The sequence below is a fragment of the Podarcis liolepis genome (genome assembly GCF_965112155.1).
Source record: "Podarcis liolepis genome assembly, chromosome: 10".
NCBI lineage: Eukaryota > Metazoa > Chordata > Lepidosauria > Squamata > Lacertidae > Podarcis > Podarcis liolepis.
In genome coordinates, this window is record NC_139562.1 from 46,643,790 (window position 1) to 47,066,657 (window position 422,868).

A 422,868-nucleotide genomic window follows, 5' to 3' on the forward strand; every position below is an offset into this window, starting at 1 on the left:
GGCGGGAGGAGAGGAGGGGGTTCTCCTCCTCCTCCCGGTTTCTCGCCCCAGGAGCATATGGTGAGCGGGGCTTTGCTGGGGAAAGGGGTGCGAGGCAGAGAGAAGGTGTTGCAAGAGCCCTTGATCCTGGCGTGGAAAGTTCAATCCGCCGCTGTCTGGCTGGGAGGGGGAGGGGGAAGGGGGGAAGGCTGCTTAGTTTGGGGATCACGCTTTTGCAACCTTGCCGCGCGACCGCCGGAGCATTGTTTCTGTTCTACAGTATTGGCTTGGAAGCCCCAGTTCCTCAGGCTGGTTCCTACTTGCATCGCTTGCCACCAAGACGTTGCGTTGAAACTGCTAGAAGGCGATAACGGGGCTCAAGGGTTAATCTCACTCACCCAGCTTCGCTCCCTCTATATAACCTGAGATGCGGGCAGCTTCCCTTCTGATGTGACCACAGTCTCGATGCGAAGTGACCACACCCATCTTTGTGGAGGGGACACACAAACACACAGTCTCGGTAGACTGAAATCTGAATAGGAGGCGAGGCCCTTCTTGCCTGTGGATCTCAAAAGCAGCACGGACCAATATAAAGCAGCTGGGATTTTGCTATTGTTGCTCAATAAGAAGCAAAATCAACCAAGCCTTTCATAACATTTTTATTCAGGCTGGCTCTGGCAGTGACTGAACATCAGGTCAATAATTGTTCTTTTTTGCAGGGAGTATTTTTGAGTTTTTCTCTCACTATGTATTTTTGTACAGTATTTCATTTTTAGCCTGCATTTGCTCCAAGCAGCTTCCAAGGGCAAACATTTGCCTCCCCCTCTCTTTTATTCTGAGAATAAAACAGCCCTTGGTTACACTGAGAGATATAGCAACTCGTCCAAGGTCAGTGAGCTGAGTGGGGATGTGGACCCAGGTCTGCTAGTCTGACACTCTTAATTTATTAGACCTCAAGGGTTCTCTAATATAAACAAAGCATTAAAATTCCATAGAAAGTTTAGGAGTCAGATATGGGCCAGCCCAAGACGTACAGTGGTACCTCGGGTTACATACGCTTCAGGTTACATACGCTTCAGGTTACAGACTCAGCTAACCCAGAAATAGTACCTCAGGTTAAGAACTTTGCTTCAGGATGAGAACAGAAATCGTGCTCCGGCGGCGTGGCGGCAGCAGGAGGCCCCATTAGCTAAAGTGGTGCTTCAGGTTAAGAACAGTTTCAGGTTAAGAACGGACCTCCGGAACGAATTAAGTACTTAACCCGAGGTACCACCATGGCTGCCACCACCTCCCATCCCAGAGGGCTCAGTAGTGGGAAGAAATCTGAGTTGAGAGAAGTCAGGAGTGAGCTTTGCCTTGTGCTTCCACCAGGAAGCCCATCTCATGCTTTGAGTCACACCCCGCCCCGTTCCATATAATTTAAAGCAGTGGTTCCCAATCAGTGGTCTACGGACCCCAGGGGTCAACGTAACTCACCCAGTGGGTGTGTGACACCATTCACATAACAAAAACTACCATAGACATAACATTTTCTAAAAAATAAGCAGTCCACACACTGGCGGAGGAATAGGAGTGCGGAGGGAGCAGATCGCCCCCGGCACCACTATTCCGGTAGGGTGCTATCGCGGCAGCCGACACCCCCCCTCCCGACACTCACGCGCCGTGCACCATGCCCCAACAGGTGGCATGTCACGCCCCCAGAATGTGACCACACCCCTGCGGGCGGCACGCCCCCGGGATGTGCATCAGGTCCCCGCCTGCTCTACGCCCCCCCCCCCCGTAGCAGAGCATGCAGCTTCACCACTGAGTTCACAGCTTCACCCTAGAAAAGTAGTGGGTCTGCAATACTTGGCTAATTGAGAACCACTCACTTAAAGCAGAAGAAGATTCATTTATTTATTTCAAAGTTCCATCCCTACCAGAGAGGAGTGGCAAACCAAGCTAATGGACTATGTCGAGATTGCAAAACGGAATGGAAAACTCAGAAATCAAGAGGACAACAACTTTATAAAAGAATGGGGGAAATTTATAAGTTAGTTAGGAGACGGCTGTAAGCAGATGGAAATATTAGCAGGATTTTGATCTCACTTATAGTGTAACAATTACCATGGATAATACGGTTTGATATAAAAATCAGAGTATGGAAGAATATGCAGTAATAAATGTTTAAAATGGGACTCCATGGAGGAGGTGGGAGAAAGTCCTGAGATTTGGAGGAATCTCTTTATATGGATATGTTTTTCTTTTCTTTTTTGTATATAACTTTGTACTTGTAAAACCAAATAAAAATGATTTAAAAAAAACAAACATTTGAAAGTGCCAAATTGTCTATGACGACAGAAATTTGACAGCCATTCTGGGATCTCTTGCTTGCTTTCCTGCCTGATGGCTACTTAACTGTGCAGTACTTTCAGCAGAGTTCCTCGTGTGTTACAGCGGAAGCCACTTTCCATATATGGCCATTAGGGTGACGTATACATTCATGTTTCACAGTAGGCTTGGGAACATGCCAGAGGTCGAAGCTTTCTTTGAGCAACAGAGATAAATGTTAGTTTCTGGATTATATCTGGACTCTAGGGCAGCTTGGCTGAATTAACCACAGTAACCATTTCCCTCCCCTCTTAAGGATTGCAGAAGGATTGTACATTATTACATTGGTGTAATCTTCTTCCAAGATGTTTGAAGGAGTCAATAAGCTCAGGGCTTCAGACTAAAGTCGTCTCTGACTTACATGCCACGCAATCACATTGCGGTGGCTTGGATCACAGAGAGTAAGTCCCAGGAGCATTTAGGCTTTTAAATACCAGAGGCAAAGATGGGAAGAACTTCTAAGGACACATGCAAGATTATTGCAGAAAACCTATTTTTACATACGCTGGCTCAGGAAGGCACTTCATTAATGCTTTCATTTAAAATACACTGAGAGACAGAAAATTGTTGTGTTTTGGTTCCACCCACACCCAAGTTTGTCTTGAAGCCTCACTAGTCAAACTTTGTTTTTTGATAGCGTTTTTGGTCCAGCATCCGACAATGCAAATCTCTTCATTTGCCCCGGAATCCTGCTTACTTAACAAGTAACAAAAGGAAGTCCATCTGCCAGCAGGCAAAATCTAGAGCAGGATAGTCTGTGCCTAGTCATTGATGCAAATCACATAAACACACCATAATGGGAATGAATGAGGCTGCAAGAGATAATGAGGCAATAATTATCTAAAACTGGACAGCAGGACTTCTTAAGTTTCCTCCTAGAGTAAGTGTCACAGTCTGTCACATCTCATGGGCTAGTTTCCTTTTTACTAACTGCGGTCTTTCTTTATACATGCTGTATCCTGTTCAGAATATAGTACATAGTATATAGTGGTTCATATACTTATTAAACCTTTCTGCCGTATAAAAAGAATGGAAACCGAACAGAAGCTTATTTTCTAAGATGCAATACACAGTGCCCAGAGATAACTTATTTCTTCTACATTTCTGTGACATTACATGTAGCACAACTTACCCAATCTAATAAATTGATCTATAAATCTGTTGTGATTTGTACCAGTGTTCACCCTTTCGAAGTTAACACTCGTATTGGGATATGGTTGTCAGTATGTAAATATATTTAAATCTCCATACAAAGTTTACTTCCGCAGAGATGCTTTTTCTTAGTTACCAATAGCAAAGTGAAAAGTACATGTTCATCATGGCAAATATATGTATAAAATCAGAGCTGCTTTTTATGATATATTTTGTTGCCAGCTGAGTTGAAAGAACATGTGCATTCTCTAGTCAAAGTATTCAAAAGGAAGATCCTTTGGATTTGTCCATGCCAGCGTGGCTAATGCTGCACTTTCCAGATGTTGTGGACACCAGCTCTCACCAGCACTAGCCAGCATTGCCAATGGTGAGAGGTGATGGGAAGTGGAGTCCAAGGCATCTGAAGGGCACACCATGTTAGCTACCCCTGGTTCTTCCATAAGAAGCTCTGTAAAGTTCCATGTGTTCTGATAGTCCTGTAAAGACAATTGTAAGCTCACACACTAAACCCTGTCCCCGGTGCCCACCACACCCCCAAAAGATGAGACATGACAACAATGCATGGGTTTAAATTAGGCCACAACTTTATTTATTTTCAGGTATAGGAACCTTGGCTTAGGCCTTGGAAGGCGCATCTCTCATACCCAACGGGCTGAGGATGCGCAGGGCAATCAGGTGGTGTGGGAGGGGACTGGAAAGCTCACACTTACCCAACATGCCCTCCCACTTCACCTAGCTGGGAGTTTGACCTATATGCCGCCGCTGTAGGGCCAGTGACCCCCACAATCAACCCTTTACCAGGCCCTGCGAACACTGGTGCATCAATATGCTGCCCCTGACTCACAGATAAGACTATAGATAAGGCCTAAAACTGCCACCCGAGACTCTAGCTAGGGTCTCGCCGCCAAGATTCCTACAGCTGAACATCATCTCCTACGGAGAAGGACTAGACCCTGCCACCCACCAATCCCTGAGGCCCTGGTGAGTTTTGTGGCCCATCAAAGCACTTCTGAGGGAGGAGTTCAAACCATAGGATGGTTGTTGCCGGACTTAGGGCATACTCCTCCAGGTCTGCCTTCGCAGATCTGCACCGCTTGGGCATCCGCGCACCCCATTGCATGCCTCGTTGTAAGTAAGCCTGGGCTGAGGGGCATCGGTCCCTTATGCTGGCCCTTGACCCACCCCCAGCCAGCTGCCCATAGGCCTGCCAAGATGGGGGCAGGGCGATGGCCTCCCTGGAACAAAGGTGGGTGGCTCACCTGTCCCAGGAGCCTCTTGGTGTCGCAAACCCCGCCCACCCAAGGGAGGGGGTGAGCGGATATTACCGTATTAGCCTGAATATGCCAAATGGAATATGGAAAAATGGAATGATTATGTTTTTGAATACGTACAGAAATATTCACACAGATAGTGGTAGAGGATAGATGAGAAAATAAATGCCAAAGAATCACAAATAAATGGGCATTTTACAGGAACTGGATAGAAAGAGGGGAAGCTAACCCTAACATACAAACTCGAATGAACAGACTGTGTACATGGATAAAGATATGAAGAAGGAAGGCCTGACAGGGGGTGGGGAGGGCTGGAGTGGGGAGGGAGGGGAAAGAAAAAGAAAAAAGTAAACCGGATGGTATTTTGAATTGATTTTGTTATGTAAACCTTTTTTCAGAAACCATATATATTAATGCTATGTAGTTAGGCATTGTAGTATGAATGACTCTTGTTCTGTATTCTTTGTTTTATAGAATATTTATAATAATGTTATGTTACTAAGCAAATTTAAAAAAAACAGAGGGGGGGGGGAGAAGCCTGAATATACGTCTCACTTTCCCCCTAAATTCTGACCATGAAAAGTTAAAATGAGGAATGGAGTGGGTTATATTCAGGTATTTTCCCCCCTCCAATTTTAAAGGTGCGGCTTATATTCGGGTGTGGCTTATATTTGGGCCAATACGGTAATAAGGTAGCAGTTAGCAAAGGATTTGTTAGTGGTTTGAAATACTCAGTACATACACAAAGGGCACTTTGTACTGCTGTGTTGTGGATATATGTAGCAATTATTATCTGAGGGCACCTAGATTTGGGAGCATTTCAATGCAATGACTTGAGTTTAAACATATATATTTTATACATATATGCAAAAGAATAACATCCCGATGGTACTTAACACTAATATATGTTCTCATTAACTGTTGGAATAGTTGATCACCGATTCTACTTCTAAAAAGACACCCTCTAGCTGAGTGCTTTTCCTGGAATAACACTGAGAGACGAAGTATCCAGCATAATGAATCCTACCAGCCTCCTTGAATGAGAAAGCCAGACACTAATTTTTCAAGGAATGGGCAGATGACAGCAATAAATTAATTAAGCCTTGTGAAAATCTTTAATAAATTATCTGCTGGCTGTATGTAGCCTGCATAAAACACTCTTCCTCTTTTAAAAAGCAAGACCTTTCATTAGTATATCAAATAAGAGGAATCCTATAATTGTCAGCGTTGCATCCCATGTGCAATGCCAACAACATTGATAGACGTCTTGTATCTTTAGAGTGTGGCTATTTATTTAAAAGGTGTTACTTAATGTACAAGTGCATTCTTTGTTGCAGTTGCTGTTCCACTGTGCAGAAATCTCTCAGTTACCAAAAGAAAAGCTGAAAGAAACAACTGTGATTTGGGTGTAAGTAAATAATAATGCCACATACGTAGCTAAATTCTGACTTGATAGTTTTTTTCAGTGTGTACACAAATCTGATTCATGCACCTAGAAATCTTTAAAAATCTCGTTTTCTTTCATCTCCCCTCTATACTTGTGTGACTATAGAGGAACTACACGGAAAAGAACTGGTCACTTTTGGCAGGGGGAATCTTTCAGAAATCACTATCTAGAGCCTTGTTTTAATCTGAAGTGGGCTTTCAGAATAAAAATGGAAAGCCCATCTATCTTACTCATTGAGTGTTTTTAGAACTGTAGCTTGAATCCATATTCTTATTAACTATTAATAAGACAAAAGTCTATATGAAAAATGAATCACTTCATGCTACTGAGGGCTAAGTGCATTTTTAGTAAGCCAACCAGTGAACACATTACTGTTTGAATGGAAGATGCATGCTTGCAACCTATGGTTGTATTGTTATAATGGGCAAACACCACTGGCTGCATTTTCCAGCACAGGTTCCTAGATGACTCCATTCAAACGTGGGGTTTATTATGCTAGTTTTACTGGTTATAATGGTACCCCTTCTGTTCCAATTTCTGATGTTCCTTTTACATGACAGTGCATATTGAGTATCGGGAAGGTGGCTTTTTGAACAATATACTACCATATAGCGCTAACATTTAAATATCAGTACCCGGAAGCTGTTTGCGGACAAACGCCGGCTCCCTCGGCCTATGGAGTGAGATGAGTGCCGCAACCCCAGAGTCATCTGCGACTGGACCTAATGGTCAGGGGTCCCTTTACCTTTACTTTTAATATGCTGGGAGGAAAATGGAAATTATTGTGCTAGTAGTTTTTTCTCTTGTTTCCAGCATATTGGTCTTAACGCTTCTAGAACTTCAAAATTTCTGAACCTCCTATGATCTATTTAGGTAAAGGTAAAGGGACCCCTGACCGTTAGGTCCAGTCGCGGATGACTCTGGGGTTGTGGCGTTCATCTCACTTTATTGGCCGAGGGAGCCGGCGTACAGCTTCCGGGTCATGTGGCCAGCATGACTAAGCCGCTTCTGGCGAACCAGAGCAGCGCACGGAAACGCCGTTTCCCTTCCTGCCGGAGCAGTACCTATTTATCTACTTGCACTTTGACTATTTAATTTGTCTATTTAAAAGAGTGCAAATCAATTTACTGGCATAGATAACTAAATCCAAAGTTTTGCATCACAAAAAATTTAATGACCACCATAAAACCTTTAAATATTACTAATAGCAGATCCATTCTCCAGGTGTAGATACTTAGATAGCTAATTGTACCACCCACCTAAAGGAGGGGAGGTATTAACAGGCTTGGGGGAAGCATCCTAGTGAGGACTGAAAGTAGGGAAATGTCTCTGCAAGAAGGACTCAATCTGTAACTTATTTACTTACTTGTCCTTCCAAACCGGTAGCAGAGACAAGCTGTTGTAGTTCATGAATAGGGCAGATCCATGGTTTAAGTAAAAATTCACGGCCACTAGAGTTCAAATTATAAATTGAAAGGTTTATTTAAGATCAGTAACAGACCATGGATTAAACAGAGGTGGCAAACAATGCAAACGAACATTTCCATCTCTTATCTTTAGAGAGACTAGTAATTGCACAGCATCAGACTTGCTAGACCAAGGGACTCAATAATCTTTTAATGATTCTTGAGAGACATAATGGGAAAACTTCATTTTATGCTGAATGAGCAGTTGGGTGGGGAGAAGGCATCCAAACAGTTTGGGGTCCCAGAGTTTGCCAGGTCCTTATGCAGAGAGATAACACCGGTTAGCACCTTGCTCAGACCATGGACGCAGTTTTAGAAGGTGTAAATCAGAGGGGAGGTCCTTTCTTTCCCAGCAGACAAAGTTTGTGTATTTGAGAGGCCTCCTAGGGCACGACTTGATAAGGCTCATGGCATGGAGAAGCCATTCTTGTGGCCCAGATAAAGATATTCTAAAGTGACAGACAGGCGTCACCATGGCATGATCACAGCATATGGACAAGGACCAGGGTCTGTAAAAATATGCCACTTTTGATACAGTGTAAACAGATACACGTCTCCAGCGTTTTATAAGTTTTGTTGATTTCAAGCAAGTGTCTCTGCCATCTAAATCAAAGGAAATAAAAGCGCTTAATTCTCACTGGAAGAAGGCACCCCTTAATTCACTTATCTGCATTTTCAGATACCACAGCTCCCTCATGTGGCTCGCAGAAAGAGAGATGCCCTTTTTGATTATCAGAAAAGTGTAAAATAAATAAATAAATAAAGCTCCCTTCATCTTCCCACACACCCAACCGTTAAATGTATATTTTAAGAGGCAATAACAAGTGACAAGGGTTACCTGAGAAGCTGCCTTTGTCCATCCGCTGACATCATTATGAAGGAGGTCTTCATTATTGACATCATTAGAGGAGAAGGCCTTCACAGGGGTGTCACATGCCCTTGAAATTAATCTTGGGTCTTTCTGGAGTCATGCCTTTCCTTCCACCTGGAACATTCTTCCTCCTTAAAATAAGGCCTACACCGAATATATTTTGTTTGTTCTTCAGACTAGTTGTCAAGTCTGCTCCTCTCCCTCTGGGCTTTTATTTCATTTGGCGTATTTAGGAGAAATATCAGCTTATGTCCTTCGCTGTGTCCACGATCCCATCTCACATTGCTGGACACATAGGCTTATTTTTTCACACTATGTTGAGGCATCAGCATTTTGAATTCCAGGAGCTAACCAGCTTACCCCTTGAGATGAGAGGACTGGGACAAATTGACCCAGCCGAGATGAGACGACTAGGGCAACTAGGATGGGCTAGAATGAAACACAGGTTTCAGATCATCAACATCTGTAAATCGGCATGACTTCTAATTCTACACTGCCCTATGTTATTTTCTCGCTTTCCTATCTATGTTTCCTGCTGTGCCCTCATTTTATCTCACCGCATTCTTTACTTGTCTCACAGTTTATAAACACTCATCCATATTTCACACATGTACACTAATGCAGCAATATTACCTGACGTTGGTTTTGGTCTCAACTTCAGATACCTATTCAGACAAGGCTACAGATATGTAGAAAAGCTCTTCATTTAGGCCCTGGAGATGTGTGAGGCTAAACTATGCTAAACTGTATATGTATATAAATTACACATTTAAAGCAAGCTTTCCCCAGCCCTGCCAAAAATTCCTGGGAACTGTAATTTATTAAGGATTTTGGGTAATGTAGCTCTCTGAGGGCCAAACTACAGCTCCCAGGATTCTTGTGGGGTTTGTGCTTTAAATGTGTGGTATGAAAAAACCTTCCTATCAGGCATTTACGCTTATAGTGCCTTTTTCAGCAAACTGCACCCTTTACTTCACCCTGTGATGATCAAATCTTTAACAAGTGAATTTGAAGGAAAGTAATTTCATGAATAGGTGGAGCTGACTCTCAAGCAGAAGAGACAATTCCATGTGGCAACAGGCACTCTCAACCATTTCAAATACTATACTTTAAAACACTTTGTGGTATATGTAGCAAGAAAAGCTGCTATCTCACCATCAGTCAACCTTTTCAAGTTTCACTCGGTAAGTTAAGAGTGGTATGATATCAGGTTGAAGGGTGCAAGGGACCTTTTATTTTTAGTCCTTTTCAAAACCACAGTGAAAAGTGTGTCAAGCCCTCTTCTTTTGTGCCTAAAACAATGTTTCCAGCAGATACCTCAAGGCCCATGAAGAGGTCTGAAGCTGAGAGTGTCTTTCACAAACATACCTTCTCTGCTCACACAAAGAGGTCACAAAAGGGATTTGAGCTAAATTAGGCAAACCTGGCAAGAGTACAATTACATCACACCAAAATAAAAAAGCACATGTCAACTTTCTGTTAAGGTAGTAACTGATCTGTAGGCGAGTTAATATACAGAGCTGGCATCACCATTAGGCATGCTGAGGTGATTGCCTCAGGCGGTTGGATCCCACCAGCATCTAGAGGTGGAAAATCCCGCTAGTGTGCCTGCTTGCCGCTAAGGCCACCCATTCCTACCCTTGCGGGAGAAGTGAGGAGAAGCAGCAGCAGCCGGGTCCCGTGAGCTCTTGCTGCTGCTGCTGCTGCTGCTGCTGGTTCTCCTGCCTTTCCAGCAACGGCTCCCAAGTTCTGCAGTCGCCTCTTCTTCTGCCAGACAAGCAAGGAGAGGTGGCAGCAACAGGACCCCGACTTCTCTGGGGTAAGGGATGGGGAGGCAGCACCTTCCCATTTTGCCTCAGGTGGCAAAATGGGCCGGGCCACCCCTGCCTACTTAACATGAAAACATGACACCAAGTTCAATATTGAAAATCATGGGGAGAGTCTTCATACGCATTTCATAGTTAGCACTTGCAGATTCAACAGAATCTCCTGTACAGCACACCCAAAGTGGCCATAATATTACGTCTCTTATTCACTTCAGGTTCAATGCACTGTGAGCATCTATTGTCTGTGTGCCACTTAAATGAATGGATGCTGCACTGAAGAATAAATGTGATCTTTAATTCCCCCACCATGGGTTATTTCATGGGTTTTGGTGGGCAACATTTGTAGGTTAACATTTTGTGCAGGCTGCTGGGGCTGCTGGGAATTGGAGATCATCAATATCTAGAAGGACATAGATTTCTCATTTCTCCATATATTTATGGAGTTGTGAAATGTTTATATACTAAAGACTCAGAAAACAGCAGGAAATCAAGGCTTCTCCCAAGATATATTTTCTGATGATTGACTGAAAAGTGCTATATACTATATTGGCCTGAATATAAGCCTCACTTTCCCCCCAAATTCCGACCATGAAAAGTTAAAGTGTGGCTTATATTCTCAACCTTTTGGCTTATATTCAGGCCAATGCAGGAAATTATGACATGGTATTATGATGCTTAGAAATATGTGTAATGAGACTTAGAACATCTTTAATTGTTAAAATAATCAAATTTAATATGGCATGACTGTAATGAAACATGAGTTGAAAAAGGAATCCAGGATAGACTATTTTTCTAGAAAGGGAAAAGGTATGCTAATTTTTAAAAATTACAGGGTTACAGCTTTGCTTCCAGTACAGCTGACAAAGCAGTTATACAACATTGCGAGGCGTAGTTAGTGCTTTGCACTCTGTAATTTTCTCAAAATGAAGGGGTATTTCAAAACTTCCTGATGATAACTTGTTAAAGGGCAGGAGGGGATTCTAAAAACCACAGAAGCCCAGGATTGGCCGAGGCTGCATTATGCAGACGAACTCTGTTATAGTCGGTTAAAACAAACAAGGCCTCAAAGACGCTTTCACCTAAAACACACATCAAAAGAATTTGCTATCATGAATATTTGATATTTCACTTACTTCATCCTCTCATATGTTGTATGAAATATGAACACATACAGAGTTTCATTGAGAAGGCAGGTGATGGTAAAACGTTACATGGTTGATTTCAAGGCAATCTATAAATCCTGTACAGAACAATTGAAACACCCGATTCACCATGCTGGAGGGGGTCCGGATGGGGCAGAGATGCCCTGTTACCCAGCCCGGGCCAGATCTGTCGACCTTTGCTATTGGGGGAGTTCCACAGTCAGCAAGGAAATCCCATTCGTGAGGAGCACCCCAGTGCACCCAACCAACCAATTTGTGGGCAGGCAGAAGCTACAGCTGGCAGTGCCCCCACCAGTGGTAACCAGTGATGGGGCATTTTGAGGGAGTGAGCTATTCTGGCACAGGATTTGATAGACCCTGTGCCCACCTTGTTGCTGTCACGTAACAGCAATGAGCACACTCTGGGCCTCTTTGCTAAGCCAGCCTATGAGTCTTCACTTCCTTGTTACACCCCTGACCAGTGTGAGGGGCAGGACCATGAAAGCATTGATGGATACACCATTCCATCAAGCACTTGCCACTGCCAGCCAGGGCTTTGGACTGAATCCTAAGCCTACTAGAAGTTTAGATTACGCTGCTATGCCTAAACAAACTACCGTAGTTAGCATTGAAGAAGGAAGAAATATTGCAATAGATAGATGGTGCCATATATTCCAGTAGAAGATGAGCAGATGAACGAACCCTGTTGTTGTGGATGGCGTTATAAAGTCCTACAATAGTCTTGCCAGAGTAGACCTGGGGACAGAGTTCGCATCTGGGTCTGCCACAGGATCTAGTCTCTAAGTCTGTACAGTGGTACCTCAGGTTAAGTACTTAATTCATTCCGGAGGTCCATTCTCAACCTGAAACTGTTCTTAACCTGAAGCACCACTTCAGCTAATGGGGCCTCCCGCTGCTGCCGCGCCGCCGGAGCACAATTTCTGTTCTCATCCTGAAGCAAAGTTCTTAACCCGAGGTACTATTTCTGGGTTAGTGGAGTCTGTAACCTGAAGCGTATGTAACCTGAAGTGTATGTAACCTGAGGTATCACTGTATATTTATTCTGTGACCTGTTGACTCTGATGAATACCTGTCTTAGGTTGTGGGGTTGTCTGTAAGTTAAGTGCAGGCCTACCACAGACCCCCCCAAGTATCTCTATTTTCTAGGGACACCCCTAATTTAGATAGGTTTTCTGTTTTGACCCTGGAATGTGCCGCTTTTCCTTAGGACGTCCCTGTTTTCATTGGAGAAATGTTGGAGGGTATGGAGTTATCCACCCCCTTAGCCATCTGAAGGCAATCCTGTATAGGGAAGTTTTTTTAATGTTTAATATTTTATTATGTAGCTGCCCAGAGTGGTGGGGCAACCCAATAAGATGTGTGCAGTATACCGGTAAATAGTAAAATTATCATTACGGAACGGGACGTCCCTATTTTCATCAGAGAAATGTTAGAGGGTATACTACCACTCAAGACCTGGGAGAGGGAAGCATTATTGTCCAGATTACTAAAGTTACATTAACTGGGAGCTTAAGTGACAGCCACTGGTGGCCTGTCATTTTCTCTTCTGTATCTGTCCTACAGAAGATTTTTCCCATGTTGCAGTCTGGCCCTGATTATCTGCTTTCTCCACAGTGCAGATTTGGAAATAATTATCATCATTTAACGAGGAATATATCACAACATGGCAGGGAAGACTGTATGTGAGCCTTCTCAGTCTGCTGTCCAGGTACTAACTGTTTGTGTGCAACTCCAAGACCCCTGCTCTTCTCTCTTACGGTTGTTGCTGTTTAGTTGTTTAGTTGTGTCCGACTCTTCGTAACCCCATGGACCAGAGCATGCCAGGCACTCCTGTCTTCCACTGCCTCCTGCAGTTTGGTCAAACTCATGCTGGTAGCTTCGAGAACACTGTCCAACCATCTCGTCCTCTGGCGTCCCCTTCTCCTTGTGCCCTCCATCTTTCCCAACATCAGGGTCTTTTCCAGGGAGTCTTCTCTTCTCATGAGGTGGCCAAAGTACTGGAGCCTCAGCTTCAGGACCTGTCCTTCCAGTGAGCACTCAGGGCTGATTTCCTTAAGAATGGAGAGGTTTGATCTTCTTGCAGTCAATGGGACTCTCAAGAGTCTCTTACGGTACTTTCTCTTTAAAACAGGCTTGGACTGGACAGCCCTTCAGATGGAGGATTATTTCAATCAGTGGACTGTACTCTGTAAACTAGAATAAACAGCCATCCTGGTTGGGTCCGGTGACTATAAGGTAATAAAGGAGCAACTAAAGAAGCAGGAATGGCAGCTGGAGCTATATCTAGGCCTATTGGAAAGGCTGGGCCAGAAAAAATAATCATGGGCCATGCTAGGTTTGAAGACAAGTTCACCTTGGCCCACACACAACTTCAGCTGCAGAGTGATGGATGTGATTGACACCTTTGGAATGTTTAAATAGCTGATCCTTCCTTGTTTTTTAAGCATCATGGCAGATGGGGTCTTTCTTTAGCTAAACAAGGATACACTTCGGTTATAATAGTGCCTTAGAAGTTGATTGATTTCTCCTTCCTCTCTACCCTCAAGTCTCTCAAAAGCCCTGCTGAGCGAGAATTGACTTTGAAAATCTGTAAGCTGCTCAGTGAAAATCTCTCCACCTTTTCGTTTACAGAACATGTTAGTAACTAGCACTAACAAAGGAACAAACAAAACCCATTTGGGCTTGCTAAAACATACCCAGATACATGGAAGCATTATATGGAGTGGTGGCAAAATTAATTGGGCCATATTTAACTAAGGAGGGAGGAAATAACTTCTTCTAGATAAATACATTAATCCATGCTTCTCCGACCTGTCAAAAAGCAGCTATAAGGATATGCACATCCAAAACACCATCTGTGGATTTATGAAGCTGAAGTGGCCTGTTAAACACAAATGAAAATCATGTCCTCCCTCCAGCATGGAAAACCAAAGTCTTTCCTGTTCCTTTTGATGTACAGCTGTGCTAACATAATCCCATATGCCTCTTGTAGGATGTGATAATATGCATGCCATGGGAGCGATAACGTGACCTTGGAGCAATAATAATTTCCCCCTCAAAAAAGAGACACAGCAAATCATGATAATTATCCTTTAGTTTATTAAGGGGAAAGAACTGGGCATTTATTGCACCACCAAAGAGATTATCAGCAGACTTTTTAGTGTTGGCATTCCCTGATTAGATAGCTTCCTGTACATAGCTTTTTGTACCACTGTTTTGCTCTCTAAAAAAAATCAAACCTCCCTTCCCTTTGAATCCATTTTGATGATGTCTCCTGTAGGAGTCATCTTTCTTCTAGGAAGAAAATTATGCCTAAAACACCACCCGTACAATTTTAAGAACTACTTTTTAAACTCACCTTGTAAGTTATATTCCATTTCAGGCCTGCAATATTATTATTATTATTATTATTATTATTATTATTATTATTATTATTATACACACACACACACACACACACACACGACTATTTACAGCCGAAACCGCTATGAATTGTCTTAGGCTGGAGGAAAGATGATGGAAATTGCTTACAAGCCCAAGTACTCAAAACCCAAGAGACCTGATTAGAGACTTAGGATTTTACATTACTAAATGTAATTAGTAGAGAGAAATCACTGGAACAAACAAGCATGAATGGCTGCAGGCAGAAGAAGCTTCAAGGCATGTGCTGCACTCATCAACAGGGAAAGCATAACATCATTTGATATTTAAAGCTGCCTTGTGGGAATCATTATACAAAGGTAAAAAAATTACAAATACAATCATCAGCAACCACTATATTTTCATCCTTGATATGTGAAAGAGCAGGTACCTTCAAGAGACATGCAGACCACTTGGAAAGGATCTGCTATCTTATTGCTCTACGGAGACAACACAATGAACCAGCCGCTCGGCAGTATTTGAAGGACAGGCAGAGAACAAAGGTCCTATTTTTGTCCTTATGCCCCAACATTTGCGTTTGTTCATTTTCATGTAGCATTAATCCTGATACTTGCCTGTCTTGCATATACAGCTTTCCATTGTGTATGAAACAAGTGTCTCTGTCCAAGAAATTAAATAAAATAAAGCTTCCATATGGTTGCCTATTTAAATGTTTCTTTATTGACTGCTTTTAACATTTGAGACAGGCCAAAATTCAGAATGCAACATTTTCCCCTGCATGTACATGCAGTGATGGGCAACAGCTTAATCTGCTGTTTTCCTTGTGCAACTGGAAGACCTGTTGAGCCCAGATGGGGAAGAAATCTTGGGATCCCTAAGCCACTGCAGTCATGTAGTAAATGGAAATGTACGAAGGCATGAGTAGGATAAATATTTTGAAAGCAGCAGCTTTAAAACAGATCAGGAATTCAGTGAATGAACATTGTACACCAAAATGAACACACTATTTAAATGCATTTCATTAGCTGAAGCCGTTTCCTTGGTAACAAAAAACAGAAACCAAGGGAAAAGCTTGCATCCATCAGATAATGAAAATGTTGAAAATGAACCTGCTATTGTAAAAAATAAATTGACAAAGCCTTCTACTGTATTGTAGTAGTAAGAGGGGGCGGGGAACCAAGACCAGCACCCACCTCCTCCATTCTTGATCTAGTATTTCTTATGATTCCTTCAAGATTAATCTTCTCTTGACTGGCAAGAACATGACTTTCAAGCGGGGTTTAGCTGCATCTAATTTCACTTTACAGTGTTGGTGGGCCAACGTAGAGTACATTGGGAGTGGTTTTGAACCCAGTTGACTGAGTTGCATATTGTACTATATGCAGAACCTTTTGTTAAATTTCTGAACACTGTATTTTGTTTTCTGGGGAAATGTTATTTGGAGTTCAATGCTGGGCATTCCCATTTTGGACAGATAATAAATGCCGCCCAAATTCAGGGGACCTCCCTGAATACCGACTGTACTAGGCTGAGCTATGTTGCACAGCTGCCCTACACAAGGGCCGCCCACGTACCAGCTGCCTCCTTTTAAAATAAAACAGCTGTCTTGTGGCTAGCTTTCTGCAAAAGCCAATAAAGAGCACCACTGAAGAGGCCATATGCAATGTTTTATTTCGTCAGACTCCCACTTTTTCATTCATTAATGGTTTGGGGTTGTTTGGCTTTTTTTGCTTGTTCCATATTGCTATGGGTGGATGGAAAAATTTATTAGAAGATGAAAAATCCTTGTTATGAAAAACTTGGGATTGAAGATGGTATTTGGGGAATGTGTGGAAACAGCTATGCTCAGAAACCATGAAAAACAAAGAGAATTCTGGGGAAAGCAAGAGGTAAAGTATGATTTAGGGTTGTATCCAGCTAAGTTCTGCTCAGAGTAGACACACTGAAATTAATGGACCTATGATAGTCAAGTCCATTAATTTCATTGGACTGCTCTGAATATGAGTAGCATTGGATACAACCCTTTCAACTCAGAAATAAAACTAGACTCCATGGCACAATGTACAGACTGGATAGCATACTGCTCAAACAAGGCTTACCCCCCTTGTTTGAGTCAATGAACATAGGTAACATCAAAATCATAGACCACATCCCAGTAGAAGCTACCCTTAAAATACGAGACGAACCACGAACCCCCTCAACATGGTCTTTCAGTCCCATCCTAAGCACAAACAAATTAATTGGAGAGTCTCAAGAAAACTTTCCAGAACTACTTCAAAGAAAATGACGCAGACAATATTACAACTTCGCTCCTTTGGGACACAATGAAAGCAGTCACCAGAGGAGCCTGCATAAAAGAGAAAGCATACCTTAAAAAACAAACCTCCTCAAAAATTAGCAAAATAGAACAAGACATCACAGCCCTCTCATCACACTACAAGCAGGAGCTAAAAGACTCCTTAAACTTATAGGACAAAAAAGAAGGGAAATAAACTCACTAGAAATCAACAAAACAATGATCAACATCCTATATTCAAAAAAAAAAAAAACGCTTCTATGAGTAAGGAGGGAAAAACTCCAGACTATTAGCAAACAGGTGTAGGAAAAAAACCACTCAAGACAAGAATACATTGCATCACCAGAAATGATGGCAGCAAAACATTCTTCTCCAAAGAAATAACCTCAGAATTTGCACACACAAAAAATACGCCAATCTATCCACCTCCCACAAGTCATCTGAGAAGGAATCAGAAAATTTCTAGCAGGACTGACATGCTAACCTTAACCGCTGAAGAGCAAGAATTAATGAACAGTCCTATCACCCCGAAGGAAATAGATACGGTCCTCAAAAACCTGAAACCCCACAAAGCCTCAGACATACACTAAGTAAAAGAACATAAGCTCTACCACCCCACCCCCTCTCCCCCTTTCTTCCCAACCCTACACTACATATAACACCAATGTCTCACAACAAATGTAACTGATGTGTAGAAAACACAACCTGAAGAAAGAGACAATGCATGTGCTTTTGTAAACGAGGAAAATCTTTAATCAATTTTTTTAAAAAGAAATAAACTGGACTATATTCAACTTACTTGTAGGGGAAAGTGTGTATACAATTGCAACACAACTTTTCTTTTTAATACTTTTAAGTTCATCTTTTTAAAAATAGATGGATTTTAAACTGCATGTACTCCGTAGAACCCATAGTATTGTGGAGTGTGCAAACACCTGCCTACACATATATGAGTACCCTTCCACCCTGACCTGCAAGACATTAGCCCCATTCATATATATGCGATTGGTGACATGGCAGCCAAAGATGCAATCACATAGATGCTGCTCCTTGCAGCAAGCTGTTTGGCTGAAGTGATTCCGCCATGCATTGGCAATGATTTTTAACCATCCTATGAGTATGCACCTCATGAGAAGAGAAGACTCCCTGGAAAAAACCCTGATGTTGGGAAAGATTCAGGGCACAAGGAGAAGGGGACAACAGAGATGGTTGGACCGTGTTCTCGAAGATACCAGCATGAGTTTGACCAAACTGCGGGAGGCAGTGGAAGACAGGAGTGCCTGGCGTGCTCTGGTCCATGGGGTCACGAAGAGTCGGACACGACTAAACGACTAAAGAACAACAACAAATGAGTATGCATTCTCAACGTTAAAAAAGAAGAGACCCTCCCTGGAATACACTTCATACAAATGGCATCTGGACTCCACAGTCATTATGTAGTTGTGGTGGTTGTCCCCACCCCCCATAGCTATTACTGCAAAATTACCACTCAGAGTGAATGGCAACCCAGTCAGATGGGCGGGGTACAAATAATAAAATTATTATTATTATTAGTTTGAATGAAATGGGCTTTGCTATGACCTTGATTTTGATACTGTGTTTAAGTAATTTGTATATAACTTTATGAACACAGAAAGTCTTTTAACACACAACCGTGAAACAAGTTGTAAGGAAAACTGAAACACAAGAATAAAACAGCTAGTCAGCAGAACAAAGACCCTCAAATCAACAGCAAGAAAGAAGTCTTAACTTGCCTCCCGAAAGATAACAGGGAAGAAGTCAATATGGCTCGCTCACAGTAGATCAAATTCCAAACTACGAGGTTACAAACAGGGAAGGCCAGTTTAGTGTGCGGAGGCCAATATGACCTTCACAAAAAAGCAGAAGCAAGTCATTTTTTAATGCTGATGGGGGGCAGCGGGAGATTGCTGTATTTTTCATACTAGAAGAGAGGCAATCAGGACCCGAGCTCTCCAGGGAAACAGATTGGTAGCCAATGCAGGAGTCTCAAAAGAGCTATTACAGGATGGTGCCTACTTGTACATGTCAACAGCCAAGCGGAAACATTTCACACTAGCAGAAGCTCTTGAACCATATTCAAATGCAGCTCTACATAGATTGCAATACGGTACTCCCATCTGAAAGTCACCACACACCTGTCTCTATGTCAAAAGTGGTGAATTCCTGTTTCGAACCCCACCTTCAGATAGCAGTGGCAAAGTGTCTTGTTTGTGGGGGGACAAGAGCTCATCTGCTGTGGAAGAAATAGACTGAAACTTCCTGCCCACCAGCAGCTTACAGAGTTTTATTAATTCTCTTTGCTGGAAAAAGATTAGTTTGGATAATTTTATTCTGCTCACTGAACCTGTTTTATTCCACACTCAAACAAGCTAATTAAAACCCCACTGTGTTTTTAATCCTATTTTCAGAAAGTGAGGAAAACAATGAAATACCTCCATCGTTTTCCTAAGCTTGTCCATCCTGTTGCACTGATGATCTTTGTTGCCGGTGTTATTTTGCGGCTGGTTTTGTCGTTGCTTAGATTTAACATACATTTCATTATGTGTTCTATGGTTTTAATTTTTACTGATGAACCGCTCAAGGAACTTTAGTTATTGGGTGGTAACTAAATATTGAAAATAAACAAATAAACTTATTGACGTGATTTGAGGCAGATTCTTCAGTGACAAGACTTTCTTTTTCTTTCTTTTTTTGTAAACTGAGTTCTTAATTAATTTTCAGGCCGTTAGGCAACATCTAACACTATACAAGCAGACTTCCGCTCATGCAAAATGACGTCCTTTCCTCTTTTTCTCCCTGCAGTCTCCCACCAAATTTGCTCGGAGAGTTCTATAGTGGGTGGGACTGCAAGGTGGCCTGCGAATCCATTTCGTCAACACTGACAGCTGGTATTCATGCAGGATCCTTATATTGTGGACATGCATTAATGTTTACATTTTTATTTCGTTGGGGAAAAACCAATGTGGGAAGCAGCTCTGGCTTCCAACGATCCGCATTACACTATAGTCTATTCAGAGTAACAATTAACCTCCTCCGTCCTTAGCTAAAAAGGAATTTTCCAGTGCGCTAATAAATTTTTGTCTCATTTGTGCTTTGAATTGCCGATACCATTCCATAAGCTGTTTCCTCCTCTGAATCTTTTGTTGCAAAGTCATATTTTGCTCTTTTTCTAAAAGGGCAGGCAGTTCTTTCCAGTTTTTAATAAAGATAAAGGGAGCTCCCATGGTCTTTAGTAATTGCAGTGGGGCACTGTGGGACACAGATGAATTTCCGCAATTGCCTGGTGTCATTACATCTTCTACAACAGGAACGGAGCCAAATGAGCATGCCTCATAAACCCTGTAGCATTCTGTATTTATTCCCACTGGGCATAACGTGAGATCACTCTGTAGCAATGCGTCGTGGTAGTTTCGAAGGCTCTCGTTTGTTTCCTGAGGCCACCACCTAGAAAGAAAAGACAAAAGGATGCTGAAAGTGCATACTTCGTCAACAACAAATTTTGCGGAAAACAAAAGATTCACACCACATTTTCAGTGCAGCCGTTCGGTGTAGCAGCCACAGCTACAACTGTAATATCTAAGAACTGGGGAGTGGATAGTTTACATCACTGTTTCCCCAGTGCCTTCATCAATCATTACTGCCTTGTTTTAAAGAGCTTAATGGCTTGGATCCTAAGATAAGACATAAGGAAGTGCACAAAAGGAATGTTTCCTGTCCTCTCCCACATCTCAGCAGCCTCCTGACTCTCATCCCACATTGTTCAGGTGACTATTGGGGGGCAAAGGGGGCTTTTGGGGGACACACACAGATGGAACAGACCCAAGTCATTATGTTGATTTTCACTTATTTGAGTGAGGTTGATCAGAAAGAAAGAGCGCATATTTTAAACGATTTATAAAATAACAAACTGGAATAGTCAAGAGAATGAACAACAGTGCTTTGACCTTGAGTGCTGCACATCTCAAACTATTTCTAAAGAATTTCCATTCAAATTCTATGCATTCATACAGACAGCTCAAAAATAGAAAGTGGGCAGGGATGATGGGAGTTGTAGTCTAAAAACATCTGGAGGGCTGAGTTTGCCTGTGCCTGCCCTAAACGGCCTCAGCCCAGTATATCTGAAGCAGCGTTTCCACCCCCATTGTTCAGCCCGGACACTGAGCTCCAGCTCCGAGGGCCTTCTGGCAGTTCCCTCCCTGCGAGAAGTAAGGTTACAAGGAACCAGGCAGAGGGCCTTCTCGGTAGTGACGCCTGCCCTGTGGAACGGCCTCCCACCAGATGTCAAGGAAATAAACAACTATCTGACTTTTAGAAGACAGCTGAAGGCAGCCCTGTTTAGGGAAGTTTTTAATGTTTGAAGTTTTATTCTGTTTTTAGTGTTCTGTTGCCAGATGGGCGGATCATCATCATCTTGGAACTCTACCTGCACATCACGATGCATATAGCAGTTTTATAAAGTGCTGGTATGGTATTTGAACCCTTATCATAAAGCCATCATCCAACAATTTTGGCATTTCAAAACACACACCCCCCAATGCGGGAAATTATTGCAAATTGGTATCAAAATCCTGACGCAGTCAACATAAAACATTGGTATTTTTAACTGTTAATATTAACTGTTAATATTTTTGCTGTTATAGACTATAGTTCTTACTCTTCTCTGGCTGAAATCCAACAAAGCTTATCAAGTCCATTTTGCTTCAGGACGTCCACTAGGATCTCTCTTGTTGAATTCTTATAAACGGTTCCTAAGAAATTACACTGGTACGGTCTTGGCGTGTGGAGCATTGACCAACTCGGTTCAACTACAGGAAAGGATCTGTAGCTGTAATGAAAATAAAACATGTCTCTGTGTATGAAGCAGTTGTCAGGGGGGGGGAAAACCACGAATGCAAGGATTTGGAACTATTCGTTTATGAAGGTTGCAATCCACAGCGTACTTACGGGACTGTAAATCACATTTCATTATGCCTACTTCAGACTGTAATCCTACGCATGCTTTCCTTGGAGGAAGTCTCATTACATTCAGAGGGACTTATGTCTTAGTAGACATGCATAGGAAATCTGTTTAGCAGTCAAACTTATCTATCTGCCTCCAACTCTGCTCACAGCCTTTTCCACGCTAGTCTGCCCCTTCATTTTATTCAGAACTTTCTATTCCTGATCTACATCTACTTTCTTGCCAGCAGAAGTGACTGGCTTCTTTAAAATTGACACCCCTAATTGTTTATTTGGTTATGTGAGCCTGTTGAGAAGATGCAGAATGTAAAGTGCCGTTCTTTTCCCCCTAATAAATGGTGCATCAATTCAAAGGCTCTTTCATTTGGCTTCATTCTTTCATTTCTATGTCAGCCATTCACAAAAGTGAAAGGTATGTCCTTTCCCCTCTTTCCATCTTAGTACAGCATTCACGACTACATTTACAGCAGTGGAGTACAACTCCCCAAGTACAACCTTCGCACGCAAGAACTCTTCTTGCTTTTTTCGTCTCTGTGATACAGTGGTGCCCCGCAAGACGAATGCCTCGCAAGACGGAAAACTCGCTAGACGAAAGAGTTTTCCATTTTGGAGGTGCTTCGCAAAACGAATTTCCTATGGGCTTGCTTCGCAAGACGACAATGTCTTGCGAATTCCTGCTGGTTTTTTCCCCTCCCCCCTTTTTCTAAGCCGCTAAGCCGCTTATCAGCTGATCTGATCAGCAGATAAGCCGCTAAAAGCCGCTAATAGCGCTAAAAGCCCGTCAATGGGCTTGCTTCGCAAGACGAAAAAACCGCTAGACGAAGAGAATCACAGAACGGATTCTTTTCATCTTGCGAGGCACCACTGTATTTTTATCAATCTTTGATCCTGTGATCCCCCAGATGTTACTGGATGACTGTTTGTGGCCACTGACCATGCTGGTTGATCCCATCTGTAGGCCGTGGGATCACTATTCCTGCTTTAGCCAATTTTTAACACAGCACAATCTACTGAGCTCCTGAACAAATGGACCAGCAATGCATTCACAATCCAAAACTTCTTCTTATTATTATCCATTTGACAAGTTATTCCATTTCATTCTAAGATTTAGGCTGCAAGGGAAAACCCCATGGTGAAACTCTTTTATAAGCATCTCCCATAGGATATACTGGTGATGGGAGGAGCCCCTCTTCTTGCCCCAAATCTGCTAACATTAATGGAGCAACAGGACAGTGGCAGATGCTATAGTTATTTCCATCCCACCAAGAGTGCGGTCTGGGGGGCCCAAATACCTGCAAAACCATGTTTCATTCAATTCTGTTGTGTTCAGATCCACTATATCACCGATATAGTTATGCAACTACCCCTCAGTGAGAAAAAGTAGTATACAAATATAAAATCAGATCTCTTTAATTTAAATACAATCCTAACTTTTCTAAAAAAGAGTCTCAATGTAAATGCTGGTATATATTAGCTGAAAGAATGCAACCTGTGAAGCAATTGGCTCAGTATACCTGAAGGAGCGTCTCCACCCCCCATCGTTCAGCAGGTCCAGCTCCGAGGGCCTTCTGGTGGGTCCCTCCCAGCGAGAAGTAAGGTTACAGGGAACCAGGCAGGGGGCCTTCTCGGTAGTGGTGCCCGCCCTGTGGAACGCCCTCCCACCAGATGTCAAGGAAATAAACAACTCTCTGATTTTTAGAAGACATCTGAAGGCAGCCCTGTATAGGGAAGTTTTTAATGTTTGATATTTTATCGTGTTTTTAATATTCTGTTGGGAGCTGCCTAGAGTGGCTAGGGAGACCCAGCCAGATGGGCGGGGTAAAGTAATAAATTATTACAGTGTTGTTGTTGTTGTTGTTGTTGTTATTTACAAGTTGACTCAGAAGGAAGGGCCAATGTGCCCAGTAGAGTTTTCTTCCAAGGAACTGTGTTCACAATTGAATTCCCACCCACTTAAAACTGTAGTTTAATCAACAAATCATTTTTGATTCTTAAACACAATAATCCTAATCCAAAAGTGAAAACTAGCACTATCTGGAAAGACAAAGTTTGGCTGGAAATGGGGGGTTGAACTGACCCCCCTATGCAGGGATGTTTGCACTTTCAGAATCTGGCAATGGGCCGTCAGAGGTTTGGAGCTATTGGGACTTATCTTGGAGGGAATTTGAAACGTGTTTACTACTTGAAACATGTTTTAAAATACCACATGGAGTTTAGTCTGCACTATGAGAAAGGGGCTGATTTGTCGAAAAGGGTCAAAAACACTACCAAGCTGGAGTTCCCACGAGTGAAAGGAAAATATGAAGAAGAACTGCGGAAGGGACATGGAAGAGATTTGATGGCCTCGGATATAAGATCACCAGGTTAAATGGGCCAGACTAATGGGACAAAAAGGACTGATAATCCCGGGACCGGGGGGAGGGGACGCTGGAAGAAGATTGGATTGTTTTTATTCTCTTTTTTTATCGTCAGAAATGTTTTTATGAAAGTTGCAAAAATGTTGAAATGAAATTACTAGGCTCTTGTAAGAATGTTTAAAGAATTAGGTAAAAAGGTAATGGTTATGAGAAGCTGGTAAAAATAAGATTTAAATTTTAAGTTTTAAGGTTTTATATAAGATAAGATGAAAATAGAGCAAGGTAATGTAATGACAGAATATTATGAATTATGGAAAGGATTTGCTGTGACAATTATTAATCAAGATACAAGAGATGGGAGGAGGAGGAGGTCATGGAAAGAAGGTAAAGAAAGTGGAGAATTTGAAAATGATGGTTTTATTTTTTATTTTTTATTTCTGTTTTTGTCCTTTTTTCTGTAATTTTGTCTTTTTCTTTTCTTTGTGATTTTAAAAATTCTTTTTTCAATAAATATCATTTTTTAAAAAAGAAAAAGAAAACTAGCACTATCAACAATAGGAAAATGCTATTTTTTGCTTAATACAGCTATTCTACAAAGCATTATGTATTCAACGTATATCCCATCTTAATTAACTGTTATACACATAGGAATTTTTAGGCATATGCAAAATTAAAAATATTTTCCTGAATGTATTCAGGACTTACGTAGCAACTCCCAAAGGCCAGTGGAAAATATCTTCTTCGTTCACTAACGGGCTGTCGTATATTACGAAGAGCAGGTCCACAAACCCTCCATATCTTTTTAAGTAAGGGGAAATCCATTCATTTTTGCACTGTTCACTTCCAAGCAACACAACAGCAACATGCTGCAGCTTGTGAGTTTGTACTAATGTTTGTGCATAATGCAGCCACTGAGTGGCGTAGGAGATCTTTCCTTCCTCTCGGCCATTCAGCACTAGAACCACATTGTCAGCTTCTACTGAGAAGTAGCCGGGGACTACAGCTGGACCCGTAATGAAGCTGTGAATGACAAAGCACAGGCATTGCAAGGTTTATAGGTATTACAAATAATGCAATATAACACACCAGATGGACATTTTAAATAATAGTTACCACTGATGCTCAAAGGATTTTGCTCTATCGTTTTTGTAATGGAATGAAGAGGAACTGTGCAATTTCTCCCAAGAAATTAAGATCACCATAAGGCTTTGTCCTGCACTGTCTGTTGCTGCCAACTCTTCATGGCCTGACCCCAAGGCTTGTTGTACCAGCAATACACACACACACACACACACACACACACACACAAAGATCTACCAACCAATGTGCAGGCAAGTATCACATTATTCATTGTTGAATAAAAATTCTGTTTGAACAATTTCACTAACTAATGCACAAAATTACGTTAAATATGTTCACTGGGCTATGAAATACTGCCACCACTAAACTTAAAAGAGGTATCATACAATCGGTACCTGAAGAATGATTTCCCTGCTGTGACGCTTCCTTCTCTCCACTGGGCTGACACATCCGCAGGCTCAAGAAGACCTTCAAAGATATGCTGCCACAGGTAAAGGCCTATGAAAACATGATTTATAGTTTGAACAATATGGGACGCATCTGAACTCCTAGATACCTTAACGAGAAATGAAGACAAAAAGAAGCAAAGCAGGCCAACTCCAATAAAGCAACACAACTTGGCAAGGTAAATAAAGGTCTGCAATAAATAAGAGAAGAAAGAAGGGTGCTTTAGGGAGGGGATCTAAGCAGACGAGAAAGCAGGAAACCTACAGGAGTGCTGATGCATGCAAGGTGCACTTATATCTGCAAGGTGATATAAGGCTTTGGGATATTTGGCATGGAGAGAAGCCCTGGCCCACCGGGAGGAAAACCTGAGAGCAGAGCTGCCTTTGACAGATCCCACTCTCAGGGCTAACATTCCACCCCATTCAGTATTGAAGAAAGACACCCTCAGAAACCTTAGAAGCATCATAGAGAGTGTCCGTCCATTTACCACCGCAAAGGGCTTTACACCATCAAGGTGTGAAATCAATGAGAGGAATACAGAAAACTAGGAAAGGTGTCAGGGACTGGCAGGGCTCCAAGGAATGGGTGGAAGAAGAAATGGGGCCAAAGGCTAATCCAGCAGAAGGGGGGAGAGATTTATGGAGGTTTGTGCCTTCCACAAGGCAGGAGCCAGAGCTGAAGGAGGAGTCTCAGCAAGGTAGCAGGAATGGACTTTTCATTGGGGTTTACCCCTGAAGCCTTTCTCATGAATGAGTATAGCCGCAAGGCAGTGGAGTTTTAGGATCAGGGTTTTCCTTCTCCTATGGGCTACCTTCCTAGGTTGATGAGCCCCATCTGTCCCTGTACGTTCAGAAACTTTTAACATCTGTAGTCAAATTAATTTTTAAATCACTGGGCAGGAAATGTTATGCTCCATTTTACAAGATATGATCCTAATAATATCTACTAGGAAGCTAGTCCAATGGAAGTTAACAAGGCTTGCTATCAGCAAAGTGGGCTTGGAATCCTGCCTAACATTATAATCCTAAACTCAGTTATGAGGAAGTAAACCCACTGAATGCAATAGTTCAGTAATGAAATGTTAAGGATCGAACCAAAGGAGTGAAGCAATATTATTTAGAAACAGCAATCACATTGCTAATGACAAGCGCTTACCAATAGCAGCTTTCCCCCAAATTTGTACCCTCAGGTCTGTTTGTTCCTGTTGCACTTGCATCTTTTTTAACAGTTGAAGACTATTTGCAGACTTCTGCTGCAAATCGTTTTTCTCATCAACTTCCCAAGGATTCCATTCTTCAGTTCCCAAAACAGCATGTTCTAAGTATAAAAAATGTAGACCACGTGATCCATTACACCAGAACTTTGTTGAATGTGTTGTTACAGGCCCATGCTGTACATATACTAAAACTGTGACACCTGAAGTGCATAAGTACTTTTTTATATAATAAAAAAACACCACGGAAACATAGCTCAGCATATGCTTTCTATGCAAATAGTCTGTCATGACACCAAAGTCCAGCAATGATCAGGAGACCAAGCAGAAGGCTACAACATCACTGGTTAAGAAGCCAGATTATGTTCCTGACGGTGATCCTAATGCTGGTAATCAGGGGACCACTGAATCCAAGACTGGCAGGAAGGAGCCACTGAACCAAATGCCACAGCACCAGAGCCCATAGATTGGAGCCAGGATCCTTGGAGATACCTTCACTTGAATCAAGGGTCCCAATAGTACCTGTCCAGTTCAACAGGTCATGGAATACAGTAGAAATATCCATTCCCATGCCACAGGGTTGACCCTTTAAGACAGTGTTTCCCAAACTTTTTTGGGCAACGGCACACCTGTTTACTGAAAAAAATCTCGCGGCACACCACCATTAAAGCCCCGCCCCGTGACGTCAGCGCGCAGCGTCACGCCGGGAGGGATGCACGAAAGTGAAAGTTTTTTCCCTCCCCCTTGCCGGGGAACCTCCAAGCTTTGGGGGTGGGAGGAGGCAGCAGAGCGAGGGACTGAGGGACGGCGGCAACTGAGGCAGCGGCGGCTGTTGTGGTGGTGGCGGCGATAGCGGGCGGAGGAGGGGGCGCCGGCGGGGCTTGAGGAGCCGTCGCCGGGAGTTGCTGCTGCTGTTGTTGCTGCTGCTGCCCGGACATGCTGGCCTCCTCCTCCTCCGCTGTCTCGCGCTCCTCCCTTTTGCACGCGCTGCCCCGCCGCTCGGCACCACCACCGCGGAGTCGCCCCCGGCTCGACGCGGATCCTCGCCGCCGCCGCCTCTCACCGCCCGACTCGCCCGCCTCCCTCCCACGGCACACCAGCCAATGTCTCACGGCACAGTAGTGTGCTGCGGAACACCGGTTGGGAAACACTGCTTTAAGAGACTATTTCTCGCAAAGGGGGAAGAGCCTGGGAAATGTGGATTGGAGGCAGAGACTCAAAAGGTCTCAGTTCACTTCCAACCCTTGTTTAGAACAAGTGGCTTAGTAGGAGCTTTCCATGGTGCTGAAATTATTCTGGGGGCTCCTTTGTGAAACCAGAACAATACATGGTCCCAGCTTCTAACCCTGGCTGCAAAAGATTTCTGTCTGAAACACTGGAGATCCTTTGCTGGTCAATGCATATAATGTTGGGCTAGATAGACCAATGGTCTAACTTGGCATACGGCAGCTACCAAGGAGTCAGTTGTAACTCTTTGTGATGTGCTTCTTTCAGTGTTGCCTCTCATGACTCACAGACACACAACTGTCAGGACCATCTTCAGGACCCTCCCAACTGTGGGGCACGGTATTGCCACCTGCTTTTGAAGGAATGGGTTTCTGTGCAGGGACCCAAAATCCACTTTTTTTCCTTTTCCAAGGGAGCATTTCTAAAATGCTTTAACTTGAGCTCTTGAGCCAAAACCCAGCTATATAAACAAGTGTTCAAAGCTCTCTCCTTTATCAGTCCATGAAGGTTGGTAATGACGGATGGCATTGTCCATTCCAAAGTGGAACAGGGATGACACGTCTGGGCCTTATCTTACATCCTGACCACAAAGATCACATGACTTGTGCATGGTGCCCTTGTCTCCTCAGTTCCACAGGAGCAAAAAATGGCAGAATAAGGTAAGAGCCATTTAACAGGCTGGCGTGCAGGTACTTGTCAAGAAAACAGTTCACAAAGCTATCATGTTAGAACTCTGGGAGCTCTCCAGGGTCCTGCAGGTGCTCTGTGTGCCTTGAACTCTTGATGGGGCACAGGTGTGAACCTCAGGTGTGTACTGTCCCACTCCTCTCCAACCCCCCATCCCCACCAGGCTTACCCATTCATTTTCCCTTTCCTCCATCCTAATTGTGGTGAGCAGTTCTTTCAGGAGGGAGTTTCACTTGGCTCAGCTGGTAAGGCTGCCTCTTGTTGGCTTTTCTACCTTCTTTATTAAAATGTGTTTACATTTTTGCTCCAGTCATTTAACTTCATAGAATCATTACATAACAGCAGAATACACAAGAGCTCACTAAAGTCACAGCAGCTAACCTATTAGTCTTAACCCCTCTTGAATTTTGGAAGAAGTGAGAGATTCTCTCAGGTAGCTGCTTACGTTATTATGGAGAATGTAATAAATCACCCATTGCATGCCTGCCTGGCTACCTGACGGGGCATGCAAACTGCCTTCCTTAAAAGACTGAGCCATGGAAAAGGAATACCACCCAAGAAAATATGATGAGCACTTTTACTGGGGTTGTGGTAATGGCTACCCAACAGGCCAACACAATTTAAACCTGAAGCTCTTTCCTTCTTCCACTTTACACACACAAGATAAGGGAAGAATGTAAAATGTGGCAAACTGCCCCTTATTAGAGAAACTAAATCCCACAGTGCACTCTCACACTATGCATGTGAGAGTTTCCTTCACCATGCACACACTGATCTTACAAGGCAGGAGAGAACTATTGTAAGCTTCAACCATGTTAGAAACACAACGGTTGAGGTGTTTGCTCAATATTAGTAGGCCTTGTGGCTCCGGCTTGGCTGAAGCAGGAACTCAGAAATAGACATTCAAACTAGACAGCTGTTTCACTAAGCAGTGTTATTCGTACCTATGCACACCAGAGAGCAGATGAGCTTGTGTAGGAACTGTGAGCCTATATTGGATGAGTGAAGAAAGGATTGTTTCTTTGCACTTCTCCTTTCAATACAGCACGCATCCAAAGGAAAAACAAAAAATTGCTAATAAATGATATCTGTGCTCAGGTGCACATTTAGACTGATCCTACCTAAAGTGCTTTTAGGAGTTTGGAAGAATTTTCCTGCAAACCTTTGTTGTTTCACAAACTATAGGGACCCTCTCCACAGTCTTGTCCTGTCCTTCATTTTGTTGCCACACATAACAGGAGTGATTGTGATAGTAGCTTGGAGAAAACTGAAGTGACTGGCTAGGATTCAGAAAAAAGGCCCAACTTTTATTACAAAGCTTGTAATTTCCAAACTCTGCCCTGCTTCGACCACTTGGAAATTGCAAAGGGTTTGGCAGACCACTTAATGAATTTTCTGCACTAGGTGCTAAAGTATTTTGGACTTCAACTTTCAATGCGATAAAATACAATAAGTAATGAAAGACGTTATAAAAAATACAGTTAAAATCAATATGACTATTTCAGTGTGATGGATATGTCTGTTGTGCTAAACGAATTTATTTCTTACTGTTTCCATTTCCATATGTATTAACTCTCCATTCCTCTTCAGTGCCTTATCTGTCTCTTTTCCCCATTTGGGTTCTTCCTTTGTTTAGATGCCAGCCCTGAATTTATTCCTGTGAGGAAGTCAGAGCCTCTCTGCCCCTCATCATTTCTGGCCCATCCCATCCAGCTTCCAGGCAGACTTCTGTTCAAAGAAAGACAGAGCAGCCACTGTGCTTACGCACAAAGCACTCTTCACACGTAGCTCCACTGCTCTACAGAGCTGCCACTAGAGAGCTGAAGCTCACAGATCACTGGAGGTCCATGGACCACAGTTTGGGAACCCCTGGTTTACAATTCCCATCATCCCTAGCTAACAGGACCAGTGGTCAGGGATGATGGGAATTGTAGTCCCAAAAAATCTGGAGGGCCGAGTTTGACTATGCCTGGTCTACACCAGCCTTTGCTAACCTCCAGATGGCTACTAGCCAAGGCTACAGCTACTCGCCATGATGGCTCTGCTCTGCTCCACAAACAGAGGAGCTGATTGAAACTGCAGGAGGAGAGAGTGCTCTTGTGCTCAGGTCTTGCCTGTGGGTTTCCTGCAGGCATCTGGTCGGTCACTGTGAGAACAGGATGCTGAGCTACATGGACCACTGGCCTGATGCAGCATGCTCTATGTATGTTCTTAGATGTTGTTGGACTACAACTCACATCATCCCATCATTGGCCATGCTAGCCAGAGTCGATGGGAGTTGTGTTGCAAAACATCCATACGGCATCCAGTTGGTCTATTGTACTATGAAGTAATCACCTGATAAGGGACGCGGGTGGTGCTGTGGGTTAAACCACAGAGCCTAGGACTTGCCGATCAGAAGGTCGGTGGTTCGAAACCCCGCGACGGGGTGAGCTCCCATTGCTCGGTCCCTGCTCCTGCCAACCTAGCAGTTCGAAAGCACGCCGAAGTGCAAGTAGATAAATATGTACTGCTCTGGCGGGAAGGTAAACGGCTTTTCCGTGCACTGCTCTGGTTCGCCAGAAGCGGCTTAGTCATGCTGGCCACATGACCCGGAAGCTGTCTGCGGACAAACGCCGGCTCCCTCGGCCAATAAAGCGAGATGAGCGCCGCAACCCCAGAGTCAGCCACGACTGGACCTAATGGTCAGGGGTCCATTTACCTTTAATCACCTGATATTAACATCTGCTTCAACAGTTAAATACCAGTTTGTGACATCTGCTTGTGATAGATTTGCTTAATGAAAAACAATGGTGGCAACTTTAACCTGACACCGTTCCAACCTCTGCATGAATCTCGTTTCCTATACTTTGTTACCATTTTCTAACACAATCAAGCCCAAAAGAATCTACAACAATATATACCTATCCCTTTCTCTTCTTAAAAGCACTTCGGAGTTCTTGGGAAGCGCCTGATGGTACAAGACTGTGGACTCTCAGAATCTGGCCAGCAGGGGTGCCAACTTGAATAAAATAATGGGGGGTGGGAAACGGGTAAGCCCTGCCCCCACATAATGGATCACAAGACGGGCATGCACACCATTAGAATGGCAATGCCCCTTCAAATATTTTGGGGGGGCCTCTGGAAGTGACCTCGGCCCCTAGAAGTCTGCCCCCAATGCTGACTAGTCCCCTGGATACATCACTTGAAGCACCATATAGGAACAGAATAGGACTTGTATGTGCCTGTCCTGTCTTGTAAACATTGCATTTCCCTATAAACTCTGTAAATGCAAATCCTGCTGTAACGGAGAGTGCAGAGAGTCGGCCTCTCAAGGAGCCAAGACTGCAATCCTATACACACCTAAAACTAAATACTAATAATAATACAGTAATAAATGACTGTGGGGATGCTTGTCACACAGAGAGCAACAGGGCAGGTGGTGGGGCGGCAGAATTAGAGGAGGCGGCGGCGTTGTTGTTGGGAAGGAAGGAAGGAGTCCCCTTTACCTCGCCCCTGCTTCTCCCTCGGGGCGGCAGCTCGCGAGGCGGCCGGGCGGCGGGGCTTCAAGAAGACGCTGTAAGCCGCGTAGAGGGAGAAGAGCAAGTAGGCGGCCAGCAGCGCGGAGCACAGCCGCTTCCGAGTGAGCCGCATCTTTCACGGCCCCGCGGGCGCCGCCATCTTGCCCGGGAAGTGACGCGACGAGGGAGGCTTTGCTGCCCTCGCCTGCCCGCCAAGAGACGGGCGGAGAGAGAGGCGGGCGCGCCCGGAGGATTCGGGACACGCGCGTCCCGGACGGACCCAGGGGGGCTCCGTGGGTCACGCGCGCTTGGCTCGGGGCTGGTTTTCCCGGGGAGTCTCGACAGCAACGAGACCAGGGAGGGGAGCCTGCCTGTTTGCGCAACCCTCCCGGAGAAGGCGAGGGTCTCATCCTCCGTGCGTGGTTTCAGTCTGCAGCGTCCTCAGATAGGGCTGGGAAAATCTCTTCCCAAAAAACCCAGAAGAACCTTTATTGCCACAGGCTGCATGCATTGCGCAGCATACATCCAAAGCATGGGCGTAGCCGGGGGTTGGGGTTGGGCAGCCGCCGCCCCTAAATCAATCAAAATCAATACAAAATTGAGGTTCCCAACAAAAATCCTGCCTTACACCCATGATTCAAAGCACACCCACCCAGAATCCTGGGAGCCTGCAGTTTAGCCATCACAGAACTACAATTCCCATCACCCTTAAGAAACTATCGTTCCCAGGATTTTCTTTTTCCCCCTGAGGTGGATGTGCTTTAAATGTATGCGCATGCAGCACATACCCTCCAACATTTCCCCAATGAAAATAGGGAAATCTTATTCCAGGGTCAGCAATTTTTTTCAGCGGAGGGCCGTTCCACTGTCCCTCAGACCTGGGGGGGGGGGCGAACTATATTTTTTGGGGGGGGAATGAAATGTGCCCCACAAATAACCCAGAGATGCATTTTAAATAAAAGCACACATTCTACTCCCAGACCTACTCAGGTAAAAACACCAGGCAGGCCCCACAAATAACCCAGAGATGCATTTTAAATGAAAGCACACATTCTATTCATGTAAAAACACGCTGATTCCCGGACCGTCCGCGGGCCGGATTGAGAAGTTGATTGGGCCGCATTTGGCCCCTGGGACTTAGGTTGCCTACCCATGACTTCCATGGCAGCAGCAGCAGCAGCAGCACCCTTCGGGGGGTGCATAGCTCCATACCCTCCAACATTTCTCCAATGAAAATAGGACATTCCGGGATAAAATCAGAAACCAGGACGGCTTCTGTAAATCTGGGATTGTCCCTGGAAAATAGAGACACTTGGAGACCAGTGACTCTCAAAACTTCCCCCATGAACTACTAGAAGATTCTCTAGGGTCACAGCAGCACTCTTAATAAACTTAGGGCACATTCACACTTTCCTCTGCTTTTTCCAGGCACGGTCTGTGATTAAAAGCTTTATGTCCGAGTGCCCCTCCATCCCCCTTTTTTTGCTATGGAGCTTTCCCTGCAAAAACCTCTTTGCAGCTTAATCAGAGCAAATGTCAATTTGCAGAAAACCCAAATTGACGTTTGCTCTGAATCAGCTTTGTAGAGCAGGTTTTCAGGGGGAAAGCTTGAGGCAAAAAACCAACAACACTCAGACAGAGAATCATAGAATTGTAGAGTTAGAAGGTACCCCAAGGGTCATCTAGTCCAACCCCCTGCAATGCAGGAATCTCAGCTAAAGCATCCCTTACTCTGAGGAGGTTGTACAAGTCAAAGCACATATCTCTCAGTCCTATCTCCCCCCACTCCTTCAGTGCCTTCATCATAATCAAAGTGAGGGCCCAATTGAAATATCAGGACCTAAGCTAGCTTGCTGAGAAGAGTCCTTTTAATTTCAAAGATAAAAAATATTGGACTACATCAGCACTGTACTCTATTATTAAAATCACAGGCACCAGGTGAGATACTTGTTAGCTTAAAGATCTGGCCCTAATCAAAATATGACCGGCCTCCCAGAAGTTAATCAAATGCAGGCCTGAATATTGTACAGATATTCTTGATTGCTTCACAGCTTTCTGGCAGGTGACCTAAATAAAGCCTGTGAATCACATTCTGAAAACCTTCGCTGTAACACTGCACTGGACTCGATGGGGCAACTTGATATAAAACAACTCTTTTCATTTTGGACACCCTTGATTAATCATATCCATGCCATCAGTTTTCCTCTTGACCATCTGAAGCTGAGGTACAACTACTTTTGCATCCACATTTCTCTTCCTTGTTGTCACTCTGCCGGCATGACTAGATCCTGGCCTGTAGGTTAGACTCAAATTTGACAGACTTCTCTCTGCAGAACAACAGTTTAAGGAAGGCAGACTTTGGGAAGTGCTCAAAACAAGAGATGGGAATGGAACTCCCTTCTTGGACAGCACTATTCTATCTGCTTTATTTATTCCATTTATATCCCACCTTTCCTCCAATGGGTGGAGCACATGGTTCTTACCCCTTTCTTTTATCCTCATAACAACTCTGTGAGGTAGGTCTGACTGAGAGACTGTAATTTGCCAAGGTCACCAAGAGAGCTTCATGGTTGAATGTGGATTTTGAATCCTGGTCTCTCAGATCCTACTCCAATTCTCAAACCAAACTGACTGGGTCCTCGTTGCAATGTTTTGTTACAATTATTTCCCCCAAACTAGTCTAGTGTAGGTATGCCTAGGCATAGCCATTTAGGCTTGTCACCAACAATATAGGCCTGTTGAAGAGAAGGAAAGAGTGTGGTTTGCTCCCACCTTGATTTTTGGATTTGTGATTGTATGTGTTCCCCAGCATTGAGTGACAGGTGTGGTGTAGTGGTTCAGAGCGGTGGACTTGTAATGTGGTGAACCGGGTTCGCTTCCCCGCTCCTCCACATGCAGCTGCTGGGAGACCTTGGGCTAGTCACACTTCTCTGAAGTCTCTCAGCCCCACTCACCTCACAGAGTGTTTGTTGTGGGGGAGGAAGGGAAAGGAGATTGTGAGCCGCTTTGAGACTCCTTAGGGTAGTGATAAAGCGGGATATCAAATCCAAATTCTTCTTCTTCTAAATGCCACCTGCAATCCAAGATGAGCCTCTATTCAAATGTTATTCAGCCAGATGTTTGACTACAATTCCCATCATCCTTGAGTACTGTCCAGGCTACGCTGGCTAGGGATGATGGGAGTTTTGGTTCAAGATCATCTGGGGCAACAGGGTTGAAGCAAAGATGACTGACAGCAGTTGCTTTATAATTATGGGACTTAATTTCTTTGGAATAAACTTTTGGGAGTAGTATAAAGTCAGTATCTAGAACAGAGTAGATAAGGGATTATTCTTAGTCTAGAACTTTGCAGTTGGTTTATGGTTGTTGCCTTGAATTTATTAAGCCCTTTAGTTGAAAATCTACTTTTGCAGATTCTTTTCTTCTCTTTTCCACTTTGCAACAAAAACAATCATGGTAAGGCTTCCAAATTTATGCGTGCTGTCCTTTGCTGTTGGATAGCCTCTTTATCTGCTGTTTACTGTTTTAAGTTTCTTAGAGTCAAAGTAATTGGTCATTGTGCTGTGTTGATACATGGTTTCAATTATGCAGAGAAGAATTTATTCACTGATGGAATTTCAAGATATGATACCTTTGATAAAAGTTCTTTGGAAATCTTTTTAGACTAAAAGAACACCACATATTTAAAGTTTTCCAAAGTATCTGTGTATGTAATTCCACAAATCCCTTGCCGATTGTTGGAGGGTGAAAGATGTTTGTTTAAGATGGAACAAAATATTTTTCCTTTTAAAATGAGCAGGTGGGAGGAATGGTGAAATAAATATTGTCACTTGGGAGTGGTTTAAAAATAAGTTAGAGAACAACAAGTAAGCACTAAATTATAACTCTGTTGATGGCTGTATTTCTTGAAATAAGGGACAGAAAAAAACATTTAAATTGGTGTTGTCATTGATTTTTGTGATTGAGAATAGCGAGTAATGATACCCCATTTATGAAGTATGTGTGTTTTAAGTTTTTCAGAGGCAATGCTTTTGCAGCCATGCAGAAGAATCAATTATTCAGGTTTTATTAAAACTATACAGAAATGAAAGGCAAGGCTCCTTTATGCTACGTGAGCTTTAATACAGAGGAAATATATAATGGAATCACAGTAAATAAAACCCCAAGAAATAGCAGCTCAGCAGAATACTGTTATTAAAAAGGTAGCCTGACAGATATTTGTCTGCAGATGCCCAGCTGAACGAAAGAAGGTGCAGCAGTCCTATTATGCCTGTTGAACAGCCCTAGGAAGTGTGGCAGTAGCTGCTCCATTGGCATATTTGTGACCCGGCATTCCACCAAAAATATATTCAGAAAAAAAAGAACCCATATAGGAGTATGACTAGGTTCTCTCTCTCTGTATTACTCTCTCTCTCTCTCTCTAGCACACATAGCATTCGTGCACAATTTTTTTTTGCTTTTTCTGTTATAAACATTCGTTTATTTCACCATAATATTCTATTAGCTCTTTTGCTACAACAACTGATACAACATCTAATGGTGATAGTAATTATCTATTACAACCGTAAGACACATCTAGTTATTTCCTATCATGAGCAGAGGCGTAGCAAAGCCAGGTGGTACCCAGTGCGAAAAACTTTTTGTCACCCCCCCACATTGCAATTTGGGGGGGGGGTGCCAGTGCCGCCCACCGCCTGTGAAAATCCGACCGCCGATCGCATAAAATTGCCTGCCAGGGATGCAAGCGCCACCTCCCAGAGGGTGCAAATGCTGCCCGCCGGGGGGGCCAGGCTGATCGCAGGGCGTATTTGCGCGATCAGTGGGCAGATTTTCACAATGGATTTTCATGGCGGATTTTCACTATCCCCCCCTTTTTTCCTATATATCATTGTTTAATATTGAGATGGGCCTAAAGTTTTTGGGATTTAGTATATCTTTCTCAGATTTGGGGATTAGTGTTATAAACACCTTCTTCCGAGTTTCAGGTAGACTACCCCCTTTTTAGAGCTCCATTCATTACTTCTTTCTTGAAAAGTTTTATATTAAATAGATGTGAGTCCATCTTGTCCTGACGATTTCCCTATTTTTGCTTGTTGTATGGCAATAGTTATCTCTTCCGTTGATATTGGTTCATTGAGGTAATTTGTTAGTCGAGGTAGATCACTTTCTGTAATGTACCGTATAATGAATTGAAAAAAAATGTTTAAAATAACTTTTGTGAAAACAAACCAACCCAGAAGCCTTTTATTAGGAATTGTAGGTACCGACATTCCAAAGGAACAGAAAAGACTTTTCATGTATGTGACAACAGCAAGGCGGGTGCTACTAGCCCAGAGATGGAAAGAAGACAAAGTCCCTACCAGAGAGGAATGGCAAACCAAGCTGTTGGACTATGCTGAAATGACAAAACTGACCGGAAGGCTCAGGAACCAAGAAGACCAAAACTTCAACGAAGAATGGGAAAAAATTATACTTTATCTAGGAGATCACTGTAAGCAGATGAAAACCTTAGCAGGATTTTAATAACACTTGCAATGTAGTGAATATTATGGATAATATGGAAAGATATATAATATGGACTATGAAATAACATGCAGTTGAGAAGGTGGACAATAGGATCCATGAAGGGGAAGGTGGGAAGTCCAGAGATTTGGATAAATCTCTAAATAGGGATATGTAATTTGGATTGTTATAATTCTATATTTGTAAAATCAAATAAAAATTATTATATATGTAAAAAGGGAGGCTTGGGTGGTGGTGAGTTGTGCATTGGGTCACCCCGAATTCTCCATCAGATCACATAGCATGTCCATGGCTACAGCCTGCACCAAACACAACAACCAAAACCGCATCCATTGTTTTGTGGGGCTGCAATGGTGCAAAAACGTGGTTACAAAGCACGGATCCACATGGATCCTCAGGATTTTTGCACTGGGCTACCCCAAACTCATCGTCAAATCACATATCATGTCTGTGGCCACAGCATGTACCACAAAAAATCATACATCCACTGTTTCGTTCAGAATATCTTTTTTCTTGTTTTCTTCCTCTAAAAACTAGGTGCATCTTATGCAGCAAAAAATACGGTATGTGTCCATTTTCTCTTCATCTTCTTTTCCTTTTTCATAGAGTTTACTTGAGTACTTTTGGAATTCTTTACAAATGTCATTGGGATTAGAGATTATTCTATCTTCCACTGCAATTTTGTTTAAGGTATTTGGTTTTCTTCCTATTTTCAATTGCCCTGCCAATAATTTCCCAGGTTTGTTTGCCCATTCAAACTGTTTCTGTTTCAGTGATCTAAGTTTTTGCTGTAACTCATCCTGCATTATCACAAAGAACTGTTTTTGTAGGACTTTCAATTGTTTTTCAGTTGTTGAATCCACTGGTTTATCTATAAGTTTATTTTCATACATAAGCATTTCTTCCATTAATTTTCTTTCCCCTTCTTCTCTCCCCCCCCGCCCCCGTGGTATACATTCTGTTGTATGAAGAAGCCTCTTACTACCGTCTTGCTTGTGTCCCAGACTGTCTTTAAATCTGTCTCATTGTTTAGATTGTACTGGAATTATTCATTTAGTATTTGTGAACATTTCTTGATTACCTCTTCATTTCCTAAGATATTTTCATTTAATATCTATCTTAACCACGTCTTCCCTCTATTCCGCAAAGTCATTTTTATTGGATTATGATCCGATAGTGCACAATTTGTTACTGGCCACGGATTTCAGCAAATATGAAGTACTTCAAGACTGAATAAGAATGGGTCATTGGTAATGCATATTACATTGCAAAGTATTACATTGTTTAGAAGATAAAACCATGGTTGCCATTTCTTTTTAAAACAAAACTAGTAGACACATTTTTAAAAGATGAACAGAAATGATCAACACCTGCTTTTGTAAACTTTGTATAATCTCTGCGACAAGGGCCTCCTCCTAGGAAGATAGTACTGTGCTATCTTCTTAAATGCAGCCCCTTGAGATTTCATCTCCCTGTCAAGCACTTGGCATGAAAAACCAGAACATTCCTCGCTCCCCAAGACAGGGTCCTGCTGTAGAGACTGACAAGTTGCTGGTGTGCAGAATTTAATGTAATCTATGACAGACAAGCAGAGTAAATAAAGCATCCTCTTCGTCTAATAAATTTTCTCCCTTTGGTTCGTAACAGAGCAAGATTCTTTCTTTGAACTGCAGGCAAAAATCAGGAGAGACTACATTGGGTTTCTGCTTTTTCATATTACCCATAAGCAAACAATTTGATCACTGCAGAAACTTTTCTGTTACATAGATTTCTGCTATTACATTTCCAACACAAACTGACTATTGAAAGGAATTGGTAGCTAATGTGGTGAAACTTCAGGTGTTGTTGGACTACAATTCCATCATTCCTGACCATAAGCCATGCTGCCTGCGGTTGATGGGACCTAGATTCCGACGTATGAAGGCATCATGTTGGCTACTCCTGTCCTGGTTCTCGCTGGATGAATAACTGGAACTCGGATTACAGTTTCTGCCAAAAACTTTAATGCACAAATCCGTACAGTACATAAGCAAGGGTTAGAGGCAAAGCAGGAGGTATGCATGGCATGTCCCCTGGACTTCTGCTTTAAAGGAACAGGGTGGGCAGAGCTTTAGCATAGCAAGCAAGAAATACCTTTGGCCTGGGCAAGCAAGCAGGCACTCCTTCGAGGGGGTCGGGCTGTTAGCTGCCTCCCTGGATCATCAAAGTCCAACTCTTTGAGCACCTCCCACCCTTCTTCCTCATTTGACCATTCCTCAAGGATGTTTCCATGGGGCTCATGACATATTCACCCAAACCTTTTTTGGGTGGAGTAGGTTGTGGCGTTTACCCTCCTAGGTGGGTCATAAGGAAAGGGTTAAATGAGTGTGAAGTGATTGGCCAGTGGGAACGCAAGGGGAGGAGTTAGAGTTGGAGTTGTTGGGAAGTCAGTTGGGAGTTGGAGAAGGAAGAGGGAGGATAAGTCTGTGGGTTGGTCGAGTTGTGTTGTGAGAGAGTGAGAGAAACTGATAGGAGTCAGATAGACAGTTGGGATAATCAGTTAGCAGTTATTAGGAAAGGTATAGGCCGGTAAAGAAAATAAGATTAAGAAACTGACAAGAAAAATTATCTGAAACCATAAACTTGTTAAGGCTTATAAAATAAACTTGTTTATTTGGTTTAATGTTAATAACTGTCTGGGCTCCGTGTGTACCCGAGAGAAACGGGTTGGTGGCAGCGGGGAAACAATCACAGTGGTGGCACAGGGATCAATAGACCGTCAAACGTCCAGGGACCCTGTGTGATCGCCACATAGGTAACCACCCTTGCCTCCTCATGACAAAGGGGTGAGTGGGAAGTCAGAGGTTTAGCAGGCACCAAAGACAATCCTCAAGGGCGTCATTGCATCCATGGGTACAATATTGGTGACCTCAGGTCCAGGAGTCAGAATCTGAAACCTGCACTTGAAATGAGAAACCCTTAATTTCAGCAGTCAAAAGGATGATGAAGAAAAACTAATTTGATTCTGTTAGATCATGAAAAAGTATTGGCCAATATGGGCGAAAGGACTAAAAAATAGGATTTGAAATTTCAGATGTGTCCTGAGCCTTGAATTTGGAACCAAGGTGTTACCTTACTGTGTCATTGTCATTACAGGCATATTTCTTTCAAGCACGGGGAATGCAGTTTGGTGTATCGTCACAGTTTGCATGTAAACAGGTATGTCTCATCTTGTAACATGATCCCACCAACTGGTGGTGAGAACTTTACCACACATCCATGCTCACTGGGAAACCTGGAAATCCTGTTGTAACAGGATATTATAGGTGAGTTACCTACTTTGAAGTCAATGTGCTAAAGCTGGGATGGGAAGCCTGGAGTGCTTCAGATGTTGTCAGACTTCAGCTCCCATCATTCCCTATTGCTGGCCTTATCACCTAGGTCTGATGGGAGTTGGAGTCCAACAATCTACAGGTTGTGCTAAGGATTTAAGAGTATTGCTTAAAATCTTATTTTCTCAATTGTACTCTGCTTTTCCATCATGTGAGCTAACGAGGCTCTACTGAAACGTTCTTCCATCATACATTCACAGCTATATAGGTAATAAATGAAAATTCCTAAAGAATTTCTCAGTGGATTCAAGCAGCATATACTAGGACCCAACAGCAGATGAGTAGATTCTTTGACCTTAATGTGTGATATCTGTTGTTAATTATTTTGTTTGAACAGTGATGCCTTCGGCATTATCAGTCCAAACACTTGCAGGTGTTTGCCCCTGTTTTAATTACCTGTAATTTGTCTTGAATTGATGTGTGTGTGTTTTACAATATGGTAAGATTAATTATAATGAGTGATATTGTGATCCCACTATGCCAGTCAGTTGCTACACTGGGATTAATGCTGGCATAAAGAGCTATGAACCTAATGCTCCACTGGCAGCAGTTGCAGTACATGGCCTTGGCCCAGTGTACCTGAAGGAGCGTCTCCACCCCTATTGTTCTGCCTGGACACTCAGGTCTAGCTCCGAGGGGCTTCTGGCGGTTCCCTCACTGTGAGAAGTGAGGTTGCAGGGAATCAGGCAGAGGGCCTTCTCTCTCTTTTATTGTTAAATATATTTTTATTGTTTTTCACAATTCCACATTAACACCAATAAAAAAGAACATTTTTACTCCCCAATCCCCATGTGTAGCAATATATTTTCAAAACCTTTTCTTCAAGATTCCAAGAATCTCTGGACTTCCCTCCATCCCCCCTTCTGGTTCTTTATATTAACAAAATTCTCTTACATTTCCATATCCATTTACCCAATTTTCTAATTACACATAGTTAATTAAAGCTTACACACAGGTGGCGATGTGGTCTAAACCACTGAGCCTCTTGGGCTTGCCGATCAGAAGGTCGGCAGTTTGAATCCCCACGATGGGGTGAGCTCCTATCGCTCAGTCTGAGGTCCTGCCAACCTAGCAATTCGAAAGCATGCCAGTAAATAAGTACTGCTGTGGCGGGAAGGTAAATGTGCTTCTGTGCGCTTCTCTGGTTTTGGTGTTCTGTTGTGCCAGAAGCGGCTTAGTCATGCTGGCCACATGACCTGGAAAAACTGTCTGTGGACAAACGCCGGCTCCCTCAGCCTGTAAAGCGAAATGAGTGCCGCAACCCCAGAATCATCTGCAACTGGACTTAACTGTCAAGGGTCCTTTACCTTTACCTTTAATTAAAACTTACTAGACTTGTTGATCGGAAGGTCTCAGCGGTTCGAATCTCCGTGACGGGGTGAGCTCCCATTGCTTGGTCCCTGCTCCTGCCAACCTAGCAGTTCGAAAGCACACCAAAAAGTGCAAGTAGATAAATAGGTACTGCTCCGGCGGGAAGGTAAACGGCATTTCTGTGCGCTGCTCTGGTTCGCCAGAAGCGGATTAGTCATGCTGGCCACATGACCTGGAAGCTGTACGCCGGCTCCCTTGGCCAATGAAGCGAGATGAGCGCCGCAACCCCAGCGTTGGCCACGACTGGACCTAATGGTCAGGGGTCCCTTTACCTTTACCTTTAACACTTCAAATCATTTCCCATTATTTAACACATATGTCATTTAAGCATCTAGAATATAATTTAATACAATTTTCTGCATTCTACATCTGTGCTAAACTATTATTTCTTCTTCTAATTTTATCCCCATCTCTACTAGTTGCAAGTGCTAATGTACCAATATCTACCATATTTTACACTTAAAAAATAACCATTTCCAGGACTGTTTCCCATTCTTTCCCCTAACTTTAGCGTACTCAAATTTCATCAGAAGGCATCTGTCAGTTGAGGCAAGTTCTAGATCCAGCTTACAGAGGGCCTTCTTGGTAGTGGCACCCGCCCTGTGGAACGCCCTCCCATCAGAGGAAATAAACAACTATCTGACTTTTAGAAGACATCTGAAGGCAGTCCTGTTTAGGGAAGTTTTTAATGTTTGACCTTGTTTTTAATATTCTGTTGAGAGCCGCCCAGAGTGGCTGGGTGGGGTATAAATAATATTTTTAAAAAAATTATTATTATTATTATTATTATTATTATTATTATTATCAACAGCTGTAGAACCAAATGCAAGTTTTTGCAACACCAACAGGCATGCCCACAGCATCCCTTGTGAGCAAACATGAAGTCCCTCCTTAATTATGCATCCCCATCGGCCATTCAAAGAAGAAACCAATCATGATCCTATGCACCAGTTATGCCTCCCATTTTAAGGAAGCATCATTCAATGTAGAGCAATGGCTGGATGATCCCAGACACAAAGATGGCAGCATTGATCAAAGCTCCCTTGCTAGTGCAGACTATCATTGCACAGCACCCAGGAGTATTCAGTTGCTAACTCCAAGGGTCTCCACCTGAAAGATCATAACAGAGGCACCAGGTGAACTTCTCTGAAGGAAGCTGCAAGACTGGGTGCCACCACCGAGGAGGCCATTTCTCTAGTCATCATCCACCTTGGTTCACTAGATGAGGAATCTGGAGAAGGACTTCAGATGAATATCTTAAGGTCCAGGAAGTGATTTGCTGGGACTATTGGCCCAAAGATGTGATAAGAACGAGACTTTTTGCAAGAGAGAGTCACACACACACACACACACACACACACACACACATGTTAGGGTGTGAAACCTAAGACGCTGGCAAGTTAGCAATGTGATGTAACTTTAAGTAGTCAAGCTCGTTAAGTTGTTAAGTTGCTCAGTATATAAAGAGTGTTTGTTTTTCTCTGCCTGTGGGGCGTGAAGCAAAAATGTCCGAAAGCTCCGGAGGTGTTTCTGTTATCTTTCTGCAATAAACCTGTCTTTGGAAAGACAGGCTTCCCTGTGTCGTTATTTCTTTGCTGCTGAGACTTTGAAGCTTGTACTGCAACAAGAATCTCTGCACTGGACTTAATTAATACTCTGCAAAGAGAGCTGTTGCTGGTGGCGCAGCGGAAGCGTTTACTGGACCAGTACACAAACTCTCTTAGGTTATGGATCCTTCTACGTTTCTACAGCTGTATTGTGTGCAGAGAAAGTGAAAGCAGCTTTCAGATGAGAGAAGACCGGCTTGGTCGTAAATCCAGCTCTTAAAGGAACTGAGAGGCTGCAGAAAATTGAGAGAGCTGCGTAAGTGAAAGTTTAAAAGGCTTCAGAGGAGGCTGGAGGCGTCTGAAAAGTGAGTAAGACAAATCCCAAGGGGAAAGAGAAGAAAGGGCACACAGAGGGAGTAGCAGCAGACCCCAAGAATGGCAGTGGAAAATTTCCAGGTTCCCTTTACAAAGTTGAACTCTGCTAATTACGTGCAGTGGTCTAAGAGGGCTCAAGTCTGGTTGGAAGCCAAAGAAGTGTGGGCTGACTATGTCCAGAGGCGAAGGCCGTTTGTGGCTGTTGCAGTAGATGCCACAGCAGAGCAACAGGCTGCTGCACATGCTCAGAACAGGGAACATGATAAAATGGACACTAAAGCTAGATGCATGTTGATGGTATCGATAGACGATTCCCAATTACCTCATGTGGAAAATTTAAGGTCTGCATTTGAAATTTGGGAAGCTCTTAGGCAAATTCACCATAGAGCCACGCCCGGAGAGAAGGTGAACATTATACGTGCTTTGTATGAGTTGAAACTGAAGCCAGGGGATAGTGTGGTTGAACACACGTCACAGATGACTGAGTATTTCAACCGACTGTCATCTTTAGGTGTGAATTTTCCTGAAAATATTAAAGTTTATACTCTGCTTAGCAGCCTGCATGCAGGGTTTGAAAACTTAGTACTAACTTTACAAGTTTTGCCAGAGGACCAGCTGAATATGAATTATGTGACTGGTAGATTGTGTGAACAAGAATATCAACATCATCGAAAACGTATTGATAATTCAAATACCCCAAGGGTTGGATGTTCAGATAATTCCCAGCGTGGGGAAACTAGCAGGCAGAGCTGTAAGGAAGCCTCACAAGTGTCTGCTATGGCAAGCAAGTCATGTTTTCGATGTGGCAGCAGGTTTCATTTGATAGCAAAGTGTCCAGAAAAGCAACAGGAATTTCAACAGTCCAAGGCCAGTTTCCGGAGCTACAGGGAAAGACGACGTGAGAACTACAAGAATCAACGATCCAGAGGGGGAGCAGGTGCTGATAAGGGACTATCTGCAATGGCAGCACAACAGAGTCCTAAAAGGAGCCAACAAACCTTGAAGTGGATAATTGACAGTGGAGCAAGTCACAGTTTAGTTCCAGCGACATCTAGTGGCAGCTTGATGAACTGCAAGACATTGCCAGTTGCAAAAACTGTGACTATAGCAGACAATAGTAAACGAGAAATGAACCTTAAAGGCACAATTTATGTTAACTGTTTGCAAACTAACCTTCCTGTTTTTGTTCTTCCAGGAATGAAGAATGGACTTTTGAGTGTGTCATGCCTGGTAAAAAGTGGTTTTAAGGTTGAGTTTGAAAATGATGTGTGCACCATTTCGAAACAGGGGAAGGAGCTAGTTAAAATTCCCTGTGAGGATGGGCTTTTTGTTTTGGATGAAGAGCAGTTAGCAGCAGGTAGATGTTCAACAGGTGAAGCGCAAGCTAAGTGTGTAAATAAGGCTCCTCATACAGGTTGTGCACATCTACTACACAGAAGGTTAGCTCATATATGCTTTAAGTATGTAAGCAAGATGCCAGATTTAGCTGAGGGGTGTAACATTAAACCCTGTCCAAATTTTCTGGATTGTTGTGCTTGTAAACATGCTAAGGTTAAGACATGTAACTATCCTAGATCTGATAGAGTAAGCAAGAAACCCTTTGAACTTGTGCACACAGACGTGTGTGGCCCTATGCCAGTCAAATCGCTTGGAGGTGCGAGATTTATGCAAATTTTGGTGGATGATTTTTCAAGGGCTAGTTGGGTTTTCTTTCTGAAAGAAAAATCACAAGCAGCTTCCATCCTGATGGATTGGATTGAAGAAGTCGAATGTAAATTTGACACCAGGGTACGTAAAATACAATCAGATCGTGGTGGGGAATTTGTGAACCACACGCTGGAGACGTGGTTAAAAAGGAAAGGTATAGTTCATAGACTTACCAATCCCTATTCACCACAGGAGAATGCAGTTGCCGAAAGAAAATTTCGAACGTTACAGGAAGCCTTTGCTGCTTTGCTGTTTGATTCTGGACTTCCACAGCGGTTTTGGGCTGAGGCTGCACTGTATGCGAATTATACTTTTAACAGAGTGTACAATAGCACAGTAGGCAACACTCCTTACTTCATGCTATTTGGAAAAAAACCAAAAATTGATCATCTAAGAGTTTTTGGATGTCGTGCTTATGTGCTGGTGCCTAGGGCACAACGTAGGAAAGGCGATCCTAGGTCTAAAGAAATGTTTTTCTGTGGTTATCAAGCAAACACAAAAGGTTGGAGATTTGTGAATGTAGAAGGCAATCAAACGAAAATCACAATCAGCAGAAGTGCAGAATTTTGTGAACAGGATGGTTGGAATAAAATTCATGGAAATCCTGACATACTATTTGATGTGGTGAACAGTAACAATGAAACTCAGGCCCCAGGGCAGGTATTAGTTCCAGAACAGACTGAGAAATTTGAGTCTGAGGACAAGGGTGAGAAATCGCCTAGTTCACCCAAGTCTGTAAAGTCAGAATCTTCTAGCTCTAAAAGTTCACCTGTACAGCAAGAGAGACGTGTAAAGTCAGAATCAGAAAGTTCTTCAACTACTAGTGACAAACAGGTGACGACTAGTGATTCTGGGTCAGAGGGGGAAACTGAAGGAACATCGCAGGAACTGTTAAGGCGTTCTCAGCGTACCAACAAAGGTAAACCTCCTGAAAGGTACCAAGCTATTAGTGTTTGGGCTGGTTTGGCAAATTGTGAACCTGAAAGTTTTGAGGAGGTTGAGCAATTACCCCAGGAGGAGGCCAGTAGGTGGCGTGAGGCCATGCAAAAGGAGTTGAATTCTATGAAAGAACTGGGTGTGTTTTCCATCACCAAACTGCCAGAAGGTACCAAGGCAGTAAGTTGTAGGTGGGTGTACAGGATAAAGACAACAGCGATGGGAAAACCAGAGTACAAAGCAAGGCTTGTAGCTCGAGGTTTTACGCAAAGAAAGGGGTTACATTATTCCGAAGTCTATGCACCCACTTCAAGGAGTGAAACCCTACGGGCACTATTAGCAGTTGCTGCTCAGAAAGGGTTCAAAGTGAATCAATTTGATGTCTCTACAGCTTATCTTCATTCAGACTTGGCTGAAGAGCTCTATATGGAGCTACCGCCAGGATTGAAAGTTGGTAAATCAAATCAGGTATGGAAACTACATAAATCTATTTATGGACTCAAGCAATCTGCTCATAATTGGAATGAGTGTTTGAATGACGTTTTGGTAAGCATTGGTTTTAGCAGGAGCAAGGCTGACAATTGCTTATATTTCAGAAATTCAGGAGATGCTCAAGAATCTTTGCTTGTTTATGTAGATGACCTGATTTATACTTCAAAGACACAAGAACAAGTAAAAAAAACTAGCCAAAGAGTTAAATAAACACTTCAAAGTTAAGAATCTTGGTGATGTGAAGGTCTATCTTGGTGTTCAGATAGATAGGACCAAAAATGGCAGTTTTCTACTGAATCAAAAAGGCAAGATATTGCAAATGTTGAAAAAGTTTAACATGGCGGAGTGTGCAGGTGTTAGAACACCAATGGAAATGGGTTTTGTAAAAGACAATGAGTTCAAGGATAGTGCTGAATTCAAGCGTGCTGAAATCTTTCAGTCAGCACTGGGAAGCTTACTTCATCTTTCGCAATGGAGTAGACCAGATATTGCTTACGCTGTTAACTTACTCAGCAGAGAAGCTTCGAAACCTAGTGTAAATGCATGGAAAGGAATTCAAAGAGTGTTAAGATATTTACAATACACCAAAGATTTTTGCCTTGAATTATCTTCGGAAGGACAAGCACAGATTACTTGTTGGGCAGATAGTGATTGGGCAAATTTAAAGGATAGAAAATCAGTGTCTGGCTGTGTAATAAAATTTGGTAACTCTCTGATTGGGTGGAGATCCAAGAAACAGAACCTAATTGCTTTGTCGTCAACAGAAGCTGAGTTCTGTGCCTTATCTGAGTTATGTAGAGATCTAGAATTTTACAAATGCTTGGCACAAGAGATGTATGAAAAGGCCATCACTCCAATCACTGTATGGGGTGATAATCAACCGTGTCTTAAGTTAGCACAAAATGGGCAGTTTAAAGGTCGTACAAAACATTTGGATATCCGCTTTCAAAATGTTTGTCAAACGGTAAAAGCAGGAATTGTTAAATTAAATTACTGTCCCAGTCATGAAAATCAAGCTGATGGTTTTACAAAACCGCTTGGGTTTCAGCGGCATGAAAACTTTTGTGAAGAAATGGGTCTGAAGTAATTTTGTTTTTTGTATTGCCAGCGAGAGGGGGTGTTAGGGTGTGAAACCTAAGACGCTGGCAAGTTAGCAATGTGATGTAACTTTAAGTAGTCAAGCTCGTTAAGTTGTTAAGTTGCTCAGTATATAAAGAGTGTTTGTTTTTCTCTGCCTGTGGGGCGTGAAGCAAAAATGTCCGAAAGCTCCGGAGGTGTTTCTGTTATCTTTCTGCAATAAACCTGTCTTTGGAAAGACAGGCTTCCCTGTGTCGTTATTTCTTTGCTGCTGAGACTTTGAAGCTTGTACTGCAACAAGAATCTCTGCACTGGACTTAATTAATACTCTGCAAAGAGAGCTGTTGCTGGTGGCGCAGCGGAAGCGTTTACTGGACCAGTACACAAACTCTCTTACGGAAGGGCAGAATATCACAACAGGAAACCCCACAGGGAGCAACACAACAAACCACCTGCTAGCTCAGTGGGAGAAAGGACTGAAATAGAAAACCAGCGGGGTGGGTTTAAGTGTTGCCATGGAAACATGTTGACATGACCTCCACACAACATCCTTTCCCTTTTCTGCCAGCAACAACGATTTTAGGGCTAAAGAGCATCTGACATTAGTTATACTGCTTCATCACGGAGGGCTTTTTTTATTTGTCTGTTTCTGTCTTGGGGAAATAGCTGGCATGGTCATCCCCCCAAGTTAAATATCACACACAGGTCACCCGTTGTCATCCCCGTCCCCCAATTTGGACCCCAGTGATCAAAGAGTGGAGATTTAAACCTTCCCTCACCAGCCATGAATTCCTGTGCTGCAATTAGAAGGGGTAAAAGCTCCCCGTTGTAAAAGCTTCCCCCCACCCAAAGTTGTGGGTAAGTTTTGGATCATGATTGGCAAGGGAAGGGTAAAATCTCATTTCTTTGCATGGTGTGGTCCTGAGGATAATCAAGCCTTCCTCTACCTAGCATTAATTCATTTATTGTTGTTGTTATTTAAAAAGCCAGGTGTAGTTGTTAATCACACTGTTAATATCTGCTTTGGCCCTGGCTTTCCAGTGACTATTAACGTAACAAATGGGACACAGAGCCCTATGAATCATACTGCTTAGCATTTATATAGCACCACTGTTAACACAGCATTCAGAAACCTTCACACACACACACACACACACACACACACACACAGAGACAATAATCTTCACAACCACCAGGTAAGATAGGCCTATGAAGGATAGAAGGTGACTTGTCTAGGGCTGCCTATCAATTTGAGTTTTAGGTGCATGGGCGTAGCCAAGGGGGAGCAGCTGCCCCCCAAATCAATAAAAATTAATAAAAATCAATACAAAACTGAGGTTCTGCCCCTTAACAAAAGCCTGCCCACACCCCAGCAAAAATCCTGGCTATGCCCATGCTGAGGTGAGATTTAAGCTGATAATATCTCAGTTCTCACCCTCTCACCTCTCAGATGTATATTTGGAAAAATGTCATCTCACACTTCTAGATTGGATGATCAAGTGGTAACCTTTCTGTTCCATTTTGGAGTTGAAAGACATCTCAAGTGGCTAGACTACAATCAAAAATGTCAAATTGCAGGAACCAGTGATACAAAGTTCTTCAGGTAATATCTTTCAGTAGCTAAAAGTAATTTCAAGGGTACCTGTAATGAAATTGGATTGCAAATGGCAATAAAATCATTTTCACGTAAGGTTTCGGCCCATAGATACAGAAAAGGCAGTTGAGTCACAAAAATAAGCAACGCCATACAAGTTGCACTACAAAGATGATTTTATAAGCAGTTATGCCAAAAGCAGAACCTGGGGAAAAAAATGATAACCCCCCTGTATTTTCCACATTGCTTGATCTCTCCCCCCCCCTGCATTAAGGTAAAGGTAAAGGGACCCCTGACCATTAGGTCCAGTCGTGACCAACTCTGGGGTTGCAGCACTCATCTCGCTTTATTGGCCGAGGGAGCCGGCGTACAGCTTCCGGTTCATGTGGCCAGCATGACTAAGCCACTTCTGGCAAACCAGAGCAGCGCACGGAAACGCCATTTACCTTCCTGCTGGAGCAGTACCTATTTATCTACTTGCACTTTGACGTGCTTTCGAACTGCTAGGTTGGCAGGAGCAGGCACCAAGCAACGGGAGCTCACTCCGTTGCAGGGATTCGAACCGCCGACCTTCTGATTGGCAAGTCCTAGGCTCTGTGGTTTAACCCACAGTGCCAACCGCGTCCCATTCCCCCCTGCATTAGGATTTGTTTATTTATACTTATATCCTACCCCTTCTCCAAGGAACTTGTAATGGTATTCATGGTTCTTCCCTGACTCACTTTTTCTCCTCACAACAATCCTTTGAAGTAGGTTAGGCTGAGAGAAAGAGAGTGATGGACCCAAGGTCACCCAGAATGGAATGCCACACAAAACAGAAGGTATATATTTATTATAAGCTTTCCAACCAAAATTGACTTATGTACACATCTGAATATAAAAAGAAGTGTTTCTCTTTTAGACACATGATCTTATTAAGCTAGCATTTTAAAGCAACTTTCCTTACTCTGTCACGTTATTCTTACAATAAAAAGGGATGCCAAGAAAGCACCTGTTCACAACCATACTGTATATTTGTGACACCAGCATACAGAACACTGGCATATGCATATCTGGATAAATGAACATTGATTCTTCAACATCAGCTTTGTTGGACTCGTCATGTTGTGCCTGATTATCATCTTCCAAAGCAACTACTCTACTCCAAACTTAAAAATGGTAAGTGTAATGCTGGTGGTTGACAAAAGAGGTTCAAAGACTCTCTTCAAGGCAAATCTAAAAAAAAGTAGTATAAACTCCGACAACTGGGAAACACTGGCCTGCGAGCGCTCCAATTGGAGAACAGCCTTTACTCAAGGTGTCATGGACTTTGACGTCACTCAAACTCAGCATGAAAGAGAGAAACATGCTAAGAGGAAGACATGCTTGGCAAACCTTCATCATGATCAACACCCACCCGGAAACCTATATCCCTACTATGGAAGGACGTGTGGATCCAGAAATGGCCTCCACAGTCAATTTTTAAAAGACTCTGCAGACTCATTTTTAAAACCGTGTTTATGGAAGATAGCCTTACTTGGTTACAAGTGATTGCAGAAGAAGAAGAAGAAGAAGAAGAAGAAGAAGAAGAAGAAGAAGAAGAAGAAGAAGAAGAAGTTGTTTGTGACAACAGCATACAGAACACTGTCATATGCGTATTTGGATAAATGAATAGAGTGCAAGTTCTTCCCACAGTAGACTTGATGAATACTGCAAGAACAAATAACTGTTTTGAAAGAGACTTGTTCATGGTACAATAGACTATAGTGGACATGATCTGAGAATCATGGTTGTAAGGTATGTTTCTTTTCTTACTTTCTCAGCAGAGACTGCTAATGATCATCCTATTTACCAGCGTCATGTTATGAGCCTAACCTTTCTGAAACCACCGGGCAATTAAAGTGCTCTCAGTTAGCAAAAATGATCTATAATAGGTATACATTTACACATTGCTTCTAATGATAGCTTGCATGTGGGAAAATGCAATCAGAGTGAACAAGCAGGACTCTTATCATAAAATGAAATCAACATGTTATTATTATACAGCCACAGACCTGGTAAAACTATCATCGTCATTATAATTCCCTCTGTTTCAGTTGTCTTCCTGTGATAGTGGCCGATGTAGCCAAAACCAGAGCAAGTGAGGATTGCAGGAGTACAAGGGGAAAGAAAAGTTGCAGGACTTTTTAGTATAGAGAAAAAGTGAATAAGAGGTGACATTATAGAAGTATATAAAATTATGCGTGGCACGGAGAAAGTGCATAAAGAAAGGTTCCCCCCCCCTTAAAACTTCACAAGTCGTGGACTTCCAAAGAAATTGAATGTGGTAAGATTCAGGGCGGGATGTGGGTGGTGCTGTGGGTTAAACCACAGAGCCTAGGACTTGCCGATCAGAAGGTCGGCGGTTCGAATCCCCATGACGGGATGAGCTCCCGTTGCTCGGTCCCTGTTCCTGCCAACCTAGCAGTTCGAAAGCGTGTCAAAGTGCAAGTAGATAAATAGGTACCGCTCTGGCGGGAAGGTAAACGGTGTTTCCGTGCGCTGCTATGGTTCGCCAGAAGCAGCTTAGTCATGCTGGCCACATGACCTGGAAGCTGTACGCCAGCTCCCTCGGCCAATAAAGCGAGATGAGCGCCGCAACCCCAGAGTCGGCCACGACTGGACCTAATGATCAGGGGTCCCTTTACCTTTAAGATTCAGGGCAGATAAAAGAAAGGATGTCTTCATGCAGCACATAGTTTAAACTCCCACAGGAGACTGGGATGGTCACCAACTTGGATGGCTTTAAGAGAGGATTGGCCAAATTCATGCCGGATAAAGCTGTCTGTGGTTTCTAGCCATGATGTCTATGCTCTGCTTCCAGGGCCAGAGACAGAAGTGCTTCTGAATATCCGTTGCTGGTAGCCACAGGAGGCGAGAGTGCTTGGATCCTGCTTAAGGGTTTCCCACAGGCATCTGGTAGGCCACTGTGAGAACAGGATGATGAACATTGACCTGACCCGGCAAGCTGTTCTTATGTACTCACCTGTGCTATGTACTGAGCATCTCACCCTGGGCCAGCAGGGGGATACTGTAGTTTTCACTCAGGTCCACATATGCAAATAAGGGATTGAAAGTGACGTTCAGTGATTGGATAGTTACAGAAAATGGTTACTGTTGCGTTCTAGTGGAGCTCTATATAAGCAGGCTGGCGGAACCCTTCAGTTCAGTTCTGTTCTGGCCTGTGAATAAACAAGAGCTGTTTGAAGAATCACTGTGTCATCTGATATGTCCACCCACAACTTAACAACCTGCACACTTTTCTGTAGGTTATAGGGGAAGTACAAGCTCCCCAAGAAGAATGAGCTACTCTCTGTGCTACGTCTACGCTTGGAAAGGAAACACTTTTGATGTAGCTGGTAGCTCAGCACCAGAACAGGAGAGGTTTCCCCCTTCCCCCTCAGCAGTAATGTCAGTCGTCTCAGTTAAATACATTAGAAACGGTTTTTACATTTATTTTTCTATAGCAAGCTAGCCAAAACACCACACTGACTGCAGGTGTGCCTCAGACTTGCTAATGTTTCTATGATTGCAGACCCTCCCTTGTTCTCAATATGTGGCAATGGAGCGAGTCATAATCATATTTAGTATTTATCTAGAACACCTGTGCAATCCATTTTTCCGGAAGGACCAAACTGAGCTGTTCCTATTCTGATTGACATTTCCTAATGATGCCTTGCTTATTATGCAAAGCTTGAATAGCTTTCATTTTGGTAAAAAAGATACTACGTATTTCTGTTCCACTCAGTGCAAGCTTCTGAGTGATTGCAAGTTGTCTTATTTATGCAGGACCACACCCTGGTGCATTATTGAAAAATGTATGAGCTGATTTATTTAACTATTGACCATGCACATTATCTCTAAATTTGCTGGTTGTAAAACCTGGTACACTCATAAAGAACTGCCTGGTAGTTTGACAAAAGGAATAAAATAGATGTAGTCAAAGTTCTTCCAGAAATTTTCTAAAAAGAAGGGGTGATGTATCATTGCCCAGCTTGCAGTTCCTTCATATGCATTTTCAAGACTCGTGGCAATATCCTTTCCCCTAAAAGCCTGGACGTGGGGTGAGCTGTCTCTCCAGTGTATGTGCAAAACAGAGAAGTCTAATACGACTCAGCATTCATTATGACCAAAAATGATTCAGCATTTCAGAATCAAAACTCCAGAAGCCTTTGCCCAATATTTCAGGTTCCACAGGCTATGCAAGATCAATCAAACAACCATACAAAAGAGGAAGCCATAATTAAACTTGCAGAATTACAGTACAAATGCAAAAAAAAAAACCAAACACCACTAGTGATAAATATTTGTAGGGCCACAGGCAAAAAACAATACACTTCATGCGACAAACACCTGAATACATAGCAATGTCGTTAACCTTTGCTTGAAAAATTCAACTGCGGGGGAAAGACTAGATGCTGCCTGGCATGGGGACGTTACATAAACAAAGTGCCACCACCAAGAACATGCTGCCGCATGTCCCCACATTTAAAACATTATGAATTTTGTAATTTTAGAGCAACATGATATTATGTAGCAATCAAAAATCACTTACTGAGCAACCTATGTGTGAAAATGTGATTTCAGGCAATAAGAAAAGTACTAATGTATGCACTAATATTTATGTAAAGAAAATGGGTTTTTTTGGTAGGGTATTCCTTGCCCTGGAATGGACTTACCCATTTTAAGGTGAGGGTTGTCATTCTGCAAACACCTTGTTCACCGGGTGTACTTATTTTGCTCTGCTTGGCACGGGAGAGTGTTAAAATAGGACTTTGTAAACATCAACCACAGACTGAGCACCATCATTCAAGCTACAGTGGTACCTCAGGTTAAGTACTTAATTCGTTCCGGAGGTCCGTTCTTAACCTGAAACTGTACTTAACCTGAAGCACCACTTTAGCTAATGGGGCCTTCCGCTGCCGCCGCACAATTTCTGTTCTCATCCTGAAGCAAAGTTCTTAACCTGAAGCACTATTTCTGGGTTAGCGGAGTCTGTAACCTGAAGCATATGTAACCTGAAGCGTATGTAACCCGAGGTACCACTGTAGTAGTTAAGGACACAAGTTATCAGAACTGAATGTACCTCATCCTAGTGATGCCTGCATAATTTTAGAAAGTCATTTCCCAACCCTGCCGTTGTTATATCTTGATTGTTCTAGCCATATACCTAACAGCAGAACAGAATGTAAATCTTCCCTAGGAGAGTGTACTGCAAAGGAAGTGGACTTCAGAACATCCTGAAGAAAATGCAGTATCACATCTGACCCCAATGCCATCCTAGAGACTTAAGGAATTCTATTCCCCAGTTGGGACTGCAATAAACTATAGCAGAGTGCAGAAGGTCAGCTTACTCAAGATGATTCATATCAGAGACTCCACTTCCTGAATAGTTATGGAATATCCCAAGGTAGTTCTGCAAAGTTTGGTGAACAGTAGATGACCTCTTTTGCCCCAGCTTGCCCTATATAGGGAAGTTTTTAATGTTTGATGCTTTATTGTGCTTTTATATTTATTGGAAGCTGCCCAGAGTGGCTGGGGCGGCCCACTCAGATGGGCAGGGCACAAATGTTGTTGTTGTTGTTGTTGTTGTTGTTGTTGTTGTTGTTGTTGTTGTTGTTGTTGTTATATATCAGGAGTCAGCAACCTTTTTCAGCTGTGGGCTGGTCCGTCCCTCAGACCATGTGGTGGGCTGGACTGTATTTTGAAAAATATATATGAATGAATTCCTATGGCCCACAAATAACCCACAAATAACCCAGAGATGCATTTCAAATAAAAACACACATTCTACTCATGTAAAGACATCAGGCAGGCCCCACAAATAACCCAGAGATGCATTTTAAATAAAAGGGCACATTCTACTCATGTAAAAACATGCTGATTCCCGGACCGTCCACGGGCTGGATTGCGAAGGTGATTGGGCCGCATCCAGCCCACGGGCCTTAGGTTGCCTACCCCTGTTATATATGATCCCCCTTTATGCTCACAACAATTCTGTGAGGTAGTTTAGGTTGACAGATAAGTGACTGGCCCAAAGTTACCCAGTAAACTTTGTGGATGAGCTGGGATCCAAACTCAGATCTGATAGCACACTGGCTTTCAGAGTTAGAAGCTGTTTTTTCCTCAGTAAGTGGTGTTGTTGTTGTTCCCCGCCCATCCGACTGGGTTTCCCCAGCCTCTGGGTGGCTTCCAACACATACACAAACATAATAAAACATCAAGCATTTAAAACTTCCCTGCACAGGGCTGCCTTCAGATGTCTTCTAGAACTTGTAGTTTTTAGTTACAGATAGGTAGCCGTGTTGGTCTGCCATAGTCAAAATAAAAAAAAATCCTTCCAGTAGCACCTTAAAGACCAACTAAGTTAGTTCTTGGTATGAGCTTTCGTGTGCATGTGTGTATCTGAAGAAGTGTGCATGCACACGAAAGCTCATACCAAGAACTAACTTAGTTGGTCTTTAAGGTGCTACTGGAAGGATTTTTTTTATTTTGTAGTTTTTAATCTCCTTGGCATGTGATGGGTGTTCCACAGGAACGGTGCCACTACCAAGAAGGCTCTCTGCCTGATTCCCTGCAGTGACGGAGCCACCAGAAGGCCCTTGGAGGTGGAAGTCAGTGTCTGGACTGAACAACAGGGGCGGGGACACTCCTTCAGGTATACAGGGCCAAGGCCATTTAGGGCTTTAAAGGTCAACACCACCCAAAGGTGAATTACGGAAAACAGAACATCCAAGACTTTCCACTGGGCTTTACCTAATGGCCTTTATTTCAGGTCAATGGGTGGACTGTATAACTGCAATGAACCAAAGTTGCATTTTCACACAATAGCACATTAGGAAAAAGCTGAATATAAGCTCTTAACATGGTGTCACAAGTAACTTTTTGTCAGCCTTTCACAGAATATTATCCTTTCCTACAAATTGCCACTTGAAATTATGATTTCGTAGTTCAATATTTTTAATAATCTAATTAAATCACAATAGCCCATTTATGGCAAGAAAGTTAACTCTCTTAAAGAGCTAACTTTCCCCCTTTGCTATTTTCCATCTGTTTTGGGTAATTAAAGTTTTCATCTGACTGGTAGTCTCAGGTTGTCCTTCCTTCATTAGTTCAACAAGATTCACAAATTAACGGACCGTTTGCACCGTGTAGCTAAAATGCTGCAAGTAAATTGAAAAATTCTCTAGGTGTTTCATTGTAACTGCAGTTTCACCTTCTAATAAATTTATAAAATCAGTGGAGGTGAGAAGCAAGAAAAGCAACCACCATAAGCCAATTTCTTCTTGTAGGCAACAAGCACAATAGTATAATTAAGGGTTGTGGCTCAAAGTGCAACTGGCCAATAAAACAGACTGTATTTCTAATGAATGGAGAACCAGATTTTGCATGTTACAGCCATCAAAATTCAACAGCCTGTTCTTACCATGAGAATCCTACTTCACTTTCTAGGATACTGTGTGACTTGTTGAACCTTTGACTACTGATTCAGTCCTCACCACACAGGTGCTTAGATTACCTCAGGTTTGTTAGGGTTACATAGCTCACTGGCAGCGTCCTAAACATAAGCTCACAGCTGGGGTATCTTCCACTCCAGGGGAGGGGAACCTACAAAGGGCTTGTGAAGACAAAATAGGAAAATCTCATGGAAGACATTCCGAGATCCTTGTGGGAAGGGGGCTCAAACTGTGGTATAAATTATTATTATCTCTCCCCAAATTGCGCATTGTCAGTCTTACAGAAAGCATTAAGTTTTTGTCAGTGAATGCCTTCTGAATAGCGTTCTTGTTCCCAAGCAATTTGTAAGGTAAATGAAAATATAAAATTGTCTCTTCGTGACAAAAGGGGGGGGGAAGATGCCATTGAATGTTTTGAGCCAATTTTATGAGCATTTTCTGAACACCTGGAAAATTGGCTCAAATGCACAGTTATGTTACCTCTCATCAACCTCACTCCTTCAGAAAATAAAGAAAGAAACAGCACACGGCTGTCAGAAAATAAGAGATCTATTTGGAAATTGACCATATTCTGTCAGTGTTACCTTCCAAAAGAGAAATGTGTGTTGCTGTCAGTGACTTCCTTTAATTAAGGAAAGTAGCTATTACCAATATCCAAATGGACAGTTTTCTGAAGTCTGGCTAGATGATGTGGTAAAGTTATTCAGCAAGGAGAACCACTGATCTTTAAATTCTTGACCTTGTAAGACCTTCCCTCCTGAATCTGCCCCTTTAATGTTCATGTCAAAAACAGGCATAGGCAAACTCGGCCCTCCAGATGTTTTAGGACTACAATTCCCATCACCCCTGACCACTTGTCCTGTTAGCTAGGGATCATGGGAGTTGTAGTCCCAAAACATCTGGAGGGCCGAGTTTGCCTATGCCTGGTCAAAAACTTCTTGCTGAACTGACATTAGCATTGTACAGTGGTACATGGGTACAGTGGGTTACAAACGCTTCAGGTTACATACATCACTAACCCATATACAGTACATCTACCCATGTACATCTACAGGCTGAAGCATCTTAGTATCTTAATAGTAATTTTAATTGCAATCTTGCATTTAAAAATAAATAAACATGGTTTTGATCAGGGCTTTTTTTGAGCTGGAACTTGCTGGAACTCAGATGGGTGCTATTGTCATTACAGTGGTACCTTGGTTTGCATACGTCTTGGTTTGCATACGTTTTGGATTACAAACATGTCAAACCCGGACGTGCGTGTCCCAGTTTGCAACTTTTTTTGGATTACAACCCTTTTTTGGGGGGGAGGGATTACGGAAAATTTTTTTTGGAGGCCCCATTGGTGAAAGCGCGCCTTGGGTTACAACCTGTTTGGGTTTACAAACGGACCTCCGGAACGGATTGTGGTTGTAAACCAAGGTACCACTGTATAAGAGAACACTGGAAGCATTCATGGTGCGTTCCAGCAACTCTTTTTCTACGAAAGTTGCAGTGGCTGTGATATTCCCATACTGGCAACAGAGAGGATGCCTAGCTTTCTGAAAAAAATACCAATGGATTTCTTTCATGGCAATTTTTCCTGCAGCTGCACTGCTAGGTTAAATTTAGCATTATGTAGCTATGGAATTTCTTGTGCTGAAATAATTGCCTATCTGCCATCTTTATAATTTTTAGTATAACACAATTTGACTGTAATTGGATTCAAGTTTCCACAAATCAACATTCTGGGCATGGCTATCTGGCTTGCAGATCTTCAATTCCTGCTAATTGTGCTGGCTTTCGACAACTACATTTGGTTACTTTACTGCATTACACATAAAAATAGATATAATATTCAGTGCACCATTGAGTAAACTCAGTGATTTGCCATTTCTAGTTAAGCCCATTATTACAATATACTATAGGAATGCATCCCCTTGTTATTAAGACAATTGCTACTTCTCCTGCTATCCATGATTGGCATTTTCCAGAAATAATTTCTCTCTCTCTCTGTTTAGGTTTCCCTATCATCAAAGTTCTCTGGCTTTCAGTGGTTTACAGGGATTAAAACACAGTAACAATAAAGGAAAATATAAAATCACAAGTTGCATTAAACCAGAAAGTTTGCACCAACAAACTGGTTTAAAACTGAGGGCAGAGGAATACAATTGACAGAGCTAAACCAGTATAAATCTGTAACTTCATTTAAGAGGCCTGGAGAAATGAAAAGGTGTTTTCCTGGTGCAGAAAGATATTAAAGGAGGCATCAGATGAGCCTCTCTGGAAAGGACATTCCAAAATCAAAAAGCCACCAATGAAAAGACATTTTCAGGGTGGGAACACTTGGTGGGACTCATCCAGACAACCTGTTTGTTGAGCAACAATCCTGATTTGCTTGCAGAAAACTTGTGTGGAGATATATCAGGTCTTTATTGACCATTTATTAAGTTTTGCTTGTGGGGAGGTTACATGGCAATGAATATTCATCGTGAATTGCTTGCAGGGTGTCTATATATTTCCCCAGTGCTTTTTTTCTGGGGAAATGCATGAGTACTCATACTGTGATGGCCTGGGAATCCGATTCGGAGGATGAAACAGAGGAATCCCAGCCTGCACAGGAGTCCCCGCCTCCAGGGCCGGCTGAACTGGGGCAAGGCCTAGAGGCTGAAGAGCCTGCACCTGTGGCAGTGCAGCAGGAGCTGGGCCCAGGTGAAGTCCTCCTGGCCCCAGAGGGGCCTGATGACTCAGTGGCCACAGGTGAGCCTCCTCCAGGGCCCAGTAACCCTTCGGCCTCTCCTGATCTGCAGAGGCTTAGGGCAGAGAGGCGAAGGGAACTAGTTGCCCCCAGGAGGAGTGCTCGCCTTAAGGCCAGAGTAGGCGGGGCTCCTGGGGGTCGGGACCGCCCCTGACCTTAGAAGAGGATAAAAGCCCACTCATCCCGGCCCCAGGTTGCGGGAGCAACGTCGTTGTTGGCTTCGGACCTTCCTGTGATCCTGATCCTTGCTCGGCCTCCTGTTCCTGACTAACCGGTACTCCTGTTCCCTGATCGGCTTCCTGTTCCTGACTAACCGGTACTCCTGTTCCCTGATCGGCTTCCTGTTCCTGACTATCCAGTACTCCTGTTCCCTGCTCGGCCTCCTGTTCCCGACCATCCGGTGTTCCTGTTACCTGCTCAGCCTTCTGTTCCAGCGTTCCTGTTCCCCGCCCGTCTCTCTGCATCGGACCTCGCCCCGCTTCGTGTGGACTCTGCTACACTCACGGTACCTTACCCCCGGGACCAGCACAGTTTGCTCCCGCCCCACCCGCACTCCCCCTTCGTAGGGGTGCATTCGGGAAGAGCCAGAGGCCATGGAGGACCAGGCGGCTGCACTGGTGACTTTGGCCCAGGAGAACCAGGCCTTAACTCACACCGTGCAGCAGCTCAGTGACGCGGTCGTGGCATTCCAGCAACGCTTAGAAGCCCTACCGGCTGCTGGGGCCGACGCCCCGACTCCTGGCAAGTACCCAGTGGCTTTGCCTGAGAAATTTGATGGAGCCCCGGCCAGCTTTCCTATGTTCCTGGCCCAGGCCAAGCTATATATTCAGGGGCGAGCCCGGAACTTTCCTGACGACCGCACCAAGGTGCACTTTTTGATTAGTTTGTTAAAGGACCAGGCGGCCAAGTGGGCGTTGCCGCTACTCAGGCAAGACTCCACCTTGCTGGCAGACTATACGGGGTTTTGCAATCGTTTGGAGGCCGCGTTCGGCAACCCCCAGAAAGGGAGTCAAGCCAACCGGGCGATTCGGCGGTTGAGACAGGGCAAGTCCACGGTGGCCGCATACACCACAGAATTCCGGCTGCTGGCACAGGACTTGACCTGGAACGACTCAGCTCTCCGGGACCAGTATCTCGAGGGGCTTTCAGATGAGATACTGGACCAGCTGGCCACGATGGAACGCCCCACCACGCTAGACACCCTTATCCAATGGAGTCTACAGATTGACGATCGGCTAGAGGACCGGCGTCAGGCTCGGGACCGCCGGCACCTCCAGTTCTTGGCCCCAGTGTCGACCAGCAGCCCCACGGGTCCAGCTAAGTCATTGGAGGAACCTATGCAGCTTGGGGCAGTGCGGCCACGCCTCTCCCCCGCAGAGAAGTCACGGCGTCGGGAGGGGAATCTTTGTCTCTATTGTGGCGGAAGCGGACACTATGCAAGGTCCTGTCCTGAGAAACGCCAGCCGCAGGGAAACCACCAAACCCCAGTAGCTGATGGCCCTGGCTACCGGGGGTCCCAAACAGCACAGAATGGGGCCGCACCAATTGAATTACAACACCTTATGGTTCCGGTACATCTATACCCTCCAGGAGGGCCATGGATTCTTACCCATGCGCTGGTGGATTCGGGCGCAACCCGCTCTTATATGGACGCTGCTTTTGCTGCCCAGCATCGGGTGCCACTGCGGAACAAGCCAGAACCGGTGCAGGTGGAGGCAATCGATGGACGGCCCCTGCGTTCGGGTGCCGTCACTCAGGAGACCCAGCCCCTGGTCCTGTGCCTCCAGCAGCACCGTGAGATGCGAACTCTGGATATTGCCTCCATACCCCGGTTCCCCCTGGTGCTTGGGATGGACTGGCTGGAGGCTCACAATGTGCGGATTGACTGGGTCAAACGGACTGTACACTTCCCAGACCCCAGTTCTCCGGCTGAGACTGAGATGCTAGCAGCTGCGCCCACTGAGGAGGTTGCTGCAACGCTCCCCGCTGAATACCGGGACTATCACGACGTGTTTGAGGAACGGGGGGCAGACCAGCTGCCGCCGCATCGGTCCTTTGACTGTGGCATAGACCTCCAGCCCGGAGCGCCTCTACCGGTGAGTCGCTTATACTCGTTAACCGAGCCAGAGCGCGAGGCTTTACAGGACTTCTTGCGCAAGAACCTGGAGCGTGGGTTCATTAGGCCTTCTACCTCGCCCACTGCTGCGCCAGTGCTCTTTGTTAAAAAGAAATGTGGGGAGCTCCGCCTTTGCCATGACTACCGGGCCCTGAACAAAATCACCATCCCGGACCGGTACCCTTTGCCCCTTATTTCGGAGTTACTGGAGCGGGTGCAAGGGGCGCAGGTGTTCACCAAGCTAGACCTCCGGGGTGCCTACAATTTGATTCGGATCCGCGCCGGGGATGAGTGGAAGACCGCATTTGGGACCCGGTACGGACAGTTCGAATACCTGGTTATGCCCTTTGGTTTGTGCAACGCGCCTGCTGTGTTCCAACGGTACATCAACCACGTGTTCCAGGACTTGCTAGACAAGTATGTGGTGGTGTACTTGGATGACATTCTGGTTTACTCCCGTGACCCGGCGTGCCACGAAGGCCATGTCCGGACCGTGCTGCAGCGCTTGCGCGAGCATCGTCTGTATGCAAAGCTCAGCAAGTGCGAGTTTCATCAGCGGTCAGTGGACTTCCTGGGTCACCGACTCTCACCAGGTGGGGTGCAGATGGATCCTGGGAAGGTGGCAGCGGTTCGAGAATGGGCGGCACCTCGGAACCGCAAGGACCTACAGCGTTTCCTGGGGTTCGCCAACTATTACCGAACCTTCATTGCGGACTATGCTCACCACACCACCCCGTTGACCCGACTACTGCGCCCCAAGACGCCGTTTTCCTGGGACAAGGAGGCGGAGGAGGCGTTTCAAGGGTTGAAGGCCTGTTTCCAGAGAGCGCCAATCTTGCAACATCCGGATCCTTCTCGACCCTTTGTGGTAGAGACTGACGCCTCCAGTACGGCTCTCGGTGCCGTCTTGTCTCAGCAGCACGGACCGGAAGCGCCACTTTTACCCTGCGCCTTCTATTCCCGCCAGCTCCTCCCAGCGGAGCGTAACTATACTGTGTGGGAGCGGGAACTACTGGCCATCAAGGTAGCCTTTGAGGTCTGGCGCCACCATCTTGAGGGGGCACGACATCCGGTGGAGGTGAGAACCGACCACCGGAACCTGGAGTACCTCCAGACCACCCGCAAGCTGAACCAAAGACAGATCCGGTGGGCGTTGTTCTTTTCCCGGTTCCAGTTTCGGATCCGCTACATCCCTAGCTCTCAGAATCAGAAGGCGGATGCTCTGTCCCGGAAACCTGAAGACAACGCAGACACGGTACAGCAAGCAGAACCCACCACGATTCTACCTCCGGCTGCATTCCTGGCCACCCAGGAGGCGCAGCCACTGCAGGTTCGGGTGCGGGAACAACAGCGGGTCGACGCTTGGGCCCAGGATCGTCTCCGGGAGCTGGCTGAAGGGTCCAGTCCACAATATCCGGGGCTGGTCCTGCATCAGGGCCTGCTGCTGCACCACGGTCGTCTGTACGTCCCGCCAGGGCCACTACGGCTGGAGGTTCTCCGGATGGCCCATGATGCCCCAGCAGCGGGGCACTTTGGACGGTATCGGACCACCCATTTGGTCAGTCGGGAGTTTTGGTGGCCCCGCCTGAAGGCTGACGTGGCTCGCTACGTTGCTGGTTGTGATGTCTGCCGTCGCGCCAAGGGTCCTACCGGGCGACCCCCCGGCCTACTTCAGCCATTGCCAGTTCCACCGCGCCCTTGGCACACGGTTTCGTTGGACTTTATAGTGGAATTACCCTTGTCTCGTGGCTGTACCTGCCTTCTGGTTTTCTCCGACCATTTCACCAAGATGGTACACTGCGCTCCCTGTCCATCTGTACCCACAGCCAAGGAAACTGCGCAGCTGTACCTTCAGCATGTCTTCCGCCTGCATGGACTACCTGAGCGCGTGGTGTCCGACCGGGGCGTTCAGTTCACATCCCGGTTCTGGCGAGCGTTACACCAGACCCTCGGGACAGAGGTCTGCCTCTCGTCAGCCTACCACCCACAGACCGATGGCCAGACGGAACGGGCGAACGCGGTGCTAGAGCAGTACCTCCGGTGTTACTGCAGCTACCAGCAGGATGACTGGGTCGACCACCTGGCATTGGCGGAGTTTGCCTATAACAACGCGGTGAATGCGTCCACCCAGCAGACCCCGTTCCAGGCCAGCTATGGTTATCATCCACGGCTGTTTCCAGAGGTGCTGCCGGCATCCGCGGTCCCGGCAGTGACGGAGTGGCTTCAGGAGCTCCAGTCCCAGCAACAGCTTTTGGTGGAGCAACTGCACCAGGCCAAGGAAGCGTACAAAGCCCAGGCCGACCGCCACCGCCAGGTGGGGCCGGAACTTCGCGTCGGTGACCTGGTTTGGCTCTCCACTCGCCATCTCCACCCCTCTCGACCTTCGCGGAAGTTGGACGCCCGCTTCACCGGCCCGTTCCCTATCGTGGACCAAGTCTCTCCTGTGGCATTCCGTCTCCGGTTACCCGCAACCCTGAAGGTTCACCCGGTCTTCCACAGGTCCCTTTTGAGTCCTGTGGCCCCACCCGACGAGTTCCACCCGAACCGTCCCCAACCGCAGCCAGTGTTGGTTCGGGGAGAGCCTGAGTACGAGGTGGAACGCATCCTGGACTCCCGATACCGCAGGGGAAAGCTACAGTATCTCATTGACTGGAAGGGGTACGGACCGGAGGAACGTTCCTGGGAACCAGCAGCCAACGTCCACGCACCTGCCTGCCTCCGAGAGTTCCATGCGACGTACCCCGGCAAGCCGGGTCCGGACCCTCGGTTGAGGGGGGGGCCTGGGAGGGGGGATGGTGTGATGGCCTGGGATTCCGATTCGGAGGATGAAACAGAGGAATCCCAGCCTGCACAGGAGTCCCCGCCTCCAGGGCCGGCTGAACTGGGGCAAGGCCTAGAGGCTGAAGAGCCTGCACCTGTGGCAGTGCAGCAGGAGCTGGGCCCAGGTGAAGTCCTCCTGGCCCCAGAGGGGCCTGATGACTCAGTGGCCACAGGTGAGCCTCCTCCAGGGCCCAGTAACCCTTCGGCCTCTCCTGATCTGCAGAGGCTTAGGGCAGAGAGGCGAAGGGAACTAGTTGCCCCCAGGAGGAGTGCTCGCCTTAAGGCCAGAGTAGGCGGGGCTCCTGGGGGTCGGGACCGCCCCTGACCTTAGAAGAGGATAAAAGCCCACTCATCCCGGCCCCAGGTTGCGGGAGCAACGTCGTTGTTGGCTTCGGACCTTCCTGTGATCCTGATCCTTGCTCGGCCTCCTGTTCCTGACTAACCGGTACTCCTGTTCCCTGATCGGCTTCCTGTTCCTGACTAACCGGTACTCCTGTTCCCTGATCGGCTTCCTGTTCCTGACTATCCAGTACTCCTGTTCCCTGCTCGGCCTCCTGTTCCCGACCATCCGGTGTTCCTGTTACCTGCTCAGCCTTCTGTTCCAGCGTTCCTGTTCCCCGCCCGTCTCTCTGCATCGGACCTCGCCCCGCTTCGTGTGGACTCTGCTACACTCACGGTACCTTACCCCCGGGACCAGCACACATACCCCTAAACATTTTGTGAATCTAATAGGAGAAGAAACTAATTAAAAAAAAAACAAAAATAAAACCAACACAACACGTTTCTTCTCTAGCAGGGTGAATCGCTAGCTCCATTGAATAGCATGGTGAATCCTCAGTTCCGTTGCTACCCCCGATGGCGGCCTCATTTCCTGTCACAATGTTTCCCGAGTCTCAGACAGAATGAGAATACCCCTAAACATTTTTAAAGAAAAAAATGCACTGTATTTTCCCATTAATCATTTGTTCCTTCCCACACTTTTCGATTCATTTCTAAACCACAAATAGTCTTTATCATTTTTTAAAAAGTGCATTTGTTGCATTTGGGCAACAGAGCCCATTAATCCACATTAATCTTGCAGAAATCTAAAACTCCTGTATGCACTTGAATTTCTCCTGCAAAATAGTGACAGTTTGGCAGCACCCCAAGGCGTCTTTTCAACTGCCACACACTCTTTCCCTACTTGATGCCCATTCTACAGTACATATGTGTATAACAAGAAGGCCGATCGCCAAAGAATTGATGCTTTTGAATTGTGGTGCTGGAGGAGACTCTTGAGAGTCCCATGGACTGCAAGAAGACCAAACCTATCCATTCTTAAGGAAATCAGCCCTGAGTGCTCACTGGAAGGGCAGATCCTGAAGCTGAAGCTCCAATACTTTGGCCACCTCATGAGAAGAGAAGACTCCCTAGAAAAAAACCTGATTTTGGGAAAGATTGAGGACACAAGGAGAAGGGGACGACACAGGATGAGATGGTTGGACAGTGTTCTTAAAGCTACCAACATGAGTTTGACCAAACTGCGGGAGGCAGTGGAAGACAGGAGTGCCTGGCATGCTCTGGTCCATGGGGTCATGAAGAGTCGGACATGAGTAAATGACTAAACAACAACAACAGCTGCAATCCAAGTGTTCTCAACTTTTCATACCAAGTGTGAAAAGTCCTGTGGGTTGCACAGTACTTTTGACCCTCACACCTCCTCCCCCAAAGCCCAGCACCTCACTTACCTCACTTTGGGAAGGCAGTGTGAGTGTGGGTGTGTATTTCTGCATCAAATGTTGCCAAGGGCCACACACGGCCCTCAGGCAGCATGTTGAATATAGGATGCTGATCCTTAATTATGGTGCCCTCTCAATCACACACTCCTATACAGATAGCTTTTTTATTTCAATGTTTTTTTATTAAAGGAAATACAACAAAATACACAGTTGTTTTTCACTTCACATTTGAAACAAATGAAAAACAAATTCTGAGTATAAACAATGATAATCTGAACGGACCATATTAATGATAACTGAAAATAGCGTACTGCCAGAGAGGTAGTAATTCTTTATTACTCATTCCTGTTTTATTTCTATAAGGAACTGGGGGGCAGTTTGGGGTTATATTTTAACAGTTCACACATTGGTAAGAAAATGAAGAGCTGAATGTGTGTTGCTTTTGATATTTATGTAGAAAAACCAAGTACTGCCATGTCTAAATATATACATATATATTTCTTCATTTGGTCTCTGTGTAAACATAGGTTTTTTAGTCAGGTTGGTTTTTTGTTTTGCTTTTCAATGGACCATATTTTATTTACCATCCTTCTTTTGTTACTCTCTCTATGTGTTTCCAAAATCTTGTAATGATAATTACTACAGTAGTTGAGCAAGTGTTTTGTTAGGTTGTGGCTGGTACCATCCTTGTTTGGTTCATCTCATATACCCAAAAAAGATAACTTGGCAACTGGTACTAAATTTCGTTTTGCAATCTGTTTAATTCCAACGAATGCAACCTCCCAAAATCGTGCAGTCCCAGTAGAGATGGAAGCAGGTGATTTCTGCTTTTTTGCATCTCCAGCAGAGAAGGGAGAGGTTTTTTGTTTGTTGGTGTACAATAGCTTTACATGCATCTTCTACCACCTAAACACAATTTGTAACATTGATTCCTTAATTGGGCTGAGACTGGATCTGCTGACATTGTGGACCAGATTTTCCTCTTGTAAATAGTTTCCCCAACAGGCTTATAGACCATACGGGTCACCTAATTCCAGTCCAGCTAATACAGTGGTACCTCGGGTTAAGTACTTAATTCGTTCTGGAGGTCTGTTCTATGGAGTTCCCACAACTATTCCATTTGATGAGACCAGAGGGTTTGGAGTCCACAGCACTTGCTCAAAAATCCAAACGTTCCCATGGGCCTAAAAAGGCTGGTGACTCCTTGGGATAAGTCACTGACTGGATGATATGGTGTACAGTGGTACCTCGGGTTAAGTACCTAATTCGTTCCAGAGGTCTGTTCTTAACCTGAAACTGTGGTTAACCTGAAGCACCACTTTAGCTAATGGGGCCTCCTGCTGCCGCCGGAGCACGATTTCTGTTCTCATCCTGAAGCAAAGTTCTTAACCCGAGGTACTATTTCTGGGTTAGCGGAGTCTGTAACCTGAAGTGTATGTAACCTGAAGCATATGTAACCCGAGGTACCACTGTATTTTGTTCAGTTGAGCTATCTGTCCCCTGGTATTTGCATAAAATGTTAAAAACAAGCACTGAAAAGCAGTTATTATTTATTAAATCTGTATACCACCCTAAACTGTAGATCTCAGAGCGGTTCACAACAACAACAAAAGACCCCCTTTTGCTTGCTGTACTATGTGGTCCTTCATTATCATAATGTGCTTAATATCTAAACAGTTATGGCCCACACTCACTATAACATGCAGCTTCATTACAGTCCATGAATGTAAAAGTCACTGAGTCCCTTAGCTGAGCAGTTCAAGAAGCTTACTGACCTGCTTTTACTTTTTTAAAAAATGGGTGAAAAAGTCTTAAGGTTCCTTTGGGAAGAAGGGTGGGATAGAAAGCCCCCCCCCCCCGAAATTCACTATACACCCAATCCATATTTTTTAGGCTCTTCTCAAGGAACAAAGCAGCCCAAACAAGTAATCCATTGCATGACTCCTTTTCAATACTGACCCAATTTTTGTGCCATCCTGTTTAAATATCAGGAGCATTTTGGACAGCTGGTCTGTCACAACAATGTAGCCAGATAGTTGGGGTACCCCAACCACTGTCCCCTTTAGTTCTATATACCGTATTTTTCGCTCTATAAGACGCACCAGACCACAAGACGCACCTAGTTTTTGGAGGAGGAAAACAAGAAAAAAAATATTCTGAATCTCAGAAGCCAGAACAGCAAGAGGGATCGCTGCGCAGTGAAAGCAGCAATCCCTCTTGCTGTTCTGGCTTCTGGGATAGCTGCGCAGCCTGCATTCGCTCCATAAGATGCACACACATTCCCCCTTACTTTTTAGGAGGAAAAAAGTGAGTCTTATAGAGCAAAAAATACAGTAAATAGTTATTTCTTAATTGAGCTCAGCCCCTGAAAACCTCCCTTGATTCATTTTTGTGAGGGTGGTAATATTTTAGATGGATTAGGGGTTGGCTAAATGTAGACTAATGATAAAAGAGAAGGCACGCCAGACTTAACATTTTCACAGCCACCATTTCCCCAAGTAATGAGAAGTTAAATCTATTCCATTATGTCAGTTTTTGTTTGTTTGTTTGTTTGTTTTGTTTTAAAAGGAAAACAAAGGCAAGCCTGGAATGGTTTGTTTAAGTTCTTTGCTACATTAACTCCTAAATAACAGAAGTGCTTGGCATCTGATAGGAATCTTATATCATTTTTACTTACACTTTGAAAATTAGGGTTGAGATTAAACATCATTATACTGCATTTGGAGTTTTTTTATTTCAAGGCCTGCAACATTTTCATTTTTCTCAAATTCATGTTGCAGATGGGAAGTGTCGGTTAAAAGGTCTGATGGCATGGCGGCCATGTTGTCTGTGAAGAAGAGATTTATTAGGTGTTATTTTTCCATTTATCGCAAACTCTTTCATGTTATCACCATGGAAAGCAGCTCTAAGGCCAAAACAAATAATACGGGGAATAGGGTACATCCCTGTTTCTCCCTCTGGATATGATGATAGGATTAGAGCCCTAGCCATTAATTCTGATTAATGATGTGGAGGGTTGATATGTAGGTTGGATAGCATGGGTCAGTTTGGGGCCTAGATTTAGGTTAGTAATCTGCAAAATAAATCTCCATTCCATACAAAGGCCTTGAGGCGCCTAGGGATAAAATTCCAAGCAGAGGTATTTTTCTAGAGAAAGAGGGGCCGGAACTCAGCATGAACACCTCCCTTGTTCTCTTATAATGGCAATGGTGCCCACCTGACAGAACTGAGTTCTGGCAAGTTTCAGCTAAAAAACAACAACCCTGATACCAAGGGATACTCCGTGTTCCTTCTGGTGGTGGATTACATTTAAATTAAATGTAATCTAATCGGAGCTACAATAGTTCTACCCCGTGTTTCCCCCCCCCGGGGGGTACACAGGGGTACGCATACCCCTAAACATTTTGTGAATCTAAGTTTGGCCTCATTGAGGGGCAGTATTTCAATATGAATAGGAAAATGAGAGTACCCCTAAACTTTTCTTTTTTTTAAGCACTGGTTCTACCTAGCGGAAGGCTGGACTGATCTTGATCAATCTATTGTGGAATGAAAATTATAAACCTATCCACTATAAAAGGTAGCAAAAAGAAATGTAGCCTACATTAAGCAATGCAATCTAGTTGTTCAATATCTGTATCAGGTTTAGTGATTAAAAACTATTCTAGCCAATTTTTCATCAGTGGAGTCTCTCCCGCCAAACTGTGACTCTTCCCCAGCAGTAAGTGCTCATATTTTAACAATAAGTCTTAGTCCTGGATTCACAGCAGTTTTAGCTATGTCATCAACTGTGGAGATTAAATAAGCATTTTGTTGTTGTTATTTCAAGGGTTTGAAAGGCTTGTCCCATTTTTCTGTGAGCCCTGCAATGAGCTGTTGGAAGTGTGCCATAAAACCTTGCACACTGAGGGGCCCTCCCCTAAGAACTGAGGAGTTTTTGAGGGAGAAGTAAGCACCATTTTGGAATGAGTAGCTACTTTGATCTCAGAACCACTGGCAGTTGATCTCAGAACCACTGGCAGTCATCTTTGAGAATTCCTGGAGAACAGGCGAAGTCCCAGCAGACTGGAGGAGGGCAAATGTTGTCCCTATTTTCAAAAAGGGGAAAAGAGAGGACCCAAATAATTACCGCCCAGTCAGTCTGACATCAATACCAGGGAAGATTCTGGAGCAGATCATTAAGCAAACAGTCTGTGAGCACCTAGAAAGGAATGCTGTGATCACCAATAGTCAGCATGGATTTCTGAAAAATAAGTCATGTCAGACTAACCTGATCTCGTTTTTTGACAGAATTACAAGCCTGGTAGATGAAGGGAACGCAGTGGATGTAGCCTACCTTGATTTCAGCAAGGCATTTGACAAGGTGCCCCATGATATTCTTGTAAAGAAGCTGGTAAAATGTGGTCTTGACTATGCTACCACTCAGTGGATTTGTAACTGGCTGACTGACCGAACCCAAAGGGTGCTCATCAATGGTTCCTCTTCATCCTGGAGAAGAGTGACTAGTGGGGTGCCACAGGGTTCTGTCTTGGGCCCGGTCTTATTCAACATCTTTATCAACGACTTGGATGATGGACTCAAGGGCATCCTGATCAAATTTGCAGATGACACCAAACTGGGAGGGGTGGCTAACACCCCAGAGGACAGGATCACACTTCAAAACGACCTTGACAGATTAGAGAACTGGGCAAAAACAAACAAGATGAATTTTAACAGGGAGAAATGTAAAGTATTGCACTTGGGCAAAAAAAATGAGAGGCACAAATACAAGATGGGTGACACCTGGCTTCAGAGCAGTACATGTGAAAAGGATCTAGGAGTCTTGGTTGACCACAAACTTGACATGAGCCAACAGTGTGACGCGGCAGCTAAAAAAGCCAATGCAATTCTGGGCTGCATCAATAGGAGTATAGCATCTAGATCAAGGGAAGTAATAGTGCCACTGTATTCTGCTCTGGTCAGACCACACCTGGAGTACTGTGTCCAGTTCTGGGCACCACAATTCAAGAAGGACACTGACAAACTGGAACGTGTCCAGAGGAGGGCAACCAAAATGGTCAAAGGCCTGGAAACGATGCCTTATGAGGAACGGCTAAGGGAGCTGGGCATGTTTAGCCTGGAGAAGAGGAGGTTAAGGGGTGATATGATAGCCATGTTCAAATATATAAAAGGATGTCACATAGAGGAGGGAGAAAGGTTGTTTTCTGCTGCTCCAGAGAAGCGGACACGGAGCAATGGATCCAAACTACAAGAAAGAAGATTCCACCTAAACATTAGGAAGAACTTCCTGACAGTAAGAGCTGTTCGGCAGTGGAATTTGCTGCCAAGGAGTGTGGTGGAGTCTCCTACTTTGGAGGTCTTTAAGCAGAGGCTTGACAACCATATGTCAGGAGTGCTCTGATGGTGTTTCCTGCTTGGCAGGGGGTTGGACTCGATGGCCCTTGTGGTCTCTTCCAACTCTATGATTCTATGATTCTATGATTCTATGATTCCCCATCTTCCTTTGCTTAGCCTAAAGCAGGGGTCAGCAAGGTTTATCTTGCCTGGACCAGATTGGTCCTGCAGAGATCCCTCTGTGGGCCGGATAGCGCAATCGCCTGCGATTTCCGTCATCTGAGTCTGCGCAGACGCGATTTCTGGCGCCACAGAAGCAAGTCCCCGCGCCACACTGTGTTGCGCCGGTTTAGTGCAGTGCGCGAGCATGCAACTCGGTTCGGGGACGGCTCATGGGCCGGTAAAACGACTTCCGTGGGCTGCTTCTGGCCATAGCTGTCAAGTGTCCCTTATTTGAAGGGACAGTCCCTTATTCCAGCAGCATGTCCCGCTGCTGTCCCTTATTGATGGATGTCCCTTAAATGATGTCCCTTAAATTTCAAAGGAAACAGCTCCTCTCCCTCCCTCCCTGCTGGCCAGGGAGGAGGGAGGCTCCAACTGTGTTGCTTGGCTGTGTTGCTCACCCAATAAGAAGTCTAAGAATGACTGGGGGGTGGAGCTTGCATGCCTTGTGTGTGGCTAGTTAATGCAAGCTGAGGAGGTTTTTGAATGCTGGACGCCATTTTGTTGCACGTGCTGCTGCAAACTTTGCAGTGCAAAGCCAGGCCGGGGAGCCATCTTAAGTTGAGGCTTCATAGGCCTTGTGGTGCATGTGATTCAGATTCTATTCAGTTGAACCTCTGGGTACAAAGTTGGTTGGGCAGTGTTCTCGAAGCTACCAGCATGAGTTTGACCAGACTGCAGGAGGACAGGAAGACTGGAATGCCTGGAACAGGTGAGGCTGCAGGTCCCATATTTTGGCTGCTGGTCCCTTATTTTCAAGGCTGCTGGTCCCTTATTTTCAAATCTGTAAGTTGACAGCTATGCTTCTGGCCCATGGGCCTTAGGTTGCTGACCCCTGGCCTAAAGTAAGCAGAACAGCAAGTGGCCTTTCTTGGTTTGCTATAGGACAAGGGTTACTTCCACATTGCTCCTACTTGATTTGGGACCATTTTAAATTGTGGGTGGTAGGTTCCAAGGTCTGTTTCCCCCCCCACTGGTTTCTGACACCTGGGATTAAGCCTCTGTTTTCTTGTTCCTCATGATGACAAAGACAGGTATGCAGATAATCCGTAGAGAATAATATCCTATTACAGTGGTACATCGGGTTACATAAGCTTCAGGTTACATACGCTTCAGGTTACAGACTCCGCTAACCCAGAAATATTACCTCGGGTTAAGAACTTTGCTTCAGGATGAGAACAGAAATTGTTCTGGCAGCCTGGCGGCAGCAGGAGACCCCATTACATCTGCATGACAATAATATGTGATGTGTATGTCTAGTTTACGCGTGTGTGTGTGTCTGCTGCCTCCCTCAAGGAAAGATCCTGCAGGGAAATGCACAGAACAAAAGAGAACCAAAAACTGTGAACGCTTGTGCACTGTTGGGCTGTGTATCTATAGGTTATATCCACGGAACATGCTTCCCCTGAATAATCCTGTGAATTTACAGAGTTGTGTGAGCAGAGAAAGATTCTGAGGCTGCAATGCAAAGCTGTTGACTTTGCAGATTAAAAGTTGTGCTTTATGCCAGTCTTCCTTCTGTAATATTTATTCTTGGACCCAAAATCATTACACATATACTAGTGGAGCCATAAACACCAGTAAAGGGAGCAATGTTTTTGTCAATATAGAGTCTGAGAGAAGTGTAAGTGCCTTGCAGGGTTCACCTTCATTGAGTGTAGGATTAAAGGTGAACTGAAACATAAGTTCAGGCTTGTTGAGATGGTAGTTCGTGGATATTGGATGCACCTGCAAGGATATAAAGTTTTTCAAATGGTTTTGGGTTGTCTTTAGGCTTTATTTTTATTTTTCAGTCAATTATACATTTCTGTTCAAAAGACCACTATGGAAATTAAGTAAATTTTCACATCCATTAAGTAAATAAGCAAATAGGCTTTTAAGCTGTTATGCATTTATTTCTTTTTAATTCTCCCTTTCCCCATGGACAAATATAAACGGGGAGAAAAATCAATATGTTATAAGCAGAAAGCAGCACAATGTCAGGCAAAGATATATTGGAAGAAGTTTCAAGTGCTTTGTGAGGCAATGTATTGATCATTATAATAATAAACCAGACTATAATATCAGTGGAGGCCCATGGCTGATTGTTTCAAATTGGTGGGTAAAACTAGTAAGGAGATACTTATTGAGTGGTAGCAATGTGGTACTTTGCTGAGGGACTGTGAAATCTGGAGCTAGCCCTATTGCTTTAGCTGTTTCCCTCCACTATAGCCATAATTTGTTAACTCAGTTTGTGCAGGGAATCCACAAGGGTAGCTTGTGGGTATTGCTGTTGCTGTTGTTTGCCAATTAAATGGGCAGATATGATATTCAAGGTAAAGAGGTAATGGGTTGAAAGTTACTTAAGTCTGCAATCCAGTACACACTTACTCAGGGCAAGCCCCCTGTGAATATAACATCTCATTCTAATTGTTCAGTGCAAGGAACTTGATGAATTACCTAATTCGGGACATTAAGCAATACAGTATAGTCAAGCTGTTACCACTGCAGGCTATCATGATTACCATATGCAGATGTTATTTAGCTGAAACATTAGGCCTCAAATGATAATTCCCTTTCTTGAATTATGGAGATACAAAATGGAAAAAAGAATGCTTCTGTTGTTAATTCTATTATCGGTACTTCCATTTTCACTTTAAAAGCAAAACTTTTCATTTATATAGCGTTTTAGAGTGTTCGGTGCTTCGCATATGTTATGCCAGTGTGATTTGTGTTACGGAAATAAACCACCTATCTTCATGACCAGAATGTTTCTATTTCTCAGTTTTTGCCAGAATATGAAGACTGAAAATTCATTCAGGGGGTAAAATGGGACCTGCAACAAAATACTACAGTGCAGAGGAACCGGTTCTAGGTTCCACCCTGCCAGAGAAACCTTCTTCCAGAATGGTCCATTGCATTCCCACTTCCAAGAACATGCATGAATTGGAAATGAAGCAGTTAAGTCCATCCCAAAGCTTTATCAGTTATATTGAAAGTGGGTTCACATATAGCCACCCCAAAACCATCATGAACACATCATGAACGCACAATAAAAAAGAGGGGCCATCAGCTAGTCTCATTCCAAACAATCAGTCACATTTCTGCATTCCAGATTCCTAGCTGTTCCTCCAGAAGCCAGAATGATACCCCGCAATCCTTTTCTTTACCTTTATCTTCCCCTTACTGGAAGGGTCTGCTTCTGCTCCCACCTGACAAATCACCAGGTGTCATTCTACGAAAACCTGGTAAAAGATGGTAGCCAAAACAAGTCATATTTTTGGTTGAAGTAGATGGGGAAATTTATGGAGGAAATTGTGCAACATCTCACTGTCTCAAGGCATTCCACCTTCAAGACCATGAAAGAACACAGAGAGATGGAACTTTGTTTATTCCAGGCACCAAAATGCCAAATATGTCCGCACTTACAAAGCACAGGGGAAACACGCACACAAAAAGACCCTCTGATATATGCAGGGTCAATTTATTCATATTCAATGAAGCTGATGTGTTTCAAGCAACTGCAGCCTCACTATCCAGGGAAAATGAAAAGGAATATAAAATAGCACACTTGTTATATATAACATCCCAAAAGAGACACAGAGGTGCTTATGGCTCACAAAGAAGGAATAGCAAATGCAAAGCTTTAGCTGCCTGCTTCTTTTTTTAAAAAATGTGGGGGGAAAACCAAAGGAAGATGTTATTCCCATCCCACTGAATCTTCTTTTAATGACTCATGGTTAGATTAATATTTTTCTCATATTTGAATCTGCCATAAAAACGCACACACACACAAACAACCTAATTGCTATTACTGCTCTGGATAGTGTTCAGCAAAGAACAATCTATCATTTGCCTTCAGAAACAACTGGATTTTGGTTGCACCTTGGGGAATATTGTTTCAGAATCTTAAAGTGCAATGCCTTTAAATTGGTTTATGTGACCTTCTTTTTATCTTAATAATATTCTTATTGAGGATGTTTTGAAAGGGCATATAGCTGTGATTGTACCTGTGTGCTCCACGGGAAACTTCATTGCAGGCTAATATTTTGCCCTGCCTCATGTTGTCCACAATTGCAGTACACAAAGGGTGACGGGAAACAGGAGAAAGAGGTAGGTAGCCGTCTTGGTCTGCCGTAGTCGAAACAAAATAAAAAAATTCCATCCAGTAGCACCTTAAAGGTAAAGGGACCCCTGACCATTAGGTCCAGTCGTGACCGACTCTGGGGTTGCGACGTTCATCTCGCTTTATTGGCCGAGGGAGTCGGCGTACAGCTGTGTGGTCATGTGGCCAGCATGACTGAGCTACTTCTGGTGAACCAGAGCAGCGCACAGAAACGCTGTTTACCTTCCCGCCGGAGCAGTTCCTATTTATCTACTTGCACTTTGACGTGCTTTTGAACTGCTAGGTTGGCAGGAGCTGGGACCGAGCAACGGGAGTTCACCCCGTCACAGGGATTCAAACCGCCAACCTTCTGATTGGCAAGTCCTAGGCTCTGTGGTTTAACCCACAGCACCACCCGCGTCCCAAGTAGAGACCAACTATGTTTGTTATTGGTATGAGCTTACGGGTGCATGCACGTTATCTGAAGAAGTGTGCCTGTACACAAAAGCTCATACCAATAACAAACTTAGTTGGTCTCTAAGGTGCTACTGGAAGGAATTTTTTTATTTTGTTTCGAGGAGAAAGAGAACTTTGCACATGAAAGGGGCACTTCGCACATAACAGCCTGGCTTCACAACACACGTGGGATCTTGAGCTCATGGCCAACACTTCTTTGTCTACCACCCTAATGCAGACTCTCCAAGTGCCTCTATTTTTTAGGGACGGTCCCAGATTTACAGAAGCCATCCTGGTTTCTGGTTTGATCCTGGAACGTCCTGCTTTTCATTAGGACATCCCTATTTTCATTGGAGAAAGGGTATGGAATAGGACATCCCCGAGGCTTCCTCCCCCCCCAGCTGGAACTCACCAGAACTCACTTCCGGCACCTCTCAGGTGGGCACCATTGCCATTCTAAGAAAACAAGGGAGGTGTTCATAGTGAGTTCTGGCACCTCTTTTTCTAGAAAAAAAAGCACTATCCACCTCTATTTTCATCAAAGAGATGTTGGAGGGTACAGATGGGATGTCCATATTTTCATTGGGACTACAAACACAAGCACCCAATGCCACTGGAGGAGTGCCAGGATGGAGCAGCCAACATAGGCAAACATGGAGGGAACCTGCTCTCCCCCCCCCCGCCCCCTTTGGCATGTATGAATATTGTGTCTTTTCTGAATTCTATTGCTCCAACGCTGATCCCTTCCAACAGTGGGGAGAAGGGTTCTGCGCACACAAGGGAGGTCCACACACAAACAAGCTCTCCCTTGGCAAAGGCCAGGCACTCCAACCCAACCATCTCCACCGCTGGCCCAACATTGCATTGGCAGCAACTCCACTCTCCTAGCAGTGAGATAGATTAGGCTATGCCCAAAGCAAAGTCCAGAATGGTTTGGCTTAGTTATGAATCTAAAATAATACCCTGCATGTCTCGGTACAGGTTTGTTTGTTTTTTAAAGAAAAAAATCCTACAGTGGAAATGGTTGCGAGAAATCATGCATTACTTCAGGTTCAAAGACATGACGGAATAATTCTGACCAAAAGACAATTGCACTGGGAGATGTTTGGGCAACAGTAAAATCATTATGATCTGAACATCTGTCAAATTATTATTATTCGTATCTGTAGAGCTTCAAGCGTACAAATTTATTTTCAACTGCAATCCCCCCCCAATGAAATATGTGAGGTGGTATAGCAGCAAGCAGATAATTTGAGTACTCAGAGGCAGTTTAGGAGTGGCCCTAAAGTCCTGTTGGGGCATTATCCTTCATATGATCTTATGTGGAGAAACAGAGCAGAGCTGTAGGCACTGGCTTCCCCCAATGGGCCATGCATTGGGTGGGCCTGAAGAGAGGGCTTTCTGTTCTATGTGCATAAGATATCTTCTGTGATTCAGAATCATGCACAATCAGCATTCCACATCATGAGGGGAAGCCAACATGCACAGGGCAGGTTCCTCTGTACAGATGTCCCCACCCCAACACTTAAATGATTGGGGCAGGTGGGGTAAGGATAATGTCCAAACAGTCTACCATCTCTTCAAACTATGCAGAAAACAAGAGGAGAAGGATCATGTGTCTGAAGACCATATAAGATGGAGAAATGATATTTTTCAATGAAGTCCACAAGGGTTCCAAGGAGGAGAAGGAGAAGGGGAAGAAGAAGAAGAGGAGGAGGAGGAGGAGGAGGAGGAGGAGGAGGAAAATGGAGGAGATGACTTTCCTATCAGGCCATACCTTGATCACAAGAACCTGAAGAGTGGGCCTCCTCCTGACTTTCCTCAACATCCATCTACCCATTACAGGTGAATCCACCATACGATGGGAATAGAATCTTCTGTGTGGAGGTTTGGGGCCCTCCAGGATATCCTGGAGAATAGAATCTTCTGTGTGGAGGTTTGGGGCCCTACAGGATATCCTTACTTCTGTGTGGAGTAAGGTTTGGGGCCCTCCAGGATATCCTGGGGCTTCAAAGCTCCTGATTTGAATCCTTCAGATAACTGCCAAATATGTGATTCAGTAATTTTCTAGGCTCTAGTGGCTTAAGCATGATCAAAATGGTTGACAGTACTGATGAGTTCCAAGTCTAATGTCACAAAGATTCAAATGAGGTGCAAGGACATACACTCTTATCACATTGTAGAAATCAAATCCTTGTTTCCTCGAGGAGAAAAGGCTTGGAAACACAGCGGTGAGAGATACAGGGATGAGGATAAATCTGTTGAGTTTTGCTTCTTGTCCTATTACAGGCCCATTGAAATAGGACTGCTGGGAAAGACTGCAAACTTCCACCATTTAAGCTGTAATAAAGCAACACAGTTCTGTTTCTTAAGTTTCTGATTCTTTTTCTATCAAGTAGCAGTACACAGTGTAATTTTGTTTGCATGCCCTCCTGAAAGTTATATTTTTAGAACTCATTTCTTAAGGTTCCTGATTTATCGAAAAGGTCTTCAATTTGTCTTTTGTGGAACTGTGGAGCAAAACAAGAGTCTCATGGGTCTAAAACAACCCTTTTGTCAAATGGCAATAAATCTTCCTTACGTGCACCACTGTGTAAAACAAATATGAAGCCTCTGCTTGAAAATTGATTGTAATCTGGTGTGTTAGCAATCTTCCGCTTCTAAGTTGATTACTGCCAGTTTCTCCCTCTTTCTTAAAAACAAGTTTGCATGGATAATTTCGTCTGTTCCTATCAGTTTTCTGTGCATCAGCAGATGTCCTATATGGCTAAGACCCGCTTATGGTGCAGAATACATTCTACTTATAGGGGTGAGATCTTTCACATAGCCTGTTCTGGCCCAAGATGTTTGGGTGGCTCTTACATTTGGGGGTCACCATGTTGGCCTCCACTGGGCTAGAGGGTTAAGCACAAGTCTATCCCAGATGGGCTTCTTAGTGCAGCATTTGTAGTATTATTTGTAGTAACAGAGTCATACTTTGCAATGGAAGGCTATCTAATGCCGCAATATAGGGTACATGGCTGAGCGACAGATAGTGAGCATGACAACGCTGAACAAACAATGAACAGAGAAAACTGTCTCATCCCTCACTCCCCATCCTGGCTAGAGGGTGTTTTTGTGTTGGCCATCGCTATCTTCGCTTCCTCATGATGTCTTTTAGATATGGATAATATATTCTTTGGGTGAGGAGGAAAGACACATGAAGTGCGTATTTAGAGTTGCTTCGGTAGAGTCTGCTATTCTGCTCATTAGTCATGAGACGTCTGAAGTGTCGGGTCTCAAGTTTGTCTTTTTGCATAAAAGGGAGGAAGAATAGAAGGAACATCATTACCAGAATTAAATAAATGCTGTGCCGTGAAAGAAAAAAATGATGCGTATCACATCTTCCCTACTATTAGTTTTATTGCAGTCAGAACTGCTTCATTGTTTGAAATTACCACGAAGCATGTTCTCCGAAGAAGCTCCCAGTGCTTTAAAATTGTATTTTGAAATAGACCTTCCAAGGCTTAGCTCTGACTTTGTGCTGTAAGTCACTTACACATATTTTTGCAACTATCCAATACAATTCACCAATTGAGAAGTAACTGGAGGTAATCTCAGTGGTGTCAGAAAGAGGGCACACCGTCTTCTCAGCCATTTTATTACAGTGGTACCTCGGGTTGAGAACTTAATTTGTTCCGGAGGTCCATTCTTCACCTGAAACTGTTCTTAGCCTGAGGTACCACTTTAGCTAATGGGGCCTCCCGCTGCCGCCGCGCCACCACACGATTTCTGTTCTCATCCTGAAGTAAAGTTCTTAACCTGAGGTACTATTTCTGGGTTAGCGAAGTCTGTAACCTGAAGCATCTGTAACCCGAGGTACCACTGTATTAGGATTATTCCCTCCTGAGAAGTATTTCATAAATGGCAGAAAAGATTTCTGTCATTCCACAGTATAATCTAATATCTTAACAGATGGTGTTCTGAAAAAAATATTCTACCCTCTAGCCCTTTTTTGGTAGAACATATCTTTGTGAGCCAAACCCTAAGCTCACTAATTTAAGTAAACAAGTTTTCGTACCATCCTCACAGATTGGAATCCTCGCCACAGGTGCTGAAATCCTGCTACATCTGCTATGAATGAACATCATTCACAGCAGCATTCTCCTAGCTTGGTGCCTTTGTGTTTTGGATTGTCTCCTATGATCCCTGACTATTGGCCATGCTAGTTATAGCTGAAAGGGTTGTAGCCCATCCTCTGGCAGACTTTTGCTCCTGTACCCCCTGGCTGTTTTCCTCTGTTGGAGATCAGAGCTATGTGTGCCACACCCACACCCCTAAACTTGCCTGCTGCCTTCAGGTATACTGGAAGATGTCATCCATTGTTGAATCAATTGGCAGTCCAGTCAGTTTATGTTCATGGAATCGGGTCCTTTGACCGAAGCAGCAAAATACCTTTGGCCAGCCCTGGCACTAGAGTAGGGAAGGCCAACCAAGAGAAACTCCTTTTGGTATACTTAAGTATTTTGAAAAATAGCCATACCCACCACTATGTGTAGCCACAAACTGATTTTAAAACTTTCACATGTAGTCCAGTTGAATTATAAGCTATTGGTTATAAAGCTGGAAATTAGTCTACAGAGAGAGTAAGGGACCAACTCTATTACACACAAAAATCCTGCCAAATGTCTGTGGAGTTCCCACAACTATTCCATTTGATGAGACCAGAGGGTGTGGAGCCCACAGCACTTGCTCAAAAATCCAAACGTTCCCATGGGCCTAAAAAGGCTGGTGACTCCTTGGGATAAGTCACTGACTGGATGATATGGTGTATTGACAAAACAAGCAAAATTAAAAAGGTGATAATCTTAAATAAGCATCAATTAAAGTTCATTGAGTTGCCCAATGCATTTAATAAAATCACAACTATATTTGGTGGGGAAATCATTTTATTTATAAATTCTGGTGGTGAAGATTCCAGGAAAATTTGATCCATGCCACCGTGCCATTTATACAGATACATTTCTAATGATCTGAACAATTTGGTCTCATGCATGTAACACTTATATTGCATTAGTTTTTCATGTACAGTGGTACCTTGGGTTACATACGCTTCAGGTTACATACGCTTCAGGTTACAGACTCTGCTAACCCAGAAAGAGTGCTTCAGGTTAAGAACTTTGCTTCAGGATGAGAACAGAAATCGTGTTCTGGCGGCACGGCGACAGCAGGAGGCCCCATTAGCTAAAGTGGTGCTTCAGGTTAAGAACAGTTTCAGGTTAAGTATGGACCTCCGGAACGAATTAAGTACTTAACCCGAGGTACCACTGTACTGAGGTATGGAGACCACTTGCTGGAATAGTTCTGTGACTAGCAAATATATATGGATCAACCGTAAGATTCTCTCCCCATGCTTCTTGCTATGCAGATACAGTATCTATATATCACTTGACTTTGTCATGGTCCTGTTGGGAGCTGCCAAACTCTCTTTGTGGCCTTAACTTACCCCATGTTGTTACCTGAACTTAAGCCAGCTGAGCTTTCACTAACATGCGTAGAGGACTATAAACTACATCTTAGAAGCTATGAAATAGCTGCGTAACTATATACAGGACCTTAAAAGTTTAAGAGCCATTTGGCTGACAGCTGTGTTTGTTGCTGTTCAAATAGTGCAGTCTATTAAAGTAGTTTTTATGCCCCTTTCCCCTGTTAAGCAAGTGGGTGTGTTTAAAATTACCAACTTTACTGTTTATCATTTGTTTTGGACTATTATTTTGAAAGTGACCTGGATATTTGTGTTGCCTACCACTTACAAAATGTGTGGGGTGTGAGAGACAGAGAGTAGACATTAAACAGAGAGTGTATTTTTCTAATCCAAAACAAGGCAGGGTAAACATTAATTATTCTTCCAGCTCTCTGTTCATGCACAATTTCAAACTTGTGCAGCGTCATGCCAAAAGCAAATAAAACATTGAAAATGGAGATTAATTCTTGTTGCCTTAACATGTCAAGCAGAACAAACTTGTTCCAAGAAACCAGACCTGTCTGATAAAGAAATGAATGAATGAATAAGGTAAATAACCTGGATGGTCCAGTCAAAGGTGACCATGGGGTTGTGGGACTCATCTTGCTTTCAGGCCGAGGAAGACGGTGTTTGTCCACAGACAGCTTTCCGGGTCTTGTGGCCAGCATGAATAAACCACTTCTGGAGCAATGAAACACTGTGACGGAAAACAGAGTGCACGGAAACACCGTTTACCTTTCTGCCTCGGCGGTACCTATTTATCTACTTGCACTGGTATGCTTTTGAACTGCTAGGTTGGCAGGAGCCAGAACAGAACAATGGGAGCTCACTCCGTCACGGGGATTCGAACTGCCAACCTTCCAATCGGCAAGCTTAAGAGGCTCAGTGGTTTAGAGCACAGCACCACCCACGTCCAATAGACACATCTAATACTACTTTAGAGGTGTGTCTCTTTTCTTCTCTCTCTCTCTTGTGTTTCTTGTAAACTGCTTAGAGGTTTTACTACAATCAAGAACAGAAATTTTGTAAAATAAATGAACATATATCCCATGTTTACTCCAAAGATCTTAAGTTGGCATACATTATTTGCACCCCTCCCCATTTTATCCTCAAAACTACCCTGTGAGGTAGGTTAGGCTGGGAAGAGAGTGGCTGGCCCCCAAGTCAACCTAGTGAGCCTTATGGCTGAGTGGGCTTTTGAACTCTGGTCTCCAAGGTCCCAACTGAACATTCTCACCGCTTCTCCACACTGGCTCTCCTATTCTGCTGCCTCTGTTGCAAATCTTCATAGAACTTGGGTTGGCTGTAGCTATAGAGGTATTCATACGCATCTCATTCTCCATTCTGTGAATATAGAACCATAGAATTGTAGAGTTGGAGGGGACCACGAGGGTCATCTAATTCAATGCATGAATTGTTTTCCCAGTGTGGGGCTCAAACCCACAACTCTGAGATTGAGAGTCTCATGCCCTACCAACTGAGATGTCCCAGGGACAGTGTGACTGTGTCTGCTGGTTGTGTTTGTCACACACCATTGCACCTGCTAGGTACATCCCCTGGCAGTCGTGTCCTAGGCGTAAAGAGTTTTTCTCACTAACACCCAGTGTGTGGCTGATAGGAGCATGGCAAGTGAGCATATTGGCATGGGCAGGGAGTGACAAGGTTACCTATCACAAATTCAATGATAAGGTGATGGGGGTATCATATGAATGCCGTAGTGTCACAATAGAATAAAGCAAACTTCAAATCATGGTAACCAGTGCTGCCCTGTTTGGTGTTACTCTTGTTATAAGGGTAAAGGGACCCCTGACCATTAGGTCCAGTCGTGGCCAACTCTGGAGTTGCGGCGCTCATCTCGTTTTATTGGCCTAGGGAGCCGGCGTACAGCTTCCGGGTCATGTGGCCAGCATGACTAAGCCGCTTCTGGCGAACCAGAGCAGCACACGGAAACGCCGTTTACCTTCCCTCCGGAGTGGTACCTATTTATCTACTTGCACTTTGACGTGCTTTCGAACTGCTAGGTTGGCAGCAGCAGGGACCAAGCAACGGGAGCTCACCCCGTCGCGGGGATTCGAACTGCCAACCTTCTGATCGGCAAGTCCTAGGCTTTGTGGTTTAACCCACAGTCCCTCTACTCTTAAAGTGGTGTTTTTTTCTGGCATCATGAGGTCAGTCTGCAATGTAGTTAGTTCTTTTCATACTGGTTTGACATGAACATCCCTTTCCTTTTCTATTCATAATTGTCTGACTGCAGCTTTTCAGCACCAGGGCTGGAGAAGATAAGAAGGCACCGACTATACATAAGTTTTGTGTTGTATTCTGGCAAAGTGAATTAATGTTCTTTTCAGTACAAGCCAGCCTACAGACTCTCATTTCTCCTTCCTGCGGGACAGCATTATGGGTCAATTTTATAGAACCCTGCTAACAAATCTGTTTACTTATTACTACCTGCATGGAATCTGAATTTAATAGTTAAGGTTCAATGGGCACCCCCAAAATCTCTAGCAGTTAAGTGAAGTGCTAGATTCAGTCATGAGTTCAAGGCACAGCCACTGGGTAGTGGTTATTTACTTGTATAAAATAAGTGTGTTTTGCTCATATTTAGAGCAGGGTTGCCAGGTCAAAATCCTTGTCGGCTTCACAATTCCTTCATGACACTTTTGCTTTGGCTCTCAAACTTGTCTTTAAAGGTCTCTGCTCAGAACCTTCCTATTCAATAGGGTTCTCAGTTTCGTTTTTAGCCATAGTAGCAGGACCCCTACATGTTGCTCAGATTGAGCAGGCAAATGTATTCTGATCACAGCATCTAATATATCAGGGGGAAAGAGTTCAGCACTTTCAAGATGGATATGAAGGATACATCAATGCTCAACTTGTGCTCAACTTGAATATTTTATGGAACTCTTTTGTCAACATCAGAGACAAATGGACGGCCAGCTCTTAAACGCATTTGTGAAAACTGCTGTAATATTAGCTTTGATCACATTGTGTAATGTAACTTATAACACATTGCAAAATGGCTTTCTTGGTGCTGCAGTCTGTTAAGAAGCCAAAGCTGTAAGGTTCAATCAATTCATTTACAATCACTATATTTCCCCGTTCTCAGCTGTCATGCTTCTAATTTGAAAAGCATTATTTCCAGTGATGAAAGCAGTTTTATTATCTAAAAGGTACAGAAGGGGGAATGAGGCCCCCAGAATATTAAATGAATCACTATATGCTGGCCTCCTTTGTCAGAGAATGAATTCATGAAACCAACGACTATAGAACTGTAATCGTTAACATTCATCTTGAATAATAGAGGGAAAAGTTAAAGATCCTATTTTCACTTCCTATTTCATGGAGAATCAAAATTCTTTTCATAAGCAATAACAGTGGGAAAGGAAAAAAAGAAGGATGTATAAATTTCTCAAGCAAGAAGTTATAGCTGAGCTGAGCTTATCCTTAATGCTATATGACATTTGGGAATGCCTGTAGCTCAGTGGTAATGGTAGAGTATCTGCTTTGGTGCAGAAGGTCCCAGGTTCTGTCCCTGGTATCTCCAGACAGGTCAGGGAGGGTCCCCCATCTGAAACCGTGCCAGTCAGTGTAAACCAGGGTTTCCCAAACTTGGATGTCCAGCTGTGTTTTGGACTACAACTCCCATCATCCCTAGCTAGCAAGACCAGTGGTTAGAGATGATGGGAATTGTAGTCCAAAAGCAGCTGGAGACCCAAGCTTGGGAAACACTGGTGTAGACAATAGTAAAGTAGAGGGATAGTTGGTCTAACTCTGCATAAATCAGCCTCCTATGCTCCTGCGGCATATTTTACAAAGCATGATTTGTGAGTGGGGGAGCAGCAGCTGAGGAGCATCAAGTGGAAGTCATGTGACAGTCATGTGACCATGAGATGGAAGGCAACTCAGAACTGGAATGAAGTTCAGGGATTTCTCCAGGAGACTCAACTGTTGACCTGTGGTGTGGAAGAGCATGAGATTGTTATTTAATTAAATCTCCCATATTCTTCCAGGAGTGAAAAAGGCAAGCATATCTGGGGAAATACAAGCAACCTTTTGTAAAACAGGTGTAAAAATCGGCATGCCATATGTCAGGAAAATCCTGACCTATCCCAGTTTTGGGTGTAAAAATGGCGTCAGGGAGGAATTTTGCCAAACCAGCAAAATGTCAGGAAAAACCTGGATGAAGAGGTCCAAAACCCAACCAGCTGCTTGTTCTTAGTCACAGAAGGTTGAGCGAAAGTAGAGCCAATAAAAAGCTGCCATCACTAACCCAAGAAGTATGAGATCCTCAGGTTTCATTTCATTTTGTTTCACTTTTAATTTGCATACTGCCTTTCTATATTACTAAACACAAGGCGGTTTACAAGCCAAAGAAACAACAAAATAGACAGCAAAGATCACACACTAATAACAGTCTGATCCAATACAAAACAGTCATAATAAAAACATAACTCTAAAATAAATAACTTCTATCAAATAAAGCAATATTCAACAATCCATTTAATTAGAGTTATAGTAAATAGTGAAATTAAATATAAGCAAATAATAATTAGAGAGTTTACACTTAACAATTACAATAAAGAATTACTAAACTATAAACAATAAAAACGGCAAGTCACAATGCATAAAATACCACAAAGCTTAAAAAACCATGTAAAAGGATCAAATTGAGAAACAAGGACACACAACCTTATAGATGATATAGATATAGATATAGATATAGATATAGATATAGATATAGATATAGATATAGATATAGATATAGATATAGATATAGATACCTCGGGTTAAGTACTTAATTCGTTCTGGAGGTCCGTTCTTAACCTGAAAGTGTTCTTAACCTGAAGCACCACTTTAGCTAATGGTGCCTCCTGCTGCTGCCGCGCCGCCAGAGCACAATTTCTGTTCTCATTCTGAAGCAAAGTTCTTAACCTGAAGCACTATTTCTGGGTTAGCAGAGTCTGTAACCTGAAGCGTATGTAACTGAAGCGTATGTAACCTGAGGTACCACTGTATAGCTATAGATATATCTCCCTTAAAGTCCTCAGAACAAAAGCATTTTACTGATACTTCCCAATATTTTCTGTCTCTGAACATGCACAGCTCTCCTATGATGCCCAGTTTTCAATCTACTCTGAGTGGCAGAGACATCTTCCCCATCCCAGCTACCTGAGGCCCTTTAACTAGAGATGCTGGGGACAGAAGGGCTTCTTGCACCTTCCACCTGCAGCAGACTTATTACCTCCTTAACCTAATTGTACAAAGGACTACTGCAAAATCAAGCCATTGTTTTCACGATGTTTATGATGAAAATGAATGTTAACAGTACTTGCAGACTGGGGGAGGGAATGTGACGACAACATTAACTATCCCATAACTATGACAGCAAAGAGAAGGATTGTTGCACAGAGCGTTATATGTTTGTTCCAAACTGACAGAAAAATTCAGCGTATGAAATTATACTTTGATTCATTTTGGAAGCATGTGATATCATATTCATTGACACGGATGATTTAAAAATCTGTTCCTTTCTTTAAAATCTCAGTATATAAAGCGAGTGTCCCAAACTTCACCTGTTTAGGCATCTTGGCTGAGTGTAGTAGATTTCAAAAAGTGTTTTATCCTTGTCAGGAATAATAATGATACTATTTTTTGGGTGCACAGAGGCCTGTTGCATGGATTCAACTTACTCAGTGGACAGATTATGTGATTACGTCTGTGCAGCTCTTAATCAATTCAAATACTGACACATTAATTACAGCACAGGGCAAACAAAAATGAAGTGGTTGTTCTTTTTATTCCCATTAAAGAACACTTTCGACATCAAATAAGCCAGGAGCGATGAAGTGAGTTGGAAAGAAGTTATTAATTAATAGCTGTTCATTAGGTTGTGTTGCCAACCATTATTCCAAGACAAATAAAAATCAGCCCATGTGGTGTCATTAATTATAATTCAATACACCGCTCTTTGCTAATAGATTTGGCTACCTGTGCTTTGAAATGCTGTATGGTTTCCTTATATCATTATTTGTAATGACATTAACTCAACAAGTTGATCGTGTGCTTGTTTAGAGGGTAACATAAAACTGCCTTTCTCCATTGGCGGGAGCAGTGTCATGAGTCCCATGGACATACCTTGGTGGAATTCATCAGATGTGGGGGAAGAGTGAGCTGGGAGAGTCCAAGGGAGGGCCCCAGCAGGCTGGGAGGCAGTGCTCAAGATCCACAGGAGGACTCTGACCACAGGGAGGGGCCCAGCAGGTTGAGAGTTGGACCTGGGGCAAAGCTGAGCTACTCATCAGAAGAATGGCCCTCTTCAGCACCATCAGATACTCTCAAGTTCTGCCTTTCAGCTGACAGACACCATGCCTGCTCCACCTCCAGTGCTGCTCACTGTCCACAAGAGCTATCCTCATCAGAGGAAGCCCTTAAGGAAAGATCTGGCAGTGAGCAGGCTCAATTGGCTTCACTCCTGTCTCCAAGTGTGCGGAGCTGAAAGCACTGGCATGAACAGATGCTACACGCTCGGCCTACTCGGAGGAGTGCTTACTTGCTTGCCAACCACATGAATGACTGTGTCCGCCTCGCTCTTCGAAAGGAGAGCCGAGAGGACATGTCAATTGTTGGAACAACATGTTAGCTTATTCCTGGTGATGTATTGCAGAGCTCTTGTGCCTTAGAACCTTGTAACCTGCCTTATGTTGGGATGCTGTGCTGGTTTCTGGGATAAAACCTTTAAACCTAACAACCAAGATGAGAGTTCAGAAAGTGGAAGCCAGGATACAGAGAGATGCCAAAACATTTCTGTTGTGAGTAACACACCTGCTTGATTTGTCTCCTTGGATTATGAATAGTCTCTTCTTACAGTCTGAGTTGTACTGCAGTGGCACACAAACTACCAAGAGGAATGACACTTTGTTTTTATAGAAGTGTTGTGGTGATAAATGGCATTATTGAAATTTTATTCTGTGGAAAAATAATAACAAATGGCATGCTGCCATTTTACCATGTCCATTAAAAGCCATCCCAGATAATAACAACAAAGCCCTATATACATTTAGCGAATACTCAGGTTTGGCCTTTGAGGGGGCTTGCAGGAATTGCAGGAGGAGCCATTGCTGAATTCAAGACCATGATGCCCAGGCTAGCAAAACTGAACTCTTATAGTATACACAGTATACACAGTTTTTGAACAGTGGTAATAGTGGGATCTTTACCCGTGGTGCGAGCTTGGCTTTGTGGCTTATATGACATAACATACAAAATGGCAGACGAATGCTGGTTCTACCATCAGACTTGTCCCTTACCTCAGACTTCAGGCAAGCTATCTTCTTTCAAGAAAAAAGAAAGGAAAGGTGCATATGTTTGTTTACTCATTATCCATTTCTCTCTCCTGTTAAATGTCTGTAGCTGAATAACATCTTTTATATAATATGACCATTTCGTAGTGATGGCCCAAGATATTTTGGTGCCTGAGACAAAGGGCCATCTACCCATCTTGTCAGCAACCAGAAGCCAACTAGGGACAGTTGAATCAGATGTCTGAACAGCATCCTGTACCATGCCAGCAGGGGTCTGGGGGGGGGGGGCAAAAGGGACACAAGACAGGGTACAGGACATACAGCTCTGTCCTCAATCTCCCTCGACATTACTTTCTTCCCCTCAACATCTGCCACCTGAGGCAGTTTCTCCACTCTGCTTAATGGTAGGGTTAAAATAAGGAAACCTCCATATTTAAACAGCTGAGCACTAACTATTTGCTGAGTGACAATAATGTATCATGTACAAGAAAAAGAAAAAAATATTCTGTGCACAACCTATTTAGAAAAGAATATTACAATTTGATCAAGGCCCATGTATTTTCTTCCACTCCAAAGGCATGACTATTGCTTAACATTTTCAATTTAACAGGATTGTTAACAATTGATAAGAGTCAGGATAGATTTGAGTTCTCAGCATATCAACAGATTTACAAGGAGTAAGAAATCAGTTAAGAAAAAAATTAGATGTCATCAGATGTGCTCCAGATGGAGTGTATGTTTCTTTTTTACATATCTGAAGATTTAAAACAACGACACCTTCTTTTATATATACATGCAGAACCGGATGTATTTATTGTTTTTAGTTTAACCTTTTTTAAACACCTTTTAAAAAATTTCTCAGTGGGAACTGGGAAGGCAAACCTGAACTATATATGGTTTTTATCTTACTATTTTCCAGATGATGTTCTCTAATCTCCCAGAAAGAACATAAAACAATCTGAATCTGATTCAGAGCACAAAGCCATCATCTAGGAATGAGCATCAGAGAGAATTCCTGTAAAAGATTGTGGAAGGAAGCCAGGGGGGGGGGGGGAAACCTTTTTGCAAAATGTTAAATTTGCTAACTTTCAGTGACAGAACTTTTCCTTCTGGAGTGATTTAATGAAGCTGTTGCGAGAGATAAAACTAGAATAAATGTTTTACTAACCAATGTGTGTGCTGAGGAAAGCCAGCAGAACAATTGGAAGCAGTGGCGTAGCGTGGGTGGTCAGCACCCGGGGCAAGGCAAGTAATTTGCGCCCCCTAACCCATGGATTTGCGCCCCCTAACCCGTGGATTTGCGCCCCCTAACCCTAACCCCCAGATGTTGCGCCCGGTGCGGCCGGCCCCCCCTGCACCCCCCACACTACGCCACTGATTGGAAGTTCTTCCTTTTGCATTCTGGGCTCCAGAAGATGCTACTTATATCTCTGCCTGGAGGCAAAGGAGAGTATTTCTTTTTTATATAGTCCCATTAAGTTACCATTAAGACTGGAATGCTAAAGTAGGGAGTCAAGAGATAAAAGGAACAACTGGCAAGTTTGGCCTTGGAGTTCAAAACGAAGCAAGGCAAAGGCTAATAGAGTTCTGCCAAGAGAACAAGCTGGTCATCACAAACACTCTTTTCCAACAACACAAGAGACGACTCTACACATGGACATCACCAGATGGGCAGCATCGAAATCAAATTGATTATATTCTCTGCAGCCAAAGATGGAGAAGCTCTATACAGTCAGCAAAAACAAGACCTGGAGCTGACTGTGGCTCAGATCATCAGCTTCTTATAGCAAAATTCAAGCTTAAACTGAAGAAAGTAGGAAAATCCACTGGGCCGGCAAGATACAATCTAAGTCAAATCCCTTATGAATACACAGTGGAAGTGAGGAACAGGTTTAAGGATTTAGATTTGGTGGACAGAGTGCCTGAAGAACTATGGATGGAGGCTCGTAACATTATACAAGAGGCAGCAACTAAAACCATCCCAATGAAAAGGAAATGCAAGAAAGCAAAGTGGCTGTCCAACGAGGCTTTACAAATTGCGGGGGAGAGAAGGCAAGCAAAATGCGAGGGAGATAGTGAAAGATACAGGAAATTGAATGCAGATTTCAAAAAAATAGCAAGGAGAAACAAGAAGGCTTCTTAAATGAGCAATGCAAAGAAATAGAGGAAAACAATAGAATGGGAAAAACCAGAGATCTGTTCAAGAAAATTGGAGATATGAAAGGAACATTTTGTACAAAGATTTCCATAATAAAAGACAAAAGTGGAAACAGAAGCAGAAGACATCAAGAAGAGGTGGCAAGAATACACAGAGGAATTATACCAGAAAGAAATGGATGTCTCGTATACCCCAGGTAGTGTGGTTGATGACCTTGAGCCAGACATCCTGGAGAGTGAAGTCAAATGGGCCTTAGAAAGCACTGCTAATAACAAGGCCAGTGGAAGTGATGATATTCCAGCTGAACTATTTAAAATTTTAAAAGATGATGCTGTTAAGGTACTACACTCAATATGCCAGCAAATTTGGAAAACTCAGCAGTGGCCAGAGGATTGGAGAAGATCAGTCTACATCCCAATCCCAAAGAAGGGCAGTGCCAAAGAATGCTCCAACTACTGCACAATTGTACTCATTTCACACGCTAGCAAGGTTATGCTTAAAATTCTACAAGGAAGGCTTAAGCAGTATGTGGACCAAGAACTCCCAGAAGTGCAAGCTGGATTTAGAAGAGGCAGAGGAACCAGAGACCAAATTGCAAACAGTCATGAAATTAAAAGACGCCTGCTCCTTGGGAGCAAGGCGTTGGCAAACCTAGACAGCATCTTAAAAAGCAGAGACATCACCTTACCAACAAAGGTCCGTATAGTTAAAGCCATGGTTTTCCCAGTAGTGATGTATGGAAGTGAGAGCTGGGCCATAAAGAAGGCTGATCGCCGAAGAATTGATGCTTTTGAATTATGGTGCTGGAGGAGACTCTTGAGAGTCCCATGGACTGCAAGAACATCAAGCGTATCCATTCTGAAGGAAATCAGCCCTGAGTGCTCACTGGAAGGATAGATCGTGAAGCTGAGGCTCCAATACTTTGGCCACCTCATGAGAAGAGAAGACTCCCTGGAAAGACCCTGATGTTGGGAAAGATTGAGGGCACAAGGAGAAGGGGACGACAGAGGACGAGATGGCTGGACAGTGTTCTCGAAGCTACCAACATGAGTCTGACCAAACTGTGGGAGGCAGTGGAAGACAGGAGTGCCTGGCGTGCTCTGGTCCATGGGGTCATGAAGAGTCGGACACGACTAAATGACTAAACAACAACATTAAGTTACCTCTGCACTTGAGCAGTGACTGATGCTGAACCATTGCTTTTTCGTTTCCTACAATTAGCTGCACACAAAATTTAAAATGGAGATGCCACACGGCATGCAACAGCACTATATTATCCAGCAGTGTTTGTTCAAGAACTTTTTGCCATTCAGCAAAGTTCCTCTGTGATGTTATTTCAAGCTGCAATCCATGGGAGCAAGCCCTACTGAAGGCATCTGAACTTCTCTATAATTATGCATAGGGACGTGGGTGGCGCTGTGGGTTAAACCACAGAGCCTAGGACTTGCTGATCAGAAGGTTGGCGGTTCGAATCCCCGCAATGGGGTGAGCTCCCGTTGCTCGGTCCCTGCTCCTGCCAACCTAGCAGTTCAAAAGCACATCAAACTGTAAGTAGATAAATATGTACCGCTCCGGTGGGAAGGTAAACGGTGTTTCTGTGCACTGCTGTGGTTTGCCAGAAGCGGCTTAGTCATGCTGGCCACATGACCTGGAAGCCGTACGCCAGCTCCCTCGGCCAATAAAGCAAGATAAATGCCACAACTCCAGAGTCGGTCACGACTGGACCTAATGGTCAGGGGTCCCTTTACCTTTACCTATAATTATGCATAGGATGGTGCTGGAAGGTCTCAGTCCTACACACACATTCTTGGGTAACTTTCTCCAGCATAGTACCTACAAGAGAAAGAAAGGTAAAGGATCTTTTTGCTCCCTTCCTTCCACAATTGCCTCTCAAGGTGGGCCAGTCATGTCCAAGACTACACCTGCCCTTAGCACCCTCTACCTGCAGAAAGGAGTGGTTTTTGGGCGTGCAAAGCAGATTATTAAAATGGAAGCCAAGATGGCATCCAACTCACTTATCCATCCCCAGGGATCAGCATGGTTGGCCTTTCTCTGGCCAGTACCACTCAACTTATGAGGGAGAACAGAGAGATTATCCAACCTACCTGTCTCTTGCCAGAGACTGGCAAAGCCATCTTTTTTCTGTCCAGCCCCACATGTAACATGAACTGAGTGATTAGGTGAGAGGAGGGTTGAAATTCCCTGAGAGTCCATCACAAAACCGCAACAGCCAATTCTATTTAGAAGTTTATTAAGGATTTTAAAAAGAAGGAAGAGGACAAAGGGAAGAGTTAGAAGGTCGATTCAATAGACTCAAATAAGCTTTTAGTTCAAGTTCACTAATTATCAGCTGCTTACAAACTTCTGGCTTCTGGTCTCCCCACATGGAAAGATGCATGAATGGTCAATTGGGCAATGTTGATGGACTTGGGAGCACTGTGAGGGACAAAGGACCATTTTGCAACACTCCACTTTTAAGGGGGACTCAGGTGGAAACTAATTGACAGCTGACTGTTTCCTGCCAATCACAATTCACACTAGGTTCATCAGGTGGAGGTCTGATACATTTGGGGAGTTAGAAAGATGGCCATCATGGTGTGAATTGCCACCAGCTTTATCTTGTCTGTCCTTCCCACAAACAAAGAAAGACCGTGTCTCAGAAACAGCAGCCTTTCTGGATCTATAAAACAAATTCATGCACAGGCGTCTTCACATGCAGAGGACACCCCCAGCAAAGTACAGATTTGAAGTTCCTTTTAAGGGCAAGACACTGACCACTCTGTTACCTTCCAGAGTAAAGATGTGCCCCTGTTTTATGAGCCTCCCATAAATCCCACTGTTGACTACATAAAGTGATGTAGTGACGGAGCCATGGCTCTTAAATAATAAGGATTTGTGGGGTGTTTTACTGATGGTTGTTTTTATATAGCATTAAGGAATTTGTTAGGAGATTGACACAGCTAACAGAAAGACATTATGCGATCTAGAAGGAGACATGAGGTAAGAAACGGGAAATGACGAAGTGTGGACAGATGGGATTAGAGAAGAATGAGCTTTACCGCACACATCCCTCCGTTGCTTACATCTTCTACCGCTGACTTTTGAAGTGCTTTATGAGGAAGTCAAATCTCTTGTGCCAAGAGCTATTTTGGAAATATCAACTAAAATTTAGAAACCCATGTTAACTAATGCCACCCACCGACCCAGTGGGGTTTTAACACTTTCAAACAAACCTGGAACGTATCACTCTGCATGAAGGATGAAGGAATTCCTAAAATACTTTTGTTATTTAACAGGTTGAGGGGACCACAGCTGTTCAAATGCAAAAAGTTCCACTGGGTATGTCCTGGAGTGTGGCCACTGACAGTAAAAATTATTCACACTGAGGTAGACATACAGAAGAAGTTATTTTTCTGCCGTAGCCTTGTTTGTATTGCTTTAGTTGTTTAGCGGTATCTGGTCTGCAGGAACTTTGCAACGTTATCCTTTGACTGGGGAAGACCAGCATCCAATCATTCATTCAGTCCCTCTGGAGTCAATTTTTAGTCTCTTGCAACCAATCAGCTGTAAGCTTGCACGCAGGGATGTACCCAATGAGCAATCACCAGGGGCAGCCCAGCCTGTTTTGTCACCTGAGGCAAAATGGGAAGGTGCCACCTCCCCGGAAGCCTAGCTTACCTTCTGTAGTGCTAACATTAGCTATGCAAAGGTGAAGATAAACATGATGAACAACCATCATTTTAATATCATGTTCATCCTTGCAATCCTTTTTGATATTTATCTTCATAACCACCATAAAAATTCCCAAAGTATTATCAAGTACTATTTCTCTTAAACTTGAGATCCTGTGTATGCTTATTTGGGCATAAACTCCATTCAACTCATTGAGATATACTTCCAAGAAAACGTCTATTAGATTGAACTGTGTTAACTGGTGGAAAATTCTGTTTTTCCATCTTTAAGTCCTGCACCCCAGAACAAAATGAGATTTGAACTGGATGCCGAATATCTTGTGTAAAATGAAGGATGGAACTGATTTTACCTCTGTTCGCCACAATGATTCATTTTGTCTTCTGGTTCCCAGGAAAAAATTATGTCTGAAAAACAAGGTTTTGCAGGAAAGAGACAAAATAAATTAGAGAGGCTTAATGAGCTCAATCTGATCAATGAATGAAATAAAAGCAATGTGATTAAGTACCATCATATAAGAAGATCGCTGTAGGCACTAAAGGGCTTTTAAATGTAGAATTTTTTTATTTTTTTTTTAGTGCCTGGAAAACTTCCTGCTGAAAAATATGTACAAGTTCATCCAGAGTAATTTATCACTCAAAAGGCCACCAATCCAGATTCCCTTATGGTACTTCCAAATACTATACAAGAATGTGTATATTAGGCAAAAGTACACACAAAAAATGTGTGTTAGGAGAAAATTGTCCTAAAATGCTGGTACATATATATGAGGACTTTAAAAAAATATTGCTAAGTGATGTGGCAATGCAAATACAGTGGTACCTCGGGTTAAGTACTTAATTCGTTCTGGAGGTCCGTTCTTAACCTGAAACTGTTCTTAACCTGAAGCACCCTTTTAGCTAATGGGGCCTCCCACTGGAGCACGATTTCTGTTCTTATCCTGAAGCAAAGTTCTTAACCTGAAGCACTATTTCTGGGTTAGCAGAGTCTGTAACCTGAAGTGTATGTAACCCGAGGTACCACTGTAACTGAATTTAAGGCAGGAAAAATAAAAAACTGAGACAAACCAAAACTGACAGATTTCCCCACCCCTAATTGCTCATTCCTAGGGGTTGTTAAACTTTGAGTGAAAGTTTATTTTTTCTGAGCAATTTTTAAACATACTTTAATTTTTATTTTTGGTGGGGAGGTGGGAGCAGCGATTGGTTGTACAATGCTTTGAGTTTTTGGGAAAGTGGAATTAAAGTATTTATTATTATTAATCAATGAATAGTTATCCACAAGCAACAAATTAGGGCAAATGCAGTGCCTTCACTAATGGCAGCTATAGCAAAAGGATCTGAAGAACTCCTCTTGAAGTAGCCCTTTTGGCCTGAAAATGGCCTTGTGCATATCCACTTATGCTCTCTGAATCAGGAAATCCAGCTGTTCCTGCATAGCTATGACCATAGGATAAAAGCCAGTGGCCCAGTGGCTTAATGCCTAATAGCCCAAGCAAAAGCCGTTTTTGTTTGTTCACTTTTAAATAATTAGATTAAGATTTAAGCTATTCATTTAAGCTTTCTAATTAAATGTTGGGTAACTTGCCCAATTTTCAGGGGTGGGAGAGTGTATGAGCAGAATAGGGAATAATACTGAGCCTTATCAATCATCATGCTCAAAAGGGAAATGTACTTTCAACTCTTGCCAAAGCTTTTATGTCTAATTTGAAATTAAAAAAGGACACATAAATAATATTACCTGTCTCCCATTATCCAGTATGTTGGCACGAGCCTGGACAATTAATTACTGGGGAACTTCACTAGCTCTGAAAGCCCCTGTTTAGCCACATATTGATTTCTTGCAGTTGCTCTCTCTAGATAAGATCTCAAACCCCAGCACCTATGGAAACAATAGCATTATTATGGATTTGCAGGGGGCAAGGATCCTCCAACATTCCTGGGTGCCAGGTTCTCCCAATACTTCCTGAAATTAGTGAATGTGGGGATTTAGCAATGCCCCCAAAGATAAGACAAACCAGCTCTTTCAGTTGATTGGCTGAGAGAGGTGCCATTGAAAAACAAAAGAGGTGATGTCAGTGTCATTACGCTGACAAAAGGTGGGACAATCACTGTCAGAAAAGAAGGGGGTGGAGTCTCTTCCCCAGCTGTGTGTTACTTAACAAAAGACAACAGCAGAGTTGGGAGGGGGCAGTTGCCAGGGTTACAGGGGGTGTGATGTCACGACCGGGGGAGGGGGGAATGCCCTTTGTGCACAAGGCTTGGGTTGTTGAAGGTTGGGAAGAAGAAGAAGAAGAAGAAGAAGAAGAAGAAGAAGAAGAAGAAGAAGAAGAAGAAGAAGGCGGCTGGGGGCAGATGCCATGTAGGCTGAAAGATTGACAAGTTGTGTAGAGGAGACATAAAGATGGTGTTTTGGCTGCTTTTGAATCCAATGCTGTGCGGCTGTGGGGAGCAAGGTCCTCTTGGGATGTGATGCTCAGATCCCTCTCTCCATCCAGACTCAGGTGTAAATACGTGTAAATAATCCATATTTCATAAAAACACTACAGTCCCTACAAAAACTCTGGTTAAGTGCCAAGTCCACTGGAAATCTCACACTGCATGGCAGATATTAACAATAGGTTACTTACGTTCACCAGTGTGCATGGAAATTACCCTTAAGAGGAGTGCACCTTGTCAGGAGCTTTGAAGGAAAAAAGTCACTTTGAAAAGAATATGTGAAAATATATACAACAAGTAGTCCCTATAGACCCCCACCATCAAGAAACATTCCATGCATATGCAGTGTAAATAATACAGGTGTGCATAATAGTTTAGGGTTGATTGCATCAGTTAGGTGCCTTCTATTCTCCACCTTAACAGATGGTCCCGTGTTGTAATGGTAGATGATTTAATCTAGACTTGTTCAGGCTTATTCTGCTTTGTGACAAAGTCACTTCAGTACCACTATTGGTATAATCATATTAGGGTTGTTAAGCCACATTAATGGTGCTGTTTCAAAAGTGCATTATTGAGTGAGCTTTGCTTAAAGGTGGCTGCTGTATGTTATGTACTCATAACATTCCATCTATGCATTTGCAATGAAAATAGATATGTGAGATTGAAGTCCCAATAGAACAGGCAGTGCCATTTTCCTGCTGCCGTTTGAAGGTACCGTATTTTTCGCTCTATAAGACGCACCAGACCACAAGACGCAGCTAGTTTTTGGAGGAGGAAAACAAGAAAAAAAATATTCTGAATCTCAGAAGCCAGAACAGCAAGAGGGATCGCTGTGCAGTGAAAGCAGCAATCCCGCTTGCTGTTCTGGCTTCTGTGATAGCTGCGCAGCCTCCATTTGCTCCATAAGACGCACACACATTTCCCCTTACTTTTGAGGAGGGGGAAAGTGAATCTTATAGAGCAAAAAATACGGTACTTCCCTTCCCATACCTGTTCTACAAGATTGGTGGGGGTGGGGGGTGAAATCAAATGAAGTCTACTTATAGTTGAGCAATTCAGTAAGAAGAGTTTGGATTTGATATCCCGCCTTTCACTCCCCTTCAGGAGTCTCAAAGCGGCTAACAATCTCCTTTCCCTTCCTCCCCCACAACAAACACTCTATGAGGTGAGTGGGGCTGAGAGACTTCACAGAAGTGTGACTGGCCCAAGGTCACCCAGCAGCTGCATGTGGAGGAGTGGAGACACGAACCCGGTTCCCCAGATTACATGACTACCGCTCTTAACCACTACACCACACTGGCTCCAGTAACTGGACAGATTATCGGAGCTGTCAGTTCCACTCATATCTGTATTCCCTGGATGGCCGATGGCCCAGCTATCTTGCAGAGTAGGTGTTTTTGCTATACCATGCAATACTAATGGAACTAGTTTTTCTCATAATGGGAAAACTTGAGAGACTGAGATGAAACTCATCTTCTACAGATGATAAATACCAGTTCCAGTATTCAGTACAGTGGTACCTTGGGTTGCAGATGCTTCAGGTTACAGATGCTTCAGGTTACAGACTCCACTAATCCAGAAATAGTACCTTGGGTTAAGAACTTTGCTTCAGGATGAGAACAGAAATCATGTGGTGGCGGCGGGAGGCCCCATTAGCTAAAGTGGTTAAGAACAGTTTCAGGTTAAGAACGGACCTCCAGAACGAATTAAGTTCTTAACCCAAGGTACCATGTATTCTGATAGCTACTCTACAAGTGAGACCTGATAATGCAGTGTGTACCCCATTGTGAGGAGACTTGTATGCCTATTCAGTTGAATGTGCCTGCAAGGCCCCTTCAGACCTTCCTGCTCAATGCAGGCAGGGAAGGGGACACTGGAGATGGGGGCAGCATGTTTGTACCCATGCCCCCCACACTCTTTATGCCTTGAGCTGCTATTTTAATGCCTTATTTGAAGCTTTAATGTAATTGTCACAGTCTGTATGTTCATTTCCTTCTAACCTCCCTGTTTACATCTTCAGGTAGCTGCAGAAGAGGACCAGGCCATGTTATAGACTGAGGACCGGTCTATAGAGGACTGGACCCATAGAGGACCTGGTATTAGATGTGACAGCAAAACAAAACCCGTTAGGTTCAAAGATGGCATTGCCCTGATTACTGGTTACGAAGAGACAAGCGATAGGGCAGGACTACTGACTCCATGCCTTGCGATGGGTTTCCGAGAAACATCCTGCTGGCTGCAGTTGGAAACAGGATACTGAGCCAGATGGAGCCTTGGTAGGATCCAGAAAGGCTGTTCTTCTGTTTACCGCTCACCAGCCTTAAATGTCAGTGTCAATAAACTAGTAGCAGGCACACAGGCTATAAAACTAGCCCAGGGAAGAAATGGAATGAAAGAGCAATGTGTAACATGCCAAACAATGCGCCTTGACAGGCCCAGCAGTGGCTCTAAAAACATTTGTCCAGCAGACTATTTGTTTTGATATTTTATTGTTTGAAATGGGGGTGGCTTTCATGCTTTAATTGTGACTTTGCGGGTTTTTATTATAAGCCACCTTAAAGACCCGCTTAAAGCCAGAATAATAGAATGTAAACTAGAACAGTCTTTTTTTTTTAAAAAAAAAAAAAAAGTGAAGGAACCAGAGCACTTGTAAGAGAGGATGGGTGTGAATATAGGCTCCTGGTCCTGCCTACTAAACCTAGTACTATTATTGCAAACCAGTGCACAAATAATAATAATAATAATAATAATAATAATAATAATAATAATAATAATATATTATTTATACCCCTCCCATCTGGCTGGGTTTCCCCAGCCACTCTGGGCGGCTTCCAACAGAACACTAAAATACAATAACCTATTAAACATTAAAAGCTTCCCTAAACAGGGCTGACTTCAGATGTCTTCTAAAAGTTTGGTAGTTATTTTTCTTTTTGACATCTGATGGGAGGCCGTTCCACAGGGCGGGTGCCACTACTGAGAAGGCCCTCTGTCTGGTTCAATGTAACTTGGCTCCTCAGCGCTGGACCTCAGTGTCTGGGCAGAATGATGGAGGTGGAGCACTCCTTCAGATATACTGGACCGAGGCTGTTTAGGGCTTTAAAGGTCAGCACCAACACTTTGAATTGTGCTCGGAAATGTACTGGGAGCCAATGTAGGTCTTTCCACACAGAAAGGGGCTTGTAAACATTATAGCACAGAAGTGGAGAAATTGTTGGGATACCACACTGAGCAAGAGTCATATGTTCATCAGAAATAGGATGAGCCATTAAGATGAACAAGAAATGAGAGGAAATCACGACCACCCACACTTTGGTACCGTGAAACTGCCGCTAGTTCAAAATAAAGTTGTCTAGCTGTTGGCTGAGTCTGGTTATTGAGAACCTAGCTTGCCAGTTCTGAAAGAACACTGACCTCCTGTCCAGAGTTAGCACAATTTCAGCAGAGTGGGGTTGGTGAGGCAGCACTCTGGTCACTCAGAAACATGTGTTTATTGGCAGAAAAATGCACTAAAATGTTGGTGCACTTTCATGCAGACTTAAAAAAACCCACCACTGGAGCTTATGTGGAAATGTAGAGAACTGCACTTAAGGAGGGGGAAATGAGAAATGGAGGAATACTGAAATCAACAGATTTCCAGGCATGAGTCATGGGCTGGGCCAATGAATCAGGACATATTTATTCTTCGTTTCCTTCTGGCCCTCACTCCTCATGTTCACAACGAGGCCTCCTATCACACCTTGTTACAAGGCACAGTGGACCCTGTACTGTCACTAAAAAGCAACACTGTGCCTCATTTTAAATAAAAAGGTCTTTAAAGTGATCACTCTGGCAATGAGGTGCTATACTTAGCATCCTTGAAGAGCATTCTGGAAATACCTCTGAAGATAACCGTGTCCTGCCAGCAATAATGATAATTATACTAGGTAACATAGCATGTCCCCAATTTTCGGAGCTCCCTATTAGATGATCTTACCGAAAGGTCAGAATAAACAACTACTGTATAATCTCAACCTGCTATAATGACTTGCACTGGTCTGACATCAACAGCTACAATTATTTTCGTAGCAAGAGGGGACTTCGCCTTCTGCGTTTGCCTTCTAGCCTCTTAGAATTACCATTTTAAATACCCAAATGTATGTTTGTGGTTCTGAGTTTCCAGGGCAGAGAGCATGACTGAGCTCAAGATTTATCTGCTTGGGATTGTGTGTTGCACTGCTTACTCAGACATGAGCTTAGTGCAGCTTATCTCCTTCTAAGCCTGCCACTTAGGACTGAAGCCTTTCACGTTGCAAAATCTCAAATATTAAAAACCTAGGTCATGATTTGGATCCAAACTAAGCTAGGTGAACTTGACTCCTATTTAAATCAATGGGACTAAGGAGCCACCCTGGTTTCAATGGGACCCAGTTTCAATCTTCAAATGTTGTTGTTTAGTCTTTTAGTCGTGTCCGACTCTTCGTGACCCCATGGACCAGAGCACCCCAGGCACTCTTGTCTTCCACTGCCTCCCGCACTTTGGTCAAACTGATGCTGGTAGCTTCGACAACACTATCCAACCATCTCATCCTCTGTCATCCCCTTCTCCTTGTGCCCTCCATCTTTCCCAACATCAGGGTCTTTTCCAGGGAGTCTTCTCTTTTCATGAGGTGGCCAAAGTATTGGAGCCTCAGCTTCAGGATCTGTCCTTCCAGTGAACACTCAGGGCTGATTTCCTTCAGAATGGATAGGTTTGACCTTCTTGCAGTCCATGGGACTCTCAAGAGTCTCCTCCAGCACCATAATTCAAAAGCATCAATTCTTCGGTGATCAGCCTTCTTTATGGTCCAGCTCTCACTTCCATACATCATTACTGGGAAAACCATAGCTTTAACTATACGGACCTTTGTTGGCAAGGTGATGTCTCTGCTTTTTAAGATGCTGTCTAGGTTTGTCTTCAAATAGCACCTGGCTATTAAAATACCCAAGCACTGGTTCTCTTTTTGGTCAGAAGTTGCCTCCTTTGGTCAAAGCTGCAAATAGACCTATCTGAACTCCACACTTTTCTATGCTTCCCACTACATCATTTTATAAAACACTTAGGCTAGTAAATGTTGCATAACTTACAAAAACACAATGTAACTATCTTTAATGAAATAAGAACTAAGCCTGGGAGCGGGTAAAAACAGATTGTTTTGAAGCCGTGGTTTAACTTCCTTATCAGTACATTGTGGTACAGGAGGCATGCAATATATTTGGGGACTTATCTGGAAATTATCTAAAAGTAATAAGTCGAGGGTTTGGGAAATGTGTGCATTGTGTGCTGCATATTGTTATAAGAAAAACTGTTCCCTTTCCCTTATGGGATATTCCAGAGCCTGTATAGAGTCCTTAAGTGGGTTCCCTATCGGTAGGAGAAAATAACAGAGGCCAACCAGAGTATATTGAGAAGCAAAGCGGCTAGTAAGCCTGATCTTTATTCCAGGAACTGTTGCAACAGGGTCCCCACTCACCACACGCAGGAGGGAGGAGAACCCTGAACAATGGTGCGCAAGACCCTATATAGACTTTTGAAATTGCCCACCCTGTAGCCCAAGACCACCCCCCAAAAAAAATCATACATTCATCACAGAAGGAGGTGGTCTCCAGCAGAAATTTGAGAGTGTTGCTTCTCTCCTGTCTGCCAGGATACCTGATAATGCCTTACTTGGTTGCTCAGCTTAACAGATACTTGCCAGACTGTATTTGAAAAGGGAGGTGTAAGCTCTTACAGTCAAAAGACAATTTGAAAGCTTTTCCCGTTTCCTTTGCGGTCAATTTGGGAGAGTCAAAATGGCTTCAGGATTGCTCTCCTGTACTATTTCAGACACGCGGTTTATATACTTATGTATGTGTTTGCCTTGTACATTTATTTTATATTTGAGACCTTAGAATTCTTATAACAATATAAAATATAAGCATTCTTGGTAGGGATTTATTCAAAATGCATGTTTATGCTTTTTTGAGTAACATTCAGTTTAAATTCCTTTTCTGTTTCCTGATGCAGAAATGCAGACCTTACAGTATGACCTTCCATCTATTTGATCCTTGCCCTTCTTGGCTTGCTGAGGCGCCATGACTACCAGGAGGTAGCAAACGCCTCATTAAAAGAGGCCATGTTCCTAGATGTCTTGAAAGGTGTGCGAAACTAAAGAAACCTCCCATAATGTATCATCTGGACACAAATACTTGCTTTTGGAGGAAGAGCTCTTCTTTTCTAAGCAGCTGGTGGTGCCTCATATCAGCATATTCCTGGACGATAGGTTGTGGTGAAAAGTGAACATAATTTTTTTTTAAGGGTAAACTAATTTTACCAGCTGCCCTGGACTCCTCTTGGAGGAAGGGTGAGATACAAATGGAATGAATAACAATAAGAATCACAATGATTCCATTATCTTATTGTTGACTGAATATTATTTCCTTGTAGATAAATTTGTGTGACCCAATGTGACCCCCAAATCCCAAGCCCTCTAGTACTATTAGTCACAAGGATCTGCAATGTGGTGCCCGTGGGAGAACATGGAGGAGGAGGAGTTTGGACTTGATATCCCGCCTTTCACTCCCCTTAAGGAGTCTCAAAGCGGCTAACAATCTTCTTTCCCTTCTTCCCCCACAACAAACATTCTGCCAATCACCCATTCCCACCACCCTTCTGAGTAATACCCCTCCCCACCTTCTCACTATATAGAAGGATCTGGCAACTTCTGTTTCAGTGTATCTGAAGAAGTGTGCATGCACACGAAAGCTCATACCAAGAACTAACTTAGTTGGTCTTTAAGGTGCTACTGGAAGGAATTTTTTTATTTTGACTATGGCAGACCAACACGGCTACCTATCTGTATTCTGAGGTGAGTGAGGCTGAGAGACTTAAAAGAAGTGTGACTAGCCCAAGGTCACCCAGCAGCTGCACGTGGAGGAGCGGGGAAGCGAACCCGGTTCACCAGATTACGAGACTAACGCTCTTAACCACTACACCACACTGGCTCTCTCAGACATGCACTCTCAGCCACCCAAACCCATTCACCACTGAAATTAGGCTTGAAAACTGCAATAGAATAGGTTGTGGAGTATGCTTGGTTGCAGTGTGTGTGTGTGTGTGTGTGTGTGTTCCCCATAAAGGTTTCTCTGTTTGCAAATGTGCCCATTGGCTTATATCCTACTAATTCAAAGCTAAACTAGACAACTGTTAGATTTCCCCATGTCCTTTTCCTTTTCAAATAACTAGCCACGATCCTTCCCACAATTTGAATGTGGGACATAGCACAGGAATAGGAGACAGTAACAAAATAATGAGTGGAAGAATGATTGACAGTGGGGAATTCTGTCATAATAGTAAGTGGAGTCAAGAGTGTAGGAAAGGTGGAAAGAGTTGGCTGAGAAGGAGGCCTAGAAGGTTAGATAATTGGAGAAAATTAGACTTTAATCTTAACTCCACTTGCCTGGAAGTTTACCGGATCACGCTGTCATCTCAGAGAGAAGACATGAAAGGAAAGAACAAGAGAAATCAAAGAGAATGAGGATGGAAATAAGAAGCAGGGAATTAGGATAGCTATTAAAGAAGGGAGTTAGGTATGCTGAGGCTGGATGCCGAAATTATTATTTGTTCTTCTTTCCAATGACTACTTGCTCTAGTTATTTTCCATTAACCATGCATGTGCACTGGTTTTTAAATCCAAAATTGTGTTCTGGTTCGAGGGGTGGTAAGTTAGCAGGATTCCTCCCTGTGTGCTGGCTTTGAATTGCACAGCAAAATAAATAAGATAAGAGTTCTACTGCTTTCTGTATATCAGTAAAGGTAAAGGGACCCCTGACCATTAGGTCCAGTTGTGGACGACTCTGGGGTTGCGGCACTCATCTCGCTTTATTGGCCGAGGGAGCCAGTGTACAGCTTCTGGGTCATGTGGCCAGCATGACTAGGCCGCTTCTGGCAAACCAGAGCAGCGTACGGAAACGCCGTTTACCTTCCTGCCAGAGCGGTACCTATTTATCTACCTGCACTTTGACGTGCTTTCAAACTGCTAGGTTGGCAGGAGCAGGTTTCGAGTAACGGGAGCTCACCCCGTCGCAGGGATTCGAAACGCCGACCTTCTGATCGGCAAGTCCTAGGCTCTGTGGTTTAACCCACAGCACCACCCGCATCCCCTGTATATCAGTAGGTGGTGGCAACAAACAGCAGGTTATTTTATTGAATAGTAAAGACTCAGTGCTAGTGGATAAGCTGAATGACTTTCCGAATGACCTCTAGAGGCTAAGGCCTAGTAAGGAGACCTTGGGGACATCACAGGGCGGTTTTAACATTTTGCCACAATTCCCCAATGCAAATTGTATCCCTGAAGCTTCTCTCAGTATGGATGGGAGACCCAAAGGTGCTTGTGTTGTTTTCTTCCCCCAAGTTGTTCCTTTAACAGATGTGAAGCTATGGGGGAAGAAGGTGAAACCATACCTCCTTATTTACTCGTTCCAAGTCCTGGTGTGTGCAAGTGCACCTTTCCCAAGTGCTCTGCGGTAACTCAAGTGTCCTCTATTTTATAGTAGGTAGAGAGCAGAGAAGTTCATGGGCTGCATCCTCTTTTTGCATCTGAAAAGCTAATACAGAAACAGATGCAATCTCCGAGTTGTGTCCTGGCAAACTCTATCCACATTTCTAATCAAGTAAAATTTATAACTTCTGGCAAAGTCCCTAAGTTATACATCTCTGAAAAGTAAGCAGCCCTAGCAGGTTAAAATCAAAACCAAGAGTTGGAATAGCCAAAACAAATTTGAATCCTTCTTTTCCTTTTCTCTTCACAGCTGCTTTTATATGTTAGCGGGGCTTCTGAAACGTGGACTGCTGTTAAATGCATCTTTTATCTTCTGACTTTTACATTTATTGGAACCATGCATTCACTTTTGATGATGTTTTGCCAGCTATTGGCTCCACTCTCCTAAGATTTTTCAAGGGTTTCATTAGTGCTTAAGTTATATGTTTTATTTGACTTTTCGTGTCAAGCTTCTGGGGAAAAAAACCAACCAGCCATAGAGTGAATAAAAATACTCCTTCACAAATTCTTCCACCTATGAATGGAAGATGTTTTTAAACGTTTCATATAGCTTAGATTCTATATATTCTTTTAACATCTATATTCGTCTGTCTCTCAGTATATACATCTTGCTAAATAAACACATGAACAAAATACTAGCCAAGCTTCATGGTCCTTTGTTTTCTGTGGTTTAATCAGTTTGAACTGCAGTTCTATGAACCTGGAAGTAAATCCAACTAAACTTATGGAACTTACTTTTGAATAGACATGAATAGGATTACATTGTGAATTAGACTTGCCCACCCATCTGTATGGGCAACTAGCTGCCATTTAATCTACAATGGTTGAAAAAAGAGCAGTCACTTTCCATACAATTCAGTCTGCTCATTTTGTGTACATACTGTTTTCCTCAGACTACAGTGGCAGTCAACATGAGCACCATGTGAAATATTGTCTCCTTGGTTCATTTTCGTCCACTGTTGGCGAATGGCGTCATGTTCCTTAGAGTGCATTAGTAAGCGCATAAGATTCTTCTTTGACATTGAAGGAATCCATTCTACCAGCTCTTGCCAATTTCCCATTTCTTCCTCTGCTAACCAGTACAGTAATTTATAATTTGCTTGTAAGTCATTCCTGTTGAACAACTGGGATGGGGTGGGAGTTAACTCTCAGTATACACACATTTGATTGGGTTGCAGATATTTGGGCGTCCTGTTTGTGACTTTTCTGTAATCTATTTTATTACAGGAATTACTAAGGCTGAACACTCCTTTTAAAAGTATTTAAGGTAAATGAAACAGCACTCACAATTAAAAAGCATTTGAAATGTGTTTTAATGACCACCAAAATGAAAATGAGCACAGAGACAGAACTGAACAGATGTGTTCAAATAATTAACGTAATATTGAGATTGACGTGGTATCTTTAAGTCTTGTCTCAAAGTGTAATCTGCAACCCATGTGATGTCGGCAGATAATGAAGTAGTCCAATAGGCTTTGAAATCTTACCAAACTCATTTGAAATATTTGGAACGAGCTCTTGATTGATTGGCTTCTGCGACAGAAGTGGTAACCGGACTCAAAGTTATTCTTAAAGAAGTAAATGTACCCCCATTCATACTTACCTCCTTTCATTCTAATAAGGGAAAAAGCTTTTCCAGGGTTACATTGTATCACAGGGTCCTTCATTATAAATTACTTTTCTTATTATACAGATTCCAACAAGACATTATTCAAAAAAACCCCTGCAGACTGGATGAATAATGTGCATTGTGAAGATTTATACTGAACAACACGTGTGTTTCTGCACAATTCCTTATTGATACAAACTATTTCCATATATTATAGCTTTTATGTGGCTTAAAGGTAAGGTAAAGGGACCCCTGACCATTAGGTCCAGTCGTGGCCGACTCTGGGGTTGCGGCGCTCATCTTGCTTTATTGGCCGAGGGAGCCGGCGTACAGCTTCCGGGTCCTGTGGCCAGCATGACTAAGCCACTTCTGGCGAACCAGAACAGCGCATGGAAACGCCGTTTACCTTCCCACCAGAGCGGTACCTATTTATCTACTTGCACTTTGACGTGCTTTTGAACTGCTAAGTTGGCAGGAGCAGGGACCGAGCAATGGGAGCTCACCCTGTCGCGGGGATTCGAACCACCGCCCTTCTGATCGGCAGGTCCTAGGCTCTGTGGTTTAACCCACAGCGCCACCCGCGTCCCTTTTATGTGGCTTACACAACAGCAAATATTTATTTAGAGAATAGATCATATTGTTTTAGTTCAGTTATATTGAAACAATGCTTAGTAAGTGATATTGACAGATTTCTGAAATCTAGCTAAGGCTAATCAGATTGCTGAAGTGTTGTATAAAATTTGAAGGGTGTTTTTTATTTTAAAAAGTTGTGTGTGCAATTAGTTCTCAAATAAATACATTGGGGGGGGCAGGGGTAGCCACATGCAAATTCTGTAACAGGCTCTGTGGTGTCTCTGGCCAGAAAGCAGATCACAAGAAACAAAACTAGCAAATAATATATTATGATTTTGTACTATGATATTACCCATTACATGGGGACTGGGCTGACTTGTTTCAAAGTGGTTTGTTTTTAAAAATACTATGCATATTATGAATGCTCCCCCCCAATGTTAACTTACAGCTGCTTTCCCCTGAAAAATAAGAGAGATCTATCAGGTTTGTAGGAGTACAAGAAAAGAAACATAAATAAAACTCCATATCTCAGCGTGCAGAATCTCTTGGGTGGAACTCTGAACAGGTGTTCCCTAGGATAGAGGAGACATTGCAACAGATTGTTTCAGTTCCCATTTGTCTTAATCTACTTGCCATGGTGTTCATACCTAAACGAGTTGCTAGTGTGAAATTGATTTCCTCTTGTATAAAATTGTGCATGAACAAATACAGGCAGATATTCAGGAAATGTCAGATCCTGGTAGGATTCTAACAGCAGGGTTACGAGGATAAACAGAATCTCGGTATTAACACAAGGCAGATATGGCCTGCTATCAATGGGACTGGGTGCTGCAAAGGCAGCTGCGGAATGGATGTCTATCCTCTATTAATTCACTTCAGAAAATATTTCAGCTATGCCATTAAACTGTTGGGAGTAAATTCAACTGCATGATTTACCTAATTGTTTTCTTGTTTCTTTCAGCAAATATCCTTGGCAGTGTTGCTGTGATGCTGTAGCACAAAACACTACTGCCATTTTTGGTGATAATAACTGCTATGTTCTTTCCAAGACTTGGGTAAGCTAAGCAATAATGTATTTATACTTAGATGAAGAAAATGGTATCGGGTGTCTGAAACACCACAGTTCCGTGATGGTAAACTCAAAGGATCAAAAGAAGAGGTCTTTAAAGGACATGAGTTTTAAAGAAAGGCTGGAGTAACAGAGTTGTGTTACACATACAGAAAAGATAATCAAGTCTCTAATCTGATAAAGAACTACTTGGGAGTAAGTCTCCTTGAATTTAATGAGACTACCTTCTGAGTACAGAACTCAACTGTAACTGAGGGATTGTTGGCCATTTTGAAATATTTCCTAAGTTGCAAAGCAGAATAAATCATTTTATAACATTTTTCCATGTAAGGAAGCACAAGAAGCAGCAATGTGTTTGGAGGAGTGCAGAGGAGCGTAGATTTCAGTTAAAACATTAAGAAAGGTTTTAGCAAGGAAACAAGCTGCCAGTCTCATTCACTGGAAGGAAAAAGGCAAATTGGACAAGCATTTATTGGGAATGCTTCAGGGAAAGTAATCTAGGTTTAGGATCAAAAGTGGGACTAGATTATTCCTTTAATAGCTGCAATACTGCAGTGCAGTAGTCAACTAATCATTTTCATAGGCTTTGATTTTATTGAGCTATGTGAATTGCCAAAAGCTTTGTTTGTAATTCAGGTTGTTTCCATGCATACAGTTTAGCCTGAAACTATATTTTGTTCCCCCAGTTTATATGGTGAAGCTACGTAAATGACATAATTGTGAGCCCGTTACATTACATTGTTTTGTGTGTGGATATCTCTCTCTGACACTGTGAAGCACAAAAGGTTCCCTGGTTTTCCAGGGAACTCCAAGTTGCGTGTGGAGGTCCCCAAGCCACCCCTCAAAATAATTCACAAATCACACGTAATTTTAGTTTAAGGTTTTTGGCACTATTTTGGCCACAACTTTATTAAAATACAAAATCTGTGAGTGGTTGTTTAGACATTGGTTATGACTATCTGTCCCCCCGCCTGGGACAGAACTGACTTTCTGAACTCCATTGGAAGCCAGTGAAGGGAAAACAATGTTGGGGATCAGTTGAGCCGAGCGTCAGTCCCTCACCGCTCACCCAACCAGCTCCCCAAGGCTTGCCGGCCCTGGTCCCATTTCAGGGATTGGATGAAATTGTGGCAAGCCCCAGAATACCTTTAATGGAATTCCCTTCCAGCACCATTGGAGGGGCAGGCACAGCCTATCCTGACCCCTCCACCACCAGTTTTTATAACCAATACCTAACCGCAACCTTACAAGTTATGACGAATTGCTAAGTAGTAGGCAAAAAACAAATGGCACTAGCCAATCAGCCAAATGGCAAAATTCCTACTAGGCCCCTGCCCCAAGGCAGACGACCCCATGACAGGCAAAGCAAGGTCAACCGGAACACAGGGCGGGCGTGCGATCCAATGCACTCTGCGAAAGAGAAAGCAAAAGCAGTGTGCCCCAATATTTAAAGCCTATGGTCCCACCCACCCAATTTGCTACATGCAATTTGCCCCAGCAACCCAGTCAGCCAATCGTTGCACCAGGCAATAACTATTAACCTGCCTGGCAACAGAGGGCTGGCCTGGCGGCCCACACCGCAACACGTGCTCTCATTTTAGGGAGAACACACTCTATGAAGCAGGTTGCATGAAGGCTAGAGTATGAGTGGGGCGAGGCTTGATATGAAGTTGATAAGACATGATCTGCAGCACATAGACATGCCTGATGTGTGGTGGTTAAGGCAGCAAAATTCGTTGACTTTGCTGCCTCCATTACATCCTTGAGTATCTGGCAAGCAGAGATATCACATGTGGTTGAGAGAAGTGTTGACACGTATCTCAGTCTGGGACATAGTGCTGGAGACCTGCTGTAACAAGTTTGCCAGGCAATTTGAAGATAAAACAACTCACCTCCATGTTGAGTTGGATGCTTCTGTTACTATGGAGCCAGGTGAGGTTTCCGACACATCTTGCCCTAACTTGTGAGATTGGTTTCACTTGATGAGGCCTAAGGATGTGGACTAGGTTTTCAGTGGTTCAGTCCACAGCATGCTCTCCTGACTTTTACAGCTTCTTCAAGCTAGCCAAGGGGGAGTGGCCGGATTGGGTCCAGGAAGTGGATAATGAATATTTATAGTTAAAGCTATGGTTTTCCCAGTAGTGATGTATGAAAGTGAGAGCTGGACCATAAAGATGCCTGATTGCCGAAGAATTGATGCTTTTGAATTATGGTGTTGGAGGAGACTCTTGAGAGTCCCATGGACTGCAAGAAGACCAAACCTATCCATTCTGAAGGAAATCAGCCCTGAGTGGTCACTGGAAGGACAGATCCTGAAGTTGAGGCTCCAATACTTCAATACTCCAATACCTCATGAGAAGAGAAGACTCCCTAGAAAAGACCCTGATGTTGGGAAAGATTGAGGGCACAAGGAGAAGGGGACGACAGAGGACGAGATGGTTGGACAGTGTTGTTGAAGCTACCAGCATGAGTTTGACCAAACTGCGGGAGGCAGTGGAAGACAGGAGTGCCTGGTGTGCTCTGGTCCATGGGGTCACAAAGAGTTGGACACAACTAAATGACTAAACAACAAAGGGGTTCTTGGCACTCAGAAGGAAATGGTAGTTCAGCCATTCCTAAAGAAGTCCTTGGACCCTGAGGTACTTGACAGCTACTATCCAGTCACAAAAAAACCCCTGTGAAGGGGAAACTTCAGGGGAAGTTTTTAGTGTTTGGTGCTGTATTGTGGAAAATAACAGTTAGGGAATCACCAGTCAAATGGAATAAACTGTTGTGTGACTGCAGCCTGATCCATGCAAAGACAAACATGTAATAATAAATCTGAAGTAAAGCTATCCAACTTCTGCAAACAGCTTTATTGAAAGTGCTCCAATTCTTATATATGTTCTCTGCTTGCTAATAAAGAAGTTATTCTCTCTTACCAGGACAGGTCTCTGTCTGCAGTAGAGCACACTGAGGACACTCTTGATAATTGATCATATAGCCTCTCTCTCTAACTGGGATCAATTTGGTAGAGCAAGGGCAAGGCTGATCTCTTCGGAGTTTCTCTTGATGTGCCAGTTCCAAAATTACCATTCATCTTCATCTGAAAAAGAAGCACCTTCAACAAAATTATGTTGTTAAATTTTTTAATTGCATCTAGATCAAAACTTTCCAAAATCTCGAATCTTTAGGATTAATTCAAGTAAGCTAGCCAGGTTCAACCAGGGTCAATACATATGTCATTATCTCTGAAAAGATACTCATTAACGTTGATTTAGCTCCCCAAGAGGAAACTCAGCGAGCATCCATTGCAGAATGCTATAATACTTGAGGCTTGGAGCTTGAAGCATGAATTAAGGCTATTAGCCTTTATGCCTCACAAAGGGCAAAATCCATTTGCCCTGGAGAACAGTACCGACGCATGAAAGATGGTGATTGGATTCCATAGGGTCCTGGTTTTACAACCTTCTCTGCCCATGTGTGTCTATGGGCATATTGGCAGACCAGAAAGCCAGATGCTAGGAGAAATGGGAGGTCAGCGTGTATCAACGGATTGTGCCAAGAGAAATTAGAACATATTGATCTCTGTGTTCAAGGCAGTGATTGTTGTTTTTAAGCTTCCATTGCATCATCAGAAAATCCTAGGGTTCATAGTTTTTTTCTTCCTGGCTGGTTGTTGGTGTGGGACTTTTGTGGGTGGGTGTATGTGCTTCAGAACTATTATTTTTACCCCTATACAAACGTACAGTGATTTAATCAACGAGGCTACAATCCTAAATCAATTTGTCTGAGTAACCTCCATAATGTATCCTACTTATTTCTGACTACACATGTACAGTATTACATTGTTAGCTAACCTACCGAAACAAAATTTTCTTTAATACAACCATACAAAATATTTTTTTTTCTCTAGAACCCCTATTACTGTCAATATATTGTGATAGATATATAATAATGACTTTATGGTCTGGAAACTGACTTATTTGTCTTATAATGGATTTTGCATGTTCTGTTAAATTCAACTGATTCTAAAATGTAATCTCATCATTAGGCAACAGTCTAAATTGCTGTATTAATGAAAAGAGGTCACAAAAGCCAACAGACCAAAATATGTATCTCAGTTAGAATAATACACATTAGAGGTAATATGGATATTTATCAGTTTTAGGGGGGGGATAAAGCTTCTAAAATGAGGACTTTGGGTCCAAGGTAATCCCAAAAAACTTAGATCCAACTCAAGATAGAATATTTAGACATTAAAATAAGAATTGCTCATCCCTAGAATTAAATCTAGACTAGAATGTATAGCCTTACACATGAAAGTATTAAAAACAGCATTAGCACATAGTTATATGAATTAATGTATGTAACAAAAAGACCTTTGTTTTCAAAAGCGCCAAACATGTCAACAGCATTTTTGTACACAGAGACATTGAGTACAAATTACATAAACTGAATCTCAAAGTCAAACTTTATGAGATTTTGGAGATCTCAGGTCAGGTCTCCTGTCTCTTTAAGGCTGTAGTTGTATTTCCCATTGAACCCAACAGGACTTACTTTTTAATAGTCAGGTATAGGACTGTGCTGTGTCAGTGTATGTGCGTGAATTGCATCAGGAGAAATGTGCTGGGAGAGTACCAAAGAGGCACTTAAAAATGGGGTGGGAAGAAATGATGGAGAAAGGATTCAATCACCCTTGCACCACACTCTGTTTTTTATTAAATTTTCCTAATTTGGCCATCATGTTTGGTCAGCAGCAGCACCCCAAGAGAGTTTTTCCTGTGAGAAAGAAAGGTCTAGTCTGTAACAGAGTAAAAGGATATGGTCTTTTTGCAGTCTATTGGAATGGAAAACATACAAATTCTTTACAATCCATAGTATTGCCCTGTCATTCATGTGCTCTGGTACGCATATGGAAAAAATCTGGATAGGCAATCTAGAGGAAACTTAAAATATACCTTTGCTGAAGCCATTTTTGTAGTAAATACAAAGTCGTAATAGCTTCCTAAATTAGGCACTGAATCTGAATTTTATTAGATGTTCTGCAGTGCATTTAGACAGCTTGCTTGCATTAAAAGTGGGCTCTATGGAGTTTTGAAGCTGAATATATTAACACCCAGAGGAATTCAAAAATGGGGATGCAACCTGTTTAAAATAAACAGGGCACTTAACTCACCATCTGTGGTTCTTGTTGTGCTCTATATTTATCTGTGGCCAAATGTGGATATGTCTAAACCTGTACTGGATGGTGAATCCAGAGTGTTGGCATTTCCTAAATGCATTTTTTACAGTGTATTTTGTCAGAAGCAAAATATTCCCCCTGACAATACATGTGTAATATTTACATCTCTGCAAAAAAAAAAAAAAAAAGATGCTTCATGAACTATGATTTTATATTGTTTTTGTTTTAATTTGTATGCAACTTTTGATGTGATCTGAAGACAGAGAATACAGTTACTGTGCAAGTATGTGCCACATGTGGTTCTAGGGGATTCCAGCTTAAATGAAACAGACTATTTAACGCAACGTCGCAAAAATATCGACGTAGAAATGTTATAGTATAGAACTCTCGTTAGTTTCTAATATCAGATTTAAAGTCTCACCACAATGCACTTTCCATGATTTTAACAATAAAATCCCACACCTCAGTGTTCAATGAGGCTTACTCCAGGTAACCACAGAGTGGCCACATTACTGGTTTTCCTCAACCTTTCCATCTATGTTTCTGTGTGATGAGCTGTTTCAAATTCATGTTGAGGAGGATGACTGCAGAACTTGAGAATGGTAGGTATTATGTAAATTATTTGAGCCAGTAGGCGTTTGAGGATTTCCATCACAGCAGTAATGGGTCTGCACTGGTATAAAGGCAGATTCTGTGCAACAGGTAAATGACCCCAGAGGGGAAATGAGAGTGTCATCTTCACTTACCTTTGCTCTCCAAATGCTCATGGTCCCCCAAACCAAGGGGAGTCCATCCTGCTTTCCTCTACCTTGTTTATTCTCTTCTTCCTTTCCATCCTTCCTTCAAGTATCAGCCACCATCTTCCTCTATCTCTACGGCCATGTACACACTCTCTTTTACACTGCATCTAGTTCTCTCCCACCACTGGTCTGAGGAGCACGCAATGTGAGCCACACACCATCCATATCTATCCCGTTGTTTCTTAGGAAATTCTGCATTTTGATGCATTTCCCCCCAAAACCAGCTTTGAATCAAACTGAGAAAAAGAATGGCTCTAGCTATGTTTTAAACTGGTAATGTGTACACAGCATATTCAGATATACATTCTCTTCTCCTCCCCCCCCCCCCCGCCACCATTCAAAGCTTGACAAGAACCCTGCTATCACTTCTACGGAAACAGCTCTGTTCTAAAAACTATAAAAAGGCTGGTGGAAAGAGATGCACAAAGTTGGGATCCAAGTGGAAGACAGGAGGAGGAGCATTAAGATTGCCAGCCATAGGAGCCAACTCCTAGGGGCTGAGGTCCCTTCGGGCCCCCAATAAAATATTTGCACCCCCACCCCAGTTGATGGGCATTGGCATTCAAATGCTGTGTATGTACCGTGTTTTGTGATCAATTATATAGGGTGGGGCTTACCTGGGTCCCTTCAGTAGTTTATTCAAGTTAGCACCCCTGCTGCCAGCCTTCACTCACTGCCAGGGCTCCTATGTTTTTAACAGGTGCATGAAGTTCAACAGGTATAGCAGTGGAGCTGAGTTCCTGCAGTTAGAAGATACAAGAAACCTTTCTACCCAAAGGCAGTGGCCCTGCTTAGTGAGGAAAGAGAGGGTAGGGGGGAAATCCCCCACATCCACTCTCAGCCCCGGGTGGTAGCGACATCAAGTAATAACTTGCGCATCAACTTTCACGTGCTTTTCAATGGAAAGGGCATTTCAACATTTAGAGCGATGAGCACACACAGCGAGGTTTTAAGATGGGGAGCTGCCTTTGTCAGAGCTCACAGCAGGGGTGCCATCTTGGAATATTGACAGGGGTGGGGGGCAGATAAGCCCCGCCCTGCGTAACCGAGAAGACGTCGTGCACGCCCACTAGTTGAATGGCCATCTACTGGGGAGGGGGGCTGCCCCCCTCAAATGTTTGGGGGGGCCCTTAAAGACCGCAGCCCCGAGGGTGGGCTCCTATAATCCTATATACACAAAGAAAAAGGTTTAAAAAGAAACAAACACCCAGTGTGACGACGTCAAACGGAACGAGTTCGTGGCCTGTGTCCGCAGAGTGAGGTCCAGAGGGGAGTCCCAGACGGCTGGGCTGGGCGCCAAAGCGACGGACGGGCTGCCTTCGACGGGAGACCAAGGGGGCGCGCAGGGAGAGCGAGGGGGCGGGGTTAGGGCTAATTCCAGAGGAGCGCGGAGGAAAAGCTTGGAGAGCGGCGCGCGGGGAAGCAGAAGCGCGCGGCGCGTCTGCAAGCGAGGCGTCCCGAGCGGGAACTCAGGGGAAAGGAGCGCGAGGAGCAGGCGAAAGAGGCTGGCAACTTGGCGCGCTTGACCGACGGCAACCGTGCTGGAGAAAGAGGCGCCACCCCTCTCGCAGCTCCTCTCTGGCTGCCTCCAGAAGGAAAAAGTGAGCGGGAAAGGAGCGCGTCGCAAAGGCGGGAAAGCTGAGACAGCGCGAGCGGGAAGCGTCGCCATGCACTTCGGAGACGGTGCCGGCGGTTCCCCCGCTTGGGGAGCGCCGTCGTCCGCCTGGAACGCGAGCGAGGCGGAGGAACCGGGCGGCAGCGCCGATCCTCCCCGGTCCGGCGGCGGCGGCGCCAACGGGAGCAGCAGCAACCGCTACGGGCGGGACGAGGAGCTGGCCAAGCTGGAGGTGGCCGTACTGGCCGTGACGTTCGCCTTGGCGGTGCTGGGCAACTCCTTCGTGCTGCTGGCGCTGCACCGGACCCCTCGCCAGAAGGCGTCGCGCATGCACCTCTTCATCCGCCACCTGAGCCTGGCCGACCTGGCGGTGGCTTTCTTCCAGATCCTGCCGCAGCTGTGCTGGGACGTGACGCACCGCTTCCACGGGCCCGACGGGCTGTGCCGCGTGGTCAAGCACCTGCAGGTCTTCGGCATGTTCGCGTCGGCTTACATGCTGGTGGTGATGACGGCCGACCGCTACATCGCCGTGTGCCACCCGCTCAAGACGCTGCAGCAGCCCAGCAAGCGCTCCCGCTGCATGATCGCGGCCGCCTGGGCGCTCAGCTTAGTGCTCAGCCTGCCGCAGTACTTCATCTTCTCGCTGCGCGAGGTGGAGAGCGGCTCGCAGGTCTACGACTGCTGGGCGCAGTTCGTCATGCCCTGGGGGCCGCGCGCCTACATCACCTGGATCACGGGCAGCATCTTCGTGGCGCCCGTCGTCATCCTGGTCACCTGCTACGGCTTCATCTGCTACCACATCTGGAGCAACGTCCGCGACAAGACCCGACGGCGGCAGAGGCGGGAGGCGGCTCCTCCGCGAGGGGGCGCCCTGCGCAAGGGGATGCTCCTCACGCCCTGTGTCAGCAGCATCAAGAACGTCTCCCGCGCCAAGATCCGCACGGTCAAAATGACCTTCGTGATCGTCTCGGCTTACATCGTCTGCTGGGCGCCGTTCTTCACCGTCCAGATGCGCTCCGTCTGGGAAGACCACTCCAACTGGCACGGTAGGTACTACCTGCTGCGCTGAGTCTCTCTCTCACTCTCTCTCTCCTTGCCCCGGGAGTCTTCCTCCTCTAGTAGGAATCCAGAGTGACTCCGGATTTCCACTCTACTAGCGCTGCTGCTGGCTTCTCCGCACACAACCTGTTGCTTTCTCTAAGCGATCAGAGTTGAATTTTGCTTTGGCAGCAAGCTCTGAACCCGTTTCTCAACTTTGCACCCCAAGCCTAAGGCAACATATTTCAATTCTTTGGAAGTAATGTGTGGCCCAGTCCTGCCTATGTTTCACTGGAGCTCACTCCAGAGCAAGTGGGCAATTTATTTCAGGCACACATGCAATCTAAAGTTGCCCACTTAAGACCGACTGCTCTCTGAATGGAGTTTACTTCTTAAGGCAGTATGCTTAGAATTGCAACTTAATGTTTAGAACACAGTAATGTTAATCTCCCACGTTAGTTTCAGGCTTACTAAGGAGGAAATGGATTTAGACTAGACATATCAAATATTTAAAACTGAAAATTCACCATTGGACTGTGGTGGACAAGGGCACTGATGTTCTGCCAGAAATGTTCTTGCATGAACTGAGCTCCTCTGCCTTTTCCTTGCATTTGGGTTATAGGTGCTGGTCTGAGTAAAATGCCTATCAGCAGTGCAACCCTGCACATGTTTGCTTCAGACTAAGACACAACAATGCCTCCCTCCCTCCCTCCGTCCCTCACCTAAGCCTTGGTACAAATTTTCATTTGGAAGTGTTTGGTATTCTAGCAACTGAAAGGAGAATAATGGGTTGTTGGAAGGAATATAAGCTTTCTGCATTTCAAAGTCAGGATTGCAATCTATATTTCAGTATCAACAGGTTGAATTTAACTTGCTCACACGCAATCTCACCCTTTTACGGACAGCACAAGTTATATATTTCTACTCAGAAGTAAGTTAATTTGAGCAAACTCTCGTGTAAATGGATGTACTATTCAGCCTCTATCTGTATTGATTTGGTAGCCCCTGGTGGTAGTATATACAAATAGGGGGCATATATACCGAAAGAGTAGCAAAAATACACATTCTCATACAGTAATTGTAAATAAAATTCATAATGGGTGTCATTTTAGTACGCACCCTGCGTCTTTAGGCATGAAACTAAATACATTTATTCTAAAGGCATCTCTGAAGGTCCACCAAAGTAAATTATTACTATTTTAAAAAATCATTCTAAGGTGCTCACTGCAGGTTATGACCCCCTCCCCCAAATCACTATGAGGTAGTTTAGGCTTACAGAGAGCAATCAGTCTAGTGAGCTTAATGGCTGAGTGATGATTAATTAGATCGTATCGTGATTATTGAGCTTATTCTATTTGTAAGACCTGACATAGCTATAACAATTAATTTACCTGTGTCAAGTCAACTGTTCCACACAGGACTTCCCTATCAATCATAGGCTTGAAGAGGTTCTTTAAAACATTGGTTATGTGATTTGGTTTTCCTTCCTTTTTTTCTTTCGTGTAGCTGTGAGGAGCTGATGACGGTTTGTCTGCTACATTACAAAAAAATAAAATGTTTAAAAGAGTCTGAAGTAAACACAAATAACGTCCGGTTCTAGTGGAAAGTACAGAACGTAAAATATTCAGGGGGAAATCTTGCTTGCAATGTAAATTTAAAATCACATAATTATATAAATAATAATTTGATACGTTCATGATCTCTAAGCCCCGCAGCTTTCTCTAAATTTTTTTTAAGGCTCTGTGATAGCTAGGGTTGTTTGCGGTTAATTGGTCTGATGAACAACAGACAACACAAGCCAAACTTTGCACTTAACTTCACAAGGGACTCAAAATGTATCTGCAGAGTTTCGTTTCCTTTTGCTAAATATCAAAGTATAGCACCAGACAGTTACAATGGATGAATTTGTAATCATACCTCTAGAAGATGTCTGAAAGGTTCTCCTAAGCCGTGTTTGCTATTGCATACATATTGAAAAGAATAATACATAAAATTTAAGCCTTATTCATTAGAACCACGATAAGGCAATTAACTTGTCAGATTGTGTGAGACACTCATGGCCAAGAAGAGGTATTTTTTTACAAGCTTGCAAAATGTTTATTTTGAAATGTAGAAAAATGAAAACTCGATAAAAATATTATTTTAAAAGAAGAGTATTTTTTTTTAACCAACCTCTTATTTTGATATCCGTTTCAGGTTAACAATACATGCAAACCTATACTTGCATACACAAATAGCAGTTATGGGAACAATACTTTTCTTTCTGCTCATTGGACATTGCAGTGCCCCAATGAGCCATATTAATCTAGGTTTGCCATATTTCAAAAGGTAAAAAACCAGGACACCCCAAAATTGTTGACCTTTTTTTCGATTGACTTGCCTAAGATCCAGGACAAAGCGATGCCTTTTGGAAATTCTCCTGGACATAAATTCCACCTTTGAAATCCCAGTAATGGCAACCCTAGATTAACCCAAAATGTCTATTGATCAGTAGTGTAAATAAAAAAATTCCTTCCAGTAGCACCTTAAAGACCAACTAAGTTAGTTCTTGGTATGAGCTTTCGTGTGCATGCACACTTCTTCAGATATACTGAAACTGTTCTGTTTCAGTGTATCTGAAGAAGTGTGCATGCACACGAAAGCTCATATCAAGAACTAACTTAGTTGGTCTTTAAGGTGCTACTGGAAGGAATTTTTTTATTTTGACTATGGCAGACCAACACGGCTACCTATCTGTAACTGGATCAGTAGTGTGTAAGCAATAGATAGAATATTTCAGCACAGGTAAGCACAGCATGTTTAAATCCAGTGACAGGTATGTGTGACAGATAGGTAGGGGTGTGTGTGTGTGTGTGTTTATGACTGTTAAATCAGATCACCTGAAATTCAAAACATAAAAGAGTACAGATTTCAGATTTCCTTTGGCAATTTTCTTTCCTCACTTCTTGGTTGAGCAGTACCAAGCAGAGCTTTTTAAAAGCAACAACAACAACACCCATAATCTGAAGTCCTTTGATTCAGGCTGTTGCAAACAGTTCAATATGGCTTCTGCATTATGTAATATGGGATCCTGAACAGCCTCAGCTCCATAATTTTATTTTTGTGCAATATCAGGTCAATGGGTGAGGGTGATGAGAGGCTGCTGGAGGCAGGGCTTGTCAGAAAACCACTGAAGAATATTTTCTGAGAGGTTTCCATTGCCTATCCTAATAAAGGTTGATTTGAAATCACAGGAAGGTCAAGTATCCTACTTGACACCATTTCAACAGAATCAGAGGCAAATGAAATTTTAGTGGCTTCAGGGAGGGAAGAAGCAGCCTGATTATAATGAACAAACTTGCTTCCAGATTAAACGAAGGAAATGTACACATGCATATCAAATAAGACCACTTTCTTAGTCCTGCTGGCTCCTAAAATATATCGTTGCCCTTTTAAAACGGCAGTTGCTACTTCCGAACACACTTTATATAACAAGATTGATTTTAATTTTGAGAATTTATACCTCATTTACCTGCAGTGACACTTAAGAAAACATTTGCATAATCGCAATGTACCAAGACAATACAATAAACAAGAAAAATCCATCATAAAACCAGATCTTATGAAAACCAATAAATCATAAAAGAAAAGACTTGTCGTAAAATTAAAATTGCATCACAGATATGCCCACCCATATTAACATTAAGGAGATCAAGCACTAAAATAAGTTACATTTTTTTAATCTAGGTGGGAGATCAAAGGGGTTGTATTATTTGCATATCTCAAGGCTAGCCAACAGAATGACCTGAAGTTGTAGGACCACAGCTCCTGTTAGTTCCAGCCAATATGTCCAAAGGTCAGGGATGGTGGGATATATAGCCAGAGAACCTCTGCAGGGCATCTCATCAGCTACTCTAGGTGTAAATATTATACTGCTGAATTTCTCCTTAATTTGGGGGTTTCTGAATTACTGGAATTTTTTAAATAGGAGCCACACTGATTAAATGCTGGAGTTCATGTGTCTACCAGATATATATTCTGAACTGCTGGTGCATAAATGCGAACCAAGTTTATAAAAATGTATAGGAAGAAAATGCACAGTGAGGAAAGGACGATTGCACATTCACAAAATCTGTTACCGGTATCATGAAATTATCTTTTATCTGAAGGCAATTCGGGTTGGGAAGATGCAACAGATGAAGGAGTCCTGTGCCTTTAATAGTTGGGTAGAAGAGAAATTTCAGTAGGTAATAGCTTGTGGGCAAACCACACCTGCTGAGATCGCCACCCTTCTGCACAGCTATTAAAAGCAGGGGCGGAGGAAGGGGGGTGCGGCCGCCCTGGTTATCACCACTGGGTGTGTGTGTGTGACAAAATGCTAGGGGGCACTCACTGTGAGGCCTGCAGCATGCCCAAGTCAAGCGTCTCTCCTGGGAGAGACGCGGTGGCTTAGGTGCTTGCAGGCTCCGCGCTGCCCAAACGTTCTGCCTGCTGCCTCCCCCCAGCTGTAGGGCGGCTGAGTGGGAGGGGGTAGGCAGACTCCAGAGGCCCCATGGTGCGCCCCGACCCTATGGGTGGCTTGCCCTACCCCTGGGCGTGCCGTCCCAGGCGCCCAAGTGGCTTCCTCCGCCACTGATTAAAGGTGCAGGAGTCTGTTCTCTTTTGCACCTGGCCTCTGTAGGGCAATTGGGAGTGGGCTCTATGAAACTGGTAAAATAATAGCAGAGTGAGACTAGGAGGATATCCCTGCTCTTTTCAAAATGTTGGGACCCACCAGTTAACTGACTCTGCGCCAAGTCCTTACCAAGTTTATATCTGTGTCACAGTGGCAGACACACTCTTTTGGGGACAGGTGCATGATTAGTTATTTGTAGAAAAAGACAAAATACGACCCTTGAACAAAATTTCTCTTAATGTCCACAGCCTAAGCCTAGAGATGGCATTACAAGGAATTAATGAGCTGTCTGTTCATTCCACTGAACAGTTTTGCAGAATGTTTGAGGTTGTTTGTACCAGAGTATAACTAAAGCAGAATTGAGTTTACAAGTAGCTGTCTGGATTAAGTAGAGACAGAGAATATACTGTACAAACAAGATTTTAAGAGGCATTTAACAAAGCACCACAGCCTCTGTTCCAGCAAGTAAGTTTTCAGGCTGGTGTGTAATAATGGTTGCGTTAGTAAAAACATTGCCAACCTGTGGGACTGAACTGGTGTTGAGGGTCAGCTGGGAACACCTTACTGGTGAAGCAGGCTGGGTTGCCTCTGCAACATCACGAGCAGCCAGCAGCGTTAGATGTAGTTAACCAGCATCTCACGTTTGCATGAGAGAGGGGGGCATTATACTAATACTTTTGTGGCAGGAGAGAGACCATGATCACACACCTTCCATTTTGAAGGGGTTCGATTCTAGATAATCTTACATTCCTTTATTTTAAGCATGTCTAATACTTGTTATTGCTATGCAGTGCCTAATCTGCTTTAGCAAGTTAATCCTGGGACTCGGCCACATTAGTCAAAAAAACAGCGTTTTGAATGCATTATAAAAATGCAACACCAGATGGTGCTGGAGAACAAAACAAAATTTCTTTAGGATTTTCCATAGCGTTCCACCCCCCTTAAGTTATAACAATTTAATTTTTGACTTATTTATATCGGTTTCCCCCCCTGTGTGTAGATCTACCCGTGGATTTAAATTGCATTGATGGCAAATTGCATTGATGGTAAGAATAATTATTACAATAAATCAGAGCAGCCTAATCCTATAGTATCTATGCAGGATATATCTTATGAAACAGAATAAATGCATAAACAAGGAGCTACAGTTGAGGAACATAATGTGGATTCATCTGCTATTGTGAGCATCTTCATATCCAGTCTTATTTAGTGATTTTCTCTGTTAATGAAATGGTTAACCACTGAATCAACTAGTCTTGGTATGGTGTATGAAATATGAAATGGAAGTTTTCTGTTTCATTTGAAGGAATAAAACAAGGCCATGCATCGGCCTGGTGTCATTATTTACATATAAAAATATTAAGCTTTTTGTAAAAAAAATATCACAGAAGCAGTTGGTTAATGGCACAGATATTTGCTAAGTAATTCTCTGCTTTGTATTGACAGAGTCAGAAGACATTTTAATTACTGTCACTGCCCTTTTGGCCTGCTTGAACAGTTGCTGCAACCCATGGATCTACATGTTCTTTAGTGGGCACCTCCTGCACGACTTCATACGGAGCCTCCTGTGCTGTCAGAAAACTGGGCAGAGGCTGAATAAAGAAGATTCTGAGAGCATCAGCAGAAGACATACTACTTTCACCAACAACAGAAGCCCGACAAACAGTTTGGACATGTGCAGAAAATCTCCAGATTTAGCACAGTCCATTAGGTCCATCCCCATTACATCCTGAAGCGTATATTTTAAAAAACTGGCGTCCCATTGAGTTCCAGAATAGCACTTTTAGCACTTTAGCCATTCGTTACCATGTGACCCATGAGCTAACAAGATGAGGGTAACTTTTTTGAAAAATAACAACCCAAATATGATGGTTTTGCATCAATGTAAATAAAGTTTGTAAGTCAATCTATTAAAAAGTATAGGAATATATATGTTCAATGAAAAAGAAGGGAAACAGTAATGCGTGTAAATATTTTTCTACAAAACTACAGTATTAGCTTCACGTTTGTTTGTTTGTTTGTTTGTTTGTTTGTTCTCAGACTCAATTACGTATAAATTAAATGCAGTGTGACTGTAAATGCAGTTGGTACTTCAAAACAGTCAAAAAATAATTGCCCAGATCCTTGGCTGGAATTACAGTCCTGGGCACCGTTTACATGTAGCTCTCAGAAACAAGTGAGACTGACATATGTAACCTGAGCACAGGACTGCAATGTTGGTGCATTAGGTATAGCTTCATGGTTGGTGCCGTTGAATGGTAGCATTTGCAAAACAAAGCAAGTGAAGTCCTGAACTGAAATCTGTAGGCGAAATTAATAGTTCTTGGTTGAGGAGCATCCTGATACTATACCAATGTAGCCCCACAAAATTAAGGACATTTGACTAAGTGTAGACTAAATCTATTGCTGCCTTTTTACCCAAATCCTGTGAGAAACAATGAGATCTAAGTGAACTGGATTTTTCTAGATGATACAATAGGATGCACATGGAACTTCCAGCTAATACACGCTTTCTCATTTAATGTTAGGGGAAACACTTTGTAGTGGTGAGAGGGGGAAAGAGTGGTAATATAGGGTGTATACTGGGAAACGGTTGCATGTATTGCATCCACTGTGAGCATCAGAATTCCTTCTCTTTGAAGAAGCCTATAGGCGCTCTCTCTCTCTCTCTCTCTCTCTCTCTCTCTCTCTCTCTCTCCCTCTCTCTCTCTCTCTCTCCCTCTCTCTCTCTCTCTCTCTCTCTCTCTCTCTCTCTCTGTGTGTGTGTGTGTGTGTGTAGGATTCAATCCTTGCTTATAATGGGCTTTGGAAATGTTCTTAAAGAACTCAAAATGTTGACAGGGTCCACAAAAGAATGGTAATATCTTCCTCAAAAAGTTTCAAGTCAACATTGCTAATGCTGATTTGCTTCTTGCACCTCTGAACAGACTATACACAGATAGTCCATTCAGAGGGCCTGATAAAAGGCAGGATCATGTGGTTGGCTTGAAGGCACTCATAAGATGGCGGTGCCCTCTGATCTCTTTCTAGATTTTAGTGTGGAACACAGTTTTATTTAGGAAAGCAGCTGAGGCTTGCATGATTGAATTAATATCAGGTGGGGCTGTTCAACTAAGTTTGACTCTGGGTAGACGTGTTGAAATCAATAGACAACTTAGTCATATTCATTCATTTCAGTGGCTCTGTTCTGGTTTAGTTGAATGCCATCCTTGGATTTCATAATGATCCTGTAGAAAATGACCATAATCCACCCAGTGTACCATATGTCACAAGCCATCTTTATATCAGGTGATTTTTGTTAATTTGTTGTTTATTGGTTCTCGCCACATCTTCTGCTTGTAAGAGCAGAAAAGCAATATGCCCTGCCTTTGCGACAAAATCACTCTGCTGGCTTATATTTAGTTAGTGGATCACAAAACAAACCCCAGGCTTTTCTCAGCAATACCACTTCCTATGTAATTATCTCACTGTGCATTTCTTTTCATTTAATTTTATTATCTATGGTAGCACCATATGTTGTCTCCCCCAAAATTGCTTCTTGTTGGTTTCAAAACATAATATCTCAGCAATGACTTTGTATAAATTTCCAAGCATGCACCATTCTAAGAATGCTTGCTCTGCGGCACAGGGTTGAAAATAATTTACAGAAAGAAAAAAATAAAATGAAGTTTTCAAGGAACGGTGCAGGATTAAAAGTCTAACTCTGACTTTTGTGGTATTTTCTCACATTACTAAGCTGCTGTGGAATGTAGTCGAGCTGCGTCATTTTTCTAGTGATATACGTGAACACTCAAATGAAAAGGATGTTTTCATTTTATTTCCGTTTCCCTGTCCTGATTATCACCCTAGCAAAGACTCTCCTACTATGAATTATAGACATATATGCAACAATCAGCAATGCTTTTTCTCTCTTCTAGCTTGATTGAGCTGTTATACTTTGTTTGGCCTTAATGTACAGCTTGTTAAACCTTGTTTGCCCTTTAATGTACAGCTTGTGACATCCATGATTGTGTCTTGCTACTTCTGTTGTCCTTTTGCATTGCTTGTAATTTCTTTGAAATAACTAACCAGAGAGGGTTAGTGGTGTTTTTTTTAAAGGTACCTCTGGGACATATATATTAAATTGCCCATGTCCCAGATATGGGTGTATTCCAGGATCTTCATTTAATTTTTAGAGTATTCCTTCTATATTCAGAGGTTCCATCTATAGCTAATCGTATCTATCATCTATCTATCAATCATCTATCTATAACATCTATCTATTCATACATTCCTTCAAGGAATTACTACTATGACCTCAGCATTTGGATTTATAGGGTTTTTTTGGCTGAATGTCATACTGCTATGTAAAACACATGGGAGTTAAAATGTAGGAACAAAGAGGAGTTTCCATTTTCAGAAGAGTCAGTAATACAATTTGATACCATTGTGGGCTGCAGGGATGTGATGCAACAGCAAGGAAAGGCTGTTTAAAGTAGCCATGAGTGGTATGCAGCAAAATAGCTCCACTAGCACAGAGACTACAATGGGACTTCCGCTCCCTCTCCTCTTCCCACGTATCCCCCTAAATCTGTTCTGGGAATCCTTTCAGGATTCAAATCCTTCCAAGGCAACTTACAAGTAACATTGAAATACATTGAGAAAATTATAGTACTATAAACAATATAAAAACAGAACAAGTTATCAGTTGGTGGTAGATGGCCCTGTCAGTGTGTTTGTGTGTGTGCGCGCGCGTGAAAGCCCCAGCTGGAAGAGGCGCTGAGGTATTTTCACAGGGTGGTTGTTGTGGGAGAGGTTTCTGTTCTTTCTGTTCTTGACAATCAGCTCTGCTACCTCAGCGAAGGAGCCATCTTAGGCACCTTCTTCTCCCATCCTCTGAAGCCATCATCATTCCAAAAGGTAGGGGGACGCATTGCATTCTGGGACAAAAAGGGTGTCTGCCACAGACAATGGCACCCCCCTCCAAAATGCCCTGAAATGATATGGCATTCTGTGGGTGAAAAATGGCAACTCCTAGCTGCTGATCTCTTAAGAGAAGTTCTGCCTTGTTCTATTGGAAGGAAGAAGGAAAAGAAGGAAGATCCATTGTTCAATGAAATGTATGCCCCCTGAAATTTTAGAATAATTTTGACCCTAGTTTCAGGGAGACCTGAATTTCACAACACACCTCACTGTATTTGAACTGAAACTACTCATTCTTTTTAGAAGAAAGGGTGTTCAGATTTATGGCAGCTATCGTCCTTTTCCCAACAGTCAACCTGCCAAACAACTGAGGAGATTGGCAATGTGAAAGCATCTGAGGATTCAAGAGGCACTTAGACAATCATCTTTGTTGTTGTGGACTGGCTTCACATGCACAGTTATGCACACTTTTTTAAAAAACAACAACCAGAGACTAATTATTTGTCTCTCAGAAGCTTTTTCTGGCTGGAGAAAAGGGGGGTTGTTCTTTGAATAAATGAATAAAACCCCTGAAAAGTATTGTGCTGGACAGACTGTGCATGAGGTGATAAGTCTGTGGTGAAAGTTCTTTGTTGGCTGTTTTGCAAATACAACTCGTCACTTAAAAATGGGGCCACTGATTTCTGAACGTGATTTGCTGGTTTTACATTTTTTATTTTATGCAGCTGGAAATGTGTATGCTGTGGCTTATATTATTCACTAAACAGATGAAATTTTGATTTACTGTATCGTCTTGGATTCAGAAGAGATAGCACATCATTTAGTCAGCCTAATCCTAAAGGAAGGCTTTAAGTCACATTTACGAAACGCATCTCTTAGTACCTCTTTACTGAAAATAATCAAAACAATTCTGCAGCATTTTAACATATAATTTTATAGTGCTGCAATATATTTTTATGCGTATTCCTAATATTTCATCCCTGTCAGCATTTATGTCAATTCAATCCATTACTGCTTTTCCTATCTTCTACTGAAAATCTGTGTGAGGAGGGCTGAGGCTGGAGGCGGAGAGTTTTGCCTTTCTGTGAAGAAAATAATGCTATGACTTTGGTGTCCTCCCTGGAAACCTGATGGGGCAGCAGGATCTGCTACAGATCTTCCATCTTACACTCAGGCTGTATATATGTGTAAATAAAACAGCATATCCTAAGACTCCCTTGACCTTTATCCCTGATTGGTGTGTGCAATTGTATTGTACAATATCTTTTAAACACATGTAGTTCTCTTAGTCTTTCATCATATTGGCTGCCTTTAGAGCAATGTTTCTTAAATTGGGAGAAAATATAGGATCCCAGGAAGGCAGCAAACTGTTTTTCAGTGGAGGTCCAGTATTAACCAAAGTGTGAGTTTACCCTAGGCCTAGGATCACCAAAAAGAGTCAGGGGACTTGTGTGACGCTGCTTGCTGCTGGTCCAATCACTTCATGAGGTAATAGGTCACCTTTTTCTAACCTGGTGTCCCTTCAGGATACAGTGGTACCTCAGGTTAAGTACTTAATTCGTTCCGGAGGTCCGTTCTTAACCTGAAACTGTTCTTAACCTGAAGCACCACTTTAGCTAATGGGGCCTCCTGCTGCCACTGCGCTGCCGGAGCACGATTTCTGTTCTTATCCTGAAGCAAAGTTCTTAGCCTGAAGCACTATTTCTGTAACCTGAAGCGTATGTAACGTGAAGCATATGTAACCTGAGGTACTACTGTATTTGGACCATCATCAGCCCCACAGTTGTGGTCCCAAACATCTGGAGGGCATCAGCAAGGCAGGAAGGCAGCAAACAGCTCACGCTGGATTATTTGGCTAACTAAATGGCTTTGAATGCTCTTCCACTTAAAGTCCTCTCACAAAACCAAGAAGTAAAATGTGAAGATGGGAAAGGGGAGACCTAACTTCTTTACAACCCACAGCTGGTACTTCTTTTCAGAAGCAGCAATTCTTATCTCAGCAATCCTGAGAATGACAAGTGACTTCAAAAAATGCCTCAGTGAAGACCTTGCAAATAAAACAAAGCCAGAACAACTTAACACAATTTCCGGCAGAGTATTTCTGGTATTTATCTACAGCTCTCTGTTCTTTATCTGTTTTTTTATGTTCTTCTTCCTAATTTTTTTAAACATCATTTCAATGCTAGCATCATCATCATTTCAATGCTACCATCCTCAAGTGGAGAGGAAAACCTCATATTTGCTGAAATAAATAAATGTTGCTGACAGATTGCTTGTGTGCATATCATTTGCTGTTTCCTCAGGCAGGTACCGCCAGTCTTTGCCGCAGCGTGGTGCCTTGTTCAAATGCAATGCGCTAATAGCTCTGTATCCAGCATATTATTTTTCTGCAGTGTTTCAACTTTCTCTTTCTGTGTTTCGATCCTGGCAAGCAGCAACTAGTCTAGTTCAGCAGCTAGCAAAACAAATGGGAGCTGCAAGCTGTGTATCTGCTCTTTCCTGCTTTAGGGTGAAGATGTCAGAATCTGACAAGATGGAATTCTATAATTCTATCACATCTGGCCCAGTGAGAAGATGGGAGAGCATCTTCTCATTGGGTAGACTACATTTACAGCATTCTCCCAATCCACCAAGCCTGTAGCACTATTAGAAAAAGAAAGAAATGAGATTCATCTTGCATGACTTCTTTTTGAGATACACATGCTGGGTCTTAATAGTGCTTCGTTTCCAATGAATGCACAGCCCATAACTTCCTGCTGAAATCCTAGACCTTTTCATACCACAAATGTTCTGGGATTTTTGTCCCACTTTTGTGGCACTGTAGGCCCTCCAGGCAGCAATAATGTTGTAGCACTGGAGAAGCCTCACAGAACTAATAAAGCAGAACACATCCACCACTAATGCACTGTTATTGTGTCAAGAACATTTTGCAGAATACTTTCGCAATAAAACACCAGCCTGTAAGGGGCCCTGGTCAGTTCCTTCAGTGCCCCCTCCTGGAATGGAGGGGGGAGAAAGATAGAGCTCCTCTCTACGGCTGCTCCAGTCGTTGGAGGGGAAAGAGTTTAATGCCACCCAACTCTTATGGCCCTGCCCTGCCCCTTCTGCTCACGGAGGAGAATATGGACTCATTTATATGTGTTGCATTTGCGATATAACACTGTGCCACCAGATGGCATTGTGGAGTCCCGTTTTTCCCTACAGGATTTCCCTGTTTACATTTACAACACATTTAGTTGGAACGCTTCTTTGATGTTTCTAGATCCAGCCTTGGAGCCATTTCATCCTTGGCAGTTCCTCAATACTGTGGTAAGCATCTGGCTTTTAAGAGCTAAGAATTTGGCTGCATCCCTGGTGCCTCAGAACCCAGAGTGTGGCCTGCACTTGCTGCCACATCAACAGGTACACCACAACCCCCCCCTCAGCCCTCTCAGCTGCTGCCTCGGTTTCTCTGCCTTGTTTGCCCACCAACAAAGACTGTGCCAATGTTCCTGCTCCCTGTGACCTGTGGGAGTAGGAGCCAGATGCCTATATATCATGTTTGATGTTTCCTCACAGTGATGCTTTAAATCATAAGTGATTACTTCATGGACCTTTTTAAAGTGTCTATAGTCTTTTGCACTCATTTGTCACAAACCCTTTGTGAGATATATTGCCTCTGCCAAATCTGGCTTTGATAATATGTGACGTCTCATTACGTGACATGGCATTTCACTTATCCATTACTTGACAGATGAGCTCTTTCCCTAAACCTTTTACCACACCAGAGCAATGGAATTAATCTCGGCACTGCAGCTTTCTCCTCAGGGTTCCAGGGCATTTCACAACACCTCATGTTCAGAAGCAGCGGTTCTCACATCATAACGTCAGTTTGCTCGTTTAATTGACTCTCATTATGGAGATATTTATGATTTAGTTAGTAGAAACATTTATATCCGGCCTTTCCACTCGAGTCAGATCCATAAGGTGGCTTTACAGCACTCTGAAAACAATACAATAAAGAAAATCATAAAACACTAGAGCATAAAAAAGAGCGGTAAAAATAAAAAAGCACAGCAAAGGCAGAAGGACAATAGAGACAACTAAACTACTGAAACTAATCACCCTCTGAAATAACAGGGTGCAACCCTTTGCTTGAGGTACGTTGGCTGAGTGGTCTTAAGCTGTTTAAGTGCTATTCCATCTGTGGAAAAGAGTTACACCAGGTCTTGCGCAACAGACCCACTTCTTGAAAAGATCAGACCTTTTGTGATAAGAAAAGTGATGAGAAAATGCACCGGAAAATGTGTGGTAACACTTACCGTATTTTTCCGTGTATAAGACTAGGTTTTTCTCCTAAAAAATAATGTCAAAAAATAGGGGGCGTCTTATACTCTGGGCCATCTCCCCCCAGTTTCTTAAATCTGAGCCTCCAAAAATAGGGGGCGTCTTATACATGGGGGCGTCTTACAGACGGAAAAATACGGCACTTTAATGCAACGTCATATTCCATGCAGACAAATCATGATGAATACTCATTAAATAGCCAGTGCTGTCAAACCTCCATGCAAACAAATTAGGATGAATGTTCAACAAAGAGGTTAGATGCACTCCTTCTGTCATGGGTGTGCAGCCATTTTGATGTATAAGTGGTATGGAAGAAGAAGAAGGGATTGTTCTTCCCAACTTCCATCTCTATCTACTAATGAAGCTCACTAGCCTTTAGATTCAAAGTACAGTGGTACCTCGGGTTAAGTACTTAATTTGTTCCAGACGTCCGTTCTTAACCTGAAGCACCACTTTAGCTAATGGGGCCTCCTGCTGCCGCCGTGCCACCGGAGCACGATTTCTGTGCTCATCCTGAAACAAAGTTCTTAACCCGAGGTACTATTTCTGGGTTAGTGGAGTCTGTAACCTGAAGCGTATGTAACCTGAGGTACCACTGTAGTTGTCCCTTTTCCTGATGGCGGTCTCAAAAATAATCTCAATACTTCACATTCTTTCCAGTTAACATGTAATATGGGATCATCTTCAGATCCCAGCACAGATGTTACCTGATTAAAATTTTGTATATAAAATGGCAAAAGTTTTCACTATGTACGTTCTCGCATAACCCAAAGGTACTTTGTGGTTCTCTATAGCCTAATCATCCAGAAATAGTTTACTAAAAATTATTTTTCTTGTTTGCAATGTCATCTGCAGTTGCAAGAAAAAGCCTCCCATATCAATTAGGCAAAACTATAATGGTCTCTTGGAGTATAAGATGTTAGCTGAAAAGTTGAGAGGTTATGGATGATGAAGCATGAGACAAATCCTGTTGAATTAAATAAAGTAAAAAACACAGAGTACTGTACATAAGAGAGCATCTTGTATTTTTAGAACACACAGAATACATCAAGGTGTTTGCTATGGAGCCTTTTGAAAACCAGTGAAAGGCAACACCTTACCTGTACGGTATTTTGTATTTCTTTTTCCCCTTTTTTAAATTTTCTTTTCTCTCCTTACAAATGTACGTATAACATACAGCTTACATAAACATCTCTCCCTCCCCCTTTTGGACTTCCATCAACTTTTATTTCTGATTTATTAACCTCATTAGTATGTTCTGCTGTTTTCTACAAATATCATATTTTCCCTTTTATTACAATATCTATTCCCTATCCAAAAAAGTTGTGAGTGTTTATTTAAATCCTACCATCAGGTCAGCAGTCTTTCTTTGTTTCTGCAAATATAATATAAAAGGTTCCCACTCTTTTTCAAAATCCCTTTTGTCCTTTTCCTGAAGTCTGTGTGTCAGCTTCGCCATCTCCGCATAGCTCATCAGTTTTTCTTTGGTATTTTGTATTTCTAACACACCTCTTAAGACTGTGCAGAGATGTTCCAAGATGATAACTTTAGTGTGGTGCAAATTTGCGTTATCTTAAGAACGTCATTAGTGATACTAATCCTGAAGTGGCCACAAATTTTCTTTATCCACTGCTGCAGTAATTAATGTGGATAGCAGCAAACTGGAAGAAAACTGGTGTTACTGATTTTTTGCGTATGAGAGGATATGGAACACTGTAAGCTTATCTGAATTAAATATATAAACAGTGTGTGTGTGTGTGTGTGTGTGTGTGTGTGTGTGTGTGTACACACACATTTACTTGCAGCATATGGTTTTTAAGTGGTTATAGAAGGCTGATTAATGAACAACATATAATTGTGTTTGTTGTGTTTTATTTGCAGCATTTCAGAGCAGTAAATGGACAATATCTCTCTTTTCTTTGCTTTAATGTTTTCTCTCTCCCTCCTTTTCCTTTTCCCTGCCCCCCGCCTTGGAATTTAGCAGTGCATTAGTTCCTTCTGCATTTGACTGTGTCTATGTAGGTGTTTCTATGAGCGTACATACCACGTAGACGATATTGTTACAGTGGTACCTCGGGTTACATATGCTTCAGGTTACATACGCTTCAGGTTACAGACTCCACTAACCCAGAAATATTACCTCAGGTTAAGAACTTTGCTTCAGGATGAGAACAGAAATCGTGCTCCGATGGCATGGGGGCAACAGAAGGCCCCATTAGCTAAAGTGGTGCTTCAGGTTAAGAACAGTTTCAGGTTAAGAACGGACCTCTGGAACGAATTAAGTACTTAACTCGAGGTACCACTGTATTATTATTATTATTATTGGTGGATCAATGTCGGATGTTGTTTCTAAAAAAGAAGAACAAAAAGAACCCAAACCAGTAAATAAACAAATAGCACGCTTTAATACACACCAGCCTGTTACTTTGTAAAAGCAGTACTTATTCTAATTATTAAAGTTCAACATAGAATAGATTGAAATCCCAAGAGGAATAAGCCCTGGAACTATTCTGCAGAAGGCTCAATCAGAAGCAGCTATTCCTGAGTTACAATGTGCGGGGTCCTGCAGGTAACAATTAATTAGTCAAGCAGTAACAGTATAAGCACACACCAGGGCTGTGATGTTCTCCTTTTGCTGTGGAAGTATCTGTTCCTCTTCTGAACTTAATGATGTTTAATAAGCTATAATAAACTGTGAGTTAAAACTAGTATAGAATTAATGGCCCATCTTGCTCACCTTTGCTGTCTGAACCGTTGTCAGGTGCAAGGCGACGTGTAACTAGAAAAAACCCTCTACAAACCCTTGAGTTTGGTGCATAAGCATACAGTGTTTGTACAGTAACGTAAACATATGCTGTGCAGTGCTTATCGCAAAGTGTTTTCTCTATAAAGTGCTTAATAAAACAAAAACAAAAACCAGAAGGTCTGTATGCTATGGATAATGAAGGAGGGAGTCGTAATCATCATACCTGAACCATCTCTGTTTACCACTAAAATCTCCACACGTTTGAAGACAAAAATCTGATCCACTGGGCTTGCATGCCTATAAAATCTCAAGCAGAATTTTACTCACTGTGTTTGTGAAAAGTGGGGTTTTTAATGCCAGTAATAGCACTGCTTTGAGCCGCAGGCATGATAAAGCGCAGATGTCCCAGGACAACTTTAAAAATCCCTTATTCCATAAACACCAATTTAAACAGTTGGATAAGGAAAGGTTTTTTTAAAAAAACTAGCAGGCATGGATCGTAAACAAATGTCTCCGTAATGAAAGTGTGTATGAATATCGAGCTCGTCCTATAAAAAGAAAGGGACGCAGTGTACATTTTCAAAACTTTCACAAGGGAGAAATCTTGCTAACAATACTCATGGGACGTGCCTGGACATGGGAAGTTTTATGCCACATTGAAAAGAGAGAAAGAGAGAGAGAATATAGTTAGAAACATCTTTTATAAAGATTTTAAAACACACAGCTATCATCAAGCATCACCTTATATAAGCATAACCATATTCTTGATTTTAGAGAGCGGAAGGGAAGCATTTCTAGTCAACCACATTGATTTCAGCATGTCAGGAGTTAAATCCTGGCACTCTTCCTCAGCAACAGGATGGGAATCCATGTGATTCCCACAGGGGGAAAAGAAAGGAAATAAGGGGACAGAGGTATCTGAGTAGCATTTGACTCAGCTGAATTAGGGTTGCCATATTTCAAAAAGTAAAATTCCTAACACCAGCAAAGTTGAGCTTCTTTTTAGGAAACCCACCAAAATTGTTAAGCTTTTTTGGGGGAAACCTAACCCCAAAATTGTGATTTTTAAGTTTTTGAGCTGTTTCCAGTGCTTTTTCCCATCGTGTTGCCATGCACCCAGGTTTTCCCTGACATTTTTCCAACACCATTTTTACACCTGAAAAACAGGACATGTCAGGAAATTCCCTGGCGTATGGCAAGCCTAAGCTGCCTGCACATTACAACACATGTAGACTGAACTTGCAATGATCCATTTGTCCTATACCCAACTCCCTCCAAATATGCCCAATTTGCCTTGGCCCACAGCTGAACCCAGTACTCAGTCCTAGAGTTTACAATGCTTAAATTATGATCATTATCATTATGATCATTATTTTATTTATTGATGTGTTTGTCGCCCTCAGCTCTTTTGGGAGCAAGGGCAGGATACAAACTGAATGATTGTATGAATGTAGGGCCAAGCCCAGGTCACAGAAACTCCAACTTAGTTTTACTCATGTCAAGTAATAAGGCCACTATTACTTGAAAATGTCAAAACTCAAAGTAGCTTCAGCCCCCATGGCTTGCATTTCCCTCTCTCTCATTTATGGGGTTAGCTGTTTACTGAACGCGAGACCTTCAGTTTATCACTTGATCAGCTTTCCCTTCCTCAGCTTTCTGCCTCGGTATATTCGTCGTAAAACAGCAACATTGCCTTATAGAGCCTCTTTTCGCAGGCATGCTCCAGAGATTCTGGACAATTTCAACCTGGCTTTGTGCCCACCCTGCATTCACATGGGATGCTAAACAAGATGAGCAGCTGGCCAAATGGTAAGTTTTGTTTGGACATCTACATTAATGATAATATGATGCTATACTTTCTGCCATAAATTCTAAGGGTGTGGTTAAGTTTTGGGGGTGGAGCTTATCAAGCGGTGATGCTTTCCTGCACATTACTTGCTAAAATGGCCATCATCTGTATTCATAGTCTGTGATGCGTGGCTGCATACACACCATACATTTAAAGCCCAATAATAATATGGGAACTGTTGTTTACTCCTCACAGAGCTATAATTCCCAGCACCCACTACAGTTCCCTGGATTCTTTGGGAGAGTTGCTTTAAATTGATCAATGCCAAGTGAGCAGAGAAGGCACTGCCTTGAGCAATAGAGTCTCATGGTTAGAGTTGCGTTTCCGAAACATGGGAAGCCACAGTATTTTCCACACTGATTGGTAGCAGCTGGTAGCAAAAGCCTTTAGCCTGGGTACCAGCAGTAAGCCAGAATTCACACCTTGGAAATGTGTGCATAATTGTACACATATCGAAACATGTGTGGATAATTTATAACGACACATACACTATGTGGCTTCAAGGGCTTAAAAGCAATGCAGTAGGGGATTTCAAATGTATAAAAGAAAGGCAAGGGTTTGGGGGGGGGGGTTAAGCGAGAAATTTTCCTAAGGGAACAACTCCAAAAAGAAGGGTAAATGTTTTCATAACCTCTTGCAACAGCACCATTATAAGTACATATAATATTTTAAGAATGTGAGAGTGTAGTAACTATCTACTTTAAACCAATTGATAAACGAAGAATCCATATATTGATCACTAATAATGAAACATATGTTGTAGATATTTTTACACGTTTATTATGCTATTTTTGTGATATACTAATTACGTGAGAAAACTTGGTATACTTATCCGTATAACATTATTCTTGTTTATAAAACCCAATTTAAAAAAAAGCAAAAGCAAGTGCAGTTACAATAAATTCACCTTTAAATGCAAACTGAATCAGTCCCTAGGCATGAGTCAGGATCCATTGCCCCAGGGGTCAGATGCTGTGAAAGTGCGAGTTCAATGCTTGCGCACCTTAATGTTAGACTTTACTTATTTCTTTCTTATTTTCCTTTGGTGAATGCATGCAATTACAGTACCTAGAAAACAAAACACTAGCACCGCCTTGTGGATAATATTGTTATAGATGGTTTTTGGGGGGTGGCCCTAAACCCTAGAAATTAATAAATTGTAGGATTTTGATTAATTGGGATAGGGATGAAATATAAAGTGCAGATCTGTGCCAGATACAGAATCCTTGGGCTGGTTTATGCAAAGCAGCCTGGCTGACCTAATGAAGAGCAGATCATGACAGGAATCCTTTGGCCTGGGATGACAGATGTTGCTAGCGTAACTGGGTGTGAGGTGACAGGGAATAAATAACTTTTAGTGGGGTGTTCTGGGAAGAAGAGACTGGGATCCATCTTGAGCAGGCTGGCTGCACAGCTGTGGGGGACAAGCCCCTCTTGAAAAGACCATGTTGTAAGATCTGGACTCTCCATGCAGACTGAAGGTGTAAGTAGTTGAAGAAACCATATTTCTTAAAGCTACAACAGTCTCCTTTGTGTCTGTATTTTCCAAAGGACCACAGACCCTGAATAAGTGCCTGGAGCGCCATAGACTCTTGCTATTGCTGTTGTGAAACTCCCCCCCCCCCCCATAAACCCCACCCACAACTGTTGAGGCTATTATTAGAAGTACCTTAATTTAGGAAATACTGTAAGTCATATTACAGTCAGTGGGACCAACTCTATGAGAACATCTTTAATATGATATATGTTTTTCAGCCAGACACTTTACGAAGAGACTTTGCTAACATTTCTTCACGAAACCAAGCTCTTCCTTTTTTATGACCAGGGCTGGATGAAATATTAAACAAAATAAGCACGTAGTTAGGGCATCGGGGGAAGGGGGGCCACCACAGAAATTTTTGATTCCCAGATTTACCATGAACCATATGGTGCACCAGTAGTAAAATTCTCCCCCAAATAAAGTGAAAGTATACAAAAATAAACATTATTTTCCAGGTTTTGTTTCATTCTGAAAAATAAAATTTCATTTTAAGGTTTATATTTTGAATTGGATATATATGGGGGCACCAGAATCTTTTAAGTGCTTTGGACCTCTAAAAGGTCTTAATACTTAATACCCTGTTTATAACATTCTGTTTGGTTGTAATGAAAGTATGTCCTACTGTGCCTTTTTATATGTGGCTATCCAGGATAAGCTGATCTAAACAGGACTGTGCTATATTCCTGAAGCAGCAAGCATGTAGTTTGGGTATACTCTTGGATCTAGCCTTGCCACTTGAGGCTTAAGTGCCATCAGTGGCTCAGAGTATGGTAATTTTGGCTGATCTGCCAGTTATGGCTGTTCCTGGACAGGGTCTGCCTCCCCACTGGAATGCATGCTCTGGTAACTTCACTGTAAAGTGCTCTATATGGGGCTGTTGTCGAAGCTGACGCAGTGGCTGTAACTAGGGCAGAACGTGGGAGATAGGCTGCTCAGCGGAACAGCTTGCAGCAGCCATATTGTAGCACCCTGCTTGTGGTTAACGCTTAGCTGGAATGAAATATTCAACGCAGCAATAGAGAAATTAAAATAATTATTTATTTGTCAGACAAATAAATGAGAGGCACAGTGGTATATGGTTACCAAGCTCTGGCCTGGCCTCCTGCCATTATGGCCAGCACTTATATTCCCTTAATCCAGCCCCCTTTGCTCCTCCTTGGGCTGCCTCTGTCCAATCAGCCTGGTTGGATTTCCTATTGGCTGATTGCTATATCCAATCCTAAAAGATACACCCACATCCTCCTGTCCTTATATGGAACACAAACAGCTATATATTGTTACATCTATAAATGACAAATAAGTAGTAATATATCTTACATGTGTCTCAACAAGGAATCTTAATTACCAGCTCACCTCTTGCCCTCCCTGCCCTATTGCCTTCTAAAACAAATGGTTAATCTTAAATTTTTATCTTAAACATATGTCAAGGATCTTGAGTTTCACATCAACATTGAAAGATATCCTTCATTTGAAGGTTTCTAAACAAATGTCTGACAGCTAATATATCAGGACAGCATTTGATGGCGTCTTCTTGTCTGGCAGGGGGCTGGACTGGTGGCTGACTTAATTTCAAGATAAATACAACTCTTCTAGCATTTGTTAAATCCTTTGCATAATTACATTTAAGCCAATATATTTAAGCTAATATATTTCATACATTATCATAGGTAACCTTTTAAAAGGAATAAGGCCTTTTTAAAGTAGAGAGAGAAAGAAAAAAAGAACTCAGTTTAAAACAGTTTCAGAAGAAGGCTCTTCAGTTTACATCCCCCCCCTTCAGCAAGCTGCTTTTCCCATTATCTGTTTAAGGAAGAAACAGCTTTAAAAAGACTTCCCAGCTAGATGCTTTAAAAAGACTTCCCAGCTAGATGCTTTAAAAAGCCTCTCTTTCTCTGTCAGCTAGATGTTTTTTCTCCCATTTGCCTCTGGCCTTAGAAAATACAGCTCAAGGTTTAAAAGAGGCCCATGGTATCATTTTACTATTTGCCCATTCCTAATTATGCTTATCTCTGCCTTTTTTATCTTCTATAACATGTAGGGTCAGTGTCATTACTCAGTCTGTAATTTCAGCTTTTACGACTTTGAGAATTGTTTTCTGCTATCAATCAAAAGGGGCCCCTTGTCTAAGAGGAAGAAAACACTGTCAGTGTTTTCTTAAGCAGCTAGCCTTCTTGCCTGGCATGAAACGTTTGAAAATCTTTTAGGCTCTCTCTAATATACAAGTCCTGATCAAACATTAATAAAATGCAGGCTTATGCCTGATGCCTCATTCCCCCCTTTCAAGCTCAAGGACCTTCATCCCAAGTGTCCTTGATAGCTTGACCTTCATCATATTCCTGAGGTAAAGCTCTGTATAGGGCCATGATATGAGGTAGAGTTTCATTTGAAACCATCTTGCTAATTGTACTTCTAAAACATGAAATGATACATGGCATCATACATAAAACCATTACCACTACTGTCAAGAAAAACAAGCAAGACAATAGTATCCCTTTGAGTCCTGTGACATTAGGTAACCAATTGGTGAGCCATCCCATATCCCATCCTTCCCATGTTTGTACTGGGACATGTGCTATACTCTCCATCTTTGTGGCCAACACACGGATTGCCTCACCATTATCTGAAATGTTAAAGCAACAGGCATTCCCTGTCAAGTTCAAGACTCCACATAGGCCTCCCTGCTTGGCAAGTACATAATCCATTCCCATTTTCAGCTGCAAAATGGCGGCTCTACTTTCATCCAATTGTTGTGCAATAAGTCTCAAACTCCGGGCCGTTGCATTGGTTACAAGTTCCACTACTGCTTGCAATCGAATTATTCTGTTTAGATTATAAATAGGATCCCGTGCCCCTTGTATGAGCTCACCAGGATTCCAGGAGGCAGGATCATAATAGGCTATAATGCGCTCTGGTGGCCAATCATCAGTACCGCTCCAACTTTGGGTACTTCCTCCTGCTATATGAGAAATATCAGCGTTTCTTCGTGTACGCTTGGCCAAATTAGTGGGCATAATCCACATTGGTGGCAATACCCATCCCAGGAAACAAGTCCCACTCCATTTGGAGGGGAGTTTCTTGTATGCCCATTCTCCACATATCCACCACAACCATCGTGTCTGAGGTCTTTGGTACGTGGAGTACAGAAGGCGAAATAGCAAAAGAGGTAGAGAGTTCACAGTGCAGTATGTTAGATTGCCTTTTTCTGTCACAGTTATGTTCCATACCACTTTCCATGCATGAATAAAAGGAGGTGCACAGGGCAAGGCATCCCGAGTTCGATAGGTAGTATCGTGTGCCCAGGTATTCTTAATATTATCCCAAGTATAGTGACAATGAGAAGAGCCTATCATGGTAGAATCAGCTGCATCTGATGATTTATGTACACAGAATTCCCCTTGTACAGGTATAACTCGTAATGGTTTAGTTGAGTTCCATCCGGGGAAATTCTGTACTTCTGTCTGGTGTGGTATTTCGCTTACCATACCAATGGCATCTAATGGTATCGGTAATAAGGGCATACCTCCCTCTGAATCATCTGGCCCAAGAGAGCAAACAAGGCAATTGGTCCTATTTGCAACATTGGCTACCATTTCAGCTAAACCTACCCACATATTGTGGTCATGGTGGAATCCATATTTAGTCAATTTGGCCAGATTCAAGGACCCTTCCCCTTCCCAAGGGATCAGGATTAATAATAGAATCATGTTGATGTCTAGCATATGCATTCCTTCCACAAAAGATTACCTTATAGTGATAGCAAATAAATATTAGTCCCAATATAATTCCCCCAGTGACAGAAATGGGGAACCACCAAGACCAAAACATATATCCCGAGGATCCCCAATGAGTAATATCTCTGATAATTGTTCCACAAGGGGGTGGGCAGTCAATTAATTGTATAAGAGAATCTTTCCTTTCACAATCGCTGGTTCAGATGCTCCTCAAGCTTCAGGCGTGCGCAGGTCAGCCAGCTTCCAGGTTGTGGCTGCAGCAGGCCGGTCGTCTAATGTTGCCCGTGACCTAGCCCGTTCCCGGTAGGGCTAGATACAGGGGTTTTTGGAGAGAGTCAGTTTAAGAGGATTAGAGGGGTCACCTTTGCACGTCCAACTGCCTTCGGACTTCTTCAAACGAGAGTGATGAATCCAGGGGGTCACCTCAGCTACCTTCACCGCTGTTGGAGTAGAGAGCAAGACGGTGTAAGGTCCACGCCACTTAGGTGCAAGTGGATCACGTTTCCACTCTTTCACCCATACGCTATCGCCAGCCTGGAACTGATGAATCGGCTCGGCAATGCTGCACGGCGTGCGCTCGAGGACCCACCTGTTAAGAGAAACAAAAACACGGGAGAGAGATTGCACTTGTCCCTGTGTCACATGGTCTCCTATTTGTTTAAGATCAGCTGAAATATCCTGAACAAAGGAGGGCGGTCTCCCATACAGGAGCTCAAAAGGTGACAACTTAAGTCTTTTTGTGGGTGCACACCGAACACGAAACAGTGTTATGGGTAACACATCTACCCATCCCAATCCCGTTTCCTGGGTTAATTTTGCCAATTGGGTTTTCAGAGTCCGATTCATTCTTTCAGTTTTCCCTGAACTCTGAGGCCTATAGGCTGCATGCAGTCTCCATTTCACTTGTAGGACTCGACATACTTCTTGTACTACTTGATCAATGAACGCTGGCCCATTGTCACTTCCAATGCATCTAGGTAATCCAAACCTCGGGATCAATTCAGTGAGGAGTCTCTTAGTTACCTCTCATGCCTTTTCAGTTCGGGTGGGAAAAGCTTCAACCCATCCGGTAAGAGTATCTACAAACACAAGGAGATACTTGAATCCCTTAGAAGGGACCAGCTCTGTGAAGTCCACAATTAGGCTTTCCATGGGGACATATCCCACATGTTGGATTCCAGGAGGTTGTACCGGTCCCTGCCTGGGATTGTTTTTAGCACAAAGAACACATTTCTGTGAAATGCAAGTTGCTAATTGTGATAGGTTAATAATATACAACTTCCGACTGAGACTCTCTCTGGTTGCAGTACCGCCAAGGTGAGTAGATTCATGATAATTTCTTACAATTGTGCCTGCTAGATGATGAGGTACATAAATCCTATTGTCTGGCAGGATCATCCAACCGTCCTTCACAACTGCTCCTTCCTGTTCAGCCCACTTCCTCTCTTCTGGGGTATAGTGAGGTTTAACTTCTTCTGGAGCTACCTCTGGTATGAGGGCTGCTATAAATCCTCCCACAGGCTTTTGGGCTGCCTCTCGAGCTGCTTTGTCAGCAGCATGATTTCCTCTGGTTATTGGATCCCTTCCTCGTCCATGACCTTTGCAGTGCATTACAGCAATCTGTTCTGGAGCCCATACTGCTTCTAACAGGATTTCTACTTCAGGTCCATATTTCAAGGCCTTCCCGTGGGCTCCTATTAGACCTCTTTCTTTCCATAGAGCACCATGTGCATGCAGGGTTAAGAAAGCATATTTAGAATCAGTATAGATGTTTGCCTTACATCCGGCTGCCAATTGCAGAGCTCTAGTTAAACCTATAAGTTCAGCTTTTTGTGCTGAGGTGCCAGCAGGCAAAGCTTCAGCTTCCACAACTTCCTCATTGGTGACCACAGCATATCCTGCTCGTCTGGCACCTTCATGCAGGTAACTGCTACCATCAGTATAATATACAACATCTGGATTTTTCAATGGTTCATCTTTCAGATCGGGTCTACTGGAATAAACTTCATCCATTATTTGGAGACAATCATGTGATTCTTCATCATCTACCTCTGGTAGGGGCAGCAAAGTCGCTGGATTGAGCATATTCACTACTCGTAGATGAATCCTGGGATTTTCACACAATAGGCCTTGGTACCTAGCCATCCTTGGGTTCGTTAGCCAATAACTACCCTTATATTCCATGAGTGTCAGAACAGCATGAGGTACATTCACATACATTGTCTGGCCGAAGGTAAATTTATCAGCTTCTTTGACAAGGCTTGCAGTGGCCGCTACTGCCCTTAGGCATGGAGGCCATCCTTTTGCTACTGAGTCCAATTGTTTTGACAAATAAGCTACTGGACGATTCCAACTTCCTAATCTCTGGGTCAGGACTGCCGCTGCAATCCCATTCTGTTCATGTACATACAGCTGAAAGGGTTTTTCCGAATTAGGCAGTCCAAGGGCTGGGGCCTCCATAAGTCGTTGTTTGATAACTAAAAAGGCTTGTTGCTGCTCAGGTCCCCATACGAATGGGTCCTTTTCTGCACCTCGAGTGCTTTCATGTAAGGGCTTGGCCAGACTGCTGAAATCAGGTATCCATAGTCTACAAAACCCTGCTGTTCCCAGGAATCCTCTGAGTTGTTTCCTTGTGGTAGGTTCCTTGATAAGGCAAATAGCTTCTTTCCTCTCTGGCCTCAATGCTCGTTGTTGGTGTGAGATGTCAAAGCCCAAATATTTGACCTTTTCTAAACATAACTGTGCCTTTTTCTGGGAAACTCGGTAGCCAGCTTCCCAGAGCAAGTGGAGCAGTTCCTCTGTACCTTCTTTACAGGTATCAAAATCCTTTGCTGCTAGTATAAGGTCATCTACATATTGCAGAACCACCTTTTCTCCAGGTATTGAGGGGTAACTTGTTAGATCCTTCGCCAAGGCAGTGCCAAATAAAGTTGGGGAATTTTTGAATCCCTGGGGCAATCTCGTCCAGGTTAGCTGGCCTTTTGTTCCTGTCAAAGGGTCTTCCCACTGGAAGGCAAATATAGGTTGGCTCTGTGGTGCCAGCCGGCAACAGAAGAATGCATCTTTCAAGTCCAATACAGTAAAAAATGTTGCTTCTGGTGGGATCAAACTCAGCAGGGTGTATGGGTTTGGTACATTTGGGTGCAAGGTCTCGATAGCCTGGTTTACGAGCCTCAAGTCCTGCACTGGCCTGTATTCATCTGTCCCAGGTTTTCGAACAGGCAAAAGGGGTGTGTTCCATTCTGATTGGCAGGGCTTAAGCAGACCATATTTTAATAGGCGGTCCAAATGTTTCTGGATGCCCTCTGCTGCTCGCCGGGGTAAAGGATATTGCTTTACAGATACAGGGGTAGCCATAGGTTTTAAGGTTACTACAATTGGAGCTATATTCTTGGCCATTCCTGGTGGGCTATTTTCGGCCCATACTCCTGGTGGCACCTGTAGAGTTCGGAGGAGCTTGTTTAACTCTGTATCCAATGTGGGTTGGACTTGCAGGGCTGACATTAGGCGCCATGATTGTTCCTTAGGTACTGAGAGGGAAATTATTCCTGCTGCCTTTGATGGCAGTTTCATTTCTGGACCTCGAGGAGTGAAGGTGATTTGGGCCTGCAATTTGGACAGCATATCTCTACCTAAGAGAGGTATTGGACACTCAGGTATATACAAAAACTGATGGGTTAAACGATGTCCCCCAATCTGGCATTCCAAAGGTTGGAGGAAAGACCTCTTAGCTGACTGACCAGTGGCACTTTTAATGACTACACTTTTGGATGCCTTTTTCTGCAATAGTTCTGGGAGTACTGAGTATTCAGCCCCAGTATCAATCATAAAGTCTATTAAATGGCTTCCTAATTGAATCGTGACCGTGGGCTCCTGGAAGCCTAACTTTATGGAGTCCGGTCTTTCCTAGTCTTGGGTAAAATCCTCCTCTGCCAGTCCAATGACATTGTCCCTACTCCGTCCTTGTCCAGGTCTCTGATATCTTCCATCTCGGATCATTCCCCGTCCCCGTCCCTGGTTTCTTGGGCCGGAGCCTGGGCCTGGGCCTGGGCGTACTTCTTCCAACCTCAGGGGTTCAGGACACTCCCGCTTCCAATGACCCTCCTTCTTGCAATTTGCACATTGATTCCTTCCCAGTGGTGGATTCCTTCCCCGCCCTCTTCCTCCATTTAAGGGGCGGTAGTCTTGCTTCACTGCTGTGGCTAGCATTACCATCTTTTCCTTCTGCCACTTCTTCTTCTCTTGTTTCTCAGCCTCATCCCTATTCCGATAAACTCGGCGTGCAATGGCCATAATTTGGCTCATCAGCATCCCTTCCCATCCTTCTGATTTCTGAATTTTCTTACGAATGTCAGAAGCGCACTGGGCCACAAATGTAGCAGTAATCATTCTGCTGTTTTCAGGGGCTTCAGGGTCAAAAGGAGTCCATATACGATAGGCTTCTTGCAGCCTCTCTAAAAAGTCTCCTGGACTCTCATTTGGTTTCTGTTCTACTTCTGAGACTTTAGACATATTAGTGGGCTTCTGGCATGCCCTGCGGATACCTTGCACAAGCGTCTGGCGGTAGGTGGTAAGTCTGGCCAGGTGAATTACATTGTTTGGATCCCAATTAGGATCTTCCAAGGGAAAGTTGTCTTGGAGATGACGGTCAATATTAAAAATATTTCCCACTCTGGCCTGCTCACGCAAATATATCTGTGCCTTTTCAATTATGTCTCTCCTTTCCTCAGTGGTGAACAGAGTATTCAGGAGCTGGCGGCAATCTGTCCAAGTAGGACTATGAGTATTTATTATTGAAGTCACCAAGTCCATCATAACCTGAGGTTTTTCTGCAAAAGATGGGGTGTGTGTTTTCCAATTCATCAGATCTGTAGTCGTGAATGGAATATATTGCAGGGTCGAAGTTCGAGGTGGCCTTGGTCCAGGTAGCCCGTTAACCAGCACAGGCTCCTCAAGTGCATCAAATACTCTTCTGAGAGGGGCTACTACGTGATCTTTCTCTTCGCTTTGCTCTAAGGGCCTCAAATCATAGGGGATGGTATTTGTCCCAAGGCGTTCTTTTAGCAGCTTTATACGCCTGGCTGTATTGCTTGCTGACCGATTAAGGTCTCCCTGTAACTTCTGTAATAATTCTCTAGGATTTGGATGTACAGGAGTTTGGGGTAGGCAATCAGTTGTTTCACTAAAAGAGACTGTAGATGGAGTTCTACTGGGACTCACAGATGGAATAACCACTTCTGCTTGGGCTTTATTATAGGCCTCCATTGCCTCCTGAAGATATTTATCATAATCTATCAAGGAATCAAGTTCTGTGACTCCAGCCCCATTATTCATTCCACTTTCTTGCCTTGGGGTTACAACTGGTGGAGTGTTTGGATTAGGCTCCCTTCGATGTGGAGCATAAGGTGGAGGTGGAAGCAGCTCTTCCTCTGGTCCCTCAAAAATGGGTTTGAGTTTATTTGGCAAGATTCCTTTCCTAGCTTCGGCTTTTACAGCCAATAATTTGCATCGTTGGACTTTGCATTCCCTTATCCATGGAGGATTTTTATTTAATGTGCTCAGCCAGGAATCTATATATGAAAATTGTTCTGGGCACCCTCCAATTTCTTTGGCGATGTTAGACCAAAGTTTGCTTACTAAATTTATATCAAAGGTTCCTTGAGATGGCCATTCAGTATTTTGCTTCGGCCACTCTAATTCACATAACGTTCTCAGGCGCTCTGGCGTCATTTTGACTCCATACGCCCCTGAGAAGGCTTTCTTAAAATTATTTAACATACATTCAAGAGGTGTATTTTCCCCTTTTGAACCCCCAACTCCCATTGTATGGCCCTGTGAAGTATCCACTCAGTCACTCACACACACGCTTCGTGGGTTTCCTTGCCCAGATGGAGTCGCCTCACTGGGAACCGAAGTACTACCCACTCCACACTCAGGTCAGCTACAGATTGCTCTGTACTTTCTCACACATACAATGCGTTAGATACTTCACCACACTCTACCTCCCATTCTTCCCTTTTCCCCCACCAGACCACCATCTGATATACCCAACCACCTAGCGTACTCAGTTCCCACTTACTGAGACGCAGAAGTTTGATCAAGACTTCTCTTCCTCCCAATTAATTGGAGGGCCAAAAATCCCTTTGTGCACTTACCCCTGGTTGGTTCCGTTTCCCCCCGGTCCGTCGCCGCCAGTGAGCAGGGTATCAGACAGACGAGACTTCTGCGTTCCCCCTGGAAAAATTTACCAGTGCGCGCTTGGGTAAGCAGTTTAGAGATCCTCTCTCTTGTACCCTGCTCAGTAGAGCGAAGGGGCTGCGTTCCAGCAGACCACTTATCCGAGTCACAGGGCACCATAAAATGTAGCACCCTGCTTGTGGTTAACGCTTAGCTGGAATGAAATATTCAACGCAGCAATAGAGAAATTAAAATAATTATTTATTTGTCAGACAAATAAATGAGAGGCACAGTGGTATATGGTTACCAAGCTCTGGCCTGGCCTCCTGCCATTATGGCCAGCACTTATATTCCCTTAATCCAGCCCCCTTTGCTCCTCCTTGGGCTGCCTCTGTCCAATCAGCCTGGTTGGATTTCCTATTGGCTGATTGCTATATCCAATCCTAAAAGATACACCCACATCCTCCTGTCCTTATATGGAACACAAACAGCTATATATTGTTACATCTATAAATGACAAATAAGTAGTAATATATCTTACATGTGTCTCAACAAGGAATCTTAATTACCAGCTCACCTCTTGCCCTCCCTGCCCTATTGCCTTCTAAAACAAATGGTTAATCTTAAATTTTTATCTTAAACATATGTCAAGGATCTTGAGTTTCACATCAACATTGAAAGATATCCTTCATTTGAAGGTTTCTAAACAAATGTCTGACAGCTAATATATCAGGACAGCATTTGATGGCGTCTTCTTGTCTGGCAGGGGGCTGGACTGGTGGCTGACTTAATTTCAAGATAAATACAACTCTTCTAGCATTTGTTAAATCCTTTGCATAATTACATTTAAGCCAATATATTTAAGCTAATATATTTCATACATTATCATAGGTAACCTTTTAAAAGGAATAAGGCCTTTTTAAAGTAGAGAGAGAAAGAAAAAAAGAACTCAGTTTAAAACAGTTTCAGAAGAAGGCTCTTCAGTTTACATCCCCCCCCTTCAGCAAGCTGCTTTTCCCATTATCTGTTTAAGGAAGAAACAGCTTTAAAAAGACTTCCCAGCTAGATGCTTTAAAAAGACTTCCCAGCTAGATGCTTTAAAAAGCCTCTCTTTCTCTGTCAGCTAGATGTTTTTTCTCCCATTTGCCTCTGGCCTTAGAAAATACAGCTCAAGGTTTAAAAGAGGCCCATGGTATCATTTTACTATTTGCCCATTCCTAATTATGCTTATCTCTGCCTTTTTTATCTTCTATAACATGTAGGGTCAGTGTCATTACTCAGTCTGTAATTTCAGCTTTTACGACTTTGAGAATTGTTTTCTGCTATCAATCAAAAGGGGCCCCTTGTCTAAGAGGAAGAAAACACTGTCAGTGTTTTCTTAAGCAGCTAGCCTTCTTGCCTGGCATGAAACGTTTGAAAATCTTTTAGGCTCTCTCTAATATACAAGTCCTGATCAAACATTAATAAAATGCAGGCTTATGCCTGATGCCTCAATATAACACTGGTTTCAAAAGGAATCGCACCGGCTGCCAATTTGTTGCTGATCCAGGTTTCAAGGGCCAAGTGATAACAAAAGCATCTCTCCTCTGTGTCTCCTTGCCTGAGCTTTGTGATTTGCTGCAAGAATCTTCTCCATGTCTCCTATTAGAAGCTACATATTGCGGCAAGGGTGTGTGTGGCTCACCTGTAGCCCTCCAGATGTTGCTCAGTGACATCACCCCTGACCACTGACTATGTTTACGGGGGCTGATGGGAGTTGGAGTCCAGCAACATCTGGAGGGTCACAAGCTCCACGTGGGTGCATTATGGGGAGATGTGGGAGAGGGCCTTGGCTATGGAAAAGCCTCCCCTCTGCCTGGTATCAACTCTGGACTCATTTTAGTGAAGGGTTAAGAGCTTGTTTTTCACTCAGCCATCTGCGTTCTGTTAAGCTGCCTGCCAAACATTGTGCTTTGCTTGGGTGTGTGTGCCTGTGTGTATTTTTTAAAAGTGCTGTTTGACATGATTAATTGCTTTAAATGAATTATGCACCCCACCTTGAGATCAAGCTAAATAAAGGGTTATAGATACATTAATAAATAAACGAAGACGAGATTGCGATAAAATAAATAGTAAAATATCACCCAGATGAGGAGTGGGGGGTGGTCAGAGGTTGGCAATTGTCATGCATTCCCCTGTTAATAACTTGTTAGTTAAGTTACACTTACATTGTTTTGCTCAAAATGCAAAGCATACTTTCCGCAGCAGCAGATTTTTCTCTTGCCACTAGAGGTCAGTACAACCCAGTTTGTTCTTCCTTTTGCTAAGTAGACTCCTCAATAGCAGGGAAGGGCAAGTGGTGGGGGTGGGGACTTCTTATTTACTCTGTACTTCTTTTTTATTTACTTACCCACCACTTTTCACAGCAAGAAAGTCTTCATGGAGCAGCTTACAATAAAATAAATGCAATTTGAAACTATAACAATTCAGCATAGGAAACCATGGCGTGAAAAACCCCGGCCATTTAAAAACCAGGACTCGGTAAATGCTGGAACCAAGAGGATTTCACGCCCTCTGGTGGGAAATCGGGGATAACAGCTATGTAGGCAACCTGTTGCTTCTGTATTTAGATGCTTTGTTAAGGTTGTTGTTGGCCTCTGTGCTCACTGGAAGGACAGGTCCTGAAGCTGAGGCTCCAATACTTTGGCCACCTCATGAGAAGAGAAGACTCCCTGGAAAAGACCCTGATGCTGGGAAAGATGGAGGGCACAAGGAGAAGGGGACAACAGAGGACGAGATGGTTGGATAGTGTTCTCAACGCTACCAGCATGAGTTTGACCAAACTGCGGGAGGCAGTGGAAGACAGGAGTGCCTGGCGTGCTCTGGTCCATGGGGTCACAAAGTGTCGGACACGACTAAACAACAACAAATGTTTTTAGCAGCGTGCTCTTCAAATTTCTTTTTTGCATCCCTTATTTTCTGCTTGCATTTCTTTTGCCACAGCTGGTGTTATTTTTTGTTCTCTTCATTGCCACAAGACTTTTCTGAAGGAAGGCTTCTTGCTTCTAACCTCTTCCTTGACTCCAGTGTCATGTCTGCTAAACACTCCCTTCCACTTTTCATTTACTGCTCATATGTATGGTAAAGGTAAAGGTACCCCTGCCCGTACGGGCCAGTCGTGTCCGACTCTAGGGTTGTGCGCCCATCTCACTTAAGAGGCCGGGGGCCAGCGCTGTCCGGAGACACTTCCGGGTCACGTGGCCAGCATGACGAAACTGCTCTGGCGAGCCAGCACCAGCGCAGCACACAGAAACGCCATTTACCTTCCCGCTATAAAGCAGTACCTATTTATCTACTTGCACTTAGGGGTGCTTTCGAACTGCTAGGTTGGCAGGCGCTGGGACCGAACGACGGAAGCTCACCCCGCTGCGGGGATTCAAACTGCCGACCATGCGATCGGCAAGCCCTAGGCACTGAGGTTTTACCCACAGCGCCACCCGTGTCCCCATATGTATGGTAGATCCTGGCTTTTTGCTGCTCTATATTTCATACTTAACAAGCATGTTTAGACATCCTTGGATCCTCCAGACTTCTGCAGCTGTGCTGTCAAGGACCCATTTAAAGATGACATCCGTTTGGTTCATTTATTATTTCAGTACTTCCAGATAAGTCAGAGCACCACTTCGTTTAGCCTTGTGCGTATGTTTTATGAAAAGTAACCCTCACAGTGGAGGATTCTCAAATGCCTGGATTTCATCTTTAAGATGAGCAATATTCTGTATCAGTGTTCACTCTGTTGCTTGGAGACTGAATGCTCAGTTTTGTGCTAACATAAGGAGCTTAGAACATCTGATGAGCACATCTCACATCTGCTTGACAAGTATTGCTCATTTGCATTATACTACCATGCAAGCTAAAGCCTAGCTTCTTCAAGAAGGATGTGTGTACTTTTGGAGAAATAAACCAGTTTAAGGAGTTAGAAGAATAAGCAGGTTCTCTTTTCGTCTTCTAAGCAGCAGACATTAACCAATACTGACTTTAACATTAAAAGCGACTGTATTATGCAGTAAAGACTGTATCTTGTATTCCAGTGATTCCCAATTGGTGGTCCACAGACCCCAGGGGATCCGTACAACCTACCCAGAGGGTCCATGGCACATACCTGTCAACTGTCCAGGAGACCCAATTTGGGGGGGCTGTGCTCTCGCACAGGTTATGTGAGTCGTGCGGGAGCCCAGAAGACACCAATTCCAGTTTTGTACTGGGATATTGGAGGCTATAGTAGCACCATTCACATAACAAAAACTATAACAGAGATATAAACATTTTCAAAAGTAGGGGGAGCATGGCTTGGCTTTGGAAAGACTGCAGCACTTAGCTAACTAGGAACCACTGATCTATTCTGTTTTAATGTGTTGCTGTTGTTTAGTCGTTTAGTCGTGTCCGACTCTTCGTGACCCCATGGACCAGAGCACGCCAGGCACTCCTGTCTTCCACTGCCTCCCGCAGTTTGGTCAAACTCATGCTGGTAGCGTCAAGAACACTATCCAACCATCTCGTCCTCTGTCGTCCCCTTCTCCTTGTGCCCTCCATCTTTCCCAGCATCAGGGTTTTTTCCAGGGAGTCTTCTCTTCTCATGAGGTGGCCAAAGTATTGGAGCCTCAGCTTCAGGACCTGTCCTTCCAGTGACCACTCAGGGCTGATTTCCTTAAGAATGGAGAGGTTTGATCTTCTTGCAGTCCATGGGACTCTGAAGAGTCTCCTCCAGCACCATAATTCAAAAGCGTCAATTCTTCGGCGATCAGCCTTCTTTATGGTCCAGCTCTCACTTCCATACAACACTACTGGGAAAACCATAGCTTTAACAATAGGGACCTTTGTTGGCAGGTGATGTCTCTGCTTTTTAGGATGCTGTCTAGGTTTGTCATTGCCTATTTTAATGTATCTTCCATCAAAACACATAAAACAATGTGTAAATAATCATATTTCTTCTCCTGCGGAGTTTCACGTGACTCAGTTATTAGAATCCCAATTGGTTGAAAACAGTGTATTGATTTTATAATGGAAAATAATAATAATATAATTATAATAATACTTTAAGGAGAGAATGAAAAATGTGTCTTCTCTGTTGTATCACCCTTGCTTATGGACCTGATTAACTTTTTGGCAAAGAGATACATTTCCTTCAGGTGTGAAAAAGTAAGCCATACATCACAGAGAAGAGCCTTCCATACACAAGGGTGCCACAACCACGAAGGCCCTTGTCCACATCACCGCATGATGTATCTTCCCCCCACAGCTGAATACTAACTGACAATTGTTCAATCTATCCCAACTGGAGATTACTCTCGGAAAAGTTTTTTTCCTAGCTCAGTTATACGAGAACCTTTTAGGTGAAAAGCAGGGGTCTCTGCGACCTTCAACAAAATATAAGTGTTGGAACTATAAAAACCAACCAACCAATATTTTATTGTGCATAAAACATTTGGAAAACAAAATATTCAAACTACTTCTTTCAACATAGTAAGATGAAATATTTGTTGCAAGACAAAGAGGGATATCATAATTCAGGCAAGGAGGAATATAATAATCCATTATCAAGGCAAATAACAGTCCAAATTGCCACCTGTGTTTTGACCATTTGTGTCAGTGGTAACAGCAACTGGCTTTTAAAAATGGGGGGGGGATCAATTTTACCATATATTTAAATCTATCTTGCATTCCCCTCTTATAAACATGCTGTGGGTAGGACTGCATATGATGATATATCATCCAGTTTTTAAAGCAATTGTTCCCTTTTGAAACTATCTCTCTGCTCCAGCTGTTGCTTCTATTATTAACTCTTCTGGGTTTTAATATACCATTGAAATCCTGTATTTTCTAGTCATTGAGCATTTAAGAAAGTGCTCGTGTATCTCATCAATACATAAAAATAGCAGCACTTAATTATAGTACCAACTCATTGCATTGTAATTATTATGCAAACAGTCTCACCCTCTGACATGTACTGATAAAGAAAAGCACTCTTTTCCCTCTGCTGATTTTGTTTCAAGGGGAAAGGAGGAAGTTCAGTTTGGTTTTTTAAATAAATAATATTCCTAAAATAGTTTGAACCCATCTTTAAAATACATTCTGGTTACATAGTACTTATTGGTCCTTTGATTACACACAGTTGGCGGAAGTAAATTTAAATGAAATTTCTAAAAATATGCCTTAGACCAGAGTGGGGGACCTGTGGCTCTCTGGCTACTAATGGGATACATCTGCCATCATCTCCAGCCACCATGGCCAGCCAGGAATGATGGAAATTATAGCCCATAAAGACACCACAGTCTCCACTGTGCCTCGTTTCCAAAGGAAACACAAACCATGGGTCAGCAGCTAGAACCCCTGGAATTTCGCACTGCTCAGAGAATGGTTGGAGTGTAATAATAGAAACCTTTCCATTTGTTCTGCTCAAGGATATGGGCAGTATTCTCAAAGAGGTGAGACCTGCCACTCATGCACTTATCCTTCTTGGCTTCTACAAGCTGTCAGGCATAGACTGCTTGCTGAGTGGATAATAGGAGCGGCAGATATTCTTTTCAAGGAATTTAAAACATTGGATTTTTAAAAACAAACAAACAAATCATGTTCCGCTTTATGGAATGATTTCTAGGCAATCTCAGGAACCGCTGTTATATCACACCCAAGCAGGCCAGAATGATACTGTGTTTGATAGGACTAAAAGCCTCTGAGAGACAAAGAAGAAACAGCAAGGGGTGGATCTAGACACGGGGGGGGGGGGGGGGGACATGCTATAAGTAAGTAAGTTAGAGCAAAAGAAAAAAATATCTGTATGGAAAATTGCGTTTTAAAATTTCCTGCTCTCTGGCGCCATCTGGTGTTGCATTTTTATAGCACATCCAAATCGCTGTTTCTTTACTAATGTAGCTGAGTCCAAGGACACACTCATTACTGTCTACTTCCCAGCCTTGGTCATTCAACAGCCTAAGGAATCAATCGTTGAACAACTTGAAATCCATTTGGTCCAGAGAAACCTAAATCTCAGAGGCCACCACGACCACACACTCAAGCACATTGTCCAAGAGCATAATGTAACAGTGGTTCCACTCCTTGCTGAAAGGTTGGTTGACTTTGTTTTCAGGTAGGAAAAAGAAGTGGAAAAGCTATACTGTGGAAAAGTTAACAATATGACAGATGCATCTGTATATGAATAGCTGTTAGATACCTCGATGCACAGCTAACGAAGAGACATATTCACATCAGTAACACGTAAAATCAATAAAATGCAGGGCACAAACAGAAAACTATACTATAATCAACAGAACTCAGAAGACAAGCACATCATTAATAAAAGCAGTATCTATATTTATGGAAAGATGTCCACAAATTCTCTGGAGTATATGTTTTCAAGCATTTTAATATCCCACTGAAAAGTTGAAGAAAGATAGAGAAAGATAAATTGTTCCATGATAAATCTGCTTTGTTTTAGAAATCAGCAGTTGAGGGCACGCTCAGCAAATGTGTTTTCAGCTTCTGGGGGTGCAAACCCTACCGCCTTAGGGTTTTTGTAGACTACTGTACCATGCTATATAAACCAGGCTTCGTTTGAATGAGAGCTTGCCAGGTCCCCCCCCCCCGAATCCATCTTCATTGTTAAGGCTTAACCTTAGCAGAAACCCATGCAGCTGAATATGTGTGTAGTGTTCTCCATAAGTAATCACAGACAGCTGCAACACACACGTCACTTCCTGAGAAGTATCACTTCAAATGCTTTTTATTTTTCAAATTAAGCATTGCGTGAGAGTACACAGCACACTTGACTCTCTTTTAAAACATATGTGCACATTTGTAAAAAATGAGATCAGCTCCATCGGTGTGAGGCTTATTCCGTGCCAAGGGAGTCACGATGAGGCACGAAAGAAAGGTTTCACCTCTTTCAGAGCTAGTAGAAAATGCAATAATAAGAAAGCGGACATAGTGTTCTTTTTTCAGGAATCAAAACGTTAAAGGGTGGGATTAAGAGTGTATTATCTTGACGGAGGATTACAGAAAAACCACTTAGACAGCTGCTGCCTTTTCCGCAACGAGGAGAGGCAAGCGTCCATAGAGCAACAGTGCTGTTTCATGTATTCTGAGATAAAATATTTGAGTTTTCCCTTCCCCTTTAGACCCTTGTTACTTATAAAACTGGTCTAAGGCAGGTTTGAGAAGATGTTACGGGACACCAGCTCCCATCAGCCCCCGCCAGCATGGTCAGTCTTCCAAGGTGATGGGCTTTGTAGTTCAGCACCACCTGGAGGACCACATATTCTATCTTCATCATGAGACCCCTGGGCCAAGTTCAGTGCTGATATATCAGAGATGGTTTTAGGGTAGTGTGACTGGTACTGCTGCACTGGGCGCCGCACTGCAGGGGGCGCCACAACAATGCTGTAGAATGGAGTGCGAGAGGCGGGGGAGGACCAAATTTTAGCAGCACCACTGAGGTTTGAGAGAATCAAGTCTAGCACTGTCTAGATGTTGCCGATTACAAGCACAATTTGAACCAAAGTGCCTGAGAGGTTATATACATACAGTATTTACTAACTAAAAAAGTATTGATAACGTGTATTCTGTGCAGCACAAACTTATGCATGCTTATTCATTATGTGATGAGACCTATTCCTTGGTAAGTACAGTATGTTTAGGATTGCTGACTGTTTACTTGGAGGAAACTCACATTATGTTCAATGGGGCTTACTCTCAGGTAAGCATCCATGGGACTGCAGCTTTAGACTTTGATTTAAAACATACATATGTAAACGTTGCAATCTTCTGGAAACTTACCTGTGAGTACATTCTATTCAGGTCCATAGGATTTATTTCTAAGTAGACATGTGTAGGATTGTTCTGTAATGCTCTTCAGTACAATGCTGTTTAGTTTCCTTAAACACTCACAAAGATTATGCAACTCTAATAAGGATTACTTCCTGTTCACTGGATTTGCTGAAGGGCGCATGATATTGTAGCTTCTTTCTCATATACACTCTTATATTAATTTCAGTGCTTCATTTACTTGATTTAGGCCAGGGTTACTATTGGCTCTACAAACACTGAATAGAGTTAAGATAGAAGTTGACAGTTCAAAAAGGAGATCTGAGCCAAATCTCTGCAGGACCCGAGTTTAAATATTTGGAAGATAAGTGTCACTATACAGTAAAACTCTGCATTTGCGCCAGCCTGTACTAATGTACTAATGTATGAGGGCCGATTATTAACATTTTAGATTTTACCAGTTTTCAGGACCCACCATAAATAATTTCAGAGTCTAAGAACCCATGAAAATATATTTGGAATGCATGCAACATTTTTTCCTATAATATGCATTGAACCGTACATTTTGATTTTATGGCAGGCTAGATATAGGAATCACTCATGGGAGACATTACCAGACAGAAAGATTTAGCATTTGATCTAGACTCTTTTCAAGGATGGAATACATAATAAGATATACCCGTCATATATTTTGATAACATAGTGCCTGATAATTTAGAAATAAAATGAAGGAGCCATTTGGTCAGGGTAATTGTATTTAATTTCCCCCACTGCTTTTTTTCTTCTTCACATGATGCTTCAGACCCTTTATAACCACTGAAATATAATATGTGTGGTCAATATCCATGACTTCCTTTTAGAGACAATATAATATGATAGAGTGGTACCTTGGTTTACAACCATAATCCGTTCCGGAGGTCTGTTTGTAAACCAAAACAGGTTGTAACCAAAGGCGTGCTTTCGCCAATGGGGCCTCCAATTTTTTTTTGTTCGTAATCCAAAAAAAAAAAAAAAAGGTTGTAATCCAGAAAAAGGTTGCAAACCAGGACACGCACTTCCATGTTTGACGTGTTTGTAATCCAAAACGTTTGCAAACCAAGACGTATGCAAACCAAGGTGCCACTGTAAATGCTTATTGCTTGTAGCCATTGGCCATTGCAAACATAAATCATGAGAAAATATACTTCCTCTTTAAGATAAGAGCAAACTCTTGAAGCATTCTGGAGTTACACTTAACTTCAGCTTACTCAAATTAATGAATTGCCTTTACAGTCTAATGCCATGTGATTCAAAGTACTCGTTCAGATTTTCTTGGCTGCATTTTCAAATAGCACCACTTGGTAAAGTATCTACCCATATTCATCAGATAACAACAACAATAAAAATTTGAAAATCACCAGTGCTATTTTTCTAGAAAGAGAGGTGCCGGAACTCACCATGAACGCCTCCCTTGTTCTCTTATAATGGCAATGGCACTCACCTGAGAGGTGCTGGAACAAAGTTCCGGCGAGTTCCAGCTGAAAAAAAGCCCTGAAAATCACTGCATTCTGTATGGACCACTCATTACACTAAAACGGTTTACTTACAAAACTCTTCAAATGTCATTCTTGTGCTTTTCCATACAGCAGTCAGAAAAAGTTGCATAGGTGGTAAAACATTGTTTGCTTACAGGAAGGTAAAAGTTCCTAAACTACTGGTACACAAAAACACTAGTTTCAGACTCCATTATTGTCTGAAATAAAAGAGGCTGGTTAAAGCCATGTGGCTGGAGGAAGCAGCTCAGACCTCCTCACATACCGAATTTACATGTGCTTAGTTGCTCATTTCCTCCCAAGATGAGGGCAAGTGATGTCAGCTAAGCCAGACGGGACAGCTTACTCTATGGCATTAACCCCTGCATGCGTTAACTAGACATGCATTGTGGCTATGTGAGGCTGGTTACCCTACATAAAACAATTAGGTGACACTAGAAGATATTTTTTAGCATGAGTCATTTACTTGAGGGAGCTGGGAAGACTGGGGTCCAGCTCCTCCTTTCCTGATATGGAGTACAGAAATATTGCATTTGGGCTGTGATCCCTTCCCAAACAGGTGACTGGTGTTAACACTGACCATCTGTTTGTTAGGTTAGGGCCATGCCATCGCTGCATGTGTATCTCTGGTATCTTTGGGTTGGAACATTAGTTTTAGTACTGTCCATGTTATGTATTGAAGTTCTCACCCTGGCCACCAGGAGTATCGTGTATATAGTTTTCACTCAGGTCCACATCAGTTACTTTAGGCGGGAAACCCTGGGTTGTTGTTGCTACAATGTTGACAGCCGGCTGCCTATAAAAGCAGGCCGGGTGAGGTGTTTGCTGTTCAGTTCTGTTCCAGCTTACAAATAAAGAGCTGCTTTGGAGAAATCGCTGCGTCGTCTGCTATGTCTACCCACTATTTAACAGTCCAAATGATAGGATGAGTTCAGAATCTATCCCTCTTATACGATCTTGATTTTCACCCATGTTGTGATGACTGTGTGAAGTTAAACCACTTTTCTTTTCCTGCATGATATATTTTTATGGGCAAGCCATGTTCGGGGATTAATGCTCCACAGTAAAGTTTTATTCCTTGGCATTAAGCGTGTAAGAGTTCCCGGAGTGTCTATATAATAATAAAGGCAATGGTGAAGAAAGCAGAGGAGAGACGCATCTGAACTTTTGTTCTTTGGCGTCATAATGGACCATGATTCAAGGCATTAGGAAGCAGATCACAGAGTTTATATTGCTTTCATAATCCCTACTGTAATGACAGTCGAAATGATAGCTGAGAAATACTTAATGCGACTATTGCTAAGATATGTCTATGTCACAGTACCTTCCTATCAAATTATTGTCCTTGTGTCAATAATAGCAGAACTCTAATGACTGCTTATATATTTAAGATGGGCTATCATTGCTCTAAAATGCATTTCCCCAAAGATATAGCTGTCATACTTAAAGCAGTTTCCTGTTCACAATTAATGCTCCCCCTCCCACGATCAGCGAGTTTTACTCTTTTTTATGAGCGTGTTTTGTAGCTGAAACTGATTTAATTGGGAAATGAGCTAATGAGTCACACCTCCAGGGGAGCAGTTTCGTATGCATATTCAATATCCTGCAGGTAAAAAAGCTTTTTGATTGCCTCCGTTTGTAATATGACGTCTCAGATGTAAACTGTGTGATGTGCCTACCTGGATGCCTCTCTAAAACCGCCAGAGGAATTGTTTTTGAAGAAGAACAGCCCTAAGTGGAGCAGCTCTGAAAAGACTTTATTTACCATTACTACAGGTAGCTTGGCAGGTGGCACTGTGGGTTAAACCACAGAGCCTAGGACTTGCCGATCGGAAGGTTGGCGGTTCGAATCCCCACGACGGGTTGAGCTCCCGTTGCTCAGTCCCTGCTGCTGCCAACCTAGCAGTTCGAAAGCACGTCAAAGTGCAAGTAGATAAATAGGTACCGCTCCGGTGGGAAGGTAAACGGCGTTTGCGTGCGCTGCTCTGGTTCGCCAGAAGTGGCTTAGTCATGCTGGCCACATGACCCGGAAGCTGTATGCCGGCTCCCTCGGCCAGTAAAACAAGATGAGCGCCGCAACCCCAGAGTCGTCCACGACTGGACCTAATGGTCAGGGGTCCCTTTACCTTTACCTTAGTTTTGTGGTGTAGGTGCGGTTATCGGAAGGTATATAGCTTATTGCTTGGGTAAGGCTCAGCATCTCCAGGTACGACTGGGGATAAATCTGTGACTGAAAAACCTGGAGGCAGCTGCCAATCAGTTCAGACAATACTGAGCTGCATAGACAAGTGATTTGACTTGATGTGAGATAGCTTCCTGTTTAAACACTACCAGTGCTATTTTGCCTCTGAAACTAGGGCTCGGCACAAAGTTACCAAACAAAATTACATAATTTTCTTGCAGAGAAATGGGTAACACACGGGCTGCATCACAAAATGCATGTAAGTGCAAGGTTTGATGGATGGCTGTAACTTGGTTCTCATATTGTTTTGGAAATTGCATTTGCCAATTTCCCCTTTAATTGAGACCTGAATCAAATTCCTCCCTAGCTACAGCAGATGCATATAGGAAGAAGACATTCGGGAGGTTTGAATGCATATATATTCTGTACTACTGTTTGATGTGTTGTTTCTCAAATCAGCTTCTAGCTGATTGGACTCCTTAAGCAATTCCTAATGCAACAAGTGAGGAGGAATTAAAGAACCTTTTAATGAGGGTGAAAGAGGAGAGTGCATAATATGGTGTGAAGCTCAACATCAAAAAAACTAAGATCATGGCCACTGGTCCCATCACCTCCTGCCCAAAAGAAGGGGAAGTAATGGAGGCAGTGAGATATTTTACTTTCTTGGGTTTCATGATCACTGCAGATGGTGACAGCAGTCACGAAATTAAAAGACACCTGCTTCTTGGGAGAAAAGCAATGACAAACCTAGACAACATCTTAAGAAGCAGAGACATCACCTTTCCGACAAAGGTCCATATAGTTAAAGCTATGGTTTTCCCAGTAGTGATGTATGGAAGTGAGATTTGGACCATAAAGAAGGCTGGTCGCCGAAGAATTGATGCTTTTGAATTATGGTGCTGGAGGAGACTCTTGAGAGTCTCATGGACTGCAAGAAGATCAAACCTATCCATTCTTAAGGAAATCAGCCCTGAGTGCTCACTGGAAGGGCAGATCCTGAAGCTGAGGCTCCAATACTTTGGCCACCTCATGAGAAGAGAACTCCCTGGAAAGACCCTGATGTTGGGAAAGATGGAGGGCACAAGGAGAAGGGGACGACAGAGGATGAGATGGTTGGACAGTGTTCTCGAAGCTACCAGCATGAGTTTGACCAAACAGCGGGAGGCAGTGGAAGACAAGTGCCTGGCGTGACTAAACAACAACAAATGCAACTGTGCCCAAAAAGTGGCATGGAGTAAATACATCCCTGCCCTGTTCATGTCCTCTGGTATGTACACAAGCAGAAACAGATTGAAATTATGCTGCTGTGAACAGCTGTGTGCAGTTTACTGAGTTTTTTGTATGCTGCCTTTGATTATATGGGGAAAGGCGGCATATAAATATTTTAAATAAATAAATATGCCTCTTCTTCACCTGTCCCACTTCAAACTCTTGCCAAGGTTGTGCTTCTCCATGAAAACTCTCAAATGCATGTCAGAGGTGAGAAGATGAGAGGGTTAGTATTTGCATCCCTTCCATTTCACATGCAGAAGCTTTTGAAAGCCTGAGCACATAAGAAGGATTTTGTCCGATGCCCAAAAGAGAGTAAACATTCAGCCCCTGACAGGCCTCTCTGGGAAGGGCATCCCATAACCAGGGCATTTTAGCAAAAGCAAGAAACCAACAAACTACTTCAGTTCAGGCAGAGAAGGTGCATGAGGAAGGTCATCAGCAGATGACCTGAGGTCAGGAATGGGGAATATGTGGACTTCCAGATGTGGCTGGACTGCAGTTCTCACTTTCTAGGGCTGATGGGAGTTGGAGTCCAACAGCATCTAGAAGGCCACAGGTGTCCCCTTGCCTCACTTTAGAGCCTGAGCAGGTGGACATTTAACTAATAGGCATTCTCCTAGGTGCTCTCATACCACCAGTACTAAGCAAATAGCACTATATGTGTGCTACCACTTAAAACATTTGTGGTATTCACTCCAGAGGCCCACCATCTCTACTGAACAGTTCTGCTCATGAAGTGAATGAGCTGTTAGGTACAGTTAAATTTTAATTGGCATCCAAGTGCTATGAGAGAGGAATGAGAGAGAGAGAGAGAGATTACAGCCTATTATCAAATTACTGTCAGTTTTGATATTTCCCTTTCCAAGATAATTACATAAATGTTCTTGATGACAATAGTTGCCAGAGTCGAGAGAGCTTCCGCACAGAGTTTTTGCAGTTTTAATGACAGCTCCACAAAGAACCATCAGGACTCTTGTAATGACTTGTGCAATTGAACACATCTTAGGCAGAGCAATCGGAGCATTTACCAGACCTTGGGATGCCCCCAAAAGAAGAATTACAGCATCTGTGTAAAGATGCAAATGGTGTGAAACAGAAAAATGAAAGTGAATTGAAGACCGGAAAAAATTGGCTCCCTTGAAGCACCTTATGCTATATGTAGATGGAGTATTAAACATGGAAACTATAGAAAGGAAACTTGAGAGGAGCGGGCAATGGAAATATGAATGTGAAAGAAGGTCTGGGAAAATGGAAGAGTCTTCAGACAAGAGTTTACTTGGACTTGATTATATTGCCATGATGGGCTAAACTTTAGTTCAGAGACAGGCTTTTAAGATTCAGAATAAGATCCAAATGCAGAAGAAAAATCAGGTCATGGCTATAATTTGCATAGTGCAGTGATACTGTAGTTACCAATACTTAGACAGTGATGCAATGATGGCCTCCTACAATGCCTACACTGCCATGTCAGATTGTTATCATACCCAAATCAGTGTAATATATTAGGCTTGCTACCAGGGAGCAGCCACTGAGAACAATTATTTAGATGCCTTCACCATTTGCGTGCCCAGGCACAGACCCCTCGTCCCCGGGATCCAGGCCCAGATAAATAACACACAAACACAGCGTAATTATGGGATTAAAAGAGACCACAACTTGGTTAACTTCAGATGTAGGAAACCTTGGCTTAGGCATTGGGCATAGAGAGCCAGTGTGGTGTAGTGGTTAAGAGCAGTAGACTCGTAATCTGGTGAACCGGGTTCGTGTCTCCGCTCCTCCACATGCAGCTGCTGGGTGACCTTGGGCTAGTCACACTTCGTTGAAGTCTCTCAACCCCACTCACCTCCCAGAGTGTTTGTTGTGGAGGAGGAAGGGAAAGGAGAATGTTAGCCGCTCTGAGACTCCTTCGGGTCGTGATAAAGTGGGATATCAAATCCAAACTCTTCTTCTTCATCATCTATCCATCCCTCTCAGCCCCCAGCTGGGGTCTGAGGCTAAGCAGGGGCAGAGAGGAATTATGGGGGACACTGCAAAACGTGTGTTTACGCAGCCTGCCCCCCACCCCTGCAGTTCTGGGAGTTTGACCTTACACTGAGCGCTCATGGTCAGCAACTCCCGCCATAAACCCCTCTAACGTGGCCCTGCTAATGCCGCTGTGTGAGGGGTGCGTTACCACGCTACCCCTCCATTCTGTTGATAGACTAAAGGATTCTGCCCAAGGCCTAAAGCCGCCACCCAAGGACTGAATGGCCTGGGTCAGTGTAAGCCTCCTTACCTGGCCCCTGCTCCACTCCCAGGCCACAGCTGATTGGCTGATTTGAACCAGGGCCAGGCAGGAGCCCTGCAGCCTCAGCAGCTGACCCAGGGAACAGAGTAATGGCCAGCTGACTATGGCGTGTCTCCGGAGGCCTGTGATGCCCGTGCCAGGTTGCAAACGCCACCCACCGCCGGGACTGGTGAGCGGTCATGGTACACACTTTGGGCACCTCCAGCCTGCCAATTCTCCTTTTGAACTAGACCTCCTGCAACACTGACCAGATGGAAACTTGGTGGGTTTTATAATGAATACTGAAGAATTTGTGCATCTGATATTTTCAAGGGACACAGGGAATGTGCCAGTCTCCATGTTAACCAATGGCGAAGTCCAGAAAGCAGACTGGAGAATGGGATTTGTGGCATAGTACAAAGCCGGAAATCTGACAAACACCCCATGCTAGCTTGTATCTCTCTCTCTCATGGCACCATCTCTTTCCTAGGGAACTTTCCTGCCTCGCTTCCTGTTCATTATTACATTTCAGTAATACAGGGCTACAGCAGCCATGGACAAACCTGAACAAGCCCTTAGCTTGCCTATGGTGAGATAGCTAGGGGATCTTGAATGTGCTGCACTTCAAATATTGGATGTCTTTAAATGAGTTCTGATGCCTAGTGAGAATGTTTGAGCTCCTGATGGGAAGCAGCTGTTGGTAATAATGAGCCCAGCAATGAGAAGTGTGTTTTAAAAGAAAAGTTGAAAATAAATTCGTTTGTTTTGTACTTGGTGCATTTTTGTTTTTTGCCCAATCTCAAAGTTGTTCAGCAATGCCCTGAGGCATTACCAGAAGAGAACAGCGTAACCACAAATGCCATGCAATTCCCTTTGCTCCAATATCTGGCTGATCAGTGGGAGTGCTACAGAAATCTGTTCTGCAAAATAATGTTTGCTATTCCCAGTGAATTAGAAGTATGAACATTTTTTTTCAGTGTGATGGGCAGGGGAATTAAACTTGTCATTCACCCGAACAAAGAATTGTCATTCCTGCCACTTGTAACCTACGATGAATGCTCAGGTTTTTTCTTCGCTCTGGGCTACGTGGGCTTTCTAACTGTTCTCTCAAGTTTCTCCAAGGATATGGGGTATAACAAGGTACTGATAAGGTATAGCTTTTCCTGTAATTAAAAATAATACTATAGTAATGTAAAGTTTCAGTTGAAAGTTCAGTTGAAACATTTTTCTGTCAGCCTTTTCACTTTCCCTTACATTTGTTTTCCATACTTCTAAGTCATTAAGACATCATCTTTATTCATATTTATCTAACTGCTAAGGCTGATTTTCATCTCTTTATAAACTATTTAGTATTCCGACTTCTAAAATAATGGTCTGGCAATTAATCTGTCTCTGAATTCAGATACTGCACTGACACACTTTTTGTTTTGTTTTGTTTGATTTATATAGTGCCCTCAGTGTAGAATACAGAAAGCTGTCTTACACTGGTTCATTTAATGGTATTGTCTATCTGCACTGGCAGCTCTTCTTCTTCTCTGGAAAGTTGTCTACATATTTAATTCCTTGATCCTATAATACATATGTGTGGTTTGATTAACTTTCTGAAGGTATATGCTCCAGAGACACCATCTTCTCTAGTTGACTAAGGTGGTCTGATGCAACGTCCTGACATCATGTGTGTGACGTCACGAGGAACCAGGGGGTGGAGCCAAACTCCCTCTGAACATTGAGGGGCGTGGCCAAAACTGCCTTGGCCTCTAGGAGCTGGCGTCTATGATCTGCTCATAGTCCAGAGGGAGGGAGGGAGGGAGGGAGGGAGACACATACCACATTCCAGTTTTGCCATCGTTGTAGGATGGATTGTGTTTGGGTACCATATGTGTGTAGTAGTGACTAGTGGCAAGGGACTTGTAGGCACATTCATCTTCCTCAACTTGGCACCCTCCAGATGTTTTGGTCTCCGATTCCCATCAGTCCCAGCCTCTAAGCCAGAGATGGTATGAGTTGTAGTCCAACAACATCTGTTGAACATGGTTAGTCAAACATTTGAGCAACAGAAGCTGAAAATAACACACACAGGCTAGTTTGAAATCTTTGGAGTAAACTCAGATTTGGCTTATGCTGGAGCATCCCCACAATGAATGGGAATAAGTCATATATTACGATAAATAAACAGGTGATATGCCTACCTATGTCTTTAAACAATATATTATTCCTGAATTATACTTGGGAGAAAGTGGTCTTTTAGAATTACCCCTTTGTCCATTTTAGAGAGCTTCTAGAAGAGTTTTTGGTTTTATATTTAAATTTATAGTGCCTGGTTCCTTCTGATTACATATTCTGCAGCTGTTTTCTTGACAGACCCAAACAACAGGAAGCATCTTAACATTATATTCAACTTTTCATTAAGGAGACACACAAAACTTCCTGTTTCTTATATTAAGCCAGCTTTGCAGCTGATAAATACCAAACACAACAGGGAGTTCTCAATAATAATAATAATTCTGCTTGCATTTAATAATGATGTGTTACATAGTGGAGATTATAGTGGGAGAAAAGGATCCCATATTTCCGGGGCAGAGTAGTTTAAAATAAATTGAAGCCATTATTTTATGTCCAATGGCAGGGTGAATTACACAGAATCTTTTTCTGTGCTCCTCAACAATCCCCCCCCCATTTTGTTTTTACTTTAAAGAACGAAGTAATTTAAACATATGACTGGGCAGGAATTATCAGACTTATTGGGCTATTTATAAACAATGAATTTTACAGAGTTCTTATCTGTGGACTCTCCTCAGGCCATAGCATTAAGGCTGTTCCCCTATCATTTTTCATCATTTTTTTTAACCTCACACGTCATATTATCTGGAATAAAAAAGCACCTTTTACAGTATGTACGTGCATGCTTTTGTTCCTACATGATTCACCCATGAAAATGGCAGGAAATAACTGTATGCTAGAATACCATCCCAAATGTTGTCACCTGGCATTATCCATAAAAAATGGTGGGGTGTGTGTGGAATTAAAGCACAAACTCCCACAATATTCAAAGTTAGCAGGGTTGCAAATGTTGTTGTTGTTTTCTGAAGTGGGTGCTAAACTTCTGGCAGAGCCTACGAGATTTCCAAAATTGGCTTTTATATCATGTGAATGGTCACAGAAATTATCAGTCAAGGAAATGTCGAGAAAATGGAACAAAATGCCGTCTGAATGCCGTCTGTTTTCTGAGAACATCAGTAGTGGGCAGGGGACTCAATTCATAGCTGCTGTATACCAAGGGCTGGGACAATAACTTGTGTAGGAGGCTCAAAATATGTTAAATAATTAAAAAAAAATTATAAAGTGGAGGAATGGTTAGTTTGATTGCTAAAAAAAGAACAACAGCCCCACACTGTTGTTGTTGTTGTTACTATTACTACTATTATTATTAATTTGTGAGTTTTCAAAGAGCATGATTTATTATTACTGCCCAGCATTTAGAATCAAGCCATCTTAATTACGCAGTCTGACACAGCTGTAACAAATGAAAAGTTTGTACATTTACTGCATAAACCCATTACTTGATGTTGGATTTCCACCAGATGTTGCTGACTCCATCGACTTCTATCGACAGCCCCAATCAGTATGGTCAATAGCATACCCTCCAACATTTATCCGGCGAAAATAGGGATGTCTCATTCCATAGTGATAATTCTACTATTTATACCCCACACATCTTACTGGGTTGCCCCAGCCACTCTGGGCAACTTCCAACATATATATAAACATAATGAAACATGAAACATTAGAAAAAGCACTTCCTTATACAGGATTGCCTTCGGACGGCTAGGGGGTCGGATAACTCCATACCTTCCAACATTTTTCCAGTGAAAGTAGGGATATCCTAAGCAAAGTGGGAGATTCCAGGATCAAATCAGAAACTAGAATGGCTTCTCTAAATCAGGGATGTCCCTGGAAAATAGGGACACTTGCAATAGTCAGATTTGATGGGTGCTGGATTCCAGTAACAAGTAGAGAGCCACAGGTCCCACCCAGCCAGCCTTCTACAGTAATACTGTTTCTAGTATGTGAAATGCTGGTTGGCATTCTATATATGAATAAGTGGTGCCATCGCATCTGATCCCTTCCAAGTACACTTTTGTCATCCATTGGAATCCCTGGAATCTGCATCAAGCTTTTTTCATCACCTGAAATACAAATACAGGTATGCAGAACATATTACCAGAAAATATTAATGTGATGCACTCAGCTTGTCTAAGCCTTTTGGTAGCTAACAACAATATGCTTTTTAATGGAAACACGTCATATTAAATGCATTTTTTAAAGAAACAAAGAAAATAGATATTGTAAAGATATGAGACAAATATTATGACTGGCAGAACAGGTATTTTGACAGCGTATGCAATAGCAATGAAAAGCCAATCTAGACTAAAATACCAGCAGGGTCATTCTGCACTCCTTAATGCCCCTTTGCCTGCCTTTTCAAAATGTAATGCGACTGGGGAAAGGCTTTCTGAAATTCATTTCCTCAATATGCTCCCAAAGATAAGTTTGCTTTTTATAAAATTCACTGGGCAAGTTCTGTTTCCATAAATTGTCATACTCCTACACAATAAGAAAAGGTCATGCTTGACTGACTGAACCGTCCATATGAGCAAAAAGGTGCAGTCAGGTTGGAAGGCAATTTCCACCTGCCTCTTCATCTTGTGAGCAGGTTCATACACGACCACATTGTAGAATGAACAGGAAGTGCAAATGCTAGCACATCTGAAACAAAGCGAAGCCTCTCTCCATCCAAAAGATCAGGGCATTGACTCACTAATGTGAGCTGAGAATGCATATCCTCCAACATTCTCTAATGAAAATAGGGACCAAATCAGAAACTGGGATGGCTTTTGTAAATTCAGGATTGTTCCTGGAAAATAGGGACACTTGGAGGGTCTGAGAACGTCTTTAATGGTGGTTTGGACCATTTTGTGATTGATAGTTCTTGAGAGAGCATGTCACATAGAGAGCACAAATATTTTTTGTCTCTCAAACAACAAGGCCTAGTTCAATTGCACCACCACACTCTCTCTGTTCAGATTTGACAATGGGTGGGGTGTATTTTTTGCCAGTGGGCAATGAAGTCTGGTTACTCATCGTGTGCAATGGCATCGGGCATTGGGTTGCAGATGTGACTGGTTTGGGGGTGAGTTGGCAGAGAGGGGCTGACTCGCATGGTGGGTAAGGCATTGGGTTGGATCCTTATTCTAGGTCTAGGTGGTGGCGAGTCAGGAGATCCACCACTGCCGGTCTAAGGAATCAGGGGATCCTGTTAAAGGGATCCAGGGGAAAAGTGTTTCTGTCTGGACACTCAAATGGGGGCTGATGGGCCATAGCACACCCCCAAATGGTGATCTTGCCACAATACGATATACTGTATGTTATAGAGCAGTGCTGTCCAACTGGTCTATCGCGATCTACCAGTCGATTGTGGGACGTCCCTGGTCGATCATGGTTTGCCCACAAAAAAAAAACAAACTCAACAACTTTAGGTCTTCTTCCCCCTAAAAGCTGAACAACTGGTCAAAGCTTCCCCAAAAAGGCTCAACAACTTTGGTCAAAACAATGGGTAGATCACAGCCATTATTTTTTTAGTGGGAGTAGATTGCAGTCTCTTGGAACTTGGACATGCCTGTTATAGAGTGATCCTTAACCTTGATTAACCCTGCCAAATAATCTACCAGCAGATGGTTTGGTTGGTTCAGGATACACACTCAATGTCTATGCCAAATCCTGCTGGCATCTGTAATCAATAAAGTTCTGGCTTGCTTAAATCCCAAGTGCTTGTCCTGTGTTTATGGCAGCTTCCCCACGCCCCTGCCCATGACTTTACTATGCCTGGATGTGCAGTGGGAGATTACAGGCAGAATTAGCAGATCTACTCATGTCATGAGTAATCTCCCGATAAAATAGGCAATGTACATTAAAGGTAAAGGTAAAGGTACCCCTGCCCGTACGGGCCAGTCGTGTCCGACTCTGGGGTTGCGTGCTCATCTCGCTCTAGAGGCCGTGAGCCGGCGCCGTCCGAAGACACTTCCAGGTCACGTGGCCAGCGTGACGAAGCTGTTCTGGCAAGCCAGCACCAGCGCAGCACATGGAAACGCCGTTTACCTTCCCACTATAAAGCGGTCCCTTGCACTTAAGAGTGCTTTCGAACTGCTAGGTGGGCAGGAGCTAGGACCGAACGGCAGGAGCTCACCCCACTACGGAGATTTGAACCGCCGACCATACCATGGGCAAGTCCTAGGCCACCCAGGTCCCTAATGTAATGTACATTAGTGCATAGGAATCATTTAAAATGCTTGGCATAGGAATTAGCAAATGAGATGCTGTGAACAGGTACCCACATCCATCCCAACTCAATTCCAGCTAAAACCTAAACCAATTCAAGTACAAATATTATTGTTTCGGGGAACATGGCTTTCAAGCTCCTCTTAATTATAAACATTGTAAAAAGTCAATCTTTGTACACATCAATACCATGCAATTTATGTAATCTGAACTAAATGGTTTTGAGTTTTGAAAATTAGATTTTGAATGTTCTCCAGAAACTACTTATTATGGACTGCTGCATTAAAAAACACACACATAAAAATTAGAAATAAATTCAATTAGCGTGCAGCCAGCTTGAAGCCACTCTGAAGAAAACAATAAAAAGAGAGTAAACACAACCTTTCAAATTATAACTGTTGTGAAGCACTATATATGTATCTGTTCATGGAGCCAATAAATAAATAACAATTGTCTTCATAAATTGGTTGCATGGAAACCAAAGCATATCACCAAATGTTGGCATGCGTGCAAAATTACTTGAGGTATATGGAATATTTAATATACTTTGAGTTTTCTAATTTCCTGTGCGAGCAACTTTCTAGAAACATAAACAACAGGCTTAATTGGAACAGAGGTGTGCCGCTGCTGGGGATAATATTGGATGGAGTGACAGTATATATTCTTATTAGACACAGTAAATACTGTGATAAGGAGAGATTATTTTTTTATTATATACTCCCACTTCTTATTACAACCTTTGTAATATAAAGAGACCACCTCTTAGCCCTTCCTTTTAAAGAGCTGCATCCTTCACTGATGTAGATCAGCACTATTCCAGCTATTTCTGTGAAACTAGTTTCATATCAGAGGATTAAGCTCTGTTCCAAAACATTGGGAAAGGTGCCTCTGTGTAATTTAGATGGTGGGAGGGACACCTAGGGATAAGTACAAAAGAGCTTCTAGATTTATACATTTCATCCTAGTCTTTCATGGCACATAAACGATACAATTTAATGAAAAGTGACGTTGTATTCCATAAGGTTGTTTGGATGGCAGCTGGGATGATAAAGATTATGTGCTGGAAACTTTCCCATCACCCAAGCTTTAATTTGTACAATATGGGGGGTAATCAGATGTTATTTTCAAAGCAAAGCAATGATAGGAAGTGTTTCCTTTTACTGGCACATAGAGCATCTATATAAATATATGTTGGCAAGTCAAATAACCTATCATCTGCATTCATTTTTAGCCCATATTTGCTCACAAAACAATCCCTAATGGGCAGGTCATAGTGCTGTGTTGCCCTTTTGCAACAAATCATTTTAAAGGGCTTTTTGCTGATAGGAAAGTGACAGTGAAATGCACTGGGAAGTGTGAGGACGACAAATGATTAACAGGAAGACATAGAAACACAGTGCAAACAAATCACGATGGATGCTCATTGTCATATAGCCTCCCCACAAACAAATGAGAACGTCTCCAGTCTTCAACATTCAATCTAACCTCTGCCTCTAACCTATGCAAGCAAATTGTTATGTACTGAAGTTCTCACCCTGGGCCAGCAGGGGGATACTGTAGATAGTTCAGGTCCACATAGGCAAATAAGGGATCAAAAGTGACATTCAGTGATTGGATAGTTACAGACAATGGTTACTGTTGCGTTCTAGTGGAGCTCTATATAAGCAGGCTGGCTGAACCCTACAGTTCAGTTCTGTTCTAGCCTGTGAATAAACAAGAGCTGTTTGAAGAATCACTGTGTCGTCTGATATGTTCACACACAACTTAACACAAATCTCGACGAGTGCTCAATAGACAGGTAATCGGTTTATTGAGCCCCTAGACTGGGGGAAGACTTTTGCTCCAGCATTGCTGCATGGGCAGAATGCTACTGCATTGGTGGAGCACAACTAATTTAAGGATTCAAAAGCAGATAGAGACAAAGGAATGGAGCTTATAAGGAATCTGTATGGAAGCACCATATAGAACTACCTCACTCTCATCATTTCCATAGAGCCCACAACTAGTGAAAGGACACTTTATGCAAACAAGAAACAGCCAAGGCTCACAACAAACTAGGTGAGACCCATTGCTAACACTTGTCATCTCAGAACCAGAGGTGGGGAGGGCCAGGGGGACCGTAGCCCCAAGTGCATGATTTTGAGGGGGTGCAAGTCAGGTCCCCCCATGCAGGGATTCCTGCCCTGCCTGCTGCTGTGAGTCTCTGGGCCCCGGAGCCCGGCCTGGCCTTGCCGCCACACCTCTTGCCAGCTCACAGTAGAGAATCAGAAGCAGGGGGGGAACATGCACATTTTTAAAAAAGGAAAATGTTTTGCAGAAGTTAGCATTACCTAGACTCTGATGAGTTCACAGCTGTGGGCAGTAGTTAATAAGCAATAGGATGCCAGTCATGTCCTCAGATATAAAATAAGTAAGTAAATAAAAGCCCTAGACATTTTTTTTTACAAAATCCTAGGAGTGCAGGAGAGAGATGCAAGGCAATGCAGTATGGCAATGCAGATCTGAATAATTGTAGGCATCATGCCATGGCCCTGTTCCCAGATGAGCCTTTTTAAAAGCACCATTTGGAAAGGAGGGGGGGGACCCTAAGATTGTCAGTGCAACTTAAAGATATAGCATATTTTATCTGGTTTGGTGTTGCTGACCTTTCTACTTGTGGGATGGCTAAGCCCACATATGTGACACAAGAAGACTCTGAACTCAAAACTATTTTTAAAAATGTTTTCTGCATAGTTTCACAAACTAGACATATATAGGCAAACAGAGTAATTTGCATGGGTAATGCAAATGAAGGACAACTTTAATTTTTAACTACTTCTTATAATGAGAAATAACTTCAAGCAACACCTTTATAAAATATCAATATCTGGGAATAAAGAACATAAGAAGTGTTGGTTTTTGTGTTTAATAAAAAAAAAACCATTTATGGTATAATAAAAGAATTCTGTAGATACCTAGATTCAGCTTTGGGGGCAAGTATGTGTAATGTGTATTGGTTGCTCGTGCGTAAGTTGCCGCCTCTCCAGGCTTCGTTGCCTTGCTAAACCTTTCAGTCTGGACAGCCCTTCACTTCGTGGCTGCCTCAGTCGCTAGCAGAATCCGTCAGTGGGCGTTTCTTAAATCTTTTCCAACATAAAAGTTGTTTGACACCCAGTTTCCTCCTACTCTCTCTGCGCGGAAGTCTTCTGCGCAGGGTGGGTGTGGGTAGCGGAGGACCCGTGCTCTCCCCGCTGGTGTCCGGTGAAGAGTCCTGGAGCCCTCTCGCCGATTCCCCCATCAGCCCCTCTATATCCCTGGTGTTGCACTGATTTGCTTCCCCATCTGCGGAGCTGCCTCTCTCCCTGCTGGGCCCTTCTCCAGCATCATTTGAGAGCCTTCCCTCCACCTCTAGCTCCGATGTCAGTTCCCTGACAGTATGCTTTGGTGAGAGAATCCCAGCAGAGATTTTGAAATCACAAAATATGCAGCAAAGTGTGGAAATACAAGCAATTAGACCTTTATCCTATTCTTAGTTGCTTCCAAAGTTCCCCTTTTCCCCTAGCACAGAAAAAAGACTACGGTTGGTAAATAAAAAATAGTTTACTTACAAACTCTTCAAAGGTCAGATCCATGTGCTTTTCCCATACAGCATTCAGAATAACACATGCAGTGAAATGGTAAACGTTTCCACATTATTTGTATAGAAACACAGAGATGGCATTCAGGTTAGCCCTCCTTACTCATAAGGTTCATATGGTGGAATGAGAGAAGGGAAAGCTTGATAACCCTTCCTCCTAAGGTGAGAGGGAGTGACCTAGCTAGGCTTGGCAGGACAGCTTAGTCTATGGTCTTAACTCCTTCATGCATCAATTAGTGTGTTGGTTATATGAGGCTGGTTATTCCGCAAGAAGAGCCTGTTGGATCAAGCCAATGGCCCATCTAGTTTAACATCCTGTTCTCACAGTGGTCAACTAGAACCTGAACACAAGAGCACTCTCCCTTCCTGTGTTTCCCAGGAACCAGTATGCATAAGCATTACTGCCTCTACCCATGGAGGGAGAGCATAGCCTTCATGCCTAGTAGTCACTGATAGCCTTCGCCTCCATGAATTGTTACTTGGTGAGATGTAGTGTATTTGCTTACGCCAGAAGACACAAACAGTCATGCTTTCAAATTTCACATTTCTTCTTGAATTCTAAATAAATGTTTGGAAAGGCTAATTGAGGGTATATGTTTCCCCTCCCAACAGCTGTTTTCAATATGCTCTTTTTAGGGCTACAAATTTCACATAGGTTTTTCTATAAATATGCAAACTACAGCAGACAAATAAAAGATTTAAAAGCACGGTGAGGCAATCAACAACTTTTGCTACTGTTAAGCATACAAGATGCAGTTAATAGCTTTCTTGGCAGCGAAACCGTCTGTCTTAGACTTTCAGGGCTGTCTAATTTTATTTCAGTATAGTCACAATATGCTCATCCCAAGTTCAGTCGCCCTTGTATTAGAAAGACGGCTTTCTGTTTTAATATAATAAAATGTACTCAACGTCTTCCTTACTGTATCTGTTTTCATGGCTAACCAGCTCCTAATGCTCTTTCCAGATACTTGTTCATTTCCTTCCTGCTCTGCTGTCTTTTTGCAGATACGTGGCTGGTAACAGACAGTCAATGCTGATAGGGTTCAATAGATCGTGTTTCATTTATGGCGACATTTCTCGAGACAGATCTCCCGTGTTCCTGTTTTCAGTTAAAAAATTACAAGCATCAAATTCAAAATCCATATTTGTTTTCTAACATAAGCCTATTACATAAAGGTAAATGTAAAGGGACCCCTGACCATTAGGTCCAGTCGTGACCGACTCTGGGGTAGCGGCGCTCGTCTCGCTTTATTGGCTGAGGGAGCCGGCATACAGCTTCCGGGTCATGTGGCCAGCATGACTAAGCCGCTTCTGGCGAACCAGAGCAGCTCACGGAAACGCTGTTTACCTTCCCGCTGGAGCGGTACCTATTTATCTACTTGCACTTTGACGTGCTTTCGAACTGCTAAGTTGGCAGGAGCAGGGACCGAGCAACGGGAGCTCACCCCGTCGCGGGGATTCGAACCGCCTACCTTCTGATCAGCAAGTCCTAGGCTCTGTGGTTTAACCCACAGCACCACCCACGTCCCAAGCCTATTACATAGATTACCTAAATTAAAATATACATAATTACTCTAGGCTTCCCTTTGCTGTATGTAAATACAACGCAGTTAGGAAATTTATATTATCAATAATATTATAGATTCCCGCATGCCCCCCACTCCCCTTCACTCATGTGTGACCTCAACATTTTACTTCTTCCACCTTATTGTGTTGTTATAATACAATAATTATTCAATTGATTCTATTGTTATTTTCTTGCTTACCCCTGCATGTTCTTACGCATTATCTATTAATATTTCAATTCCGGAACCATATTTTTTCATGTATTCCTTCACTCCATCCCACTCTTTGATTATTCTCTGATTTGAGTGTCCTCTAATAATTGCCGTCAATGTTGCCATTTCTACGTAATGTTTTGCCATTCTAATAATGATGGGCAGTTAACTCTTTTCTTCTCATGAATATGCTGGAGAATATTCCTTCCCTCACCTTAGATGAGTACCCCAGAATCCGGTCTAGTGTTGGGCATGTGGATACCTTATGAATGATCCCTGCTGTTCTCTATCCTTCATATGCTCTGCTCTCTTAAATGTTGCAAGCATCATTTTTTATATGCTTCCCATTCCTGCAGCTGGTGAGAGGTAACATGACCAGTGCTACCCAGATTTGGCTTCCTTTTAGAGGAGAGATCACTGGATACTTACTTAATAACATTTACTTACAAAGGGTTGTATCCAACCTAGTTGCCCCATTCAGTCAAGGACTCGTGCTTTCCTCTTCCATTTCCTTCTCCTCTTCCTGAGCATGCTGTGCCCCCCCCCAAAAAAAATCTGCTCCAGAGGGTTGGGGGGGGGGAGGGAACCTAGAACAGATTGAGGGCTGCAGGGAAAGGAGAGCATAGGTAAAAGCAAACAGCAAGTTGCCCTCCTTGAATGCAGCAAACCTGCTATCCAACATCACATCCGATCTCCAGGGAGACGCTTTTGCATTCTCAAGATAACTTTTTGCTGACAGCTCTCTGTCTGTCTCTGCCTTTCTCTAGGTGCTTCATGACAGTGATCTTATATCAGAAATGGGTCCTGAAGATTATGTTTTTCCGTGTGCATGTTAACTTCCACACAATGATGGGAATGTATGCAAATCTTTCCAAAGGGCAGCATCCAGGATAGGCAAGTGGGTGGGTGTCTTGTACCTTATCCCTCTAAGTACGGTAAGTTGGTGACATTTAAAGCATAATTTGTCAACAGTGGTAATCATGCATTTTAACTGAAGCAAAGGAAAGTTATTGACTGAGTCCTAAAGTACCTGAAAATACAGGGGTGGGTTTAGTCTATAATATAGTCCCTGCGTAGCTGTCTAGACTAGACCTGCTGATATGCTATAAGTGGCTAATAGGTAGACTAATCCAGGGGAACAGAGTTCAGTCTACATATTGATTTATTATTTGTGTGAGTAGGCAAGCAGGTATTTCCACCTCCAGGGTGGCATTTTACATCTTAGTGTAATAATAATAATAATAATAATAATAATAATAATAATATTTTTATTTATATCCCGCCCATCTGGCTGGGCTCCCCCAGCCACTCTGGGCGGCTTCCAACAAAATATTAAAATACAGTAATGCATCAAACATTAAAAGCTTCCCTAAACAGGGCTGCCTTCAGATGTCTTCTAAAAGTCTGGTAGTTGTTGTTCTCTTTGACATCTGGTGGGAGGGCATTCCACAGGGCGGGTGCCACTACCGAGAAGGCCCTCTGCCTGCTTCCCTGTAACTTGGCTTCTTGCAGTGAGGGAAGCGCCAGAAGGCCCTTGGCGCTGGACCTCAGTGTCCGGGCTGAACAATGGGGGTGGAGACACTCCTTCAGGTATACTGGACCGAGGCCGTTTCAATCAACGAGGCAGAGAAATATCAATAATCACAATGAGCATTGGCTTATTTTATCCCCAAAAGCAGGTTGCAACCACCACAGACCATGTTTTAGAGACTTTATATACGTAGAATCATAGATTCCAGCAATTGCAATGCAGGAATCTCAACTAAAGCATCCATGTCAGATGACCATCCAATCTTTGCTTAAAAACCTCCAATGAAGGAGAGTCTACCACCTTTTGAGGGAGTCGGTTCCACTGTCAAACAGCTCTTACCGCCAGAAAGTTATTGCTGCCATGCTCTTTACAAGTGCATCTGAATGTAACATAGGATACAATTTGCAAAAAGGCAGCATATTACAGTAAGACAATGAAGACTTTTACATGACTGGCATTTCTGAAAACTAATGGTTCATCACAAAGCAACTATTCACAGTGTGCTGAATATAGACAGGCTGTCAGCTATAGAACAGCTTTTAAAATAATAATAATTGCCATTAATAATTACCATTAAGATGCATAAAATGCAAGCATCCTGAAATAATGTTTAAAATGAATCAAACTGTCAGGTTGGTGCACTGGAATTTAAACATGTATCTTCTCTTGGCGTTGTTAAAAGTTAAGAAAATTTAGAAAACCTCTCATCCTTAAAGTAAGGCAAACTTTTATGTTGGATTTTTTTTAAAGTAAAGACTGCACTTTTTCCTTGCTTAATCATCATGTCGCCTTAATGACTTTGTAAGGTTTGGCGGCTGGGCATTGGAGTAGTCAGCTGGAGGTGAGGGGAGCTAGTGGCCAATACCTACCCCTCCTAATTCAAGGGTATTCCTTTAACACAGTGGTTCTCAACCTGTGGATCCCCAGATATTGTTGGACTACAACTCCCATCATCCCTGAGCTCTGGCCTTGCTAGCTAGGGATGATGGGAGTTGTAGTCCAACAACCTCTGGGGACCCACAGGTTGAGAACCACTGCATTAAAGGAATCCGAGGGCTGTGGCCCTGTCCGAAGCCCAGGTGGGGGCTAGGGCCATTGCACGACCCCTAGCAGTGACCCTGGGGGAGTTCCTAGTTGATGTGCATCAGCAGGGCTTCCCCTACTGGTGGTTAACCCTTGTGAGACTTCCTGCAGACGGGCAGGAGTCAGATATAGTCGGTTAGTTTCCAAAGCCTAAGGCCCTAAGCCAATACCACTCACATTCTGTAACCAATAAAGTTGTCGCCTTTTTAGCCCATTAACCTAAAACACTGGTCTCATGAGTCTTTATTCCTTAACATCTCGGGAGGGTTTGGGACCTTGCCACGCAAAACCTTTCATCCTTAAAGTAAGGCAAACTTTTAGGTTGGATTTTTGAAAAGTAAAGATCACACTTTTCTCTTGCTTAATCATCATGTGTCCTTAATTATGAATGCAAATTGAAATTTGTGTACAAGAAACGTTATTCTGAATGAGTCTTTTCAACAGAACCACTGTCCACTCGGTATTGCAGATCTAAAGAATTAACAGCCACTTCATCAGCTTTAGCTTGTTTGCCCGTTATGTTTACATTCCTTTTTACCATGAAGAAAGTCAGTGAAACAGACACTTGCTTGTGTGAAATCAGACCAGGGGCAGGAAATGCATGCAACTGCTCAAGTAACATAGCAAGGGGTGGATTTTAACGAAGTTAACCCCCTAAAAGTCTACATGTTTGAGGAGCCTGATGTGCAAGACTAATTTTTTAGTGCAGAATATGTGCAGTTTGAAGATCGAGCCTGCTTTGTTTGGCCTAATAAACCAAATGCAACCTATTTATTGTTTGGTACAAGCAATAAATACCTTATCTGAAGAGCACAGTTGGGGGGAGCGCTACCAGAAGGTAAAAGGGGAGAGGTGAAGTAGCAGCAAGATTGTTGTGGTGCTTGTCTGTGACAATAGGAATAAAGAAATTGATCCAGGTAATATTAAGTGAGGTTTTCGCCACAATATATATATCGTATTTTGCGCCCCATAAGACGCTCCGGCCCATAAGACGCACCTAGTTTTTTGGGGGGGAAATAAAGAAAAAAAAATTTATTTCTCCCCCCAGGTGCGGGGCTGGAAGAACCAGGTCGGGGAACAGTGGGAAGGCACGCTCTGCCTCCCCGCTGTCCCCCGAGCTTGTGGGGCTGGCGATGGGGAGAAGTGCACCAGTCCCGGGAGGGCAGGCAGCTCTGTGCCGCCATCCCGAGCGGGGCGGGACTTAGCGCCCCGCTCGGGATGGCGGCGTAGACCTGCCTGCAGTCCCGCGACGGCAGGCGGCTCTGTGCCGCCATCCCGAGCGGGGCGGGACTTAGCGCCCCGCTCGGGATGGCGGCGTAGACCTGCCTGCAGTCCCGCGACGGCAGGCGGCTCTGTGCCGCCATCCCGAGCGGGGCGGGACTTAGCGCCCCGCTCGGGATGGCGGCGTAGACCTGCCTGCAGTCCCGCGACGGCAGACGGCTCTGTGCCGCCATCCCGAGCGGGGCGGGACTTAGCGCCCCGCTCGGGATGGCGGCGCAGAGCTGCACTGGTCCCAGGACCGCAGGCAGCTCTGCAGGGCCACCGGGAGCGGGGCGGAGCTTCTCCCCCAGCTCCCGGTGGCCGGGCAGAGCTGCGCTGGTCCCAGGACCGCAGGCAGCTCTGCAGGGCCACCGGGAGCGGGGCGGAGCTTCTCCCCCGGCTCCCGGTGGCCGGGCAGAGCTGCGCTGGTCCCAGGACCGCAGGCAGCTCTGCAGGGCCACCGGGAGCGGGGCGGAGCTTCTCCCCCGGCTCCCGGTGGCCGGGCAGAGCTGCGCTGGTCCCAGGACCGCAGGCAGCTCTGCGCGGCCACCGGGAGCGGGGCGGAGCTTCGCCCCCGGCTCCCGGTGGCCGGGCAGAGCTGCGCTGGTCCCAGGAGTGGTAGGAATTTCAAAGGACTGATATGTTTCGGTTCTCATTTTGTTTTGAAAAGTGTGAATTAGGTAGATTCAGCTTTAAATGCAAACTTACCTAATCAAGTCCCACTCCCCATCTGCACTATGAAGTGATTTTAATATAGGAATAAAATTGTGATAGAGAACACAGAGTACATCAGAATACTCATTGACCAAGGCTGTGCACAAGGTAAGGGCTTAAAATGCTGCTAGGACATTCTGTTTTCTCAATTTGGATCAAAACTGGTTTGTGAGAAAGTGACCAAAATGCAGTATATTCTCTGAAATGACGGGATAGATATGGATCTTGGCTATTATCGTATGTACATCACTTCCCAAACCAGAAGTAGGAGCACACTGGATGCAGAATAAACAGAAGTGTGTATACAACCTGAGTCAGAAACCTCTCAAGATCAAGGAAACAGTCAGATATGCAGGCTTAGTAATAGATCTCTGATATGAAAGGTAAAATCTAATGCTTGACTATGCAATTGAATGCAACAACAAACAGCTAAAAGGAAAGGTACGGTACCTTGGTTTCTTACTTTAATTACTGTGATGTTATATAGTCTTGTCCAGTGATATCTGCCAATTGTGTAATTGGCATTTTTAATGCCTGAAATACTCTGAAGATGGGGAAGGGAAGTGAGCAGGAACTGGAGAAAACACTGCCAAGGGAGTAGAAGTAGAAAACCAGGTACTAAGGGTGGATCCTTCGATCAGCATGCGTTCATAGAATATGCTGCTGAACATCACTAGGTACTTTGCGATATTCAGTGCTTGGAATGAACTGCATTACAGTCATACCTCATGTTATGTCCGCTTCCTGTTAACGTTCTTTCAGGTTACGTCCCGCGGCGACCTGGAAGTACCGGAAAGGGTTACTTCTGGGTTTCGCCGCTCGTGCATGCGCAGAAGCGCAAAATGGCGTCACGCGCCTGCCCAGAAGCGGCGAATCACAACCCGCATGTGCGCAGACATGCCACTGCGGGTTGCGCTCTTTTCATGTTGCGAATGGGCCTCCGGAACAGATCCCGTTCGCAACCATAGGTACCACTGTAGTTCAAAAATCTCTGAAAGTAGTTCTCACAATTGCCAAGAAGGCTGAATGTGAATTAACTTTGTTTTGGGGTCGAATGTGTTGGCTGGGAAAAGAATGAAATAGATATGGCCAGGGCTTTTTTTCAGCCAGAACTCAATGGAACTCAGTTCCAGCACCTCTCAGGTGGGTGCCATTGCCATTATAAGAGAACAAGGGAGGTATTCATGGTGAGTTCCGGCCCCTCTTTTTCTAGAAAAGTAGCACTGGATATGGTAAATTTAAAAGGGGAAATCGCTGGATGCCTAGATCCAGGTTGGGGCAGTGGCGTAGCGTGGGGGGTGCAGGGGGGGCCGGCCGCACCGGGCGCAACACCTGGGGGTTAGGGTTAGGGGGCGCAAATCCACGGGTTAGGGGGCGCAAATCCACGGGTTAGGGGGCGCAAATTACTTGCCTTGCCCCGGGTGCTGACAACCCACGCTACGCCACTGGGTTGGGGGCAAGTACTCTTTTTTGAGACAGTCCCAGCAGAGATTTAAAAATCACAAAATATGGAGCAAAGCAAAGCGTGGAAATATATGAGCCTGAGTTCCAAGCTTGATCTCTAGATCAAAACCCCTGCATATTCCAAGAACATATATATTATTAAGGTTGGAATATTAAATCATGAAATACTTCTGGGAAGTTTGGTTGGTAAATATTATTCTGCATAATTTACAGTTGCATAAACACAAGCAAGAGGGATTTAATTCGGCCTACCTCCTGTTTGCATAGCCAGTCTCCAGGCACTATGGCCATTAAAATGCAGTTATGGTTAGTTGATTGCCAGTGAAGTGGTACCAAATGCAAACTGGCAATGACAAGCTTTGATTGTTCTTGTTCTAAGAAGTTTGTAAATTTGTCCCAAACCCAAAGCAGTCAAATGCCAGCAGCTAGAAAATTCATAAAAGCTAATGAGTCCAGTGACGAAGTACAATGATCACTAAGTAAATGATCACAATTAGCCATAGTGTTTCCTAATATGCCCCTCAAAAGTTGGACTAAATGTTGTTAAAGGCTCTCACCTGGCTTTCTCTCTCTCTTTCTCTCTCTCTCTCTCTCTCTCTCTCTCTCTCTCTCTCTCTTTCTTTCAGGCCAGTTGCTAGAAAAGCAAAGGAAAAGGCTCTGCCCCCTTCTCCCAAGGAGCTGGGTTTTTTGCATTGCAAATTCAGGAAAAGTGTGAATTTCCAAGGGTGGCTGTTTTGGTTTGCATATTGCTTCAGAAAGTGACAATTAGAAAGTTCCTATTTAAATGCAAACTGAATCAATTTTTTCCCCTGTCCCTATCAAGAGGCCACTCTGTCCAGGTGCCTCAACTTTTCTTCCTGGACAAGATTCAGCCTAGAATATGCACGTGCATCACTAGCAGCCACTACACTAGCTGGTAGAACTCTGCAGTATTTTAGGGGCAATGATGAAACTGCGGCACAGTGGTACCACGGGTTACATACGCTTCAGGTTACATACGCTTCAGGTTACAGACTCCACTAACCCAGAAATAGTGCTTCAGGTTAAGAACTTTGCTTCAGGATGAGAACAGAAATTGTGTTCCGGCGGTGCGGCAGCAGCAGGAGGCCCCATTAGCTAAAGTGGTGCTTCAGGTTAAGAACAGTTTCAGGTTAAGAACGGACCTCCAGAACGAATTAAGTACTTAACCCGAGGTACCACTGTACTGAATCACCACTGTGCCAGCTCCCAATCTCTGCCCATCCAACTCCCTTGAAGTCAGCACTCGTCTTCTTAATAGCTTGGCTAAAACAGTAACATGGGGGGAAAGGAAAGGTAAATTAGGTTCCCTCCTTGTTATACACTATTTATTCATTAACAAAACATTTAGACCATTCTTCATTATCAAAGCATCACAGAGTGGTTTTAAAAATATTACATATTGTTTTGAGGTGGGGAGGGGTGGCAGCGGCAGCGGCGTGTAGGCTGTATGTCTGAGTCACTTCTAATTTCTGCATCCAACAAGGATTCAATTGCTGGAATAGTCACGCAAGTTTCTTGGTAATGCCTCTCCCCAATGTATGGATTGTTAAAGTAACAACAGAAGTAGCTCTGTGCCAGAGGGAAAATAGGTGGGCCTGTTAGAAAGACAAAGGCCAAAGTTGAGGTGTGTGAACTAGAAGCAGGCTGGACAGCTGAGAGACAGAGGCATGCTTGATTTCTGCTGGGATCCAAGACTGTGGTTATGGGAGAAGCAAGACATTATTAGAATGTTAATGCTGTGAGCCCCTCCATCGTAGGCTCAGGTTGTATAAATGTGTAAATAAACCATATATATTAAAGACACCACAGTCTCTGCTGTCCCTCACTGCTTGGAGATTGGGGCGGCATGCAACAATATTATGCTTAAAAATGTTTAACGTGTGTCATACAATTATTTGCTAAACGAATATAGTAGATTTTTTTAAAAATAACTTCAATGGAAGGCTGGAGATCTTTTAAGATTATGTTCTGTATTTATAGGACACTTTCCTTTGAAATTGGCACATAGTGGCATGACCTACTTTAAGATATGAGACGGGTTTAAAAAAGGCAAAGCAATATTTATTCTTGTTCTTTAGTAAAGAATACTGGGAGGTTTGGGTGAAACAAGGACCTGGAACAGACTTAACAATTATCTATAATTCAATTTAGACTCTCTGTGACGGGTCTGAATGATATAGAAGAAGAGGCCATATAATAAATATTTTATATATTTTACATTACCAGCATTAATCCAACAGAAGATATTGAATTAAATAAAACTCAGTACTGACAGTCATGCGGAATAGCAAGCTTACTGGAGAAGGAAAAGATTATGCAGCAACATTTATCACTGACAGTTTCAGATCTAACTAAATATTGTCTTGCAGCCATTTTAACAATGTTGTAACCCTGTTCAAGCATTCACCTGATAACATGGTGGCTTATTATGGGCTGGGGGCAGACATGTGTGCACCAGGAGTTCCAACCTGAATAAAATATTGTGGGGGCAGAGATAAGCCCTGCCCCGCATAATCTAGGAATATATCTGGAATACTGCAGTCCTCAGCAGCGTCTTGGAGGAGACAGGGAACATGTCCCATGTTGGCAGTGCCGTTTCCCCATAAAAATAGCTCAAAAATGGCATTCTTTGCGATTCCCCCCCCCCCAAAAAAACTAAAAGAAACCTCAACAGCTTTGGCAAAAAAATTACCCACAGATTTTTTTTCACTGTTTGAAATATGGCAACCCTAGCATAATTGATCACATGACACAGTACACACACAGCATCTGAATGGGAATGCCCATCAGTTTTGTGGGGGCCCCCCACGGCCCCCAGGAATTGGTTCCTATGGTGTGCATGCAGGTTCCTCTTCAGAGCTTTGCACAAAAGGGTTTCAAGGTTGCGTTCAGCTGAACGCAACTAGTGGTCTCCCTGCAATGGTGAGTCCTGCATGCAGCTCAATGCGAACAGAACCTCAATTCAGACCTCTGTAGAGAAACTTGTGAGTGTCGAGATATTTGGGTCAGGAGCACACTTGCGCTACTAGTAGAGAAGGGCAATCTGTCCGTTTGGTTTCTCATTCTTACATTCAGTTCTCTGCATTTTCACAGCAGTTGGCTATTTTCCCAAGCAACCTGCCCTCAGGGATCCAAACTAAGAAGCAGGCAGTAGCAGACGGTGTGCTGAGGTTGTGACACGCACCTGACCTCCACCCCATTGCGCCCCTGCTACCAGGAGGTTGGGGGTGGGCGAGAGGCAAGGTGAAGTAGCAGCAAATTTGGCACAAATTTAATGCAAATCTATGTCCTCTTTTAATGGGACACATGTGGCCCTGCGGGTTAAACCACAGAGCCTAGGACTTGCTGATCAGAAGGTTGACGGTTCGAATCCCCGTGACGGGGTGAGCTCCCGTTGCTCGGTTCCAGCTCCTGCCAACCTAGCAGTTCAAAAGCACGTCAAAGTGCAAGTAGATAAATAGGTACCACTCCGGTGGGAAGGTAAATGGCGTTTCCGTGCGCTGCTCTGGTTCACCAGAAGCGGCTTAGTCTTGCTGGCCACATGACCCAGAAACTGTATGCCGGCTCCCTCGGCCAATAAAGCGAGATGAGCACCGCAACCCCGGAGTTGGTCACGACTGGACCTAATGGTCAGGGGTCCCTTTACCTTTTATGTCCTCTTTTGTTCTCCCTCCCCCAACTATGCGCTCCCTCTCTTTTGGCGATTAAGAAACCAATTGTCCCTTCTCTTCTTTACACGCATGCAGCAATCCTTATAAGAAAGCCCACAACTGAAGACAGCAGAATGGTCTGGGATTTAATTTATATGAAAGGGAATTCATAAAATAATAAAGCAAGAAAATGACGAGGAGGAGGATAAAAATAATAATTATTCCGGGACTCAAATGGAACGCCTAGCTTATTGAGATGCTCTCATTCTGCTATTTTGGTTTCAATATGCAGCAGAGGGAAGAAAAAAAAAAGCTGTGCATTTTCTCCCCCCAGAACAGGTTTCATGCTCTATTTGAGCTTTTAATCATAGCCAGCTATGATTTAAAACCAATGGCAGCCAAAGGGCCTTCACTATCTTCATAAATCCATATTGATTTACAGCACAAATCTAACCATGCCTCCTCAGAAATGAGCCCTAGTGACTTCTATGGGACGTACTCCCAGAAGTGGGGTTAGGATTGCAGCCTTATTTATTTCCTGGCATGGTAAGATAATGGCTGTTTTTAGGAATTTTAAGATAGTTGGCTAGATATTAATTTTGCTTTGAGTTGCACTTTTCCAGGTGGAAAAGTCAAAATTAGAAACAGAACTGTTAGAACCCAAAACTAAGAATTTGTCAATAATGTATAATTTGCTGTTGAAATGGAATACTCAGGATGAAACAGTGAAATCTGCTATGATTAAATGGGCACAGGATGTTGGACATAATATTATGTTTGCTGACTGGGAACAGTTATGGACCACAGGTATGAAGTTTACGGCATGTAATGCCTTAAGAGAGAATATTATGAAAATGATATACAGGTGGTACATGACCCCAGTCAAGCTTGCAAAAATTTATCATTTGCCCGATAATAAATGCTGGAAATGTACAGAAACTGAAGGTACATTCTTTCACCTTTGGTGGACGTGCCCAAAGATTAAGGCCTTCTGGGAAATGATATATAATGAATTGAAAAAGGTATTTAAGTATACCTTCCTGAAGAAACCAGAGGCCTTTCTCCTGGGCATTGTCGGCCAATTGGTGTCAAAGAAGGATAGAACTTTTTTAATGTATGCAACAACAGCAGCAAGAATACTTATTGCAAAGTATTGGAAGACACAAGATCTACCCACCTTGGAAGAGTGGCAGATGAAGGTGATTGACTACATGGAATTGGCAGAAATGACAGGCAGAATCCGAGACCAGGGAGAAGAGTTGGTGAAAGAAGACTGGAAGAAATTTAAAGACTACTTACAGAAACATTGTAAAATTAATGAAAGCTAGAAGGATGTTGGATAGAAACCAAGCGGTTTCCAGCTGTAATGCTTTAAGAGATATGAAAATAAAAGGTTTTACATATGGGTAAAAGTTTAATGGTAAGGATTTGCTGAACTAACAAATCGAACTGGAATACAAAGAAGGGAGGTATGAGGAGGTCCGAGGAAATAAGTGTATGGAAGTTATGTTATTGAAAATTAATGTGTGTTTTTAACTGTTTTTTATTTTGTATGTTTATTTTTCTTTTTTTGTTATATCTTAAAAACTTTCAATAAATATCTTTTTTTTTAAAAAAATTGCTTTGAGTTGCAGTTTTCCTTTTTGTAAACCAATCAGTGCTTTAAACAAATGCCTTCTGTAAAAGCGTAGGAATGCTTTAGATAAATTAAGCAAGCCAGGAAGGAGACTCTGGCCGCAATCACATTTAAAGTACTATGATGCCACTTTAAACAGTGACAACTTCCCCCAAAGAATTCTGGGAGCTGTAGTTTGATGAGAGTGCTGAGAGTTGTTAGGCAATCCCTATTCCCCTAAGATCCCTCTGGGAACTCTGAGAAATGTAGCGTAGTGGGACTAGGGCTCCTAACAACTCTCAGTCCCAGAATTCTTTGAGGGAAGCTATGACTGTTTAAAGGTGTATCAAAGTACTTTTAATATATGGTGTGGATGTGGCCAAGGATGGGGAAGGAGATGGAGCTAGAACGGAGAAGAGAGAAAAAGTGAACTACAGTGGTACCTCGGGTTAAGGACTTAATTCGTTCTGGGGGTCTGTTCTTAACCTGAAACTGTTCTTAACCTGAGGTACCACTTTAGCTAATGGGGCCTCCTGCTGCTGCTGCGCCACCGCCACATGATTTCTGTTCTCATCCTGAAGCAAAGTTCTTAACCTGAGGTACTATTTCTGGGTTAGTGGAGTCTGTAACCTGAAGCGTCTGTAACCTGAAGTGTCTGTAACCCGAGGTACCACTGTATCTTCTTCTGTCTGAATAACCTGGATGGATTGTGAGGTTCCTTTTTAGGCAATCTTAGGCAACTGGGTTTGTGCATGTATCTTACCCCCATTGAAGTAAGTCAAACATTGAGCAAGCGGCTGTTGTTCTTTTTTTTTTAAAAAAAGGAAGACCCAAAAGCCAGAGAAGGCTATTTGATTGCCTTGCTACGGCTCTAGAATTACACAGCAAAGACAGTTCAAAACAGACCAATTTTTTCTCTATGCCATAATTAGCAGATTTTCCCCCTCTCTTCCTGCATAGAAGAGCAAATGGAGAGGAAAGCTTTAAAAATAACACTGGGGAATCAATATGGTCTTGTTTACAGCACCAGAAAATATAGAACTGACCGTGCTACCAGTGCTCTTTTCTTACTGCAGTTTGTGGCATCTTTTTGATGACTAAAAATATTTGGCTTGGACTTCTGGAATCAGAAATGAAAGGCTTAATATTAGAATTCCCTATATTCAACATGGTTAGCGTTAGCCCATATCACCCAGATTGCAGTGCTGATGTTTTTGGGGAACCCTTTCATTATCTAATAATAATTATAATACAGCTTTGCAACAGTATTTGTTCTGTGACCCAAAAAACTCCTCTCCTGTGACAGACCTAATGGAGAGGCTGCTTGTAAATTTTGCCATCTGATGAATATATGACTGCAAAATTCAGGCGTGGTAGATGAAAAATGTCCCTCAGCTTATTCATGGCTCTTTCTTTTTTTGCAGAGTTGTTTGTATTTATAGAAGAGAACTGACAACATATCCTCAAGCTGCTGCATGCCAGATCTCATCAAACAGTTCACGGCGATTCTGTCCTGGCTGCACTTACAAGGGTAATGCAATACCATAATACAGTAAATACAACTCACTGTGCTGCTAGGGAGAATTGCGTCCTTGGAAATTCTTCCATCTTCAAAAATCATGCGCTCAGTGTGCCCCATGGCACTTGAACTCATGGGTTAGAGGCACCCTACAGGCAGACACTGAACAGAGGTGTTTGTAGGCCATCTGAGGTAAAGGCCTTTTTAAACAGATACAGTACTACTTTTCTAAAAGCAAAGCATCCATGTCTGGCCCTGAGATTCAGAAAATATATAACAGGCATGTCCAACAGGTAGATCGTGATCTACCGATAGATCACTGGACGTCTGTGGTAGATCACTGTTAGATCACTGGGTCTCCCCAGAGAAGCTGAACAACTGTGGCCCCCCTAGGTAAGTACCACTGCCTCATGAGGCTACTGGTCAAAAATAAAAACAGACCCTTGCTCCCAAATTCTCCCTCCCAGATCCTTTTCAGATTTTGAAAATTGATCTTATCAGAATTATTGTACAAGGCTACTTGGCCAATCAGGAAAAGGACTGAAAATCTAGCCAATAATAGAAAAGTAGCCAAATAAGGTTTTCAAGAACCCTTGCAGGTGCAGGGGAAATGCTGTTCTACAAGTATGTCTGCATGACATAATTCACATTCTGGTTTTCTTGTGTTAGACAGGCTTCCTAGATAAGAAACTGAGCATATACCCAAGCAATCAGGCTGCTTGAGACTGGGTTTTAGGACAGAGAAATATGGAACTGGTTAAATTACGATGATTTAAGATTGGGAATCCAGCTTATTTCTGTCAAAGATACTATTTCTCTGTATGCCCCTAAACCAACAAACATAAGGAAATAAAAATACAGTGAAATCTTTGTACCTTGATAAAAACAAATGCAATAAAATGTTAATACACTCAAAACATATTCTTTTTTATTGTTATTTTTTATTCATTTTACAATACAAAAATATAAAAACACATAACACAATTTTTCACAAATACAAAACATACTCTTTCACAAGGAATCTTTAAAAACTACTTGATTTACAAGGCTTTTTACTACCCTTTAACCAGAAAAACCAGTCAGCTTGTGGCTCAACGGCCAAGATTTGGCTGTGTTTAGAATAACCCCGCAAAGGAAAAAGCTCCCTGATACCAAGATGAGGGATATACTGAAAATACAGATAGATAGACTTTAATTAGAAAATAATGAACTGTAGTGAAGTTGGCGGAAGTCCACAATCGGTGTGTTTCTTTTTTCATTTGATATGTGTTAGTTTTTGAAGAATGAATTATATATGTATTTGTGTCTTTCCTCTCCTTTTTGTTTTCTTCTTTTCTTTTCTTTTTTAAGGTTTAAATGAATTAATGAAATGTATATATTTATATTCTTTGTTCTTTTTTTCCCTTTCGGTGCTTCTAGCTTTATTTTTTCCTATTTTTTTTAAAAAAGATCTTATTATACTTTTGTATTTCTCTATTTTCTTTTAAGTGTGTGTATCCTGATTTGAATGTATATATGTGCAATATAAGCAAATATTTTTTTAAAAATAATAATTAATATGACAGGATATTTATAACCCTGGAAAAAATAACCCCATGTAGATTGTTTGTTCTCTGTTTTGGCTTTCTTCCAAATCTACTAATCAGTATAAATGCTACAGTGAAAGTTTCCTAGGTAGAATTGTCCCTGACACACCTTGGTAACTTTTGTTTATATAGAAATTGTAACCCTGCCCTATGCACCATTTATCCACAAATTTCTCTTCTATGTTTTGATATAATTTGTTGTTGTTGTTGTTTAGTCGTGTCCAGCTCTTTGTGACCCCATGGATCAGAGCATGCCAGGCACTCCTGTCTTCCACTGCCTCCAGCAGTTTGGTCAAACTCATGTTAGTAGCCTTGGAAACACTGTCCAACCATCTCGTCCTCTGTTGCCCCCTTTCCCCTGTGCTCTCAATCTTTTCCAACTCTCTCCCAGGGAGTCTTTTCTTCTCATGAGGTGGCCAAAGTATTTGGAGCCTCAGCTTCAGGATCTGTTCTTCCAGTGAGCACTCAGGGCTGATTTCCTTCAGAATAGAGAGGTTTGATCTTCTTGCAGTCCATGGGTCTCTTGAGAGTCTCCTCCAGCACCATAATTCAAAAGCATCAATTCTTCGGTGACCAGCCTTCTTTATGGTCCAGCTCTCACTTCTATACATCATTACTGGGAAAACCATAGCTTTAACAATAGGGACCTATTTTGGCAAGGTGATGTCTCTGCTTTTTAAGATGCTGTCTAGGTTTGTCATCGCTCTTCTCCTTTTGTGACTGCTGTCATCATCTGCAGTGATCATGGAGCCCAAGAAAGTAAAATCTCTCACTACCTCCATTCGTCTCCATATTAAATTGGTAGAACCTTGAGAAGACCATCTATCTTCCATTTTTTAAAACTTACGTTTGTTTTCAAGACTTGTATCCACTGCCCTGCAGTAAAGCTTATAGGGTGGTTTACGAAAACAAGATAAAATAAATAAATGAAATATATAACAATAGTAAAATGCATATTAAAGACTGAGAGAACAAAAACTTAAAGGATAATAGTGCAGCAATAAAACTGCAAGTACTTTTGCAAAGGGATATGGGTGGTGCTGTGGGTTAAACCACAGAGCCTAGGACTTGCCGGTCAGAAGGTTGGTGGTTCGAATCCCCGCGATGGGGTGAGCTCCCGTTGCTTGGTCCCTGCTCCTGCCAACCTAGCAGTTTGAAAGCACGTCAAAGTGTGAGAGCCAGTGTGGTGTAGTCGTTAAGAGCGGTAGTCTCGTAATCTAGGGAACCGGGTTCGCGTCTCCGCTCCTCCACATGCAGCTGCTGGGTGACCTTGGGCTAGTCACCCACTCACTCAGCCCCACTCACCTCACAAAGTGTTTGTTGTGGGGGAGGAAGGGAAAGGAGAATGTTAGCCGCTTTGAGACTCCTTAAAGGGAGTGAAAGGCGGGATATCAAATCCAAACTCTTCTTCTTCTTCTTCCGGCGGGAAGGTAAACGGCGTTTCCGTGTTGCTCTGGTTCGCCAGAAGCAGCTTATTCATGCTGGCCACGTGACCCGGAATCTGTACGCCGGCTCTCTTGGCCAATAAAGCAAGATGAGCGCCGCAACCCCAGAGTCGGTCACGACTGGACCTAATGGTCAGGGGTCCCTTTACCATTACCTTACATTTGCAAAGCTAAGCAGGGTCTGGTATGGTTTCAAGTTGGATGGGAGACCACGTGTTGAGATTCCTCCACTGTAGGGGGTTGGACTAGAGGACCTTTAGGGTCCCTTACGATTCTAGGATTATATAATATTAATGTTGGTGCCTGGTAAAATTCCCTGGAGAGGATTCAACAAAGGAGGTGTTACCATTGAGATGACTCTGCCTTATTTTCTTACTTTGGATGGTGAATGACTTGGGTAAGAGTCAACTACAATTCCCAAAGAAAAGGGATTGGATGTTAAATCACTCTGGGAATTCTAGCTTTGTGAGGATAATAGAGGTCTCCTAACTACTTTCAGCACCCTTAACAAATTATAACTCTAAAAATTATTCAGGGGAATTCCATGATTATAATAATAATACATAATATTACATAGTCATATTCCCATAACTATGATAATTATTCCATGACTGCTCGAAGTCTTATCATATTACTTTAGATGTATGGTGTGAATATGGCGAAAGTGAGAAAGCACATTGTGTTCTACATATGTTGTCATTTTTGTATGGAAGAACAGCTTGTTGTAGGAAGCTTGAAACCTATCCCATTTGTTATGAGCAAGTGCCATATGAAACTCCTGTTTTGATATTTTTAAATATTTCCACCATGTTGCCTCTATGTTGTCTTTTTAGCATTCATATGTCTGCATGCAGCCTTCTGTCTTCTTTCATGGTATGTTTGGGTGGGTGCACAACTGAGACATCAGATAGGTTAAAGCTATTAGTATAAGGCACCTTTGCCCCAATAAATACCATATTTTTCGCCCTATAGGACGCACTTTTCCCCCTCCAAAAATGAAGGGGAAATGTGTGTGCGTCCTATGAGGCGAATGCAGGCTTTCACTGAAGCTTGGAGAGCGAGAGGGGTCGGTGCGCATCAACCCCCCTCTCTCTCCAGGCTTCAGGAAGCTATCCGTAAGCCTGCGGAGCCCGCAGGAGTTCCCGCAGGGCTCCCTAGGCTGCGGATAGCAGCCTGCTGCACAGAGCGTGGGGCGCGCTGAAGCAGAGCGCTCCACGCTTCGGGCAGATATCCGCAGCCTAAGGAGCCCTGCGGGAGTTTCCGCGGCTGGGGGGGGGGGAATAATATTTTTTTTCTTTATTCAGCCCCCCAAAAACTAGGTGTGTCCTATGGGTGAAAAATACGGCACCTTCAGACTGCTCACCTCTATAGGCTGCAATCCCACCTGGGAGAAAGTCCAACTGAAATAGGTCTTACTTCTGAGTATACACGTACGTAGGCTTTGCTCTGCTAACTCTTGCCTATTCTATTGTGGTTGAGGGCTTGCCCTCCATCCCAAAGCAGGGATGTAAAACTTTAAAACCAATAAAGCTTAAGCTTCAAGGCCCCTAATCTCCGAGGGACCTCAAAAGGGGCTCTGGTCCACATTGCTTTAATTTTTTGCATCTAGTAGACCCAGTTTGACTCATGCACACAACTCAAATTGTCTATTTTTGTGTGTGGGTATATTTCAGTAATCCCAAAGTTGGAGAGTCAGTAGTACAGGCACAGATGTTGTAAAGGCATTTTGAGCTGCTTTGGAACAACCCCCCACTCTGACCTCACTGCTGCTGGCCATGGGGCTAACAGTTCCAGCTTCAGGCCCCCCCAAAATGTAGGTCTGCCACAAGGGGTGCCAATTTGACTAAAATATGGGGGGGCAGGGCAAACACTGCCCCGCATAATCAATCACATGACACGGCACCCCCCCATTTGAATGGCAATGCCCATGATCAGACCCTCCACATTTCCCCAAGCAGTGGCGTAGCGTGGGTTGTCAGCACCCGGGGCAAGGCAAGTAATTTGCGCCCCCTAACCCGTGGATTTGCGCCCCCTAACCCTAACCCCCAGATGTTGCGCCTGGGGCGGCCGGCCAAGCCTGCACCCCCCCACGCTATGCCACTGCCCCAAGATTTCCTGTACTAAAAGTGAGACAAACAAATGATGACCTTATGTGCCATCATACAAAGGGCCTTGCTTTACTCTATGTATGCCATTGCACCACCAAATTTGAAACAATCTTTAATTTGAAAGACGTGGGGTAGGGGAGCCGGCCCATTCAAATATTTTAGTGGGGGGAGGCTTCTATGTCCCCCCCCCAAAAAAAAACCTGTCCCAGAGCAACGTCCCTCGTGGTGTTGTCGTCTCCTTGGTCTGCAGGAGACCTCCTCGCCTGCTCCTCTGCTTCCCCGCCCCTTTATCTTCCAGCGCGTTTTCCCCGCTACGCCAAGCCGCGCACGGGAAGAGGGCGCGCGAGAGAGGCGTCTCTGTTGCCGCAGGATCTTCGGGGCCGAGTCCCCCGCCTGCCTCTGCGTCTGCAGCTCACGGAGCAGGAAGTTCCCGCGTCGTCGGAGGCCAGCTTTATTATCGTCACGTGACTCGGCGCGGGCAGCAGCCGCTCGGGTCGAGTTCGGCAATCCGCGCTGAGGGAAAGAAGAGAAGAGGGAGAAGCCGGGACCCGCTCGACGCCCCCGCCATGAGGAGCGCTCCCCGGCGACGGCGCGGCGTCCAGCTCGGGGCTCTGTGGCTGCGCGCTGGTCCCTGAACACCGTGCTTTGCTCCATGCAGCGGCTCCTCCATTGCGGAAGCAGCAGCGTCTCTCCTGCAGGGACGGCGCTGGCCGCGTCGGCGGGAGCAACAGCAGCAGCAGCGGCGGCCGCCTAAGCCGCGTGATTCCCCCTCCGCCCCTCCGCCGCCGCTCCGCCGCCGCCCTGCGCGCCTGCCTGCCTGCCTCCCGGCGCGAGCTGGATGGTGCTTCCCCCGGCCCCGCCGGTGCGGCCGGCGGCAGGAGTACTATGCTGACTCGGGTGAAGTCTGCGGTGGCCAATTTCATGGGAGGCATCATGGCTGGCAGCTCGGATCACGGCAGCGGCGGTGGTGGAGGAGGTGGAGGAGGCGGCGGCGGCGGCGGTAGTGGTGGAGGAGGCATGGACCTGCCGCTGCGCTTCCCCTACGGCAGACCCGAGTTCCTGGCTCTGTCTCCGGACGAGGTCGAGTGCTCCGCCGACCACATCGCCCGGCCTATCCTCATCCTCAACAAGGAGACCAAGCGCCTGCCCTGGACCACGGGATACGCCGAGTGAGTAGCCAGGCACAGACCACCCCCCCCCTTAAGCCGCCGTGTCCCGAAGCAGGAGGACGGCCGGCAGCGTCCCGTCCCCCCTTCGGCTGCCGGTGCGCCTTGGAGAGGAGGCGCGCCCACGTCCCCTCTCCAAGGGCGCTGCTGCAGCTGGGAAGGGGGGAGAGGCCGGGATAGGATCACCTGCCTGAACCTCAGCGTCTGGAGGAAGCCCGGCACACTCCTTTTCCGAACCGGGGTTGGATGGATATAGCTTTAACTTCTCCCATCATCCTGGGAGAACCATACAAGCGTAGAGTTGGCAAGGGACCACTTGGGTCATCTAGCTCAACCCCCTGCAATGCGGGGGTCTTTTTGCCCAACGTGTGGGGCTCGAACCCACGACCCTGAGGGTTAAGAGTCTCATGCTCTACGGGCTGAGCTGTCGCGATTGACTCAGCCCTGGAAATGGGGGGCGTGGAGGCTAGGGGAAAGAACTATTTCAGGTTTTCTGTTGGGAGGGAATGGTCAGCCACCCTGTGGGTAGATCCTGTCGCAGGTGGACTCATGTAGTGTGGCTGTGTGTATGTCATCTTCCTTTGGAAGCCTCCCCCCTCATTCCTCAATTCAAAATTTACGACTTGTGGTTATGGGAATGTGCTCTGTGCATACCTCCAATGCCCTGCTCTTCAGGTGTTTGGGGTGGTACCTTGAGAAATGCTGCTTTGGGTTAAGTCCTCTTATGTGATGCGCTGGGTTGGTTCGGTCAAATACTCTCCCACAGGTGATTTGGGGCAGCTTTTACTTCTTCATTGTCTGTTCTGAGTGGGTGCAAAAAGTTAAGTTGCTTTTAAGTCCTGTTTACTTCAACGTATCTGATATAAAATCCAATCCTCTTGAATCCAGTAGGTTTTACTCCCAAGTGGGTGTGCATAGAGGTACAGCCTGACTGTAAATATTTACTTGGAAATAAATTCGGTTGACTTTAATGAGACTTACTCCTGGGTGCAAGCGTACATAATGCTGTAGCCATAAAGTGCTTATCTTTGACCGGGTCATGTGCATCATGCACCATCTGGTTTTGCAACTCCATGTGTCTCTTTGAGATTTTCTCATCTAGGTCTAGTAATTTTGATGGGGTTATTAAAAGGGAAGGGAAATGAAATGCGGAAAGTTTGCCCTTTGAGTCTCTCTCTCCTCTTCCCCCCTCCCCCATGTGCAGATTTCACCCAAAGACTGTAGCATTTTTGTTCTGCCGTAGATCTGTGTACTGCAAGTCTCTGGATTGTTTATTTCTACTGATGCGGAAGGGGTTTAGGAAGTGTTGTGAATGTATGGGGAGAGGTGGAGGCAGAGAGAAAGAGAGACAGGGTGCTATCTTACTGTTTTGGTAATGAGAGGCTGGCATTTAGCGCACACCCCCTTTTCCAGGCTTGTGCTGCGAAGATGATGGCTGGAGTGTGTGTCATTGATCTGTTCCATTCTCAAAATTTTCCATCCTCCCCGCACACGAATCACTCTCTTGCTGTGGAAGCAGGAATCAGGAAGGTGGAATGAAGGAGACTACAGTAGCTTTTCGTGCATATATCTTTCTCCGGATTCCAAACTTCTTCAGTTTTAAGTGTCACATTATATTATTTTTGTGCTTATTGTGTGCTTTTAACATCTGAGTGGAAGGCTTACAATGAAGCAGTGATCTCCTAAAATAAAATGTGTGGATTTTGTTTACAGCAGTGCATATTTTGATAAGATGGGAGGGAGCTGCAGCTTTTGAACTGGTAGCAGAAAGCTTCACCCTCCCCCAGGAGATGTTTTTGGGATAGATGATGTTACTGCAGCCCTGGACACAAATAAAAGAGAGCATTTACCTGTGATGAAGTTTGTGCAGGCAGATTAGGATGATCTCTGATCCTGTCCAACTCCTTATTAGGTCTCGGCTAGCTACGCTGCGTTGCATTCAGCAATAACCAAATTGAATCTTACTGCTGTGTCTTATTTGTTTCCATTCATAATGCTTATTTATAAATTGAAGGCACTCTAATGGTTAAGCAGTAAAAAAGGAGCAAACTATAAAAAGATCTGTTGGCCAGTTCAGAAGGAACACATTGTCTAATGAAGTTAGTAGCCAATCTCTCAATATAATGCTGCAGGATTAATGGTTGAAGAACTTTCTGGTCAATTCAGTAGCTGCTTATGGTTCATGACTTCACTTTGTCATGTCACTGTTGTTTCCTTGAAAAGGGCTTAGTGATGGCCAGCAGCCAAACGAATCATTTTTGGCATAGTCCAGAGGTTAAGCAACCACTTAAGTCCTCATCTGAGTGGATACTTAAATATATGATTAAATTTCACTGGAATTTTACTTACAGTTTAACTTAGCATTGCAGGATTAAATACGATGAGAGCAGTGATTGCATATCTCCCCTCACTGAGAAGAAATAGATAAATTAGAACTCAGAATAAGTCCCGCTGAGTTCACTGGGACTCGTGTGTGTTGGGATATTGCTGCCAGAAATGATAAATCATATATTTGCTACGTTCACCGGTGAACAGTGTCACTTGACCGCAGTGAAGTTAGGGCTTTAGGTCTCACCTGCACAAATTCAGTGTAATGTGGGTGTCGTACGACTGTTTGTGTTGCTATCAAGAGCACAAGGAGTCAGTCAATGTTTATATGTAGTCTGGATTAGGTTAATTTGGACGATGATGACTTTTTTCAGCAGAGCTGGGGAAGCTGTGGCACTCCAAATGTCCCCAACCATTGGCTATGCTGGTTGGGGTTGATGGGAGATGGACTCCTATCCTTTGGAGGGCTGCAGGTTCCCCCTCTTTGTTTTACAGGTTACTGGGAATTACCCCAAGTACAGTGGTACATCTGTTTAAGAACAGTCTTGTTTACGAACGATTCGGTTTACGAACTTCGTAAAACCAGAAGTAGTGTTCCGGTTTGCGAACTTTACCTCGGTCTACGAACGGAAACCAAACGGTGGGTGGCCTCATTAGGGAAAGTGCGCCTCGGTTTAAGAACGGACTTCAGGAACGGATTAAGTTTGTAAACCGAGGTACCACTGTACTCTTAATATGTCATGTGATTATTTCCTTGCTTTTCATTGCAGGCTCTAGGATGGGGAATAAAGAGACTTATGCACGTTCACTCGAAAGATAACCACATCACTTGCAATGAAATTTAGTCCTAAGAATTAGCCAGATACCAGGTGTGTTTTGCAACTGGCACGGGTCCATTTGTGGCCACATGGAGATCTATGGTTGCCAGGTTGGCAACTGGGGAAAGCAAAATGTCACTTAGAGGAGGATCTGAAATATTTTCCTTGAAGCTTGAATTTGTTTTATTCTGGATTGCTTCATTTGATGTTTTAATGTGTTGTAAACTGCTTTGAGATTTGTTCTTTAAAATGCAAAGTGGTATAGAAATGAGATGATGAATAATAATAATACTACTAATAATAAGTTCCACTGCAAACAAAAAATGGCGCCTAGACATTCCATTGTGGTGACTGCAGCCTAGGCTTAAGGTGCTATTTGGCGATTAGATTATATATCTTGAGTTTCTAACACTGCGTCAAATGGATTGTTGTGTATGTCTATGAAATGCCCTCCAATTTTTAGATACTGTACTTTGTTGAACTGCTCTTCTGTGTACTTTATTGGGACATGTAGCTATTACCTTCCATATTCTGTTTGTGATTGAAGTTGGTTTTTGTCGAAAACAAAATCTCACCCCAGGGACTTTCAGAAGACTAGATCAGAAACCCCTCTCTACCACTATTGGTATGGGTTCTGCAGAAGAATCACAAATTCTTACTGTACATGCTAGTTCATTATACTGAAGACTTCGCCTGGGAGACCAACTTCTCTTGTAGTTGCTTTATCAACCAGATAAATTGAGTTCTATTAAGCTTTGACAATCTGTCCGCCCTTTTCTGTATTGTAACAAGAGATGGTTATTCCTTGCTGCTAGGCATTTGGTTTTATTCCTCGGGTAACTTGTAATGATCATCCAGTTTTGTGTGGCAAAACAGAAAAGGCTTTGTTTCAAGTCTGCTCGGGGGGGGGGGAGTCATTTTAAGTATATGTGAGCGTGTATTGTTGAAGTATTAGTAACTTTAAGAAGGGAATGTGACCCTGCAGAATTTTTACTAAGGACTTCCTTGTAACCAGATAATAAATTGAGATGGTGTTTTCTTTTTCTTTTGTTCTTTTCCTTCCTTTCTTTTATGTTAGACTGAAAAAAATGTTTATATTTTTACTCTGAATCTTTAAGATAAACTGTAATGCCCCTAATGAGTGTCCCCCCCCCTTTAAGTCTGTTAGGCTCATCAGTGAATCCAATTAAAATTGGTGGCACTAACCTGAGAGACAGAATGCTTTTAAGATTATAATAGCTTTAGGACAAAGTATTGACCTTCCTGAAGTAAATGCAGCTTTTGCTATTTACTTCAGTATCCCAAATTTGCACTGTTACTCTTCTGTGAGCATGGTTTCTGCATTATTTTTGGAAAGACAGAAAGCTGGTGCCTAGACAGTACTTCTCTATACCACAGGCCTGCTGTGTGGTGATCTCCAGCCTTTAATGGATGTAGGTGTAGCATTGCATAACTGTAAGCCTGTAAAACACAATGCTACTTGGCTGCAAGAATAATTTTGTGAAAATAGTGAGGAACAAGGAGACTTTTTTCTTTCATTAGGTGGCTTTTTGTGTTTTCTCATGTAGATGTTGTTGCGTAAATATTACATGGTGTATTATTTATTTACATAGCATATTATTCATAACATAGCATATTATTATTTTTATTTATTAAATTTCTGTGGCACCCTTCATCTGAGGATCACAGGGTGGTTTACAATATACAGCCACAAAAGTAAAATAAATAAATCAAGAATCACTTTGGTGGGAGTGTCAGTCATAATGGACACTTTCCCTGGAATAATTCCTACTGTCTTGTCCTTCTTTTGTTTGTACCCTCACTAGAATAAACAGTTGGATTGTGCTGCCTCCCCCACAGTCAACTTTGTGATGTCTTGGCATCTTGCATCATTACGCCATGCCTTCCTATGTGTTACATGGAATCTGGCTGGGTTGAATCATATACAGTGGTACCTCGGGTTAAGTACTTAATTCGTTCCGGAGGTCTGTACTTAACCTGAAACTGTTTTTAACCTGAAGCACCACTTTAGCTAATGGGGCCTCCTGCTGCTGCCGTGCCGCCGGAGCCCAATTTCTGTTCTTATCCTGAAGCAAAGTTCTTAACCTGAAGCACTATTTCTGGGTTAGCGGAGTGTGTAACTTGAAGCATATGTAACCCGAGGTACCACTGTAGTGTTTACAATGAACGGCAGTGACTCTCTAGGCTTTCAGATAGGGAGTCTTTTCCAGCCCTACCTGGAGATGCTGGGGATTGAACCGGGGACCTCCTGCATGCAAAGCAGATAACTCTACCACTGAGCTACAGCCCTTCCCCATTCATGCAAGATAATCTGACACCATGTGAACGAAAAACATTGAATGCATGGAATATGATGGGAAGCGCTGCAGAAGAATAGTGACAATGGATTTCAAACAAAAGTACCCATTGCCAAGCAATATTGAGCTTCCTGCATTTTCCAGATATCATCTCTGTATGCTGAAGAAAGCCTGGAAGTGCAGTTCAGAAAGTGGGTGAAACACTCACTAGTGTTTTCTTTTTGTTATAGTTTTCAATAAGGGAGACAAGTGGAAATTTAATAATACTTTACCCTTCCATCATTAAACTTTAAGCAGATCCATTTACACTTAGGAGTCTAAAATCTGTACTTGTTCAACTGTCTCCCCCCACCGAATAATAAAGGTATTTACTCGCATTTAAGTACACTAGTCGTTAACCATTTACCGTTGATAGATCCTATATCTATCAAAGTGGTTTATTGTGATTCTTCACATTATTTAGCCTAACAACTTCCAATCTTTTTAACTTAGTAAAGAGCTGTACATTTCCACTGACTCATAAAGATGATTTTGGCATCAGATAGAAATAAGTAGGCTCAACCATATATTTTATTTGCTTTGTCTAACTGCCAGATTCTGCTCCAGAGCATGGATTCCAGTTAGGATTTTGTATTTTTGGTCTCAAAGTCTTGTGGTGTAGAAACACCCAAGTTTTAGAGTACATTAGTTAGAGTTAAATGTATTAGTAGTTATTTTGATGGTGCTATCAGCAACAGAAAAAGAAAGCAAGGAATCTAATCACTATTGTTTGTATCCAATGTTAGGGTTTTCTGTGGCGATGAAAGTTAAAAGTTGAATGAGAATCATACCTCTCCCAATATGCAAATAGAAGGACTCGTCCAGTGTTTACTTTCATTTTTGAAGAAACCGGGCTTAGCATTATGTTTGAACCAGATATTGTGGCTTTAAGCAAACTGGTTAGTTAAACAAGCTAGTATCATAACTCACAAGTTTTTGGTGTTTTAACAATGCCTTGTTTGGACTGGCCTTCTCTTTATAGAATTTTATCTTGTAGCTATGTGAAACACTTACCTTTGCGGATGTGTTAATCTAGGTAAAGGCAACTATTTGCTTTGTGGTCTTATTATTGTTTAATGTAATAAGATATTCAGATATGCCCCAGAGTGCAGCTTTCCTCTCCCCCCCCCCACCATAAACACATAGTCGTTTCTATGAACAGACAGTCCAGCAATTCATTGAGGGGGACGAGGTACGTTGCCATCAACCCTGCTGAGTCACTTCCACACTTTGCACTGCAGTATGTGCTGCTCACACAAGGATAGATCTTCCATCTGTCACATGGAGGAGGTTATGCAAGGGTGGTTGTTGAACTTGGTCCACTCGGAAAGGTCTTTAATTGAACGTTGTTTTCAAAAAACAAATAAATGCAAAGGGTACCAATTTAATGCCACATCACTTAAGGATAGGACAAAAAATAATCAATATGAATTGTGAGATGATAGCTTTAGCTTTCTTCAAAGTACTGTGCTTTAGGATTGGGCTATAAGAATGCTTAGCCACGTAATGCAATATTTATATAAATTATCACTTTACAGGAGCCTATAGCTTGCCAAGAACTTGTTTGCTAAAACATCATAATGCTTAGTAACGGTTCTCCCTGGTTTTGCCAAGTAACTTGTTTTGGCTTTAAAGGACACGTAGCTTTTAAGCAGCAGAGAATTTGTAATATTATTTACAGTGCTCTCAATATTTGAATTTTCTTTACCATGGAGAGGAATCAGTGATGTTCTGTGCCTGATGTTTTACACATAAAGCATCGGCTTTGTATTCCTACGCTAATGTGTTTATTTACAGAATTTCTATGCCATTTCTCAACATAAGAGTTTTCTGGGTGGCTTCAATAAATAAGACAATTTAAATGTAAAATAAAGCCTAAAACCAAGATCTACATAAATACAGCAATGGAAAACTCTCGGATGACTTTTGAACACTGGAAGGGCAAGATTTGTGCACACAAATTGTGCACAAAGAAGCCTATATGGTTTCTGCATTCATAGGTAGGGAGATGCAGAAAATAACAAAAGTGTGAAACTTTACCTCATGCATCTTTAGGAGTCCTCTGACAGTATTAGCAAGCTGTATAAACTGTCACTGTTATATTATTGGCAAATCATCAAAAGCTTTGTTGGAAATCCATACTTTCTCACCAAGAGCTCCTGTGTAAATTTAACATATCCTCTTCTGTATCTGTTAAATGGTAGAAGAAAAGTCACACAATAAATTTTCTGTGGGAGACAGGGGAAGCAGCTGAGACTGAAGGATCCAAATGGTACCAGTGCTATTAAACTTACTTTTTAAATGATTTGAAGTTGGAATGAGTAATGAAGTGGCCACATTATCAGATGGTCCCTGAATGGATTCAGAAGCAGATTGTCAAGAATGTTGGAATGGTATCTCCAAACCGAGTGAACGAAAGTGCAAATTATATTTAATGCAAGTAAGTTCACTGGGACAGAAAGAAAGAAAAAATCTTCCCATGCTCTGAAGAGGTCTGAACTGGTTGTGAATATGAGAGAGAGAGAGAGAGAGAGAGAGAGAGAGAGAGAGAGACAGAGAGAGACAGAGATTGTTAGCACAGCTGTACAGGTGCAGGCAAATAGGAATTGGCATCCAAAACAATCAACAGTGTTTTGAATGTTGGTATAATTCACTGAAAGTGTCTACCCAGTGTACAATAGGGCTTGTAAAAGAAAGAAAATGACAGGTTAGGGATAAGGAAAGAATCTGTATGGGAATGACTGCAACGGAGCATGAAAGGCTCGAATGTTTGGGGCATTTTGGTTTATGAATTGGCATGTTTTACCAAAATGTATGTGAGCAAGTGGTAGATAGCTAAGTAGGAATGCATTGGTTTGAAAAATGGGAGAGCACACTCTTTGACTCTGTTGTCATGATTGGAGCATTTCCCAGTGAGATTTAGACACGCAGTCTGCCGTGGGGTGGTGAGCTTATTTGGATAACCCACCCCATAGGCTGATGGATTCCTGAGAGTCTTGGAGAGTTTACAATCAAAGCCCTTGTTCTGTGGGGAAAGGAGTTAGGCAGTTGACACAGCAGCTCCTAAATGCTCACTCCCACTGAACAGAGATTTTTTGCTTTGCCAGGGAGTTGTGGGCAATGAAACAGGGAGACGCCTCCAAAACGAATCTGACTCAACATGAGAGCTCACTTTAGAGCCCATCGTGATGGCAGCAGTGGAGAAACTCCAGTTCACCAACAATGTTCATGCATTATAGTTTATGCGTTGGCATTCATTTACATGAAGTAAATACCGTGCCACCCAGTAATAAAACTTATTCATGACACCATATCTCTCCAGCTCGCAGTAGTTCTTTGAAACTGGTAATCAGCTGTCGTATTATATTAGCATATTTGAGTGACAGTCAGAATATTTCATATATTCAAAACTGTGGTATTTCTAAGGTAGAAAGGTAAAGTACCCCTGGACGGTTAAGTCCAGTCAAAGGCAACTATGGGGTTGCAGTGCTCATCTCGCTTTCAGGGTCATGTGGTCAGCATGACTAAACCGCTTCTGGCTCAACATAAGACCGTGATGGAAGCCAGGGCGCATGGAAATGCCATTTACCTTCCTGCCACAGTGATACCTATTTATCTACTTGCACTGGTATTCTTTCAAACTTGCAGGAGCTGGGACAGAGCAACAGGAGCTCACTCTGTTGTGGGGATTCAAACTGCCAACTTTTTGATCAGCAAGCCCAAGAGGCTCGGTGGTTTAGACCACAGCGCAACCCACGTCCCACTTATATTTCTAAGACTGACTGAACTGGGACTCAAAACTGACTTTTTGCACAGTGGCATGGGCTGAAAACTTCAAAATATTATGCACAGTTGTTTAAAAGATGGAGCCACATTTTACAAATGTGAAATAACCAATGGAAGAACAATAAAATGTCTAGTTAAAACAATCATTTTATCATTGCAGACTGGAATATGTAAGTGATGGAAGTGGCTGATATGTGTCATATTCCCCATGTGATATGTCTTATTTTTCAAATGATGGACTGACTGTGATTGATTCTCAGTTAAACAGATGACAACCTTGAGCTAGGTTCAGTATTTTAAGAACTTAAAGGAGAAAAGTCACTTTACCCAGGGACAGTCCCCATATCTCTTGGCCTGTTCCTACCTTTTTTTTCTTAGTGGTGACACAGACCATTCATAACATAAGAATATTCTTTACAGCTATGAGCAGGGCAGTAGGGTGGGTGGGGTAAGTGAAGCTACAACAATTAGATATAGTGTTGTTCATTGTTTCTGCTCAGGCTGCACAGAGAAAGCATTTTGGTTCCTGAAATTCATACTGACTGTGCAGATGACTGATAAAATTCTACAGGATGTGGTATTAGTGTGTGCAAACAGTCAAGATCCAATGATCCCCAGGCATGTACCTCCAGATGGTGGATATGTCATGTGCCGTCCTGGCACCCAGGCATCTTCACTTGGTTGCGAGTGGCTGGTAGTTGAGTGCAAAATGTGCCTGGTGCCTGAGTAGACACAGAATAGTTTCTCAGGTGAATAGCTATGTGCTAAGGAGTCAGGAAGAAGGGTGCCTCTGAGTACATGTTTAACCCAGAAACCTGTACTCACACTGGAACCAAGCTCACAAGTCCTTTCACACAAAACAGACCCCTTGTTCTTTCGCCAAGTGTCTTTTTTCCAGCAGCTACCGTAATTTAGAAGGAGGAATGGACTTTTTGATTGTTGTTACTGTTAGACAGTTGAGAGTTAGAAACCCATGGCAATCTACTGCAAAATTATCCAGTAGATCCTGTTCTGTCTTGCCCGATTCCCTGCTCTAGAGCAGGGGTGGCCAACTTCCAAGAGACTGTGAGATTTTAACTCACAGAATTAAAAACTGGCAGTGATCTACCCCCTTTTGGGGGGTTCAGGTCAAAGTTGATGAGCTTTTTTTTTAGGAAGGAGGAAGGCACATTTTTTAGGGGTGCAGGGCAAAGTTATTGAGCTTTCTTTAGGGGAACCAAAGTTATTGATCATTGTTGAGGGGAGCCAGTGATCTACCACAGACGTCCAGTGATCTACCAGTAGATCACGATCTACCTGTTGGACATGCCTGCTCTAGATGATATTTTGGAAATGTCTCAACAATGCAGCCTTTTCTGCAGGTCCCACTGCCCCCGTTAGAACTACATCAAGAGACTTGCATCTATTTGTGGGATTTTGGATTGCCTATGATAAAATGCTGTTTGGATGGGATTTATTTCGAAACTCATTGTCGTCTTCGACTTTGAGTCATTGAAAAGGAGCTTGTGAGCAAGTGGACTGAAACAATGATTTGGACTCCCTTTCACATGTTTGTAACATTATGTCGCAGTGAACTTGATCTTAATCTTGACACTGCATTTTCAAAGGAGTTGCAGGTATTTCATAGCATTTTAAATCTCCAAGCATTCTTGCAGGTGGAACAGGGGAGTGGCCTCTGTAAATGGCAGTATTAATGGGTGAGTTGTGCTGTGGAGTCTGTTCCTGAGCGTGGAATGTTGGCTTCTGATAGTGTAACTCTTGATGCTGGATTTGGGCTGGCACCTTACACAAGACCTCAAGAAGGGTACAGTGGTACCTCGGGTTAAGAACTTAAATTCGTTCCGGAGGTCCGTTCTTAACCTGAAACTGTTCTTAACCTGAAGCACCACTTTAGCTAATGGGGCCTCCTGCTGCCGCCACGCCACTGCCGCATGATTTCTGTTCTCATCCTGAAGCAAAGTTCTTAACCCGAGGTACTATTTCTGGGTTTAGCGGAGTCTGTAACCTGAAGCGTTTGTAACCCTAAGCGTTTGTAACCCAAGGTACCACTGTATTGTTTCCCAGCCTTCCTCAACTTGGTTGCCTCTAGGTCAGCCTTTCTCAACCTGTGGGTCCCCAGATGTTGTTGAACTACAACTCCCACCATACCTAGCTAGCAAGGCCAGAGCTCAGGGATGATGGGAGTTGTAGTCCAATAATATCTGGGGACCCACAGGTTGAGAACTGCTGCTCTAGGTATTGTTGCATTCCCAACTCCCATAGTCAGTGGTAATGACCGTATTTTTTGCTCTATAAGACTCACTTTTTCCCTCCTAAAAAGTAAGAGGAAATGTGTGTGCGTCTTATGGAGCAAATGCAGGCTGCGCAGCTATCCCAGAAGCCAGAACAACAAGGGGGATTGCTGCTTTCACTGCACAGCGATCCCTCTTGCTGTTCTGGCTTCTGAGATTCAGAATATTTTTTTTCTTGTTTTCCTCCTCCAAAAATTGGTGCCTCTTTTGGTCTGATGAGTCTTATAGAGCAAAAAATTCGGTACTTATGGGAGTTGGGAGTCCAAAATATCTGGAAGGATCCAGATTGTAGAAGGCTTCTTTCAATGTGGTTTTGACCTTCAAGATTTTGAGGGTCACATTATCTTGACAGGCAGCCAGAGAGTGAATATTAGGAGAAAGCTTTTGTTTTGTATAATGAGTAGCTAGAAGAGTTGGCAACTCTCCCTCTCATCCTTCCTTTCTCTGTTGCTGTACTTGAAATTTCTTATTGTGTCTCCCTTGTAAGTAATATACTGCTTATGTGTCCCAGTTGTCATTACAGATTTATGACTGCTTCATATCAATTATTGCTACTTCATGTTATCTTCCTTGCTAAATGGCTGCCTTGTAATATTGTTTGTCAGTGCAAGTGAAAAGAGACGTTATCCTCTGAGAATAGCAGCTCCGAAGAAAGAGAGTTTATAAAGTTGTTGTTAACACTTTGATTTGAAATGGCATGAGGAAGAAAGTTGGTTGCAGTCAATAAGATGTCTGTGCCAGTAAACATAGTCACAGTACTTCATTGATTATTGCTTTCCACATATCCATAGGATTGTTAGCTAGCAGCAAAATGTCAAAGATGGTACTGATGCAGGTGGATGTCTATAAGCAGAAAGCCTGGTCTTCATGCAGCACTGCCAGTGGTACCTAGAATAGAGTGAGTGCCTGGAGGTTGTTGGAGGATGGATGACGACTAACAGATTGAGGTTGAATCCTGACAAGTCAGAAGTACTGTTTTGCGGGGACAGGGTGTGTGTGTGTGGGGGGGGGACTCCCTGGTCCTGAATGGGACAACCGTGCCCTTGAAGGTGCAGGTACGCAGTCATTTTGGACTGTCCATGGAGGTGCAGGTCTATTCTGTGTCCAGGGCAGCTATCTACCAGCTCCATCTGGTACGCAAGCTGAGACCCTACCTGCCTACAGACTGTCTTGTCAAAGTGGTGCATGCTCTAGTTATCTCCCGCTTGGGCTCCTGCAACACGCTCTATGTGGGGCTACCTTTGAAGGTGACCTGGAAACTGCAACTAATCCAGAATGCGGCAGCTAGACTGGTGTGATGGCTTGAGAATACTCTTCACAAGAAGTGCTTCTACTCACTCAGAGATACATAGATACAGTCTTTATTTTACATATGTACAAGCAGCACACATAATTACACGTCCGAATCCTGTGAGTCAGATTCCTGGAGTGATTTACGTCTGTCCCTTTTCCAACAGAAGAGGCGCGGCATTCTCAACTGACGTCTCTGCCCTCTCCGCTTTAACCCTCTCCGTTCCTGAGCAGATGGAACTGACACTGCATCGCTATCCGTTCCAGAACTTCCTGTGCGGGGTGGAGGCTCTGCTCCAGCATCTAAGAGCCTTTCCTCCTCCTGGCTTTCCCCCCTTTCCTGCACTGGCTCTTCCTGCCCCCCTTCCTCTGCTCGTCTTCTCCTCCTCCCCTTCGTACTCTGTCAATACCATGACATCTGGTGACTGGGAGTGGCCGCCGAGACCATATAAGACCTGTCCTGAAAGACCTACATTGGCTCCCAGTACATTTCTGAGCACAATTAAAAGTCTTAAACGGCCTCGGCCCATCGTTCAGCCCGTTCAGTTCCCTCCCTGTGAGAAGTGAGGTTACAGGGAACCAGGCAGAGGGCCTTCTTGGTAGTGGCACCAGCCCTGTGGAATGCCCTCCCATTAGATGTCAAGGAAATAAACAACTATCCGACTTTTAGAAGACATCTGAGGGCAGCCCTGTTTAGGGAAGTTTTATTCTGTTTTTAATGTTCTGTTGAAAGCTGCCCAGAGTGGTTGGGGAACCCAGCCAGATGGGTGGGGTAGAAATAAATTATTATTATTATTATTATTATTATTATTATTATTATTATTATTATTATTATTATTATTAAATATGCTAGCCTTATTAGTGGCTGTGAAGATTGTGTGGGATTTTTTTTAATTACTCCAAATGGGGTTATGATCGAGACACTAATTGATTGAAACTAGTGAAGCTGTACAGAAGCTAGAGATGTCTTTCCCCAGAACAGCTCCAGTGACAGCAGGGGCTTTTTTTATATAAAAAGAACCACACACATCAAAACCCAGCTGACATTCCTTATCAAGGTGCCATTGTCACAGAGATTATTAGTGTGATGCTTAGAGTGCCTTCTCTGACTTGCAAAGTAGAATCTCTGCTTCTCAAGAGAGAAACATCGCACTCTCTTTTCAATCTAGACAGATGGGGGGGAAATCCCAAGGCATTTTTTTGCAGCTAAGAAATGGGTTACTATGGGTCTGAAGGATCAGTCTGCTCCCAGTGTCTACCTATCAGGTCTTCAGGATGTGATGTGCCATAACTGTTTGTTTTCATGTAAACCAAAGTCATCTTCATGCTTTGGCCCAGTTTGTACATCACAGTAAAACATGGTTAATGGTTTATCTTCAGCATCTGGGTATCTTTGCACACACATACACACACCTGTGTAGGAAACCTTGGCTACAATTTGTGGTTCGTTTGGAGCAAAACAAACTTCAAACCCTAGTTTGGAAATAGCAGTAAGTCGGGAATCATGGTTTTTCTCCCTAGTGATGGGGCAGTTTAGAACACACACTCTCTCTCTGTGTGTGGATAGATATAAACATTGATATATATAGATTATATCTATATCTATATATCTATGATATAGATATATCAATGACCACTTGATTGTAGAAAAACCTCAAAGTGCTGTCTATATTATACACACGTATATAAAAATATTTTAAAAGTTATAAACAGTTTTAAATCTACAGTTCAAAATAATGAACACCTATATTACATATAATACAAAAGTTTAAAAATATAAGTTACCTTATCTTCTCTGGTGAAACTAAACCATAATACACATTTAACAATAGTAGCAGTAGTATTAAAAAATGTGGGTGGTGGCGGTGGTGGTAAACAAGGTACAAAATGCATATGCTTTTAGCAGCAAAACTAGCTGCTAATCAGCAAAATGGCAGACCCTCCATCCAGCTCTCACCTAGGTGCTTTCCTTTCCTTTCCAAGTTTCTCACCCTGGGAGATCTCCACTTCCTTACCTCAATGGTGTCCTTCTGCCATTTATCAGTGAATTCCAGTGGAGTGCCAATCCCATCTTCAAGTGGCCTTTTGGTGTGACCAAATGGGTGACAGACCCCCTTTGATCTTGACCTGTTGCAAGGTGCTTGGTTTTATCTCTCCCCATCTCAAAATGCACCCTCAGGGCCGTTGGAGTCCAGCTGGCCTTATCTCTGTTGTTGCCAATATGTTTCTTCAACTATGGGAAGGAGTAAAGCAGGTGTAACTGACTTGCGCATGTTATCGCTGAATTATGGAGGCCCACCTTCTTTGACCAGCCATCTTTATAATACACAGGTTATGAACCCATTTTTACCTCAGCACAATAGGAAGTTTTCCCTTCACTTGTCTCAGTTTTTGAGAGATGTGTAACAAGTCACAGGGGGTCGGTGTGAGCTATTGAGGTGTGAAAAGAAAAGAAAAAATGACAGAACATCCGGGAATACTTCCAGATTAGAGGACAAATATATTTACTCCTTTTGCAGTATCTGTATTTTGCACATGCCTGCATATTATTATTATTATTATTTTAACATAAGAAACCACACATCTTGTTTTTAGAGCTTTCCCAGACATACAGCCATATGTTTAGCTGCTTTAGTGTTTGAATAAATATTTGAACTGTTTGCCTTTAGTAGCTGTTCGCCTCTCTCTTTTCTTTTTTTGCTCTTGCAAAAGCAAAGAAAAATAGACTGCTTACTTTCCTACATGAAGGAAAGCTTCTGTATTCCATACCGTCCAACATTTATCCGATGAAAATAAGGACGTCTTTTTTAAAAAAAAAATAATAATACTCCACCCATCCAACTGGGTTGCCCCAGCCACTCTGGGCAGCTTCCAACATATATAAAAACATAAACATTAAATATTAAAAAAACCCTTCCCTATACAGGGCTGCCTTCAGATGTCTTCTAAAGGTTGTATAGTTACAGTACTGGCTGGAATAAAAGCCGCACTTTTTTTTTCCAAATTCTGACCGTGAAAAGTTAAAGTGTGGCTTAAATTCGCGACCTTACAAAAATGGGCTTTTATGTTATCGGTGCTGAAACAGACATATGGTAAAATGGAATGGGTGTGAGTGCTTGCGGAATTTTAAGGGAGCGGCTTATATTTTGGTATTGTCTTTTTTCTCCCCCCCTCCCTTGAATTTTAAAGGTGTGGTATATATTCAGGTGCAGCTTATATTTGGGCCAATACGGTATATCGTTGGTCGCATAGCCTTACTCAACCCCTCCCTTTCTCCCTCATCAAGCGCCACAGGACAAAGTAACTTGGGCCCATCTTAGATTTGCAGTCTGGACCCCCTGAGCTCCATCACCCTCTTAATCAGAATCCCTCATTACCTTCATTCCTGTAGCTCAGCTACAGTTTTATAAGCGGGAAGACGAATATTTGCTTTGACATCCTGTTTTATGGTTCTCTTGCTTTACAGGAATCAAATCTATACATAGCTCTTGAGGGTGGATTTTGGCTGCCTTCCTGTTAAGGTTTATAATTTCTGAAATCTTCATCTAATCCCCCCCAAAACTGATAAAAAGTGGAGGAATACAGATTTATATCTGTACACTGATGCAATCAGAGTTAGATCTGCTGGCGGAGGAAATTCTCTGCATTTGAGAGTTAGCAATCATTTCTGAAATCCAGATTAATATCCTTAAAAAAGAAAAAGGCAGCAGAATGTTTATTCGAGCTGGAATGTTGATGGCAGAGGGTCATCAAATGTGGTCAAAAGCCCTGATCTATAGCATCATAGAAATTACATTTGGTAAGAAATATATATATGCTGAATCCTATCTTGAAGTTCTACCAACTACGATTTCTTAATGCAGTCAAGGTCACTGGGTGGGTAAGATCATATATTTGTGGATTTTATTTGCATTTGCAGAATTCTGCCGGTTTGCAGCAAGGCTTTAAAAAAATTAAATGAAGTACACATTTATCAACTGAAAGTGAATCTGTTCCATCAGTTCACATAAAGCAATCACAATCTGATGAGCAGCTCTCTTTTGGAAGCTCTATTACATGAGCTTTTAAAAGTAAAAAAAAACCACCACCCATTTTTATGCGGCATTTTTTTTAAATTGTAGGAAGGGAAGCATGCTATTGAATGAGAAGGCACTGATCACACGTTAAAAATAAACACAGCAAGCTTAAGATTAGATGGAGCAAGCTGGTAGAGTTGGCAGTTCAGGGGAGATGTATGTTACTGTTGAAGTTCCTACTGGAGTTAATTATTTCTGTTTGGCAATGTAAGCCTTAATGCTGCTTGCAGCATGTTAAATAATAAATTAGAGCAACACTTTGTGGTAACATTTTAGGAACCGAATTGATCACACATTCCAACATGCTAAGAATACTTCTCTTGAAAACAGTACAGATTCAGTTGAGTCATAGGCTGCAACCGTATTAGGCTGATCATATTGAACTTGAAGACAAAGGGATTTAGGCAGCTGTGGGCAGGGCTGAGTGAGTAACCCTATATATGTTTACCCAGAAATCAATTGCTATTGATGTAATTGTGGATAGAATTGCAGTATGAAGACTGTGTTCTCCTTCCCTTCATTTATTCTCATTTTAAAGAAGATGGAATGAAGCTAAGAAACCTTGCCAAGGGCACACCCAATATGGAGGCTTAGCCAAGAGCTGAAACACAACCTCATCTTCAGACTTGGCAAGGAATACCAGCCCCTCCAAGTGTCCCTATTTTCCAGGGTCAGTCCTAGATTTACAGGAAGCCGTTCAGGTTTCTGATTTCATCCCGGAATGTCCTGCTTTTCCTTAGGATGTCCCTATTTTCTTTGGAGAAATGTTGGCGGGTATGCGGGTAGCAATCCCAGGAGCCTTTGCAATTGCACCCCAACAGCCAAGTGAATCTGACCCACAGCCAAGCACTTTGGGGTACCAGTCTACCTCTGAATCACAGCCTGGTACTTTAGCGTACCGTCTACCACTCTCATTGTTTCCAGCGATGAGAAAGAGTGAGATTACCATTGATGCCAATATGGTAAGTGCTACTGGTTTTTCAAAGGTTTCAAGGGTTTCCAAAGGTTTAGAGGGTGTTTACAGGCTTTTTAGATGGTGTTCCCCACCTTACATGATTCCACGTACAGTGGACCCTCGGGTTATGTTACCTTCGGGTAACGTAATCTTCGGGTTGCGAACATGACAAACCCAGAAGTGGGTATGCCGCTCATGTGTCCTCTGGTTACGAAATCTTCAGGATATGGCCGGACCTCCAGAACGGATCCCGTTCGTAACCAGAGGTACCACTGTATATGCATGGTCCTGGGAACATAACCCCTGGGTAAGTGGGGAGACCCCTGTATTTGTTTCCAAGTTACCACTAAGTTCTCAGAGAGGAATGGAGATTGGATGGGCGGTTTCTGGGTTCCTTTGCCTTCTGCTAACGCTGCATCAGCTGGCTCATGAAACCAAAAGCCTTGGCTCTTCCCCCTTGCCTTTCTGGCAATCTATCAGAAGTGAAAAAACCACACTGCATGACAATCCAAGCTGTTATCACTACAAGGGTTTTGAAATCCTGACTTGTCTGTTTTTCAGGTGCTGCTATGGCGTTTAAACGGTTGTCTTAGCTGTATAAGTTACCTTTTTAAATATCTTACTGCAGTTTTTAGTGGATTAAATAGAGAGGCCACAGTATTTGTGATATTTAGGGCTGGCTGTATGAGGCAGAGTCTAATATTAACAGGGCCTTTCTCTTCCTTTTGAAAAAAAAAAGCTTGTCATGCTTGAAACCTTAAAGGGCATCTGAATGTGATTTCTTTAAGTCTCTCATTTTTAGATGCCTCAAAACAATTTTGCATCCTTATTTCACATGGGTTTTTGTTTTGTTTTTTGGTTGTTGTTTTTTGAGCTGCTGATAATGATACTGCAGGCAGATTGGGTTGGGTTGTTGCCCTTTCAAAATTTTGTTTGCCTCTCCTCTGCTGGAGATTGGCAGCTCTGGTTCCTGAAAGAAGATCTACTACTCTATAATACAGGAGCAGTTTTTTCTTGGTTTCCATCTGCTTTTATAGGCATCCAGATTTCCTTCCATCTGATGATGGGTGGCAAGCCAGTTCTTTCTATCTACAGAATCGGGAAGTCATTCTTCCCTCACCCTTCTCTTGTGATATCCATAGGATGTGTGTGGACACAGGCAGGGGGAGGTTTTTATATTATTATATATTTTTTAAAAACCCTAATGATTATGACTCAACTGAATTAACATAGGAAATGGGCCTGCAGAAGAGATTGTGCAGTAGGGCATTAGATTAACAAAGTAAAGTCTGAATACAGAGCTCAAACCCTCTGTCCTTATAAAGAATTTTCTTACCGTGGCATATATATTTTTCACAGTTCAGTAGTTGCTCATCCCGGTTTTTTTTATTATCCCACGGCTACTGATGGCAAACCGTTTCTCATAAAGCAAAACTGCTACTGGCAATTCACAGAGGAGACGGGAACGCAACTTCAAAGCATTTAGCGTAGAGCAGTAAAAATTAATTAATTACATGGAATTATGTAAATTGATTGCAGAAAGTAGCACATATGGTTAGAGCTTAACTTCAGTTTAATTTTTTTTGGTGTGTATGCGTGCTGTAAATTCAAACACATGGCTAGGTGTATAAAGGCAATCTTTACAACTGGGTTTTACGCATTTTTTTAAAAAAATAAGAAAACCTACTCGTTTAGTTGGCAGTTTGAACTTGTTATCTCTGGTTGCAGAAGAACTGTTCTGTGCATGTAGATGTCGTTCTGAGTTCTCAAATTTTCTACCTTGATGAGGTCTAGGCAGTTGCCGTATCCATGCTGCTTCTGTGGAGAGGACTGTATTGGTGTGAGTTTCTTTAACCAAATTGGGATGGGAGGCTGCCTGAGAACCAAAGATACATTACCTTGGAGTTTTTGATAGCAGAAAGGTGGGATATAAATGCAAGAAAACAAAATAATAATAATAGATTGTGCAAGCTCCAAACACAGTAGCTTAAAGCTGCTATCCTGAGCACATTGAGAACAAACACAATTTAACTCCATGGAACTCACTTGTTTCCCATGCCTGGCCAAATCTGATTAGCTCCATGGCATTGGGAGGTCATTAATTTTTATTATTCTGTCCTTCATTGACTAGGACAGGGTTTCCCACACTTGGGTCTCCAGCTGCTTTTGGACTACAATTCCCATCATCCCTGACCACAGGTCCTGCTATCTAGGAATGATGGGAGTTGTAGTTCAGAAACAGCTGGAGACCCAAGTCTGGGAAATCCTAGGCTAGAATCACTAGGGAAGAACAAAGCCCAGGGATGGTGGTAGTGTCGCAACAGTATTGGAGAGGGAAATAGCAGTGAAGAAATGCACCACTGTGTCTTTCTGGGAAATTTCCCCAAGCATGTTAAAAAGGGTAAGCATTGGGCACAGTCCTGTTGTACATATAAGCAGTTATAGGGTCTAAGCCTTTGCGGGCTCATAGGCCTTTGCAGGGTTTCTAGTCATAAATAGCACTTTTCATTGTGGCTGGAAGGTTAAAGAACGCCATTGCACACTGAAACTCTGACAATGTATTTCTAGTAGGCTATCTCTCAACACACTCCAAATAGACAGCAACTCAACCAATTGTACTAGTGTAGCCTTGGTCTGTACCAAATTTAAATTCATCTAGGTTTTCACATTTCATTTTTAAAAGGTTGCAGTGTGAATCAGAAAAGCCTTAATCATTTCAGCCTTGCACATAAAGATTGAAAGGATTAAAATTGAGTAAAACGTTAGAAGTTTAAGATCCTTTTGAACGGAGATAAGGAATGTTACCCTCCTGACATCATTAAAATACTTCCCTCCCCCCATTTTTTGTACAACTAACCCATTGCCCTCATTTTCAGGGCTCAACTACCTTGCTGTTCGCACAGCTAGGAGCTTATATTTTCAGAACTGAAAAGAGCTACTGCTGTAGCAATCTGTCCACAGCTGAAAAAAACTGTTAGCTTCAAAAGCACTTAGGTTCTACTGGGTGGATTAGATAATGAAGTATTAAGGTCATTTGCCACACCTGTTTTCTCTGCAGTGTGGCTTCGTGTGTGTTATTCCTTTGACAGACTTGAGGTGAAGGAAGCAGCAAATACATGAATCTTTAAAATGCAAGTGTTTGAAGTGTATGTGTTTAAAAGGATAACCCTCTTCGGTTGCATCGGATGCAAGGTGGAGGTAAGAAAGGTGAGATATGTGGATTTGGGAGCCCCAAAGACACACATACGATGGTGATCGATCGTAGAAGCCATCGTTGCTTGGTTTCTATGTTACTTGCATTTCCTTGTACCCTGTTCGTGATCAGGTGGCTCTGCAGACCTTGTTGTTGTTTAGTCGTTTAGTCGTGTCCGACTCTTCGTGACCCCATGGACCAGAGCACGCCAGACACTCCTGTCTTCCACTGCCTCCCGCAGTTTGGTCAAACTCATGCTGGTAGCTTCGAGAACACTATCCAACCATCTCGTCCTCTGTCGTCCCCTTCTCCTTGTGCCCTCCATCTTTCCCAACATCAGGGTCTTTTCCAGGGAGTCTTCTCTTCTCATGAGGTGGCCAAAATATTGGAGCCTCAGCTTCACGATCTGTCCTTCCAGTGAGCACTCAGGGCTGATTTCCTTAAGAATTGATAGGTTTGATCTTCTTGCAGTCCATGGGACTCTCAAGAGTCTCCTCCAGCACCATAATTCAAAAGCATCAATTCTTCGGTGACCAGCCTTCTTTATGGTCCAGCTAACCCCTCCCTAAACATGGGGAAGGTCAGGGACAAGGTGGGTGGGACTGTGCACGTTGGGACTTGGTGGGGTGGGACTTGAGCACATACCCCCCCCCCATGCCCTTGTTCATGGATACAGCATCTGTGTAATTTCCAGAAATCTCTGTGTACAGAGTCTCATTCAGCCCACTGTGCTTTGTTTTGGCCACAGTACACAGTAAAGGATGATGCAATGGCCAAAGAAGAAAGAAATCAATAAGGGCCTGGGGTCTGCTCCCAACAGTTCACTTTGGTATGGTCAGGCAAACCCTGATTAAGGGAGGATGCTGGGACTACATGCAACACCAAGTCATATTTAAAACAACCCAAGGTTTGAAAGCCTGCACCAAGCCAAGCCTTCAGGTTGTAGTTCAGTGGCAGTAAATAAACCATAATGAAACTATTAGGCAGGGGTCACACTTGATAATAAGCCATGGCTTAATAAGCCATAAATCAGTAAACCACCAGCTGCCCCTCTTTCAAACATCTAGAAGACAATTTGATTATCTGGTCTAGAATTTATTTGTCTTTGTTTATTTTGTTCCATTTATCCGCATTGGTGGAAGTATTATTAGGTTTTTCTGAGGTCAGTCCCCCTTTTTCCTTTCTGCTTTTGTGCATTTTGCAAAGTGGCAGAATTAACTGCCTTGCTGGAGAGGCTCCTCTTGAGTTGAGGATTCCCCCCCCCCATCCCTTTTCTTTAGGGATATGCTGAATTCTGCAGTGAGAGAGAAGATGTAACTTGTCAGCTCTATTTCCTGCCAGAATGGCTTATGTTCACTTACCTTTCAAACTGATGCTAGAGGAGAAGAACCAGGCTTCTTCTAAAGTTCAGCTTCTCTTTTGTAGTAAGTCCAGAAGCTTTTAATAATGCTGTGTAAAAATCAGGGCTCAAAACTGACAATTGTTTTGTTGCTGGTGGCAAGTTGAAATTGTGTGCAGGTGGATCAAGCAAGGAAATCTTTGTGAACTGGGAAAGTTCGTGTGTTTTTCTCCCCAGTTTATATCAGTATTAAAAATGAATACAGTAGGCATTTGGGCTAATAGCTTTGTGTGAACCTTTGTGGTAGACTAAAAGACATTAGCTTTCCTTTGCATTCATCTTGGACTCTTACTGCTTTTGAATACAATTAACTAGGTGGAATGAAAAGTTGATTGCCTCTCAGTGCATGCATTTCTGGTGTCTTTCCTTAAAAAGGAACTGTTGGCAGGTGACATGGGAGAAGTAGAATGGAGCTTTGGTTCGCCGAATAATCATTCAATTTAGAAATCCCTGTTGTTTCACAGAGTTAACACGGTAATTTAAATATCTCTAGTCCGGCATTAACACCAGACAATTATACAAACAAGTCAAGAGCTTTGCAATAACTTTAATGTCTCAATTTTACTTCCAACAGTATGCTAGTCCCTTAGAGCAAACTATCCCATCAGTGCACCTGGTTTCTAATCTGAAATATTCACTGAAAGAGAAAAAATCCAGCTGAACTGAGTAGAACTTAATTTCCAAGTGAGCATTGTCAGGCCTATAGCCTTTGTATAGATGGGTATAGGAAAGGGGTTGGGAAAGTGATAGTTGAGTTTGGGGCATTCTAAACTTTGAGCAGGAGTCAAAACTTTTATGTAATGGGTACTTAATTAAAACTAATGAACCGTGTTGTTCATTACAAGCTTTTCTTGGAGAAATGTGTGCTTCTGAACGGTCCTGTCATCATGATTACTGTTGCCATCCTGCAAAGCTCAGCAGGAAATTCTAGGCATGCTTATTTAACTATCAGGGCTTCTTAATTAGCTTTGAATAGGTTTCTCTTTTTAGATGGCCCAAGCTATTTCGTAATGCTGGAAATAACTGTTCCTTTTCCAGTGATAACTTCCTGTCAAAAAACAGTGCCTGAAACACTTGATTAATTGGAAAGGTAAATGATCACCATGGTCCCATGTCAGAAGTGCTTATGGTACAGAAAAAAACATTAGGTGTGACTATTCATCATAGAAAGAATTTCAGAATCGCAGTTGCATTGAGAAATATAGGGAGAAGTGTACCTTCTCAATTTTCTGCAGGAGTGCATGCATTTGTATTGAAACGAGCACCTTATGAACAAGCAAAGGCAGGTGCAGGAGCATACAGTCAAGTGAAACTATTTTTTATTATTATTTGTGACCATCTCTGGCTCACATAGAAGATAAATCTCTTTGATCTGCACTCTTCTTTCTAAGTAGTGTAGGATCCAGTACATATTTTCATGTGCTGAACAGTTCAGTGTTCAAAACTCCCATTTTGCGACAGGGAATTTCATTAGTATGAGCAGTTTCTGAGCTCTGGGCGCAGCGCCTAAGATTTCAGATTAAAACTGCAGAGTGGAAGGAAAGGAGGGCCTTTTTCTGCCTCCCCACTTCCAGCTACTCTCTGAAGAAACCCTCTTAAGAATATAAGGGGGCCAGGCAGGAGAAGGACTAGACCATATGGAAAATGAAGCTGCAGTTCATTCATTTTCAACTTTGTATTCTTATGAAAAAGCATGCCTAGACATTTCATTGTTGCGCCCATAACCTAGGTTTAAGGTGCCATTTAGCTCCTAGAAACTAACACTGGAACATCTGTGCTATATCAACAAAGCCTTTTACTACGACCATATGCTGATTGCTAGATCAGGGTGAAAATTTTGAAGATCACTGTCACATATAGATGCAACAAGACACAGTTAAGAAAAACTAAGGTAAAAAATAATGGGATATGAACCTAATAAATGAAGTAAGGTGAACGTATAACAATGTGCTCTTGGAAGCCCAGCTAATTTGCTATCTCTCAACTGGGCAGCTACCCTGTTTTCTAGAGGTGCTTTTCCCCTTACAAAAATACACATTTTTCGACTTCGATAGCAAATTGTGAAACACACCCAAGCATGCCGAGTTAAAATTGATGTAGCAGTTTCTAAAAAATGTGAAGCAATCTGTTATGGTTATCAAATCAGGCCTTCAGTTCTGTCATCTTGAATCAAAGTGTGCATGTTCTGTAAAAGCTTTCAGAAAAGCACTTCAGGACCAGTTCTCCTTTAAAACATTGCAAAACAAATATCCATTACAGTTGCTGATTGTGCTTGCAATATACTTTGTGAGCTTTTAGCAAAACTAAAACAGGAAAACAAATTGTGGAGTTGCTTGCCCTCCTCAGAGACAAAAATGTTTGTGTACAACACTATTCTGTTTTGAAATTTGACGCTTAAGTTATTGCTACTGTTCATTTGGAAAATTAACCAGTTAACAAACTGAATCAAGTACAAGGGAATAATCAGAATGCACAGCACTGTAATATGTTGATTTGGGTTGCCGGTTAGCAACACGTCATTCAAGAAAAACTGTAAGTATAAATGACTTTGGACGAATGTTTATCTTACCAGAACAACGTGGAAGCTTTACTTGTTAAAAGGGTTTAGGTAACTGAGATCAGGGTGCTCTGGAATGGGAAGAAGCTACGCCCATCTCATGAGTGATGTGCTTGCTTTAGTGGTGTAGGATCCACCCACAACAGAGACGTTCCATTGCACTGCTAAGCGTAACATGGGAATTGGCTCCTAAATGGCATGCCCATGTTCCACTGCCCCCTATTGTAATTCTAAAGCCTTATATTGGGATTCCAAATTGTGTTTTGATCCTACAAACTGATGTCAGCCTCTCCAGTACACCTAGGAGGTGTGCAGACTCAGGCTGGGAGATATCCTGTTTTCAGCATTGTGATACATCACCAACAAAACATTGCAGTATGCTGATAAATCACAATGTCTGAAATAAGGATGGAGCTATGTAGAGGCATGGGCTGGCTTCATGGTTTTTCCTGCATCGTGATTTTTGCTGACATCTGCTCTTGTGATTTGGTGCTCCTTGCATGAGGCCAGAGAGAGCTGAGCTGAGCTGGCAGAGTTAACGGACTGCAGGAATCGAGAGAAACATTGACTGGCTTAACAGTTTCTCCCATGTTGTGATTTTTGCATAGTGCACACACTCACACACACTGATTCACGATATATTGCCAGTTCAAAAATTAAGAAACTGATATCACATTAGGGACTTCAAACCGGTTTTGGATTATATATTGATATATCGCCCAGCCCTAGTGCAGACTGGGGCAATCAGTATGCAACAGAGGGGGCAGACGCAGGAAGTGCAAAGTGTAATCAGGTAGTACATGCCAAATATGTATGTGCTGTCCTGATGGTTTCTCAGTGGGAGGTGGCGAGAGAAGAGAAGAAGGGAGACCTAGGGTGCTGTCAGCGGTAAAGGTAAAGGGACCCCTGACTGTTAAGTCCAGTCGCGGACGACTCTGGGGTCGCGGCGCTCATCTCACTTTACTGGTCGAGGGAGCCGGTGTTTGTCCGCAGCCAGCTTCCGGGTCATGTGGTCAGCATGACTAAGCTGCTTCTGGTGAACCAGAGTAGTGTACGGAAACACCGTTTACCTTCCCATCGGAGCGGTACCTATTTATCTACTTGCACTTTAAAGTGCTTTTGAACTGCTAGGTTGGCAGGAGCAGGGACTGAGCAACGGGAACGCAGGGATTCGAACCGCTGACCTTCTAATCAGCAAGCCCTAGGCTCTGTGGTTTAGACCACAGCGCCACCCACTGTCAGCAGTAGCCTTTCCCGATTTAAGGGCAAGGAAAAACTTTGCTAACATTTACAGATACGCTCCAGATTAACAGTATGTGATTCATTGGAACATGGTTGAAAAAGAACACTATCTGATTGCTTCAGGTTTGATCCTATGGGCTGATATGGTCAAGAGTGAGCCCAGGGCTGCCAATCCAGACAGCACTGCATCATGTGGTTTTGCTTTGCTATCCTAGGTTATCCTAGGGCATAATGATCTTGTTCAAGATTGGCTCCCAAGGATGGCATCACTGGACATTTGCTAGTGCCCCAAGCCAGCCTGAGGGCTGGTTGTCATAACAAAAGTGACCATTCTTACTTTGTAAGGAGTGGCTAAGAAGATTAGATGCAGCATAGGAGAAGTCTTGGCTTCCATGTCCTGTTCCTTTCAGGATAAGGAGGTCCACAAGGTGGTGGTTTACGCAAATTATGCGTTGCTCATGTTGCAGGATGCATGGATTGCTTTTGTTCCAAATGGAAGGAGAGAGAAAAAGGAAGGGGGGGGAATCTCAAGATGTGGATTTGGTTTTATTTATAAACAAGCCCAACACATTTTAGCTTGCGTAAATTGACACATTGGGCTTGCTTATAAATAAAACCATATCCAGCATCTTGAGATTTTCCTCCTTCCCCTTTTTCTGATTTATTCTGGGTGCTGACCGTTTTCTTACTATTTATATAGATGGGGCTGACTGGCTTATGTGCCACAATGTGGATGTTGTCACTGTGACAGAACCACTGCCTCTTGTAGCCACATGGTACAGGATTGCAACAACCAGCGAAGCAAGGAAATTTGCACTGTTTCTTTCTGGCATAGCTATAATGCACTGTATTGTGATTGGGAAAGCCCGTTGAAAAAGTTTATGGATTTGTTAGCCGCTCTTAATGAACTTGGTTTTGTTTTGTTTTTAATTTGCCTCTAAATCAGTCTTCTGACAATATAACTAGGGCACGATGTATGCTACAGATCCATGAAGCATAAATATCTCAGGGATATAATTATCATGTAGTGGTGGTTTGAAAATGTTAATTGGAAGCTAACATTTGCCTTCCGAGCAGATTCCTTCTAAATATTTTATCATCCTCATGCTAAAACTTGTGGGGAGATTAGTGGCTAAATTGTAATAGCCGCTGTCTAGCATCTATAAATTGATGTAATAAGCATAGCGAAACCTAATTTGCCAAACTGTATGATATCATTATTAGTAAGCGTAGTTCATCTCATGCTTGTGGGCATATAAAGATGTATATCTGACTGGAGGAAAGGGAAAAGTTATTGAACCACAATGACCTTAACAAAATATGCTTAGTCTCAATTCTCCAGTAGGGAGCTCTTGCGGTACCTGGGTGTTTGCCTGCATGCACATAAATGCCAGCAGTGCTTTAATAGGAACTGGTGGTGTATATAATAGATAGTTTGCAAAGAATTAACTCTTCTTCAGTTTAGTGACCTCTTGTTGGATTTATTCTGGATATTTTTGTCATGAAAGGAAAGTAAAACTGGCAGTTCTTCTCCGGCTCAGATTTTTACCTGAGCCAGATAAGAATTTGGGGCCTTGTAAAGTTTGCCTTTCCTTTTGAGAGAAACGTCACTGAGTCTCTGAAGTTCACTTCATTTGGGATGATTTTGATAGCATCCTCTACACGTGCAAGAAGTGCAAGAATCACAGCGAAAAGACATATGGGAGTTTTCTAGAGGATGACTCACAATGTGCTTAGGAGGAGTTATCTTGCTGAGTGAAAAGCCATGTTTTACTGTCTTTATTTTTTATTATGTCTTTCGTGTTTTGATTTATTGATATTATTATTATTATTATTATTATTATTATTATTATTATTAATTTTGTGCTTTGTATACTGTAATTTTCTGTTGTGAACCATCCTGGGACTTATGGGTATAGGGCAGTACAGTGATACCTTGGGTTACATACACTTCAGGTTACATACGCTTCAGGATACAGACTCCGCTAACCTAGAAATAGTACCTCGGGTTAAGAACTTTGCTTCAGGATGAGAACAGAAATCACGTGGCGGCGGTGTGGCCGCAGCGGAAGGGCCCATTAGCTAAAGTGGTGCTCCAGGTTAAGAACAGTTTCAGGTTAAGAACGGACCTCCGGAACGAATTAAGTACGTAACCAGAGGTACCACTGTATACAGATTTAATTAATTAATTAATTAATATTATTACTAATATATTCTTTTCCCTTATTGAGTGCAATGCACATAAGAAGAATCCCGCTGCTGAGAGCACATGTCTGTCTTGTAATAAGACAAAAGCTGCCCAATCTTAATTGCAAAAGCAAAAAATAGATTTCCTTTCTAAAACTTCTCACCACAACTTCTCACCATTAAAATCAGGTTCCAAGCAAACGAGTATGTAGGCGAGAACTTCACATGAAGTCTGATTTTGCCGCAGTAGTTTTCTGATAAACGGATGACATTATTTCGTGCTATATATATGTTGCAGGGAGTGAGTACTGAGGAAGGAACAAATCCTCTGTGGGCATATGTGAACTGGTTCCAGTCACGTGAATAGCTGTGTGCTAATTTAAGTTGACAGCTGTATCAAAATGGATTAGCGCCACCACTGCCAAACTCTCAGAGTTTAAACTTTCCACACATATTAAACGTGAAGGAGAATTTTGAAAGCTTGAAATAATTTTATATAAGCCATTTATCTTGTTTTCCTTGAACCCTGGGAGACCCCAAGTCTGCAGATTGCCACATTGCTATTATTATTATTATTATTAATTATTATTAATCCCCCTCCACCAGCAGGTCCCAGGGTGAGTTATACCAATTTAACATTCAGTATTCAAAACAGCTAAAACAAATTACAGTCACAGAAATAGGATGAGGGTCCTGAAAGCACACGGCACAAATGTTCCAGGCCCGGGTAAAGATGTTTGCCTTCAGTGGGATGTTATATTATTGTGATATTTAGGTTGCGGTTGTATATGAACTACTTTGGGAGTAAGTATCATGGAAGTAAATAGAAACTATCACCTATATAGTTTTTTAAAATTAATATTAAATAATATAAGTATGATAAGTCCTGGGGAGCCGGGAAGACGTGGGTCTCTGATTGTGTATTGTAGATTAAGATATAAGGTTGATAGAATATAACATTTTGTGTTTGTGTGGGTGTGTTTCTTTTTTCTATTCCTCTCTCTTTTCCTTTTTATCATTTTTCTCTCTTTAGATAATAGCTTTGCTTAGTTTCTTTATGGTATTGTATCTTGAAAATGTTTAATAAAATTGATTCAGAATAGAAACTGTCTCCAAGGAGACCTACATTCGATTTTTCTGTAAATATGAGGGACAGTTTTAGAGAGGGAGGAGAATAAGGTAATAGGGCAGATTGAAGAATGTCTTAACATGTCTGCCTGGAGTAAAGGGGCAGCAGGAAGTTGCCTTTCATACATGTCCCATCTGAAAGGCCTTATTTGGAAAACGTAAAAGAGAAAATTAATGAAAAAGTTAATGGTTCCTCTCATTTGTTTACTTGCATCTTTGCTGTGTGTGCCGTCCCACACTTAAATATTTTGTTTGTTTGTAACATAACAGCCCAGTTTAGCACGTCTCCACCCATTGGGTGTGAATTGGCACCTCCACATTCTACCTAGGCACAAAGGTGTCACAATTTGCATGATTTTGATAGCTTGGGAAGAAAAGGTTGACTATCTGAATGACCGATGCTAAAAGCAAGCATTTGGATGCATCAGGTTTTCTTATGATTAAGGGAGGTAATAAAACAGAACGGTCAGCCTGCCTGTCGCTGACTATTGAGACCCATTTGTCCCAGGGGCCTGCCCTGGGTGTCTGGACTGCATACAGTGTGGGGCCAGAATGCCTAAATCTCTCTTTCCCCTCCTTCTGTGAACTTCACCTTGAGATCAGGTTGAGCAGGCTCCATGTTGTGTCCCACTGGTATCGGAGGTATGTTTGACATGTGGGAGAGAACCTTTTTGTAGCTACAGTCAGATTTGTAATGGTTTTCGGGTGCCTTTTTAAAAGACCTGTTTATTCTAGCTGTAACTTCTTGAACTGATTTGAATTTCTTTTGTGTTCTAGATGGGTAGTTGTTTTGCGCACCTTTGGGAGGAAAACCAAGGTATAGGTTGGTGATGGATAAATTTTTAGTTTGTTGCTCCTGGCAGCTCAACACTCTCAGATACAGTTTTCATGATGTATTGAGATGGATGGATTATTCCCAGTATAAGAGTGTTCCTCTAGTCTCCCTCTGCTTTAGTTTAATGTGCTGTAGCTTTCTCCCAGGTGTTTGCCGGTGGCATTTACAGCACTGCAGAAACCTTTGTTTAAAATCTTGTCATCCAAAGCAGCTCTGCACAGAGAGAGCCCCACCGAGCCAAATGCAGGTTGTTGGTTATCTACTGTGGTCTCCCTATTTCTGTTATCACTGGCAGGCAGCAAAAAACAAGAGAGTTCGTAGTCTCTAGTAGGGTGAAATGCAAGGCGGCTTATATGCTGTGTAGGCTTGATCTGAAGAAGCCTTTAACAACTTGGTGCCCACAAGACGTTTCAGAAGATAACTCCCAGCATCCCTGACTCTTGTGTCTGGGGCTGTTGGGAGTTGTAGTTGAAGGTTGGGGGAAGGCTGATTTTTCAACATAGTCAAGGAAAACTCATCTCATTCATAGAATGTCTGGAAATGGTGCCACAAGGCCCGTTTTGCATGTTACATTATTGTAAAATAATTTAGCCGTTCCGAGATCTCAAAGTAACATCATCATGGCTTTCAGAAACAGCGTGACTATTTACTTTTCAGGCACCTCAGGAGATATAGATTGAAATAACTGCCATGGTGTCCAAAATATTACTTATGACAGCATGAATGATTGAGATTTCCCCTCTGGCCATATATACTTGGATAACACAATCGAGGACCCATCCCTAGAAAACTTTATAAAAGCTGCAGCAGGCAACGTCTTTATTGGGACCAACCAGAATGTCACAAACAATGAGCCTAGGAAGTTCCTGAGTTTGAAAGACTTCACCATGCCACCTTGGAGTTCACTGGCAAGCCTTGCCCTATTGTATTTTGTGATGCCATTGCATGTCACAATGTGGGCAAAATGTTGGGAACAAGCCTTTTCCATATTGAGTCACATTGGACACAGGAAGGGGATGGATAAGAAATAATTTTGTACTGCAGTTGTAGCTGCCAGTAGCTGTTCTCATCACAGTTGATGGGTGTATGGCAGAAATCCCTGTAAATAAGTAGATTAGATGAATACATGAATAGGAATTTTGGGTTCTGCTGGCCATGGTAGCCAAAATGCAGCCTCAGTTTTCCGAGATAAACAGTCCTTATCTACCATATGTTCAGGATTAAAAGCAGGGAATGGGTTCCACCATTGTGTCCTCATTTGAGCATCCATGAAACAGATGTGCGGCTGTTGTTGATGGGCAGACTTCTGTGGTAGATGAACCATTAATTTTATCCGACATGGATTTTGTGCTCTGATCTTCCTGTTCCTTCAGAAGTGCCCCAACAGTGTGATTCCCTCCAAGTCAAGAAATGATTGTGGAGAATTACAGAATTGTAGACTGCATTTTCTGGCTTTATTCCCAGCAGCCCTTGCTCAGGCCAGAGTAGACATCTGGCTTATTCCAAGTGAATTGAATCTGAATGTTGTATTTTTAAAATTTTGTTTGTATTCTTTCTCTGTGTGTACCGTATTTTTCGCACCATTGGACGCACTTTTTTACTCTTAAAAAGTAAGGGGAAATGTCTGTGCGTCCTATGGAGCGAATGTGTGGTCCCTGGGGCCAAATTGTCGGAGTGCGGCACACTCTTGGACTGGTCTTTGGTAGTGGTGGTGGAGCCGCGCTCCCCTGCCGGCAGCCTCGGCTTCCCTCTGCAGCCCCGGGAAGCTTTGGAGGAACGGGAGGGCTTTGCGCCCATCCCCCGCGTTTTGGGCTGTTGAATGGGGGAGGTGGGGAGAGCCTCGCTTGTCTGCTGGCAGCCTCGGCTTCCCCCTGCAGCCCCGGGAAGCTTTGGAGGAACGGGAGGGCTGTGCGCCCATCCCCCGTGCTTCTGGGCTGTTGAATGGGGGCGGAGGGGAGAGCTGCGCTCATCTGCCGGCAGCCTCGGCTTCCCCCTGCAGCCCCGGGAAGCTTTGGAGCAAGGGGAGGGCTGTGCGCCCCTGCCCCACACTCCTGGGCTGCTGAATGGGGGCGGAGGGGAGAGCTGCGCTCATCTGCCGGCAGCCTCGGCTTCCCCCTGCAGCCCCGGGAAGCTTTGGAGGAACGGGAGGGCTGTGCGCCCATCCCCCGTGCTTCTGGGCTGTTGAATGGGGGAGGTGGGGAGAGCCTCGCTCGTCTGCCGGCAGCCTCGGCTTCCCTCTGCAGCTTTGGAGCAACGGGAAGGCTGTGCGCCCATGCCCCACACTCCAGGGCTGCTGAATGGGGGTGGGGGGTGCTGCTCTGCCAGCAGCCTGCCCTTCCCCTCAAGGTTTGGAGCAGTGGGCAGGCTGTGCGCCCATGCCCCACACTCCAGGGCTGCTGAATGGGGGTGGGGGGTGCTGCTCTGCCAGCAGCCTGCCCTTCCCCTCAAGGTTTGGAGCAGTGGGCAGGTTGTGCGCCCATGCCCCACACTCCAGGGCTGCTGAATGGGGGTGGGGGGTGCTGCTCTGCCAGCAGCCTGCCCTTCCCCTCAAGGTTTGGAGCAGTGGGCAGGCTGTGCGCCCATGCCCCACACTCCAGGGCTGCTGAATGGGGGTGGGGGGTGCTGCTCTGCCAGCAGCCTGCCCTTCCCCTCAAGGTTTGGAGCAGTGGGCAGGCTGTGCGCCCATGCCCCACGCTCCAGGGCTGCTGAATGGGGGTGGGTGGTGCTGCTCTGCCAGCAGCCTGCCCTTCCCCTCAAGGTTTGGAGCAGTGGGCAGGCTGTGCGCCCATGCCCCACGCTCCAGGGCTGCTGAATGGGGGTGGGGGGTGCTGCTCTGCCAGCAGCCTGCCCTTCCCCTCAAGGTTTGGAGCAGTGGGCAGGCTGTGCGCCCATGCCCCACGCTCCAGGGCTGCTGAATGGGGGTGGGTGGTGCTGCTCTGCCAGCAGCCTGCCCTTCCCCTCAAGGTTTGGAGCAGTGGGCAGGCTGTGCGCCCATGCCCCACACTCCAGGGCTGCTGAATGGGGGTGGGGGGTGCTGCTCTGCCAGCAGCCTGCCCTTCCCCTCAAGGTTTGGAGCAGTGGGCAGGCTGTGCGCCCATGCCCCATGCTCCAGGGCTGCTGAATGGGGGTGGGTGGTGCTGCTCTGCCAGCAGCCTGCCCTTCCCCTCAAGGTTTGGAGCAGTGGGCAGGCTGTGCGCCCATGCCCCACACTCCAGGGCTGCTGAATGGGGGTGGGGGGTGCTGCTCTGCCAGCAGCCTGCCCTTCCCCTCAAGGTTTGGAGCAGTGGGCAGGCTGTGCGCCCATGCCCCACACTCCAGGGCTGCTGAATGGGGGTGGGGGGTGCTGCTCTGCCAGCAGCCTGCCCTTCCCCTCAAGGTTTGGAGCAGTGGGCAGGCTGTGCGCCCATGCCCCACACTCCAGGGCTGCTGAATGGGGGTGGGGGGTGCTGCTCTGCCAGCAGCCTGCCCTTCCCCTCAAGGTTTGGAGCAGTGGGCAGGCTGTGCGCCCATGCCCCACACTCCAGGGCTGCTGAATGGGGGTGGGTGGTGCTGCTCTGCCAGCAGCCTGCCCTTCCCCTCAAGGTTTGGAGCAGTGGGCAGGCTGTGCGCCCATGCCCCACACTCCAGGGCTGCTGAATGGGGGTGGGGGGTGCTGCTCTGCCAGCAGCCTGCCCTTCCCCTCAAGGTTTGGAGCAGTGGGCAGGTTGTGCGCCCATGCCCCACACTCCAGGGCTGCTGAATGGGGGTGGGGGGTGCTGCTCTGCCAGCAGCCTGCCCTTTCCCTCAAGGTTTGGAGCAGTGGGCAGGCTGTGCGCCCATGCCCCACACTCCAGGGCTGCTGAATGGGGGTGGGGGGGTGCTGCTCTGCCAGCAGCCTGCCCTTTCCCTCAAGGTTTGGAGCAGTGGGCAGGCTGTTCACCGAGAGAGGGGAGGAAGAGGACGAAGAGGAAGGGGGACCAAGAAGCTGGGTGAAGGGAGATGAGGTACCATAGGTTGCCGTGAGTGGAGAGTCATGGTAGAGGGCAAAGGAGAGGGAGCAGTGAAGGGGAGAAATTGTAGACGTCACCTGAGGAGTTTGGGTGAAAGGGATGGAGTGGAGGAGGCTGGAAAAGGGGACTGTTCTGCTGGGGGGGGGGAGAAAAATGTGGGGAAAAGGAAAGCCTCCCAAGCCTGCTACTGAGAAGCTCTGCTTGGCTGTTTCTTGACTGTAATTCAAGTAAAGTGAATGTTTGCGAGCAGCTGGCAGGCTGTTCGCTGAGAGAGGGGAGGAAGAGGATTGAGAGGAAAAAATGTGGCATTAGCAATGCTTTGGATGGATACGAAGATGGTATTTTACATGAAGATAGCGAAGAAAGTGATGTCTCTGACTGTGAGCAACTGAGCTTCATAAATTCTGACTTTAGCAGTGATGAGTTCTTTGGATTCACAGAAGACTAGAAGAGTACTCAAACCTTAAAGTCTCTCTTCATTTGTTAATGACAGTGATGATGGTTCTTAATGCATTGTTGACTGCTGTTCACTTTACATGGCTGTAATGTGATTCTGATATACCAGTTGTTTATTAAATACAGTAGTTTATACAACATTTGATTCAGAATATTTTTTCCTTGTTTTCCTCCTCTAAAAACTAGATGCGCCCTATGGTCGGGTGCGTCCAATGGAGCGAAAAATACGGTATATTATTGAAGGGTGGTGTACAAATTCATCAAATAAACACAAACACATGTTGTTTTTTTAAAAATAACTTCTTACGCTGCTTATTTATATTTTGTTTATTTATTAGGGTGATCAATGCGGGTAAAAGTACACACAATGAAGACCAGGCCAGTTGTGAAGTACTTTCGGTCAAGAAGAAAGGAGGAGGAACAAATTCCACACCAAACAAAAACTCCTCTACTAAACGGAGGTCTTCGTTGCCAAATGGGGAAGGACTGCAGCTGAAAGAGAATTCAGTAAGTTGCTGCTTCCTTCTTTAATCTGTCCACAGTGAGATGGTTGCTTCACTTGCAGAATCCTTGTGCAAGTAGTCTACGCTGCAATGTTCTCTCAGTAAAACACATGTGTGTAAGCATGGCAATTGTGGATAGAATGGGCAATAGTTCCCATTCTTTCCAGCTTCTGGTGCTGTCTTTGATCGCTCAGCTTGTTTTGCACCCCTATGAACAATTGTGTTGAAAATGTGGATTGACTTATAAGCTCTGGGTTCAGCCCCTGAAATGCTTCCAATGATTGCTTCAGCTGACGATGGTCACCAACTAGGACAGCTTTAAAAGAGGATCAGACAAATCCAGGGAGGAGAAGACTATCGGCGGGACTTGCCATTGCACTCATTCCTATCTCTGAAGTCCACATCATCCTCTGGTTCACCCCTGTGAGAACGGGATGTGGGGCTCAGATAAGCCTTTGGCAGAGCTCTTCTTATGTGCCAACCTGGCAACCTTGTCCTGTACTTACAGCTGCTCCAGAGCTACATTTTGAAACTTAGTATGATAAATAAGGGTTAGGTGATTACAGCTGGTCATGGTGGCTGCTGTTTTCTTTGCAGAGGGTGAAGCTCTGCTTAGGATGCCCAGGTTGTAAGGCTCATTAGCTGTGAGCAGAAGCTGCTGTTCGCCTCCATGAGTCACCTTAGCATGTATGGAGCAGTGACATTCAAAATTACGTATGGTATCCAACTAAGTTAGACCCATTTAGTTTAATGGACATTCTCATTTAAGTCCATTGGTTTTAGAGCAGCTACTCTTCAGGGTGAGCAAGTTGGCTACAGCTCTGCAGCTTTTGCTCCTGGTGCATGATTTGAGGTTCATCAAATAACAAGTGCAGCCAGAGACAGACGCAGCTTCTTCCTTTCCCCCCAAGATGCCAGTTGACCTGGGGCCAACAAGAGGGAGGAGACTCTGAGCTTGTCCCCCCCCAAAAAAAAAAACTTTTGAGAAATGGAAGTCTCTAGCCCTTGTAGAATTAGAGATAATAAAGCAAAATGTGTGAAATGAGCCCGGTCCAGCCTTTCAGTGGTTTTAGAAAATGAGAGTACAGTCACAGCTGTGATTGCTGAGTGCTGTAGAGAAATTCTAGAATCGCAGGTGTGCCAGGAAAGATTTTTAAAAATGGCCTTAACCAGGAAGTCCCTTCTCTAAACAACAAGGACTTGCTGATTCATTTTGAAGCTGATCTTTGTTTTTCTTTGGTAAAGAAGTGGCTGTTGCCCAGAGAAAACAACCAAGGAATTCAAGATTTTAGTTTAGCTATGCCCACCCAAAACCACAAGTCAACTGCAAACACAGGAGTTTGTGTGCTCTTTCTAACCAATTTAATTTCATTCAGAAATGTGATTTCCCCCTCTTTTGAGTATGCAAACATAAAAAGAATTGCCACGCACGTCCAGCACATTTTAGTATATCCATATATAAGGGGGACATTGCAGCAGAGAGAGAGCATGGGCTATGTCACCCCTCCAAAACAGCCCAATTTTGTTATACAGTGGCAGGTGGATTGAGGGTGGGAGGAATGAGAGAGGAGTGTACGACAACCCTGGAGTGTAGTCTGGTGTTGCTATACTTTAGTCTCTTGGCTTTTTTTTTTTAAGGAAAATGCAGTAAAAAACAACAACTGGCTTTGCATGATTTAGGGGTAGCACTGGTGCAGAGCAGGGCTCTTGTGCCTGAAAGTTCTTTGACAGGCAGAAATGCAACAGGTTAAATTATTTCTAGTACAGTGGTACCTCTGGATGTGAACGGGATCCGTTCTGGAGCCCCATTTGCATCCTGAAGCGAACACAACCCGTGCCTGCGCGTCCGCAGGTCGCGACCTGCCGCTTCCGCGCATGCACGTGACGTCATTTTGAGCGTCTGCGCATGCGCGAGTGGTGAAACCCAGAAGTAATGTGCTCCTTTACTTCCGGGTCACCGAGGAGCGCAACCCGAAAATGCTTAACCTGAAGCTACTTCAATCCGAGGTATGACTGTACAGAAATACAGTTATGGAAAAGTTTTAATTTGCTGACCTCATTGTCAGACATCTTAGTACTTTTGTGTAGCCTCATTTTTTTTTTTTTTTTAGTCCTTTTACCTCACTCGCTAATGTGAACACAATTTTGCCTGGAAAATAAATCATATGCAAATCTGTGCCCTCTTCTGCTTTAAACCCAGAAAAATCTTTCTCACACACCTGTTTCTGTGCGTTGTGGATTTTTTGAAGGAACGTCTTGTCCTCAAATAAGATTCAATAGTCTAACTTAGGTAACTAACTTAGTGTTATCTGTACCTTTGCTGTTCCATGGTTCATTTCCCAGTTCTCTGGGTGCATCATTTTAAAACCGGTTAAGAATTTAATATATGTATAGATGATAACATGCTTTGAAATACATAGCCTGAGTTTATTGAGCTTCAGTGTTTCAGAAGAGATTAGCTTTAAAATATTATTGCTGCGAAACGCTTGCTGCTAGAGGGCAGTCTTGTTCCAGAAGCTAGCCCATTTCACTGGGCTGCCTTTTTAAAAGAATCTGAAGCTGGCCGCCTTTGTGTGCCACATTAGTGTGTGGTAGCACAGGAGTGAGACATTTCATTCTGCGTTTCTTGCTGAGATATTGTTGCATCTCTCAAAACTTATTAAAGCAAATGGATAAAAACCTGAGGGTTGCAAGCACTTAGGAGAAGTCTCCCAGCGTGACATCAACTAGCAGACAGCCTCACAAAGATTTTTTTGGGGGGGAAATCTGTTAGCTTGGAAATGTACTGGTTTACTCCTTAAAGCAATTTTAAGTACTGTGACATGTGCTTTTTTCTTAATTATCACACACACACACACACACACACACACGCTCCCTGTATTGTTAATTCTCTTCATTCAGCCAAACTTCAAATTTTGCATTTTACTGTTTTTTTGTTGCTGCTAATAATCTAATGTTTATGCATAGTTATCAGATACCTGATTGATCTTGTTTTGTCTTGGGTTACTCCAGTCTTGTTTCATAAAATGAGGCTTGTGTTTTCATTTTTGGTCATAACCTGCTTTGAGGGCCTTGGGTGGAAAAGCAGTGTATGAATCTAATTGTAAAATAAAATTGTGCAATGAATTGTCACAGGCCAGGGGATACTTGGTCAGATGCACACAGTGAGTGTTTATCCATATATATTGAATTGTGCTCAGAAAATCAAACCCTGCATGCCAGGGTGTGAGTTTTGTTGACCACGCATGCACTGGGAGTAAGTCTCGTTGACCTCATTGGGGTTTAGTTCTGAGTAGACCTGCCAGTTAGCAGGGATGCGGGTGGCGCTGTGGTCTAAACCACTGAGTCTCTTGGGCTTGCCGATCAGAAGGTTGGCGGTTTGAATCTGCACAACGGGGTGAGCTCCTGTTGCTCTGTCCCAGTTCCTGCCAACCTAGCAGTTCAAAAGCACGCCAAAAAGTGCAAGTAGATAAATAGATACCACTGTGGTGGGAAGGTAAACGGCATTTCCGTGTGCTTTGGTTTCCATCACGGTGTTCCGTTGCGCCAGTAGCGGTTTAGTCATGCTTGCCACATGACCTGGAAAGCTGTCTGTGAACAAACGCTGGCTCCCTCGGCCTGAAAGCGAGTTGAGCGCTGCAACCCCATAGTCGCCTTTGACTGGGCTTAACCGTCCAGGGGTCCTTTACCTTTAGCTTACCTATAAAATACTTTTATAAATAAAATAACACAAAGGTATCACTTAATTATTATTTTTTAAACTACCTGGTACTAGATTTACAGGTTTTCCAGCGGCAGAACCACAGTAAAACTGGTTAGTATTGCTGGATGTCCTGTCTCAGGGGTGAAATACAAAGGGAACTAAATGACTATAAATGACCAGCTTTTAAAACAGAACATGCTTTTCTGCTAACATACATGATTACGTATGTTAAACTATAGCTGAAGATTGGGATTTATTTTCCCTTTCACAATAGGATATTTATAGGCAGTGTGGTGGTAGTGAAAACGAGGCTAGCGGTTGCTAGTTATTTTCAACGAATTAAGGCTGAGTATCTAAAACCTGTTACAGATAGGTAGCCGTGTTGGTCTGCCATAGTCAAAATAAAAAAATTCCTTCTACTAGCACCTTAAAGACCAACTAAGTTAGTTCTTGGTATGAGCTTTCATGTGCATGCACACGAAAGCTCATACCAAGAACTAACTTAGTTGGTCTTTAAGGTGCTACTAGAAGGAATTTTTTTATTTTATCTAAAACCTGACCCTTTGGTATGCTTTCCGTAGTTGGCGGGTGGAGACATTGCAAATACCTTTCTTTCTCTCTCTCTCTGAAAATTTTACGATTTGAAATTGGGAAATGCATTTGTTTATCTATGATTGAGCCATCCTTGGAATTGGGAATTGGCATTGGGAAATGCATTTGTTCATGACTGGAGCCACTCTTGAAACCCCATTCATTTATGTTGTTGTTTTGTTTTAATAATACTTACGCAGGAATCGGACGGCGTATCTTTCCACTACTGGTCGTTATTTGATGGGCATGCTGGATCTGGGGCGGCTGTTGTAGCATCAAAGCTGCTTCAGCATCATATTGCAGAGCAGCTGCAGGAGATTGTGGACATCCTGAAGAACTCGGCCGTCCCTCCCCCGACCTGCCTGGGGGAGGAGCCAGAAAGCATGGCTGCTAACACCCGAACTCTAACCAGAGCAGCCTCCTTACGGGGGAGTGTTGGCGCCCCGGGATCACCCGGCACCCCTCCGACTCGCTTCTTTACGGAGAAGAAGATATCTCACGAGTGCCTCATTATGGGGGCTATTGAGACAGCTTTCAGGGAAATGGTAGGTGTCTCTTCTGCTGTGCTTAGTAGGCTAATGGTAGGATCCTTCTCTGTTGTTTTGGGTACAGCTGGGGGGGAGCGGGAATTGACATGCTAACGTCAGCACATTTAATAAGTTTGTCTGCTAAAGATAAATAAATCCTCTTAATGGTATTATTGGGCTTTTACTGGCAAAAGGAACCTCCACTAGAAACCTGCATAACGGTCCTAATATGAGTAATTGTGGGCACACAGTTTGTGCCTTAAGTGTCTCCGGTGAGAGCTTCCAAGTTGCAGTCTAAAAGAGGGCACAGAACACTGGTTTAGAGTTAGGCGACCGTCATGATCCATGTGGCAACTATTGCAGTGGTGCACCCAAGAATCTGTGGCCTGGCTCAGTTAACGTAGACCTGTTTTTCTTTGCTGGGCCTGCAGTAGACTTCACCTGAAGAGCCCTAAGTTGATGACAGAATATAACCAGAGTTTATAGCCAGTATCTGATGCATTGCATCATCTTCCCCAGCACAAATGTAACGCTGACTTTATCAAATCATGATTTGTACTCCAAAACTAGTTTTGTGAACTACTGTTCCTGTTCCTCATCTCTACTTTATAGACCACTTTCCCCCCTTCCTGTGTTAACCATGTTACATTGTGTACCATTGCAAACCACGGTTCCTCCATAAACCATGGTTTGGAGTAAAGTTGCAACCCTGTTCCCTCTTTCCCTCTTGCTCTCTCCCTCTCTCTGCCTCTGTTTTTTCTTGGAATGTATTTATGTGAGAAGCTGGAAATTTTATTTTACACATGGAAGCTATGACAAAATGTTGCCATGTTCCCATCAGCCAACCATTCCCCTCTCTAGGACACTCCATTCTGTGCCTTCTGATTTGTTGTTTCTCCCTCCTCTGGCCCTAACAATCAGTCGGTACTCTGTAGCCACTGAGGATTCTCATGAGACAGTTTTTGGGTGTCTTTCCAATAGGGTGGTTTTTTATTTTATTTTTAAATTTTTATTTCTGAAAACCTTCAGGTTCCCCCAAACCTGCTGTTAAATTCACAGTCACCCTTGAACTTTGGAAATATAGGGAATGAATTGAGTTCTGTTTAAATGTGTTAACATTAATTTAGGAAGAATTATGGAGACTAATCAGATTCTGAGATTGCATTTGCAAGTCGTATTGATCACATGTGTTATGGTGGAGAAAAAAACAGCCCTTTCTTTGTACTTACAGACTTTGCAGAATTTTTCCTCCTTTGTGTCCACTGGCTGCTAATAATTAAATTGTTCTCAGTAACTAAATCATTAAATTGCTTGATAATTACTGTTCTGATCATCTCCATAGGTTACATCTTTTGTGGTTTTCCCTTCTTTGAGACGGCTTCAGAGGCCTTAGAGAGACCCTGTTGTTTAAAAATAATTGGGGTTGAAAAATAATTGAGGGCAGAAGCATGAATTAGCAAGATAAAATTAAAAGTTGTTTAAAACATTCATATTGATTGACAATTAAGCAAGAAAACCAGAATATTACTGAACTATGTGGGGGGAAAAAGATATTGGTTTCACCAGATGAATATAAAAAAATAAGTTAATACTTGGAAACCCCTTGGTAAAAACGCTAGTTTTACATTTTAGGTTTTCTTGCATTCACACCTACAGGAATTTGCAAAGCAGGTGCAAAATCTTGAGGATGACCTTTTTAAAATGGGCAGTTTTTAGTCCATACAGTTGGATGGGTTTGAGAAATCCACAGGTTTGATCCAGAGGTGGCTTGCTTGAGTAGTTTGGCATTCGTTTCACGGACTATTGACTTGTATACCACTACTTTATTCTTCCCCTGCCACCAATTTTGTGGGGAAATCCCAGGGCTCCCCAGTGAAGTACTGAGTCTCAATCAGGTAGAGTTATCAATGAAGATTAAAGTTTATTTCAAACACAAACAAGTTTTAAAATATATTTGAAACGGTGTCACTCTGTTCCCTCTCAGTCTTGGCTCGGACTCTGACTCCTCTATCTCCCCCCTCTGGGCTGAGCCTCAAAATCAGGTAGGCTCCGCCCCGTGCTTTCTCATTGGTCAACCATTTGGGTCCACCCTGCCCTGACCCAACAAAGGCGATTCTCTTGGGAAAGCCAGGCTCACACATGTGTGTGAATTGGGCTGATGCGCATCTCTTCCTTGCTGGATTGTTGACCGTAGTTCCATTCTCAGTCTGAAGCATTTGGTCTCATTGCTTTCCATTGGATGTGCGGTCCTGTGTGCATTTGGATATGTGTTCTCATCCATGTTTTTTAGGCAGTTTGTCTTACGATCACATTTTGTTTATGCACAGAGCGAGCTGGATTAGGGCCAGTAAATGTAAAAAAGCTCCATTATTTAGGGAGCTTCCTGACTACCCACAACTCTTCCCCTGCGGTACTAATCTCCTATGTCCCGTCCATTACACTGCCCCTCAAAAGGTAAACAAAACTTCACTTGGTTTCCTGAGTTCAGAATACAGTGGTACCTCAGGTTAAAGTACTTAATTCATTCCGGAGGTCTGTACTTAACCTGAAACTGTTCTTAACCTGAAGCACCACTTTAGCTAATGGGGCCTCCCGCTGCCGCCACACTGCCGGAGCACAATTTCTGTTCTCATCCTGAGGTAAAGTTCTTAACCTGAGGTACTACTTCTGGGTTAGTGGAGTCTGTAACCTGAAGCGTATGTAACCTGAAGTGTATGTAACCTGAGGTACCACTGTAAAGCATGCAGGATCTGTAGGAACACAGGAAGCTGTCTTTATATGCTGAGTCGGGCCATTGCCCATCTAACTCAGTATTGTCTAACCAGACAGGCAGCAGCTCCCCAGGGTTCACTCTCCCAGCCCTGCTTGGAGATGTGGGGCGTTGAACCCGGGACCTTCTGCATCCAGAACAAATGCTCTGCTACTGAGATATGGTCCTTGCTTTGCAAATGGATGCTGTGTGCTGATTTTAATCAGATTTGGATATAGGAAGCTGCCTCTTTCTGAATCAGCATTGCCTACACCGACTGGAAGCAGCTCTCTAGGGTTTCAGACAGGGGTCTTTTGTGGCCCTACTTTGTAGGAGATGTCAAGGATTGGAAATGGCACCTCTTAGTGTGCTACTGCACTGCCACGCCGAATTTCTTGATTTATTTTGCGTATCAATATGCAGGGGATTTGATCTTCACTAGAACCCTCTCTTTATAGAAGTGCAGCAAATCCTATTTACATCTTATTTTAACATTGGTGAGTTTTGAAGCGATTAGATGTAAAAGCACATACAACTAGAAAAATAATAATTATGCCCAGGTTGCGTATTGCCATTTATCAGAGTTAACAACTTTTGATGACTTTAAGCATGCACAGGAACAAAACTGCATGCAGCCGTATTTCCTTGCGGGTCATGTTCAAATGTGTGTGCTTTTATTTATTTATTTTAAAAAGTATTAAAAATAAATTCGGCTAAGAATAATAAACCATTTGACTCACCTCCAGAATGCTTCTCCACGCTGAATTTAACAAAACGTACAATAAAAATATTAAAGCGGTGGGGAGATAAACTTAGTGCCTTTGTGATATGAACAACTTCAGTAGCTTTTGAGGGCTTTGTGCTTTTATACCTCTGTGTTCATCAAACACGATGAATACTGAATAAATACGTTGTCTGGAGGAGCCTGAAGTGCAGTTCACACTTGAGCCAGTAGGTGGCCTCATTGGGCAGTTTACGTCTTGCTCCAGCTTGTGCCTGTCACAAAACCATCACAGAAATTCGTAGAGCAAATGGGATTGAGCCCTCAGTTCTGAACTGCACAGAATGTTATTTGTGACAGATGCTATTAGCATTACAATCCATATACCCTGCTTCAGCCCACTTGGGGACTGCTTGCTGCCAAGTCCTGCCAAGCAGTCCTCTTAACTATCTCACGTGCAAAATAACTTTCCTATTGCTCTACTTAACCTGGTGCCTACTGGATCTGAAAGCATGACTGTGGGGCTTGGTTGTCAATACGAATTGTGTGTCTTATCGCTGGTTGTCATGGCTACTGTTTGTTACAGTGTGTTGCCCTCAATACATTTATTTTCCATAAGGGGAGCAGGGATGCCCTTCTGGGGCAAGACATGACCTGAGAGGGGAATATGTAGCTAAGGGCCAGGGAACAAACCACTAGCCACTCTTTTCTCCTGTGAGAAGTCTATTCTTATAATTAAGAACGTTAAATGGCAGGTGACTAATGGCAATTGCTAAACAAATCGGCTGTTTTTAATACAGTGGTGCCCCGCAAGACGAATGCCTCACAAGACGGAAAACCCGCTAGACGAAAGGGTTTTCCGTTTTGGAGGTGCTTCGCAAAACGAATCTCCTATGGGCTTGCTTCGCAAGACGAAAATGTCTTGCGAGTTCCTGCAGGTTCCCCCCCCTTTTCTAAGCCGCTAAGCCGCTTATCAGCTGATCCGATAAGCTGATAAACTGCTAAAAGCCGCTAATAGCGCTAATCCGCTAATCCGTCAATGGGCTTGCTTCGCAAGACGAAAAAACCGCTAGACGAAGAGAATCACAGAACGGATTCTTTTCGTCTTGCGAGGCACCACTGTATGTGGAAAGCAAAGCTGTTGGTTGGTTTGTGCGCATTTTGATCCAGTCTTGTGAATGCTCCAGGGATGTAATCCAAGTTATAATGACAAACGGCCTGCTTCAGGCCCCCCACCCCAGGGCGTGGAAAAACGAAATGAATAGATTCCACTGTATTTTTGGGGGGCCTGCAAAAAGGACTGCAAGTGCGATCTTCTTTGTGAGGAAATGTATTTGTCTCCCGTTTGGCAGTGTGCTATGTGTACACAACTCGGCTCTTTTGGCAGCCGTTCAGTATTGATACTCCTGCTAATGTCATGCATTCTGTTCCCTCAGCTATCTTAACAAGATTTTTGTAAAAAAAAAAAAAAAGAAAATAAGCAAAAAGGCTGGATATGCACATTTGGCACATGTACAGTATTTTTCTGGGTATAACATGTCCCGTGTATAAGACGCCCCCTATTTTGGGGGACTCAAAATTAAGAAAATACACTCAGCACTACCCGTGTATAAGATGACCCCAATGTTAAAACATTCTTTTCACATAAAAAACCCCTAGTCTCATACATGGAAAAGTACGGTACGTTATGCAAATTTGTTAATGGGCAACATAGGTTTGCAACCTGGTGCCCTTCGGACACGGACAGTAATTCCTGTTATCTCTCACTGTTGGTCATTCTGACAGGAGATGATGGATATTGTAATTTACGTCACCTTGTTGGATGCTCCTGCTCGGAAGTAGCTCAGAGCTGGTATTGACTTTTTAGCAAAATGATAGGATAAAATTCAGAAGTGATTCCCTGCACGTGGCAGATACTATTTTGAAGTGCCCCCTCACAGTTAACCCCCCCCCCCAACAACTCCCTTCAGCGGTGGGAGTGGGAGTGGGGAATCAAGTATAAAAGGGACAAAGTTTTTAAACTCCTTCTGAAGTTTAGCTAGTCTGCTTTCCAGGAGGTTTTTTTTTTGCATAAGTAACATTTTAAAAAGTGAACCTCCGCCTGCAGCCTAAAATGGTAGTCCATTTTGCCACTTCATTCCCAACCCTTTCTGCAGTGTGCGTAATGGTAGAAAATGTTTAAATGCACCTCTGGTCATGAAAACTTAAGTTATGCTTTCCAGTTGTATTATGTGTGTGACCATTTGTTGGTCAGCATTTGACCAATTGAGTTTGAAATTTTGTCTTTCAGGTTTTTTTATTTTTTAAAAAAATGTTTTTCATTTATATGGCGTTTGAGAGAGAGAGAGAGAGAGAGTTCTGAGCTGCCCAGAGGGCTCCTCCTGTTATGGCGGAGCTATCTATATAAACGGAGTGAATAAGATAATAACAGCAAATCGTTGCCCTTGTGGTGAGGTGTGCTTTTCAGAAGTCCACCCATTGTGCAGTTAAATTTTTATTTCATACTTCATGGAGAATTATCATCTTTTCTAAACTCAGGGTAGGAATGACTGGCTTGGGGGGCCAAACTAGGTAGAAGGTGAATTTTAACTGTGTTGAAATACAGTGGATGATTTGTCTGAAATGAACAGCTGCTGAGAGATTCTTTTGGTTGGCACCATGGCAGGGTGAGAGGGTGCTCAGGTTCCCAACCAATGCCTTTTGTTATATAAGCATTAATTGCGTTGCCTCCAGGCTGCCTCTTAATTGTGGATGACCCAACATCCACAGAGCACTTCATGCTCTAAAGACAATACCATGGAAATGGTTGGTATGTTGTGCAGAGATCTGAATATTCTAGTGACTTTCTTGAAGCAGTTGCTGGCTTAAATGTGGGGATGATGGGAACTGTGGTCCAAAAGCAGCCAGAGACCCAAGTTTAGGAAACCCTGCTTCTAGAGTGTGAGAATGTGACTTGGCTTGAATGTGTGTGTTTCTTTGTCGTTCCTTTATTATACCTTCCTATGTATAAGGCTGCAATCCTAAACTCACTTCCCCCGGTGTAAGCCCCATTGAATTTATAGGACTTAGTCCTGAGTTGAGATGATTAGGCTTGCAGCTTTACCAAGTTTCAAAATGGTTCTTCTTGCTATTGGTTTTCCTCCTGTGGTTTCTTACTTGCCTAAAACAAAACATGGCTCCAGAATGAGGTAGTAGAATAGACCATACCACTTCAGTCTACAGGAAGAGGGAATTGCATTCTTAGATAGTTTCCCAGTGCAGAAGTTGTAATAACAGAGCTGGGCTGTGTCCATGAGGCAGACTGAGGCAGCCGCCTCAGGTGGTGAAATCTCAGGGTTGCCTCTTTAGGTTGCCTCTTTGTGTGCCCCCTCCTTGCTGCCGTTGGAGGAGAAGTGAGGAGAAGCAGCCACTTCCAGTGAGATCTCACAGGGTTCTTTCAAGATCTTGCCAGAACCCAGAAGCCCTGTGACCCCAATAAGTGAGACTTCAACAGGGGCAGTGGGGGTAGGCAGAAGGCACATGTGGGCGGCCACCTTCCCATTTTGCCTCAGGTGGCAAAACTAGACAGGCAGTCTCTAATAGTAGTAGTAATAATAACATAAATAATAATAATAATAATAATAATAATAATAATAATAATAATAATCCTCACTAGCAGAAATCTATTACAGCAAGGAGTGGGTTGGGAACTAGGGTACTAATCTGCTATCTTTTTCCTTGCAAGGAATTATTTTTAACATGCCATTGAAAAATGACATCCCTGACCTGCACTCTGAATTAATACAGCCCACTCCCCTGCTTCCATTCTGCTACACATGCAGACTGGGCTTTCCTTTTGTTCTGTCCATGAGGTAATTGCTGCTTAGCTCTGTATCTTTCTTATACTCCTCCGCCTTTTCCCTGTCAGCTTCTCACTGCCTTCCTCAGTCTCCGGTCTCCTCTGCTATGTATCAAACATTTGCCATAACTTCTTTGATTTTTGAAATAGAAAATCCAGCATTGTCTGCTTTTCAGTATAACTATGCTTCAGACGGCGTTAACCGCTCACTGGGAAAAGAAAGACAGTATGTGGTTCTTTGCGTTAAATTCTGACAGGTTCTCTCTTTTATTCCTCAGGACTTGCAGATAGAGCGAGAAAGGGCTGTGTACAATATATCTGGCGGCTGTACGGCCCTCATTGTGGTGTGTTTGCTAGGAAAGCTCTACGTGGCAAACGCTGGCGATAGCAGGTAGGCACAATTCTTCACGTTTCTTGGTAAGTTAAGAACATGTAAGAAAAGAACCATGGGCCCATCTAGCCTGGCGTCCTGTTCTCACAGTGGCCAACCAGATACCTATAGGAACACAGCAAGCAGCTCCTGAGCAGAACTGAACTCTCCTCTCAGTAAGCAGCAGCTACCAACCTGCTGGAAGCTAGCATTATGACTCAGTCCTGTCTGGTGAATGTTAAAATATCTAACCCATCATCTATCAAGTGCTCTGGTGTCCAAACTATCAAAGTGCATTGGTGTCAGAAGTCCTGGAATACAGCAAATCTAGATGAGATTTTTCCTGATGCAAGGATGGAGCACAGGAAAGTTTTTCTCAGATGGAAAGCAAGTGTCCTGTTGTACAATCCAGGATACATTCCAAAAAAACGAGGTGGCTTCTTTTGAACCTGATGAAGAGCTAATATGACCCTTTTTTATTCACACATTAGATGGTCTTAGCTCATTCTTGGCTTTTGACATATAAAGGCAACTGGTTTATACGGTAACAATCTATACCTGAATCTTATCCAAAGTCTCTTACTGTGTCTTCTTGGCAAACGTCTCCTTTCCTGAGATGGGTGGAGGAGAGTACTTTCCAGTGTGTTCTTTTTCAAAGGGGTTGATATCAAGGTCAAAGCATTGATTTTCTGTCATTCGGAAATTGCATAAAGAAATGCAGGCACCAACCTCAGCAATGTTCTTTCAGCTTTTCCTTCCCTACTGCAGCATTGCTGTTTACTGTTCCGTTAATGTTTCAGCAGTGCTAGGTACAATGCACTGTACAGTGGTACCTCTGGTTAGGAACTTAATTCATTCCGGAGGTCTGTTCTTAACCTGAAAGTGTTCTTAACCTGAGATACCACTTTAGCTAATGGGGCCTCCTGCTGCTGCCACGCCGCCGCACGATTTCTGTTCTCATCCTGAGGTAAAGTTCTTAACCTGAGGTACTACTACTGGGTTAACAGAGTCTGTAACCTGAAGCGTTTGTAACCCGAGGTACCACTGTAATGCATGTGCATTATAAGCTCTTGACTAAATTATTGCTGTTACAGTAAAGAATTTACAGCTCTGCTGTAATAGCTGTTACACATCTGTAGCCAGAAATTTGTCGTTTTGGATCAATACACAATTCAGCCCCTCTCGCCTTTTTCTAATTAGCCACTTCTCCCTTGAATATTTTACTTATCTGCCTCCTTGCACCATTATTTCCTCTTGCTGCAGCCTCGCATATTGGCCCATTGCTTCAGTATGTGGATCTTTTCCTTCAGTAGGCAGAATGTTTTTTGAGAATTCTGTGATGTCACAGCAGCTCACACTGCGATTGGAGAGGGAGCTTGCAGACCCACAGGGTAGTGGAGCAGGATCATGGAGGAATGCAACTCTAGTACTTTTCACACAGCAGGAGCTATGATATGGTATCACTGCTTTTGCTTGGGCACCCTGTGTAACTTCCAAAACAAGGATGCTTGCTTGGTGAGTGGATGTGTTTTAAGTGCCAGGGAAGATAACCAGTTTCAGGTGGCATCCGGGAATTCAGATGACACACAGCAAGCACCGTCACTTCTTTACCTCCCACCATTGCAATGTATTTTAGGAGAATTCTGTTTGTAGAGTAAGCATAAAGGATCCCTTCGCATCCCTAGACAACTGGGTAGCTGATTTGCAAGCTGCTCATGCTTGAATTCAGAACAAATTGATTTTCAGCATTGCTTGCATTGCTTGACAGGTATGTCCTAGCCCAGCAAACTGTTTGCTGGCTTGCATACTCATTTGCTTATCTGGGCTTGTCTCCGTCCACTGCATCTTTTGAGGTATTGAAAGTGGGGGGGGGGGGGAATAAAAATAACTGGAGGCTACTATGATTAGACACTGGCTTCATTCCATCCCTCCTACCAATTCTGCTCTTGCTTTGCACCTGCCAACAATAAACTGTCCACTCTTCTAGTTTAGCACTCCAGTGAAGAAACAAAAGAATAATAATCTCCCATTAAGGTTTTCCCTAACAAGCACATGAAACAAAAATGTTGTCCTTACTTATGACTGGTTCATGCAAAAAAAACTTTGTTTATTTTAATATATGGTTATGCTATTGGACATGTAAACAAACAGAGAAGCTGTGTGTGTGTGTGTGTGTGTGTGTGTGTGTGTGTTTGCTTGTGTGTGTGTAGGTGTGTAGAGGAATTGACCCAATCTATGGAGACTCCTTTATCCATTTTTCATGTGTGCCCCTGCTCTTTCTCCAAGTTACCACAATTTAAGGAGATGCCTTCCATCATTCCCCTATGTGGTCATTTGGGTTCATGTGAGATCTTCTCCACGCAGCTGTGTGATACCGCCACACCTGGGGGCTGCCTGCTTGGACTTGACCCATGAGAGGGCCTTTTCAGGGAAGGTTGTGGAATGCTCTCTCTGGTGAGGTGTATCTGTCTCTCTTCTTATTGATGAGGGAATTAAAAAATGGCTGAAAGTGCTGGTTGAAAGAATGTCTGTCTATCTTCTATCTGTCTGTCTGTCTATCTATCTATCTATCTATCTATCTATCTATCTACTATTATAGATGTGTTTGCCATCCTGGCATCCTTGAGAATTAAGGATAGGATATAAATTGAATAAATAATTATAATATAATAATAATAATTAATCCAAGTGGAGAAAATCAACACAGATTCTTTGTTTGAACGGTGCCTCAGCCTCCATACTACTACATATTACAAGTAAGTAAGCCAGTGGTTTTTAAACCATTACTAGAAAACAGCAATGTAATTGTTTGTTTGTTTAAGGCAGTGGTTTTCAACCAGTGTGCCATGGCGGGCAGCACTGGCCTCTGTCCCTCTTTCCTTCCCTCCCTCCTTGGATGTCCTCTGCCTCGGATGCATCTCTGCCTCCCCAAGGCTTGCACAGCTGTTTATTGCAGCAGCCCTGGCTACAAGCTCCACAGGCGAAGGGTGGCTCTGGGAGGCACCTCTCTTTGGGACGGGGGGGGGCATCTCAGAGACCAGGGGAGGCAGCAGCTGTTGCCCAGGCGACTCCCAAGGAATAGGGGAGAGAAGGCTAAGGGAACACTCCACAAGGGAGGGTGTTCGAAAAACGGTGAGAGGCTGCTGGCTCTGCAGGCAAGTGGTGACATAACTGGGTTCCTGAGCCCCACACGGGTGCCACAGAAAGAATGTAGTTGGTTAAAGGAGCTGTGGGCTCAAAAAGGTTGAAAATATCTGATTTAAGAGATTTTATAAACATCTAAGGAAAATGATTATTGCCAATATACAGATAAAATCAGCAGACTTTTAAATAACAAAATTATATGCTTGCTAAAAGAAAAGAAAAGTTTTTAGCTTATTTTCAGCTGCTCCTTTATGTTCTGTAAACAATCAGTGGATGCAGTCCAGGCATGATTCTGTGTGCATGTTTAGCTGCCATAGTAAGCAAACGGCTAGGGGAGAGGGAGTTTTTCTTTAGCCTTCAGTTTCCTCTGCTTTGGTTGCTTTCTGACCCATATAATGAAAATCTACTTATATTGACATAATGTAGTCCCCTTGCCTTATTCTGTCCATCTGCTCAGTTGCCCACTTTCTTCTTCTTCTTCTTCTTCTTCTTCTTCTTCTTCTTCTTCTTCTTCTTCTTCTTCTTCTTCTTTTGCAATTGGCACATATTGGATTCCTCTTCAGAGAAGCCAGATTCTTCAGGTTCACCTGCATGTTCAACTGCCTGTTGACAAAATGAGCACAACCTCCCTGTGGCTCGGAATTCATAACACACTGTCAAACAGAGTTTTCCAAATGGTTTCTCTCTGTCACTTCTTGCCAGATTTTAGTATACCTTATAAAAATGTGCAGTTCAGTCTTCTGTTTCAGATCGTTTCTGGCTGAAAAGGTGTGCAATAGAATCAGGGCACGCTGTGAATACTCCTTTAACAGGGGGAGGGAAATTTCCTGTTGTTTTGATCATAGGAATACCAATAGGCCTAACTTGTGTCTTCCTTAAATTCATCAGTTCAGCTCAGAAGTCTTTTTTCTTTTTAAAGTTGTGAACCATAGCAAAAACAACAACAAAGTGATTGGGGGGGGGAGCCATGGTTAGCACCAGTGTTATATTAAAGAGATGTGAGGATCCCATAAAGACTCAAATAACAAATGGATCAGCGATTATGAGCCAAATTTGTGAGCATCCCCACTGCAAAGAAGATTTACGTTTCAAAAAGTATGCTGTTTGTTCCAGGACTTGAAACATATGAGGGTGGTTTAACTAAGAGGTAAGGCTGACAAAGAAATGAAAGAGAAAGTGCACAATTCTGAGACTGGCCCCTGATTTGCAAAGAGCTCTGGATCACATCCAAGTCAGCAATTTGAACATGGGTGGGACAGTCATAAGGTTTGAAATACTGGAATTTATTTGGAATTTATTACTTGTATCCTGGTTTCTCACCCATTAACATGTTACTGCCATCATATCCCTATGATTGTCTCCACAAGCACAAAGTGGTATAAAAGCTCTTTTAAAAACAGCAACTGGAACTCAGCGCCGTCGTTACCTCGGGGTGCAAGTGGTGTGGGGCACCTGGGCACTGAATTCTGGGGGGGGGGGCAGGTGCCCATCGCTGAAGCCGCTGAAGCTCTTAACCTGTTATGAAATAATAAATAATTTTGATCAAGCTAGAAAAACAAAATACATATATACCTAGGTATTACCAAAATGTATACCTACTGTTTCACTAAAGGGCTTTCGACTTTGTGCATTCATTTACCAAAGTGGTGGCGCTTGTCATTCACAATGGCGGTGCTTGTTGGACATGGGGGCGCCGGGCGGATCTTTGCACCCTGTTGGCGCATATGCTAAAGACTCCCCTGCTGGAACTTGTACTTTCAGGTTTCCCTACAGTAACTTTCTTGATGGGACTTGAGTATGAATCACATATCTTGTTTTCTTCTTAATGTAGACCAAGGATGTACCATATCACTCCATTTAATTGTTTGAAACAATATGTGTCTTTTTGTAATGTATTGTGCTAAAAATACTAACAAGACACTTAATCTGAAAGATGTATCTTTGGGCTGAAAGATGTATTGTTCAAGATGGAGCACCTTATGTAGGGGTATTTAATCACTGAGGGCCCTTCAGTTAATGTTGATGTTCTCATCTCACCAACATAAGTCAGCCTGCCTCATCTAGCAGTGGTACTACAGAATCTGACTGTAAAATGTCAGTACAGAGTATGACAGATTGAGTCGCCTTGGCTCTTAGAATCCAGTAGTTTTCATATCTAGATATTTCCTTCAAAAACATATTTAAGGGTTTTGAAGTACACGGTTCTGTCAGTTCAACCCTGCCTTGAAATGAAATGATCAAATTTCTGCATTAATTTAGGACATAACGCTTCTAGTGGCCAGTTTGGTTGATTTAATCATTCTGCCAGACTCTAAATATATAAATGTTAATGATGGAAGAATGTTTTTGCAAATGCCTTACCAGGTGTGGATCCCACCTCTGAAGGCCACAGAAAATTTACGAAGCCGGATAGTGTTTCTTTAACGCTCTTAACTGCCCAATCTCTCAGTAGATTGTACTTTTCATTGACTGCATTTTAAAGTAATTGTCAAAGTGCCTCTAAAGTGTGTTTGTGTGTGTGTTGAATTGATAGTCCGTGAATCAAAAAACATTTCTACAGAAAGGGTTTGTCGTCGTCAGCAGTAGAAGTGCTGCTGGCAGAGTCTGGATGAGACTGGGCAGGCATCTGCTGAGACTGATTAGAGGCCAATTCAAATGTCATAACAGCGACATAGCAGCTGCTGAATAGCACATAGCCACATGAGTCTGCCACATGGCCCACGCAGAGCCTTTAACAGGGTCTGTCCAGTGATCAAAGCTCTTAGTTGATGGTTATCTCCTCCTAATTCTAAATTTATTTAAGGCTTATTGAATTTCAGCTTTAACAGTTGCAGTAACAGCAACAAACTCCAGTCATCCCTCCTTCCTCTGCCCACAACAAAACATCAGCTTAACCCATGACGTTCAGTTTACTTGGAAGTGCCAGGCAAAGAACCTCAAGTGTAACACATGCAATGATAGCCATAAACGTGAGCACAAAGGTGAAAAGCTTCTGGGACAACCTGTTGACCCAAGTTTGTGGAATCCTGTCTTCAGAAGAACCAGAAGCATGCCCTTCAGCTTCAGCCTGAGAGATCAATACTTTATATCCAAATAATATGCTCTTTGAAGCCAGCATTCAACCTGACCCTGAATCCACACATGTACATGATCTGCCTACCAACCAACTGCAGCATTTAAATGCTGCAAGCATTATGCATGAAACCACTCCTAAAAGTTCTACTTTACTTAATTCTTCTCTTTCCTTTTGCCTGTTTGTCCATCCTGTGGTCACTTCATGCCGTTTTCACTTGACTGATACATCTAGGATTTGCTCTTGTCTGCCTACTCACGGTATCAAAACTCTTACTATTTCTATCATGGACTCATGCAACATCCTCCTTGTTGCTCTCCCTGTCACTGAGCTTTCTGTCTCCAGTGCTCCTGGCCATCGTACATTTGGCGTTTTCCCTACTTATCTCCTCCCCCCAGTGTATGTATATGATGTATACAATATAATTAAAAACAATTCAACATTATATTTTTTTATATGGCTGACTTCACTGGCTTCCTTGTCCTTCCTTTTCAGCTTCCTTTTAAGCTTACCATATTTTGAAAATGTCTGCAGAACTTCTTTATCTCTTGCTTTCTCTTTTCCCTTCTTTTTCTACGTTATGTTCCCTTCCCGTTAAGAAATCCTCTTTGCGTTCCTCATTGCTTGCTTCTCCCTACTGCAGAAATGCCCTTAAAATTGACATCTCACTCTCTTGGTCCATTAGTACATTCAAGTGCCTCTTCAAAACACCTTTTTTCCACTTTTCAACCAGCATTTTCTGGATGATGTTCTTTTGCCTTCCTCCATCATGCCTTTGATCAGATTGTAAGACTGAGGACATAGTCCATTTCACTTTTCATTTTTGTACTATGCCTAATGGTCTTAGGTGTTGCTGTTGTCATGCTTGATAAAACAAATAGTTGTATTTCTGAGTATGGCTATTTTTAAAAATCTATATATTCCATTTTCTAAAATTCTATCTTCAGTTTTACTCTGGGCACAATCAATCAACCACTTATATCATTTGGATAACTCCTGTTTTTCTTAGTTTTCCTATGGTTAGCTTACAATTTCAAGTTGGGTGGCATTTTCTGAAGCTTCATCACTGGGCTACCTTGTCCAAACAGGCTGACCTTTTGAAAAACGCTCTCATTTCTTGGAACTGGCTTGTTCACAGGCAGTAATTGCATTCAGATAGATGGGCACAACAGCAACATCTTTAATCACAAGTTGTACCTATGTTTTCCAGGAAAGAACCAATAAAGATCTGGAGCTACGATATTTTTATTACAGAGCAAGAAGGTTTCATGGTGAATGGAAGGAGGTGATGGAAATGTAGTAGGGTAGTTCATGTATTTTGCTTAACGAGAGTGCCTGAGTTATAATAAATGGTTTAAAAACAAAAACACATAACACACATAACATACAGCCTTCTTGAACCCTAGTCCCCACCATATATTTTGGACTACAGCTCCCATCAACATTGGCTGGCGCTGATGGGACTTATAGTCCAAAACAGCTGCTAAGCACTAAGTTGGTGATGTGCAATCCAATATAATAATTAATTTCATTGAAAATTCAGGATCATTTTTAAAAATCCAGTCATCTATAAAATAATGTAGGCTGAGAAAAAATTAGGTTGACTCTCAAGGTATGGCAGGCATAACTACTCTCTTGTCCTTACAGTCTGTAAGATCTTTGGTTCTTTTTTTCCCTTCTGAAATGATAAAACAGCTTTTCCCTCCAGGCTTTTAAAAAGAAAAATACCCTGGCCTGGATCCAAAGAACTGTGCAGTTTGTTCAGTGTGACTGGGAGGTATTTGAACATATGTTTTTCAAAACCCCATGCCCACCCCGAATTCTGTATGGCAAACCTCTCCAGAAATTAAGGGGCATTTCAAAATCAGGTTGAAGGCATGGCAAGGGGCGGTGGTGGTCTGCCATTGAAAGTAGAAAGTAAAAGCAAACAATCCTGTTGGGTATTAAAGCTGCTCATTGGATTCCAGCCACTAAGTGTCATTTTCAGAGATTTTGTTTGCCCTTCTCGCCGGTGAAATACAGCTTTAGGTGCATTATGATTTCGTGCAAGTCTTTGACATTTTAAATATTTGTGAAACATTGAATCCAAGTGAAATACATTAGTACTCTACCTTTGCTTTAAACCATTATTTCAATGATTGTGCTTGCAGAGAAAAATTGAAAGTGTAGAAAAGGGTGCATTGGACTTTTGTTGTGTTACTCAGTGTAGTATCACTCCTCCTGCTCCTCTGGTCATCTGAGACCATTTCAAAATAGATTTTATGGGTCCAAGAAGTAAAAACAAACAAACTGAAACAACCTTTGGGTAGCCAGTCACTCTTGAGAATAAACCTTTCTTTGATCATTCTAGGTTACTTCCACAGTATTAACTTCTCCCAGATCACAATGCCCTACTTCTGTTTTGTTTTACTTTGTGTGATCATTTTCTTATGCATGAGAACTGCATAAGCATTTCTAGGCTCCTTATAGATAAAAGGTTTTCACTCAAGAGTAGACACACTGAAATTAATGACCATGACCCACTTAGGTCATTACTTACTTAGGACTTGTTATTGATTTCGATGGGTCTCTACCCGTGTGTGTGTGTGTGTGTGTGTGTGTGTGTTAGTCAGTTGCTCTAGACTCTAGAGAACAAGGGACGAAACAAGTCCTGTATAAATTGCTGGTGAGACGATTCCTCTGCTTCGCATAAAACCATAATGCAATATTTCAAATGAATGAAAGACTTACATCTGATCCACCTATTGTGGAATCAGATTGTTAGTTCAGACATAATGAGTTTTTCCTCTCTCACCCTCCACCGGTGGGGCTGCAAATAGGAGATAAAAGGCTCTCATTTTAGATTAACTGCAGCTCGTTGTATCAGCTGAACCTGGATAAGCTGCTGTTCATTTTAACTATTGTTAGTGGGGGGAAAGCTTAACATCAAACCATAATTAATTACACTTGCTTGTTTTCCTTATCTACTTAAAATTAACCACAGTTTAGTCACAGTTTAGCATGTTATCAAACTCTAAACTAAAACAGAAACAGAACCAACTGATAGGAGTTATATAGTAGGGTTGCTGTATTTCAGAAAGTGAAAATCTGGGCACAAAAGTTGTGGCCCTACGCCCAGTTTTCCCCATACATTTTGGCAGATTTTCGGAAATTCTGCCTGGACGCTATTTGCAAAAAAGACAAATCCTGGTTATGTCCGGGAAATTCCAGACATATGGCAGCCGTAGGTTATAATCCAAAACTTGCTGAGAAAGGCCATGCTAAAGGTAAAGGGACCCCTGACCATTAGGTCCAGTCACGGACAACTCTAGGGTTGCGGCGCTCATCTCACTTTACTGGCCAAGGGAGCCGGCATTTGTCCGCAGACAGCTTCTGGGTTATGTGGCCAGCATGACTAAGCTGCTTCTGGCGAACCAGAGCAGTGCACGGAACACCGTTTACCTTCCCGCTGGAGCGGTACCTATTTATCTACTTGCACTTTGACGTGCTTTCGAACTGCTAGGTTGGCAGGAGCAGGGACCGAGCAACGGGAGCTCACCCTGTCGTGGAGGTTCGAACCGCCGACCTTCTGATCGGCAAGTCCTAGGTTCTGTGGTTTAGACCACAGCGCCACCCGTGTCCTCCTCTCCTTCATAGCCCCTCCCTTTTCTTGCCATTTTCTGCCTTCCCTTTCTCTGAGCAAATAATGGGCCAGACTACACAAAGAGGTAAAACTTGTAAACATAAAGAAGAATGAACTTCCAACTATTAGGATGCAACAAACATCCTGACTGCACTATTGGGGCAGTTACCTTTCAAGGTCATATAAGATCAAATTATAGCTTTTTGTCTGATGTCTCCTTCATAAGGTTTTAGAGTGACAGTTATATCATGGAAATAACAGGAAAATGCCCATTGCTGGAGAGGATTTTCTTTTCCCATTGGTGTTTGCAGGTAGGCTTTTCTGAGATGAGAGGGAGAGAGACAGTTCAGTTATCAATCATCCCATTTCCTGTCTCCCTTGGCAGGTACCTAGTTAAATTTTTGTTTAGACAGGATTTGCTATGCCATCTCCATTTGCTGCTAGAATGGTTATGTTCTGACATGACATACAACTGGAAAGCAACTTATATGAGTCATCTGAAGCCAGACGGTTTACAGCACACCAGACACCACAAAGATACCGCAGCATACATTGGTTTGTCCTCTAATCTGTGTTATAAGGTCCCCTAGGCAAATAGGCTTTTCTTAATGTTTGGATTAAATACAATGGAAAAGTAGTGTGTCTGGTAATTTTAGTAATACACTGTTGGGTCTAGGCTTTTTAAAATACGGACCCAAAGGGACTGCTCTCCTTCACTCCCTAACTGTGTGTTGTTGTTTTTTATATTGCAGGGCAATAATAATCAGAAATGGAGAAGTCATTCCAATGTCTTCAGAATTCACTCCAGAAACAGAACGTCAGCGTCTTCAGTATCTGGTAAGGGCCTAAAGATTTGGATTAGTGGGTGGTGGTGTTCATTGAGCTATCACCTTCTCAGCCCTTATCTGAAATGAATCTTGTACTGCCCTTCTGGAACTATATTGTTATCCCACACTTCAGCCAAGAAAGGCTGAAGAAATGTGGGTGAAAATACCCTGCTGTCAGGCTTACAGGCTTACATCCAAAAGGAAAAGGAATTGGGATGGAGGAGGAAGGAAAAGCAAACTCGGTCACGATTTCTTAGTCACAGAGTTCTTGTAATGACTAGCCGTAATGGAAAGGTTTTCAAGAAGAGGAGGAACTAAAAGTTACTGGTCTTTTAGCAAAGCTGATGGAGAGATGTGCTGGCCCATTCCCATCAGGCTGTAGGAAAGGGGATCTGCACTACATTTTGAGTTGGCAAGTAGGTGTTAGGGCTGGTTGAGAACTGATTTTCAATATTGCAATATATTACCAGCTGAACATCGTGATATATCGATATATCATGATACCTGAAATAAGGAAGGAACTACGCAGAGGCAAGCAGGACAATGTCCTGGCAATTGCTAATGCTTAAGGGTCTAAAGACAGCATCTTAAAAAGTAGTCACTTTCAACAGCAGGCAAGCCAACATGCATCCAAATGAGACTTTTGGTTTTGGGCTTGGCTTCCAAATGGTAGTGAATACAAATAATTTGAGACTGCCAGCAGGTCTGCTAGGAGGCAGATGCAGCAGTGGCAGAAACAGCTTGCCACGACCGTGGTACGTTTCAGCAGTAGCGGTGACAACCTGCAAGGCCTTGTGGTGGTGATAGAGAGTGACAGCAATAGCAGCAGTGGCCTGTGAGGACTCATGGCAGTCTGGCAGTCCAAGATTATTTGTATTTGACTCATCACCATACTTTGGATTGTCCTCATTACCACCATTTGGTAGCCAAGCCCCAAACCAAAAGTCCTGTTGTGATGCATTTTGGCTTGCCTGCTGGTGAAACCGAGTGTGTGATTATTGATAATATAGTCATTTATCCGTTTTAGTTCCCTACGTACTTGCAGTTGCCAGGACATTGTTCTGTTCGCCTCCGTATAGTTCACATCCTTATTTCAGACATTGTGGTAGATTGCATTGTTTAGCTGTTGATACTGTTAGGTTTACCTGGTGGTAACCTTGCAATGTTTAGCTGGTGAGTTATTGCAATGTTGGAAACCAGATACCGCCTAGCCCTTACACACATTGTCATTGGCGATATATTGCCAGCTCAAATATTATGAAACAATTATCACGATGTGAACTTTTAACCCGTTTTGTATGATATATTGATATATTGCCCAGCCCTACTTGGTATCAATAATAGTGATACATTTAGGCTTGCTCTGAGAAAGGGCACTTTGGATCTTTCAGAACTGACAGCTGACCCAATTTATTATGCTCTCCAGAATTGGCAGATATTGGAAGGGTAACCCAGCAATGGTCATCCTTGCCCTTTCAGCTGCCATTGTGGGTATAAGAAAACACGCACCCTAAAATCCCTTTTGTCAGGCTGTGGCATCTGGCCTGTGCCTTAAATTCCACCAGTGCAACTGGCACTTCAGGCAGATGCTCCAAACCAGCCTGTTTCTCCCCGTCTCTGAAACTTGACTTTAAAACCAGCGTGTCGTCATTAGTGTCCTCTCCCACTGTGCCCAGAAGCTGATGGGGACAAGCTTGTATAGGCCAGATGGCCTTTCCTTTCTCAGAAATGCTCGCTCTGAGTAGAACAATGCTTCGCTGGCTATAAATGCCGAAAGAAATGTGTGTGGTTGTGGTGATTGCGGGGAGGCGACTATATTCTTCTGTGCCCTGATTTTATTGCTGTTTACATTGCCAGAGTCTGAAACATTTCAGAGGGAAGAGCTACTTTTGGAGTCTCGTTTTTCACAGTGATGAATACAAAGCATCTGCAATAAATATTTATGCTGCCTACATTTGCAAAAAAAAAAACCCCAACGTGTTTGTCTTTTAAATTAGCAGGGATCTGTAGCATCTTGAGAGTGGGGTTTCATTTGAAGAAAGCAGAGATAAAACATTGCCTGAGAGGGTCTTTCCCCCCTTCAGCCTCTTTTGATGTTCATTCTGGTTAGATCTGAAAATAGCAGCTGCCTTGAAAAATATTTATGCTACTTCCCCTAACTCTTTTCTTTACCTTTGTTTGTTTACTGCATCTCCATATGTAGCAAATGCGCTTGGGTTATGGCTATCACGTTCAAAGGAAGTAGGTGGGAGATACCAGAAGTGTGAAACCACATTAGAGAGATCCTTTCAAATGCACTGGAAGTAACATGTAGAAGATAATTTTAGGACCATTGGTATTTCTGACCAGTTCTCACCTACTGCTGTTAGGTTTATGACTAGGCTTGGTTTGTGGTCAGGGGTTTCAAGTACGGTACTCCTGCAATCGATGATTTCAAAAACAAATGTCAATACTTCTCCCAAGAGTATTCTGTACCACTTTTTAGATTTAGCACTTTTCACTCACGCACTTCTCCTTGCGGTTGTCTAAAATTGTTATAGCTTAATATTGACAGAACATTCTGCAAGGAAGAAATACATTTCAGAAGTCCTATCCTTAGATTTGATTCTCTCCTCTCTCCATCCCTCCCCTTCCCTTCATATTTAATCTGCTTCTTTTCTTTGGTATCCTATTAAAGCAAGGTGCATGTGACTTGTTTCTTAATTTAATATTTCTTGCTAAACAGTTTGAGGATTTCCAAATGGAAAGGCAGGGTATAAATATTTTAATAAATAAAAGTGATTTCGTGCATATCAATTTTTTTTAAAAAAAATTGCTACAGGGAAGTGCCTGAGTATGTTCCCTTCTCCTCTTCCATTTAGCAGTTTCTGAAGAAAGCACATAAGATATTATTTGCAAATTATATATAAAAGCACTAAGCCTGTCCACAAATTGAAATAACAGTTTAGTTATTACAAGAAAAAGAGAATATTGTATTACTTAGGCTCTTGTCAACAAGCAAGAGGAATCTCAAATAAGCCATTGAACCTATATGACTTGCAAAAAAAAAAGTTAGACCATAAATTTCTAGTATTTTACCAATCCCAGTTTTAGAAGTTGCTTTCTGTGTTCTAAGCTCTGAGCCATCTATGACTTATTTCCCACAGTTCTTCCATCATGGATTTGCATATTGACTCTTGTTGCAAGGAGGTCTTGTGGTTTTTCATCTTCCTTTTAAAAAAAATTAAATTTGTTTCCCAGTTGGAAACTTTACCTAGCTTCCTCCAAATTTATTATGAGCTCCTATTACAAACACTTGATAAATTAGCAAACTTTTTTTAAAAAATAAATCGATTTGATTCAAGTATCAAAACAAATTAAAGTTAACTATCTCCATCCCTCCACACATATACCTACACACACAAGCAAACATTTTTCCCAATAGTTGAGGAGTTTGAGCAGGATTGATTTTAAAAGAATACAGTTGTACCTTTGTTCTCGAATGGAATCAGTTCCGAAAGTCCGTTCGACTTCTGAACTAAGCAGATCTCCGGGTAATTTTGTTCGGTTTGCTTCATGCAAGCATGCGCTGTCCATTATTTCAGCGAATGTACTGATACTCTGACAAGTATGCAAATAGCTTGCATGTTTCCTTTAATTTGCTCATTTGCCGAGGACACTCAGGTTAAGCCAAGCTCAAACGCCATGTGCTTGTTCTTCTGTATTTATCGATACAGCAGTAAACCAGAAGTTAATACCCATGTTTTATTCTGAATGGCACCACATCTCAAAATCCCCATGTAAAACAGGTACTACGTAAACAGGTGGGGTATACAGGAAAGTTTATATAAAAAACCACCCCAGTATCTAGAAGCCTGAGCTGTACATGCTGTGTTCCAGCCTAGAACAGACCCATGCGTAGAACAGACGGCTGACCCAGTTTAATTTGATGGACTTTGATTGGACTGTATCCAGACATCCTTGTTCCCCTCCCTCCCAACAATTGGTCAATAGGACCTAGAAAAGCTAATGGTGCTGACAGTACAAAAGCCTAGAGCATTGTGCATGGTAGTAGCAGTGATTTATTATACGGTTAAAAACCAGCATGCTGTATCAAATACAACAAACAAAGCAAATACAAATAGGGATGAAACAAAGTAAAATAGAATGGTAGGCAAGCAAAACTGAAGATGTAGCAATTTAAAAGAGAAACAGGAAGTCTGTGTAGACCCAGTAGGCGAGAACAACTGGCGTATCTTGTAGGCTGCTGCGCAAAATCTTGCAACTGGACAATTCCAAGTTAGAACCTCTAGGCATTCCTTCAAATAACGGGGCAATTATCTTTATATCTTGGTAGCAGGGGCAGCATAAGAGAACACGGCCTATGATCTCTACCTCTCCATCAATATAGGGGCAGAGCCTTTTGTCTAAAGAGATTTTTCTGTAGCGCCCATCTAAAATGGCAGTAGTGCATGCAGAATTCGAGGGCCAAAACTGGTGCCAAAGGTGATGGAAGAGCCACATTGCAATGCCTACCCTCAACTATGTACAGTACCAGGTTTTATAGGCAAGTTGTCCTGAACTGCAAATAATTCACAGAAGCACAGCAGTGGTGTAAGTTGAGGACAGAAGAGGTGACAAAATGTTTTTGCAGTAGTTCAAAGGTTTGAGGGTAGGGAGGGGGAGACTTCTTATCCAGTGGAAGTTATTTAAGACTTTATAGTAGTGGGCTTCTGAGATTTTGTTCATCATTTGTTTACAGTTACCACCTCTCCTTGAAAACAGAGAATAACAATGCAAGAGCTCCAATAATGATTGTCCTCTTTCATTTCCCCCTTTTTAATCTTGTAGGCATATATGCAGCCACACTTGCTGGGAAACGAGTTTACACACTTTGAGTTTCCAAGGAGGGTCCAGAGGAAGGAAGTTGGGAAAAGAATGCTCTACAGAGACTTCAATATGACTGGCTGGTAAGAACGCCTCCTGTTTTTTAGAGGGCAGCATCCACACAGCAGTTTGTTCCATTTCCCTAACACAGGCATAGGCAAACTCGGCCCTCCAGATGTTTTGGGACTACAACTCCCATGATCCCTAGCTAACAGGACCAGTGGGCAGGGATGGTGGGAATTGTAGTCTCAAAACATCTGGAGGGCCAAGTTTCCTATGCCTAGTTAATTTCTGCATTATATTTGGGCTTTCATGCAAAAAGCCACTTCTGGAAAACTAATGGCACATAGTGCATGCTCAGCACTCATTTCTGTGCTATTTGATTCCAGAAATAATCTTAACTTGGAAAAATGTGGGAGTAAAAGTGATGGAATTTGGGGCAGCATACTGGTATATAGTTCTTCACTGCTGTTTTCCTGGGAGAATTGTGGAAGAACCAAAGCGCACACATATTTGGAAAGGGTAGGCAGGTAGCGACATTGTCCAATGGCATTTGTTGCTGTGTCACAGCACGTTCCGTGATTTGAATGAAATTTAGTGTGACATGTTAGCAATATTGTTCAAAAAGCCACAGTTCCCTAATGCTGCATCCCATTAGAAAATTTCGGGGGGGGGGGGAGGGAGACAAAACTGGATTATTAAAACTATTTTCCATGTTGTACAATTTCACATCTACACTAGATGGGTCTGATTTGAGGTGATGCTGGTTTCTTTGTACACTTTCTTTTTTCCTGGGCTCTGGAACTTTTTCAGAGCAATTGGCTGGCCAGCTTGTATAGGTTTGCTGAAGGTGGTAGTTAATGCCCAGAACTTTCATCATCCATTTAGTCTTTGGGTTGGTTCAAGGCTGCTACTCTTAACTCTCTTCAAGCATCACCTATCACTGTAGCTGGTGACTTTGTCAGGAATTAAACTTACCGGAGTGTTACCGTATTTTTTGCACCATAACACTCACTTTTTTCCTCCTAGAAAGTAAGGGGAAATATCTGTGCGTGTTATGGAGCGAATGCCTGCGGGTGGCGGGGGGATCTGCTGCAGTCATGAGCAGAGGATCCATGGTTCCCTTTCGTTCCCTCCTCTGTGGTTACAAAGCATGGATCCACATGGATCCTCAGGATTTTTGCATTGGGCTACTCCAAACTCACTGTCAGATCACATGTCTGTGGCCACAGCATGAACCACAAAAATCATATATCCACTATTTCGTTTAGAATATTTTTTTTCTTGTTTTCCTCCTCTAAAAACTATGTGCGTGTTATGGTCTGGTGCGTGTTATAGAGCGAAAAATACGGTACATAGATGGGAGAGTGATGCTTATTATCCTCAGTGTCTACTTCCTTGTGACACCTGCTATGGCTGGCATTGCAGTTACGGAACACAGTTTCTTGAAGGACAAGAACCTGAGGTACCTCAGACTGAAACTTGCTATCTGGTCATATTTAATTACATTTTAAAGTCCAAGTACACTTTTATGTCCTTGGGATTCAGACAAAAGTCTGAATTACAGTTCTCGTGTGACTGTATTAAGTACTTTGAATGTTTCCTATGCCTTTTTTCTGTGGGCCAGCTTAAACCTTTCCAATCAACAACATAAAAGCAGCCCGAAATGTTGAGGAGTAGACTCCAATCCTCAAAAGACTGTGCCGCTTCAGAATGAAGATGGGGTCCTGTGTGTTTGACTTTTCTCCCACATCAAATATTACTTGAACGTGGAAAGCTGTAGATGGTTCTTCCTGAAGTTCTAGCTTTTTATGTTGAAGTGTAATCCAAGCGTAAAATTCTCACAACTAGAACGTACTTTTGTGCTCTTTCTGAACCTTTTGGTCATGTTAATTATTATTTTAAAAAAGGAAACCAGACTTGTTTACAGGATGCTTCGTGAATATTTCCTTTTATATACTCACATCATTTTCACATGGAACAGCAATAGGCTGCTACCAGTTGTGGCTGATGTAGCAGCTGCTGCCGCTGCCGCTGGAGGATGATTAGAGAAGGAGAAAGTACTTTGAGCAACTTCTGTGGCTTGTGCACAGCTTTCATTTTCTGTACTCAGGAACAGAATGCATACAGTCAAACCTCAGATCCCAAGCGCCTCCGTTTTGGAGCGTTTCAGCCCCTGAATGCTGAAAACCTGGAAGTGAATGCTCCGGTTTCTGAACATTTTTTGGAAGCCAAACGTCTGACTTCCACTTGAGTGCAGGAAACTCCTGCAACTAATCGGAAGCCGCGCCTCGGTTGTGACACATTTCGGAAGCTGAATGGGCTTCCATAACGGATTACGTCCAACAACCGAGGTTTGACTGTACTTCTTTTGTCTCAACTACCCACCTGAATGCTCATTAGGCCTTATAATATGGCTTATAAGTCTCGCCCTCTTTTTTTTTTACTGAAATAAAATAAATGCCATGATCCCAAACGGATCATCTTTGGAACACAGAAATCTTCTCCGTCATGTTCACCTGCAGGCAAAGGGTTAATAGCCAAAGCCATGATACAGGTTGCCATATGTCCTCTTTTTTTCCAGGACACATCCTCTTTTTCATGGGTATGTAAAATGAGAGTTGCCATAGTGATCTATAGTTAAAAGTAGAAGTCGGCAAATGTGTCCTCTTTCTTTGCTCTTCAGAATATGGCAACCCTAAGTTGGTAGGAGTCAGGTGGGTCAGCCTATGCCATTCATTTGTCCCCAGTGGCTTTGCTGCTGTGTTTCTGTAAGCTTTCCTTGCAGTTAGCTGGCAACGTCCATTGTGTATCTATGTATTGTGGTGTATCTCTCCCCCTGTCCTCCCCTTGCATGCACGCGCGCGCACGTTCGTGTGCACACACACTCATTCTGAATCAGAGGCTGGAGTCCTAAGGGAGGGGACCCTGCAGTGTTTTCTGCTTTCGTGGAATAATGCCTGTCAAGTTGGCATTGTCCTTCCTTCCTTCCTTCCTGCTAGAGCAGGTATTCAGGTCTCTTGAGTATTTGATTTTAACAAGCAGCTGCATTCTAATCTTGCTTGTTGTTTCTTTTTCTTTTATGTGCGTTTTCTAATTTCGTCTGGGGTTGACCTTTTTCGCTTTTTTCTTGCAACTAGCACTAAAGCTAGTCTGCTTGCTGTTGTTTTAATTCCAGTTGGCAAAAAAACAAACAAACGAAAAACATAGTCCTAGAGGAAGCCCGCTAAACACAGCAGCTCATGTGTGCTTAGCGTTGTGTAACTTGCATGTTGCGTTCAGCAAATGTTGTAGCTGTGGGCGCTTCTCTTCTTCTTTATTGCTCTGCTCGGTGGCACTTGACAGCCCAGCCAGGCAGTCTGGCAGAGCAGGGGATAAGTAGATTGAGAAATGCCACAGAATAGTTTATGAAGCCAACACCAGATCTGCACTGCCTCCTCCCCTCCTCTTTAATATAAATTGATTTATTGAATCAAGTGCAGAAGCCCTGGTTCCAAAACCTTAGGCGTTATCCTCCAGAGAGCCGCCTAATAAAAGAGGCCCAACTGACAGTCCTCATTAGCTTTGCCACAGATCCCAAGGCAGTATTTAAAGTGGCAATGTCCCTTTCCCAGACCTGGATTTATCTGCCAGCCAGTGCCGACGGGCCTAATTAGCTTGCTCTTATTAGTCTTATTCAAATAAGTGGTCTTCTCTAACAGTCTGACTCCAGGGTACAAAGAGCAACCCGCAGCCTGCCTGCCTTATGCTTCCACCTGCTCAGTTACACCTTGCTTTCTAATTCGTATAATTCTCATGAGCTCCCATGGAAAATGGTGTCTGTGTGTTTAGCTGGGTTTTTTGTTTTCCTTTGTTTTTCCTAGTGAAACATTTCAACTTCCAGCAGTGATCATGATTTTGAGAGAGGGAACATATCTCAAGTGCGTAATTAAACGAGCCCTTTCCCACCTCTAGTATGTGATATATATTTAATCCAAGTAGCTTTTGTGTTTTTTTATAAAATATAATGGTTATGGAGACAGCATTCCTGTTTTAGGGAGCGGGGTGGTTAAAGAAAGATGACTGCTGTGTTAATTTGCAGCTACTGACAACAGAAGGAGACAGAAGATAGAAGCGGAATTAGATTTAACAAAAGCCCTTTGCACGGGTACTTTTGGGTTCCTGGCGTCATGCGCCCCAGAGAAACATAGCTCCCTGTATTCTGTTTGTAACACGTTTCTGGAATGATAAATGGCTGCTCACAACATGCATGTTCTGCATCTTTTCAAGATTTGCAGCTCTGGCTGCAGGAACAGCAGGGGAGGAGATCTGACCTGCTGTGTACAGCACATCTCCTGGCAATGACAAATGACTCTTCGTTCCCTAAGTGCACACATGCCAGAGGAACAGAGCCAGTGCTCTTGGAGCAGGGCCAGCTGGAGACAACAAACAAACCAGAGAAGCCCCATAGTCACCCCCTAACTGTGAGGGAAAGAATAGCAGGGGAAGATATATTTGGGTAGTCTGCTTTTTGTGATTTTTTTGCATTGCCTTATCAGTTTTGTTGTAACCTCCCAAGTTATGTTTAGTGTGTCATTTCCCTCCACATTAACACAGGACGACCTTGGAAATAAGTACTTTTAATTGGTACCTGAATATTCCTAATTGATATTTATTTAATCTCACAGCAATCTGGAGGCCAGTGGTGTCATTACTAGAACATGCAAAAGGCAACCAAAATAATAAAGCAACTCCTGGTTAGCCATTGTGAGGACTAGATGCTGGACTAGATGTTTCACTGCCTTAATCTAGCAGGCTCTTCTTATGTTCTTCTGTGTGTGTGCTTGCTTGAGAAAGTCAGGTCCATATTCCCATTCAGCTATGAAGCCAGCTGGGTGGTCTCGACCACTTCCAGCTTCACCTATCTCGTTAAAGTAGTGTGTGGTCTTGTGCAACTTACGCAATTTTCTATTTTCCTCTTCCTATAAATTGTTGTCACCCCTCCTCTTTCGTTATTGGAACCTTGCAAACATTTTAATGTTGCACCTATCTATCTACCTGCACAAGTAATACAAACAGAAGCTAAAGTTTTGATCTCACAGTTGAGGTCTGCAGAATTCTGGTTGATCTTTTTATTTGTTAAACTGAACAAGTGTGTGTGTGAGAGAGAGAGACAGAGAGAGAGAGAGAGAGAGAGAGAGAGAGAGCGCAAACGTAGCTGCAGTTTCACAAATCCAGGCTTAAACAAGAAACCCAAAATCAACCCACAATCCTCCGATAAGGAAGTGCATGTGCAAATAATATTTGGTTCAGGACAATGACTGATAAAACTGAAATGGTGTCACACAAGAGTTTCAGACTAGGTTCATTCTAGATTCCATTTCTTATGCCCTAATATATAATAATGCCTCTGTGTGAAATTCTTTTATCTGGAAGTTGTGTCTCTTATACAGAGCTAGCCCATGCGATCGCATCACATGAACTTGAGAGGTGTGTTCTGGCCGTCGTTCTCTGTGACATTGCTAAGGTTTTTGCACAATACACTCAGCTGTGTTGGCACATGGTAATAATAGACTAACCCTTGGATAGTTTGAATCGTTGGAACACTGCTGCCTTGGCCTGCTTGTTAAGTGTTACTATCTTTGACAGCAACACAGCTGAAGCAAGAGTGAAGAAAATAGCCATTCCCGAATTGTGCATGTTGCTTAATGGGCTTGTCCTTAGCTTTGATTTATCCTACTCTGCATAAACAGCTAACTGAAGAATCTTGCCTAGCCAGGCTTTGAAATTCCAGAACTGAAGCCCCCCTTTTAATATAGAAAGTATGTGTGTGTTTTATTGAATTTCAGTAAATACTATTACAGTGGTACCTCTGGTTATGTACTTAATTCGTTCCAGAGGTCCGTTCTTAACCTGAAACTGTTCTTAACCTGAAGCACCACTTTAGCTAATGGGGCCTCCCGCTGCTGCCGCGCCACCGGAGCACGATTTCTCATCCTAAAGCAAAGTTCTTAACCAGAGTTATTATTTCTGGGTTAGCGGGGTGTGTAACCTGAAGCATATGTAACCTGAAGCATATGTAACCCGAGGTACCACTGTATAAAATTACCCTCCCCCCAAAAAACAGTAACAAATTACCCTCCTCTTGAATTCTTATGAACTGGGATTAAGACTCAGAGTTCAAGAAAAGGGAACCAATGACATATCTGTGTAGCAAAATAAAAAAGAGATTGTTCCCGAAAGGATGTCTTTCTTCACATTTCCTGGAAAAGTGGCACACTCCAGCCTTAATCTTCTGATGCTAATTGAACCCCGTTTTAAAAGCATTTGCAAGGATGTAAAATACTGACAATACTGATTTGTGCCGTCTTCCTGTAGGGATTTCTTTCTTTTTGGTACTGGATACTTCTAGTACCTGCAGTTTTACTTCATACTGTGTTCAGACCTCACTTGTTTTCTTATCACCACCTTCTTAGAATGCATTGCATTGTACAAAAGCAACCAGAGTTCCTTCACGTTCACTCTTACCAAGCTGCAATTGGATTTAGCTCCTTCACCCTTGTGGGTCTGTTTCTGGCCTTTCCACAAGATGCTTTGCAGCTTCCGTGGCCTCAGTTTCCCTCCTGTGGTTTCTTTATTTCTTCAAGGGAAGGAATTGCATTTGGAATCTGAAGCAGTGCGTAAGCAAGAGACTTGTGCTGCTTAGGGACTTTGGAGGAGAGGAAAGTGTGAGAGCAGACCTTTTAGAATGCATCACTGTTTGCAGCCCTGAGAAAAAGTTAAGAGGCAAGTCTCTACTTATTCCCCACTGCCATTTACTAAAAAGGGGTGGTTCACGCCTCCTGCAGTTGCCTACTAGAACTTCCCCTCTTGCTTATGTTTGCATAAATATAGATTACCCATGGGCATTGAGTTACTAGCACACCCTTCTGAATATGTATGAATCAACACATAGCAAACTTGAATGAACTTCAAGAACTTTTGTTTCCGTATAACATAGTCCCCTAGGCAACCTACAGTAGTTCAGGTAAAAGTGCCCACACTGATCCTGCAGACTTCTCAGGTTGCCTTGGCACTCCAGGTATCTGTGTGTGATGAAGCAGGAAGTACAGTGGCTGGAGGGCAGGTGGCAGAAATTCCAACCTGAACCTGAATGAGCACAGGTGAGAGAGCGTTATTGCACCTCTCAAGTGGTGGTGTTGGCACTGCACCTGCATTTAGCTGTCTGGCAGAGGTCTTACAGGTAGTGAATGGCCAGGAGAGCAGTGCTCTGATTCCATCAGCAGCCTGATGGGACAATTGTGCTAGGATGATAATAATAATTATTATTATTAATAATAATTTTATTATTTGTACCTGACTCATTTGACCTGGTTGCCCCAGCCACTCTGGGCGGCTTCCAACACCAGAACAGGGCAAAAGATACATACCTGTTTAGTATAACAATTGAATGACATCCATGTTGTTCTTCCTCCAGGTTAAGAGATGGTGTCTGTGTGAAAGCATGGGTGTAAAAAAAGAAGTGTGGGGAGGTAAATGCCAATCACTGAATTAAAAACCTTGTAGGGACAGTATGTCAAAAGGGGAGAAAAACTACAACATAGTCTGTGTTAGGTTTCTGTGGAGTTAGAATGGGACAAGGCCAATTGGTGGTGCTACTGTGCCACTCCCAGGTGTTATTTTGTGTGGAGGGGGTATCAAGCTACTGCTATGCGTGTTGTTGTTTTTCCGGCCTTCCTTTTGTAAATGTTGAATGCTATTTTCGTTTTCAATTTGTATCCAACTGCCAGCCTGCACACATGCTTACCCTTTAATGAGCGCTCCTGTCGAGTGCAAGAGGCCTTCACAAATGCCATGCGGGTGGTGAGATGGAAGGAAGCAGCAGCAACTTTCAAAAGTACAGCCTTTAGAATATACGATCCTGCATTTGCTTTTAAAAGCCATTCTGACGTGATGTGGTGCCGAGAGAATGTTAGGCTCAAGGCCATATTGCAGCCTCACCTTTACTATAGTTTCCGTCATGCTTTGGCAGCCGTTGATTTCTCTCAAAGGGAGTGGAGCTGCCACTTAGCTGCGATTTTATTGTTTGGTGCTGTTGGATTAAACGGATTTCTCCAGAGTTGTCATGCTGGCATGCTTTGAAAAGGGCTTCCTCTATTCTCTCTTTCTCTCTGTCTGGGTTTGTGGGATGACAGCAGTGGCACAGCATATTTAACACACTGTGCTCTGCCTATAACTGACATGGACAGCATAAACATAGTTTTATTGCTATGCTGTCAAGCGAAATTGCCCAGATGGGTGTGCACTGTAAAATAAAAATGGGGCGTATGGTGTGGTGGGAGAGGGAGACTGGGCAGGTGTATCAAACAGTTTTTCACAGCTTATTTTTGAGTCCCTTTCAATTGCTAGCCTGTCAACTAGAAAAAGAGCTGCTTCCTTTTCTTTGACAGGTCCAGTTTTGTCCATGTCCCAGAACAATAAACCATTAGCCAAGGTTAAAAAGCAGGACCCCTCCCCAAGTTTAATATTCAATGGCCAGGTCCATGAAAATCTTGTATTTCAGCATCTTCATGCTCAAATCTATTTGCAATGGCACATAATCTTAGTCACCAGCTGTAGACTTCTGTGCTTTCCTGGGTCTCACTAACAGAACCCTAAATGCTCATCCCTCAGTGTCCAGAGAAACAATAGTGGTTGTGGGACTCCCTCAGGAGGTGGTGGACTCTCCTTCCTCGGAGGTTTTTAAGCAGAGGTTGGATGGCCGTCTGTCATGGATGCTTTAGCTGAGATTCCTGCATTGCAGGGGGTTGGGCTAGATGACCCTTGGGGTTCCTTCCAACTCTACAATTCTGTGATTCTATGAAATACAAGCAGAGCAGACCTGCCTGTTTTATTTCTCTCAGGGTGGCTTCTTACCACCCTGGGTAAGGACACTCCCCATGTGGAAAGTAATTGGGCACAAAACAATAGTATGCAGTAAACTCTCCATGTATATAGTGGACCCTTGGGTCATTTACAGCTTCTCAGGGCACATGCAGCAGGTATAAGCACCCATATAGGCCAATCAACCTACAAGTGTCTGGCGTACTAATTCCAACAGTGAGCTGCTTTCCATATTGGCTTACCAGTAATTATTTGAAAGGTGTAGGGGATCCTGGCACTGAGAATTTCTGGCAAGTTTGAATGTCATAGTCAAGGTCAGATGAGCATTAAATAACCTGATGAAAGGTATCTCAAACTTCAAGCTTTCCTTTATGTATTTAGCTTCTGATGGATTTTCTTTAAAAAGCTGGTTTATGCCATCCTTTATCCACAAACCCTGATGTTTCTCACAGCTACCAGTTAATAATGAGATTCCATTCTTAAATGGATTTGTGTTGTTGTTTGGTGGACACTGTGGCCCACACTTCTAGTAATTGGGATGTTTTCCCAACTTACTTTCTCATCTGTTATTAAAATGAGAAGGTAGGGTTTGTTTATAAAATTACATTATGTTCTTTGCTTAACTTTTTCTTTTGCAAAAATGGTACCATCCAGCAGGTGTAGTATGAAGAGAGAGAGAGAGAAATTCGGAATGCATTGTAAAGTTGGAGCCTAGACAAACTTGTGGAGAAAAAGCAATAACAAGCAAAGAGTCACCTAGTGTCAGGGCATTGGGTCAATAATTGAGTGCAAGCTTTATAAAATGCTGTTTATCTTCCCACAGGGCATACAAAACCATTGAAGAGGATGACTTGAAGTTTCCTCTTATATACGGAGAAGGCAAGAAGGTAGGAATCAGTGTTTTGCCATTTCAGAGGAATATGGTGCCTTATAACTGTTTACCACTCAATTTAGCCTCAAGCAGTCCATCGTTTTCCACTTGCTATCTCTTTATTTTATCGTTCTGACAGCTTGAAAGAATATTGTGCCTGCCGTAAATCAGTTCCTGCTGTCTGTAAGGGGGAAAATGCAGTCTATGGGTGTGTGTGTGTGTGTGTGAAAGCGGTTCAATAACATTTACGGATGAATTTTCTTTTTTCACCCACTTAATTATTTTGTTTTCTTTCAAGCAATCGGGACGGAGAGAGGCTTTTTGAAAATAAAATATTTATTTATTTGATTTGCAGACAGCTCACTGCAGCTTGACCACTACATTAAATGTGAGCCAATAAAAGCTGGGAAAAGACAAAAGACGTAATGTTTGTTTAATTAGTTTTGAGCACAATCTTAGTGTATTGGGATCAAGCAAGACTGAACTTTATTGGTGCATGGATTTATTTTGTGTATGTGCTCTTAGCTGCATTCACTGCTCGGTTCAAGCTTAGGAATAAAATTCTCTTTCAGGAGAGGGGTGTTTGTGGAAAGACTGAGAATGCTCTTGAAAGAGATGCATAATTAAAAACAGCAAGGTTATTTGCACTGATCCCAGCATGCCTGAGAGATACAACTCTAGGATCAATAAAAGGGCACTGAAGTCTTAGATTATTGGCATTGGTGTGCTCACACTGTTTCTAAGCAACTCTTTCCCAATGGCTTTATTGCTTATTTGATTTTTGTTTTAATAGCCTATCTTCAGAATTAATCTAGCTATGCAGGACTCAAACCTGACGTGGCTTATCTGTACGATTTGATGGGCTGGTTTGTTTTCAGAAATATTTGTACACCTGTTACTTCTAAATTTATTTTTCTCCCTATTTTTGTGTTTGGGCTTAGTGGGTTTACTTTGCAGTGTATTTTAGAGCCAGAATTGAGAGTGTCCAGTATTATCAGTAAACCAGTACCATCAGTAAAATGATGTATCTGCTCCATAAGCTGTCTCAAGAATCTTACTCTTTTGCTAAGGGATCCCAGGGTTGATGCAAAGGTGTCAGAAAGGGGGGGGGGGTTGGTAGAGGACATTTGATTGTTCTGTGATGGGCTTCCCCAACCTTCTGCCCTACAACTTCCATTAGCCCCATCCAACATGGCTAGTGGTCAGTGATGGTTATAGTTGTAGTCAACTTCTGGGAGCAGCAGGCTGTCCCAAGAGTTTTCTTGCTAGGTATTTGTTGTTGTGTTCATTGTTTTATAAAGAACTGTTGCCTCTATTTTAGGCCAAAAAACTCCCCAGTCCTTGCCAAAGTTTTTTGTATAATGAAAGAAGGGTACAGGTTATGCCCTGTAGGTGAGTTTATATGATCTGTCACACATGTTATAACTGCAGTCATTTACTTGAATGTGTGCAATTACTGCAGGTCTCAGGTGTTCAGTCTTGGGCAACATTCCCTCAACTTGCTTGGTAATACAGTGGTACCTCGGGTTAAGAACAGTTTCAGGTTAAGAACGGACCTCCAGAACGAATTAAGTTCTTAACCCGAGGTACCACTGTATAGGCTTTGACTCATGACAGGATATGGGCTCTTGAAATGCAACCACATATTTCAGGGTCTGGAATGCAGGCTGTCTTGGATGGGGTTGGCGTCACCCTGAAGACACTGGCTTGCAGCTTGAGGCCACTCCTTGATCCAGCACTGCTTCTGTACGATTGGATGGCAGTGGTGACTAGCACACCTTTGTACTGGTGGCTGTGGTGATGAGAACAGCTTTCTACCTGCTTTGGCTCACATGCCAGTTGCCTTTTTGTGGTGGGCTCACTCCCCAGCCAACACAAGATTAGACTCAAGGGGCTTGTCTTCCTTGGGTGTAGGCTTTCCAACATGGGACAGGAACCCTGAATATGCCATGTTGGAAACTCTATGTATGAGTACAATAGCAACCTCCCCCACCCAACAAATGCTGATCATGTGTTTGTTGGGGAGAATATCCAGCACATAAATAATCTAGGTGGGGTGTGACTTCTTCATATGTTCCTACTTGCCCCTTCATGCAGTCAAGCAAACATGTGAAGTGAGCTTTTGAGTAGGATTTATTGGTGCAGTTGCTGGTAACAGCTTTCACATAGACAGCTGCCTCCCAGAACAGCACTATAAACTGGTTTCTTTCTCCGTTTCCAGGCTCGTGTCATGGCAACTATTGGGGTTACGAGAGGACTTGGAGACCATGACTTGAAGGTGCATGACTCAAACATCTACATCAAACCTTTTTTGTCCTCGTCGCCAGAGGTAAAACATTCATACTTTTTTTATAGGAACGGGACAAGGGACCTAAACTATGGCTTTAAAAATGTTTGCAACATGTCTTAACCTGCTTGTGAAATGTTTAGGTGTCCACATGAAAAATGGCTGCAATGAACACCTTAAATAGGGAACATGGCTGTGGCTTACGGAAAAGATGGTCAAAACTCATTCCCCTGTCTAAGAGTACGATTCTATGCATGCTTACTCAAAAGTAAGTCCCTTTGTTCAGTGGGGCTCACTCCCAAGTAAGCGAGTTTAGGATTGCAGCCAAATATGGCTAGAGGATGTATGTTAAATTTATAGCTGTCTAGAGGGATTTAGAAAGCCCATAAAACACATTTGACAAACATTAGTATAAAAGTTATAGAACCATAAAGTGGACATTTGGCACTCTGTTCTGGAAATTGACTACAGGGCAGGAAACATAGAGGAGCTGTTTGGTGGGTGTCTTATTTTTTAAAAGCAAACCCTAAAGGGGGAGGGGGTTAATTGGCGAGTATAGCAGATAATAAAGCTGAGTACCAGACTTTAAAAGTTACATATAAATCATTTGGATTGTATTTCTATGTTTGTCAGTGAGTTAGATGAGAAGGAAAAATGCAATTAAGAGAGGATTAATTTTATTTAAGTAGCTCTGTTGATCAGTTGTAAAGTAGCTGAGGATTGCTTATGTTGACTGTTTCTCTTGAATTCCATAGTGAAAAATGGGTCATATCAGGAGTGTTGCATGTTGTGCTTTGAACTTGGTAAAGCTTTCAAAACACATTTTGTGTCATTTAGGACATCTTCACATAAAACTCTTAAGCCCAGAATAACTCCCAAGGTAACTGTTTTCCCTGCTTCAGGCCATCACTTTCATAAAATATATGACCATTTCTTAGGGAAGGAGACCCAGAAGAACGACAAGGATTTCAAGGATGAGAATGAGAACATTTTGTGGCTAGTTGAGTCTGAAGTGATAGGAACATTTTCTACCTGGGTGTAGATTAAAGGAGAGTGTATCAAGATGGTGCTGCTCTTGTTCCTAGCTGGGTGCTGTACCATAAAGCAAAAAATGAAGAGAGTGCTCAAGACAGGTAGCTATCTCGAATCACCCTCACATACACTATAGGAAAATAGTGATGGAACACATAGTGCAGTGGTTGGGAACAACCTAATTTGGCCCATGAGGCCATTTCCTCCCCCCCCCCCCGATACCCCACATGTTCCACAACTGACATGTGGGTGGGTAGGTTATTGTTGATTCTTCCTTGGTAGGCAGGGCTCAGCTGATTGACAAGGACAACAAGCCCCTTTGAAGTTGTCCATTTGTGGGAGTAGCTTGGACTCAGGTACCAATCTGCAGTGAAAAGGAAATGTCCATTTTTGCAGGTGTAATGAATCCCTTTGCAGGCATACTCTCAGATCCAATCAGCTGACAGTGTGACTTCAGAGGGCTTACATTCAGCATCGGCCAGCTGATGGGCACCGAGAGCAAACTTTGTTTCTCAAATGTTCTCACATTTATTCCATCATTAGCTGTCTTAGCTCGCCATCCAGCCCACCCAACCCACATATCATATTTAATTAGGAAGAAATGACTTGGTTGGATATTGGCACTGTGACTGGCACTTCTGAAAAGCTGTGGGATTACAATCACTAAATATGGAAGCTGGCTCTGCCATTCTAGGGTTGGGGAATGTTTATCTGGTTCTTGCCTTTCAACTTGCTGTTTAATTGTTGGCTTTTTCTCTCTGAAAATTAATAAATACATATTTAAAGCAAGCAAACAAGAAAAGGTTAAGTGTTGACATACAGCATCTGTGCAATTTTGTGTTCATTGTATAGATTTAACCATATTTTTAAAGGCTACATTGCTATAAACAAGGAGAAGCCACTATATATTCTGTTGTTTGTTCTGATACATACTTTAATAGGAGGGAGGTTTAGTCCTTTGTTGTATGAAAGAGGTGCATTGCGTTTATCTTCTTGCTTTTAGCTAATGAGAAGTGGGGGAATGAGCATGGATACTTTGTGGTGTGTTATAGGTCTCTGGTGGTGTAACACTTTGTTGGTGGCTAGAGGGTGTAAGTTATGTTCCTCTGCAGTGGACTTGACAACTTTTGCGTTTAATTTTTGACACTTTGAATGAGGAATGAGCAATTGTGTGTCTAGCTCATCAGCTTCTAATTCCTTAATCGCATCTTCCACCTTAGTAAATGATATATTTCATTTTTTAAAATCCAAGTTTCTCCATTAGTTAAAGGGAATATTGAATGTTTGCACTGGGATCTAACTACATTAAGAAGTCTAAGTACTCCATATAAATTTCCTAATCCTGGATTTCAAAGATTAGCACAACACAAAGAGAGGATAAATGATTCTCTTACAGCAATGCCAAGTGTGTTTCCCAACACAACCGCAGAGCACTGACCCTGCCAGCCGTAAGGATAAATCAGCATTCCCAGCCAGGTGTGCTGTTTCCAAATCCTAGTCCCGATAATAACTTCCTTTTGTCAGTTGTCACAAGGTCACTTCACTTCTCTGAAAATACAGCTACTGCTGGAGTAATTAAAGTGCTCCGTTAGTAATTCAGAAGGACTCCTGAAGGTTTTGTTTTTGGACTTAAAGGAGCCAGGTGGTTTGACAATGGGGAGTATGAAGCAGGCAGCTAGAAGACCTGCATCTCTCACAGAAGACACACTTGGAAATACATAAAATGACCTTTATCCCTCTGCTGGTTCAATAAAATCTGTCAGTGCAGCCAAGGAATATATTTTGGATGCCATACTCAGCAGGCTGTAAGTGAACATTTATTTTGTAAAGTTTTTTAATCAGCATGCAGGGCTATGAGAAATACTCAGGTATGTGAGTTTTCTGTTAGTTCCATTTCTGTCAAAACATTTGAGAATATCCTGCACGTCACATACATAGATCAGCTTCAGGTTGGTTTGTCAAACTAGGGCGTGTCACCTTCTCTCGATTGTCATGCAGCTGAACCATACGTTTCCCCAGTGTTTTGCCTTTGTAGAGGTGGGAGCTTAGTGAAAAGCTGCTGCTGCAGACTAAAATTGTCTGTAATGGTAGTGTGGTGTAGTGGTTAAGAGCGGTAGTCTCGTAATCTGGTGAACTGGGTTCGCTTCCCCGCTCCTCCACATGCAGCTGCTGGGTGACCTTGGGCCAGTCACACTTCTCTGAAGTCTCTCAGCCCCACTCACCTCACAGAGTGTTTGTTGTAGGGGAGGAAGGGAAAGGCGAATGTTAGCCGCTTTGAGACTCCTGAAGGGGAGTGAAAGGCGGGATATCAAATCCAAACTCCTCTTCTTCTTCTTCCTGCCTGACATGTTTGCAGGCTGAATGCTGCATTAGCAGATCCTGCCTTGAACCTTCCAAAGCTTCCAGATCAGCTAGGTCTGTTTTAAAATAAATAAGATGCCGAGTGATTTCCTGTACTACTTGATGAGGCTCAAAGTGTTGACTTAGAGGTGACTGTAAAAGGAGAGAAAGCAGCACTTGGACATAGTGCTGGTGCAACTCCCCCTTCAGAAAGTAGTCTAAGTAGGTAAGAATCTCCACTTAAATGTGTAGGACTGTACACGTGGCCACATTTGATCTTAACTGCTAGGGAAACAAGTAGATTTTTTTTCGTAGCAGAAACATACAACATTCATTAGGACACCCACAAAAACAAACCCTTGTTTCTCCTTCACCTAATGAGTTTGTTTTTGTTTTTCAGGTGAGGGTATATGATCTTCTCCAGTATGAGCATGGACCTGATGATGTGTTGATCTTGGCAACAGATGGACTCTGGGATGTACTATTAAATGAAGAAGTGGCAGAAGCAGTCACTAATTTCCTGCCAAACTGTGACCCTGATGACCCCCACAGGTTTGTAATCTCTCCCTTTTATATTTCCTTAGCAAGGTGCTTTTCAGATTCAGACTGCTTGCCAGGAATGTGTTGTTGCCTTTGCAGTGCTTCCACTGATCAATATTAGAAGCTTCAGCAGGAACAAATGCACGTTCTGAAAAGCTTTATTCCAATTAGGTCCTAAGGAGAATGAGTTGCTTGAAAACTACTTCAGCAGTTTTGTAAAAGTTGCCTTGACAGTTGCATTCCAAATTTGCTACATTAGTGAATAAAGCATTCAGTAATGCACTGCTAGAGATATTAATCTCCAAGTTCCTGAAATGCTTTCTCATTTATCTGTTACTAAGAAGGGGCAGCCTCCCTTTTATTCCAGTTACGTATAGTGCGTTTTCCTGTTGCCACTGTTTGCTTTCCTTATGTTTAGCATTGATTTTCATGAATTAATGCTTATTTGGCAGTTTGACTGGTGAGTGGGAGTGGCTGCTGGGACCATATAACACCAGTTTTAAAGGATCTACATTGGCTCCCAGTATGTTTCCGAGCACAATTCAGAGTGTTGGTGCTGACCTTTAATGACCTAAACGGCCACGGCTCTATATACCTGAAGCAGCATTTCCACCCACATCATTCAGGCCTAGCATGGAGATCCAGCTCTGAGGGCCTTCTGGTGATTCCCTCACAGCAAGAAGGGAAGTTACAAGGAACCAGGCAAGAGGGCCTTCTCAGTGGTGTCCATTTGTAGAACGCCCGCCCATCAGGTATCAAACAGATAAACAACTATATGGCTTTTAGAAGACATCTGAAGGCAGCCCCTGTATAGGGAAGTTTTAAATGTTTGATGTTTTTTATTTTCTGCTGGAAGCCAGCCAGTGTCTGGGGCAAACCAGTCAGATGGGAGACGCATAAATAATAGTAATATAATTCAGTTCAATTCCCCCCCATCTTTTTTTAAAAAAGTATTTCAAAGAATATGAAGATCATATGCTTTTACCTTGAAATACAGCAGTTCTACCTTAAGTCTTTACAAATTGTGGATCTTGGTGTCTGATATATACCGTATTTTTCGCACCATAGGACGCACTTTTTCCCTCCTAAAAAGCAAGGGAAAATGTGTGTGCGTCCTATGGAACGAATGCAGGGGGGAGGCAGGCGAGAAAAGCCCCCAAGAGCTGCACACAAGCTCCGTGCGCTCTTGCGGGCTTTTCCACAGGAGGGAGAAGGGACTGACTGGCGGCATCATTCGCTTCTCCCACCTCCCATAAAAGCCAGGAGAAGCCGCGATCTCTTTAAAGGGATTGCGCGGCTTCTGCGGGCTTTTGGGAGAGGTGAGGGAATCCCCCCACCTCCCAGTAAAGCCAGGAAAGCCCTGCGCAACCCCTCCGCCAAGGAGAGGCTGCACGGGGCTAAAGGGGAAGCCAAAACAGTGAGTGGGATCCATCCCGCTCGCTGCCTTGGCTTGTTCCATAGCTGCAAGCAACCCCTCCGGCAGGGAGAGGTTGTGTGCAGCCTGTATGCTGCTCTTTGGGGCTGCTGGGGGGGGGGAAGATTTTTTTTCTTGAATCCCCCCCCTAAAAACTGGGTGCGCCCTATGGTCCGGTGCGCCCTATGGTGCGAAAAATACGGTATGTACCTGTTTTAATTGCTTTTTCCAGTATTGACGATCCCTAGGTTCTTCTGCTATTGACTGCAAATTTCTACAGGATTTCTCAGTTTCTTACTGAAAAGGAGATAATATCCAGCAGACAATAAGAATCTTCCATACATGGTACAAAAGTATAATGAGTCCCTGCCCATAGAGTAATGTCAGACATCTTTCTATTAAAACCCATGGCACAAAGAGAAACATGTCTCAGCGATGAGATCCTGATGCAATTTGGCTTTCTGCATGGCTGATTGCATGTGCTAGAGAAAGAGAAAGAGATCTATCATGGGTCTCATTCATCTATCATTTTATTTGTATGTCACCTTTCCATAGTTAAAACCATGCTCAAGGCAGCTTACAACATGAAAAAATGTGTGTAATTACAAACATAACAAAAGTAGTCATAAACAATAAATAAAACTCATCAAAAAGTAAACAAATTGAACATTTTCCACATACATTTAAAAAGATCAACCACAACCCCTCTCCCAACTTATTTCTTAAGAACTTAGAAAACCACCTTCCATCACCGTCAGGCCACTGGTTCCTTTTGCTCACCTGTTGTATACACTGGCAGCACTTTTCCAGGGAGCCTTTGTATATCCACCCTGGACATGTTTACCTCAAGAACCTAGGACCATCTGCCACATGTAAAGGATGTGCTCTACTACTGAGCTACTGTATGCCCCTTCCTCAAACGTTCTTACAAAAATGCTAAAGCTTGATAAAATAGTTATGATCTCTGATATGGATAGGACTTTGGAAGAAGGAATGGTTAAGGTTTACTGTTTTAGACTGCTGCAAGTTCTACCACTGTGCACAAATCGAATGTTGGGGCAGTGTGGCTGTTCATAACAACTGTGCTTGACATGTGCAGTTATCCTTTTCTATCCAACTAAAAGTGGATTTACACTGTCGGGTTCTTCCACACGATCAGGTATCCTTCCTGCACCATTGTAAAACAATCTGTATTGCAGCCTTCCCCAACTTAGTGCTCTCTACATGTTCTGGAATATAACTCCTATCCTCCTTTAATATTAGCCATGCTGGTTGAGGCTGATGATGTGCTCTCCAGGTGTTCTGGACAACTGGGTTGGAAAAAGACAGCAATACAAGCAGAGGGGCTGGCAGGCTTTTCAGTTTTGACTGGTCTGTACAATAGAAACACAAATCCTGCACTGCAAATCTTATACTTTTTGAGAGGATATACCTCTCAAATAATAAACCTTTACTATTATACAACATCTGTAATCTGTGACTGTTTCTTCTTCATGCAGGTACACATTAGCAGCTCAGGATTTGGTAATGCGAGCCAGAGGAGTGCTGAAAGACAGAGGCTGGAGGATATCCAATGACAGACTGGGCTCAGGAGATGACATTTCTGTCTTCGTCATTCCTTTGATACATGGAAACAGAATCTTGTAAAACAAACACGAAAGCTGGTAATAGGAAAGGTGTTGGTTTTTTTACAGTAAGAACTTCTGGAAAAGGCAGGCTATCAAGAAAAGAGATCAAGTTTAACTTAAAAATTATGTTCTAAGCTTGGTTAGACTGGGATATTTCTACATGAAACATAGAGGCTGAATTGCAATGATTTAAAGGCATCTCCTGGAAACTGCAGCTTCCCTGTGGGGTTTTGTTTTTTGTGTGCGTGCATATCAGGACCAGGACTTTAATGCTGCTAGTATATTAGTGATTTATTTTTAATGTCCCTCCTGGTGAGGACCCTAGTGTAACCTGATAGAATATTTTTCTTTCCCAGTTTAATGTAGCCAGAAATAACACATGAGATGCAGATTTGGGAAAGCTATAAAAATTGGTAATGTAACCCATTTCCCCCATTATTAATTGACTGGCTAACTTTGCTTTTGAGCAAATTTTAAGTTACTAAGGTGAACAAAACCTAAAACGGCAGTTAATTTTTTTTTGTTCAAATCTTGTTAATGTTTCAGTAGATAATTTAAAAAGATGAGTTTTATTTATGTCAATAAAACAAGCTTTTCCTCTTGTACACCATCATAAACATTTTGGAACCTTACAGTTACCCTTTATATGTTTAGATGGTGAAGCCAACCTTTTCTCTCGACAAGGTCTAATCTACACCTCCTGTTAGCACACTTGCCTAAGAGAATAGGGAAAGCTGTTTGGCTGGAAAATGTGTTCCTTATTGTCAAGATTTTTGTATTTATAACTATGATGTAGCAGACTGGGAGAATTCTTGATTTAGAAAGATTTCCCCAGAAATCACCATTTCTTTGGCACCACACGTTTTCATTCATTGAATGCTTCTGTCTCCTCTAATTTATATCCTGTTGAAAGGATCGTTATATACGTACTGTTTAATTTATTGTACTTGGTAATTTGTCTTCTGATTTCTCTCTTATTAACTGTGTAAGGCTGGTATGTTTCAGAAGTCTCCTCCAGAACAGTAGCTTTTCATCTTTTTTCCTGCTATGCTCTTTCGGCATCAATTTTGTTTATTGCTTCTCTGATATTGCAAGGGCCAGTACACATTGCTAGTACACATTGTAGTACACAGTACACATTGCTTGACATTGTTAATCCAAAAGGTGGAGGGAGGAGCCATTGCAGAGTGATAAGACTCATCAGCTTGTTTGACATTCTGTACCTAGGCTTTCAAATATTAACATAGCAACAGAATAGAAACTTAAGGATTTACATTTACCTGTACAACCACACATTTTATGTATTCTAGGATGAGAATGAGTCATCCCAATTATCATCATTCGTATTGTTACAGGTAACTCAAAATTTAGTTGTCAGGTATTATCTCCCTGGCCAAGAACTAAAGAAACATATCCCTGTGGTTTTTTAAAAAACAGTTTTAGGTAGCTGAGAGCAAATGAGTTGACAGTGATTGTGGGCAGTTGATGAGCCATCTCAGAAATGTTAGGTTTTTTCCTGAAGAGAAGCTACCAGCATAGCAAGAGTATGGTACCACATGTTCCCATAAGTCTTTTCTGTGTTTATATTCTCCCCGCCCCCCCCCAAATACCCTTAACAGAATTAGCCTGGAAATAATTATTTGCTTAAACAATATATTGTACATTTCTGTTGGAGTAGGCATTTTATTAATGCCGCTATAGTCAACTCTGCATTCCACCCCTGCACCAGATGTTAAGTTGTTTCAGTATGCTGCTGCAGCAGCAAATAAGTTTCAATCTGCAACTGAATAGTTCAGAAAAGTGTTAATTCTGACATGAAGTAAATCTGCTTGCAATAATGTTTTTCTGATACCATAAAATCTAAAATTTCATGAAAAGTAGATTTTCATAATGCAGTGTCTTTTCACAAATCAGCAATACTTCTCAAATTTATTCTCAATAAAGTACCTCGTTTTTCCAATCATATATGTTCAGATTATCAGGTCACATTTTGCCTAAAAAACTGATAGTGTAACCCTTCCACACAGCCTCCCTGTTTTTTCAGTTCAGGCAATATCATTTTTCTGGGTCATCAATCTCATGATAAGAGACATTCTTAGGCAGCAAACATTTCATTTGTAGAATATTACTAATAATGTAACAACACTTTCTAACACAATATATACACCCTGGCTAAGATTTACAGGTGTTACTGTCTTCATTCTGTTTGTATACTTTTTGCACAGAACTTGAACACATTTCCCATTTCCAGTGCCATATGCGAATAGAACGTATTTAGTGGCAAACAATCCCATTGGACCAACCAAAATAAAATGACTTTTGCCAGTGCAGGAAAACTTTAAATTGGATTTTCATTTTGACTCATAAGAACACACTACATATGATAGTAACCTAGGTTGCAGCTCCAGAAAACATCTGTACATCAAACTGGTTCAGAATGACCAGTAGTTCTGAGTGCATCCAATTCTTCCTAGAATAGTATCTAGACTGCTACATTTTATCATGTCATGAAAAAATGCTATTTTTGAAACATTTAAATGAAACTTTACAATACTTCATCCAGATTTGGTGATACAATTTCAAATGCTGCATAATTTGAATAGTATGATAGATAACATCATTGAGAGTGATCCTGAAAATGCCCACCTTGTTTTTAAAAGAGGCACCAGTGAAATGCTTAAAGTAGCAACAAAAACAAACACTTGCTATTGTTCAGACGTACTTTTAGGACTGAATCAATAACCCAAATTGCACCATCCCTTTCAAAGGCTTTGCTTAAGTAATCCTGTATTTGCTACCGAGCAATTCCCAGAGAGACCAAAGCTAAACTCTGGATTGTTAAATAAAATTTGTGTTTAATTCAAACTAAACAAACTCTTTGAATTCATTTAGAAATTAAGCCAACTTATTCTGAACTTTTACTTGCCCCCATCTCATGAGATACACTCAGTAATGGTTTTCACCAACATAGAACTGTATAGAACATTTCGATTGTTTTATTTAATAATCCTTTCAAAATAGCAATGCCCTATCTAGATGAATATATTTTATGAGAGCCAGTAGACAGGATTCAGACAGAAGTGAGTGGCAACCCCTACCCCCTTAAAAGCCTGCTCCCATTGCTGGAAACTCTCTAGACTGACATCCTATAAACTTTAAGGCTACTTTTGGAACTGTTGCTTTGCTCCTGTGGGTAAGCAAAAGTGTTTTCTGCTCATGCATTCAGTGAGGGATGGATCTTGCCCCATGCGCTTTATTATTGGGCTGCAGCACAGAACATTTGCCAAGCCTAGCTGAAAAGTATGCAAACTGGACAGCAAAATTCCATTCACACTTCAATAACTGAATTCCAGGTGTGTAGTAATACTGTTTTTTGTTTTTAAAAAGAAATTGCAATATGGAATTTAGTATTGTCTAGAAATAATTCACTTTGCTGCTGCTGCTGTGTCAACAGTTTTATAACCCAAGACAAGGTTGAAAATCATGCTTAAAAGTAAACCAGTTACATATATTTTAAAGGTGAAAGGTTACTGGAAATTAAGGTTATAGCTTGGGAAATTGGTGGGCTGGAAAATCGTCACTGGGCCACCATCTATTTCAACAATGTTGGTAACAGTGTTAGAAATTATTAGAATAACTTGCCTAAAGAAAATGGGGAAAACCCAGACTTTCATACCAACTATCTCACCTAGGTCAGAACTGGAAGAGCTTTTAGGCAAATAAAAATTGAGATAAGAGAGGAAATTCACTTGTCTTATGGAGCTGCTACAGCCACATGATCAATGTTTGCTATCCGATTGTAAATATTCAAAGATAACATTGTCCAAATTTGCAAATCAGCACTAAGGAAATTGCCCAAGACACATTTTATTAGATCGCTTAGCTTATCTACTCTTTCCTTCTCCCCTGATTTTAAAACATTCTAGAACAACCTCCTGATTCTGTCTGCCCTTTCCAGTTCATACAGTTCAGGGAAAATTCCCTTTACAGTAAATATCTGACAGCTGTAACTCAAAATGTCTAACTTCTTCCTAATCAGAATTTACCAAAATTATTCTATTTTTATCAAATAATCAAAGAGTTGTTTTTCAGTACTTGCCCAATGTCCATAAAGAGAGTTGTATTGTCAGTTTTAAAACTAGCAGTCCGGGATACTTGTTCAATAAGAACGTTCTTCAAGGTACTTCGCTAAGTGACATGTTGAAATAAAATATTTTGTAGGTTGCTGCTTGAATTTTACAGGTACTTGTCTTTCATACAGCACAATCCTACTAAATTTCTTTTAGTCCTTTGCCCTTTGCTTAATGCACTCTTGCAGTTTTGTTTCTTGTGTTGTGACTTATGTGAAAATTGCACACTTGTAATTTTTCTTTCCTGTCGTATGAAGATGACATAGACAGTGGCCAAATACCTCTTCAATCATTCTGCCAAATTCTACCTACATTATACTTGAAGGAGGCTTCTCCCTGTCAACCTCCACTTTACTTTGATGTTCCATTGTATTTCAGTTTAATTTTGCCATTTTCTTCCTTTATTGGCACAGTGACTGTAAGCAAGGAATGTACTATATTCTGGGCTCAGCATTCCAAACAATGAAGAGAGTCTTATGGATAAAAATTGTTTGGATCAATGTACTTAAGCGTGGTGACTGTGAAATGTCAAAACTTTTTTGTAACCCGAGAACAAAAATGTTTAGTAAAGGGATATATTTTATGTGTTTTGAAACTTTTAAGTGCAATGAAACAAGGAAGCTGGAAAATGTATGCACAACAAAGTTTTAAAATGATATTGTAAAAAATAAATAAATATAAAAACTTATTTTGGGTAGTATTGCTGTGAGCTTCTTTTCTGGGGCATATAGCTGGTGAATGCTGTCAGTGAAAATATGATATAGTCTACAATTCCCCATCCTTCAGCATAGGTACATACTGCACCTTCTTTTTAAATTTTTCCATTTGTTAAGTTCTCTTGCAGTGCATGCTCAAGCACTCAGCTATCAATTCTGTTTGCTGAAAGAACAAATTGGGAATAAGCAGAGAAGAAAATTGACGTAAGTAAAATCACCTAACTGAATTCCAGAGCAAATGCCCAGTTGGTTGTTACAGATTTTTGTATGGTTTGGGTCAGTGGAGTGCTGCTTGCAAAATTGCAAAGAAGCACATAATGAGTGAACAGCTGTTGTTTCTACATATGGACAAAATTACTTTAAAAAAGTTTGTACTCTGTTACTGTCAAGTGAATAATATGTCAACTAGCACTTTATGTTTTTATAGTATTTTAATTGCTTTTCAGTAATTAGTCAGAAGTTAGAAGATAAATACTTGCTTAATAATAAAACTTGGAGAAAGCTGTAATGCACATTTCTGAAGTTGGCTGGTGACTGAAACTCCATAATGCAGCTAGCAACGAATTCTGTTCTGCAAGTGTATTATAAATACTGGCAGATATCAGGGAGAGCTTTAAAGGGATTCTGTGTTTCTAAATAATTGAAAGGATACTAAAAATGGTTTAGACACATCAAACAATACCAAGAAGCTTAAAAACTTTAGTTTTGTATAATGCTGAGACAACAAAGGGAAGTGGGAATATTTTAGCTCCATGTGCAAGGCTTAAAGCTGATGAAGAAGGGGTGGCTTAGCTACAAGGGAGAGGGGTGAGAGAAAAAGATAACAGCAAAGGGTTAGTCAGTGCTCTCCTTTCCAGTGTGTATAGTAACAGGGGCTTCAGCAGGGCCCTCTTATAACTTTCACTGAGATAAACAGTGATTTGCCTGTGCAGTGAAGTGAGCAGATGGATTGTATAATAAGGGGAAAGCTCTGCTAAGCTTGGTTGATGGTCCAAGCTGGAGGGGGGGATGACTAACTATAGCCCATGGAAGAATCAAGGTGAGATGTATAATGTATGATGGAGGTTCTCCGTATCGGAGGCTTTGCTGGGGCCAGATAGAAATTTCCAAAGGTTAGATTTACCCTTGTTACCTAATCATAAACATTCTGTTTCAGGAGAATCCACCACTGATTACAGAATCACATTGCAGGTTGTCTGAGTTTATTTTAAAAGCAGTTTCTTGAGCAAGGCAACCATAGTTCTTTCTCTTTCTTTTAAAAATAATATTATAACCCATAGAGCCCTGTTTCCTATGAAGGCATTGGTTGAATATATAGGATAAATATTTCTCTTTCATATTGTTGTTTGTACTTGCAAATATCCATGCAAGTTGGCAAATATTTCATAATAGGCACTACTGTTTGTTTTGAGAATTAGTTCCTAATATGTGGCACAGTTCTTTGAATTCAACATATACATATATTTTGAGAGGGCATTGTTGATGCTGGCATATATTTAGTGTAGATTTATTAGGTACTCAGACTGAGAATGGACTAGAATGTTTCCCCATTGTTTTAATTTTACAGGATCAAAATTATTTAACATTGCTCTGGAAAACAAACTGAAAATTAACATTTGCTGAAGAAGTAAATTCCTAACGTGTATGTGACAATAAAAAATATGGTATGTAAAATGCATTACTCCCCAGCCTTTTCTAGCAATTGTGCTATCAGCATAAGCATTTCAGCTTGCCAGACAAAATGACACCCCGCCCTGCCATCTTCCCCCGGGGGGTTGTTCTCTTGACCCCTGCCCCCACCCAACTTAGAGGAGGGAAAGCCCAGTTGTTCTATCATAAAGGTAAAGGACCCCTGGATGGTTAAGTCCAGTCAAAGGCGACTATGGGATTACAGTGCTCATCTTGCTTTCAGGCCAAGGGAGCCGGCGTTTGTCCACAGACAGCTTTCCAGGTCATGTCGCCAGCATGACTAAACCGCTTCTGGTGCAATGGAACACTGTGGCGGAAACCAGAGCACATGGAAATGCTGTTTACCTTCCTGCCGCAGCAGTACCTATTTATCTACTTGCACTGGTACGCTTTCGAACTGCTAAGTTGGCAGGAGCTGGGACAGAGCAATGGGAGCTCACGCTGTTTTGGGAATTTGAGCTGCCAACCTTCTGAGCAGCTATCTTAAGTTGTATGGGCTTCTGCTAGCAGGACTTGTTACTTGATTCCAGACCTAAGACCTTAATGAGACAGACCTATGGGTTGTAGTTAACACTGCACAGCAGAATTCCATTTGTGCACCAGGGCTTCCCCTTCCTCTCTTCCCATGTGCCCCAAAATCTGCTCCAGAGGACCCTTCAACTCTCTGGTGCAGATGTTGAGGATGCATGGGGAACCACATGGAGAAGGGGTAAGTCAATTCATGCAAGTGGAAAGTCTCTTGCTTGAACAGAACAGCAGAGTTGTATACAACCCATTGCTTCTCAACTGTTTCAAATGGGAGCCATTTGTAAACTTAGCCTTCCAGGGACCATCTATAAACTACACTTTTCAAGTTCTACTTTCACCCTCCCCATAACAAAGTGCAGGAATATTATACCAGTAGTCGGCACCAAGCAAGTCTACACTTCATTTTAACCTCAATATAGGAATATATAGGCAAAATGCATTTGAATAGAATTGAAGTATGACAAAGGGAGAAACAAGTGAGCCTATCTCATAAAAAAGCCTCATGACCTTAATGGTTTGTTGTTGGCCTGGAGAAGGGCAGCCTGGGAAGGGGGGCAGTCACTGCTACCCTTCCAGGAAAAATTGGCATTGCAGTTTACAGAACAGAGGTCTATTGTTCTCGTTTTCTCTGCTCACTTTCTCAAAACATCCAAGTAAAAATGAAATTGTCCAACCTTTTTCAGTTATCAGGTGGGGCCATGGCAGCACATAACATGATGCTATCCCATCATATGTTGTGCTGGTTTAGATGCTATGAGGAAGAGACACATGGAATGGCAGCAGCTATTTGGCTCTAGCTAAATCCTAATATGGTTACTCTTCCAGACCTTTTCAATATATTTCTAATTTTACCGTGCGACCAGAAAATGAAGAGCCACAACTTTCCTTTCTAAAGCATAATACTGCTTTTTAGACTTGGTCCATGAATTTCTTAGTAACTATCACCATTTAAAAGACATTTTAAGGATGTTCCTTGTGCATTACCTTTTGTTGCTCACATGAAGTTTGAAATAGAAACCTGCATGTGCATTTTCCTATTGCAAAATAGGCAGCAATTTTAAAGCGAGAAAAATGGCGTGAGTGGCACCACCATTCTATTTCAAAATAATTTCTAATAATAATTAAGGGTAATTACATATTAGCAAAGCAATGACTTGTTTCAAAATCAGTGGCACAGTTGATTTTTTTTGGAGAGCTCAATTGCCCAGGCCTGCCTTATCCCTTTGTCCCCCACTATCTTGTTCAATAATCATTCTTCTTCATGCAAATGTAGATGGAGTGAACAGGGAAAGGTTAAAATGGAAGCAGGCTATCTTTCATCAACATTGTAATTTTACTGCTTGGCTTAGTGCCAAATACTCGCTGCAGTCACTAGCTGCCATTCCAACATGAGTGAAAGGATCTTTAATAAGAGTGTAAATAAAAGCCAGGCTGAGAAATGAGTTTTCCATCCCAGCAATCACTGGCCTAACCTCTGCCGTAAATAGTCTTTCAGAGCAGCACAGATGGAATACCTGCACCTGGGGATCAAGGCAATCTCTGAGCAGTGCAATTTAAGCAGCTGGGTACAATCGAAACATGAATTAGCTGGGATAGGCTGAAGAATTCCATTTTATATATATTATGTAGAAACAAATAGTTCACTATAAATTTCCCTTTCACAATGGAGTTGCTTTTTTAAAGCCATTTCTCTCTTGGAAGGGGCAGATGACTATAGCTGTTGAATTAATTAAGCCAGGAGAATTTCTCATAAGATGGTATAACAATAGGTATTTAATTTATGATTATTGATTCAAAAGCGTGAAAGTGATTTATCTGATCACAGCAGAGGTAGCAACGGCACCACAAGAACGATAGGTCATTCTAGGTTTATGTGTCTGAGTGGCTTTATTGATTCTGAACTACTGAGTCAGATGTACTTGGCAACTGAACCCTCAATACTTTTTAAAGCCCTTTATAACACCATTGGTAACAATTTATTGTACTGATCAAGTGTTGCTCTGTAGTGGAGTGACAGCAAACCTATGTCAGAACTAGTAACATTTTGCTGTTGTTGCTCAGTAGATCAGTCTTTTAAAAAACAAAATCATGTGCTATTAAAGCCCCATGACATTTTACTGGTTGTTAAAAGGAGACAGCATTACACAATCTGTGCTAGGATCTATATTATATTGGAATATAGCTGAAACGTTTTGGCACATGACAAAATCTCAAGCTGCATGACTTAGTACCAATGCGAAAAGTGGGCATTATGCTATGTGATTTCATGAGTATTAAAGTGGCATGCCTACATAAAAGAGTGATAGCAGTAAATAGGCATACAAAGATGACAATATGGACCAGCACAACAACCACGTTCATTGGACCAGTTTAAAAATGGCACGTTACATTACATTTACATTTTTAATGTAAATGATATCTCTTTCAATTAAGTTGCTATTTAGTAGTGGTGCATCAATGCAAAATCACATTCTCTTCCATAATCTTCTTAGATTTTAGTCTAGTCTAAAGAATGGTTTACTTTTATTTGTATAAAGGCTTTTTATTTTTATGCACATGCATAACATTTAAGACTATTGATACAGGAACAAATGAATGACCCTGCTTCCTTTCTTATGGCCTCTATGCATACACAGGAAGAATGAGTGTAACAGCATATGAAATCGTCACATTCCATTCTTTTATCTTCTATACAACTATGTCACAGCACAACTCATGGAATAACCTTCCATAAACACTATTGTGTTACGGACTATAGTTCATAAACTAATATTTGCCTCCTATCAAATTGCAGCCAAAAGGCATTGCAATCTGCACTCCACTTGGATGAAGATGTGTTCTACAAAAGGCAAACAATGACTGCACCAATCTCTCTTAGAAGAGGAGTTGGATAATAAATATATCTTCCCTTCCCTTAATATATAAACATTAAAAACCAGTTCTAGCCATGGGTAACAGGTTTTATATAATTATTAGTTGTGCCAAACATTTATAAGCAATCTTTGTACATTAAAAAGTGTCTCCAGAAAAATTAAATAGATCTTAGGTGAACCCAGTACTGCACATCTGTACCCACATAAGCAACTTGAGCAGAAGGGTGTTTCTGCCAAGGAGCCAAATCTAGCTAGGAGGATACCAAGAATGAGCACTTGTAAGAGTTTCTTAAGTGGCACAACTCTCATGCCTCCATGGCAGAGGTTTTCAATCTTTTTGAGTCCATGGCTTTCTTGAGCAACTACATTATTTCTACAGCACCCCTGTGGGAATCAGGAGTCCAGTTATGTCACCCCTTGCCTGCAGAGCTGGTAGCCTCAACATTTTTCAAACACCCTCCCTCAGCCTCATCTCCTCCCCTCTCCCCTTAGGAGTCGTCTGGGCAGCCACAGTCCATTCTCTGAACTGCCCCACCCCCACCCCTGAGAGGTGCCTCCTCACACTGCCCACAGGGGCCTGGGAAGCACCCCCTGGTCAGCCCCAGAGGCCTGGAGAGCTTGTAGCCAGGGCTGCTGCAACAAACAGCCGTGCAAGCCTTTAGGAGGCAGAGACATAGGGGGGAACGGGGAGGGAAGGAAAGAGGGAGAGGCCAGTGTGTGCGTGTGCATGGTGAGGGTGCTGTTTACATGCATGTCCCTAACCCCATCCACTTTTGAGCATTCACACATTCAGGCATTAAGAATTTACAACTCCCAACAGTAAATTAAGGAAACCCTACAAATTAACCCACATTGTCTCATGAGCTATTAATAGAGAAATGGGAAACTTGTAGTACGCCTGTTGTTGGGCTCAAATTTACACCAGGCCCAGCCAGCATGAACAAGTCAGGGATGATGGGAATTATAGTCTATCATCTGGAGGGCCTTAGATAATTCATATTTGCATCAATGTATCATAGTATCTAGGGAACTCCTCGTCACCCTAGCTTGAGATTAGATGGGCGACCAGGGAGAGGACCTTTCCTGATGTGGCACTCCCTCTCCAGGTATTTGGCAATTCCACACCATATAGTCAACACATATGCAATACACGACTTTCCCCAAAAAATCCTGGAAGCTAGTTTAAGGGTGCTGAGAATTTTTAGCTCTGTGAGGGGTGAACTACAGGTCCCGGATTCTTTGGGGGAAATCATATACTTCAAATGTATGGCATGACCCCGTCCATTATTTGCCTGCCATAACCACAGCTAGTCTTCAGGGACTTGGCCAAGACTAGCTCTTTCTACCAGGTATTGGAAAAGTAGATTTACTTCATTGTTCTCTGTGGTTGTGGTTATTTTAAATCTTGTATTATATATAAAATTTATTATTATAGTTTTGTTTTGTAGTAAGCAGTTTCTTAACAAATTACAGGAAGATGAAGTATACAAAATCAAATAATTGCATCCAACTTTTTAGCCCCACTGACAATTCTGAAGAAATGCCAACAAAACACCTGAAAGAGACATCCCAGAACACTGATGAATATTCAAATATTCAAGCATTCTTTCCCCATTCATGAGATGGAATAATCTGATGAATGTATTATGCAGCATTTCTGAATGGTTTGGCTTTATGGTAAACTCTGTGATGAAAGGCAGGCAGGATGTGATATACTTTAATAAATGGGTAGACTCACTATACTAGTTAAATCTATGTCTACAACTCAGTATTTTCCCCAAGTACTCAAAACCTTGCTCTCAAGCCATGCAGATTTCATAAATTGTAAGTTACTAAAACCACTTGGAATTGTGTAGGGAAATGTAACATTTAACAGCACCTTCAGCACCAATTATGTTCTTAACTACACCTACATGTAATAGCTGCTCACTTTAAACCCATCCTGTGCAAGAGTTCTACTAGCCCATCCCACTTTCCTAAAATGCCCTCTAAAATAATTAGCCTGAATGGAATGGAAGGCAATTTTAGTACAATAGCTTGAATATAGGTTTAGTTAGTTGAAAACTATTTTGTTCATGGAAGTGGTTCCCAACTTAGTAGTGAGAAAAGTGAACCCAAGTCCTGTAGGGCTGTTTCTAAGGTCAGCCTGTGTCTTCCTTTTTCAACATATTTCTCATACCCTGACAGTGGCACGGAAAGAAGTAGCTTCTGCAAGAGTTCACAGAACAGGACTAATACATTTTCTCATCCTTCTCAGTTCTTTGGATTTAAGCCCTTATTTCTGCTTCAAGAAGATCAATGTAATACTGAATTCAGCCCCAGGCATTAATGCCTTATCTACTGATACCAATGAAAGACAACTGCAAATACCCGAAAAGGTTATTTATAGGCAAAACTCACGAGAAAGAAAAGCTCCCATTCAATTCATTTAATGAATTTTAAATTGTGTCTAGTTCCATGCAGTTATGTTGCTTTTGTGCATATACCTTTAAAAAGCAGTGCCAGCTGTATAACTGCTAGGATTAAATTATAGAACTGTGCTGTCTTGCTAGTGGTAGGGAATGATGGGCACTAGTCTGAAAAACAGAAGAGCAACTGATGACTTAGCTATGGGAAAGATATCTACTTAAGAGCAAAACATAAATTGCTCCAGTTGTTCAATGCTTTGTAAATTGCAGAACTAATTATACAGAGAAGAGTTACTTGCAACCCACAAACTGCTTTTACAGTGAATTCTACCCTATTTTTTGTATACTACACTAATGGAATAAATCTTGTTGAGAAGCGCTGAGCATTTTGCCGAATTCACTAGCAGCTGAAATGAAAACATCACTCCTAAAGCTATGTAAAGTTCATGAAGTGTTGCACTCAGAGAAATCAATGGACACAACCAAAGTTGTCTCTTACTTGGTGTAGGAGTCTGCAGTAAAGAGCCACATCCAATCATGTGCTTCAAACTGCATTACAAAGACAGTTTGAACTTGGATGAGTAAATGTGCATCATAGTTCCCTGTTGTGTGCAAAAATCTGATTGGTTTCCTAACTGATGATGCTGAAACTTTTAATATTTAAAAAGCAATTTCATCTGAAGTACAATCCTGACCTCACGTTATGATTTACAAGGATTTTTTTGCACATTTTCAAAAATCCTATATTCACTCCCCATTCTTATGGGATACTGTTGTCAGCTGTCACATCATTCCAACAATACTACTGAGAGGATGAATAGCCAGAATTTTTTTCCTGAGGTTTCATAAAATTATTCAATGTAGAAATGTTTGTGTTCGATGAATCTTTCAAAAAATTAATCATAAAGTTTCCTTGTGTATCCTGAAAGTACTTTTTTAAGTGTTCTAGATCCAAGTTTAAGCTACATCTTTTAGATAAAAGTGAAAAATAACACGTTTGCCACAAAGACTACATTTTCCCATTACTGCTCTAACTTGTGTCCTCAATTTATTTTTTCATCATATCTTCTTTAAACAGGCCACCCTACCTTACAGCTTTCTAAGTTTCAGGTGTTTTTTAAAACAAAGAAACTCACTGGAGCTCAGCATACAGCACCAAATATATCAAATAAAGATAAATGTGTTTTATTACATAGGCTTTACAAATTAACGTATTCCTATCTTTTCATGATTTAGCCATACAAAGTTTGAAAAAAATAAGAAATCCAACACCTAACTAATAAAGCATACAACACAGGGAGGATGTTGCTCACAATATTAAGTACTGAACAACGAACCTTTACAAGTAAAGAACCTATTGTTTTCCAATCTATAGCTCAGTATATTCATTTCAGCAAGGGCAAACACTAGTTTAATTAAGGAGCTTTTATATAGTGATCATACCAGTTTGTGTTTCATACTAGTATTAAAAAGCCTTTAAGATATTTTACCCAGAGTTCTTTCGCCAATTATTTTTAATTTTGTCATCTAATAATAGTGGAATTTGGGTAAATTGAGTTATATCCAACATGAATCATACTCAAAAGTAGGTCCTCTGAAATCAATGGACTAATGCTGGATGTCACTATTTCACTTTACTTTTTATCCTAAGGTTTTAAAATATGGAGATACAGAATTCATGAAATATTAGGTGCTTCTATACTTAAATTAAATATTAGTTAAACGATACACTGGAGGGAAAACAAACTAGTTAGACAGCTATGCACTTACCTGGTAATGTCCCATTATAAATGGGACTCTTGAGTAGACATGTGTAGATTTGCACTGTTAATTCTAAAGCTGAAGACTATAGCATCTGTCATTAGGAAGGCATGTGACGTTATGTATTATTCTTACAAAATATTAGGTATTGATATCATTGTCTTATTCAGTGCAACTACTGTTTTTCAGTATTTTTATATGCAGTGCAGAATAAATGCACAGTCGTTAAAATTTATGAAAACCTCATAAATGGTGTTTTATTGATGTCATTTCCATAACCAGAATTCAAACAGTAATTGCCACTCATTACATCCCAAACTCATCAGCCCAGCAACACAATCTAAACATATGTCCTTGCTGGTGCAATACAAGTATCAAAATTTCACTATAAATATGTAAGTGCCCATCTAAAGATTTGTTGTATGAGATGCTGTCTATTCAGCACATGCAAGATGTACAATAAATTTTAGCTTTCCACGGATATGTAATAGATAACAACAAACAGGCATTTTCTTTAGCCAAATTAATAATCTGAATAGAACAGTATCTGTCAGGACGTCACTAAGGAATACAACATGCAAAACTGACGTAAATACTGTGCATTTCAAAATTCAGACATTTCCTGAGGAAATAAAAAACTGGAAAATGCCACATTTCAGTTGTGCGAAGCCAAGCTCTGCAAAGCCATATACTGAGAGGCATTAAACACACAGAAACAGCAAAGGCAAGCTTGGTTCTGTTGCCACCCCTCCTTCCGTATGCAAGTAATCCCTGGGAAAACAAAGGGGATTCCCATTGTCATTGTCTTCATCTGCAGCTGATCATCACCAGCACTAGCAAGGCAGTAGCTTGCGCAGTTATCTCCACAGCGGGCAATGTCACAACCCGACCAACAGCACAAACTACTACCTCAGCCAGGGCCATGGTGCTCCCGATCCCATCCTGGAAGGAGAGAAGAAAGGCGGGCATGTTCCACCCACAATAAAATGAAGAGCCCAGAGAGAGATAGAGGAAGGAAGGAGCCATGGCAAAAGGGTTCGGGCTCTTTCTGACGGTCCTCTTGTCTCCTTTATCTGCAGCAGACATCAGCCAGACTCCCTTCTTTGCGAAGGGCAGGAGGAAACCCCGCCCAGAGCGCGCATTACAACGCCGCCGCCGCCACCCCCCACCTACCCCGCCGCCGCCGCCACCCGCTCTGCCCTTTTCCTTGCATGACCTGAAACTGACGCGAGGGAGTCTCGTTTATTAGGTACATTACAGGCCACAGCTGGTGCAGTCCCCAGGAGCTTAATTGTCAATCGGCGCGAGAAGCAAAAGCGAAGGCGCGGGAGGGGAGGAGGGACAAGGGGGAAGGAAGGAGGAACAAAACTGAGGAGAAAATTCGCGCTCCCATATTCCTTGACACTCACTCGCCTTCGCCTCAGCTTTAGGGCATCGTTCCGCGGCGGAGAGAGAAGCAGGGACCGGTGCCCTCCCCTCTCAAAATTCGAACATGACCGTTGCAAGCTTCTCCCCCCCCTACCAACCGCCCGAGCGCGCGCGCCGGCCCCCCGAGGGTATAAAAGGCGGTGAGGCGCTTGACGAGGCGCCATTCCTGGCGGCTGAGGGAACACTATGGCGCTTGCCGCCTCACGCGCCGCCGACGCCAATCGGATAGACGAAGGCGGGAGAGAAGAAAGGAAGAACACGGTTTTTTCGGTCCCTTCCTTTCAGGACAGCAGCTAAATTCTGCTCCTCTAACGGCGGCGAAAGCATCTTCCTCTCCGCGCCGCCTCCCCCCCCCCCGCGCTGTATCGCAGTGAAAGACGCTGCCGCCGCCGCGCTCCCGCCCTTTCCGAGGCTCCGCCGATTTCCCTTTCTCCGGAAGGATGAGAAAAGCCAACCCCCCCCTCCGCCTATTACTCGCCTCCCTCTTGGCGCGCCCCGTCACCCAAACCATACAGATGGGAAAAAGGGGGGGGAGCGCGACTACTCACGCTCTGTCCACGTGACTAGTAGGCCTGGCCCGTCAGAAAGCCTTCCAGCGCCATCTTGAACAAGAACAGACCGGCAACGGAGCGAGGTTGCGGGGGGTGGGATGGGAGGTCGGTGCTCTCGACCTTCTCTGCTGCGGCCCCCGAGGAAAAGACGGCGCCGGTCAATTAATCCCCTTGGGCAAACAGGAACTCGCTTTAAAGCCCTTGCCTCAAGGAATGCTGGGAAATGGGATGTGTTCCCCCCTCCCCTTTCTTCGCGTGAGGAGGAAGAGCAAATCTCGGCGCGAAAATATAGAGGGGTGTGGGCACCTGACGACCAGTCTCGCGCTCTGAGCGAAGTCTGCTGGGAAATGTAGTTCAGGACAAGCTAGGCCTAGCCGAGGAATCGAGTAAAATTTGCGTTCGCCGGGCGTTAAGTTGCCTATCGATCTGCAAAGGGGCACAACAGATAAAAGGCGAAAAATACTGTTTGATACGGCTGAAATCCTAAAAATAAGCCACGCTAACCATAACGGGACTTTGAATAATCATGCACCATACTGTAATATATACAATCTAAGACTGTTAATCACCTGCAGTGTAATGGACAAAGGTCGTCGTCGTTTTGAAATGCATTTAAACTCGTGTTTTGCTGTAAATAATTTCTAGGCGTTCTAAGCAGGCGACATGCAAAACGATAAGAAGTTAAAATGTATCACCCATATTAAAATAGTATGTGGAAAGATTTTAAAGGGAAACTAGTGAAATCCTATACATGTCTACTCAGGGGTAAGCCTCATTGATAGGATTTATAACGTGAAATAAGTATTGGCTTGCAGCCGAAATCACAAAAAGGTGATCTTACCACCTCATTACTACCACCATTAATACAGATAAGAGGCCAGTTAATCAAAACTTGAAGCAGTGCACATGATATGCAAAAAAAAAAAAAAAAGCAAAGACTTGGCTAGACTTGCTGAAATAAAGTTTTTAGCAGGCACCTACAACAATATAGCGGGAACAACCATGCTTGCTGCTGTAACAGAAAGCCTCCCCAGAAGAGCTTAACACTAGCCCATGTGGCACTATGTGTTTCCACCAAAAACTGAAGTAAGGCTTTGAAGCTAAAAACTTGAACACATTAGCAGCTAGCACCAAGATCCAAAAGTTGTTTTACTATATTTTGTGCTGTCCATGCATGCTTCAGTAGCTGTCTTTAAAGTTACAGGCAGAAAAGTGAACTTATACTCAAAGCGCATAAATGATAAAAACAAGATCTATACAAGGAGTATACAGATTATTTACAAGGTTTACTGATATGGTAAGAGGCTATGGATCCACAGAATCCAAAGCTTTCCTGTTTTGAACAGGAAGTAGAGCTGGGGGAAAACTACCAATGGGAGGGGGAAATTATTACAAAAGCAGCCTTAAGTGGCCAAATTAAAAAGCAGGAAATTCATTCCTCCAAGGATGCATGAACTGACACTTCCCTCTACCTTGATTTCTCCCTCACATCTGACAGATTGCTCTGCTAAACATTCTAAAGACCAACATATAATGTACCTTTTCACACATTTAGATTAATCATCATAAATTCAGGCCAGATTGTGTGGTAAACTTAAATCAATCTTAAACATATCTGTACACTATATGGGGGACTTACCCATGTAAGTATGTAGAGAGTTTTAGCCTTACATTACTATGAGAAAATAAGAGAAAATACCAATTGTAATAACCAATTCAAATCAAATTTTCTATTTATGCCTGCTATTTTCTAAACAAAAGAACATACAAACTGGTTGAAAACGATAAAAAAGTTAATTTACAACTAAATCAAGATAGCATTAATTCAAATCATTGGCTCATATTGCTTCCTGGAGCAGGTAAGCATCAGAAAGACTATTATTGTTCTACAACACAGAAAGAAAATGTCAAGCTATCTGGCTGGCAAATAAGAATCATAATTTGAGAGCACATTGCAGAGCTTATGGCATGAGCTCATTGGGATTCTGGTGAAATACAAGATGGCATGTTCTGGAGGTAGTAGGAACAATGTCTCTTCCCCAATGTTTGTATCAAGCTTGCAGTATATACAGCACACGATCCACTGTAACAGTCAATATGACTTCAAAAGGAAACAGGGCTTGGCATATCTTTCTTCTCAGAGGGTATCAAACTTTAACTCAATGGCTGCAATCCTGGGCACACATACCGGTAATTGAAAGTAAGCACAAATGGTGGATAGGATAGGATTCAGCTAAATATGTTTGGGCTTGTAAGTGCAGACTTTACCATGTTCATTTGTACTACATTCAGAACTCTCTCTCTCTCTAAACAATTTAATGCAACCTTACTGAAATAAAAATTGAAACTTTTTAAATCCATACAAGTATGCTTTTTGGCTGTTCCATGACAAAAGGTGTGAACAGTCACCATGGAGGCTTCTGAGGTAAAAGCACAGAAAGGGCTCCATTATAGTAGTTGATGGCATGTGCCTTATCTGTGACACTGTTTATGTGGCAGGTGACAAGACATGCTTGTAAAGTGTGTCACCTCCATAGTAACTTATTATTTTGCTGAGGTTCTCACAGCAGAGAATGGGCAATAGAAGAAAATTTTCTATCCAACATATTCCAGTATTATCAAGATTAGGATCTGACTAAAATTTAAGTGGTGTGGCCTAGGGATAAGATTTCTTTGCAACAATGAAGAGGTTTTACAGGAAATACCCATTCCATGGCACTTCATAGTAAAGGGAAACAAACAATTTTACTTCATGACAGTTTACTATATCTCTAAACTATCTTCAAAAATACACTTCTCGGTTTGTATCACACACATATTATACTCAAAGAGTAGAACAGTTATTCTTCAGGTTGAAAAGACGTTACAAAACAAAGCACTTAAAATTATTGAAACAATGACAAGAAATACAAGTAAAATATTGCTGATACTTAAAATCATTTTGCTTTAGTCATAATTCAACAATAGTGACCAATGCTGTTTGGGGCGAAACCGAAAAAATATACATTTCAACTAAAAGGGTTTTTAAAAAAGCAGAGCTACAAAAAAGGGCTGACAGTAAAACAATTATTTAGTGAAATGAGGTATGGTAGTGTTTTGAGTGCTACACAGCAATTTTCTGCTTATGCAGATTCATTTATTTCAACATGGCAGCTCACAGATTTTTGCCACTATCTTTATTCATACGTCCCGTTAGCAGAATTGTTATTCATTGGCCACAGATAAGATACATTCAAATATGCCAAAAGAGAAAAGGAAAAAATCATCTGCATGATCAGATATGAATGAACATATCTGCCAACAAAGAAGGCAAATATTAAGTAAAAATGCAAGCATACAACTTAGTATTCATAATAAATACATTTTCAAGCTTTTAACATTATTGATGTTTAAAAAAGAATTTAAACAATAAATGCAACTTTTTTTTTACAGAACTGTACGATTTATTATACACACAAATACATTTCCCTTTGTTTACAAAGGCTGGTTACAGATAACGTGGAATGTTACAGTACCTTCTTGCATAAAATTTTAGTACAATTTTGTACTTGAAAAAACGGTGCAAAACACCTGCCTAATAAATCCAAATGAATTAGGTTTCTTTTTTTTCTTAATTACATCATTAACACATACACAACAAGCTGTACATAAGCCCACTTTTCAATCACCACTTCAAGTTACTGTAGCAAGTACTGTACTTTAAAATGGATTCCAGTCAGTGAGTCAAAGGCTTGCATTGCTATTCACCCAGAAACTTTTGAGATGCAAGCTTGAAGTGATATGAATCACAGAATTCTGGTTAGTACAGTTTAAAGGCGGTCAACACTGCTTGCCAAGTACTGCTCATGAGATTTCATCAAAGATGTCTCACATTAGAACAAACATTCGTTTGATGGATGCATTTTTCTTGAAAAGCAAAAATTTGGTCAGGACTCTCCATTCTGTACCTTGGATGCTGGTGGGTGCATAAAGTCCTTAAAGGGAACTAAAGCTTCTTTGAGAGCAGAACAGACCTCTGAAGATGAGCAGGTGATACATTCTACTAAAGTTGGATACAAAGCAATAACCTGTGCCCATGTGTTAGCATCAACTGTAAAAAAATAAAAATAAGTAATTTTATAGTGTATTCTTTAAAAAGTATTTTTCCACCTTGTCCCCAACTCTGAGATAAAGAGAACGATACACATCACCCACAGAATAACAAAAAGGTAAATGCAGATGCCCTCTCATACCTGCCCAGTTAATACACGTAACAGGAAAAACAGTATGTTTAGCCAAAGACCACTGCAGCTTAGATTCAATAAATACATATGTTTTCTCAGTGTCTTAATTCCTTTGCTAAATTGCCGTTTATTCAATAGTAGGCCTAGGATTGTAACCTTATGTTGATAGCTGAATGATAGAATCTGTGTACACTTCCTATGAAACAAGCTCGCACAGTTTGAAACATTAGCCAGTTCATACTTGATTGTGGACTCCAGAAGGCTAAAACAACCAGATTGAATTGACTAATTACATCCCTAGACCCATAATTTTACTGTGGTATCCAAGAGCTGTAAAAATTAGAACTTGCTTAGAGATACATTTGTTAGAAAATGTACAGGCAAATCTAATGAACAGGCAAATCTAACTATGAGTCAACATAAAGAATTATGCATAGTATTATTTAAGACTATTCAATAAGTAAACTCTATAGTAGAGGTGTGCCTGCCTTGCCCCATGACAGTGAGTGCCTGGGGCGTGCTGCTTTTAAGGTAGCTGGGCCCCTTTATTTAAAATTTGTGGGTGCCTGGGCACCCAGAGGCCCACATAGTTGCCGACTATGGTATAGTACTATAAGGGGTCATCTCACAGAAACGTATGAAGATAAGTAATTTATACACACGGTTTTTATTTTACTTACCATTTTCTGGTTGAGTTTTTTTAAGAGAATCTATGAGGGTACTGACAGCTTTTAAAACAAATATTATTTCTGTGACTTGTTGCCTATAAAAGGAAAAACAAAATCAGAAGTGAATTTAAGTTCGAGGAAAATTTGATTAACTTGAGTTTATGCAAAATAAATTTCTGCAATGATTTCTAACAAAATCCAAAACTGAACTTTAAAAACTATTATCTTTTCACCGTGACATCTCAATTTAGGATGGATTATATCTAGTTTCATTTTCAGAATGAAATACGAGAGCATTATAAATATCAATAGAGACGTCATCAAGTGAATGTTGACAGGATTCCAACCAAGATGGATCCCGTGAAGAATAAGGAGCAGATATCAAATGTTCAGGGGAACTGAAGTTTGCAGGAGTACAAGCAATTGGGGGGCGGGGACTAAGGTGGCACCCCTTGCAAAAAAAAAAAAAAAAAAGCTCTGAGTATTATCAGCAGCTACAGAATGCCGAGTGTCTGCTGGTCAAAACAAAACAAAGCAAAACAGGAACTGAACTGAGGGAATAACCTAGAAGGCATCACTAGATAGCTTGAAGGAACACCCCACATTGCAACTGTTTTGCAGTTTCCACTTGTTTCTCGTATACATCATTTTTAGGAATTTAAAAATACTATGGCAGGGATACAAATAATTTTGCAGTGAGCAATACCCAAACATGTCATTTGGAAATTAAGGGATATTTCAAAAGCAGCTTCCATTAGGGCAGGTATTGGGAACCTTTGTCCCTCCCAGATGTTGCTGAACAACTCCCATCAGCCCTGGCAAAGCATGGCCAATGGCCAGGGATGGTGGAAGCTGTACCTCAACAACACTGCCATTGGGGCATGGAAGGGCATTGGGCCATTCAAACAGAAGATCAAATCTTAGCTGATGAGCAGGGAGTTCAGTCATGCTTGGTCACTATCTCCCAAACTGGTGAATTTTGACAGGTGGGAGTGATATCACCCACTTGCCAAATATGGCCCATGGGTGTAGGGGGAGATAAACAATTGGAACACTAGGCTGAAAAGGTTCCCTACCCCTAAACTACATAAAATTCATGCTCCGTTTTTGAATGCTTCTTAAAGAGTTGCTGTGGCCAAATTCACGGTGATTAATCAAAAAGATTTAACTGATCATCAGTATCTACCAAATCAACTAAGATTCTATTATATTTTTGTTATGGTCATTATATGTAGTAAACTAGAAGACATAGCTACTATTATTTTCAGGTGACCAAGATATACATATATACAAGCCTTTCAGCTACCAATGCTTTTGTAACAACATTCTTTTAGATACCGGGAAAGGCACATGAGAACCCCAACACAAAAAGGCCTTAAGGAGGACAGCAACATACAAACCTTAGTAAGCAGAAATAAGCAGCTCCCTTAAACACACACACACACACACACAAAACAACAACAACAACAACAACACAGTACATACCGTGGAAGGGGGCACTTGCCACTTAGCCTTTCATCTTCTATGTAGCGATACAGCACATCTTGTGATCGTTTTAAGAGAACTGAAAGTGCCATTCGTGAAATGTAGCCTTCTTGAGGAGTTGTCACTTTATTACTGAATGAAAACTGAAGCAATGTTTCAAAACACATCTTTGAAAATTCCTCTCTCATACGGATATCTATTTCGGCTTCTGCCAAAAACAAACAAACAAAAAACTATTTAAATGTACTTACTGAAATATATTATTTTAAATGAATTGTTGGACTAGCAGAGCATATGGGAAAGGATAACGATCACAAAAGCAAATTGTATCTGAGATAACATATATATAAATACATACATTAAAAGTACAAATAAACTTTAATCACGTTTAAAAACAAGTCTCTTGTGCACTGTTCGGCTGTGCTAAAGAATAAAACAACACTAATCTAAAGGGTGTTATCTGTGCCTAATTATTCACCTAGTGCACATGATATTTAATATTTTCAGTCCAAATGTTTACTGTATAAGGAATCCTTCCATGTGTCTCCTTATACGACTTTATTGTTTGGTTAACATACCTGTAAATGAAGATGACTGCGAATGTATTGAGCCTTTATTGAGCATAGTCATAATTTGACCAACAAATTCCTTGGGAATAAAGTTAGCATAAGGCAGTATCTCTGTGCTGATGAGCTGCACCACCTATAACAGATGAGAACATATAAATGTTATGTTGAAAAGTCATTCACCAGAAGTTCATTAATACCCAGGAGATTTGGAAACCGTTGCAGAAATAAATAATGTCAACAAACACGAGTATAAAGAACCCCTGCCTTTTTAGCATGAGATCTGTACACACATGGCCCATGTCTAGGGTGAAGCACAGGACCAAGCTTTGGGCTCTTACACCCTCCCTGCACTATCGACAGAACCTTGAATGTGAACCAAAAGGTGCATTAATCCTTACTTGAATAGGTTCCTGGTATATTAACTAAATTATGTAATCTAGTTTCGATTAATTAAACATCTTGCTGGCAAATATTTTGAGTCACTTGACAGGAAATATGCACTCACCTCAACATCAATGCTTTCATTTCTCTGAAACTCTTGAATAGAAAGATTATCTGGAGGGGAACTGAAAGGAAATGAAAAATAGCCTTAACATATGGGATTGAGAGACCAATTTGTTTGTTTGTGTGTGTGTGCGCGCGCACAATTGCTTTATAAGTCTTATTGTGTTGTGAAATCATTTTAAGATGCTTCACAAGAAACAATTAATATATGAAATTCACAGTATTATATGAGGAACCATGGGACGAAGCTTTTCAGACCCTTGACCATAATAAATATCCTAGTGGGCAAATCCTTTATGAGCAACTTGAGTATATTTAAATAGTTTACAATCCTTATATATTTCAACTTGCAAATTGTATTTAATTTTCTTATTTTGCAAATGGGGAACTGAGGCTGATACTCATATCCAGTAAGCCACACAGCACCAGGATTTGAAAGAGTGGATCATGCAGTGAACCACACAGTCAAAAAGACATTTACTGCAGACACTTTCTTTTTATACCTCCCTGTTTCATTTCATGCTTAATCGACTTAGTATATTAAACTGGACAGTTGAAGGCAGATTATTCTTGCACTTACTATAAATGAAATAATACATCCCTATCTTTTCAGCTTTCAAGTGAGACAAAGACACACGGCAGAACACAACACTGTTGAATGCTATTATGTCTTTTTGCATCTCAAAACAAGGAATAATTATTCTGACTTTTCAGAGAGCCTCTCACTGTTTTTTAAAATGTCAAGTACAGAATTTGACAAGCACAGAATTTTCCTTTATCACAATTTAGGTAACTATTGCAAACTATCTGGTATATTGAAAGGGCTAATTAAACTACTGCGTGCGCCTGCAGAGACAGAAGGCAAGACCATCTCCCAAACATTATGTTATGTTTCTACTGCATAAACACTGTGCTGGCCATAGTTAAATATTTAAATTCATTTTCTGCGAAACAGAAAATGAGCAGTGGGATATTGATATAAAAATAGTGGGATAATAATAATAATAATAATAATAATAATAATATGTAATGGTGATACTAAGCTGACAGGCTTCTGTCAGCAAAATAGAGGAAGAAATAATTCTTAGCAGTTCCTTCTCTCTGCACTGCAGACCTCCACTCCACCCCAATTATTACTGATAGCTGGGTGACCCTCTGGAGCCAGTTTGGAAGCAGAAAGAGGGCTGGAGACTGAAGAGGGGGGAAGAGGAGTAGCTGAAAACTGTTTTCCTTCCTTTTCTGCTGACAGTAGTCTAACCATCAGCTGAGCAACACCATTGGATGCAACCCAGTGACTGTAAACTTTGTAAAAACACTAATTCTGGTAAGATCAAACTCAATTTGAAATGTTAATCCCAAAATTTAAGAAACTGTGCAGAAAAGTCTTTCAAAGGAAGAAGCTGTATGTGTCATCTTAATTTGTGCACAACTTAAAATATAGCACTATATAGAATGCCTATTACAGTTGCTTAATGCTTCCTATACTAAAAAAATACTATTTCCAATTATGTGTAAGCTTGCACAAATTCAGCCAGTATTATGAAATATGCGGTTGCCTACTGCAATTTACAGAGCAATGCTATGAATGTTTACTCAGTAAGTCTCACTGTGAACATACACTATTTAATGTATGTTTGGACTGCAGTTTTACTGGTGTTATTGTTCAGTACAGAAGCTTGTTAGGGATTGGCAGAAGTCATGGATCCTCATGATCACATCTTTCCCACTGCATGGGGAGTTTTAAGAAATTGTGACTCAACAAGGCTTAAAAGTCAGACTTCTTGGGCACGAATGTTCACTATAGTGTCAGAGCCAAAAACTTTAGAAACACTCAAGATTAGGTTTCACTTATTGGTACAGTACTGCTATTTCATCCTTATTTGTTGGACCAGTTCAGCCTATATTCACCAGCTAAAGACCGACCACGAAGTTTTGTAGCACACATGCCCATCTAGTTTTTGAGAACCTTTAGTGCAGAGCTTTCCAAACTTTTCATGTTGGTGACACACTTTTTAGACATGCCTAATTTCATGACACAGTAATTCAGTTTTACTATCAAATCAGAGGTTAAACTAATCCCTTTCCAGCCCCAGGAGGAGAGCAGGGAGCGTTTGCACGACACGCCGGCACACTAATGTGTCGCGGCACAAAGTTTGGAAAGCTCTGCTTTAGTGACACAGAATGGGGAAAAAACAATGAGCCTCAAAGTTTTCATAAGGTAATATAATTTAGGAAATTACATAATGGTGTTAATTCTCATATAATTTGCACCTATGTCTACTTAGCGCTTTCCTAGTCATGGAACCATTCCAAAGTTTGAGGAAGAATCAAGTGTTCTAAGACAGAGGTGTTTAAGAGCCAATTTCATAAATAATAAAATCAGATGTGTTCTATTTCAAGTTTCTTCACTCTATCTTTAATCCCACACAAACAAGAAGTTGCACTTTACCTTTTAGTAAATAAAAAGTTTTCAAAAGTGTTGGCTAACTCTGGCCACATGCTGTCAAATTTCCCAGAGGAAGCATGCTGCCTTGCAACTGGTAGGCCAATGGAAAGAACTTTCAGGAGAGAAGAAACTGCCAGCTTCCAAGTGCTTTCTGAAGGACAAGCATACTTCAAACTAAGTGGCATTCTCAGTGTCTGCAAAAATAAGTATACTTACGTAAATCAAACAGTAAGGTGTACAAGAAAGAAATGTGCACTTTATTATTTTTTGTACTTGTAACACAAAGAAAGAAGCTCACTTAAAGTACAGATCAAATACAGAAATAGAGAAAGATTGTGCCTGCAGGCAAGGAGGACAGAAAGAAAAAAAAGCAAAAGTGGCCACTTAGGTTTCCCCATGCAAACATTACAGGACCGGAAGGGAAGACGGGAGTGTCATGACAGTGAACAATAATATTGGAAATAGACAAATTTTAGGAATTTTATAATACTAGAATGCTTTTTACTGTCTAGTTCCAAATACTCCAGTCTTACGTTTGATAGAAACCCAAATGAATATAAATGCTAATCCACATTTCATTTGGTTTGCACATGTGGAAATTTCAAATACTATTCTTGGGGTAAAAAATTTTCACTGTGCATTCCTACTAAAAATGGTAATGTTTGAAATGCACATATATCAAGAAGTCACAGCCAATTCCTTTCCCTCAGTTTGTGTGTGCCATGACTGCTTTGTCATTAGGCAGGAGCAAAAACTGATTGGGAGCCATCTAATCCCCAAGAGTTTCTTCTCCTGCTTTCATGCTCCTGGTGCAACAAGAGCCCAACGTGACGATGCCAGCAGGAAATCCACGGTTATCATCGTTATTTATATATGTATAACCGTATGTGTGTGAATATACACAGAATCATGAAGAAAACAAATGTCACACAAACCCAGCAATGTGTTTCTAAATGTAATAGAGGTTAGTCATTACATGCCAGCCAACTGCAGATTTTATTCAATTACATTAGTACAAGGACACCTTAGTCCTCTTGCTTCCGATCACCATAGTCTAGTCTCCAACAGTGGCATTGTTTTCCAGTGTGCAAGGGACTAAACCAAAGATCCAAGCACCAACTATATGGGTAGCTGTCAAAGTTGACCCAAATTTCTGCAGAACATATTTATGGACAGTAATTATTGTAGCACAAAATGGTTATTGCTAAAATCAAAACAGAATCACTCTTAGTGCTCCAGAGCCATTCCACAAGCTAACCTCAGAGCAGAAGAACTATAATTATCTTAAAATTTATATATGAATATTTACCTTGATAATATTTTGAAGAACTCTCTCATTTACAACAGCTTTGTGACAAGCTGTCTTTTGGTACAGGTCTACCACAACTTCTAAAGACCTCTCAGCAAATGGAACATAATTCAATGCTACCCACTCTGCCTAGAAAAGTAAGATTGGGACATCAGTGCATGTAGAGAAACAAGACTATTTAAAAAAAAAACAAATCCTGCAATGGACCTATTTTGATGCCATGCAAAAAATTTTGAAAATTCCACAAGGAAAATTATTTGATCCATGAAAAACTTACAAAAAGAAATCTTCCAAGCCCTCACACATACAGAATTGAGAATAGGGGTGCACAATTGAAATTTAAAAGTATTTTTTAAGCAAGTGAAATGTTGCAATTTATGCAGCAAGAAGACTAAGCACAATCTTTAAAGAATTTGAACTCACCGGTGCAAACAGTTGTATCTATTGTGATTCCATTGTGTTGCATGATAAACAGAATAAGGGAAAATTAATACACATACACACAGTATCTATTAAAATTCTGATGACTCATTCTTCTGTTGAGTATGATTAGTATTGTAAATGCATTCAAAGCAATGGTATCAAAAAACAGAAGAATGAAAAGAGAGCCTAACAGGAAAATTTAGAATGCAAAACTGAGTGCAGGTTGATTAAAGCAACTTTGTTAGGCTAATATAGATATATTTTGCTAGTTTTCACTACAAATGTATAGTTTTCTTTTCTAATAGAATGCAATCTCAAAATGGAAAGGTAACAAGAAAAAAAGGAAAGAACTTGAAATGAAAAACCAGCAAACATTTATTAAATTAGTTGATAACACAAATGTCCAAATGCAGGAAAATGATGGCATTTAAATCACTCATGCAAAGCTGATCATATCTGGAAGCCAGTGACCTCAAAAACAGAACTGCTAAAATTCAACACACCTCACCTGATTGTATTTTGCATTTGCAATGTGCTTTGTTTCTAGCTGTCCATATTGAGGTGGTTTACAGGAAAATTCAACAAATGCCAGCAACTGATCAAAGATAGCAGGATACATTATTTGCATGCTTTCTGAACCCACACATATGGCCTATAAGAAGCAAAACGAAAGCATTAATATTTCTAGAAACATAAAGCATGCAATAATGCAGCTCAGGCCCATTCAATAAAGCTCCGTTTTAAAAGATTCAGGGCAGATAAAAGAAATTACCTCCCTCACAAAGCACCTGGTTGAACTATGGAATTCGCTATCACAAGATGTAGTTAGAATGACAAACTTGGATGGCTTTAAAAGAATCAGATTCATGGAGAAGTGTATCAATGGCTAATAGCCAGAATTGCTATGTCCTAACTCCACCGTCAGAGGCAGTATTTGTCTGAATACCGATTCCTGGGACTCACAAGTGGGGAGAGTTCTGCTGCTTGCAAACTTCCCAGAGGCATCTGCTTGTCTACTGGGAGAATAGGATGCTAGGCTAGATAGTGGGACTTTGGTCTGATCCAGCAGACCTCTTCTTATACAGCGGTATCTCAGGTTAAGTACTTAATTCGTCCCGCAGGTCCGTACTTAACCTGAAACTGTTCTTAACCTGAAGCACAACTTTAGCTAATGGGGCCTCCTTCTGCTGCTGCGCCGCCAGAGCACAATTTCTGTTCTCATCCTAACGCACTATTTCTGGGTTAGCGGAGACTGTAACCTGAAGCGTATGTAACCCAAGGTACCACTGTATTCTTATCAACAGTACAGTGGTACCTTGGGTTAAGAACTTAATTCATTTTGGAGGTCTGTTCTTAACCTGAAACTGTTCTTAACCTGAAGCACCACTTTAGCTAATGGGGCCTCCTGCTGCTGTTGCGCCGCCGCTGCACAATTTCTGTTCTCATCCTGAAGCAAAGTTCTTAACCCAAGGTACTATTTCTGTGTTAGCGGAGTCTATAACCTGAAGCGTATGTAACCCGAGGCACCACTGTATATGGCATAAACACACAAACAAGAGGGTTCCGGCCATATATTGTATGGAATGATAGAAATGGAAGGGCCTTAAAGCCCATCAAGCCCAACCTCTTGTTTGTTGAGACGATGATTAAGTTTGATTTTGGTTACGAAGTATCTCTCTTCCCTGCCACAACACACATACACACTGTCAACAATTTGAAAGCATGTGTTACAAGAGTCTGAGACGCTGTGGGCATTTAGTTTCCGAAGCATGAAGAAAGGGTCAACAAACTACTAACTAGCACACACAAAACATACATTGGATGCATTCCAGTCTGTGGAACTGTGACAACAGCGTTCAGAAGGGGCGTTCTGTAATATTATAACAGAAAATACGCATCAATTGCTGGGGTTAACTTAGTAACTGCTCTGCCAGGGTGGATTTGATTTAAATCACAAGTCAGTAAGACTTGATGTAAATCACTAGTCAGTAAGACTTGATTTAAATCATGTTTTTTGCAGAAAGACTCATTCTTGCTGGTGTAATTTTAATATCTACAACCAGATGAAGGTTTCATTTTTGGAATAATAAATTTTCAGAGTAGTTTTTACAGTTATATCAAAAATTACTGATTTGGTTATACTATTAGAAATACATAGACAGATAATTATGAAATTATCGTGAGGTTCAATAAGTTAACTGTTTATATTTGGACAACTTTTCTGCTGTACTTTATTGGAAGGAGAAAAATAATGATTTCCTTAATAAAAATTTAAACAATTTATTTAACTAAAACAATAACATTATAGCATATGTATCCATGTTTGCTTACTGATATGCTTAAACGGTTTGGTTTTGTTTTTTTAAAAAATTAGATTGAGTTTTGGAACACATGAAAAGCTTAATACAAATCCTTATTTCCTAATGACTAGCCTTTGGACTATAATGTAAGTTAAACAGAAAACTATCCTTAGAAATATTTTTCCTCCCAAGGTATTTTATTTTAAAAATCTGATTTAAATAAAAAATAATAATCAGATTTAAATTTTTAAAAATCCAATTTTTTATTATTACTTTTTAAAAAAATCGTTGTTGTCCACCCTGTGCTCTGCATTTATTCCACAATAGAACATTTAAAAGTAAGATCAAATAAGAACTCTCAGTACAATCTTATCCTTAAATTACACTAAACAGATGGGAACTCAACTAAAATTCCACTCTGCATAAAATACAATCTTATGTAATGTTATGGTTGTGATGGTGGTACACAATGCCAGTGCATGTGACAAAAAGAAGTGGATTTCAGGGTGTTGCAGGTGCAGAGCAGAGCTTAGTCTGAATCCTATGCTTTGTTAGATCTTCACTGTCCTTGACAATGGCATAACATGATGTCATCAAAAGAAGTGGATTCACACACACTCCAACGTCTCCCTTTTCCACAGGTTAGACACCAATTCAATACTTATAAAGTATGTTTCTCACAGTGTTATGTAGTCTACAAGTAAGACTTATAGTAGTGTGTGACCAGTGGGAAATAAACTATTCCTATGAGGGGTTGCCATCTTTTTTCACCCTGGGCGTCTCAAAATGTTCACATTGCACAGCAACATAACTGGTTCAGCAGTGATGGAAACTCGCTTCTCCTGTTTCTCAGTGCACTGCTTTCTCCTCAATATTACCAACCAGCTCATGATATTTATTAAAGGTAATGGTAAAGGGACCCCTGACCATTAGGTCCAGTCGTGGCCGACTCTGGGGTTGCAGTGCTCATCTTACTTTATTGGCCGAGGGAGCCGACGTACAGCTTCTGGGTCATGTGGCCAGCATGACTAAGCCGCTTCTGGAGAACCAGAGCAGCGCACGGAAATGCTGTTTACCTTCCCGCCGGCGTGGTACCTATTTATCTACTTGCACTTTGACGTGCTTTCGAACTGCTAGGTTGGCAGGAGCAGGGACCAAGCAAGGGGAGCCCACTCTGTCGTGGGGATTCGAACCACCAGCCTTCTGATCAGCAAGTCCTAGGCTCTGTGGTTTAACCCACAGCGCCACCTGCGTCCCCCCATGATATTTATTACTGTGAGCTTATTCCTATAAGTAGGCATTCTTCTTTGTCTCTGTGTCCTCTATATTTATTACTTGAAATAACTTTCCAACCCCCTCACAGTGCAATGCAAACATAAATACGATGTATTCTATGCACATCAAGTGGAATAAGTGGCACCACAGTGAGGCTGCAGAATGGTTGCTGCGTTTAGCATGACACTCCTTCCTTCTTCATATGAGTATGGCTAATTCTTTATCAAAAGGCTGCTGGTGGCTCTGTCTTGGCTTCCAAGGGATTCTCTGTGTAAAGGGAGCCTTAAAGCTTATGGCTGAAAGTATCAGCTGCTGATTCTTAACCCATAAGCCACCTGTGCCTCTCACATAATCAACTTTGGCATTTTCTTTAAAATATCATACACAATTATTCTTGGTTCACTGCAATTCTGTATGAACGTCTGATTCAACAACTTTATGAAGATGACCTAGCTGCAAATGTAATCTGCTGAAGTCACGTTTGAACAGGAAGAAACCTGCAGCAAGCAGAAAAGACAGGCCTGGAAGAGGCTCTCAAGGAGCAAAAGTACCTTATAAAACTATTACCATCGCCAATTATATCTACCAATATTTAACCTATTCGCATTATAGATGGGCAATATGAAGTTGAGTGTCTGCCTTTCAGAAAGAATTTAAAAACTATTACCTTTTGTAAGACATCTAAAGCTGTTAGAACCGCTTCTTGCAAACTTGTTAGAACTGCCTCCGTGTATGATGGTAGGATGAAAGGGGATGCATCTGAACTGATTGGAACAGAAACTGCACCATGTAGAATAACACCCAATTTTTGGAGATCATCCATACTGAAACCTGTTTTGATGTGCTGGTAAAGGGCTGGGAATATCTGTATTAAAGCTGTTAGAAAAGGCTGGCTGGGGATAAAAGTCATTTTATCGCAAGAAACTGGAGGCTTTGTGCTTTCTGAGCCAATCCTAAACCAGCTGTTCCAGGCAGCCCACCAAAGATTCAAGTCTTCAATTTCATCTGTTATTACAGGAGGTTCTGCAACGTTATACCTTCCAATCCTTTCTCCTATAGAATCAGTTCTCATAAAAGATCTTCCAAGGCCAGTGGCAGTCACTGTTCCTATGAGGACAGGCACAGGCATATTAATAGCAGGTGGTGTGTCAGGTTTTTCAGTTTCTCTAACAGGGGACACAATTTGTAAGATTTCCTGAAAGCTTTTCAAAGCAGCCAGAGAAACTTCGTTGTTTTTGCTGAGTGCAGCTGACTGGATGTGATCAAGAAGGACATCCCAAGCTTGAGAAAAATCTCCTGTTGGGGAAAAAAGAAGTTTCAGAAAGCGGTCCATTTCATTATCATGCTCCCCCCCCCCCTTTTCTCCTTTTTAAAAGTGACTTTTAGTAAGTGGCATAATAATGACGATACATCGTAAGAAAAAAGCTCAGCAGGAGAAATCAGAGGATAGGTGTGCTATATAACCAAGAACACACTGTTACAAGGCAGCATTTATGCCTGCCAAAGATCTGTGGTTACAGAATGCGTAGTATATTATTTACACTTATTAGTTGCTTTTCTTTTTTTTTTACAAAATGTAACTCAAAGTGATTTACAAAAATAGCACATTTGAAAAAACTAAAACAGAGTAAAAGCTAAAAATGCATTTGTATTTATAAAAAGTCAGGACTAGAGTACCCCACCCTCTAGAGGAGGCCAGATAAGGCCAGGCAACAGAGGGTGTGTTGTGACCTGTTCTGAGATTATTTTATGAATGGTGGGATACAAATCTTAATAAATAAAATAAATCAGCCTATAACTGTGGGATCTTCCCCTGACCAAGTAAAAAATATTCACTGGCCATAAACAAGCAAAGAAGACATTATACCTAATGACTGTAGCAGGTATCTCCTTGTGTTAAATATTCTAGCTACTCCAGCCAACGTTAACACCCATGTTTCAGCCCACTGTTTCTCTGCTGTATCTCTTGAATGGTGAATGAGGATATTGCCACCACCAGACTCAATCTTCTCTTTATCAGCAGTTGTAGACGACTCTCTCACTCGATCCAGCAAATGAAACAGAACCTATAAAATGAAGCATTCCAGAACTTAATAGTCTAGCTGTGCCTTGAAACTGAAGCTTACAAAATAATAAACAAAAATGTGGGCAAGTTATTTTCTTTCTCAGGCAAAGTACGTTAAACATTCCAGTTTACTTAAATTGACCAACATTTTTAGCCTATAGATGTTTGCTCAGAATTATCAGTACATTTCAACACCATATTCACCTGGAAGTTCACAACCACACTTAAAATAGTCTGCGCTGACAAGCACTCCACTACATTTTCTTAAAAAGTATTTGCTGAAACATGCCTGACACTGACTGCAATGGGAGTTCATAAAAGTGTGTTCCAATATCAGTGACTTTGTAGAAAATGTGGAAGCACATATTTCAAAAACTGCACAGCTTCCATCTTAGCTAAGATGCACATGAAGCAGAATGTCATGAATGTTGAGATAAGAGAGACAGAAAGGAAAAATAGATTATGCATGAGAAGGAAGTTGTGCATCTATAAGGCAAATTATTAAGAAGCCCATGTTGCATTTTAAAGTAGGTTATATGTCTGGAAAGGCTAAAGCCCACTGAATTACTTGGCAAAAGCTGATAGAAAGTCAAACAAACGGATTGGACACTAAGGACCAATAGAGAATAGGGCAATTTTCTCTTGCAGTAAATTATACATTGTAGCCAAGATAATCGAAACTGAAAAACAAGAATACCAAACACACATAAATACAACTAGGATAAGACACAGTTGTGATATTACTGTTTTAAGATGTATGGTTTTTGTATTCTACCTTCCAAATAACTGTGTGCCACGTTGAGTGCTGAAGTAAAGTTCCATGAGCACCAATTGTAGAGAATAAGGTCTGCCCAGCACTCTTTCTCACGGCAGGCCGTGGATCTACACAGAGCTCCCCCAGTTTGGCATACAGACATAGCCAAAGGCAGTCAAATGGTGGTGCTGGGTGAAAAGGACGGTTCAGTGCTATTCCTTTTTCTTCTGCTTGCTTCTGTAGCAATGCTTCCTCTTTGTTCAGATCTTTTTCAATAATTTCACCTCTTTGGAAGAAATAGTCTGAAATGTTCCACTGCAAAAACAAAGAATGCATCTTCATAAATTATGTTTACAGAGCACAGAGAAGGGTGGCAACCATTCTGTTGAACTAATTACCCTAAAAATTGTGCCAAGCTCCACGCTAGTACTAGTTTTGCTGGCTAGTTTTCACATTTTTATGCAGGAAGGTTTTGAGAAGTGTTGCTGGAGTGCTAAGTTGAGTTCCCTTTTAAATGGGTTTTTATGGTAGCTGGTTTTAAATACTACTTTAAAGAGCGAGGTTGTCTGAATTCTTTGATGCTGCTTTGGGTTTCATTTTTAAAAAATAAAGGAACAAGTGTAAATGAATGAATGAATCCAGCAGCAAGCGGTTACATCTAAGAACATATTCTGGTTGACCTGTGAATTATAATCCTGAACAAGCAATAAATAAAAGACCAGGCTACAATTTCAATCCTGCTGCACACTTAACGATAAACCATATTTTATTTGGGACAAAATAATACTCAAAGTATGTCATGCTGATGCTCCTCTTACTCATTTCTGGCAAGAAGGTCTTAGAACAGTTGTGCTCATAATTAATTTATACAGGACAGAACCTGTTACTTGAAATACTTTAGTTTTCCAAAGAAAGACTTATCTTTCATCTCAATGGACTCAGCTTTTCCTACCAGGTGCCTGACTCTAACTAATAAGCACAATCCAGAAAAAATAGAAGTGGCTTAAATTACACCAAAAATCAATGGAAATTGACACTTAACTCTCCCTTGTGAAAGCTGTGTCCAATCAGTTCCAAAAATCTCAACACCATAGAATATGTTTTCTGGAACTTGCACACCAACTCCTTCTATTTTGTATCAATGAATCAGGAATTGTATTTCTCAATATCTGAAACATAAAAACCTGGGAGCTGCCAGTTGTTAAGGAGTTGTAGCTCTGACAGGGGTAAACTACAATTCCCAGGATTCCTTTGGGGGGGGTGGAATGTATGGGGTGTGTATGCAGTCCAAGTCTTACAGAGCAATCCTATGCACATTTAGTTAAAAGTCAATCTCTCTGTTAAATTATGCGAAATAATGCTAAACATTAGAAAGTAAAGTTCACAGCTAGGGGTTAAACTAAACACTCACCAAGAGACCAATTGATGTTAAGCTAATGTTGAGTTCTTGATTGTGAAGCCCAAAGCTTCCAGCAACATCTACAACAATCTGTAGGCAAGTACATGGCATTGTTGGCAAGAAGTCAGTCACAACCAACTGTAGGCACTGGAATGCAGTCCTTATTAGAGACTCTCTATTAACAAAGCAAAACAAAAATTTCTAGGTTTATCAAATGGTCATAAAATATCATACTACCAAACAGATGATTGCCCAATTGATACATTCAACTAGATACGTGGTAGTTCTGCATCAGTCAAACTCTCTGTGCTTAGCTGCTTACTATACAGACCTGTCCATTTTCAACATGCTCAAGGAAGCCAAACCCCTCCACCAAATTATGGGACGTGGGTGGCGCTGTGGTCTAAACCACTGAACTTCTTGGGTTTGCAGATCGGAAGGTCAACAGTTCGAATCCCCATGACGGGGTGAGCGCGCGTTGCTCTGTCCCAGCTTCTGCTAACCTAGCAGTTTGAAAGCACACCAGTGCAAGTAGATAAATACTGTTGCAGTGAGAAGGTAAACGGCATTTCTGTGTGCTCTGGCTTCCATCACGGTGTTCCGTTGTTCCAGAAGTGGTTTAGTCATGCTGGCCACATGACCGGAAAGCTGTCTGTGGACAAACGCTGGCTCACTTGGCTTGAAGCAAGATGAGCACCACACTGGATAGTCGTCTTTTATTGGACTTAACAGTCCAGGGGTCCTTTACCTTTTACCACCAAGTTGTATGGAACTGGCAAGTCTACACATTGATGGCTTGTCACATGTAATACCACCATTCTCTTCGACTTTCATATGACCATTATGCAATGTCTTGTATGTGTGGCATAGGTCATTCACTTTACAGAAGCAAGAACAAACCGCATGCACTAAATACATTTAAATACATTTATGCACTAAATACATTAGAGCATATTAGCTAAAAGGTTATAAAGTTTGGGTGAAAATAAGCAGCTTTTCTTTTCATATAAACACTAGGTGCAAAAAGATGAAGCTTAGAGGACATCAGAATATTTATTTTTTTAGTTATGTGCTAGAGCCACAAAAAAACTTGTTACTGTTACCCTAGGAATGAGGTTACTATATTTTGCACAATAATTTGGTGCAATAATTATATATAAAAAAAGACTATGGAGCAGCACCACAAAGTGACCTAAAAAACAGAAGCAGCAATGAAGATTAGCAATAGTAAATGTTTGCATCTTGGCTTCAAGAAACTCACCCCTGATCACTTCTGATTGCTCCCATGACTCCAAGCACCAAGGGCCACCCAGGCCCCAGACTGTCACCCTGGCTTTGCAAAATCTGTAGCACACATTCCAGTTGCTTGAGCCTAATATCAGGGTGATTGATGTTTGACAGTTCTTTCAGTGGATTTAGAAGCAGCAACTGAAGTCTCTAGAAATAAAAGGGAAGTAGAGACTGAACTTTAGTTACGAAAGCATCTTGAAGCTAAACAGCATCATACTCAGAAGTGACAAGCTCAGTGGGGAGGCAGGGACCTATTGGACACCAATGGCAGCTGCGGAGGGAAAGAAAGTGAAACACTGAAATTCTACATTCCAGCCTAAATCCAGCCTAGGCTGCCTCAACTCAAAGATCCTGGCCAGCAGCTACTTTTCTAGCATATCATCATTAGAAGTGTAGCTGCAGCCAGATCTGTGCCAAAAGGGTTAGAAGAGAGGAGAAAAGAGTGGGAAAATATAATTGCCTAGTAGCCACCAGCTGTCTGTGTCTCCTGCTGCTTACTCATATACAGTGAAAAGTCCACACAAGATGCCTGGGTTATTGCCTCATCGTTACTCGACCTGATTCCCCCAATACCCCACAACCTCCAATCTGCAATAAAGCCTCCTGTTTATTGTAGTGCTGAATCTTGTAAAAAATAGTGAGCAGAACAAAGAAACAGAAACAGAAGCAACCCTACAACCTCCAGGTTGGGAGCCAACATATTGTTCTGGTATCTACCTAGCTAGGTATGAAGCTACTGTAACAAAATACTGGGGTTCCAGTTCTACACTGACTAACTTAGGAGTAAGCCCCTTAGGTCTGAATCACCACACATAGGACAGCACTGCTATTCAGCTCAACAAGCAGCCACTTCTACTGGCTAGAAGAGCAGCCTTGACTCCTACAAGTCAGCTATGTAGGATGGGAAATTCCAGAAGCACAGACATTCCAGCTATACATTCATTACGTAGCTAGCTAACAATGCACAGAACTGTGGAAAATAACTTCTGATTCTTATTGACAATTAATATAAATTACACGATGACTGCTTGCTATGGAGCATAATTTCCAGAAGATTTTTTATTTCCTGGAGCATTATTTTACCTGGTTCTGAGAGAGTGAAGGATCATGGTTAAATGTCAGCCCAGCCTTGATGAGAGACGTTAAAGCTTCTGCTCCCCATTCCCTCATCCGTGAGTTTGGATGTTGGCAAACCTAAATATACAATATAGCTTTCTTTATTCAAGCCGGAATGCACATTAATAAATATTCAACATTAATAATAGGTTTTCAATCTATGAATTCTTTTAAAATACTGATAACCATAAGCTGATCTGGTACATATATACAACAATTGCTGTGTTATTATATTAATAGTAATTTCTGCGGCCCTTTCAGCATGCATGGTGCTTTGTAATTCTTATCTCATGTGGCTTCTGAAAATAGGAAATACAAGATACATATTTCTTATTTGACTAATAATTAATTCTAGGTTTAGATGTTTTGTATCTTAATAAATTCTCTATCCAATTCTAATGATATATGTGATTGCAGATTTACCAACTGTGCAAGCTGGCCCTAAGCTGCAAATGAGTCATTCTATGTATATCAAAATCTCTCTTTGCAGCTCAATCTTTTCCTTATGAGGTTTTACAATATGATCTATTGCCATCAAACAGCAAAATGAAAAGATTCACTCATTAGCACAAAGTCAAACAGTAAATAAGGAAGACAAACTTGCAAGAAAAACTTACCTTCTGCATAAAAAGAGAGAGGAAGCAGTAGGGAAGAAGTAAAAAAATATGAAACCAAGACAACGAGCAATAATCTTTAATATATCATCACTGAGCTTTACACCATAAACAGTTTTAATACAGAGATACAGTGTTTCCAAAGTGTGCCCTGTGTGATTAGAATGGTTCTGTAATATTGTAAAATAGATGTTGAGGACTGATCTATTTCTCCAAGGGGAAAAAGCCTTATTGTTTGTCAAGCCTCTAAAACAAAACCACTTTTATGATGCCTATCAATCCTAAAAATGTGAAAAAGTTCATTTGCTAATCCTGTGTGAAAAAGAGATATACACTGCATGTTAAAAAGAGATACTGCAGAAATTTCCCCAAATCCATACATACATTTCTCTCCTTGCTACAGAGCCACGACTGGAGGGGGTGGGTGGGTGTGTCCCAGGAATGTGGGACTCCGTGTCTCTTTATCTGGTCACCTGGGCTCCCCCCTAGGCCATGCATTCACCCCAGGCCACATCTCTCCCTGGTTCTATTTCCATGCCCTCCTTCTGCTTGACTGATTGCTATGAAAATAAATCTTGCTTGCCTGGATAGCAGCAGGAGTGTAGGTGTATGTGGGTGTACGCATACACTCTACATCTGACTTTCGTGGGGCTGGAATGTAGTCTAGTGTATAAAGGTAAGAGTCACATCCTGTGCTCCACCCACTTTTGCCTCTGGCCCCACCCTCCATTCATAGAGTTAAACCTCGGTTGTCGAATGTAATCCATTCTGGAAGACTGTTCGACATTCGAAATGTCCGACAACTGAGGATTCAAAGGGTGGTTGGCAAAGTCAGTGGAGAAAAAAAGGGAAGGGGGCCTATAAGGTGTTCGGCTTGCGAAAAACATTCAAAAACAAGAGCATTTACTTCCGGGTTTTTGGCGTTCAGGAGCCGAAACATTCAAAAACGGAGCCGTTTGGGAACCGAGGTTTGACTGTATGTGGTTCTCCAGAACAACCCCCACATGAGAATGCAGTCCTTGGGCTGAAAAACCCCATTGTGGAGAATCACCACCTGTCAGATAATCTTGGATTTATATTTTTTTCAACCATTAGAATATAAAACCTAACATTCTATAAAACACCCTTATCACTTATCAAGTTACAGAGATATCTGTAATAAAAAAAGGAAAGCTCCACAAATAAACTTAAAAGAAAAGGTGTTGGTCAGTCCTATAGAACAGGAATGTCCAACAGGTCGATTGCAATCTACTGGTAGATCCCTGCAAGGTTTTGGTAGATCGTGGTTGATCTCTAGCTCCCTTTCCTTAGCGTCGCTTAAACTGACTCCTGCCCCGCCCCGCCCTCCAATGTTGTTTGATCTCTGGAAGGGAAGACGGAGCTTTATTAATCCATAGCGATCTTTTTATGAGTGACTTGACCCCTTTGTCCCTTGCCTTTATTGGGGGGACTTCCTGAGGGGGGGGTTTTAAAGGTTTTTTAACCTCCTCAAAACTGGTTTTTCCCCTCCCTAAAAAAGCTCAACAAGCTGAACTATCAAAAAATGGGGGTAGAGCACTGCCAGTTTTTAATTCTGAAAGTAGATCGCAGTCTCTTGAGAGTTGGCCACCCCTGCTATGGAATTTAAATCCAAAACTGCATTTTCCAGTAGGATCCAGTTTGAAATTAAGATATGAGAATTTTGTGAGTTTTTTTGTTCAATTCAGTATAAATGGTAGTACAAGTCCTTCCATTTTAGCCAGTGAAACTCATTGTGTTTCTATTTTATATATACATTTGTTATCTACAACCAAACTTTTATTGACAACTTAAAAAGATTACATTTTACACAGACTGCAAATGTCTATGCATTTTTCTGTTAAGGTAATCCTGGCATTTTAGCCAGCCATGTACAGTGGTGCCCCGCAAGACGAATGCCTCACAAGACGAAAAACTCGCTAGACGAAAGGGTTTTGCGGTTTTTGAGCTGCTTCGCAAGACGAATTTCCCTATGGGCTTGCATCGCAAGACGAAAACGTCTTGCGTTTTTTGCAAGTTTGTTTCCTTTTTCTTAACACTGTTAATACAGTTGTGACTTGACTTCGAGGAGCAACTCATAGAACGCGGTGTGGTAGCCTTTTTTGAGGTTTTTGGTGATTTTTGAAGCTTTTCCAAAACTTTTCCGACACCGTGCTTCTTCGCAAGACGAAAAATTCGCTAGACGAAAAAACTCGCGGAACGAATTAATTTCGTCTTGCGAGGCACCACTGTAATAACTAGAACAGACAACTACTTTACCCTAATCATATAAAGAGCACTACTCCTATGTACCATCAGGATGCTTCCTTCACTAATTTGCAATTATGAAACAGCTTCTGACAAGTGATTCCCATAAGTGTTTCTATAGGATGGGATTACACATATGTGCACTTAAATCCATATATGACAAACCATTCATAAGCAGTTAAATAAGACTAATATTTGACTTATGAACAGACATGTGCATAATTTCTTCCCAGGTGATGACTATACTAACACAAGTGACTTATTTGAAATAACTATGGTATGCATGAGAACATTGCAACTATGTAATGGAGTTTATCATGTGGATCCTTTCCAAACTAATCACCATCCTACCAGGAGGAAAAGAACTCAGGCACACACACAGCCTTGTACCAAAAGTCCTTAGACAGCTCAATATTAGATATATCAGAGGAAGTGAACAACAAAGAGTCCTCTTTAATAGAGGTAAATGAATTCCGCCCCCTGCTTCCAAGCTTCCAGCATTCTTTGCATGGACATTCTCTTTACAGTAAATGGTATTATGGGAAACTCCTAAGCCTGGAACTACAATGGAACAGAACTGGTTACCAGGAAGAGTAACTCCAGTCTCCATAGACGTCAAGGATACAGTAAGAGATGCCTTTTCATTTGAGATTATTAAAATCAGTTTGACAGCACCATCTCACTTACCTAGAATTAAGTCCAACTGAACACACTGGTACTACATCTGAGTAAACATACACAGGATTGCACTGTAGGTATTATGTTCCTCCGTCTACATTTTGTAATATTTTCTAAGATACTACAGCTTTATTTCTGCCTTTGCAGATGTATGCCTTTAAGTATGATATGTCAACTTGCCTGGGCTCTGCTTTTCAACATCATCAAAACAGCTTGATTTAATAAGAAGCTATAGAACCCACACTTAAATAGTGCTGAGGGGAAAACAATGCAAATTCTATAAGAAACAAAAAATAATCTAGAAACAGAATAGAAAATAAGATGAAATTAAAAACCAATGTAGCATAAATGGCTTTCAAAAAAAAACCCTTATGTTTTTAAGTTTTAATACCACAGAGGAAAAATACAAAGGTTCACCTGAAGGTTATAAAAATATTGTTTACCTCTAGGAGATGGCCAGTCAGTGGTCTCCATAAAATTTCAATCCTATGCATGTTAACTAGTCCTGTTTCGAGCAACTTAGCAACAGCAAATAGTGATGGCTCCTAAGCATAAACAGAATTTAAAACAGTCACTTGACTTAACAACCTATTGCATTATATTTTTCCATTTAAAGTATTTATACTCTGCATTTCTACTTCCTTAAAACAGCTCATTTTCTGAGTTAGTTCCTAATGCTAATCTTTCTATTTGCTGTTTCGCCACATTTTAATATGGTGCATTTAAACTTTAAATAAACAATTGCATTAGTGTACCTTCCTGTGAAGCTCAGCTATCGTGTTGTTATAATGCCCTAAATTCAGTAGTAGAATCATTAGCACAATTCATTCTATATGATGCTGACTTAACAAATAATATATTGAACTGCAAGAAATTTAAAAACCAAAGCTAGGAGTTAGTTAATTTATAAAGCATGTCTGAAAACCAGAATAAAATATACTATACCTTATTATTTCCATAGGCCATGTCCATTGCTTCCAGCGACAAGGAGCAAAGTGCATTTATTAAATGATGTAATGAAACATCATCTAGGTACCTGTGGGAAGGATCAATTATTAGAACTATTGCCAAAAGGGATTAGAAACAAACATTGTGATCTAAAAGTTTGTTCTCTTACTGTGAGCTTTCAAATAGCCTGGAAAGTATGTTGGAGATAACTGGTAAGTCAGTCATAACAGCTGTAGTTAGAACCTGAAAGGATACAATTAAATTATGTAAGCAAATGCATAACATAAAAATACAATGTGATTTATTCTGCTACACAGTAAACAAATTCTTACGGTGCTAGGTCCTTCCACAGCTCTTCCAGGCTTCAAAGCACCTCCAACACCAGGCTTTAAACCAAGAATCCATACAAGATGCTGAAATGAAAAACACATTTTAAACTTAAGTGCTTGCATAAAGGTCCACGTTAAACATTAAACAAGAGTTTAAAACAACCTATGGGTTTATGTGAATGAACAGAATGTGCCGCACACTTCACTACATTTCTGCAGTGCTTCTCTTTTGCATTTTGCCGTGCTGCACATGAAACAAGCCAAAGTTTGACTTGTTGTATTGTCCAAACTCAGGCTTGTGCTTTGTTTGGAAAGAAACAAACCACAATTCCAGCTCTGGGAATGTTAAGAGCAGCATGCACCAACACACTTCTCATTTACATTAAACAATTTTTTTTTGTTTTAAACTATGGGTTAGTGTGACATTTGAACTAGGCCATAAAAAAATACCTTTCAAGGTTTGCACTTCTGTGAGCAAGGACAGATCCGCACCATACATTTCAAGCATATCCAATACACATTTAAAGCACATTACTTCCCCCAAGGAATCCTGGGGGATGAAGTTTGTTTGGCAATTGTAGCTCTGTGAGGATGAGAGTACAGTTCTCAGGATTCTTTGGAGGAAGTCATATGCCTTAAATGCGTGTGGGGTGTGCTTTAAATGTACGGTGTTGATCTGCCCAAAGTGTATTACATGCTAATATTCCAACTTTAAAAATTCTACTTAAATTCTCCAGCTGTTCTGTGGATGGTTTTCCCCCCAGTTCGAATATGTTACTTGGCTACCTTCATTACAGTTGTGGGTACATTTCATTTAGTCACAGAAATGTAAGGGAAGCAAAAAGCTCGTTTGCTGCATGTTCACGTAAAGCTACAAAAATCGCCATGCTTTAATTACAAAAAGTTTGAAAAGCACAATTGTGTGGGGCTGGCTTGCATCATGGAAGGAGTTTCACTCAAAGAGAATATCCACCTAAGAAGTTAAAACAAAATGCAAGTCAAGAAAGGTAAATCAAGCATTACCCATTACTCACCTGGAGAGTAGCTAACACAAGTTGCCAGGATGTACCAAGGACAGCTCCATGACAATGAGCCAAGCTAAGTAATGTCCTCATGCACTGTATATTCTTAGACGTAAGCTAGGAGAGCATTTAAACAGTTAGAATTTTCGAAGTAGAGAAAATAATAGCATTTGTGAAAAAAACGGTAATAGCAAACATGATGGTGGAAACCCTGCAATCCGTTCTTTTATTTCCCCCCTCTGTCTAGACCTACGTGTATGTGATGAATTTACATTGGAGTTAAATTACAGCAGCTAAATGACACTGGAAGAACCAAGCCATTTTAATTCATTCAAACCTCTTAATCCTTCTATTTCAACATGTTAATCATTATGATAGCTAGTTTGTCCTGCTATTTTCTACTCGTCAAGCGAAAATGGGGCAGAAAAAGAAGATTCTCCTTTGCAACTGGAAACATGCAGTCCAGGATACAAAAGAATGTGTTGAAGTAAAACCTGCATATACTCAGTGAAATTATTGGCATCCTTTATTTATTTATTTGAGGTTTTACTTCAAGTTTTAAAATTTACTGGACAGATGACTGAATATTGTGAAACAGAAACAGCTATTGTTTGAAGGGGAAAAAAATGCACAGCCTTTCCTCAGCATGGTCCCATTGACTTCAATGGATGCAGAACTCCGGGTTATAAGCAAACATTTGCCACTCAATCTACACAGAGAATGCAAATTGTACATTGCATTTGTTGCACTGATATTGTGAATTTTAGTACAAGGCTGGTCTTTTGAAACTTTGAGTCTGTCAAAAAGAGCTTTTATTCTGGCTGGTAGATTCATCTACATATACAGGATATCAAAGAAAAATATTGTTAACTTTAAGGAATTATTTCTAGAAATCTGAAACATCCTTCCAGTGCAGAAATCATGTTTATATTTGCAACTAGTAAATTAAAACAACCTCAATCTTAACCTAGCACCGCAAACTCACTGTGTATCTCCTATAAGCTCATGCATGTTTTACTTTATCTACCTGTATTATCCCATTAATAGTAAAACGTGGTCTTTCAAGATTTTAGGAATGAAACAGCAATCTCCTTCTCAATTTGGTCATATTGAGAGTAGCAGCAAGGCTAAGTTAGACAGCTAAAACTTAAGGATAGTATGGAACTGCAGTTTCTTTTCTCCTTAGCCATTGTTAGATATTCAGACCACAGAATTCACAGTAACAAAGGGAGGTATATGGAATGATAGCAAGAGAGGACACAAAACAAAACATGAAAAAGGCAAGACTCATCCAAGAAAGAATCAGTGAACATTATAGCGATATAGAATGACCACCCACTTCACCAGCACTATAATAGAAGAAGGAAGGTTAAGATCCAAGGCAGCAGGATGGATTCTAATGTAAGGGAGCACAGGAACAGCAATCCAGCCATAATGAATGGGTATTCTTCAAGCTAGGACAAATTATTTTGCTACCAAAATACCGGTAAGCAAGGCAAGAGAAAGCAACAAGAGGCAAGTTACTTACCTCGGGAAACTCTTAAAAGGACTAATAGAGAGTAGCAGAAATTGTATACTGTTAAAGAGGCGGGAACGTACTCTATCCAGTCAGCTTAGAAAGGAAACCAAGGCTCCTAACTTAGCACTGGTTTCATAGAAGAAGTATATGTCTGATGGAAGAACAGGCAGGAAGGGCCCAGAACAATAATCTACAGTGACAATGAAAGTCCCAAGACTGGGCACTCTGGCTTGTCTCATCCAAAATGGCCACCTTGCTGCTGGGAGGGTACCTGAAGAGATGGGTGTGTAGCTGGGCTCCCCCTTCTCTGCATGCAGGAAACAGGGGGGAGAGGAAGGGAAGGAAGCTGGTGCAAATTTTGCTTCTGCTGGGTGGCTGTTCCTCGTAGTAGATTGGTGAAAAAGGAAAACTAAGGGGGAAAACATGGATGAAGCGGCTTGACAGACAAACGGTACAAAGAGGAAGAGCAGACAACAGACACACAGGAAATGTCTAAGTTCATAAGCCATGCCCATAATCTAACTATAAGCACCAGTTCCAACATTAGGTCATATTCTAGCATAGCCATGCAACAAAACAGTGCTACGAAGACAGGAGCAGGCTGGGTTCCCCAAGCATCCCCATACTTGTCCCCGTATAAGTGAGTGGCTGACATTCAAGGAGGAGAATGCACTTTAAAAAGACCCTGAAAGGGACTGAGGTGGGGACCTGGGAATGTTTCAGTTTCTAATCTGGGGATATATACAAACTGAAATGTGAATACAAATTAACTGAAGTATTCACCCAAACCTATATAAATGCTTTGTGTAATTATTATTGCTGAAAATAGGATGAATACAAGTTCATGGCAAACAAGCCAAGATTCCAAATGCTGATTCACATCTTTTTTCAAAACACATGAAAAGCACTGAGTGCAAGATTTCTTATTTGGACATATGGTTTGGAAAGCTGCCATGTACAACTCCCCGACTGGTATTTTTAGACCACGTTCTATGCCACCATTCATACGTTATGATGTATGCATACTTGCAACACAAGATTAATAGTACAATCCAATGTGTGTTTAATGGGATAAGTATGTTTAAGGTTTGCATGCTTAGGATGACAGGTAGCTTGCTTGTGCACATGAGACTTCTCGTTCCTGTCCTTCTCCCTGCAGGCCCTGCTCCCCTACTTCTGCTCTGAATGGAAGACCCTCCAGAGTACATGTGGGAGGGAGAGAAAGGGGAAATCCCTTTGCACCTGCTGTTGTAGATCTTGTCCATAATCTTTTTGTTGCTACAGTCAACCTTTATCCCAAAAGCTGTTAAGATATAAGATAGTCTGTTTTTCAATGTTCAAATTTTTATTGTGTTTTTATATATGCTGTAAGCCACCCACAGTGGATGGGGAAACCCAGCTGATGGGCAGAATATAAATAATAAAATTATTGTTGTTGTTATTAAATGATATTTGTTAAGTGGCTCCATCTTTGCACATAAATTAAGATATCAACCACCAGAATTCTGCTAGATACTTTTTGTAATCTGGGTGCTTTTCTAAAAGCTGCAAAATTAGATGCTAATATTTTAAACAACATGAACTGAATTGCTAACATTCTTAAATATTGGTGACCAAAACTGGATACAGAGGAGGCCCTTTCAGTTAACTGAAATCAGTCGGACATTTCATTGACACACAAAGGTAATTAGGTATGCGGCATGCATCTAAAATATTCCTGCTAAGTCCCTCAAATCCAATTCCACATTACTTTCTTTTACTACATGCTCACTCCAATATATCCGCTGGTCTATGGGGCAGATGCATCACTGGACTTTTGAGATAAAAGTGAAAGTCTAGTAAAATTAAACCATCAAATAAGAAAATGATATTTACAAATGATATTTTACCATTACTGTTCCCTGTGGTTGGAGAGCAAGTGGTTGTCCTACTGCTACAACTTGCTGGTGAGACTCACTTGATGGACTAATCATCTGAACATTCTGCCCCTGGATTGAATATGCTAAAAAGCAAAAGAAGAATTCTAAGATTTCAATTCTAAGATACAGACTTCACCTTCCCAAGACAGAAATTTTGGGCAATTCCCACCTCTCATACTACTGCACCCAGAAAGGTTCCCAAACCCTCTGGAAGAGAGTGGGTCCTGCTGCCGTGAATTTCAGGGAGAGGCTGGCAAAAATTGCCTGTCCCCAGCAGAAGCATCCCTTGACCGCAACTCTCCTCAGAAGTTGCCTTCGCCTGTGGGAATAAAGCCTGCATCTAACCCTCTGAAAAGGATATGAAGTTTGAAAATACACACACATAGAAATAATTTTACTTATTTAAGTTACCAACACCAAACTATTTTTAGGATTGGTAACAGAAGTAACATTTGATACATTATATTTATTTCTAGTTAATCCCTTTAAAAATCACAAGAGGTAAAGTTAAAAAAAAAAATAGTTTCCAGAAATTCCACCCCACATCACTGAAAAGGACACCCATGTATATTAAAAAAACCCAAGAAAATATATTAGAAAAAAATTAAGGGACTATTGTTGCTCTAAAGGCTATTTTAAAAGCCATTTCTTTTTAAAAATGGGTTATAGTCACACTTTTGGTCTGTGGCAGATATGAAGGTTATGCTGTACCTAAAGTTCTTAATACAATTTCCATTACATTTAAAGCTATAAATATTATTTTCAGTTTATAACAGGAATCAAGCTGCAAGGCTTTAAAGGGGGTGAAGAACAGATCACTCATGTGGGCTGTTAATGTGATTCTGCCTCTGAAAGAAAAAAAATACTACTCTTTCAGGATCAGGATATATCTCAAGTGGCTGTAGATAGGGAAGACCAGATTATTTCACAAAAGACTATGGTTCACCTCAAACACTTCCATAGCATCATATACCATTCTGCCAAGCACTTGTTTATCAAATATGTGTCTGGAAAAGCAAAAATTTTCAACCATGTTATGGCTGTTTGCTTATAATTGTGTATGCTCTTGTTTACAAGAAGAAAAGTAAGACCAAATAATATCCTTACATTTACCAGAAAGTGCAGCAGTAGTAGTGTTCAGCACAGTTAGGGCATAATGAGGAGGCAGGGAGCCTTTGCAAATGGCAGTAATGAAGGCATCTCTTGATGTTACGAGACCAAGTTTTCCACACAGTGCAGCCATAGTCAATTCTGCTTTTAAAATATTTTCTGTGGCAGCTTCATCAGTGCTGAAATAGTACAAATAAGTAAAAGGCATGATTTATACATATAAGAAGAAGCCGAAAAGGGAACACTCATACTTACACATTTACTATGAGGAAAAAATCCTATGAAAATATTCAAAAAGGATCAGCAGCCATGTTGGCCCATGGGGGTGGGGGTAGAATCAAAAATTCATAGCAGGTTACCAGGACTAATCAAAATGTCACAAAACGCAGACAAAAAAAATTACTGTAAAGATACAGGAGACATTTAACTCTGATCAAGTTTTTTAAATAACACCAGTTTTATAATACTGTAGAACACCAGTTTTATAATACCGTATTCTAAAACCTACACATTTCAGAGATGCAGAAAAAAAGGATTTTTTTTCTAAACCATACTGATTTGTAAACGGGCTGGAGATTAACACTTTTAATGTATAACATTATTTTTAAATGATTCATTTGCTATTTAGCTGTATTTTAAATCCCAATTGTTAGTCAGTTTGACTGATTGGCAAACTGTTTGTTGTAAAAACGTGAAGAATAAATAAATAAAGCTGTCCTTTAAGAGTAAACAAATCATTTCCACACAGATGTGCCATGCATGCATATAACTGAAGCACTGTAAAGCTAAGTAAATAACAAAATATTACTGCAGAGAGAAAAAAAGGCCTATATAATATTCTTAACCCCCAATAAATCTATTACTGAGTCACATCCAATCTTTTATACTTTCCCCCCTCAACGTATAATTATGTCTTCTTTAGTCCTTGGAAACTCTGCTACCTCGGTACTCAACGCAGTTGAGGTTCTAAGTTTCAAACTTGTTTCAAATCCAAGGTAAGAACAGAAAGCTCTGAAGAATGAAATGTAATTGTAAACTGACTGAATACCTTGCATCCAGAAGTAAAGACAGTGCAGCAAGTAGACCACACCAGCAAGCGTTCACCATTTCTTCCCAAACTGCTCTGCTGACTTGGGAGGGGAGGATGAGAGTAATTTTAAAACAACATTTAGTAACATGAATACAGTATAGCAGACTCACTTTCCGATGCATTTTTCTTTTAGTATATATATATATATCCCATTTCCAGTCTACTAGACATTTCCAGTAAGTTGGTACAAGACAGGCTATAAGGCAGACTGGGTTCACTTGGACTACCTTTCCACTCTACAGTTTCAGAATCAAATATGGCTGCCATGAATAACAGCAACAGCCTGGCTGGGAGGTGTGACAAATTATCTAATGAGGACCATAGCTTTGTCTGTCAGAGCAAGTTTTCAAGAGAAAATCCAAGATCCAAAAAAACTATTTTAGGCACCTTAGTTCAGTGGTTTTTTTTAAAAAAAGTAGACATATATACATGTTCTTAGAAATTATAATAATGCAAGGCAACTACAAAAATGGGGATGAGTAGGAACCAAAACAAGCATTCCTTTTGAAAAACTAGGAAGAGGGGGCAATAAAAAGAAAGAGGTAATTTACATTCAGTTAAAAAGTGAAGGTGAGGAGGAAGTAGAGCTCACCTACACAGAGAAATACCTACACCAGGCCCTATACATCTGCAAGCAGCTTTATATTACTTTCCTTTTATTAACCTTAACCAATACCAATCATTATCACATACCTGTTTCTTTGTCAGTTTGGTCGGACGCTGAATTAGAATCTTGCAGGTCTGAGGACTGTGTCGGTGAAGACTGTGTATCAGCTGTTGTTACTTGACTCTCCATTTCAACCTGTCCCAATTCTTCCTCAATCATGTTAGTGATGCCACGGACAAGATCCAGTAAAGAATGGAATGCTACTGACATAGCATAGCCTTCAGGAATTGTGGGTGGCTCAACTTTGTCCAACATCTCTAGGCTAAGAAGGGAGGGGGAGGGTTAAATAAATACAGTGGTACCCCGGGATACATACGCTTCAGGTTACAGACTCCGCTAACACAGAAATAGTGCTTCAGGTTAAGAACTTTGCTTCAGGATGAGAACAGAAATTGTGCTCTGGCGGCAGCAGGAGGCCCCATTAGCTAAAGTGGTGCTTCAGGTTAAGAACAGTTTCAGGTTAAGTATGGACCTCGGGAATGAATTAAGTACTTAGCCCGAGGTACTACTGTAAATGTAAGCAAAAGGAATAATATGCCCTTGGTACCCATCACTTAGCTAACAAAATACTCTGTTGCAAATATCACAATTTGCAAACCAAACCAAATATCAGATTAACATTAGAACTGAAATATTGCTGTAAAACTGAGGTTTCTTACACTGATACTAGCATATTCTGTGCAATCATAGTTAATTGCTCCAAACATCAATGCTCAAAGGAGAGCTAGCTCCCTAAACCTTTCAAATATTTCCCAGATGTATTCACTTACATTGCAATCCTATGTATGTTTACTTGGAAGTTACTGCCAGAGGGCTGGTTTGCACATAATACTAAACCATGTTTTAGCACTATGTGAATAAGCCTTACTGAAAATGGAACAGGCTCTCAAACTTCCTCCTCCTCCTCCCACACAGTTGGGAAGCCTTCTAGCAAGATTGCTTTCTATTTTAAAAATGATTGGTTTAGAATTATATGTAAATCAGGAATCCCAGTTTAAATTAAGCAATGATAAGTTGCTAAACAAGCCAGCTTTGTGGTTTGAAGTCTTCCTCCGTCTCCCACGTACTTGGAATCATTGTGCTTTGTCCACATAGTGCTAAAGCACTGTTTACCATTGCATGTGCATGAGCCAATTGTGTCCAATGAGGCTTGTTTCTTAGTGTGTTAGTAAGCATTTCAATCATCTGAAAGCCTACAGAAATGCAGGCGTTCAATTTATTTATACAGATAAAAAAAAAATCTACCTTACAAATATAAATTATTCAACACTACAACATATATCTGTGCTGGCAATTCTTTAGGGTCATCGGAGGTCTGATGTCATAACTAAAGAAACACACTATAATTATAAACCATCCCAAGACTTGACCAGCAACCCAAATAAATAGAGCCTAATAAGAAACCAGAGGAAATATGTACTCAAAGGAGGTTAGGGCACCACAGAAAAGTAATTTCTAATCCATCTGGAGAAGAAACAGATCTGAGGCACAATCAAGAAAGAAACCAATACACAGACATGATCAGAACGACTCCAAGTGCCCGCCAGGGTAGCACTTGCCTGATGCTACCCAGGGCTGTTTCCAGAACACATCTTCTCCATATTCCTGCTTAGTTACAACTACTTAGGATGTGGCAAATTCATGGTTTAAAAGATCAATATTTTACTTACTAGGTCGCTTTAGCACTGCCCTGTGTTGACACACTGAGGATGGGTATCCAGGTTCCTCTGTATTCAAAAGCAGGCAAGACTGTCACACTTCCACCCATCCCTAACATTCCGGGATTGGTCTGTGCTGAGGCTGTGCCACCAGGCACGCTTCCTCCTATACAGTGAATCAAGCGGGGGAATTAACTGCACTTCAATATTAATTTAATTAGTTAAGCGCAACATACCGTATATACTCAAGTATAAGCCAACCCGAATATAAGCCGAGACACCTAATTTTACCACAAAAAACTGGGAAAACTGACTCGAGTATAAGCTGGTTCACAAACCTGGTGGGGGTGGCAGCGGTGGAGGAAGAACAAGCAGCCCAAAAGGGCTGATTTCGGGCTGCTCGTTCCTCCGCCGCCGCCACCAAAGGCGGAGGAGGAGGAAGGAGCAGCAGCAGCCCGAAAGGACCCTCACTTGAGTATAAGCCAAGGGGGGCTTTTTCACCATAAAAAATGTGCTGAAAAATTTGGCTTATACTCGAGTATATATGGGAACCCTTTTTCTTAATATCATTAAGACAACATTCCTATAAGCAAAGGTTATTCAAACAATGTTTTATCCATCTGTTTTGAATGCCCCCTCCTGGCCAATCATTTCTAGTGCATCTTGCATTTCATTAAAGAGGTCTTACCGACACCAGTAGAGCTACACTGAAAAGCTAAAGTCACTCAGAGCTCAGAAATTTAAAATATTAGCAAATTAAACCACTCAAAAGTTATGAGATGCAGCATATGCATTAAGATTTTGAGGTATCTGCTGAAACAGGCGCTGGCAGGGTTAGCCCAGGCGTTTTGCCACTAGAGGGAAAATGGGAAATGCTGTCTCCACACCTCCACCTGTTGAGGAAGAAAAGGTAGCTATCCAGAACCTGCTGCATGGGTGTCCTGGCCCTGGGTGCTGGTATGGTGGTTTAAAAAATATGACAGCTTTAACTGTTTGATATGATAGGCTTCATGCCTTCCATTCAGAGTTACAGGGTAAGGCTCTATGGAAGTTCTTCTAAAAGGCTTTATTTTACCTTTTGCAACATGATCAAGCTATCATTCTCATGAATACAACTCAAAGTACTAATTGAGCTAAATAAATAAAATGTTTATTGAAATCAGTGCTCCTAAGAGGGACTGACTGATAAATGGCTCAAAATAGTCCAAGGGTCTAGTTTACCTGTTTGGTTTGTTGCAGCTGATGCATTCCCTGTATTTGGTACGAGAAACAGTGACTGAATAAATGATCCCAGAGCATTCACGATGTCACGGAATACCTTAGTTGAATGCTGCTTCATATCGTAAGACTGACAGAAGGACCTGTTACACAATTCGGACAGAGTAAAAACGCAGTTATTTAGAAAATGCTTTCGTCATTTCATCAGTGACTCTACATTATGAAACACTCTTTCTTATACTGACTGGAAAAAGTATGTGGTAGCCACAGAAAGGCTTCATGTTCTACAGGACAGCATTTACATTCTAGAATTTAAAACAAATTTAAGGATATTAAAATCAGTGACCCACTATTTGTATACCTGCACACCTAACACAATACCTGTGCACTGTTATTTCAATTATCCAAATATTTTATCGAAAGCATTACTTCAATTGGTATATGGTATATCAACTAATATACTTGCACTACCTTAATAACTGAGGTTGCACACAAAGTCTGTGTATCGATTCTACGGCAACAGCTCTTAGCCACTGAGGTTTGTCTGCATCCAGAAACTTCACAAGCAACGATAGAAAGATCTCACATTCAGTTACCTAAACAAAAATACTTTTATTAATTAAAAGAAAATTCTGAACAAGGTATCCTTAACACGGAATTTCTGCTAATAAGGCAGGGCCCCTCTCTGCAAATGTTTGAACTTGCAATTTTGGGAGAAGGGCTATTTGGCACAGTCCCATAGCAAGGAAGCTAATAACACTTGGGGGGCTAGAGAAAGGGGAGAATGGGGTAAAATGGAAAGGAATAGTTTGCTGTCCCAGTTACACATTCTTAGGCTTAGCTACAGGCTCAGTGGGAACAAGAGGGTGGTGGCAAAGGGACAAGCTGAGCTTTGAGAGGGTATATGAAGGAAAGAAGAGGTGGAATAAATAATTTTCTATAGCCTAACAATTTCTGAACAACTAAAGATTGAGGGGAAGCATTATCCTTAGGTTATTCTGTTATCAAGGCGTTACAGTATTGCCACGGTCCTCTTTAGGCATATGTGTCTGCAGTTTCACCTCCCTCAACTCAGAGGACTATTGGTATGACTATTTCCTAGCATAACCAGGGATTATTTGAATGATGAGCTAAGAGAAAAGATGGTGAAGAAGCCTGTTCTACATTGAGCTCCCTTAAAATTCAGGGGGGAAACCACATTTTGCATGGTATTTAAGACTTATCCTGTGCATAATAGTGATATTAAAACCGTCCTCTTACCAGTAAACTATAAAACTGTTTGATCAAAACGGAAACTACTCTCAAAAGGCGCATGCAGATCGGGAAATATGGTTTTTCCACTGGTGCTGGTGAAGATGAAGTACTGGAACCTTGTCTAAATTTTATATTTGGTGAGAAGAGCTTTATCACTAGTGGACAGACCCTTTCTTTAAGGAGGAAGCTGAATTCTTGATGCTGGAAAATAAAAGGACACTGTTAGAAGGCTAATTTTATACACAATAATACACAATCTAAGTATTAGGTTAAGAGGCGCCAATCATACAGATGCCAAAGATACAGATGTTAACAAAAATGGCCGAATCTTTCCTATTTCAGAAACAAAGGCCTGGATCTTAACTGAGCTTCTGCTGGCAGGAGCATCTCAAGCTGAGCTTTGCTCACATGAAGCTCCTGTCAGTGAAAGAAGCAGTAGGGCAGGCATAGGCAAACTCGGCCCTCCAGATGTTTTCGGACTACAATTCCCATCACCTGACCACTGGTCCTGTTAGCTAGGGATCATGGAAGTTATAGTCCCAAAACATCTGGAGGGCCGAGTTTGCCTATGCCTGCAGTAGGGCAACTTTCACTAATTCCCCCTCCCTCCAACAGTCCCTTGTGCTTCCAAAAAATCAACTCTGGAAGGTTGGAAGAGCTATGGAACAGCGTAAGAAGCAGCGCAGGAGGATGGGGGGAAATCAGCAAAAATGGCCTCTTCCCTCACTTTCCAGGAGTGGATCCCACACGCAGATATTGGTCCCATCTGTGAAAAGGAGCCCTTCCCTTCACAGGTGTCTAGTTAGGACCCCCAACCACAATATATACAGTTTCTAAAGTCTTTGTAGCTGAAATTCCCCTCCCCTTTCTAAAAACAAAAGCACTCACTTGTAAAAATACTTGCGGGAAATCATTGAGGACTGACTCAAGCAGTTCCAGACCAAATGTCCGGGTCATTTCTGTCATGCCTACAAGCCAGTAAGGTGCATCAGCATTAACCAGCTGACAAAGATCCTAAAAAAAACCAACAACACTCTTGTACTTTTATTCTCAGGAATCAGCCTGGAAACCTCCCCCCCCCCCCAATTTTCACCCAGTCTTTACTTTGCCATGTAATTCACCATATGGAATTTTTACACATACCATCAAACCATACTCTGGTATTAACACGTCTGAGTTTCAGTCACTCCTTCCTCGTTCACATACACAATCCTCTATATCCTTTCCTGGTTTGAGGAAGCTACTATTTGCCTAAAGAAGCCTACTATACTTTGTGATTGCCTTGCAAATTGAGTCTAGAAATGGGATCTGTTCTTCATTTTTATCCTGTTTTTCAGAGAAGGGCAAATCATAGTTCAGATGATGATGAACTGTAAAGGTAAAGGGATCCCTGACCGTTAGGTCCACTCATGACCGACTCTGGGGTTGCGGCACTCATCTCGCTTTATTGGCTGAGGGAGCCGGCGTTTGTCCGCAGACAGCTTCTGGGTCATGTGGCCAGCATGACAAAGCCACTTCTGGTGAACTAGAGCAGCACACTAAAACACTGTTTACCTTCCCGCCAGAGCGGTACCTATTTATCTACTTGCATTTTGATTTGCTTTCGAACTGCTAGGTTGGCAGGATTTGAACCGCTGACCTTCTGATCGGCAAGTCCTAGGCTCTGTAGTTTAACCCACAGCGCCACCCAGTCCCTTATGATGAACTGTAGTTTGCCTTAAATCAGGGCTGAATGCAGGCCCGTGTTTTGCCAGTCCATGATTTTGCATTGCATTAGAACCAGCATTATATCAGAATCAGTCTATTGTTAAGAAATTGCATTTGCCTTTATTTAATTTCATTATTCTGTCCAGCAATTTAAATCCACCAGTTAGACAGTACTGTTTCTTTTTAAGTTTCTGAAAACATTGAGACTATCCTGACTTTCATCTATGCTAAACACATAATAATAATAGTAAATAATAAATTTTATTTATATCCCGCCCTCCCCAGCCGAAGCTGGGCTCAGGGCGGCTAACAACAATCAAAATAGTCCAACATTCTAAAACATTCATTATAAAATTAATTAAATCAAATTAAAATCAAATTAATGGCAACCAAATTAAGATCAAATTAATGGCAACCATCAAGCAAAATTGTGTGCAGATTGCCAGAGGAGGGGGTCAGGCTGCGCCCTGACAAAAGGCCTGGTGGAACAGCTCTGTCTTGCAGGCCCTGCGGAAGGATGTCAGGTCCTGCAGGGCCCTAGTCTCTTGTGACAGAGCGTTCCACCAGATTGGAGCCGCGGCCGAGAAAGCCCTGGCTCTAGTTGAGGCCAACCTAACCTCTCTGTGGCCTGGGATCTTTAGGGTGTTTTTATTTGCAGACCGTAAATTTCTCTGTGGGACATACCAGGAGAGGCGGTCCCGTAGGTACGAGGGTCCTAGGCCGTATAGGGCTTTAAAGGTTAAAACCAGCACCTTAAACCTGATCCTGTACTCCACCGGGAGCCAGTGCAGCTGGTATAATACCGGATGGATATGATCTCGCAGCGAAGACCCCATAAGGAGTCTCGCCGCGGCATTCTGCACCCGCTGGAGTTTCTGGGTCAGTCTCAAGGGCAGCCCCACGTAGAGCGAGTTACAATAATCCAGTCTGGAGGTGACCGTCGCATGGATCACAGTGGCTAGGTCAGGGCGAGAGAGATAAGGAGCCAACTGCTTAGCTTGGCGGAGATGAAAAAATGCCGCCTTTGTTATAGCTGTAATCTGCGCCTCCATAGAGAGGGAGGTATTGAAGATTACACCCAAACTCTTAACGGACGATGCTGGCACTAATTGCACCCCCACAAGAGATGGGAGTTGCCCCCTCAATCCCATATCGCTCCGTCCCAGCCAGAGGACCTCTGTCTTCGAAGGATTTAACTTCAACCGGCTCCCACGTAACCATCCAGCCACAGCTTCCAGACATCTGGTCAGTGTATCTGGGGCCGAGTCAGGATGGCCATCCATCAACAGATAGAGTTGGGTGTCATCGGCATACTGATGGCAACCCAGCCCAAAACTCCGGACAAGCTGGGCGAGGGGGCGCATAAAGATGTTAAAAAGCATCGGGGAGAGAATCGCACCCTGAGGCACTCCACACACCAAGGAGTGGCGCGATGACAATTCCCCCCCAAGCGCCACCCTCTGTCCCCGACCGGAGAGAAACGAGCGCAGCCATTGAAGGACTGTGCCCTGGATCCCCACGTCGGCAAGGCGGTGGTCCAGAAGTTCGTGATCGACCATGTCGAAGGCTGCTGACAGGTCTAGAAGAATCAGCAGCCCCGACCCGCCTCGATCCAGCTGCCTATGGAGATCATCTGTTAGGGCGACCAGAGCCGTCTCGGTCCCATGACCAGCGCGGAAGCCGGACTGGAATGGATCCAAACCTTTAGCTTCTCAAATTGCTCCCTTTTACCATCTCTGTAGCTCCTCCGTATATTGAGCTCTATAGCTTTTAGAGATGAGCAGAAGAATTATGTCCAGCATGCTATGCTTTTCCTCCATAATATTAAGAATGCTCTGTATACGTTAACCTTTTTTCTCTCTTCAAAATGCTTGCATCATATTATCTCTCAAACCAAAAGTAACAAATGACTATTGACTGATCTCAAAAGCTTAACTTTGTACGTAAATTAGACTGTATATAATAAAAAGAACGACAAGAATTCAAGTAAGTTCCAATACCTGAAAAAGCATATATGCATCTTTAGCACATGGTTTCAAGGTGCTGACAGATCTTCTGTTACTGTTTCCTTGAATTCCTATTGGTTGCTCTATAATATCTGTACAAAACACAGATCCAGTTCAGAAACATAATGTTAAGAAAGAATGCATGGCTGTTCAATTTTATATATATATTAACTAAGGCTGATGCAGCAACTTGGGGGTTTTAGCAGGTGCTTGTGGTCGACACCAACATTCCCCCCCCCCAAAGTTGCTCTCTCTCTCTTCCCTCTTGCTACTGCCGGGTAGAACAGAGTTGCATTTAGTTACTTTTCCAGTTTCAGAGATGTGACAAGTAACATTCAGAAGGCATGTAGTAGAGAACTGGCAATCAAGAAGCACATTTCTCCAACTAAACACAAGGTAAAAAGCATGACTTGCAGTTACTGAACAACCTGTCAATTCAAAGCCTACAGCAGACAGCTTCATTAAAAAACCCACATGATGTAACACTTGAACAAATTGGTATCCATGCTTCAAAAGCCACGTTTTCTTTATCAATTACACTTTCCAAATTAATAGAGTGTTGAATTTTGACCCTGACTGGGTAGGCCTAGGCTGAAGTCTCCACTCATCTCAGCATACCCTATGCAGGATTGCTGTGATGATAAAACGGGATAATCTTTGACCTGGCCCTCCAAATTCCTCAGATGAAGCCAGTGGCGGAGCTTCATCTGGTGCGTGTCCCGGGGTGTGGTTCGCATCCTGGGGGCATGGCACCCAGCGCGGGTGGGAGGGCAGCCGCGATGGCACCCCACCGGGATCGCGCTGCCAGGGGCGGTGCGCTTCCCCCACACTCCTCTTCCCCTGCCAGTGGATGAAGCGCTATACACTAATCTGTTTCCTTTTAGAATCAGGGTACTGCTATATTGGGCTCCACCTACTTACAGCAAACAGACTTTTGCTATAAGTACCAAATCTTATGTAATATTTTAATTGCAATACAAACACATACCCACCTTTATAGTGTTCATCCTCAGCAACGACTCTTTCGAAAACAACAGTAACGACTTGCCGTACTGTGGCTGCTGCAGTATTATTTGTGATATTGTCTTTTGTGAAGTGCAACCGAAAGCAAAGGACAATTGCCTAAAAAAATTTAAACAGTACTCATTACACAACCCAAATAATAATCAAAGCTGAGGTGTAGAAATTATAAGTTTCTAAAACATGAAGTAAGTTGAATTTAAAGATGTTTAAGTTTCTGCCATCCTAAAATGCATCTATCTTGGAAACTGACTCTTCCTTTATGTTTCATCAAAAGCCTCTTCACATGTGAAAAGAAAAATAATAATGTACAAGTCACACGATTGCTTCAACACTTTCATGTCAAGAATGCCTCAAGGATGCCCCTCTGACTGTCACCCGTGTGCCAAGCACAAACAGCAATAATACAAAGAGACACTCTCAGACAGCCTCACAACTGTGCAGCTCTCTTTTACTGAAAACTTGATCCAAACTATGCATAATCCGATCACCATAGCTGACATAACTTTTAATGGATGAGATTAAATAGTTGCAGCATAATTTTGATAAGCTTGTAGTTTAACTCAACATTTTATTTTGCCAGCTTTAAAACATTTTACATTGCCCAGAAACCTAATTATAATCTAAGTGTAAAATGATATTGAAAACGTTTTTGGCAAAAGCTCAGATGAAGAACAAATATATTTTGGTCCTTTTCTGCCATTATGCCCACCTGAAGGATTACTCTCATATTTGCCAGAAAAGGCAATTTGCCAATTGCGAAAAGGGCCATCTTGGATTTCCCCCCGATTTTACTAATTCATCCACACTAATGAAACATCTAAATGATCCTTTTCCTAATATTGCTATTTGTGAATGCTATTATTAAGGAAACATAGGAGACCATGGGTCACTCTCAGTCCTTTCCTGAGAAGAATTTCAAAGCTACAGTGGTGCCCCGCAAGACGAATGCCTCGCAAGACGAAAAACTCGTTAAACGAAAGGGTTTTGCGGTTTTTGAGCTGCTTCACAAGACGAATTTCCCTATGGGCTTGCTTCGCAAGACAAAAACGTCTTGCGTTTTTTGCAAGTTTGTTTCCTTTTTCTTAACACCGTTAATACAGTTGCGACTTGACTTCGAGGAGCAACTCATAGAACGCGGTGTGGTAGCCTTTTTTGAGGTTTTTGGTGATTTTTGAAGCTTTTCCAAAACTTTTCCGACACTGTGCTTCGCAAGACGAAAAATTCGCTAGACGAAAAAACTTGCGGAACGAATTAATTTCGTCTTGCGAGGCACCACTGTAAAGTATTACTTGAACAGGCCTGTAGGGATTGTGTAAATAAGCCACACTGGTGTGCCATTTTTCTGAATATTTCCTTTGGTGTACAATGAAAGACAGCCTGTGAAACTTACTTGAGATTCACCATGGAATTTTCAAGATCAGCTCATATTTATTGGTTAACATATAATGAAATACCACAATTTGATTTATACAATGCCTACCTTAGAAAGTGCTTCATCATGGACAACTGTATTGGTTGTTAATAATACAAGGACCGTCTGAAGAAGCTTGAGTTCTTCAAGGCTATTTTCCATCAGTTGCCAAAGCATATTGATAACATTTCCAGCAGCAACCTTGGGAACAAAAATTGAGATGGGCTATTCGATGCCAAGATACTATGTGGGGGGAAATGACTATAGAAGCGTCAATCATTAATTCTATCATACTTAATAAATATTGAAAATGCTTTTTCACCCTGTAAAGATCTGCAGGGGATTGCCTCAAGCAATATGTTCTCTTCTTTGACTGACCTTTTAAGAAGGCCCCAATCCCCCTCTACGGGAAGCAGGGCTGCAACTCACTCTGCCTACCCAAGAAAGAGGTGGGGAAGGGAAAAGCTGCTACCACCTGGGAATAACAAAGCACTTTTGGAACTACTGAGTTTAAATAGCCCAGAGGCAGCAGTCGTAGAAGAGAGGGAGACTGGCTTGCAGAAGAAAAAGCAAAGGCATATAATCTCTTAACCCTTCTTCCCCTGACAGCGGGGTCAGGGAATCCTGCTAATAGGCTTTCCTTCCAGCTCAACTCCTTAAGGAGAGAATACCATGAGACTGGTTCACTGCATGTGACCCTAGAGGGTCCCAAGAAGGACAACCTGGCCACTCCTCAAACTTAATAGCCTGGAGAAAGGAATACTAGGGTGCCATGGAGCTTAGAAGCTGGGGAGAATCAGCAAGTGTGATGGGACCAGCAGCAGTATTGGGTGAGGACTCAGCACTGTGCAAGACAAGATGAGGTCACTGAAAAGAGAATTTTATTTGTGTGGGAATTCATTCCCTGGGTGAGTGTTAAGTTGTACCAGCAGCCAAAGCCTCAATAAAGCTAGAGCAGCTGACCATTTTGAATTATAATCCTAAAGTGTAAGGTTTGGTGTAATTCTCCTGGGTGACTTGCATACACCTCCCCTTCCCCTCAGTTTTCAAGTTGTGCTACACCAACATCAATGTTAACACTAGCCAGAGAGACCTTAAACTGCAGTTTGTGTACCAGCATCTAACCATGACTCAAAATTGTGCCGTAGGTATATTTATATGCTTACGCTGCCTTTATGCTAACATAGTTCAGCACACATGACTCATCCCCTACCAACTCCACTTTATCCTCACAAGAAGCCTGTAGAGTAGGAGAGAGTTGCCAAATGGTTAAAAAATGTTCAGTGAGCTTCATGGTTGAGTGAGTCTCCTCTAACCTCAACACTCAACATACTACACACCATACTAACTCTCATAATGCTAAATACATTTCATCTGAAAATAAAACTGAAGGGGAATACTCCTGCAAGAAGACAACCCTCTGGAGTAGTGTTACATCTACACTGATCCTAAAGGCTATGCCTTGTCAATTATCTTATTAGGATACTCTAATTTTTTTAATGATTCTTCAGCTATGTAAATTAGGCAATACTTCCATATCATTACTTGACTACCCCAAGTCTTACCTCTGAAACAACTTCATGAGACATGAGCCTTTGTATAGCTGCTAGACATAGTTGGGTGATCTTTGGTTCTTTTGTTCCACAGCCCATTAGAAAAGGCTGAACCACTTCTGAGCTGTTCTCTTTCAAGGCTTTCAAATGGAGAAAAAGTAAATATACAATATCACAAGTCCGCAGTTTTGATTAATAAAGAAAACCATCTGCTGAAAATTAATATAATTATAGTGGTATTTCATGGAAAATATATATAAAAGAGATGGAAAGAGTTACAAATTTGGAACTTTTACTTTAATTTTATATCCACGGTAATAACCTTTTGGAACAGGTGCTTGAATCTTCTTTTACCTGCCTGTTTGCACAGCATTTACTCCTTGCATTCACTTTGCTTTCCAAGCCTCTGAATTACCCCATTCTCATACACCATATACAATATTATACTGACTCTCCTATGTGCCCATTTTGTCATGGGCAAGATAGCTCTGTGATCCAACACAGCAGAAAATAACTCCTTATGTTCACTGCACATGAATACAAGAGTCTGAACAGAGTACTATGGAACAGAAGACTGATGATTTGATGTCACCTTTCCTTCAAAGAGCAAGTCTCAGTTGCAGCCTACTTGTTTCAACATAGACTTGCTCTATGTGAACACACTGTTTGCACAGTATAGTAATATTTAATTTAATTGAAAGGTAGCCTGGTTTGCAAAATCGTACATGTGCCAGGTTCTCAAAGATACCCATAGTGAGTCTATAGGAATTATAGTTTTAAATTATACATTGATATTAAACTCTATCTGGAATTTTATCCTTTCACAGTGAGTACAATACACAACTCTCAAAACTACAGCTACTGCAGAAGTATATACACTTCTGATTCCAAACATGGAAATTTTAAACTGGATTTTTGTCTTACAACTAAGCATTATCCAGTATTTTGTCTTATACTTAACTGGGGATGGGGTGGGGAGAGAGAAACTAGCTGAAGAAACTAATTAAAACAAGCACTTCTTATGCAAATAAGCAGGATTCAGCACTCAAAATTCACTTAAGTATACTGACAGAAGTTTACCAAAGTTCTGAGCTGGTAAAGAATGGGATCCATAAATTACCGTATTTTTCGCTCTATAAGACGCACCAGACCATAAGACGCACCTAGTTTTTGGTGGAGGAAAACAAGAAAAAAAATCCCAGAAGCCAGAACAGCAAGAGGGATCGCTGCGCAGTGAAAGCAGCAATCCCTCTTGCTGTTCTGGCTTCTGGGATAGCTGCGCAGCCTGCATTCGCTCCATAAGACGCACACACATTCCCCCTTACTTTTTAGGAGAGAAAAGTGCGTCTTATAGAGCAAAAAATACGGTATGTTGTATGAAATGCATCTCTTTTCTAGAATCTTATTAGGTACTATAGGGTGATAGTCTATTTCTTGCACAAGCACAAGGAAGTTTGATCCAGCAGGAAACATCTGCTCATGGGGGAGAAGGGGAAGTGGCTTTTGCCTAGTTCCTCTCCCAAATCTGTTCTGAGGGCCCCTCAATCCTCCAGAACAGTTTGGGGGAGGGTGTTAGGTCCATCAGGAAAATCAGCCCAAATTACCGCCTCCCCTTCCATGAGCAGATGCATCTGCTGGTGCAACAGTGCAAAGAACACTAACAGATTATAACCCATAACACTGAGAATTATATTAGGAATATCCAGCATACTGAGCTACAGAAACTATCCAAAGGGGCATCAGTTATATAACCCCTCAACCCAGTTCTGTATTATCAGTGACACTACAGCAGATTAATTAGAAATAGTAACAGAGATACTGTACTGATGACCTTCGTGGTCCCTTCCAACTCTACAATTCTATGATACAAAATACCATTTCAAATCATATCAGAACGCAATTACTTGAAACTGGAAAAGCCTAGAGAGAGTGAAAGGCCTCAAACTGTGTATGGCTTGTTTGTTTTTTAAAAGAGAAATCTCAATTTGGTTTTCTAGGAAAATGTAAGTAGTGAAGGCATCTATATTAATGCACAGATGTATCGTGTCTTAGAAGATTATTCACAGGTTTATCAAAGCAGCCATTAAATGTAAAAGCATTAAGACCTTGTAAATAATGTTGAGTTTAAAGAGGAATTGTACAATGTAAATTAAAGTACTAGGATATAGATAAAAAGTACTAGTAAGTATTTCCAAGTGCTACTGTATTAGTGTTCTAGGCACATAATCTTTGAAGTCTAATTAGCTAATTATTCTCCCTAATTAGGGCAAAGGGCCATAGTTCAGTGGTAGAGCATCTGCTCTGCAATGCAGAAGGTTTCTGAACAATCCCTGGCATTTCCAGGTAGGGCTGGAAATGTCCCCTAGTCTGAAACCCCAAAGAGCTGTCAGTGTGGTAGGCAATGGTCTGACTCAGTACAAAGTGGTTTCAGAGGTTCTATTATGTCATATAAATTTACACTGGGTGTGGGTGGAATTCCACTGTTGCTGTTTTCTAGGTTGCTTATGTCTTTTAAGACTAATCCAGAGTTTTGTTACTCGTTGTAAGTCTTGCCCATAATTATATTTGTGAAGCTGCAACTGTCTTCCATACACTAAATCACTGTATGCTATCTAGTTCTTTAAACAGATATGATGAGATTCTTCTGTCTCTTAGTGCAAGTTTGTTTGGATTATAGCTGACATTACCTGTCATAGCTTTCCCACTTATGTCAGCATTCATGATAGCAATGAAAACAAAAGAAAAATAAATTAAATAGAAGTGTTAAAATGAAAAAATAGGGCAAGAACTATTCTAAAGTATATTCTTTAAGTAATACTAGTGTAATTATTCAAAATCAGCTAATCTAAACAATAAAAACTAATTGTGGCATCATTTTTGCTGTAACAGACCACCTGCCCCTGCCCTTCTGTACTCATGTACTCTCAAGTACACAGAAGCAACTATAAATATTTTCTCTGGTGACACAAACGCTTAAGACTTGCTAGTGCAACATCACATTTAAAAGAATAATAACCAACAAGAGAAATGTTTTTCTAATCTTAATTAGTTATTTAAGATACCGGTTGTGGACCAGTGAACAGGAGGAAATGAAATAGAAAAATAAAGCATTTTTCAAAGTCTATTGGTTCATAACAGTAATATGAGTGAATATAAAACTAATCAGATTGGGTAGCTGGAATGAAGATGGTAACAGGTAAATCTCAAATGAAAGATTGAGTTTAATAGGGTTCACTTCCAGGAAAGTGGGTATAGGTGTCCTTGGTGACATCATACATTTTCCTCCATAAAATCTAAATAATTCAAAGTTCATATAATACTACCACAATATTGGAGCAAGGTACACACAAGAACAGTTAAATTTTTAAAATGGACAAATTATTGGGAGGTGGGAGAGGAAAGTTGGTGAAAACTTTCCTGTTCTGGCAATTTCTTGTTGCACTGGGCAAATGGGGCTCATATATGGTAAACTCTTTTACAGGTTTTTTTTTTAATCTCCTAAGGCAATTATTTAAATTTTTGCAGTATGGACTGTCTAATTCTGACTGTTGTTGACTGGGGTGGGTGGCTGACAGGCACTTGGGAACCCCAGCACAAGGGGATTTCTGCAGGCATTACCAAGATCGCTGCACAGGCTTCGAATCAGCAGCAGACTTTCCAGGATGACAGAATAGAGAGGTGTACTTGAAAGTGATTGTGAAAGTGATGCACAAGCCTCCTATTTGTGCATTGGCAACCACATCTCTACCTGCCCCATACATGATGTCACCTGCCCCACGTAAAGCATCAGATGTGGGGACAGGTGGTGAAAAAAGTATTGTGGGCCAAATTTCATGGAATGCCAAGTTTGACCAGCAGGCCAGACATTTCCTAGCCCTTGTTTAAGAAGTGGGCATGGGGTATCCAGATAAGCTCCAATTGAAGTACTAGTTGGAAGATCGTCAGAGCTACTTAGCTTTAGAAAGGGAAGTACACAATTTATTTGAATTTTGTATGCTTTCAAATCACTGCCACTATTGCCATCAATACAAAATTATCTCTGACTCCTGCAGACACTCTTTCCAGTTGTCTTCACTTCCAGTTTGCAAAACATCATAAGAAGCAGTTTCTGTGAGATTTGGGGATATTTTACCCTCTCAATAGTTACAAGCAATATATTAAATTGTATTTGGTTACCCTAAAATTCTACATTAAAAACATAGATTCATTCAGTAATTAATATAACTAAAGAAAGAAGGCTGAAACTAGCAATATTTCATTTACTGTCTATTAAATTTCACAGAATGAGTTGTGGGAGGAATGTTTTGGAGAGGTCCTCTCTATCACTTTTACTTCTCCAAACACACCCATGCAGCAACACATCCTTTTCTCCATATCACCAGCAATTTTGCTTCTTTGTTCTGCTGTTCAACTGGAAGGAGACATCAATTTTCACTTGGATGACCCATAAGACAGTTTGGAATTGGGAGGGAAAAGAGCAGACATGTGCATATTGGCTTAGTCTGCAGAAGCCATTTTCCTGCAGCATCTCTCTCATGAAACAGGGCACCTACATCTATAAAATGTCTGTCAAACTATAAGTTTTGGAGTACTTCAGTAACAGCTAATACAGTAACATAATACATTATTGTTGTTGTTGTTTGTATAATGCAAATAGCAGTAAAAATACATGGAACACAATAAGGAACAGGGGATATGCAACCCAAAATAAAATATGGGCCAACACAAATGATATACCCTCAACCCCGGAAGACTGTCCTCTACAGGATGGTATTGAATTGCATCCAGTTCTGTGCTTTGTTTTGGCACAAGACACTGTACACTGTGTTAACTTACACCAATAATAGCTAAAACACACAAAAAAGCAGGGTGTGCACCCTGTATTAAGATTGGTGTCACTCCAGATCATACAACCATACCTCCAGGAGTGTGTTTCTACATATTCTGGCCAATAGCATACTCAGGGTCACCATGACATCCATGGGGCTGCCCCAACGTAGCTCAACATTTGTAGGAGGGCACACTCAATATTTGTCATCCTTGGTTGAGAAGGGAGAAGATAAACCGGGGGGTGGGGTGTTGTTGTTGAGTTTTAGAATTTCAGAATTCTAAAACTGCAGGAATGGAGGACCTATTAAAATGGCCAACTCCTGGAGACTAATGGATTCAAATGGTTTTCCGGAGGGCCCCAGGGAGCTTTCCAATTGGCAAGGCTGGCTCTTCTGCCAAACACAGAGGTGACATGGGAGTCTGAACACCCTTTTCCAACGAGCAAAGTAAGCAGAGCTGTGTTATGCTCTAGAGTGAGAACTATTAAGCGAGTGAGCAGGTGGGGGAAAATCGCAGCAAATGTGCTCAGGTCAGACTCTATTCAGTAGGTCTGAAGGTGGCAAAGTAAGCTTACTTCTCCTCTGTGACCCAGTTTTGTCATCCAGTGCAGTTGTTCTGGGTGGCTAAGGCCTATTACCTGTGGGCCTAGGCACATGGTAGAGCCTGTGACTGTTTGCAAACCATTATGAGGATAAAATCACTTGCATCCACTGGAACTTGGACTCCAGGTTTTAGAGCAGGCAATTCTGGAGCACTTATTTGTTGGATGTTGTTGGACAGGTTTCAGTTGTTGCAGCCTGAGGGCGTGGACAGAGCATTTGGTAAGGTTTGTGCAACAACTGTTGGATCCTTGCCCCTCTTCATTTACAAAATTGGGCAGGGAGGGGTCAGCTGGTTGAGCTAGGAAGGTAATTAATGCTTTCTTACAAGAGGGAATGGATGCATTTGCATGGCATGCCACTGGCTTCACATTGTGGAGCGACACAACCCTCTATTCCCAGTTCAAATCAAATGCTAAGCTAGGAATCATAGTTTGCTGGGGTGGGGATAATGAGGTGGAATCCTAAAGAACGTAAGCAGGTGCTTGCTGTGTAAACTTTCCCTGAACTTGAGTACCTGGAAATCAGTGAGGATTCAAACAGGATCTTCAGACACCAAAGACTATCCCAGAATTTTGATAACTGTATATATTTCACCTGCTTTGATGAAAAATTGGACTAGCACACTGTCATAACTTTTATTGAAAACCCATAGATTATTATCTTCATGTTCTAAAAGCACTAAAGATATTCAACACCAAATCACACACAAAGCTTTGATTTAAAGAGACTTAAAATGAATTTTCTGATTAGGATTTTTGGTGTTTGTAAATATTTACCTGACAAGACATCACTGTTTCGTGCAGCTATCGTTTTTACTTTTATTATTCCTGACTCAGCAGCCTGTAAAGAAAAGACAAGAGATTATTAATTTATTAGTTTTTTCTTAGAAGCATTTTATCCTATTCTTCAGCTGAAATGGCTCCCATAGCAGCTTACTAAAATCGGTAGTAAGTCATCGCTGACCTCAGGCTTACAATCTAAAAGCTACTTCTCAGACTGTACTATATGAAAGCAATTCTTCATTTAACAGAAGTGAAATTAAAGTTGTTATGCCTGCAAAATCTTGCGGCAGAAATTGCTTCCCATGAAAGCATATTTCAATGCCCCAGAATGTGATGTATTAACAACCGAGTCTTATTACATCTCCCATCTCCACCTTAAGACCTTCACATCGTTATCTCTTTATTATTTGCAAATTTTCTCACTTTTTAAGGTCCCCTATGATATACCCAAGTGCGTTCAATAAACGCCTAGTTAAAAAAACACAGTTCTGAGGTGTTGGCATGGAAGTTGCTTAAAGGATAAACATAATAAATACACAATTTCTGTCTAAGAACATCCCATGGCAACCCAAACTATTTTTTTCTGAACTCATTCATGTTTCACACACAATATCCAAGGCATTCAGAGAGGTAGACATGAATACGAATCTTGTGTCTACACAGATAGCGTGCATGCACCAATCAGCACAGTCTATACTTCCAACCACTCCCTTATACACAGATTAGATGCCAACTAAATCTAATACACAACACTCTTGCTAATGCAGCAGAAAATCCAACAAGGGTACTGTAACTAAAAAGATGTTAAAACATTCTTGACTCAGCTGAAAAGTTAACTAGAATGCCACAATGTTCTACTTTTTATGTATTCCCTAACAAAGTTCTGCTACAAAAAAAAAGTTAAATGAAACCAGGGTTGCAAGATTTTATAGCACAATTCCAATCAAAAGTAAGTCCCATTGAGTTTAATAGAAGTTGTGACCAGTTAAGTGTGTATAGAACTGCATTATTAGCAAATTAATAAAGTACTTAATCACTCTGTTTTACCAAAGAGAAAAAAGATACCAGAGTATTTTGTGTATTTAACGTTAAATAGTAAGTTTTCATGACATTCTATGTAGTCCAATTTTAAACCACATATTCTTATATCAAATATTGTTTCATATACAACCTTGGGGGAAACTTATAGAAGTGAACATGTCTAATATAATAAACAACTTTCATATTTCTTTCTGTTTCAAGGGCTTCTGTAAATGACTATGTTAAAGAATCCAGTTTAAAAAACCCTAATGCCTTGCAAACCAGCACATGATCAAGTATATTGCCTTATTTGAATGTCAAAGTGCTGTGTGAACTGTGTGAAATGAAATAATTAGTTTCATTTAATTATTTTTGTAACATCATTTGCTAGATGTTTAAAATAGCTCCATAAAAAGTAACAATCAGAAGAGGGGGGGGAAACAAACAAACATGAATATTAAAGGGACTAGGAGGGGAAATGAGAGAGAATAAAATATTACAACTTTGAATAGCTTTGAATTATTGACATATATATTTACATACGTTTTAGGGACGCTTTTAATGTTTGACAGACTATTGTATTTTAATATTTTGTTGGAAGCCGCCCAGAGTGGCTGGGGAAACCCAGCCAGATAGGCCGGGTATAAATATTATTATTATTATTATTATTATTATTATTATTATTATTATTATTTATTATACAACGCAGCTCTTTCAATAAGTGAAGTTAGTACATTTTAAGGACTAGTGTACAGCTGAAAAATTCAGTCCTTTTAAGTATTCCTATTAGCTTGTTAAATATTTTACCACACCAATGCCTGTGCTCCTAGATAGCAGATAACTTTGCCTCAGCAGTAACCTGAACCTTCTGTAAAACTGCAATCCTAGTTCAGAATCTTGAAACTGCTGACTCAGCTAGAAAGGCAGCGCTACTCAAAACTGTCAGCTTCTGCTGACGGACTCTAAATGAAAGCAGGAGCAGAGTTGTGGAGGACTAACAGTCAGTTGTATCAAGTAATTGCTAAAGCTACCTTGCTGAGGACAATGAAATAAATGGCCTAAAACCACTTTTAAAAGAGTGACACTTTCTTTACTAGTTTCTCACAGGAAAAATGTTCCCAAATATCTTTGGTATAGAGCCCAAGGACGATAGTAGAACCTTGTGCCTATTTCTTGGACAGTTACAGGGGCAAAAGAATAAGCCACACAAAGTAGGTTTTACAGTGGTACCTCCGGTTATGAACTTTAATTGTTTTGGAGGTCCGTTCTTAACCTGAAACTGTTCTTAACTAGAGGCGTGCTTTCGCTAATGGGGCCTCTTGTTGCCGCTGCGCTGCTGGCACACAATTTCTGTTCTCATCCTGGGTCAAAGTTCTCAACTTGAGGTAATTCTTCCAGGTTGGTGGAGTTTGTAACCTGAGGCGTTTGTAACTCGAAGTACCACTGTACAGTGGTACCTCGGGTTAAGTACTTAATTTGTTTTGGAGGTCCGTTCTTAACCTGAAATTGTTCTTAACCTGAAGCACCACTTTAGCTAAAGGGGCCTCCTGCTGCCACTGTGCCGCTGGAGCACGATTTCTGTTCTCATCCTGAAGCAAAGTTCTTAACCTGAAGCACTATTTCTAGGTTAGCGGAGTCTGTAACCTGAAGCGTATGTAACCTAAAGCATATGTAACCCGAGGTACCACTGTATATACAAAAGAGTAACCACCATAGTATTACTCAGCATACAGATATAGCCTGGCTTTGTCCAGCACATGTATTAGTGGTACATGGCACAAAGACTCCATTAACCACGGGCCCTGGCTTCACTGTCTGTCTGCAAGATCACGCTGAGCATATGATTGTACTTTTAAATATATCCCTTCTAATTGTAAAGTTTTTATTGTCATGCTTGAACATAGATTGACAATGGAAGTTAAATGTGTATAAACTGAAATTCAACACAAAAAAGGTTTTCCATTTATCCCTATAATTTTATTAATGTTGTGTTATTACAATTTGTAGCCAAGACCATTAAACATTAAATCTGAGCCCCCAAAATCTGCTCTGGAGGGTGAACCTGGATCATCTGGTAATAAGTCCCAATGCGTTCAGCGAGAGCAGATGTGCAATGGACTGCACTGTTAGTGGATATAAGGAATTACAAGCTACATAAAATGAAGCATTCTAGCTATACACCTGCTAAATTATGTGCTGTTGGAATGATAGTGAAAATACTAAAACAAAAAAATTCTGCTTTGTTTTCATGTACAGGATTCACTACTGGGTTTAAAAAAATGGTTAATGTTCCTTGTGCAATGAGTACCATGCAGTTCAATGCTACTTTAGAAACCAGACATGTAGCGCAGGCTAACAAAGAACAAAGGTTACTTTATATCCTGCCTCCCCCAAATGTTTGTCTTCTCAAATTCTTTAAATTGTGAATATATCCTACAAAAAAGGAAATAATAATAGGCGGGTCTAACTGTAGCATTTAAAAATAGTGTATTTACCAAACAGTCCACTTTCCGTTAGCCCTGCATCTTGCATACTGTAGATTTGTAATATTTTATGGAAACTAGAGGAAAATTCTGTAGAAGTTTAGAACTGTTATTCTCAAATTTTGTTCTTAAAACTTTGAAGACTTACTACTCAAATCTGCCTTAAGGAAAGTCAAATCTTCCATCAAATCAAGCAATCATTTCTCTCCTACTCACATCTTTCAGTGCTATCTATGATGGTACCTACCAGTGGCGTAGCGTGGGGGGTACAGGGGGGGCCGGCCACACCGGGCACAACATCTGGGGGGGGGCGCTCCACGGGTTAGGGGCGCAAAATACACGGGTTAGGGGGCGCAAATTACTTGCCTTGCCCCGGGTGCTGACAACCCACGCTACGCCACTGGTACCTACTACTTACTTTGCCACCAACTTGGCAAATCTACAAACTCGATGCATGACTACGTGGTGAGTTACACCCAAATGTTTTGCATTTTTTTGCATGGAAGGCTTTGACTGAAGCTCTAATAGTCCCCCCCCCCAGATCATCTTCATCTTCTTCTTCTTGTTATTATTATTATTATTATTATTATTATTATTATTACCACCACCATCATCCCCACCCATCTAGAAGCTCTGGGTGGCTTCCAGCACACATAAAAACATAATAAAACGCCAAACATTAAAAACTTCCTGATACAGGGCTGCCTTCAGATATCTTCAAAATGTTGTGTAGTTCTTTATCTTTTTGACATCTGATGGGAGGGCATTCCACAGGGAGGGCGCCGCTGCCGAGAAGGGCCTCTGCCTGGTTCCCTCTAACCTCACTTCTTGCAGTGAGGGAACCGCCAGAAGGCCCTTGGAGGTAGACTTCAGTGTCCAGACTGAACAATGCAGGTGGAGATGCTCCTTTAGGTATACAATACTATTACCCCCCACCCATCAAAAAACCCTTTCATGGGAATATACTTTAATTGGCATCTTCGTTTGTGTCCTATAGGTTGAAGCTATGGATTTTAAGTACACCCTAGAACACTTTTGGTATCAATGAGGTGAGGTTCACACTATACAACAGAAGACCCTTTGCTCCACATTTTAATCTAGGCACAGTACAACAAATCTATAACAAAGTACAACAAAACATTAGAACCTCAGGTTAGCACATTAAGAGGTTGTTTTATATCAAATTAACATATTTGTTTACTTTCCCCATGCTAGCAACATGCAATTCTCTTTCAATTCATTAAAAACATCACTACAGTCTTAGCTTATTGATTTCAACAATCAAGAGCTCCTGAATTTTTACAGGGGCAAATATCATTACACAGAGATGGGAACCTCAGGCTTGGGGGGCAACTGCAGCCCTCTAGACATCTCTGTATGGTCCTTCCCCAAGCCATGCTCCATACCAGCCCTCCATGCTTATGACTGGCTAGAATGTGGTCTGATAATACTCTGATGGTAATATCACCTGGATGGACAATGATAGCAGTGCTCAAGCACCACACTCTGGAAACAACCATCCAAGTAGGACCAGAACCACTGCAAAACAGTGCCACCCAACCCTAACTCATATTATATTATTATTAGTTATGATTCTCACCTTCAGCATTGAGTATTTCACTCTGCAAAAAACAAACTTTGCTTGATTTACTTAGTTTTAAAATATTAAACAGGGCATGCTTCTCAGAGCTCAAGTTCTTAAAATTCTGAAGTCCTTACCAAAGTTTGAAGACTCACATACGCAAACCATCAGCAACAACCTCTCGCAAGTGGGACAAAACAGCAATATGATACGCACATGGGAGCTGTTCCAAGTGCCACTTTCAAATTTAATATACAACGGAAACCTGCTTACCTATCGGTGGCAAAACAGGAACAGCTTGCAAACTCGTTTGGGTAATGCAATCCTTGTTGATTACCCAAACAGTTGCTACCACCAGTCGGTGCCTTGAAACCTACTATATTCAAAGCCGCCTGTCTCCAAACAAGGGCCTCCAAGTTATCCTAACAGATGATAAGGAGGCTTTTGCCTATCTTTTGAGCGGTATCGATTGCCTCCCCCAGCAAAAAAAAAGGCACCATTGCTAAGCCTAAGAAATGTAAACTTAAAAAGTTCGCCCACTAGAGAGACTGAAGTCTGGGAAGAGGGAGGTGCAACCGGGAACTGCTTGTTACAAGAAAGTGCTGCAAGCGGACCGTGGTGGCCAAGTGGTGCAGACGTTTGCAATGTAGACGCAACCACCCGACTCGGTTCCACTCCGGGATTTCAGTTCTCAACGGGGGTGGGTGGAGAGGAAAGGCCTCAGCGAGACCCCACGTATCTCTTCCTAAAGCAGGCCGGGGAAAGGCCAACACGACACAAGAAATACACACAAACACTGACACGCCCCCCCACCCGAGACAGTCCAGTTTCTCCCCCCCCCCCCAAAAAATCCCTCACCTCCTTGACGGGAGGAAATTTCTTCCGGCACTCCAGGCTCAGGGCCCGCAGGTCGCCTTGCATGTTTTCCAGCAGTTTCTTCACGGCCTCGGGGCTGCTCGTCCCGGCCATGGCTCCTCCGCCGTGTGGGGAAGGCAGCGACGCGAAGCCGGCAAGGGACAGGCCCGGCCGAGCCAGCGTCGCCGTCTGAATGTGGCGGCGCCCGGAGGCCGTCAAGTCCCAGGCGGAGCCACAGGCAAAAGCAGCACCACCACCACCAGCAGCCGCCTCAGCCTCCAAGGCCGGCCCCGCCGCGTCCACGTCCGCTCCCGCTCCCACAATGCCGGGCGCCGCCGCTGCCGCCGCACGTCAGCCCCGCTTCCGTACGACACAGGCCTCGCGAAGAAGGGGCGGTGCGAAGAAGGGGAGGAGGGCCCGCAGGGTGGCGCGGTCCGAGGACGGCGGGGCTGAGGCGGGTCTGTCAGGGGCGGAAAGATGGGGGGCAAAGACGGGGCGCGACCCTGTCCGGCCTTGGTTTGTACGCAGTCCCGGAGCAGAAGAGGCCGTCGGTTCCTCAGAGCATGTGCAGTTCTTGCTTCTTCCTCCATGCAAGGTGGTATGGAGGGGATTCCAGCTCCTCTTTCTTGAAATCGCCGGCACTTATTTCCTTGCGTCACCAGCCCTGTTCAGGGAAGTTTTTAGTGTGGGATGTTGTCTTGTTTTCTTACTATTTTTTTTGTTGGGATCCGCCCGGAGTGGCTGGGTCAGCCCAGTCAGATGGGCGGCATATAAGTAATAAATTATTCTTCTTATTATTTTTATCAGCAGCCCCGACTCGGCTTTTTTTAAAAACGTCCCTGCCACTGCCTCTCAGATTTGCCATATCAAAGAGATAAGGGATTATCCATGTTGTTTACTGTCTGCTCAATGCCATATACATCCTTACCCCGCCGTAAAACCTAGGGAGTTCGGTAGGTCTTGCGCAAGGGGGAATCGATACAGGTTCGCAATCTTAATAAGCATTTTGAACCATCGACATCACCCGTGGCTGGCAAATGCTCCTTAATCAAACAATGGAAATTGTGTAGCACGTTGCATTGCATTTTACCTTAAAAAAACCCAAAAGGTATCTGTTTAAGATTTGTGTTGTATCCCGCCCCCTACTTTAAAATACCAGTGTTAATTGTCTTTTTTTTTACGGTTCGTAACACTGTTCTGTTACTGATAATAGCTTCAGATGCCAACACCACTGCCAGTAAGGGAAAACTTGCTTCCATTATGGATTGAGTGGGTTACAGCTGATCAGCCCTGTTGCTTTGGCCCAGAGGACCTTTGCAGGAACAACTGTTGCCTGGCAATTGGCAGGTGCCAGCAGGAGAAGCTTGCGTCCATCATGGGTTGAATGAGATCCAGTTGCTCAGTCCTCTTCCCTTACATCGGAGAACACCAATGAAGGCCAAGCTTGAATGCAGGAAAAGCCACCTGCATAACCCCGTAGTGGTTGTGAGAATTGTTTTTTGTAAGCTGCTTGGAGAGCATCCCAGGGTTATGAAGTGAGATAAAAGCATTATAAATACTATTCCTGGGTGTTTTGTTTGTTTGTTTTGCTTAAGTATGAGGTGCATTTACTGATATTAATATCCATGCTTCCAGTTCTTGCTTCTTTAAAGGGGAAGTTGGCAGCTGTCCCTCATTTTAAGATACACATTCCTTATGCCAAGATACTACAGTTCTACAATGTGTACCTAGTGGAACAGATTATAACATTGCCAAAGTTGCGTAATCTAGAAAGAGCCTATGATCTCTTCATGAGCAATCGGCAGCAGACCTAGGCGAGCAATTTGCCTCACAGAGCCTCAGGCTAGCCTGCAATCGTTCCTAAGGCTCCTTTTTATCATGCACCCTCATTTACTTTCAGCTTGTGACAAGAGTGATGCATCCCACATTACGTGTTTAGCTGCACAGTTTAAGGTGTGCTCTAAACATAGTCTAATTGTCATGAGCACATATTTGAAAATGTGCGGTAGAGAAGTAGTCAGCAGAGAGCTAGGTTTTCCTACATTTTCCTGACAAGTGTACATTAGCATCAAGAGAAAATATACTGCTGTGTTAAGGTGTGGAAAACGCCAGGGGGTGTGGAGGGGAGTAAATGATTTTCTTTATCTACCTCCTCACCAGTATGAACAGAGCTGACAAACCAGGAGCTGGGCCAGAGGATTGTGGACTCTGCCAAAACCTCTCCTCCTTTCAGCACTAGGCTAGAGCATCAAGTCATAGCTATAAGTGGAGGAAGTGCTACTGACTTTTCAGTTCTTGTTCTATTCAAATATGGCTCTTGTTAAACTAATAGCTCAATAATACTGGCATGGTGATGACTTAAGGGAAAAAAAATTAAGAGCCACCATGTCATTGTGACACTACTGTAAGACATGTACATGATTAAGATTACATTTATGCACATGATTGATTAAAGCATTTGCCTTTAGCATGGCTACTCACATGCCCAAAATACGTAGCCTCTAAAATATTTTAATTGCAATATCCTGCCACATTGCCTTAATTGTACCTTGCAATCCAATCCTAAATGTATGCTGAGGTAAGAATACACTCAAGTACTTCAGTAATAAGGAAATACAGAATATAGCTAGAATACTGGCTTCTGGCTTTTTCTTGGATTAAGAATGCATACTTCTGAAAATACAAACTAATGCACATCAAATAAAAGAGACTGGATTAACTTAAATGAGTTAGCAAACTCTTTGTTGGTAGTGAACAGCTTAAGTTATAAGAAGGTGCAATGTTAAAACAACTATATAATTACTTGAAGCCAGAGGTTTTCAACCGTTATTGAGTCCATGGCTCCCTTGACCAACCACCTTCTTTCTGCGTACCCCTGTGGGACTCAGAAACAAGTGATGTCACCTCTTGCCTGCAGAGCTGGCTGCTTCTCACCTTTTCCCAAACACCCTTGTGGGGTGTGCCCTCAGCCTTCTCTCCTTGGGTGTCCTCCGGGCAGCTGCTGCTGCTGCCGCCTCTGGTCTCTGAGCTGTCCCACCTCCTGCTCAAGTGAGGTGTCTCCTCACACTGCCCCACAGGGGCCTGGGAAGAGGAGACCTTCAGCCTTAGTGGCGCAATGGAGACTGGCCAAAGGTGAACATGAGGCCAGCATCTTAACTTGGGAGGCAGCAGTGGCGGCAGCAGGCACTCAGCTCCCAGGCAGGCATTGCACACAGGAAGCACATGAAAGACCAGAACAGCGCCTGCCTGCCCACCCTCCTGCTTGTCTGTTCATTTCCCAACAGCAAGGGCCGGCGGGCTGGGCTCCCTCACCAGCTTGCTTGCTTACTCTGAGGCCACCTCAGCTCCTAGCAACCAGCACCCCCTGGCCAGCCCCAGAGGCACCATTCGCCTGGGGAGCTTGTAGCCAGGGCTGCTGCAACAAACAGCTGTACAAGCCTTGGGGAGGAAGAGAGGCAAGAGGGCATCAGAGGAGGGAGGGAAGGAAAGAGGGACAGAGGCCAGTGTTGCCCACGGCACCCCTGAACATCATTCAAGGCACCCCAGGGTGCCAAAGCACACTGGTTCAAAACCAGTGCTTTCAGCTATTGTAAAGTGTCCTGAGATAATTTGATAAAGTGTAGTACAAAAATATTTGAAACACCACCAGGTATTCACTGTATTAAAATTAGCATTGTTTGAGATCCTAAGAGATCAAAAAGCTTCAGTCTCAAGTAAAATCCACCACTGTATCTACACATTAGCCTACCAAATGATCAACCAGTATCATCCAGATTACAGTATGCCATGGACTGAGAATAGGAATGGGAAAATAGTGCACTGCAAGGGTACATGGCATACACAGAAAACTGCTCCAGAAAATTCAAAAATTAAGCTAGTCCTAAAACACTTTAAGGGACGCAGGTGGCACTGTGGGTTAAACCACAGAGCCTAGGGCTTGCCAATCAGAAGGTCGGCAGTTCGAATCCCTGTGATGGGGTGAGCTCCCGTTGCTCGGTCCCAGCTCCTGCCAACCTAGCAGTTTGAAAGCACAAAGTGCAAGTAGATAAATAGGTACCACTCCAGCGGGAAGGTAAATGGCGTTTCTGTGCACTGCTCTGGTTCACCAGAAGCGGCTTAGTCATGCTGGCCACATGACCTGGAAGCTGTCTGCAGACAAACGCTGGCTCCCTCGGCCAATAAAGCGAGATGAGCACCGCAACCCCAGAGTCGGTCACGACTGGACCTAATGGTCAGGGGTCCCTTTACCTTTTAAAACACTTTAACCAGTGGTGCTGAACCTGTAGTCCTCAAACTGTTGATGGACGTCTGATCCCAGAAATATCTGTAGGACCATAGCTTCCCCACCCCTTACTTAAACCAAGTTCTAATACTATCTGTGTATGTTATTTGCTCTATTCCTGTAAGGATTCCAAGAACTCCAGATACCTCAGTTGTGCCTCATACAGATGGCTAAAATACAGATGTAAAATATTTGAGACACTTGGCTTATTAGGAATTTCAAATTGCTTTCTTTATGCTAGAGCAAACTAGTACTTCAGCATTTATCTCATGATCAACCCAACAGCTTGTTTCTCTCATTTCTAGTTTCCAGTACTACTGAAAATTGTTTTGAAATATTTTCTTGATCATTTAGGCTCGTGCAAAGGGCTGAAGTCAGGCAGCAGCATGTTGCATATACTTCTCCACACAGTGTATAGTTATGGCATTCATTCCCACAAGAAGCAGTGATGCCTACCAATTTAGATGGCTTTAAAAGATTAAATAAATTCATAAAAAATACAGCTATCAATGGCTACTAGCTATGATGGCTATGTTCTACGTCCACTGTTGGAAACAGTATGCCTTTGAACATCTTTCGCAAGGAATCACAAGGAGGGAGAGTGCTGTTGAGCTCAGGTCCTGCTTTGGCGCCTCCCATAGGCATCTGGTTGGCCACTGTGGGAAAAGCATGTCGGACTAGGTGAGCCAATAGCCTGACCTAGCAAGACCTTATGTTCATGATCATACCAAATACATGAGCCCTCCAAGAACCGGGTCTGAGAAAGAGACAGAGGAGGAGGTGATAACTGAGTTTGATGAGATGTATAGGGGGGAAATGTCACTAAGCAAAGTGTAGGTATTACCATCCAAGAGTAAAGCAGCTATTAGAAGTTTGTGGTACAGGTCAAAGGGGATAAGGCTCAAGATAGTTCTTCGTTCCTTACTTGTACTACCTCATTTTAGAGGTCAAATGCAGCTCAAATTATGATTTGGAATCTGAACAGCTCTGTAAATTTGGGGTCAATCCAACTCATACATCTTTATGGTCAGGATATTATCACCTAAGGTAAAGGTAAAGGGACCCCTGACCATTAGGTCCAGTCGTGACTGACTCTGGGGTTGCGGCGCTCATCTCGCTTTATTGGCCGAGGGAGCTTCTGGGTCATGTGGCCAGCATGACTAAGCCGCTTCTGGCGAACCAGAGCAGTGAATGGAAACACCGTTTACCTTCCCGCCGGAGTGGTACCTATTTATCTACTTGCACTTTGACGTGCTTTCGAACTGCTAGGTTGCCAGGAGCAGGGACCGAGCAATGGGAGTTCATCTCTTCGCGAGGATTCGAACTGCCAACCTTCTGATCGGCAAGTCCTAGGCTCTGTGGTTTAACCCACAGCGCCACCCGCTAGGATATTATAAAATGATTAAAGTGTCATCTGCTTTCATGCACTGTGCCCCAAGGCTCTCACTGATTTATCTACAATGGACTGAACCACAGTAGAAGATTTTGGCTACCCCCCAAAGTCATACCTATTCTATTGGCAGCCCATAAGTTACCCATACAGTATGTGTTCCATTTCAAGCTTAATTTTGATGCAAAGTGTTTTCATGAGTGCCTCTGGTTCTTTTCAGTTCAGTTCAGTTCCTGTATTGATCATAGGCCATAACAGGGATAAAAAAATAATATAGATGAAATGGTTAATAACACATTATTGCTACAGGCAAAAAGGTAAGTGAATGAAAATCAGATGTTACTACAGTGATCATAGCAGCACAATTCTTTTCAGAAATTACAAGTCAAATAAGTCAGCGTGGGTGTTGCTGCATCTTATCCTACTAGCTCCACTCTAAATTGGGGAGCCTGATATGTCTTTTGGACCACAGTATTGTTCAGGGGTGTGAAAGTACTAATAAACCCGGAAATACTATTATATTATGCCCCAAAAATACAGTGTGTGGTTTTTATACACAATATAAAATATACCTCTCATCGAATCTGGGTGGAATCCTCCTCAAGGTTTTGTTTCAAATTGATATTAGAAGCATTCAGTTTACTGTACAGCTGTAGAATCGACAGAACAAAAAACTATATACAACATTTTAGGACCACACATCTATTTAATTGAAACACTCCCCAATTTAAAGCATGCAATCGTGCTTTAAGTTTTAAGGACTCCTGTGTCCCACCCACATGTAGAGTCCACATGTCAGCTGGCTGTGCATACTGTCCCTAATAATAATAAAACAAGCCTGTCAAAAGGAAAACACAATCACACTCTCTAAAAAACTACGGTAATAAATATTTATGTCATAAACAATAAAAAATAGACCAGTTATGCAGATAAATAAGAAATATCTTCAAGTGGAATTCACTAAAAGTAAGACATATGTGAACTTTTGTATTTTTATTTAACCACTGTGGAAGTTTAAATTTACTCAAAAGGTTATAGTACAGCCCCTTTAAGGCTGAGCAACCATAACATGCTGGATTGATATTTTTTCTTAAAAAAATGTTTATTAGTAGCGAATGTTTGAATAACTTAGGTACTTGGAGAACTAATTAGTAGTAAAATGTTCTAGTTTAGTCTTTCTATAAAAAAATTTTCCACCCTACATCACTGCCAGTGCTTCTGTCATGGGGACCATTCAGATATTTAGCTCTTCTATGCATTCTGAAGAGTTCAGGAAGAACTCTGCCCACATGGTTTTTTAGAATGTTTGTGAACTCCTTGAATTGCTAGTACTTCAAGATGGCGGGACTTTGTAGTTATAGGTATTTTTTTATCTAGTTCCCTGTAGTAGGAACTAGATATTTATATTGTCAGTGTCCTTTTTACAACCCATGGTAATATAATATATTTGACAACATGTGGCGATCCATTACCAAAAACTTCCTAGTAAAAGAAAAATGAAAAGACTAAATAAGGCCTTGAATAGCTTTATTGAAATTTTTATAAATAAAACATGCGCATTTCAAATGTAAACCCAAGTGAACTCAAGTGCAGACAATTTTTTAACCTCTGTCATGCAGGAGGCTAAGCTTACATTTAAAAAAACAGAAAGCAGCTTTAAAATACCAGGATGAAACACCAGCTTTTAATATCAAAGTATAAAGCAAAGCCATGTCCACAAACCTAATTTTTTTATCCTGGTCAAATGCAATTTTAAACTTTTAAATGCTAACATAAATAAATAATTTACCAAAATGTGCACTCACAGAGTGAACTTTATTTACAATACACAATTTATAACTTATTGTATTTGATTAGTTCAAGTGAAGATCATACTTTTTGCTTTTAACAATGGTGGGACTTCAGGTAGTAGATATGTGAAGTGGGCCTCCACACTTAGGGAGTTCCTGTCAAAGGCAGTATTGTATATGAATCAACAATACATTCTTCCAACTATATCAAAGGGAAAGCAGCAAATAAAAAAAAATGTTTCAAACTGTTACACTTATTTTTGGCATCCCAGACTTCTTGAACACAGTTAATTAAAATCCAATTCAAGGTATGTATGCTTTATCTACTTACTGTACAGGTTCTGACTCTTGAACATGCAAATGCCAAATCTTCTATAATAAAGTTACCTTTTTTGAGATAAGATGTAAGGCTATGGTGAATTCCACCAAGAACGCACATGAAAATTAACAGACCTACCTTTAAACCAGTTGCCCATTAACAATTTGAAGGCAAGTTATATGGAAAAGTCATCTAAGCTTGATGCACAGTCGTTACTATGAATACAGTATACTATTAAAAATCGGACCCTATTACACGGCATGTAGTTTGCAAAATTGCCAAACTACCAAAAATGGGGTGGGGTGGGGACTTTTACAGCACAATTAAAAATTTTGGACTGACACCAGATTAAAATTACGCACATCTTATAAGCAAGGTAACAGGAATTATGTTTACAAAGTAGATCCAACAAGCAATGAGGGATACTTACATTTAATTGAAAAATTCAATTCCTTAATGCAGCATGAAATCCAGAACCTGTTCCACAGCAGCAGTAAGATGAACATAATATTCTGGAAGTTTACTTATACCACAAAAGGTTAAAACACCTTTTCCAAGTTATTTTCTATCATGATTAAGTTGCTTTTTAATCAACGTTTATTTCAGGGATAAACTTGAAAATTTGGTGTTGCAAGAATACTGCTGCACTTATTAATTGGTCACATATACTAGGCAAATTGAAGTTTGTTACATGTATATGGACACACCTATCCAAAAATAAAGGCTTGGCAGTAATATTCTTGTGGTGTTACACAAAAACCAAATCCACAAATTGTTGATAATAACTCGCATCTGAAACAAAAAATCCATAATTCATCCAAACTGCAGCAGAAATTGTAAAGGGGTTTATTTGTGATTTCCTATACGTATATAGCTTGTGAATACAAGATTGTAAAGGTAATAGGAGACAAATTCTGTTAACGTTTTCATTGTGTTTCACTTCAAGTACTGCACAAGTTAAAATGTAATAAGGATTTACATTCTGTCATCTGAAATTTCCCATCTCAGATTTTATTTTTAATTTGGTGGGTAATTTCAATGCTTTAGTAGGTATCTCCCACAAGAAAGTTTTTCTCTGTATGGCTTCTAGGTCTTCCATTAGTTAGTGTGCATACAATTTTCATTCTCTATATCATTGTCATTCTCGTTACTGTCTTCATCACTCTCTAATGGGATGCCTGTGGCGGCAGAAGCACCTTGTTTAGTTTCCCGGTCAAGAGGAAAAAAGCCAGTTCCACTTATTGTGTCCTGTCTCTGGTAGAAGAGCACATATGCTGCTTTGGACTGCAAAATAAGGAACAACCAAGTTTTAGTATTATCTCCATTTTCATAGGTTGAAAAACAAGGGCCCAGAAAGCCGACAATGGTATTCACAGAAAGGATTCTGTATTTGTACTGTTTTTCACTACGGCACCCAAATTCATATTGGTATTTATGAACTAACATAATTAAACCTTTCCGCAACTGCTTTCTATTGAAGAACGTATTACTCATTTGGTAAGCCTTTCTAGATTTCCAAGGCTGTTCTTCAAGCCAAAGTACTAAGTACGTAACATTTTGGCATACTGCTATTTCAAATTACACTGTAAATCGGGGTGGGCAGACTTCAGGTTTGTGGGAGCTCTTTTGCTTTTTTTTATATATATATAACCAACCAAAGGCAACTTTTACTCAGAGTAGATTCACTGAAATGAGTGGACCTAAGTAATATCATGCCATTATTTGATAGGCCTACTGTGAGTAAAAATTGGTTGGATTCAACTCTCAGATTAAAAAAAAAATCATGGGACCAGAAATTTGTTCTGAGTTTAGAACAGAACTGAGCTTACAGTTCTTCCACACAAAAACCCGACTTTTGGTAATTCCCATTTCAGAAATGTAATGTGGGTGGGGAAGTTATTTTGTCATTGCCATTATTATGTTGAGAGTCAGAAATCCTTGCTCAGAAATCCACCAGGAGATCCGTATTTAACTCCTGATTATCCCTGTTGCAAATTATTTTCTTACTAAAATATATATGCAAGTCCATGTTACGTCTTGTTTCTAGGAAAATAAAATATACTTGCCACTATTTGTTCCTCAGATGCAGTGGACACGCTACTGTCATCAAAGTAGTACCATTTCCCATCATCTTTATTTTTTGCAAAAGCAGTGTCTAGGATAGGACAAGAATATTTTCCCTTAAAGTGCTAATAACAGGCCACAATAAAGAAATGTATTATCTTATGAACAAACTAAATTACTTACAATGCCCTCCACCCATTCCTCCATAGTGGTTTGAAACTGCAATCAAATTATAGCGGCAAGGCCCAGCATTTGGATTAATAAGGAATTCCGACATATCCAAATCACTGTTTCAAAGAAAGTATCTCATTAATTCTGGATTTATATTCAAGAACTGGTTGCAGGTTTTACATCTGATTTCAACACAACTGAGACAAAGCACTCACTCCAAACCTTATGCAAAGCAACAAATGTAGGTCTTTTAACTGGTACGTATTTTTCAAGGCATTTTCATACACACTTATATTTACTGGGCGTCCTTGTTAAAGAAGAAATGGGAGAAGCCAGCCTATTTAGTGGTTAGAGTGTCAGACCAGGACTAGAAAGAACAGCTAAATCAGGCATAGGCAAACTCTGACCCTCCAGATGTTGTTGAACTACAATTCCCATCATATCTAGCTAACAGGACCAGAGGTCAGGGATGATGGGAATTGTAGTCTCAAAACATCTGGAGGGCAGAGTTTGCCTATGCCTGAGCTAAATCCGTGATGCTCACTTGAGCCTATCTCAACAGGATGTTGTGAATATAAAATTGGGATCTGGAAGAGCAACGTATTCTACCTTGAGTTCTGTGGAAGATAGAAATATACTAAATAACTAAAATCAAGCAATCCTCAAATATTAACAGCTCATTCATGTAGAAAGCTTTTAAAGGGGCATTTTTACTCTAGGCAACACTATCAATAAGAACTTTCTTCCAAGCCTTACTGAAGTCACAATTGAAAATGTATTTAAGATTAGAATGATAGGACCGTACATTAATATCTGAGGAATTGTTTGGACAGAAACTAATTAGCAGGGTAGCCCACTGCTAGGAAAACACAGGGGTCATTTTTAATTTGGAGCAGTGAAGAGCAGGTTGTGCAACATCAATGAAAGCTATGTAACAGCACTGAAAATGTCTTAGCTGTAGTAACCTTGAGCGTAAGCAAGGCAAATGCAACTTATGCTAAGCAAATTATTCTTTTAGGGCACCTGGAAAATGCTTTGTTGTGTTCACAGTGAGTTAAGCCTGCATAATCAATAAATTAAATAAACAAATCAAAACAAAACAGAAAAAACTAAACTATTTAATTGTTGTTAAATATGGTTTTCTTACGTTATAGGGAAGTCAACCAAAGTATCCAACTTATCTCTCATGTATCTGCTGTAAGAAAAACGTTTTAAATGCACTACCAGTACTGGTGGCAGCGACCACAAGTCTAGTTTTTTGGTAGCTTGCTGATGTTCTTTACAATTTGGGCAATACCTACAAGAAAAACACATTTCAAGTCAAAGTTTTGCGTCACAGTCAAATTAAAACATCATGTAGTTAATGCTTCTCCATGACTGAGTAAAGCTCGTCTTGACAAATACGAAGGTATTCTTTAGATTGGGGACTGGCAACCTGTGGCACTCCAGATTCCATCCTGACAGAGGCTGGTGGGATTTGGGAGTCCAAGGACACATGTTCCACACACCGGCTTTAGGGCCTATACTTAATAAACTAAACATCTACTTATTTAAATTCATGATCCTAATTAACAGTGTGATCTGGAGAGATCCCCTGCTTCTGTTTCTTCTGAAGCCTATGCAAACGGAAGGCTTTACCACTCCTAATAGGGTTAACATAAAAGGTGATGGGTAAATGAATGACTAATCCTAGCTCTTCAGACATAAGTTATTTCTGGCCTGCATATTGGCTCTGCTCAACCTTCGCCAGCTGGTGCCTTCCAGATGTTTTGAAATACAACAACAACAACAACAACAACAACAACAACAACAACAACAACAATTTATTTATACCCCGCCCATCTGGCTGAGTTTCCCCAGCCACTCTGGGCGGCTCCCAATCAGTGTTAAAAACAGTACAGCGTTACATATTAAAAACTTCCCTGAACAACTCCTGTCAATCCCTGTAAATATGATGGGAGTCGTCCAAAACATATGAAAGGCATCAAGCTAGCAAAGGTTCCTCTAGCTCTTAAGCATATCTATACTGTCCAAGGCCTAAAAAACACACGGGGGAAGTTGCATTTATGACTGAAGTCTTTATGGATTTGAGTCACATATGCCCCTTTAGATATTTTCAATTTTTTTCTTAAGAAAAAGGAGAAGATTTAGGCTCATGTGTTTCTTGTCTCACTTCTCTCGCTAATGGAAGAAATATGTGGACCCATCTCTCCTAGCAAGAATTCTTTCAAAGTGTTAATTCTAACATGCAATATAGCACGCTTTCACTCGGCTTTGGTATACGTTTTAAAAAGAAAAGCCTGACTAGCTTTTCAGATACCTTTTAATTGAGTAACTTTTTAAAGAAATGTAACTGATATTATAGTTTGAAGTCTTGTCACAGAAGAAATATTTTACTCCACTTTATCCTAAATAGAACCCAATAAGGCAGACATGTATATACAAAGTTTTTTTTTTTTAAAATGTGATCCCACTGAGATCTGAACATGAAATTTTGCCAGTAGCTCTTAGAAACATTAAATAATCAATAACTTTTTTTGGGGGAAAAATTAATCATATAATTTTTTTAATCCCTTTAAAAAATGTTAAATTTTGTCACTTAAATTTAAATTTTAAAGTAAGTGCATCATGTGACATATCATATTAAAGCCCATGAAGAGATTGGTGTTTTTAGTTTTGACGTATCTCAATTCTAGGCTGAGCTTTTAAGGTCTTTCTGTAGTCTGGCAAGGCCAAAATTGTCAATTTCTAGAAATTTCAAACCCTCACAAACGGGACGAGATTTTTTTAAAAATAAAATTTTAGATTTAAACTGAGTTTTGATCAGTCAAAAAGTGTACAAAATGTTAAGAAAATTGAATGACACAAGATAAAAAAGTTGAATCACTTGATATGGAATGACCCTGGTAGGGGACCCCATACTTGAGGCTTAGCCCTCTTTAGAGCAGGACTTGAAACTGCAGCTGGGGTAAAATTTGAGCCTCTTGCATTGTCAGGGATACAATCTGATGAGTGCTGTGCAATCTCCCCCCTCTAGCCCCTTTCCTTCTACCCATTCACACTCATTAAGCTCTTACCATGGATCTTCAGCACCTAGCTTTTCCTTTGTTGTGAACAATTCAATGCAATCTTTTAATTTCACAAAGGGCTTTTTGGGAGGTCTATATTCCACGCTCTCATGTTTTTCAAAATCCTAAAGAGAAGTATTTCTTGCGTTAAGAGAACAAATAAAACAAAACTCATTTTAGTGATGTTGTCTTACTATAAAACAAGGTCTACAAGCTCCCAATTCTGGAAAAGCTAACCCAAATGGAAAACAAATTTTCCCTATATTGAACTATGCTAAATTATTTCGAAAGAATTTACCGTTCCCTAGGCTTGGTGTCCTTTTGCCCTGTTTTGGAATTTGTCTGATTTGGGGGGGGAGCATTTAGGACAACCCCCAAAATCAAATGATGGTGCAAAGTGATTTCTGCTGGTTTGGGTGAGAGGGAGCTTACTATGCTGGTACAGAAGGTGAAAGCAAAAAAGAGGGAAGAATCTTCTCTGCTACCAGATCAATAAGCTCCGTTCCCTGAAATCCTTTTGAGTTCTCAAGTTGTGGCCCCTGAGTTGGATGCCCCCAGTTACCCACCTCTGAACAGGGTGGCGAGTTAGGGATGGCCATTTCAGCCTACTTCTTAATTCAACCAGACTATTATTATTTTTTACAAAAAATCACATACCTCAGCAGCATTTTCATCGAAGAATCGCTTTTTATATTCGGGGTCCCAATCCAAAGCCAAGAAAGATCTTTCTAAACAGAAGAGTAGAAACCTCCTTTAAAAATGCTGTATTTATTTTAATGAATAATAATAATAATAATAATAATAATAATAATAGTCCTATAAGTACCAACCCAAACATATTAAGTGGCTTACATGAGTTTAAAAAAAAAGTTACTTCATGAATATTTTTGTTCTGCATTTGTTTTAATCACATATATAATTTTGTTGTTTATCCTTTTAGTACATTGCCCTGGGCTTTGTACCCGCTAGATACAATGTAGGCACTTAGTAGTACAGTCATCTCTAGATAGAATACTGTCTAAAAGGGCCAAGACTTGCTAACCGTTTGCCAAGTTTGTATACACACCCATCTGATATACTCTATCCAGTTTAGGTATCAATTGCAACCAAACTAAGACACAGTAGCCAAACCTCAGCTAACCATGTTTTGGGAATCTCTAGATTAGAGCTAATGTAATGTGTTAACGTTGTGATATAACGAGTTATATGCAAGACTGTCTTTGAAGACAGCTCAGAAACTACTTTTATTCTGTAATGTTTCTATTTTTAAAATGGTTTTTAATTTTTTCCCCAGTGTATGCTGCTCTTGGAATTTAATTGAAGGGTGGGACATAAATAATAATTGAAAAAAATGGTGCAAACCAACACAGGCAGCCTGAAAACTCGTGTCTCTTTTGGGAATGGACTTAAAAGAAGTTCTCAGGGGAGGTGGGGAAAGTCTCCTTGTGCCTTTTGATACCACTGACCATAGTATCTTTCTAGGCCAGGGGTTGTCAACCTGGTCCCTACCGCCCACCAGTGGGCATTTCAGGATTCTAGGTGGGCAGTAGGGGGTTCTACGGCACAAGCTGAATCCCCCTTCCATCGAGCACTGGTGGGTGGTAAGGAAATTTTACCATCAAGAAAGATGCATTAGTGGGCAGTAGGTATAAAAAGGTTGACCCCTGTTCTAGGCTGTCTTCCCAGAGTAGGACTTGGAGGCACAGTCTTAGGGTGATGGTGATCCTTGCTGGAGCCATTGGAAGACTACTGCTTCAACCCACAGAATAAGTTATTTGGACCACCTACAAGCACATGAACCTGCCCATGACTCAAAATCAAGTGTGGGAGGCCTGATCTCGCACCTTTCACTGTGCTCAAACAGCTTGGCAAGCACCTGATACAGGGCTTTTTCAGTAGCGGCCCCATACTTCAGAAGTTCCCTTACTCAAGAACCATGCTTGGCCCCATCCCTTGCGGGCTTTCTGTGGTCCCTAAAGACTTCCTTATTCCACCAAGCTTTTTATTTTATTTTACTGCTGGTTCTCTATTTTCAATTTTATCTCCATTTTATTATATGACGGTTTGATTTTTTTTTATCGTAATCAGCATTCAGGAGCTTGCCCCAAAACAAAGGATAAAAATAAACAGCAAAGCAACAAAATACACACAACATTTTAACAGGAAATGTTAACAACAGAATGGAGTAGAATCAAAGCTACCCCACTATAAAAAACAACAACTTACCATCTAGCCTAAGTTGCCTGTCATCAAATCTAATATGCCTGGTGTCATCTTTAACATAATTGATGTCAGTATTGCCTAAACTATTAAACTGGAATGTGAACAATCGCTTTTTGTGCCCTATAAGTTGATCCTTGCAGGAGTCCTCTGTGCATAATCCATTCTCGGAATCATTGTCCCCTCCAACAGAGTCTTCTGACTGGCTGTTTTCATTTTCAGAAGGAAGTTCCTGATCCTGGCTGGATTCATCATCTTGTTCGTCAGTTTCCATTTCACCTGGGATGGAGGATATAGCGGCACCGCCTGTCATTTACACAGAACGTTACACATCTCACATCATTGTGAATTTAGTTCTCCCTCTTGGTTCCTGCTTCAGTGGATCTCCCGCCCTTCCACCCTTTTTTCATACGTTTGACATCTTGGCCTTGCTATGGACCTTGGTTGGTCGCCTGTTGAGGGGGCCTGGTAGGAATTTTTCCACTTGGCAAATTGGCACCAGCCATGTGGTTTTCGCCTACCTCATAGCAATTGTCACAACTTTGTAGGGTTTGGCGGTTAGGCATTGGTAAAACCTGGTTTTTGGGAGGGCAGGTTGTGGCCATCACCTGGTCCTCCTCTTTAAGGGTATTCCGTTAAAGGGATCCAGGGCTGTGGATCTCATCCAAAGCCTGGGTATGGGCTAGGGCCATGCCACAACCCCATCTGGGACCCTAGGGGAGCTCTTAGTTGATGTACATCATCAGAGCTCCCCTTACTGGTGGTTGACCCTTACCGGACTACCTGTATGGCGGGCAGGAGTCAGATATAGTTGGTTCAATTCCAGTGCCTAAGCCAATGCCACTCATATTCTGCATTCTGTAACCAATAAAGTTGTGGCCTTAATTAGCCCATTAGCCCAAAATACTGGTGTCCATGTGTTTTATTATTCAACAAATGGGGGAGGGCTCAGGGCCTTGACACGCAAGAAATATGGACCCACCACAAGTGTTTTGTCTGTTTCTGTAATGTGGTTCCTGAGATCCAAAAGTGCTAGAGATTTAATGGGAGGTTTACAACAATCAAGGCAGGTTTCAGAGCACCTTTCAAAACTGAACCAAAGCTTTAGGCAGCTATTGATAATTCAGGTCTTACTTGGGGATCCTTCTTCATGAATTCCATTTGGGCCATTACCATTGATACCATTGTCCTTGCAGCACTGCAAGGATGCTTCGGTGTCTTCTGTTTCAGTAGAAGTTTTCACATATCGGCTGGAACACATCAATTGTTACACAATTTTTTAAAAAACATTTTTTTTAAAAAAAAAGTTTCATCATTTCCCCAAGTAACAAATAGTGAAACATCTTAAGACAAAACAAAACAAGGTGATGCACAATATAACTTTCCTCCCATCCTCCATGTGAGCAGTACTCCTCTTTCACGAAGCTGTGTAAGAGAACAATAACTGCTATTACTGTAGAAACACAAGCGGTTACTATACCAAGCTATCCTTCCGAAATATTTTACATTTATTCTAACTCGTTAGTGTATTTGCAAGGAAAAAAATTTAAAGGATCAGGCACAATTGTGACACTAATGGTTGTGCAACTATGGCCAAAGTCCAGGGCTCCACCCAAAACAATCCAAACAGCTTACATAATTATAGATGCCCCTTTTATTGTTCTTACTTTTAAAATATATCATTGTCTGCAAGAAAATGATGCTTATTCCCAAATAAACATGTTTAGCAGAGAAGCACTAGAAGCAACCTCCTTAAGCCATCATGAAGATTGGATTAAAGTGAATCTGCATATGCTCAGACTATTTACTTCTTTACTGTTTTTTGTTACCCCTCCCTGCCCCCTCTAACGTATCAGGAGTGTAATGAATGGTAAGCAGGGAGGATCAAAGGTCTTTTTCAATTGTGATCATCCCTGCTAGCTTTAGCTTTGTTCTGGCATCCAGGTGACCTAACACAGCCCTGAGTTTCCTTCATGGCGTCTAGGTTAGCAATGTCCAAATATGTGACATACATTCTTAGTGCAATTAGGAGTGCATTCCCAGCATTTCTCTTGTACGCTTACCACATTCTCAAAAGCAGAAGATTATACAGCTTATCTTCAGTATTGTTTCTAGGCACTGCTATAAGGAAAGGCTGACCAAAATGTGTGGAACCACTGTGGTGGCTGTAACCGCTGTGCCGAAACTTCTCCCTTAAACAAACTGGAATCACAATTTGCTCCGTATCTTCAGTTCTGTTGATGCCAATTTCAAATCTAAGGCAGAATACAGACCCACACAATTAAACATAGTGACATAAATCACACAATTTTGCCAAGCAGTCAATGAAGGAGCGTCTCCACCCCCATCGTTCAGCCCAGACACTGAGGTCCAGTGCTGAGGGTCTTCTGGCAGTTCCCTCATTGCGAGAAGTGAGGTTACAGGGAACCAGACAGAGGGCCTTCTCGGTAGTGGCGCCCGCCCTTTGGAACGCCCTCCCTTCAGATGTGAAGGAAATAAGTAGCTATCTTATCTTTAAAAGACATCTGAAGGCAGCCCTGTTTAGGGAAGTTTTTAATATCTAATGCTGTATTGTTTTTAACACTCGATTGGAAGACGCCCAGAGTGGCTGGGGAAACTCGGCCAGATGGATGGGGTATAAATAATAAATTATCATTATTATTATTTAGTAGACGAAACCACATGAAATTCATGACAAACAGAATACCATTTAGATTAAGTTCGTTTTCTACTTACACATAAATGTCATCACGCTCCATAATACTACTCAGATTTTCATCCATTGCAAATATCCTATGGAACCTATGATTGTATATATCAGTAACTATCATCTAAAAAAGAAACAGAATATGTATCACTTGAATTTGCTTAGGAAGTCAGACAACATTAAACATGATCTACATTTGTCCATTGAGCACCATACCTTATCTGCAGCCACCCCAGACAAAGTTGATAATGCTGTGCAGAGATCCTGTATATTTCCAATTTTTGGAACTACTACTTTATACTAAAAAATAAAATGCAAACAGTGTCATTAATAAGAAAGCGGAAAGGCAACTTAATATAACTTCCAACTTTATACATTGACGTGACTATGAGATTGGCTATGAGAAGGAAGAAGTGCCCTAAGAAACGTATCTAGCTGAGATTTGCCAGTATAAATAAAGCTGTTGTTTATGTATATATCTAAATTTCAAAGCGTCTAACTCCACACATGGAAAGGGAAAGAATTTTGATTAGAACCAAATGGTTCAAACTAGTGAGGAAATTTCATAGGATCCTATGAACAATCGGTTACTGGGCAACCACAGATTAAGCAGGCAAACCTATATTTAGCCAAACTAAGAGGCATCCGTGCTAAATGCCAAGTGCTGATTCTTACTTTCTTTTTAATATTCAAATTTTGGAATATTATTGGTTAAGCCAAACTCAGTTTTCTACTGTGGAAAACCAGAGATTCCAAAATAATCTCCACCTTTCCAGTTACCTAGAACTTGGTGCAACTAAGGTCTCCATATAGAAAGGATAGTTGATCTGCTATAAATCACCACATTATTTCCCCTTAAAAATACATTTTCATAGCCTATGAGCTCAGTTGACTTTGACATACTGAGGTAAGGGTCACCCAGAAGCCCAGGACACCAATCTCTGATAGCTTGTGTGTGTGTTGCATGGGACAACTGGAATGCTGCATTTTGGATGTAAGGAGCAGGCCATGTCCCATCTCAAAGCTGTCATCTTCCAACTTGCATTTTCTTTCTTGCCTTCCAAACACACCCAGCTCCTTTCCAGCCTGTAGTAAAGCATTGCCATCTTTCTTCGTTGTAGATTTCACTTATAAACAAGTGCTAACATCTACTAGATCATCTGACGATCACCCTTTTTTATTGCTTGTGTTTATGCATCCAACCTCATTGTGTGTCTATTTATAAATTCTGCCTCCTTGAGAAATTATATGTCAAACAAGTCAATTTAATTAACAAAAGCAGGTATTCATCAATGGAGAAAATAAACACACACGCACTTAGCTTGCACTATTTATAATGGTTGTATCTGGTGACTATGGCAGCAGAATTTTTTAATGCAGGCAAACGATGCAGGTTTGAGATACATACACACTGAACAACTACAATCAGTGTTTGAAACTCCCATTGCTCTAGGCGCATTTTGCAATAGGGAATTTCATTAGCACAAGCCATTTCTGAGCTCTGGGCCTATGATTTCAGATTAAAACTGAAGTGGAAGGAAAGGAGGACCTTTTTCTGCCTCCCCACTCCCAGCTCCTCTCTGAAGACTGGAGAAAAGACCCTCTTAAGATTATTAGGGGGGTGGGCAGGAGAAAGACTAGACCATGTGAAAAATGAACATAATATTTTCAGCTCTGTATTATTGTTATACAGAAAAGTGTGCCTATATGTTCCGTTGTTGCACCCATAACTTAGGTTTAAGGTGCCATTTAGCGCCTAGCTTTCATATCTCAGTTTCTAACACAGACTACGATCAACACAAGAATTGATTGGGCCCTAACAATAATCAAAAGGGGCCTGACTCAGAACACCTGCTACATTTCTTCTGTTCTTTTTCATAATATAAGCAGACCCATCAATTTCCTTTATCAGCTGCAAGATTTTTTGCTGTAATGTGCAACTATAATTAGTACATAGCTTCAAAACAGAAATCCATTGACACAAAATGCCAGGGATTAGAGAATAAAGTTAGAACAATTTAAACACTAAAAGCAAGGAAACAAAATATTGATCAAATGTTGCTTTCAAGGGCTTCATGAACTCTGCTGCTATTCAAGATAGTACAGGCAGAGTACACATGTCTACCATGAGGAACATGGAACGGTTACATAAGGCAGGTATATTTAATTCACCTGAAAGAAGCAAATTACAATTTATTCCCTAGTAGACCATGAAAGTCAGAACATGCGTAAATACTATACTTCTCACCTGCATAGGTTTGGCAAGCGGATCCATTCTAACTAAATAAACTTCCAAAGTGCGTTCTTTTTTCATGGGTAGTGGAAGAGTCAAGTAACAAAAGGGGTCAAATGTTACGGAGATCTTAGCACATTCTGGACAAACTAGGGTTGATTTAAAAAGTCCGTGGAATATATCTACAATGATGGAATCGTTTCTCTTCAAATGGTTCTCCCAAGCTTCTTCAGCAACCACCTAAGTAAAAGCAAATGTTTGAAATAATGTATTTTTCCGCCCCATGAACTGTTTTATAACACTTGAATGTATTGAACAGAGCATGGGTGTGCAATGATTAACACCAACTGACAGGGACCACATGAATTAGAAGGGCCAAGTTATTTTAAGCAAAGGGCATTAGAAAACACCATGAAAGGCAAGAATGGTAGGGCTTCCTCAAGTTAGCAGAAAGCTGGGTGTCAGGGAACTGACATCGGAGCTAGAGGCGGAGGGAAGGCTCTCAAATGATGCTGGAGAAGGGCCCAGCAGGGAGAGAGGCAGCTCCGCAGATGGGGAAGCAAATCAGCGCAACACCAGGGATATAGAGGGGCTGATGGGGGAATCGGCGAGAGGGCTCCAGGACTCTTCACCGGACACCAGCGGGGAGAGCTCGGGTCCTCCGCTACCCACGCCCACCCTGCGCAGAAGACTTCCACGCAGAGAGAGTAGGAGGAGACTGGGTGTCAAACAACTTTTATGTTGGAAAAGATTTAAGAAACGCCCGCTGACGGATTCTGCTAGCGACTGAGGCAGCCACGAAGTGAAGGGCTGCCCAGACTGAAAGGTTTAGCAAGGCAACAAAGCCTGGAGAGGCGGCAACTTACGCACAAGCAACCCATACACATTACACTGGGATATGGCATTTACCACCTCCCAATTATCTGGAGTTTTTAAAATGACAAACATCCAAATGTTTTTCATACATTTTTCATACATTTCATACATTTCTGAAGGAAATAAAACAGCTGCAGAGTAACCCAGACTTAGATTGTGTCTCTCTTCTATATTAAAGCCACTCTAATACTACTAAGAATGTAAGAGATACTGCTATCTTATCTAGCATTCCGTTCTCATAGTAGTCAACCAGATACCCTTGGAAAGCCCCCCCCCGCCCCCCAAACAGGACATGAGACTAGCGAAACAATACCACTGATTCATGATTCACAAGCAACTGGTATCCAGAGGAATACTGCCTTTGGTTCTGGAGGTTCTATAGTCATCATGACCATAGCACCTTAGTCTACTTGCTTTTTTATTTGTCTCTAAGTTGCTCTGGGAGCGGGACACAAATGCTTTAAGTAAGCAATTTCCTGTATAGGAATGTCAAGGTATTAAAAGGAAAGTCTTCAAGTATCAGTGGAAACTAGAGCCTTGGCTAAGATTTCTATTACAGTAATAAAACTACCAAATATTTTAAATGGAATTAGCCCTTCCGAAATACAGTGGTACCTCGGGTTACAAACGCTTCAGGTTACAAACTCCGCTCACCCAGAAGTAGTACCTTGGGTTGAGAACTTTGCCTCAGGATGAGAATGGAAATCGTGCGCCGGCGGCGCAGCAGCAGGCCCCATTAGCAAAAATGCGCCTCAGGTTAAGAACGGTTTTGGGTTAACAACAGACCTCTGGAATTAAGTAAGTTCGTAAACCGAGGTACCACTGTAACTTAATGCCCCCCTAAGCAGCCTGCCACTAACCTATAGGTTTCAATTTCTACTCTCTTGGTTAAATTCATCTACAGTCATACCTTGGTTTTCGAACAGCTTAGTTCACGAACAACTCGGAACTTGAACATCGCAAGCCCAGAAGTAGGTGTTCCAGTTTGTGAACTTTGCCTTGGAAGCCGAACATCCAGCGCGGCTTCCAATTGGCTGCAGAACGCTTCTGTAGCCAATTGGAAGTTGCGCCTTGGCTTCCGAATGTTTTGGAAGTCGGACAGACTTCCGGAACACGTTCTGTTCTAAAACCAAGGTACAACTGTACTGGCAAGCACTCCTTTGTGGAGTTCACAGCTTGCTTGTTCTTTAACAAGATCACTCAAAGCTTAACTTATGTCCAGCTGGTTCGCTTTTGTCTATCAACAAAGTAAAAGTCACAACTGTGAAAAGCGGCAACTGCCTTTTTTGAAAAATCAATAGTATACACATTCTGCTTCAGTTTCATTAGTTCATTTTAATTACCTTTGAGAGTTTAAGTAATTGTCTGAGTTTGGTGACAGCAATATAGTACAGTGGTACCTCGGGTTAAGTACTTAATTCGTTCCGGAGGTCCGTTCTTAACCTGAAACTGTTCTTAACCTGAAGCACCACTTTAGCTAATGGGGTCTCCTGCTGCCGCCGCACCGCCGGAGCACGATTTCTGTTCTCATCCTGAAGCAAAGTTCTTAACCTGAGGTACTATTTCTGGGTTAGCGGAGTCTTTAAACTGAAGCATATGTAACCTGAAGCGTATGTAACCTGAGGTACCACTGTATGCCTCTTTGAGTTCTATTCCAAATTTCAGCTGCTTATGGGTTGACAATATATTTTTATATACTTTTGGATTAATATTCTAAATATATTGCAATGAAATCAACATTTACCTTATCAGGCCTACCATCAGCATCTTTTAATTGAATATAAGGCTTTTTCCTAATACGATTCAAGTCTTCATGTAGGCCGTCAAGAAGAAAGGCTAGAAGTTCTTGGCAATCTTGTTGCTGATATCCAGAAAACTGTGGTGCGAATCGTCCTACCTGTGTCTAGAGATAACACCACAAGATTACTATGCTGGTGCCACTTGACATGATGTAACTGAGCTTTAAGAACAGATGGTAAAATATATATTCTCTCTTGCATAGTTTCTTAAAATACACTATTGAAGTAGTGTGCAGTAGGACTTGGGGGCAAGGAAAGGGGATTGCTGTTGACTATAGGAATTATTTCCCCTCTGAGATTAAGAGTCTCATCGCTACCAACTGAGCTACAGATAGAACAGAAATTATTATGGCTAGATATAAGTGTCTAGAGAAAGACATGAGAGCAACAACAGAATTAAAACATTTTAAATGTATTTCAGTGTCCATTGATTCATTTAAAAAATAATAATAAAGAAAACATTCAATTAATACATTTCCACTTTTTAACAGTCTCACTCTATTGCAAAGTCATATACCATCTATAAACACAAATCTGAACATACCAGGACCTACTTCTTACCTTAAATGCTCTTGGAGTGACATAACTGTATTTTCCTGACCACATCTGTTTAATGAGCTCTGCATAAGATTTTGCAATTTCACCCCGCATTCCTAAAGGATTGTCAAAATTCAGCTCTTCTTGATACTTATCATTGAGGAAGTATTCTGTGAGTGGAGGGGTGTTGCTCAGACACTGTAAACAAATGTAAATGAAATACTATGTATACAAGACAGGCCTAGCCATTTAATTCCAACCTCGGTTTTTATGGTTTCCTATCAAGTCCCCATTTCTTTTTCACACTCGTCACATAGCACTACAAAGGTATTATGTAAGCTTAACGAGGCAACTGGTTTTCCAAAGCCTATAGTTTATCATTGCTCATATAACTAAATAAATTTAGCAGGATTCCAGCTATGTTTTTGTCTGCCAATAGCTATTCTGTATAAAAGAGTTTAAAGAATGCACAACAATAGAATCGGAAACATGGCATTTACCTATATAAATTCAACTTTGGGTTCTTGATATTATTCTACGAGCAACTCTTTTTTATCATTTAAAAACCCTTTCCAACCTAATAAGCACACTGAAACATCTACCTGAATTGCCGAGTTCATGAAACATGTATTTCCCAAGTTACTTAGGCCACAGAGGCCAGGCTGTTCATTGTGCCTTCCTGGCTCTGAGTAGTCATAATTCTTATAAGCAGTGTATGAGGGGAGGCAATAATTTGAGTTTTTCACACTGGAAGAAAACAGAACAGTTCACAATGTAATTGCATTATCTGTAGCTATGATGTATATGTATAATTGTACATTTACATAGTAAAATACAAATAAATGGCTGTCTAGATTAAGTAAATACTGTTTGTGTAGTTGAAGAATGTCAATTCTGTACTTGAAACTCAGTTTAAAAAGGCCCTTAAGCTCTTCCACCACTTAACCTCTGGGGGGAACAACACAATCCTTATACCTTGGTTCCCAAACGGGTTAGTTGTCAAACAAATCAGCTCCTGAACGCCACAAACCCAGAAGTAAGTGTTCTGGTTTGTGAATGTTTTTGGGAAGCTGAACATCCGATGCAACTACTGCTTGAGTGCAGGAAGCTCCTGCAGCCAATCGGAAGCCGCGCCTTGGTTTTCAAACGGTTTTGGGAGTTGAACAGACTCCCGGAATGGATTAAGTTCGGGAACCAAGGTACCACTGTACAGGCTGCTACCTTTGTTCTCTTTCTACCTTTGAACAACAAGAAGAGATCCACAGCTCACTTAGTTATTCATTTTTCAAACAAGTTTAACACATTCAGACTTTAGGCATGAACAGCAACAATATAGAGCATATTTCTTTTACATTTTGCTACCGTTAGAAATAAACAAGAAAAAAATGGAATAGCAAAATTATATTTCAATTACAGGTAGAAGTTGAGATATCCAAGGCCACCACTGGCCCAATGCAATGAGGATCTATTTTTGGATTCGCCACTAGGACAGCATGAGCCAGCAGACTGCGGAAGGCAGCCTGGAGTGACAAAGAATGTGTACAATGCCTTTTAGTAATGCATTTTAACTCGCATTATTATAGCCTTCTTTGCCTGCATAGAACAGACTCCTAACAGGAAACATGCTTGCTAATTGAAGGGTAATGTACTTAAGGAGGTCTAAAATAAGCATACTTAAGAGAAATGAAAGGGCAAAAATATCATAATGAAGCACCAGCTTGTTCAGGAACTACCACGATTTTGCTTGCATACATGTCTATCAATTCAGCTATGTTTCACTGATGTGCCAATGATACTAATGTAACATATGCACATTGAATTCCAGCCATGTAGCCTGTAGGATAAATATGCAAGATGTGGATCCGAAAATAACAGGGGTGTCTTTGCACAGGTGGAAAGTATATATGTATGTGCTAGAGCACACACAAGATGCAGAACAATCTTCAAATGAATAAATTCACTCTGCTGCTATATTATTTTATTAGCTATCCAAAGCTGAAACAGTCTAATCCCACCTCAATATACACCATTTTAGAGGCTTTCTGGGCCCAGTCTGAAAGGGGCGAAACTAGAAGAGGGCTTTTAATTTTATTTGTTTTAATCTATGTATTAGAATATCACTTTGTAACAGTTTCATTAAGCACACTGTCTTTCCTAGGAAAGCACTTTAGCTAACACCAACCATCACAAAGAAACAAAACTTGGTAAAGTGCTTATCCAAAGATCTATGTGTAGTCCATTATGTTTAAGTGAACTTACCACATGCAATGGTCAGTTCATAGGTACCATTAGCATACCACAATGATGTAATAATACATATGAAAGGGCCAACATGGGCAAGTTTAAACATGAGGTGGCATGCATGAAATCCCTACATGCATTACCCTTAGCCGCCTTACCCATATTTCAGACTGGAGAACCTGAATTTCAATGAGATACGTTACAGAATCATGTGACCAGGCTTAAGGAAGAATACTTGCCAAGTCACTAAGATGCTCAAAGCCATAACACTGAAAGGTCACACCAGTTTTAAGGTATGTCTATAATCCTGAGTGCAAAGCACTGCAGATGCATTCCTGCGAAATCAAGCTAACGGAAGTGGTCCTGATTTCTTCCCAATACATAAGCAGAAATCAAACTAATGTAAGGGAAGGTATGTTTTAACGCTGATGGCAATTGTAACACAATAGAATGTAAATGTTTGCAAAACCTATCACTTCTGTACAACCATGAATGGAAAAAATATTCTGCTAGAGAAGCAGGGGAGGGCTCTTGTTCAAGTCCCTGGAAATAGCAGCTACTTTCCCCAATTCCTTTCTACATTATGGGTGGAATTCAACATTTCACTCTTCCAATCGTTCCAGTTGTGCAATCCATCTCAGCTGTTCTGTTCTGGGGATTCTCCTGACCCCCTTAAGCCAATTTCAGGGGGTACCCGGGGCAAGAGAAGCCCCAATATGCATGCAGAGGTTCTGGCCTGGGCTTCCACAGACCGGCCTGGTTAAGTGAATCCCACCCTTTGGGTTTTTACACAACATTAGTCATTCTTAGAGAAGACCCACCGAAACTAATGGACATGACTAATTTAAGTCTATTCATTTCAATACGTCGAGTCTGAGTGGAACGTAGTGGGATACAACCCAGTGTTAAGAAATATGAGAAGGGACAATAAAGTTTAGGCAAATGCTCTTCTTTCTGTTCACAGATCACCTCTGCCCAAAATGCCTCACGTTACTATGAAGTTTTCCTATCAATTACATTATCCTGTGAGATCCATGTTAAAGATTGTAGATAATGATTAAACGTACCCATGACTCACGAAAGTTATAAGCAATAGATCGAATTTGGAAGAGTGCATGCTTGTGATAACTGAGTTGCTCAAACAAAATAGATTTACAACAGTGTCAGAAGGTTATAGATTCTTTGGCAATAAAAGAATGGATAGACAAATGAGCTGTAGCCTCTGTCAGTGAATGATGTTGCATGCATTGCAGTTTTCTTCCGCTTTTATGTGGATTTGTGAAAATGAATATTTATAGGATATAATTTTATTGAATACGTCAGGCTACAAAATAAATTTATAAATATATGCAGGAGCTGTCTGCTTACTTTAATAATTAACTAACAAATTTTAACAAACATATTTCTTCACTTTGGATTTCTGAATTTATTTATTTATTTAGGTATTTGGAGGCATGATCTTAAATGGGCAGACACTTGAAAGAAAATATTTTTTAAAAATATGTGCATTCCAACTCCTGGCCAGGAAAATCAATGTCCTATGGGCAAGAGATATCAGTGATATTTTAAATATTTAGCTGGTCCATACATACAGAAGACAGTGCTCTAAAATAAGAGATTAATTTACTAGGGTAAGAAGTAATGACATAAAAGTTCACCACCTTTCAAAAGATGCCATGCAGTATGTATTTTGGAGTCAATATTAGAAATAAGTAACATTTTAACTGTAGAGTCAAACTACATATATCCTAATGTTAACCAGCATTTTTTATGGGAAACACGATTTCTATTCCCAGGCTTACAATTAAATGCACAGATTGATCTTAGTACAATGCATTCAAGTATGTTCAAGACTAAAGTTTAATGTAGTAGGATAATCACAATTTCCTGATGTTGCAATTCTAGACATTCTTACTCAGAAGAGCCAGTGCATTCAGAGGTTTTTACTCCCAAATAACTTGGTATAGGAACCTAACCTAAATAGTATTTCCCATTTTTTGAAAAGGGACAAATCCGGGGGGGGGGGGGCAACACTTGCTTTACTAATGGGCTACTCAGAGGATTAACGTGGCAGTGTTTTCATCCAAAACAGTTGCTTCTAAAGTCAGAAGATTTTCAACATAACATAAGGAACTTAAGACCAAAAAAAAGGGGGGGGGGGAATTCAAGGGTACTTCTGAGTTTACATGCAAATGCTTAAGAAGTTAAACCAATTCCTCCCCGCTCAGCTATAACCCATGCTGGAAAGAGCTGATGGGAGTTGGATTCTACCACCATCTAGAGGGTCAAAGGCTAGTCACCTGTTCCTGCTCCTGCTCCAAGATCACTTGATATAGGGTGGATTAGAGTTTAAGGAACAAGTAAATAAAACATTTATACCTGCCTTCCTACAATGAGCCCAAGGTAGCTAGCAACGTATGTTTTCCCCAGCCCTTGTTTAAGCTAAAATGTTGAGCTACAGTAACATGTAAGGTATTTCCCTAAGGCTAGGCAAATAGGCCCTGAGATTTAGAAACCTTACATATGCTGAATTAAAAAAGCACATCCTATAACCTTTCCTTCTAAAAGTGCATTTTCATCTTTGAACTTCAAAAATATAAAAAGTACCTGCCTGCCAGTTGCTGGACAGTTCCATGAAATGGAAGTGTAGCTGCCCTTTTTAATACAAGCCCAGGGCACTTCTGTTGATTCTGAAAATTTTTAGTTTCCACTTTAAAATGAGATTTAAAGCAGGCGGCCACTGTCCCATGGCTTCAGAGATTATGATATGCTTTTTCATTTAACATAGGCTATCAGTATTCTAATAAAAGGATAAGATCAGTTTAGGCTGTGGTTAGGTTGTTTATACACACCAAAAAGAAAACTTTTCTGTACTTGCTATAGACACACAAACAAACTACAATAGACTGCAGTTAAATACATGTATTTCTTTAACTGAGAGAGTTGGGGCCACTCACAATTAGCGGAAGCACAAGTGCCACTTTGCCCCTTACGAAAACTCCCTTCTCATAAATGCAGTATTTAACTGGAAGATGTTGTATAAAATATTTAGAAATTATATTGCTTTTAAATACTTCAACATTTTCACATTCGATTCATAGCCACAAACTGAGATTTTTAGACTGAAAGGAAAAGTTGAATTTGTAACTTCCGTTATTTTTCCAGTATTTCTACGAGAAAGCTTCTATGTGAACTATTTAATAGACACTTTCCTATTTGTAGTGGATTGCAGAAAATGCAATGCATCTGCAGGATGTGTGCTTTGAATTAAGAGGGCTGGTTTGATGAGTTAACCCAAGTTTTTAAAAACAGGTTTAGCATATTAAATATTTGTTAGGGACACATATAGAATTATGTCTTTATAACAAAAAGGATCCAGAATGTAATTTGCTGAGGTTTTACTTGCTGTAACATATAATCCCAAAACTTCCTGCGGTCACAAAAATCTCTACATTCAGGTAGGTAGAAGTGTGTTGGTCTGATGCAGTCGAAATAAATTTAAAAAATTAAAAATTGTCCAGTAGCACCTTAGAAGGTGCTACTGGACAATTTTAATTTTTTTTAATTTATTACAAAAATCTCTGAACTTGAACGCCAAGCCCCAAGATTTGAAAAGCCTGAGCAATGTTACGTGACTTTTGTTCCATGCATGACATTTTTGCTGAAGTCTTTTCTTAATGCAATGGTTTCAAATCAGAATGTGGTGCTGTATAGTATCAGGGTGATTATGCAGTATCAGGGTTCTGAAGAAAAAGTAAAGCAGAAATGATCTTCTTCTGTTAGTTTCTCTCTGAACACCTTGGGGTATTGGTGACCTTTAAGACATGGCATCACTGCAGTTCCACAGCAATACAGTCCATCCAAGTTATTTATCTAGAATTAAAACAGCTTTGCCTTGAAATTATACTTGGATGATTAATATTAAAAGTTCTTAAGATGTGTCGCTTACTTTCTGTTGTTGATGTTGTTATAATTATTTGACAGAGATGGAGAGATCTTTGGTAAAGTTGAAAAATTGGATGCACCTGGGGACCTTTAAAAATATGAAAATGTTAAATTAGATAAAAATGCTGAGATTGCAAAATTAATAATGAAAAAAAGGAAAAGCTAACAGATGAACAATGTATGTAAATACGTATGAAAAATAAGGTTTTCATGATCAGAGCAACAAACAGCCAAGGAAAGTTGTCCAACCTCAAAACATTTCACTTGTAATTCTTCACAGTTATCTCAAAAACAAAAACACAAAAACAGGAATTAAAACAGCCAAAGCCACAATTAACATTTGGCAAAGATATACTTTTACCAAAAAATCACAAGTTAATTGCGTCACAGATGAAATGCATCTTCTCCCTAATGGCAAGAGTCACTATTTTATGACGCTTTTAATAATTTTAAAGATTAGTTGTGAAAGTGCAACAGTACATTAACAATAAGCACTCTGAAAGCAAGTTTAACAGCACCTTAAAACACCAGTTCAATTCACTATTTTAAGCCAACATATGACCATCACTACACTAAAAGAGCATTATCAAAACAGTATTTCATATTCAGCTATCTATATAAGATGCTGAAATTTTGATTTTTTATTTTATTTTTTAAAAAACCACTGACTATGAAAATTTATACTACAAAGCTGCATTTTAGTACTATTAACCAAGGAAGCCAAGCCAAAAGTGCACCGATTTCAAATAAACTCCAACGATGGTTGGGAAAGATCAAAACATATAACATCATTTCATGCAACAAAGTCAGACAGAAGACTACAGGTTCACAAAAGGATGGTTATACATACCTCAACATTCCAACTCTATGATTCATCCTTTTTAAAGGTAAAATGCTACAATCTGGTTCATCAAAATAGTATAACCCAAACAGAGCACAACAGCTCCTTTGGAACATAAAGTTATCAACTAACCTGATATGCTACCTAGTCAAAATAATTATGTCTGGCCTGTGTCAATGCGCAGTTTCCCCTCCATGATCCACAATGAAAACACACCAAGCATGACATCAACACTGATAATTAGAACAAAGGCCACCTTCAATGAGAAGATTTAAACTTTATACATATTGGTATCCAGTATCCAAAATGTTATCAATCATTTTGAACTAAGGAAAAATACTACCATATCATGGAAACACCCATTCTGAAGGAGGGTAAAGTTAAATAGCACCAACTTATCAAAGTGCCTCTATCAATAAAGTATAATCACTCATCAAGAGAGATTAGAATGTTACATCCAGGGAACAGCCACATTCTGATCCTTGCTTTAAACACTTAAAAAAGGCTCTTCTGTTCTAAGTTTGTTTTTAGCCAGTAACGTCTATCACCACCAACCACTCCCTTGAAGAGTGAAATCGGGTGGTTGAAGGCCTATCATTTGAAAGCAAAATGGGATGAAAATAAGATGGTAACTCCTCCATACTTGGGGAACTCTCTAGGTACACAGGAGTATCAAAGTTTGTAAATAAAATAAAAAACCCATCCGAGTTTACAGAATCCTGATAGTAGTTAAGCATAGAGAGAAAAGGCTCAGATATTCATGTTTTAAGTGTATTTTAAGAGCAATAGACAATGTGACACTAGATGGTGATGGTGAGCCTTATGGAAAATTCAATGAATTTTCCACCAAAGGAAGGGTGTATTGAAAATAAAGGTAGGTAGACTGTGAGAATGTATCAAGCCACTATATGGTTGGAATACTCTTGTTCACTGAAAAATAAGAAGGAAAAAAGGAAAATCTGCATATATTCCCATCCCCAACTGCCTAACTAAACAGCTAGCAAATTCTCAGGTTTGGGGCTGGCAGCCCTCTGACACTACCTAGCACACCAGGGGAAGATGGGGAAAGGAGTCCTTAATCCTTTAATCACTTCTAAAGTTGCCTACCTTTCTCCACCCAACCTTACAATGAGGCCTAAACGTGCCTCCATTCCAGACTTATTGAAGACTTAACGAGCAAGACTATTCCCTCTCAGAGGTTTTGGGAACAGCGTAACATTTTCCTACTAGTTCCCTCCATCATTCCTACAATTAAGGAAGCAAATCAGGACCACTCCAAAATAAAATAGTAGTTTCTGCATATGTTTGCAGAAGTATGCAAGTTTATTATTGGAAGAAATTTTTAATAAATCTTCACGGAAAGGCACGCTTGAGCCATTAGCGTTCTGAGGCGGCCATGGATGGAATACTGAGTGGTAGAATATAGACTGCAACATTTTGTAGCAGTCCTAGTCTGTAGCCTCTATAATGTTGTAGCCTTAACGAGAAGTCTCATCTATATTTCTTAAAGATAATAATTGCATTTGGGGGAAGAGGGTCACACATAGATAGTAAATGTATGATTGTGTGTCCCTGTTTCTCAGTTTGATCCTTCTACATGGTTTTGTATGTTTTGTGGTATTTTATGCATTGTGGTTTGCTGTCATTTTTATTGCTTATTGATTGGTAATTCTTTATTGTGGTTGATAAGTGTAAACTGTTTAATTATTATTTGCTGATGTTTAATTTTACTGTTTACAATTAGATTCTGATGGATGGCTGAATGTTGCTTTATTTGATATAAGTTGTTTATTTTAAAGTTACTGTGACTTTTTATATTGGATCAGATTGTTGCTGTTTGATGTTTCATTACATTTTTGTATGTGTTGGAGGCCATATGTGTTGGACGGGGTATTATTATTATTATTTTTATTATTAATAATAAACAACATTTAATGTGAAAGTACAATCCTTCAATGTCTTGGTATGGAGTGGGATTTTATTTTTCCATGTTCCGATCAATTCCATCTTCAAAGTCAACTTAGCAGCTATGTTTCAAATATATTCCTAATCTTCACAATTGACATAAGAAGCAATAATCCCTTCCGAGTGTAAAGAAAAGGTAATTTATTATATACCATAGAACTGTAATGAGCAGTACAAAACTTTGGGGAAAAACAAGCATAGTAATGATGTGCTATGGTCCCCTAAATAATAAGTACACACCATAAAATGAACTGACAATAATAGAGAAGCATATATTAAAATTATGTGCATGCTGGGGAGGTGGGAGTGAGCAAGCGAGGTAATACAGAAATTATAATCCACTTACAATAATTCATCAGATTAGTTCATCAATTTTGTATTAACATTCTAATCATAAATCATGACGAGGATACAAAGGGGTGTTTTGTATGGGATCAAGCAACCTTTTTGAACAGCTGATACCCATGCTGACTCAATCTGCTTCTAAAATGTCATGCAGTTTCAAAAGTAGTTTGCAATGCTCAAATGCCCCCAGTCTACACATGGGGTTATTTTAATCAGAAATGTGTGGTTATTCAGGGATGGTTAAACAACCCTACCTCAGCATGGAAATATTCTACATTGTTTTAGCTGAGAATAGCTAAACTCACACAATGAGTTTGGCAACTCTTGGATCTTTGAGGTGACCCACAAAACTGTACATGGTCAAGGTAACCCACAGTTTTACATAGTCAGCTATTGCAAAATCAGAAGAAGGAATCTTTTATTCACTTCCATTGTTGGTGCATCCGGTCTATGAGTTAGGATTCATTCTGAGGAATTAATCCCAGAGTTATTAAAATATTTGCCGATAGCTTTCTTCCCATTGAAAATAGCAGGCATGGGCCCCTCAATTCAGACTGAGACAAAGCTGGGGACAAAGCTGCCTTAAAGAAATGTCTTTTGTCTTTTTTTCTTTTTCTATTTTTTGTATAGAAGAACCACACTACTATTACCCTACTACTAAAAGCAGTATGTTAAGAATTTGCTGGTCAAATACATCTCTATGACCTCCAATCCATCTAGGGGCACTACGTTTGCAGAAGCAAGATTCCTTGTCTGTATACCAAAACAAAGAGGAAACTGAGGACAAAATTAGATATACAGACATGGAAGCTTGCTTCTGCAAGATTTAAATATATTAAAGTCAATTAAGGGATCCCAATATAAAGAATCGTAGCCACGCCTGAATGGGTCTTATGGCATACAAAGCATATTCCGCTAACAAGAGAATGTACCACAAACATTAAGAGACAATTAAGAGACACATAAGATGAATAATACTTGGGTGACTTTATGACTTTCTTTCATAAAAGCAGTGTCATTGTATACAGAGGATTTTGGATCACACCCCATGTCAAAACTGAATCATCTCATCTTAGTTTACCAAGCTAATTTCCTCACATTTAGTCACCAGATGCTAGAACTTAAGAGAAACCATGCCAACAGGAGAAATTGTCAGTTAGAATCTGTCGTCCTCAGCAATTGCTAAATGCACAAAAAGGAAAGCAAACACAGCATGCCGTAGAATGAAGTGCACTAAAGTGTTCTGGCCTATAATAAACGTATTTTTACAGTCCTGCTAAATGAGACATAACCAAATACTGGTAAGGTTTCATAATGAACAATTCCTTCATGTTACTTGACCCTCTCAGCCAATTTTTACATTAAATCCAACACATGAGGAGACACAGTTCCAGGGTGGGTGAGTGTGGTGGTCTTGAGCACAGCTTTTAGCTTTGACACAGAATTACAAAAAAGACTAACATTTACAAGCCACGTGCTACATGCATATGCCTGGTTAAAGACTGTGAGGAACATGCCGTCCTGGGACTACCCGTGCAATATAATTAAGTAGTGTAGTAAGCAGTTTGAAAAATATACAGATTGGTATGGAGTCGTTCCTGACGTGAGGAAAGAGTTTCTAACAGCCTTCCATGTGGAAGATTGGAAAATGAAAATTGGATCCAAGAGTTACTGACTTCAACAGTCGAAATATTCAAGATTAGGAGAAGCTACTTTGAATATTGTTAATTATCACAGAAACATAGGAATCTGCCTTAAACTGAGTCATGACAATGGTCCACATAGCGTATCATTGCACAGACTGATTAGATCTGGTTTCCAGACAGATCCTTTCCTAGCTATATGTGGAAATGTCAGAGATTGAACCTAGGATATTCTATGTGCAAAGAGGAATATGTTCTACCCCAAGCTACCTATCCCATCCTCAGAAGAGTTAGCTAAATGGCCCAGGAGCAAAGCATTTAAGAAAAGTATTTGGCTACATGAGACTGCTTAGATATAAAGATATGAGTACATCTTGCATACCCATTGTCAGAAAGAATAATGACCAACTATACCAGTTGTGTTTGAACTCTTGATTTCAAAGAGATTGGAGGATTCTTGACTTTGTTGTCAATATAACAACAATTAACAGTAAAACTAATATTTGCAGAGAGTAATATGGTATATGTATTATAAATCACATTCAAGAGTGTATGCAGCCTCCATGACTTCATGAAAATGTTTAATTTAATAAAGTAAACATTCATGTGAATAAAAAGTTTTAATCAGGATACTTTTGAAAATAAAAACTTTTATTTTTGGGGGGGCTTTGATTAATTACTGCTTAAAGAAATTTCTGAAAAAGTTTTTCATTTCACAATTAATATTATTCTTTGAGAGTCCTCTGTTTATCTGTTTTCTAATAGCAATGGAGGACCTCAATGTAAACCAAAGTGACTATGGAATCTCATACTGGGTGGAATAAAGTGTAAATAATTCATTACAAGCCATTACTTCTACTACTAGTCAAATATCTAAACCTTCAATTATGAGCTAAACAAAATGTAAAAGTAACAAACAATTACATACCTATAACATAGCCTAAAATATGGGTCACACAACTAAAAAGAATAGCGAAGCAAGAATATATGAAGACCCAAGCACTTGGCATGTATTAAGATGAATGATCAACATGGAAAGAGAGCTAAAATGACTTTCATCAGTGATGTGACTGATTGAAGTATCTGAAGAATGCAGACAAAAGCTGATTTAATATGTTTAAGTACACGTGTCTAGCATCTAGGTAAGGAACTGCCTGTAAGAAAGCAGTATCACAACAAATATTAGCACCTAAAAATCTAACATGTTGAAGCAAGGCCCAATGGCTTCTCTTTGATGTGCTGACATATTATTTATTATTATTTAATACATTTATATCCCACCTTTCCCCACAATGGAATTCAAGTCAATGTGCATGGAACTCCTGTTTGACCAAACCCTGATTCAAACCTGCTAACCTTCAGTAGGATGACTCAATAATGTGCCTTAAGGGCCAGATTCATCTAACGAGTCCCACTAGTGGAAGGTAGCACAAGGACTCTGGCTAGCACAACTGGGCTTTTTGCTGCTCTCCCTACCCCACAAATATGTGTGTGTCAGGGGAACTCCCACAACAGCACACTGGGGATGTAAGATCGATCTTGCAAGCCAAAAGGCTGGCGCTGATGGCGTGATCTCAGTGCTACATGGAATTCCTCCCTCCAACTTTCTGACTGGGCATGTGTCTTGGTGGCTAACCAGATAATGTCTGCATTTTCTAGCAAAGCGGTGGGAAACTGTGGCCCCTTTCAAGACGTGTTGTACTCCAGTTTTCAGCATTCCAGAGAATTTGCTGTGCTGGTTGGGGTCAATGGGAGTCCAACACCATCTGGAAGGCCATCTGTTCTAGGGTGCAATTTCCCTTAGATTAGAATGGGTATACTGCACAGTACAGGTACTCATCACGCCCAGATGAACAATGTCTTAAAGGTGAAGTTAAAGTCTTGAGTATACAAATGAACAATTCAGCACACAGCATAGTAGCGGGCTACTGTAACCTTCTCCAAATGTATTTCAATACCAAAACCAAATATATAACATTCGGTATAAAGATTCAAGTTTTGGAGGATTTTTGAAAGTGTAAATATTAAACGTTAAATTCTTACAGATATTAAACATTATTTTGTAGAGGTACTTCACCTGTAGCTATAACCATTCAATCTTAGAAGCAGTCTGATTGCTTTCTATCACTTAGGGGAAGTATTTAAGCATCCAAAGTTTGCTTGGCCGCATATTCTGCTGAATTTGGAAACTTGCTCAATTTTAGCAATTATTCCCACACATCTTCATGCTTATACAACGGCTACCTATTAATCTGTATCTAGATACAGTATGCAGAATCAGCTTCTGCATTTCAGTTTATATTTACAGCATTTCTATAGAAAAGGAAACTGTTCCACTCTCTCTCTTCTCCCACGCCTCCTTCAACATCTTTTGAATTTTCTTCTCATTTTCTCCCTTTTGCCTTCAGCAGGATCACATGGCAATATAGGTAGGTTTTGAAGTATTTCATTAGGAAACGGGGTGTTTGTTCTTTTTGCTACATTTACCCTTATGAAAATTATTTGAAGCTGCTATATGAAATATTTAAAAGCATATTTTAGTACTCTACTAAGATATACTGTTTGGAGCAAAAGGGCTTATTGTTTCTCTTTTGTAAACAATGTATTTTAGAAGACTAAAGATTTTAGAACATTAACATTCTATTTAAATAATAAGTAAATAATGAAACGAAACTCAAAATATACGAGTAGATATTGAACTTCAAGAAATGCCCTTCCATTCATACTGTGGAGTGAAATCTGGGCTTTTAAAGCCACATATTTATTTAGACCTATCAGATGTACAAAATGGACCTGTTTCTAACATACCATTTAAAAAAAATAATAATGTCAAGTGGTGATGGTGGCCAGTTCCAGGCACCCTTGGGGAAAATTGATAATAACCCATTTAGGAATATGCTTCCTAAAGTGACCTTCCCCAGCCTCCTCCTTAACTATATTCTGTATATCGTAATTTAATATGTTATGGCTTTTTCTGTACATTGCTTTGTGGACATAGAATGTGACCAAGAAATACAATAAGTCACAGGATTGGTCTTATTCAATCCTATTATTGTAATACAATGAAGACAGAAGACAGAAGACGGAAGACAATCAATAATCATAGTATTTAAAAAAAGGTCATAAGGACAATAACATAAGCAATGATTAGTAGTTTTGACATCTTTCCCATATAAAAGAAACTATTCATATTTAGCCCAGATTCCTAATATTGCAATAATGACTTAGCCACAGGTCTACAGAAATACATGCTCTTTAATAACATCTGAACAGTTACCAGCCACATAAACCTGTAGAATATAATTCTTGTTCTTCCAAGGAAAGGCATATATTGCTAACATGAATGTACTGTTTCCAAAACCATGTTGAAAATATTTTGGGGTATAGAAGCAAATCCAATAAGCCATGTTGTGGGAAGCACTGATTTGTTTTAATCACTTACTTTGGAGCTGAAGGACCCCTTGGCCATGTTCCATCTTCATTTTTTTGTTCTATCACTAATACCTATATTGAATAAAATTTAAAGAGAAAAACTAACTTCATTACAGTTTAGGAAAACGAGAGTACAGTTTAAGACTATCAACTGGACATTAATCCACTTAGAAATGATATAACATCCATTACGGAAACAGTATGCATCTCAAGATTTTCCTGAGATTATCGCTCATTTACAATCAGAACAAAAAACCTTCTCCTTGTGCACACATATAGACATACACCAACACACACCTTGCCCGCACCTTGAAGAGGTGGCAAATATGCATCCCAAAACTGAATGTCTGTACTACTGAATGGGCTAATGAAACATATCTATGGATGAAAGTCAATTTTGTGTGAGCAAACTTTCACTCACACAAACTTTTCCTTCCTCTCAATTGGCTTCAAATCTCTGCCAACTCTCCAGAGCAAATTTTGGGGATGTGCAGGGGCTGCAGAGAGGAAGTAGAAGCCCAGTTATGAAAGCAGAAGTCCCTTCTTCTGGGAACTGGGCACAGCTGGTTATCACTCCTTACTCTTGCAGAAACAGCAAATGGATTCATGCCTTAAAACTGACAGTGCTATGTTTCAAAGTGGATATTTACTCACTCCCCCCGCTGCATTTTCCCCAACACTCCTTTATTATAAGCAGATATAATGAAGTTTCAAAAATGCAAAACACCAATACTATCAAACAAAAAGCTCTGATCTTTCTAAATGTGTCCTATCTGCAGCCTTCAACAGAACTGAGTGAGAATTTCTGAGAAACTTTGGAAATAGTGTGAATTCCCCCCACCCTCGGACTACATTAATATATAGCAAACCACTGTCTAACAGTGATACTGATACATGTTTTGAAATATTTTATTTGGACAGGTACCAGAATAGGTTGTATTCTATCTTCTGCTTTTTAATCTGCATATAAAAACCTTTCCAATAAGAATTACACAAAGTCTTTTTAGGGTTATTGATAGATTATAATGACCAATTTAGAATTAAAAGATAAAGATTTTAAACCAATAATTACTATAGTATGCCGATGACATGGTTCAAGGGACCACCAACCAAACTTAGTTATCCAAAATACAATGCCGCAGCCTAGAGAAAACCCTATAGGTTTTATATATCCTGGGTTGCGTCCAATGTTAGTCATACTCAGAGAAGACCCAAAGAAATTAATGGACCTGACTAACTTAGGGTCATTAATTTCAGTGGATCTACTATAGCTATAACCCCTACAGTCCCAGTGAGACCAGGACTACATATTTTATATATCTATAGGCCTAGGCAGAGCATTTCTGGTAATTAAACATAGCAGGTGGCCACTGCAGATGGAAGCCAAGCTTTATTAATTTTAAACTTTAACATATTTAACGGATGATTTTGCTATGCCTGGTTAGAACCCAAAATTATACAGGTTAAATTCTTTTCACATACAGCATTATCATTGAGCCTCTTGTTAGGCAGCTCTGTAGAATATTCAACATTCTTTCATCACACATAATGGACCAAAGAGTAGAAGGAGTCATTTCTTCCACATTTATTATAGAATAGAATAGAATAGAATAGAATAGAATAGAATAGAATAGAATAGAAATGTAGATGCTGAAAAGGCCTTTGATAAGCTAGAATGGCCTTTTATATTTGAGACCCTTATATTGTTTAATTTTGGAATCAAGTACAGAAGCTGGGTCTTAAACAAAGTAATAAGCTTAAATTTGCATATGTGATATGTCATTATCCATTTTGAAATTAACTAAAAGCATAAGGCAAATGTGTTCTCTGACAGCACTATTATTTGATTTAGCTTTGGAACCACTGACATAAAAATAAAAGAAGGTAAAAGATAAAAGGCATGAAATTAAACAATGATAAAACATAACTATACATCAATGACAAATCTAATTCAGTCTTTGTCAGAAGTAGAAAAGCTGATAGCAGATTATAGACCATTAATTGGATATAAAGTCAATTAAGATAAAATAGAAAGATTCGGTATTAATATAACCAAAATTTGAAAGGGGGCAAAAGAGAGATTTGCATATAGCTGGAAAAAAGTCTACATATCATCTCAGGATCAAAATAACTAACAAACAATATGAATTATATAATAATAATTATGTCATTTCATATAATGCCTGAACCAATCTTTAAAAAACAAAACTTTTTTTCTGGGAAAATATCCACTGTGAAAATGGCAGTGTTGCCAAAAATCTATTTCCTGTTTCAAACCCTCACAATTAAGAATATAAAATACACACATACAAAACTTGAATATAAAACAGAATATATACTGCTCAAAAAGAGAATAAAGGTAACAGACATAAATAACACAAGCAATACAGTAGTACCTCGGGTTAAGTACTTAATTCATTCCAGAGGTCTGTACTTAACCTGAAACTGTTCTTAACCTGAAGCACCACTTTAGATAATGGGGCCTCCTGCTGCTGCCGTGCCGCCAGAGCCCGATTTCTGTTCTTATCCTGAAGCAAAGTTCTTAACCTGAAGCACTATTTCTGGCTTGGTGGAGTGTGTAACCTGAAGCGTATGTAACACGAGGTACCACTGTATTTTACAGGTAGATGACTATATATTTTTCTTTGGGCATTCTGGCCCTTATATGAATACAAGACTACATTAATATATTTTTTAGTTTAATAAAATCTTACTTCTGGTCGGTATACGTAACACTAAATCTATTTTTAGCCACCCAATATTAGAAGCTGAGGCTGTAATCTCACAAGCTGAATTTAAAATCACCATTGCATAAAATACTATTAGGAGATAGCACTTATAGAAGTACAGCTGTTAGAAACAACTTCTTAATACCTTCTTGGTTAAAGATATGGGATCCTAATAAATGTCTATTAACCTTAACAACATCCTCTTTGGAGTCCCACTTGCCTTCTTGCCATAGCATGTGAATCTGGAGAAGGCTGTGGGGAAGGCACATTAGGAGAAACCATGGTTGGCTGGACATTCGCCCTGACAGACTGAATGGTATCAAGCATATTGGTATTTTTGGCAGCCTCTTTCAACTGTCTCATCACAAGAGGAGTAAATGTTACACTTTCTTCCTGCTGCACAACCACATTTTAGCCAGGGTGGCAGCAGTAGGAGCAGTATTGAAGTGCAAGCTAGAAACCATTGAATCGAGACTGATGTAGAACACTTGCTTGATCAGAGGTGGCAGTATGAGGGAAGCTTACTTGTGGCTTGGTAGCAGTGGCTTGCTGTGTAACCAACAGGCCAGAGGAGCAACAAACCCTTAAGCAATATATTAAAATAGGCCATGGACTGCCCTTGAAAACCCCCCAAAACTAATCCCTCGAAGATAAAATGGAGTGAAAGAAGGAACTGGTGGGCTGGCCCAAACCTTTCATCCATTCCAGACAGCTGCTCATCTTGTCTAGAGTCCAAACAGCGCTGCTGCTATCCTATATAATGAGCATGGCACTTCTCCAACATCACCAAAGATGGTCTCTATTCTGCCTGCCATTGCTGCCACAGGGCATATGCCACCACTTGGAATCTGGCTGCCTGCTGCCACCACTGCCAATGTGGCCCCTTTGGGTTTTGCAGGGATCTCAGTGACTACAACTAATACAGAATGCGGCAACTAGACTGGTGATTGGGAGTGGCCGCCAAGACCATGTAACACCGGTCCTGAAAGTTGCACATTGGCTCCCGGTACGTTTCTGAGCACAATTCAAAGCGTTGGTGCTGAACTTTAAAGCCCTAAACGGCCTTGGCCCAGTGTATCTGAAGGAAGAAGTGTCTCTAACCCCATCGTTCAGCCCGGACACTGAGGTCTAGCTCTGAGGGCCTTCTGGCGGTTCCCTCACTGCGAGAAGTGAGGTTACAGGGAACCAGGCAAAGGGCCTTCTCGGTAGTGGAGCCCACCCTTCAGATGTCAAGGAAATAAACAACTATCTGACTTTTAGAATACATCTGATGGCAACCCTGTATAGGAAAAATTTTAATGTCTATGTTTTATTATTTTTTATGTGCTGTAAGCTGCTCAGAGTGACTGGGGAAACCCAGCCAGAGGGGCAGGGTATTATTATTATTATTATTATTATTATTATTATTATTATTATTATTATCTCATGTCCAGTGCAGCAGGGCCAATCAGGTTGTGCTGTGCTGCTGCAGTTCCTACAGAATCAAAAAAAAATTAAAAATGTGGGTGCCTGTTTTCACACCATATCTGTCCTCCTTCAGGCTTGCCATGCCCCACACTTTAGATACTCTGCCTACCCTCCTGGCCTCAGCTGCTCTTTTCTCTTATCCTTCTGACACACTGCTACTTAATTAGTCCAGTAAACTGAGACCTGATCTTAAAACAGGCAACAAGCAGCAACTCTGGAGGTTTTTAAACAGGCAGCAAGCGTAGGCTCAGGAAATAGTGTGTAGGGTCAGACCAATCGATTTCAAAGGGAAAGAATTTAGAAGTTGATCAGGCCAAGGTTTATGGCCTGATCAAAATTCTATAATTTACAATTTAATTATTTTATAATTAATTGGTATGTTATAGATCAATAGGGGAGGAATAAAGGAAGAACTAATTCAATAGCAAGGGGCAATTAGCTGTGGTTCTATTAGCAGGGGAATCCAACACATGCAGACACTGAGGGGAAGACAAGGTCTCAGAGAGAGACTGACACAAACATAGGTGGGGGAAATCCCAGGCAAAGAGGTAGCTTCAAAATAATAGGCTAAAATGGAAAAAAGGATAACTTTACCCAAACTCTGTAACACAGAATTAGGCATGTATCCACTCACTGCCCCCAGATCCCCTCAAAGCATACACAGAGAACCAGCAAAATTAGGTCTCTTTCAAGTAAGGCAGGAAAAACAAACCCCCGCTCCAAGGACGGGCCAACTCAAAGATGCTCATGGAGTGATTACTTTTTCCTGCCTTCAAACGACTGGACGATGGAACACACTTGGTGTCCTACTGCCCAGTCAAGCAAATGTGGATTTGCTTATGTGGAGTTTATGTGCAGTGGAATTGGGTTTTTACTATTGTTCATATAAAAAACTGATTTTGAAATGACATTTAAGAGTGGTTTTGCCATCTAGTATGGAAAGACACTGTTCAAGAATCACAAGTCACAAATCTTCATATAGGCCGATAACCATTTTCCCAGCCTCAGCGGACATGGTTAATTAAGTGTAAAGCTGAAATAAACTTTAACCAAACATTAAGAATAAGATGTCCCCAATAAGCAATTTTACCATGAATGTATGCCAGAAGAGTAGAAAATCTCCAGAATTTCAGGTTTCTACATATAGCCTACCTGCCCCTGGTACAAGCCAGCATCCTGTATGGTACTGTCTGGTTTATTCAAAGGTTCAAATGTGTTACTCATGTATTTGTTCCACAACCTGGTCTCTTTTTCATCTGGAATATTGAAGATTTTCCTTATCTCCTTTTCAATTGTGTCTATATTGACAGAAATGGGGGGGGGGGGAGTTTTTTTAAGAACCCATGGTATCATCATTACTTGGTTGCACAAGTTGTAAATATCCATGTTACAACACACCACATGCAAAAAACAAATGGCAAGATTATACAGATACATGCAGCTGTATGAATTAAGGATATAAATTGGGTTTAGCCACTCATCCTACTCAATGTCTTAAAAGAACTGACCACATGCATTTTAAAAAGATTAGTAAGCTTCTTTGGCCTGACATTCATTTACGCTGAGGAATCTGAACTTTGCCAGTTTTCTCAGACTACGGTCAGGTAAAAATCTTTATTATATACATTTACACTTATTCTATTCAAATTATAACATTAGGGAGAACTTTGTACTGGAGCTTCTTTTTTACACACAAATACGATTATTAATACTGTGAATGTGTCATAAAACATGTTCTACATAACCTCACAAGATCCAAAGACACATTTTAAATAAGGTTTTAAAAGCAGTAATTCATGTTATAAACAGGTATGGGCATACCGATTGTGTCAGCTTTACTAAATCTTCTTGTTACTACATTGTTCATATTTCCGTTTTCACACAATTTTAATTCGGTCAAATATACTTCTACTTTGCAGTGCTTGACAAACATACCCTGTTCAACTACCTGGAATACAAACAGATCAAGAATGGTTATTTGAATAGAATATATGAATCCCTAAATGCATAAAACAAAATTCTGAACACTTCCAAATAATCGGTTCTTATTTTAGAGTTTGATGTTTTATAACACTTTGAGAATTTTTATGATTTTAAAAAGCATGGAAGCTACATCATAATCTTTTCTGTTTTACGTTTAAAAACATGTTTATAATTAACAAGATAGCTCCTACTAATTCTATATAACATTACCAATATTCCCCAAAAAATACGGTACAATGAATAAAATACATATAATACCAGCAAGAGTTACGACATTGGTTAACTGATTTTCTAAGTAAGTGATATGGTAATTTTCACTTTTATCTAGGAAACTGATTTTCTAATTTGTTCCTTGCCATATATTACTAACGAATGACAAAACTTGCAAATTGAAGTAAGCAGAATATTCACAATCACCTCGTATATACTTCCATCTGATCTTCTATGCTGTAACTGCATAAGTCAGCCATGTAGACTGTCCTGAAAATAGCCATCAGCCTGATATGTGATACATCAGACAAATATGGTGAAGAAGGAGGTACCAAATAACTGCTAGAAGTAATATGCTATAGCAACAGAGTTAATGAACACTCACTAAAGGGAAGTATTAGTATATTAATAAACATTTTCCAGGTATTTTGTAGCTTGATTTGGATATTTAGGGGAAACTGAATCTACAGAACTTGCTTATGCCAAATTATTTGTATGTACTGCTGCAGCTGAGCTTTAAGTGCAACAGAAGAGTGATACCACCTTGTGTTACTATAAAACACAGCTATTCTTGTTGCTAAGGTTACAATCAGGGATATGTGAATGCCACTATTTCAAAGAAGCACCGAAAGGCATCAAATTTCAGCATGCTAAGAATTTGGGCTATCATTTTTTAAAAGTACATTTCAAATTTTTGATTTTTTAATTTTAAAGATTTAACACATTCAACAAGTTCTCAGAGCAGCTTACAAAAATTGTTTTATGTTGTATGCAGAGTTAAGTATGTTTATTGGGGCTGGTAGAAGCTGATTTCCTCCATAAGGCAGTACCCTTAGCCCCTTAAAAATGTTCCACTTAGGGTCAGGAGACCCGGCTGTATGGGGTGGGCTGTGGTCAGGGTGGGCTAAGGACTTCCAAGGAAAATGAGCAGAGGCAATGTCCTCAAGCAGGAAGGTACCTCTGCTCAAGTTTGGTACCTCTGTTCAACTTGTACAGTGGTGCCTCGCAAGACGAAAATAATTCATTCCGCGAGTCTTTTCGTCTTGCGATGTTTTTCGTCTTGTGAAGCACGGTCCGTCGCAACTGCACCTCTTCAAGCGGCTTTAAGAAAAAAGCGCAAGACGTTTTCGTCTTGCGAAGCAAGCCCATAGGGAAATTCGTCTAGCGAAGCAACGCAAAACTGAAAAACCCTTTCGTCTAGCGAGTTTTTCGTCTTGCGAGGCATTCGTCTTGCGGGGCACCACTGTAGCTTCACATTATATGTAAGACAAAGAAAGTCCCATGCTCTGCTCCCAGTTCAAAACTTAGTTGAGTTCCAGGGGTTATGTAGCAGGGCCTCTTTGTCCTTCCTTCTAAATGCAGAATTATTAGTTCTAAGTCTGGAAGAAAGAGCAGAACACCTCTAGAATGCAGCCCTGTGTTACGCAGAGTTGCATTTCAGAAGCTGTATGCAGGATTGCTTCCACTACTGTTTTAAAACTGAAATTGAAACTGAATCAAAACAGCTCTGTGCACATGAAGAAGGATACACAAGGTCCAGCCTTCCAGATTACGGCTGCAATACCATGTATGCTTAACATTCCAGTGGGAAGTCCCACTGAGCCTACTTCCGAGTTAACATGCATAGTTTGGGCTGCAAGTCTGTATCTAAGCTGAATGCAGCTTAGATAATGAAGGGCTGCATATAAAAGCGAACTACTACTGCAAATGCAACACTGTGGAAACACAGGCTAATGGCTGCTGGTTGTCACGGATCTCTTCCTGTTTCTGGAAGTGGAAAGAAAGATGTGCATAGCAGCAAAGAGAGGGAGGTTGTGATGGCATGCAATGAGATGGAGCATCCAGGAAGGGTATCAGGTAAACAGATGTCGGTGGCATTTTATATACAAGCCGGATCTACCTTTGCTATGCTATTCCTAAACTGAAGATTCATGATGGAGTGTGTTAAAAATAGCAATATTGTAAATTGTACCAACAATTCAGGCCAGCATATGCTCTTAATTTCTAGTTTTCATTGCAACCAAAACCTCTCTATGCAGCCAAGCAGCTTACAAAAACCCCCCAGATCAGCTGAGGTTTTGCTTATGGATAAGCCAGTTTATATTACTTGGCATTTTTCTGATTTGGTCCCTTATGGTAGAATGGTACCTTATGGAACCTTATGGTAGAATAGTTCAACACCTTTGTAAGCAAGCAGTTTAGCAATTTTAAATGAAAAGTAAGCAGATTTTTGGCTCAACTACACAGCCACCAAGGTTCCTTTGGAACAATGTTTTATCTCAACAAAACTATCCACCTATACTCTACCAGAACAACCTGATATCTATGGGGCTTAGAAATATGAATATGAAATTGGGGTCCTCTTCCTTTCACTAAATAATAATAATAATAATAATAATAATTTATTATTTATACCCCACCCATCTGGCTGAGTTTCCCCAGCCACTCTGGGCGGCTCCCAATCAATTAAGTATTAAGATACTGGAGTAATGAAAACTGCAATACACAGTAACCTTAAAACGGGGTGTGAAAACAGAAGGCTTAGACATCAACACAGATAATCTTTCTTGAAAACAAAAATGTAGATATAATATTTTAGGTTATGATTTCAGCCACAGCGAAGCCACACATTTTCAAATTTTAGCCCACAATAAATCCCAAATATCAAATAAATGGATAGAATATATGGTTTCTTCACAGGAGGAGTGAACACTACAAAAGATCTTAACTGGACAAAGAAAGTTAATTTTCTCAGACAGCAACATGCAAGCAAGTCTTTCTGTAAAATACAATTAATAATAATAATAACAATGTCCTGCCTATCAGCTTTGTAAGCTAAGAAGATCTGCAGACAAAGGCAAATGGCAACAATTTCCATTTCTTCAACTCCTCCCAAAATATAAATCAATGAAGCTATTGTATCTTTATCCACTACTGAAACTGGAGTACATGTGTTACCTATGATAAATACCAGTTTCAGTTGTCAGCCAGCAAATCAGAAAATGGTTAAAGTGGTTTTGCACACTGTGGTTTGTGCTATAATTGGACATGGAATCAAAATGGACAAGCCATCGTTACAGCCATTACCCTCCTTGCAGTGCTACTGAACTACGGAGAAATGTGTGAAGCTGATTGCTAAGAGGACAGGAAACAGACAGACAAGCCACCCTGAACTGCTGTCTGGAAACTCAAACTATGATTTAACATGATACCTGAACGGAACCTATACCCAGTGCTTTTTTTCAGGGGGTACTCAAGGGTTTGCAATACCAGCACCTCTTTCTGTTGTGTGGCACTTACTGTAACAACTTCATGGTGAGTACCGGAACCTATTTTTCGGGGGCGGGGGGCGGAAGCACTGCCTATATCCTCCATAGAAAACTGAAGAGGTCTAGGAATGTGATACCTGGATTAACCAGACTATTTCATAGGATTAATGCTGAGCCTCAATAGTTGACTACAAAAATAAAACACTGGCTTTAAGTACAGTAGTGGTTGGTGAGGCGGCATGGGTGGGGCATGAGTGTTGCTCTTGCAGCATCTCAAAGCAGCAGGTCACTTGACACTTATTGAGAAGGAAAGAGGAGCTCAGAACTGTGTGATGGAATATATTGGATGGTCCTGCCATGATGTCAATGCCAAGTTCCCCATGCCTCACACTTCAATGGGTAGGCAAACTAAAGTCCGGGTGCGGCCCAATCACCTTCTCAATCCGGCCTGCGGACGGTCCGGGAATCAGCGTGTTTTTACATAAGTAAAATGTGTGTTTTTATTTAAAATGCATCTCTGGGTTATTTGTGGGGCATAGGAATTCATTTCCCCCCCTCCCAAAATATAGTCTGGCCCCCCACAAGGTCTGAGGGACAGTAGACCGGCACTCCGCTGAAAAAGTTTGCTGACCCCTGTGTCAAACCTCGGTTCTCGAATGGCTCCATTTTCGAATGTTTCGGCTCTCAAACGCTGAAAACCTGGAAGTAAGTGCTCCGGTTTTTAAACATTTTTCGGAACCCGAATGTCCAACATGGCTTCCACTGTGCAAAAACCTAGCTGTCAGTCAACTGGAAGCCATGCCTTGGTTGTCAAACGTTTCAGAAGTTGATCGGTCTTTCGGAACGGATTACGTTCGACAACTGATGTTTGACTGTATATAGATGACAAGTGCCATCTCTATTCTTTCAGGTTTTTTGTTTTTTTTAAGACTTTCCTCTTTCAGTACTCTTCCAAATGCAACTGTTGTTTTACATGCACTTTTGATGTTTTTATATTTTCTTATATCAGCAATTGTTTTCACTGCTTTTAATTGCACTGCAAATTGCTTTGATAACCTCATAGGAAGTGATTCATACATGAAACTGATGAATAACTAATAATAACATATTACCTACTCTCCTTTTTTCCAAAGTACATATTACATAAGCAATGGGCAATGGGCATTCTGTGTAGAAAAAGGTGAGTATTATTCTGTAAACTGATACAGACACAAACAGACATAGGAGAGCTGTTGCAAGGAACACTGCCTAGAAAGGGAGTCTTCTACTGAATGTATCATAAGAGAGTGCACATGACAAGGAAGAAAGTGGAACGATACAGGAAAGTGAATGGTATGTCCAAGTTCCAGCAGAGTCTAATAATTCTCATTTTTAAAAATGCATCACCTGTAAATATTTCAGTACACAATGTATTTTTGCTATTAGCACAAAATGCTTCATACAGTTGTGTGTCCAAAATCTAAGTACAAAGTCAAGGTATATGATTAGAACAGACTTAAGCAGAACGCAAAATTAAGCAATTCATGCAGTTAACAGTGCTGCAGTTAAAACAGTTATCACTATAAAACTGAAACAATATTTACCTAATTTAATGCTTATCTACATGGTTTGGGTTGGAACTTGCCTTGCTATGCCAAAGCAAGGACAAATTTCTGCCCTACTCACAGAACTGTCAGGAGAAGTTAACAGAATTTTTTTTATCATTAACCAGGCCGGAAGTAACTAGGGCTGTACTAGGTTGGTGAAATAATAAATAAGATGATAAGAGTTGTCTCATCAATGTTTTGTTCTCATGCTTAAAAAAAATGAATGTATCATTAACACTGAGTAAGAAATGAAGCCATTAATACCGATTAATGCCAGGACTCACTACGAGTTAACTTGCAAAAACCATGACGTGATATGGACATATTCAAATTACTCCTACGCATTTAACTGGTAGCACTGTAAGCGGAGCATTTCAAGTGCAAGTATAGATATTTCAGTAGTCAATGTAAGAAGTACCTTGCGTGCAATTGGTTCCTGGCCATCCAGAAGAGTATACCAGCTAACCAGCTTGTTCCAGCCTTCAGTTGGTAAAAGAATGTAGTCCAGCTCATCAATGAGATGTTCCTTGAGAGACTGACAGTCCCCATCTATGAGGAAATGTTTACATATTTAGGGATGACAATATTTAGATGTCACAGTTGCTGTTTCTAAATTGTTCTTATTTTCTTGGGTAACGAAAGTATTTAACACACTAATACAAAGGAATTGAAGATCACAAGTGATCAAGTTTGAGACAACTGAAATGTATTTATAAACTAACAACATATTCCCTGATGGAATAAAGGGTGATTGCCAATATCAAACAAGAGAAATCCCCTCAGGCAATATAGTTTCTTCTCCTCTACTCTTCCATGCTCTTCCCTAGCAGATTTGGGGAGCACATGAGGGGTTGTGGGGAGAAGGGGAAATCTGTGTCACAAACAATATTGATTCCACTAGCGGACAGACATTGCTGGATATCATCCAATCTGAACTACTGTATTTGAAAATGTTAATTTGTAAGAAGAAATTCCCAGATATTCTGGAACCTAAGAATGACAGGGTGAGATAACTGCAGTAATATGCAATATTTATAATTCATAGATACATCAGGTTCCTGCTTTCTTTTTTAATACTCAACAGTAATTACCTTTGAGAAGTCCAGAATTGTCAATAGGACCAGGATAAACATTCTGATCTCCCATCTGATATTTGTCCCAGCTGTCAAATCCAACATACTTTTTCCACTGTTTGAACCAGCGGCTATCCACTAAATACCTTAAAAAGGAGGAAAATATACATATGAAAGATCAAAGTCTTAACCAATGATGCAATTGACTGGCTTTTTATTGTATTTATATTTTGAGTAGTACTTTGGAGAATTTTCCAAAATACAGACACAACACACCTGCAGAGCTGCTTCCAGCATGAAGATTAAGACTGCTTTGACTAAATATGTTTTATTACAAGAAAGAATGCAACCAACCATTCAGAAACTGCATTTACACAAATTTACTGAGACATACATCTTAAGAGACTATTAACTGAATTTCTTTCCAACAAGTAATCTGATGAGTCTTATTTTTAAAAAAAACCTTCAGAAAGAGATATTCACATTCATGTTCCTTACCATAATTAAATTTATTATCAGTAAATGCCAGAATATTAAAATAAACATGAAATCAAACCAGAAGAAATGATTTTCTACTTTCATCCCTAACTTTTAAAATATGCCTGTCTATAGCAGATAACTGGGGCTTGTTCTTAACAGTGTTAATAACAGATGCCTGCTTAGCAATCTTGTTTTAAACACCCTCTACATCATATCAGAAAGCACAGATGAACAATATTGCATAATACAGGCTTCCTTAACCTCAGCCCTTCAGATGTTTTTGAGACTACAATTCCCATCATCCCTGACCACTGGTCCTGCTAGCTAGGGATCATGAGAGTTGTAGGCCAAAAAACATCTGGAGGGCCGAGGTTGCGGAAGCCTGGCATAATACCTCCTCTAAGTAATCAACATCATATTTTTAATTGTAGTTCATGAGCACCCACTGTGGACAACTATCAGACCAATAATTCCCAAGAGAACAGAACTATGCAATCAAAGTGAAGACCAGAAAATTGTAGTAAGAAAAGGACTGTAGACTGCATGCAAATATGCATAGGATTGCACTGTAAATTGTATTTTATAAAGAGTGCCAGCCTTTATAGAATACATTGTATACTCAACATTCCTACGGATGGAAGAGAGACTCTACCCATTCTCGTGAAGTGTAACAAATACTTAATCTCATCAGATCACAAACATGTGAGCATAAATGATTCAGATACAGCCAAAGCTTTGGTTGAAATAGTCAAAGAAACATTTTCATCCTAGACTTCAAGATGCTAAGTAAACAATTTAACCCGTTATAAAAACCTATTGACTACACTCCTTCACTTCAGACTGTTTTGAAACACAACATGGTTCAGTTCATTTTGCTCTGTGAAACTCATTGTTTACATTTTAGATGCTTATTTTTAAAAATAATTAAACCAGCCTGATCAAAAAGTGGCATTAAGTAGTGCTTATTCCTTTGTTGAAGCATTCTTCTCAAATGTATATTAATGTCCTTGGGGAAAACTGCTTTATGAAGGGGGGGGGGGAGCTGTTCATCAAACTTATCTGCAATTGCTGGGATATTATTCTAGCACAGGAGTGGATTCTAACTGCTGTGTGTTCCAGTACATATTGATAGCAACAATCAACAACCAAATTTGTGTGATAAGGAAAAAGAAAGCATAGACCATTTATTTCTCTACTTCACATCTGTGCTTGAACATGATTCAAAAAGTACACATTACTTTAATATCAGTTGACTATACCTCAAATTCATTGTAAGGATACTGAAATCACTTCTGTACTTTTTGCCGTTGTGAATGTGCATTCTCTATGGCTTTCATAAGCCTTTCAGTGAAGACAGAAGCGGCAACTGTTTGAAATTTTTAACTATTACAGCTGGGTTCGTAGACAAAAAAGCAGAGAAACTGACCAGCATATTCTCTCTGCCAATATGTTTACATTTACAGCATACTCCATCTCATGGTCATGGGGTAGATAATAACCATTAAGCTGCCTTAGGTGGAGTCAGACCAGTAGTCCATCTAACGCCCAATACCATCAATTCTGACTGGCAATGGCTTTGCAAGGTCACTGGCATGGGTTTCCCCTATCACCTGTGGCCTGACTATTTAAATGCAAATGTCCAGGATTAAACTTCTGCATGCATCTTTCTAATCAAGCAACAATACGTTCTAATGGTGTTCTATTAAGTATAGATCCCCTTGTTTTTATACACTCTTCAAATTTCGGGAGAACCTTAAAAAAACATGCAGAGGACAAGACCTACTTATGACACTGAAAATGCAATTACAGCGAGCATCTTGGGTAAATTAAATAAAAGAAAATCCAGTAAGAGCTAAGTAAGTTTTAAGAAGCTATTAAATGCCTTTCAACTAGCTAACAGGAAAAATAAAACCAAACACATGAAAGTCACACTCGATCACCTGGGTTCTTTATCATGTGAAATGGCAGGGTAAAAATCTTGGTAACAGCTAACTACATCCCTGAACTACTGGAATTAATTTCTGAATGCATATTTGGCTGAGAATTCTTTACACGTTGACCAGTGTTATCACTCTAAGCACACACAAAAACCCACCCCTGAAGTGAATCTACCTTTTGTCCTTTGTTTTAAAAATTAGGGATTAATTTTGTGCTTTGGGAAATGGGCTCCAAGAACGAACCACTTAAGGACTATACCATAAGAAATCAATGGTCCACCCTGGCTCAGTATTCTGTACAATGACTGGCAGCTGTTGTCCAGCCCTATTAGGATTCTTCGGCTGAAGTTGCCAGGGACTGAGCTATGGACCATGAATACCACAGAGCTATAGCCCAGCTGCTATGACACACAGCAATAGATATGAAGATTGTATCCTGCATAAATACTCTATGTGTTAATATCTGTAGCATGCAGTTTGAACTAAAAATACGAAATGAATGGATTTTTATCTTCTTCCCATTATAAATCATATCTAAGTAATTTTTGCAAAAATTCTTCTGGTTTTTTTGTCTTCTGCACTTGATGTTTGGTGCATAGTCTCATCCACATAAAAAAATGTTTCTAGACAGAGAAAAGCGACTGCCACAATCTTCTGCTATTCTAGGAAACACTGTGTGAACATCAAACATGATGTAGGAGTCTACTTATGCACAGCCTTGAAGACTGTGCCTAGAGGTGTGATTGGCTAGTAGTAAACACATCTGGATCAGAAGCAAACATAATTATTACACACTAAACTAGTGTCCAGGGACGCAGGTGGCGCTGTGGTCTAAACCACTGAGCCTAGGGCTTGCTGATCGGAAGGTTGGCATTTCCAATCCCCGTGATGGGGTGAACTCCTGTTGCTTGGTCCCAGCTCCTGCCAAACTAGCAGTTTGTGTCAAAGTGCAAGTAGATAAAAAGGTACCACTCCGGTGGGAAGGTAAACAGCGTTTCCGTGTGCTGCTCTGGTTTCGCCAGAAGCGACTTAGTCATGCTGTGTGTCTGCTCCCTTGGCCAGTAAAGCGAGATGAGCACCGCAACCCCAGAGTCGTTCGCGGCTGGACTTAACTGTCAGGGGTCCTTTACCTTTTTTAAACTAGTGTCCAACTAGTGGGAGGGTACTTACAAGTTCAAAAAACTATCTCTCTCCCTCCACATTCCTGAACTTAAATGCTAATGTTTCAAAAAGCAGGCGGGACTTTCATTACATATTCACTGCCACAGTTCATAACTTGAAGGCTGGAGCTCAGTCTAGATAACTGGGCCTACTGCACCTTGGCTCCCCCCCACCCCCGTAGCAGCCAGGGCAGCAGTGGGGGAGGGGGGAGCAGGACACTCTCCACATTCTAACTAGGTTTGTAATCCAAGACACCACAACACAAACAAGGAGCAGGAACAGCCAGCAGAATCAGATCCAGTTTGTCTTTCTCCTTTACTCTTCCTTAACCATACTAAGCATGGCAAACTCACTCTCAAACCCTCCATATACACAAACATGCATGCATATACAATTAATCGCAGCAAGCTAATACATGAATGGAGCTCATGCTCCTGTCAATGGGCATTTCCCAAACATTACAGTTATGGTATATTGGGTGAACAAGCCCCATCACTACAATTAAGCTCCTTGTAAATATAACCCTGCCATGATGATGGAAGCAACATAAAGGTTTTGGAGGATTCTTAAATTAACCGAAGCATGTTACTGTTAACCAGGTCCATTGTTATGAAGCTTATTGCAGTCTCCTATCTATCTATCTATCTATCTATCTATCTATCTGATGTAATGTGGCAGGTTTAGAGTTTTCAAAAATATTTGAGAAAATATCTTTAGTACATAGGAAGGTACCTTATACTGAATCAGACGATTGGTCCATGGAGCTCATAAATGTCTGGGTCATCAATGGGGTAACCTTGAAGGTGTAGAGTGCTACCCTGCTGCCCACAAAGCCTCTGAACTCCCCCCCCCCCGCATTCCTCACAGCTGCTTTGGTTATGAGGTAGAAATGGTGATTATCTCCCCTCCCACTTGAAAAGTGCATAGTACCAAAGGAGAAAGTCAGAAATCAACACACTTTACCACTTCTTTTAGCCAGTGTTCAAAACTACCATTGTTATAGGCGCACTTTTCACTAGCGCGAACAGCTTCTGAGCTCTGAGTGCAGTACTGCGCCTATGATTTCAGATTAAAACTGCAGAGTAGAAGGAAAGGAGGACCTTTTCCTGCCTCCCCACTTCCAGCTACTCTCTGAAGACTGGAGAAGAGACCCTCTCGAGAATATTAGGGGGTGGGCAGGGGAAGGACTAGACCATGTGAAAAATGAACATAATATTTTAGCTGCAGTTCATTCGTATTTGTTATATAAAAAGGACGCCTAGACATTCCGTTGTTGCACCCATAACCTGGGTTTAAGGTGCCATTTAGCTCCTAGCTTTCATATCTCAGTTTCTAAAACTGCTTTCAGCTCTATGTACTTTTCAAGGCTCAGCTCAGCACCTGAGCTGCTCATCCTAGCCTTGAAAAGCACATACAGATCAACACCTGAGCAGCAGGACAGAAAAGGAGCAATCTGAGAGAATGGGAGGGAGATAGTGGTGAGCACTGTTGCTCACTGAGCACTCTCAAAATTCCAATTATGTTCATGGGACCAAAAAGGTTGGCAATCTCCTTGCCTATGCTGACCGGCAGGAGCTGTCCATAGTTTCGCACAGGTGACTTTCCCCTGGATATGCTTGGGACTAGACCTGGGAACTGCTGCATGCAAAGCATGTGCACTATCTCTGAACTATAGTTCTTCTCTGTGACTAAGTATGTTGTCATACTAATGTTTGAAAAACAGAATCAGATGTTGAAATATTCATGCTTAGAATAGGGGAAACCATGTGTATAGCTTCTCAAATTACAGCAAACCTCTGAAGTTCAATTCATCTTAAAACAACACAAACATTACTCATTACTACACTTGCTTACAACTTTCATCGTCAACTCTCTGAGTTTAAGACTATACCTTCTCATAATACTACAGTATATATCACAATAATTTAGTGTGAGATTTTATCTAGTAGTACAACTTTAAGCATGTTTATTCTGAAGTAAATCCCACTGAGTTCAATGGGACCAGAATTCTACAAATACAGTTGTTAGGTTGCTTGTGGCAGCCATCAATTCATTATGAAGAAGACAACTAGTGTACCCCACCATAGAAGCTTTTAGTAAGCCATCAGCAATACAATGAAGCAGAGAGTGAGTCTTTCAAAATGGTGCCAGGCCATCAGGTTCAGTTGTATGGAGTGGCAGAAAGAAGTTGGTACAAATACTCATATCACCCACCATTCTTCTTCAGGGAGTGGGTATCAAAGGAATGCTTGTGCAGCAGGACAGAAGAAAGGTGAGTCTCACTTCCTGTAGCATGATCGTCTACCTATGCCTAGTTAAAATATGTGAATCCCTAAACAGGACTTACTACCTGTCTTAATTTCATGCTGTCATACTTATGGGGCCAGTTTCAGTAGCTAATTAGGGCTGCTGCTATACTATATACACACCTAGGAAAAAAAGCCCAAATGAAAAGAGTGGGACATATTTCTGAGTAAGCGTGCACAAATTTGTGTTAAACAATGAAAGGCAGATGAGAAGTAGTGTAGTGCAGCAAGTTCTCTCAGCCATAAAGTTCTCTGGTGGCCTTGAACCTCTCGTTATCACTCAGACTACAGTCTACACTATCTTTCAGGGTTGCTGATAGGATAAAATGGGGTGTCTGTGTATGGTGCACTGAGCTCTTGAGGGAAAAAAGGGGAGGCAGATGTGACAATGGACACACTTATTCACCTAGTTATAGGGTAGTTCATAATTTGTAAAGAATATGCTGCATCTTCATCTCTAGTCTCAACTTCAAAGAACTCTTCAAAATTATACAGTATGGTTGGGACAGAAATGTGTAACTAAGGTCTCACAGAATTTAATAAGTCTTACTTCTGAGTAAACATGTTTAGAATTGCTTTACATATACTCTGTCAGCAATTCCCACATCAGCTCTTTAAGGTAGGCCAGCACAGTTGTGATTCTGCAGGATGAGAGAGTAGCAGCTTGTGGCTGAGATGAGATAATGTAATTCAAGTCAAGTTCAGACATCATGCTTCCACTCCAACTAACTATGCTTCCCCAGCTTGGGAAGATACTTTCTGGTTTATTAAATCAGATTACTGTGATTTGGAAACCATAGTTTAACGCTGCCTATAACCCTGGCTTGCAAATAACAATAAACCTGTGTTGTGTGTAGGTAGGATTTAAAGAACAATTTCCAGCTCAGACATAATGGGAAACTGATTTGGCAAGCCAGGAAGTCTCCTCTAAAGCAGAGTGAAAAAAGAGGAAGAGGGAACAGGGGGAATGCTCAAGCTTGTTGCCAGTTCCCAGCAGCAACAGTACATTTGAACTGGGCCTTAACATGCAGGAAACTTCAGACTTCAGGGTGCAATGACAGACATAGAAAACAAATGAGAAACAGGTTAAGTGTTTAACTGCTACACACCTGCATTTGACAAGACTCAAGCCCACTTGCTTCTTCTATGGTAACATAAATTATAGTTGAACAAACCCAATGAATTGGTATAATTAACCCTGCAATCCTAAAACCTATCAGTAGGGAGTAATAAAGCAACCCTAACCCTGATCACTTGAAGGGGTTAGGATGTGATAGTGGTGTCACTCCACACGGTTCCATAACCATGGAAGTTGGTGCTGTACTCTCTGAAAGAACAGGAGAAAGAGAGTAGTGGCAGAGATGAGCTGAACAAAGGCCTACTGGATTCCAGTTACTGATCATAGGCCTGTTTGCTGTAATAGCAAGGAGCTGGCACAGTAAAATCAACATTTTCGCTTACATACACCTTGCGCTTTGGCCAGCAAGAGAAGCTCCACTGCACCATTCAGCCCTGGCATTTCTGACTAGCAGTTAGGATTGCTCTCTAAGCCCCATTTGGTACTTATTTCTGAGTAAACATGCATCGGACTGCACTTTAACAAGTTTCAAACAACTTATGAAAAATCGGGCTGACTGACACACCTGACAGCCTCCACACCTGACACCCTTGTGCTTGTTGCCTAAATAGGATTCACAAGGTGCAGCTGTTTGTATGAACTGTCACTGCGTGATACATGTTACTGCCATGACACACGTAGTCACAACAGCCCGTTTATGAAATCTTCACATATCCAGGCCACAATCCCACTAGCAGTTCAGCAGTTCTGCATGCTCCAAGATAACACAGTGGCTCCTGGATGCACAAAGTTATCCTCAATCTCCAAAATCCAAGAATTTCCCCAAGGCCCAGGATTAACTTCTCTTCTAATGGGGGGGGGGGGGACGACGACATGTGTGCATAATTGATCTGTTTAGTCACATCTTACTCCACAAATACCAAAACGTTCTTCGAGATTCAGCACAATTAAGCCAGGAGGTGGCAAGATCCATTTCCCAGGTATTTCAGCTAGTACTGCACCAGAAGAAAAAACATAAAACAATGACACGGTTTGCAGATAAATACAATCTACAGGGAGGGTGGAGAGGAAAAGAAAGGAGTGTTGTGGGAGAAACCAGGCGGGGTGAAACCCTGAAGGAAATCCAGAAGTGACAAGCAACAGTCTGCCAGAAAAGACAAGGCCTTGCAATATGTAAGCTTTCTGGGGGAAAGCCTATGCTGTGGATGAGAAACCTTAACCCAGGAAACATTCACACTCGATCACTGGTTGTCTTCAATACACAGAAAAAATAGGGTGTGTGTGTGTGTGGTTTTTTTGTGTGTGGTAGTTTTCCGGCCGATTGAAACAATAGGAGAAAACACCTGGGAGAAGAAGTGCCTGCAATTGAAAGCCGGCTGGACCGGCTCGCCTCTTCCTCTCGCAGGTGAGAGAGGGAAGCAGCACCTTGGCACAAACCTTGCCTCTCCAGAACCTCTCATGGGAAAGATGCGCGGAGGGGCGGGGGGCGGGTGGACGGCTGTGAGCGCCTGGCCCCGCCTTGGCGCCACCTGCGAGGCAAGGTGAGCCCCTTCCTCGATGGGGATGCCGCTCCCAGCGCATTTTGGGGGTGGTGATGGTGGGGGGCGCGGAGAGGAAGGGCGGCGGGCTGCTGCCGCCTCCCCCCCCGAAAGCGGCGGAGGAAAAGAGGTGGGGCGAGGCAGGCAGGATCCGCCCGCACCTGTCACTCAGAAGGGCCCCTCACCAGCCTCTCCCCCTCCCCGGCCTCCCCCTCCCCCATCCCTTCCCTGCCCCTCACCAGGTGTCGCCCTTGCGGAGCGCCGTCTTGAGCAGCGCCGCGATGTCCGAGCGCTGGGTCTCCAGGTCCGCCGCGCCTCCCTCCGCCATGTCTCCCAGCCCCGCGGCGCCGGCGGCGGCAGCAGCTGCGAAAGTGACGGCGGCGGGAGAGGCGGCGGCGGCGGTGACAGGAGCGGCGGCGGCGGAGGCAGCGGCGGCGGCGGCAGGAGCGGGCCGCGCTGCATGCTGGGAGTGACGCCGCGCGGCGACCGGGGAAACGCCCTCCACGACCCCCTCCCACTTCGGCAACCCCATCGGCAGAAGCAGCGCGGGGGGGAGAGAGGAGAGAAAGGGACGCAGGGAAAGAGCGGGGGAAGGTTGCGAAGAGGGAAAGGACGGCGCCTCTGGCACGCGAGCGCCACCGGGCGGGCGGGAGGCCTGCGGCAGCGGAGGGCATGCGAAGAGGAGCAGGGCTGTGTGGGATGAGGGGGTAAGAGTCTTCGCCAATCGGGCGGCTCGGACTACAACTCCCATCAGCCCCAAGCCTCCGGGCTGATGGGAGTTGTAGTCTGGAGAAACCTGTCGGGCGAGGGGTCGGGGAAAAAAGGCTGGCCTAAAGCTGCTGATGGATGTGATGCTGCCGAGGCCGCTGCGGTGGGATCTTTAGCGTAATATGCGGGGTATTCCTGCAGCCCCCGCCAGCAGCAGGAGGCATATCTTGCCGTAGAATCACAGGATTGTAGAATGGGAAGGGACCCCCAAGGGTCATCTAGTCCAACCCCGTTGGAATGCAGGAATCTGAGTGTTGCCTGCAGAATCGGGCGCTGTTCATTCTTAATTTTAAGCGGATAATAATAACTTAAGGTGGCTTCATATGGTGATATCTGCGCAGCATGTGCGTTTTAATAAAACGTAGCCGTGGTGGGGTTGGGGGTGGTAGTGGTGGTGGTAAGTAAATTAAATTAGAGGTGGTTAGGGAAGTTCATATCGACGAACTTGACGTCAAATGGGATGAGTAATGACTTTAAATGGCTTTAATTGAACCCATTTGCAAGGTGTTTGCTTTAAGCTGTTAGTTTCTGTAAGCCTCCAATAAAATCTCTAACATGAAAAATATAACTGAGTGCCATTGCCCATTACTATGTGAGAAGTTACCCATTCCTCTGTCCTTTAACGACACTTAATAGTAGGCATTTATTTTATTTTCATGTATACCTGCTGTTTTCAAGCTTGTATACAGGCACACATACATATTCAGGGCTTCTAAGGAAAAGGGCAGTTGGATTTCAGTACAACCCTACAGATAAGCAATTCATATTGTTTTCATTGGGGCTTGCTCCCAGATAAGTGTGGCTTGAAACACCAATCACTTTTATTTCTATACCCTCTACTCAAAAGTGGTTCGCAAAAGTGTAAATGCATAAAACTCGACCCACAGTACTTCTATATAAAATAGTGTTCAAAATAATTTCATAATAGCTTGGTTTTTAAAAACAACAACAACAGGAAAATCAAAAACCCATAAGTATTTAATAACACCTTCTGAGATGGTACCAACAGCAGAGAAGGACCATTCCTCAGTCCAGGTGCACAGGAATGCAAAGGAGCAGCTTCTAGCCTAGATGATAAATTGCAAAAGCTCCCTCCTCCCACATGGTGCATATGAGGCCAACCAAATGTTAGCCAGAATCATTTGTAGGATGCCTAAACAGCATGTCCGAGCCATTTACACTTGTACAGTTGCAGCAGGCCAAATTCTAAGTGGGATGACTGCGTGTTTTGGAAGATACATTTACTGTACTATATACAGTTTCAGCCTGATTCTGTCCATGTTTACACAGAAGTAAGTACCACTGGGAGGCAGGTGGCGCTGTGGGTTAAACCACAGAACCTCTTGGGCTTGCCAATCGGAAGGTCGGCAGTTCGAATCCCCGCAATGGGGTGAGCTCCCGTTAGATAAATATGTACCGCTCCGGCGGGAAGGTAAACGGTGTTTCCATGCGCTGCTCTGGTTCGCCAGAAGCGGCTTAGTCATGCTGGCCACATGACCCGGAAGCTGTATGCTGGCTCCCTCGGCCAATAAAGCGAGATGAGCACCGCAACCCCAGAGTCATCCATGACTGGACCTAATGGTCAGGGGTCCCTTTACCTTTAAGTCCCACTAGTCAATAGGACTTGTTCCTAAGTGCACATAAGATTACAGTGTAAGAATAGCTAGAAATGCTAGAAACCTTCAGAAACTACTGCCCTTTCTTTTGCATCATCCAGCTGGACCAAATCTGTTTCCTTCTCCACCTTTCCTGGCTTCTTGAGACAGGTTGCTGTGTGCCAAGCAGTACCTCAAGGAGATGCAAGTTTCATACTCAGCTTCCTGTGCCCGACACTTTCTTCCCTGCCCTATCATGCTCTAAGCTTGGAGGATAATTGAAAACCGCAGGACTGGAATAACTGCAAGCCCAAACGACTAGCAATAATGTGGCCTGGCTTCAGCTAGGTATTTGAGTAATCATAGGCAAACCCCACTCCACTACTGATCAGTCAAAGCTCTGTTTTCTCATTCTGTTGATAGCTGTTGGTGCATAATCGTTTTGCATTAGTTGCACAATCTATTCTCCAGATACACTTAGTAAAATACAGTGGTGCCTCGCAAGATGAAAAGAATCCGTTCTGTGATTCTCTTCGTCTAGCGTTTTTTTCGTCTTGCGAAGCAAGCCCATTGACGGATTAGCGCTATTAGCGGCTTATCTGCTGATCGGATCAGCTGATAAGCGCCTTAGCGGCTTAGAAAAGGGGGGGGGGAGGAAAAAAAACCAGCAGGAACTCGCAAGACATTGTCGTCTTGCGAAGCAAGCCCATAGGAGATTCGTTTTGCGAAGCACCACCAAAACGGAAAACTCTTTCGTCTAGCGAGTTTTCCGTCTTGCGAGGCATTCGTCTTGCGGGGCACCACTGTACAAATATATGAAATCAATAGCACACTTATATTTTGCTTTTCTTCCATCATGGAATTTAAGGCACAGCACATGAGATTCCCACAAGGTCTCTGTACAGATGCTGACCATAGTTGGAGCTGCTTAGGTTCAGCAAAGTGGCCTGCATTATGTGACCAAGGCCCCATGCCCTGAGATACAAAGCACAAAATGTTTTGATTGGGAGTGCATTTTGCAGGAACTGAACCAGGGTCTGTGTTCCTTTGGGGGAAATGATGCATTGGCGGAGTTTGCAGCTGAAATATGATTTATTTGCACATATTTGCATCAGAGAAGGAAAACCTCTGACCCTAAACCTCTACTGCCTTGCGGGATACCTTTAGGAGAAGAAAAGGCTAAGGCATAAACCCTACACAAATCCAGAGTAGAATCCCTGAGATGGTTGGGTAGGGTCTTGAACAACACCTTCCTGCAATTCCTGCAGCCAAGCTGGTGCCAAATGTATTGATCTGCTTCCCTTTGGTCCACATCAGCCAGTCTTGTCGTCTGGCCAACCCAGGTTTAAGCCCCACTGAGATCACTTTGGAACTGCAGCAAAAGCAACGTGGGAGGCAGCAGTTACAAGTTACCGGTCTTTGCAGCCACAGCAGCTGCTGTGATTCTCCAGTGGTTTGACTTCCCCTCTGGAGACTCACTCCACTGTCTCTTGAGACAGACAGATGCCAACAACACTTTACACCAGAAGCTTTCAATGGAGAGGGATTTCACAGCATCCACATCTCAGGAGAAGCCCATTCTTCACAGCAGGCCAGCCTTGGATTCCCTCTCTCCCAGCCTGCCTTCAACCGGTTCTCCAAGATGTTTCTTGGCTTCACAGCTGCTCCCCAACCTCTGCATTTCAAAAGGACACATTTTTCCTGTGTGAGGGACCAGGATTTTTCTCATCTTTGGATTCTCCGTCTTGTTGTTCTGCATATACCCTTCATCTCCTAATGCCCTCCTTCCGTTCTCCCTGCTACCTGTAGTTGCAGTTATGATTTTCTGGGTTATTTGATCCATAAATGTTTTCCTGCCCTTATCTCCTAAGGCTGCTTGATCTTCTCCTGTGCAATGGCAAACATGGAGATGATTCGTGGGTGTGCTGCTGTGGCTGCGCTCACACCTTCCCCCTTGTGCAGCCAGCTACCACTGCACAATATCGCTTCCAGGCAGCTTGTCAGGAGCTTGTCCTACTCTCGAGTAGGACCCAGGCAGAGACACATGCCCGACTGGCCTGTTCCTTCTCTCCTGGTCGATCATCCTGGAGCTTCAAAAGCTTTCTTCTGCCTGAACATCACAGCGACCATGCCAACAGACATCGGCACACTTAGGGATCCGCAGAGTCTTCGCAGCTTGCGTAACAGACCTCAGCAACTCAGCATTTTGGCTAATCTACTTTATTTACATATTAACACACACAGAGCACTGCAACATGGCTCCCTCTTTCTTTAGCATCAGACAGCAAAGAGAAAAAGAACAAAGGACAATAGTCGCACTTCACAGAACACAGTAATACAAACATCCTGTCTCTGTCACTTCCCACTCTGTGGAGTCAAAACATACACCATCATGTGAAAGGCAACAATCCCATGACTGCAATCACGGAGCAGGAATTCTAACAATGTTTACCTCAAGCCAGACTGGCCAGACCTGCAAATAGGGGGCGGTACCAGCCATGGCTGATTTTCCCACATTTTAGTTTAAGACATAGAAAACCTTCAAGTTTAGAGCAACAGTTTAAAGTAGCATTTTGTTTTAAGGTTTTCTACCTGCTGTGCTAAAGCATCATGGCCACAAGCAGTCTTCAAGACCATATCGCCCAGAATAACTCTCAGCAACAAAAATGATTTTAAACTGGGAATGAAGGAAGTGGGGTGGCAGCAAATTCCTCCCGGCCAGTTCCTCACTGGGCCTGTGTGGGGCCCTCCAAAGCACGGGGCTTAGGATAAGCACCCCAATTCACCAGGCCATCGGCAGAACTGTACTTAAAAGGTAAAGGGACCCCTGACCATTAGGTTGAGTTGTGACGAACTCTGGGGTTGCAGCGCTCATCTTGCTTTATTGGCCGAGGGAGCCGGCATACAGCTTCCGGGTCATGTGGCCAGCATGACTAAGCCGCTTCTGGTGAACCAGAACAGCTCATGGAAACGCCGTTTACCTTCCCGCCGGAGCGGTATCTATTTATCTACTTGCACTTTGACGTGCTTTCAAACTGCTAGGTTAGCAGGAGCTGGGACCGAGCAACGGGAGCTCACCCCGTCGTGGGGATTCGAACCGCCGACCTTCTGATTGGCAAGTCCTAGGCTCTGTGGTTTAACCCACAGCGCCACCCACACCCCTGTACTTACTTTGCAGAAATTAGGATTGAATGAGCTGCTGTACTGATGTTCTCATTTGGCAAATGCTGAAGGGTCAGCACCTGCTTCTCACCTATTCTGTGTTTGGCAGGAGGGATCTGCAGCATCTGCACTGAGTTCCATCTCAGTTGCCATACGGGAAAGAGCTTAGTGCAGGTGGCCCTGATGAGTTCCTCTTTCAAAGCACAGGCTGCTAGGGATTTGCTTTAAGCCAGGAATCAGACCCTGGTTTCCTAACCTCATAAGAAAGTTGAGATTAAACTGCAGTCTCTCAGTTTGGACATGGCAATAAAGTGTGATTTAAACCAGGGGTGAGGAATTTTTTTTGGTGCCATTTGCCAAATTGGCAGGGCTTCTGACTTATCAATTATGTGATGCCACATCGCGTAATTGCCAGGTGGACAGCTTTGTGTCCTTCAGCTCTTTATATTGGACAAACAGGCCAAACCTTACGCCAAAGAATAAACGGACATAAATCTGACATCAAGAATCACAAAACAGAGAAACCAGTAGGAGAACACTTCAATCTCCCAGGACATTCTATACAAGATCTCAAAGTAGCTGTTTTACTACAAAGGAATTTCAGAAATAGACTGGGAAGAGAAGCTGCTGAATTGCAACTCATTACCAAACTTAAAACCATGGAGAGACCTGGTCTGAACAAAGACATTGGATTCTTATCTCATTATACATGACTTAGCCATTTTTCACCTTCTCACCCCTTGCGTTTTCCTGTAAGACTTATTGCAGTCGTTAAGAGTCGTCAACAGGCTCATCTCAGCTATCTGCCAATCTCCCATTCCCACCACCCTTCTGAGTAATACCCCTCCCCACCTTCTCACTATATAGAAGGATCTGGCAACTTCTGTTTCAGTGTATCTGAAGAAGTGTGCATGCACACGAAAGCTCATACCAAGAACTAACTTAGTTGGTCTTTAAGGTGCTACTAGAAGGATTTTTTTTATTCTTTTTCTGTAGTCTATAAAGAACGAGTGACTAACTGCACGGGCTATATCAGATAACAATTGGGTCTAATTAGTGTGAGTATTAAGATATTCTTCCTTAATAGATGCCAGACAAAAGCTATTATAGATGCTATATTCATAGACTGCACCATTAGAATAGAAAATATTGATTTTCATTTTTGCCGTATAGCAGAAGGGAATGGAAAAGCTGATAACGTCAGAGCTATCCCCCTCTTTTAACTGTGTGTGATCTTATCTTCCCAAACACCAGTTGTAATTAAATTTTGTAGAATATGTTCATTCACGTTGCCTCTGAAATGTGAGGGAAAGGATGAATTCAGATATTCACTGAAATCAGCCCTGCTGGTTTGGCTTGCTGTTTTCTTGTGGAGGGGAGAGGTCTTTAGTGCTCTTCTGGGAAATTTGTGTGTTCAGGAGAGCTGTTTTTGATCAGAGTTCAACAAGTACTAGAGTCTGTTACATCCGTACCTTAAAGTGATAAGTTAAACGTATGTAAAATGCTGCATTTGAATGCTTTGTATTTGGAATGTTGTAAAGAGAAGTTTGGGACGCGGGTGGCGCTGCGGGTTAAACCACAGAGCCTAGCACTTGCCGATCAGAAGGTCGGCGGTTCGAATCCCCGCAACGGGGTGAGCTCCCGTTGCTTGGTCCCTGCTCCTGCCAACCTAGCAGTTCGAAAGCACGTCAAAGTGCAAGTAGATAAATAGGTACCCTCCCGGCGGGAAGGTAATCGGCATTTCCGTGCGCTGCTCTGGTTCGCCAGAAGCAGCTTAGTCATACTGGCCACATGACCCGGAAGCTGTATGCCGGCTCCCTCGGCCATTAAAGCGAGATAAGCACCGCAACCCCAGAGTCGGTCACGACTGGACTTAATGGTCAGGGGTCCCTTTACCTTTATTGTACCTTTAAAGAGAAGTTTACCATAAAAGAGGTTCCACTCTGGATGAAAACAGAAAGCTGGTGTTTTCTTTTCCATTTCAGTGAAATAAACTACTGAATTCAGTGAAGATATTATTCCTAAAATAAATGGGGTTAGGATTACAGCCTTAATGACTCAACTATGCTTAAAAATGAGTTGCAAATGTGCTATAGAAATGCTCAGTTTGAAAATCAAGTGGATTTTGACAGTTTCTGATTTTCAAATAGCATTTTTGCCTGTTAGGTAGACACACTAGTATATGGAATGAGGCTGTGTATATGTAACTTCAGAGAACACTGTCTTCTGAAGCCTGGTTCTCATAAATAGCACATGAGGAGCGAAATCTCTTTCTGGACTGCAGTGTCGGCTCTCATGGTTGAATGTCAGAGGCCAGGTCAAAGGATTCTGGCAGACTCCTTTCTCTTTCTCTCTCTTTGCTAACATTTTTAACTCTATGGATGAATTTGCTGCTTCCTTGCACGGAAGGCCATTTCAACCCAGTGACGCCCCAAGTTCAGTCTTGAAGTGGTAGCAGTCCAAAGACAGGTTTATCTCTTTTAAAAGAAATAATATTTAGGTAATAGACTGGCATGCAAAACCAAACATTTTATGCTGGGGGAAAGTGGCCCTTCAATAAGCAGCCTCAATCGCCATTGGGTCTTTCCTTTTTCTCCAAGCTCTAGTGATGCACTCGTGTGGATTTATCTTTTATTTGTTGATGACAGATTAACAGTGGAACCAGAAATGTTTCTCAGTGTTTTCTGGTTTTTGGTAGCATTTGTGAAACCTGTATTACTAACTATGCCAATAAGGAAAGCATCTTGATAACTAAAACCAGAGTAATTTTGAGATGAGTAGGATAGTTAAGGTGGGACCTGCAATGTCAAACCGTTTTATTTTGTATGCAAGACATAATGGGCACAATTCTAGGCTCTGTTCCATGGAGCCTAAATTGCTGTTTTATCTTTTGTTTTGATGAATTGCTTCCAAATGGGGCCCTCATTATCATAACAACAACAACAACAACAAATTTATTATTTATACCCCACCCATCTGGCTGGGTTTCCCCAGCCACTCTGGGTGGCTTCCAACCACATATTAAAAACACAATACAGCATCAAACGGTAGGGATGTGGGTGGTGCTGTGGGTAAAACCTCAGTGCCTAGGACTTGCCGATCACATGGTTGGCGGTTCGAATCCCCGCGGCGGGGTGAGCTTCCGTCGTTCGGTCCCAGCTCCTGCCCACCTAGCACTTCGAAAGCACCCTTAAGTGCAAGTAGATAAATAGGTACCGCTTTATAGCGGGAAGGTAAATGGCGTTCCGTGCGCTGCTCTGGTGCCGGTTCGCCAGAGCAGCTTCGTCACGCTGGCCACGTGACCCGGAAGTGTCTGCGGACAGTGCTGGCTCCCGGCCTCTAGAGTGAGATGAGCGCACAACCCTAGAGTCTGTCAAGACTGGCCCGTACGGGCAGGGGTACCTTTACCTTTTACAGCATCAAACATTAAAAACTTCCCTAAACAGATGTCTTTTAAAATTAAGATAGTTGCTTATTTCCTTGATGTCTGATGGGAGGGCGTTCCACAGGGCGGGTGCCACTACCGAGAAGGCTCTCTGCCTGGTTCCGTGTAACTTCTCGCAGTGAGGGAACCGCCAGAAGTCCCTCGACGCTGGACCTCAGTGTCCGGGCTGAACGATGGGGGTGGAGACGTTCCACTATCAGAACCCCTTCTATGTCTTCTCTCATCCTCTATAGTAAAATATGTCTTTAACAGAATAAAATATGTAGGACTCCCGGCACAGGGAAAAAAAGAGAGACTCTTTCCATCTGCTTAGTTATATAATTCCTGTTTACTGATGATATGATGAAAGTCTTGCAGCAATATTCTTACATGACCTAAGGAAAGGCAAATGCCGCCATGCCAGTGGATAACCACATGGGGGCAGCAACGGTCCAACTATTGTAAACTGCAGCTACAGATAAGGCAAATAAAAGTTGGGCAGGGTTTTTCGTTGTTGTTTATTGTTTATTACTGTAACATGATAAAATAAAAAAATTCCTTCCTGTAGCACCTTAAAGACCAACTAAGTTAGTTCTTGGTATAAGCTTTCGTGTGCATGCACACTTCTTCAGATACCATGTAACATGATAGGGATTGAACTGCAGGAGAGGTAGAGGGCAATGTTCCTTAGTCAGCTTCTCACTTAGTGTGCATTCCGTATGGGATACATAACAAATTTACTGAGGTTTTGCCCAGGCAGATGGTCACCAGTTATGTTGTTATATGGAGAAGTGTTTGATTTACTGTGCAATATGTTTAATTAAAGCTGAAGATGGATCAGTAAACAATGATAACGAAGCAACTGAAGTTAGATTAAGATAAACACTTAATATACCCCCATTAGGCCATTTTTTTTACTTGTTTCCCCACCTTGTTCTACCTAGCTTCTTTGTCACTATATATATTCATCTTGCTAGTCATTGTTAATATTTATTTCATTTCATTTGAATATCCTGCACATTCATATAAAATATCACAAGGTGGTATGCAGCCTAACCCCACCGTTAGTAAAAACCAACGTGTTTCCAATGATGAACCATGTCCACATGGCGTTATCTCAAATACATCTGCATCCTTAGTCAAGCTGTCAATGCTTTTGCTTGGGGTAAAGACACCCCCACCATCAACGCCCCCCCCCCCCGGTGTTTACAAAAGCAGAAACGAATCTGACACTCATGAAGCTGTGCTGATGGGAAAAGCTAGGGGTGCAAGCAAACTGTGAAATGCACCTGAGGGCAAAAAAAACTTCACTTAACTCTAAGGAGATAATTATGAACACCCCCCCCCCCGCAAAGCTCATATCTCTAAGGAAACATGATTCGCACTGTGCCGTTATTGATGATTAACTTCAGATGGATTGAGTCCTGTGATGGTTCAAGAATACTGTCTGATGAAAAATAAACAAGCAATGGCAGAAGAGTCACGAGTCTGTCTTTGCTTCCGCTGCTTCTCTCCGCGCCCCCCCCAAGCCATTTTGCCGTGGTTTCTGCAGCAATGTTTTGGGGAGAGGGTTTGATCAAGGCCAAATTTCCCCTGGGTTTCCAGAACAGAGGTTAAAGGGAAAAAAAGAGGTGTTTGGAGGCTGTGATGCCTATAACAATATTAAATGAATAACCTCTATTGTGTAGGTTATGAAGTTTGAAAATGTGTAACATAAGTCTGTGAGACATTATGCCTGCATAAATAGTTATGTTTTAACATAAGATCACTTTAAATGTTTTTTTCTGGGGGTGGGGGGAGAGAACCTCTTTGGCATTTGTACCAAAGAAACAAAAGCCCTTATAATTCTTAACTTTCAGAGTTCATTTCCAGGCGCACAGAGGCAAACGTTTGCATTTTTTTGAGCTTTCTACTTGTTATAGGGAACTTCATAAATGATGTACTAACACATGTTTAGATTCCACTTGGACATCAACATATCATCAGAATGATCTCCCAAATATGGCCATGTCTAGATATAATATGGAAGATACCCACTACAAACAAACTGGTTTTATTATTACCGTATTTTTCGCTCTATAAGACGCACCAGACTACAAGATGCACCTACTTTTTGGAGGAGGAAAACGAGAAAAAAAAATAGTCTGAATCTCAGAAGCCAGAACAGCAAGAGGGATCGCTGCGCAGCGAAAGCAGCAATCCCTCTTGCTGTTCTGGCTTCTGGGATAGCTGCGCAGCCTGCATTCACTCCATAAGACACACACACATTTCCCCTTACTTTTTAGGAGGGAAAAAGTGAGTCTTATAGAGCAAAAAATACGGTAATTGCCTCCACCAAGGATTTGTAATTGCATCCTTTCCTTCCTCCAATATGCACACTTAAGTAGGAAAGTGGCAGAGGGAGAGGTGCATTTTTGCATAAGGCCACTTAGGGAAGTTTTTTTTACTTGAAAAGGATTTGAACTCAGATCTTCCCAGCTATGTGTCTATGACCTGTCTTCAGGACTTCACTGGCTCTTTATCTAGCCACTTCTCCGATTTCAAATTCCGTAAAACATAAGTGAGCCACACTCATTAAAATAGTTTAAGCAATTCTGTATGGAGCTCCTTGAAAATTATTTGCGTGTAAATTACAATCCTAGCTGCAATCTTATAACAAAGATGTTGCGAAGATTACTTTTAAAAAATGTATGGGAAGTGTTTCAAACATACAGAACTAAAGGGAAATATCGGTG

At 42.0% G+C, this 422,868-nt stretch overlaps 5 protein-coding genes and 5 long non-coding RNA genes across 21 annotated transcripts; 4 read left to right on the forward strand and 6 right to left on the reverse strand.

Moving 5' to 3' along the window:
• Window positions 1–17,952: 17,952 nt before the first annotated feature.
• On the reverse strand, window positions 17,953–33,126 carry RXYLT1 (ribitol xylosyltransferase 1). 3 transcript variants are annotated; one of them, XR_014516611.1, is made up of 7 exons: window positions 32,702–33,126; window positions 27,242–27,403; window positions 26,035–26,137; window positions 25,265–25,579; window positions 21,898–22,068; window positions 18,569–20,687; window positions 17,953–18,333 (listed from the first exon to the last, which is right to left on the reverse strand). XR_014516611.1 is itself a non-coding variant. In XM_083463667.1 (6 exons), exons 1-6 carry the CDS (start codon window positions 32,844–32,846, stop codon window positions 20,267–20,269), a joined length of 1,317 nt encoding a protein of 438 aa, XP_083319793.1. In that variant the 5' UTR covers window positions 32,847–33,126; the 3' UTR covers window positions 17,953–20,266. The 3 variants fall into 3 exon arrangements, 2 of the variants coding, with proteins under 2 accessions (XP_083319793.1, XP_083319794.1); XM_083463667.1 differs by having other exon boundaries at window positions 17,953–20,687; XM_083463668.1 differs by lacking the exon at window positions 32,702–33,126 and adding an exon at window positions 30,762–30,988 and having other exon boundaries at window positions 17,953–20,687.
• LOC310687943 lies at window positions 17,953–116,802 on the reverse strand. Its single transcript, XR_014516664.1, has 2 exons — window positions 112,914–116,802; window positions 17,953–18,347 (listed from the first exon to the last, which is right to left on the reverse strand). It is a non-coding gene; the product is annotated as an uncharacterized lncRNA (long non-coding RNA).
• A 1,072-nt stretch (window positions 116,803–117,874) lies between these two features.
• Window positions 117,875–125,914, forward strand: AVPR1A (arginine vasopressin receptor 1A). Its single transcript, XM_083463705.1, has 2 exons — window positions 117,875–119,189; window positions 125,282–125,914. Exons 1-2 carry the CDS (start codon window positions 118,196–118,198, stop codon window positions 125,566–125,568), a joined length of 1,281 nt encoding a protein of 426 aa, XP_083319831.1. The 5' UTR covers window positions 117,875–118,195; the 3' UTR covers window positions 125,569–125,914.
• Window positions 125,915–128,095: 2,181 nt separating this feature from the next.
• On the forward strand, window positions 128,096–190,029 carry LOC310687977. 2 transcript variants are annotated; one of them, XR_014516702.1, is made up of 3 exons: window positions 128,096–128,734; window positions 137,525–137,618; window positions 189,650–190,029. It is a non-coding gene; the product is annotated as an uncharacterized lncRNA (long non-coding RNA). The 2 variants fall into 2 exon arrangements; XR_014516703.1 differs by lacking the exon at window positions 128,096–128,734 and adding an exon at window positions 131,977–132,046.
• Window positions 190,030–195,039: 5,010 nt separating this feature from the next.
• On the forward strand, window positions 195,040–283,262 carry PPM1H (protein phosphatase, Mg2+/Mn2+ dependent 1H). Of its 2 annotated transcripts, none has more exons than XM_083463599.1 (10): window positions 195,040–196,052; window positions 231,275–231,443; window positions 235,934–236,278; window positions 243,847–243,959; window positions 254,530–254,614; window positions 259,435–259,553; window positions 269,156–269,219; window positions 271,425–271,532; window positions 275,263–275,414; window positions 278,316–283,262. In XM_083463599.1, exons 1-10 carry the CDS (start codon window positions 195,769–195,771, stop codon window positions 278,461–278,463), a joined length of 1,587 nt encoding a protein of 528 aa, XP_083319725.1. In that variant the 5' UTR covers window positions 195,040–195,768; the 3' UTR covers window positions 278,464–283,262. The 2 variants fall into 2 exon arrangements, with proteins under 2 accessions (XP_083319725.1, XP_083319726.1); XM_083463600.1 differs by lacking the exon at window positions 195,040–196,052 and adding an exon at window positions 227,491–227,592.
• On the reverse strand, window positions 208,975–209,315 carry LOC310687958. The gene is made up of 2 exons (XR_014516679.1): window positions 209,266–209,315; window positions 208,975–209,230 (listed from the first exon to the last, which is right to left on the reverse strand). It is a non-coding gene; the product is annotated as an uncharacterized lncRNA (long non-coding RNA).
• On the reverse strand, window positions 277,331–294,514 carry LOC310687928. Its single transcript, XR_014516641.1, has 2 exons — window positions 293,959–294,514; window positions 277,331–278,189 (listed from the first exon to the last, which is right to left on the reverse strand). It is a non-coding gene; the product is annotated as an uncharacterized lncRNA (long non-coding RNA).
• A 2,757-nt stretch (window positions 294,515–297,271) lies between these two features.
• Window positions 297,272–353,650, reverse strand: MON2 (MON2 homolog, regulator of endosome-to-Golgi trafficking). 4 transcript variants are annotated; one of them, XM_083463247.1, is made up of 35 exons: window positions 352,503–353,650; window positions 346,554–346,617; window positions 340,358–340,485; window positions 338,862–338,993; window positions 337,351–337,480; window positions 336,353–336,450; window positions 333,534–333,659; window positions 332,652–332,846; window positions 331,863–331,987; window positions 331,395–331,534; window positions 330,186–330,339; window positions 328,542–328,777; window positions 327,807–327,888; window positions 326,762–326,937; window positions 325,619–325,731; window positions 322,223–322,327; window positions 321,192–321,272; window positions 321,029–321,102; window positions 320,857–320,947; window positions 320,355–320,456; window positions 316,322–316,432; window positions 315,210–315,385; window positions 313,961–314,123; window positions 312,571–312,864; window positions 311,598–311,796; window positions 310,398–311,026; window positions 306,664–306,807; window positions 306,156–306,173; window positions 305,733–305,861; window positions 304,427–304,617; window positions 301,979–302,039; window positions 301,483–301,606; window positions 300,905–301,112; window positions 299,432–299,514; window positions 297,272–298,618 (listed from the first exon to the last, which is right to left on the reverse strand). In XM_083463247.1, the coding sequence occupies exons 1-35, from the start codon at window positions 352,611–352,613 to the stop codon at window positions 298,455–298,457; spliced, it is 5,157 nt and encodes a 1,718-aa protein (XP_083319373.1). In that variant the 5' UTR covers window positions 352,614–353,650; the 3' UTR covers window positions 297,272–298,454. The 4 variants fall into 4 exon arrangements, with proteins under 4 accessions (XP_083319373.1, XP_083319372.1, XP_083319375.1 ...); XM_083463246.1 differs by having other exon boundaries at window positions 326,756–326,937; window positions 352,503–353,649; XM_083463249.1 differs by lacking the exon at window positions 306,156–306,173 and having other exon boundaries at window positions 352,503–353,649.
• Window positions 353,651–359,681: 6,031 nt separating this feature from the next.
• Window positions 359,682–411,846, reverse strand: USP15 (ubiquitin specific peptidase 15). 5 transcript variants are annotated; one of them, XM_083463394.1, is made up of 22 exons: window positions 411,424–411,823; window positions 402,703–402,830; window positions 402,030–402,160; window positions 396,385–396,511; window positions 395,716–395,861; window positions 390,378–390,439; window positions 382,146–382,229; window positions 376,558–376,702; window positions 375,980–376,153; window positions 375,364–375,522; window positions 372,759–372,983; window positions 370,727–370,810; window positions 370,540–370,634; window positions 369,867–370,058; window positions 368,938–369,053; window positions 367,810–368,082; window positions 366,241–366,311; window positions 365,593–365,708; window positions 363,663–363,812; window positions 362,528–362,631; window positions 362,347–362,435; window positions 359,682–361,564 (listed from the first exon to the last, which is right to left on the reverse strand). In XM_083463394.1, the coding sequence occupies exons 1-22, from the start codon at window positions 411,714–411,716 to the stop codon at window positions 361,379–361,381; spliced, it is 3,150 nt and encodes a 1,049-aa protein (XP_083319520.1). In that variant the 5' UTR covers window positions 411,717–411,823; the 3' UTR covers window positions 359,682–361,378. The 5 variants fall into 5 exon arrangements, with proteins under 5 accessions (XP_083319520.1, XP_083319519.1, XP_083319522.1 ...); XM_083463393.1 differs by having other exon boundaries at window positions 367,810–368,109; window positions 411,424–411,754; XM_083463396.1 differs by lacking the exon at window positions 382,146–382,229 and having other exon boundaries at window positions 411,424–411,846.
• Window positions 377,972–390,371, forward strand: LOC310687947. The gene is made up of 3 exons (XR_014516668.1): window positions 377,972–378,489; window positions 379,161–379,242; window positions 387,701–390,371. It is a non-coding gene; the product is annotated as an uncharacterized lncRNA (long non-coding RNA).
• Window positions 411,847–422,868: the final 11,022 nt, after the last annotated feature.

What these genes read in the sequence shown, in the direction of transcription:
- PPM1H (XM_083463599.1), top strand. Translation starts at nt 195,769, where the DNA reads ATGCTGACTCGGGTGAAGTCTGCGGTGGCCAATTTCATGGGAGGCATC. An exon ending in GTCAGCGTCTTCAGTATCTG is followed by an intron (nt 254,615 to 259,434) that starts GTAAGGGCCTAA and finishes TTAATCTTGTAG; the next exon opens with GCATATATGCAGCCACACTT. An exon ending in TATACGGAGAAGGCAAGAAG is followed by an intron (nt 269,220 to 271,424) that starts GTAGGAATCAGT and finishes CTCCGTTTCCAG; the next exon opens with GCTCGTGTCATGGCAACTAT.
- USP15 (XM_083463393.1), bottom strand. Translation starts at nt 411,716, where the DNA reads ATGGGGTTGCCGAAGTGGGAGGGGGTCGTGGAGGGCGTTTCCCCGGTC. An exon ending in AGGAACCAATTGCACGCAAG is followed by an intron (nt 396,512 to 402,029) that starts GTACTTCTTACA and finishes TTTGTATTCCAG; the next exon opens with GTAGTTGAACAGGGTATGTT. An exon ending in TCACTCCAAGAGCATTTAAG is followed by an intron (nt 375,523 to 375,979) that starts GTAAGAAGTAGG and finishes TGTTATCTCTAG; the next exon opens with ACACAGGTAGGACGATTCGC.
- AVPR1A (XM_083463705.1), top strand. Translation starts at nt 118,196, where the DNA reads ATGCACTTCGGAGACGGTGCCGGCGGTTCCCCCGCTTGGGGAGCGCCG. An exon ending in AGACCACTCCAACTGGCACG is followed by an intron (nt 119,190 to 125,281) that starts GTAGGTACTACC and finishes TTGTATTGACAG; the next exon opens with AGTCAGAAGACATTTTAATT.
- RXYLT1 (XM_083463667.1), bottom strand. Translation starts at nt 32,846, where the DNA reads ATGCGGCTCACTCGGAAGCGGCTGTGCTCCGCGCTGCTGGCCGCCTAC. An exon ending in TTGGGGGAAAGCTGCTATTG is followed by an intron (nt 26,138 to 27,241) that starts GTAAGCGCTTGT and finishes ATGTTTTCATAG; the next exon opens with GCCTTTACCTGTGGCAGCAT. An exon ending in TGGATTTCAGCCAGAGAAGA is followed by an intron (nt 20,688 to 21,897) that starts GTAAGAACTATA and finishes TTTTCTTTCTAG; the next exon opens with GTGGTGGCCTCAGGAAACAA.
- MON2 (XM_083463246.1), bottom strand. Translation starts at nt 352,613, where the DNA reads ATGGCCGGGACGAGCAGCCCCGAGGCCGTGAAGAAACTGCTGGAAAAC. An exon ending in TCCCGCAAGTATTTTTACAA is followed by an intron (nt 332,847 to 333,533) that starts GTGAGTGCTTTT and finishes TTTATTTTCCAG; the next exon opens with CATCAAGAATTCAGCTTCCT. An exon ending in GGCAGTGCTAAAGCGACCTA is followed by an intron (nt 328,778 to 330,185) that starts GTAAGTAAAATA and finishes CTCCCTTCTTAG; the next exon opens with CCTAGAGATGTTGGACAAAG.